Source organism: Perognathus longimembris, chromosome 5, assembly GCF_023159225.1.
Source record: "Perognathus longimembris pacificus isolate PPM17 chromosome 5, ASM2315922v1, whole genome shotgun sequence".
Classification (NCBI taxonomy): Eukaryota; Metazoa; Chordata; class Mammalia; order Rodentia; family Heteromyidae; genus Perognathus; species Perognathus longimembris.
The window spans coordinates 3049167-3622142 of record NC_063165.1 but is presented as its reverse complement, the minus strand read 5'-3'; the positions used below and the strand labels follow the sequence as shown (position 1 = coordinate 3622142).

Sequence of the window (572976 nt, the reverse complement as noted above, 5' to 3'; positions counted from 1 at the left end):
TCCTCAGCCCACGCGCCGTCTTGCCTCGTGTGTACCGTGATTGCCGTCACCTCAGATCCTAACGCGGCGGAGGCGCGAGCACCCCGGGACGTGAAGACATCCCCTCTGGCCCGGTGAAGCCTGGGCAGAACGAGGGGAGAACGCCCCTCACGAGGAGAGCCATTGACCCTGGGAGCCGCAGGGTCTCCTCGCGAAGGAGGAAATGCCCGCGAGTTCTCCAGTCGCCAGGGCGTTTCCCTCCCGTAGATCCACAAGGAAAAGAGACACAGGCGACCAGCTCCAACCCGAGTCACCCGGAATGCGTGCGACGTGGCAGCAGTCACGTTTGTGTAGCGTGGAAAGCTGGATCTGAAATGCCTGCAGAAAAAGATCCAAGGTCTCGTGGCTCTGCAGAATGCCAACTATGCAGCCATGAGAGCAGCCCAAACCGTGGGAAGTATGATCCCAATCTAGGGCCCCGGAGTGCAGCCGTTTGCCCCGAGGTGCTTCCCCGCGGGGTGGGGGGGGGCCAGGGTGGCGTCCAGAGTCGTCCATTCTTTGTCCGGTGTTCTTTCAGCACACTCCGCAGCTGGGGTGTGCAGTCATTCGAATGTGTCCCTGTGTATGTGTCCCACCAAGGCTGCGTCTCTGCTGGGGCTGACTCTAGGTTATTTTAGCAATGCTGGTACAAACGAATATTACGTCCCAAGGCCTGAATGCCGGCAGAGGAAAAGGGATTCTTCTCTTTTTTTTTTTTTTTTTTTTGGAAAAATCGTATTTTCGGCATCTCGACGTAGTTTTACAAATCACTTCCTAACTACCGTACGTCTGGATTAATGTCACCCCGTTCGTCCTCCTCCTCCCACCCAGCCCTGCCCCACCCTCCAGCAGGGGGAGCCTTTTGTTCCCTTGTTGCCTGTCCTCGGGCTTGAACTCAAGGCCTGGGCGCTGCCCCTGAGCCCCTTTTTACTCTTGACCGTTGAGCCACAGTACGACTTCCATCTTTTTTTTGAGTAGTGTATTGGGGATGAGGGTCTCCCCAGCTTTGCCGCCTGGGCTGGCTTCGAACTGTGATCTTCAGATCTCAGTAGCACCGTACGCCGTGGGCACCTGTGGCCGCAAGGAGATTCTTCACGAAAACGATGGGAAAGTAATTCACCTCCGTCCACAGTTTGAATACCCCATTTGGGGTAGTCCTTTCTGTAACAATGCCAGGATTGATTTTTTTTTTTGGCCTTTTGTTGTTTTAAATTTTGATTTAACTTGTCCTTGGAAACGTGTTCAACGCAAAAGTTATGTGTGAGAATTTGTGATAGTCCCCCCCCCCCCCCCCCCAAATAAAGAAAAGGAATCGCACTGCCGGAAACTCCGGGGGAGATTTGTTTCCACAAGGCCCTGCGATATCCCCTTCTCACCTTGAGAGGAACATAGATGCTTTCCCTTTCACTTGTGATGCCCAGGACAATCCAAGACGATTTTGCCACTCCACGTGGGTGATGATGGTACAGTGTTTGAGGGCCAGGTGGATTGTCCGCCATCTCTTTCCCATAGAGAGTCTTGATACATCCTCATTGACTCTGCCATTTTCTTTTATTTTTTTCCCGCGAGCAACTTCATCTTTTCCAACGACTCGGCAGGTTCTTGGAAAGACCCAGATCCAAAAAAAACCCCTGAGTTGAGGTTTCCTGGGACAGACACAGCCTTTTGGGGGGGCTTGGCAAGGATGTGATTGGAAGCCGCGGGGGTCTGGCGCTGTGCTGCCTGTCACTCCTGGCTTCCGTCTCTCTGTCTCTGTCTCTGTCTCTCTGTCTCTCCCCTCAGTCATGGGCACCTTGAGCATCCCCAGTGAGGTCCTCGAGGTCACGAGGACGAGCCCTGTAATGTCACCTGCCGAGCCCACGGCTGGACCCCGCTCCCGCACGTGACCTGGAGGCTCGGGGTCCCCGTCAGCCAGTCCAGCGTCTCCTCCTTCGTGGAGCGGGGGCCGGGGGCGCCGTGGTCAGCGTCCTGACGCTCCGGCCGCAGGGCAACGGCACGCTGACCTGCGTGGCCGCGCTCCGCAGCCCCGAGGCCCGCGCGGCCGTCACCGTGAACCTCACCGTGGTCCCCCCGCCGCCCGGTAAGTGAGGGCCTGCCGCCCGCCAGCCCTTTCCCGACGGAGGCCCGCGGGTCCAGGCGTCTGCGGGTCCAGGGCAATGGATTCTAGCGTATTACATGGACGGGGATTCAGCTGAATCCTGCCAGGACTGCACCCGACGATGACGCGAGCATCTTGCTCCTCTTTCTCCTGCTTATTTTGGGGTGGGGCGTCTCTTTCCTCCCTCCCTCCCTCTCTCCCTCCCTCCCTCCCTCCCTCCCTCCCTCCCTCCCTGTCTCTCTCTCTTTCTGTCTCTCTCTCTCTCTGTCCCTCCTCTCCTCCCTCCTCTGTCTCTCTCTCTCTCTTTCTGTCTCTCTGTCTCTCTCTGTCCCTCCTATCCTCCCTCCCTCCCTCTGTCTGTCTCTGTCTGTCTCTCTGTCTGTCTCTCTCTCCTCTCTTCCCTCCCTCTGTCTCTCTCTCCCTTCTCTCCTCCCTCTGTCTCTCTCTGTCTGTCTGTCTCTCTGTCTGTCTGTCTCTCTGTCTGTCTCTCTCTCTGTCTCTCTCTGTCCCTCCTCTCCTCCCTCCCTCTGTCTCTCTGTCTGTTTCTCTGTCTCTCTCTGTCCCTCCTTTCCTCCCTCCCTCTGTCTGTCTCTCTGTCTCTGTCTGTCTATCTGTCTGTCTCTCTCTCCTCTCCTCCCTCCCTCTGTCTCTCTCTGTCTCTCTCTCTCCTTCTCTCCTCCCTCCCTCTGTCTCTCTGTCTCTGTCTCTCTCTGTCTCTCTGTCTCTGTTTCTCTCTCTCTTTCCTTACAGTCTCCTTTGGTCCTGTCTGTTATCACCCTTCCTGTTGTGAATCACCTCCACACTCGGCTGACCAGGTTCGTCTGCGGCTCGGGGGATCCTTTGACATTTCCCTATTGGTCATTAAGCACTGGGCCCATTAGAAAGTTCCAGCTTCCTTTTACCCTCCCCGCCCTGGCCTCCGCCCCCCCAGGCGCCAGCCCCTCTTGCCTTTTCGGCTGCTTAAAGATGATGAAGCCGGGTGCAGGCTTTTTTTTTTTTTTTTTTTTTTTGCCAGTCCTGGGGCTTGGACTCAGGGCCTGAGCACTGTCCCTGGCTTCTTTTTACTCAAGGCTAGCACTCTGCCACTTGAGCCACAGCGCCACTTCTGGCCATTTTCTGTATATGTGGTGCTGGGGAATCGAACCCAGGGCCTCATGTATATGAGGCAGGCACTCTTGCCACTAGGCCATATCCCCAGCCCCGGGTGCAGGCTTTGAAAGGAAGATTGAAAAAAAAAATCCCATTAGCACGAGATGGAGTAAACTCGGTGGTTGGAAGCACAGGTTTTTCACAAGGTAACGGTGCAGCCCGTGCGTGGGGGGGACCCCATCAAGGGTGCCCCGGGGAAAGGGAGTTGGGAGGTCAGCTCTGGCGGGGGGGTGGGGGAGGGCAGGGGAGGGACCTTCCATTGTCCCTGGCCTTCTTCGAGGACCAGGACCAGATCCTTTATTACGGCAGCTGGAGGCCTCGGGCTGGGGAGGAGGGCTTGGCGGGCGGGCGGGCAGGTGGGAGGGAGGGCGGCCATGAGTCTTGCTTTATTGGACTCGTTTGGAAAAGGGCAATTCTTCTCTAAATTATTCATCAAGGCCCAGAGCGGCGGGTGGCTGGGCGAGTGATGGATTTGTCTTCCGCCGTAGAATTCACGCAGATGCGGAGAGCGCCGCGGACAGCCACGGGGCGAGGCCGGCAGCACCGCCCCGGGCCCAGCCTGGCGTCCGCCCTCCCGGGCTTGGGGCCACTCCTGGGGTTCGGCGTGCTTCCTGCAAAAGGGGCCCGGTGGGGGGGGGGTGGGGGGGTGGCGGGAGAGCTTCTCCCTCCACAGCTGGTCAGAGTCACTGCCGGAGTCCACACGCACGCCATCTCGCGCCCCGGTGTTTCCTCCCCGCCTGCCCCTTATCGTGGCCACCGGCAGTGTTTACTCACGCCCGTGTGTGAGCCCCCGCCCGGCCGGGTGTGCATCGCGCCCCACGCCCTCCCGAGACCTTTCCCACACATGGCTGGCGTCCGAACAGCCGGTAGAGCGAGAAGGTTCTCGCGGCCAGCCAGCCGAGGCGAAAGGTGGCAAGGCCGGGCAACCACGACATTGGCCGGTTCCCCCCCCCCCCCCAGGCCGGCTGGGCGCTCCGGGCCGCCGGGGCCTCCTCCCCTCCGCCCTGCAGCGCTGGGGGTGCCTATCCACGGTGCGCGTCGGCACCCCGTCATTCATCGGCGGGGGGAAGAGGGATGAGCCACGGCAGGGGCTGCCCGGGCTGTATTCTCATTTGGCTGGGCATGGATGGGGATTCACACCTACGTTGCTGGAGGGGGGACTTGAACCTGTGTGTAGGAGGGGTCTTCTAGATGATTCTTGGCGTTCGGCTGTCTGTCAAGCAGGGGGAAAGACCCCCCGGGGGCACGGGGTGAGCCCGGACTCTGGGTGCCGTGACCCAGCTTCAGCTGGAGAGGGGTGGGGGCGGGAAGAGGCTCGGTGTGCTCCCCCCCCCACCGTCTTTTGGGGGAGCTTCTTCCTTGTGTCTGTCCCAGCCCATCTCTGGAAGGTAGTGGATATTAGTGAAAGATAGGGGTATCAGGACAATGCTTTGGCTTTTCTATAATCCCATAATTCTTCTCTGGATGTCTTCATATGGGGAGAAAACTGACTACCTATTCATAGATTTTTGTACGGAAAGTCAGATGAATTCAGCCTCATAATCAGTCTCTCCCTCCCTCCCTCCCTCCCTCCCTCCCTCCCTCCCTCCCTCCTCCTTCCTCTCTTCCTCCTTCTCTCCATTCATCTATCCATCCATCCATCCATCCATCCATCCATCCGTCTACCCACCCACCCACTCACCCACCCACCCATCCATCCTTCTGTTCTTCCCTCCCTCCATCCCTCTCTTTCTCCAATTTCTATCTACCAATGACTGATACGTTCCAGATGCTTGGGACATGAGGAAATAAACAAGACACAGTCCTTGGACTTGAAAGAACGAAGTCCAATTTAGACCACGGACAATATAAGAAGAAATGGAAGCAACAGCCATGAATTTCCTATTCATTCAAGATTAACAGTGAATATGAGACATTAAGAAAAGCAAATGGGGGGCTGGGGATATGGCCTAGTGGCAAAAGTGCCTGCCTCATATACATGAGGCCCTGGGTTCAATTCCCCAGCACCACATATACAGAAAATGGCCAGAAGGGGCGCTGTGGCTCAGGTGGCAGAGTGCTAGCCTTGAGCAAAAAAAGAAGCCAGGGACAGTGCTCAGGCCCTGAGTTCAAGCCCAGGACTGGCCAAAAAAAAAAAAAAAAAAAAAAGAAAAGCAAGTGGTCAAAGTGATTTAACATCTATTAATTTACTAGCAAGAAATTCAAAGCATTCCTTTCAGGTAGGCGGAGTAGCTTTTTGCCAAAGGGCCTAAGACAAGTGACCTTTAAGACGGTCCCTAACTTTCCCAAGCACCGAGTTCCGAGGGTTTCAGCCGGTGTTTCCAGACGAGCCCGTGGGTTATTCCCAGCTGGGCCACTGCGTCCCCTGCTCGGTCTTCCTGGTGGGCGATGGCCGCGATGCCAGGGCTTCCGTGAGGGCCTTCGGTCCCGACGCGTGTCTTGACCGTGTAATAGGGACATGGGGTTATGGCCAGCCCCAGCCGCCAGCCCCATGTTTACAAGGGCGCTTCCACTGGGATGCCGCCCTAGCACCCGGGTGCAGACAGACTTCACAGTCGCGCCTAACTTACGTGCGGTTGGGCCTCGGTGGGGTGCGATGCCAGGATAGGGCCCTGGGGAATACGGTGTCCTGCCCGCCCGCCAGCCAGCGGGGTGCTGGGAACACCCCGAGTCTGTGGGTGGCCGAGCTCTTGACTTGAGACCAGGGCAGCCCGGGCACTGAATATTTAATTGCACATAATTTAAATTTAAAAACTTGAATTGCATAACCGCACACAATGATAACTACCCAGATCTAAGACTCGGATACTACTACTACAACAACAACACAACCGAAGCAACAACATGGCTTTTCTCCTCTCTCTCCTTCCTTCCCTGGCGCTCTTTAACTTCCTGCTGGCCGGGCCTCTCCCCACCCTCCCCTCCCCTTCACCCTCTCGCCTCCCAACTACTGTCTCCCGAAGCAGAGGAAGCAGATGATAAAGAGGGCGGCCCGGGAGAGCCCAGGGAAAGCCTTGCACGGGTGGCAGAGTGTGGTGTGCTGGGCTTGGGGGGCTCCGGTGGACACTGTGCACCTCTGGACGTAGCTCGGTGCGTGGCGGAGCGCGATGAGGTGACGTCCCCTTCCGCGCTTGTCCACCGTGCTTATTCGAGCAGGACAATCTCTGGGCCAACCCCAGGCGGAGGCCTTCTTGGCCCAGCCTTATCTCCCTCTGGGGAGCCGTAGCGGCGTTCACCGAGTAAGGCTTGGGACGGACTGGCCCCGGCGGCTGTGTGGTTCCGGCTACGGCGGTCTACCGAGTCTGCACACACCGGCACGAGGCCGGCCGGGGACGCCCCGGGAGGGGAGTCCCAACGCCATCGGCACCCGTCGGTGGCGTTAGGACGAGGCCGACCCCTGGACCCCAAGGGGCGCCACGATCGCTGACGCGCCGCTTTCTCCGTGCAACGTTGCAGCCGCCGTGGCACCGGCCGCGTCCTTGCCCACCTGGGCCATCGCTCTGCTGGCCGTGTCCTTCTCGTTGCTCTTGGTCCTGATCGTTGTGCTGGTCATCGTATTCTGCTGCTGCTGCGCTTCTGGAAAAGACAAGAAAGGTAAAATTCCCCCCTTCCCCCCCCCCAGCCCCCGCCCCATGGGGATCCGAGCGCAGTGTTGAACGTTTGGCACTGGCAATCGAAACGGATGCGCCCACCAGCTCGTGAGGCCGTGAAGCGGAGACAGGTGAAGCGTAAGCTAGATGAGGCCTCCCACCCCGTGCCGGGCTCTGGTTGTCCTCGCTCCTCAAGAGGCGGAGATCTGAGGATCACAGTTCAAAGCCAGCCTGGGCGGGGAAGTCTGTGAGACTCCTATGCCCAGTGAAGCACCAGAAAACTGGGAGTGGCGCTGTGGCTCAAGTGGTAGAGCGCTAGGCTTGAGCAGGAGGAAAGCTCAAGGGCAGCGCCCAGGTCCTGCGTTCAAGCCCTAGGACTCACACACACACACACACACACACACACGCACACGTCGAAAAGTAGTAAACACTTATCGCTGTAGACTAGGTGGGAGTCACTTTGTCTGACCCCACACGATGGCCGGGCCTGGTGACTTACAGTGGCGCTTCAATGGGAGCTGTTGAAACAGCTTCAGTCTGAGTCGAGAGGGGACCGTGAGCTGTCCGGGGCCTTCATGGGAGTCTGTGGCTTTGTCCCCCGTGGAATCGCTGGGGTCCCAGCCACGGGGACTTCGCTTCCCCTGACCCCCTGCCAGGGGCCTCTACGGGTCATTCGCACATTCCTGTGATCCCTCCTAGAGTTTCCCCCTTTATGCGGCCTTGGGATGAGATACTCACACAGGGACAGCCCCCTGCCCCTTCTCTGTGGCGGGTCCCGTCCGGCGCTCACTCCCACGCCCGCTGCGGCACACGGGAAAGGAGGCCATACCTCAGCAGAACGCGAGAACGTGTTCGCTTCTGGCTCTGCCGGGGATGAGCATATCCACGCTTAGAAGTGTTAAGCATCTTGGCCCCCAAAGTATTTGCTGGTGTTCTGCAGGCATCTGGAGAACCTCAGTGTGTCTCTGGCTGTTGGAGGAATGTTGGGGTTGACAGAGGTCCCCGCCTGGCCTGGCTTGGGGGGTTGAGGATGGGACTGCCCAGAGCGGGGGGGGGGGGGTCCCAGGTGAGGCCAGCTTCCCAAGCCCTGCTTTGGTAGGGGTGCGTGGTGGTTTTCCTGCATTACTGTGGGTGCCAATGGAGGCAGGCCCGGCTCCCGTGAGATGAAAATAAAATCAGTTCAAAGTCTGAGGTGTGAGCAGGCAGATATTATGAGAACAGGAAATAAGCGAGAGCGTTATCTAGACGCAAGGAACATGGTGTCTTCTTGATATCTGGAAGGTCCGTGGGCGATCACATCTTCACATTCAAGATTCTTTCTAGTCCAGAAAGCCATTGATTAGCAATAGTCATGTATTGACAGCATTATTTTTTTTGGTTTTGGTGGCATGCCTTACTAATTGCTACTCTTGAGTAGGAACAGTATCTTAGAATTAAAGAACTAGGGTGATACTAATCCAACAGTGTCTAGGCGTTCCGTGAGGTGATACTTTGTATCGTTCTGGGGTGGCGCACATTGTGTAAACAATCAATGAAGAGCAGCTGTCATTAGTGAAACAGCTCATCTTGGTGAACTGGGCCTCGGTTAGCTTGCTAACCAAACTCAGCATTCACTGGGTGTGCACTGCTGCCTACTGTATTTCAGTTACTCAGGGATCATTTCCTTTTGCTAGGTAACAGCGAATCCTATTTTACTTATGCTCAGGAGCCAGTCGACCCTCTGGTATGGGGTCATGTGGTACCTATTGGTCAAACTACCAATATCAGGTCCATTAAAAATCAACGCTGTATTCTTTTGTGAGTCAATTACTTTATTTTTCTAATGGAACTTTGTTCTTCTCCTTCTCTCCCTCTCTCCCCGCCAGAGTCTAGTTATCAAAATGAAATAAGGTAAGTTTGCAACCACATTTGTCTTTTTGGTCCAACGGAACACCCCCCCCCACCTAACTGTGGCATTTTCAGGGTTACATTTATGAAAAATGAGTACTGACAATAGACAAGACTAAATATATATATATATATATATATATATATATATATATATATGGCCCGCCATGTGCAGCTCTTGTCACAAGAGGGCGCTGTGCCCCACGGCATCGGACTGTGGGCCCGTTGGGATTTCTGGGGACCGTGGAGAGCCGGCCAGGCCTGATTTCCTAGGCAGGCAAACCAGGCGCTGTTTACTGATGGCTCCATGGAGCCGTGGGGAGAGGCACTTTTAAGGTCACGAAGCCCAGGACCGGTGACAGGCGGGCTGATCCTCCGCAGGACTCCCACAGCCCGAGACGCCTGCGGAGGCTGGGCGGCGGGGGGGGGGGGGGGGGGGGTTTGAGTTCTCTAGGTGCCCGCGGCCAGGCCGCCCTTCCCAGGGCTCCGTGCCGGCCTTGGCCCACCGCCGGAGCCGGGCGCAGCTTTTGTGTAAGCGGCTGCGTGGTGAGTACGTCCCCCGTTGCCGATCTGCTCTCGGTCAGGGCTGAACTCCCAGGCCGGCCCTGGGCCACACGCGGACGGGCAAGGTCGCCCTTGAACCTCGTGTATCGAGATCACGCGGCCCGCCACACGGGGCTCAGGGGTCGGAGTTTCCCAGTCCCCCGCTTTGTTTAGCCAGTGGTTTCTGGACGTCTCTGCACCTGCCTTCCCCCTCCCCCCTCCCCCCCCCCCACCCGGTCCCCAGGATGGGACAGGGGGACGGGCAGGCCGCGTGCACCGCTTGCTCTGGAAGCCAGCGGCTCGGCCAACCGGACCTTCACTCCCAACCAGAACGTGACGGCAACATGGCTTAAATCCTAGAAAATCCGCCCTTGCGAAGGCCACCAGAGACGCCGCTGACGGCAGGCAGAAGAGGGGCAGTGAGAACTACGGGTACAGCTCGGATGAGCCCCGGGCCGGGCGTGAGTACGGGCTGGGGGGGGGGAGGAACGGGCCCTGAGATGCCTGGGGGGGGGCCGGGACCAGCTCCTCGCAGTGCGTGGTTCAGCCCGGGGTGGGGACTAGAGCTTCCGTCATTCTTCCAGGGAGAGATTCTAGAATTAGGAACATTCTAGGCATAAATTTACCAGTGTGTGTGTGTGTGTGTGTCCACGTGTGTGTGCACGTGTGTGTAACCTACCTGTTTACCTATAGCTTGAAATAAAGTAGATCTGAAAGCGTAAGGAAAGTCTTCATTCTCTAGTTATGCTTCTGTTTTGTTTTCGGTACCAGTACTGGGGTTTGAACTTGGGGCCTGGGTGCTGTCCCTGAGCTTCATCTGCTGAAAGCTAGCGCTCTGTACCACCTGAGCCACAGCCCTACTTCCGGCTTTTGTGAATAATTGGAGATAAGAATCTCCTGGGCGTTTCCTGCTCAGGCTGGCTTTGATCTCCCTCACCCGAGTGGCTAGGATTACAGCCATGAGCCACCCGCGCCTGGCATATTTGTGATCTTCTTTTAATAACCTCCGCTTTAAAGTGTGTGGTAAGGTCTTTCGGTCCACCGGGGAGCAACTTCCTCCAAACTTCAAGCGGAGCCACACAGGGTGCTGGAGACTGTTGGAACGCCAAACCCACGTGTGAAAATTCGTTCTGTTTGTTTGTTTTGCCAGTCCTGGGGCTTGGACTCAGGGCCTGAGCACTGTCCCTGGCTTCTTTTTGCTCAAGGCTAGCACTCTGCCACTTGAGCCACAGCGCCACCTCTGGCCGTTTTCTGTATATGTGGTGCTGAGGAATCGAACCCAGGGCTTCATGTATACGAGGCAAGCGCTCTTGCCACTAGGCCATATTCCCAGCCCTGAAAAGTCGTTCTGGAGAGTTCCATTCTTGTGTAGTTAGGATGGGGTGGGAGACGCGGAAGGCCGCAGCAGAGCAGCCAGGTCTGGGAGGCTGACGAGTGGGGTTAGGCTCGATCCGCCCCTGACAAACAGTGCGCAAGGAAGCTACCGACACGAGATGCCAGGCAAGACATAGCCACAGAGAGACTGTCAGCCAACAATCCCTTGCTCTGTGTGTGTGTGTGCATGAGTGTGTGTGTGTGTGTGCATACACATGCACAGGCACGTGAGTACCCGACACTTCCTCCTTTCTTACTGGGCGCTGGTGGCTCATGCCTGTCATCCCAGCTACTCAAGAGATCTGAGATCTGAGGATGAGGGTTCAAAGCCAGCCTGGGCAGGAAAGTACATGGGACTCTTCTCTCCATTGAACCACCACAAAGCTGCAAGTGGAGCTGTGGCTCAGCTGGTAGAGTGCTAGCTTTCAGCATAAAAGTTCAGGGCCAGTGCCGGCCCCGAGTTCAAGCCCCAGGTCATTACCACAAAACAACACAAACCCCTCTTTTCCTTTCTTGTTAGCACTGGGGTTTGAACCCAAGCCTTCCTGCTGACTAGGCAGGAGCTTTGACAAACTGTCCGAAAAAACCATTTTTGCTGAGGTCGGGACTCTTTTCAGGAGGCTGCTCCCGGCTTTTCATCCAGGCTTCTCCTGGGCATCCCAAATCTTGTGCTTTGGATTTAAAAAAAATGTTCCACAAAGCATGAAGTACTTTCTCTGATAATGTAAACACAACTCTTGGCAAGGTTTATCACGAATATTTATTTGCCTGGGCAATCGAGCAAGTATCTGGACTTCACGTGGCCTAAACCAGACCTTTCTGTCTGTTTTCCCCCACGTGCCTCTCTGCCCTGGGTTTATTTTTTTTTCTCTGTGAGCTGTTGAAGCCTTGGGGAGCCTCTGTCTCTGGATGAGACTAATGGGGGCAAGACAGGAATTGGTTGCAAGTCAACGTTCCCTATTCTCATCCTGCACGCGAGAGCTCGTGTAGTTTCGCGAGAGTAGGAAGCAGCCTGCTTATCCGTGTGCGGGTCAGCTTTCCATCGCAGTGACAGCAGGCCCGGGACAGTCAGCTCGCGGGAGGAAAGGGTGGCTTCCCGTCGTGGCCTCGTAGCTGCTGGTCTGTGACAGGCCAGCACCGGCCCTTGAACTCGGACAAAGCTGCTCGTGGAAGGAGGGACCGGTGGGGGGGCTGAGCTGCTCACCTCGCCGTGGCCAGGGAGCAGAGGGGGGGAGGGGGAGGGAGGCAGGCAGAGGGAGTCCCAGTGTCCCCTTCCCGGCCCTCCCCCAGTGGCTTCACCGGCTGCCCCCAGGCTCCGGTTCTTTAAAGCTCCAAGTGTACCCAGGCTTTGCTACCTGGCATTTGGGGGAACATTCCAGATCCAGACTGTAGCCGCGGTACAGGATCACTGGACGGGAGGAGTACTCCGCGACAGCAGACATCTTAGTGCGGCTGTTAGGGTGCATGGCTTGTTTCTTCAGCCCTCACGCCCAGGTCCTGGTTTCCTTACAGAGCCGGCTTCCCCCCCTCCTAAGTCTGCCGAACTCGGTGTCATCCCAGAGCCGGGAAGAAGCAGCTCTCCTCGTCAGGTGAGGCAGACCCCCCCCCCCGCCCCCCGTTCTCTTGATGGATGCTTACCCAGCAGCAGGAAGTGCGCCGTGGATGAATGGTGGGGGAAGGCCTCCCTCCCTCCCTCCCTCCCTCCCTCCCTCCTCCCCCCCCCCCCGGCGTCCGGAAGCACTGGGCTGTGTGTGAATGGTGGACCGTGGCCGATGGGAAATCGCTGATTGTGCCCGTGGGAAGATGGGCCTGGACGGGGCCACACCCACCTGAGTCGGCACAGTCACCAGCCACGCATGCCCGGCCGCGTTTGCCCCCATCGGGCGCAGGCCTCCCAGGGCCTGGAGTCAGCTCTGCCCTCCTGGCTGCCCGGACCCCACGGGGCACAGCCGCGCTGGCCTCTCCGAGGCTGCGGCTCATGGAGGGGGCTCGGTGCTGAGTTCGAGGGGCGTGTGAGATCTATGCCCGGGAGACGGAAAGATGGAGGGGTCGGGATTTCCTGGAGGGGGGGGAACGAGGAGTCTCTGGTGATGGAGGAATGGAGGCTGAGCTCGGGGAGGTTGGAGCGCCCGTTCACTGAGATAGATGGTGTTGGGCGTTTGAGTGGATATCGGGGAGAAAGCCTCAGGCTAGGAAGCTGCTGCCCCAGCCACCCCCACCCCATCTCTGGGGCTCCTGCCCCAGGCATCCCCCCCCCCCCCCGCGGCATTCTAGAGCATTCAGCCAGCCCTCACTCCCCAGCCCCGTGGCGGCCCCTGCCGCGGCCAAGTCCACCCAAGTCCTGGTGTTCCGTGGAGAGACTCGGAACGGCAGCTGGTGTAAGCGAGAAGCAGCTCTGCACGCGTGGTGGGGTGGGGGGGTGGGGAGGACCCTGCCGGGCGACGGCTGGATGAGTCTGCAAGCGTGAAGTGCTGTTCCAGAAACACACGGGGCAAGAAAGCGGTCTCTGCATCTGAGATGCAGACTCAGCTGAGCAATCTCGTGCTGGAACTTCCCAGGGCGATGCACCGCAGCGGGGAGGGTCGGCATCGGGAAGCCCACGCACCCCGCAGAGCCGGTCTCTGGACCCCAGTGCCGCCCTCTTTGGGGACCCTGGCGTGCGGGGCTTCCCCGGAGGGTCTCGGAGGGGGGAACGAGCCGGCGGTCGCTGGCAGGGAGGGCTGGGACTAGAAACGCAGCCGTCCGCTTGGTCTCTCGGGGACCTAGCCCTTCCCCGGGTGCTCCGAGCGCTGTCCCCCGCGGCAGGCCCCGCTCACGGGGAACGTCAAGACGACCTTAGCGCAGAGGTTTTTAACAGCTCCCCGAGGACCAGGCCCTGCGGGTGTGTGGGGCGGGGTCCTTGCCGTCGGGGTGCCGGGGTGCTCCTCGGGGCCTCGGAGCGGGCTGGGAGGATGGCCAGTCTCTTCCTTTCCGGCCTCCGGAGTAGCCAGGGCCTCTCCGCTCCGTCCTCTCTGGTTCTTTCCCCTCTGCGGCTCCCGGGTGACTCAGGCCTGGCGCAGGGAATTCGGGCTTGGGAAAAGCAGATTCGTGTGTGCGTGTGTGTATACACGTGTGTGCGTCAGTCCTGGGGCTTGAACTCAGAGCCTAGGTGTTATCTCTGAGGTGGTTTGGTTTTTTTTTTCCCCCCGCCAAGGCTAGCATTCTACCCCACCTCTAACGCCCAGATTTTTACATTTGGGTATTTCATTGGAAATACAAGTCTCACAGATTTTTTTTTCCCCCCCGCCGGGGCTGGCTTCGAACTGTGATCCTCAGCTCTCAGCCTCCCGAGTAGCCAGGATGACAGGCGTGAGCCACCGGCGTCCCAAAGGGTTTGGCAAATGCTTTGCACCTGGATGACGATGGAAGACAATGTCATCCTTTTCCCTTTTCCAGAAGGAAGGAAGAGGGGACGCGGACTCCCCGCCGGTGAAGCTCGCTGGCCGCTTCGGGCGGTTCCGCCTCCCCTCCCGTCTGGCTGACAGGGTCGGCCTCTCCCCTCCCGTCTGGCTGACAGGGTCGGCCTCTCCCCTCCCGTCTGGCTGACAGGGTCGGCCTCTCCCCTCCCGTCTGGCTGACAGGGTCGGCCTCTCCCCTCCCGTCTGGCTGACAGGGTCGGCCTCTCTTCTAGCCTGGCCGGAGCCTTTCCCACCAGTCAGGCTTACTTACTTAGATCAGCAGAAAGAAACATGTGCTAAGTTTAGAAAAACAGCAGGACACCGGGGCAACCAGCGGCGGGTGGGGTCGGAGGCAAACCACCCAGGGCTCCAGTACAGTCCGGGTGGGAGGCGCCATTGGGAGAGCCCACCGGGCTTCCTCCCGCGCTTGGGTCCATAGATTCCAGCCACGTGCCGACGCCACTCGGCCCGCAGCCCGTGCAGACCTTCCACGGCAGCGTGAATAATTCATCCCGCCCCGCTGCATTATTGATGCTGTTCAGTGCAGCCACTGCGCCTGGAATCGGAGCCCGCCTGGTGCGGGCTGGCGGGGCGGGGGGTGGGGGGGGAGCAGGTTGCGCGGGGTGGAACGGGGTCTCCCGGGAGACGGGCCTCGGCCCCGCGGGAGGATTTCCTGGGCTTCCGGAGTCAGCTTGGTGGCGTGCCACCCAAGAGGCCGACAGGTGTTCTGTGTTCAGTGGGCGCTTCCGTTCCACAGGCCTCCTCCCCGCCTTCCAGAAGAATCGCGTGTGACCCAAAGCGGGGCAGAGATGGTTTCTGTGTCCATCAAGAAGGCAGGCACTCCCGTGGGGAGCCTGCGAAGCAAGACGGGGGGGGGGGTGGCTCGCGTCTGCCGTTGGCTTCCTGGGAGCCACACGTGCTCTTGGGTTGGGCTGCGCTTTGGGTCCTAAGCGTGGAAACTGCCCGGGGCGTGCGCTTCTGGAAATACTGACCCGGTGTCACATTTTTGTTCCCTTCTCTGCCGCTGTTTTATCTTAGGGAAGGGGTGGCACTTCCTTCTCCAGTGAGTATCACGCTGTGAGCTCCACCAGTTAATTCCAGCTTTTTTCCTTGGTTGCCAGGGTCCCCCTACCCACCGGCCGGGCCCAGCGAGCCGCCCGCATGTTTCCTTTGACCTCGCCAGTCCTCGGAAGGTCAGGAACGTGACGCTGGTCTAGGAACGGCTTCCCGTGGGCTCAGCGTGGGCTCGGTGAGGATCTCCACCGCCAGGACGCCTTGGTTCGTGTCCACCCGGAGACCTGCCTTCTGCGCTGTCCACATTGCCTGGAGAAGAGGTCGGGTTGGCGTGACGGGAGGAATTCATGTCCCAGGATCCAAGTAGAACTTGACTTTGAAGGTGGTTTTAGGGAGTCCCTTAAAGATGCGGAGTGAAAGCGTGTGAAGTTATCCGGATGGTGCTTCTCATCACCCAACACTCCTGCTTGCGAATCCAATAAGTGGTTGCTATGGCTGCATTCTACCATGACTTTAAACATGTTTTCATTGCTCTCAATCTTATTAAGATGATATTTAAGTCTGCACATTATTCGTGAGGCAAGAAGAAAAAAAAAATTAGGATCAATCACAACTCTCAAATTAATGGGTAAATCAGAACTCAGTAGGTTGAAGATAAGATGAAATTTAATGCTGCTGCACTTCTTGTTCCTAAATGTCTCATGATTGGATATTTAGGGGAAAAAAACCAAAAACAGTCGTTTGGGTTGCTCCCTTGTCAGGCTTGTTTTTCTCTCAAATGACTTCGATGTGGCTCCTGACTGTGGGGGACAAAGCTCACACTCTACAAATGTCACACAAGGACTGGAAATGGACGATGCATTCTTTAATAAATGCAAAAGGAAACACCCAAGATGTGTTTTGCTTTTCCTTTCTATTTATTGTCAAGGTGAAGTACTGAGGGGTTACGGTTACCTATGTTAGGAGTGAGTACATTTCTTGTCAAACTTGTTACTCCCTCCCTCATTTTTCTCCCGCCTTCCCTCCTCCCCAGAACCCCCCTCCCCCACTTGTACAGTTAGTGTACAACATATTGTCTTCTAAGTATTGCTGTTGTATTAGTTTGCCTTTTACCCTTGGTCTCACCATTTTAATGTTCCCCTGCCCTTCCCTAATTCAGACAGACATATATAAAATACCCAGGGTACCAGACTCAAATGTAGTCATAACAGGAGCCAAATCATTGGGAAGATGGACAGAAGAAAAAAAAAGAAATAATTTCACACAGTACGTTGAAAATAACAACATCAATGGTAAACCGCTTGCTTCCGTATTTTGGAGATTATTTCTGTTTAGCATCATCTTCTGTGATCATATGTACCTAGGTATTGAGCTATTGCAATCATATGCTAGGACTATCCTAGACATATAGTAATTATTACCAATAAAGGAGAAAATAGAATTTATGTTTCTTTGGGTCTAGCTCACTCACTTACTATGATTTTTTCTAAGTCTTTCCATTTCCTCACGAATGGGGCAATGTCACTCTGATAGAAGCATATAGAATTCCATTGTGTATATATACACCACAATTTCTTGATCTACTGAAGGGCATCTGGGTTGATCCCATATTTTAGCTATAGTAACTAATGCTGCTATGAACACGGTTGTGCTGGTAGCTTTACTTGACCTTCCTACTTTGGTAGTGGTTTAACAAGACATAGTGTTTCGAAACAAAGCATTTTCCAAGATGGGACAGGAAGACGTGTGTGTAGAAAAGACTTGTCTTTATGTTAATCTTTCCCCCAGTATGTCTGTTCTGTGTAAAGTCAACAAAATGAAATTTCTGCCTTTGAAAGAAATATAATTTTATGGTTATTATTAAGGTGTTGTACAAAAAAATGGTGTTGCCATTTCACAAGTCAGGTACTGAGTTCGACTCTTTCTGGACAGTCACCCCTTCCTTGGCTTTCTCCCTCCCACCCCTGCGCACAGGTTGTATAGTCCATTTCCCTCATTGTGAATAGAGAACAGCATGACTTCATTTGTTCACCTTTCTGTGTCTCCCTCCCCCACCTTAGAAAACCCCAAAGCAAAAACAAACACCACCACCAGTAACAACAAGAACAATAACAACAAAAAACCCTCATGTTTCTAATTCTCGAAATTCATTTTGATAAACAGTATTCTTTAGATGTCCAGGGAAGGTACACCTTTGGGCTCCTCCCCTAAGGGTGTCCTCCTTTAGTCTGTGTATGAATGCCTAGGGTGCTGTATAGATGACCATATTCAGTTGCACTTCAGATCTAGCTTCCGCAGATGAGAGAAACGTGCGCCATTTGTCTCTCTGATCTTGGCTTACATCACTTAGCATGATTTGTTCTAGGTCCATCCATTTCCCTGCAAATGACAGACTATTATTCTTCCTAGTAGCCGAGTAAAATTCTACTGTGTCTATATATCACATGGTATTGGTCCTCTCATCTCTTGTAGGGCACCTGGGCTGCTTCCATAACTTGGCTATTGACTACTGGGAACAGTGCATTAATGAACGTGGACGTCCAAGTGTCTTTATAGAGTCCTGGCTCATGATGTTGAGGGTAGATGCCCAGGAGTGGTATGGCTGGGTCCTGGGGAAGATCTATGTTTAGTTCCTTGAGCAACCTCCAGACTCTCATCTAGAGTGGTTGTACTGGTTGACATGCCCACCAACAGTGCGATAAGGTTCCTTCCCCCCCATCCCCCATCTGCTGTCTGAATTCATGACATTTGCCAAGCTAACCTGGGTGAGATGGGATCTCGGAGTTGTTCTGACTGCATTTCCTTTACGGCCAGGGATGACGAGCACTTCTCGCACATCTATTTGCCACTCTCCTTCTGAGAATTCTCTCCTTAGCTCCTTTGCCCATTGACTGACTGGCTTATTCGTCTTGGGGGTGTTCATTGTATGAGCTCCTTGTCTGTTTCGGGTAGGACACCATCTATTTTGGAGAAGGTTCCGTGGTGTCCTCCGAATGTGAACTGTGTGGTTGTGGGGTGAAATCCTCTGCAGATGCCCACTGGGCGCTCTTCCTGGCGGTCCTGCGGGAGGGGTGGGGTGCAGGCAAGCTGCTCAGCTCGCGTGGACACTTCCGGGGCGGCTGCCAGCAGAGAGGAGAGCGGGGGTTTGGGGCTCACTACTCCCGACGTTAGAAGTCCTGCCTAATCCTGTAGCAACCTTGTAGAGATGCTTTGTGTCTGATGTAGCTGCGGCAGTGTACAGTGCGTGCGTGCGTGTGTGTGTGTGTGTGTGCGTGTGTTTTGTTTGGACACCCACCACACCAACATTGGAGGGCGCGAGTCTGCTCCCCGGAATTTGAAGTCCTGCTGAGTTCTGGAGCAACCTCGTGAGGTCATCTTGTCCCTGAAGACGGCGTTCCTGGCGCGTGCCGCGGTGGCCGCGTTCTCCCATTCTGAGGCTGGGCTTCTGGATGGCGTGTTCTCCCATCCCGAGGCCGGGCTTCTGGATGGCGTGTTCTCCCATCCCGAGGCTGGGCTTCTGGATGGCGTGTTCTCCCATCCCGAGGCTGGGCTTCTGGATCACAGGTGTGGGGCTGCTGTCTGGGGGTGAGGCCGAGTCACCGTGGGCGGCGATGGAAGAAAGCAGAAGGGAGGAAGGCAACGAGAAGTTCTCCGATGGGAGCGCATGGCTGCACACGGTCGCGCTGGGTGCCTGCGTCGGCGCCTGTGTTTTCTCCCCGGTTGTAGTTGCTTCCGTTGGAATGTTCTTGGCTGATGCCAGGCTCTGCGTGTTTCTAGCTTGTTCGGTGTGCTCTCTGGGAGTGGAGCTCGGTGCTCCAGGCCCTGTTTCTCTGTTTGATCACAGGGAGCTGTGGTTGGTCCCTGCCAGTATTCTGGACATCTTGATTCCCCCAATTTCTACATTTTTTGAAATAATCTTTCTCACTTAGACATAATCAGTGAATTTTACTGTCCACTCTATCCCTTCAGACTTAACTTGGAGGTGGGACTCTTCTTCTCCTTCTCCTTCTTCTTCTCCTTCTCCTCCTCCTCCTTCTTCTTCTTCTTCTTCGCCAGTCCTGGTGCTTGGACTCAGGGCCTGAGCACTGTCCCTGGCTTCTTTTTGCTCAAGGCTAGCACTCTACCTCTTGAGCCACAGCACCACTTCCGGCCTTTTCTGTTTATTCGGTGCTGAGGAATTGAACCCAGGGCTTCATGTATGTCAGGCAAGCCCTCTACCACTAGGCCATATTCTCAGCCCTGGGACTATTATTCTTGAGACCTGAGGTGCTCTGTGTTGGGTAGTAATTACCACTGCACCCAGCCACACCACTGTTAAAGTGAGTTTAACTTTTTAAATGTGGCAGGATATGAGTAAAGTTGTTCAGTGAAAGACGCAAATACCGCATGGTGATGTGCTGACTCGCTTCTTACCCTGTAGGTGGTAGACAAGTCTTAACTATCATGATTTGTCAAGTGATTATGACCTTAAATTGCCCACAGCCCCTACTTTAGGTCTCTTCTTAAGAGCCAACCACTACCTGAAAGGCTATTTCACGGGCCCGTGGCAGGTTTCTGTTTGGATTGGCTGGTATCCATACAGAATCCATTCTGATTGGCTGGTATCCACGTAGAACCTATCAGTGCCTACTCAATGATCTGCTCTGACTGGATGGTCTTCTTGCCTTTCCTAGTGTCAGGTATTGTGTGCATTTCTTCCCAGTACTGTCTCTAATTGGAGAGAACTGGCTGGCTGTTTTCTTGGGACTAGAACTAAAATGCAAGATTGCAAAAATCCAGGAATATTGCGCTGTCACTTTCCTAAGAATCTTTTCTCTGGAAAAATTGCCAGTGCGGATGCTTAAAAATGACACTTTTGCTTACTATGCTAATTCCCTTACTCCTTGCTGGTACGGTTCTGTCTCTCCTGCCACTGCCCTCCAATTGGTACAAGGAGAGGAGAAAGACAGCCAGGAAGGCTCTTGGGAGCCTTTCATCAGTGAGTGAATTCCCGTTCTTTACTTACTCGTCGGCCCTGTTTGTCTGTCTTTTGTCCTTCCTGTCTTTTGGGACTTCTATAGTGCCTCACGTAGTGCAGCTGTTCTGTTGGGAAAGGCCGTGTACTGAATATAATGAATATTTGCCACCTACCTGCTGTAAGAATTGTCTGACTGTGGTTATGAATGTTGAATACAATTGAATTTTAAACTGTTGAACTCTGGAGGACAGTTTCAAAAGAATTTCACCAGAGGGTTTATCCAGTGTTTCTTTTTCTTCTTCTTTTTTTTTTTCACTTGTCAGACTGTAGGCAGTAGCTCAGTGTCACTGCTGCGATTGGAACGTGGTTCGTCCCCTGAAGTCACGCAGGCATTTAATCCCCGAAGTCCTATGTTAATGATACTAAGAGAGTGCAAACCTGGTCCTACTGCAGTGTGTAGCGGTAGGGACTTGGATCAGATCAGGAGCTGCCATTGGCCAGTTCACAGGGTTGATTCTTGGTAGCTGCGCAGGGAAAGGGAGAGATTCCGCACACCTCTGCCGTGAGGGAGTGCGGCCGGGGACCCTCGCAAGGGCCTCCTCCGCGATGGCTGGACTTCCAGCCCTTCCCTCAGGGAGCTCACATCTCAACCGTTCACGGCCATGCAGGGCTGGTGGCTTCTGTGTTAGACAGGACAGATCAGAGGTTTCTACTGTTGCAGAAAGTTCTGGAGAGAGCTACTTGGGCATGACCTTGGCATGTCAGGGACTGGCTCTGGCACACAGATGCACCATCGGTGTCTTCTTCAGTGCTATGTCCGCAGCGGGCCCCGTTTCTGTTTAGAAACCCTGCGAACCCCAGGGCAGCGCTCAGCCGCAGTGGCGTTGTGCTGATGTGGTCAAATCACCTCTCGCTCCGCAGTGCAGCAGGCAGCACCGGGGTGAGATGAATCCATCACGGCGCGAGGTCCCCGTCGGGGCCGCCCCGCAGCAGGACGGAGGGGGCTCCCCGCTACGGAACGGCTGACGGCGGTGCCCGGGAGCTTAAACACATCTCTCAAAGCCTTGTGTTGGAACCTCCCGGCTCTTCACTCCCAAGGCGTGGGTTCGGGGTGGTCCGCCCGATTCCATACCTGCCCCCCCCCCCACGCAGTAGGACCCAGGCGGGGTACAGGCCTGGCAGATAGTTGGGAAGCTTGGACGGGGCAGGGCCTGCAGGCCCGGGCAGCCGCTGCACGCCCCTGCCCCCCCCCACCCCCCGACAGATGAGGCAGGCAGAACTTTGCAGACCTGAGTGGAGGGGGGCCCAGAGGTTGCTGTGGTCTTAGGTGGAGGGGGGGCGGGACACTGCCCAGCTGCAGCCTTTCCCCCTCTCCTCTCAGGCTGCTCGAGACCAGAGCTGACCAGAAGCCGGGAGGGAGCTGGGGAGCCTGGGCGGTGGGCGGTGGGGTCCAGGCCTGGAGCGTGGAGCTGGGTGGAGGGGGCGGGCGCCGGGCGTGGAGGGGGAGGGAGCACGGCCCGTGGAAGGTGCAGCGTTTGTTTCACTGGCCTTCTTAATTTGCCAGCATTTGGGTCTGACGCTTTGATTTCATGGAAAAGAAAGTCTGGGTTAGGTGGAATAATAGCAGGTTCTTCTCTAAATAAGAAAAACAATGAAAAAAACCACACTATCGTCGATGAGGTTTTGTCCTCCTCTGCAAGGCTCTGTGTCCCCTAAGCTCCTCACCGTCATGGTGTGTGTGTGTGTGTGTGTGTGTGTGTGTGTCCATGCCTGCGCGTGCACACGGTATGTCTTCCCCACCGTGTGTATGGCAGAGTCTATGTCTGGATTTGTTCCCTAAGCTCTGATGTATATTCCTGGTGTATGCACGCGCACGTGTGTGAATATTTGTACAGGCAGGTGCCTGTTCATAGGCTGTGCACATAGGAACTCATCTGTGCTTGTGTAATACTACGTAGGCATGGGTGAACCTGTGTTTGAGCGTGTGCATTACCATGTGCATCTCTCTACACGTGGTTTACGCGTGTATGCGTGTGCGTACCGTCTGCGTGTGGGAAGAACGTGGGAAGTTTTGTATCTACAGAAAATCCCACCTGCCGCTTATGTCAAATGGCTCACAGACTAAGATGGAGTCTACACTGTGAAGTGGCTGGAAAAAACAACAACAACTGGAAGAAGAAGAATATTCCTTGACATGAAAAGGAGGGAGGTCAAGCTTTGCTGTTCCCCAGGCGAAGTTTTCCTCAGTCACCAGCGGCCCACCCCTCCCTCCGCTGGCTGCGCGTAGCTCTTGCTGTGTGGACCACATTCAAGTTCCTGCCGTGCAGAAGTTTCTGCAGGGCTCTGTGCGCCCATGTTGGGGTGCGGGCACTGTCTGGCCCAGTCCCTGTCTCCCTGGACTTGCCCGATGCCAGCCAGGGGCTGCTGGATCCATTTGGGTGAAGACTGCTGTGTGGTTTTCTCCTCTGTCAATTAGATATTGTTTCCTCTAGGCTCTGGGCAGGAGGAAGGCCCTGTGATGGTACACACAGGGGACTGTGCAGTCACCTGAATCCTGGGTGCTCCTGCGGGTGGCTCACCTGCTGGCTGACCCGGCTGCCACTGTCCATGGCCGACAGCCCCTGACACCCCTCCCTCAGCTCTCTGGAGTCTGCGGCTGCTCCAGGTGCAGCTTTGTGGGGAGAGGCACCGTCTCCCACTGTTGTGTGGGTGTCTGGGGCTCCTGCTGTGACTCCGAGGGGTGCCCAGCTTTCTTACTGGCCAAGGTGACAGTGGGCCAGGGACCCCTCTCGCTTCCTGTCGTAGCCCTCGGACTCCCCGAGTCTCTCCTTGGATGGTTTCTTCTGAGGCATGTCCTCTGACCTGGAGATGTCTAATTGCTTTCAAACCATTCTGCTCCCATTACTAGGCCCCAACGGATACCCTGAATTGCCCGGCGCCCTTGCGCTCTGCTTGGCAATCACACGTAGGTAAGGGGTAGCTCTTGTATGGGTCCTGGGACTTTAAGTGGTTTTGGGCTGGGTAGACAGGCTCAGAGGCTCTTGGCTGCTGACACTTAGCTTTGAAGACTTGGCAGCCCCCTGGAGCCCTTCCAGTTCCCAGGACTTGAACTCTTGGCCTTAGACAGGCATCCTCCGTCTCTGCACCCCACCTCCACGCTCTCGACACTGTCGTTTCCTCTACCTCAGTTCTCCATCATCTCCATCATCATCGCCATCCTCCCCCGGTCCCTCTCTGAGACTCTTCAGTCACCCTCTCCCTCCCTAGGTCTGCCGTCATAAAGCTCAGCTCCTTCTATCCGAGGCTGGGTCACAAGTAGACACGAGATGGTCATCCCGGAGAAGCCTTTTACTGGGCCTCACGTTCCCACATTAGGTTCCTGAGGAGCGTGAGGAGTGGGTGGAAGAGCCTGTTTTCATAGTCAGAGAAGTGTCGGCATATGTAAATGAAGGCTTGCATTGGCACCAATCACAGAGAGGGACCGCCCCCCAGCTTTTGATAATCGCAGCCATTCACAATTCCACGCTGGGCCATCACGGCTTGCTGAGGAAGAGGACGCACTCCCCATCCTGCTCTCGGTGAGACTAGCTGCAGGGTGGTCTCCACGCCACCAGGCTTGCTCTGCCTGGAGTTCTGCCCTGGAAGGTGGTGCCGCTTGCTTGCAGCGGCCGCGGTACCAGTGCAAGGCCTCCTGGACCAGGAGTTGAAGGCTCGGTTGTAGTTGAAGTGTTTAGAATGGCTGTCAAGTATCCCCCAAAGCCAGGCCGCCGCGAGAGCACTCGAGCAGGGACTGCTGGGCCCACATTTCCCCACTCCAGGCTGCAGGCCTAAGGGCAGGGTCCATCTGCGGCCATTTCAAAGGCCTGCCATGTCCACTCCCTGTGACTTTGCTCATTCTCAGAGAAAAACATTATAGAGTGCACGGCATACGGGCCTAGAGAAGCCTCAGCAGGAAACGAAAATTAACATTCTTGGCTGCATTGAACAGTGCTTAACCTTTGTCTCCGGGGCCTGGGGTGGGGGGGAGTTCTCTGATCTGTCTCCACACCTGCTCTTCCTAAGCTGCTATAGAACCCTCAATCATCTCCCTGCTTCCCGGAGACTCTTTTGTTCTTTGTGAACTTCCCCGCATACCTTTCGAATGAAAACTGTCTTTTCCTTTAGCTAATGTGTTTCTTTTTAATGTGATTATTAGGATCTGGCCATTGACTCTAGGAGAGCAGCGTGAAACGCTTCTTTCTTTTGTACTACATTATGAACCAGGAACTCATAAAAGAAGTTGAAGAAAAAAAAAAAAAGCAAGGTTTTATGCCAGGGTAGATGAGGTTTCCTGTCAGGAAACAGTTGGAATAAGGCTGACCCAGGCTGGCCAGTGTTTAGCTGCGGGAAGGTAGCTTGCGCTTTCCTGAGAACAGAGGTTGAAAACACATAGAGCACCTCCTAATGCTACACCCAAACACATGCAACACCTCCTAAAGTTACACGAAACACAGAGAACACCTTCCAGCATACACCCAAACACATCGAACACCTCCTAAAGTTTTTTGCTTTGTTTTGTTTTTTTGCCAGTCCTGGGGCTTGAACTGAGGGCCTGAGCACTGTCCCTGGCTAGCACTCTGCCACTTGAGCCACAGCGCCACTTCTGGCCTTTTTCTATATATGTGGTGCTGGAGAATCGAACCCAGGGCTTCATGTATACAAGGCGAGCACTCTTGCCACTAGGCCATATCCCCAGCCCCTAAAGTTTTACCCCAAAGAAAAAAAACACCTCCTAACATCACACCCAAATGCAACACCTCCTAAAGTTATAGAAATCAATGCCCAGTCCTATAGCTATCTTAGCACATGTCTCCCAAAGTATTTTATCTGTATCTTAATATACAAGGAGGGTTATTTAAACACTTCATGGTGAAATGATCTGTGATAATTTAGAAGACATAGAGGAAAAAACTTCAGTAAATTGTTTCTCTATCACGTAAGTCAGCAATACTGGGGGGTAAAAGTTATGTAAAATTAAAAACGAGTAGCTGGGAGGGAATATTCTGAAGTTGGGAGGCGGACTTCTGAGACATCCTCTGGTTGCTTCCACAGTGCTGCCCTTCTAGGACTCCGGAGAAGTGAGACTAATGGAGAGCCAAGTTTGTTTCACAGTTATCCCCAGGGATCTTTTACAAAACCTCCAGAGCTCGGCAATAAACACTTGCTGAGTGTCAAAGGCTTCCATCTTCACCGAATTTCCAAGCGATTAGTTTTGTGCAGGTGTTGTTTTCTGGCCGGCTGTGACTCACAGTTACACCTGTGATCCAGTGTTCTGAGGGCTTATATGTGCCTCTGTCTGACATATTGAAACACCTTTGCTTTTCCGGTTGGTCCCACTGTATATTTCTTTAAAGGTGGCTGTGTTGCAGCCAATGGCTGGAGCTAGGATATTTGAGACATTTGTGACATTTTCAGTTGATCCAGAACTGGCTCTTTGAATCAAAGATGGCTCCTAAGTTCAGTTACCTTCTTGCCCAAAGAGTTGATGAGATGCTTGACTCAGTGGTAGCAGCCTTGATGGAAGGGGGTTTAGTTTGATTGAGGGTCAGGGGGTTGAGAGGGAGACGGAGGGGGAAAGGAAGCCACTCTCAGGGTGTCTAGGTTACCTAGTGACGTCTTGTCGAGGCTGGCCTGGGACTGCAACCGCCCTCCAGACCTCTGCCGCCTGAGCAGCCAGAATTACAGGGACGAGTCACCAAGCCCAGCTACAGCAGAAGCTTTGTGAATGCCAACAAGAGGTGCCGGCGGCTCATGCCCGTCATCCCAGCTCCTCAGGAGGCTGAGATCTGAGGATCGCGGTTCAAAGCCAGCCTGGGTATAGGAAAGTCCGTGAGACTCTTATTTCCAGTGAGCCACCAGAAAACCAGAAGTGGCGCTGTGGCTCACGTGGTAGAGCGCCAGCCTTGAGCTGACGAGCTCAGGGACTGTGCCCAGGCCCCGAGTACAGCCCACGACTGACCAAAAAGTAAAAAAAGTAGAGTCTCCGAGATGTTTAGATTTGGAGTTTCTTGATGACACAGACATGCTCAACTGGTAAAGTCAAAGAGAAGATTCCCAAATCTGAAAATCTCCCAGTCCGCGACCCGCCTTAACTCCTAAAGGATGATCACCCTGTGTATTGGTGTGTTCTGCACGCCCTCCCTCATCCCTGACCTCCCTCACACAGCACCGCACTCACTACAGAATTCCCTGCTCCGTGGCGCGCCTCCCGGAACACTGGATGAGAATGTCAAACCTCTATCAAATCAACGCCAGGGGTCTCCCCAGACTCATTGGCCCTCGTGTGAGTAAGCTGTACCATCACTGGTTAAATCAACCACATTTCCAGGTGTTGGTGGCTCACACCTGTAATCCTAGCTACTCAGGAGACTGAGGCCCGAGCATCATGGTCTGAAGTCGGTCAGGGCAGGAAAGTACATGGGACTCTTATCTCTAATTAAGCACCCCCCCAAAAAAAAAGCCAGAAGTAGGAGTGTGGCTCAAATAACAGAGCACCATCCTTGAGTGCAAAAGCTAAGAAACAGAGCCCAGGTCCTGAGATCAAATCCCAGGACCAGCACACACATACACAATTAGTCCGTGGATGTGTCAGTGGGCTCATGGAGGGTTCAGATCTCCTGGACCCCAACAGCATCAATTGTGAACCAGAAAGCCAAAGGAGAACTCAAGGTCTTGAGTTCAAGCCCCAGTACCGGCCCACGTAAAAATTGTCTCATATATTGCTATCGTAGGCATCGCCAGCTAGATTAGCTCTCCTCTCTCTCTGCCTCTTTGTCTGTCTGTCTCTCTCCCACACAAAAATAAACAATACAATCCTGGAGTTTGAACTCATGGTCTTATACATGCGTGGTGTGCTTGCTAGCCTGGTGCTCTACCACACCTCCGGACCTTCTTTTTGCTGGTTAGACTGAAGGCAGAGTCTAGTGGGCTTTTGGCCTGGGTTGGCCTTAAGCCAAGAGCCTTTTGCGTAGCTAGGATTTGTAGGCAGGGGCCACCTGTGCACAGACCCCCTCCCATTGTAATCGAATGAATGGATGCAAGCTCACAAAGGAGGTGGTCTCTGAGGCTAACTTTATATAAAACCCAGCCAAATCCGTCGTTCTGAAGGCAGAAAGTAGAGTGGACTATGGGTCATCGGCGATACTGCTCTGAGCTGCAAGCCAATCGCAGTGGCAAAATGCAGGAGGCGGGGCTTGAGGGTCCCAGGATGCAGGGGGCGGGGCTTGAGGGTCCCAGGACGCAGGGGGCGGGGCTTGAGGGTCCCAGGATGCAGGGGGCGGGGCTTGAGGGTCCTGTCTAGCTGGTTGTGGCAGCTTTATTTGCATGCACCTGTGCTCTACCTCTCAGCAGGCTTAGGAGTTCACGGCGGTGCTCTTGAAGTGTGGGTTATTCTGGAGAGAAACCAAACATGGCTTTGTCAGTTCAGGGGCTCTCAGCGCTAACTCAGAGGCCATCACTTCAGTACGGCTGTCACTTTGAGGAGGGGTCCGAGTGGGCTCTCCCCAGGGTCCGATGCTTAGTTCCAAAGCCTCTCTCCAGTTGCGTGTGCTCAGAGAACTAGCTGCTGAGGCCGGGGGCCTGGGGGTCTCTCTCTCCTGGCTGACCGTAGGCCATGGCCCCACTGTGGTTGCTTCCAGAGGATAGAGGCGTGTGGTCCTCCAAACGGGACCTCCAGCGCACCCCACTTACATTGTTCTGCCGGGGCTGGAGCTTCATCCTTGAAGTGGGTCAGGACCAACCAGATGACCACCGGAAGAGTGACGGCCACCCACCACTTGCCTCCTGCGATGGTGGAGGTTCCGGAAAATCTTATGCACTCTAGAGAGGAAGCGCGTGACTGGCGTCCATCCCACACCGCGGGACTGTGGCTTCTGCATTGTGTCTTGCAGCCTCGCCACCCAATCTGGATCTCCAGAAACAGGGCCAGGCCCTGGGGCTCCAAGGGACACTTGGCATGGCCCTTTGTTCACAGAGGGGAGGGGACAGGCCACGGGCCACCCCGAGCGGAGCCCGGCTGAGACGCCACGGGGTCACCACCTCCGGGACAGCCTGGACGCCCACGCCCAGTACGCGGGCGGGGTGCGCCTTGGGGGAGCCCCAGCGGCCTCCGAGAGTGGAGCGAGGGGAAAAGCCGGGGGGGGGGGGCCGGGGCGGGGGTGGGGGCTGCCCTGATGAGGTCATCCACGTGGCCTGCGTGGCCAGCCCACTGCTGCTGGGCCACACCGCAGAGAAGCCACCCCTGCAGACCCTTTGCCGCCGGGCTTGGAGTTCTCACCTCGGCCCTCCTCCACGTAGACGTTGTAGCTGTCCCTCCCTCCCTCCCTCCTCCCCTCCCTCCCTCCCTCCCTCCTGCCCCCTCCCCCCGCCCCGCCTCACCCTGGCCGTCCTCCACGTAGACGTCGTAGCTGTCCCTCCCGTCGCGCTGCCGCAGGGTGTAGGAGATCCAGCAGTAGTCCGAGCCCGGCTCCTTGCACGGCTTGCCCCTCACGGGGGCGGGCAGCAGCCTCAGGCCCCCACACGCGGCGCTGCAGTTCTTCTTGAAGGCGCCCCTCTTGAACTTCAGGCACTCGGCACAGGGGCTGCGGGGGGGGGGAGCAGGGGCAGGGGTGCTGGGTGCTAAGAGCTTCCGACGGGACGGCGTGCAGATGTGCAAGAGTGCAAGCGTGTGTCGGGGTGCATGGGCGTGTCGGGGCGCGTGGTTGTGTCGGGGCGCGTGGGTGTGTTGGGCGTGGTCTGGGTGAGTGGGGGTGCGTGGGTGTGTCGGGGTGTGGTCTGGGTGAGTGGGGGCACATGGGTGTGTTGGGGTGCGTGGCTGTGTGGGGCACGTGGGTGTGTCGGGGCGTGTGGGCATGTCAGGGCACGTGGGCGTGTGTATGTGGTCTGGGTGAGTGGGGGCGCATGGTTGTGTCGGGGCAGGTGGGTGTGTCGTGGTGCATGGGTGTGTCGGGGTGCGTGGGTGTGTCAGGGCGCGTGTGCGTGTCGGGGTGCGTGGGTGTGTCATGGTGCGTGGTTGTGTCGAGGTGCGTGGGTGTGTCGGGGTGTGCTGGTGTGTCGGGGCGCGTTTGTGTGTCGGGGTTCGTGGGCGTGTCGGGGCACGTGGGTGTGTCTGGGTGCGTATATGTGTCGGGGCGCGTGGGGGTGTCGGGGTGCATGTGCGTGTTGGGGTGCGTGTGTGTGTCTGGATGCGTGGGCGTGTCGGGGAGCATGGGTGTGTCGGGGGTGTGCTAGTGTGTCGGGGTGCGTGGGCGTGTTGGAGCGTGTGGGCGTGTCGGGTGTGTGTGGGGGTGAGTGGGTGTGTCGTGGTGCATGGGAGTGTTGGGGTGCGTGGGTGTGTTGGGGTGCGTGGGTGTGTCGGGGCACTTGCGTGTGACGGGTTGCGTGGGTGTGTGGGTGTGGTCTGGGTGAGTGGGGTCGTGTGGGTGTGTCGGGGTGCGTGGGTGTGTCGGGGGGCATGGGCTTGTGGGTGTGGTCTGGGTGAGTAGGGGCGCGTGGGTGTGTCGGGACGTGTAGGTGTGTCGGTGTGTGGTCTGGGTGAGTGGGGGCATGTGGGTGTGTCGGTGCGTTTGCGTGTCGGGGTGCATGGGTGTGTCAGGGTGTGCATGTGTGTCGGGATGCGTGGGCGTGCCGGGGTGCGTGGGTGTGTCGGTGTGTGGGTGTGTCGGGGCGCATGGGTGTGTCGGGGTTCGTGGTTGTGTCGGGGTGCATGGGCGTGTTGGGGTGTGTGGTGTGTCGGGGGTGTGTGGGTGTGTTGGGGTGCATGGGTGTTTTGGGGTGCATGGGTGTGTCGGGGCGCGTGGGGTGTGTTGGGCACGTGGTGTGTCGGGGTGTGTGGGTGTGTCGGGGAGCGTGGGTGTGTCGGGGTGCATGGGTGTGTAGGGTGCGTGGGTGTGTCGGGTGCGTGGGTGTGTCGGGTGCGTGGGTGTGTCGGGGCGCGTGGGTGTGTCGGGTGTGTGGGTGTGTCGGGGTGTGGTCTGGGTGAGTGGGGGCGCGTGGGTGTGTCGGGGTGTGGTCTGGGTGAGTGGGGGCGCGTGGGTGTGTCGGGGTGTGGTCTGGGTGAGTGGGGGCACGTGGGTGTGTCGGGGCACGTGGGTGTATTGGGGTGCATGGGTGTGTCGGGGTGTGTGGGCGTGTTGGTGTGCGTGGGTGTTGGGGTGCGTGGGCGTGTCGGGTGCGTGGGTGTGTCGGGGTGTGTGGGTGTATCGGGGTGCGTGGTTGTGTCGGGGCGCGTGGGCATGCCAGGGCGTGCGTGTGTGTCGGGTGTGTGGGTGTGTCGGGGCGCATGGGTGTGTTGGGGTTCGTGGTTGTTTCAGGGTGCATGGGCGTGTTGGGGTGTGGGGTGTGTCTGGGTGTGTGGGTGTGTCGGGGCGCGTGGGTGTGTCGGGGTGCGTGGGTGTGTCGGGGCGCGTGGGTGTGTCTGGGTGTGTGGGTGTGTTGGGCACCTGGGTGTGTCAGGGTGTATTCTGGGTGTGTCGGGTGTGTGGGTGTGTCGGGTGTGTGAGTGTGTCGGGGCGCGTGGGTGTGTCGGGGCGCGTGGGTGTGTCGGGGTGCGTGGGTGTGTCGGGGCGCGTGGGTGTGTCTGGGTGTGTGGGTGTGTCGGGGCGCGTGGGTGTGTCGGGGCGCGTGGGTGTGTCGGGGCACGTGGGTGTGTCGGTGTGCGTGGGTGTCGGGGTGCGTGGGCATGTCGGGTGCGTGGGTGTGTTGAGGTGCGTGGGTGTGTCGGGGTGCCTGTGCGTGTCGGGGTGCGTGGGTGTGATGGGTCGCGTGTGTGTGTCGGGGTGTGGTCTGGGTGAGTGGGGGCGCGTGGGTGTGTCGGGGCGCGTGGGTGAGTGGGGGCGCGTGGGTGTGTCGGGGCGCGTGGGTGAGTGGGGGCGCGTGGGTGTGTCAGGGCGCGTGGGTGTGTCGGGGGCGTGGGTGTGTCGGGGGCGTGGGTGTGACGGGGCGCGTGGGTGAGTGGGGGCGCGTGGGTGTGTCAGGGCGCGTGGGTGCGTCGGGGTGTGGTCTGGGTGAGTGGGGGTGCGTGGGTGTGTCGGGGCGCGTGGGTGTGTCGGGGTGCGTGGGAGTGTCGGGGCGTGTGGGCGTGTCAGGGCACGTGGGTGTGTCAGGGCACGTGGGTGTGTCGGGGCGCGTGGGTGTGTCGGGGCGCATGGGCGTGTCAGGGCACGTGGGTGTGTCAGGGCACGTGGGTGTGTCGGGCGCGTGGGTGTGTCAGGGCACGTGGGTGTGTCGGGGCGCGTGGGTGTGTCGGGGCGCATGGGCGTGTCAGGGCACGTGGGTGTGTCGGGGCGCGTGGGTGTGTCGGGGTGTGGTCTGGGTGAGTGGGGGCACGGGCCTCGCTCTGGGAGGGGACCGAGGTGCCGGGTGGATGGGGGCGCGAGCGTGTGGGCGGGGCATCCGAGGTGCTCAGGGGAGGTGGGGGGCGCGGGCCGGGCTGCCGGACCCTGCGTGGGTGCTCCCGGCACGCGCGTGGGCCCGGGGCAGCCGGGCGGGGCGGAGGGCACACTCACAGGTACCGGGCACAGGGCGCCGGGCAGCCGGGGCACTCCTCACACAGGGGCGGCTGGTAGCCCATGTCGCACTCGCACGTGTTGCAGCGGCACCGGCCGCGGCCGCTGCATTCCACGCGGCGCGCGTTCAGGCAGCCCGCGGTGGACCGGGGGCACTGGCAGGCGGAGCCCTCGAAGCCCTCCAGGCACTGGCACTGGCCGCAGGAGCAGAGGCCCCGCCCTGGGAGACAGCGGAGGCCCTGGGACTCGTCTCCCTGCCGGGCAGGGCGCCGGGAGGCCCGGAGCACCACCCGGCTGCTCCCTCCTCCACCCCCTGCCTGCCCCCCCTACCCCCCGCCCTCCGCTCGGCCCTCATCCACCCCCTGCCTGCCCCCCCCACCCCGAGTCCACAGCACCGGCACGGGAGGACAACCGTGCCTGGGCAAAGGCCCCTGGCCCCGGGCCGGCCACGTGGCCCCACTAGGACCGCGGTGGCCTCTCAGCCACTCTCCCTAAGATCACCTCCCCCCCCCCCCCCCGCGGGCCCATCTGCGTCCATGTGGGACATTCTCAGACCCGGACCCTGGCCCGGCAGCTAGGCCCTGCTGCTGGTCCCAGTCTGGTCCTGCCAGGCCCTGCGGCCGGCCCCGTCCCCCGTTCAGCTCTCCCCCGAGTTCTGTGCCTGGTCTCGCTGTGCAAACGAACAAGAAAGCCCCGCGGGGCCCCCACTCACCCGGGCCTCCACACGGCTGGCCGTGGTGCCGCTCACAGTTGACGTTGTCACACTCGCAGTACCGCCCAAAGATCTCCTTGTTGGGTTCCTCGCTGGTGTGGCACACGCACTGCCCGCAGATGCAGTCCCCCAACCCGGAGCACACGAAGGAGCCGTTGTCCTTCCGGCAGCTGCCCTCCAGCTCCTGGATGCTCTTGCCCTGCGTCTGACACTCGCAGTTCTTCCCAATGTAGCCAGCATCACACCTGGGACGAGAGGGGCTGTCCTCAGGCCCCTCCCCCGTGGTGGGGACACTTCCTGTCCTCAGGCCCCTCCCCCGTGGTGGGGACGCCTCCTGTCCTCAGGGCCCATCCGCTGGTCCATACTGGCGGGGGTACTCAGCGGCGCTGTGCAGACAGGCCGCGAGGTGGGCAGTGCTTGCTGCCACCCCCGGCCCTCAGGCGGTGAGCAGGACGGGTGGTACTGTCTCCCCACAGCGCTAGGTGGGCCGGAGCAGGTGTCCACGCAGTTCAGTAGGACTCGGGGGCAGCCACTGAGGCAGCCCCCGTCCCTGAGCCGCTGGGAGGGGGCGTGGGCAGGGGCTGGTGGGGAAAGGAGGAGCCCTGGGCTGCGTGGCTCAGCCTGGACACTCCTCCGGGCTCTGGAGTCGGTGAGGTCACAGGGCCCAGGGTCCGACGGGCCACCGTGCAGCCCCAGGCATCTGACCGTGGCGGCGTGGCAGCGTGGTGGCGGGTGGGGGCCGAGGGGGGGAGGGGACCCGCACCGCCCTGGTTTCCTGGGAGGGGCGCTGGGGGCGGGGGAGCCAGCCGCCGCTGGTTCCTGAGCGCCTCGGCACGATTCCCCGGCCTCCTCGGCCTTGGTTTCTCCGTCTCACAGCTGGTGGGAGCTGCTGGGAACTTAGGGGCCTTAAGGTCTGCTGAAACCGGGACAAAATGCCTGGGGCTAGTGAGCTGGCCCTGCCCTGCGGGGGTCGGGTGGGGTCCGCACCCGCCTCACCTGCAGATCCCGCACTCCAGGGAGCCCTTGCCCCCGCAGTGCCCGCGGTCCTTGTTCTGGTCTCGGCACTGGCACTGGCACTGGGGGAGGACCTGCACGGTCACCGTGTCTGTGAAGCCCAGGGCCCGGATGACAAACGACTGGTTCTGGGGGCACGTGGTGGCCGTGACCTTCACCCCGGAAGGTGATCTGTGGGGGAGGGCAGGACACAATGGGGACGGGGAGCCAGGCCTTGCTCTGCATCTTCCCCCCTCCACGCAGCTGCACGCACCGAGGTGCAGTGCTCTGCACGCCTGGCAGCTGTCCCCAGGATGGCTGTCTTGGAGCCCGCATACACCGGCCCACTGCTGGGGTCGTGGACGGGACTGTGACCCTTTTGCTATTCCCGCGTGATCCCCTGCTCCTCTCATTGTCAGTGGAGCCAAGTCCAGGGAGCCCTGACAGGCCTTCCAGCAGCTGGAAGCCCAGGCACCAGTAGAGGCCAAGCCTATAGAGCCACGGTGGAGGCCAGGGCTCCAGGGCCACGGTGGAGGCCAGGGCTCCTAATCCACGGTGGAGGCCAGGGCTCCAGGGCCATGGTGGAGGCCAGGCTTACAGGGCCACGGTGGAGGCCAGGGCTCCTAATCCACGGTGGAGGTCAGGGCTCCTGGGCCACGGTGGAAGTCAGGGCTCCAGGGCCACGGTGGAGGTCAGGGCTCCAGGGCCACGGTGGAGGTCAGGGCTCCAGGGCCACGGTGGAGGCCAGGGCTCCAGGGCCACGGTGGAGGCCAGGGCTCCTAATCCACGGTGGAGGCCAGGGCTCCAGGGCCATGGTGGAGGCCAGGGCTCCAGGGCCATGGTGGAGGCCAGGCTTACAGGGCCACGGTGGAGGCCAGGGCTCCTAATCCACGGTGGAGGTCAGGGCTCCTGGGCCACGGTGGAAGTCAGGGCTCCAGGGCCACGGTGGAGGTCAGGGCTCCAGGGCCACGGTGGAGGCCAGGGCTCCAGGGCCACGGTGGAGGTCAGGCTTACCGGGACGTTGATCTGCACACCGTCGCAGTCTCCTCTGGGCTGGCCGGTGAGAGACACCCCCGTTACTGCAGAAGGAGTCATAGGTGACCTTCAGGGTGTTGGGGAGGGAGCTGTGGTCCAGGAAGACGCGGGAGGACAGTTTCTGCAGGCAGAGGGGCCGTGCGTAGGGGTGAGAGGTCCCAGAGCTCTCAGAACGCGGCTCACGCTGGGGAGGTCTCCAGAGCAGCCGGGCACCCCCTGGCGCTGGGGCCCTGCGCGGTGGCCACCAGGCTGAGGAGACGGGACTCCCCTCCCTCCCCACCCTCCCGTCCTCCTGCTGGCCCGCAGGGGGAGGCAGGGCTGGGGGCCAGCCCGGCGGCCGCTCACATTGTAGGCGTTCTTGATGAGCTGCACCACGTTGCTGGAGTCGTCAGACAGCTCCCCGACCGCCGACTTGGGGATGATCTCGGTCAGATTCTGTCGGGTGAGAAGAGCAGGTGGGTGCAGCTAGCACCAGCCCCCCCCTTCACCCACCTGGGGGGGGGGCTTGTGACATCCAGGGGCCTCCTGTGCCTAGGGGACGGCGTGTTAGTGCTCACACACCACGGAGCACGTGGTCAGTGGCCGCAAAGCGTCCGACGGCCGGCTCTCAGGAAGGAAGCGGCCGCTGCTTGGTGTAATTGCTCCCCGGGGTCACTACCGGGCTGGCGAGGTCCCTGTGTTGTGTTACCACATCAGCATGGCGGGGCAGAGATAACCCCGGGAACGCACACATCAGTGCACGGCGGTAAAACCACGCCAAGTGTACGGGTTGAGCGTCTAATTTTCCACGGTGACCGTGTGTGACGTAGCTCTGACCGTCAGCCACGGCACGGCCGTCTGAGGCCATCGGCCACGCCCCCATCCATCTCTGGGGGCGGGCCCACGGATGACAGACAGGCCCGCCCTCCACACGAATGCTTTCCTCACCCTAGGGCCTTGTTTCACGAAGAGAGAGCTGTCCCTTCCCGGGACACACAACCAGTGCCTAGGGTGCTTCTTGCTCAGTACCCGCCCATCGCTGCCTCATCCTCCCTGCTCAGCACTCAGCTCAGAAGCCCAAGGGTGAGTGGCGTGTGCGGATACCCGAAGTATTTGTGTAAGATGCCCACGGGAGAGCACACTGCTCCCGAGTGCCGGGGCCAAGACCACACGGGGCGCGGCCCCATAGTCCATTTCCTTCTCCTTCCCTCCCGGCCCTGCTTTGGCGTTCTCGGAGTGTCCCCGTCTTGTGGGTTGGTTGGTTGGTACTGGGGTTTGACTTCAGGGTTTGGCACTTGCCAGGCAGGTGCTTTACCGCTTGAGCCACATCTCCAGCCCTTTTGGCTGGAAGGGTTTTCGTTCGTTTGTTCATTTTTTTTCCCCCCAAGTAGGGTCTTGCTCTCTTGTCCAGCCAGGACAAAAGTGGGAAATCAGGAAGTCAGCGGAGTGGGGGGAACGCCGTACGACCTCGGGTTTCGCCTGACCCCCCTCTGTGGCTCCAGACCCTGGCGCTTACCTCGTAGGTCTTCCCTGCCTGCGTGGTCACCATAAAGATGGTTTGGATGCCGTTTTCTGCCAGCTTGTGCGCCAGCTGGCCCACCGAGGGGTAGCCCTGGAGAGAGGACACACCTGTCAGACGGCGTCGGCATGCCCGTGCGAACGGCGTGGTAACAGCCCCCTGGAATGGTGACACACTCGACAGAGAAACCAAGAGGCGAGCGGGCGTTCCCCGACGGTGTCCACGCTGTGGACTTCTAAGAGGGCGACGCCAGACACCGTGACTCGCCACGCCAGGGTGTCTTTGCATCACTGAGGGGTGCTGGCTTCTGGCAGAGGGTCCTGACCACGTTCAAGACCCCTGGGGTCTGTCTACCAGCACCCCCAGGGTCTGTGGGCTCCAGGGTGGGGCCGCTGAGCTGTAGAGAGGGGTGTCGAGGAGATGGGAGGGAAGGCCGGCGAGGGGATGACCTTTAGGAGGTACCCAGGAATATGAGGCATGAGGGCTGGACCCCGAGTCTCCTCTGCGGGAGTGGGGAAGCCCGGCCGGCCCCCCGAAGAGCGAACTAGAAGAGCATGTCTGCACAGCCTGTGTGCACCTTGCCTCAGCCGTCTCTCCTGGCCCGAGGCCGTCCAGCTCAGGTGGGAAGGAGGCCCGGGCCTTGAACAGCCGCCCCTCTGTGTAGGAGAGCCGGCCTTGCCTCTTCCTGCCCCACTCCCGGCTGACAGGCAGGCCCGCGGTCACCGGGAATGGCGCTCACAGCTCTGTGGCCGCTCTGGTACACGTCGCCCTCCAGGTGGCACCGGCCGTCGTTGGGGGCCGGGCGGGGGCCCTGCTTCTGAACGCGGGCAGTGGGGAGGTCGCGGTCCGTAGCAAACACCAGTACGCGAGTCGCGTTGCGCCAGCCGATTTCCTCCTGAGATGGAGGGGCCCAAGGGGACGGAGGGGTGTTACTTGCCTCAGTTTCCCCCCCTGGGCCTTCCCATAGTGCTGTGGGGGCAGCCTGCAGGCTGGTGCTGTCTCCCTAAGGACAGTCCGGCACAAGCGGCCCACAGCGTCTGGTGGGCAGCAGTGTGGGGGGGGGACAGCCAGACCCCCTCCACCCCCCCCGGACGGGCCAGGGACTCACCCCGCAAGCAGCCACTTGGAGCATGGCATCCAGCCCGCTCTCCAGGGCCACCGGCCTTCCGGAAATCCGCAGCCCCCGAACCTCCGTCAGGAGCCGGTTGGTATCCGCCGGTCAGCTTCAGCACGTGCCGGAACGACTCGTTCACCACGTACCCGAATCCTGGGGGACACGTGTGAGTTTGGGGGAGGCCAGAGTGTCGGGTTAGGCCCCCGACAGGGAGCTGAGCCCGGGCCATGAGGGCAGCCTCAGTTTCCCTCTCTCGCAGCACAACGGGAGAAGAACGAGGCGTCGCATCGGGAAACCTGGCCCGGGGCACGCGTGTCGCGTGTGGCACTTGCACGCACGCACACGGGGATGTGCACAGCGGTGAACGCGTGTGAGTGTATGGAGCGGCATGCAGGCGTGATTCTGCACACACACGCGTGTGTTCAAGTGTGGGCATGCCGGGTCCACCCGTCACCAGACGTGTGTGTGTGTGTGTGTGTGCACACTCGGAGAGGCCGGGAGCCATTCTGCGGGGAGGCGCCCCGGGGGTGTGGTGTGTGTGTGTGTGACTTGCCCCTTAGCCCCTTGCATGTGAATTTGAGCTTTGTGTTTCCTGAGTACTCGGTGCTCGTAAAGTGCTGAGGGGGGCCTTGAACCCGGGCTGGCTGTGACCGCTTCCCGAAGGCTCTCGTTACCGGGCGCTCCGCATGCTCTCGTGCTCTGTAGTGCTGAGGAACGGGCGCGGTGAGAGTTGTGTCAACAGAGGCGGCCAGGGCACCGCCGGCTCACGCCTTTCACCCTCGCTCCTCAGGAGGCGGAGCTCGGAGGGTCACGGTTCAAAGCCACCCCCGGGCGGAAACTCGGTAAGACGCGCGTCTCCAACTCACCACCGGAAAACCGGAAGCAGAGTTGTGGGTCCGGGTGACAGAGCGCTAGCTTTGAGCAAAAGAGCTCCGGGACAGCGCCCAGGTCCCGAGTTCAAGCCCCATGACGGACCCATAAAACAACGCGAACAAACAAAGCAGTAAACAAAACCCCGAAGGTGAATGAAAGAAGCTGGAGGAGGAAGAGTGGGGACTGGACAATGTCTGCAGTGTAGGGGGGCCAGCGAGGAGACGGGGCGGTTGGTAGAGATGGAGGGCTGTCTGCGTCCATGCAGATGGCGGGGGGGGGGACCCCGTGTGAGCCGCCCCTCCCCCGACTCCCCGCCCCCCCCCGGGGTGCGTGGGGGCAGCCGCGGGGCTGACCGATGCGGGCGGCGCTGGACACCCCGTGGAGGGCCCGGAGCAGGTCCCGGCCCAGCGTCTGGACGGCCGTGGCGCTGCCGTGCCTGGGGTCGCGGAAGGCCATCAGGAAGTAGAGGTCGAGGGGGTCGTCCGGAGCCCTCCGGAAGGTCACGTTGAACGCAGCCTCCCGCCCTGGTGGCCGGGGGGGGGGGGGACGGTGAGCAGCCGGCGGCAAGGCGGCACCGCAGGCCACCGCGGGGCTGGCCGTGCCCAGCGGGCTGGGGGCCAGGCGCGGGGTCGTTCTTGGGTCCCCCGGCCCACCCCACTGTGGGGGCCGGCCCTCAGCCACGCGGGGTGCCCGGCTCGCCCCGGGCCCCGAGGCCGAGCCTACCCGGCCGCAGGTGCAGGGTCACGTGCGGCGGGGTCAGCCGCGTGGGCCCCCCCCGCCGGTCTTCCTGGGGCACCGCAGAGCTCTTGGGGTCCAGGATGTCCTTTTCCTCGCAGCCCTTCTTCTGCAGCCACGCCGGTGTCGCAGCGGATGAAGTCGGGCTCCCCTGGACCTGTGAAGTTCTGGGGGACCCCCGTGGGTGTGGGAGGGCAGCCCGGGGGGACCCCGGCCTCCCCGACGGCTTCCCCGGGGCCCCCCCCCCCCCCCGGTCACACCGGAGCGAGAGCCCGCAAGCCCTGCTCCCCGCCCGGCCCGCCCGGCCCCGGTGCTCTGCAGAAGGACTCGGGGCCCACTGTCTCCAGCCCAAGGGCGACCCACGGGGGGCCTTGTTCTGTAAGGGGTGCTGTCTGTCCGTCCCCAGAGGCCCGAGGGATGCTTAGAGGGCCGCCGGATGCCCATCTGCCCTCTTCTAGAAGCTTCTCTCCTGATCTGCTCGTGCCTCTGGACTGTCTGGCCCTATCTGTCTCGGGCTGCCCAGCGGTCTCCTGAGGAAAGGTCACCGCCATTCCCCTCGCGTCCCTCTCGTGTTGCTGGTGTCGCGGGCAGGGACGCCCGTCCAGCTGGCTGGGAAGGCGGAGAGACAGCGCAGAGCTGCTGGGCCCCGAGGGGCCTCAGGGACCACGGGGGTCTTACCGGCTTCTGGCACCAGGCGCAGCCAGGCCCCGCCTGGAGACAGTCCCTGCAGGTGCGGACCCTGCCCTTGATGCAGACCTGGATCAGGGCTGGGAGACGGGCAGGCTGCATGAGCGGCCCCCAAGGCCCCACCCTCGGCGTCCCTTCAGGATGAGTGGAGGGGGCATTTTGAGCCAGCCCCCCCCCCCCCGCCACCCGCCGGGAGTAACAGGGGAGCCCTCTGGAGGACATCAGAACCCCCTCCTCTGCTGGATGGGGGGCTGAGGTCATGTCTGAGCCCGAGCCTCCCTCGGGATGCGGGGTCTGGGGTCCGGGGGGACAGGAGCGCGGCCCTCTTATCTGTGGGAGCTCTGTGAACTCACCGGGCCTGAGGGGGAGCAGCCCCAGTAGGGCGAGCAGCAGGAAAGAGGGGTGCAGCATGTCCCAGGAGGAGGGGCTCCCAGGAGGGAGGGGCCTGGCGACTCGAGGTGACCACTCAGAGACTCTCGGGCGGACCTAGAGATGCAGAGCTGGAGGTCCTGGGGTGTAAGAACCGGGTGTGGGCAGCACACACATCCGTGACCCCAAGGCCCCAGACTCAGAGGCCCCGGAGGGAGGCTGCACACTTGTTCAGACACAGTAGACAAGAGGCACTACAAACACACAGATGCACGTGCCTACACACACACACACTTCGCATATACACCATGTACACACCACGTAGCACACAGCTTGCACACCACGCACACACGTAGCATGCTCAAACACAGCCCGCCGTGTCCATCCACACTTGCTCTAGGGCAGGGCTTTGAGCTTTGCGAAATTCAGTCCTTGAAGTGTGGCACACATTGCAAGACGGGAAGTCTGTGGGGGTGGGGTTCACCCTCCACTCACCGCCCAAGTTACATCCTGCTTGCTCAAGCATTGGGACTGTCACCGAGAATATCTAGGGCCCGGGGAGGTTCAGGGCGAGGGGCTGTGGGAGTTTGGGGTCCCACACCAATGCCTCGAGTACAAGACCCCAGACAGAAGCTCTTTGAGAAGGGCCCGGCCCCACGGACCTCCCAGAACTTCCCAGAACCTCCCAGAACCTCCCAGTGCAGGGAGCTTCCTGTTGGTGTAGCACTAGGGCATCCTGCACGACCTCAGGAAGGAACGTCAAAGACCATCCCCCATCCCCCGTTGGGGGCCTGGCACCCTCCACTGCCCTGGCCCCTAGAACACACCAACGACACCACCCGCAAAGCTGTGGCTCGAGGCTGGCGATAGGAGAAACATGGCGCGGAGGCTTAAGAAATCGCCCACGCTCTGGTGAACGCAGGGAAAGAGGAAACCGGAAGGAAAGGGCAACCGGCGGAATGGGTCAGGCTTCCTGTTGTGAAAACAAGATTTGCAAAGTTATAAAACCATTACCCAGCCCCCCCCCGCCCCTCCCCAGAAGGCCCGGACTCTGCGAGTCCATCAGAACGGCTGCCTCGGAGTTGGCCTGGCCGGGTGGTGGTGGGGGTGGGGGGGCGTGGAGAGCACAAAGCCCAGCCCCGGGCTGTCTCAGGTAGACCACAAACATCCCCGGTGACCACAAAACGGGCTTCGCGTGTCGAGAAGCCGAAGCTTCCTGTGGTCCTTCTCCCGTGTCCATTTAGAAGAGAATCGGAGAGCAGCCAGACGCTGGGTCGCTTCATCGGGTCACAGAGCGCCCGACAGACCCAGGGAACCCAAGGGGCCGATAGGATCAAAGGAGCGGGGATATCCCAGGAAAACTCAGCCAATCTGTTCTCCGGACGCCCAGGTCCTGGTTAATTAGAGCTAGCGACTCACGGCCTTTCCTGCCCAGACTGCTTTGAACGGGGATCTCAGAGCTCAGCCTCCCGAGTCGCTAGGAAGGCAAGGATGAGCCCTGTCGAATCAATTTCCCATTAATGGATGGAGTTCAGCAATGGGAGCGTCAGAGTCATGGCTTTTGATGAATGGCATAGAAAGCGACCCTCCCACATTAGATAGCAACTTGGAAACGCTCCAATGAGTGCCTCTCAAGTTAAAGCAACACACACTGTTTTTATGGAGATTCTAGGAGACAGCCCGCCCACCATCCAACACCACCAGAACCCTGTACATCCTGCTGTAGGCTGAAACACCCAGGGCTTCCGTGGTAGGCACGGAAGAAAGCGAAGGAAATGTGTTCCAATGTTGTTGTTTTTCGAAAATAAAACAGCAAGAGAAGCAGAAGGATATGTACCTGAGAGCAAGGAAACCTATGCGTAAGCACAAGGGGCAAAGACACGAGCAAGCTAGACTAGAAAAGACAAAATTTGTGCCTCACGGGTTGCGAAGGGGGAATCGAGGCTCTTTGCAGTGTGGAAGGTGAAAGGTCATCTTCATCTCCAAAGAGGCCTTAGAGATTAATAAGGGGTTAGCTATTCCTCGAGAAGTCCGGGGAGCCCGGGCCTTGGCCCCAACCCTCCCGTGAGTGTTCCCCAGAGCCCTTGGGGACAGCTCCGGGGACCCGGTCACTGTGGGAGCTTCTGGCCTTGTGGGCCCAAGCCCCATGCCAAAGCCCGCCCCAGGAGCACGGGGTTCACCCAGCGCTGCACCGGCGAGATCTGAGGAATGACGGCGTCACCTGGAAAGACGCACCCTAGACACACGCATCACTCTTACACACACACACGCACACACACACACTCACACGGATGCAGTCACCTCGACACGGGTCTGGGAAGAACATTCCCAGGGCTAAGCGTAGACGTGTGCAGAGAGGAGGGGAGTAGCCGGGGCAGGAAGAGCCGGGCGCAGGTGGGCCTGGGGCAGGAAGAGGCCCCATTGCGCTGGCGATGGCCCATGGGGCTCCTCCCCCACCCCCCACCCTCCGGCCTCAGGGGCTTGGAGACGGCCTCGAGAGTCCCCCCGGCTCTGTCCAGCCTGGAAGTCCCCGTGTTCTTGGCCGCCTGGACTCGTGTCTCCGCGCTGCCGGCGGGCCCCGGAGCAGGGCTGGCAGCCTGCGTCTCCGCGGCTGCGCTCTGCCCGCCCCTCCGCAGCTGCGGGAGCGCCCGGGGTTCTGCCAGCGGATGGGAAGGGGGACGTGGAGACATGGAGACGCGGGGGCTGCTCCCCGAGTTCAGCTGCTGCTCGGGAGGAGTCTTGCGCCACTGTCAGAGCCGCTGCGGACACGGGGAGCCCGTACTCACCCTGCCCGCTCCCCCGGAGGCCGCCGCTTCTCAGCTGCGTGGACGGCGCCCTGCCTGCCGGAGGACGCATACGGCCGAGCCCGGTGCTTCCCCTTTTAAGTCCTTCCCCCGGAGGAAGTAGAGGGACACGGTGGAGGGGGGGGGTCAGGTGGGCCCTGCTCCCGCCTACCTCCTCCCTCCTTCCCGGTAGGATTCACACAACAGTCACCAAGATGGGCTGGGGACCGCTCGGGAGCCGTGCGAAACGAGAAGCAACTGTGGGGGCCGGGAGTCCCGTGGCATCAAAGGGGGTGCACCGCGTGTCAGGGCTGGATGGGGACGCGGGGGTCCGGGGGCCGTGGCTGGCTCTGGAGGCTTCGGGCCCGCGGAGGAGCTCAGCCCGTGGGCTAGCAGGAGGCAGCCGCAGGGGCGAGCAGGTGCGCGAGAGAGCAAACAGCCAGACGCGCTGTGCAGGTGCCCGGGAGAGCCGAGGGCCGACTCGGGGGGCGGGCGGGGGGGGGGGGGGAGGACCACAGAGCGGAGGCGATGGTGCAAGAGGGAGAGGAGAAACCGAGGGGCGCGCAGGTGACGGCACCATCGGCCCAGGAGTTCCAGGGTGGGGACGGGGGAGACGGAGAGGAGGAGGTGGCCTTCCGGTGGTTCCCTTCCGCGCGGCTTTCCCCCAGTGCACACGCGCCCTGGGCACATGAATGCGTCCATTAGGTATGGGGAAGGGAAGGGTAGGGAGGACCTAGCTTCGACGGGGCTGGAGGATTTGCGGGGAAACGTCCGGGGCTGAGCTCTGCGTTGCCGTCCTGGCATCCGCCGGGGGGAATGCCCCTGGAACTGGGTGGCCCGGCCCGTGCTGCCCCAGAGGACGGGGCCCCTGCGTAGCCCGCCGCACCCACAGGCCTGCGGCGAGCCGCGGTGCCCTTCCTAACACCATCCAATCTTCGCGACTCCGACTTCGCTCCCAAAGAGGCAATACACTAAATATTTAAAGACCCTAAGAAATAAAATCGATGGCGGGGCTCAAAGAAGTCTTTCATTTTCTTCATAGAAATTAGCATAGTTTCCACTTCACAAAAATGCACATTTATAGGATTGATGAGTTTCCGCTTTATCCTGGCCAGTTTCACAAACGGCTTAACTCGATCTAAGCCCTCAGAGCGTTTTCATAAAGTCCAAAGAAATAGTGACTTCATTCCATTTAATTTCTTTTCTCCATTTAATGAAAGGAGAGGGCAGATTCTAAATCCTGATAATGCCCGGGAATTTACTCTAGTGGATTGGATTTCTCCTGTTGGGTGCACTCAACCTCAATCTCTCTGTCTCCACCCCCCTCCCCCATCTCTCTCCCCTTCTTGCCTCTCTCAACTGAATGTAAAATAGAGACCCGAAACTTATTTTCTTAATAAAAAAGCTCTATATAACACGCATGCAGTCTGGTGTCTTCAGGACGCAGCAAACAAGGCCATTTGGGATTAGCTCTTCTTTACCAACAAGCCGGATTCGCGGATCGGAATGCTTCACGTGGCGTGACCGCGTGCTCCTTCGCAGAACGCTGGTGCCCATCGGTGGCAGACTTTACGTGCTATGGGTGTGACTGGGGTCTGAACTCAAGGCCTCGTCTCATACTCTACTAGGCAGACGCTCTGCCCCAGGGTCGCGGCTTCAGCCCCGTGTGTGTGTGTGTGTGTGTGTGTGTGTGTGTGTGTGTGATGCAGGGTCGTATTTCCTGCCCAGGTGTGCACCTGAGCCGTGGTCCTCCCGTCTCCCACTTCCCGCTGTCCCCGGGTGACAGGTGCACGCCGCCATTCCCAGCTTCTTCCGCAGACACCGAGTCTCCTGGGCTTGCCGTCCCACTCTGGCCTAGAACCGCGGCCCTCTCCGTCTCGGCCTTTCGTGTAGCTCAGGTGTACAGGCGTGGACCACGGCACCCAGCTACTGACTGAGGAATAGCGTCAAGTTTTCTGCCCCGGGGATCCTCAAACTGAAATCCTCGCGAACACCAGGCCTGGGTCCGTGGTGCCCGGTGGTGCTCGTCGGTGTTCTAACACTGCGACGAAATACCCGAGGAAAAAACAACTTTACAGAAGAAACGTTTTATTTCAGGCTCTCTCAGAGGTTTCAGTTCATGGTTGCACAGTAGCCGAGGGGGGAGGGAGGGGGAGGGGAAGGGGGAGGGGGGAGGGAAAGGATGGGACAGCACGCAGCCTCCAGAGGAACCCTCAAGAAACTCGATTCTTTCAACTGTGTTCTACCTCCTATGTTTCCCCTATCTTCCCATAGCCCATCAACTCACCAACCCATCAGTGTCCCTTTGCTCCGGGCTGTGTCCCCTCTGCCCTGTGAGCTCTGGCCCTGGATTCCTGGGCCCTGTGACCTCGGAGGGTACCGATGGCCAGTGGAGCGGTGGAGTCTTTCTCGGCCTGCTTTCTCGCGCGCGCAGGTTTAATGCCCTGGTGGCAGGCCTGGCCCTCGGGCTGTCCATCTGCCGCGGCCGGCCGTCTCGAGCGAGCGAGCGAGCGAGCCGTATGTAATCCCAGGAGTTAAAGCCTTTGATCCCGTCCCACTTTCCACGGGTGGTGGCTGAATAATTCAAGCAGGCGACACCACCTCAATTTTCCTTCCGAGGAAAGCAAGCAAGGAAAGGAAACGAATGCTCTGGAAACAAGTGTGTGTGTGTGTGTGGGGAGGGTATTTCAGGAGTTTGGGTGGCAAAATACCCAAAGCTATAAATAAACCACCTTGAAGAAGGGAAAACCGAGAGGAGACGGTCCCAAAGCCACGGGAGGGGTACAGCCCCTGATTTCTTCTGCTCTGAGCTCTAGCAACAGTTGCATTTTTCTTTGTCTTGATACATCATATCTGTCCATACGTACTAAGTGCAATGGCACGCTTAAATTAATGTATTGGGTGGTGATACACTCAGGGTGATCCATCACCTTGAAGTCTTTTTTTTTTTTTTATTACTTTGTCCTGAGGACATTACAGTCTTATCTTCTATTTTTTTTTTTTTTTTGGCCAGTCCTGGGCCTTGGACTCAGGGCCTGAGCACTGTCCCTGGCTTCTTCCCGCTCAAGGCTAGCACTCCACCACTTGAGCCACAGCGCCGCTTCTGGCCGTTTTCTGTGTATGTGGTGCTGGGGAATCGAACCTAGGGCCTCGTGTATCCGAGGCAGGCACTCTTGCCACTAGGCTATATCCCCAGCCCCTTCTATTTTGAGATTGTATAATCTTTCCTGTCATTATTTCCCTCCCTTTCCTCCCCTCCTGTCCCCTCCTTCCCTCTTCCTCTGCCCTCCCCAGTTCTCCTCCTCCCCTTCCCCCCTCCTCCCCTTCCCCTGTTCTTAGAAGCCTAGGGACCCCAGGCCCTTGTGCATGCTAGGCCAGCACTCTGTCACTGCACCGACCCCCCCCCCCGGCCCCTGCATTACTGTAATTTCAACTTTGAGAGAGGAGAAAATGCACCTCAACTTGGTGCTGAGCACGAAGAACCGTTGCTGCCCGGGCACAGGGGTCCCGGTCCCAGGGGTTAGGCAGGAGGGGTCCGCAGGGCCTCGTGCTGGGCCCCGTGAAGGTCCGAGCCCTCAGAGGTGGCCGCCCCGCCCCCGCTCCCCGGGCCTGGGTCAGATGCGTGATTCCCGCAGGGCCTTCCGCTGCCCGAGTCACGGCTCGCAGGTGACGCTGTCCTTGTGGCCAGGGCCCTCAAACCAGAAGACAGCGGAGCCAAGAGGGGCACTTTTATCTTCATCTCTTTTCTCTAAACTTCAAGAAATAATTACGGAGGCCTTTTAAAAACCCATTAATTCCCTTGTCTGCATCGAGATTGAAATTTGTTAACCGATCATTAATGTCTTCTTTTTTTTTTCTTCTCCCTTTTAATTAAAAGTTCACTGCTGGAGGAGAGTGTGAAGGAGGCTCTTGGCTTGGCTGTCTGCCGCACTGGCCTGGGGGGGCTGGGGGGGGGCTCTGAAGCCGAGCCAGCTGTGGGGAGCTGGGCAGGGAAGTGATTTCTCTTAGGCCAAGCTCAAGATGAGGCCCGACAGCGACGGTGCTCGCCACCCTGCCCACCACAGGGTCCCCATCCGGCTCCTAGCCCCCCAGCGGGACAACCAGCGGAGTCCCCCAACAGCTTCCCCAGCATTGCCTCCAGCAAAGGCCCCGTGGCCCCCGGGCCCTGGCCGGGCCCTGCCCGGGGGGTCTGGAGACAGCGCTTCCCTTTTGCCCTTCCTCTTGCCATTCGCTCACCTTCCTGTTAGCCGCCGCAGATGGTGTGCAATTAAAATTTCCCTCAAGGGTGCTTCTTCCTTCTTCCCATTGCTTGTATTTCAGTTAATACGGTGTGTGTGTGTGTGTGTGTGTGTGTGTGTGTGTGTGTTTCAGTCCAAGGCTGGGGGTGGTTGTGAGCACCACACTCTGCCTCTGTAGACGTCATTCTTCTAGCGTTTTACACTGTTCGTGTAAAGATGCCGCACGGAAGGGCTGCAGGTGCGTGCGTCAGGTCACGAGCACATTTCTTTTCGGACAGCGTCGCCCCCTCCCTCGCTTTCTCCCACTTTTCCCCTCCCGTCTCCACCCGCGAGCTGTGCAGTTCATTTTCAACGCGGTGTCCGGTGGGCGCCGCTGCTGTATCTGTTCACCCTGTGTCCCTCCGTTTCTGTGCCCCCCTCACGCCCTCCCAACGACAGATAAATGAACAAATAAGACGAGAGGGAAAGAGAACAGAAACAACAGCGCGGGGGAACGCTTCTCGTTTCCATTGCCTGGAGTTCATGTTTATGAACATGGTTTTTACGCGATCGGATGCACGCAGGCGGTGCGCCTTCGTGTGTTCCTCTCCTAAGGGTGTGGAAATTACTTTAGAATCACATCGGTGCGGCTTGCGTTCCATTCGCGTCCTCGTAGGACTCGAATTTGCTGCTCTCAGCGCCCGTGAGGAGCCGCCTGGCGTGTCGGCTAGGAATCTGGGCACCGGAGGCCGTCCGGCTGAGACGGCGAGGGCCGCGGTTCTAGGCCACGGGGGAGACGCGAATCCATCATCCGACTTTGCTCACCTCGCTTTGTCCTTTGTGCTGACGGAGACGCTTTGTCCCTCTGGGTCTGGGGCTGGCTTCTGAAACCACGCTCCGTCACGGGCCCGTCCCCACCATTCCATCCAGCCACAGATCAGCAGCCCCGCCACACCCCACGGATTTCTGGAAAAACCGACCAGGTTCACCCAGAAATCACTGCCCATGAACTTGGGGATGGGGTGCTGAGGGCGGTCAGCCTCCATCTACGTGGTGGCCCACGCGTCGGGGAAGACTCAGTGTCTCCTGGTTTCCGAGGGCCAGCACAGCTCAGGCCCTGTGGTCACCTCCGGCCCATCCTTGGGTCTCTGGCGGCGGACCTGCTGCCCGCAGTCACCTCCTCTTCTCTGAGGCCCAAGTCAGCTGTGAGCGTGCGCTGTGTTTTGAGGGTAGAGCAGGTCTATGCAAGCGGGCCCTGAAGGCTTTGCACTCGCGTGCTCTGTCTCTGTCTGTCTGTCTGTCTCTCTATCTCTCTGTCTCTGTCTCTGTCTCTCTCTCTCTCTCTCAGATGACAGAACTCAGAAAACGAGCCACACGTCAGCCCGTCTTTCAGAAAGGCAAACACGATGCAAATGTAAAGGTGCTCATCCTAATTGGACTCGGGGAGATGGATGTTGCTTCAGAAGGAAAAAGCAGCCTTCATCGTCCAAGGTCAACTCTTCATAATTAAAAGACAAGTGACCTGGGAAGCTGGAAGCCGTTATTCATTAAACAGGACTGCAAGCCAGGCGCCAGTGGCTCCCACTTGTCATCTTAGCTACTCAGAAGGCTGAGATCTGAGGATCACAGTTTGAAGCCAGTCCAGGGAGGAAATTCCATGAGACGCTTATTTCCAAAGAACGGGAAGTAGAGCTGTGACTCAAGTGGAAGAGCACTATCTTTAGCAAGAAAGCTCAGGGACAGAGCCTAGGCCCCGAGTTCAAGCCCCAGGACTGGCAAAAATAAAAACTAAAAATAAAAAAATCCACCAAACAACCCTCCCCCCCGCCCCAAAAAGCCTCCAATTTCAACAGTAGAGTTTCTTAGGTTTCCAAGTTATTTTCCTCCCCCCTGTGATCCTACTTTGAAATCGGTCTTGTCTCTTTGAAATCGGTTTTGTCTCAAAACTTTTAACCAGTATCTAGTTATTTATTGTGCAGCTAATTTTAATAAAATGGAAATGCATTATCATAATTGAACTACATTCTGAAGTGAGAATGTGTGCTTTGTACATCAAATATCTATTAACTATAAGTGCTTTTTTATTCTGTGTATTTTTTATAGGTAAAAAGAACTGCTATTTTCCTTGGATTTGAATAGTCTCTGCTTTAACTACTCCAGCTTAATTATGTTCAAGGCTTTATCTTCATAAAAGTCACAGAGCGACTTGGAAATAATCATTTCAGCATCTGCTAATAGAATTACAGTTGACGAAAGTTCCAGCCTCGGAGATGAAAGGAGCCCTGACAGCCGCAGACGTCCCCGCTCCTCTTCTTTTATAATTATACGTATGAGATCGCACCGTGGCGAAAAATAATACACTTAGTTTATTAGAAAAAAAAAATAGATCGTGTCTGTCACACGATGAGAATTAAACTCGCAACTCGTCTGATGCTTAGGGAAGCTCTTGGGGCTAAGAGACAGGATTTCTGAAGAACTTTTGCCTCGGAATTTGCTTCCCAGGCGAATCCTCCAGACAACTCTAAGTGCTTTGGAAGTGTTACCCAATCCTGCAGAGCGTCCGGCCCTGCATAGGCCTGCCTCTCAATTATTCATGTGTGAGTCGGCTCCATGCATTTATTTTTCCTTAGACCTCTGGGGGCTGAGAGAGGGCCTTACTTAGTAGAACTATGTCCAAAACGTGTATTTTGGAAGTGTGTGTGTGTGACTGTGGGTGGGAATATATATACATAATACACACACACACACACACACACACACACACACACACACACACATATTTGCCAGTCCTGGGTCTTGAACTCTAGGCCTGGGCTCTAACCTCAAGCCTCTTTGCACTCGGGGCTGGCGCTCTACCACTTGAGTCACAGCGCCACCTCTGGCTTTTTCTTTGTAGTTTATTAGAGATAAGAATCTCGTGGACTTTCGTGCCTGGGCTGGCTTTGAACCTTGATCCTGACATCTCAGCCTCCGGTGCAGTTAGGAGGACAGACAGGTGTGAGCCACGGATGCCCGGCTTTTATTATCATCTTTAAGTTCTTGAAAGAATGGGATTGAAGCAGCTGGAGGAAGAGGTTTAGACTCGACGCATCATGTCAGGAGCATCGCGCGTCTGGGTCAGGGTCGGTCACCCTCTCAGGTCATCGTGAGGCTGGAAGCGCGGGCGGGAGGATCCCAGGCGGAGATGGGGCGGGAGAGGCGGAGTTGGGGAGGGGCGGGTGGGCTCCAGCCCTGGTGTGTGTGTGTGTGGGGGGGGGGGGTCTCCGGACGCTGGAACAGCGGGGAAGCGAGCTCTGCCCTACGCCCCGGACCCGGGCTGCTGTAAGGCCTCGGAGCCGCGGTCACCGAGACGGGCGCGGACCTTCCGCCGCACCCAGGGCGGGCGCTGTCACCTGGACAATGGAGCCAGCGAGGCCTGGGATCCTGGAGGAAGAGGCGTGTCATGAGGCTCGGGGTTCGCTTGAGAGACGTGGGGTCTCCGTCACTCCCACCCTTCATAGCGGGGGTCCTTTGTGACGTCAGGGAAGCCGGGTGCTGCCCCGAAAGGCCCCTGAGACGCTAGCTCACCCAGGCCTACCCGCCCGCCATTCAATACCCAGCAGGCCAGGCCGAGGCTGAGATCCCGCGGACCCCGGGCCTCCCGGGCTTGTGTGCGAAAGATCCCGTCCCCGGCCGGGGCACAGCGGGGAGGGGGAGCTCGGTGGGGCGCTTTCTGGCCCTTGGGGGTGTGTCCTAAAAGGGAACATGGTGACCTCACGGCTGCCCCTCCTCCTCCTCCTCCTCTTCCTCCTCTTCCTCCTCTTCCTCCCTCCTCCTCCTCCTCTTCCTCCTCCCCCTCCTCCTCCTCCTCTTCCTCCTCTTCCTCCCTCCTCCTCCTCCTCTTCCTCCTCCCCGTCCTCCTCCTCTTCCTCCTCCCCGTCCTCTTCCTCCTCCCCCTCCTCCTCCTCTTCCTCCTCCTCCTCCTCCTCCTCTTCCTCCTCTTCCTCCCTCCTCCTCCTCTTCTTCCTCCCTTCTCCTCCTCTTCCTTCCTCCTCCCCCTCCTCCTCCTCCTGTTCTTCTTCTCCTTCCCTTCCTCCCTCCCTCCCTCCCTCCCTCCCTCCCTCCCTCCCTCCCTCCCTCCCTCCCTCCCTCTTTCTCTTGTCCGTTTACTCCGCCATGTTCTCCCACCGTGGTGTTTGTCTCACCACAAGCCCGGGGCAACAGGGCCAAAGGGCCCCCCAAGTGTCGAGCTGGCCCCAGCCGGCTGTGGTTGGGGTGTCCCCACAGTCTGCACTTGGAGCCCCAATCTCTCTGCTGCTCAATCAGGGATTTCAACTTTGTTTTCCCCCAAAGACGTTCAGTTCACTGCCTTTCATTGGCTGCCAATTGTTCTGCTTTTTATGATGTTGGTAATAATTCCTTCAGCGTGACTTAGTATTTGGAATTGCTTGGAGCAAGCACTCCTATTAAACGGAATTAATGTACCGCTTTTTATGTTAATGCCTCCCGGTCTTGAAATAACTAATGATCATCACATCTTGTAGGATATCAGCTTTGCATATCATGTTTAATGTTATTTTGAAAGGCGCTTACTCAGTCCTTTATGGCTGTTGACGCGTGTATTGCAAGTAGGAAGAGCTATTTATAATCCTTCTTTTGTGACCCAGGTAGATGTTGTGCAGTGCAATAAAGTCAGAGGTACTTCTGGGAATCCGCCGGGATTACTTCCGTTCTACCTACCCCTTTCTTTACTCATGCACGCACGTGGCTGACATAACCCTTAATCCTATCCTATGCTATGTGAATGACACGCGCTATCCGAACATGAACACACCCACTAACACCACAGCCAAACGTCTTCACGTGTCAGCCACGGAAACCATGTTATCTTGGGAGAAGCAGATGGACTCTGAAGTCCTGGTTGGTACCTGGAGGTTCCTCTTGAGAGACAAACAGAAACCGGAACTGCCCTTGGTGCAAGGAAGGGCATGCGTGTCGGGGTGGCGGGCCTCCAGGCCAGCGCCCCAAAGAGGCTACAGGAGAACAGACGCTACGACGTAGCAGAAGCCAGGGGAAGCCAGGGGTGTCCGGCCTGCGTGTCCAGGAGAGAGCAGCGGCGGACACTGGGCTCCCAGAGCGGCCCGGACGGCCCTGGTCCCCGGACAGTTAACTGCAGGTTCTAAAACGACCTCCTCACGCACAAACAGGGAGCCACGTAAAGCCAAGCGCGGCCCTGCACGGGAAGGAGGCGCGCAGAGCCCCGAAGAGCCAGGGGATGGACGGGACCCGCCATGTCCTCTCCCGTGGCACCCGGGCCGTCTCTTCTCCTGTGGGCTGCTCCCTCACTTCTGTTCCCTGCACTCAACCTCCCGTCGGGCCTCCGTGCTGGGTGGGGTGCACAGGAGATAAGCAGAATGTAAAATAAGATGAGAGAGGTAGGAGGGGAGGGAGAGAGAGAAAGGGGAGTTTGAAGCAGGAGAGGGAGAGACGGAGGACAGAGACGGAGAGGGGAAGGAGGAGGCGGGGACCGAGGGAAAGCTCAAGTCTAGCCGATTCGCAGTCTCTCCCAGAAATAAGAAGACGTGCACTTTTATTTACTACTCAGTGTGACAACTAGCTAAGTGTGAGGACTCCATGGGGTATAGAAGAGAGGCGGGAGGAACGAGGCTGGGAGGACCGCCCAGACCCTGCCGGCCACTGCCCGGGACTCCTGCAATGCCGTGTGTGTTCTGATCATCCAGTTTAAAACAGGTTCATGTTGCGCTCTGCTCGTGTGTGTGTGTGTGTGTGTGTGTGTGTGTGTGTGTGTGTGTGTGTGCGCGCGCCTTTAATGTATTAGAAAACTGGATTCCAGTTTGACAGCCCGAAGATTCTGGAACAAGTTCTTCTCACTTTCAAACAAGGAAATTCTTAGGTGTTAGCCTTGGGAAGCGAATTTTCTAGAACAAAAGAACCTTCTTTTCCTGCAGCAGCCTTCATGTATGTTTAGCGACCACTGGGGTATTTGTTCATTTATTTCAAACTAGTTTGGGGTCCGCTTAGTGCTGGGCACCAGGCCTGGTGGGGCCTGCCTGGCCTGTTTCTCTTTCAAGGGGCTTTAACATTGAGAAGGTGAGCGATAAAAGCCCAGTAAACAAAGGCACCCGGGAACACAGAGCTTGCCGGAGGGGCATGTGGCACGAGCCTGCCTTTCCAAGCCTGCCGACAGAACCCAGGCAGCTTCTGGCCGGGGGCCCGCGGGTCCCTCCGCGGGGTTGGCGGGCGGCTGGGAGCCGCGGGAAGGCAGAGTTGGAGGCGGTAGGAACAGATCGGGAGGTAAAGGGGAGCTGGCGGGGCCCAGATGCGGAGGTGGGGGTGCAGGGCTCAGGGCCAGCGAGGATTCGGCGAGGAGAAACCCAGTGGCTGCTTGGATGCTGGTTGGGGACCAGGAAGGCCGGGAGGAGACGGGGAGCCCCGAGGGCTCTCCTCTCAAGGGATTCCCCGCAACACCTCCCCAGTGTCCCGCTGGACTCCCCTGTCCTGCGGGACGGGCCCTGTCTGCCGGGGGCCACGGCGGGGCGGGGGTGGGGGGAAAGCGGGCAGACGGCTAGTCTGTGCCGGGCACCTGTGCTTGCCCGGCGGATGCTCTGTTCCTTGAGCCACGCCCCAACCCGCTGCCTGTCGCGCTAGTTGCTTTGGAGACCCGGTCTCACGGACTTTCCTGCCCAGGCCGGCCTCGAACCCCGGTCCCGCAGCTGTCAGCCCCTGGAGGAGCCGGCAGCCGGGCAGCCGCGTCCGCCGCGCGCTTCCCCAGGGGCTCCACTAGGTGGCTCTTGGCGCCCTCAGATGCGGACGGGCGTGCAGACAGGTGAGTGAAGCCCATTGGCTGGCGCCGGGCGTGAGGCCGCCCCGCAGCTCTTTTAAGAGAAAAGCCAGGGCCGAGCCGGCCAGCCGCCGCGTCACCTCCCCGTCCCAGCAGCAGCAGCAGCGCCGTCGGTGCCCAGCAGGACCGGGCTGCGGAGTCCAGGCCACCATGAGCGAGGTGAGCGGGCCGCGGGGAGGGTCGGGGCCGCCGGGCCCGTCTCCACCACCCCGCCGGGCCCCCCCACCCACCCGGTGCCGAAGTCAGTCGGTCCTGTCGCCGGGAAGATGCCCCCGCGGGGCGGACGCGGGGGAAGTTTGCAACTTCCGAGAGGAGCTCCGCGGCGGTGGGTGGTCGGGGTGGCGGCGTTGGGGGGGGGGGGGCGGGCGCGGCCGGGGGTGCTCCCTCCCTCCCTCCCCCGCTCGGGAGAGCGTGCTCGTGCGGGGAGGGGGGGGGCGAGGGTCCGCACCTGCTTCCCCGGGTGTCGGCGGGCGGGAGGGCCGGGCTGGGTGGGCTTCCTCGCACCCGCGGTGTGTGCGCGTGTGTGCGCGTGTGTGTGTGTCTACAGAGCAGGGTGGTTGGGCCGCCCGGCCCGTTCCCCATCTCTGCCCCCCTCCCTCCCTCCCTCCCTCTCCCCCTCGAGGGAGGAAGGAGGGCTGGGTCGGGGTTATACAATGCCAGCCCCGTTCCGCTCCGCGCGGAGCCGAGTTTGTTTTGATTTCCTCTAGTTTGGAGCTTGATCACTTTTGGGGGATTTTTTTTTGTTGTTTCCTTCCTGATCTTTTTTTTTTTAATTTTTAATTATTTGTTGGGCAGATGGAGGGATTTTTTTTTTTGGAGTCTAGAGTAAAATGAACTCCTTCAGACGTGAAACGCCTTCTCCTTGCCTTCCTGCCCCCCCGTGGCTGAACTCGGGGTGTCAGCGCACCGGGGGGGCGGGGGAGACTCTGGGGTGTACCGGGGTTAGACGTGGGCTTGGGTGGTACCCACGCGCGTGCGGTGGAGGAGGGCGGGTGTGCCAGGCGCCCGGCAGTCCCTGGAGGGGGGGGGGCGGGTAGTGGAAGCGGCCCCGGCACCCTGCCAGGGGTGGAAGCATGGACCGCCCAGCCCGGTGCTGCGAGCTCCCCCCCCCGCCCACCGGGGGGCAGGAGCAGCCCTCACGATCCCCCGGAGGCTGCCGCTCGGAGAAAGGGGGCTCCCCCGCCTCAAGGTCACCCGCGAGGGACCGCAGGGTGGGGGACCTGGGCCGCGGTGCCGGCCACAGGTGCACGCGAACTTCCCCCCCCCCGCAGGGGGGCGGGGGGCGGGGGAGGGGGGCGTGCGTGCGTGGTGTGTGCCCGGCTCACCGCACCCGCAGCGAGCGGGGACGCCCGTGGGTGTGAGTGTGGGGGGGGGGCTTTCTCTGCACCCAGCTTGGGGGTGGCCCCGTGGGGAGGAGCTTGAGCCCTGGGGTACAGCGGCTCCCCTGGGGCTTTGGCTCCAGCCCCATCTGCCGTCGTCCGGAGGGGGGCGCCCAGTGGGGTCCCCGCGAGCCCTCCTGGGCGCTGGGCTCAGGGAGCTCGCTGGACTTGGCTGGTCTCGGGGGGGGGGGGGGACACCTGCGTCTCCGGGCTCACCCCAGGATTAGATTCAGGACCCCGTGTCTGTGGATCTATCATGAGGACGGCTCAGCTCTGCAGCCCCCCCGCCACCCCCCCCCCCCCACCTTCTGCCACTGGCTGGTCTCTGACGCTCCTCGAGGAGCAGGAATTTGTCCTTTGCCTAACACTTAAATCTGCTCAGCACATTTAATAAAGGGGAGTCCCTGCTCCGCAGGGCCCTGCCAACATCCCCCCTCCCCCCCGCCCCCCCACCCCGCCCCCCCCGGAGGTTTCTTAGCTGGGCGAATTAAATGAGGTTTGTAGTTCTCATCCCTCTCAGGCAGGAATAGTCCAAATGATCGTTTATTGGAGACGAGTGGTTAGGGAGGGTCAGGGCAAAGGATTTTATGGCTGTCCTCAGGCCTCAGGGTTTATTTGGATCTGGGGGGGGCATGCCACCTTCAGATCTCCTGAAAAGGCATCTGTGCTCACTGACTGGTCCCTTGAGCAAGCACAGGACAGGGCTGGGCAGGGAGCCCCCCCCCCCCCCGCCCCGTCCCCCACAAGACGCTTCCTGGGTCACACTCTGTGCGTCTGCACGGTCCAGCCTGGAGGGCGTGGGGGTCTGGGCAGCAAACCCAGCCCAGAGCTTAACTGGGCAGCCTGACGAAGCGGCGACCTCGTTTCCATTCCTACCCCCCCGGCTGGGGTGCGGGTGGGGCGGGGGGGCGATGGCACGGGGTTGATGGATCAGCTCGAGTCGCACGAGGAGTCCAAATGTCGGGCCCCATGAGGATGGGGAGGTGGTCGGTGGTGGTGGTGGGGGGGCTGACTTGCGTCGTGGTGTTGGAGAATGTCAGGTGCGGCGAAGCAGTCTGTGAGCTGATAACGCAGCAGAGATCCAAACGCAGCCCGGAGGCGACTTACTTACTGACTGGAAATTTCCCCACCAGGGCCTGAGTCTACCAAGTGCCATCTTACCATTGGACTCACTGTGCCCAAGGAGAAAAACCCTCCCTTCGCTTTTCCTTCTTCTTCTTTTTTTTTTTTTTTGCCAGTGCTGGGCCTTGAACTCGGGGCCTGAGCACTGTCCCTGGCTTCTTTTTTGCTCGAGGCTAGCACTCTGCCACTCGAGCCACAGCGCCCCTTCTGGCCGTTTCCTATATATGTGGTGCTGGGGAATCGAACTTCCTGTGGGCTGCATGTGTGCGAGGCGAGCGCTCTTGCCACCAGCCCCATTCCCAGCCCTCCCTTTGCTTTGAGCCACCCTCCCCCGCCTGCCTCCCCCCCCCTCTCCGCCGGCCCCGTTCCAGCTCCGGGAGCGGAGAGCACAGGGATCAATCCCCGCCCCTCATTTGGGCGTCTGTGGTTTTCACTCTCTTCAGTTCACTTGGGACGGTCAGGTGCGGGACGTGAAGGCGTCCGGATCACACGGGCACCCTGTCTGAGTTAGGGTTGAGGTCCCCCCTCCCCCCCCCAGCAGCCTTCCCTGCGCCCCCCCCCCTTTCTTTGTTGAGGGCTCGGGAGCCACGGTGGTGCAGCTGGAGCACCAGCCACGGCCCTGTTCCGATTTTGCCCCCCGTGACAGAACAAGGCCTGGGGAGGGTGCGACTTGAAGGCCTCGGGAGACACGCACCTGTCCCCAGGGGCCACCTGTCCCCAGAGGCCACACCCGCACCTGTCCCCAGGGCTCATGGATGGAAGAACGGAGCAGTGAGCGGCTCGTTCTAGATAGAGACATGGCGGGGGGGGGGAGGGGGCTCTCTGCCTTCGAATCTGGGGTGGAGGCACAGAAAAAACATCTATTCTTTTTCCTTTCCGTCGGCCGAGCTTTAGAAACAGAACCGTACAACCCTGTTTGGGGGTGCACGGAGTGGCTCCCGTGGCGAGCCAGAGGGGGGACAGACACGTTACCGCACGGGGCAGAGGGGGTGAGCGGCATGACGGTAGTTTCTGTGACTCACGTGTGCCGAAAGACGGCCGTGGAGTTTGGATTTTAGACGGGCTACTCCACGCGAGGTCTGAGAATCGTCGTCTACCATGCGGACTTTGCACCTGACCCAAAGGCCCACCGACGGAAGGCCGGACAGTGATATCTTTGTGTTTCTGAATTTTTATAAAAAGGCCTCAATAAAGCAGAACTGCATGCGTCGTTGTATTTTTAGCCTGCGCGTGCTATTGCAATTGAAACATTACCTTTAAGTAGTCGTGCGAAGGATCATGGCCACCCCGCCATCATTCCCTCCATCCCTCCCCAACCTCATGTTTCTGGATTTCATTGAGTTGGTAAAACATAGTTTCAACATCACCGCCTTCCTCTGTCCTCCTCCCTCTCCCTCCTCCCCTCTCTCCTTCTGCCGATGTCAGGGACTTGAACTCAGGACCTTGCAGTTACTGTACCCTACCTACCCCGGGAGCCACGCCTCCAGACAGGGTCCTAAAGATAATGGTTTTTTAAAGCCGGAATTTGTGGGCTTAGAACTCGGGCCTTCGGTCTGATCTCAGTGTCGGGTCGGCGCTCTGCCCCTTGGGGACTCACCCCCAGCCCTTTGTCGGCGTTGCTCGGTTGTTTTCTCAGGTAGGGTCTTGAGCTCTTTGATCAGATCGGGCCTCTTCCCAGTCCTCCTCCCTGGGACCACAGCTGGGTACTCCCACGTCCAGTTTGTTGTTGGACTTGGATTCCAATCCTCTCAATGCTTAGATGATAGCCATGTGCTACCAACACCGGGCTGACCGTCCAACTTCTTACGTCATGGTGACCTCACCCGGGGGCGCATTTGCTTCACAGCTGAGAAAAGATCCGACCAGGCCCACGGACGTCTCTTTCCTAATCGGGGATGTTAGGTCTAGACAGACACCAACTGCCACTTGAATTCATAGTTTTGACTTTTCCTGACGGAGAAGGGGCCGTTCAGCACGAGGCTGCGTCTGTTCTCCTGCGGTGGTCGTGGGCAGCCCTGAAACTCCTTCCCTCAGTCTGCGTTCCAGGAAGGACTGCAGCGCGATGAATTGCCCTTGCTGTTTCCTCTCGTCCGACTTCGAAGCATGACAAGGGCCAAGGTGTATTTTCATTTTTTTTTTCCCCAGAAAGAAAATTCGGCTAAGTTGCCTCACAATTGCTTTTATGAAAGGCTCAGTGGAGAAGTGTGAGCAGGAAGGGTTTGTATGTGGGGAATGCCCTGCGTTTTGGATGGGTAAGATCCGGGCACCAGGCCTTGAGGCTCAGTCATTTCTCTCCTCTGTGTGTCAGGAAGGGAATCGTCACAGGTGGACACAATTGCAGTTTGCTTGTGGTCCTGCTGTTCCCAGTAGGCCAGGCCGATCGAACAACTCAAACCTATCTAGCTACCATTAGCCCCATGCTTACAGCTTTCCATCATCTCCTGTGCCTTTCTGGAAAGGTCTTCCTACTGGAGAAGAGTTTCGGTGGGCTGCAGGAACCGTGAGGCAGATTACGATAGTCAGCTGATATTGTCATAAGCACAGCATTAAAGACTGAGCGATGAAAGCCCTCTCAGCAGCCCTTTATTGATTGGAAGCATCCTTCCTGGGCATGAGCTTCCTGGCTGGGAGAGTCTCACATTGTCTACAGTGCCTGGCTTGGTGGTGCTTGTGTCCAGTGGCTAAAGGAAGGAAGGGCTATCGGCTGGGGTACCCCTGTATTCTTAGTGTCGCAGTGTTGTTGTTTCTGGTTGGGAAGAGGAGAAATGCCGATCCTTAGGCCTTTGCTTCTGGTTTAAGAGCTGGCTTTGCTATTTGTTCTCTTTGTTTAAGGGGGAAATGAGTTCATGGATGCCCCTGCAAAACAAATGCTCTCCTGGAAGTAAAAGAGAATGAGAAGCAATGGGAGGGATCTCAATGGAGACAACTCCTGACATCTGGGGGATGTCAGGGGAATTCGAGAGCTGGGGGCAAGGGGCAGCGTGCCCGTACAGCCTTTCTTCCCAGGCTCTGTGCAGTCCACGAAAACCACTGTGACTGAAGGAGGGGCTGAGCCCCGGGAAAGCCGGGAAAATCAGTCTGCTACGTCGGAGCAGAAAAGCAGTTTGACAATGATTAGAGGAGAGAGTCAGAGAGTCTAAAAGGATCTCCAGTAAGGGAGATTTTTGGCCTCCCAATTCAAAGCAGCCGAGATATAAATTCTATGGTATTGTCGGAGGCCACACCAAACCCGACGGGCAGAAAGCAAATTGCATACGTAAATATTTTCCTGAACAGCGAACACGAACGGGCAATAATTACTATAAGGCACGGGTAGTTCACATGTTTTGATGAAAGTATCTTGGCATGTTTAAGTGTTTGAAGTTCATTTGTATTTGAAGTCTGATTCTAGGACGAGGCACATGCAAAAAAAGATTCCCACCGGGGTGGGCGCTTTCAGCCTGTGCTGGGCACCGACATCCTGGGCAGCGTGGCCACTGTTCCGGGCCGATGGCGTTACTCTTCTGCCCCACCTTTGAGGTGAAGGGAGAGAGAGAGGCAGGGAACAGAAACACGTTTTCCACTCCGTTGCCAATAGAGAGCATCGAGGTGAGAATGTTCCCTGGGTATTGAGGTCCACCAATAGAACAGGTCTCCTGGGCTGGAGGTGGGTTCAGCCGTAATGCACCTGCCGGGCAAGCACGAGGCCCTGAGTTCAAACCCCAGCCCTGCCAAACTAAAAAAAAAAAAAAATAGCTGAATGTCTGCCACGGTCTGTCTGTATCAGTGGCCCAAGCCTAGGATTTCAACATCACAACCTTTCGAACGTGTGACGTTGTTTGTGACTTGCGACTAGCTCTGGACGTGCGCCCCGGCACCTCGCAGAAGGACTCGCCATCCATCTCTGAGGGCCGCATGCGTGGCCGTATTTATGACATCGTGGGGGGGGGGGGAGGCGGAAATCAATCACCCACTAAGTGCCATTATTTTATATTTTACGGTTAGACTGCCATCTTCGGAGAAGAAAAGAGAGACCAATTAAAGTCATCAAGTAGGAGGGGAAGCGCCCACAAGCCCGGGCCGCCCCCACGGGGCTCCTGAGGGCAAACGGGGGAACTGGTGAGCCATTGGGGCTGTGTTTAGGCCGCACAGAGGGAGAGTGGCGATGGGCGGGGGGGGGGGGGTGCGGGAAGCAGGCGGGGCCCCGCAAGGCCGCTGCCCCTGCTCGCACGCAGCTTGGACGACACCCAGATGTCGGCAGGAGGACACCCCCGTGAGCCGGGGTCCCGTCTGGATCTGAGATAACGCCTTCCCCGGTCCCAAAGCGCAAACCCGTCCTGGGAAGGGGCGGCCGCCCCACGTCTCCGCTCCCGTGGCCAGCCAGCGTCCCGGCGACGCGGCCGTCATTCCAACACGGCCAGCCCCGCGTGGACATCCACCTCCCCCACGCGTGTCCACTCACGACGCGTAATGCTGCGACGAGACCACGCGCTCTCCCTGAGGCGGGGACCTGGTGACACTCCCGGAACCGTGGCGTCCTGGACGCATCTCAGGACGAGGCAGGGCCTTTTCCTCGGTGGACCGCCGCTGTCCCTCCCCCTCCTTCTCTGACGTGTCCGTTCCAGCTGTCCTTGGTTCTGGCTATCCGTGTCTTGAACCCCCCCCCCCCCCCACCTCCGTCCACCTGTGAGCTCCACAAGGCTGAGTTTCCACCAAGACCGCGGTAGTCTAGAACCAAGGAGCTCTAAGGGTTTTGGTAGTTTACCGCACCGGGGAAAAATTTTTGAGTGTGTATACCTAGTGCATTTAGCTTATTTCCTTTAAATTATGTGTATGTGCCGATGGGCTATTATATTAAAGGATGTCCTAAAAATTTAAAGCAAGGAGGCAATGGCTAGAGGACCCATCTTTTTATTCTCCTGCTTCAGCCTCCCAAATAGCTGAGACTACAGGCGTGCACTGTGGATCCTGATTTTAAGATAGGGGGCCGAATACCCTTCATTTATCCTTGGTCAAAAAAAAAAAAAAAAAGAAATCACAGAGTCCTTGAGAAAAAGTCAGCCTCGATTCCACATCCACATTTCTTCTCTGATTAAATTTCTCGTTCTCTGTCATATTGTGATATAACCCAGTTTCTTATATACCTCTCCTAATTCCTGTGAAGGCTCCGACGAAAAGTAAAAATATCCTGGCTATTTTTCTTAGATGTAAGTGAAAAAGAGAGTCCCTTGATCTTGAGTTTAGACAAGTCACTTTTATACTTTACTTGCCTTCTGTGGTCTGTTTGAAGAAGAAAGAACATTCTGCACTCCTAAATAGAAGACTCCTAAAAATTATCTGGTATATTCGTTGGGTGCTGTGATTGTTAACTGGGTGCTGACACAAATTACCTGGAGCAAGGTTAACTCTTCGATTCCTGCCAACACTCATGAGGTCTTTTTTTTTTTTTTTTTTTTGCTGGTCCTGGGGCTTGAACTCTGGGCCTGGGTGCTGACTGAGCCTTTTTTTTTTTTTTTTTTGCTCAAAGCTGGTGCTCTACCACTTGAGCCACAGCGCCCACTGGCTTTTTTTTCTTTTTTTAACTAAGTCTCAGGTTCTCAGATCTCAGCCTCCTGTAGCTAGGATTACAGGCGTGAGCCACCTGTACCCAGCTGTATCTTTTTTTTTTTTTTAAATGTGAAGTGAATTTTTTCTTTAGGACATTGGATAGTCTATCACGTTTCTGGAATTATGCCTTATTTTAAAATGGACATGCCCTAACCATGAGAAGAAGTGTGTGGGTAATTCATCTGTGTTTCTCCAGGGTGGGGTCTCACTGCACTTGGGGTCTTGGCTATTACTATTCTGGTGGCGTCTTAGCTATTTATGATGATTTCTTGGCTCTTATTATTATTTTCTCCTCTGTGGAGTTTGCCCAGGGATGGACTGAGCCTTGTATTTATAGCTCTGTTCTCACATTTACATAAGTTCTGTCAAAATATCTAGATAATACAGTGCTGCATCTCAAATATTATTTCTGGCAATGTTCTCTAACTTAGAAATATGGGCTATTTTACCTCTTCTTGAAGAAAACTTCTTAAAATAGATGTAGCAATTTGTCAAGCACTGGCACCGAAAAACCCCCTTTAAGTTCATAGTTACTTTTTCATCTGGATTTAATCTCCCTTACTTTCAGAGCTGATTCATTTCAGTTTAGAAGTACCATTTGTTTTGGATTTCCATGACATCCTTTCTTCCCTCCCCCCCCCCCCGGCCGAGTTCTTGCTGAGACCCAGAGCTAAGAGTTCCTCCCCATCCACCCCCACTGGAATGGTGGGTGAGGATTTTGAATTTGGTAAAAATAAGATGTAGCCTCATGTGACCCGAGAGGTGTACGCAATGCCTTGGGCGAGGCTGGGGGGGTGGGGGCGGGGACCACTCTGCTCGGGCCGGGGCTCCCTGCCATCACCTCAGCTCCTGCCCGCCTTTCCTGTGACCTTCCCGCAGTGACCTTGCCCAGGGTTAGGTTGCCCAAGAAAGCCCGGGACCGGCGCAAGACGCCTGCCAATTTGTGAAGCCAGCCAACGCGAGGAGAATGCGGTGGCTTTTGTCAAACGGTGTTAAGAGTTTAAAAAGAGGAATCGGGTTCCTTTATTAGTGTTATAGAGGCGAAGTGCAGAGGGATTACAAGTACACGAGCCAGATAATGAGGACATTTCCTTTCCTATGCGACCAGGGCGCCGTAGACCCCACTACAGCTCGGGGCCCTGGGCGTTGTAGCCCCAAGGCAGGTGCCCAAGCCGCCCTCCGTGTAGACAGCAGAGGAGAAAGACGGGAGGCCCCGGCAGCTTTTAATGGGAAAGAAAAGGAAAGAAACCAAGCCGGGGAGAGGGTTCCATCGTCCCCGCCACGCCTGGAACTCCTGTACGCAGTGTGGATTTCCCTGTCAGGCGGAAGCTTCCGGAAGGCGCCCCCCCCCAATCCCGTTCAGCCGTGCAAGTGGGCTGTGGGGATGGGGTGCTCACCCCCCTTGGTCAGACGAAGCTTCCAGGCTGGGAATCCACCCAGCAGCTCCGATGAGAAATCAAGCGTGCATGTGTGTGTGTGTGTGTGCGTGTGTGTGTGTGTGTGTGTGTGTGTGTGTTCTACCTAAAGATCCTATACACACTAAGCCCTAACTCCAAGGTGCAGATTCCCCCGATTCTGACTCCTTGGGTCCTCACTGAGTGCTGGTTATTTCTCCCCCCCGCCCCCCGAAAGCTTCTTTAGCCAGTTGTGTCCCAAGACTCTTTCTGTGCTCTAACCTCTGACCCTCCCTCCCTCCCTCCCTCCCTCCCTCCCTCCCTCCCTCCCTCCCTCCCTCCCTCCCTCCCTCCCTTCCTCCCTCCCTCCCTCCTTGGATGTCTCTGGGGGACAGAGACCTTGGGGGCAGGTAGTTGGGCTTTTTCCATCAGAGGAGCATTCTTCCACACCCAGCTTTGAGCATGGAGGATCAATAGGTGCAAATGGGCAACGGTTTGGCAGTGTGAGCTCTAGTGTTCAAAATGACCTGAGCCTGCATGACAGCCTATAACTAGATGAGAACTGGATTGTTTGGCTACAAATTAAGTTTTGACCTGGAGTTCACAGGGATCTGAAAGTGGGATATAGAATAAGTAGCCATTGTTAGGGAGACGTAGGGGTCCCTAGGTTTTGGTGGTGGTAGTGGTGAGCTCTGTGTGTGTGTGTGTGTGTGTGTGTGTGTGTGTGTGTGTGTGTGTTGTGGAGACAGCGTTAGAGTTTTCAGGTCTCAGGCCAGGCGTGGTGGGACATGCCTGTGGTCTCAGGTCCGAGGGGAGTAGAGGTAGGAGGACCAGTATTTGACATGGACCCAAGGCAAAAAGTACAAGATCTTACCTGAAAAAAAAAATAACATTGCTGAAGTGCAAAGGGCTCGTATTAAATCGCTTATTCAGGAGAGACGAGGTCCTGAGCCCCTCAATGATGCAACACCAAGGAAAGGGAGCATCATTCCATCAAATGGCCTGACAGCTCTTCCCCTCATCTTTTATTTATTTGCCTTGGCTCATCTGTATTTATTTGATTTGGTTCATCTTTTATTTATGTATTTGGAGTCCTGGGACTTGAACTCGGCGTTCACACTTTCCAGGCAAGCTCTATCTGACTTGGGTCACCTGTCCTCGCCTAGTCTCATCTGCCTTGATTCATTGTTTGAGCTGTGATCGCCGACTTAGGGTAAAACATGCCCTTTGCTTCCAAAAGTAGACAAACTGCAGGCTTCCAGCATTCACTGAAGCTATTTTGGTTTTGGCTAAGTGTGTATGTGTGTGTGTCTGTCTCTCTGTGTGTGCGTGTGTGTGTGTGTAGAAATCTGGCTGTTTACTTCCAAAAAAAGAAAGTCTTCAGTTCTGGAAGCTTGGAACACCCCTGGTCGAAAATCACATTTATCACTTGGTGCCAAGCAAGCGCTTGCATCTTACCGCAAGCATCTTAGGCACGCCGGGCCAGGGCTCTCCCAGAAGCGGGATTCCTGTGGGACTTCTGACACTCCTGGGCGAGGCCCGGGGTGGCTGTGTGTCTGGCCCCCCGAGTTGTCACCACGCAGGGCTGGAGCAGCTCTGCAGATCTAGCGCTTGCTCTGCACATTGCCCGCTGGGTCATCATCAGGTTCTGGAGAACCCCCGGAAGGGTGCTGGGCTCATCTCCTTCCTGAAGTGGCCCAGACAGTTCTGCACGCTGAACTTGGTGTGATAGCGTCAATCCCCACACTGTGGCTTTAAGACAGGAAGAGACAGGAAGCGTGCTTCTTATTCTGCAACCAGATGGCCCGGGATGTCTGCGCTGCCGGTGACAGAAGACATCGTTAGAGTCAGGTCTTCCATCTTCCGGGCCAGCGTTTTCTCTTCCAACAGGAGGGAGGAAGCGGTGTCCTGACCTCCAGATCAATCCGCCAGGTTCGCATTCAGCTGTGCGCCTAAACCTCTGTGAATCTCAAGCTTTGCATCTCTCCAAACGGGATCCCAGTAGCGAGCACTGCATTGGGTGGGGTTGCAGGGAGATGATGGCATTTGTGACGGCAATCAAGAGACAGCAGCTGCTTGGGTTTGAAGACGGAGCCTGGCGTTGGGGTGGGAAGAAACGAGGTTGCGTCTGGCACACATGGAGCCCCGGTTTGTCTGCTCAGCGCTACAGGCGGGCTTCTTTCGGAGAGCGGTGGATTTGGCTCGTGCCCTGTTTGTTCACTGAATGGGCCAGCCGCAGACGTCAGGGATTACTCCCGTGGGAGGCTGGCGTGGTCGGAGGCAGAATCCTTCAGCACCCGGAGGCACGACCGCGTAGGGACTGGCAGGGCAGGGTCCTCCCAGCCTTCGGGACATGAGTCGTCTCTGTCCCTCATCCGATGACATGCAGTGCAGAGTTCTCCTGAGCAGGTTCAGGATAGAGCGGAGAAACGGAGTGTGGGTGTTGCTGTTGACTGGAAAGATGCATCTTCCCTTGGGGGAGATTTTTGCAACCCCAGATGACCCCCTGCGGGCTTCCTGGCCTTACCTCAGCAGCTCTGGCCTTTGAAATAGAAAGGTTTATTTTATTTTATTTTTTTCACACCAGTTCAGGAGAGCAGGCAGACTCGGCACGCGCGCTGGTTGCTCTGCACGGCTGGCTTGGCTTTGGTCTGGAAGCCCGGCCCTGCTGTGGGCACCCAGGGTCCCCACCAGGCAAACCTTCCCTTCCGTGGGTCACCTGGGGCCACCTGTCACTTCCACCGCGGAATTCATCTCCGTTCGGCAACTCTCCATCCTTATTCTGACCGTTGGCATCTGTCTAGTCATCCATCATTTCCAGGGACAGGAGGAAAAGCAAATCTCCCTTGTCTTTCTCCGCTCTGCTGGGTTCAGGTGCCTTCTGGGTGTACGGTGGGGCTATCTAGTCTGGTGCCGGTCTGTGCCACGGTCCCCCGCGCTGGTGGTCCAGCTGGCAATCACCCCCATGCTACACCCACCCCCTTTCTCCCGAGGAGGACCCGACGGAGCCACACCAGCTCGGGAGCCGGCCGAGGAGGCGGAGCGGACAGAGGGTGTGGTGTGTGGCGGCGTCCTCGTCGACCCCGCGGAACGTGCTAGATTTCCAACGACGCTGAGAGCTGGTTAACCACACTCTTATCCTCAGAGGAGGCGGTTGTGTGTTGATTCACGTGTGTTCCAGCCAACCCTGGGTGTGAGGATGATTCCAAGGGCTGCCATGCTCTCTTTGGAGTCTCCTACCAAAGCTATAAAAGCACCAGCGACTAAACGAATGCTTAACCGGATTAACTTTAATCCAGCAGGAGAAGAAACTGAGCAGATAGAGGCCAAGCTCCAGGTAGAGGGGTGCAGTCCCAGACTCGGGACCCGTGAGTTTACCACCACGTGGGGGGCGGGGAAGGGAGAGCCTCTGTTACTCTAGCCAGGCGGCAAGTTGAACAGAAAGACGAAGGAGCAGACCCATGGTGGTCGAAGGCCCTTTCCAAGGGCAAATCTCTCTGCTGTCTGATGGCTCCTTCGGCAAGCAGTTCTACAAAGCCCCCACCCCCACCCGTCACCCCCCATCGACGGCGGTGCTTTAGAGGAGCAGAGTCGGAGGCGGGGGGATGCCCGTTGCCGAAACCTTGGCTGAGCGGTCTCAGCTCTGGTTCCGTTTGTGGTGGTGAGGGCAGGACTTGCTCCAGATGGCGCTCCACTGTTTGCAGATGATGTCATCTCCCTCTGATGACGTCGTCCTCTGGTCTCCCCGGGGTATGGGCATCTGAGACGATGGTCCCTTCTTCCAAGGGCAGTCCTGGTGGATGAAGACCACAGGTAACCTCTTCTGAGTGTGATTGCCTCTGGAAAGATGGTGCCTCCAAATACGGTCACTTCTTGGGTTCTGGGGGTTGGGCCTTGTTGGGGCGTCCTTCAGCCCCGGACACTACAAACCTTGGGGTGACCTCCATCTAATATTACAGACCACCTGGAACCTTCTGTGCCACTTATTTTCCAAGAGATTCGGCAGCGTTTCAGGCAGGCCGTGCGTCTTCATCAGTGGAAGGGAGTGGCCTGGGGGGGGGGGACGCGCAAGAGACATGGGATTTGAAAACCTAGGGGCGCTCACGCCACAGAGCTCAGGACACGGTGTGACACCCCGCAATGGCAAAGCCACGGACTCCGTGCCTGCCACACCGAGACCAGGGGCTGGCCACTGCTCTCCAGGTTGGAATGCGTATGGAATTGGATGGATGGCGTGAAGCCATTTTAACGACGCAGAGACTGTGTCTACACATTTCTCCACACGGACAAAAAATATTGAAAGAAAATATTCTGAAGTGTTCTTATGACCTCACACTGGTTGGCTGCCTCCTAGGGGTGTGTGTGTGTGTGTGTGTGTGTGTGTGTGTGTTGCTTTCCTTCTTTTTTCTAAGATTTTCGTTTTATTATTGTTATTATAAAAGTGATATGCGGAGGGCTTACATTGTCCTAAGTCAGGTAATGAGCACATTTCTTTTTTGACAGTGTTACCCTTTTCTTTGCTTTCTCCCAGTCTCCTGTTCCCACTCCTTTCTTTCTCGAGTATTTTTCCCCAAACTCACAATGATGGTACCTTATTTTTGGAGAAAAAAAAGAAAAAAAGAACAGAAAACGGTGTTCTCTTTGAAAAAGGTAATCGGCAGAAAGAAAGTCACGTTAAAGTGAAAGCACTGAGTTTAAAAAATACGATGAGAAGCTGGAAATGAGGGACCCCTTGGAAAAATGGTTTGCTGGAACTACAGCAGTGCCAATTAGTGCTGTTACCAGAAAGGTCAGGCTCCAAATGCTAGGAGTTGAAGGTGGTATTTGAGGCTGACTTCAGCCTCGGGGGCTGTCGGAGGGGAGGGCAGACGGCACAGTAAGAGACAGAAAGGTTAAGGTGCCTGCCGTCGAAATATCACCCAACGATTTTTCTAAACCCTGCTAGCCGAAGTTTTCTTTTGACATTGATTTCTGCACCTTCAGGGATTCAATTAGTGGAGCTTTTCTGTGCTCCGTTCTTGGGATGTTATTAGGAGAATTATAGATGATGTAAAAATATCAGGCGAGAAGGAATCGCGCGGATTCTGCTCTTCTCACACCGTGTCGGCGTCAGAGTCTCTGCTGCTTTCAAGACGAATGCAAGGGCTTTGATTTGAAAGGTGCCTTTAATGATGTGTCTTTTGATGTGTCTCCAAAAGTCACTCGCTTAATGAGGGAGGTGGCTTCAAGCACTGGCCGGCTACCTGCTGGCGGGCCCAGCTGCTGCAGCCGCTCCCGAGGCCCCGCCTCTCCCTCTTCATTAGCGCCCGATCACCTGAGAGACTCACGCTCCTTCGTCAATAAAACATTCAATCGGATGCCACAGACGCTCGCCTTCTCACGTCTCTAGAAACACGGCGATCAAAAGGGAGCGTGGAAGCGTCTCCCTGAGGGGCTCGCCGGGATAATGAGGGCCGCTTCTCCGTTTGTTGTCTCTGCTGGGTGGGATGCGGGCTCTGCCAAGCGCACGTACCGCCGCGACCTTCCCGCTCTCCCCGCGCAGGGGGCAGCGCCGACGTGCAGATCCGCGCGGGTGTCCTTTATTGACGACGCATCTGAGGGACGGTGTATGGAGAGGCTGCCATTTCAGGGGAGCTAGAATCCCCGAGAACGGCTGGAACCGTGAGCCTCAGGATGCCGCAGCACGAAGGAAGATGGCACCGCTGTGGAAGATGACTTAGGTGGAGATCGCGAGTCGGGGCTGGGTGGCGTGACGCGGCACCGGCGACCAAGTGTTTCCAAGATATTCTCGGGGTGGGAGGGCTGGTTCTTTCCCTTGAGAAATAAATCCGTGCAACTCCTTGGGTAGATGAGGGCCAATGGAGGACAGGCACCGAGAGCTGGGGGTGGGGAAGCCTGGAGGGCTTTGGGACAAGAAGGACTTTCTTTCTCTTCATTCAGGAAAGCAGAGGAGGGCGGAGGCAGGCTGGAGACGGCAGGAGAGGACTTGGCGTCCATGACCATGCCACGGGGGATATTGCAAAACTCCCAGTGTGATTCTCCCGGGAATGGAATTAGGAGCACGTCTAAGGGTGCTGCTTTGCTGTGGTTGAACTGGGTGCTAAACTTTGGCTTCTAAAACTAGGACCCTCTGCCCCAGAGGAAGCAATAACCTTATCTCTATCTTTCTCTACTATCCTTATATCATCTCTGCCATTTCTCTACCCATTCATCTATCCATCACCCATCCATCCATCCATCCATCCATCCATCCATCCATCCATCCATCCACACACCCATACATCCATCCATCCACCCATCCATCCATCTATCTACCCATCCATCTATCCATTTACCCACCCATCCATCTATCCGTCCATCCATCCATCCATCCATCCATCCACCCACCCATCCATCCATCCATCCATCCATCCATCCATCCATCCATCCACCCACCCATCCATCTATCCATCCATCCATCCATCCATCCATCCACCCACCCACCCATCCATCCACCCATCCATCCATCCATCCATCCATCCATCCATCCATCCATCCACCCACCCACCCACCCATCCATCCATCCATCCACCCACCCATCCATCCACCCACCCACCCATCCATCCATCCATCCATCCATCCATCCATCCATCCACCCACCCATCCATCCATCCATCCATCCATCCATCCATCCATCCATCCATCCATCCATCCATGCTTTCTGTGGCCACAGCAGTCCTCTCTCTAGATTCAGGAGAAAACATTAAAGCAGATTTCTGCTGTCAAAAAGATAGTGTGGGCACATTTCTGAAACTCATATACACTCGTGCTTGATTTTCTAGACAATTTTGACAGCATATCTCCAAGTATATATTCTGCTTTAACATGATGATTATGGCTGTGTTTCTGGGCAGGGAGAACTTTCCTGCTTTGTGTATGAGCTAACACATTAATGATATAGAGATCTGGCTGAAAAACACTCAGGTGGTGATCATGATACTCCTGAATCATTTCCAATTTCCTTGAAAATAGGTCAGGATCGTGCCTTTGAACACTTGATTTTATTTATTAGTCTGATAATAACATAGGCTATTCTTGAGGTACCACTACCGCTTTTCAAGGGATAGCACAGAGTCTCGGGATAGTAGAGTCACGCCGGCATGGCAGAGGGTGGAGTAAGGAGCCAAGTCTTTGCTCACTTGAGGTTGAGGAGACAGGCAGTGTTTTCCACAGGACATCAATAGCTATCAGCTCATGACAAAGAGCCTTTTCCTCATAGCCTTTTTAGAGAAGAACACCCATCCATCCATCCATCCATCCATCCATCCACTTGCCCATCCAACTAACCATCCCTCCCATCTACCCTCCTTTTCTCCACCCATCCACCCATCCATCCATCCCTCCCCTATCCATCGATTTATGTAAGCACCACAGTCTATTTTTTAATTAAAAAAAAAAATCACACTATTTCTAAAACGGAGCCCTTCACTGTTGGTGGGCTGCTGCCCGCTTTCCTGTGAGCTCTCTTCTCTGCCTAACGCCGGTGGTGAAACCACATGAACTCTCAAGCCTGAAGCTCTTCTCTCTCCACCTCCCGCCGGTGGAGTTCCCGGGAGGGCTGCAGCGTGCGCTGAGCTGTACCCGGGCAGCGGCTCGGACACGGCCCTGGGAGCCTGCGCGTTGGGTGACTTTTGACCTTGCTGCTTCCCGGCTCCCTTCGACTTGTGGCCTGGAGCAAGCTCTTCTCTGTGTGGAGGGCGCAGGTGCCTCTGGGGCGGCGGGAGAGTGAGGACAATGAGAGCATGCCTCACTCAGGATGCCGTCAGTAGGTGGGGAGTTGGGGAGAGGACTGGCCTCCGCCATGGGGGGGGGGGGGGAGTCTGTGGTTATTCCAACACTCAGCCTGGCGTGGAAGGACCCTCCGTTTTTGGTTGTTGTTGTTAATGAGGGAAACCCTTTGCCTTGTGTGAGTATGGGGGCAATAATGCTCTTGTATCAAGACTCTGGGAATGAGGCAATCAGGCAGCTCTTAGATTCCCCCCCCCCCCACACCCCCAATGCCCTCAGTCCTCCCTTAAAATTGTTACCAGGGCTCCACGCATTCTGAAATGAGAGGCTTTCAGTGACTAGCTCTTTCTTGTCAGGATCATTCCCTGAGCGGAGACGCCATCTCCAGTGACATCTATCAGCTTCATTTTACCTCCATCAAATAAGACCTGACACAAAAACCCTGTCTTAGACATTCTGGAAGGACGACTCCTTTTCTCCCCTGTGCGCATTTCACCGCCATGTTCCTCTCATTTCTAAGAAGCGCTCTTTTGTGGGACGAGCTCTGAAAGGTGTTCGCGTGGAAGGCACTTGAGGGGCACGGCTGGGCCGGCGCCTATTTTTCGCCCGCGTTCCGTATTAATTTGACTTCGGTCCGCGCTGGAACGTTGCGCTCTCGCTCTGCGGATTTCTCTCTCTGCGGCTGGGCTGTCCGTGAATTATGAGGGAGGGCTCAGGTGGCCGAGCTGTCCGCCACCTTGGCGGGCTGCCGTGTCGCTAACGTGGCTCAGTGGGAGTTGGATTTCCATCAGGTGCCGCACACGAGCCTGCTTGTGACACCCGGGACAGAGGAGGCGCCGACCCAAGGGCCGGCGGGTAGAAGGCGGGTCTGTCCTGGCTAGTCTGCCACGCGCAGGGGAAGTGCGGCCTGGCTTACAGACGGCGACTGTGTGGTCCGGGCCCCCCTTGGGGACGTGGCGATACAGGGCCTTGTCTTTGTTCTCGGGCTCCCCTCGGCACAGGCACCCACAGGCACCCGCAGGACGGGCAACTTTCCAAACATACATTGCTGTCGTGTCGTTATTGACACCCATCGGGTGACCCGTGTTTACCAATGGCAGGCGGCACGGTATCCTGGGAGTTTGGTGACGTCATTAGGCCACGGAGGCCCTGGTTGTGTTTGGGCTGACGGGCTGAGGGGATGTTTATCCCTTCATGGGGGGGGGGGTCCCCTGGAGCTGACAGAATCTTCCCGGGACCCCCTCGATCTCGGGGCAGTGAGCGCCAAGGGGGCTGTCTCTCTCACACGTTTGCTGGGCACTGGCTACCTGTGCCCGGAGAGCTGTGTTCAGCGAGCCGCGGACATGAGCATGGAGGGAGCCTGCCACGTCAGCAGGCCCTTCCTGGGGCCCAGCCGTGGCCGGTCACCAGCGCCCCGTCTCAGCTCAAGTGGAAAGTACGAAAGCTCGAGCACACACGTGTAGCTCAGCTCGGCGTAACGCGAGAGACATTTGAACCCATGATTCTATCTGACTGTTTCTTTCCTTTCCTTTCAACTGTTTTCAGCGACAAGGCTCTGGAGCAACCAATGGAAAAGACAAGACCTCGGGCGAGAACGGTAAGGCGACACGCGCGGTCTGGCTTCGTGTCCTTTCCCCTGTCTGCAGCCCCGGGTGTACGACGCCATGCCTCTCCCCGGATCAGCCGACTGCTGACGTCCCCGCCTCGGTTTCCCGTGGGTTCGAGCGACTCACAGCTGACATCGTGGCGGCGAGCTAGATGCACTGATCAACACAGAGTTCCTCCCCAAAGGGGACTCCCATTTGGGGCAGCACGATAATTACGATACAAATATAGTTCTCTGCTTTCTTCATTAGGGTTGGTGAGAATCCACCCGAGGTGTTGTGAGGATAAAATGAGATCAGATGAGATAAGTGCTTTGAAAACTGTGAAGTGCTCGCTGCCTAGCAGGAAAGCTTGTAAACTCGCAGGCAGCCCTCCTCCCTGCACCCAGACCCGGTGCCTGTCCCGGGCTGGGGCTGCCCTGGGAGTTCCGCTTTCCTTGCAGCCATTTACCAGCAAGTACGTGGCCTTTGGACGGCGGGACTGAACGCCATGTTTTCCGAGGGTTGGGAACGCGGGGTCTGGGGCTGGAGGTTTGCAGCCTCGGAGCTGCGCTGTGGGGGACCCAGAAGTGCACCGAGGCGATGGAACTCCGAAGGCACGGCTCACTCCAGATCCCCGACTTCAGTGGTTACGAGGGAGGGCGGAGAGCAACCGTGAAACGCGTCCCCCGCGAGCTCCGAGGACTCCGGAGAGGTTAGAGTGGTGGCCTTGGGGGCAAAGGCCATCCTGTCATTAGGTAGACCATGTCTCAGTAGAATGGGACGGTGGGAAGAAAGAAAGGAAGCAAGGTCTTTCCTACACCCGGAATCTTCCACTGACTCCCCCGGCCACTCCCACGGCCCTGCTGGAGTTCCTTTCCATCGACCTCAGCCTTAGCATCATAATGTTTTGCAGCCCACAGACTCTAGAGAGCCCGGGGCACCTCCTCCTCACTTGAGACCTTTTGTTCCCGAGCCTAGAGCCACCCTCCCCCAACTTGGTTTAGGTGGGTCTTGTCTGCAGGTGTGTCCTATATCAGAAATTAAAAATGAAGACAGGTTTGAAAGATTTACTTAGCAATTCACCCCCAATGATGGAGTTACGTCGTATGCACGTCCAAAAATTGACTCCTGAAGCCCACTGCGAGTCTGTGAAAAGAGCAGGGGTCAAGAATCAGTAATGGGGCTGGGGATATGGCCTAGTGGCAAGAGTGCTTGCCTCGTATACATGAGGCCCTGTGTTCGATTCCCCAGCACCACATATACAGAAAATGGCCAGAGGTGGCGCTGTGGCTCAAGTGGCAGAGTGCTAGCCTTGAGCAAAAAGAAGCCAGGGACGGTGCTCAGGCCCTGAGTTCACGGTCCAGGACTGGCCAAAAAAAAAAAAAAAAAAAAAAGAATCAGTAATGGGGGACAGTGACTATGATCACTGTGCTTTATGAGCACGTATGAAACAGCACAACTGATTTAGGCGAATACAATAACTCAGGACAACAGAAGACACAGAAAGGAAATAGACCCACGGCATGATCACCTAACCGAAAACTTTTCCTTATGAGAACTACCTAGGTTTTCCCAAACAGAAAAACAAAACCAACAACCCACTCTTATCACTAATAAAGAGTGGTGATGTTTTGCACCTCTTATAACATCTGGCTGAACAGAGGGTGGCCAGATCGTCCCGTGGGCTCTTGGGCTCTCAGGATGTCAGCCTCTGGAAAGTTCAACCAGGACCTTAGGAGAGGATGAGATGTAAGAAAGCGAACAGTGCCTCTTAAGATCAAGCTCCATGCTTGATAGTAGTAGCATCTTTCATGAGATCAGCTGCGTTGTTGATCTCGTGGGGGGCTCTTTCTTCCAGAGGAGGCAGGTGCCCCAGTGGAGCGATTGCTCCAGTGTGAACCCTCTTGCTCCTGAGCTTCCTGGAGCCGGAGGAGGAGGCATGGCGGTGGCTGAGCTGGTGAAGGACTCTAGTGTCCCGCGCCCTGGCACCGCGGGCTTTCTTCTGGCATGCCATCCGTCTGTCCGTGCCGTCTCCATGCCCAGGGCTTTATGAGCTCTCAGAAGGGTGTAACTTTTTGCCTACTAATGGATTCCTTCCAGTTGAATGCTCCTTCACACCATAGAAACACCGAGTCTTTCTTGGGTGTATAAAAACTAATCGAATGGAAAACTTCAAGATGAGATGAATAAAGCTTTTACTTACCTTGGTACTGGAAGGACGCGTGCTTCTATGGGGGAAAAGGAAATTAGAGATTTACCTGATAATTATAGGATAATGACTCAGTATAAATCCAAGTTGTTATTCAACTGTGGTACCTTGCTTTTAGGTAAAACTGCTTGAGTATGATATACGTATATGGTACATTATTATCATGGTAAGTCTACCGCAGGATTTTGCCTCTAAAATTAAGTAGAGATCAAAGCCAGAAGAACAGTCAAAGAAAGGCTGGGTAAAAATTTCAAGAAGTTAATCAGAAGGTATTTTCCTATAGAATCTAAGTTGCTTAATTTCTTATTCTTAAATTCCTGGATTTTGGATTTTTTTTGTTTGAGCTTAATATCACATTCCATTGAAATTCAGTTCGCTTTCCTTTGTGACTACGAGTAGCTAGAGTGATGTTACATTCATGCGCATTCCCCATTAATAGCCAATACAGCAAGCTGCTTATAAGCGTTGAAGGACTTAGGACCCATGAGGACAGAAACCACCCAAGTATGATGAGATTTGCGTAGTAGTTGCTTGATCCTAAAGTGAACATTCCAAAATCCTACGGATTATTTCCAAGAAAAACATACATAATCTCTTATATCCCAAGTTTAGTTGAAGTCTCTGTTTAATTTGTAAAGCAGCAAAGACTACAGGAGTGACTTATGAGCGCTTTGAGTTCTTTTTTTTATTTTCTGGCCAGTCCTGGGCCTTGAACTCAGGGCCTGAGCACTGTCCCTGGCTTCTTTTTGCTCAAGGCTAGCACTCTGCCACTTGAGCCACAGCGCCACTTCTGGCCATTTTCTGTATATGTGGTGCTGAGGAATCGAACCCAGGGCCTCATGTATACGAGGCAAGCTCTCTTGCCACTAGGCCATATCCCCAGCCCCTATGAGTGCTTTGAAATGACTTCTGCCCCCAACCAAACAAGCCGGGTGTGTTAGGACGTGAGCAGGTTGGGCTCTGCTGGAACTTTGTCATGTCAAACGTGGCCTTGAGAGAGTCGTCGGCTGGGAATTAGGTGTCTTGTAATTCATGGTGTTGTCACCATCGTGGTATTGGCTGATCTGGAATATGACACACACCCTCTGCATATCATCCAGGATGCCCCTAAAGTCAGCCTTTGAATATATGACCAATCAATTCCAGGTGTTCCCCATGCCTCGAGACTGGGTAATAATCTTGTGTGTCTACATGCATGCACACATACATGCATGACATATGTGATGAGGATGTGTATACATATATATGTATATATGTGTGTCTGTATACATCCATACACGCACACACAGGGATTTCCATTCTCTGTGAACAGGGTCCCTTTGCTGTTTGTTTCTCGGTCAGGCCAATGGGTCATTGTTTCTTGACTCAGTTTTTCTACTTGAGTGAAATAGTAGTTTACATCACCCGTAACAAATCTACTGATTGAATTCAAACACGTTTGAAAGCATAAACAGCTATTTGAATCTCGATTATTCCTATGTGAGGCGTGTTTAGCCAGAAGCAACGGATTTTTGTATAAGAAAGTAATTTTTCTAGATGTTCTGGTATACATCTTGATATCAGTTACCCCGAGAGAGACTGGAGATTAAATTTCCTTCCTGAAGTGCAGGAGTGGATGGATACTGACAGGAAAGTGGTTGCTGGGAGGCTTCCAATGTGAAGGAAATATTTATGAATAAATAACCTCCTGATGGGGCTTGAGCTTACCCAAGCCAAATTGGATTTCTAAACCTGGAACGGGTTGCTCGTGACTTAGAGAGCTGCAATTCTTTTGTTCCCAAAAGGCTGTGTCTTGGGGTGCTCAGGGCCTACCTGATTTGAGGAAGAGGTTCCCCGATGCCGAGGTTTAGCCCAATGTCCTTTAAAGAAGCGTTTCCCGGAGCGGAGTGGTCTGGGGCGCATGGCTGTCGGGATTTCCGTGAGGTGTCTGTGTGTCGTGGTCCTGGCTCGGGCTTTGGACTGGAAAGGGTGTGGACCTTCCTTCGTTGAGTTGTGACACAAGAAGTGACAAGTCGTTAGGAGCGCGTGTGTGAAGCAAGGGAGGTCCGGCACGACTTGGTATGGTTAGATATATGATCAGCGATCTCGAATCGGGTGAAACGTTGGCGAATGATGTCCTCCTGTGCCGTTTTGAACACAGCCCTAGCCACGGGAGTGTAAGGCTCATTCTTCCTAGGGATTTTGAGGGAGCTTACATATCCACACCCAGGATAATTTTCTTGTTTTTCTGCGGTCACGTAGGTGAAGAGAGGGAAGACAGACAACAGACAGACACCGACACTACTGCTACACTGAGTGGGAGTTTTCAAATAAGAAACACATTTCCAATACTCATCCCGGGGCACTCTACCCTTCTTCTAGCCTTGGACGTCTTGTTAACCACCAGAACCCCAAGTTCTTTGCTTGGGGCTAGCTTTCCCAGGCTAGCTTGGGCAGACGGTGCTGGGCCCCATTTCCTCTTTGGTCGGTGTAACTGTGTGGACCGAGGCCTCGTGGATCCCCAAAGGGCGAAGGGACTGATGCTGGATCCAGAGGCCACACGTGGTGGGCGGAGGGAGGGCGGGGGTGGGATGGACGACCTGGCTTCCGCCTCCAGGGAGGCTGCCACGGAAGGCGCTAGATGGGGATGCGATTCTAGAAGAGACACCGAGGGCCCGAGGAGCTCTGGCGGTGCTGTAGGGAGCTCCTCTTCTGCGCCCAACTCTTGTGGACGCGAGCAGGTCCGAGCTGGAGGGCGGGGGCGGGGAAGAGCCGGGTGCCCAGCCCTACGCGGCGGAGGCCGCGCCCCGACCCGCACCGAGGGGCTCACAGAGACTTACCTGTGCCGGCGGGGGGTGGGGGTGGGGAGGATAAAGACGGCTTCAAATCTGGAACGTGACAGGTACCCACGGGCTGCACGCCCCGCGCGCGAGTCCCCAGAGTTCTCCATCTGCTCAGTGTGCCGCCATCCCCTGGCCCCGAACCTGAAATCCACCCTCCCTGCCCGCACTGAGTGCAGCAAAACCTGCTGCAGAAGTGGGGGGGCCCATGCAGAGACTGCGAGGGTTACCCTCCCTGTCTTTCTCTCCCTCTCTCTCTCTCTCTCTCTCCCTCCCCGTCTTTCTCCCTGTCTTTCTCTCCCTCTCTCTCTCTCTCTCTCCCTCCCTGTCTTTCTCTCCCTCTCCCTCTCTCTCCCTCCCTCCCGCCGGGGCCCGCTCGGTGTGGAATACTTACTGTCCGTCACGCGGACAGATTTGGCGTGAAGGTGGTTTCAGGGGATGGGGGCCGACGGGGAATTTGTCACCGTGAATCTTCAGTCGTGGCGGCACGTTGGTTTCACCCTCGGGGTTGAGAGTGGAAATGAGGCCACGGAGCCAGAAACGCCTCCCGTGAACGCGGGACTTTGGCGAGAACACGCGGGGTCCGCTGTCCGTGGAGGGGGAGATGGCTTCTTGTCATTCCGTGCCTGTGCACGGCTGTGACCTCTGTGGGCCAGGCCGGCCTTGGCGTGTGAGGGGGACGGGGGGGGGGGAATCTCTAGAAAAAGCCAGGATCCCCCCACCCCCCCCCCCCACCGAGAGCTTGGCATAAGAGGAGGAGAGTTTTGATCATCTGCTCTGCAGCCCGAACCCACCGAGTTGTCTCTTTCTCCTGAGCTCACCCTTGACTGGGATGTCTTTGGTAACCGGCAACATGGCGGGGCTGTGATCCGAGTCCCTGGAACACGCCGAGGCTGGGCTTGCGGGAGAGGGCAGCCAACGCTGTCCAGGCCGTTCAGGGGTGTCACTGGGAATAGCGTTCCTCGCGTGCTTGAGAGCGTTTTGCTCTTGGCGGTAGGTAAAGCGGTCATAATCTACTTTTCACGATACTGGGATTTGAACTCTGGACCTTGGGCTTGCGTAGTATGCAGGCTCTCTCTCACTCGAGCCATACGCCAAGACCTTTTGGATTTATTTTCCGGAAGAGAATCTCCCGTCTTTGTCCAAGGCCAGCCTGGGCGGTGATCTACCTCTTCATTCTTCCCAGATAGCTGGAATGACTGGCTTGTACCAGTCACTGTACACCCAGCTGAGCATCGAGATGGGGCGTTGAGAACTTTTACGCAGGCTGGCTGTACTATTTAGGGAGCGGAATTTCCCAGCCAGCCATTTTTTCCAGAGGTGAGGCCGCCCGCACCTCCTTCCTGGGCTCCGTGATAAGACAGTTTACGTTGGGAGGTTGGGGGCTAGTGGCGCGTATCGGGGATCAGCAGTGTGTGTGGGTGGAAATAGCGGTGGTGTCCGGGGAGGTGGAGGCCGGATGCCTTTGGAGAGTGGAGCTTTCTGTTTAGCTTTCCCTGCTTCTCCAACTGAGTCACTCGGGACAGGAGGAGCCTTTGGTCCCTGCGCTTGTCCCTGGCCTGTCCGCGTAAGGAAGATGCCTCATCGGGACCCAGGGAAGAAACCCCCTACCCCTCCTAGATGGACAGGGAGTTCTGAGCCAGCCCGGGAACACATCTTGTGAGGACGGCTCCTGGGGACTCTTGAACACCTGTTAACGGCGCTCCAGGGATGACTGAATCAGTAACACGTTGGCCTTTCCAATCAATGCTGATTAATTGTGAAGATTTGGCTCGAGTCCCTGGCCGATTCAATCAAGAACACTGCGACTTCACTCCGCATACCATCTTTTAGTCGCCCCGGTGTAGGGAACTCCTCGTTTCAGGAAGTGGCCGATTTTCACTGACTTTAGGTAAGCAGAGACGAGATCTGGCCCGGAACCATCCCTGTAAGAATTACCTCAACGTGCGACGGTGGATCCTTTCTGGGGAGCCCTGTGCTAAAACCTAGCTGAGCTGACGGGCGGGTGGCGGTGTGGCTTTGCCTCACGGGGACGGTGGCTCACGTACTCACTCACTCAGGACCTCGGGAGACGGAAGCCGGGTCGCCACCCAGCACAGACTGTCTCAAGATTAGCGCCATTTTGCATAGTCTCCGGCCCCACGTGCTAGAAGGTAAGAGGCCTCTCTTCCTTTTCAACTCTCTTTGAGAGACAGGGCTATGACATCTTTGTAGGTTCCCCCCAGAAAAACAACAACAACAACCCGGAAACACAGGGCCCTTTGTTCAAACAGGATTAGCAGAGCACCAAGCGCAGCCCTCCTAGCGGGACTTACCGCACTGCCAGGCTGCTCTCTCCACCCTGTGAGGGCTTCACATACACACCTGGTCTCACAAACGCAACGAGGCACGGGCTGTGCAGCTGACGCTATCCTTTCCTTCCATTGCTTCTAACCCGCTCTCCTGGCTCGACACACCCCACGTGGGTCCCCAGAAGCCTTTTGGGCATTCAACGGTTAGCTCCAAGTCCTGAGATGGGCCGTGAAGATGGTTATTAACTCGCCTGACCCGGCAAATTGCACCAATGTGTGCGAATCAAGAGGTCCAATCCTCGGAACGCACGTTCAGAACGCCTTTGGGACTTCCAGGGTGGGCAAGGGTAGACGTACATGGAAGATAGACGCCCCCCCCCATGTATCAGGAAGGGGCCCTGTGATGCAAGCCATACATGCCACCCCTGTGGAATCCTTGGGGGTTTGATAGGCGTGGCCAGGTCAGACGGGGCTGGTGGGGCCGAGAGGAACGCTGAACTTCTGGTTCTCGTGTGGCTCTCCGGGCACTGAGCAAAAAACTCAGGTGAACAGAACACCAAACACACCCTGTGCTCATAAAGATCAAGGTCAGATGAACCCCGTACCCAACCCCTTCTGTCACGCCGAGCTATTCCTCATTAAAAAGAAACAAATTGTTCCCACTCTAGAAGAAGGTGTTTACACGGACAAAAGATTTCCCCAGAAGAAACTGAAGATTAAAAAAAAATGTCCAAGCCAGATAGTGGCAGACCAGGCCGTCCATCCTTGCTGCTGGGAGGCTGAGAGCAGGAGGTTCGCAGATCAAGGCAGGGAAGCTCTCGAGACCTGTTCTCGTTCGAGAGCTTTGTGCAGGTGTGTGGACCTGTCACTCTAAGCTACCTGGAGGGATGGAGCTGAGAGGACTGAGGTTTCAGGCTTGCCCGGGCCTTGAGAGTCTGCCATGGTGGGTGGAACTGGACACAGAACCCCGAAGTGGCCGGACTGGGTCTCAGAAGGCCCTTAAGCAAGAAGTGAGGCTCTATCCTAAGAAAGAACCAGTGAACAACAGGGTAGCGGTGTGCCTCAGAGGAACTGGGCAAATCCCAGTACTGCCAAGAGCAAAATGAGACTTACGGCACAGAAACAAAGTCAGCCTAAAACAAAGTCAAGTACACGTGACAGGGAAGAATAGTTTGAATCTCATCAGTTTCCCAAAAGAGGGACACAGAGCTCTCCGCTGTAGTCATTTCCACTTACTTCCTCGTGGATTTGGCTCAAATGTCTGCGTCCCTCCGGGCACTGGTTGTACGGTTCTATGGCTTCTGGGTTCGGAGCACACATGGTGGTGGGTTAAAGATGGCGGACAACAGGGCTGGGTATATAGCCTAGTGGCAAGAGTGCCTGCCTCGGATACACAAGGCCCTAGGTTCGATTCCCCAGCACCACATATACAGAAAAAATGGCCAGAAGCGGTGCTGTGGCTCAAGTGGCAGAGTGCTAGCCTTGAGCGGGAAGAAGCCAGGGACAGTGCTCAGGCCCTGAGTCCAAGGCCCAGGACTGGCCAAAAAAAAAAAAAAAAAAAAAAAAAAAAAAAGATGGCGGACAACATTTGGACACCCGACGAGGTGGCTCTCAGCCCTCTCCTCTTGAATCTGGGCAGCTGCCATGACTCCTTAGACCAAAGGGACGTGGCAGATGGGAAGCATGCTCGGTTCTAGGCTCAGCTTCTACTTCCCCTTTTCTGGAAGGTTCTGGAAGGTTCCGGAAGGTTCCTGGAGAAGAGCAACATGGCACCCCGGTACGGAGTCTGGTGTCTCTCCTCTCCTTGGTCCCTTCATGCCGTGCCATCGACTTGGTGACGGGGACAGGGAGGAGGTCCTCCTAGTGATGAAAGCATTGCCTCGGTCCAGCCAGGAACCAGGGGCCGATTCCACACAGGCGATCTGAAGGGTGTTTACTACCGAGGACGTCTCTGCAGACCTGCCCTGCATGCAGGGTTAGAAGATCCACCACAGACGGGGCGGTCTCTGAGGCCTGAGGGGAGAGGGGGAAGGGGGAGGGGGAGGGGGAGGGAAGCTCTGCCAGCCCCGGCCTCCCCGGAGTTACACCGCTGTGCCAAGCGCCGTTGCAGAAAGACGGAGCATGTGGGGGGCTAGAGGTAGCGAGCCGAAGAACAAGGGGCCTGCTCAGAATTCAATATCGGATCAACAAATGAAAACCTTTATCATCGTATCTCTTGCAATATGGGGGATACAGTTAGGTGGAATTTTTTTTGTTTTTAGATCTGAAACGTAAAGGACTTTCCATATTTTACGTGGAGTCCTGGTGGGACAGGAGATAACCTCCAACTGTCTCTCAATGCCCCCCTCCCCTCCCCTCTGGCCTATGTTCATTTGCTCTTCCCCTCTGAACTCAGGGGTCAGGCTAAGCTGTGTTTCCTTGCCTCTTCCTAATTGCCAAATGGAGCCTTTGATTGATCACCCTGCCCCTCTATTTTGTGGCACGGGGGTTTGAACTCGGGGCCTCGGGTTGCGAGGCCAGTGCTCTGGCAGTTGAGCGGTAACTGCTTGGGTTTGGGAGCTTGCCCTTTCCCCCAGGCTGACCTCGGGCCTGGGCTGTCCCGCCTGTGTGTTCTGAGTAGCTGGCGTTCCAGGTCTGCAACGCCACGGGCCTAGGCTTTTATCCTACAACGTCTGCAGCACTTGCAAAGGCAAAGCAAGTATGGTTTTCCTATAGACATTCTGCATGGGTCTCAGCAAAACGAACCAAGTAAAGGCAGGAGAAGAGTTCCACGGACGCCACCCTCTTGCTTTGTGGGTGGCGTTGGGGAAGGAGAGCGGCCGGGTCTACCCGCCCGCCGGGTCTACCCACCCGCCGCCGCAGGCTGCCCTTCTGCAGGTGAGCCGGCCACACCGCCACCATGTCTGGCTTTTTTTGCTGGTGAGGCTGACCTACCTGCTGACTGCAGGGACTTGGAGGATTGCGGGGGGGGGTGGGGGTGGGAATGGGAACCGGGGATGGGGCCCCCCCCGAAGGCTTAGGAAACACTCCCGCCGGGAGTCTGTGTTGTTGCTAAGCGCACGCTTGCTGCCTGACATTTCCGTGCTTGGCACCTTTCGCGGCTCTTCTCTATTTCTCAGCACGTTCGCTTCTCCCTACAGTTCCAGACCCCGAGGAGGACTGGAAACCATTTGACCCTCTGGCATTCGTTTAGAACACCATCTTCTCAGGTCTCCTGGGGCTGGAAGCCCACGTGAGCAGAGCAATGGGTTCTTGGCTACTTTTTCCCCCCTCTTTTAATTTAATTTCTTTTATTATTATTATTTTTTTGTTTATGGGATACTAAGGATTTGAACCCAGGGCTTCATGCGTGCTAGCCAAGCACCGTACCCCTAGGCCTCATTCCCCGGCCTCTTTGTTATTTTTATTATTATCTCTAAGTAGTTGTACGGAGGAGATGCCGTTTCACAAAGCAGTTTATGAACCCAATGCCTCGTGACCCGTGTCACCCCTCGCAACCTTCTTGCCCCTGCCTCCCCTTCCTACCTCCTCCCGGACCCCAGGAGCCGCGCAGCAGAGCCGGGTCCCGGCTGGGTTCACCCCCCCCCCCGCCCCGAGCCACCAAGTGCAAGCACCATTCCCTCTGCTCTCCTCGTCTCCGTCCTCTCTTAGGTGGAGGGCTTCGCTGTTCCGGCGCGCACACAAAGCTCTGCTCATCTGACGTGGTGTGCAGCAGCCAGAGGGAAATTACCTGCCGGTCCATAAAACACAAAAGGGTTTTTACAGAGTGCTTCCAAAGCCGGCTCCCGGTGACAGAATTGGCCCGGGAAGTTGCTTCTTTGGTTGATGATCCCCTGGCCGGGTCAGTTCTGGAGAGTTCTCCAAGGGCTCTGCCGGGCGGCTTTGAGTTTAGCCACGGTTTTGTAGGTGCTTCGAAGAGAAGAAAAGAAATTCTGCACGTAGACTTTGGCTGGCTCTCTCCACCACGACACCTCCTCGCTGTCCTAGCAGGTGCTCGAAGGTTCCACTTAGGCCATGGCCCTGAGTGCGGAGCCCGACGTCTGTCTGTCTGTCTGTCTGAGGCCGGTCCAGGCACCGGGTCTCCCGCTGGTCCTGCTCCTCAGGCGGTGGGGGAGAGGGAGCCCAAGGCCCCTCCTCGTGGTTCCTCCTCACAGAGATGCTCCCTCCCACCCATTTCCACACTTCTGAGGCTGCCTCTCTCTTCCCCCCACCCCACCCCCCAGGACACTTGAGAATGTTCATTTTATTTATTTATTTATTTATTGCGCACATCAAGAGACTATTGGTGAGGATTCCCAAGGAGAAATTCGATGCTGTTCTTCAGAGGAGGAAGTGAGGGAAAGGAAGCGCAGTGGTGGAGCGCGGACCTGGTGATGGCCAGGTGTACGCAGGCGATAGCACGGAGCAATTTTCTTGGAAATAATGATTTCAACAGAGCAGGTGGAAATGGGAAAATTCAGGCTTTTATCTGGAAAAGAAAACAAACCCTGCATTTCCAACTGACTGGCTGCCCCTGGACGCGGAGTTTTGTTCCCTGCTTCTTAGCTTTATGGTCCTCACATTTTGCAAGGACACTGCTGGCCCGATCGGCAGCCGGGAGGTGGGCGCAGGTTCACAGACAGCTCCTCACCTCACACCAGGTCACACCAGGGCGGGCGTGCCCCTCACCTGACCTTCCGCTCACTGCAAGTGTAAGGCCAGGCTCTTCCAAGGCTATGTTTTTACTACTTAAAAAAAAATTGTCAAGGTGACGTACGGAGGGGTTACAGTTAGATACGGAAGGCACACTTCTTGTCAAACTTGTCACCTCCTCCTTCATTTTTCTGCCATCTTACCTCCTCCTCAACACCCCCTCCCTTCAGTTGTACAGTTGACAGTTTGCGTACAGTATATTGTCTTGTAACTATTGTTGTTGTATTGGTTCGCTTTTTACCCTTTTGCCTCACCATTTTGATGTTCCCCTTCCTTTCCCTAATTCAGCAGACAACATCTAGGGTACCAAAATCAAATACAGTGACAACAAGGGGCTAAACCATAGGGAAGGAAAGCAAAAGAAAAAGGCCTAATTTCACAGAGTATGTTGAGAGTAACAACAACACTGATAAACCAGTTATTTCCATAACTTGGAGTCATTTCTCTTAGCGTCATCTTATATGATCATATGTACATAGCTATTGAGCTACTGCCATAATCTGCTAGAACTATCCTAGGCATTTGCTAATTATTACCAATGAGGGAAATTATAGCCTCTATGTTTCTCTGGGTCTGGATCACTTGACGTACAGGAGTTTTTTCCAAGTCCTTCCATTTCCTCACGAATGGGACAATGTCATTCTGATAGAAGCATAGAATTCCATTGTGTATATATACCTACTATACATCTACTGAGGGGCATCTGGGTTGGTTCCATATTTTAGCTGTGGTAAATAGTACTGCAATGAACATGGCTGTGCTGGTAGCTTTAGTGTGGTCATTGTTTTTTTTTTTTTTACTATTTTATTTATTTATTTATTTTACTTATCCTTAAAGTAATTGTGCAAAGGGATTCCAATCCAACATGCCAGCTTGTGAGTACATTGCATCTTGATGGATGTCACCCCTTCCATTGCTCTCTTCCGTTTCTCCCAACACTTCCCAGCCCCTCAGTGACTTGGTTCCATTTCCACATTGACAGATTGAATATTATGACAGCACCCACAGCCCTTCCTCATCATCTGTCGACCACCTTCCCCCTGACCCGCTCCTGACAACATATGTCCTAGATTCCTGGTATTGATTTGTTTAATGGTGAGTTCGCTGTGTATCTGTATCTCTATAGATGCATATGACCCTGTATGTTTTGTGAATGGTTATAATTTAGGTCTAATTTCCACATATGAGTTTCTCTGAGCCTGACTTACTTCACCTAAGCTACTTTTTTAGAGGTCTATTCATTTCCCTGAAAAATGACATAATGTCATTCCAATGGATGAATAAATTTCCATTATCTGTATCTACAGATCTCAACATATCACAATATCACATTTTCTTTCTTTCTTTCTTTCTTTCTTTCTTTCTTTCTTTCTTTCTTTCTTTCTTTCTTTCTTTCTTTCTTTCTTTCTTTCTTTCTTTCTTCCTCCTCCTCCTCCTCCTCCTCCTCCTCCTCCTCCTCCTCCTCCTCCTCCTTTCTCCTTCTTTTCCTCCTTCTTCTTCTTCTGCCAGTCCTGGGGCTTGAACTCAGGGCATGAGCACTGTCCATGGCTTCTTTTTTGCTCAAGGCTAGCACTCTGCCACTTGAGCCACAGCGCCACTTCTGGCTGTTTTCTGTAATGTAGTGCTGAGGAATCGAACCCAGGGCTTCATGTATACAAGGCAAGCACTCTTGCCATTAGGCCATCTCTCCAGCCCCCTGAGGGCTACTTTTTGAAAGAAAAAAAAATTCCCCTCGCCTTTTTTCCAAATCCAGCCCACTGATGCCTTAAGTTATAGTCATCCATGTTGAAATGGAGCTGTAATTTTGAAATCGGGGCTCAGATTCTTTGTAGGAACACAAGATAAGGTCTTAGAAGACACTGTGAGCCACGTTCAGCCTTATTCTGTTCACACTCTGGAAATGAACCAAACTTATAAAACCTTGCCAATTACCGGTCTGTCTAGAAACAGCCGGTTAGGTCACCCTGGCCATTCACAGCTGGAGAACCAGAATTCTCTGCAGCCTCTTTCTTCAGTTCAGCCGCAAATGGCTGCAGTAAAAGGTCAGGTGTGTGAGCTCCCGGGAGCTGCTTCTATTCCACGAGAAGTTGCCGGGGCTTGGATGTATCTCTCTAGATCCTGTCTAAATCAGTGCCCTCTTCCTCCCCTCCAGCCCCAGTTTCCATAAATGCTTCTTTGAGCTCCACAGCCCCAAATGGAGATTTAATCACTGCATAAAATTTTTGATCTAGACATAAAAGCTTCTGTTACATGTGTTGATAATTAGGATGCTTCAGGATGATGTTTGAAAGCTGGTTCTTTGAGAAATTACGGGACCTACAAAATCATTTAAAAATTATATAATTTTGGATATTTCCTGGGACTGCAAATTGATCTCTATTTCTGGACTTGTGGAGAGGAAGCTTCTCTTTTGTCCATAAGAATTGTTTGGAGGAGCAGGTATGACAGACAGAGCCCGCCTATGTCAGGTGACTTGCACTGGAACACATCAAACCCAGAGGAGTCCACACTCCATTTCCTATTGGAGCAGGCTGTCAGAACATGGCGACCAGTTGTGTAACACCAGGGCCTGAGTTCTACTCCTAGTAAACCTTCCTGAGGCCAGGGCACTACACGCCGCCCAGCCATCTAGTCCAGAAGAGCACTTGACTTCATTTCTTCTTGGTGTTTTTTTCTTTTTTTTTTTTTCCATTCTCATTTTACTACATGTGAGACCATCTTTCTGGCAGGCAGCACAGGGTTCGAGCTCCACGGAACCCATCAATAATTGATTTCCCATTCATTGGTAGGTGATGGGCCGTGAGCTCTTAGGGCAGAGCCCTTTTATGGGAGCAGGTTGTGGCGATGTGTCTAGTCTGAAGACGTAGGAAGAGCTGGGTGCAGGAGGCCCTGTGGTTGGAGATCAGAAACCCGTGGGCATGGCAGGCCAGCAGTTCCTGATCTCAGCACATCTTTCAGACGTGCGTGTACATGCATACACATGAGAACGCACGTGTGCAAATGCAGTCACTGTTCTCTGGCATTCTTGCACAGACATGCTGTCATGCTCCGTGTTTGCAGAACAGAGATTTTATACAGCGGTGCTGATTTCTGTCTGATTTTCTCAAGACACACATAGAAACTGCAGAATGAAACAAAAGCAAAGCGGAAGACACAGCTGAATGGGAGGCAAAGGCTGCATCTATCTGGCTTGGGGTGGGACTTACACACCAAGCGTGGCATTCACCAGCTCGGCTGCGCTGGACGGGGCTGAGCTCGGGGCTCTGCTTCACAGGCCCCCTTTTCAAGAATCACCTCAGAGCATCACACCAAGGTGAAATCCCACAAGCTGCAGAGCAGTCCATTTTCCTACACCGTAGACCATATAGTAATCCTTGAACACAGGAGGAAGGAGCAACTGTCTGCCCCGATTAGAGGCGCAGGGCCGAGGGGCCAGCGCGGGCGGTGCTCTCCAAGACAGCACGACTGGTTGCGTGGCTGTCAGCGAGGCTGAGGGGAACCAGGCAATGTCACCCAGTGTCACCAGCGATGAAGCCAGACTTGGGGCAGAGCCCAGAAAGGCGTTTAGCCAGGGAGCTGAGAGCACGAAGGAAAAAGGGAGAAAGGCTCAGAGTCCTCCCTGGCCTGGAAACAGAGCTGGAATGGAGGAGATCATTCTTCTGTTCATCCCAATGCCTGCTTTTCACTCTCGTGAAATCATCTCAGAAGTCATCTTAAGCTAGCAGTACTTGGCCTGCCTGCCTTCCATTGGCTCCACGCTTCCATTCCGTCTCAGAGTCTTCATTTCGTTTCTTCTTTCATGTCAGATTCGCTCGGGGCGTGAGATGGGGAGATAGGCCCCCTCAGTAAACTCAGGCCCCGTTTGCCTTTTAATTAGGCCAATTAATATTCCCGTCAGATTACTTTAAATCACTCCGTAGTAATTTTGGCTGCGTTTGACTTTTCTCTCTATTGAAAATGTAAAGAACCTCATCAACTTCTCGGCAGTGCCGGAAAGTGTTCTGATTTTATCCTGCGAGGTGGGGGGTTGGAAATTTAGGCACCGTAAGCCTCAGGGAGCTATGGAAGACAGACAGCGAGGTCCCTCCCACACTCCGTGGACGCTGGGAAGCCGGGTGGAGCAAAGGAAGGAGCAACTCCCGGTCACGCACTGCTCCGGCAGGAGCCTCAGCGCCTACACTGTCAGCCGGACAAAAACCAGTTAAAGGACAAAGGCAAAAAGGCAGCCCTTTCTCTCTGCCCGGGCCCTATCCATCGTGCCAGTGGCCAGATGGTCATGGGTTCAATCCCCAGTTGGGGCTTTTGGAACTATGGAAAGGAGGTTAACAGAGGCAAAGGGCATGGCGTCTCTCTCTCGAGCACAGATGTCCCCGGCTGTCTTGCTCGGAAGCGTGTCGAGGGTGAGATGACTCTTGTCTTCTCCGCTTCCTGATGGGTGACCCGCTGTGGTTTCCTTTGGTTGGGATGGGGGAGGCCGGAGGTCACGCTTCTGTGCTCTGCAGTGATGGCGTCTGTGGATGGGTACCAGGGAGGAACGACACGGAGAGGAAGGGTTATTATCACCCCCGAGGGCTCTCGTGCTTCTCTTCGCTTCAGCTTACTCTTCACAGAGTCCGGGAGCACACTCCTGGGCACCGAGACACGGTAGCACCCGAGCTCTGAACGCACACGTACGCACACGTACACGAACGCTTCATGTACTCTCCTCTCCTCCTGGGCCCCAGTGAACGAGGCATGGTCGTAGAAGACCTGGGTGAAGACATCAGGACCCGCGCCTGCACGATTCAGTAGACAGAGCTTTGATCACCCCAGGGCCTCCTCTCCTGCATCGATTGCTGCCGCTGTGTTCGTGCGGGGTGACCCGGGCACACAGTCAGGCGGTCGCTTTCGATAAGCCCTGTGCGGCTCCTGGGAGCCGAGTCCAGCATGATTGGAAAGCGATTCAGGGGAGCCAGGAGTAAACCCTTCTTAAAGCTGACCAAATTAGGTCTCACGCCAGCCCCAGCCCGGGCTGTGTGGTCCAGGACTGGGGATTTCAGACTCCCTCCGTGTTAGGACAAAGACAAATGGCTCTGTCCAGGAAACGGCTCCGAGGACGCTAGGCGATGCCAGCCTGGTAAAGAGAGATGAAACGGGAGCCGTGTTTTTATTGGATTTGGAGACGGTAGGCCATGCAGAGCAGCCCCTCGCCTGTTGCCGCGCACGCCCGACTTTGCTCATTAGTCTCTGCCTTCTGGCAGAGACCCGGAAAATTGCAATTCTCCACCCGAGCAGTTCCCCATTAGGTAAATACAGAGGGAGGCAGTCACAGGAGCAGGGGGTGGACGGGCTCAGAGCCGGCTCTCTGGGCTCCTTCCCTCTCCCGGCTCAGCTCCGGAGTCGTCCTTGGCTACCAGAGGTGCCTGGCAGAAGGGCACCGTGGCCGTCTTGCTGGCCTTCTTTCCAGAGTTTTAGAGAACGAGTTGTGTGTTTTCATAAAAATAGGATGCTCCGTGCCAGTGCTTCAGTGTACGGGGCATAGATTGTCTTGATAGTGTTATTTGTTGTTTTAAATCTAATTTTACTGTCGTAATTAAGGCGCTGTACAGAGGGTTTGCCATTTCATAAGTCAAGTAATTTCCTTGTTTGGACGACGTTACCCGTCTCTTTGCTCTCTGCCCATTCTCGTCCCTGTCCACAGTTACATAGGTCATTCCCATGGCTGCCCCTCCCTCCCTCCCTCCCTCCCTCCCTCCCTCCCTCCCTCCCTCCCTCCCTCCCTCCCTTCCTGTGCCCCCCTAAGTTTTTTTTTTTTATTATGACTTTTCTCGGAGGGAATGGACCTTTTTCCTCAACACTGGATGCTCTGTCCTCTTGGGGACATCTCAGTCCATTCTGAGATTTACGGGATAAAGCTTCCATTCCTCACTGGCTTTTCCTACCTGTCTCTTCGGGTTCCACTGCCCCAAGAGCAAGGCTTGAGTGCTCAGCAAGGAACCCACGCTGGGTCCCTGGGACCGTGAGATGGCCTTCATGTGAAAGCCATGTTGAGCCCCAGCTAAGAGAACCCCCGGGGCTCTGCGTGGGTCACCCTAATTATATCAAGGGCAACACAAGTGACAGATGTTAATTCTTTCCAAGTTAATATTACACTTTTGAAAGAAGTAGGGCATCCCAGAACCTTGGCATTCAGATACCCCATTTGCAAGGCATACTTAAGTGAAATGACTGTTATTTCTTTATAGTGTGCTAAAATTTGGGTCCTTTTATAGTACGCTATGTGCTGTGACTTCTAATGAAGGAAAACTCCCACTCAGGACTATTATAGCCCAATTTACTGCTTAGGCACAAATTTCTGATCTACAGGCCTAGGCCTTAGGAGGTAATTTGTTTCTATCAAATAAATCTTAAACTATGGAGAGCTCTGAATACAAAAAGGAAAGCCTTTTGCTCCCCTTCCTCTCTCTCTGCACGTGTGTTGGTATGTGTGTGCATTACAACTGAAAGCTGTGTGCTCATGATTTATTGCTAGTGCCAAGAGACAATATTCTCATAGCATCACACAAAAAAACTCCAAAATATTCTTAAGAGTTTCCCTTCCCAAACTAATGTTTTGTGTTTTATTTGGGGACTCGGGGTTGAATCCAGGGCCTGGTGTCTACCCCCTGAGCTACCCATGCTCATGCAATTTTGAATTATACTTCATGTCACACTATCCAATCTTTTTTTTGCCAGTCCTGGGCCTTGGACTCAGGGCCTGAGCACTGTCCCTGGCTTCTTTTTGCTCAAGGCTAGCACTCTGCCACTTGAGCCACAGCGCCTTTTCTGTATATGTAGTGGTGGGGAATTGAACCCAGGGCCTCATGTATACGAGGCGAGCACTCTTGCCACCAGGCCGTATCCCCAGCCCCCACACTATCCAATCTTGAGCCATTCCAAGATCTGCAAATAGTTCTGCCATGTGTCTGATGACCTGGGATGTCTGTTCATTTCTGAGGAATTACTATGAAAGACTGGAAATATACACCGATGATGAAGAGTCTTTCCACGTGTCACATCTCCATCCTGACCAGCCCCGTTGCCCCCTGACCCCCTGGAGGAGGGTGAGGGGGCAGATGTTGATTTTTGGCCTTGGATGGAGCTTGTGTTCCTCTTGTCTTGGCTCTGGACGATCAGGCTGTCGGGTTGTCACTGAACAATCGAGACTCACACGGTCCCTTGAGCTGCACTCTGCTTTGGTTTTAGAGACTCCGAAATCCTAGGATCTTTCATTGTCCTCCAGAAAGCAGGGACTGGGGCATGTTCTCTGCTATCCCCTGTCCCCAGAATAATGACGGCTCAATCTAGGGCGCCATGCTAAGAGACAGGTTCTCTCTGAATTCCGATGGGCTGCCTGGAAAACAGCTGGGTTTTGCCTGGTGATTGATTGATGGTATTCTGTCACCACGGACATGAACCATGAACGAGAGACAAAAATTCCCCAACACCTCATCTCATTGGCTCATGCAGAAGTCCACCATCTTGGCCTACATCGAAAGAGCGGAAAGTAGCGCAGCACGGTAGCATACACACAAGATTTGGAGCAAGAGCTGGATTCAGAGTCAGTTGGGGCCTGTAGTTACCTGCTGAGAAACATCATCGTCCCTGAGCCTTTGTAAAAGAGGGACAACGGATGTTTCCTGCAGAAATGGGTGCAGACATCAAACAAAGCAAAGACTTCAATGCCACTTGAAAATCCATAAAGCCCCGAAGTTAAGTTCGGTGCTATTGTGGGAAGCTTTGTGCCGCTCCATTCCCCAGTTTGTGTGTGGAATCTGGCACTTCCTGTGGTCAGAAGGTGATTATATTTGGAGATGTTGTCTTTTGAGAAGGTTAATGTTAAATGAAGCCCCTAGGATAGATTCTATTCCCCTGGTGCGGGTGTCTGATGAGGAGAGGAAATGGGGACTTGCGGAGACGCTGGGGACACACACCTCTATAGGCAAACATGCCTGGGCCAGCTATAGGTCAGGGACAGGGAGAGACCCCGGGAAGAGATCAGCCCTGCTCACCTGCTGACCGCAGACTTCCATCCCTCAAGCTGGAGACAGCTCGTATCTACTGTTCAGGCTCTCATCTGTGACAGTTTGTCACGGCAGCCTAAGAACACTAATACTGGCTCTTCCATATCTATCAACACCATCATACTACCAAACACTCACACTGACTATTCAATAACTGTAGGATTGCGCACCAATTTCCCCCAACATTGGGCTCCCATGCTTGTAGGAACAGAAAAATGCACACAGAAGTTTAGCCGGTCTAATCATTTCCCGCTCCTGTGGATTTCTGTAAGACTATCAGAGCTTCATAATACTCCTGTGAGATTGTCTTCAACTGGTAGCAATTCCTGACTTTCGTATCATGTTCTGTAATTTACGTTTGCCCACCAAATGGTCTGTGAAGGGAAATCCACTGAAGAACGTGAAGGAGGGCCTATTCTATGCTCAATTTAAAAAGCCTCTTATCGCAATTTAGCCTTGAAGAAGGGCTACCTGAACCTTCTACGGCGACAGAATGGAAGGCAGTAGCAGAAGCTACCCCCCTCTCTCAGTTGCTGCAGGGAAATGGCGGTGTTTCGGGAAAGTAGCACAAGAAATACCTGCGATAGTTTGATGTAGAAACCGGAACAGGATCTTGTTGTTTCTAGATGGACCCCATGGCAGCACCGAATTGTGTGGGGGCTTCCCCCTTCCCTCCCCCTTCCCTCCCCCCCTCTCCCCCGCCGGGGACATCTTTTCCTCCCAATGCACGGCCACTGGCAGAGCTACGTCAGGCGTGTGTCGATTCAAAGAGTTTCTGTTCACAGCAAAAGACCTGCCCATTCTGCAAGCCGCGTGGGGTGTGTGTGTGTGTGTGTGTGTGTGTGTGTGTGTGTGTGTGTGAGAGAGAGAGAGAGAGAGAGAGAGAGAGAGACTGAAAAAGATATTGAGAGAGGGACAAAGAGAGGAAAGACAATGTGAGTGATGGGTAGTGGACGTATGTACAGACAGATGGATAGAAGATTATGGGCAGATAGATGGCATACAAACATACGTGCCTAATGCATTTATAGCGATAGCAGTTAGATGAGACGCGTAGAGAGATAACATCATGAATAACGCATGGTCCGGGGTGGTAGGTTTTTGACTTTAACTCCTGGTGAGATGAGGTGTGGCGTGTATGAAACCATCAGGGCTTTCCAGGGACCCTGACCCGCCGGGCACACGCAGCGTGGGGGGCCCTGGGGGCTGATATTTTCCCTGGATGAATGAATGGTCAGGACGTGGGGTTTCCTCCCATCCGCCAACAGAGCGGTTGTGCTATACATCAAGGCCCTGATTGATTGATCTGGGGTCAGCGTCGGGATCTGCATGTTCCTCTTGGTCTGGCTCAGGGCGGCTCGCCGCGGCCTCTGTTTGCTCCAGGCCCCCCTCCACGCAGGCTGTTGGCTGGGACCCTGGCTGACGCTGTGCTCATTCCCCAGTGGGTCAGCCAGCGGGCTAGCTCCGGCCCCGAGCCCCCAGGCATGAGGGTGTGGCCCTCAGTGGGGCCCCTCGGGAGCCCCGGCCACTCCCAGGCCTTCTGGGTCTCCGCTGGGGTCCCCGGCTTCCCCGGGTCCTGAGCCCTGGGCTTTGGCCGTGCGGGGACGCCCCTCCCCCTGTGGCTTGACCACGGCGCCCCCCCCGCCCCTCCCTCCGAAGCCCCACCGGCCTCTGGGACAGCAGTGGGGGCCTCTGTAGCAATGGGGGGACTCCTCTGTAGGCAGGGACTCCTCCCTGAGCACCTGCTTTGTGCCAGGGCCGGTGTGAGAAGCTAGCTCTAGCGTTGCCCTTCCTCAGGGACTCGCAGGTAGGTGGGGGTGGAGAGACCGGGGTGGGGGGGGTTGGGAAGGAGGAAGGAAGAGCCGGGATGGAGGCCGGGGGTGGGGTGCTCCCTGGCAAACACGCGCACCGATTCCAAACTTGGGGTCCGCTGGCTTCCGCCTGCTTCTTCCCGCCCCCCCTCCCCGCGGACGCTGCCCAGCCCCGCCCCGTCCCCACCGCCAGGCACGCCCGCCCGGGGCCAGCGGCGAGCCCGCCCGTCTGCGCCCCGGTTCCGGGTGACATTCTAAGGAGAGTCCCCTCCCCGAGGGACAGCCGTCCTCCTCCTCACGCGGCAGCTCCTCCACCGTGACCGCTTGCTGCCCTTTTATTATTATTATTTTTTAAAGTATCGTGGCACTTTTTGTTTCCAACAAGGGACGGATGAACAGATGCATGGCCCTTGGCTGATGATATTAGCGTAAGATATGATTGCAGAGTTTATTCGTATGATCTGCCCTTACACTCCATCACGTACGCCCTACATAGACATCGCTTTCTGCATCTTCGTTTGTCACTTGTCACCAAAACAGAGTTACTGTGTTTCCCGCCCCCGCCCCCCTCCCCCCCCCCCCCCCCCCCCCCGCGCTACTGTAAAATACAGAAGATGAATCAGGCCCTTCAGGATCCCGGGGATCAGCCACATTTTAACTCTGAAGACAACCGCTCCCGCCTTGGCGCGGGCTCCGCGAGTCCCCCCGTTTGGTCGTCACTCACTACCCCGTGCCGGGCTCTCCTCGGGGAGGAGACGCGGGGTCACCCATCCCTTGGGAGCCATGCTGCTTCCCCGGTGCTGCCGTCGGCGGGGAGCTGGGACGCCTGCCTCTCCCGCGCTCGCGTGGCTGGAAGCGTGCCGGGCCCCGGTGCGGCGGGGAAGCGCGGCTCGGCTCCGGGACCGCGAGGGCTCTCTGGGGGGCCCCGCTTCCGAGGCACTGGCAGCACGTCTGAAGGAGAGGAAGACGGGCCTTTGGTTTAGGCCACAGATGCACTGTCTATCGGGCGGGCAGGGCCAGGCCCTGTGTTCTCCTCCCGGCTGGAAGGGTGGTGGCAGAGCTCTGGGAAGAACGGGAGAGTCTTTAGGCAAACCGGGAGGGACCTGGCCCGAGGACACGCGCCGGGAAGGCCGTGCAAGTCCGAAAGTCAGGTTTTCCTTCGCGTCTGCCTCTCATCTATCCATCTGCAATGTCTGTCTGTCTGTCTACCTGTCATATCTATCTATCTACTTGTCGTATGTATGTATGTATCTATCTGTCTATCAGGCATGTGGCTCTTGGCCCAGGTCTTCTGGGAAGCGGGCCTTGTCCTCTGCTCTGGCTCCTGGTACCCTCAGGGCCTTGTCACTTTACCCGTGGACAGGTGTTAGGTCCCAACTCTGACCCAGTGTCCCCTGGCTCTGCTTCTCCCTTGGGAGCGCTGTCCCTGTGTCGGTGGATGAGAAGTAGCCCATGTCCGGGCTGAGGTGAGGTGCTTGAGATAAAGCCACAGAGGAAACCATGTATTCGATGGCTCTGAAGCCCCGTCTTCACCAGACCGGAGGGCTTTAGAGGATTTGTGCCCCTTATGTGACTGGGGGATTTTGTTTCCTTCTTCGTTTTCCTCCTTGGCCAGCGCTCCATGAGGCACGAGCCGCACACAGCTGCACCGTGGAGACTCCTGGCAGATGTGCGGTTTGTGAAACGCCAGGCCCACCGCGAAGGTGGTGTCATTCAGTCACAGCTAGGATAAGAACCGACGCCCTGAATGTGATAAGCAAATCTCACTGCCCGTGGGAAGTACGTGCAGGAACACGAAACATCACTCAGCCAATGCTGAGCGCTTCTGAATACCAGCTGACACTGGGCCAGTGCCTGTAGCTGCCTTGAGGAAGTAAGAGTGCAGCTTGAAATGTTAAGACCTGTATGGAAAGGGTGGCTGTTAGGATCGGAAGATCAAGCCCAAGAGTATACAAGTACCGGGGCTGCATCTCTGACGTAGGTCTGGCCGCCCTTGGTTCCGAGCCAGGTGGTGGGCCGTCTCTCGCGTCACCCGTCCCGGGCTTCGGCTGCCTTTTCCATTTGCAGGTCTGTGATCGGCTTGTTTGCATTTATCTTGTTACAGATGGGCAGAAGAAAGTTCAGGAAGAATTTGACATCGACATGGATGCGCCCGAGACAGAACGTGCGGCTGTGGCCATCCAGTCCCAGTTCAGAAAGTTCCAGAAGAAGAAGGCTGGATCTCAGTCTTAGCAAGGGGGCCCCTTCCTACTCCGCCCGAAGACACCACGTCCAACCATCCTCTGTCGAGAAATGAAACGAGCAGCACCCTCGCGAGACTTCCTCTGCACACCACACACTCGCTCACTGCAAACCCCCAGTGCATGTACAGAAACCCGTGCTGTTTCCACCCGGTAGGCAGACGTAGGCGATGGGATTGTGAGTAGCTTAGCCTCTGTGTTTAGCTCCATTATCATTCTGCCTGTAACTACTTTCCCGGATGTTGTAATTAAAAGGAGTGAAGACGAGTACGTGAAAGCTGCCTTCATCTCTTCCTTCCTATTAACCGAGGGAGTTCCCCGGGGTCGGACGTAGCACCCCGGGCTCAGCCACGGTGGTCTCCTCCCGGAGAGAGCTGGCTGCCAAGGGCCAGGCCAGAGTGTTTTCCTCCTTCTGGTGGGAGGTGCAGCCCTGTGTCCTGAGGGGCTGCGGCCTCCGGGGTACGATTCTCCCAGGAGCTCTGGGACGGGGCAGGTCTCTCAGAAGGACTCGGAGGGTGCAGTTCAGGCCTCCAAAGGGATGCCGACACCCCGGAGCAGCTTCTGCCCCGCAGGGGTGTCTCCGGGGGACCAGGAGCCTTCTCGGGCTCCTCTCCACATTGCCACGGGGCTTGCGGTTTGCTAGGGCTCCTCGTCACCCCCTGCAGTTTGGAGGCACCGTCCGGCTTTCCTCCCGCTCCCTCGCTTCTTGCAGCTGCCGTCCTGCCACGCTGACAGATACAGGGCGTTGTATTGTCCGACGCGCTTCCGTGGCAGGGCCGAGAGGCCCGTCGAGTGGATGCCATTGCCCCTGGCTGCCAGACACCAGCCTGTTGTTGGTGTGTGCCCGCCTTGGGCAGCAGATAGCACAGGGCGGCACCATTCCGTCACAGGGTCCTTTGCGTGAGCGCAGGGCACCCAGAGCAAGACAGACCGGCCCACCCCAGCGATTCATGATCACAGGAAAATCCGTTGGAAGGGATGTTTAATGTCCCTCCCGCCGCACGTGTCCCTGCGGCTGTGTAGGATGTGGGAATGCCGGTTGATCTCCATCAGTCGGCACTAGCACCCAGCAAGCGCTAGGCAGGGGTGGGGGGGCAGCGGTCCTCCCTGGGGAGAGGGCCGGAGGCCGAGGGGGGGGCCCTAGAGGGAAGGTTCAGAGACCGGCATGGATGCCGCAGAAACCAGTGGCTTGAGGTGGGGGGTCTGGGGATTCCCTAAAGTGAGCTCAGAACCCCACGCACGCTCCTGGCGTCCACGCGATTTCCTGCAGCACCCCGCGATTCTCTTTCACTCGGAGTAGTTCACCTGGAGGGTGTCGGGGCCTTTCCTGTCTCTGACAGCCACCGTGGGGGCAGGCTGCCCTGCCCCCCCCCCGCCACCCGGCAGCTCCGGAGGCTAGCCTGGTCCTCAGGAGGGCCCGGCCCACCCAGGCACTGACCCCACAAAGCATGGCTCCCCGGTGGGGTGCGTTTCCCCTCGAACCCAGAATCCCCTTTCTCCAGAGAGTGTGAGAACTCCCTGGAGCGGGGTGTAGCTGTGACTCGGGGGTGCGATGGAGGACGAGGGCACACCTCCTTCCTCTCCACCTCGGGGGAAGGGCGTAAGCTGTCCCATGGGAGCCCCCCAGCTAACAAGAGGTGGGGGAGGGGACTCCACATGGGCACCGCAGCCTGGAAATGGGGTGTGTTGAGTCTGAGCCTCCAGGGCCGGCAGAAGAGGCTCCCCAAGTGTCTCTGGGAAGCCTGACCCTCCAGTGGGCTGTAGTCTTGACTCCCAGGGAGAGGAAGGAGCTCCTTCAGGTGTGGCGCAGGTGCCAGGCATCTTAGGGCCTCGCTGATTCAAGCTGCTTCCATGAATACGGCATTCCCGCTCTGTGCGTGACCTTTGCCCCGCGGCCACAGAGCAGGGCAGGCCTCCGGGGGGCAGGCAGCGGGGACCAGGCCCGTGTAACCCGACGGTGCGAATAGAATGAGGCGGAGCAAGGTGGGTCCCCAGAACACTGGTTTGGGGAACCATGGGAGCCTTTCCCAGGGACTGCCACCCACGGCGGTGAGCTGGAAGATGGCAGGAGTTCCTGAGTAAGGGAAGGGCCAGGGGCTGGGTCAGAAGTCCCCGGGCAGGGGCCTGGACCAGGAGCAGCTAAGCTTTGTGGTCTCAGAGGCTGGATTTATTAGCTCATCCCAGCCCCGAGGGTGGACGGGAGGCAAGACTCGAAGCACCTGTCATGCGGATCCATCTCCGATTGGTTGGCCAGGTTGGCACGGTGGCATTTGAACGACCTCGGAAGATGAACCCACCTCACTAAGCTGGTTTCCTCGGCATCGCAGTGATGTCAAAATCTACTTAGCAAAGCCGCTGGGAGAACGTTAGCAATTTAAAAATGAGATGATAAGACCCACGAGCACCTGGCTCAGCAACTGGGTGGAAGCCATTCCCACGGAGCCACAAGGTTTAGGGCAAGCCGGGGCGGTGAAGTGGGTCATAGGTCTCTTACCAATACCCTTGTCCTGACTCAACCCCAACCGCAGGCCTCTGATTCCCTGCCTGCAACTGGTTAGATCGGTGGGGAGGACCTGACCCAGGGTGGACTCGGTCAATCAGGAGATTTCCCCCCCAACTCTGAGCCGATTGCCATGGGAACCAAACCGGTTAATGGGAGGGAGAGGCTGAACTGGGTCCCAAAGTGATAGCGTGGCAGGTGGAAGCTGAGAAACTAACGCTTACAATTAAATGCTTATTTCCCAGCAGTTATTGCTACTATTGCATAAAGATGGAAAAAGAAAACCTGTTTGGGGAGAGATACAGAAAGATAAGGAGAGAATTCACTCAAGGGGTACGGACCGTGAGAAATGGAGGGGGACCCAGGTTGCAGTGAACATCTCACATTTGAGAGACAGTCCAGGAATGACGCCGGTAGATAGATTACATCAGGCATGAATAAACTGGGGCATGGCGGGGAAGAATTGATGTCTCTATATTATTAGGTTGATAGCATTTTATGACTTTCACTACAGCTTTACAGTGTTCTTCATATAGACCTTGAATATTTCTTTTTGTTCTATTTCTGGATATTTCATGCTGTTTGTTGTCCTGCAAAATAGAGCCTTTAACGTTAGCGGGTTGTTTTTATGTAATCTAAGAAAAATTACTGATTTGGATATGTGGAGCTGAATATATCCATCTTACGTCATGAAGGTTTTTTTTTTAAAGTAGGATTTTGGGGGTGGTTTCCAGACAAACAATTCTATTATCTACAAATAATTATTCTGTCTCTTCTTTTCACTATGTTAAACTCTTTCCCTTTTTCTTGCCTGCCTTATAATCTATTCCTGTGTCTTGGGGGAAGAAACCTAGGCGTTATGTTAGTGTAGACAGCAGTGGTAACAAACCATCCCCCGAGGTAGATGGACATTGTGCTTTAAGTTGATTAACTTTAACTTCCTGGAGACTTTAGTATTTCTTCCGGTTCTGTAGGCATCTTACCTTACTATGGTACCCACACAACCTATGTAGCCTGGAGCTCAGCCTGAATAAATAGTATGATGCTAGAGGGAGACCGCAGAGTTTGAGGGCAGGGTTCACACTTGTGCCTGTTCAGAGTTCACTGGGCTCTGGCTCAGTCACGACGGGCAGGGTCAGTCAGTCCCTTGGCCACTCTATGACACTCAGTGTTTCAGCTGGGGTTGCGGTAACAAAACGCCACCTACTGGGCAGCTTGAACGCGTTCTCACAGTCCTGGAGGCGGGAAGTCCAGGTCAAGGTGCTGCTAAGTTTGGGCTCTGGCATGGACTCTGCTTGGCTAGCAGCCTGCTGCCTTCTTGCTGAGTTCTCACATGGTAAAGAAGTGCAAAGCAGAAGAGGAGAAGGAAGGGAAGGAAGGGGAGGGAGAGGGGGAAGAGGAGGAGGAGCCACAGAGACAGAGCTCTAGGGTCTCTTCCTCTCACAAGGGCACTAACCTCACCACGGGCCCCGGCCCCACGGCCTTGTCCAAGCTTAGTCATCTGCCAGCTCTCCAGCCTCTGAGTATGATGGGATTAGGGGCTGAGGCTTCAGCATCTGAGTTGGAGTCACACAAACACCAGCTCAACTCTGAGCTCCACGTTCTGCATTTGGGTTAGACTGAATAATGATTGGGCTTTATTTACTGCTCAGTTGTTGTTTTTCCTGAGGAGCTGGCTTTATGCTCACTGCCTGCCATTCCCTCTCTGGTGGTTGTGTTCACATGCCTCTGCTGTGACAATCGTCTGTTTCGGGCCATTTTGCCCTTTTGGAAGTCCTTTGTTCTTGGGTTTAACAGTCACTTAATTGAACCAGAATGAGGAGAAAGCTGAATGGAGCTCCCTGGGAACCAGGAATCTGCTGAGGTATCGATGGGTTTGAACGCACACATGCACAAGCACATACACATACGCACACATACACACATATGTGTGCATGCACGTGCACACACATACATGCCCAGGCATGCCCACACACCCATGTGCACATCCACGCACGAGTACACAAGCACACACACCAGCCAAGTTGAAGAGCTGAGCCCCGTTAGCCACTCACCATGGATTACACAAAGGATTAGTGAAAATGGAACCACTCAACCTTTTCCTCTCTGCCCTGCAAAGCTGATTTGAAAATGAGGATTTCTGTAAACCCGCAAAGCTACCGTGTTCCTGACCTCCACGGGAGTCGGCGGTGGAGTTTTCGGCACCTGCAGGATTCAAGGATGGGGGGCTTCGGTAGAGAATTCCTCCCCAGGGCTCCCCGTGAACTCATCGGTGGTGTGTTCAAGGGCGGGCTGTGTATTTTACTTAATGAAATGGATTCCAGCCCGGAAACACCCGGAGACCGATGACATCACTCAGCACACAGCCTAGCGAGCCGGGGAGGGGTCCACTTGCATTTCTGTCTGACTAGTCGTCTCCACTACCAAGCTCCGTGCTTGGGGTCAGAGATATTTGCTTTCTTGGCCGTGTCAAAGCCGTGTAGCTATCTGTGGCAAGAATGAGCGCATGACCAAGGTGAAGGTGTGACTCGGTGGCAGAGAACGCGTCTGGCACGCGGGACGCCACGGACTCCCCTCGCCACTGCCACCACCAACAACAAAATGAGTGTCCACGCACCCACAGTTTGCACAAACACTCTGCAGAAACCATCTTCCAGAGCAGGTGGACATTAAAGACAAATAGGGCCTTTGTTTTCCGCCAGTCGACAGTCCCAGAAGACTTTGTCCTGGTCAGTGGTGGCAGGCCAGCCCTTGTCCCCTTGTCTACAGCAGGTCATCGCAAGCCACCAGAGTCGAGGCCTTCCCGCATGGCCAGTCGACGGCAGAGAGCTAGAACGGTGCTCACGACAGGGAGGTACCACAGTGAGTTTCCCCGAGCACCCCAGAAGACCAAACAAGGCCTTGAGCCTGTGATGGCCTGAAGGTCAACAGGGAACGCTGCTTACCGTCCTTCGTCGCGTCTTCTTCCCACGGCTTGTGGAGCGTAGCTCTTCCACTCCCCGGGGCGGTGGATTGTGAGCTAGCCTAACACGAGGCCCTAATACTAGGTTGTCTTGGGGAAGACGCAGGCCTTCCTCTGGCCTCCTCTCTGACTACCTCCCCCCCACTCCATGTAAAATACCACAGCATCTAGGGTAGGAGAGAGACAGCACAAAGGTCACTTGAGTGTGTGGAGTCCTTCCTGGGTGTCAGGTTGGGCTCAGGTTCTCCGCTTTGTATTATTTCATTCCACCTTAACAGCTTCGGGAGTCTTCACCCTATCTCTATTTAAAGAAGCAGAGACTCGGGCTCAGAGAGGACGAGGGCCACGCACAGGGTCGCGCGGCGTGTGAGCGACGGGGCGGAATTCCTCATCCGAGCGCGACACAACAGCTGGACGTCTCCGGCATCCACTCCACCCGGTGTGAGCTGGAGGAGGTGAGCGTTTGGCGACACCCACAGCTTTCCAGACATACTGGGTGTTGTCTAGAGACTTCCATCTGCAGGGAGCCCCAGAAGGCCTCACTGACACACGGAGACCCCGGCCTCCAAATCCCAATCGTAGTGATAAATAGAATAATTACCCCCAAAGACAGCCTCGTCCTGACCCCTAGGATGTGGGACCCCGAGGCACTTTGGACGTGATGGAGGTCAGGGTCTGGGGGATGGGAGGATCGCCTCGGATTGGCTCGGTGGCCGGGGATGTCAGGGCGTTCTGAGGAGAGCAGCCGAGATGAGGGCTCCGGGGTGAGCCCGCCTTGCTCTGAGGACGGGAGAGGGGGCCGTGAGCCAAGGAACGTGGGCGGCCTCCGAAGGTGGGACTGGTCAGGAGAGAGATGGTCCCAGGAGCTTCCAGAAGAAACGGAGCCCCACCGACGTGGCGATTCTACTTTGTGTGACTCATTCTGAACTGCAGAACCCCCGGCAGTAGAGCATCACGAACCTATGTTGTCCGGCGCTATGGAAGCTGGAGAATTTTTTTTCTTGTCGTAGCAACAGGAAATGAATACAGTAGTGTGTGTGTGTGTGTGAGAGAGGGGCAGAGAAAGACACACACACACACACACACACACACACACACACACACAGAGCAATGCTCTTGTACCTCAAGGCTAGGAACCGTCTCTGAGCTCATCTGTTCCACGTGTGTTTGCTGTTGCCGCCTGAGTTCGCGGAGATTGTCTTCGAAGTGAAAGTTGCAGTGCACCTGCTCTACAGAGATGGCGCAGGCACGGGGAGCGCCGGGGACCTGTGTTTCGGGTTTCAGACCCACGGTGCGGCCACCAAGGGCCTGGGATCACGGTCACCAGCCCGGGGTTCACCACACGTAGCCCTCAGGACCCCTCGGACAAGAGGGGCCGCGAGCCAGCCAGCTGCAGGTGAGCTCTGGAGGCCGGCCCCGCGGCTCCCCGTCGCTGTCACCGCGGGTTCTCTCCAGGTCCAGGTGGAACTCGAGTTCTTTTTGAGCACCGCGTATTTTGCAGCGAAGCCCTCAGCCCCTGCCAGACCTGGGCGCCCGGCCAAGCTGAGACACGCAGCAGCTGGGCAGACGGCGTGACCGCCGCAGAGCCGAGAGCCGAGAGGGAGGGAGGCGGGCTCGGCGTGGTTTGCATCCCTGCCCCGGAACATCCCGGATGGCCAGGGAAGCCCGGAGGATGCCGGGAGCCTCAGGCACCCCCAAGCAGACCCAGGTGCAGAGCTCCACTCCCCCCCGCCCCCCGGCTGCAGAGTGAAGTTGCCCCAGCAGCAGCTCCAATCCTGTTGCTGGGCCTGGATACAGTGGTGCCCAGATGTGCGACCAGGATGCCAAGGGCTTTGAGGATGGCAGGAAGCTGCCGCGCGGGGCGTTCCAGAAGGCTGCCCTTGCCGGCGCCAGTGGGGAGGCCCGAGCCTCAGGCCCACCCAACGCCGGCCGGGCCAGTGCTACCCACTTCCCAGCCGGGCCCTCCGAGGCCCCTGGGGGGCTGGGGGTCCTGCCATTTGCTTCACCTCCCCAGGGACGGAAGTGGACCAAAGGTCAGAAGCAAACGCACAGAGGCTTCTTTATGGTTGTCCTGTAGCCAACCTCAGGAGAGCCGAGGAAGGCTGGGGCGGCCGGGATTTAAGCTCAGCGGCCATTTAATCAACAACCGGGAGAAGGGGGCCTTCCTGAGCCTGTCACGGTCAGACGCAGCCCCTGGGGATGCCTAGCCCAGCAGCAGCTTTTGTGCCAGAGAAAGGGCCCACAGGGCCATCTTTGGAGTCCCCCCTTCGCCTCCTGGTCTTGAGGGGTGGCCGCCTCACCCGTGTCAGGCAGCTGGGAGGATGGGTTTGGGTGGACGGGGCTTGGTCTCAGCCCCTAGGACCATTCTCTGTGGTCTAAGACCTACCTGTGTCCTCCAGGAAGTGCACTTCTGCCGCCATCCATCACCCTGGCCCTAGAGCGAGGACGCACGTACCCCCCAGGACCTGCCCTGCCACGACGAGACCCCGGCCAGCCCAGCTCGCTCGCTCCTCCAGTGAGGACACTCAGACTCCCGAGCTCCTGAGCTCCTGAGCCGGGTCACGTACAGTGGATTGTCTCCACACGTCTCCCCCTCCGTCCCGGGTTCCCGCCTCCCCCTCGCCGCCACCCCCTCCAACAGCCTCCCAGACACACCACGGGGCACTCGGGTCCTCTGCTCAGCATTTGCTTTTGGAAGAAACCAGCCCAAGCCATATGGGCAGGGAGACGCCCGAGCATTTTTAGCTGCGACTCGGGCTGGTTCCCAGGCGCGGCAGACCATATGTTTTGTTTACACCCTGTTTTCCACAGCGCCCTTCCACTGAGAAGTCAGTCTCTTGAGATCAGAACGGACGGGGATCGGCTTCGTTATTAATTCTCCGAAAGTGGTTTCCTTCCCTTGAAGGGAAAAGGTCCGGTGCTGGGGTGAAGGAAGGTGGTGGCCCGGGAGGACCCTGTGGGGATCTCATACCTAGTGGGAAGGTCCCGGATTGATATCTGATATCTCCTGCAGGGAGCATAAGGCCTGGAGGTCTTGTCTGTTCCTCACCCAGCCTTCCTGATTGTCTTCCCTCCTGCCATTTCCTTCCTTTTTGTTTACCCAGATTTCCACTCTAGAGTCCTGTACAATAACAAGTATATTTCCCAGGAGCATCCATGTGCAACATTGTAATAAGCAACTCAGTGGGGAAGGACACAAGAGGTGCGTTTCCCCCTCCCCTGGCTTCGGGTGAGCATCCTTCAGCTCCCCGGGAGGTCTGCAGCCAAGGACTGGTCCAGGCCCCTCATCTTTGGCCCCTTCGCTCTGGAGAGGAAGCGCTTGGATGGAGACGCCATGGCCATGATTTATTCCCCAGCGCGGTTAGCACATGGTTATACACTGTGTGACTGGAACGCTAGAAGTTTACCGTCTCACAGTTCCGGAGTCCAGCAGTCGGAGGTCTTGGCAGTGTTAGGTTTTCCGGGGGAAAATCTGTCCCTTGCCTTTCTCTCAGCTTCTGCTGGCTTCCAACAGCCCTGGCGTCCTTGAGCTTGAAGAGACATAGCTGCTTTCTTTGCCTCTGCTCACATGGCCTTGGCCTTGGGCTCTGTCTCAGTATTTTCTTTATCCATTTTATTTTTTCACCTCTTATGAGGACACCTGCCGGGGTGAACTAATTCTCCTGTCCTTAATCTATTTCATTTGCAAACATTCCCCCCCCCCGCCCCCCTCCCCTGTCAAGATGCAGTTGAGGGTATCAGGAATTAGGGCACAGCTGGAGCTTTTTAGGGTCCCACGCATATGGTTTGCTTCGCTGTCAGGACTCAATGTGTCTCAGGTCGGATCTGTTGGCCGGGTCTCTTGATCTCTGTGGGACACCTTGTCCCCCTCCCCGTAGCTCCTACAAGGGTCCTCAGGCCTCCCTTCCCTCATCCTGGGGCAGTGCTGCGCACAGCCCCGCGGTTCCCGGGAGCCCCTCTTTCTCCCTCCCTCTCACGCCTCATCGTTCCCCTACACAGCGAGACCTGCGCAAGGGCACGGGAGCAAAGGCCCGGCCGACTTGCTCGTCCTGAGACGCGGTGGCGTAAGTTGACGGGGGCGACAGCTCGCGCGTCTCCAGCCCACGGAAGCCACTGTTGACACGTTCCCCTCCCGCGCAGGAGGGGCTGGGGGGAGGGAGGCCTGCCCCCGTGCGTCCACGCCCAGCAGCGTGATTGACTCGAGAGCGAGGAGGCTGCAGGCTTCCTTGTGCTTGGCCGTCTCGGGAACTGCAGCTCAGCGGCTCCCTGTGCAATCCGCATCGAGCTGCCAGACGCCCACTGGCAGCGTGTTTGAAGCGGGTCCAAGCCACCTCGTCCGGACAGAGGTACACGGATTGTCCGCAAGCGAGACAGCGGCGGCTGCGTGGCCCGTGGGGGTGGGCAGGAGGAGGCGGCCGGGGTTTGCTTTTCTTCCCCCAGCTGCACCACCCCCCCCGGTCTGTTCTGGAAAATTTTCTGCTGCCTTGCGGAAGACCAGAGAGCAAGAGAAGCTTGTGTGGTGTTGCGGTTCGTTGCTGACGATCGATCCAGAGCTGCCATCAACACTTAGTAGATGAAAATGTAAATAGCTCTTGAAGGATATAAAAACCAGGAGGAGGAGGGCGAGAGGAGGGGAAGTGCAAGAAGAAAAGAACTAGAGAGAGGAAAGGAACGGAGAGAAGTCCATGAAAGACGACAGTCCCCCCCCTCTCCCCCCCCCCATGGCCTGGCTCCCTTCCTCCTCCTGCCCTTGACAGGTGTGGAGGGGGGAGGACGCCTGTCCACTCCAAGTCCTCCCAGGTCCACGCGCTCTCCGCCAGAGGGGAGGGCCTCGCTCTAGTGCCCGGACAGCTGTGATCCACCCACAGGGGTCTGGGGACACACAAGGGCGCTAGCTGGGGACCTCACCTCTCGCGGAATCTGCCACATGGGAACAGTGAGTGCTGCACTGAGTACAGCCCGTGTGTACACTGAGTACACACGGCACCGAAGGTGAGAGGTTTGCTCTCTCACGGAGCTGACGCACAGGCCGCTGGTGAGCTGGAGGGTGGTGGGGGGGGAGGGGGCCTGGAGAGACAGGCAGAAGAACAGGAGGAGAGCCACCAGTTTCGATGTAGGTGGCATTTGATGGAGAGGCCCGGCTCTGAAGAAAGCATAGGGCTCGTCGCGTTAGAGACAAGCGATGACACAGGGCGAGCTTGGGGGTGAGCCGCTCCCATCTTCGAGGGCACGGCGGCGTTTTGATTTGGAAGGGCAGAGCGAACGTGGAGCGACGCGGTAGAGCCAGCCACGGGGCAGAACCCAGCACGGAGGGGCCGGTTGAAGCCAGGCCAGGGCGCGGATGGAGCCAGGGGGAGAGCTGGGTGATACTTCACAAGCGTCTCGTCCCTAGTGTGGCCACTCTTTGTCATCCTCCCCGCCACTGTCCACGTGTCTATGAGACTTGCAGATTTTATGCTATCTGTCCTCTTGAGGTTCTCTGAAGCGAGCTGCTTCCTGCAGCTTGATTTCCCATGCGGTGGTGGCAGGCTGTGGTTTCCTAGCTGTGTCCGTGGCCAGCCCCGCAGACTCTCAGTTCATCTGGTCATTGTCTGCAGCGAGTGAAAACAAACGCGTCTCTCTGCAGAGGGCTCATTGCAGAAAAGGCCTCAGTATACGAACGCAGCATTGCTCCGTAATTGTCCTTCATGGTGACTCCTGCTCCATCCATTATACGATTTAGGACAGAAATGGGAACATTCTGTTTGAGACATAAAATTGGGCTTACAGACCTGACCACAGAGGAACATAAAACGGATGGAGACGGTTTTCAGGACACGATGTTCTGACCTGAGCGCTCGGTTCCGTCTGTGGCCCAGAGCCTCCGTGAAAGCCTCACCATCCCGCAACGCTGCCTTTTATGGCTCCTGCTCAACACCCACGCTCCGACCTGTGCTTGGGGGCCCTCCCTCTATTCACTCTTCCCAACCGTTCCGTTCCTCCTTCCTGTTCTTTGTAGCCGTTTTCTCTAACTCAGCCTATTTATGTCAGAATTTTTCCCTCTCTTGTTGCATTGCTGGGCATTTTTGTCGTTAACTTTTTAAAGGCTAGTATTTCCAACAAAGAGTATCTTTCTTTAATGTACTCAAATGACTCACATACTCTGTGATGGCAGCATGTGTGTGTGTGTGTGTGTGTGTGTGTGTGTGTGTGTGTGTGTGTGTATGTGTGTGCTTTCTGGGGTGTTCATTTACCTCCCTCCATTTCATCCCAGAGTGCCTATCCTTTTCCCTCAGGGCTTGCTTCCTCTTCCTCCTGGACTGGAGTTCAGTGGTTTTCTGTGTTCCTCTTTCTTGGCTAATTTAATGTTGATGAAATGTATCTTTGGAATTCCACTAAGAAACATTATCTAGAGGGCACTGCATTTCTGTATTTCCAAAGATGTGCTTTTATTGTTCTTTTAATTGCATGATAGTTTGGCTAGGTATAAAACGTTAGGCCATTAGCAATTTTTTATGTTAATGTTCTACTTTGATTGACTACATTATTGATGCATATTTCTAGACAGTGATATTCACTCACTTAAAATATGTAGCTTTACATGTACTATGCAGCAATCAAGATATGGAACAGCACTGTTCTATCACCTTAAAACGTTTCCTTGTGCCTCTCTGTATCTTGATGGCTGAATCACAGGCAGCCATTTTTCATTTGAGCTTGTCCTTGCCAAACTTTTGACAAAGGAAATCATATAGTAAGTAAGCTTCATGTTTACTTTTTTCACAGGGCATTAATACCTTTGAGATTTGTCCACATTATTGTATATATTATCATCTCATTCCTTTTTACGGCTCAGTGGTATCCCCTACCCTGGGTAGACTACATTTTTTTTCTGACCAACTGAAGGCAATTGTTTCTTTTTAAAATAAATTTGGGGATTCTGAATAATTCCGCAACATTTGCACACATGTCTGTGTGCAGCTAGGTTTAAGTGGGATTTCTGCATCATGTGGTAAGTGAACGTTTAGGTAGCTATGTCATTTATCATTCACAATGGCACAATGCTTGGTATGTCGAACACTTCCATGTTCTGGTCAACACCTTCAAACTTCTGAAGGGCTCTTTAGACCCTCCATTTCTGCTGAAGATAAACCAAACCCTGTTTGGATTCTTCTCTTCTGTAGATGCCCATTGATTGCACCCTGTCAGCATCTTTCATTCTCCAGCTCTGGCTCTTTAGAGAGAACCTCCCTCTGGAGTCTCACACCCTTCAGTTCCCAGAAATCTTTCCTAATTACTCAAGTGGTCATTTAGTTACCTCTATTTGTCCTCAGAACATCTATTATTTGAATGTCAGTTTCCTGGAGTAATCTTTCAGGCTGTGACTTCCTTTTTCTGTCTTTTATTTCTCTGTCTGACTAGCTGTCTGAAAGAAACTTTTCCTCCTTTACCTTCCATCACTTCTATTACATTTTCCATTCAGCCTCATATTTTTGTTTCTTGGGTCTATTTTTGTTACTTGAACATAAATTATTTGTAATCACACTTGATTCCTCTCTTACTAAAAATAACACACACAAAATAGCAGATCTTTTCCTCCAAGGATCTATTACCCTGACAACGTTCCTCTTTTTTTTTCTAGTTATTTTTGTTTTTAAACTCTGTATTTTCTCTTATGCTAGGTAAATAAACCTCAGCAGCTTGAGGGTATGTGCAGATACTTGATCCTCAAGAGATTTTTGGGTGGTCACCCTTGCCGTGGAGGAGTACAGAATCTTGTACATCAGGTGAGGGATGTAGCTCAGCACTAGTGAGGCATGGAATAGCCAGTGACAGTGCAGAATTACTGAACCTTTAAAGGTCCAGTAGGGTTTAGAAACCATGGGCAATGGGATACTCCTGTCAGATGCCTGCTGGTCCTTGGCTGTCAGCTGCGATGGAAGTGCCGCATATTCAAGCTATCTCTAGGCAAGGTTTGTTGGCTTCAAGGTAAGGAGGTTTGGCTGGGTCTTTCCATTGCTTTATATAGATCACTTCCAGGGGCTCCAAATAAATCCTCAGACTCCCTCTAGTGTGAGTGTATAGGGAAGAGCCAAGTCTGGAAGCCCTGCGTGCTCCAAACCGAAGAGGAAAGGAGGACCAGAGGCTTCAACATTGGGTGCTGTCTTTCCTGGTTCTGATCTTAGTCCATCCCATTCCTTCTTGCAGAGTTAACCAGGTTGCTTTCCCACCAGCTGCCACACAACCATCACACTCTCCTTTTGGACCCATCCCCGTGGGCACTGCCTTGGCCATTTGACCCCAGGTGGCCTTGTGTACCTTCTCGCCGGGGACGGCCTCAGCTATGTGGCTGAGGGGCTGGCTCTCTTCCAGCACAAGGCCCCCATGCCACCTTCCTCAGGCCACTCTCCCCCCAGTACTCTTTTTGTTTCGTTTGTGAAGATGACTTTTATTCTGTCATCGAGGCTTGCCATTGCTCTTCGGTCTCCTCAGGAAAGATACTTCACAATTTCATCTGTTTTCTTGACTATTCAGTTACTTCCTTAGGGTAGCCTCTTTGCCCCCGTACAAGGGTTTCTGTATTCAAAACCAAGGTCGCCCCCAGAGCCTGCCAAAGACTACTTTTCTCTACAAAGCGACTGCTCTTTCTTGATAGCATCTGCCCCTGAGTTGTGGGCTCACCCCATGCTCATTCCACCATGTGGCATGAGGCCTGTCCTGGCCCTCACTCTCAGAACAATTCACCTTCCCCAGATCTTTCCTCAGGATTCCCCTCTCTGCTGGTTTCTCTTCTCACCTTTTTATGTCCTATTAACTCACTAATATACCAGGCACCTCCTCCCCCCACCCCCCCCAGCTCTACCCTTACACACTTTAGTTTCATCTCTTATGTCTCCTCTTTGCACCCTAATGAAGATCATTTCGTTTTTGCACATGGATTCTCCTGCATTGGTTCTCAAATCTCTATCAACAGCTTCTTCTTGCATTTACATTTTCAGGCTCCACACAAGGCATATCTGAGGAGGAAGAGCCTTCTGATTTGGGGTTGTGGGGTGTGTGCACATACGTGTGTATTAGGCATTTTAAAATTTTCCATATTTTATGATACTTTCATATCCTGGGGTCTGGGCAATAATGATTCTCCAGAGATGGCTAATTCCTGACTACCACCAGCACTTGCCCTGAGGACATCCCTTCAGATGCCAGCTAACCAGCCCAAGGATTGGCTGGACTCAGACAGCAGCCCATTGTTTTTCCTCTCTTGCTTCACTACAATGCCAGGTGCTAAGCAACTAAAGATACCCCATAGTCCAGAGCCCATTTCTTACTGCGGAAACCGGTGTCAGGGCTTTGGCCAGCTTTCCCCTCACTCTTCTGCCTCCTGCCTGGCATGGTCACCCCCTTCGCTCGAGAAATGTGTGTGGTCAAACTCTGCTCCCTGGCTTTGGCAGGAAGCTGAAGCAGTGTGCGTGTGTGCGCGCGTGTGTGTGTGTGTGTGTGCATGAGTGTGTATGTGTATGTGTGTAAGACGGAAGTGGCTACCTGTCTATAGGCTGAGGGTGGCCAGTGTTCCGTCCATTTGGGGAGGGTGTGGGGAGCTCACATTACTAAACGTGAGGAACAGCCTCTCCCCTCAGTCAAAGGATTTGGTGCCTCTGTGTTTCTACATGAAATCCTTATCTTCCTGTGTATTAACTTGGTACCTTTTTATACCCCTGAGCTGTTCACATGCTTGTTTCCCAAATTACCCTGAAATTACATTCTGTAGTTCACTTTGTTGTCTTGCATTCTTTTTGAGCTCAAAACAAAAGCCCTGTGTGTATGCGCTGCTCCGAGCTCAGAGGAGCAGCCAGCCTCTTTGAAGGCCCCTCCTGCTCTCGTATTCATTGTGCTGCCCGGAGCTGAAGGCTTGTAGTTTGGTTCTCCTCGGTCCTGGCTCACGTTGTAATCACCTGGGGAGCCTTTGAAAAGCATTGTTGTTTGGTCTCCTCCCCAGTCTATTGGGCCTCAGTATTTCCACAAAGCTTCTCATAGGATTCTAATCCATTGCCCGAGCTGAGGGCTACAGTTCCGGCTGCGCATTCTTCTTGTTTCTTTGCTCTTTTGTTCCCTTTTGGCCAGAACTCAAATCTTACTTCAGTGGCTCTCTAGCTTCCGTGTGTAGTACAATTACCTGGGATGGCGGTTGCACCATCCGTGTTGACGAAGGCTCCCTCTTCGTGTTGCCTGTATTGTAGATCTGGTCAGGACATGAGGATTTACATTCTGACAGATCCCCAAAAGATACTGCTGCTGGCCTGTGGCCCACTCCTGGAGAACAGAAGGGCATCCTGGAATCCTCCTGGAATGTGCTTCTTAGACCTCGGATAACCAACCAGTCTCCGTTTTAGCTGTAAAAGTGCCACATCTTTGGAATCCCTCAATCCCAGGAAAACTACTAGTGTAGTATGTCCCCCAAAAGTTATGTTCCTGTCCCCATCCCCAGATGGTGTGTGCTTGTGTGATCTTATCTGGAGTAAGGGTCTTTGTAAAGGGAATTATAATAGGGATCATGAGATTGCTATAGATTATAGGGGTGGACCCTGGTGGTGAATCCAGTGACAAACACTGTATTGAGACAGAGGAGGATTACACAGGTGAGAGCAGAAGAGGCCAGGTGACCCCAGAGGCCAAGAGTGAATGGATGTGGCCAAAGCCAAGGAATGTTGGCAGGCACTAACAACGAGAAGAGGCAAGGAATGGATTCTCCCCAGGAGCCTGTGGAGAGGACGCGGACATGCTGACACCTTGATTTTTGGGCTGCCTCTCCAAAACTCCCACACAGCTATTGACAGTTTTAGTCACCAGCTTTTGGCCTTCTGTTGTAGCAAGTACAGGAAAGCAATCCAGCTACCCTAACCACTACTGCTCTGGGGCTTTGCTATCCCAAGAGAGGCATTCTGCCATCGCATTGACTCCATAAAGATCGGGCAGTTGAGTGATGAGTCCATAAAAATGCTCCCCAGAAAGACCAGGCTAGAAACCAATGGAGCACAGCGAATCTGATATATAGTAAGTACTGAAGATTATCTATAGTAGGCCATTTAGCACCAAATGAGGTAAACAGAAAATCTATTAATATTAAATGTGCCACTTCGTTATGTAAGCTGTGGCAGCCTGGCAGTTGTGGGTGACCTGGAATCACTGTACTCTAGGTCCCAAAGTGAGACCTCTTTGTAGAAACCGGAAGACAGCTCGCTAATGAAGCAGGAGGTCTGCATCTCCAGGTCAGGACCTCAGTCCCAGAGTTGGTTTGTTTGCCAGGCCTCTGTGTGTGAGAGGGAAGTCCCGTTCCTCCTTCCTGCAGGTCCTTGCTGCCTGGCCACCCCCCGAGAGCCAGCCCAACTCCAGGACCCTCCCAGGGCCCGAGGCCACAATGCTGAAAGAAGAAAACCAGGTGTGGTCTATTTGGGGTCCCCTTGGTACCTCCTACCTCCCCCGGCACGTGCTGTTTGGCTGGATGCCGGTGAGGGGCTTCTGGCTCTCGCATCCTTGCTTAGGGTGGTGGCCTCGTTTTCACTTGTTCTCAGCTACTGGAGTGTTCTGTGAGCGCGCCATGGTAGGAGCCATCTCTTCTTAGCTGGCTAGGCTCCCTGTTGCGCCTGCTTCTCGATGCGTCATCTTTATTCTCCTTTCACCGTGTCTCATGACCACACCGAATGGAGCGTTGGCAACGTTTGCCTCTCCTACAGCTTACTGAAGGGCACAAATCGGGCCGCTTGCTTCTCTTCGCTCTCAGAATCCCCAGGCCTGGGCACCAGCATCCTGTCTCTCGTTCGGGTCAGTCTTGTCCCACAGTCCTCTGCTCTGGAAGATCTTATGGACTCTGAATACTAGTAGAAGCCTCTGACCTGCTTTCAGCTGGGGGGCAGGGGGAGCCCCAGGTACAGCTCTGTACTGGCCTTTTTCTGACACCAGTGGCAGTTTGCTGAATAAATGTAGTCAGGGAAACCAGCGGACCCAACACAAGGCAATGGAAAGGATTCTGAGGGGTATCTAAGCATCGGAGAGATCCACTTCGAAACTCCTCTTTTGCCGTCCGTGGCTTCTGTCATCAGACTCAGTTTTGAGAGCATAAAGGGGAAACTCTAATTTATGTGTAGTGTCATGCTCAGCCCAGGACAGTCCTGGGCCCGGGGCCTCAAAAGTGTTTGAAAATCAAGTGTCAAAAAAAAATCTCGGTGGCCATTGAATTCCATTCCACTACTTGCCTTGTGAGCTTCTCACCAGGGAATGAAGTCACCCTTTGGGGTGCCCTGTTGCTGTCCCTTCATCTCTCACTCCTTCCTTCTAGGTGCCCTGGGGCTCAGTTTCCTCACACGTGGCTCTCAAACACGGCCGACTTGGGGAGTAGCTGTGGAGCTGTGTTAAAATCGTGATTCTGAGGGGAGTGGTCAACACAGCTTACAAAATGTGAAGATGGAAGATCCACAATCTGCCTCTCCCTGTTGCCATCTTGGAGAGGCTTCACAGACCTGCTTGCTAAATGTAAAGGCAACCTGCCGAGGCAAAATGGGCTTTTGTGGCAGATTCCTCAACTCTTTTCCCCCCAAAGAGAGAGTTGCTAATAAGCTAAAATGCAGGGGATTTTAATATATGACGTACTATTTATGAAGGTTAAAATGAAAAATACGCTGTGGTAGTGATAATGTTCCCGGGATGGTTTCTGGGATTTACTTACTGATTCTATTGATGCTTTGCAGTGCAAAGAAGAGTGTTTGTTTCGGAATACAGCTCAGAGTTAAACTATCAAGGACTCGGAAAGATAAAGACAAACCCTAAGTGCTCGGATCAAGGGGAAGATAACAGTTTCAGGCTCAAAATCTTAAATCTGGAAACAGCTTTGAGGCACCAGGGCCAAAGCCCAGGAGTCCCAAGTCAGGTCTGGCCAAGCCGAATAAAGAGACAAGGGAAAATGCCTATATTTCTGTGAAAAAAAAAAGAGAGAGAGGATAAGGGGGAGGGCAGAGAAAGGAGACAATGCTGCAGCAGCCGAAGGAGGTCACACTTCCCTGTGTCTCCGTCGTCCTAGACACAGACCACGGCTTCTGTGAAATGGGGAGCGCTGGGGCAGAAGGGAGAAAGGCCTGAAGGACGAGCCCAGTCCTGAGCCGCAGGCAGAGCTCGCTTGAGCATTAGCTCGCTCTGCCCTGCTGGGCTCGGGAGTTGTTATCACTTGGCCACCGGGATCAGTCGCCGGGCAGGTGGTCTTCTGAATTTTTCACTCTTCCCTTCCAGAGGGAAGCCTTGCGCTCCCTGCAAATTTCGGTGCCTTCTCAAGGTATTTTTCTCTTTCTTGGAGCCGAAGGTGCTTGGAAAATGACTGGACTAGAGAAGAGCCTAGGCACAGGCTGGGAGACTGTTCATTCACAGAGTCCAGCAAAAGCATCTTTCTAATTCCCCTCTCACACCTTAGTGAGCATTAGGAAAACTACTGTGTTGGCTATTTATACCTTGCCAACTGGATTTGCGATGACATTTTGCATTAGTCCCAAGTGCAACGTGAACTTATGGTCTCCTCAACTCAATCCTACCACAAAACCCGCAACCCAAACCCAACCCAAAGGGCACGAGAAGGCCGGTGAGGCTTCCCACGGTGGAGGCCGTGTTCTTTCCTCAGCCGTGATCCACGGAACCATTTCTAGGAGGCGACAGTGCCCCGAAAGCTGGAAGCCCAGCCAACACTGTGCTCACCGCTAATTAGATTCCATGTCCTCCACCAACACTGCAAAATCAATTTCATCTCTTATTTATTTATTTAATTTTGTAAGTCCTATCCTTGGAAAATTGTACTCCATGGCAGTACAAAATGAAATAAAGATAGCATTTAAAAATTTATGTGAGCCTGCTAACCTTCGCTTTAAACGCAGACAGTGGCCTCTAAGCCCTCGGTGTAACGGAATGGAAAGTTAGGAAGGAAGTTTTGTGAAAAGGAACAGCACATCTAAGGTTGTAAGAATGGAGTTCACTTAGGGATGAAGGTATTTCTATGTACGTGTGGCTAAATGGGGGTGCTCTTGTATTTGTGGTGCCAGAGATTAACTCGGGACATGGACTTTGCTGGTACTCTGCTGGTGCCCCACCCCATGTAAAAGGGCTGACAACCTCCCTCCCTCCCTCCCTCCCCTCCCTCCCTCCCTCCCTCCCTCCCTCCCTCCCTCCCTCCCTCCCTCCCTCCCTCCCTCTCTCCCTTCCTACCTCCCTCCCTTCCCTGCCTCTCCTGTTCTTTCCTCCTCCTCCTCTTCTAACCTAACAATTAAGAAAAATGAAAGAAGAGGTGCGTTGAGAGGGTAGGTGAAGATGTTGGAAGGGGTGACACTGATATTCATAAACTATATTGTTGAATGGCAATTCTTTGGTGTAACGACTTAAAGGTAATAGAAACATTCCTCCCAAAGCAGGGTGGAGGAGGAGAAGGAGGAGGAAGAGGAGGAGGAGGTGAGGAGGAGGAGGGGAGGAGGAGGAGGCGGAGGAGGAGAAGGAGGAGGAAGAGGAGGAGGAGGAGGAGGAGGAGGGGGAGGAGGGGGAGGAGGAGGGAGAGGAGGAGGGGGAGGAGGAGGAGGAAGTGAGGAGGAGGAGGAGGAGAAGGAGGAGGAGGAGGAGGGGGAGGGGGAGGAGGGGGAGGGGGAGGGGATCTAGAAGGGGAGGGCATGGGGTCAGTGCATTATACAACTGTCGTTCATTTTTGGAGTCATGACTTTTCCAAGCTATCCTCAAAATACAATTCCACCGGTGCTAATGTTTTATGGAGGAGCTGAGCAGTTGTGTTAGAACGGATGCTCTTCACTTGCTTCTTTTTTTGAAACATGCTGACCTGATGTTTTTCTACCTTAAATTTCAAGAACCAGGTGGACCCTGTTTTTGAGGTGTTTTTTTTTGAAGTTCAAATTTTGTAAGTTTCCATGTTCTCCTTAAGTGGGGCTCAAACAGAAAGCAGGTAGTTATTTGTGATGGAGTGACTTTTCAGAAATGTTATTTCTATATTTTTATTTTAACGGCCTGAATAGAAATTTCAAAAGGTTGCTTTGTGTTAACAAGGAAGCCTACTGAATAAAATCTTAATCAAAATTAGGATGCAAGTAAAAATAACAATTGCAAGAACCGAGGGAGAAGAGAGGGGGCAGAGAGAGCGAGGACGTGGAGGAGAGAGGGGCTCGTTGGGGCCACAGTTTCACGACCTTCCCGGTGTCAGTGCCTCCGCTGTGTAGCGGTTCAGAAAGCGTCCTTCCTGCTTTTCGTGCGTCTTGTTACCAACCCGAGTTACTCTGCCTGCAAGCAGGCCCATTCCCCAACACAACCACAGCCTGGGATTTCTCTCACTCTCTCCACAATACGAATGGCTTTTTCTCCACTTCCACTCTTGCTCTGCATTTCCCGCGTCCCGGCCTTCTCCTTCCCGTCTTCCCTGCGTTGGCCTGGACAAGATGGTCTGGCCATCGCCTTGTTTGTTTGCTGGTGCTCTGCCGTTCGGCATCTCCTAGAATTGCAGCATCTGCCTCGATTGTTCTCAACAGGGATCAAATTCTTTCCTGTGTGCTCTTCTCTGTGTGTGTGTGTGTGTCTATGTGTTTATGCATACGCGTATGATTTTTCCGGTTTCTAATTTTATTGAGTTTTACTGATGGAAAATGACTTAAACTGAGAGGACTCACCCCTCCCCCACCCCCGCCAGCCGTATCTCAGAGCTGCCCTCACCACTGACCCAGCAGGACCCTCTCTGCTGCCCTTCCTCCTGACCAAATGCACCGGCGGTCTTGAACGAGAGCCCGAGGCGGAGGCCACGCGCGATGCTGACGCCCCGGACAAAGGCGGCTGCTGCTGAAACCTTGAAACAACTCGGTCAACATAGCATCGCTCGCCCAGCCCTCCTCCCCTTCCCCGCGTCCTCCGTCTGCCCCTCCTGACGTCGCTCTTCCTGCCCTGGTGTAAGCGGGAGGTGGGGTGCCGTTTCTCCCTCAGCCACACTCAAGGGGCCTCAGTTTCCCTTCCCAGACTTCCCTCCCGCATAAAGCCTGTGGGTCTACTGAGTTCGCTCGCTGCCCTTCCTTTATCTGGATAACCTCGTGACTCAGCGTCCTCACGTTCATTCACTGCTCCTACGGACGCGTGAACGGAGGGGCCTTGTGCTTTGTTGGCTCACTCGCTCATGGCCAGTGAGGGCTCCACCGCTCGAGCCGTGCCTCCAGCGGGGCATTCTGCTGGGCGGTTGGCAATGGCGTCTCAGGCTCTTCGGTGAGGCTCTGGACCTCATCACCCTGACAGCTAGGACTGTAGGCGTGGGCCACTCGCCCACGCCTTCTAGTCTTGATATTGAACGTCAACAGTGACGTTTCCACGCTCACGGAGAACAGTTTTACGAAGCCTCGGCGGAGGCTTCCTTTCGACTCGGTATCTTACCTTAGTTAACTCTTAGTGCACTTCTGGCATGGCTAATCCATCCCTTTTCTATTCCCTCCAGGGTTCATTCTTCCTTTGCTAAGCCTCTCGCTCCCTGAGAGTCTCCTTGTCCCTGACACCACTCCACAAAGAGACGCCATCAACCAGCTCTTCCTGTCCTCTTGGTGCCTCACACCTCCAAGTCAGAATTCCCCACTCCCTCCGGCCTTCTCTTTTGCTAAGAAGTCAGAAAAGGAGGCATCGCTCTGTCTTTTTCACCCCTGGAAAACTCTCAGCCATGTGATCTCCTGTCTAACTGTCCTTCTCTCCTCTCTCTTCCTTTTTTATGTTGTCAGTCCTAGGGTTTCGAGTCAGGGCCTTGCGCTTGGTCGTGCGCACAACCGTCTTTTTGCACTGGCTGTTTCTGAGGTAGGAACTTACTTCCTGTCTGGGCGCTTGCCTGGACTGCGGCTCTCCTGCTTTTTGCCCATGGCATGTGCCACCACGCCCAGCTTTTTCCCTTGAGCCAGAGTCCGGCGGTCTCCCTGGAACGAGCCCGGCCGGACTCACAGTCCTCTTCACCTCGGCATCCCCGTAGCAGTGGCCACGCCCGTGCACCGCAACACTCAACCACTGGCTGAGAGGGGGTCTCTGAAGCCACAGTCCTCCCAATCTCAGTCTCCCGGAGAGCTAGGATTACAGGCATGACCACGGCCCCCGGCTTTCCTCTTCGTTTCAGTCTCCAGATACAGGCACGATGGCCTTTCTGTGGGCATCGCTTGCTCTATTTTCCCAGTCTTTTTCTCCCTGAAATCTGGATGTTTTCTGCCATCTTTCTTTCTAGTGCACTCCAATGCAGTGTTCTATTGTGTCCAATCTTACACGTATCGCTTCGATTTCAGATGTTACATTTAAAAATCCCAGATATCCAGCTGATAACTTATGAACTTATTTTTTTTTTGTTGCAAAATTCCCCATCCTTCTGTATGTTTTTTTTTTCTTAGTCCTGTCTTCTTTCCAAGATGCCCTGATCAATCCAAAGTCCTCATTTGGCAACTTTAACATTTTGCCTTCCCCACAATTTTACTTCTGTGAACTGTTTTCTCCCGGGTATTGGTCATGTGGTCCTTCCTTGCATGTATTGCTATTTCTTCTCTCTCTCTCCATATATATGTGTATATATATATATATATTTCTTCAATATATTCTATCGGAAAGAAGATGAGATGTTCTCTGTGTATATTTTCCCCGAAGAGTCTTGTTCTTTCCTTCATTCGGCAGAGAGAGTCCAAGGCACACAACAACAAAACAATAAAAACGACGGGGAAGAGCTGGCAGTCGGTCTCTGTCCCGGAAGACCGCAGGACACCCACCTTTCCCATCTGGGGCTTTTCTCTTCAGCTCTTCACCTTTACACCTGTACCAGTTGCCTGTTTCTGCACAACCAACGACTCCACACTTAGAGGCACAGGACAACCACTCCTTGTGACGGGGGTGTCTGTGGGTGAAGCGTCTGGAGACGGCGTGAAGTGTCCGACCGGCCATGGCTGAGGTCACCACCGAGACGAAGGCTGGGTGCCTCCCAGCTCGGCCGCTCGGCTCTTGCCTGGAAACCGCTCCCCTCTCGGGCTGCTGGGCCAGGCGCCTCATTTCCACACAGACCACGCGTGGGTCCCCAGGTGGAGTGACCCGAGAGAGCCGCCAGTCACGGCGTCTTAGAGACTTAGACTCCGAAGTCGCTCTCCGAGCTCTCGTTGCTTCTACATTCTATTTATCAGAAGTGAGTCACTCAATAGAGCCCACGCTCGAGGGAAGAGCAATTAGCTCCGCCGAAGGGAGGACTATAAAAGGATCGGTGAATATATTTTAAGACCATCACCCCCTGAGCAGAGCCGGCGGCGTCAGGTAGCTACCTCAGAGAGGAGCTGCCTCACGTTCAAGGTAAACCCTGGTGGGTCTCGTCGGTCAAAGAGGGCGTGAACTCTTGGCCTTCGAGATGCACGTCCAGCTCTTCAGGCTTCCAGAGCATTCCAGAACACTCCAGAGCATTCCTAGCACCTGCACTCTATGCAGGGCTGAGGTTGGCTAGCTGTGTCCAGTTCCAGGACTCGGCCTGCAGTGAAATCCAGAGGCCCCTGCAGGTCCGTCCAGCTCTTGCCCTACCCGCACACCCCGCAGCCCGGCCGACCCCAGGCCCCCCCCCCCCCCCCCCGCCAGGAGCCTCTCCAGCTCATCATCTTCCACCAGCTCCGGCTGTTACGCGCCGCCCTCTCGTGTTATGAAAGCCGGGGGCGCAGACGTCCATTTCTCTTTACGACTCTGCATCTCTGGCCTCTTCCGTTCCCCTTGGGTGACAGAGCCAAGTGTTCATCTGCCCTCCCCACCATCGGCGTGGACCCAATACTGTCACCGGAGATTGTTCTCCTTTTTCTGACGCCTCTACTCATTTGCCTAATGGAGACCCTCTGGCGGGAGGGCGGTAAACCCCTACGGAATCATTTCCCCAAGCCGTCCCGTCCAGCATCAGCAGGGGGAACGGGGCGTCTTTCCGTAGGGAAGGGAACTTTCAATTTCTGTGTCTAATGGCCTGTGTATCTGTGCTGTGGTCTGAATGTGGGTGCCCTCCGTAACCCATATTGGAAGTTAACTGCCGACGAGACGGTGTTAAGAGACCAGAGCTTTCAGAGGGGACTTGGGGCCTGAGAACTTCACCCTGGGAAGGTCAGGGATATTGTCATGTCGGTAGGCTGGGTGCAAATGCACACATATTATAAAAGGCTGAATGGCTGTCTGTCTCTGTTTCTCTTTCTTCTCTCTGCCTTTTTGCACTGTGATGTCTTCTGCCATGTTTTCATGTACCGGCATACCAATGAAGCACTCAATACTTGTTTACACTTTGACCTCAGACTTCTCAGCTTGCAGAATAATGAGAAATAAGTTTCTGTTCTTTAGACATTAACCAGATTGGGATTTTTTTTTTGTTATAGCATCAGAAATGGATTAAGATAGCTTTCATGGGGAAAATAGTCAAGCATATTACTAAATAGTAATACTCTGTTTAAAGCACAGGGCCAAACTATCACAAACCAGTTCCCAAGTATTGCCATTATTTAACAAACACCACGAGCTGGGTGCTAGGAATATAATAACAAACAAAATATTCTTCCAAAGACAGGAACATTCTTTGCACTGTTGGCAGGGCCCTGGCGGGTTTGAGTTGGTGGAATTGAGTGATTTCATTTGGAATTGAGAAGAACGGGCAAAGGGGACCAGTCCCAGGCTTTCTGTGCTGAAGACAGTCATTAAATACGTAAATAAGCCTGTATTTCTTGTGCTTTTTTTGTTTTTTTCCAACAGCCCATTCCTAAATGGTTTTGTTTTTCAGTGGCATGGAAACAGCTCTCAGAGATTCTGAGCTACGCTGTGACAGAAGCTGGTTTGTGGAGGATGCTCAGATAGAGTGCCATCACGTTACTCGCCCTTTGCTGCGGAAGTGTGTTTAGACACCTTGTGAAGGAGGCCAGGCCCCTCCTCCACCAGCGCAGACTGGACGGAGCTGGAGGCGGGGAGAAGAGCCGTGTCCGATGTCTTTCTGATGAATGGTCTCTTAAGGATTTCAGCTGCTTTAAATGATAGGTCTCTCTCCTGCCTTGGGCGAGGAACCTTGCAGGCATTTTAGATTAGATTTTTCCACGCTTCCACCATAGGCTTATCTTTGGGGAGCTAAATTACGTTGAGAGGCTGCATTTTTATTTTGATGATGTATTGTTGATTGACTTTGCACTCAGTTTAATAGAGTAATCATCTCGCTCCCCTGCGGCTGGGACATGCTTGGTGCTCTAGGCCCGGTGCCAGAATCAACTTCCCATGTAAGGAAGTTATCTCGCTCTTCTCAGAGCAGAGAGAGAGAGATAACAGATTCCTGGCTCCCCCCCCTCCCCACTCCACCCCACCCCACCAGCTGTTTCCATCTCATTTTCCTTTGGGCTTCAAGGCTAATAAATTATCTTTTTCAAAATAGCAATCCCGGTTTATACAAACGGATGTGTCTTCAGTGGACAGATAGGTGTTTGGCCACAGGAAAGGGATTGTGGTTATGACTTTAAGAGTCCATGTTAGTTTTCAGCACACACACACACACACACAACCGTAACTAACACTTCCAGACCATCTCGTCCTATAGTCTTAGCATTGGATAGCAGTGGACATTTCGGGTCCACACAGCCTGGTCATTTACTGGGCGCAGAGGTCAGAGGCGGGTTTAGCCGGGATTCAGGTACAAACCTTTGGCGCAGTCTTCCTAACAAGAGGATTTCTGAAGCTGGAGTAAGGAAAGCAGCTTTCCTTGGGATTCCAGAGACACGAGTTAACGTGGGCATTTTGACGATGGTACTCATCGATTTCTGCAGGGTGGATCGGCAGGTGTTAGGGAGCTCTGTCTCGGTGCCCGGCCCTGGGGGCGTGAGGCCTGCTTGCTGCCCTGGGTGGTGGCGCCCTTGCTGGCGGAGCACTGTGTGGCCGGAAGCGTCTTCAGGTGCCTCCGGGTCTCTCTCCCTCTTCTATCCGGACACCAGCGTTCAATTACGAGGCCTCTGCTCTGACGACCCCATCTGGTTCTACCTCCCCCAGGGCTCCACCTCCGATCACCGTGGTCTGATCAAGTGTCCACCTTCTTGCTACCTCACGTGGAGACAAAATTGTGCCTAAATATCAACAAAGGCCAGGGGATGGCGGGGGGGGGGGTGTAAAACACACAACAGCTAGAGATCAAGAATATGTTATTGGGCTGGGGATATGGCCTAGTGGCAAGAGTGCCTGCCTCGGATACACGAGGCCCTAGGTTCGATTCCCCAGCACCACATATACAGAAAACGGCCAGAAGCGGCGCTGTGGCTCAAGTGGCAGAGTGCTAGCCTTGAGCGGGAAGAAGCCAGGGACAGTGCTCAGGCCCTGAGTCCAAGCCCCAGGACTGGCCAAAAAAAAAAAAAAAAAGAATATGTTATAACTTTTCTGTTGTCTGCTTTATACCAACTAGGCTGGAAAGACGGTTTTAGAGTTGGCCTCCAGGTACCCAGGTCACCTCTGCTCTTGGGACTTCAATCTTGTTTAGGCAGTGAGGAGGCATCCATCATTTCTACCTTTCTTTTGTGTGACTTCTCCAGAGAAGTAAGACCGATAGAATGCATCCATGTCTGCACTTATATCTGGATCTGTACCTCCATCCGCATCGGATTGTCTAAGCCGGATGTCCAGATCTGTGAATGCATATCCAGAGAGAGGCCTGTGCAACAAGATTGGTTTTAAGGAATTGGGTTCTGTGATTTCTGGAGGCTAGAACAACAGGGCAGAGTAGCCGGCTGGAGATTAAATGAGCCCCGCGCTTCCAGTCCCGGGATCAGGCTAGGGGCAGGCTGGAAACGCAGAAAGAACGGTCGTGTCATAATCTTGAGAATCCCTGCTTCGGCTGATCACCCGAGGCCCGCCCATGTCACGGGAAGCGTCTGCTGACCCAGCACCTTCACAAAGGCCTCGCCCCGCCGTCACTCTCCTCCCCCCGTGTCTCAGCTCTCCAGGCAGGAGGGAGTCGGGGCGGGGGGCCCCTCACCCCGGCGCTCAGGCTGCCCTGCTGTGCGGCTTCGCCCCCCCCCCGGCGGAGACGTGCTGACGCCCTCCCTGCAGCAGGACGTCCCAGCGCGCACGCGCTTCCGGAGGGATTGCCATCGCTGAGCGGGTCGAAGCTTTTCCTCATCAACAATGCTTCCTCTAGCTACTCTCAGAGCTGAGCATCGGTGCCCTGGTTCAGTGTGTTGTCACACACACAGAACACACACACAGATACCTTATGGGTTGTCACACATACAGAAGGCACACAGATACCCTATGTGTTGTTACACACGCAGAAGGCACATTGGTTCCACACACACACCAGACAAGTTCTGTCTGAAAACCCCGTGGACAAAGCTCACGTGTCTAAGGTGTTCTCTGGAGCGGAGCTGACTCCGTTGCTGTCTCCCTGTCTCAGCTTGTTTTTGCCAGTGTCCCTGTAGGCCTATGCTGCCATGACAAAATACCTCCCTCTGAGTGGAGTGCCAATCTACGGATGGGTATCTAGGATCAAGGCACGGGCAGGTTTAGGCGGCTCGTTTACATTGTGGGAGAGGCAAGGCGGTCTATCTGAACCTATCTTATATGTACATCAATTCATGAGGGCTTTTGACGCCATTGCCTAATCACTGCCACAGTCCTTCCTATCATATGCCACCTCGTGAAACCTGAATCGAAGGCAATGGTAGTGGTGGAGTGTGTGTGGGGTCGAGCTCTGTCCTCAACTTCCCTCAAAAGACCACCATGCAACAGCAGCAACTCCCCAGACAACCTCAAGAGACAAGACCGAGCACGCCAAGTATTTATTTCTTCAGGTAAGAATAGAACGCCCTTGGTGGTCTCTGGCTGGGTTGTTCTTGAAGGCAGGTCAATGCTTTATGACCTCTATGGCAAAGGCCTTCATAAATGTGCATTTCCCTGTTCATAAACCCTCTCCTGTGGCTTGATACACAACCCAAACCCTTCCGTCCTGTCACTTAGATCAATTGTTATAATTATGTTTTGCAGGCTAAGACTTTTTAACCAGACGCAGAAGGAGGAGCTACCTGCCTCACAAATAGTCCTTGCGTCCTTGGGGGCGCGCCCAATTTGTCTTGGGGGGGATAAAAAAGGCTGGTTCTGCACAATATGGTACATCTTGCTTTTTGAAAATCTTCGTTTTAAAATATGTACTATTAGCACAAATGAATGGGGCTCCCAGTGCTGTTTTCCTCCGTGTGTGCGTCATGCGTTTGTCGGGCTCATTCTCCATTCCCCTCGCGACCTTGGTTTCCCTCCAGCACCCTTCCAAGTCCTCGCCCCCCTCCTCATTTCTCTCTGCTCACTGCCCCCTTCCCTTTGCCATCTCTCTAGTCCCCATTAGTCTATTCTGCACTATTCTGTTCTCACAAGGCCAACCTCTGGCTTCCCCTGAATGAGTGAGGAGACGTGGTATCTTCCTGGGTGTGGAGAAACAGGAACTCATGCTGTACTGGTAAAACGTCCTTCGGTGGACGGATGAATGGAGAAAATGTGGCGTACGAACACATCGGAACACTCTCGGTCGTAAAAAATCCAGACCGTCCCTCACAGCAGCTTGAGTGGAACTGGAGACACTCACGCTGTGTGAAACAAGCCAGAGGCAGAAGGCAAACACACGCGTCCGCCCTCAGGCGCGCTCCGCCTTTTAAACGCGGAGTAAGAGGTGTGTAATTCCAGGCTCTATTGTTCTTCTTGTTCAAAGACATCTTAATAGATTGGCGTAAAGAAACCTCTCAGTTTCCTTCGGAGAATGAAGGAAAACGTGTCGGTGACGCAGATGCTTAGATAAAATGTGAAATAATTTCTGAGCCATGCTCTGGACGCTGGCCTCGGTGTCACGCACTGTTTGGCACTATTGACTCCAGTGTCACCGTACCTGTATTATTCCTGGTCTTTCTGGCCATTTTCTACGTAAACGCATCGGCCAGAAGCTCGGTCGAGCTCAGAGAACATACTAGAAGCTTCTAGAATTGAAGGGAACGCTGTAGCACCTCCATGACATCCCCTGGCTTCCTCCACACAACGGGGAAAGTCAACATCTCTTTCTTCGATCTGCTGGGAAGATTGGAGAGTATTTGGGGCCGAAGTTCCCGGCACACAGTAGGGCCAGAGTAAGTCGTTGCTGTTATAGATCGGAGAAGGAAACTAGCCTATCCCAGGCAAGAGCCAAGATGGCAGTGCTTCTCTGATGTCCACAGCACTTCAGACTAATCCAGGAGGGGCATTTCCCCCCCCTCAGCCACCATCCACCCCCTGGCTGTCCAGATGTTTGTAATTCCCAGCCTAGGCTGAATGGCTCCTTTGAGAAGACTCCAGCAGGCTTCTTTCTGAGAGATAAAACCTCTGGGAACTATGGCCTTTGTGTTGTAAGGCTTGCTCCAAGCGCTGAGAAAGGCTTTTCAGAAAACACACTTGCCACCACCACCGCATAAACAGCCAATGACCTTTTAATTGAGGGTGGACCAACCTCCTCTGAAGGCCAAGTTCACTGGTCGAATGAGTCTCTGCTACAGTGCTGTACACCATGATGCCTTTCTAACAGTGGCAGAGTGCTTCTGTCTTCTTTAGGAAACTATCCGACCCCTCTTTTAATACCTCTCGAGTCCCCAGTGTCATGGGGATTTAATGCACAAGTTAATTCCCTGAGGGTCAGGCCCTCGGCCCTGAGAGGCAGATTTGCTTCTGAGATTAAACCAAGAGGCCGGAGGACAAATGTCAGGTCCCATGATGTCAGTCTCTGGCTTCTGTTCTGCACGATGGCGCTCTGGTGCTTCCATGCTGAGTTTTCCAGGTGAGTACAGAGAAGGGCTTGTCCCCCCTCCCGCGCCCCCGCCTCCTGCCCGGATATCCGGGGCCCAGAGGTAGGATTGGTTTAGATTTTTCTATCTTTTGTGAGGGGTTGGGCCTGGGTGCTCTCCCTGACCATTTTTTTGCTCAGAGCTAACACCCTACCACTTTGAGCCACAGCTTCACCTCCAGTTTTCTGGTGGGTAATTGGAGGTAAGAATCTCATGGACTTGCCCGCCCGGGCTGGCTTTGAACCTTGCTCCTCAGATGTCAGCCTCCTGAGTAGCTGGGATTGCAGGGGTGAGCCGCGGGGTCCCGGCTAGTTTAAACTGTTTAAGTTCTTTGCATGACTTGGCTGCAATTCCGTTCCCCCTTGTTGTCTTTTCATGTCACCAACACTCTTCCATGTCTGATTTCTCAGGGTGTAGAAACCCCACCCCCTCGGCTTGTCTACAAGGCCTATTTCCAAGTACCCTCTGTGACAAAGACGAAGACTTCATTTTCTATTGTATTTAGTCTCCAACATCTATGTAAGCATTCAGTTGCATTTCTGTTTGATGTGTGCCAATAATGCATCTTCTATATGGAGTTTCTAGAATGTTCCATGTACTCATGAGTCTGCTATCTTCCTCCCTTTTCTGAAAGTCCCATCTTGTGGGAAGATGCCAGGAATAGGAGGACAGATGATGGACTGAGTTTGACCAGAAAGCCTAAATTCAGCCAGAGGCAGGAGCTCTGGAATGTTCCTTCTAGCCTGGAGCAACCCCACTTAAATAAACCCCAGGCTTATTCAATGTGAACTCCTGTGCCTGGAAGAGGGTCAGCTGCACATCAGCGCGGTGGGGTGCCTCCCTCCCTACAGGGGGACCAGTGAGGCAGGAGACAGCACTGGGGTCCAGGAGAGCCCAGGGTCCCCCCATCCCAAGCGGGCCCAGTCCACTTCAGAAACTCTGCAGCCCAGCATCGTTTTGTCTCAAGCTAGCGTGGAGCCACGCGATGATGATTTATTTTATTTCATGCTGTTTCACTCTTGGCCGGAAGCGCATCACTGCCGCTGTCAATTATTTCAGCTACCTCTGGCGATGGTCTTGTGGGTAAACAGACCAAACGTGCCCATGGAACTGGGTTGGGGGGTAGCTGGGCATGGACAAGGCTGCCGTCAGAAAAGGAGCCGCGTTCCCAAGCGCCGAGTTAGGAGAGTCCCTGACAGCGCCTCCGTGACCGCCCGCCAGGGAGCCGCCGAGTGCCGAGTGCGTTCACCGCAAAGGAGAGATGCATCACTCGTGCGAGTCACCGAAGGTGTGCAATAATCAATACCACGTAGCCAGCTCTCGGGGAAAATGGAAGACATGGTTCTGGGTTCAAAAATCATTTGTTTTGTTGAGTGTGTGTGTGTGTGTGTGCCACAAAATTGTCCAGCGGGAGACCTTGGTTGGTGGGTGCCTCGGCCCCCCTTCCCAGGCCCCTGTCCACCTGTCCACTCTCCATCTCTCCACAGACCCCTCGGGGGTCCCACACCTACAGACCCCCCTTGCCTACAGGTTCCTGTTGTTTAGATAGATAGCTGTCACGTCTGGAAAATGAACATCCAGTAAGAGCTTTTAGGATACCAAAGATGGATAGGCAGCTCTTGAAATCGGAAAGAATGACAAGGATTCTGCTTTTGTAACGACGTTGTTTGTTATTATTATTAATCACTATTATTATCATTCTTACACAAACTGGATGGTCTGAAACGGCACGCACGTGTGCTTGCACAGTTCCAGAGGCCTGAGAGTCAAGGTCAAGGTGAGGCGGGCCTTGGCAGCCTTCCTCTGGAGGCCCCGGGGGAGGACCCACTCTTGCTTCTCTCTGCTCCAGGTGTTGCTGGCAGCCCTTCGGATCCCTGGTTTGTAGACATCTCATTCCAACCTCCCCTTCCATTTTTCGAAGACAGGTCCAGGCACCAGGGACCATCGTTCAATCCATTCTCCCCTCCAACCGCACGTACCACGGGAAGAAACGGCGTCCCCGCGGAGCCACGGGGCTGTCACTCAACTTCTGGGAGACGCTTGTTAGAACAAGTTCCGTGTCAAGTGTGAAGCGTTGGATTTTAAATGCTTGTCAAAGACCGTGTAGCAAAGACTCGGTGGCCAGAGTGCGTGTCTCAGAGGAGGGAGTTGAGCCTTGAAGGGAAGGAGGTTAGGTCCTCGGGGCTGTGTCCTCGAAGAGCTTTGTCCCCGCCTGCTCTCTCTACTTCCTGGCCACCTCGAGGTGAGTCGGGTTCCTCTAGCACGTGCTCCATACCGTGTTGGTTTGCTTTGCCACGGACCCAAAGCTCAGAGGTGAAGGGCCCGAGGATGAGAACCTCAGAAACCTCGGGCTACCATAGGCCTTCCTTCCTTTGAAGATGATTTTTATCAAGTACGTTGTAATAGCGATGGAAGCCAGATGAACACACTGAGATAATATTTGAAATGTCCTTTCTGGCGGTTTAGACGATAACCCTTTGTATAGCTCCAGAATTGCTGCAATCTTTGCACACCAAGATTGGGAGCTCATCTGAGAGCTACTGAGCTCACAAGGAACATTGCAGAAGGAAGAACGTGAAGGAAAGTGGAGCAGCATGCTGTCTGGGGGACTTCCATCCTATTTGTGTTACATGTGCACACCCAGCAAGAGGTCACTTTAAAGTTATTGGAGTCAATCATTGTTGAACATTCAAGCTCTTGGGAAGTTCTATGCAGAACGTTTAAAAACCCAGTAGACAATTCAATAATAGACAGTTATCTGCTGTCCTGACAGCACCTTAAAAGTTCACATTCAAGCGTGTTTACTCTGCTATTCTGAGCTATTTTCTGTAAATCCTGTGATATAGTTGTAGCCAATCCTTGGCCCTGTCCTATCCTGTCCTATCCTACCCTACCCTACCTTACCCTGTATTGTTGAATATTGTCTTATGCACAAGCTGGGTCCTGGCGAAGCCATTTCACTCCAGACATTCAGTTATTTGCAAAGGAATATCAAAGCTTAGCTGGTTGTTTGCACAGGCTGTGTTGAAACATTTAAACTGTGTTTTAGCGTAAGGGAATCTTAAATATTATATAAGCAATAACGTACTTTTTGGCACAGTACTTTAGAGTAACTTATTAAATTAGCCTTCCAAGTTCTGCATGCCTTATCATGAATAAATACAAGTGCTTAAAAAAAAAGAAAAAAAGAAAATGGAGTCTGAGGCTAAATCCACACACCAGGCAGTAATGCTGGGTTCATTACCTTGTGCTGCTGCTGTCACGGAATATCACAGGCCAGAGAGTTCGTAAATGAGAGAGATCCACTGGTGATAAGGTCTGGGAAAGCCAAGATCAGGCGGAAGCAGGGTGAGGACAGCCATTGGCACAGAGCAAGAGGAGATATGGGAGGTAGGACAAGTATGGACCCACAACACAGTAGCACATTGGGGCTGGGCCAACCAAGAGGGGGAAACACATCTAAGGAACAGACGTGTATTCTGGAACAAAACTCACAGAGGAAGATAGCCTTGGCCTCCATTTGTGTAGCCTTCTAGAACCTCCTACTTCGCCTCAGCCGTCGGTGCAGATTTTGGCTGACTCTTCTCGCATGTTTTTCCCTGGTGTTTTGGTCGCCTATTTCTGCCCACCGTCGGGGCGAAGGAAGACTCTCCTCCTGGGGCTGTGGAGATGGCTGCATACCTAGCGTTTGACATAAGACACATGGGGCGATTAGCCATCGATCCCCAGGCCCGGAAGAGGAGAACTCGGAGTCACTCACCAGCGAAGAGAGCCAGGTGGCTATGAACACAGACCGTGGTGTCTCAGGACCCCAACAGGGGGCGTCTCTGTTGGCGTGAGTGATTGTGTGGCCTTTGGGGGGAACCGAAATCTACTGCTCAAAGACAAGTCAGGAGCTGGGCCGGGGCCTCTGAACGGGAGGGCTGCCGGCCTCCGGGTCCTCACCGGTCGGAGCACAGCAGGGTGGGGAGTGAGGGTTCGGCCGTAGGCCCTCAGAGCCCCTCGCCGCCAAGGATGGATACGATAGTCAGCTTTGATGAAAACCCGAACCCACAGCCGGTTGTGAGAGTGGGCCGCTGTCAGTCTCGCTGAGGTCACGTCACATTAGCGTGTGGCTTGACCCTCCACGGCCTCTCTCCACCTCTCCCTGCGCACAGAGAAGGGATTTGGATAGCATGGACTCCCCAAGAGGTCAGGAAGGAGTGGATGCACCGCCCGGGCTGGACAACGCTCTGACCTGTGGAGGACGCCATGACCACTGAGGGGGATGAAGGTGTGGAAGTCACATGCAATGTGGGTAAGGAATAAGCCACGCAAGCCCATGGGGAGGGAATGTGTAAGGCACACCAGAGGAACGTGTAGCGTCTGGATAGACCCACTGGCACGCAGAGGGCCTACGCGTGCACAAGGGAGACAGTTCCCATGGGCCACGTGTCCTGGGGCTTGGAGGAAGGAGTCTAGGAGCTACGATGGGTCAGGGCACAAACGTGGGTGTGGGTCACTAGTGGAGAGTGTACAACAGTCCCAGTGGCTAGCACATGGCTGGGATATAGACTTAGGAGGTGTGGGAAGAATATAGAGCCTCCTTAGTAGGGGTCTTTAAACACCGGCACAAGCCCTGGGGATTAGGCTACTCGTCCCTCGGGAGACTGGCGATTAGCTGGGTGACAGCCACTGCTGGGGTGTGCGGTGAAGGAGACTCTGTGACACGCCATGAAAAGAAGGGGGCAGAGCCTTGGGAGGATTGTCGTGCACACAGGGTTTGTGCACTCAGGGAGCTTTCTGGGCACCGGTGCAAAGGGAGGATTGGAGTCCAGAAGGAGCAGAGACAGAACCGTGGGCAGGGTGATGGATGGTGTGAGGAGACTCGGCGTAACACCCAGGCCGGTGGACACAGGAGTGGGTGAGAGGGGCAGCAACCGCAGAGGACGCTTCCTGGGACATGGCTGATGACAGCTACGGCGGGAGGCGGCGGGAAGAGAAGCGGGCTGGGGTAAGCCAGGGAGGCTGGGAGAAGCTCGTGGAAATGGCACAGGACACAGCGCTCGGGGACTTCCCAGCAAACAGAGGGAAATAAGCGGGAATCCATCTCCCTGTGGTCAACACTGCTAACTTGAAGTGTGAAATTGCTGTTGATGACGCGAGGTTCTGTTGTTTTAGATGTGTGAGTAAAAGCATAGTTACACCCACTTTCTTTACAGCCCATGATAGTTATGCAAAAGGCACTGTGATGTTTCTGTACCACCTACAATGAGCTTTAATGAGATTCACTCCTATTACTATTTCTTTTCCTCCCTTTCTCTCCCTCCCCCCCAGGCGTGACCCCGTGGTTTCTCACACAGCACCATCTTCCCTAGTGAGGACACTCCAACAACAGCACGGTTGTGATTGTTATATCTCCCTCCTCCCATCCCAGGACATGAGAGGACATTTTCCAGTGACGTCGCTGCTCGTCTTTAGAGTGTGCAGGCGTTGGGTGGGCCGTTTTCTTGGCCTGGCAAGTCACTTTCCATCTCTTGGCTCCATCAACTCACCTGTAACATGTGTGGAGAGCAAATGTGTTAAGTATTACAAGTGTGGAGGGGGAAACTGGCTAAGTAAAGGAAGGATTGACATGGTAAGAAAGACAAATCCACACAGGACTTGAATAGTGCGATGCTAACACCTTTGTACAAATCCTTAACAATAAATGCATAGAGTTATATTTAAAAGTTAGCATGTGTGACTTTCTAGCACAGTGCCCGGGACACAGCAGACCTTGCTCAGGAGAGGTTGTCATGTGATCACAGTGCCTGGGACACAGCAGACCCCCCCCTCAGGAGAGGTTGTCATGTGAGCACAGTTCCTTTGAAAAGCCTTAGAGAATACCACAGTAGTTTACTTGCATGTGCTTTAGAAGACAAAAATCTACTGGAGTTGGTTTTTTTTTTTTTTTTTTGGCCAGTCCTGGGGCTTGAACTCAGGGCCTGAGCACTGTCCAGGCTTCTTTTTGCTCATGGCTAGCACCCTATCACTTGAGCTGCAGTCACTCCTGGCTTTTTCTGTGTATGTGGTGCAGGGGAATCGAACCCAGGGCATCGTGCACGCTAGGCAAGCACTCTACGGCTAAGCCACATTCCCAGCCCCGAGTTGGGATGTTGTAAATGGCAGTAGCTTTGCATTTGGCACAAACTCCTCCTTCCTACTCCTGTGTACCTCGCTAGCCTCCTGAGTTAGAGACTCCTATCCCTTTCTGTCATGTGTTTGCTTGCTGGCCACTGAATAGGCATCTCCTTCCTACTGGCCTCAGGGGAGAAGCCCCCTGACAACCAGCTCTCCGCCAGCCGGAGTCTCATGTCCCCCTTTTAGACGTCTCTCCGCTTTTCCTCTACAGGCCCCTCGTGGTGGCCTCATCGCATTATAGGACCATGCGAAGAAATTAGTGGCTGCGGCTGAATAGCTCACTGGGGAAGCCTGGGTCTCTTCTCCAGGGGTGTCTGAGATTAATTTCTACGATTCAATCTTCTTACCTTCCAAACCTGCTGGCAGGCAATAAATTCTCTCTAAGACTGCGGTAGCACGGAGCTTCTGGTGGCAGAAGTAATTTCTTGGAGCTATAAAAATCTTGGCAGAGCTTGATAAGTAATTCCCGCCCCTCTCCAAGTGACCATTCTATTACATCCCAGGAAACAAACGGTCTGGTCCAGACGCCAGTGACTGCTACCATGAAGTTGGAATTTATTACACCATTTACAAGCATAACGATCCCGGGAATGCAGAAGAAATGGCGATTCAATTCCCGGCTTTGCAGCCAGTGTGGAATTTGCTAATGAATGTATACAGTTTTTGTATTTTCAGTTCCAAAGACGGACCTTGAAGTTCTAGAAGTTTTTGCTCTTCATGCTACTTAAAAGAAACTGGCACACACACACACACACACACACACACACACACACACACACACACACACACACCCCAACCATCAAGTGCTCTGTTTGTTGAATAAATGGAGTCTTAATGGCCCGCGGTGCCATTTGAATATTCATGCGGATAGGTATTCGCCATTTAGGAAATAAATACATAGCAACCAATAATTAATTCCAAGGCTAGCTGTTGTTACAGGCAGCTAATTTCTGAAGGTCCTGACTGGAAAAGAAAATGGCTAAGGAAATGAAAGCCAGCTATCTTTGCCCTTCCCCTGCTCAGCCCTGGGTACCCTTCTTGCATCTGCTCGAGCACCCAAATGTCCTCATCAGTTTTATTCCAGCCATTAAGGACTCTGCGTGGAGAGGTCGGCTGGGTGGGAAGAGCAAGCGGGGGAAGGGCGGAAGTCACGAACCACACCTGACCTGGCTCTCCCGAGGAGATGGCCCAGTGCCTTTTGGGGTCACCAGGGCCTCATCATCGGTCCAAATGCCCACCCCAGAACCCAGTTACACATGCAGACTGCAGAACACCAAGAGCTGACTGAGGGAGCGTGGTGGCTGCGTTTCCAGAACCAAACTGGGTTCTTCAAACGTTATGGATCAGCAAGAGAGAAAACGGACCCAACCCTCGTGTCAGCCGCCAGCTTTCCCTCAAGACCAACACCTCAGATCTCAGGGGCTCTGCCTTGACCTCGTCTGAACATGAATCCCCGATCTGCCATGACCGGGCCCGGCATGGGAATGCATCCATCGCCATGTGACGCGGTAGAGCCTGGGCGTTGAAGGAGCTGTCCGTGGTCACAGATGCCAGCGGTGGTCATGGGGGACACAACGGTCTCTCTTCCTACTATCAGAAAGCATGTTTTTCCATTCACCTTTCTAGTTTCCAGGCAGCCCTGATTCTGTGCAAAGAGAGAAGCACTTCACCCAACCCAATGGGTAAGGCACAAGGTCTGTCTTCACTCAGTAACCAGGTATTTTTCTGATGTGTCTCCGTGTTAGAGATTGCTTAACGTAGAAGAGTGGCGTTCCCGTTTTCAAGGAGGGAGGCTGGTAGTACCTGCTGGGGTTTCAGTACCATGATGCAGGTGCACCAGTCACCAAAGGAGGCTTTACCCTTAAACTTCAGACTCAGGTTCTGGGTGAAATCGCGTCACTGTGGCTCCTGCCCGTGACCCTGAAGCCACCCGTCTGTGACATCAGCAGCTCTGTGGCTGTCCCGGAGTCTCTGCGAGTATCACGAAGGTGCTCACCAAGATGGTTCAGGAGGCGATTTCTCACTCACGGTGGTTCTGTTCCCACCCCGACATGAGTCTTCGTTGTTGCCGTTGTTGATCATGAGGCTCGAACTCGGGGCCTGGGCACTGCCCATGAGCTCTTTAGCTCACAGCTTTGATACGCATCGCCACTTCCAGTTTTCTTGGTGGCGAGTTGGAGATGAGTCTCACTGACTTTTCTGCCTGGGCTGGCTTTGAATCACAGTCCTCAGGTCCCAGCCTCCTGCGTAGCTGGGGTGATAGGGGTGAGACTCGGGCACCCGGCTCTAAATGATTCTTAACAAATGTTGGTGAAAACACTATGGAGAAAGAAAAGGACTTAGAAATACTCCCCTCCCCCTAATCCTCAAAATACCTCCAGCAACCAGGATAACAACTCCCAAACCTTCATATACCACCCACCAGCCAACTCGGTGGGAGGGACCCCCCCGGGACCCCCCCACCAGTACGCCCCAATTGTCACGGGACTTGGTGACAAGCGCACAGGTCAGAGAGGCCACCGCCCTGGTTCCAAGTCACCTCCCTTCATCTCCACCACCACCTTCCTCCATCCTTTCCTGGGTTCCTCCTGCTTTCCTCATCCTTTCCCCCTTCCCTCCCTCCCTCCCTCCTCCTGAGAGGCCAAAAAGGGGGAGGGAAGCTAACCTACTTTGGGGCACTGTGCTCTTCTCAACAGAGATACTGGTCACGGGGACATCTTTGAGCCTGAGGCTTGCAAACATAGAGTTTCCCAGCACTCACACGGTTTCATCCAATTTTATTCTTCTCAACGGTTAATTGGCTAAACTCACAGGGCTGTTACTTTCCGTACGCTTGTAAAATATAAATAAATTCCTAAGCCATAAAAATATTCTTATTCCTAAATATGTATCACGATTTCGGTTCGGGAAACACGGCGTTTGGAGAGGACACAAATTGAATCGAACAGCTGGAGAAAGAAGCTAGGGAAAAAAAAAAAAAAACAACAAAAACCCCTAGCATCTGAATAAGACTGAGGGTCTGCTACTGCAGTGCGGTTCGACGGCATTTGAAAGCTCGCGCAGGAACTTGTGTTGTGCTGCCTTATGTTCCTAAACTGTCATCCAGCTGGGATGAAGTCCTCTGTGTCCCCGGGGGCGTCTGCAGCTCCCGGTGTCAGGGATTCCTCCTATGCCCACCTCTTCCCAGGGGCCCCTTTGAGTCTGATGTGCTTCCCGTTTCCCTACTGCCCTGAGCGCTTCTAGTGTTCCAGAGCTTGGGCAGAAACATGGTGGAGACTTCCAAGTCTGTTTCTCCGGCCTCGACGCCTCTCAGAAGACCCAGACCCCTCTTTCTACCTCCAGGGAGGCCCGTGTGGTTTACACTGCACCTGGGCACCTGGTAGGATCCAGTAAGGGCCACCACCAGTTTGCAGCCGCAAAGATGTTTCCTAAGGAGTCTTGCGCGCGTGCGTGCGTGTGTGTGTACGTGTGTGGGTGCGCACACGCGTGTGTGAGGGCGGAGGCACCCGATGAGCAAAACGCGCACTGAGGCTCCAGACTGGGACCGGACACGGGCTGGCGGAGGCACCGGGGCGGCTGGCTGCCAATGGATTTGTCTCGGAGGCAAGTGTGCAAACCTGACGCCTGTACGCACGGCGCCTGCACGTTGGCCACCAGCCGCACGACTTGCGGTGCCTGATTAATTGTTCCCTGGCACGTGCGGGGTCGGGCCTAGTGGGGAGGGGATGGAGGAGTCCCACCTTTATCGCTGCAAGGCTCGCAACAAATGGCGGTAAACGCATGAGCACAAGGCCTCGTCAACTAGGGGTCCGTGAGCGCGCCGTGGCGGAGCCCAGCCTTCAGCTCTCGTGAGCGGTGCTGCCACAATGAGCACGTGAGCAGGTGGGTTTTGGCTTTATTGATTTCCTCTCCTTCGGGTATATGCATATCCCCGATAGCGGTATGACCGGGCTACAGGGGAGGTCTGCTTTTAGTCTAACAAGAGTGTGAGAGGCTTCAGGCTCAGAAACAGGAGCCTTTGGAACTTGGCTTCCTGTGAGCAAGGTGATCTTGGAAATGACAGTAAAAGCCCTGAGATTGAATATCTCCTTCTGTTGAAACTTCTGGGACTGGTGAGTCGATGCCAAATGCATGTTTCAAAATATATGCTACTATTATTATTTTTTAAAAAAAAAGATTTTGCTTAAAAATGTGGCTAACTTTATAGATAAAGGCCACATCTGTGTCCTTACTACATGTCAGATCTTGGCCTTGTTATCCACATTTATAGTAGCTCAGCGAACTGCGTGCGCTTAATGTCTATTAATGCAATTCCCAACGCAACACCACGAGGTCATTACGGTTATTATCCACATTTAATAAATGAGACACAGGAGACACGGAGATCTTGAACGATTCTTCCCAAAAGACAGAGCCAGCAACTGGCAGGGAGACTGGCTTGATGATCTGTGTTTTCAACCACCAGGCAAGCAATATGCCTTTGCGCTGCACGGACTTTCACGATAAAACCAAATTAACTGGTTTACAGATTGAGTAGAGAAATAGGAAGGAAAATGGGTGGGGAGTAACTATAAAGAAGAAGCAGAAGCATGACATCAATGGGCTGAGAGTATAGGTTGACCTGTGAAGGTTCAAGCCCAGAACCTGAAGAGAAGTGGGAGATGCACAGGGGCGGTCCATGTGTGGGAATTCCTGGATCAAACCCTTCCTGTAGGTGACAGAACTCAGCCTCACACATTTGCATTTGAAAGGTGTATCACGGACACTGTCACTAACTTGGTGGGCTGGGCTCCCATTTCAGGGGCCCCCAGCCGCTCTGGTTCTTCTCCTTGGCAGACCGTGACGAGAACGTCTAGAACAAAGGCCACACTCTTGAATTTCAAGGTCTTAAATCCACCGTGAAGATAAACAGTCTGAAATCACAGGGTTCTTGATCGGCAGGGGATGGACGCCGACCGTTAAGAGACCGAAGGATCTGTGAGATCTCAGCAAGAGAGCTCTGAGTGCCGAGCAGGGGGCGTCAAGTGAGCCGGCGGGCGTGGGGCCAGAGCAGACAAACAGCTTTCACCGGAGGGCCCCAAGGCAGGGTCAGGACGCCGCAGATCCTCGCGGAGAGTGCTCCCCAGAGTGAAGGGTGGGCCCGGTACCCAGCAGATCAAAAGGGCACCGGTGGGCACTGGTGATGGAGGCCAGCGTCTTCACAGAACTGAGATCGCCGCAGAAACAGAGAGAAGGGAAGGGGCCCGAGGGGCCCCGTGTTCTGGGCAACAGAGACAAGCAGGGCTCAGCAGAGACCGCCGGGGAAGAAAGATGCCTTCCGCATGGCTGCCTTTTGTGGGGTCCAGCTGGGCTGTTATCTTTATTTACTGAAGTGCTATTTAATAAAATTTGCTTATTAAAAAATAGGGTACGGCGTTTGAGAAACGAGAGCTTGCGTGTATTGCTTTCATTGGGTCTAATAAATAAGAAATAAATGGGGGCATGGAGCCACATGTTCTTAATGAGTTTTTAAATTTTTAAGCCTTTTGTTTTAGAGTGATAGCAGTAGCTTCTTTCGAAGCTGTTGTAATCCACACATTTGTGGCATGAAAACGCTTCACGAGTCGACTCCTCTCCTCCCCTTCCTCCTCCGGCTCCTTCTCCTCCTTAGAGATGTCAGTGCAGTTAGCTTGAGGAGCTAAATGAACTGGAAAGAGCAGAAGACACAAGGAAAGGAGCTAGCCACGCATGCACGCACGCCAGCACATCCCAACATGCACCTGTGTGGACTCATTGCGGTCTCCACCAGCGGCCACCTCGATTCCAAGCCCTGCGGGAGGATTTGCTCCCGGGTGCCGATGTACCAGTGTAACAAAGTGGCCCGAGACGGAGCCGGGCTGCATGCGGGGTGTTTCCCACCGGCTGGTGGCTCGCATGCGTGCTCTTACGTAAGCGGGTCACAAGAAGAGCCAACCCGACTGGGCCGTCCCGAGTTCCACCGCCTGGGGCTGAGACCCTAGGGGGCAGTTGGTCTAGGTGCCGGGACTCCAGGTGCCATTTGCTAAAGCCGTGATGGTTGCCCCCACCACCCCCCAAACCAGATCCGACGACTCTGCACGCAATGACATTGGGGCTCTTCTCTTCGGTGCTCCTCTTCTCTTTTGTTCTGTCTTTGGAAATAACTGTGCTCAGCTCTGGTCAACAAGTTTCTGCCCTAGATGTTACACACACGTCGGACTCTTCGTAGCAGGGAGCGAGAAGCATGGGGCTGCCACAAAGCAAAATGTCACAAAGAAGCCGGAGTCGAATTTCTAGAAATGCATTAGAGGTGCGCAGATAGGCTCCCATCTATAAATACCTGGCGTTCAGTCTTTGAGAGCTCTGACTGCTAGCCTACATGTAAATCCTCATTAGGTTACAAGCCCCAAATAGATTTTTTTTTTCCCATCAAAGATAGCGCTAAAATTGGATGCCTCCTGGCTGAGCCCAACCCTGCTGAAGAAATCAAAGGATCTTCCTTGGTTTTAAAGCCCTGATGGCTCACTTACCCCCGAGTCTGTCAATCTAGATGAACCCTTTTTTTTTGCTGAGTGCCTGTTTTAGCAGCTTCTTGCGGGCTCTCTCTCGTTCTCTCTCTCTGAGAGGGTTCGTGAGGACAGGCTCCCGCGCAGAGCATGCGCAGGTGACCATTGGTGGGAGGCAGAATTGGGGGAGCTGCTCTGTTGCTGCCTGGTTATTTCCCTGGGTATCACCGGCAGCTGTAGAAAAGGCTCCTACAGCTGCCTCAAGTGCCCTTGGGAAGGCGGCAGGAGCTCTGCATCTCAAGAGGGTTTGATCTTGCCCGTTCCAGGTTAACTTTGGGGATTTTTCTTTCCTTCCCTCCCTCCCTCCCTCCCTCCCTCCCTCCCTCCCTCCCTCCCTCCCTCCCTCCCTCCCTCCCTCCCTCCCTCCCTTCCTTCCTTCCTTCCTTTCCCCCCTTTCTCTTTCTTTCTCTCTTTCTTTTTTTTTTTTTTTGCCAGTCCTGGGCCTTGAACTCAGGGCCTGAGCACTGTCCCTGGCTTCTTTTTTTGCTCAAGGCTAGCAACTCTTGAGCCACAGCACCACTTCTGGCCATTTTCTATATATGTGGTGCTAAGGAATCGAACCCAAGGCTCCATGTATACGAGGCCCGGTTAATTTTGGAGTACTTTCTTTCCCTTTACATTGAGAAGCCCAGTTAAGCCTCCCTCCTAAGTAAATCATGCTGGGGAGAAGAAGGGAGGAGGCAATCGTATTGGTTAATGCCACCCACTTCCCGTTCATTTGTTTAACTGATTATTTATTTATTGCCAATATGCATTGGCTAGCTAACACAGCTCCTACTGGGTAGTAGGCTAGGCTCGAGAGCAGACTGATGAGTAAGAGCTTACAGTAAGTAGTGTTCTCCAGGACTAGAACTTGAGATGTGAACTGGTGAAGGGCTACCAGGAGAAGCCGGGAAGGGAGGGAGAGGACAACGGTTGGAAGGGTTAGAAGGAAGGTTGTGCCTACCCAGCACAGGTCCAGCTTCAGGCAGGGCCCACAGCACATCACGAAACACCGATTCTCAGATCGACTGTTCCATTTGGAGATAAGTGAGCTGGGCTTCCCTCTGCCTGGCCTTGTCGGCCACTAGCTAAGCTCTTTCCAGTGACATCAACTCCGAGGCCTGCTGGCTTCTGTGCTTGTGGGACACGCGATAGCTCAGAGCAGCCGGAGGAAGTGGAAGAGGCTGCGGTTGGAGGGAAAGCGTGGAGACGCTGGGACAAGGCATGGGGGAAGATACACAAGGTCCGCCATGGCTCATCCATGGTTCATCCCCGCGCTGGGTTCACTCCCTGCCACCACAGCTTCCAGAAGGCTGGGGGTGATCTCAGTTCTGTGGGAAGCTCCATCCGAGGAGATTTGGTGGGACAACAATGTAGCCCCTGCTCCTGGGAGCTGGGCCCCCACGGCTCGAGTCGTCTAGTCAGCATTCCCTTCCTTGGACTCGTTCTAGGTGCTGTGGATCAGTGGACATTTCCTCTAGTAGAGCTGGCTTGTTGGGTAGGTGACCGAGACCCTCACACCTAAGAGAATGGAGCCTCTGGCTGCCATTCTCATTTAAGGACGTGGCTCCTGTAGCTTCCCGTGAAGCACCAAGAGACACCCCAGTGAGGGACATGGCTTCACTTGTCCCTTGGAAACCCAACGCCTTGCAATGCTCACGTTGTTATTCCGCTACCAGTGTGGCGGCCGCTTTCTACGAGATGCACCTTCTATTGGTCCCTGCATTCGCTGTAGCAGCAATAGTCTCCTGGTAGAAGATTCTCGCTCCTCGCTTTTGGCTCTGGATCCATGTTAAGGGGACTGGTTTTGTTTTTTCTGGATGGGCTCGACCGTCTTCACACACCAGAGGGAGTGCAGGCCTTAGAGGGGGAGGCAGGGCCTTGTGAAGCCAGGGGAAGCTGGAATGGGGCCTCCAGATGGCGGCATCTGCTGTGGGCGCTGGCAGGGAGGGGGCGGGCTGGGGGGACTTTGGGGGTAGATGCAGGGAAGGCACAGTTCTGGGATGGCCTTTGGGTCTGGTTGACCCCCGCTGGAAGGGAGGGAAGGAGGCGGGACAGGACTTCTGGAAGGGTGTCAGAAGGGTGCAGAACTTGGCTTGTGTCCAGCGTGCTGACTTCACAGGAGCCCGACACACCTCTAGCCCATCGGGTGCACATTTCCAGAGCTGAGGGAAGAGACGAACTCGCTAGCCAGTGTGCTCCAGCGTGACCTGTGACCCGGCCACCCCCACAGAATCCCACGAGGCATTCCAACACCAGCTCACACAACCGCTACCTACGAAGTGCTGGTGGAGAGTCCCGGTGGAGAGAATTTTATTTAGAAAGGCCCGAGAGGAAGCTGGCCTTACCAACACCACCGAAACCTTCTAGCAGTCTAGCTGCTGCCCTTCCTTTCCAGAATAAAAAACAAACACAACTGTGAGCCGAGCGTAGGACTTTATTAGAAAATATTAAAGTGTGCCATATATATATTGGGCTCGTGGACACTGAGCGTGTTCACTGACTGCTCCCCCTTTGCAAACAAGAACCCGTCTGCACTGCCGTCTGTAGCCCTGGCTCAGGAGATGTTCGTATATGACCAGTGAGGTGGACCGTGCTCCTTGTTGAATTAGAGGAGAGGTATACATGTTCTGGTCCAACGGCTGTGTCCACACGTCCAAGCCGGATGACGCTGCGCAAGGCTCGGGGTGAGTGGCAGGAAGGGTGTGTGCCGGAGCCCAGCCCCTTGGTGGCAGGTCAGGTGCTGTGCTAAGCTAAATCTCCTTTCCACCCTGAATCATGAAGCCAGACTCGTTTGCAGCGTTTGACAAGTGGGCACCGGAAGCAGGTGTGCCGAGACCGCAAGGACAGTCTCGGACGAGGACGGACGTTAGCGCCTTACCCGGCCGATCCCCCTTCCCGGGTGCCCTGGGAGGCCTTTCAGAAGCACCCTGGCTCCCCACAGAGAGCTCTGGAAGCTCTTACCAAAAGCCCCAGCCCTTCCACGTTGAGGAATTCACTCCCACCCACCGGAGCTCCGGGGGAGAGCTTCGAACAGCGTCCGCTGGCGAAGGGAAGGGCGGAGCTGCTCTCTCTCTTGGACCTTCCACCGTGGGGCTGCTACCTTTCTTGTCACTGGGATGTCAGCTCTCCCCAGGGCATTGTTCTGACCAACCCCCCCCGCCCCCACCAAAGTGTGTGTGTGTGTGTGTGTCCGTGTGTGTCCCAGACGCTTCCATCTCTGGTGTCTTTGAGACAGAGCTGGGAAGACACACTGCGAGTGATAATAAGCAGCTTTTCTTCCTACAGTGGGCTTTGAACTTCCTGGGCCCCACGGGGCGCTGCTTGAGGAGAGGAAACAGCGCCACTTTCCATGGTGCTCAGGGCCCCTCTTTCCCAAGTTGTCAACGTTCGTGAAGAAAAAAGGAAACGACGACAATGGACACAAACCCACATCACCGCCGACCCGAAAACCCCTTGTGAATGAGGGGACCCACCTCGAGAGCCAGAGCCGCCCTTGTCCTCCGGGAGGAGGGGTGGGAGCTTCTCACGGCCCCGGGTGCGAGAGAGCCTGGGATTTCCACCCTACTGGAACGTTCTCGAGCCGGCCTGCTCCCGGTCCCGGGCCTGGCGGAAGACACGAAAAACAAAACAAAACGGTGTGGCCCCGAGCTGTTCACCCTTGCTCAGAAGACTTGTGCAGATGCGAGGGGCCCGTGGAGGCCCGTCTCCCCGCGGGGGCTCCCCGTATCTGGCCTTAGGAGAACCCTGTGCGGCTGGGATCTGCCCGGGCTACAGCTCAGCCCGTTTGTACCTGCCGCGGCCCTGGTGCGGCGCCGGTCCTCGGGGTCCTCCGCCTTCTTGCTCTTTCCCCAGGATTTCGACAGGCAGTGTTTCGTACAGCCTTCGCGGTCATTTCTCGGTCATTCTAGATCATTCTGGGTCATTCTACTGCTCGGTCCTTCTGGATCCACGGTAGAGAGGGACGCGAGGCTCGGGAGTCCTGGGTGCGGATGTAGACTGTTCGCCATGGGTCCTCTGCGAGCTGCTCTTGCCCCTTTCTAGGGCAGTTGGCCTTCAGCAAGCCAGTTTCCGGCTTCACATCCACAGAAGCCTGGGCACCATTGCCGGAGATGGGTTGTAGAAGAACTTTCTGGAAGGACTCAGTGGTTTCCTTGCCAACCATGAGAAACGCTGTGTGCAGGCAGTCTTGGGCCTGGCGGATCAGGTCAGGGTGGCCCTCACGGAGCAGCACCAGCACATGTCTGGGGCAATGTGAAGCTTCGGGGTGTTTTCTGCCTCTGCAACCGGGGGGAGTCCCGGCGACAGGACGGAGCTCACCCAGGCTGACTCATGACTCGCACTGTGCTCTTTTTGTGTTTGCCTGTCCCGTCTTCTTTCAATAACGCTCTTCTAAATACCCTGGGGCCCCTTCAGTCTGTGGTTCTGACTGTTGGCAGACAGTCACTCTGGGTCCTATCTCAGGGGAAAACAGGACTTTCTGATGCATAGCCAGCAAGTGGAGTTCACTTTAATGAGTATTTTTCAGGGAAGGGCAACCACACATTCCATTTCAGAGGCACCTATGAGGTCATTAAAAAAAAATTGTACAGTTTGAGGGAACCTTTTCAAGAGTAAACAAATGTGGAAAATCCTAGGAGTTTTAGACCAATGATAGGGCTTTAATCTTTTCCCCCCCCTTGGGAAGTATTTTTTTCCCCTTTCTTTGGCACATAAAAGCAGTTGACATGGATTCAGTTCTGAAACCATGACAAGAAATGAAGACACGCCCCACACGCACGGAGTCGCCGCCAGGAGATTGTTTTAAAGGGGGTCCCGGTCCTGAAAGCTGTCCTTGAATCTGACCAGGGAAGTGGCCTGCCGGGAAGGTCAGTGGAAAGCAGAAAGGATGGACGAGAGAGAGGGAGCCAAGGGGCGGGGACAGGGAAGATACCGGCATGGGCTTGCGGGCAGCGCCCCCGCCCGCGTGGTTCTGTGGGTGCAGAGGAGCGGGTTTCAGGCAGCATGGGCGAGGGAGGGTTCCGGGCAATCGGTGGAAGGTCAGGTGCAGGACCCGCTTCCCCGCGAAGTGAGGAACTCTGGGACAGGGGCCAGCATACGTTTCCTGTTAAGGGCCAGATAGTCACCAGGTCAGGCTTTTGTAGGCCATCCCTGCCTCTGCGGTAACTAGCGAGGCACGGACGCAACCACGGAGTGCACGCGGACGGCTGGTCTTCCGTGAGCGGTCCAGGGCGGAGCCCCGTGAGGGCCTCAGAAGACGGGGTCCCGCCTGCGGCATCTTCTCTTACGCACGGGCTCCGGGTCTGGTCCTGGGGTTTGCGCACCGAGCGCGCGTAGGACGGGCCCCGCCACCAGCGGTCGGTGGGAGATGGGAGGGGTAGGCGTGGAAGTAAAGGCAGGCCACCTTTTCTTTTCTTTTTCTTTTTTTATTTCGTTTAGACAAAATGCAAAGAGTGTCTCATCAAATTAAAAAAAAAAAAAAGAAACCAAAAAGAAAAAAGGAAACCGAATGGATCTCCCCCCCACCCCCCCCAACCCCTCCACCGACGGCACTCGTTCTAACTGACAACAGAAGATGGAATCGAGGACCTGGTTTCTAATGGGAAAGAAAGGTAGGAATGGGAACGCGAGGAAAGCTGCCCCCTCCCGCACACCTCTGTGCTTCTGAAAGCCACGCGTAGGCCGGTCTCCCCTCCCCCGTCGTCCGCTTCCTCCGCCTCTGGCCTGGCAGGACTTCCAGTCAGAAGGTTTCGTTAGTTCCCCCATGCACTTCGTAGAAAATCAGTAAAAATGCAGTAGCCTGTGAAGATCATAAAACTGGGCTTCTTCCACAAAAAATCAGACGCCCAGGCGGATGAAACGCACACGCAGACAGGAAAAAAAAAGCAGGACAGTCTTTGCACTGTCTGTGGTTTCAGTATTTCTCTCTCTCTCTCGCTCTCTCTTTTTTTTTTTTAATATATTTTGGCAATTTTCTTTAATTATAAATATCGGAATTCCGTAAAAAAAAGGTAGCTTTTGATTGGACTGTTTAAACCGTATTTACAACGCTGTCCGGCCGCGCGGTTTGTTATACCAGGGTGTAGGACTTGGCGTAGGGATTGTTGCCTTTCAAATGGCCCCGGGAGTCCAGCAAGGATTCTTGGGAGCTGCTCATCTTGGCTGCCGGTCCCAGCTCAGCTCCCTCTCGCTGAGGTAATGTGGCCACGGCCCCCTGCTGCCACGAGGGTCCCTCTCTCGTGGAGGACGCGGAGGAGGAGGCCTCCATCGGGATGGGCTCCAGGACCGCGGGGCGCTTCAGGGTCCGACTTTTCTGAGGTTCCAAGCACGCTTGTCCTAAACTCAGGTCCCTGCTGGTGCCGGGAGCACCCCGGTTCAACAAGAAGTCCATTCGAAGGTACGGAGGCAGGTGGATGAGGTCGCCTGAGGACAAACACAGGGAGTTAGCGGGTTTCTTCATGTCCGTCCGCAACACGGCCGGATGGATGGATGTCTTGGGTACCAGTCGGGGGGCGGGGCGGGGGAACACACACACACACACACACACACACACACACACACACACACACGCCGAGAGATGGAGACCCCGATGCCCAACCGGGGCATCTCTCGAGACACCCGATCCGAGCAACGCCACGGAGGAGGCCCGGCTGTCAGCCCACCACCGCCCCGCAGAGCAAGTGAGGGGCGAGCAGAAGAAAACCGCGTCAACGGCAACGCGTCTGTCTGCCAGGCAGAGCGGACCATCAGCTGAGAGGAGTGAGGGGGACCCGGGGCTGGAGAGAGGGTGGAGCCCAGGAGGCCCAGAAGGAACAACAGGGAATCTGCTCTGCTACTGGCAGTTGGAAGGGGTCACGTGACCGTGGACAGCTCCTTAGTTTCGGCTGTCTACGATGGCTCCCTTGACGACATTGGCAGCGTATGGCTTCCCCACTGGGCTGTACCTCCCACGGGTGGGACCCTGGGCTGCTCCGAGCCAGTGGGAAGCCACCTGTGCTGCCCTGAGCGGGCTTTCCCTAACAGGCCGCCCTTGCTCAGAACTCCCCCACGAGCCCCGCTGCAGCCTTCTCGGAAGGGCCTTGCAGCTCGGGGTTCCCAGGCCTGCGTCGCGGCCCCTGGCCTCTCCCTCCTTCCTTCCTTTATTCTCCACCAGAAGTTTTTCAATCACTCTCTCGCAGGTCTGCTCTGTCTTGGCAGCTATGTTTTTTTTTTTTTTTTTTACTTTTTTAAATCCGAGCCACCTGCTCGTGACAACTTTTGTGATCAAAGTCATCATCCTGAAGCTCCGCCACGGCCTCTCCTCGCCATACCTGCGCTTTCTTCTCCGTCCCCATCTCCCCTTGTCCTCCGGCATCCTTTGACGCGGTTGCTATTCCGGCTCTAGAACTCTCGGCAGCCTCGGCACGGTGCGCCCCCCCCCTCCTCACCCTGCTCTCCTGCCCCCCTGTTCTCTCCGTTCTCTAAGTCTAGAACTTTCCCTGGGGCCTGCTCTCCCGGCTTCCTCCTTCCTAGAGTCTGGCTGCCTGGTGCAATCTCTCTGTACACAGCCCTTCCCATCCCGCTCTCTCCGGAGCCCCGCGTGTGAGCTTCAGAAGCCCACACCCACGAGACAGCCTCCGCTGCACCCAGCCTTGCTTCATATTGTCATCGTCCTTCCAGACGTGAACGTGGAGGCCTCCCTCTTCATCGCTAGGTTACTTGGCGCATCTCTCACCTCCTCCTTGCCTTCATCTACACGGACCCGGCTTTAATCTAGCCCCCCCATCCCCGAAGTGCAAGAAGAGGACACTTTGGGCCCAGCCTCTAGAAGCCCTCTGCAAGCCACGCGCTCCCGAGGGGGCTGGGTGTTTGGACGGTATGTGGGGACGAACACAGGAGGACACTTCCTGCCCATCTTAACGACCGAGGAAACCATCTTCTTGGCACACCTGTAACTCACGACACGCCAGGGAAGCAGCTCCGGCTGGAGCATGGCGGGGGGTGGGGGGGGGATGGGGGGGAGTAAGCATTTCCGGAGGCTGTGCAGGCGGCGGCAGAGGTGTGATGATGTTGGGGCTTGGGACAGCCGGGTGGAAACGAGGAACGAAGCCGCGAGTTACGGAGGTGCCTCCGCATGGATGTCTGGTGGTGGCAACAGAGAAGGCCAGGCCGGGCCTCCCTCCCTCCCTCCCTCCCAGGTTTTTTTTTTTTGGCCAGTCCTGGGCCTTGGACTCAGGACCTGAGCACTGTCCCTGGCTTCTTCCCGCTCAAGGCTAGCACTCCGCCACTTGAGCCACAGCGCCGCTTCTGGCCGTTTTCTGTATATGTGGTGCTGGGGAATCGAACCTAGGGCCTCGTGTATCCGAGGCAGGCACTCTTGCCACTAGGCTATATCCCCAGCCCTCCCTCCCAGGTTTTAGGTTCCTGACACAGGGTGGACAGTGCAGCCATGCTAGGGTTTGCGTTGCCGTGCGTGTGGCTAGCTCATTCGCGGACCGCGTGGTCCTGAGGTGGCGGCAGGAGGGGTCCTTGGGATGACTGGGGGTCGGCCCTGGGAAGGGACCTGGCAGGGGAGTCCAGGCTCTCCGTGGCCTCCTGCGTTGAGAGGCGCCCTCGTCCCCGCCTTCTGCCCTGGGCCCCGCACTAGAATTGATGGGGTGCCTTTTGCCCTCCATGTGCGGGGTTGGGTGAGGCATGGCCACAAGAGACTAGCAAGGGCACCCACTCGCCCACTGGCGCCCTGGCTGTGTAACAGGAAGGCTGTGCGTTCAGACCTGCGTGCACCCAGGGCTTCAGCGAGCACCGCCACGCATCCCCGCGGAACAAGAACAGTGAGTGGGAGGGGAGGAAGGGACCTGACGAGGACAGAAGAGAACTGGAGATGAATAAAACCAGGACAGGCACTGTGGGAAAAAAAATTATGCAATTTGAAGGAACACGACAATTTTCAAAATGATATAATTTTCTTCATATTTTTCCCAGAATGAGAGAAATGATGACTTACGGTTGGAAAATTATTTATCAAATGATTTCCATGTCGTTGTACAACACCGGCTTGTCACTTGGTACTTAGGATTCAAAGACTCACTGGCACTTTCTCATTGGCTTTCTCGGGATGTCTTTATCCAATTAAGTAATGATGAGTAATTATATGATTTCATTAGGAACTGTGGACGGTATGTAATTCACTACAATGGCCCCAGCAGCATTTTGGATTTGGTTCACTGAAATCAAACACGCTGTAATTCAATCTCAGCCTCATCTGAAGAACTGGATCAGAGAGGAGCCTGATAATAAATACTTCTGACAATTAATGGGTCATGGTGCTCTTGTAGAAAGAAATAACATCATGTTCATGTGCCATTCTTGTCAAAGGGTTTCGGTCACTAATAGAGGCCTACTATTGAAGGCTCTAAGTCTGAGAGTACATGAGATCATCTTTGTTCCTGACGAAATGCAGGTGGCTAACTCTTACAAATATGTGTGTGTATGTATACACACATATGTACATACACATATTCTTCAATCTTCCCTATTAGAGGGAGTTAATGTTTACCAACAAATATCATGAAGGCATTAACATAACTGAAATTCATAAATAAGCTCGAGCAGGTATAAAGGCCCATGGCCTAAGTCTGGCTACACAGGAGACAGACAGTCAATGTTGAAGGCCAGCCTGCAAAAAAATGAGCAAGATCCCATCTTGACCAATAAGCCAGGCGTGATGTTATATGCTTTTGATCCTAGCTTTTTTGGGGGGGAGGGGGTCATAGATAGAAGGATTGACTGTAGTCTAAGGCTGACCCTGGGAACAAAAGAAACACCTTACTGAAAAATAACCAAAGCAACAGGACTGAGGATATGGTTCAAGTGGAGAGGTGCCTGCCTAGCAAGAAAAGATGAGAAATCAACCACAAACTTACTTGCAACGTGGTGAACGCTTTCTATGTATATTGACACACTGGCTAAACTGATCAATTGAAAAGTGGGTGGAGTGTTACAATTTCCTAAAACCGATTATCTGCCTATCAGTAAGAGTCTAGTAAGAAAATTATAGTATTTTGCTCTTTCATTCTTAGGTGTGATATTTTTATCATGTTGTGCAGATATTTGAGAAAGTAAGGAAGACATCTCTCTTTAAAATGTCGGATGAAGAGTTTCCCAGAGTTTTTTCATGGCCGGACAGAGTCTTGAACTCCTGACGCATTTGGGATATTTGTGACATGTTGTGGACAATCTGGAGACTCGGCTTCTACCTGAGTCACTTCCCCTTGAGTGCTCAGAGCACAGGAAACCCCTCCAACGCCACAGGCTCTGGGCCCCGGCTGGACCATCCAGTCTTGGATTGGCTAGAGCAAATATGTTCGGAAATAAAAGAGCAGGTTCATGATCTCTGCCCTGTGCTCCAGTGTTCCCGGCTCGGAAGTACTGAAAAGAAGGTTCTGGTAGCCCAAAAGGATGATTGAGAAGTACAAACCCTTCACAATAGGAGTAGCTCTACGTCCCGTCCGGGTGGACAAGGCTGGCTGGAGTTAGCCTGTTGCAGGCCTGCCTACCATCTCTGAATCGCCAGAACCTCCGAGGGTCATTAGCTTTGGGTTAGTGACTGCCTGTTTTCTGATTGGCCCTCCGAGGAGCCCTTCCCGGTCTGTGAATGCCGCAAACGAGCTCTTTCAATAATTCATGCCCGCAGGGGCAGAGAAGGACTGGAGTAGTCAGGGGTGGGCTTCGTTTACCCCAAACACTGGACATCCATTAAGATCCCGGCCCACGTGTCAGCCCCTCGGATGCCTGCCCACATGAAGACAGTGGGGCGACGGCTCCAGCAAGAGAGGAGAGCAGTCGGGGACCGCGGTGGCCACTGGGACACTGGCAACACGCCGGGCCTGTTTCCACGGGGGGTGGGGGGGTGCTCTCCCAGGACTTCCTCCACGATGAGCAAGAACAGAGGTGGGGGGGGGGGCGGGGACGTGCCTGCGTTTCTCAGGTGTAGATCTGGACTCCGTTTCCTCGTGTGTGGAATGGGAATACCGGTATCTGTCACAGAGGGTTGTAGATCGGGTTGTGAGCTCTACTCTAGGAGGTGCAGAGAGGATTCATTCATTGGGACCTTAGCGTCCCCAACTGGGGAATCCCCGAGGCAGGCACTGGGACCAGCCGCCCGGTGTCTGTGAGGGGGACCTCACCTTGAAGAGGGGTCTCTGCAGACTTGACGAGGCCGAGGGTCGTCTGGGGCGTCAGGTGGGCCCTCGCTGTCGCAGTAAGTGTCTGCACAAGAGCCTCGCCCGGGGAGAGGAGCGGCCCGGAGATGCCCGGGGGAGAGGCCGCGTGGACGTGGGTGGGGTCACTGGGGTGATTCAGTGAGACGTCATGGACCCCCCGGGGCCCTTCCCTGGAAGGCACCCTTCCCTCGAGACCCTGGGGGAGGAGCGCGCCGCCCTGCTGGGCCCTGGAGGAGGCCCGGCTTAGGCCCGCGAGAGGACTCAGTCGTGCTGTCTTTGGACGGGTTTCCTCGCCGCTGCCCCGGGACACCGACTCAGTGTGGTCGTCCTGGCTGTGATTGGCTCGGGGCCGTGGGGGGCAGAACGGTCACCAGAGGGCGGAAGGGGGGTGAGGAGAGAGCGGAGAGGAACTCAGTGCTCAGGGCACCGACATCCAGGTGTGCATGTGTGTGCGCACGTGTGTGTGTGTGTGTGTGTGAGGGAGAGAGACAGACACAATGACGGACAGGGAGCCGGGAGCCTGTCCGTCTGCGAGGGCTGGAGCGGAGGCGGGCAGCAGGGCGCGCTGTGGGCAGCCCTGGCGAAGCGCATCCCGTCTAGGCTTTCAGTGTATACTTGCCTCTCTGTCTCTCTCATCTACACAGGCGTGGTTGCACACACATGCATGCATGTGCACGTACACACCCATGCACACACGCTTCTGGGAGTCTAAGCATAGATTTCTACTCAGCTGTCTGCACTCTGCTCGGGACACTCAAGGTCTCCTGTCAGAGCTGGCCGTCTAGGGAGGGGCAAAGGATGAGTGAGGCACTCCCGGGGAAAGGAGAGAACTCAGGGCCCTGAGGGCTGGACCAGACACCGGAGCCACCGGACATTTGCAGGTGAGCCAGCCGAGAGAGCAAGGAAGACAAAACCTCCCGAGTTCCCTCGGTATCGTCAGACTCCCGCACGGCGGCCGACCGACTTTCATCTTTGGGAGAACGATGACAGAGGCAATCCTAAGACCAAGCAGGAATGGACGGATGCAAAAAGAAACCACCATGTTCCCCCCCTCCTATAAGGGTTCCTGTCACCACCCCTGTGGGGAGAGCTGAAGTTTAGGTCAACGGCTCTTCACCACGGATGACCCACCAACACCTACCTATTGGTTAAAGGCCACAATGGCTGCTTACCACCTTACCACGTGGCAGGACGCCCAAGCTACAGAGCATCGCCTGCCTCCGAGGTTGATGCTTGGTTGATGCTCCGAGAAACCCCAAATACAGCTGGTCCACGTTCCTAAGTCCACTCGAATGTGACTCAGGGCACAGGGGACTCGACCGGGAAGAGGAATGGCTCCCGTCAGTCTCCAGGAGCCGTGGCCTTCGTGTGGGAACACGAGACAGACAGTCTGATGAACTGAGGTCAGACAGTTTCCCAGAGTCCTCTCCGTTGGCTCCCGTGCCTGCTGCCGTGGGAGTGGATCGGGAGGGAGAGGGCGTGGTTGGGACACTTGTGGTAAAACCCTGCCTCTGACTCCGGGTAGCTCCCGGGTGTCTTTAGTCAAAGGCAGGGGGAAACAGGAATATCTCAGGGTAGTAGTGAGCCTACGGAGTCTGGCCCATGCGTAGAGCTGTCCCGCCTATGAGATTGGATGAAGGATCTGTGAATGGAGAACTTCAGGGTACGTGTGGAAGAAAGGTGTGCATTTCTGAGCACTAAAAACCCCAAGGTTCACTGCGGTAGCTCCTCCCTGCGCAGATCTCTTATTAGTCGCACACTGTGAAAGAGTGCGTGCGTTTCCGAGCTCCTGCGGAAAGGGAGTGTGTCCCCCCCCCCCGCCCCCATCCATCTCCAGTGAGGTCTGCCGTCTGTGCCGCGCCGGAGCTGGACACTGAGATGCAGAATGAGAAGGGGCGGAGGCTTACCTCGCCTCGAGTTCTAGCAATTTCAGCCGCAAAGCAACGACCAGAGAGAGCCGACAGGAGGGAGATGGTGTCATCTGCCCAGACCACCGGTAGACGGGATCTAACACTTTTTTTTTTTTTTTAGTTTAATATTAATGCTGCAGCGCGGTAATGAAAACTTGTAAGCGAATCTCTCCCGGTCAATGAATCTTCACTCTCGAATGCAACAAGGAAAAACCCTAAATAAATAATGTGCGATTGCTACGAGAGCCCGCGGGCGTGCGGGGGCCGCGTTACCGCGCGTGGCTTGCACGTCGGAGGCCTCATGCATTTTTAAGAGCTCATTGACATTGCGATCCTCCACCTTGCGGCTGAACTTCCCAAGGTGCACCGCAGCCAGCAGCGGGGCTCAGGGGTGAGCGAGAGCTCGGGGGGGGGGTCTTCAGAAATAAAGCAGTTCTGAGACCACGCAAGATCGGAGAACCCTCCCGGGCCCGCGGGCGAGATCGGAACTCTTGGGCAGGGAGGCTGTCGAATCCATGGCGGGAGTGGGGGTGGGGGATGGGGGGGAGCAGCTCTGGGGGATGCGGAGAACCAGTGCCGGAGCCGGCCTGGAGCTTGTGCCCGCCACGGGCCTCCCAGGAGGCTGGCCGACCTATCTCGGCAGGCCCCTGCGTCTCAAGGCATTAGACGGGGCACGGGGCGCTCCCGACTTCTTCCCAGTGGACTCTGGGATGCCTCTGAGCTCGGCAGATGACCACCCCGGAAGACGGGGGGGCTGCCTGTGTGAGAGCGTCCTCTAGAGATGGATGCTGCATCGGAGGAGCACAGCATCTCACTGGCGGGGCGTGCGTGCGTGCGTGCGTGTGTGTGTGCGTGTGTGTGTGTGCGTGCGTGCGTGGTGTGTAGGAATGCCTTCACTTTTGGACTTGACTTCTCTATCTTGTGGCTTGGGGGCCCTTTCCCAGCCATCTCCTCTATGTCCTGCTATTCTGGTAAACGATTTGGTTGGGAGTATTAGTTGCATATATTCATACTTTCAGGTCTTGGGAATCGTGCAAAGTGCCCTTCTGCCTTGAGAACACTCCAGCAGCACGAGAGCCACGCAGTTCTACTCTGACAGGGCCTGCGGTACGGAGCCAGCTGCCTGCCGTCTGCGCTCTGGAAGTTTCCCTTGGACGCGTGCAGGACCAACGTGGCTATTTCACCTCTGCACCACTGCGCTACGAGCCCACAGGCCTCTCTCCGTTTATTGCCAGTCCTGGGGCTTGAACTCGGGGCCTGAGCGCTGTCCCCGGCTTCCTTTTGCTCCAGGCTAGCACTCTGCCACTTGAGCCACAGCGCCCCTTCCGCTTTCTTTTTAATGTGGTGCTGAGGAATCGAACCCAGGGCTTCGTGTATACAAGGCAAGCACTGTGCCACTAGGCCACATTCCCAGCCCCGGGCCTCCCTCTGTGTAACAACCCCGTGACTCCTCCACCATTCAGACCTGAACGCCAACCAAACAACGGAGAAAGCAGTGAGCTGCTCCAGAGGAGTCACCCAGAACCGGCGGACACAGACAACCGCCCCTGACCCCCCGGCGGGAGGAGTGGCTGGGGAAACATGCCGGAGTCCCTGACAAAGTTAGATGGCTGGGCTCTCAAAGGCGTCTCTGGGCCCCGGGGGCCCGAGCGGGGGCCACGGGGGTGGTGACTGGAAGACACTCAGGGAGAGCTGCGTGGAGCGGTGATTCCAGACAAGCGGGCTCCGAGTGGGGCCTCTCAGAACCGCGGGCTTCGTCGCTAACGTGTCCAAGAGACATCCGCTGACAACGGACGGGCAGCATAGAACCTTCCCGACCCCGGAGCTGCAAGTGCCCATCGGAGAGGGCCGGCTTTCTAGGAAGGAGCCGGAAGAGCCCTGGCTGGGGGTGGGGGTGAGGCGCAGGGCGTCGGGGCTGGGGACGCCACGCGCCGTCTGCAGGTTTGCCTGGGTGTGGCGCTGAGCGGGAATTCTCCCTGGGCGCTGCCAACACCAGCCTCCTTCCCGTCTCCGGCCTTGACCTTCGCATCTTCGCGCGCCTGGACCGGGGCTCTCTTCCTTGCGACACTCGCAGACCCTAACACGCAGGCGCGTTCACACACGCGCGTGTGGCCGGGTGGGGGAGGCGTGAAGACGCACGCCCGACGAAATCTACACGGACAAAAGAAATCCACGCACGCACGCACGCACGCGCGTGCTCTCGGAGGGAGATTCGTTTCCACGGCTCTTGGAGTCACGTTCAAGCAGGGAATTAAAAAAAAAAAAAGAACAAACAACCAGCAAAATCAACATGAAAGCCAGGGGCGGGAGGGCCAGCCGGGGCCAGAGCGGTGCTGGCTGGGACAGGGAGGAGCTCCTCGGGTCAAGGCTCCGCCTCGCTGTCGTCATCGGGCTCGGGCATGGGTGATGGCGTAGGTCGACTGGATCCTAACATTAAAACCCAGTAGCGTTCAGATCCATCAGCGGGTAGGCAGCTGACCGGGCTGTTTCCAGCGGGAGAGGCTGGGTGCTTCACCCGGCCTTCGAGCCGGGCTCCCCGGATAGCAGTTTGGACCCAGGAGGGGCTCAGCTTTCCCCGGGGGCCTGGAGGTCAGGAGCACAGGCTGCACACGTGAAGCAGCTCTGCGCAGCGACGGCTCTCGATCACGTGAGATGCACGTCGGGGAAGGAGAAGAGGTTTTCAAAGCCGCTCAGAGTGCTCTCCAGGACCTGCGCACAGGCACGGGAATCAAAGGACTAAAGCCACCCCGACCCCCCCCCCCCCCGGGCTGGAAAAGCAGCAGAACCTGACAACAACTTCTCAGGAGAACCAAGTGTGTGTGTTGTGTTTGTTTGGTTAAAGACGAAAATAGCTATCCCCTCTTGAAGAAAGCAATCATATAATTAGCGTGTCACTTAAAATAGATGAGTCCTAAACATTTTAAACTAAGAATGACACCTGTAAAGTTATCATCTTCTGGCTGCCTTCGGTACAGCCAGCCACACTTCCGGATCCATGTTCCTTTGCCTCAAGAAGACGTTTGCTTTGGGTTTGTAAGAGCGAAACAAAAATAAACGATTCTGTTTCAAGATGTTCCAGAACTAGAGATTTCAGTGTCTTCTTGTACTTGACGGGCATTTTCTAATAATTAAAAGCTTCGGCCAATTGTTCGATTGTTCAGTCTTGTCAGATAACATGAAGACCTCAGTACACTCATTAAATAAAAAGAAAACAACCCCACTGTGCCACGGACAGTGCCAGGCACATGGCTGATACCACAGATTCATAACTCACATAAAGCTATTTCTTGAACATTCTATGTCTAATGGGCATCTATAGACTCTGATGAGCCAAAGATAACTGAGGTTCCCTACTTCCCTGGAGTTGATCTGACCAGATTCACGCGACTTGATCTTGAGTTGCAACTCAACTTAAGATTCTGGGATCCTATTTTTGGTACTGAAGACAGACAAAGGAAGAAAGGTAAGGAGGGAAACGATCGCCAAAAGGAAGAAGAGTTCGACAGAGCCCGGTAGCAGACACCTGAGTCTGAGCCCCGAGAGGGCCGCGGTGTGAGGCTAGCCTTGGAAAAAACTACAAGACCTGGTCCCCCCAAATGAATGAAGCAAAGAAGGGCAGGGGCTCGGCTCAAGCGGTATTGTGTCTGCCTCAGTAGCACAAGGCTCTGTCTTAAAACCCCACCTGGTACCACCACCCAGGGAGAGAGAGAGAAAGGGGGGGGGCGTTGAATGTTGAGGAACAAGAAACCCAGAGATCTGTGGACTGTGCAACAGATAACGAACCACTGGCGTCCTGCAGCACCCAGAGGAGACACCGAGGAAGGACGAGGTTACGCGCACGGTGGAAGACGCGCTGATGGAGGCACCGGGGACAACAGCCACCACAGAGGGGCCCCTGGGAATCCCCCCCCCCGGGGCCGCGGGCCTTGACGGTAGCTTGAGATCAGCCAGGCGCAGGAAGGGTGGGGTGACGTCCCTCTCACCTCGACCGCTCGATGAGCCCTCGGTGTCCTGACCCAAGTCACAGAGATCCGCCCGGGCTTGCTGCCACCCCGAACCGTGCCTGCGTGAGCACGTTCCCCAACATTGCCGCCTGTGCTCCCCCCCCCACCCCCCCGGGTCTCTCTGTCTCTTTCCTTCAGTCTGGCAGTACCCTCGGACCTGCTCTCTTCCTGACGCCGTGGGCTCCGGAACATACTGCGAGGCCCGCACTGCCTTTAGATGCAATATAAAGGAGCCACAAAAAAGCTTTCCAGAAGGGTTAAAGGGGTTAAAGTCCTTCTCCAACGTATAGTAGGTATTCAGCAATTTAAAAAAAACAACTCATCGGGGGTAGAGAAAAGAAAGTTTGCGGACATCAGAACTCACATCGACTTAAGAAATTATTCATACCGAAAGTTATGAAATCATTTTCCCCTAAATAATACATTAAGACGAGGGTCACATGTTTTGTGCTTTTTTTTTGTGATCTTTCAGCGGCTCTAATGGATCCAGGCAACAGTGCCACGGACAAAGTATAAAGGCTGAACAAAAAATACGAATCCAACAGTTACGGACCACACGCCATCCGAAGAGAACCACCGGGCCTTGAATTATTTAGAGGCCCGCCCAAGTAGGGCAGCCAACTGACCTAGAAGCTCGCTCGCTCTGCGCCCTGAATCCCACTTGCCGGGGAGGGGGTCGATGCATTCTTCAGTATAAAGAAAGGGTGGAAAGGGTGACACACGGCTGGAGTGGGTGCTGCTGGGATGTCAATGGCCGTGGGGATGAATAAGAGCCGGTAGGGAAAGAGGCCAGCGGCACCGCTGGAACTCCAGTGGGGATTCTAACAATACCCTCAACGGGACAACGGTGGAAGCAACAAAGCATACCGGGTGGCACTTGCTGGGCCTCCGTGAGCTCCGTGGGCACGTCGTACAAACGCAGCAAGCTGGCACCGAGGTTCCACCCCCTCCGCAGATGTGGCCCGACCAGATGCCCGCGGGCTTCTTTCCATGTCTCCCGCTCTTCTCCTCCCCCTGCCCCCACCCGTGGTGGGAAGCTACGGAAAGCCAAGGCATTTATCCTGTGCTTTTCTGCATTTGCCTTGCAAATACATGCCAGCAGCAACAAAATTACTTGAAATAAAAATACCCGCAAATAATGGCCAATCCATTCTCCTGCCAAGGCAGACAGAATGAAAATAAATGAAGCCATCATTCTTTATTGTGCCCTGGCATGACTCAAGTCCACTTGGAAGATTATTTGCTGGGCAGACAATTCTTCTTTGATCTATGTTTCATGTACTTATAAGCCTCATTTCAGCTGGGCCTTACGACACGAAACATAAGGGGATCACCATAATTCAAAAGTGAAGATTGATTTTCCGAAATAGAGCTGGTATTACGGCTCACAAAAGGGGTGGGATGAGAAGTTAAACTGGAAGTCAACACGATTGGACAGGCAGCCACCGACTGGCCAGCTCGGCCGGCTTAGCGTGAAGGTGTCATTGTGCTGTCTGCAAACACGGACGCCAACCCTACACAGCTGAGTTTCCATGGGAAGCTAAGACTCCTGGCTTCCCTTAAAATACTAGCTCCGACTTGGGTTTCTTTCCACGTGTGGTTCCCTGGCAGGTACCTTGCTGGTCTTTGTGCTTTAGACAGTCGGCCAAGTCTTTGACTGCCCTCAGCCCCGTGGCACCTGTTCCGTCATTCCCGTCATCCACCGGCCCCTATCAAGAGCGGTTCCTGCACCCAAACCCAACTGCTCCCTCATGACCGAGCTGGATATCACACGCCTGGCTGACGCCCTGCCATGTCCCGCATCTTGAGCGATTTCGCAAATCCAAGTCCCAAACGTTCGCTCCTCTCTCTTTCCAATAGCCGGTCATCTTACATAGAATCCCTAAACAGGGGCCCCCTCCTCTCATCCGACGCTGAGGTCTGGGCTAGGCGGGCTGCGGGTCATGTCTGGGTGATGGGAAGCGGTGGAAATCTGGCCCGGTGTCTCCCAGGCACGCACGGGCGGGGCGCTTTGGTCTCCCGCGTGGTGGTGGGAGGTGCCGGGGGCAGGGTGTCCTAAGAGATGGGGGCCCGAGAGGCAACCTTGAGGTTTTCCAAAGCCATCTTTGATCACGTATTTTCTCCGTTAGTACAAACCTGACTCTATCCCACGTTCCCACGTGTGGGATGGGGAACGTCTTGAGTTTGTCCTCTACCATCATTACGTGGATTCCCTGGGGAGCCGCGAGCTAAATAAACTGTCATTTTATAAAGAGAAGAAAACGAGCTTTTCTTCCTGAAGTACCCGGCCTGGGGGATTTTCTTATAGCAGCGCCGTGCGGACCAACACGGTCCACTTGCAGACCGAGCTTACAAACCCGGCCGGCTACTGCCAGGGCCGCTCCGGCGGAGGGCTTGCTCCAGGAACGGATTCAGCCGCGCCGCGACGCAGGGGCGAGCCCACCCTCCGCAGAGACCCACGCGGGAGAGACGGGGCCAGCGCCCTCCTCGGTCCGGCGGGGCGAGGCGATCGGCTTCTCCCCTCCCTCCCTCCCTCCCTCCCAGCCGATCACCCTCACACAGCTCCGGTTCGTGGACGCCCATCGCGTGCCACCCACAGGTGGGGGGGAGAAGGGTCGTGCGGCAGTCTGCGGCCCGGCCCGAGGCCAGGGGCGAAGCAGAGCCCCCCCCCCGCCCCCCCCTCTCCTCACCTGGCCGGTGTGCCTTTGGGACGGCCATGTTCATGACTCTCCCTCCGTCCTGAGGTTTGGGAGGAGACGCGGTGAACCTGCAGATGCCCGACTCCGAGGGGGTGCTGGAGGTCAGACTGTCCGTGTACTCGTTTGTCCCTGCCGTCAGCTGCTCGGAGGAGGTGTCCGAGATGAAGCACTCGGTGACGGTGAACTTGGCGTGCCGCAGCTGCTCCTCCATCTTGGCGTGCTCGTAGGCCCGGGCCAGCTCCTCGTAGGTGGAGGAGGCGCTCTCCGTGGACACCATGCTGCTCCTCGCTCGGTCTACACCGCGGCGGAGAGGAAGGACCACGACGGGTGAACGCCCACCCTAGGTCCGCGCCCGCCCGATGACCCTGCGTCTGGCTTCTGGACACCTCTTCCGGGCCCCTGCAGGAGCTGGCAGGAGTCTCGCCCATTCGGCCGAGGATCCTGCCCGTCTCTCTGAAGCCCGCTTGCTACGTCCCAGCCATCTCGGCATAGGGAATGGCTGTCGTCAGGTGTCCCCACCCCAGGCACGGCCATCGGCAAGTAATGCTTCCCTGAAAGAGCTCTGCTCTCAGCTAGGACGGGAGGGAGCGCGGGGTCACTGAGCTGCGGCACCCCCCCCCGGCCCCGCTCCGACGCGCCAGTCCATCCACACCACAGAGACACTTGAACTGGGGACGGAGGACTGGAGCGCTGAGGCTCAGCCGTTCGCTCGGGAGACAGACGTAAGGATGCCTCCAACGAAGGCGCAACTTGGCATAGAAACTGGCCACCAGGTCGAAAGGTCCTTGATCTCCGGACCCCTCCTTTGTGGGGACAAAGAAACTGCCAGGAGGAAAACTAGCGCAAAAAGGGCTCGGGAACTGGGCCACACAGCCTCTGCTTTTTAAGCCTACTAACAAGCTTGGAAGTCACTTCTGCGGGACTCTGAGAACCTTCTAAGAGAAATAACAGCCATAAAAATAAATTCCCACGGTGACTCTCCACCTTTACATGCCCGGTTTTGAAATATAACGTCAAGAACAAAGGAAAGATGAGTATTAAAATTCCCTACAGCGATCAGGTTCAGAAATAATTTCTTTTCAAAATTTGGGAGGTGGTGGCGGGGGGGGGGGTTGTTAGGCAAGATGAAACTATTCTTAGATTCTGTCTTCCTTCTCTCAGAAGGGACTCTGGGTGGCTGCCGCCATGTAATGAACTAACGTACTGATCAACCCCGGCTTAACTGTCGGGGGGGTTGGCCTATGACCTCCCTGACATGCAACCTCAGGTGCAGCATCTTAATCGTGAGACAGGGTGTGAATGAGAGCCAGGGGCGGGCCTCGGGGTCCCAGGGACGCGGCGGAAGGGCGGCCCCCACCTGTGTCTTGCGACGGGCTGACACTGTAGCTGTCACTCTCCTTGTCCACGGACCCCGTGGCCCTGGGCGTCGGCAGCCTCCAGTCCGTGGTGAGGGTGTGCGCGGAGATGGTGGGGTGCGGTCTGTTGAGGGTCCACTGGCTGGCGTACCGGTTCCTCGCCGTGGGCCCCGCCTTGGCGTTCCGCCTGGTGGTGGGATCTGCGAAGAACCGGGGAGCCGTGAGTCCCTTTGTGTCTGGAGGAGCGTGGCTCCGTGGGGGGTCGGCCAGGGAGGGCAGCTGTCTCCCTCAGAGCCTCCCCCCCACACACACCCCAACCTTCCACACCCAGTCCAACGCCCAGGAGGCCTCCTCGGTCCTTCCCGTCCAGAGTAAAACACAAACGCTTATGTATATATAAACTGGTGTGCGTATGTGTGTGTGTGCACGCACGTGCGTGTGCGTGTGTGTGTGTGCGGCGTGGAAGGAAGTCTGGGCTCTGAGCTCCACTCTGGTCAGGTGGGGAGAGTGATGTTCTAGCAGCAGAGAATGTTGGACGCGAGCCAGCAGGGAGCAAGGGCCTTGCTCACACGAGCCGCCGGGGTCTCTCCAGGGCCCCCCCCTTGGGATCCATCCCTAGAGCCCAGAGCGGCCCCTGCGGTACAGCGTCTCCACGTGAGTTCGCACGGCCTGGGGTCACTCGCGGTAGTAACGGCAGCCCGGGGGCCTGTGACCCACACCTAACGCGACGTTCCGCCTCCGCCCGTGTCTTCGCACAGAAGGCCTCACCTTGGTCATCTCCACTCCCGCAATGTTTACATGACAATCACTTCTGTGTGGAGGGGTGGGGGGTGATGGGCATGGAGGCGTGTCAGTACTGGGCCTTGAACTCAGGACCGTATGCCCTCCCTGGCTTTGTCACTCCGGGTTGGCCCTCCGCTACTTGGGCATCTCCGCTGTGGGTTCCTTGGAGGTTTTGTTTGGGGTAAATGGGCCTCTCTGCCTTGGGGGGCCCCGTACGGTTCTCTGATCTCCTAGCTGGGGTTACAGGCGCGAGCCACCGGTGCCCTGCTGACCATCACTTCTTTGTAATCCTTCTCGGAGCATGAGAGCTTGAGGCGGAGGAAGGGTGAAATGACTTTCTCTGTAAATGGAAGATTTTCCCCCTCTGCAAATTTCTCATTATTGGATTTTGAACCAATTCGTCACTCTAGGATGTCAGAGAACAGCATTAATAGGGCAGCCGATCAATAGCATTTAAGATTTCCTGGCTCATCAAAACAGTGTCTTGGTCCTTGCTCTCCGGGGACATTTAAAAAAAAAAAAAAGATACATTTCATTCCTTACTTGCAAAATTCCACAGAAAGCTTTATTGGAAAGTTTTATTTTTTTTATGGCTTTGATTAGAATGCAAATGGGCTATGCTAGAGTGTCCAAACCCTCTACATAACAAGGTGTGAATGATAATGGGGCTTCTCTCCTGAGATGCTTGGAGAGAGGTCCTCCATGAGACAGAGAAACACTGTCACGGGTAGGAGGCTAAATGTCTTCCAGGCACTATCGACAAGATAAGTGGAGCTTAAATAAGTGCAGCTTGTTATTTAAATGCTAATGAGTCTTCTCCAGAAAATTACCCAGTCCCTTACATAAGTTTTGAGGAATCTCATTTTTATATTTCTTTCTTTTATTTATTTATTTTGTGTGTGTGTGTGTGTGTGTGCGTGTGTGTGCGTGTGCGCGCGCGAGCGTGCACCAGTAGCAGGGCTTGAATTCAGGGCCTGGGCATGGTCTCTTAGCTTCTTTGCTCAAGGTTAGCACCCTACCACGTGAGCCCCACATTCTCACGTCTGGCTTTTGGGGTGGTTAATTGGAGAGCAGAGTCTCATGGACTTTAACTGGCCAGACTGGATTTGAGTCATGACCCTCAGAGCTCAGCCTCCCGAATAGTTAGGATTATAGATGTGGGTTACTGGCTCTTGGTTACAGGTAAGGTGGGGGAGTTTGGTAGTACCACAAATACTTCCCTCAACCCCCACCCCCCAACCCTCCCTGCAAGTCCTCCTCTTAAGTTAGCTCTACGGTGACAGGGCAGAGATGTCCCTTTCACCAACCCTTTCCCAAGAGGACGGCACCCTATCTGGAAAATTCCTCAGGAAAATGGCGCATCAGCCTCTACTCAAAGCCAGGTTAATTTTGCTTATTATTCCCTATCCCTTCTTTTTTAAAAAAACATTTTAATGGATGAGAACGACATGACCAGTGGCCCGAGAATGTTGAAAATATAGGTCACCATCTTCGTTTCCTGAGCTGTACTGGGTCCTGCAGTGCCGTTCTGCACTCTCAGGCATCCCAGAATGGGTGGGGGGGATTCCCTCTGTGCTGGAAGAGGGGGGCTCGTGGCACATTCAAAACAAACAAACAGGTTTGGGAGCTATTGTCGTGTACCGGAACTGATGTGTCTACGATCGCATCAGAGTTACGGCGTTGGTAGGCTTGTACTTAGAATCCACTCAGTTGTGTGGACCTTACCATTTCAGTCGATCAACAAACCCACGTGGGCTTTTACCGTCCTGCCTGGAGGGGACTTTGCTACCCCCCCTGCGTGACATCTGAATACAAATAAAACTTGGAGCTTCAACATCCCTTTGCCAAGAAACCAATGAGTTAGAGGGCAAAGGCTATAAATAGCTCTCGGCCTTTCGACAAGGCGTCTAAACCTGCGCGAAGTCTCTGCCCATCAAATCAAATGGTTTTAATTATCGTGAATTTGGGATAAGAGAGGATTTTGAGGATCACGGGGTTCCAGAGCAGGCCACGTGCTCAGTGACCCCAGCCTGCCTTAATCTGCTTTCATCCTTGGCTGGCGGTTTTCCTGTCTTGCAGATGCAAGGCCTCGGCTTGTGTGATGGTTTTGCGGGTCCTCACGGAGAGGGTCAACTTGGAGACCCGAGTGCCCCATCTACCTCCCAGAAGAACCAATCCATGTTATAACATGTTGCAAGCATCTCTCTCTCTCTCTCTCTCAAATTTCTTATATAAAAGTGACGTCATATTTTTATCCAGCCTACTCGCGTTTTTAACATATTTTCAGGCATTTCTAGATTACCTGTAATAGCTAATGCTACACACAGATGCTTTGAATCTAGTCATTACTCTGTGCTTACTTAGGGAATAACCCACTGCTGGCCGAGTCCAAAGAAGTGAATCCTACAACCCTACAGACGTGGAAGGCTCACAATCTCCATCTATCTGTATCGAATCGCCGTCTGTAGATCTATTCACACACATACATCCTGGGCACAGAGACAGGTGTGTGTGTGTGTGTGTGTGTGTGTGTGTGTGTGTGTGTGTGTGTGTGTCTACTCCCTGATTCCCATGTATCCTGTAAGTATTTTGGTATCGTTGTCTCTATGTGGAGGCCACAGACGGTGTGGCCACTTATCAGGAAGATGGTGGCAGGACACCCAGCCGGTGGATTAGGAAGGCCGAAAGCTCAGACAGTTGGATAGAAAAGTCTCCACAGAAATCACAAGCCCAGCTGTCTCAGGAATGTAAGGGCCTGATGCCCGGTGGGCAGAGGGGTCCCAGGCCGAAGCTCCCGGGCACGGGAAGGGAGTTCCTTTCCTGGGCTCCAGCTCTCACTTCTCGTCTGGGTTTCTCTGCACTGGAAGGTTGGGCGTTGAGGCCCGTGGGGCCTGGCGGGCTACGGGTGGGATCTGATCTCATCCTCTGGCTGAGGCTGGCAGGGGAAGACTTCGAAGCCACGGCGTGAGGGACCAGGGAAAGGGAGTGCAGTCCCTCCAGAGAGGGGCAGGTGCAGCAGGGAACGGGGCAGAGGTGCGTGCCCGGGGCTGGGCTGGCTCCGGGAGCTCCTCCCACAGCCTCAGACGGACAGTGAGCGGGATCTCAGCAGCACTAACACAGGGGGGCCTTAAGAGCGGTTCCTGTCAGGCTGCATGCCAGGGACCAGGGTGGGGTCCCCAGCCCCCAGGGTCTCACTCCCTGTGCATAGGAGAGACCTCATAACACTTTGCCTGGCCTACTTTAATAATATTTTGAAATTCCCACCATGAGATTTGTCCCATCATAGGGCACTACGGCTGGTGACTGAATCTGAATTCGAATTTTTGAACCTTTATGCTCACTGATTGATAATCCATAATAGCCCCGCACCTTTCTGCACTTGCAGGCCCTGAATTTGATCTTAATCACTGGGAACGACAAAAGAAACACACGAAGGAAAATCCCTACTGACAACACACGCATCGATAGACTACCATTTGGATCAATCAGTGGATGGGTTCAATGTACCTGGTTAGAAAAGCAAGGCAAAAAGGAAATGCCATAAAACCAGAAGGCTAAGGAATACTGGTGTTCAAAGCGGGGTTGGAGGGCAGAGGCGACAAGGAGAAGGGCTGTGCCTATCATCTCCAGATTCAGTTTTATATACCGTTGACCCTCCACAGCCAAGACTTCTCAAGGGTCCAACTAAGCCTACATCAAAAACAGCCTCAAAAAGTAGTGCATCCGTACCCAAACACATGCAGTACGCTCTCATTATTCCCTGCCTGGTGCAATACAATGCATGTTTCCATAGGATTTTCATTGTATTAGGTACTGAAATTTATCTGAGATGATTTATATTCCAAGGCTGGGCCGTTTTCTACAAGGGACTTGAGCTTCCTGGTACTTTGGCTTCCTAGGAGTTCCGGAACTGATGGCCCCTTATAAATGCTTAGGGACAAGGACCCAAAACATTTTCAAGACCAATCCTTATCAGTTTACATGTCTTCCACCATTTGAAAGTAGAAAATGCAATCTCTTTCCCTAGGTAACCAGGTAGACTTGACCGGAACCATTGCGCCAGGAGGTGCCCAAAGAGACATCTACTGAGACTGACATGACTGAGAGAATGTACATCCACTCCCTGAACGGATGCCGCAGGCCGTGGACAGGAAACGGAGGGCAGTGAAATGGGTTGTCCAGGTCCTAGTGAAGCTACGATGTGTCCTTCCTTTGCCTTCACTGTTATTCAGATTTCAGAGTCCCACTGCTGATGGGAGCTCCAACGCTGTGAGCAGGCAGTGGAGGAGGAAAGAACTAGAGCTTGTGCTGCAAGACGGCATCACAAGCCACAGCAGGGAGACAGGGGCGAAGACCCCAGCCAGGGAGGTGTGGAAAGAGATGAGCTGAAAGTCGTTGCCATTTCTCCCATTCCCAGAAGCCGGATACCTGCGCTAACTCTCTGGCACGCGAATAAAATGTTTATACACATAACCTCTGCAATGCAGCCGTTTTAGCGTGCAAACAACAGGATTCCTGCAGTGGTAGATTGTGAATGTCTTCCTAGCTGCGTGGGTATCTGTGGGGATGGGTTTTAGGAACCCCTCACACAGCAAATTCCACGGGTACTCGGTCCTTTATATCAGACAACATAGCATTTACACCCAGCCTACACACATCCTCTTCACACTTCAAGTAGTTTCTAAGTTCCTAAGGATACCAAGGACAACCTAAGAGCTGTGCAAATACTTGTCAGACTGCGTTCCTTAGAGGAAGGTGGGCAAATCTGTACATGGTTTGGTGCAGGTGAAATGTATCCTCGGGAACGCATTTGATTTGCACTTGGCTGAGTGGGTGCAGAACCCAGGGATAGAGAGGGCTTGGTGTAGAGATGAGCTTCTGCAAATCCAGATGGTGCCAGAAGGACCAAGAGTCTGTCCCCTGGGACCGAAGCCGTGCAAGTGTGACACACGGGCAGGTGGCGAGCTCTGCGTCCCAGGACCCGTGCAGAAGAGTAGGCCCCAGAGCCTGAAGCTGCTCGGGGTTACAGCCCCCCGGTTTCTAATGCTAACGAGAAAGGTAGAATGTTGTCAGTCTCCCGCACTGGGTCTTGGGGGAAATATCTCCTGCCCCTGCGCAGGGCCCCGGTCCTCATGCCCGGAGAGGAGGGGGTGGGGTCACAGTGCTTTCTACCTGGCAGAAAGACGGCTGCCCTGGACGGCAGGCCGGAGCCACGGCGCCGGGCTGCGCGCCAGGGAGAACCTTTCCTTCTGTGTCCCCCGGGAAGTCCTGCTAACACTTGGGGAGAGGTTCCCCGGAAAGGGGCCCTGACAACCCCTTCGGGACCAGCTCAGAGTTTGCTACGTGAACACCGCGGGGACCCCTGTCATCTAACTCGACCGCAATCAGAATGTTAAACAGGTTCCCCGAGTGAGTCACACACACACACACACACACACACACACACACGCGTGCGTGTCAAGCAACCGCCCGCCCATCTGTCCTGTTTCCTCCGTCTCCGGCTACTGTTTCTAGCAAATTCCGTGCTGACGGAGTCAAAGGAATGCCCAAACCAAAGATGTATCCAATTACCTTCCAAGTCTGTCAATGTGCCCTGATGCGTCAGCAAAAAGTGGCTCGGGAACCCGGCACGGAAGTGCCTGGAAGGAGCCAGAAGCCGTGCCAACCAACCCCGGCACGGGAAGGGGGCAGATGGCTGAGTGCTTGGGAGGAGCTGGCTTGCCCACGGCTTCCTGGCCCACCGGTGCCCTCGGGGAGGGAAGGGCTTGGGGCAGACGCCACGGGGACGCAGAGCGCCTCTTTCGGGTGCCCCCGAGGCACCGTGGTCACCGGTCCCCCTCGCGCGCCAGCCGCTATTTGGCTTCTTGGCTGGGCGAAACTCACCGCGCTTCCTCGGCAACTCACAGGCCGGAACCGATCATGAATCGCGCCCGACGTGGCAAAAAACGACTCCCAGAATGTAAATTTGTTGCGAAGAGCACGATTGCCGAGACTTAAAAGCGCCACATCAAAAGCAACCAAAATGATAATAATCGGGACATCCATTTGTCAGTCTTTAAGAGGATTTGGGAACAATTTCAATTATGAAGAAACAAGATGATCTAATTAATAAACGCTAGATACACATTAAGGGGGGCTTAGCTTCGCCGCAGTCATTAATTTCCATACATCATGGAAGCAAATATAAATAGCAGAGCCCCACGTCACCTCTGGCTTAGCCAGGATTACAATTTTTTCTCTGGCCTGGGTTGTTTGCCTTCTCTGATTCCTTCCCCAGCCGTAAGACTAGGATAGCCTTTCTGAGCCTGCACGGCTGAGGTAGGCGAGGAAAATGACATCATCTTCATACCGAATACAGGCATAGGATACGCTACACTGGAACATTCATCCCCCCCTCCCACCCCCATGTTGTTTAAATGGGAATTTCTAGCATTGTCCACGATGAACCGATACCAAGACTGATACCAAGGCTTCCACGGGGGTCATCCTAATAGTTGCTCAGTTGAATAAAAACGCAAACACCCCTACCGATGAAAGGTTTAAAGATACCACTGCATCCGCGTGTGGAATTTTAAAGCCCCCCCCCCCGCCCCGCCCCCCGCAGATCTGCGGTTGCCAGGGACAGAACGTTCATGTGTCTGGCACTGAAAACACTCACTGGTTCCCGGCCGAGCGTCTGAGACGTCCACCAGGGGCCCAGTGGCCTGCGACACCGACTGGTAGTGGACCGTGTGGGTCACCGTCAGGGACTTCTGTTTCGCTGCTTCTCCAAAGTCGGCGTCGGTCAGGAGCACGGTGGAGCGGTCATCTGCGGCACAGCAAGAACACAGAACACAGGCACATTTACAACCCTTGGGGAAAACATCCTTAGAAAAGCATTTTTTTTAAAAAAAAATGATGTTTCCGTGGCGGCCCAAAGGGGTTTCGATTGAACCTGTGGATCGTGCGCACAGCGTCTCTCGATGGGTGTCCCCCTGCCCAGCACCCTCTCCCGCCATCTCTCCCGGCCTCCCCCCCTCTCCCCGGGTCGCCTGCTTCCGTTTCCACACGCGCACACCGAGTGTGAACCTGAGAGATCCCTCCTGGGCCCTCCCTCTCCACCAGCGCCTTCACTACTGCTCGCAGCAAAGACCACAACCTCGTCGGAAGCAAAGAGGGCGGCTGCGAATCCGTTCCTCCTGGGACGGCGGCTGCCGCCTGCTGACCTCGGAGATGTGTGCAGGTGACACGGGGGAGGGAAGAGCTAGTCTTCCGTCCTCGCCCGCTCCTCTCCTTGAAGGACTGGGTGGGTTCCTTTCGCGTCCCACTCCTCCTGAGCTTTCATTTCTGTAGTGCATGCTTTCACTGACCTCCTCCGACATGACTCACTTGTCACGCTTGCGGGGTCCCGAGGGCGGGGGTTCTAGAAGGCTGGGGCGGCAGGGGCCCCGGCTGCGGAGAACTCTGCGCCTCTCAGGACCCTACGGGAACAGCTGCGCGGGCTGTGGGTTGTTATTTGGTTGTCTCTGGATTGGAAGGTCTCTGCTGTGATAGGTTCCACACTTTCTTAAGGGCTTTGGTTCTCCCAGAGCAACTTGGTTAGGAGATATGTCCCCCCACCCCTCACCATCCCCGGCCTGATTCTCCCGGGACCGTGGCCCTGGATAACGCTCGCAGGAGTCTATCAGTCAGCGGGGGGCCCCCGGAAAGCGGGCCCGACGCCGGCGCAGTGATAGAAATGCTGTCAACAACGCGGCCCGGCTTCTGTGCCCAAAAAAGGCTCTGAACAGAGCGAACCTTACCAAATCCAATTAATCAGGATCTGGCAGGGAAGGAAAGCCTCTTGAAGTTAGAATCAAATTTCCTGGCACAGGACCCCGGGAGAGGCTGCCAAGCTGTCTGCCCGCATCCCCGCGGGTGTGCGCAGCACAGGTTGGTACCCAGACGGGCGCCAGGGCTCGGCTCGGAGGTCGGGCGCTGCAGCTGTCGCTGGACCCCTCGCCGGGCGGGGGGCGGGGGGCTTTCATCAAGGTGGCCCCATCGGGGCTGGCACCAGAGGCCCTACACCCACAGGCCCGTTCATGAACAGCAAGGCATCTTTGGGGTTCTGAGGGGGAGTCGGGTTCCGAGCACACCAGACCATCGACAGGGTGCTTAGCATCACGAGCTTCACTACCCACAGGGGCTGGAACTGAATGGCAGCCTAATGCTGGATTCTTATAGTCAGATCCCAGAGCGCTGGAAGGGAGCGCAGCTCCGCTCCCCCAGCCATCGGAACAAACCGTCAACCCGCTGCGGGGAAGCATGGAGAGGCAAACGGCTTTTGGTGACAGATCGCGGGCTGGGAGGGTCTCTCTGGCCAGGAGTCCTGGGTCCTGGCAGGCTTTCTGTGGTGTCACGCCAGCCACGCCCAGCTCCGGGAGGCCGGGGCGTCCTCACAGAGCCCCTCCGCCCTCTGCGGTGCCACCCTAGGAAGACGTGACCACCGGGCCCCGTCAGAAACACCCTGCCCACATCACGACCGTGCTACGTCACCACAGGGCCGCGTTCCCTGACCTCCCCTCCACTGCCGATAGAACGGCGATGTCTGCACGTCGCGCAGACCGGAGGGTTAAATTAGAGGCGCCTGACGGGCTTGTAAAAGGACGCAGCATTACATTGACGGTGCTCGTCTCAAGAGAAACGGTGAGCTCCATCTTCAGTCGGTTGAGGTAAATGGAAAAGGAAACTAGACATGTTACGGACGGCAAGACAGACCCCTCGTCCTCGCCGGCATCGCCTGTGTTCTGGTTCCGCGGCCATCCTGTACATCCTAAGAAGTATTTAACAGAAATCCCTTCGTCTCGTGAAGGCTGTGGGGCTGGTCTTTACCAATCCTCTCCTAAGTGTTCTACGCCTGGGCTAGATGAACACCTGGGGAAGGACGCCTTGGACCCTGAGGCCTTGGAACCTCAGGCCTTGGAACCTCAGGCCTTGGAACCTCAGGCCTTGGAACCTCAGACCTTGGAACCTTAGGCCTTGGAACCAGGGAGCAAGGAAGACAAAATGTCTCCACTGGCTGGAGGGACAGGAAGGGGTGCTGGCAACGTGGGGGCTCTCTCTCTCTGCCCATCTGGCTTCCTTCCTCAGCTCCTGGCAGGGGGGAATCCAGGGACAGGGCTAGGAACCAAGCCCCGGTGCCCAGACCACGGGAAAAGGCTTCCTTGGAGCCCGTGACAGCCAAGCCCTTCCAAAACACGGTGGAAAGAGGCAGCTGCAGAGGCTGCTGCGGGATCCTTCCGCTGGGTTCTGGAACAGGAGGGTTTCGGAGGGGAGCGGCTGGCGTAGACGCGGGCGGTGGCGGCCCGGAGGGGGATGGCAGGGTGCTGAAGCAGATGTGCAGGTGGGCCCTGGGATTGGGTCCTGGCAAGCTATAGAAACTCTGCCTCCCGGCTGCAAACGTAGCACCTTTGCCACAGGCTGGCTTGAAGCGACACACAATAATGCTCATTCAATGTTTACAAAAGCCAGCGTCTCACTTAGAGACCCCTCGACAAGCGTTGGCCACCCCGTGGTTGTTACGGGGTGCCGGATAGAGACAAGCTGTCTGGATTCTAGTGGATGAGCCACAGCACCGCTTCCATAGCCATTACAGAAAGGAGGAATGGGGGGGGCTAAGGCGTTCCCCATAGCCCAGGAGGTTACTGGATGCCGAGAAGCGGGGAGGGAGCAGAGGGGGACGGGAGGCCCTTGTTTAAGTGTAATAAGGAGCAGATTCAGTGAGTGGAAGTTGGCCTTGTCAGGGTGTAGTGGAAGTGCGTGGACCGGATTTCCCAGTCGAGGCTCTGTTGTGCCAGCCTTCTGGGTTTATTTCATTACAGATGTTTGTTCTTTGGTGCAGCATAGATGACTCTGCCAGGAAGGGCTCACGCCGGTCAGAGCTGGGACCTCTCTTGCAGGGGATCACCGCGATGTTCTATCGGTTTCCCTGCCTTTGCTGGCGCCCGGGATTCTCCTCCACCTTTGCATTCATTCAAGGTGTTCTCTCTCCTACCTTGTAGTTCCCATGCGTCTGGGGTCTGGTTGGCCAAGCGTGTTTGTATGTTGTGACGCGCAAGCAGGGCCTTTACCTATGGTCTCCATGGTGTCCCTCTCCTCGATCAGAAGCTGAGCCCGGGGTATGTCGATGTGCATTCTCAGCGTTTGCTGTTGCTTGCTTAACGTGTCTGAAGTTCGAGTATTCTTACTGGGAATAAAATGAGAACAATGCATTAACCAACCTCATTCAGTGTCAAGTTACGCCAAAAACGTGTGCCTGAACACCAACTCGGTCTATTGCTCAATTATACAAATGGCGTGGCGGGAGGGAAAGAGAGGAAATCTGTAATATGGGATTTCCCTTTTTTTCATTCAAGTGATTTATTTTATTTTATTATTATTTTTAAATAATGAACTCCAGCAGTCAAAGGAGAGTCCCAAATGTAAATAAATCCCTAACAGGTTGGTTCACATCTACCCATGGAGCCTATAGCATTTTTTTTTTCATTCCATTTGCCAAAGGAAAGAAGGAAGAAGCTATTTTAAAAGCCACATTTTCCTTTGTCAGAGATGAGCTGTTCTGAGGTGGCGAGGGAAGAGATATGTGAACCAGCTGCTCATTGGCTGTTGGTTTTAACAGCTGGCTCCTTGTGCAGCTGGTTGAGTAGCAAATCACAAGCCTTGTTAGCTTCCTGACATTAGTTTTGTTTCCCTAACCAACAATGCAATTTGGAATGAAAGGGGTGGGGGGGGGGAAGCATTTGCTGTAATAATTTCATCTCAAGATTTGTGTACCAGAAAATTGCTTTGGGAATGAGTTCTCTAAAAGCGAGGGAGCGTCGGTGGTGAAACGCCATGGGACGGAGCCGACTCGCAGCCACCAACAGCCTCCATGTTGTGCAGGAAGCTAAAAAAGCCCATAGAGGCCCCAGTTAGCTAATCCACACTCGAGAACGGCTGCTCAGCCTTCACGAAATTACGAGCACCGACGGGGCGTTAAAATCACGTTCACCGAGACAGCCTCCAAGAAGCGGCAGTCACCGGGATAGCTCCGTCAACCAGGGGGCCTAACGCAACCCACAACTCCATAACTGTCAAAGATATGTCTTGGGAATGACTGACTTCTGGAGCCTCGTGCACCCTGTGACGGTTTAGCTTGTGCCAAGTCCTCCGCTAGAGAATAAGAAAGGACTAAGCACGTCACCCAGCGTCCCGGCGTTCTACCCCGAGGAGCCTGCTGGCTCCACTCCAAAACCAAGCGGTGGATTGAACTTCACACGGAAGGGCAAGTTTACCCAAGAGCCCCTGGGTATGCCCGCCGGCTGGACTTCCTGTTAATGTTCTGAGTATCTTAGGATGCCCCTCTCTAAACCAAATATCCCATGAACAGTGCAATGCCTTAAAGGAGCAACTTTTCTCTGAGGACTTGCTCTTGAACCAGATTTTTTTTTTCCCTCTACAGACAAGTAATTGGGTTATGTCCCCTTCATCATGCTAATTACTCATTTGGCCTCATTGTTTCACATGGTCTCTATACTGCTTCAAATTACTTTCATAACAACCAACTTCTCGTTTCACTTGTGGTTAAAGAGAAAGGAAGACAAGAGAAAAGGAAGCCGAGACTCAAATTCTTGTATAAAATGAAAAGCGTTTTGGTTCCTTGGCTGGGGAGGAGGGGGGGCTACATTTATGTCCTGCTTTGACAAGCTATATTTCCGCTCCAACCCTCCCCAAACATACGGGAAACTACTCCTCTGTGAATATCCAAAAGATCTGTTTAGAGACTCCACTAGGGACTTGAGCTTGTCCTTGTACCAAAAATAGAAGTGTGAGCTAGTTCCTTCTGCTTATCATGAATAGTTATGAAGCTCTCTGCTGCTGTTCTATTAAACAAGTATGAGCACCAAGAGAAGGCTACACTGAAACGACAATAAGGGATCTGCTGTCGGACTGACACAGGAAGCAAGCTAAATAACTGCTGCGGATGCTATTGCTGGGACAATAACCACATACGGCTCTGCCTCCAGAACAAGGGCAGTCAAGGAGAGAGGCCAATCCCTTCATCTCCCAAAATGGCGGCCAGGGCCCAGCAATGGGAAGGCAAGAACGCAGCTCAATAAACCCTGCGATTCAGGTGCCAGCCCTCCCTAACTCCTGCCACACTTGCGGATTGCTTGACGTAGGACATGTACTCCGCTCCAAGAACCACCATCCCAAGGGCTGGCCCTTCCTTCTTGGAAAGACTTGACTTAGCTGCCCTCGCTGGCATGGACTGGCCAGCTGGACTCAGCCGCTGGACATCTCCCATGTCTTCTTCCCCTTGGTTGACACCATTTTGTCTCCTTGGCACTTACCACTCTCCTGTATCTATTTAATTGAGTCCGTTTCATATGTGTAATTGATTTATCTCATCCGTTAACCTGTTTCTCCACTGGAATCTACACTCTACAGGGGAGATAGGTATCTCTGCTCCGGTCCCTGTGTCTCTAGCTAGTATAGCCAGATAGAAGCTAGGATAGGATGTGGCTCGAGAGATGCCTCATACATATTTATCAAGTAAATCATGCTATTTTGGGGTCACAATGTGAGCAGCCTGGCAAGTCCCCAAAAGCTGTGCTTTGGTTAATAATATCCTCCCATTCTAAAATGTGGGGTTTCAACTAAGCTGTTCCTAATGAAACTGCATCTCATATTAACACTTGTTGCCATCGTTGGTCTTTAATGGTTACAGGATAGGTGATCCTCAAGAGCATAATGACTGGCCATTATAACAGCCTTAGAAACAGTTATTTGAAGAGACGTCATTTGCGACCTCAGAGAAGATGCTGACTGTTTTTGTGCCTCTTTGAACACAGGGCCTCGCTCCACGTACTGGTTAGTATTGAAACACAGTCTCTGACCGTCCGCTTGCCATGCATCTGGCTGTTGGCTAAGGCAGCGTCGATGGGGAAAGGCGGGGGTGGTTCGTGGGGTGCAGTGGTTCTCAACCCAAGTGGTTCTCAGCCCAAGTGACTTCCTTTCACTACCACTAGTCAACAGGTTGGTAACCCCTCCAAAAATAGGAAAAGCCTTCTCTTGAGCATGATTGGAAAACAAATGCTAGTTTCACCTAGATTGCAAAATGATAATGCCAGAAATAATTTATTTTTTTAATTTAAATGAGGGAAGTGGGATGCTCTTGCCCAACATCAGCGAACCGGCTGCGGGCTGCCTGGGACCTAGAGCAGATGCCTGTGGCTGCCTCTTGGCTGCCTGTTCTCGTGGCCCCGGGAGGAACCGGCCGCCAAGCTCCGGTCAAGCCGGTCAGTGTTCCTCTCTTGGCTGACACACACGACTGACCTAGACCTCCTCAGACACACTCGGAATCTGGTTGGGTGTACGTTGACCTGGTCTTTGGTTGCCTGGCCAGTAAAGCTGTCAAGCCTTGGATGATTAAAATGACTGCAGATGAACCCCACGCCCATCTACCTATTTGAGAAAGGCTCTCCCATCTGCTTGCCAGTTGGAGGAAAGCCACATCCGTGGTCTGAAGTGGTAACGATCATTCGTTTTAGTGCTCTGAATGTCACCATGGCAACCGCCCATGGGAGAGACCATCGTTCCTTCCTGCTCTTATCAACAAGTGCTCTTGCCAACCTCAGGATCTGCCTGATGGACGAAGAGGCTGCATTGCGGTGCTTTGCTCCCGGGCTGACGGGGAAAGGTGAGGATGTGCTCCACAACACCAGGAGAAGCACAAAAGCAAACCCTAGTCAGCGAGCAAACGCCACACACGCCAGGAAAGACAGATCATGGCTTCGCAGCCTCGGGGCTGGGGTTAGGGGTGGGCGGAGGAGGTAGCCAGACAAAGAATGAGGCAGCTGGGCTGTGGGGGGAGGGTGGGGGTTGGGGGACTGGGAACGAGTTCTGTAAAGGTAGGGAGGGCGGCCCACAGGCTCCCTGCTCTCTGGGAGGCTCGAGGAGCCCTGCTGGGGCGAGAGAGGGGGCAGCGTGGTCACGGGGCGACTAAAGGGGGGGGCCAGCCTCCACTCCCGCAGCCGGCTCAGCCTCTGCGCCCCCGAGGCCGGAGCGGACGGACGGAGGAGGAGACCGCAGAGCACATCTGGCTAACGTCTGTACTGTGACGTTGGTTTTCATTAAGAAAACTAGCCCTGGCCAGGCACCGGCCAGCCCCATGTGTAATCCTCGCGACTCGGGAGGCCGAGACCCAAGGATCCAAGTTTGAAGCCGGTCGGTGCATGGGGAGTCTTATCTAAAATTAGCCAGCAAAAAGCTGCTCCCTGTCCCTCCTCTCCCTCCTTCTCCCTCTCTCTCTCCCTCATTTCTCTCAGGCCTGCGTGTGCACGTATGCCCAGGAATGACATACGCGCACACGCGTCTGTACCCCCTCTTGTCAGCAAGCAAGCGTGGACTCGCAGAAGAGCGTGGTCTCCTGGTATTTCACGCGGACGCTGGCGCTCCCTCCTGCAAGCCAGCTCTCCCGTGATCGCATCCCATCCTGAGACGCATCTTCCCGCTGTGCGTCGGCCGCACCCCTGGGCTCTGGCTCTACCAGCCGTCTATCTGTCACCTTCGCCGGAAGCTTAAAAACGAGTCCCCGGTGGCGCAGCAGCCCGACCCACGAGGGTGTTTCCGAACCCATCAACACCTCTTCCCACACCTGCCCTGCGGCGTACACATTCCCGCGAGGCCGCGACTCGGAGTCTGTGTATCCAGCTGGACATCATCTAGATATGTGGGGATGACGACGCAGGTGTTAAAATGGAAATGCGACCTATTGGAAAAGCCAACCAGGCACACCGTCACACCCTTTTAGACGTGTCTGGGGTTCTAGGCGGTATTCTTACCTCATGAGCATTTCAGCTAAGCTCTTTGCATCTGGAAAAAGAGAGTTAAGAATTAGTACAAGGCAAGTAACTCATTAACATTCACTTTGGCATTTATGACAAAGGTTCTACAGCCATTTGGAGATGTAATTATGTGCTCAGATCACTACTAAATGACCTAGAGTTTTATGGACTCCTTATTTCTTCTATATGGGATTCTTCTATGTCATTTATTTGTTACAGAGAGATACCATAATTGTCTGGTGGCCACAAAATCTCAGACATCTACTAATGTTTTTTTTTAAATTATTATTACATCCTATTTATTTGTCTCTTCTAGAAAACCCTTTATTTTCAACAGGCAGAGACTCACATTTTGAAAGGAAGTCACAAGTGCCATCTGAAACCCACGGATGACGACCAAAATAGCAAAGTCAAGAAGTTTGGGGGCCTGGCCTCACTGGCCTCACTACACCAGCTCCGCACCACACCCGGAGGTCAAAACTCTGCAAGCGGCACGCTGCTTTCCAAAGAAAGTTACACGACGCTATCATTTTTCTCCTTTGCATGACACTGTTCACTGAGATCTTCCTACCCTTATTACAGAAGAAATGTTGCCTAAAATTTTCATAGAGAAAAAAAATCTACATATTTGGTAGTAGGATTTTTTTTTAAAATTCTTTCCCCTTAAAATATAATGTATTCTGTTTACACATTTTATCCTGGCAGAAGCGGATGGTTCCTTTCTTAGTACCCCCAAAGCCTTGTTTCTATTTCTTTCAATTGCTCTGCGAACGAGACTTGATGTATCCTGTTTAACGAAGAGAACTTTCTGGAAATGGTCTCAGCAAACTGTGTGAGCGGCTTTATTTGAGAAACACATATGTTGGGGAGTTTTCACTTCATTTTCTGGGGGCTGATGTTTAATGCAGTCTGTCTCACACGGGGGGGGGGTGGGGCATGTGGACTGAGGAACGCGGGCAGTCACGGGATGAACCATCCAACGGGCTGGCTGGCCCTCGACGGCCCAAGGCTCCATGCTTCCAGCCAGCCGCACCCAGGCTCGCTGGTTTTGTCACAGGTGGGTTCAGACTAGAAGACGAAACCAATCTCATCTACTTCACCCGCGTGGAGGCCCCAAAGGAAGCCAAACAGCACTTTGTCCTCAAAGAGGAAGTAAACGGATGTCTTCCCTTCCTGGGTGATGTCACACGTATGAAGTAAATAGAGAGAGACACGCACACACAAAATTTCCGGAAGCTTAGGGTTCAAGAGCCCCAACGTGACAACCGGCAGCGGTGCGCGCGGCGCTCTAAAGAAGATGGAAAAGTCTAGAGTAGACGGTGGGCCTCAGCCAACGTGGCCTCTTCTCCCCGCCCACCCACCCACCCACTGGCCCCCCGCCTTTGTCCGTCACTGTCCATAGTCTCCTGTGGTTCTTTCATACCAACGTACTGGGGAACCGCAGAGTCCCACAGAGCAACAAGCAAGAGCAGACCTTTGACCCCCGCCGCTGCCCGCGCCTCACAAGGGAGACCCCGTGCCAGAGCGGCCCCCCCCCACCCCCATCCCTGCAATCGCTTCTTCCCCACGCGTCCTGATTGGAGATGGTGCTCTTCCTTTCCTGTCCTGTCCTAGCGACTACACCCGGTGGTTTCCGTTCCATCTGAAGCGTCAAGAATCGCTATATGGATAGAAAGCCTTATGCCCGCTTTGGAGACGCTGAGACACTGGAGTCCAAAGCGTGGCACGGAGGGCAGGCCGGAGCGACCCACAGCTTGGATCGGGGGGGGGGGGGGTTGGCACAACGCTAGTGTCCTCACCCTGCTTCCCGCGGGCCGCACCCCTTTCCTACCAGCCCCCGCCAGGGGACCGTGCCCGCGTTAGAGACGAGGAAAGCGGGTTTCCAGTGTGCTCATCTCCCTTGTCGATGCTTCAGGTTTTTTCTTAAACCGCATTACCCTCAAGATCCACACGTGTGGCGGGGGGTGGGGGGATCGGCGTCAGGTTCCTGGGGACACAGAAGGGAACGGGCAGCAGGCGGGGGAGAGCCACGTCAGGCCGGGCCCCCCTGGAGCCGTACCCGGGAGTGGCCTCTGCCTCGAGTGGCGTGGGGGCCTTGAGGGGCTCGCAGGAGCCCCGTGGCTGGCTGGAGTCCGAAGGGTTTAACCTGGGCCCCGAGGAGGGGGGGGAGGAGGAGGCAGAGTTGCGGGGAGGGGAGGGCAGGAAAGCAGCAGCCTGGGTGCGATCTGAAGCGGCTCCGTGAGGGAAACCCTTTAGAGGTCGATTTGGAGTGGAGGGACAAAGGGCGTGGAAGAGGGCGGTGGGTGCTGTTCACGCTCCATGAAGACAAGGTGACAGCATCCTCCTTGTGACAGACAGATTGGTGAACATCCCGGGGTCCTAGAACAAACAGCCATGAAGCCTTTGCAGTCAGCTTCTGGGGGGGCCGTTCGGGACCCCCGTTCCTAGCGTCTCTGACAGATCTAGCATGAGCTCTGTGGCTGACAGGTGCGGGGTGTGTGTGTGCGTGTGTGTGCGTGTGTGTGTACGTGTGTGTGTGCGTGCGTGTGTGCATGCGTGTGTGCGTGCGTGTGTGTGTGTCCCGGCTGGGGTACCCCGGGGGGTGAGTGAGGGCACCCCCGCTCACTCCAGGGCTGGCCTGCCCGCACCCCCACCTCAACGCACTCCAGCCATGTCTTGCTGGGCCACCCCCGGTACCTGAGACTCTCGGGGGGTGGGGGGTGGGGCATCCCTTCCCCGTGCTCCCCCACACAGACGAGTCCTCCCTGTCCGTCCGGCTCTGCCTCTCCCCCTTGCACGTCCACTTCCGTCCGTTTCCCGGCTCTTGCCGCTCTCTGCAGCGACTCCAGCGTGTATTTAAAAACGGTACGCAACACCTCCACCCCCTGTGGTGCTGAAATTCCTCACGCGGTCCCCACTTGTCCGTAATGATGGGGCCTTCCAGAGTCATCAGCAAACCATGAAAACCTCCCCCCCCCCTTGACTTGCCATGCTGTTGCTCGCTTTCCGCTGTCTCTTTTTCCAGATTAAATTCTGTAAAGTTGTCATCAACCATTTCTCATGAGATAGTGTTTCTCGGTAATCCTTTTTTTTTTTCTGGTCTTGGGTTTTGAACTCAGGGCCCGAGTGCTATTCCCTTAGGCTGGCGCTCTGCCACGTGAGCCACGGCTCCACTTCCAGTTTTTTTGGGCCGGCTTCAAACCCCTGATCCTCAGTGCTCAGCCTGAGTAGCTAGGATTATCTAGGCGTGAGCCACCGGTGCCTGGCTTTCTAAGTCATTCTTTACTTGGGATTCTCTTCTGTAAAGATAGGTGATTTCCTCTTGCCTTCTACTTAGGGAGGCCCAGAACGTGGGTCATATTTTTGGCATTTGTTTTCTCTTACAGCGATGCAAGGGAAAGGCTCCTTACTAGTCACGTACGTTTAACGTTCCCACATTGAACTTGACGTTTATCCCGATCCAAATGTGTCTCCCTGGTGTCCAGCCTTTCAGAGACTCCTGGAATCTGGCTCTCTCCCTCGGTGCCATTGAGCTCCTCACCCAGGGACGTGCAATCTCGGAGCCTGGCTCAGCCCGCGGGGTTTCTGCCGGAGGAGCCTCCTCATGCCTCCTCGCGGGTAAGCGTCGCAGAAGCACAGCTGGGTTCACCCTGGCCTCTGGCGGCCCCTGGCCTGCCATAGCTACGTATCCACCATCCTTTGTACAACCAAAACTAATTTATAAGGTCCAGAAAATGGGCACAAAGTATGACCTAACGACTCCAATTCGCCATCAAGCACTCCAAGGTTATCCAAAAAGAGCTTGTGATTATATCTTGGATAATTCTGCTCATAAACTTAAGTTATTCTCCCCGGGGGTGCTTTAGGACTGTAACCTCGTGAAAACTCTTCTAACCTCCCCGGTGGAGAGGGTGATGGGGGAACCAAGTGTCTGTCCTTTGGTGAAATATCGTAGCATTTACTGGTGCCGATGGTTTGCTACCTGTCGTTTGGGACGGGTGTAACTGTTGTGTGTCAACATTGTGTGAGAAAGCCAATCTACAGCTCCTCCCACCAACGGGCAGTGCGCCGTCAAATCGGAAGGAACAAAATTATTTCAACTAATCGGGGACTTGATAATTTTGTCAGTGGTTCTGAGTTCTCTCTTTCTCTTCCTCTGTGTTGGTCTCTCTCTCTCTCCTTCCTTTTCTCCTCCTTCCCTCCTCCCTCTCTCTCCCTCTCTCTATTTCTGTCCCTCCCCTCCATCTCTTCCTCTTCTCCCCACCTCTTTCCTTCTCCATGCCTATCTTTGGCTCTCTCTCTTTCGCACTCCCTCGTTGCCTTCCTGCTTAATCTCTACCCTTCCCTTCCTCCCTTGCTTTTTTAATCATTCCTGGTCCGCGTTTTCCGGTGTGAAGAGCGCTTCCTCTGGTTCATGTCGAGACGAAGCAGATGCGGCGCGGCCTCTTTCCCACCCGCCATCTGTTCCCACGAGAGCACTACCCACAGTCCCGTTCTCCAGCCCCAAACACAGCCTCTCACGTCTTCCCATTCATTGCAGATCGGCCCAAGTTGGAGACTGGGTGGCGCCTTGCTTTGAGCCCCTGGCTCATGATAGTCCTGGGTCTGTGACCCAACCACCGGGAGGCGTCTGGTCACCTGCCTCGGAGGACGGCTTCGTCCCAGGGGTGGGGTGGAGGCAGACCGACCAAGAGGGCCTGGGAGGGGACCAGAGGCCAGGTCCTGGCTCAGCACCCAGCGCTTTCAAGTACTCAGTGACGGAAAGAATCAGGGACGGCAGAGGATGTGGGGACGTCTGGAGGGCGATGAGTATCAAGATAAAAAAAACAATGACTCTGTCTCCCTCTGTCACAACTGAACTCGCGTCTGGACCACCTCCCCGAGGACAGAGCCTGCCTGGCCCTTGGTCTCCGAGTGAACGCGAGTTGTCATAACGCCAAGCTCCTACTCAACCTCTCTGCCCAAGTGTTGAGAGGCTAAAGCAAGAGGACGCAAAGTGTCCTAGAAGCACACAGCTCGACGGGGCCTGGGGAGAGAAGCCCGTGGCGGGAGGGGAATCGCCCTGGCTGGCCTGGCCGCTTCCGGGCGCCGAGGGCCACTGTGCACCCCCGGGCCGGCCTCTGCAAGAAGGGGGCTATCGACTGGGTGCCACCCGCAGGCCGCGGGACGGCGGGGGCCGGGCAGGCCTGCACCTCAGCCCACCAGCCCTGCCTGGAGACGGAGCTTCCTCATCGTCTGCGTACCCAAATGTGTCTTCAACAAAGAGCATCCTCGCTTGTGGCCACTGCTGGGGGAAATGGAACATACTGGAGCTGACCTCCACGAGGCAGCTGCTGGCCCGTTCACCCAAAGAAAACAAGGGAAAGCAAGAAGAAAGCCATGTAGGGTAGCAGCTTTCCTCTTGCCTCTCCATCCATCAAAAGCTTTTATGTGCAGGTTCCCCTTCAGCGGCCTTGTTTTTCTGTGGACCAGAAATGGATCTCATAAAGTGCTATTTTTGTCAGGGCTGTAAACCTGCATTTTAGTTTTTACAAGAGCCCAAATAGGATTTCCAGTCATTGGCGTGCTCGAGTAAAAGCTGATTTAAACATGGAGGGAATATATATATATATATATATATATATATATATATATATATATATATATATATATATGCTTGTGAACAGCGACAACCGCAAGAACAAAGGACAACCTGAACTCCCAGGCGAGGCCCCAGGCGAGGTGAACTCTCAGGGCTCACCATTTCCTTCCCCCACCTCCACGGACGGACCCCGGTTTACCCTCCAGCCCAGTGATCCCTTGTTCCTCACGCACAGACAGGGTTGCTTGGCCCATCACTGTGGTGTTTTGAAAGGGCGATTTGAGTAGGAGACTAAGACAGAGGAGGGCGGGAGGAAGGTGGGGAGAGGAGAGGAGGAGGAAGAGGACAAAGGGGAGAAGGAAATCGAGGGAGAGGAGGAGGAGGGGGAAGGAGGGGAGGAAGGAAGGAAGGGAGGAAGGGAGGGAAGCAGCAGGAAGTCAAGCTTCTCAGAGCGTAGGGTTCTGACGCCACCCTCTGTAATCGCAAGGGGAGCACGCGCATGCGTTAGCACGCACGGGGCTTCAGGAGACGCGCGCGCGTGCGTGTGTTGGCCTCTGTCTTTTGAAGACGTTTGGGTGTGTTAGTGGCTGAGTTCGTATGTATTTGCTCTATCTACTTAAGTCTGCCTTTGGCTCCCTACGTGTTCATTTCTGCTTTAGACTGGTGACGTTCTGGCTGTGTTGTGGTTTTACAATGAGGAGATAGTCGGGTTCATTTGGAATGGAAGAACTCACACAGTGGGAGATTACTCACAGCTCACCCTCAATACCCAGGTAGGCACCAGTCCAGGTACACTCTAGTGGTCGTCGGCAATGGTTCGATTTGGCGTATTAATCCACTTGAAAACACAGTCAAGATAGTACATGTGTTTCTGCTCAGGGGACAAGATTTTTTTTTTTCTACAGAAACAGGTCAAATTTATACCGCATATGGATTAAAAAAAATAACCTATAGCTTATTTGAAGCCCTATAGCTTTGAGGTTACTCTTGTTGATTGATTAGCTGACCCAGGCCAGTTGGTGCCAATACAGATTTGCAACCCTTCCTCCTAAAGGAGGAAGCTTTAGTAATGCTAGAGTGGAGTACTCGATCTGGAAAGCAAAGTTTTACAAGGTTGAGTCTGCAGAGGTTTTTAGGTCTAACCAGTGACTCTCAGTGTGACTTCATACTTCAAAGCATCTAGAAGTTGGGGGGAAATCAGGGCATTATTAAAAGTAAAATGTGACTTCTGAACTCCTGGATAAGGTTATAGCTTTTTTTTTTTTTTAAAGTAGTACTTCTAGACAATTTAGGCATTAAGAGGTCGCTCTGCTCTAAAATTAGAAGTCCTCAGGAAGAAAGAAGAATATAGGTTGGCTGAGCAGCTTGAGTCCTATTTTCTTTCTTTCCTAGTTTTTAGGTAAAATAGCATCCTAGTGCACTCACCTAGCCAGGCTGCTTGTCCACCCAGTAGAACGTAGCATTCTTAGAAATAGTGCGTTCGACGGTACAAGCCGACCAGGCCGGCCATCGAAGCTCATCTCACCTGGGAGCTCTGAAAGTGTGCGTTGGGGGTCTCTGTGACATTCATCTGTCAGTCAAATGTTCTAGCTCCGTTTCTGATCTTACCAACGTTGTACCACGACTCAAGCAATGCCGGCACGTTCCTCAAAGCAGTGTCCTTATTTTGGACCAAGAAACGACTGTGAGAAACCACGTTCTCCACGGAACCTGTAGATAATGTGAAGCTGCTCTAACACGGGCCTTAGACCCGTGTGTTACATGGGTCAGCTTTTAATTGGGTGAGTCTACCAACGAGCTCGGATGTTTAATTGAGAGGCACCTGCTGCTGGGAGTTCCCGTCCTGCGTGTGTTAGAAATACTTTATGTCCTTGATGAACGTCTTTCCAAGGCGACAATGCAGGCCTAAAAGACCAAATTCGTCCTGGGATATGCCTGGCCCTTCCCCTTTCCAGCCCCATTAGTTGGATGGCGGTAACAGAGCAATCGACGAGCCTGTCCCCACCGTAACACCGGGCTCGCTCACTGCTGCCGCAAGAAGATACTGTCGGTTATTCTGGGACAGGCCACAAGAACGCTTGACTTTCTAGGACGTCGTTAAACTCTTGTGATCATCACTCTTGTGATTAGTAAGAAAATATTGCTGTTTGCTTTTAAAATATTCCCTACCCGGCACATGATGGATAATCAATAGTGGTTTGCCCGATTATTATTACGGCACGTCCACATTCAAGATGGCCTCAGAGAGTGGCGGGGGACGGGACACCTGTTCTTTGCGCGGCGAATGCCCTTCGTTCAGATTCTCCACCGGGTGGACACCGTTCGACTCATAGGACGTGCAACACGTCGGTGCCTTCGTACGGTGGGCAGCCGCTTCTCTGGGCGCCTGTGCCCTCGGCGGCTCTCGTATTCATGAGAGCACTGTACTTCTCCCAGGGAGAGCTGTGTGCGGCTGTTGTCCTCTCTCTCCAGCACTGAGGAACTAACGTGATTCCCGGGACAAAGGCTATATGGTCAGACATGAGGGATTCTTGTCTTTACCAAGCCTGACTTCCAAACACAAGTGCCAGCAATGAAAAGCCAGGCCCAGGATATTTCCTGGACACCACCTGTACGAGGCCGCAACGAAATTACAGGGAAGTGTTAAGAAGGAAGATAAAGGACACACCAGGTGTGTGTGCGCGCACGCGTGTGTCCTGTTGACCGAGTGCGTCCGAAAGAATCGGCAGGCTTCCACTGGAAAAGCTCTTGGCAGAGAAAGGCAAGGTCGAGTGGCTACGTTAGAAGTAGAATCACAGACATGAAACGCTGGCGATGGAGGAAGGGGCGAGCACACAGAGCAGGGCCGGGGGAGTCCGGCCTGGGACTTGGCGCTGGGAAGCACTGCCCACCGTTAACCCTCCGACTGCCGGACTCTGGTGATTAACTGCAGACGATGCTTGAGAGCCTTTTAATGTGAATGTGCAGAACCACAGGCCCCTGTCTGCCCCACGGTTGTCTACGTGGCACAGGGAACAGTCCCTGGCACCTTCGTAACAGAGCCCAGACCACCAGATTCTGCCATCAGTGAAAAAAAGTAAAAAAAAAACAAAAACCCAAAACAACGCTTGAGCATTTTAATGATAAGCCCCCACTAAGTGGAGTCCGCACTACCAGCTTAATGACAGAATCCCCCCCCCCCACGCTGGCCGGTACGACACTTTAGTAGGGCCCCTGCTTCCTCTTAGGAAATCCCTCTGTTCTCCTATTTCTTCTTGGGAACGAACGGCAGGGTCTGATGATGCCTAATGCGGTAGCAGCCGCCCATGGTTCTACCCTCTGCCAAAGCCAGGGTCTGGAAGAATCCCAAGCACCTGGAACAGTGGTCAGGCTACAGTGTTCCACCGAGTAATGGCTGCAGAACCAGCAGCCGCGTGGTCAACGTGAGTCGGAAGGGGTGTGGCGGCATGGACGTGTTCTCTACGTATCAACAAGGTCGGAGGGCATGGAAGTTAAGATTCTGTGTGACACCGCTCCCTCCGAACCCCACGGATACTGACACCAAAGGCAGGCCCCTGCCCACGCGCCAGGTCTCCATCCAAGACCCCGGTCAGCGGAGAGCGAAGGGTCTGCCGCCGACCACGCCGCCCTCCCGTCCCAGCGCAATGACGCCCAGGGGCCCCTGGACAGAGGTGGTGAGTGGCCTCGTCACAGGAACCACTCCAGCGCAGACATTCTCACGGCCGCGTCCGGCCAGCCCCCAGGACCCTGCTCTGGCCTGACCTCAGCCATCTCCCGTTGAGTGTTTCTCAGGGTGAGACTCTGACACCGGGCTTGCAGGAAGCACGCGTTTCCTGGCCCACGGTGCTCCACCTGTACCCTCGAGCCCGCAGTCTGGGCTCCCAAGCAATGAACCAATTCTCCCCTCGAGAGTTAGACGGGCTAGCTCCTTTCAAAGGAAGCCGTACTTGGCGGCTTTGCTGCAACCGCTGGAAACCAAAGCGAGCCGGGTGGCAAAAGCCCCTGAGAAATTAATTTTCTCTTGTGTGCCGATAGCTAGGAGTCAGGGGATTCTCCACGGGGTTGGCTTTCCCTCGATTTCTGATTGCCTCAGACGGGGACGCTTTCTATTGCTTTCCCCCTAGGGCTCTGCAGAGGTGTCTCGGATTCGGGTTCAGCGGGGCTGACCGCTCGGCGGGGACGGTCCTACCTCGGAGCCGCTTCAGCCTCTGCTCGCGCCTCCTCCTCCGCAGGACCAGCAGGAGAACGAAGAGCATCAGGACCCCCACCAGGATGCAGGAGATGGTCACCAGCATCTTGAGCCCTTGGTTGGTCGTCAGACCCTCTTCGCTCTGGACAACTGACTTAATGAGTGGAGGAATTGTACCTGAAAGCAGGGCCACGATGTTAGGCGGCTATTAATGGAAGACGGTGTGGCGGCGGAGTTTTTAGGGATGAGGGGTTACGAACATCGCGCGGTGTGACCCGCGGGTGTCTGAGGCGATGAGCGATGAGGGGGGGGGGGGACGCGTCCCTAACGCCCTGCCGACTTCCTTCCCGGCTTGCTGCCCTCTCTCTCAGCCCAAACGCCCCGCGCGCCCTGCCACTCCTCTCTGCTAAAGCCTTCCTTTTGTAAGGTAGTGCTGGACACGGACACCTGGCAGACAGCCCGACGCCAGGCTCCGGGCTTTCGAGGGCCACTCGCGTTCAAGGGGATCGGTGTCCCCAGTGCCGCCGCTCCGGGCCGCCTGAGAAACGGCGCGTCCAAGGAGGAACGACAACGCGGCGACCGAACCCAAGACGGCGCGTGGCGAGGTGGCACCGGCCTCTCGGCTCAGAGGAGCGCCAGCGTTCTCCTCTGACCGCTCACTCACCTGTCACCGCTGCTTCCCATCCACTTTAAAAACCCCTACACTACGGCATAACAGGGACGGGCAACTTCTCAGACACGGCCCACCCGGGGGCGGTTCAAGCAGGGACTTACTGACCAGGCATGGTACTAACTATTCTAGGCCATTTCCGGTTACCCGGGATTATAAGAGAATGCCAAAGGAAGATGAACTCTGAGCTATTTTAAGCGGCTGCTTTCTACCCAGGGACCGAACACAAAAGGGTGCAGAAATCTAAACAGGCATGCCAGATTTGTGGGGCACGGGTCTCGCTGCGTTCCATTACGTAAGATGTGCCATCCTAGCGGGCCTTGCGGGCACCAGAATGCCAGTGCTTTGAGACAAATAATGCAAAAAAAAAAGTGCATACCATTTCCCCTGGGCAAACATGATCTTTATCCTGCATTTAGTAAGTAGAGCAGGGATAATAAGACCCCTAAGGTCTCTAAGACCTCTGCAAAAGCCAAAAGACCATTCCTGAAACAACGACATGGCATTTTGGCCTGGACCCCTAAATCTCCAAAACAGATACTAAGAACAAAAGGGGTACCCATTAGCTCGAATCTGATACCGGGACAATGTAAGAACAACCAGAAATGTTCAGCTAAGGAAATGGCAGGTGGGTGAGAGAGAAGTAGAAGTTGGAAGCCTGGCTGGCGTGGGTATAAAGCTAATTCTCAGTGTTTGTTTTTCTCTGAATGAAAAAAAAAATTCTCCAGGCAGATATGACAGGAGAGATATTAAAGCTATCTATCCACAAGACGGATTCCGAGAAATCTGTTCTTTTCCGAGGGGACAGATGAACAAATACGTGTTCTCGTTTCTGAGGGTGATCAAATTATTTCAGATTTCAGGAAATTAAGTGTAGCTCCCAGGACATTTGGCAATTTGTGAGCTTGACTAGAGTGAGCTCGTTCTATGTGTGTTAGGAGACCTGCGTGGGGAATCTGCGGAGCTCTTGGACGCTGGAACGGAAGCTCCGATTCTCCACGCGAGGGGTTTCTTACTGCGTGATCGGTGGTGCACACGCCTCTAGCACGTGTCGTTCAGCGGCGTGTCCCGGGCTCCGTGAGAGTGTGACGTCCCAGGTCACACATCCCATGCGTGCTGTGTGCTGACTACCCAAATGTGTGCCAGTCGCCAAGGCCTGGGAAGGAGCCCTAAAATACTCAGCGCGTGTTCAGTGCGTGTTCCGCGCGTGTTCAGTGCGTGCCGGCGCCCTTTGTTTTCTAAGAGTTCAGAATGGAACGCTCATGGGGGGAGAAACGCAGGTGGAACCCTGCTCTGTCTACAGGTGAGGCTCTGTTGGATGAAGGAGTCACCTCTGTGGGCTCAACTATGAAAGGGGGAGGGAGGGCCTTGAAGGGCGAGCTTGCTGTCTAGGAGCTTGCTGTTCTGAAGCCCTGAGCTGGCGCCACCCACTTCTCCACCACGGAACATCCCTTCTGCGCATGCGCTCGCTCGGAAGGCTTAATGAGAGCAAAAAGGAAGCTGTTATGTAGATTGGGATGGGTGGGGGGAGGGGCGGAAGACAACAAAAGCACCGTTAGCTCACGGTCATCATCACCGACAGAGACACAGAAGCAAGAGGCAGAGAATCCTTCCTTCCGCTGGGCGCCAAGGCTCCCCAGGGAGACCCCCTCCTCGGGGCCCTGCCCACGGGGCCTGCGCCATTCCACGGTGGGCGCTGGGCCCGCCCTTCCACTAGGGAACGCACCCGGAGCGCCTAGGGGCTCTGCGGGTGCTGCTTCCACGGTGGCAAGAATGGATGTCAAGGGGGAAGAAGGGGACGGGGATGTGCACACAGCCCTCCGACCCCCGCCCTCCGACCCCCGCCCCGCACCCCCCCGCCCCCCAGGAGCCCAGCGAAGCCGCGCGCTTACTGCCGTCGTAGTTGAGCGTGGCGAAGTTGGCCTGCTTCTCGGCGCAGCCGGCGCTGTTGCACGCCCGCATCTGCAGCTGGTACCAGGTGGCTTCCTGCAGGTCGTACAGGATGTAGGACTTGGAGAGGGAGGTGCGCTGAGCCGTGGTCCACACCAGGGTCCCGAAGGGCCGGTACTCGAGCGTGAAGGAGGTGATGGGGCAGCCGCCGTCGTTCCAGCCGATGAGGTTCAGCCGCACGCGCGTGGTGTTGATGCTGGCGAAGAGTTCTTGCTCCTTGGAGAACTGGGGCTCTGCGGAGCGGGTGGCCGGCTCAGCGTGGGGCACGGGCGCCCGAGTCCTGCGGCCCCCCCTCCCCGCCCCCCCTCCCCCCGGGGACTCAGGCCGCCTCTGGCTCGCCACGGGTCTCTCCACCTCTCCCCAAGGGCGGAGCCTGGAGGTGGAGGCTCTGCGTGGCAGAGCTTCAGAAGGCGAGTGCTATCCTCGTGTCCTTTACTGCCACGGGCGGGGATTCGGGAAGCGTCTACGGGAATCCCCCACCATCCAGACGCCGAGTGCTTGATCCCAGAGACTTAGTGGGTGTAATTCCACATAAGCCGACTCTTGCCGTCTGAACGCCACTACTTGCTAGCTCAACGCAAGCCCCAGACCACTCTCCTGCGGTGTGAGAGGAGTTGGGCCAGGCCCTTCTCCGCTCCTCCTTTCCAGGCTCCCGGGGCAAGGCGTCCCTGCCGGAACATTCCGTAAGGGGTGGCCACGTCCCCCCCCCCCCCGCCCCGCCACCCCATGATCTGGCGACAGTGACGAGCTCACCCAAGGAATAGCGCAGTGTGGATAGGAAGCCCGGGCTGTCTCTGTTGGGCTCTCCACCCCGCGTCCTGCTGGGAGGTGGGGATCTAGCTGGGCCGGGCTGGCCTACGTACGTACGTACCTTTCCCCAGCGTCTTGGCCTCTATGATCTCGCTGATGCGCCCGGGCCCCACTCCGTTTTGGGCGGTGAGGGTGAACTTGTACCAGGTCCCGCATTTCAGGTTCTCCAGGCGGTAGGAGCGCTCGCTGGGGCTGATGGGGAAGCTGCCCCACTGCTCGCTGTTGTCCTCCGAGTACTGCAGGATGTACCCTGTGGGGCGGGGAGGGGGAGGGGAGGAAACGGCCATGAGGGGGCGTGGTCAGGCAGCACGCCCCGCCCCCTCCCTGGGAGCCAGCTGACAGACAGACAGACGGACGGAGGCCCTGTCTACAGGCCACCCGGGGCCCCAGACCGGGATGGGGCTGCTCCCAGGGACGCCCGTGACCACGGCTGGGGTGGGGACACTGCGCAGGCCTGTGACTGCGGCCACCGCGGCTGGTGCGCGGCGTGGGGATGCAGCCGGGCTGGCGGGGCGGGGAGGCGGGCGGTGGCTCCGTGCTGCTAATGACTCCCTGTGCCTGTCACCCGGCAGCTGCCACCAAGCTGTCCCACGCGCCTCAAACCCACAAGCACAGCCTCAGCCCTCATCACCCAGCTATTTTTATAAAGCAGCCTCACCTTTTCCCTTCCTACAAAAAATATAAAAAGGGGAGAGCTCCTCGCCCCAGCCGGTGCAGTGCTGACAACTGTCTAGCAACCGGTGCTGGGGGGTGGGGTGTGTAAAAAGAGGAAAGGCCCAGCAGTCGCTTTCCTGGCCTCCACGATGGGTGGCCTGGCCTGTCCCCACAGGGCCGGGTGGCCCTGAGCTGGAAGCCTGGAGGAGCTGGGAGGAGCTGGGAGGAGCTGGGAGGAGCTGGGAGGCTCCCTCTCCAGGGCTTAGTGGCAGCGGCCCTTTCTCCCCTGCTGTCTTTGAAGAAAGGATGTCCCTGCTTTCTGGACAGGTCCCATCTCCTCCCCCCTCCTCCAGGAGCTCCTGTGACACGGCCCTCACTCTTTTTTTTTTTTTTGCCAGTCCTAGGCCATGAACTCAGGGCCTGAGCACTGTCCCTGGCTTCTTTTTGCTCAAGGCTAGCACTCTACCACTTGAGCCACAGCGCCACTTCTGGCCGTTTTCTGTCTATGTGGCGCTGAGGAGTCGAACCCAGGGCCTCATGTATACGAGGCAGGCACTCTTGCCACCAGGCCATCTTCCCAGCCCACGGCCCTCGCTCTTGAGCACTGTCTGCCACTTCCCGTAGACAGAGTCCTTCCTCGTCCTTCCGTTGCTCGGGACACCCAGGCTCTACTGATGCCGGAACGTTCCTCGGCCAGCCTCACTCGCCCTTTTCCACTCTGCACCGACTGCAATGACTTTGCGCAGAGGTTGCTTTCCATCCCAACTCCGGGGCTTGCTTGCCTTGACAACCTCTTAAAGTCAGAGCAGTGCTGGAGTTACTTGAAAGACTCATAAAGTGTTCGGGAAGAAATAGTCCCCAGAATCTCAGACGAGGGGGGCAAGAGGGGCAGAGAGAGAGAGGAGAGAGAGAAACACAGAGAGAGACAGAGAGAGAGAGAGAACCAGTTTTTCTTTTTGGTTTTTCATTTGTTATACTATATCACTCAGACTAGGAGGTCCAGATAATGTTGTGACTGCGACTCTTTAGATGAATGATTTTGAATTTCAGTGAATTCTGCAAAAGTACACACATGCTTTCCCGCTTAGGAGGGAAGGCATGGATTGTGTGGTGTCCTTTGGGGGCAGAGCACAGCTGGTTGATGGAGAGGCGTCGCTAGCTGGCCAGTGCCTTGCACAGTCAGCCCAGGACTGCGGACGAGTCTTCTTACCTCTGATGGAGCTGCCCCCGTTGTCTCCGGGAAGCCAAGAAAGGGTGATGGAGGAAGACGTTGTTTTGGAAACCGTAAGCCGAGGCTGGTCGGGTGGAACTGGAGGGGAAAACAAGAATTAGTTCTGCGTATGCTTAATCTTCAGTACCAGTCATTTACCAAATCACTTTTAACAGCCGTTTATTAAATAAGTGTGTGAGGTTGCCAAAATATGCAATTCACTTCTGTCAAAATGTCTTTTTTTTTTTTATAGATATCCTGGGCTAAAGAGATAAAGCAGAGTGAATCTATTATTTAAGGGAATTCAACCACATTTCCCCGGGATTTATATCTCCTCATAATTCCTTGAATTCTGGGCTGCTCGTCACTCACGGAGAACTTACTAAGGATGCACACATTATTCTACTCTGAGTTTCATCTGTGAAATTTAAGGGAAAAAGATTGATGATATCCACTTAGCTTTACTGCTTTGAGGGGGTGGAGGGAGAAAGAGAGAGAGAAAGGGCAAGAGAGAAAGAGAAGGAGGGAGGGAGAGAGGGGGAGGGGGGGGGGGAGAGAGACTGACTCAGCTACTCTGGAAGTAGAGACAGGAGGATTGGGAGTTCAAAGCAAACCTGAACAAAGTTAGGGAAAACTTATTTCCAAACCAAACACAAAGAGACTAGGGCCATAGCTCAAGTGGCAGAGTACTTGCATGCAGGAGGCCCTAGGTTCAATCCCCAGGGCTGCGAAAACAAAAACGTTCTCAGCTCCGCATCCCAGACACAACCTTCACCCCTTCACATCTGAAAATTGGAAAATGAGCCACTGGGCAGCAGCCTACGAACTGAGCATATTCGGGGCCCGAAGGGGGCCACTTCAGACACTGGGTCTCAGTTCGGGACTGACGGACTCTGAAGACAGAAACACCGGAGACAATCTGGAAGCGGGCCGCAGGAGAGAGAGTGAAAGCTTCCGACAGCATGTCCTCTCCTTTGCCTCCCACGAAGCACAGTATTGACTTTGTCTTTGCTGTGATCCGTGCACGTGGAAACCCTTAAATCTGAAGATGCCCGCACTTTGAGATTCTTCTAATAAAGTAAGGCATCTCCACATACCTTAATCGCAGCCCAGTCAATAGCATAATTTCAATATGATCATCTTGGGAGATTGTTTTGTACATTTTATGTGGTCCAGGAAACAAACGCATTGCATTAAATGCACAATTAAATAATAGGGCGCTATATTTAGAATTTCTGTTAGTGCCATATCTATGAATACAACTGATTAATTAGAAGATACAAAAGGTCGCTCTTTAGATTCATTTCTAGGTTTACATGTAAACGGTGCAATTAGTGGAAGATATTAAAAAGGAAATTTTCCGGCTTGGCACCGGTGGCTCACGCCTGCAATCCTAACTACCCAGGAGGCTGAGATCTGAGGATCACGGTTCAAAGCTAGCCCGGGCAGGAAAGTCTGTGAGATTCTTATCTCCAATTAACCCCCAGAAAACCAAAAGTGGCGCTGTGGCTCCAAGTGGTAGAGCACTGGCCTTGAGCTGAGGAGCTCAGAGATAACGCCCAGGCCCGGAGTTCAAGCCTTACCACCCACAAGAAAAAGAAAGAAAGAAAGGAATTAGGTGTTTTCAATGCGAGGAATTATATAGCATCCCCGATTCCTGTATCATCTCTGGAATCATCCACGCTGTTTTTGTTTGATTTCTTTTTTTTTTAAAGTCACATCTTCGAGAATGCACGAGACCTTTATCTTGTCATGTGACACCAGCAGCTCGCTCCTTCTAAAGGCTGACTTTTAAATTTGCTTGGCTGTACTCTGCACCCGTCGGGCCCGTGGGCGGCGGGAGGTATCGTTGGGGAGAGTCCTAGGATGTCGTACCTTGCACTTGTAAATTCAGAATGATTTCGTCGGATCCCCAGTTGTTGTTGGCGACGCAGCTGTAGTAGCCGGAGTCCTCGGCTTTCACCGTGCGGATGACGAAGCTGCCGTTGCTGAAGATGCCCCTGCGTCCGTCAATCGTCACCAGGCTGGGCGTCCCGTTACTGCCTCACAGGAAGAAGAATGCACAGATTAGAGATTACAACCCACCTGAGCGGAGGTGGCGGGGGGGGGGGGGTGGGGGGTGGGTGGGGGGTGGGGTGGGGGGGGGGTGGGGCCGGCCTGCCGGCCTTCCTCGCCGAGCACCCGCCCCTCACGAGAGAGGAGAACGCGGGTTTCGGGACAAGACCGCCCAACAGCTGCTTTTTATGATCAAAACTGTTAGGCGGGGCCTGGGTCTGTGCGGCGGTGCGGGGAGTGGGTGGGGGGTGGGGTGGGGGCGGCCTGGAATCCGCTGGGACCTCTGGTCAAGTGCGAATGATGGTCATGACCACAGGGATCCCTTACTAGAACATTCTTGAGACTGCTACGAGGAGACATTGGGGATTGCTCTAAAGACCGAAGTATACAAGGCAAACGAAAGCTTACAATCTCGTACACTTAAAACCACAATTCTTTAATTAAAAAAAAATCTTTAAATAGTTGAACAAAAGATTTCAATGCAGCCTGCCAATTATTTTCCCTTCCTTCCTTCCTTCCTTCCTTCCTTCCTTCCTTCCTTCCTTCCTTCCTTCCTTCCTTCCTTCCTTCCTTCCTTCCTCCCTCTTCCCTTCCTTTTCTTTTCTTCCCTTTTCCCTGCCTCTCTTCCTTCTTTTTTTTTTTTTTTCCAGTCCTGGGCCTTGGACTCAGGGCCTGAGCTCTGTCCCTGGCTTCTTTTTGCTCAAGGCTAGCACTCTGCCACTTGAGCCACAGCGCCACTTCTGGCCATTTTCTGTATATGTGGTGCTGGGGAATCGAACCCAGGGCTTCATGTATACAAGGCAAGCACTTTACCACGAGGCCATATCCCCAGGCACATGGAAACGTCCTGTGGCTTACAAACCCCAAGTACAATGAGAAAACTTGGCACTGGACTCAGTCCGTGATTGCAAGAGTTGATGCTTTTTAAAAGCTCTTTTGTTTGGAAATAGGCACTCTTCTGAATCCATTATATCAAATCTCTGCTCATTAGTGAATTCTCAACTGTTTATTTAGAACCTAATTTTTTCCCCCTAGGAATAAAGATAAAGCACGTTTAAAACACACAGGGACAGAATGCCTCCCGCCCACTCTCTCCCTTCCATCTTGGCTACTTTTTAAAAAAAAAAAAATACGCATTACAAGAGTCTGGAAAAGCAGTTTTATGCTATAAAAGTCCTAATGCACCCCACTTCTTGACGTTATCTCTCAGAGCACGTGAGTCAGGGTTCGCTCGCCCCTCATCTCTGGAGGAAAGGCTGCCGCGAAAGCTCCCGACGGAGTCTGGGGACCTTGTCTGGTTCTTGCTGACGGGGGACCGGACGGCAGGGAGCGTCCGCAGGGACCGCTGGGCTGCACTGCTAGCTTCCCTTTCTAGTTCCCCCGTGGCTGTCAGGGTCTAGGTTGTCGACACGCTAGAGAAGAGCCTCTCGGGGCCGGGGCTGTGGTGGTCACCCCAATCTCAGAAGAGAGCTGGGCTCCCATGAGCTCTCAACCACAACGAGCGAACGCGACGTCTACCAGACCCGAGGCGAGTCCCACGGGCTGTCCCGGAGGGGGTGGGCCTGACGGGCGCGCGTCGGGTTACTGGTTACCTGTCCTTCATCCACTTCACCGCCGGCGAGGGGTCCCCGACAGCTTTACAGGGCAGGACGATGTCCTTCATCCACGGAGTGGTCACCGTCCCGCTGAAGGTGAGGATGCGCGCAGGAGCTGGAACCACACCCAAGGCCAGGAGCCCCGTGACTGTCCACGCCCACCCGCGGGAGAGCCGGCCACCGCCCACGCGTGCGCGCGCAGGGCCGAAAGCCCCGCGGCGGCCTTGGTTCCTCCGATCAACTCGATATGGGAAGTTAAATATCTGGGGCTTGGTGAGCCACGAGGTAGGACGCTATGCTTTCCAAGCTGTGTTTTCCTACAGATCCCATTATTTTTCAAAGCATTTATGAAGTGGATCGACTCAGTCTAAGACTGCACATTGAAATAGACTTTTTTAATATCTGGGAAGATAGACAATAGAACCATAAAGCCTAATAGGAAGAAACAATCAGACAGCTCCTAGTGATCAACCGCATGGAACCCTCCAGACTTCAAGCTACCAACTGGATCTGCAGTGCACATGTTAAGCAAAGCAGGCATTCTGCAGAGTGGCCCCAACGGGAGCTCCTTCCAGAAGCATCTGGCACGGGGGCAGCCCCGGGAAGACAGACGCACGAGAGGCTCTGGTTTGCCTGCATTTTAGGGCGTCGCGAGCTTCCCCTCGGCGAGCACGGACGCCCAGCGTGGCCGGGACAGCCGTGGACACGTGGCCCGGGGCCCGGGGACGCACCTTTAGCCAGCGGCTCCACCGTGATGATCTCGCTGCTGTTGCCGCGCCCGGCAGAGGTGACCGCCACCACCCACACGCTGTACTGACGGTTCCGGCTCAGGTTGGGAATTCTGTAGGCAAACGAGTCGGGGGAGGCCTCGAACTCGCTGATCACCTGTGAGGGGAGACACAAACGGTCCCACATTCATAGAAGCCAGCGGCACGGACAGACCTCCTGGGAGAACCGTGATGGCCGTACATCCCCTTTGGAAACACAACACCCATCCCTAAGCCCCCTCTCAAAGGCCAGACCCGGAGGAAACAAGAGTGGGCAGGACAGAGTCTGGGAGCGAGAGAACTGCGTAAGAGGAACGCTAGAGATCTGAAGCTGTCTGCTTCGGCAGACAGCCTATGAGGAAACTACCTGAAGCCCGGGAAAGAAGCATCTGGAAGGAATGGGGACACACTGGGCTGGGAACAATAAGGACAGGTACTTGCTGGCTATTCCTACCAGCCAGGTTGAACCTCAAGATTCAAGGGTGCTGAGCATAGTACCTAAGAACATCAAGAAAAGCAGGGAACAATTAGCCTGCCCGGCCAGTCTTGGAATACCACCCAATCCCAGGGCACACGTTAGCCAGCGTGCATGAGCTCTGTGTCTTCACGCGCGTTACACCTTCCCCAGACTGTGTCCTGTCTCCCCCAAATTCAGAGGACATTTGGCATCCGTTCTTGGTAAAAGAAAGTCACAATCCCCAGAGTGGACGCACTTCCGTTGTGTGATATCCCAAGCCCGTGTGTTGCTGCCAACTTAATTTCACAAAGCGTAACGGTGTGAAAATGATAACAACGGCTCTTATTGCATCGACAAACCACCACAAGGCATTTGTATAAGGAAGATTTTTTTTTTTCTGTCCGGAGTATACAGCTAAGAGGTATAGTTGGTCTTTGCCTCCAAAGTAAACATTTCATTATTTATAGGCTGCCACGGCAACATCAAGTGTGACTAAATCAACAGTGAAAATGTAATTTCTTAATCACATATTTGCCTCACTGTTTGGAGGCTGCTGTCAGGGCCGGGTAAGGCAGTCAGAGCCGAGAAGATGGTTAGTCCCAGGACAGGCGGACGGCCCTGCCCACCATGGGGGAGGGGGCAGAGCTGGGATCGGCCTGGCCCCTGAAGGAGAGGGTGAGAGGCGTGCCGGGAGGGCCACCAAAGAGAGAAGCCTTCCGATGGTCGGGTGTTCACTCCAATCAGAATCCCTCAGCCATGCGTGGCGCGTGTTTCAATCTAGGCACGCGCTTTCCCAAGCAGGTAATGGGTAAAAGTGGAAAAAAAAAAAAGCGGGGGGGGGGGGAGGTTGAAATGGGAAGAATTAATCAGAAGCTCATTCAGTGCAGCGAAGCAGATCTAATTGATTAAATCCTTCTCCTTGACGCTCCGCCAGACCCATTTATTCTCGGCAAGAGCAATGGTGAACATTGCTTAGTTATTAAACGTTTGCCTCGGCACTGTGGCACTGTCCTCCTCGCAGCGACTGTACTTATGTTTTGTGCTCTTCTCATTCAGGACAGGCTTCGCAGCCCAACAATCTCGCAGTGTGGAAGGGCGAGCTGTGGTTCATCCCGGCATGCGTTTTGTTCTGCGGCAGTCTCTGCAGCTACTGAGGAAGACGGAGTCGATGGGACCGGTTTGGACTCTGCCACGCTCATGCTCTCCGTCAGCCGTCTGAGGACACAGGTGCTTCAGTACCTTGAGGATCCCCGTGCAGGCCGACTCCACGATCGAGCGACCCTCTTCTCGGCGGAACGCCCTAAGGAGCGCCCGCGGAACTCGCATCTTGGTCCAGGGAAGAGGGGGTGATGGGAATAGCGGGGTTCTCGCCAGCCAGTGAATGCCACGCGACCCAGACCGATCCCAGTGTGTGTGTGTGTGTGTGTGTGTGTGTGTGTGTGTGCTAAAAATCCACACAAAGGCTCTAAACGTCACACTAGGTTTGCTCACAGTCATTACTGAGTCTGTATACATGATGGGTCAGGTGATAATTTGACAGGAGGGTTCATTTCCTTCTTTCTTTTTTTTTGTTCTTTTGTCCCCAACCAGGACTCAAACTCAGTATCTGATGCTCTGGCTCATTGGCTGGCACTCTACCACCTGAGCCACTCCTCCAACCCCAACAAGAAGGTTCATGAAGAATGGCCCATTCCTACTCCTAGTCAGAAATAAGTTGAACTTCTCTTGCAAAACCGTGCCCGTCTTCAGGTTGAGAACATGCGTTCATATTAGCAAGAGGGGGATAAATGAATGCTTCATGCACACGATTTAGAAACACCTCCCCTCGATACGTGTATGTGTGCACATGCATACACACCCATGTGCATCTGTGTATCTGTAGGTATGTATGCATGTGTTACAGGACTCCTGACACATCCAACTCCCCCTTGCAGCCTGGGCCAGGCGGCTTGTACGTCAAGCGCAGCCGTTCTGCTTTGCTGTCTCAGGACCTGAACTTCCGGTATGTTCGTCCTCACGGTGGAAGGAAGGACATCTTCCTCCATAGCTGCAGGCAAAGCCTGGGAAAGGCTCAGCCAGACTCCCCTCGGTCAGAATTACTTTTGCCTTTGGAAGCGGATGTGATTTTATCCCTCTCCATTTAGAAGATGTTTGGCCCAGTGTGTAGGATAAAGTTAGCCACACTGAGCTACTTTCAGTGCTCTTTGATAATTTCTAAACGAAACAAAAACAAAAACACTGCCTATTTGCTGGCTCATGCCTATGAAGAATCCTAGCTATTCGGGAGGCTGAGATCTGAGGTTTGAAGCCAGCTGGGGTGGGAAAGTCCTTGAGACTCTTGACTCCACCGACTACCCCCCAAAATCCAAAAGCGAGGCTGTGGCTGTAGTGTTGTAGGTGCTGGGCTTGAGCCCAAAAAGCTTTTGGATGGGGCCCAGGCTCCGGGAAGCCTAAAGCCTCAGGATCAATCCTAAGAAAACAGCAATGACAAGCAAAACAAAAATCAAAACCGATGGAACTCACTGGGGAAAGCCCTCCCATTACTTAGCCTAAGGGCTGGGCTGAGAGAGCCCTCTGTAATCCCTGGACAGCCTTTCCCTTTATTCCCATGGAGGTTTAGGCCTTGACGGGCTGGGTCTGGGCTAATCCCTCAGAAGCCTAGTTCATAGCACTGAACCAGTCACCAGAATGGACAAGAGACACCAACAGTGGTGTCGGGTGAGTTTAACGATGACCCAGAAATTACTTGAACGCGGGAGAGAATGCAGAGTAGAAAATGACGACAAAACGGGCAGGCTGCTGAGATCAAATTATTCAGCCTGTCTGACGGATGTAAAAATAATTCCACTTAAAAAATTTTCAATTAACTTTTTAATGGAAAACTAATTCTATCAAAGAAATAGGCTGCTTTAAAAAGCTCTGATATCTAATTATTAGCACGCACGCTTTAAAAATCTTGAAAGCTCTGCTTCCTTAGGTTGAATGTTCACTGCAGCGATTTAAAAAAAAAAAAAACTTCCCTAAAGCAAAATAAACAGATACTGCTTTTAATTAGAGGGTAAGGACACTCCAGATGCACAAAGTCTTTCCATTTAGCAGCAGAAAAATGGCCTGGAGTCCATTAAAAACCAGTAGATAGCTAAGTCAATGTCATCGTGTGTGTGTGTGTGCATGCATGCGTGCACCTGTCCTGGGGTTTGAACTCAGGGCCTACGTGCGATTCCTTAGCTTTTCTTCCCCCCTTCAAGACTGGTCCTCCACCCCTTGAGACACAGCTCCACTTCCAGCTTTTTGGCGGTTAACTGGATGTGAGAATATTGCAGGGTACGTGAGGATCTCGCCTCCTGAGTAGCTAGGATTACAGGTGTGGGCCACCAATGCCCGGCTTCCATTGAAGATTGTGACAGGACTCCTACGTTGAACTCATTTTTATTAGACTTCTTTTGTAGCCCGCTTTTTCATCTCTGAAAGACACATAAAATGTTCTGGCTCCGAGAGTGTCCTGCCCTCGGGGCCGAGACGCTGGCGCCTGCGGGCACTGAGGCACCGAGGCCTGTGGAAGCGCCTGGTTTTATTCTGGACGACTTTGGTGTTTCCTTTGGGCTCATACAGAAATGACCGTAGGTGTGGCTGTTTATATGGCGACAAAGCCTTTCAGATATAATATATGCTATTTGCTGGCCTTTCAAAAATCTATCTTTAAAAAAAAATCTTAACAATGGTTTGCATATGAATTAAAATTAATGTCCGGGACAAAGATATGCGCGAGGGGATTTTTTTGATGCATTTAGGATAAAGGATACCGTCCCATTAGCCAGCTGGTATAGTAGCACCCTCCTGCGGTCCTTCTAGCCTCTTCTGACTCTCCGACCTCTCCGGCACAATTCCGTCTCAGCCCTCTTCTGCTGGGATATGCACCTAATTCACCTGTCTTTCAGAGCGCATTAGTCTTTTAATTCGATGGCTGTGGCCTATTCAGCGAATTCTGCACACAAGGACGAGGGTAGCCATCATGTAACTTCTCCCAGAGTAGGGGAAGATTAGGGAAGAAATCTATGCTTGGTAATAAAAAAAATAGACTCCATATACGGTACTGTAAGAAGAATCCCAGCTATTTCCTTCACTCTTAATTAAAGAGAGATTTGAAGCCAATTTAATTCCTTAAATAGTACACGCCCGTGTCGGGCTGTAGGAAGGAGATAACGTGTTTTTCCAAGCCAGAGAGTGTCCCTGGTTCCCGGATGGAAGAACGGAGAGGATAGGAAGGCCCGGTGGGCAGCGGGGCGGGGCGGTGGGCAGGAGAGGGGGCCGAGGGCCAGCAGGGCGGCGCGGGGGGATCCTGGATCCCGGGTTCGGGGCATCGGCCTCACCGTCCACCCGCGGACTGGCCACAGGCAGGAGGGAGCCCGTGTGCGCTCTGGGCTCTGGGCGATACCGTGCGGCCCGCCTGGCTCCCCAGGAGGGCTGATGGCGTGCGGGAGGCTGTGTGTGTGGAGGGGCGTGGCGATCTGTCTCTGTGCTGCTCTAAAAATAACACCTGCGATCGTAGCTAGTCCGGGGGGTGGGGTGGGGTGGGGGCTAAGACTCAGAGGATGGGGGAGGCGGGGAGGACCTCAGTTCCAGGCTGGCCTGGGTGAAAAAGTGTGTTAGCCCTCCCTTCTCAACACAAGTCGTTAGTTGAGTGTGGCCGTGGGCGCCCGTCCTCCGCTTAGGGCTGGGCACCGACAACGGAAGGACCGTGCGCTAGGCTGGCCCAAGGTAAGTGTGAGAACGTACCCCGAGCACAGAGCGAAGAGAGCTTAGAGGCAGAACACTTACAAAGCCCCGAGGACCAACGAGAGAGGGGAAGAGGAAGGAGAGAAGGGGAAAAGGAGGAGGAGGAAGGAGAGGAGGAGGGGGCAGGAGGAGGAGGAGGAAGAAGAGAAAGAAGAAAGGGAGGAGGAGGAAATGGAGGAGGAAGAAGAAGGAGGAGGAGAAGGAGAAAAGAAAGAGGAAGAGGAGGAGGAAGAAGAAGAGGAAGAGGAGGAGGAGGAGGATAAAGGCTTGAAGCCAGACTGGGCAGGAAAGACTGTGAGACTCTTATCTCTAATTAACTAACAAAAAAGCCAGAAGGAGAGCTGTGGCTCAATTGGTAGAGCACCAGCCTTGAGAAGGCTTAAGGGCAGCACTTACACCCCAAGGCCAATGAGGGAAGGAGGGGGGGAAGGAGGGGTCGGTGACGGCGTGAGGGACCCCGGGACTGCTCGTTCCTCTGGGATTGTGAGGGCGAGAGGCCCGGGGGGTGAACTGATGGCACCGCAAAGCCAGGCTGGGAATGGCGTCGGGAAGAGGCGGGGGGGGGGGCTTCACAGCCAGGGCGGCGGGGGGCCTCCCGCGGGGGGGGTCAGTTCACGCCGTCCCCGCGGTGCCCATGGTCACCTAGCGCATCGAGACGCCTCCCGCTCGCGCTCTGCCTCCACACCAGCCTTCACGTGTGCAGACTTTGGGGGGGTGGGGGCGGGGAGCACACCCACGACGTTGGGTCAAAGGTCGTCTGGACCCAGCAAAGTCCCTCCCCTTGTGCTTAGACTCTCACTTCCCAGATCCAGGACAGTTTGGCTGACGGGAAGTCTGGCACCTTCTCGAGAGCTCCCTCGGCCATCTTGGAGCGCAGGAACCGGACACCATTGTACCTCAAGCTACAGTAACGGATGCGGACATCACGATGACTGTCTTCTGTGGTATTCTTTGGACATGAGGAATTACTGCTACTGGTTTTCATCGTCTAAGCTCTGGATAAGTGAATTTAGCCTTATGAGGTAGATCATTTCCACGTCCCAGTGCTTACTTCACACTTATCTATATATTCTTATTTTATATTATTTTCCATTTTTAGCAGGGAGGGATATTAGTAATAAAATCCAGACCAGTCATTTCCTAGCCTGAGATCTTAGGAGGTGATCTCGTGTTTGTGGGTTTTCTTGGCTTACACTATTGTTTGAGTTATGTACTAAACTTAAGGGTTGACATCTACACACTACAAGGCTGAGGCTCTGACCCGAAAGGCCTTGGAAACGGCGCCGTTTACCTCTCTTGCCTGGCTACAGGGGTCCCGTCTCCTGAGTGGACTGCGCTTGCTTGCTCTGTCCTGCTTCTAGACAACCAGCAATGAACCAGATTAACCTACAGTGAATGCAACTTGTCCAGCCCCATCCCAAGCTTAAAGTCTTACCGTATTTTCTAAGCTGAACTAAGACCATGAAATAAATTCCTATTCTTAGGCAATCTATTTTACACATTCGAGCCAAAAAAAAAAAAAGTCTTAAAAAGGTCTTTTTTTTTTTTTGCAAGAAAGGTGTTAAATTTGGGAACCTTAAAATGAATTGACAATGGCAAGGAAATTCTCCAAGGGACTCTTTTAAGAGGAGATTAAATTATAGGACATCCTGTGTCCTGGTTTATCCTCGCATGTTCTACATTAGCTATGAAATCATTTCAAAGGGGGGAGAAAAAAAAAATCTCTCCGGAAGAGGAAAATGATCAGAGCTCATGTCGCCCTCTGGTGGTCAATGCGAGACATAGGCAGAAATGCAAACATCTCAAAAAACCCGCAAACTTCAGTTAAATCCCAGGAACTCACGGGGGGGGGGGGGGGGGGGGGGAAGAAAAGGAAAGAAAATCTCACTTCCTGTCAATTCCACATTATGAGCAGCGCAACAAATGAAGCTCACAAACTTTTAATGACAAGAAAGAGGTCGTAAATGTTAGACTCTTAGGTCCAGTTAATCAGCAAAAAGCCGGAAGTGTTGGGGCTGGGAAGATGGCTTAGTGGTAGAGGGCTCGCCTCGTAGGCATGAAGCCCTGGGTTCGATTCCCCAGCACCACACGGGCCTCCCCGCCGCCCGGCCCACGGGGGCCCCGAGGCCCCACGCCACGGAGACTCCAGACTGGGGACGGGGTGTCCCTTTAGCAGAAGGACTCATCTCCGCGACACTCGGGAACGCCGCTCAGCCGCACGGAGGAGCAGACGGGGTGCACGGAAATGTGGAGGACGCGGAGGGCACCCTCAACGCTTCCGTGGGAAAGGTTAGAATTCTGGAGATGGGTGGCGGTGACCGTCATATAAATCGATAAAAATGTGCTTCGTGGAAGCTGTCATCCTAGCCACTCAGGAGGCTGAGATCTGAAGATGAAGGTTTGAATCCAGCCCAGGAAGAAAAGCCCATGGGATCCTGATTGCTAACTAACCAGCAAACATCCAGAAGTAGAGGTGTGGTTGAAGCGGGAGAGCTCCAGCCTCGGAGGAAAAAGCCAAGGGCGAGAGCAGGCTCTGTGTTCGAGCTCTGGTAGGCGCGCATTAGATAGAGAAGCAGACTTAGAGATGGATGATTGATGGAGAGTAGATAGATAGATGGTAGATAGCTAAATGGTAGGTAGACAGTAGATAGGCAGATAGACGGTAGATAGATAGGTAGTTAGGCAGGTAGATAGATTTAACACCACAGACCTCCACGTTGACTTTGCCTAACACGGTAAATTCCACATTATAATTTCACCACATTAGAAACAAGGTCGGCGCCTGTGTTCGTTCCTGCGCAAAGGCTCTGCAAACATCGACGTGCATCAAGTCAGGAGACAAACGCAAGGGAGGAAATGACCGGACTCCCCCTCAGGAAGACGCCCTAAAGCTTCGGCGGGGGCAGCAGGAGTTCGGATGCGCTCACTCTGCATCATTTTCTGGGACTCAGCCTGGCGCCGATGCCCCCTTCTCCCCATGCCCAGGGCAGGAGGGTGCGGGTGGGGGAGGGCGGAGGGCGGGCGTGGGGGGCAAGCAAGGAGGGGGCCTGGAGGGCGCTTCACCAGAGCCTACAGCGAAAGCGACGGGTGCTGTCCGCTGGCCATCCATGGAGGGACACTTGCGTGTTCTGCGCGTGACAAGCACCCGGGAGCTCACCCAGTGCACAGCGGCTCCAGACGGCTGCGAGGCACGGGAAGACACGGGAGAGGGCGCCCGCGGGGGGGGGGGGGGGCTGGCGTTGTCTGTGGGGACGACCGCGGGGAAGGAGCCCTCGGCGGGCACACACTCCCGGAAGGTGCTGGAAAGCGGGGGGCCGTCCGCCAACTTACCGTGGGGGTAGGGGTGGGAGCAGAACACGGTGTACTTCCGGATGATGCCGTTCAGCTTGAGCGGGGGCAGCCAGGACACGAAGACCATGGAGGCCGAGGCCGCCGCAGCCTTCACGCCCGCCGGAGGACCTGGAACTGGAAGAACCGGGGTTAGTCCTGGGGTTTGGGGGGGGGCTTCCATCCCCCCACCTCACGCCCCAGTGCCCAACACGGATCCCCGAGGCCCACCGACGGGGCCTCTCCTGCAGGGGAAGCTCTCGGGCTGCCGGCCCGAGGGCCGCACAGAGGGCCGAGCGCGGATTCGAACAGCGGGACCGACCGCCTCGGGGATCCGTGGAGAGCTGACTCTCTCATCGTCATCACCGCCACTCGTAGGCGTGAGCAGCAAAACCAACCCCTCCGCGGATCCCTGGCCTGCTGGATGGACGCCGTCACCATGTCAAACGATCGCTGCTGGGAATCCCCCCTTCCTCCCCCCCCCCCCCGGAAACAAAGGGACCAGGAAGGGAGAACCGGCGGGAGGGGACGCGCCTGGATCGCAACCTCCCTTGGGGACCAAGCTGCACAGTCCTGGGCCCTGGGGTTGGGGTCTCTAGTAGGTGAGGGCAACAGCGGAGACTTTAACAAGCCCTAGAAGCACGGGCACCCAGCCTGCATCCTGCTTCTTCCCGGCAGACGCCCTGGCTCGGCCGATGCCTGCCGCCCTTGCTCAAGAGCAAACCTCGCTGCCTCTGCTCGGCCCAACTTTCCTGAGCCGTCTCCCTGGACGCCGGGGCTTCGGCCGCCGCCAGGGATGCGGCTGCCACTGCCATGCAGGGCTGGTTGTCACTCCGCACTCACGCCTGTCTTGTGCTACTACGAGTCTGTCCACTGCGGGAATCAATGGAGTGGGAATACCAAAGAAAGCCAGTGGAATTCTTCTGGAAAGACGTTCCCTAAGTGTAAGTTAGGAAGGAAGGAAGCGGGAGGGAGGGAGGGAGGGAGCGAGGGAAGGAAGGTGGGGGAGAGGAAGGCAGTCAGGGGAAGAGAGGAAGGAGGGAAGGGTGGAGGAAGGCAAGGTGGAGAAGGTGGGATGAAGGGGAGAGAAGGGGGAGGAGGGGAGGGAGGGAGGGAGGGAGGGAGGGAGGGAGGGAAGAAAGAAAAAGAGAACACGAACAAGGAGAGGAGGGAGGAGAAACTTGGTGGGAAAACCCATTCTGAAAACGTGTCGTGACCCTGTCTGTCTCCGCAGCCGGACTCCAAGCCCCTCCCTGCACACCCCGCTCTCCTCTGCCATGCTCTGCTGTGTCTGCGGAGCTCGCTGAGCCAGTGTCTGCAATACGGCGGGTGCTCAGTACCGATTTTCTACACGCATGGTGAAACCATTTTATTGGTTGTTTTAGAAGTTGGACATGGGCTCACCCCCCTGCTCTCTGGGACTTCCTTCCTCTGGGTGGGGGGTGGGGTGGGGTGGGGGTGGTAACTCTCCTGGAAGAACAGAATACACTCTCCTGGAAGAACAGAATACACTCTCCTGGAAGAACAGAACACTTTGGCGACCAGGTTATTACAAAGTTACAACTAAGGTGTCAGGTGCTTGGAAATTGAAATTAGCGGCCAGGAACTTCCTGGAGGGCCTCACTTGCTCTGAAGAGGCCTCTAAAGCAGAACGCACACATGTTGCAAACAGAGGAAAGTCAGAGAGCTTTAACGCTACAGAGATGTTCTCCTGTTGGCCATTAAGAAGGCAACTTCCAGCCCGGTGTGGTAGCCCAAGCCCGCCATCACAGCTATTGGGAGGCAGATGGAGGATTCTGGTCCCCGCCAGCCTTGGCATAGAAGTTCACCTGACTTGTCCCTGGTCCATGGCTGGGCCCGGGGGTACGTGCACATTTAGCACACTAGTGACAAAGGGAAGTACAAACGGGTGGTTCGCAGGCTAAAGGCTGGTCTTGAAGATAACCAGTGCACAAAGGGGTCAGCGGAGCAAACCAAGTGACAGAGAAGGGACCTGAGTTCATCGTGTCCTGAGTTCAAACCCCCGTATCACAAAGGAGGAGGAGGAGGAGAGAAGAGGGGGACATCTCTATTCTGGGCGACGGTGGAAGCCACACAGCAGAGCCTCCTCAGGGTCTCCCTGCTGTTGTGGGCTTTGTGGCGGGCAGTGCCGATCGGTGTCTTTCCCGTGGGCACCCTGTTTTGAGGGAGTGCCGGAGGGCAGCACTGTCCCCACTGTGGTCAATCCCTCTGTCTGTCTCTCGTCTTGAAGCTTTACTGATCTCATGTCCCCAAGCATGGCCCGTGCCCCTGCGGCCGACCTGAGCACCGGCTGGCATACCGTTCCTTGATCGATGGATCGGTTTTTACAGACGCTTCACTCTATGGTCAGACCTCCCCCCAAGGAAGCGGCTAAGACCTCCCCAGAGCCTCAGCCATGCTCCAGGAAGGCACTGGGCGAGTGTGTGCGTGTCGACACAGCTATCTCTAACTTAACACACGCAGTGTTTACCCGTTCAGAGAGGTATCGAGACCAGGGCTAATGTATGCCGGCACAATGAAAAGAGCGAACGAAAGTTAACCATCGATGGTGTTCTATCTGTATTCTCACTCCTGCGGAGTCCCACGCCAGATAAAATCTTAGGATTCCATCAATGGTTTCAGAATACAGCATGTGCTGTCTGGTGCTCAGGAGAGCTCACGCGTTCTTGCAACAGTAACACAGAAGTCATGGGTACGGCGTCGAATCTGAAACTGAAGTAATTCTCATAGGTCCAATATCATCCGTAGGTTAAGCTCTGCCCATGTATCTGAGCCTCAGGTACAAGGGTTCAAGACTATGCCCGTTGACCTAAGAATAAGACCCTGGACCTGAGTAGACAGCTAGAAGACAGGAGCTACGGACGCTCGGCTGCACACAACACCTTAACCAATAAGTCGCTAATGAATACTGCCAGTTATTTTACTTGTGTTCTAACCATATTTTCATAGCATTCACTTGAAGCTGGCAGTACAGTCTGTATGTGGAGACCCAGCGGAACCATGAACAGGATCTGCAGCCTTTTCTTAAAAATTTTTTTTTTTAAATTGGTGCTACTGGGGCTTGAACTTCACATCTCTGAAGCTTGCTAGAAAGGTGCTCTACCACTTGCTCATGTGCCTAGCCTTTGCTGCTTTTATTTTTAAAAAATAGGGTCTTCTATTTATTCCTGAGCCAGCCTGGACTGTAGTTCTTCTGTTTGCATGTGGCATCCTAGGATAGCAGGTGCACCACTGCACACACCTTTGATTGGCTGAGATGGTTGAGATGGGGTCTCAGAAACTTTGCCTGGGTTGGCTTGATCCCTACTTCCCAAGTAGTTGGGATTACGGGCATGAGCCAGGCTTCAGGGCTAGGAGTTAACTCTTCCTTCTGTGATGATCAGCCTTGGTACTTCTCTTCCTCTCACAAGGAAACACAAAACTGCACTCCTCTAACCTGTGAAGTGCCTAGTGCCTTAGATGTTGAGTCCACAGCGATGGCTACATCCTAAGTGAGCGGAATTGTCGGAGTCAAACTCATCACTACATTAGTTTTTCCCTCCTTCCACCAGTATTTGCTCCACTTGTTTCTTAAATGCTGATTTGCCAGATACAACCCCTGACTCTCGGTCCTGTCCCCCACACCAGTGGGAGGGGCTTCATCCTCTATGTGGGGTGAGCAATGGACCCATGGGAGGGGCGTCCAACATCAATCACTGCTCCACCTGCGACGTGCCCTGGATACGAAAGCAGAGGAGGATCAATGGGCAAATTAGACCCTGGGTCTTGGGGGTCAGCTTGGAGACAGAACCCTATGATTTCTAAATCAGGAAGATGAATTAAACATCAATCCCAGTCGTTGTTCGGCAGGGGCTGCGGAGAGCCCGCGCTTCCTATCGCCTCTCCACGCATCCTTCTAGGCGCTGCAGATGTCACCGTGTTCCCGTCACATAATCGTTCTGGTGACAGCTGCATTGCCGCCGAGAGGAGATGCGGCCCCTGTCCTGGGAAAAGGGAAGGGAAAAGCAAGGGGTGGCGGGCCTGGTGTCTGCCATGCCTGCTGCGTGCCGGATGGACGAGGGGTGCTCGTGTCGCTTCCATGTTGCTGCCCTCCCCCCCCACCCCCGTGCCCACCGTTGTTACAGTAGCGTAGTTCATAAGGTCAGATCATTGTCCATGGGGGTGGCCAGATGGAGCCGCTGCGGAGAGTAGGGCGGGCGGGGTGCAGGGGGGACGTGGGGTTCCGGGACACGGGCGCAGCCAGCCTAGTGCCTGTCTCCCAGCCTGGGACCCGTGCTCGCCTTCCGGAACCACTGGAATGGCACATGTGAGACCCTGCGGCAGAGCAGCAGCCACACGCATGAAGCGGGACAGCTCCTGGGTGACACCGGCCCCGGGTACCTGCCCTGGGGACCCAGGGTCCTGGCGAGAAGACGGGAAGCTCAGAGTGCAGCCCGCACAGCGCTGGGGGGGGGGGGGGCAGTGCCTGCCAGTGGGCGGGCGGCAAGTCTCCCTCTGCGCATCCCCACCGTGGTTTGGCGCTCAGGGGGTCTGGAAGGCTCCCCAGGGCCAGTGATTCAAAGCCAGCTGCGCCTTCCTTCCCCACGTGCTCTCACTATTCTTCTTTACTTACTAGACATGAAACTGCTCCCCAAACACCCCAGGGAAGGCACTTTGGGGGTGGGGCGCGGGTTCCGGAGAAGAAGCCGCCGCCTGTGTGGTTTCCCTAAGCCTCAGTAAGAGTACCACAACTCAACCCAAAATGGTGCGACGCTGAAGAGCCAAGGGTCCGAAACCAAGCACGCAGTGACCTAAGAACATACAGAGTCGCCGGGGATCCTGTAGCGAACTAAAATAAGATCTCACAACGCGCTCAAGTCGGGGGTTCCGACAGTAATCCAACTGGTGCCCAAGGGGGTGGTTAGGCAAGTTCCTACCGAGCCCGCCCGTGGGCGGCGGGCAGGGACGGGCAGCACGGAGCCCGGGCCAGCGCGGAGCCCAGAGCCGCCGGGTCAGGATGGACGCCCAGACACCCAAGGCGGCTTAAACATAGCATCTCATCTACAGAACACGGAAAAGGGAAAGAAGGGGGTGGGGGAAGGAGAAGGAAGAGGAGGGAGAGCGCAAGGAAGGGAACAGCGCAGAGAGGGGGAAGGAGGGAGGAGGAGCAGAAGGAAGACGTGAGGAAGGACGAGGCGGAAGAGCGGGCCCACGGATGGATCTAGAACGTGAGAGGCCCGCGTTCCTCTGGGACTCGTGGTGAGGAGGGCGGAGCCAGCACGGCCCGAGGGAGGAAGCCCCCCCACCCCCCCACCCCCCAGCCCCATGGGCCCTGGGCGGCGGCTCTCACCATCCTCCTTGGTGCGCGTGAAGATCTGCTCGCTGCGGACTCCGTCCCCCGCCCGCGTGAAGGCCAGCACCTGGATGCTGTAGTTGGTGTACTTCTCCAGCCCGTCCAGCTCCAGCGACGGCTGCGTGGTGGTGACATTCTTGATCTCGCCCAGCTCTGGAGGACAAGGACGGGAAGGCGGGAGCCCGTGACGGAGCCTGCGGCGGCTCGCTGGCCTCACACCGCCCTGGCTGGCCCCGTCCGGCGCGCCCCGAGGGGACCGGAGGGGCCGCCGCCGGGCACCACGCAGCCCTGTGCCAGCCGACCCCGGGGCAAGCCGGCCGGTCCGCGTGCAAGGCCGTGCGGGCTGGGGGGGGGGGCGGGGTTCACCGGCCTTGTGCGATCGGTCTCCACAACTCAACCGGTGCTGTGTCTTTTGGGGGGAGTGGGGGAGAGCTCAGCTCATCGGCTCAACGGAGGCGGACGGATCGCAATGGGAAGGAAAGTCAGGGTGTGCACCTTCGATCCCCAGACTTTAAATTTGTCAGGAATATTTCAAAGTGGAAATCTTTTTTAAAAATCAAGAAATGAATGAGCCTGAGCTAAGTCACGTGGCTCAGCAAACTCTTGTTACCTGGGGTGAACGCCCCGCCTCGGTGCTGGGGCGCCAGGGGACATGGCTAGGCTGTGTGTGGCCCCTCTGGACCTGGAGGCGGGGCCTCACGGGGAGGCCCGGGGCCCGTCCACTGGGGTCCGGGGACTGCCCAGGGGCCCCCTGGCATTCCGTGCGTGTCCGCTCACTAGGGAGCTGGGGTGTGGGCTGGAGGCCAGGGGAGCCCAGGCTGGGCAGCAGCCTCCCGCAGAGGTCGTCTTCCCGTGTGCCCGGAGAGCCACGCTGGGTGCCCGCCTGCCCTCCGACCTCTGCAGAGGGGAGAACGCCCCCTCCGCTTCCTCTGATGCCAGCCCCTGCCCCCCAAGCTGACATGAACTCACAGGACCAACGTGGGAGACCCCGGTCCTCCATCACCTGCCGCACGAGGAAGCCGAGGGGATGGGCAGGACCTAGCTCAGCCGCAAGGCCGCTGAGTCAGACCGTGGCCACACAGGCCCAGGCCACGATCTCGGCCACGGGACTGCGGTCACTCAGATTGTGGCCGCATAGTCACAGTCCACGATCACAGCCACAAGGCCGCTGAGTCAGACCGTGGCCACAAGTCCCAGTCCACAATCTCGGCCATGGGACTGCGGTCACTCAGACTGTGGCCGCATAGTCACAGTCCACGATCTCGGCCATGGAACCATGGCCACTCAGTGAAGCAAGGGCAGTAGTCAGGAAACGTGGAATTGGTTTTCTGCACTGGCAAAGCTAAAGGCTTTGCCTGCTGCCTTTCTCTGGTGGCTCTTTTTCTTCCCTCTGTCTGTCTGGCACATCCCATTGAGGACAAATAAGAATTGCCCCCCTGTGCACTTTGTGATTACATTGACCACGAATGCCTTTTAACACTTCCGGTTTGTCTTTTCACCCAGAAGTGGAGCTGGATATAGCACCAGAAGGAATGTGAAACAGAGCACAGTGAAGCCAAGGCTTGTCACACACTGTTGGGAAGTTGCGAGGGGGAGAGCGGGCGGGGGGGGGGCACCAGAGCCACAAGTTGTCCTACAACTTAAAAGAAAGGGGAGAGGGGAGAAGAGGGGAGGGGAGGAAGGGGAGAGTGAAGATGGAGGGAGGGAGGGACAGGAGAGAAAGAAAGAGAAAAGAAGTGGGAAAAGGAGAGAAGAGAGGAGAGAAGGTAAAAGCAAAGGAGATAAAACATAGAGGGTACTGGAGGAGGAAGAGAAAACAATGAAAATGGAGGGCTCTGAGCTTTGGTTTTTTGTGGGGTGTTTGGCCCCAGGGTTTTGTTCCTGAAACACCACGCTTCACCCAGGCTCCAGGGCTGCAGATTTACTGGGTCCTTGTGAGGAATAATTGTACTCATGTCAAGGTGTTCTGGAATTTTCCCTGAGCCCTCTTGTGGTTCAGCTTAAGCTTCAGAATTTTCTCTCCTGAGTTCAATTTAAGGAATGGCAAGTGGCCCCCTTTTCAGGAGTGGTACCCCCCTAGAACGTTCCAGATTGAGATCAAGGTTTGAGTGTCGTGTGCGGAGTCTTAACATAGACACACGTGGTTAGACAAATGCACTCAGGCTACACTTCCCCCAGCCCACGCCTCCTGTGCCCCACAGTGCTTCCCAAGGGGTTGTGATGGTTGAGACGTTTGTTCCTGGGTCCGGTGGGAGGTAGCAGAAAGAGGAGGTGTTCACCGTAAAGCAATTCCCTCCGTATCCTGAGCAGCCCCACCGTGGGAGAGCGCCCGCGTACTGAACTGCGTGTGCGTGGCCGGAGCCCCGGCAGCCTCTTACCTCCGTCCATGAGGTTGGCCCAGTAGATGACCCTGAACCCCTGGAGAATTCCGTTCAGGGCTTCTTTGGAAAGCGTGGACCAGGAGATGGATATGCTTTCCGGGGATGTTGCTATGGCTTGGACGTTTTCAGGGGGGTAACTGGGCACTGAAATGGAACATTTAGAAGCTGTCAGGACCATGGGCAGTTTTATTAGCAAAGCAACACAGAATAAGCAGTGCGGTTCAATATCCCAACCTTCAAAGCAAAGGAAGAAAACGCAACCAGCCCTCTATGCAAAAGAACAATGCCACTTCTCTCTAGGAATACTCTTGTGCATACTTGTTGTAGTGGGTTTATGTGTCCCCCTCTCTCTCTTTCTCCCTCTCTCTCTGTCCTGCTTAGTAACTCTGCTTTTGGGGGCAGCCATCCAGGACTGAAAGGGGGCACACGTTTGACGGTAACGCGCGAATGGAAGACCGCTGCCTTTGTGACTCGGCGTCCTATTACCCTCATTTACTTCACACACAGCCTCACCCCTCCCGCTTGGCAGCTTTGCCACGTCTATCGGGGCCTAAGGGCTGCCAATCACAAACGAGCGGAGGGACGACCCCAGTCTCTGACCGCCTGGTCCTCCCCTGCCCCCTCCTCAACGCTCTAACGTTCTGTCAGAGGAAAGACGCAGAGCGAAACGAGAGAGAGGATGATAGAACCTTGCGGGTTCCAGGTGAGTTCAGGCAGCCCTTCAGTGCGGGGACCGGGAGAGGGCGCAGAACGCGGGGCTGGAACCGTGCTCTACGGGCAGCCGGAAGGCAGGGAAGCAAAGCCTGAAGAGTATCCTGAGCTACTTTCGCGAAGAAGATGGAGACGGGAAATCCCGGTCTTCAGGATGCTAGTGATGTGAGACCGCTCTGCGTCTCCCCGGCCACGCCACCCCCAAGAGGCGACTGCAGAGCAACACTGCTGCCGCAAAGCCTACCTCTACAGTGGTGTCGTGAACCCCGGATCTCATCTGCTCCCCTAAACATTCGCACTTGTAGGCATCAGGGCTCTTGCTCTATATTTTTTTTTTTTTTTAAATAAAGCATTGCTGGGAGTTGGAAGTTTTACATCGCTCCTCTTGGAAGGAAGGCTGAATGAACGCGTCGCGGTCACTAGGGGGCGCACGGTCCCCGTGAGATCTGCTCTACCAAGCCCGGCAACCCCTCTCCGGACGCTCTACAGGGGGCTGGGTGGATGGGGAAGACACGGAGGGCAGAGCCCCAGGCAGGGAGCCCAGGGATGAGCGAGCCCTGAACCCACACCCGGACCCAGGCCCTACCATCCTCGAGGGTGGTGGTGATGATTTCCTGAGAAGAAGGCCCCGTGCCGGCCCGGTTGCAAGCCTGCACCACCAGGCCGTACTGGGTGAACTTGTTGAGATTGTCCAGCGTGTACACCTCGCTGTCCCCGGTGGTGTCGATGCTGATGATGTTGAACTGGAAGTTGCCCCCCGTGCTGTACTCTCGGTAACCGATCTGGTAGCCACGGATGATTCCGTTCTGCAAGTGTTTCTTGGGAGCCTGCACCGGAGAGAAAGGAACACATGGAGAGAGGGCGGGGGGGGGGGGGGGGACAGGCGTGCACCCCAGAAACTTACAAAACAAAGAGTCAATACTGCAAGTCAATACTGCAGTTTGCGACTCGCACTTACAAGCACAAAGTCATCGCTGGAGGGGACCCTCCGGGAACGCCTCCATCGGCCATCTACCTGAACAGTGGGGCGGGGCGGGGGGGGGGAACCCAACGATCTCTCCCTCCTCGATTGGCCTCGCCTGGCCTTCCCTTTCTTTTCCGCTGGTACTGGTAATTGAACCCAGTGCCTCGCACCCTTGCTTAGATGTTTTTGTCCAAGCGACAGCTCTGCCCTTGGAGCCACAGCTCCGCTTCCTCGGTGGTTAGTAGGCGATACGGGTCTCACACGCTTCCCTGCTCCGGCAGGATCCTCAGATCTCAGCCTCTTGGGTAGCTAGGATGACATGCGTGAGTCTCCGGCGCCTGGGCAGGATCTAACCCTTGGTGTGTCTTTTTCTATGTGAAAATATCAGTGATAAAGTTTAATTCATGAACGAGCCGTAGTAGGAGATGAACAAGGAAGGATAAAATAGTTGGAACATGCGTTGTCATAAAGGTCACGAAAACTCCTAAATTGTTTCTGGAATTTTCTACGTGATACTGGCAGAACAGGCCTGCTGGCTCGTGCCTTGATCTTCACCCATGCCTCCTTTACCTGGATGCACGCCTCCCAACTCCCTGCGCCCTGAGAGGAAAAGGAATCCGACGGCACGGAGTCTCGGCCCTCGGTCAGGCTGTCCTGGCTGACCCATCCCTCTAGTAGCCAAAGGGCAAGACCGGGGGCTCCCGTGAGTCACGGGGTGTCTGTAGATTCTTCACACACTCACAGGAGTGTGTGCGTGCGCGTGTGTGCGTGCGTGTGCCAACTGTCCATCCAGCCAGCCAGGGCTCAGGTGTCTCCGCCGACCGTGCTGCTACGACCGCATCTATCCTTCCAGTATCTAAGCGTCACGTTCCGTCACAAGCATGTTTTATTGCATTGCTTCTTTTTCCATCGGCAAGACTTTGCTGTCTCGTTTGCAATCACCAATGCGCTGCGAAGCACCTATTGGTAGTGTAATTTCTCTGCTTCTGAGTTTATTTACCAGACTCGGGTCCCGGGAGGAGGTGAGTGTCTTTATTTCTTTCCAAATGTCTGTGTTTGGAACAGGTACGTCTGTCTCAAACCTGCAACTCGGGAGACTAAGACCTGGAGGATTGTAGGACGAGGCCAGCCTACGTAGCAGAGTCCACAAGTCTCCATCTCTAAATGGCCAGCAAAATGCTACACTGGAGGTGTGGCTTAAGTGATAGAGCCCCAGCCAGAGCAAGAAAGTCCAGCAAGAGTGTGAGGCTCTGAGTTCGAGCCCTAGTACTGGCAGAGAGTCTATTCACGAGAGAGGATTTTTAAATTATTTTGTTTGATACACACACTATAACCCATGTGAACTTAAAATATTTTATCGCAAAGAGCAAACAAAAAAACCCTCCTTCATTTTCCTATTTTGAAGAGAAACACTTTGGATAGACTTCCAAACGATCAGAGATATTTTCTTTTCAAGTCAAACACAGCCCATAATTGCGTCACAGACGGAACGGTTGTGTCCAGGGGAGAAATGGAAATGCTTGCTTACAAATGGAACCTTCTCTTTCAGATTCCTGGCCCCCAAACTCCCAAACACAGGGCCCTAAAAGGCTCTCAAAACTCGTTCTTCCTCTCCTTTCACTCATCAACCCCTTGCCAATTCCCTCTGAGCTTCTGCAGACCGCCACCAGCAAGGAGCCCCGTCCTCCTTCTGGGTTCACTGATCGCCCCACCCCAACCCCCACCACCAACCCCCACTGCCACCACCAACCACCACCAACGATAACTACCACCACTACCATCAACTACGACTACCATCACTAACAACCACCACCACCACCACCACCACCACCACCACTGCCACCACCACCACCACCACCGCCACCATCGTGTAAAGCTACAACCATCCCTGCTATTTTTACCCTAGCCTTCAGCCACTCAGGAAATGCCTGGGCTCTTGTTGTAGCTCTCAGAATGCGAGGACCCCCATGAGCAGTGGATCTAAGCCCCCTCCCTTCCTTCCCATCCAAATCGGGACTCCAACAGGGTGGAAATGCTTTCAAATACATTTCCAAGAAGAGGATGGTTCTGAACATAAACAAGGTGTAACGAGGTGGACTGGTAAGGATGCTCACGGCCGTGTGCGTACAGCCCGACCTAGTGAAGGTCAGACCCGGTGAAGGACTGACAGGAAGGGTATGGTCAGAAATGATGGCCGGACACACAGCCATGCGTAGCTGCTGGACAGAGGCCTGCGTCCCACGGGTGGGGGGCCATGCAGAGAGGGGCCAGCCGTCTTCCCGGGTCTCCCCAGGGTCGAGAACGATTTCTGGAGAGCTCGCATACGTAGACGGTGCCATTCATTCGTTATTTTCCCCTCTTAAAAGAAGGGTTCCATAGAGGGAGATGGTCATTTGTAGCTAACCAATAGGCCCGTGCGTTTACAGCAAGGATCCGTTAAGACGATCCCACAGATGACGGGGAACTCTCACCTGGCTCCCAAGCCCTCTTGAGCACAGATAAAAAAGGGGACTTGACCAAAACAAGTGTTTGGGGGGAAAAAAACCCACAAAAACAACTAAAGCAAATCCTGAATGCTCTCTTCAACTTTAAGACTAGAACAAAACGAATCCCTTTACACACACACACACACACACACACACACACACACGTCCTGCGCCATGCAGCCCGCTCGCCTGAGTCCGTGGCCCTTGACCTTTCCTCCAATCCCACGGGTTCTGTGTTCTCACAGGAGGCTGAGCCATTCCTCCCGTGTGGACGCTGCCTCTTGCTCTCCTTTCCCTTCCGGTCTGGGCGTCGTGCTCATCCGGCTGCTGTCTGTGGTGCTCCCCACTCCCTCCCCAGCCCTGATGTGCTCCTCCTGTGTGGGTCCCAGCCTTCCATCCGCCCCCCCCCCCTTCCTCCTGCCTCCATGTCCAGCCCAACCCCCACTTCCTTGCAAGACTTCTGATCTCCATGACAACAGCAGTGCTGCATCCATTTGTTCCGTTTTTTTTTTTTTCCTGCCAACATCTCAGCTCGGTCGGGCTCCCTTGGAAGGACACTGCCCCGCCACGGGGACGGGGTTGGGCTGCGGTCTGTCCAGCCGGACAGCACGCGGCCATTGGCTGGCTGTCATTGTACCCGCGAGTGGACTTGGGAAGGGAACTGAGGGAGCACAGTCAGAGAGAACGGGGTGAGCCTCTGCCCCCGGGGATGCCTGGAGGAGTGAGTGACGAGTGACAGGAGACTTGACAGAGGTGGTCTCGAGAGGCCAAGGCCTTCCACTAGCGGCACCATCTCCTAACCAGACGTAGCCGCTCGGGGGGAGGCTCAGAGTATGGTAGAAGGAAAGTGGAAGAGGGAAAGGGCCCGAGTGAGAAGTGTATGTCAGGAGGCGCTCGCGTGTGCCAGGAAGTATACTCAGAGCCCGGGCAGTGTACGGGGAAGCACACCCGGAGCCCAGGCAGGAGAGGATCTCCTAGGAGACTCTGAGGTCGTGCAGATCTTGCAGGAGGCCCACGCAGAGAACGGGAAGCGGGGATGGACGTCAAGAGCAGGGATACCGCAGTCCGTGAGCCGGGGCACGCCAGCGGTCTGGGCCCCGCCCAAGCAGGTCCAGGACTCAACGTGGGGCGGTGCCCCGTGGGACCCAGAGCCTCTAGGGACGACCCAGGGGTCAAGGAAGGCGGAATGAACACCAGCAGTGGCCACAGCGGCAGGGGGCCGCGGAGGCCACTTCTCACCCAGCCTCGCTAATAAGCGAGTACCAGCGGCAAGCCCTCCAAGGCGGGGGTCCCAGGGCCACAGAACGTGGAAGCGTTTTTCTCAAATGGAAGAAGCGCAGGTGTGCATGGGGGCGGAGCTGTGCGGGGCGATGGTGAACTCACTTCTGAGCCTGGGCAGCCTCGGCGGTCCTGTTCCCAAGGCAACCTGGGCGTTCAAGGGGCACAAAGACCAAGACAGAGGGCGGGGGAGGGGAGCCTGGGACTCAGAGCGGCACGAGGGGGCCACCTCACCTCCTTTCTTCCTGAAAGGCAGGCCGTGACTCGTGACGTTTTCACGGACCGCGATCTCCTGTGTGGTGTGTGTGTGCGCGTGTGTGTGTGTGAAAATCTGCCCCCTGCAGATGACTGTAGCTAGTGGTGACTTAGTTGGGACGGTGTTTCTCCTGCGAAGCTGCTCACCTCCGCTTCTAATCTATCGCTGGAGAATGCATGGCGTGCACCGAAATGCAAGGGATTTGCAGGCATCAACCCGAGGTATGGGTATTGAAGCAGAATGTTAAAAAAAAAAAAAAAAAAAACCAACAAAACACCACAAAAAAAAACTATCCAGTAGGCTACTCTGTTTGCCTGATCACCTGTTAGAATGTTCCAGAAGCATGGGGAAGTGCACAGAGCCGTCGCTTTTGCATGGGTCCACGGAGACACAGGACACAGCAGCAGTTACTGTGTTGCTCTGGAAATTCTTGTGAATAAGAATCAGCCTCCTGAAGTTATTTTTAATTGGAAAAAAATACTTTCCAACTTTAGATTGTTACTGGCAGAGGAAATGGGGAAGACACTCTATTTCATGAGGGGAAAATTATTTTATTTCCTATACATCTGTAATAAAGCACAAAGAGCGTGTATTTGTAGGCTCAAATTAAAGTTTTTCAAAGGAATATCTTAAATAGGAAGATTCGTCACAGGATTGGGAAGAATTTAAAATTAGCTTTCAAAGGTTATTTTTTTTTTTTACACAAAGAGGGATTTTGTTTTAAAAGGAGGTTATCTTAAAATAGAGGTAGTTACCTCTTAGTGCATTAAATTGAAAGTGTTCGAATTCGCGAAACAACTCTGAAAGTAGCGTGCTCTGTGCTTTCTGTCCCTCCTCGGGTCAACAAGCCAAAAAAGTATCAGGATGTGACAGGGAAATGTCTCCAGGGAAATGTCGTTGGTGGTGTGATTTGGGGACGTTCTGGAAACTTTAGGAGGTGGGAGAAGTCCGTCACTGGGGCAGATTCGTGGAGGTGTTTTGTCCCTGGCCCCATCCTGCCTCCCTTTCTGTTTCCTGCCCACGGGAAATGAACGCCCCGTCTCACACCGGCTACTGCCACCGTGATACTGTGCCCACGGTGGAATCCAGCAACCTGAATGGAACCCTCGGAAACCGAGTCAAGACCAAGCTCCTTCCTTTACATTGATCGTCGCAACTGCAAGTAATATAGTCAGCCTGGAAATGTCCCACGTGAAGGCGATGGATTCATTCTGGCTGGTCTCCTTCCCACTGACCTCGGTCAACTTTCTCCACTCAGGATGAGCAGTACAATGGTGTCTCGGCTCCTCTTTGCTTTAGGAGACTGGACGCGTCACTTTGGTGTTCATGTATGTATGTCTCACCTCCTGCCCTCTTTTTGTCTTTGATTTCTCACCCTAACATCGGGGTTCCGTTTAGTAACTTAGCTTCCTTACTTGAGCTCTTTGGAAAGAGGAGAATGCCACCTGTGTGTGTGTGTGTGTGTGTGTGTGTGTGTGTGTGTGTGTGCTTACAACATCTGTGAAAGAAAACTAAGCATATTAAATCACGCGTGTTCATCGATTCACATACTTGATAGATGACAGTTAATTTATAATGCTGGCTTGGTACACTCGCTTCCTTCTGAAAGTAAATGACTATGTTCTGAGAACTGGTAACTCTCTGAGGTGGCCTACTAAATACCTTTAAATCCCTACCTGTTCATCTATTGTGAAATGATGTAAAATTATATCTGTCTGTACATCTGTCCATCTGTCCATCCATCCATCCATCCATCCGATAGGCAAATCTCACCGGGTTTCCAATTACTAGAAATGCCAGTGTGTTCCACAGCCACTTGGGACCAGGACCCAAGCCAGATGTTAAAGTTAGGGTTGCCACTCAACGGGCCCCCTTTGCCCGAGAGCCACCATGCTCCATGATTATTTTTGTAGGTTTTGTTTATATTTGCATCCTCTATGCCTATCAATTCCCTGCAGCCAATAAGTAAGTTCAAAAGCCTGGGAGGAATGAGAGCGGTTCTTCAGGTTGATTCCCATGCTGAAATAGAATTTCAGCAAAATGAGTGTGTGTGTGTGTGTGTGTGTGTGTGTGTGTGTGTGTGTGTGCATGAGAGGGAGAAAGAGAGAGAGAGTGATAGAGACAGAGAGAGAAAGAGAGAGAGAGTCCTAAGGCTTGAACTCAGGGCCTAGGTACTCTTACCTTTTTTTTTCTTCCTAAGGCTACTGTTCTGCCACTTGAATGATAATTTCACATCTGGCCTTTTGGTAATGAACTGGAGATAAAAGTCTCATGGATGTTCTTGTCCAGGCTAGCTTGGAACCACAATTCTCAGGATTATACCAGCAGCAGGCTAGGATTCAATACTTTCAATACCTCATTTCCAATGCACAGATGTACTTAGCGTCTGCCAACTCTTCTGTGCGTCGTATCTCAAAATATACGCCGCATTCCTCACATGGTCACACGCGTTACTCTGCGTTTTCATGGTTACACTTATGGATGATGTACTTAACAGGAAGTTTAACTCACTTTCAATATTATTCTGACCAGAAGCATCTTTTGTCCCAGTATCCCAGAGAGAAAGAGAGAGAGAGACAAGAGAAGAGAAGAGAAGAGAAGAGAAGAGAAGAGAAGAGAAGGAAGAGAAGAGGCGAGGAGAGAGGAAAAGGGAAACCGTGGAAAGGTCTCCAGCATACGCCGCCACACCCTGAGCCTGGGAACTAGAACAGAGGGCCTGCCGGGAGCAGGTGAATTTGCCTGCAAGCGGAGCCTGGGTTCCTTGAGAGCAGCTCAACCCCACGGCTGAGCCGAGAGGGCTACGCAACGGCCAGGCAGAAGGAGATTCAGGACACTTCCCACACGGGGCAGATAAGGCCGGAGCTTCCCTTCCAGCACCGCTGTGGACACCAGCCCGCGTGCCGGCCTCGGTGGGGCGTGTAGACCCGCGTCCTGACGTACACCAGGAATTCACTGCCCTTTGCTTTCCGGTTGCTGATGAGGGGGACCTCCAAGGAAAGCGATGGGTTGGTTGAACGTCTCTGGGGACCCATCGCTGTCTGCCCGGGGCTGCTTCAGAGCAGGAAGGGCTGGATGTTCGTATGACAACGCCAGCCCTTTGCGGATCCTGAGCAGGTAGCCGCGCCCGGGGCCACAGCTGAATACGAACACGCCGCCACCCGCTGCTCTCGGAACACGGCTCACCCAGCGACGTGCTCGTCCATCAAGTGCTACCTACACGGGACGTTGTAAGAGGAGCAAGGTGCTCCGTGCGCCCTTGAGGGGTTCACAGAGCAGCGGAGGGCACCCACTTGGGTGGGTGGGCTGCGGGGCCTGGCAATCGGAATCTCCTGAGCACCACCAAGGGGACAGAGATGTCACGCTTCCGCCCTGGGAAGTCAGCCGTCTTCCTGGGGACTCGGGCACAGCCAGGGCCTGGATCAAGTTCCGAAGAAGGCCTCCAACGGGTTCCAGACTGTGACAGGAAAGACTAGGACACCGGGGGGCCCCCGAGCAGGCAGGGGTGACGGCAAAGGCGGGGTGACGAGCGTGAGTTGGGGTGTCTTGATCTGATGTCAGGGTTCCTTATCTCTTGGCTAGACCTGACACATTCAAACTCTGAAACGCTGCTTTGGTGAAAGCAAAAGTAAACGAGGAAGGGAGGAATGCTTCCTTTGTGAGACAGAAGGCTTGCACGATGATAACTCAATAAATCTAACACGTCGCGCCAGTACCGGGCCCCTAGGTGTCCCGGCGGGACCTTCAGAGTTAGAACGGCCCTCCGCCTTCCCACCCAACCCCAGCGCTGCCCTCAGCCTGGTCTCTGCCTCTGCGGGCCAGTTGCTCCGTGCCGAGGAAGACTTTCCCCATCACGAGTGGCTTCTCACCATTCCCGACGTTCCCATCCCGGCTCGGGGAACCGAGCTCCTCCCTGGGGGCACCCCTCTTTCTCTTTCCTACCTCCTCCTTTCTTCTGCCCTCTTGGCCTTCCTAGACATTCTTACCCCATACACGGTGCGTGTTACGCCATCCGCTCTCTGTTAATGTAACCTTTCGATTAAAACGACACACGTCTTGGTTACCCTGGCGGCGGCGTTCGAACGCTTGTTGCGTAACTTGAGCTCCGGCAGGTGCTTATGGGGCCGAGAATGGACCGGGGTTCGAGGCCAGTGGGGGGAGTTGGGAGGAGGAGCAATTTCTCAGCCCACACCGGCTATGGGGGGGTGTGCCCAGCGGCACACAATGGTCACCCGTAGCCACGTGGGGGGGGGGTGGGGGAACCGCCCACGAGACCCCCACCTCCGCGGAGAGGAGCGCGGACACTCGCGTCCACAGAGCCCCCAGGCTCTCGAGGCCGCGGTAAGAACCCAGTGGGTGAGGGACTGTGCAGGGCTGGAGGGGGCGGGGGGGATGGCACGGCCGCTCTGGGGAGGCGGGCTGAGCCGGCGCTGCGTCTGCGATAGGAAGCGAGGGCTCGCTGAGCGCCTTCCACGGTCGGGCGTGCGTGATGCCCGCGGGGGCGGAAGCGCTCACAAAGGCGGCCCGCAGCTCCGGCGCGGGCCTCGTCCGTCCGCGCCGTCGGCGCGGCCGCCGGGGCCCCGTTGTGCACGGCTTGTGGGCTGGGGGGGTCCACACAGAGCCCCCGCAGAGTGTGCGGGCTGCCACGCACCTGTGCGGCTATCAAAGGCGGTGCCGACCCCAGCCAGGAAAACCCGGCTTTGTGTTCAGAGGTCACACGTTCGATGAAGGAGCCCTTAGACGGCGAGCCTACGAGGACAGTGGATTGGGTTGGAGGGGCTCAGGGAGGAGGTGGTTGGCTGCCTCCCCAAAAAGGGGGTGGGGGTTATAGGAAGCTGTCAGGGCCAAACGCCATGGAGTGACAGGAATCCAGCCCTGGACTAAGACAGAAGCTTCCACCCAGGGACAGCTCATCGGATCCCGCGGCGTTCGCCCCGAGGCGGTCACTACCACCTTCCTCTAGGACAGGGACAATCCTCAAGGCATCTCCAGGTAGCAAGTGAATAGACACACCATGACCCGAAGATCCGCGGGGCGGCGGGTCCCCCCGGCCGCGGTCCCGTGCCGCAACACAGGGCACCAGGCCGGCTTCCCGGAGAGAGCGCGCTCGGAAAGCCACGGCCGCGCTGCCTGGCCGCCGGGAGCTACGGGGACGCGGCCACGGCCACGGCTCCTCTTCCCGGCGAGGAAACCCAGGGGCCTTCTTGAGGACGCGGCTAGCCCGCTGGCGAGGGGCACCGCGAGGGCTTGCTCACACTTGCTCCTTCAACCCTCCCCCGTGTCACTATTTCCCAGGCGCCCCAGCTTCCTTCTCTTTAGACGCAGAGTCTGATGGAGTAGTCATCAGGATGTACACAGCCACGCGGTCGCTCGTGGGCATGGTAACGGCGTCACCAACGGCCTTGGGGGGACCGCCTCCCCTCGTGTGTACAAGCATACACGGCGAGGTTTTGTGCTGTGACGAAATCACCGAGCCACATATTTCTAAGAATCCCGAAAGGCCACACGCACGTGCTGTGTTTTAAGAAAAGGGCTGCCTGTCGAATTCTTGGAAAATAACGTTTCCCATCACCGCTAGTAACCCGATGCCCTTGTGACCCGGGAGCGGGAGGTTCACGCGCGTGGGGGAAAGTGCCGGAACACAGACAACGGGTGCGGTTTACCTTCCAGGTGACCCTGATGCTCTGAGAGGAGATGGGCTCCAGGTGAACTTCCTGAGGCGGACCGTCGGGAGCTGTAAGGACCAAAAACCCACAGGCAGGTTAGCAGGGCGTTCCAAGGCGGACGGCCAGGCGCGCAGGTGCTCCCACGGGGGGCGGGGGGGGAGGGGGGGTCCCAGCGAGGGTGGGCAGACTCACCGTGTGGACACTGTTTGATTCGTGTGTCTACACCTTTGTGAGAAAGGAACGGGGGGGGGGGGGGCGGGGACTTGTCACCGCGTTTCTCCTCAGGAGATCTGGGACAGCTTGGTTCGCGGGGCCCAAGTCTGAGCACGGTGTGGGGTAAGGTGAAGCCATCGGGAGACTACGCGCGTTGCACGCCTGTGTATGGGGTGGGTGTGCAAAGAGCGGTGTGTGCGTGGGAGGGGGGACCAGAACTCTTCTCTCCGTGGGTCTCTCGGATGGCTCGCGCTTTGCCCTCTCCCATTAAACTCTCGCGTGAGCCACAAGCTCTGCCAGCGCACGGAAGCGGCAAAGCCGGAGAAGGAAAGCCGGGGCGGCGTCCCAGCAATCTCTTTCTCAGGCCGTGCGGAATCAGGGGTCACTGTGGGGCAATCTCACTCCACGGTGAGTCCCTGACTCCCCAGGAGAAGTCGGCTCCATTACTAGGTGGAGGTCAAGAATTCTACCCCCCCCCCCAGGGCTTGTGATCTAATCAGGGCCTCAGACGCACGCGCTGAAAGACGGCCCCACCGCTCGGCGTGCGCTCAGCTCTCCTCTGGGAGGTGGAAGCCAATAGAAAGGTAAGAGGGAGAGGGAGACTGGTTAGGATTCAAAACCAACAAAACGTTTTGGAACTGACAGGCCTGAGCTCACTTCTGGACCATGAAAGAGCCATTTCTGTGGATTCGCCGGTGCACAAGGCTGGATGGCCCGCGGGGGGGGGGGGGCGGAAGAGGGAGTGGAGGCAGGAGAATTGGGGGAGGCTGGGAAATGGAAGAGGGAAAGGCGGAAGGTAGATGGGTAGGCACACGCCCGCGGCACACGGTTTCCTCTTAGCCAAGAGGAAGTTTTGAGCCGTATCATGGATGCTCAGGTCCTGAGCACGTGAATTCTCTACCTGGGTCTGAATTCTAGCTCTGTCACTCATTAGCTGTGCAGGCTTCTGCTGAACACAAAATGCCGTGGCTTGTTTTCCTTCTCTCTATAAAGGGATAGGATATACATCTATCTATCTATCTATCTATCTATCTATCTATCTATCTATAAGTAGATAGATGTGTCTATCTATATCTAGACATACATCTCAGTGTTATGACAACAATAGGCTTGGTTAGCCTCCATAATTATAAAAACACAATTACCATTGCAAACTGAAGGTATTTATTATCACAGAAAGAAGAGGTAAATCGGAGAGAAGCCGGTTTAAACCTGATTCCATTCTAAAACAATAAAACCTCCGACCCTGCCTTGGGTACCCTTGGGGAAATGGCGTCCGCCCCTCTGGGCACACTAGAGGCTGAGGACATTCGAGTCTCTCCCCTGAATGCTTGCAGAGAACACTCACACACCCTGCGGAGCACTTAAATTGTCTCCAGTTGACTTCGAAAGCCTAGTACAATATACTACTAACAACCTAATACGTTGCTTAGAAAATAATATCCAGGAGGAGACGTCCGTGTGTATTGGGTGCCGACATTTCTTTAAAAAGTGTTTCCAGTGTGAAGTTGGTTGAATCTGCAGAGGCAGGTCCCGGGGACGCCCAGGCGCGCGGCGATGGAACAGGAAGGCGGGAAGTCAGAATGGGGAAGTGGAGGCAGAGCAGCAGGGCTCAGACACGCACGATGGGCCTGCAGAAGGGAGACCGCCCTGGATTTCAGGGACCAGGCCCCCTGGAGTTCAAGGACAACATGGGGAGGGACCACCAGGGGGCAAACACCGCTGCTCAGCCTTGCTGTCCAATGGGAAGGGTGGATGGAGTTGGGAGACTGTCCAACGGCACGGAGAAGGTCAGTGGATGGCTAACTCCACAGGTCAGGGCTGCAAGGACCAGAACGGATGCCAAGGGAAGAAGGAACTTTCCAGCAAGATCATTTGCTATGAATCTGAAGGGAAATGTGGGTATCACGGTGTCTTTTGAGACAAGAGTTGGAGAGAGAGAGAAGGAAGGAGTTTAATGTGCCCCTAGTCCCAGCCTAGTCAACGACACTTCTGAAATCCATTCCAGTGTCCTTTGTAGCCCGTTACCATCATACCGTTCCCAACTTACATCGGTGTGGCTCGACACAGGGGCACCGTAATCTCGGGGGGTTATTTAATCCCGGAAAGGTTCTATTAGCATTGAAGTGAATTTCCAGGACAGTAACCAAGAGAGAAGCTGGCACCCAGCAAATGGGATCACTACTGTCAGAGCTCCGAGCCTAATTTCCGCTTACATGGCCAAGTCCTTTAGGTAGGAAACTGGGTTCCTACCAAGGGAGAACTTGAGCAGGGATTTCTTTTTATATCCTGATACTCTAGAAGCATGGAGATCCTCTTTGCAAAACTATTTTGAGAGCGATGTCTATACGGACACTAGAGCATTTCAGCCTAATGGTGCTCATCTGAGTTTATCAGCAAGTCAGTGTGGAATTGGAAGGACTATCAGGTTTCCCCCTCGTCTTGACTCTCCAGGGTGTGATGGCCTGTAGCCTCTGACGAGTTTCTCAGGTGAGAGGTGGCAGGTACAGACTCACATGTTCATGAAGATGGATTCATAAACAAAAGTAGTCACACGTCTGCCCGAGAGCCCTCTAGAAAACGTCAAGTTCATGAGGCAATCGTGAATCAGGGACATTTTCCCTCTAGTCTGCTCATGCATGTTTGTGGAGGCCGCACTGTAATGGAAGGGAGGATGGAATGTCCCCCCTCCGTCACAGAACGGACCCTTTGGGCATTGTCAGACCTTTAGGGTGGAGCCATTAGGGGCTGGGTACACTTCGTAGGTTGATCTGTCCATTTTCTCAGGGGAAATGGTTGGGGGGTCTGCTCTTAAAAAGAAAAGTGGTAGACACCATCCAAACAAATTGAAAAGAAAAACAACAACATATCTTAGAACTGAGCACCATATAATTAGGAAGGTTTTTTTTTTTTTTCTTTTTTCTTTTTGGCTTGCTTTTTATGAAGTTGATTGAATTTTTTCTAAGACACAATGATAACTTCGTAAATTATAAAACTAGTAAGTCTTTTCCTCCATAATTTTAGGGCTTTCCTTATAGGACCAGAGCTGTGAATTTCTATCCCCCCCCGCAATAGATTCTCATTTTACAGATAATTTCCATAAAGTTACAACTGAAGGCAGGTTCAGTTCCTAATTCTAGGCATGATTCCTAGGGTGTTTAGTTATTCAACTTAAAAGTTGTGCTGACATGTGACATTTAATAATTTACTTATATGCTCCCAAATTGAAGCTACACACACATATATGTATATATATATATATATATACCCATACATGTATATCCATATATATATATAATCAATGTATATCATATGGGGTTTGTATTTGTTCTTGAACCTAGAAGACTTAGCTTTTTCTTGGGAAGAGGGAGCTACAAATAAAGATGAATAATTAACATCTTTTTTCCAAAATAGATAACAACTGCATTTCTACAAGGGTCAAAGCCGACCAGTCTGTAGAGTAGCAATAAATGGAGATGGTATTTGCAATTCGTAATATACTTGGGAAGGTAAAAGGCAAGGGAGTCGTTGCCAGTTCTCTTTGGCGGGAGACAACGTGACACAGGGCATTTCCCCCGATTTCCATACCTCCCGCCGGGGCCCCCGCTCTCCTCCTCTGGCCACTCACCGGCCGGTCCCCGTCCTTCTGGGGCCAGCGGCTTGCCAACAGCTCGCACGGGGCCCACCAGGTCTCCCGCCGCCCCTCCAGCCCCTCCCTCGCTCCCCGCCACGGGTAAGGAGGCAAACCTGGCCGCCCCGTTCCGCCCTCGACCTCCCCCCTCGCAGGCCTCCATGTGGAGCACACAGCAGCCAGAGTCCTGGAGCCCAGCGGCCGGGCTGGGCCGCTCTGGGGGGACCCTCTCCAAGCCGGTCGCCTGGCTCGGGTTTCCTTATCCGGGATTCACGTGTTGGGTCCTAGCCAGGGCTAGAACTGGAGCAGGAAAGTGGGTTAGACGTTCCGAAAGGGAGCGAGGAATCCCCGCGTGGGCTTACAAGCAGATGTTCATCTTTAACAGGAACCGGGGAGGAGAGACGGGTATTCTTCTTTAAGCAAATAGGACCATTGTTTAGTAAAAATAAAATACAATAAGATAGTGATGCGTAAGTTCCAAAGAAGGCTGGCTTATTTCTTATTTCATGACGACATAGGAAGCAATAAAATATTGAGGCCGTATTACGTGTCAAACATTGTGCTAGGTATACAGATTCTATCCTGAACAAAACAGGTAACCGTTTTTCTGTGCGCGTGTGTGTGCGCATGTGTGTGTGCGTGCGCGTGAACACTAGAGCATGACTAACACAGGCCAGCATCTTACATGACCCGTTACATGTGGTTCAGGCTCTTGGAAAGAGTAGAAAGCAAAGAAGCCAACGCACACCAGAGAGGAGCGGGCTGGATTCTAGCAGGGTGCCAAGGCTAGGATGTGTGGAGATGATATTTGAGCCAAGTGACCTGAAAGCAGCGAGGAAGACGGGAAAAGAACACTCCAGAACATTCCAGGAGAGACAGCAAGACTAGCGCGTGAGGAACAGCAAGGAGGCTCGTGATTTCTTTTGATTTACAAAGGGGCGGGCTTCACCGGGAACCCCACGCTTCCGTGCGGTGACCACCTCTCTGGGGTGCGAGCCTCCCACCCACCGTCCGACGGGCTGGGGCGTTCCCACGAGCCCCTGCCCAATCCGGCTTCCGTGTGCTATGCGCGGATCCGCCACGCAGAGGATGACAAGATGAGCGCCGCCCCACGGGGCCGCGGGACCCCGAGGGACGTGTGGCCTCGGGGCGCGGGCGCTAATGGGGAAGCCGGTCTATGGGCGAGGGTGGGCCTCGGAGGCGACGGGCTGATCGGGACCTGGGAAGTCCGCCGCGCCCCGGGTCCATTAAGAGCTGAACTTGTGAACTCTGACAGTGTCTCCACTTACTCGCTCCGCTTCCCCTTTGTCAGGGGGCCGAGAAGAGCGTGCCAGACGGCCTGATCTCCGCCCCGCGCCCCGCGGCGGCTGGCCCAGGTCAGGCGTGTCTAAGTGGGGTGGAAGCGCATGTGTGTGCGCGTCACAGAAGACGGATTTTAAAAGATCCACAGCTGATTCAAAAGATTCTCCCCAGCCCTAGGCGGACCCGAGCCGAGCCCTCCCCCCCCCCCAGGCCCTGGAGGGGCGGGCGTCTCTGTTCCCAGCCTCCTCTTCCTCTGCCTTCTAGCCGTGCCGTGGGGCAGGGCCAGCAGATCCGCACTTTACAAATTTCCAGGGCGCGTTCAACCCTCTTCCCACGCCCACTCACGTCCCAAGGTGTGCAAGCACATACAAGGGAAGGAATCGTGTGTCCCTCACTGTCCCTGTCGCCTGTGTCACTCGGGGCACGGAGGTCCCCGGAGAAAGGAAGACGTTCCCCCCAAAGGCCACTTGGAGAAGATCTCCTCACCTGGGACTTGGGGACAGCACCGTGCCTCACACGGGACGCACAGAAAGGGAGAGCCAGAGCGTGCAGTGGGCAGGTAGGAGGGGCAGGCAGGCGGAGGAGGAGGAGGGCACGGAAGGGCCGCGCGGGGGCCGCTGGGTGGGGCTGCCTCAAAGCAGAGCGTGCGTGGGACTCAGCGCTGAGCACCTCACAGTCCCGCGGATCTGCATGCAGACAGAGGTGAGCACCGGCGTCTGAGACGCCCGCTTATTACATCCCGGCAACAGTGCGTAGGGTCCAGAAGCGGCCCTGCCTAAGTGTTTTCCTTGCTTGAGGCCTGATCTCTAAGCTTGCCTGGATGGGAGCAGCACACGTGGAAAAGACCCGACCGCGGGACCCCAGCCCGCCCAGAGACGGCCGGAAGCGACCGCCGCACTGCAGTGGCGTCTAAGTCCTGCACGGACAATGACTTTGGGTTTCATTCACGCGAGCCTCTGCACCGCGACGACAAAGACCGGCTTCGCTCGAGCCCTGCGTTTGCCCACAGCTCATCTGGACAGGAACGAGGCGCCCGACAAGGAGCCCAAAGGGGTGCGGTTTTTTTTTGCCTCCTCCTGCAGCGAGGTCAGACGGTGCCCTGCCGATCAGCATCCGGGACGGTGCACCTGTTCTGCCGAGCCGCTGCCATGGCAACCGGCAACTGCCGCAGAGGTGGCGAGAGAGAGGAGAAATAGCGAGCGACCACAGCAGTGGTCTAATGGCCGTGAGGGGGGCCGCGGTGCAAGGCACCCTGGGAAATGCACAGCTCCTGTCGAGACGGCAGGGTGTCAGACGGGTGGACGGGAGGGAGGCGGAGCGCGCGGGCACAAGGCCGACAACCCGGGTGGGGGGATGGGGAGCTCGCTCCCTGAATACGCAGGAATACCGGCCCTTCTCTGCCACCCAGGAGTCTCACGCTTGAACTCGCTTTCTGGAAGGCACTAACGACCTACACACAAACGAAGAGAGTCGGCAAAACGTTGCCGACCCTACTTCTTGGAATTTAATCGCGGAAACGGCGCAAGGCATGCCATATTCTTCGTTCCGGGGGGTGCTTTGCACGTCGAGTTGAACGCCAAGGACACCTCTGACATGTGGGACTTGCTAAATACACAGCGGGAAGACGTCGCCTTGGACCAGAGAAGGGAAGGACTCGAGAGAGATCGAGGCTCCGTGGCTCTTCCCAAGGCTGTCACCGGGGGAGGACGTGCTCACGTCAAGCACAATCTGGTGAAAGTGGAAGCCTGCCAGTGACAAGGTCCGCGATCGCATCACTCTGGGGGGTGGAAAAGGAGAGTGTTGAGGGATGGTAGGAGAAAGCAAGGTGGGTTTGGGGGCCAGACAATCCTCGCGGCTTCTTCCCCTTTTGCGGGCAGCATCCATTGCTCAGTGAAATACATACATATATATATATATATATATATATATATATATATATATCAATTAGCCTCACCCTGAGTAACCATGATTAGACCAAGACGGTGGATATGGCCGTACGTGTGCCTGCCTCGTGGGTATATATGGGAGGGGGGTGTACACATTTTGTGTATGTGCATGCTTCGTGTGTGCACAGGCGTGTACATGTTCGGGGCGGGGTTTGCACACACGGGCGTACAAGTGATGGAACAGGCTGCAGACGTGACTTAGAAGGTTCTAAGTCATCTCCAGGTGGGAGGATGGCGGGAGAGGTTTCGACCGGCTTCGTAATACTCAGCTCTACCTTCGAACATTTCAACGTGAAGGATGAAGTCGTTTTAACGGCTACAAGAGCAAGGAGGCTTCTTTTACAAGCGTGCTCTTTCTAGCCAGTCTCCTGTACCTCCCCCTGCCCCCACACCGCACACCCCTGCTGTTTTCCCCAAGCGAGCGTCTGTCCATCCCTTCCGTGCTTGCGACTGCCCTGGCCTTAGCCAGGAAACGTGCCCGTGGCTCTTCCTTCTCTCTGGGTCCCGTGTGCCCACGCAAGGGAGCTGCGAGCGTTTCCCCCGAACCTCACCAAGCTCTTAGCTTCACGTCTTTCCTTTCAGTCTTGGGCATGAGATTCTTAACTTATATCCTATCTGAAGAATCTGAAGAGGGAGAGTCCTTCAGTGGTAGAGGCGGAGCACCATGGGCATAGAAGGATGCGAAGTACACACCCACAGACACACCCACACACACACAAGTCACCCAGAACGGGAACGCGTCTGCCTCTGAGCCCCGGAGTGGGTAGCTGGGCTCCTGTCCCGCCCTCCCCTGCCCCCCCCCCCCGCCCGTATGACCTACCTGCTTCATCTGCTGTAATGGTGAGCTCGTTGCTGGGCTCGCTCTTGCCGATCCGGTTCTTGGCGTACATGCGGATGCTGTAGGTGGAGGAAGGGTGGATATCAATGATGGTGGCCGAGTTCAGCTGAGGGGAAACATCTTTGGTTCTCTGAGCAGAATCCCACGAGTCTTTGGGGTTTTGTTTTTTGTTTTTTCAAAAAAGAAGAGATAGAGATGTCAGTTTTTTTCCTCTGCCTTTAAAAGTTCACAAGTAGGAATTAAAAAAAAAATTTAAACAGCAAAGAAAGGAAGGATGGAAAAAAATTACACCTAAAGGGAAATCTCAATACAATATTGACAGTTGTCATTGGGAGCTGGGCATGAGAGGGAGCACGAGATCGAATCGTACACTCGTTATCCACGCCATGGGGCCGCAGGGGAGCTCAACTCGGGGAGGGGACGGAGGAAACGGGGCTGGGGACCCGGGAAGGTCGGCCAAGGCAAACGCAAGCGGTGGGCACCCATGCTACGCAGCGCCTGGCCACCGGTCAGTCCTTACTGGACAGGGCAATACAGTGACTACGGTGTCGACTCCGAAGGCCATGCTCTCTCCGCCTCCCCTCAAAAATGAAGTTCTACGCGATAACTCAGAGCTAGCCAGACTCCAGCTGTGGCATAGGCCGTTCTTCCCCAGACAGAAAGTGTGAAAATTGAAGACGATCCCACACAAGCCAGTCTCAACTTTGCTAGGCACACACGCACGGACTCTGAGATGACCGAGACCTTTTCATGCCAAATCTTTTGTTGTGAGAGCCATTTTTTCAAACACAGTTCGTGCAAGCAGTCGTGCCTCCCCGTGGTACAGAGCTGTCACAGAGTCTGGGACGGGCAGAACCTGGGCTTGGAGCTTCCCTGTCGATTAGGGACTGCCAATAATAGGCTAGTGTTGGGTGTAGAAGAGTGGAGAGGCTCCTGCAAGTGGCTAGAGGGGTAGATTACAGAGTCCTGCCCTCCTTGGCTTCCTTCCTGTGATGCCCAAGACCCAGGCGTTCTCTGTTGCAGGGCAGGGGGCACACTTGTAATGTCCGGCTCTATTCCTGGTGCTAGCTCAGCGCCAGGGAGAGCAGATGCATAGGGAGCACGTGTTTAATAGAAGGCCCGGTAAACGGCAAGTGCCAAGCTTTTGAACGCCGTCTCCGGGAATAGCGCGCATCGGGCGCTGACGATTGCTATTGCGCGCTACAGTGTAAGGACAAGGAATCCCTTGGGAAGCCTGGAGATGGAAGGGTGTGACACGGAGACACCTGCCTCGGTGGTGCCAGGGCAGGAGGTCAGGAGACAGAGGCAAAGGGCAGGGAACGTGCTGCCTTCCCGGAAGAGCAGGAAGCCACGGAGACCCATCTGCCTTCGTGTCACAGCCTTAAACAGGACTCGAGGGCTCGGGTTTTCGGTCCGTGCTTATGGCGGGTCCGGTAGGTGCGCTAGGCACTGGGTGGGCGCACTGTTCACGCTAGCCAGGTTGTAGAAACAGCCCAGATGCCCTGCAGTAGATGAAGGGGTCCAAAAGATAGGGTGCACATACACCGGCCCGAGGAAGAACGCTGTGTCATTTGCAGGGAAACGGATGGACCTAGAACAAATCATGCTAAGTGAGGTGAGCGAAGCTCACAGAGACCAAGTGTGTGTGTGTGTGTGTGTGTGTGTGTGTGTGTGTGTGTTTTAAATTTCACATGTGGATGCTAAACCTAAAGTACGCCAGGTAGTGATACGTGACGCGGGAGTCTCGGCATTCACGCGCAGCGAGAGCAAGGGAGGACACGCTCAGGCACACACGGAGGTGATCATGGACGATAGTTACCAAAATGAACTTGAAAAAAAAAAATGAGCAGGGCGGAGCGAGACCCGGGACCGCGGACAGCCCGGAGGAGCCTGCCGGCCGGTGGAGGAGGCCTTTGTCCCCTGAGGGCGAGGGGCTTCCTCAGCCCTTGCCACTGCAGCGCCCTCATCTGTGCCATCCTCCCACCCGTTCTGTGGCCATCAGCAGCCCAAACTCTCCGGTGCCTTCTCTTCGTCTCCGATCGGCTCCCCCCCCCCCCCAAATCTGTTGCTAGCCAGCCCTCGTGTCTCTCACCCGCCCTCCCCCTTCCTTGTTTCTGTGGCCAGCACACTCCAGGGAGTCTTCCTCCCTCCGCACCTGTCTCTTCCCGCCCCCCCTGAGCTTGATTTGTTCCTACAGCTCGGCTCAGAGGACACCAAATCGCTCACGACAGGGCAATCCGAAGCCGTGCACAGTGCCCAGAAAGCAAGAAATGAGGCGGTTTCTGTGGCCTCTAAGAATTGCATTAACCCTTCCTGTGCAGACAGGCTCCGGCCGCTCCCATCTTAGGAGGTTATGGTGAAATTTCCAACGAGAGGCCATCGTGGTGCCGTTCTCCCTTTTAACTGTAAAATTCAAAATGGCCCCCGTGTGGGCTCAGAAGATAAACCGTGGGCCCAGCAATAGCACTGACGGCTGAGTCTGTTTCACGGGGGAGCTTTGGGCCGGGTTCTCCTGGGGTCAGGGATGTACCTGGCCCTTCCCTCAGCCATTTCAAGGAGGTTGCTACAGAGAGGGGCCCACGGTGTAGAGGCAGGGCGCCTCCGTCTGCACAAATGCATCACACTGCATCCCGTCACGCCGCACCCCGCCACGCCGCACCCCGCCACGCTGCATTCCACAGAGCCCAGAGTTTTAGTGCTCAGTGCAGCTCCCACGGGCTTGTGCTCTAGGCCATCACCCGGTAAGAAGTGGGAGGGGGTGCTAGGAGAGGTCACAGTGGAAGCCTGGCCTGGCAGCAGATGCCTGTAAGCCCAGGGGTGGTGGGCATGGCTACGAAGCCAAAGGGAGCAAGACAGACATCCTGCGGGGTCACAAGGAAGGGGCGGAGCTGAGCCTGGGCGCAGAGGAAACTTAGACACGCGCATACAAGGTCAATGGCACACAATAGAAAGAGTGTGCTTGGAGCATCCGTGAGTCGAACAGACACGTTCTTATAGGTCAAATAACACAAGAAAAGAAAATCAAATGACTTGGGAAGCACTGGGGGAAATAAAGGACTTACCTGATTTATTTTTGCATTCAATATCATAGCCGGTGATGGGGCTGTTGCCGTCAAAGCCCATGGTCCACCTGAGTGTAATTGTGCGTGCTTTGACATCTTTGATCTCAATTTCAGGAGGATCTGGGGGCTCTGTGCCAGCAACAGAAACACCAGGGGTTAGCTCAGAGCGGCTCAGCCTTAGCCACCCGCAGTAACCAGGAGCATGGCTTGCAAAGGATTTGTTTGCACTGGGCAAGAACGGAAGCATTGGTTTATTTTTGCCCAATTACAGAGAGGAGTCATTCTAATTTTTTATGGACTTACAGTTTTGTGGGGTTTTTTTTTATTGTTTTATTTTTAGTGACATATTGGGGCTTGAACCCAGGGCTTGGACACTGTGCCTGAGCTCTTTTCTGCTTAAGGCTAGAACACTACTCCATGAATCTCCCGGTACTTTTCTGCCTAGGTTGGCTTTGAACTACAGCCCTCAGATCTCAACCTCCCGAGCAGCTAGAATTTCAGGTGTGAGCTGCGAGTGTCCAGCGAGACGTATGTGGTCATCAATCTGGAGGATTTAGGGGGGTCTCAGTTTTAGCTCTGCATCTCTCTAGATCTCCTTAGTTTTAGATCTCCGGGTCGGAGCACATCTTCCCCTCTCGTGTTAACCTTTTCTCTTCCTCCTGATCGCTTGGTGTGCATGCGGGTTCTTAACACTTGAAGAGCTTCACTCAGAGCTCCTGCCACTGACCCATCATCTGTCTTAATTCCTGCAAAGGCTGCGATGCCTAGGTCTCAGAGTTGCCCTCTGACCTTATGCTGACTTCATGCATATTCATGATTTCCCAAGACCCAGGGAGGGAACACACTGGGTCATACCAGTGCTGGGGCCGCATGCTTCCCTGAGATGCTGTTTTAATAAAAAAAGAAAATTCCCCTTGGTCCTATGTGCTTCATACCTTGCACTGTGAGCTGAATGATTCCGCGGTCCTCCCCGTAGGAATTGATAGCGTGGCAGGAGAAGAAGCCAGAATCTTCTCTCACAGTTGGCAAAATCTATGGGCAAAGAAGGAAACTCAGTTGTGCGTTACCGGGGATGAAGGGGAACGGCTTGGGGATTCGGACGTCCCTTCTGCTCTTCTTTGTACACGCGATGCACGCTCACACGTGCGCATGTGCACACACGCGCACGCACACATGCATGCATGGGGCTTCCGGGAGGAGCTATTTCAAAGGCGATCGTAGGCGCGGGGACGGGCAGGTGTGGCGTACACGATCCGTTTCGGCACACGCTTTGTGCGATCCCAGGCCGGCTCGTCCAGCTGGGTGCTGCGGTCAGGTCCGCCGCACGCAGGCCTGCCCGTGGCACCGTGCCCTAAACCCCGCAGCCAGACACCCATGCGCCCGACGCGGCCGTGGACGTGGCACGGAGGCGCGTGCGCGCAGGCGGGAGGCGTGCGGGTCCTACGCCGCGCTCCGCCGCTCCGTGGGGAGGCCTGAGGACCCTCACATCTCCGTGTCTGTGGAGCTCGGGGCACAGCTCTGGTCAGAGTGGGGGTTCGGGCGTGCTGCCACCCCGGGCTTTGGCTAGCAGGCCTCATCAGACTTCTGTGTGAGATGAACTCAGCTTTGAACCCCTGTAAGAGCACTGCCGGGGATCCCAACCGCGGGGCCTCGGAGCCGTTCCAACACATGTTACCCCGCCATTCACCCCCTACGGTAAGACATCATCGCTGGGTTGGACACCAACAGTGCTTAAAAATAGGAGAATACAGGGGCTGGGGATATAGCCTAGTGGCAAGAGTGCCTGCCTCGGATACACGAGGCCCTAGGTTCGATTCCCCAGCACCACATATGCAGAAAACGGCCAGAAGCGGCGCTGTGGCTCAAGTGGCAGAGTGCTAGCCTTGAGCGGGAAGAAGCCAGGGACAGTGCTCAGGCCCTGAGTCCAAGGCCCAGGACTGGCCAAAAAAAAAAAAAAAAAATAGGAGAATACACTTCCTCTAAGCTCTTGGGAACCTATGTGAATGACAGGCTATCTTTATATTGACTGTTTCTAAAGACACAAAATACTTTTCACTCAAGTACTTTTATCCGAAAGCCCATCCGTGTTTTCTTCTCATAGGAAACGAAAACATGAGAAAGCATAGGTGTTCGTTCCTCTAGAAGTAATTGTCATTTTAAAAGCCTTTTAAAAAAAAGGCATTGCAGCTGTGCTCTCTGAGATGTTATCACCCATGTGGTTATTTTGCCCCCCTCCCTCATTTTTTTTTTCAGTGCTGAGGACTTAACTTGGGGCCTTGTGCGAGCTAGGCAAGCATGCAAACGTGGAGCCACGCCCACAGCCCTGTTCCACGCCACTTGTGTGTGAGACAGGTTCTCCCTTCCCGCCCAGGCGTGCACCTGGACTATGATCTGCTCATCCCTGGCCTCCTGTCACAGTTGAGAAACCGGGTGCACGCCACCGTGCCTATCTTCTTTCCAACAAGAGGGAATCTTTCAGACTTTTCAGCCCAAGCTGGCCTAGAACCACACTCCTTGTCCCCCCAGCCTCTCACATAGCTAGGATAATTGACACGAGCCACCAAATGCATCTACTCAGTAATCTTTGCTGTACGGGGAGGGGGCGGGAGGGGGGAGAGGAACGGTCCTTCCCAATAAATGATAGTACATGATGGACAACTGATCACTGCCACGTGACAGCCCGTGTGCCTGGACAGAGGCTCAGAGCTGGTTGCCACCTGCTGGGTTTGTCATGCTGTTTACCTGTAGGGTAGAAATCACCTCCTCGCCCAGCTCCTTGGTGGACACAAGATAGCGGGCCATCTCCGGGTTAATGATCCTGTCTTCTTTCTCCCAGCGGACAATAATGGGCTTTTCTCCATGGGCTGAACAGCTCATTTCCTTCTTCTGACCCTGAGTGGCCAGGGTCGTGTTTGGATAGGAGGTGATCATGGCAGGAACTAAAAAAAAAAGAAAATCCAAAGAGAGGCAACTCATTCAGCAAAGCAGTGCTCTCAGTATTCCCCACCACAACACTCGGCTGAACTATGTGGAAGGAGACCTTTCTTTGAGACACAATTTATTCAAGGAGCTGCCAAGCAACAATCACAAACAATATTAAAAAAAGAAAGTGGCAGGAAAAACAACACTCGATTAAATGGGTCCCCAGCACGAAAGATGGCTGCCTAGAGCCATGTCCGTGGGCCTGCTGTTCTTGTCCTGTCCTGTTGGGGGCAGAGGTGGGTCACAGGCCTGGTTTATATCCCTGAGACATTCAGGCAAAGGATTTTCTTCTTCCTTATGCTCTTCTTTCGTATTCCCCTTTCTTCCTTATTCTCTTCTTTCTGCAAACATCTACGCTTCTTGCTTTGACTACAGAGGTGAATATTAAACTGTACATGGTAGGAGACTTCATCATAACGTGTTGATACCTGCATTGCATGTATGTCAGCCCTATCCAACCCTCCATTGCTCTTGGTTTTCCCTCCGTCTGCTTCTCTCCCACCCCCCCATTACACCTCCCTTGTAAGGCCTCCTGTGACCTTGTTCTGCAGTTTTGTTCACAAGAAAGAGAAATGATGTCATTGGCAGGAAGAGGGATGGGCGTGAGGTCATCCTGTGAAATGCCCATCCCGTGAGGGTTTTCTCTCACCTGTGCGAACCAGGAGAGACCCAGACAAGTCATCTGATTCCCGTCCTCTCCCACCGTGGAGATGAGATCCTCAGAACTAGATCCCTATTGTTAAACAATCCTTACAATCACATCTCATCATTAAAAAAAAAAAGTATTTGTATTTTTGGCAGGACTGGGGTTTTAACTCAGGGCTTGCTAGGATGGCTGTCACTTTACCGTTTGAGCCATACTGCCGTTTTTGTTGCCTGATTCTCCGGATTTTGCTGGTCTTCCTCGCTCTTAGCCTCCCAAGCAGCTAGGACGGACGGCAGGTGCGAACCACCACGCCCAGCTTCTTCTCCCTACCTCTTGCAGTTGTTATAAACCTTGTGGATCAAATCTTTATTCCCCTCTGTTGACCTTACGTCTCCTCTTGCCTCTGAGCTTCTCAATTTCCTCCGCAATTCCTCACAAGTTACTGAGTGGGGACCTTTATCTGTGAAGCCGCTTCAATTTCCTTCGCTTCCCCTAACATGAATCTGTGGCCTTCCATCCTGGACAATGGATGCTATGAAACCCCACCTCCATCCCACCAACTCCTGAGAACTCTGGGCAGCATATTGAAGCAAAACGCCTGCCCAAATGCATCCAAAACTTGCTCAAAAGTGAGGAAAAAAAATCCAGGGGCAAAACCCAAAAACAAACCAACCAAAGTGGGGGTGGGAAAGCGTGCGGCGTTATAGTGGTGGTGGTCTGAGCGGGGGGGGGGGGGGCTTCCCAAGCTGGGCTCCCCAAGAGACGCACTAAGTCCAGATCAAAAGGAAAAACACACCCGGCCAAGGGAGGCGCAAAAGACGGCGGCTTATATTGTAGACAGTGAGGAAAACCATGTATTCCCCCCCGGTGTGCAACCGGCCCCATTCCCCATGGGTGTCGGGGTGAAATTCATGTGAAAGAACAACAAGGAAGTGACTTTAATTTCGTAATAGGCCTAGGGAACTTTGAAAACAAACAAACAAAACAAAACGAACATAAACACGCTCTGGAAGACTGTGGCCTCCCTTCTCCTCCACTAGAATCTCCCCAGCACAAGCTCTGCCGAGCACAACCCCACAAGCCCCAACGGTAACAACATCCAGGAGCAGCAGTCTGGACTGTGTCGGGCACGCGTGGGCTTCGGTGGAGAGAGGAGTCGGATACGGATGATGGTGATGGCTACGCATAACAATGTTGACCAACTTTTAAACTCATGAGAGAGGAATGGGATATCTCTCAAAGAAACAGGAAGACTTGATGAGCACGCAAAAGAAATCTTTCCACCTGCTTTTGGCTTCATTTCCTCAATCACAAGAAGAAAGACTCTCTCCTGCCTGCAAGGCCAAGTTCGCATCTGTGTTCCTCCACGAGCTCAGCGTACAGCTTGAAATGGACGCAGGGTCTTTGCCAAGACCACAGGATCATCTCAAGCAACATGCTCGCTGGCTAGATAATATGTATGGAGTGACATAAAGTCGTAGTCTGAGATTTCAGCGGGGCTGGGGCAACTACCCACCCCAATATAAGATTATTTATAAAATTCAACACACACACATACACACACACACGTATAACCTAAAAACTAAATGCATAGAGTGTGTGATCACCAGGCTGGGAATGTGGCCTAGTGGTAGAGTGCTTGCCTCGCATACATGAAGGCCTGGGTTGGATCCCTCAGCACCGCATATATAGAAAAAGCCGGAAGTGGTGCTGTGACTCAAGTGGTACAGTGTTAGCCTTGAGCAAAAAGAAGCCAGGGACAGTGCTCAGGCCCTGAGTTCAAGCCCCAGGACTGGCAAAAAAAAAAAAAAAACCAGAATATGTGATCACCATATCTAATGTTGGAGCATTACCTCCCAAATATTTCTCCCAAATATTTCTCTTTCCCATCCATAATTGCTACCATATTTTTACACTACATTCTAAACTTTCTTTCTCTCTTTCTCTTTTTCTCTCTCTCTCTTTTTTTTTTTTTTGTGCCAGTCCTGTGCCTTGGACTCAGGGCCTGAGCACTGTCCCTGGCTTCTTTTTGCTCAAGGCTAGCACTCTGCCACCTGAGCCACAGCGCCCCTTCTGGCCGTTTTCTGTATATGTGGTGCTGGGGAATTGAACCCAGGGCCTCATGTATATGAGGCAAGCACTCTTGCCACTAGGCCATATCCCCAACCCTTTCTCTCTCTTTTGTGACCATACTGGGGCTTGCACTTGGGGCCTGGGTGCTGTCCCATGGGTTCACTACTAGTTTTTTTTTTTTTCCTGGTTAATTGGGGATAAGAGTCCCATGGACTTTGCTTCTAGGGCCGGCTTCAAACCTTGGTCCTCAGATCTCAGCCTCCTGAATAGCTAGGATTGTAGGCGTGAACCACCGGGGCCCTGTGGCTCTCTACGGTTTCTAGATCACTCTTTTTGGACATTTTCTATAAATGGGCTCAACCAGTGTTACCTCGCTTATGTTATCTGTCTGGATTTTTTTCACTAAGCATGATGGTTTCAAGCTCATGAATACTGTCATGGACATCAGTGTTGTCTGAGGATATTCCGTCATGGAGACGCACTGCACCCGCTCCCTGGTTAGTTCACACGTAGTTTGGCTATTACGAATGATGCTGCTATACAATCGTAGGCTTGCTGTGTGCATATAAGCGCTTCATTTGCCACAGGTCAGCTTCTAGGGACGGGTCGACAGTGTCAGACAGAAATTCCGCGTTTCACATTGTGACCCTTCCCTTCACTGTTTTTCCCTCCTGCACCCACCCATGAGTTGCACACACAGTTCATTTTCAACATGATGTCCAGTGAGGACCACTGTCGCATTGGTTCACCCTCTGTCCCTCCATTTCTGTGTTCCCCTTGCCCCTCTAAAGACAGAACAACAAACAAGACAAAAAGCCCACTAAGAAACAAACGAACAAAAACCCCCGGAAAGCAAAAACAGGCAATGCTATCTTCACCACCAACAAACAAACCTTGCTTCCAGTTCCTGGAATTCATTGTGATGAACATTATTTTATATTATATGTTCAGTGGCATAGCGGCCTGGCGGTAAGGTCCTCCTCTCGTCTCTGTGTGCGAAGATGTTGCCCCTTCTGGGAATACTTCTGTGTGCAAATCTGCTAACCAGAGATTTCCCTTTTCTCATACGAGTCAAGAACCATGTCATGATGACCAGAGGCTCCAAAACTACTAAGAGCGACCTAAATACCAAAACTGTGAGGAATCTTTTGATGACCTAGGCACAAGAAAATAATTTATTCAGCATTCTGTCTCAAAGCTGGAGAAGAGGAATCAGAACCTGGGAGGCTCACAACGAATTGATCTTTGGAAGGTGACCTCCTGGTCCCGGCCTGATTCGCAGTAGGGACCCTGGTTCCTGTAATAGCCTCATGCCCAGCAAAATAATACAGAAAAGGTGGCCATGAGGGTCTGCTCCGAAAGCCAACCATGTGTAATGGTTCACAGTGTCGCGGGCTATCTCACCCAGGGATCCACGCTGCACAGTATTTGTGCCAAGGAAAAAGACATCTGTAATGTGGGAAGGCATGGAAAAAAGACCAATTTCCTTTGAGGACATGGCACGTGTGACCACCTGGTTTCTTCTCACACTCTTTTCCACATCCCGTGAGTACGCAGGACTGAAGTGCGGGATTCGGCAGCTGGTGAAGCAAAAGCAATGAAATCAACCAGGCACCAGCAGCTACTCAGGAGGCTGAGATCTGAGGATCATGGTTCAAAGCCAGCCTGGGCAGAAAAGTCTGTGAGAGTCTTATCTCCAATGAACCCCAGAAAGCTGAGCGTAGAGCTACGGCTCAAGTGGTAGTGTCAGATTTGGGTAGAAAAGGTAGCTAAGTGACAGCAAGGCCCCAGTACCTGCACAAACACGGCATCCCGGCCTCCAGAACGTGTTTTCCGGCCTTTCTCTTGTTAGATGATCACATAGAGCTCTGTTGCCTTCCGAATGGAAGCAAGAGCTGAACTGCATCATGGACCTCTGAATTTCTTGCAAAACCTGTTTCTCCTTTTAGAACATTTCCTGTTGGATGCAGGCCCCATCAGAATGGGGAGTGTCATTCATTTCTTTTTTAAACTCTATTTTCATCCCTTTAAGGGGTTGTCTGATGGGGACACTCTCCTGTTGCTTTCCCTCTGTCTCATTCTTTCTTTTGCTCCCTTCTTCCTCTGTCCATCCCCCATCCCTTCAGCTTTGTCTGTTCTTCCTGAGTCCTCTTTCCCCAGCTCCCTTTCCTCTTCCTGTGCCGTCATGGTCACCATTCCATCGTAACAATAGTAATGGGCTTCACGCACTCTCACTGTGGGTGGGCTAGCATCTTTTCCACCCACCATCCCCGCAGTTAACTGTGCAAGGACCTGATGGGGTAGAAATGATGGCCATCTAGAACGAACCCACAACAGATTCCTAGGTGCAATTCTAAGTTGATTCTAAATGATACTGTGTGTGCGAGAGAGGAGGGAACAGCATCTTCACCACGCTTGCTGGACTGACTACGTATTAACAGATGTCTGTGCAGATGCCCAGAGAGATGCCAGGCCGCCAACACCTGTTTGGAGTGGGCAAAATTAAAAATCAGCATATAAGGGACTCTTTGGATTTATTTCAACCTGATATCTTCTCTCATGTCTCCTTTTACTTCCAAGTAAGGAAACAGAGAGTGCGAAAGGCTAAGACTGCCAGAGATAAGGCCTGTGCCTCTCTTCTGTCCCTCACCCAAAGCTAGGTTCTTGATGAGAGGTTTATAAGAACCAACACCAACACGAGAGCAGTACAGTCGAGTGATCTTCACCAGTCCCTACATGGATGGCTCACCCTTCCCTTCCCATTCTCCCTTCACCTTTTCAGGATCTGGGAAAACCCATGGGACACATTTCCTACCCCCTCACCCGTGTAAATAAATAAATCAACCGTCCCTCTGCATCCTTCAGGTTTCTGATTATTTCACAGCCAGGATCTGACAGCAACAGGTGTACTGCCAGAAGAGATCATTCTTGGTTCCATTAACCCACGATGAGATAGAAGGGAGGAGAGGAACTAGCTGAAAGACACGAACGTGAGGAATGGGAGACAGAGCAGGGAATCCCAGGGCTCTGACCGGTGGCACAGAACGTCTTTCCTACCCCTGGCAGACAAAGAGGCCGAGGTGACCCCCCGGTTCACAGTGTCTGGCTATGGAGCTATCTGGCTGCCTGACTCTGTTCTCAAGGTCAGAGTGTCCTTGGATGTCCCCGTGGCTGGAGCTGAGTCCGGCGGGGCCCCTTGCTTTGCTCCGCCTGTGGCACGCCACGTGTGCGCAAGGAGCCCGTGTGTGCCCGTGGAGACCCTCACTTAGAGAGACACACGCAACGCTGGGGACGATAGCTGTCACCTGGGGCGGCGGCACACACATGGACCCCGCCCTGCGCGATTCTGCTCGATTCCGCCCCATTTCGCTCCCCGATGCCATCATCTTCCCAAACCCCTGGACGTCCCCGCTCCAGCCCCCGGCGCCTTCGTGGTTACAGACTCAAACGCACCCAGGATTTGGTGTTTGGTGATTCCTTCTTTTACACAGCACCCTACTCCCCCCCCCCCCCCCCAGGTTTCATCCACATTGCTGGATATGCCAGGATGCCCTCCTTGTGAAAGCCCGAATAATAGTCCAACCAATGGAAAGACTGCGCTTTCTTTACCCATTCATCTACAGGCGGGTGAATGGACGTGAGGGTGGTGGTTGTACACGGATGCTGCTGTGATCTTGGTCCTGCGTTTGCAGTAGGAACATGGATTGCAGTCTTTGCTTGATTCCCTTCCAGCTTCGCAGGGGCTGAGCACCATGTTCCGTTTGGGAGTTCCTTGTGTCTCGGTTTCCTCCTTGTTCCCTCATCTACAGGCGCGAGGAGAGCCGCAGCCCCCTGGGCCTCCGACGGGGGGCGGTGGGGGGGGATTAGTAAGATTGTGTCAGTGGAACCCACCGAGGGCCTCCAAGAAACAGAGCTAGATTATCACTGCTGCAGACGCAGAAATTCCTCCTGTCCAAATACTTATTGTTCATAAAAGTTTCAGCAAGTGAGACCACATACCAGGCCGCTCTAATCCCTATAAAGAGAATGATTTTCCCCCCACTAGGAATTAATAAGTTCTGAGCACGGACTAAAATATCCTCTCGGCTGGGTTATTATGCTTACATAATGAAGTTACTTTGATTATAACCATTAATCAAATACATGTTTCTCAGCTACAGTGGGCTGTGTTTGATGTGAAGGCTGAACAGGAACGACAACATCTCCTCCGGCAGCCGGCCTGGCCGGGGTCTGCTGACCCCGATTCCCAGCGTCAGGGCAAAGGCAGAGCGTGTTCAGGGCTCCTATTATATTCACCCTGATGAGGTCTCTGGTCGCATTATTGGAAGAAAGTTGATTTATTTTGCATGACAAGCATGAATATTAACCAAAAGATATTATTAACCCAGTAATTTCCTCAGTTCACACAGAGACGGGCACAGTGTTTCTTCCTGCTTTTCTTTTCTCGCCTGCCCGAATACACTGACGTCCTAGTTTACCCAATAAGAGCTTAAAATAGTTAGGCATAAAAAAAGGAGAGAAGAAAACAGCAAGTAGATTTGCCCTAGACTTGGATTTTTTTTTTTGCCAACAGTGACAGCAACACGAAATGAAAAAATAATACGAAAATAGATGAAGAAAAATTGGGTAGGTTAGGATACCAATGAACAGCTGCGCGCCTTCTGTTTTTTTGATGACATTGTCAAGGAACTTGCTGTATAAGACATTATTCTTTGCCAGGTGCAGGTATCTCACGCCTATAATCCCAGCTATTCAGGAGGCTGAGATCTGAGGATCGAAGCCAGCCCAGGCATGAAAAGTGCACGAGATGCTTTTAAACGCCAGTCTCGTTAAGTGGTTGTGCAAAGGAGTTACCATCTCACCAAGCGGTTTATGAGTACGACACATCTTGATCAACGTCACCCATTTCAGCATTCTCACGACGCCCTTTCAATTCACCACAAACGTCTAGAACTGGAGCCAGGGCTCCAGTGCTAGCCTTGAGCTACAGAGCCCAGGAATTGCCACTCAGGCCCTGAGTTCAAGCCCCAGTACTGGCACAACAAAGAGCAACATCAATAGCATCCTTCAACAGCGTTGGGATAGTAACCGGAGAAAGACAAGGTTGCGCCGCCGACGTGCCGGCGGGCTTTCCCCCAGCTAGCCCTTTCCTCCTCTTCTAAAGCTCGGTGGCCAGATCCATGGCTTCACACACCTTGCACACGCTAGGCGAGCACTCGGTGGCTCCAGCTACGACTCTCGCCCATCACCGCCGCCACCATCATTTGTGGGACAGGGTCTCAGCACTTTCCGAGTATCTGAAATGACAGGCATGCACCATCTTGCCCAGTTCCATTAGCAAGCACCGTCAGGATGCAGCTTTCGGGAGGAGAGCCGTTTCCATGGAAACAGGACCAGCCGTTCCCAGGTGACTTAGGGGCGGACGGGTAGAGCAGTCAGGCCCTACGCCGTGGCCTGTCTTTTCAGCGAGGGTTTTATATAGGCAGACCGTCGTGGAGAAACAGACCGGGTGAACCAGGCAACAGGAAACATTTTATGGTTGATGGCTTAAAACCACGTTCTGCTAAAATACTGGGTGCAACTGCACAAGCCCGTGGCTTCCTAAAATTCTCCATGGGACCACCCCACCCCCTCCCCGCCTCTTTCTAGTATCCCAAGGGGCTTCCTCCATCCAAGGTTCTTCTCCAAGAAGGAAGGGCCCGTGCCCACAACTTCTGTCCCACTTTTGGGCTTAAGGATTTCCTTTTCTAAAGCTATCCTGGCCACTTAACTCTCTGTGTTGATGTTCATGTTCTAAGGAGAAACGAACGGACGTTCTCTTCACTTCGTCACTAACATGTGATCTTACTCGCATGTGTGGGATTCCTGGAGAGTTTCCATTAGATTATGTGGGTCCGTATCCTGTCTCACTGGATGAGTCGTTTGACCTTGGGTCAAGGACGTAAGACCCACAGGACCTAAGACAACTTCCCGAGGAGTGAGTCGCGAGTGAGTTGAAGTCTATGGCGAGAAGTTTATCAGTGTTTGGTCTTAGAAAAGGAAGACGGAGAGACATCCGGGGATGGCTGGCGAACCACACCGCTAATCAGGGCATCGTTGATGACGGGCAGCCCTCGAGAGGTTTCCCCCGGGGCTCTGCAGAGCCACATCTGTGAGCTGAGCAGGCCCCTAACTGGGGGACTCGAGGGCTCGACACGAAGCGGGGAGCTGCCGGGAGGATTCAGCCCCCCGACGACGACGAGGCTGCGGGCAGGGCAAACGCGGGCGGCCGGGGGCTCCGCGGCCCTGACCCTAGCTAGACCCTTGTGCTTTGATTCCGTTTCCTTTCCCTTCAATTGGCGGAGGCGGGAGAATCTCGTGGAGTTATTCAAGTTGGACTGCGGCTCCGTCCTCTTGATCTTGGTCTCCCAAGGAGCAAGGGTTCCCGGTAGGACCCACCTTGCCGGGTCACTTCATCCTCCTGAGAGGTGATTTGTGCCGTCGGCCTGTAATCCTCGCAGCTCAGGAGGCGGAGGCCACCTTCCCTGTGTGGCTGTGCCCCCTGGCAGCAGGGCAGGAGAAAACACTGGGGGAGAGAGCCAAGCGTGTTAGGACAGCCCGGTGGGTCAGGGAGCTCAGGGACCCTCAGAGGGCTGAGCCCCGCCCGAGGGGGGGGCAGACCCCAGGGGCGAGCTGGGGCTTGCTCGAGGAACGGGGAGGCCCTGGCCACCAACATCTCCTGGGCCCTTTTCACATGGCTTTTTGCTTGTTTGTTTTGCCAGTCCTGGGCCTTGAACTCAGGGCCTGAGCACTGTCCCTGGCTTCTTTTTGCTCAAGGCTAGCACTCTGCCACTTGAGCCACAGCGCCACTTCTGGCCGTTTTCTGTCTATGTGGTGCTGAGGAATCGAACCCAGGGCTTCACGTATGCGAGGCAAGCGCTCTACCACCTGGCCATATTCCCAGCCCCCACATGGCTTTTGGGATGCACAGTAACAATGCCTGTATGGCAACGACATTGTTTGTTTTTTTAATGTGTTTATAGAGGGGCTGGTGGCTCACACCTGTAATCTTAGCATCTCAGGAGGCCGAGATCTGGAGATGGCATTTTGAAGCCAACCGTGGTGGGAAAAATCCATGCGACTCTGACTTCCCATTAACCACCCAAACTATTAAAAAGTCAGCAGTGGAACTTGGGCTCAAGTGATCGAGGCTGGCGGAGTGATGAAGCTGAGGGACAGCACCCAGGCCCTCAGCTGAAGCTTTAGTATTGGTACACACACAAAAAACACGTGTATCAATGTCTGTCTCTCTCCTCACTCATTTTGTGTGTGCTTAAATGAATCTACACATGTGTATCAGGATGGACACAACTCTAAATAGATTAAGGAAGAGTGTAGGTGATGGTAAATAATGAATAACATTTTATTATTCACTACTTCTATGTCCTAATCTTTTGTAACAAACACACATTCCTTTCATCGGCAGAAAAGAAACAAAGTGATTCTGCCGTTTTGAGAAAACAGTAACAACCACAAGAACCACACAGGCGGTTAAGATCTCAGCACATAGACCCCATTCAGATGCTGGCAGGTCTGTGTCCTGAGATGCCTGTCCGTCAGGACTGACCCAGCTTCTGGGAGCTTCGTTCCTGGTTTAACTGGGCACCAGCCTTTCACGGCAGCCAACGGCAGCGAATTTCCAAGGGCCGGGCACGGAGGGCGGCCCGCCCGCGGCACTGGGGCCCCACTGGGCTCGACACGTGTCCTCACAGCTCGGCGTCCTGCGTGCCTTCACACGGCCGGCGGCCGGGACCCGGACCTGGCGTGGACAAGCTGGAGGGAGCCAGCACCTCCTCCCCGACTTAGAAGCGCGGGGACCCCTCCGGCGCGTTGAAGATGTGCAGACAGACTTTCTGACCCAATTCCTTCCTGTTCCAAGGTCTAGGCTAACCCCGGTGACTTTGCTTCGGGTGCGGGGCACAGACGCAGCAGCCGGCTGCTCTGCCAACCCCTCCACGCATCCATCCAAGATGGTCAGGGGATCCTCGGTGACAAGAGGAGTCCCTCCGCCGGCAGCTAAGGGGAGTATCCCCAGACACGGGCAGCCGCGGCGGCAGGGTCGGAGCGATTGTGATTTCTTTCTGGAAATTTAAGGGCAAGGGAGCCGACAGCGAAATGAAGGGGTATAGCGCTGAGAACTTGCAATCAGGATTAATTGGAGGGGTGCAGCTCCGTGGGCTCGGAGAATCTGCCCGCAGCCACTTGGACAATGAGTGATCTCCCCATCTGCTCCCATCGCTGGGAACTCTGGGAGTTGGTTGCTATGGTTGACAAAGGGCACCTGCTTCAGCCTTGACAACAGCCTTGGCAGGAGGTTGTTAGGGAAGCAGGGGGAGGGGGAGGGGGAGGGGGGAGGAGGAGGAGGAGGAGGAGGTGACACGGGGCGGGCGGCTAACCCTGGATCTGCTCCAGTGCTGACAGGCTTTGAGCCAAGTGACGAGAGCAAGTTGGGAAAGGGTGAAGAGCGACGTCTTGCTTTCTAGCCTTCCTACTCGGGTCTGCATCTCCCTCCCTCTGTCCAGTTCATCCGTTGGGGCGGTTTCAGCAATCCGGATGCCCGAACCACCCCGTCCTGAGCAGCCTTCTCACGGGCTGGACGTCGGCCAGCTTTCCCCAGCGGGCCGGCCGGCCCTTCCCTCCCCCACTCAGCCTGGGGAGAACGACACGAGGCCTCCCTTCCTCCTCCCTTTCCCGTGGCCCAGCGCAGCCTTAGACAGGTTCCAGATGTCCAGAAACAACTCGGGCCCTACTCCATTTTGGTCCGCGTCCACACAGCGTCATTCCCACGACACTGTGATTGCCAATCCCCTTGCTGTTGCCTTGGCTCAGTCCTGCGCCGATATTCCTGTGCTGGAACGAGCCACGGAGCGGTGGCCACACGGTTGTCTGGTCCCTTCCCGTCTCTCCTGGCTCCTGTCCGGTCAGTACCTCTACTGAGCACTGCTCCCGGGGATGCCCTTCCAGCCGCTGTCTTCTCTCGCTGCCAACCTGGGCCCCCGCCACCTACCCTGAGCTCAATGCCTCTACCACTGAGGCTTACGGTTAAAGACGTTTTATTTTGGTGTTGGTACTGGGGCTGAAATTCTGGGCCTGCAGCACCCTTCCTGAGCTTTTTTTTTCTTTCTGCTTTTGCTTTTTTTACACAAGGCTGGTGTTCTACCACTTGAGTCGCAGCTCCACTTCTGGCTTTTTGCCGATCAACTGGAGATAAGAGTCTCACAGACTTTTCTGCCTGGGCTGGCTTCAAAAGGGAATCCTCAGGTCTCAGCCTCCTGAGTAGCTAGGATGGTAAGCGTGAGCCCCTGGTGCCTGGCCTTTGGACATGAATATAAATGAAACTATTTATTTTGAAACAGAGACTTCACCGGATGTTGCAAAAATAGCGTAGAACCCTCTAGGCCCTTCATCCAGCCCTTGAATTGAAATGACATAATTGTGATGCAACGTCGAGAGCAGATAATGAACACTAGAACATTACCAGTTAGCATTATATCCTTCCCTACCTGGATCAAGTTATCTGTGCCTGGGTGCACACACGGGCACGCCTGCTTGTGTGTACACAGTTCTATTGAGCTCTATCCCATTACAGAGTCAAATAGCCACAATCAAGACACCAACGTCTCGGTCGCCACTGAAGAGCTAGCTTCCTGTCGCTGCCTCTGTGCTCTGTGCTCTGTGCCTCTGTGCACGAGTTCCAGCGCAGCCCCGGGCCCCTGGCAACGGCCAATCTATGCAATCCCGTGCCTGTAGCGCAGGGAGTCTCCAAAGGAGGCTATTCACAAGGTTCCAGGTGTGCAGATGCGTTGTTTTTTCTTGGCAAGTGGCGTGTGAATTCATGATAACGCGTGGACCGGAGACTGGTTTCCAACTAGCTTATCGCTTGAGGAACACGGGGCCATTTTCAGGATTTGGCTTTGATGAGCAGAGCTTCTGTGTGCGCTCCTATCCAGGGCTGTGTTGTGAACATGAGATTTTACTTCTCTGGGGAAAACGCCCACGAGTAAAATCTCTGGGCCACCCAGTAAACTGTGTTCGGTTCTGTAAGAAACTGCCAAGCTGATGTCCAACATGGCGGTACCACTTCCCTCGGCCACGTGGGAGAGAGCGGTGTCCGTCCCTGCCACGTGAGAGAGAGCCACGTCCGTCCTGCCACGTGGGAGAGAACCGCTCCTGTCCTCACTACCATGCAGCATTACCACTGCTTTTCCTTCCCACTGTCTTTGTGTCTGGTGTGGCATCACCATTAGGATCCTGAAGGTGACAACCATGACGTGTCCCGTGTCCATCCTAGGGCGACTTAGCCCCACGGTGCCCACAAAACGCCCACGTGTGGCACGTGTGCCCTCTAGTGACCCAGTCCCATGTCCACAGATGGCTGCATTTTATGGGGGCTGCTGTCACACTTGGCAGTCACAATCTGTAAATTCACATCTTTATCCATTTCTCCTTCTTTCTAGTCCATCATAGTCCTTCAGATCTCTCTCTCTCTCTCTCTCTCTCTCTCTCTCTCACACACACACACACACACACACACACACACACACACACGGTCTTACAATTGGCCAACAAGGCCCGGGTGACTGCCGGAGGGGCCCTTCTTTTGTCATTTGACCCCGATAGCAGCCTAAAAGGCAAATCAACCCCACTCATTTCCTGCAATGAATCTAATGACGTTAAATTGCCCAGAAAACCAGCCCGGTGCCACAGGGAAGAGACGGTGAGGGAGGATCAGGCTGGAGAGGATGGAAGGTGCCACAGGTTTAGGATGTTTTCAGATGCTGCCCACCTGTCTCTTCGTGGACCAATCAGCAGCAGTGCCCACCCCAGCCACACGCTCGGCCCCTGTTTGGTGTCCTGTCATTTTCACAAGAGATGAGCATCTTGTATGATGTGAGGCCTCTACCGTGCATTGCACCGTGGAGGGATTGATAGGCCTGGCAGTAGGACATGGTTTTAAGGGTTGATATTTTCCACTTAAATTTGTATCCCTACACACGAACTAAGTCGTGAACCCTTTACAATATGATACATTCTATTCTAAGCCATGGGACTCAGAATGTAACCCTCTCTGGCATCAGGGCCTTTGAAGCAGTAATTAAGGTCGGAGACCATCCTATACTAGAGCCCGCCCTGGACCCAGCCAGGAGATTGCTAATTATGTCTTCATGGCAGAGATAGAAGGAGGAGACCCAGGGACACGGAAGAACTAACTCTGGGGACACTGATTTCAGACCTCCATGCTCCAGAACCGTAAAATGACCGGCTTCTGCTGTGCGGTGTCACTCAGTTGTGGACATCCGTTATGGTATTCTTCCTTTCCAATAAAAAAAAAAAAAAAGCCCAGCATTTCAGTCTCCCATAGACCCTGCGTGTCATTCAGCCAGCCATGGGTCAATAGTATTTAAAAAAAAAACAACTTCTTTATTGAGCACGCTCAGACTTTCTTCTTCTTACACTGCATAACAACTCCACACACTGCATTTACTTGGTGTTACTAGGCTGTCTTCACAGCAGAGGATGTACGCAAGTGCTCGTCTAAGTGACGCGAGTGTCCTTGGATTTCAGTACCTGTCCACCATGTCCTGGAACCAATGCCCTATGGTTACAAGGGGGTGATTAAACACACACACACACACACACACACACACACACACACACACTTATTCTATATTCATCACTCTCCAGCGTGATCTCTGCGTGAGCATTTTTCTGAGGCCCCGTGAGACCACAGGCCATTATCTCCAGACTGACACTAAGAAATGGTCTTCGTAGGCGGACGGCACGAAAGCAAGCGCCGGGAAGATGGCTGCCACTCAGAGCGGCAGCTCCAACCGTCCTGGCGGCCGCCGCGGGCTTCGCTGACCGCTCACAAGAGAGCCGAGGAAATCGCGCGGCAGCGTCACTGAGCCTGCCCACCACGCGGCCCGCGGGACATGCCCTCCATCCACCCCCATCCATCCCCGCTCCAGGACCGGGCTCCCGGCATCCCGTGAGACACTGGCAAGGCCCGCCAGCCAGCCTGGTCTCCGTGGCAGCGCCCTCCTGGGAGGAGCGGCCGTCTCCTGCTTTCTGCACAGAGCTTCCTTCACTGGCGAGAAAAGCTGGCCGGCTCCCTGGAGGTGACGGCCATTTTCTGGAAAGGAATGAACTGAGGCTGTCACTCCAAGGGAAACACAGACAGTGGGTGTGGGCCATGATAAAATTCAGGCCCCGGTGGCGCGGTTAGAAGGCAGGAAGCCTGCCCCCCGCCCCCGAGCGTGGATGCCACATGCCTCTTTGATATTTGCCCACTTTCCAGGTCACTTCGGCGGTGAGGCTGAATAATTTTCAAGATCATTGCAGAGTGGCATGTGCCAATAGCCCGCATAATTAAATAAATGCCTAGTTTCTCAAATCACTGTCCGGTGTTACCAAAGCATGCATGTGTGAAAGATGGATAGATTTTTACGAGTTTTACAGACTTTTTGTTGGTGGGTTTTAATGTCACAGGGAACTAAAAGGATCCTGACCAGTGTGGCAGCCAAACTCTAAACCAGCGGCTTGAGAAAGAAAGTGAAGGAGGATGGCTTGCAAGTCCACCAGGTCTGCGTGTGAGGATGGCGTCAGGGTTTCCCTGTGGACGTCTCTGGAATAAGGGTCCATGCTGACAACGAAGCCCCATCCCTGGAATGTCCCTTGCTGTGTTTGCCCTCCTGGCATGCCCAAGCCTCTGGGCCGTCATTCCGCGTAGCCGAGGCCTCTCTGCCGATTGGGTTCCGCTTTCCTCTTCATGGGTCTGGGCTCCCAAAGATGCCCTTCCAGCTCTCGGAAATATCCACGTTTGCCTGCGTCATGAGCGACCAGTGGGCTCCGTGGTGCAGGCGGAAAGCCAACCCACCCCCGCAGGGCGGCCATTCTCCGGCCTCGAAGAGTGTTTTCAAACACCCTCACCCTTGTGCAATCTTCACGCGCACACGAGCGTGCGGGACACATCTACCGTCCCCGTGCCGTCGAAATGCATTTTCCCTGTCATGTTGTCCATCAGGTGTCGCTGCCAGCATGAGCTTGCAAAGCACCCTTCAGCTTTTCAGCATGGAGGGAAGGTTGCCTGTGAAGACTAGAAGGATTTCTGCTATGAGAGTGATGGTAGCTTTGTGAACAAGTTTAAGGCCACGCTTCTACCTCCTACCTGCGGAGACACGGGGGGCGGTCACGTCCAAGGCTACTCACAAATGCCAAGAGATCACCGAGAAACCCGCCTCCAACGGCACAGTCCACGCGTGCAACGCGTTGGTCACAAGGAAACAGCGTCCACTTACTGAGTGATTTAGGCACACCAATTCTTGGACTTCTACCTGACAACCCAACGGGTTCCTTCATCGTCTCTATTGTACGCTTGGGGAGACTGAGCCCTGGGGGTATGAAATCTAGGGTAGAGCTCAGAATACAAAGCTTCCTGAGGCTCGGCTAGGTAATGTGACACCTACCTAGGATGAGAATAACTCAATTTATGGATGGTTATCTTCTAAGTTATGGTCACGCCCAGAAAGCTCTCGTCAGTCAGATAACGGGAGGGTTTTTAAAGGAAATCACAGAGATGTAACTTTTAAATATGGCTTCATGTGAAAGGAGTGAAGCCTAGATAGAAAAGTGATGCAGTGAAGAACGAACTGAGTTTATAAATGAGACCAGACATTAATCAAAAATCCCTTCCACGTACTTCTTCAAACTGGATAGATTTATACATAGCATAACAAGATTTATAAGTTAAGCTAAATGCTAGAGAGAGAAACAGACTTTAATTGATGTCCATATAAATGTTTAAAACAAAAGTAATATTTTAAATAATTTTTCCTTCCGCTCAAATCTGCCTGAGGATGGTTTTCTACAAATCTTGAATTCAATGGGCTTAACTTAGAAAATAAAAGTTAACTAAATCAAACAGCACCCAGGTCATGAGCTAGGAGAACTGGTCTACCCTGAGCTTCTATCTCTTCTCTCAAGATGCTGGGCGCTCGGTCTCCCCCAGTTCCAGGCATCCCTGAGCTCAATGGGTATCATGACTTAGTCCACAAGGAGTGTGAATAAAATCGCACACAGTTGCTTTCCTTCTTGTGAGCAGCCAGCTCCACCGGTAATTCAGTGGTGTTTGGGAAAGTCAATTCCCCAATACTAATTTTAAGAACTCACTAGAGATGACACCCAAGAGAAAAGCCAGCAGAGCACCCATTTTTCTATCATTTGTGGTGATGAGGGTACATGGCTATGGAAAGACCTGTCATTCTTGGTGATGATATTATATTACATCGCTGGGATGTGTGCAGTTGGAAGTTTGGCCTCAAGCCGGGCACTGGTGGCTCATGGCTGTGATCCTAGCTACTCAGGAGGCTGAGATGAGAGAGACTATCATGGGTGGAAGCTAGCCTGGGCAGGAAAGTCTGTGAGACTCTGATGTCCAATGAATCACAGAAAAAGCCAGAACTGGTGCCGTGGCTTAAGCGGTAGAGCGCTAGCCTCGTGCGAAAAGAGCTCAGGGGCAGCACCCAGGCCCAGGGTTCTAGCCCCAGGACTGGAAAAAAGTAAAAACAGAAGTCTGACCTCAGCTGAAGAGGCAAAGGAAGGAAGTGGCTCAGCCCGGGCTTGCAGCCCAAGCACAGCCCGGCAGAACCCAGGGACAGAGCTCTACCCAGGCCCCGCTTCGCACAGCCCCGGTGTCCTCAGGTGTCAGTGCTCTAGGCCTTGGCTTCCATTTCCGAGGATAGGTCTGAAGGAAACATTTCCTGCTTCCGTGGACAGAGGTACAGGCCCCGCCCCGGCCTCTACAATGGCACGCCTGTACAAGGGAGTCTAAAACCTACCCCTTCCTTAAGTACCCGAGCTGCTGCCTACATGAGTGTGCTCCGGAAGTGGCAGCAAGCGCAGGTGTCACTTCCTCACCTCTAGGTGGGTGGCCCCGGAGAAGGGCATTCAGGACATTTAAATAGAACTCCGTGCTTTGAAGTCCATATTTTGTGTCAAAACACGTCAAAGGAAGGGGTTCTCAGAGCCTTAACAAGTTCAGATTGTCTCAATTCTTTGCTGCAAGCTCAGAGAACATGGATTTTTGTTCTTACTAGAGTACCCTCAAATGGTCAACTAAGGAGCTGTGTTTGGGATTGGGAACTGGAGAATCTCGCCTTGGAGCGTCTGGAACCTGGATTCTTTTGTTGGTATTTTGTGCCTGTCCCGGGGCTTGAACTCAGGCCCTCGCCTTCCGGCGTGGCTTTCTTCACTCAAGGCCGGTTGCTCTACCACCTGAGCCACAGCTCCGCTTCTGGCTTCTTGGTGATTTCATTGGCGAGTCTCGTGGACTCCTCTGCCTGGCTGGGAACCTGCATTTTTAGTGGGTTCCCTTTTCTATCCAGGCAGACTGGCTTTGCACACATCAAGATACACAAGTCCAGATGGGGGGAGAGAAAACGAGCTAGATCTAGGATCTCCTGTCCGCTAGATCCAGGCTCTGGGTGGCGGGATACTGGACGTTTGGGGGTCATCTGGGGTTTCCAGTGGCTACAGAGGATGGATGGACGACTTTGTCCCCTGGGTTCTGGCTGGTGGGCGGGCCTCGGCCTCTGGAGGGAGGAGGGAGAGACAAGGAAACGTGGCCATGTGCCTTCTAACACATAGCTTTTACATGAAGCAGATAGAAGCGGCCCTGGAGACTAATTTCGTAGGGGGGCGGGGGACGGGAGCCACGGGAGGTTCTCGGTTCAGACGCGAGGGAAGGGGGGCTTGCGCAGGAAGGATGGCGTCGCCCTGCTCTCTCCCTGCAGGACCGCCGGGTACGGCCCTGCCAGGCGAGGCTGAAATCACCACCCAGCCCACGCTGCCCCCAGCAGCTCCCAAGGACGGGGGGAGCGCTTCTCCCGGAAGAGGGGGCGCGCAGAGACGGCAGAGCCACCCGTGCCGTTTCCCCGCGGATTCCCAGCGTGAAGCGCACGGGCGGGTGAGCTCTGCCCTGCCTCCCCTCATGCCTATCTCTCCTCCCCTGTTCCTCCCTCCCCCTTCACCTGTCCCCCAGCTGCCCGGCCCGGTCCCATGGGGCAGGGTGCCCATCCCCGACACACCTGTGGCCCGCGCAGACGCGTCCGAGCCAGCTGAGGGTTCTGGTTTCAAGCGCCATCCCGTCGTCTCTGCAGTGGATTCATTCTCCTCACCGTGATGACCTTGACTGCACGACCTTGGAATGTAAGCTTGAGCCATCGCGGGCGCTTGGCCCGGTCGTGTAGGTGCTTCAAGACGCCGCCCTCTCGGGGGACGCTTCTGCTAGACGGCCCCTCGCCGAGTGGCGTGCACTGCTTTTTCCATTCCCTCTTACGGCCAGCCAGCCCGGGCCCTGTGGGTCCCCACGAGGCCTGGCGGTGGCCGCCTTGGTCTCCGCTGCTGGGCGGCAAGGGGTCCCGTGCACGCCCAGCTGCCCTGCCCCCCTCCCCCGCACCGTCTGCCTCCTGGGATGTCCCGGGTGGGCGGGGGAGATGGCCCACTGCTTCCCGGGCTCCCGGACTCCGTGGCCCGCGCCCCTTGCCCCGCCTCCTCTCCGTCGGGCGGGACACCGTGCGGCGGACCCAGGTCAGCCTTACACACTGTACAGTTCCGCAGACGGGGCGGGCCCGGGAGAACTTCTGGAAGACGCCGGTCACGTCAGGAAGGGCCAGGATGCAGGCCCGGGAACCGTCAGCCGCCTTCAGTGGCTCGCATCGGGCGGTTCGGCAAATCGCACCCAGCAGCCAACCGTAGACTAACGTCTCTGCACGACGAGACTCCCTACACTTGATGGGGAGCCGGCGGGGGGGAGGGTGGCGGGGGGGGGGGGCGTGGGGGGCACGCCCGGCCAGGGACCCCGGCAGATTGTGTCGGGGCACCTGCGCTCCCGACGGGTCATTTGCTTTCCTCAGCCCCGTGAGACGTGCCGGCCGATGGAGGGGCCGGACGAGGCTGCAGGGTGCCCGTCCGTCACCAGCGAGGGGGGCGCGTAGGCATCCCGAGGACCGAAAGGACCGCCGGTGTCTCAAGTGCGCGGGCCCCGCCGGGGTTGCGCCCCGTCGCTCAGGGGCCGCCACGTGGTGAGAGTCAGAGCCGGATGGTCCCCCAGTGGAGCACAGGATGAGGATGCGGGCCGTTTGTCAGACACAGCGCTCTGACGGCCACCGAGTACGAGAGCAATCGCCAGCGCCAGGATCAATAAAAGACCTTTTGTCCCTCGACACCTCCTCCTATCGCCCCAACACAATGGAGCAAGGGACCCCGCATGAAAAGGCCGGGGCGGGGAAGAACATCACAGTTCAGATGGGCCAGCCGTTGCCCCAGGGAGAGGCAAGAGGAAAGCTGGGAATACAGAGGAGGGCAGCGACAGGGGAAGAGAAAACAACGCCACTCACACGGATTCCCCACGGCGACTCCCTCAACCCACTGTTCAATACGGCGGACGCGTGAAAATTCACAACTGATGGCGCTAAGTGCACCGAGTGAGTGTTCACGCCGCGAGCTTTTCCAGACAGCGGGAGCACACGTCATGGCCGCCCACGGACGGTCGGGACACACGGCCGTCGTGGAGGCTCTCAGGGCGGGGACCCTCACCAGAGCCAACACCGTGTAGCTTGGACTTGGAGCCTCCAGGCTTGCGCACTAAAATGGACGTCTTTTTCTTTACAAGCAGCGCGTATAGCATTATGGCGATACCAACTGGACCCACGCAAAGACAGAAATCGAAGCGACAAAGCGTTGCTTATCCCGTCCCTCTCTGTACAGACCGCGAGACCGTGGACGCGAGCGTGTCTGTCGGGCTTCCTAAACCCCGCGTGGCCTTCGGGTTGCGTTACTCGACCCCCTGGCGGGTCGCGTCACGGTTCCGGCACTCAGCATGAGCTAACGCGCAGGTGGGCTTTGACGGGCGGAGGTTCGTGTTCGAGTGCGCTTGCGTGGGCGGACACACAGGTGGACACGCTGCGTGGGGCGGGGAGGCCACTGACTTAAGGGTATGGACACGGACACGAACAAATCAGGCCTCGGCACCTTCCATCGTCCGCTGCCTGCACCCCGGTCTCGGCCTCAACCACGGCGGGAATGCACAGAGCGGCTGTCGGGTCCCTGCCCCGAGCCCCGCTTCCCCAGCTGCCCAGGCACACAACGGGCACCTCCAACTCACCACCCGGAAGCCCTGTGCCTTTGGGGTGCGTCCAGGGGGGTCAGGAGGGAGGCGGGGCAGCGGTAGAAATGAGGGACCGAGGGGGGGAGGGCGGCAGTGTGGGGATCCCAGCTGGGGTACTGGGCTGCCCTGTGCCTTGCGCTGTGCTGTGTATGTGGTAGGCATTCAGCAGAGGTTTGCTGCATGAATAAGAGGAGGGCGGCTACCCACGGGGGACCTGCATGTGTGCCGGGGCCACCTGGCCATTGGCCATTTCACCGGGAGGCTGGCTATGGGTGAGGGACATTCCCGCATCGCCGGGAGCATGACGATCGAGAAGCATCAGTACCGTGGTGGCTCAGGCTACACAAAGACAAGGGGAAGCAAGACGAATTCCTAAAGATGGCGCACAAAATCCCGGTCAGTGCCTGTGAAGTTAATTTAAAAAATGTCTACGTGGCAGAAGGAAAGCTATCCCTCTGTCGTAAGGGACCTACAGGGAGATGGAAGGGGGGGGTAGGAGGGGGGATTCCTCCTTCTAGGTATTAGTGTCGGATAACAGTGAAGAAGGGGAGTAGAGGCAGACCCCTTTTCTGGCCCTGGCAATATCACAGCATCGACGTTCCATCATCCACTCTGCTCCGGGGAGGAGGGCAGGCGCGCCGGGGTGCAGAGGCCGCCGGCGCCGTGCACGAGGGCCTTCTTCGAGTTCCACGAGGGCCTTCTTCGAGTTCCACGGCCCGCGCGCTCCCGCCACGCCCCCTCCCACTCTGCACGCCTCTAGCACGGGCACCGGAGAAGCCCATTCACGTCCGGTCCTGGGTGCCTGGCCTTCCGCCACCGGGCACCGCGCCCGCCGCGTTTGTGCGGCCGAGGAACGCTCCTCTGCGCACCAGCCCGCGCCTTGTCATCGCTCGCTCTCTGAGGGAGCCTTGGAGAGGATTCTGGGTTGTTTTCGCCATTAGGGACTGCTGTTCTGAACACTCACGTCCACATTTCCGGTGGGTGTGTTTGTCTGGAGGACACGCATAGGATGTCTGAGCCGTATGCTAACGGCACATTTTACTTTTTTTGAGGAGCTGCACAAGCTTATGTTCTCATGCCTCATGTTCTGCATCTTCTCCAGTGCTTGCTCAGTCTTCTATTTTACTTTTACTTTGGCCACCTTGGTGCACGTGCTGTGGCTCGCTGTGGTCTCCTTGTTGTTTTCATTGGCCTTTCCCTGCTGTTTGCTGCACAGAGAGCTCAGGTGACCTGCCCTGCGTATCTAGCTAGTACCTGGCTAAGGAGCCTGCTTTCAACATATGGAAGGTAAGGCTGGCAGGTGTCAGGTCCCAGCCTGCATCTGCTTTATGAGTCTGCCCCACGTGGAAATTCCTCGGAACCCCACGGAGCCCGAGGTGGGCCAGCTGACTCGGCGCGGTGGCGTGGACACCGTGGCCCAGCTCATCCCTGATGGAAGGCTGCCGGCGCTCCCTCCCTCCTTCCCCCTCCTCCCTCCCCACTTCTAAGCACTTCCAGCGTGCCTGGTCCTCCAGTTCAGAGCCGTGAGGTGTGCTGCATGAAAACAGCCCTGTGTCTGCTACATCCGGGGCTCGAGGCCCCTGGCCTTGTCTGCTTCCTGAATGCGTTTGTGGAGGCGATGAGGGAGGCAATGGCGTCGTCCCAGGGCAGCCCCCACGGTGCGTGCGTGACGTCAGAGGCTCTCCCCAGGACACCCGGGCACCGTGGGCTCAGCGTCTAGAAAGCACGGGTGGGAACACAGCGCCAGTCTCTTGGTGACCTCCTGGGGCTGCTAGGATGACGGAAGAACTACTGAAGTCTGTGACGACCTCAGGCTCCAACGCTGTTCCCTCTTCCTCCGCTTGCCCTTCCAGCGCGGGTGGGCCGGGCCTTGGGTTTGCTGTGGTGCTGGACGCCTCGGGTGGCACCGCGCGTGGAGACGGTGGCTTCTCCCTGCATGCTGGGCTGCGGGGGCCGGGCTGCCGCCCCCCGCCCCCGACAGAGGCCGGGGGACACTGTGACTGCGGGCCAGGCGTTGGGCGGAGGATCTGAGGGTCCCAGAAGCGGGGCTGAGGGAGGAGGTCCGGGAGGCCGGCGGACGGGACATGGGGCGCGCATGTGGATTCTTGCGGAGGGTGCTGGGCGGGTTGTCTGCATCTCACTCTGTGTGGCACGGCCTCGGAGCGCATCACGCCAGAGAGAACCATCGGGAAGAAGCGGAGGAAGGGCAGCTACGCGGGAAGCAGAGTCCGGGATTCATTTTCCAGCCCGTCCATTGCTTTCCAGGGCGGTGGCCCAGGCTCACCGTGCTCTGCCCTGCCCGCAGCCACTTGGGTCTGGTTCCGAGCCAAAGGCAGGGGCGGTGTTTATATTTGCGATGCCCTGGCTCGAGGGACCAGCCTTGGCCGGCAGCAGGTCGGCCCGTGCCTGCGGTGTGTCCCACAGGACTATGCTCAGCCCATGCGTGGAACTCGCACAGGGGCCGGGGCCAGGTCCCAGATCCCACAGTCCCCCACCGAGCCGCTGTCCCCACCCAGGGCCTCGCGTGGCCTCCTCTCTCAGTGCATTTAGAAATAGCTGCATGCAGCCCACGTAAAACAGTAAGTTGGAGAAGAGGGAGAGCACCTGATAGGCTCGCAGTGAGCACACAGCGCGACCCCCCCCCCCCATCCAGCTTGTTTTCAGTTGGTAGCTGTGGAATCTCCAGCGACTGCGGATTCTTCTTGAAGCAGCCGGGGGAGGAAGGCCAAACCATTCTAGACCCGGCCCTGGGCCACTGTCACACAGGTGATAAAAGTGCATCTCCACGGAGCTGGGAAGCCCTAGGTCTTCCTTCTTTCTACCCTATTTAAGTTCCTTTCCCGGAATGGGTCTTCTCAAATGCTGTCTCCAGCAAATCATGACATGTTTTCTCTTTCTCTCCAAGCCATGGTTATGGTGTTTGGTAGTGTAACAAGTCATTTTATGTCATGGCTATAACCTACATATCTAAAATAACATGCTCATCACATTATAAAACATTATCTATCACAGGCATGTTCACTGCTGCACTGCTCACCACAGCGCAGGTCTGGAAAGAGCCCGGAGGTGCCTCAATGGATGAATGGGGTCTGTACGCACAAGAGAAGGTGGTATATATATACACAATGGAATTTCAGTCATCCATTAGGAAGAATGGTATAAAAAAACACTATGTACAAAGAAATAGATAGACCTGGGGAAAATCCTGTTAAGTGAGGTCAGTCACCGCCCAGAGAGACCAAGGATGTAGGCTTTCTCTCATCTGTGGAAGCTAGAGCTAATTTATCAACATGGTACCACATGTGAGTGTGCACTACTGTATTCACTGGAATATAGTACTTGCAGGGGAGAACACTAACGGGGCAATTCCTTAGTAAAACCAAGTCTAGCAACACAGAAGCACTTTCACCCGTGAGGATAAGAAGCAAGCATGATTAATTCCACGTACTTTGCAGGGATTTCAATGAGTTCCTACACACGTATGTGTGGCATAGCAAGTGTTTTATATATTCAGGTGTATTAAACAACTAAGACATATTCCTCTCGTTGGCTAGCATCCAAGCTTGAGTTGCCTTCACGTTTCACCAATTTATAATTTTTAAAAATACAGTTTCAGTTTTGGATTGAACTCTTAACCTATTTGGTCTTCAGATTTTTTTCTGTTATGGTTTTTTTGTTGATCATGGGGCTTGAACTTATTAGGGCCTGGACAATGTCCTTGAGCTCTTTCACTCAAGGCTAGTGCTCTACCACTTTGAGCCACAGCACCATTTCTGGTTTTCTGGTGGTTCATTGGAAACAAGAGTCTCATGGACTTTTCTGCTTGGGCTGGCTTTGAACCATGATCCTCAGATCTCAGCCTCTTTAGTAGCTAGGATTACAGGTGTGAGCTACTGGTACCCAGTTACATTTCTTGTTTTTCAGATCACTCCCCCCCAGAACAGAGAATTGAGAAGTCAAAATCATGTGGCAAATGTACGCAAAATCTATTTCTAAAACCAACCCATTTCACAACTATATAATAGGCTTCCCAACACGGAAGTTTAGCCTGAAGTCAAGCAAATAGCCTGATGCTTTCATAGGAGGAAGACCAATGACAAACGTTTTGTTGCCATTTGGGGGGACAGTCTTGCTACGTCCCCTAGTCTGCCCTCTAAATTGTGATGTTCCTGCCTCCAGGCTGCAGGCCTGCTACCACCACAGCCAGACTAAAATTTTAGATTTCACACACACACACACACACACACACACACACACACTCCCCGCTGAAATTCACGCTTAAAATTCAGTCTTGCTCATCACAATACAGTAGGGACCTTCCCAAACCATCAGTAGTAGAATTAAAATTTTAAACCAAGCCAACACAAATAAGGCCTTGCAGTTGAGAGGAAATCAACGTTAGCAAACAGAAAATTCTTATTCATGGACAGAGTCATTCACTGCAAAGAAGAGGCACAATTATTTGTAAGTAGGTGGGCTCCAGGAGTGGGGGTCCCCTCTGTATCCCTTCCTGTGGCTCCAGCTACCCTCGTTTGGATATTTCCCCCCAACACTTCAACTGCTCCTCTAGAATAGCCAAGGCGAAAACCTTGGCGACAGCAAGCTGGAGCGACTGATTCTCTTTTTGGTCGCGTGTCGCTTTTGAACTCTGTGTACAAAGACAACTGCACATCTAAGCCCCCGAAGACCTCTGTAGGTAAAAGGAAACGTTCTTCTTCCTTACTTTTCACCGTGAGGTACATGGACTTGCTGACGTCGGCGCCCACATCATTGCTGACCTTGCAGAGGTAGTAGCCGCTGTCTTCTTCCACGACGTGCTTGATCAACAGTGACCCGTTGCTGAGGACCTGAATCCGGCCATTGAGGGCAATCGGCTGGAACTGGGGGACCCCAGCACCTGGAACAGAACCACAGGGAAGGCTCATGATGCAAACGTGGAGTGGACGTGGGGAGACTGCGTGCTCAGGCTCGCCCAGAGAGGAAACAGCGGCCGAAACATTGCTCCTGCCTCACTATGAACTCTGAGCCCTGTCTCTCCTCCAACACCGGAGTTCTGACTGATGAGCGGCATGTCATCGAAAATGACAGCATTTCCAAGTGTCGGGTAAGCAGTAAGAGAGCTCACCCATGGCTTCTACATAAAAAGCCAAGTGTGGTAAGTGCTACGTAGCTGATAAATTAAATAATCCCAGTGAAGTGACCACGGAAGGGGCCGGCGCTGCGGTCCCAGCATCTCGGTCTTTAAACCATGCATTGTCGGGTTATTGCGTGAAGACAACCCAGCATGAACACGAGTCTCAGAGTCCTCACAGGTAGTACAGCGTGCCACAGCGTGCGACACGCTAGGACCACGTGTGTAACAGGCTCAAGCGAGAGGCCCACGGGAATTAGCCTTTGTTTCAGCAGTGGCAGGACTGGGATTTGAACTCAGAACCTTTCACACTCACTAGACACGGCACTACCACCTGAGCCCCGGCCCCGGCTCTTGTTGCTTTAGTTACTCTGCGGGTGGAATCTCAGGCCCTACGGCCTCCGACTGTAACCTCCCGCTTCCGCTTTCCGCGTAGCTGGGACCGCAGGCGCGAACCCGTCGTGGCAAAGGCGTTTTAGCAGCAATCAAACAAAGGGTAAGTCTCGGGGAGCGGGGGGCGGGTTCCAGGGTGGACCCACTCGGTGGGCAGGACGGACGAGCGGGGTAGGATCCCGGCTTGCAAAGCTCTGGGCTGGGAGCCCACGCGGACTGCTTTCGTCTTTTTCCTGGGGGGAGTTCACAGTGTGGCCAGCAGGGGGCCCTGGAGAGGCGCGGCTGGCGGTGTGGGCCTCCCAGCCTGAGCCGAGGGGGTGGGGGGGACCAGGTGTATGGAGGGGGGGCGTCAGGTGTGTCCACGCCATGCAGGCAGGGCCTGGGCACACTGCACCTGGGGACGGTGACCAGGACCTGCGTCCACACCTGCTGACCAGCTAGAGCGCCTGCCGGCAGGGACTATAACCAAGTCTTTCCTCCCGTGCTTCGGCATGGGACACAGAACAGGCAGAACCCCCGTCGCCTGTCTGTCGCCTCCATCGAAGCAGCAGCGGGAGGAAGGACGCGGGACCACGTGAGCTAAAAGCCACGGGGGGGGGGGGGGGAGGGGGGTCTCCTCCTGCTGAGGACCAAGGGAGCCGGGAAAGGGCACCACTTCCGGGCGGGCTCCGAAAGACGCTGCTCATCTTCCAAATCGTACCTTGCCCAAGCTGAAGTCACAGGCCAAGAATGAGCCCCGGAAAGAGCTGGAAACCATACGAATGAATTCACCTCTGACACACGACGGAGGGAGCGAGCACAGCTTCAGAGCAGGTGGAAAGGACAGAACGGGAGAGGGCTCGGCCTGGCTTCGGCCTCTACCCTTCTTTATCCACACAATGCCTGGGGTCCAAAGGGAAACACGTCACGCAACAGGAGCAACGGCAGCATCCGACCAAGAGAAACCAGAACCACGGGGGCCGAGAGTGTGCAATAACTGAGATTCAATATATGCACAGACCAAATACCAAAACCACAAGAAGGAGCCCAGATGAAAATAACAGAAATGGAAAATATATTAGATAGGAGGAAGCTGCCTTTACAAGGCTTTCTAGCAGACTAGGCACAACAGAGGAAAGAATTAGGTCAACAGACCTAATGAAATAAATAATGGATAAATACATGAAATAAACCCAGAGATTAAAAAAAAAAAATTCAGACTAGACCATTCTAGAACTCTGGGAGACCAGTCGTTTAATGCTGAGTAATTATAGTTTTAGAAGGAGAAAACAGGAAGGGGCAGAAGAAATAACATTTGAAGTACAGCAGACTTCCATACTACTGGCATTCAACTGCACTCACTTGGGATGGATAGAATGCTACACTCAACAATAGGCCACACACTAATTTCAACTTCCTGTCAACCAATCACTGCAGAATGTCTACATACGCCTTAATTTATCTGCTGAGATGCTCAGTGGGACTTGGAAGTGGGGGCTTTGGGGGGCATGCGGGATGTAAGGGTGGAGCCCTCAGCAATGGAATGAATGCCCTGCAGAAGTTCCAGAGAATGCTCTTGTCCTGCTGTATCATGCACAAGGACATGGCAGGAAGCCAGTGGTGTGGAACCCAGAGACGAGCCTTCACCCAAACCTAGCATGCCGGCGCCTTAACCTCAGTGTCCGAGCCTCCAGCTCTGCACGAAACCAATGCTTGGTGCTTGTCTACAGTAATCTGTCACAGCAACCAAACAGAATGAGACAGCTCTAAAAAGAAACACTGCAATGAGCTACAAGTTTTAGCAAACATTATGAGATGAAAGTGATACAAAGTGTGTGTTGTTCCTATGACACAATTCAAATTAAAATCAGAGATCTACCTGGAAAAGCTCCAAATATTTAACAATTTAACACATTCCAAGTAACTTACAATTCAAAAATGATTCGCTGAAGGTTGGCTGGCGTCTGGTGTGTCTGAATGAAGAGGAGGAGGAGCAGGGTAGGATCTTTGTAAAGTGGGAGGAATAAAAGCATGCTAGCAAGGCCGGTGCGGATTAGTTCTGCATGGCTCATTGAGGGCAGAGAATATCACAAAGCCATTCTAAGTAGATGCCTCCTTCCAACCTTCATCTTAGAAGAAGTTCAAAACAAGACAAAAATGAGTAAGGGTTTTTTACAAAACATAGGGAAATATTTTGTCCTCATTGCAATGTGTTGTTTCTTCTGCAAGTGTTATAAAGTGGGACCAAATGAACCCTGCTCACAACTTGGAAATAACAGAATTAACGAAATGTATAAGATACAAGGTCACACTATAAACATTCATGGAAGCACAGCATATAAACCTGAATGCATTTGGAAGTTCACAAATTATTTCACCTGCTTGATGATGAATGAATCTATAAGTAGGTGAATGAGTCTGAAAATAATCAATGGAATTCACTGATGAATGAATGTTGTCCACCAATTTGCCTACTGAGGTTTAAATCATAAGGATTCTGTGAATTTTTTTTTTGGTCTAAAATCCAAATAATAAAGAAAAGGAAATGCCATTTTCTTCTCTCCAAGATTTCAACCTCACAGTGTGGGGGAGATCTTTCCGAATGTTTTCTAAACTCAGATAGGAATATAATCTCTGGTTTTCGCAGATGGAATTCCTTTGCTTTCTAATTACTGAGGAGCCACAGGGGTGCACACTGGCTGAGTCCCTGTGATTACCACAGATGGTGACTTCTGTTCTCGTCTCCTTTCCCTTCCTCCCCACGTTACCCTTTCCCCTCGCATTTCTTCCTTCTGGGGAGAAAGACGGTAGGTACTGTGTTATGAACTGCCCTGGAGAGGCTCCGGCAGAAGGAATCTGAGGCCACCTGCAACCAACCGTCTGCGAGGAACGAAACCTCGCCTTCGATCACTCTGGCCGGGATGGCGAGCACTGGCCACTGGGGTGGGGTCCCGTAGGTGTTTCTGGGGTCCTCCTGACCTCGGCCTCCTTCACATCTAGGATGACACACATTCACACCACCTTCAGCTGCTGTGTCCCTCAGCTGGTCTCCACCCACCATCCTCCCGATCCCAGCCTCCTAGGGACCTAGAACGATGTGGGTGACCTGCTGGTACCTTAAAAAACACCTTGTAGCTGAACCATCGACACTATCACAGAATCACACATAGCGTTCGCTACATTGAGATGCTCTAACAAATAGCGGAGAAGGATCGTCCGCTACTTATCTGTTTGTTATTGAAATGGCCTAAGAAAGCCAGAATAATGCGCAAGCGCATTGGAAAACACCAACTCCCTTTTCGCATCCACAAAACTGAGTCCGTGTCAGAGAGGTCCAGCACCTAAAGGTTTGATCGTTCTTGCTAATCAGAACAGCAAGCAGTCTAGTCGCCGTGAGGACAGTCACTGAGTATGACATTTTGATGGAATTATTGATCAGCTACGTCAGATCCATCAGTATCTTACAGGGGGAAACAACAGGCAAGCCCTGTCATCTTCTTAGCGCTTGGTCAGCACTTTGGGTAATCAGCTAGAAGACACACTCTGGGGCCAGTGTCATTAATTACACAGCTGCCCATCCTCCGTGGCCCGCGGGGGTTGAGTGGGGAGAGTGTTCAAGCGCCATTGCACGGAGACAAAATGTGAAATCACCGCGCGAGGCACACACAGAAATGGCTGCTTGTGTTAGTAAGCGCTTGGCTAAGAGTCAAACAACAAAACACTCGGGTGGTAACACTGCTGGCAGGTGAGGGGTCCTCACTGCATCCTTCCTCTCACTCCACACGAAGCTGGAGCGGTGCATTCACATACAAGATCCGGTGCAACTCTAGGGCCACAGGACGGTGGGAACGTAAACACCAAGGCCTACAGGCAGGGCCAGAGGAAGCCGGTCAGTGGGCGCCTCGGCTGCTCTGCCGGCAGGATGGACGGAGACGAGGTGATGCAGCGCGTGTGTGCGCTGAGCACGCTGTGCGGGTGGGCCGTGAGCAGGTGCCAAGATGGCGGAGAGGACGAGAAGAAAGCGAAGGTGCGCCCTGGGTGTAGACTAAATTAAATTTACTGCTTAATCCACTTGCATCATTTGCACGTTCTCATGCTTCTACCTGGGGCTCCAAGTCAACAGTCACAGGGGTAAGACCTTATGAAGAACGCATGTCTATTTTTTTTTTAACAAAGTGCTTATTTGACGATCCATGTCATTATATTTACGTGTTTATTAGTGTTCTTGGTGTTTGAACTCAGGGCCCGGTGTGTGGTAGGCAGCTGCTCTGCCACGTGAGCTAGCCTTCCAGCCCTCCCCTCTTCAGTTCATGTGTAGCTAGGCTCTCCCTTTGCCCAGGGCCGGCCTTGGACTGCAGTCCTTTCACCTCAGCTTCCCGTGTGGCTGGGATTAGAGGCACGCGCCCCCTCACCCGCCCAACAAAACGCTTTTCACACGGACAGTGAATGTCATGTGACACAGGGGGAGTTGTTTGCAGGATGGATTTTTAAAGATTGAAATATTAATTGTTCCCCCAACCCGTTTGGAGTGGCCTTTCCCCTCTCTCTTCAATGGTATGTACCAGAGGGCTCAGAGAAAGTAGTCAGGCGTCGTATATTTTTCCCTTTCACAGTTGCTGTTTTCACAGAAGAGAATGCAACAAGTTACGGGAAGAAAGAAACATCTAGAACGCAAACCCATCAAGGTACCAAAAAAAAAAAATACAGATGGAAACAAGGTTTAGAGTGCTGGAAAGAAGACCCAGAGGGATTGATTGGTTGGTGTTACCGGGATGTATCTGCCCCTCAGCTACTTCGTGAATCAATTGCTGCAAGTCCTGGGATTTGTGAACGGAACAAGAATGAGGATTTCCAACATGTGTACAAGTGACAACGCAGCCTCTCCCTAAAGAGGATGGCCTGGCGAATGCAAATTCTTTCTTCCGTGTCTACACCGATACTACTACTGGTTTCCACCGTATATGTGCAGCTTCCAAAGTGTCAGTGGCATCTCCTGAGCACGGTGGGAGGCATCCTCGTGTGTGAAGGCGGGTGGTTGGCGGGGTGTGGAGAGGACCTGAATTTGTGTATGCCAAGGTATTTGCGTAAATAAAACCCAGCCATTCCCGTTTTGATCCAGTGCCTTGCATTTAAATACTGAGCAAGCAGCTTTCCCCCAGCGAATTATCCTGACGCTTCCATCTCTTCCTGCACAGGGCCGCGCTGGTTCCCATGGCAGATCACAGTGCCGTGCAGGCAGAGCAGTTCTCTACCCGCTCCCCCCACCCCTGCCCTCCCCACCCCCCCCCCCGCCCACCCCACGCCGACTGAAATAACCAACCTGAACACCCTGAATCACCTGCCCGACTCCCGGTCCTCCCGAGGGCTTGTTCACGCACCCCGTGAACCCCGGGTGGACCGCCGTCGGGGCGCACGAGGCGAGAGCAGCCCGTGACGGCCACGCAGGAGGCCTCTTACCTTTAGAGAACTTCCACACGATGGTGGGCACGGGGTAGCCCTCCGCCGAGCAGTTGAGGATGACCGCCTTGCCGTAGATGCCGTCCTGGTCCCGGGGCTGAACCACGAACTTGGGAGGCACTGAAACGACAGACACGGCCGGTCATTCAGACGGGACGGCGGCCGCCCGGCCGGAAAGGCACGGAAATTAAGTCGTTACGTCTTCCCAGCCTTGCCCTCGGCTTTACGGTGACCCCGGGTCCCAGACGTGAGCGGAGGGGCGCCTGGCTCTCTCTTCCTCCCACTTCTGCGTGTATCACACCTGCCTTGTCTACACCTCCGCTTCGGTGTCTCAGCACCGCCATCTCCGGCAGGCAACTTTCCCTCAACTCTGCGGTTCCAGCAAAACCACATCCCACTTTTATTGTTTTTCCACATCGCCAAGGCCACTGTGCAGTTCACCGCCTCCGGTTTGGGTTCTCCGGTGTGTGTGTGTGTGTGTGTGTGTGTGTGTGTGTGTGTGTGTGTGTGTTGGACTTTGGTCCCAAGGCTGTGTAGATGTGAGTGAAAGACAGGAGGAGACGGAGGCAGAAGGGGCGGGAGGGGAATGACCACCGCCTGCAGACCCACTGTGCGCTGGGCACCGTGCTAAACACGGTGTGACAAGGACCCTACTGGACATGACCTCACCCCGAGAGCAAGAAAGCTGACTTCAGGGACAGGAAAGAATTACCTCAATGCCACACAGCCAAGGAAGCATCCAGGCGGCAGAGAGGAGGGGAAGGAAGGAGGGAAGAGGGAAGGAGGCCCGCCGAGGCCAGCGCTCACGGCCAGTGGGCTTTCCCGTGGTTCTCGGGCCAGCCCATCCCCGCATGCCCGTCCTCGCCGAGGGCGCGCCATTGGTTAGGGCAGCGGCGTTCGCCCATCAGCTGAGGTCAAGGCCGTGAGCGAAGTGACCAGCTCTGACCATTCCGCCTCTCTGTGTCCGGAGCACTGCAAGGTATCACGTTGCAGGCGAAGAAGGCAGGCTCCGCGAGGCCGGCCTTACAGACGGCAGCAGGCGGCAATGTGGACCCGCACCTCCGACGGAAACGCCAGCCCTGTAATGGCGCCTTCTTTGTCTATGGACTACCGACAGAGGCAGGCCGCCACGTCCCTCCCTCCCTGAAGTCAGACGGAGGGGCGCGCACCTCCCCTGAACAGAGCCCACGTTGCTCCTGTACTTCGCAGTTAGTCGCCTAGCGTCGTGCTGACAAGCAAGTCCAAGGCCTTCTGAAGCCTCCCTTTCAAACCCCGGGCCAAGACTCTAACGTAACTAAGAGAGACACGTTCTCAACCCTAGCTGTGGCCTAAAATAAAACCCCGTGGACCAAAAAAATAAATAAATAAGGTTCCACTTTCCTGTGGATTTTGTCTCCTTAGCTCCACCTTTGCACTTCTTTTAAACGACCGAAACGACAGATTATATCCCAAAGCTGATGGCTAAAGTTTGCAATGCGGAATGCTCTGGGGAGCAACAGTGACCAACGGCAAGTCTGAATTTCAAGTGGAATTTCAAGCGGTGTCCGCTTATCCGGCAGGGGCTTTAGTTGACGTCATGGCGAAAGCCGAGACCCGGCCGTTCGCATGCAGAGTTGGGATTCTGAAAGCAGGTGCCCGGTCTTCAGCAACCGTCAACAAAGGCGCCGGGTACCCTGGTTAACCAGGGAACGGCCTGTCCCGCAACCCCCAGCGCGGTCCCGGGCCTGCCGCTTCGGGGAGGTGGATCCTCAGGTTCCTCACACTATCGCGTTCACCCCGGTTCACGAGAAATGGCGGTATGCGTACTTTCCTCCGCGTGGTGTCTTTATCAACTTTTTCCATAAGAACTACACTATGTCATAAGCAAATCTGGGAAGTAAATTCCTCTGCCCTTTATTGTGTGGGAGCATTTATAAGCATTATTTCCTAACCGTTTCTTATAATTTGCAAGTGAGACTACGGAATCCCGCGGGTGTTTGGCGAAGGCTTTTGACTAAGATATATACATTTACGTGACTGTTCATATTTTTCCCTTGAGTCTGTGGGATACTTTGTGGCCTTGAAATCACTGGACATACTTAAAATTGTATATAGCCGTTCTTTGTGATGCTTTCTTGAATTAATAGGTATAAGGGCTCTTGTGGTACGTGATTTTGTATTTGCTTCCTCTCACAGTTGTAACGACAGAGCAATCTTAACAGCTTTACGCACGGTTGTTTTGCTGTTGAGACCAGGATGTGCATTCTGCATTTGCTGGGTAAGATATTAAGTAAACATCAACCAGGTCTCCCTTCACACGATGTTCAGCTTGTCCTACTCCTGATAAAGCAGTGTTGAGCTGTCTCTGTGTTGTTGGCTCCTTGTCGTTCTCCATTGGCTCTGCCAGGCCGCTCACACAGCTTTCTTTTTTTTTTTTTTTTTTTTTGCCAGTCCTGGGCCTTGGACTCAGGGCCTGAGCACTGTCCCTGGCTTCTTTTTGCTCAAGGCTAGCACTCTGCCACTTGAGCCACAGCGCCACTTCTGGCCATTTTCTGTATATGTGGTGCTGGGGACTCGAACCCAGGGCTTCATGTATACGAGCCAAGCGCTCTTGCCACTAGGCCATATTCCCATTCACCCCTCCACCAGCTTTTCATGTCATCTTGGTGAACTGACGGGCTTGTCATGATAACACTTGTGTATTCAATCTGCTAATAGCTCCTGTCCTGAGGTCTATCTTGTCGAACATTGACACCACCCATCAAGATTTTATGATGGATAATTTATATTATTTTACTTCTCATTTGTGTCATTCTATTTAAAGTATACTTCAGTGTGGAATTGAAACCCACTTGAATAACTAAAGACAATAAAGACAACAATAATGAAATTATAAATAAAAATAAGATTAATAAAAATTTTATGCACTTGTCTTTTGGTCTTCGATTTCATTCTCAAATTTGTTTTGTGTGTATATTGAATTTGTGTACAATGAATATATTTCTATGGCTGGGTTTAAGTTTACTACCTAACCATGTTTAAATTTTTTTAAGATTCAGTGTATGACATTTTATCTTTTTTATATATTTTTGTTATTTGAAAATACTATATTTTTCTATCTTACGTCTTCTGTTAGAATAATAGCTCTGTATTTTTTGGATGATTTCAATGTACATATTTAGCTATCAATGTCTACCCTCAAATAGCATCATCACACCTCACATATAATTCAAGCATGGTCTTACAAAAGTAAACTTGCATTTCATCCTATTCTCTATGCTGCTACTGAATATTTTATTTTTGCATGTCACAAATCCCACAATATACCATCACTGTCCTTTAAACATCTAAGTGTTTTAAATGACATAAATTGCTCAAATGTCTTTCATATTTAGACGTAAATGTGTCACATCTCAAGATCTTTATGCCTTGCATAGATCAAAGTTTGCATCTGTAAATGCTTCCTTTCCGGGTGACAAAACTCTTTTTAATAGGTGTTGTAGTGAACGCTTGTGGATTAGTTGTACTGAATACTTATCTGAAAATAACTTTACTTCTTCTTCATTGTGGAGAATAGATGAATAAAGATGTTTGGGTGGTTACAAAAATTCTTATTTCAGAAGTTCAGCCCTTGAATATTGTTCTTGTTAATAACTAATTTACAGGTGGACTCTGTGAAGAATATTTCCAGGTGTGTGGGCCAGCTTAGAGGAGCCCTAATTCCTGGGTGGTACAGCCCCTGCCTGAGATTTCAGGTGAATCCTTCTCCTGCTCCTTGCAGCAAGGTGTTCAGACAAATACTGGAAAGGAGACCTTTATGGATTTTTTGGAGAGCTTTTTTTTTTTTTTTTTTGCTGTCTTTTGTCCAAACCAGGGGCCATCTGCTTGCATTGGTAATTTTGTCTGATTCACAATCTGATTATAAGCAGATGAATGGCCCTTGGTCAAGAGGAAGAAGGAGGAAGAGGAAGAGGAAGAGAAAGAGGAAGAAGAGGGAGAGGAGGAAGGAGGAGGAGAAGGAAGAAGAAGAGGATGAGGAGGAAGAGGAGGAATGAGGAGAAGGAGAGGAAGAAGAAGAAGAAGAAGAAGAAGAAGAAGAAGAAGAAGAAGAAGAGAAGGAGAAGGAGAAGGAGAAGGAGAAGGAGAAGGAGAAGAGAGGAGAAGGAGAAGGAGAAGGAGAAGAAGGAGAAGGAGAAGAAGGAGGAGGAGGAGAAGAAGGAGAAGAAGGAAGAAGAAGAAGGAAGAAGAAGAGAGGAGGAGGAGGAGGAGGGAGGGAGGAGGAGGAGGAGGAGGAAGAGGAGAAGAAGGAGGAAGGAGAAGAAGAAGAAGAGAAGAAGGAAGGAAGGAAGAGGAGGAAGAGGAGGAATGAGGAGAAGGATGAGGAGGAGGAAGAGGAAGAAGAAGGAGAAGAAGGAGGAGGAGGAGGAGGAAGAGGAGGAGGAGGAGGAGGAGCTCCCTTACTGTCGGATCACCAGCACCCTGCCCTACACTACCTGGTCTTTTCAGTGACTGTTATTTCGATCTCTGTTTTCCCCGTTCAGTGAGAGCGTGCTATCAGCCCGGGATCCGCATCGCTCCGACACAATTTGCGCAGTAGGCCAACCGGCAATCTGGTGTGAATTTGTGGCCCGTTGCATGCATTTCTCTCCCTCAAGAGCCCCAGTCCCGCGCTGCCCGTTCTACTGCCTGAACCCAGCTCTTGGTTATCTTTCGGCCCAGGGGCTGTAGTTGCGGATGGTGGGAGGATACCTTCAGTAGCTGCCACTCTGTAATAGTTTCATCAGAGCAGTGTTTTTCCACGCACCCCACACATGCTCCCTACATAATCTCCCCTCGTCGTTCCTGTGCTCCGCCGTCTCCACACTGTCCGCCCTCGGGGCACCTGGGACACACGGCCCCGATGCGGAGACTCGAGCACAAGGCGCTGGCAACGGGGCTAGAACCTGCAGCCATGTCCCTCGGACGCTGGTCACAGGCCTCTCTGCTCCGTGGCCTGCTGCCCTGCTATCCACGCACGCTGCTGAATGCCAAGTCTTACAGACGGCAGCTTCCCCTGCCCCCCGACCCTCCCGGACGCCCTCTCCAGTTCACGCCCACTGTCAGGGTGAAATTCCGGAAGGTGTGAACACGGCTGTATTCCCTGCTTCTGCACCGTTGGCCCCCCCCCCCGAGTCTCTCTCCTCAGACACCCCTCGGATCTGTGCCACACTTCTAGGTCACAAACACCATGGGACTTCCTAAACCAATGGCCAGCACTTGGGCTTTGTCTGCTTCCCACAGGATTCGACCTTCCCTTGCCCTTCTTCCTCAAACATTTCCTGTTCTGTTCCCAGGCCTCACACCCCGTGTGTCCTTCTCTCCTCCTGGGTGTCCTTCCCTCCGTCTCCCCCCGCTCCGCTCTCTCTCTTTCTCTCTGAATTCCAGTGTTGGAGTACCTTAGGCCCACCTGTTCCTGCCTCTCGCCGGTCAGAACCACTCTTCCTGCTTCGCCTCTGCTTTTGGTCTTTGTTCACCTCCTTATCAGCGGGGGAAAAACCCCGCGTTTCCATGGCACGTTTCCCTTTCTCTCATCTGTGGCATGTACTTCCTCTAAGAACATGTTTGTTTGTTGCAAAGGCGATAGCTTCTCGTCACCCTCACCTAGTGTCCAAGCTACTTTCTTTTGTCTGAACCTGTGATGTGGTCTCTCAGCCACTTTCTGTGCCTTCTGGCTGAACCCATCCTTCACACACAAGTGTGAAGTAGGTGGCAATTTAAAAGGTGAATCAGCCTCTCTCACCACATTGGTGTGTGTGTGTGTATCTGTATACACAATTCTCGCTTCTGCAAGAACTGTACATTCAAAGCACCGAGAGTACTATGACTAAAACTCACCTCCCTATCAAAATCAGCTTGGGATTCTTCTGAATTATTGACCTTCGGGTCCTACCTCTAAAGATGGCTAATCAGTATGGACTGCAGGCCAGACCTTTGAACGCATCGAAAACCCAAACGGCGTTCAAATATGCGCCATATTTGAGAAGTACGAATCAATGATTTCGGGGGGGGGGGGGGGCGGAATTCACAACAATCTGAGAGATGTATCTACTTCCAAAGAGAATCTTGCGATTGGTTTGTGTTGAGACCAGAAAGCACACCATCTGCGCTCTCCTGACTCTCACAGAGCCCACAGTTCTGTTCAGATGAGAACCGCTGGAACTGCTCATCAAATTGTGATCAGCTATGTGAGCACACATAGCTAAGATCGACTTCAAGACCTGCGTTTGACCCAAACACCAATGCCTGGCTGCCCTTCCTCCAAGGGAACATGATACGAAGACTATCTACATACACATTTCAGTGTCTCGCTTTGTGTTCCCTGACCTGGATCCTTCAGAGAAGATTACGCGGAAGCCCTGCAGAGGCACCGCTCGCCAGTAAGAGTCCATTCGGTGTGTAAGAAAAGCCTTGGGAAAGGCAGCCTATGGTGAACCCCGTTTTATTTATCTCCTCGATACGTGGGAAGAATAATCAAATGGGCCCATTATCAAACTCCAAAATAAGAAGATAGAAATAAAAAGTGTCATGTTTATCTTCAGTTTTAATTTAACCTACAGTCTACTCGCTTGCTCATTCACTCTGAGAATTTCAGTGTATTGGTCACCCCCCCAAAAAAAAAATCTAGGCAGTTGGTCTCTTCCCATGACTTGTAGGTATTCCTGGCCTTCAGGTGAGGTGAGGGTAGGAAGTGTGTTTCTCACCCAGGAGGGCAGAAGGAGAAGTACTGGGTGGACCGGGCTGAAGAGCCGGGAATCTTCTCCTTAGGATGGAGTTCACCCCATTATCACTGACCCCGGAGATAACGGAGATTGCACCCCTCCTGGAATTTTACTCACCCATTAGAAAGAATGATATTGTACCATTTGTGAAGAAATGGAAAGACCTGGAAAAAGTCAGGTCCAGAGAGACAAAGTCTGCGTGTTTTCCCTCGATTTAGCTTGTAAACTTGTAAGTAAGTGCATTGGGTGGTGTGCAAGTGTGTACCAGTGTGTTCACCGAAACAGGGCAGATTCAAGGGCGATCTCAAAGAGTGTAATGCCTTAGACAGGCAAAGTCCAACGAAAGGAAGTGATGTACTTGAAAGGGGTAGGGTGGGGGGAGGGGAAAGAGGTGGGACTGTGGGGGTGGGGGGGTGCAGACAAGACTCTCTATCTGATGTAGATCCTACCCGATTACGAAGAGTGAGGGAAAGGGCCGGTAGGGGATGGACAAGTGAGCAGGTTGATCAAGAGGCACGGCACTGCGGTCACACACGGCTTTGTTAAACAGCTATTTAAAAATAATCATCATTTTTTAAAGAAATCTAAAAAAAAAAAAAAGTCACTTTCCTCTCCTAACAATGACACCAAGATCCCAATGCTTGCAAACACTGAAGTGCAAACCATCGGCCTTTGCGTACATCTCCAGTACTGCACCACTGCCTTTACCACGCACGTGGGTATTGAACTCGGCAAGAATAACTGAACCATGCGTTTGGGACGAGCTAGGTAGTTAATTAGCAGAGGCAGAAAAGTGAACCTTACTACGAATGTATCAGGACTAAAGATGTGAAAGCTCAATGTTTATAGTTTACGTGTAAGTCAACCACAGCCAGTGTGCAGTGTTAGACGTCCCTAACTTAATTCTCCCACCAATGCCTATACCACACTCTGCTTACACTACGCTCCGATTGTAAAATGCAGTGAAAGCGTCCTAAGGTCATAGCAAATCTGGTAGTAAATACGAGAGGAACAAAGAAAGCCTCCCTCTCTTCCCTCTCTCTGTGTCTCTCATCTCTGTCTCCGTTTCTCTCTGTCTCTTCTTTCTGTCGTCTGTCTGTCTGTCTGTCCGTCTCTGTCCAAGGCAGTCAAGGTGTCGTGCTAAGTAAGCCTTGGCAGGACCCGGCTCGTTTCTGTGGGATGTCAGCCCGATGGCGGGCCAGAGCTGCCGGCCTCTTCATGTTCCACGGTGGAGTGTCGACGAGCGAGGCGTGGGAGTGGAACCTAGAGGAACCGGCAGGCGGCTTCTCTGGGAGACGAGCGGACGTCTCCGCGCTCGAGTGCCGTCCATCCACGGCGGCTCCTGCCCCGCCCCCCCGTCCCGCTCCTGGACTCCCCTCCCCCCCCCCCCCCCCCCCCCGCTCACCTCTCACGATGAGCTGGCTCTGATGCTCCACGGCAGCCGCCTCGTTGCGCGCGATGCACGTGTAGTTCCCGTTGTGCATCAGGGAGAGGTTGGAGATGCGCAGGGAGCTGGTGAAGTCGATGTTGTCGATGGTCACCCCGAGGCTGGCGGGGATCGGCCGGCCGTCCTTCTGCCAGGTGATGGTGATGGGCAAGTCCCCCGAGACCACCACGCACGGGATGAAGACCCGCTGGCCGATGGAGAATCGTGGGAACTCGAAGGGCTGGATGAAAGGTGGGACTGGAAGAGAGGAGGGAGAAGGAACTGAGGGAGAGGCAGGACGGGGAGTCGAGTCTACCCACGCGCTCTTCTTCTCGGACCTTTCCACGACGCGGGGGGAGGGAGGGAGGCTGGGGGCTACCGGCACAGTGCGTAAACACGCCAACTCGGGGTGAGGCAGAACCGTGCTCCCCTGGTTTGGGTGTTCTCGTCGAGTTGCACATGTACACATTGGGACGTGTGTGTGTGTCCCTTACTTTTATGTAGCCCGCGTGTATGATTTTAGCTTATGAACTGACCAGGGGAAGTTGTCTGAACTGTTGCTGTGTGTCGTTCATGAGGCTCTAATCTCCAGTCTGGCCAGCCATAGATAGAACTGCGCGCAGTTGTACCGACAACCCCACCTATAACTCCAAGCTGCTTTCTTGCTTCTCAGGCTCTCCGTCAGTGGCCTCCGAGAGGGCTTCAGATGGCATTCACATGGCAAGCCGGTCCGTGGAGCCAGAGCACCCCAGTGCAAGCCCCACACCTGGCTCACCTCCAGATAACCCACTGCTCTTCCCCACGGGCCAATGGGCAGTGACACATATTCCTAGTGCACTCAAGGAAACTGAGTCAGAGATGTTTCTTACAGAGCCTCCAGTGGCTCATGCCCATAATCCTAGCTTCTCAGGAGGCTGAGATCTGAGGATCTTGGTTCAAAGCCAGCCTGGGCAGGAAATAAAAATCATTGGGACTTTTATCTCCAATGAACCAGCAAAAAAGCCAGAAGTAGAGGTGTGTCTCAAGTGGCAGAACACCAACCCTGGTCAAAAAAGCCAAGCAAGAGCCTGAGGCCCCGGCTTCAAGCCCAGTACAGGCAGGAAAGGAAGGAAGGAAGAAAGGGAGGGAGGGAAGGAGGGAGGGAGGGAGGGAGGGAGGGAGGAAAATAAAAGAAAGAAAGAGTTATTTGCTCTTAGACTTAAATTTGGATGGCTATTCCATGAAGATGCATAGCTAGAGGAGTTCAGGGTCTGCACTGTGTCTTTTTGTTGGGTTTCTGCATATGTATTTTTTTTTGTTTTTGTCCAGTCCTGGGGCTTGAACTCAGGGCCTGAGCACTGTCCCTGGCTTCCTTTTTGCTCAAGGCTAGCACTCTGCCATTTGAGCCACAGTGCCACTTCTGGCCATTTTCTGTATATGTGGTGCTGGGGAATCGAACCCAGGGCCTCATGTATATGAGGCAGGCACTCTTGCCACTAGGCCATATCCCCAGCCCCTGCATATGTATTTTTTAAGAGAACATTTTTTTTTTTTTTGGCCAGTCCTGGGCCTTGGACTCAGGGCCTGAGCACTGTCCCTGGCTTCTTCCCGCTCAAGGCTAGCACTCTGCCACTTGAGCCACAGCGCCGCTTCTAGCCGTTTTCTGTATATGTGGTGCTGGGGAATCGAACCTAGGGCCTCGTGTATCCGAGGCAGGCATTCTTGCCACTAGGCTATATCCCCAGCCCAACATTTTTCTTTAAATACAGATGCTTGGAAATAACGAAGGGTACACATTGAGATTCTTAAGCAAGCAGTCACTTCATATACACCAGTAATTTCACTAGATGAATTTAGAGAAAGAAGCTATTACATAGCCAAATGTCTATAGAGTTGTTTTTTTTTTCATTTATCAAATTGTAGATTCATTTCTTTATCAACTCTGGGAAAAGTGCAAAAGATCCAGCTGGGAAACGTAAGTGGCGACCCATACTTTCATTTACTATTCAGTTACTTAGTCAAGCAATTTTATTAGGTGTATGGTCTGCGCTTGACCGCCCTCCCCCCCCCCTCCCCGCCGCACCTGCCGCGTGCGTCCTGGGAGCCCAGCAGTGAGCATAATGTGTCCGTCTCTGCCCAGTGCTGGGTCCGTGTGCTGCACACCGTGGCCGACGGCAGCAAAGCTCAGCGCGGCCCGCTCCGGGAGTCGACCTCGCTACCACCACGCGCTTGCTTGCAACGGGAGTTGGGAGCTAGAACTCTGACTTGCAAAGAAGGACGACCTCACTTGAGAAGAAAGGAGAGAAGCAACCCAAAAACGGCCGTCGACACCAAGAATCCCAGTGAGAATCACAGCGACTGTGGATTCTCACACACTCAAAGCTTTCCGTCCACAACAAAACACTAAGGAAAAAAGACAGAACAGTGACAGTGACGGGACAATACATTTTTTTTTCCCAAGAAGAGAGGCAAGAAGTAGTCACAAGAGGAACCAGCATTAAAGACAATAAGAATCCTATGCTTTCCACAACTCCAAGACACATGCCTCTTATTGACACATGCAATTGTCAGGGATATAATTATAGTTACGTAAGTATCAGGGAAACAGCCATAAAACGCAGCTGAAAAGCAAGAAATGAGCATTGAAAACCGATGTCGACATGTTCATGGGGAGGGGTCCTTCCAGGGATAGCTCCTGGCTTCGAACATCTTATTTTTTTAAGTCATATGACACTCTCGTTTTTCTTGTTCTAAAGCAGATGCTTGATGTCAGACGTACTGAAAAGTCACCTGGGCCACAGAACGGGATGGGAGGCTAGACTGCGCGAACGCTCACTTTATACCAGAGAACACCGACTCCAATCCTTCTGTTAACGAATGCAAAAGTCATGCGACTTAGTTAAGACTGAATTATAAATTATGGTCAGTGCCTTAAAAAAGGAAAGATCTACATGTAGGAGTCTACAATCCGCATAGAGAAATCTATCCAAAATAGTGACAGTTAAAAAACGGCACAACTAAAGGGGGACTTAGGTGGAGGAAAATGTATCTTGCCAGAACACCTTCACACTCAAGATTCGTCACGCCTTGTCTCACTCACCACCTTGTCTCAGCCTCAAGGGGAGTTGAATCACTGGACTTCTTCGACAGACCTTTCCCTTTTCTCTTCATTGACTATGTGGGGTCTTTCTCACTCTGGCCACGGAGTCACCACTTGGCTGTCTAAAACACTTGGAATTTTGTGAAAGACCCACAGTCTTCTAATGTGCATTCCCGAGACACGCAATTAGAGGCAAACACTGAGCCAAGCAATTAAGAAGGCGCCCTGATTTTACGGCGTGCTTCGGGTTCCAGGCATTCTGATTCCTTCCCCGCCAGGAGGAGGAGCCTCCAGCCCGCTGAGAGCCACTGGTACCGCAGGAGCGGGGGTTCTGAAGGCGCCGTGCCGTTCCCGGGGCTCTGACATAACCTTTCTACCGGAAGCTTGTAAATAGCCGCTAAATGTCACGTATTCCCAGGCTTGTGTATTTTAGAAGGTGGGAGTCCTTTCTCCGTGGCTCAAAGCAACTGATGAGTGCTGAATGCCACTTTGAACTTTTCTTCTTTCTAAACCCTTAATAAGAACTTTGAAAGCAAGCTGATATATTCCCGTGTCTTGTCCCTCCACAACGAACTGCATATTCTTTTTCATAAGGCAATAACGCACTTTTCTCTTTCCCATTTGGATGAGAGGAATATGACAGAGTGAAAATATCGTGTGTTAGACGCAGGGCACTCTTGAAAGATGAACTGTGTTATCTTGTTTCAGTTACTTCCCGACATATATCATTAAGATTATTTCTCGATGATTTTATTATTGCTATTACCTTGTACAAAAGAGTTGCTATTTAACAAAGCCACTTACGAATACGATAGACCTTGATCGATGTCGCCTTCTTCAATATTCTCAACCATCCTTCCCCCTACCCTCCCTTTCCCTCACTCTTCTAAATTTTATAACCTATACCTCTGATTCGTGACGGCAGCCCTTTCTAAGGGATTACACGACGGGAGATCTTAAACCCTGCGATTCTGTGCCTTGAAATGGAAAGTGTTTCCGGAAAAGGTTAAGGGAAGAAAGGTTCTTGCTGTGTCTTCTCTGGTGTCTTCTTCCCCGCTTCACAAAGATAACTCACACAGACGCAGCTCCAGCAACTTCCTAGTTCTGTCATCTCGTGTTCATGGGTGAATCTCAGACGTTCTGGTTCCCACGATTACCCACGCAGGTCTCGCGCCGGCTGCTGCGGGTCTCGGACCGCTGGGAGAGCTTCCTTTAAAGCCAGTCTCTCCTGAGACCTGGCAGTAGAGTGGTTCATCGTCTCAGCCGCTGTTCCCTCCCACTTCCTTTCCCCCGTTTTGATGAATGGCGCCTTTGTTTTCCTTCTTCCTCTGGTTTCACAGCGCCTTTGCGTTGGGAAGAGCTGCATCTTCGAACGCCCTTCTTCCTCGGACGGGCTCGTCCTTGCCGTCTGGTTGTGGCAACAGTGCAAACCCCACGACGCGACACCCCTGTCTGCTTCTGCGCCTTGTAGTAACGCCGATCTCTTAGTCGTAGCCGCCTTGGGGGCTGCATCCTCCTGGGACCCCAACACCTGCCCTGGGGCAGAGCTGGACCGTGGCGCGACCCAAGGCCGGCATGGCTTCCGTCCAGTCCATCGCTCCCTGCTCTGCCGGCTGGACGCTGGGACCTCTGCCCGGTCCCCCGCCCTATCACAAGCTCCCAGCCTGGCCTGGGCGGACGGGGCTCTGCACTCGATCCCCACGGCACAGTCGATCTCGTCCTCCACCCTTGGAAGAGCCTGTGCTTTACCCCCGTGGGGAAGACGTGGCCCTTCGCACCCGCCTCCTCCCCTGGTCTGCGTCACATGCGCATTTCATTAAGCGGAGGGGGGACGTTGTGGACGCCCGGGGGGACCGGAAGAAGCCCGAGTTTCCCCCAGACTCACGGGACTGGGACTCAGCTCGGCCTCTCACGTCAAAGCTGTTCTCCGGGCTCAGTTTGAACTGATATTAAATGACACTCAAATATTGACCTAGAAACGAAAAGGCCAGAGAGAGCCAGCAGGGGATTCTGTGTCCTCCCTGCCTGCCCGGGAGAAGGATGGGGAAGGGCGCGGAAGGTCGGAGCCGTGTCCTTGAAGCACGGAAGCGATGACTGTCGTGGTTGATAGCTAAGCTCTGCCCCAAGCGTCGTGTACGGCATATCTGTAAAGGTACACATCCTCCAAAACAAAGCAAAATGAAAAAAGAAGTCTACGTCGTTCTCTAGCCATAGGTCGGAAACAACACATTTGAATTCCTATGGCTGAATTTAGTAGGGTTGGAGTGGATTTAGAGAAATTCACATTAAAAAAAAATCATTTGAAGCTTGCTCAAGTGACAAGAGTTCCTCTTCTAAGGAGTTCTAAATGAACACAGCCAAGAAAACTTTGCAGAAACAGTTTGGCACTGGACATATTCTAAACCTAAAGACACGTCTTCCCCTATAGAGAGTAAAACATGGCTTACACATATGTACTGTCCCTGATCCCAAAGAGTTCTAGATCGCCAGGCCTGCCATGACTTTAGGAACAGTATACGACCAGAAACAAACAGAAAGGCTGAATAACAAGCCCATGGCACGCGGGCATAGGGTGTGTATGTGTGTTAGTTGAGCCACAAATTATGAGACTAAAGTCCATGCAAATCAATGTGAAAGCCCAGACAAGGCAGGGATGGGTAGCTCTCTGACTCCTCAGAGTCCTCGCTTGCTTCTTTCTCCTGAGAAAACAGGAGAGAGAAGGCACGAAACATATAGTCTGAAGGGCTCCTTTCAGATTACTGTTTATTAGTTGAAAACTAATGAGTGCTTCTCCGGTTGTTTTTATTCGTTCAGCTGCTCCAAATCTAGCCGGTGTCCAGAATGTTGTCTTTATCTCAAAACTTGGGATAAGTTATGGATATTAACAGGTAGTTCTTCTACTCTGGCCATTTTCGTGTGGGTCCCACTACCAAGGCTTGAACTCAGGGACTCATGCTTAGGTTCGGCTAGTTTACCGATGCGCGGGGATCTACCCCTTGAGCACCATCCCCAGTTCAGCCTTTTGCTGGTTAATTGTGGATACAAGGTCTGATTTTTCAGCCGGAGATGGCTTCTCAGCCTCCTACGTCGCTAGGACGACAAGCGTAAACAACCAACATCCCGCACACCGACCCTTAAATAAGAGAGCTCTTGTATAAGTAAGATGCTTATTTTAGGCTGCCAGATTGGAGGAGGGCGCTAGAGCCATAAATGTAACAACACGAGAAAGAGGGAAGAAAAACTCTCCACCCCACGTTGCTTAAAACAAGTCAATCATAGGAGGAAGAAGAATTATCACACCCCAGAAATATGTTCTGAAGGTCTTGAAGCCACACCGTATGGTTTAAACGAGGAGCAGCAGCAACCATTGATTGTTTCCGCAGTGGAGATCCAAGCTAGGTATCATGAGGGGTAAAGAGACACTGGGACCAAGGGTGAAAGGGTAACACAAGCTCTGAGCACCGGTGAGTGCGTCGCCTAGAATGTCATCAACCAGAAGCGTGCCGGGAGGCAGGGAAAAGGGGGCGATTCTAGTGTGCACGTATGTATGTGTATGTACGTGTGTGTGCATGTCTATATGTAGTGCTGCGCTAGAGAATCCAGTCCAGGGCCCTACGCACACTTAGCAAGCGCTCTGTCACTGACATACTTTTTCTGGTGTATGCCTGCCATTTCTAGGGCTAGAACTCAGGGCCTGGGTGCTGTTGCTGAGTGTTTTGGCTCAAGGTGAGTGGTATACCACTTGAGCCACAGTAGCGCTTCATCCAGCATGTTAGTGACTGGAGATAAAAGTCTCTTGGATTTATTTATCTGGCTGGGCTGGCTTTGACCCCTGATTCTCAGATCTCAGCCTCCTGAGTAGCTAGGATGACAGCAATGAGCCCTGAGAATCTAGCTGAGCCACCGTTTTTAATGAATGTTATCTTAGAGCCATAATCAGATTTCACTGAAATATGTCTCATTCCTTCGCCTGTGTAAAACAATTAATAACTTTAGAACTCCTGCGTTGGAGTCTCTGGGGATGATGGAGAAAGACACCCAGTTACTTTCCCCTAAGTGCATTCACGCAGGCTTTGTATTAGTCATGCCTCTGATGAATTTGCATTTGTAATATTGAAAAGAGGCCATTTGTGTCACCATGACATGAAGAGAATGAAATATTCCTCGTGTTTTACTCATTCAAGGAGGGAGGGCTCGTTTGAATGGGTTTCAAGTGTTTTATTTTTGTTTAAATGGACTTCAAAGGAAGCGATGCACACGATCGCACCGGCAGGCAGATAGCTGGGCTGAGGGCCGGCACGAGGCCAGTTCACGTGAACACCGTCAGTGAGCCTCCTCAACCCGAGCTCCCTTTTCTAACGAGCTTCTTTGCCAGAACTGCGAGAACCCGCAAGTTCTTCACGCAAAAGGATTCTCCATCACCTTGATGGAGCAAGTTTCCTTTCAGAATCTCGATTCTTGATCATAACTAGCTCGCATGGTGGATTTTGTTTAGTAAAATGCTGAATTATGTCACCGTGAGGGCAAGAGTATGATGAAGGTAGTTAGGATATTTTAACAAATGCAGGTTCCTTTAGTTACTCTGGTGAGCGTTAGGACGATGTGGCAGTGCACTACGAAGTACCTGAAAACAGACCCAGGAGAGGGTTGTCTCCTGAAAGCCACCTGTGCAAAATTCACATCGTCACAGATCTGTGTAAAACTGACTTCGGGGACTTGTTCTCCACCCACCCCCTGGAGCACCGGGGGCGCCTGGCCCCAGTCCCCACACCCAGCCGGCTGTCAGTTTCTTCCCGGTGGGGACTTGGGGAAGACGGCTTTCCACGTGGGTGTCCTCCCAGTTCTTCAGGCTCCGGCTCAGCATGAAATCCTCCAGCTACGTCTACCATTGGTGCACAGCTCAAATAATTCAATAGGTAACAGGTGTACTTTCCCAAGCCCAGATCCACGGACGCAACAAACAACCGCTTCCTTCTTGAAAGAATCAACTAACATCTGACTGTAGCTCTCATGATACAACGCAAGGACACAGACTCTCAGTCAAGGCAGATGCCTGAGCAATCATGATGGCGGAAACCTACTGTGGGGCTCACCGTTAGTACCCGAGTGAGTCTAGAACAGGGCGAAGAGAAAACATGAAATAAGAAAACAAGCAGAAAATACAATTGCTGTCTTAATCGGAGGCATACAAACAACCCCATGCATAATAAATATAACGAAAAGCAGAAGTTACTTAAAAAACCGGATGGCACATCCAGAGGAAGGCTTGAACTCACTTCCTAGGGCTGAGGTCATTTCCAACAACAACATTTTGAGGAACAGGAAACGAGCGGATATTTCACAAATACTGTTGAGAAAACGGACTCAACTTAATAGAAAGCAGGAAAACAGCAGTCCTACCACGGCCTGCCCGCCAGCCAGCTGTGTGGACTGCAGATCAAGGTGTGGACAGTGCAAATACAGACACAGAACAAATAGAGAAAGAAAGAAAACGAGATGCGGGCTGGGAATATGGCCTAGTGGCAAGAGTGCTTGCCTCCTACACATGAAGCTCTCGGTTTGATTCCCCAGCACCACATATATGGAAAACGGCCAGAAGGGGCGCTGTGGAACAGGTGGTAGAGTGCTAGCCTTGAGCGGGAAGAAGCCAGGGACAGTGCTCAGGCCCTGAGTCCAAGACCCAGGACTAGCCGAAAAAAAAAAGAAAACGAGATGCATGGTCCTCAAAGTAGTTCCTTCGCATTTCCTTACATATGGTACCAAAAACCCAGGGCTGGAACTCTTTCCTACAGTCATGACCTTCAGATGAGAAGGAGCGTGAATTTGCACCCCTGAGAGTTACAAGCGTCGAGGAGGTGGGTAGTGGGAATGGCCCTGCAGGATGTGGGGGAATGCAATTAGAGATCATTTTTATAAAGCGTTTAATGATGCATTCCCTTGGGGAGAGAGAGGTGTCCGTTTTATTTTCTCGAGTACAAGAAGAATCCGACACCACTTGATTCTGACACAAGAGCACACCTGTCTGAAGGGAGACCTGTGTGCTGCGTTCCAGGCCCGGCTCCGACGCGCCGACCGTGAAGTGGAGCCCTTTGCCATCCCAGGGTTCCCCCCCCCCCGCCCCACCACCGCTCCCGGGCTGGGTAATCAGTGCGGCCATTGATGCCCTTTCTTGGAAAGTTCAAAAAGGAAGAGAGTACAAGTTCTCGATTCCGTAGCCTTCTTTCGTGATGATACAGCATTAAACTATCCCAGAAAGTTTAAATCCTAATTAAAATAATAAATTAACCACGAACGAATCATACATTGAATGCGTTACTTTTATTGTACCCCCAAACTACTTTTTTTTTCCTCCTGTATTATCCATAATAGAGTACATCCCCCAAGGAGTTGCTGAAAAATCAATAGAAGCATTTTTGCAAATGACTTATTCATGGCTACACAAGGAGTAGCCCCGAAAGCAGGCTTTGCCTACGTGAAGCATTGCCCAGGTGTAATAAAGGGCCTAAAGGATAAAGATAACCTTGAAGCACTTGGCTTTCTAGAAGAACGCTGTGAAGGACTCCAGTTAATGGAGAGAGGAAAGGAGAGAGGAGAAAAAGTGACAGGAGTCAAGAAAGGAAGATGCCCAGGGCTAGACGCGGGACCCGTTGGAAGGTGACGGGACTCACGGTGGAACGGAAAACGAGCCACGGTCACACTGGAGGGCAGGTGGCCTGCCCAAGGGCGTGGCTGCGTTCGAAGTGGCCCTACCCTGGGCTGCAGGGTCCCAGCTGTCAGGAGTCTTTGACACATGGGCTCACCACAGGCTGTGTCTCGGCTGCTTGCACCGGAGACAGGAGCTTGCTCCGTCTCCTAGGCTGGACTCGAACCACCCACCACACCTGGTTCAGACCTAACTCTGAGTGGAACCTCCCCTCCCTAACTGCAAGCCTCAGCATTGCAGAAGAACAAATGACAGCTTACGACAAACAGCAGCAGCAGCAGCAGCAGAGAGTCTACGTCAAGCTCTGCAGAGCCGTGTTCCTGGCGGGCCTACAGCATATGAAGAAACACTACCGTAGAGTCCAAAATCCTGGTGGCGACCTCTGATTCCTGCTTCGTGTTCAAGAGGGAACCAGGCGGTGGTCTTCACGAAGGATGGGAAGTGCAACCACGATACTAAATACAGTACGACCCTTTGCAGGAGAAGTTTGGTAACTGCCGGCACGGGCATATAAAATCAGACGATTTCCCACTGCCTAATCGTCAGTGAATACACTGCTGGCTATGGGAACCCGGTTCAAACTCAACAGCGACAACAAATCAAGGGAAACTCCCCTGTCCACAACGCTTCTGCCATGTTCAGCATCATGGCTTCCCTACCCCACTGCCGGCAACACGTGAACCTCAAAACCCACGCACAGGAATTGTTATGTTTCCTGCTTCCTAGACACTTGCGCGTGAGTAGCGGTGGCCATCTTTCTTGGCTAAACTCAGCCAGGTCCCCCAAATCTGCCACTGAGAATCCCTGTGGTCGGAACCCAAGGCACGGAACACAGGCGCTAGCCACCCTCCTCCTCCGCCCTCCTGCCCTGGCTTCCCCTCCTCGAGCAGCCAGCCACCGCATTCTAGGGCTTCTGGAATTCTCCCTCTCTCTCTCCTAAACATATTCTTCATTTTTTTCTCTCTCCTTTAACTGCCCCTCCCTCTCTTCCTCTCATCCATCTTGCTCTCTTCTTCTCTCAGATTAGGCCCTCGGTATCCTGTGTGCTACTGAGCAGCGCTCCTCCTTAACTTTCAATTACCTTTCAGCCTCTTTGTCTCTACTTTTCACTCCAGCCCTGCCTGAAAGACTTTCCTACAAGCCACCCTGCCGCAGGGGTGTGCTGGAATCAAAAGGTGTGTGTTTAAACCAGGAATACATTGCTAGCCGTCTTGGTGCCAGTCTTCTCCTTCCTTGATCTTGTTCCTCTGGCTGGGTCTCATCTACATTACAGAGTCACTGTGAGCATTAATTAAGGTGACACATAGGAAAGTGTTTTGTAAACTCTAAAGTTTTGTATAAATATAAATAGAAGGTGACATTTTTATCTTGCGGCCAATTAACTTTCTTGGCACTGTAGGTCTCTAGCAATTAGAACACTCAATTAGGCACGTTCAAGTTCAGTGTGGCACCCAATCTCGTCAAGAAAGTGCTTTGAAATGTGTTAAATATAAAACTGCTTGTTAAATTGAAATGAAGTGAAATCAAGGAGAGCAGCTTTCATTTCTGCCCATCTATTTGAAAGTAGCAAAACTGCAATGCTAAATGGTTAAATGTATTTCAGAACTGCCTGAGCTTTAGCCATGATCAATAATTAACATGCTGTGTAGATCAATCTTAGAGGTTCCTTTCTTTCCCACTGTCTAAGCAGATGCGGCAAAATGAACAAAAATTCATGACTACAAAATAGAATCATTTTCATGCATCCCCTAAACACAAGCACGCACACACACACACACACACACACACACACACACACACTATAGTTAGTTTCATAGAACCGTCTCTCAGAAACAAGACAGAAATGATTAAGTTGAACACCGAGCAGTACTATAGCTAGAACTACATGAGTCAGTTCTTCCCATCACCAAAGGAAAAGAACATTTGAGGGCTCAGACCCTCAGCAAAATATTTACAAAGCAACCGTGCTGCATTTATACCAAGAAAGTCAGAAAACCTCCTTCAACCCTGGGCCCCAGGGAGCCCAAGGGAATCCCATCCTTGTCAACCATTCAGTTGACTCCTTAGCTTCCTTCCCCTGACACACACCACAGAAAACAGTAAGGATTATTAACTTTTAAGACGCTTTGATGGATGACAGTCCTGGCCCTTGGAGTGTGACTTAATTTATATATTTCATTACAGAACATTTTGAGATGCAGATTGAGATACACAGACATCAGCTGGGCCAGGACCTTTCCAACAGCTGAGTGAAAGCTAAAAATCATCGACGGCGCGTAATTGCTACTCCAGGTTGGAAGGGAAAAGTCACAGCACACAAGAAGTGTCAGCGGTGCTTAAACCGAATGACCGCAGGGGGCTTGGCCGGGGGACAGAGCCAAAGATAAAGGCAAGTGCGAGAATCCAGAAGTGACTGGCTGAGGCTAGGACTGCTACCTGCCCGTCTCCATCGCTGAAGTGTCATCTGCCTAGCTGGAAGAGACGAAATCAAATCGGAGAAGGCTGGGATGTCCTTCAGCGTTGACAGACAGGATGCAGTATATAAATCAGGAAGGGATGGGAAAGATGTAAAGGTCACGATTCACCAAGAGATATGCACTCCGCTCTCCACCAAGACGTGCGCGCGGACAGCCGTGTAGACCTGTCACAAACACCAGATGAGCACCGGCGCTTGGAGCCAATTCTGCATGCCCTGCTTCTTGGAGAACCCATTGATATGCTCATACGGGTGGCAGGGTGTGTACGTGTGCTGTGTGCGTGTGTGCGTGGGGGGGGGCGGGGTATGTTCCCTGGGGATCTCATTTGTCTTCTAGAAGGATCCTCGTGGAAATCCCCGGGGATGTCTGATGGCGTGGGCCTGGCTGCTACGCGTTCCACCGAGATCCGCTCAGCCCTACATGTGGCCGGGTGCTTCGGGGCGCATTGCCTGCTCCCTGGGCTGGCGGTGGGTCTGTCCTGAGTGGAGGGGAGTCTTGGGGGGCTGTGGGTTACTGTATGTACCCAGTGCGCAGAGCCAGGCGCCCGCACGGAGCGCAGGGACCACAAATGCTTGCTGAAGAAAGGCACAACCGCACGAGGGACTTTTACGCATCTGTTCGCCATTTGGTTCATCAAGAATTTCTAAGGAGAAAAGTAAAACTTGAATCCCATGGTAATTTAAGATTCAAGACTTCTGAAACGGGTGTGTGCCTCACATATATTTTTATAGCAGGTAACATCTAACGTGGCATATATATATATAATCTATAGTATATTCGTTTTACAGGCGTGTGTCTATTTGTAGGCATTCCTTCAAAAAGTGAAATGGGGGCCACTACTGACTGTCATCTCAGCTCCTCAGGAGATGGAGATGGGAGGATCAGGGCTCGAGTCTAGCTTAGGCACAAAGTTATCCGGACTCCGTGTGGCGTGTCTGCGGCCTCTCCATGCAGGAGAGGCCTGAGGCTCGCCCGGGTCAGAAACACACCACCCAAAATGAAGTCTAGTGGCCAAGAAAGTTCCCCGGGGGCCTCGGTAGGCGTGAGGCCCTGAATTCAACCCTCAGGATCACACACACACACACACACACACACACACAGACACAGACACACACACACACACGCACACAGAGCCTCTGAGGAGGAAGGCTGTCATTCAGAGAGATGACCCAGAGCCTGGGGGTCCAGGCGGTGGGGGAGGGGGGGACGCCGCCCTGGAACACAGCGGGGCTTTTCACGGTGGACTTCTTAAAGATGTTGATACAAGTGAAAAGGTCCTTTGCTATATCCTGAGGAAACTGACTCGGGAAGAGCAGAAACGGCTCCTCGAGCATTGGCCGGCGCAGGAGTGGGGCGTCCTGTGTCGCCGGTCACTCCGCCGGCTCCTCCGGCTGCTAAGGACCCAGGGATTGGACTGGAGACCCAAAGATCACATGGACAGGTGGTGGCCAACTCCAAGATGTAAAGACGGATGGACTCAGGAAGACCGTTTGTCCGCCTGGACTTTAACCACAGATCCCCACGCTGCGGCCCTGCCCGCCTCCTCCGCCGTCTCCTCCACAGGAGACCGTGGTGGCTTCTCGACGTTTCCGTCCACTACAGAAAACCTCTCTCTCCCTCTGTCAGGTTGTAAAAGAATTAGCGTTGGGCCGGGCGCCACTGGCGCAAGCCTGGAAGCCTAGCTCCTTGGGAGGCTGAGATCGCAGTTTGAAGCCGGCCAGAGCAGGAGAGGCCGTGAGACTCTTAGCAGTAATAACTATCCACAAAAAAGCCTGAAGTAGGAGTGCTATCCGAGAGCGAGCGAGCGAGCGAGAGAGAGAGAGAGGCACCCAACACGCCAGTCCTGGTCTGGGGAGGGGTCAGGGATCAGGGGTCAGGGGCCAGGGGTCAGCGTTACCTTTCACCGTCACGTGGACGCTCTGGCTGGTGGAGAGCTGCGGCTGCACCAGCACGTTGCACGTGTACTCGCCCTCGTCCACCTCTTTTTGGACGTCCGAGAGCTTCAGAGTGCCGTTGTTCTCAAATGCCACCTGGCGGTGGTTAAAGGGAAGCAGGTTCGAGTTCTTGTACCACTTGATGGAGTAGTAGGGATAGCCAATCACACGGCAGTGGATGTACGTATCCCGTCCGGCGATGGCCGTGATGTTCTTCATGGGCCGGATGCTGGCGGGCCCTGGGAAGACACAAGGAAACTCTTGAAACTGATGCCAGGGCGCGCACACCTCCTGGGAGGCGATGGGCAGACTTTTATTTCGGGCGAAAACATTATTTTCATTGGATTTAAAATTTAAAAAAACAAAAAAAAAGGATCCCCAGCACTTGGCATTTTCTCCGGAGAAGAAACGTCCGCCTTGTCTTATTACCCAGTGAACAGGAACCGCTTTCGTTATCTGCGACCGTCTATTAACCTCGGGTACGTCGCCTCCACGGGCCCGGTGGCCAGGGCCCGGTCTACACTTCCCCGCCAGGCCGTCGGGGCCCAGGCCGTCGGGGCCGGCGACGGCGCGGAGCTGAGGTTCTGCCAGGCCGCGCTGCCCACGTCAGTTACACACCATGATGCTCACGAAGACTTACCACGGTGGAGCGCGACAGGAGAGAAGAAGAAAGGCAAAGACATGCGGGGCAAACACCGGGAAAGGAGAGAGCCAGGAGACAAGACGAAGAGGAAGAAGGCAGAGGAGACGCTCCCTCGCTAAGAAAGCCCAGATGCCGCCCCCCACCCCGACCGGCGCCGTGCCCTCCCCGGGCGAGGACCGCGAGGGCGGGCGGGGGCCCTGGGAAGCGCCGGTCCCCCCGCGGGGCGGGCTCCCTTCCTCCGCTAGCTAGCGACCGTGGCGCATGTGTGTTTGTTCGAGGAGCTGATTTGACAAGCACCTCTTACGTTTATTCGAGCCTGGTAGAGGACGACTCCGGCGGAGTTGTTGGCGGTGCAGCGGTACATGCCGCCATCCCGGACCTGAGAGCTGGAGATGTTCAGGTAGCTGACCACGTTGCCCTCGGACGTGATCATCTGGCTGACGCGGTGGCCACCGCCCTTCAGGATGGGGTCCTCGTCCAGGGTCCAGGTGATGGTGGGCAGCGGCGTCCCCTTCACGCTGCACAGGAGGGACACGGGCTCCGCGGGGCTCACCACCTTCTCGCTGAAGGCCGAGATGATTTTGGGGGTGCCGTCTGCAGGGAGACAGAAGACGGACAGAAGTGGCCCACACCCGTCGCAAACCGGCAAACGCCAAATCCAAGCAGAGTAGGGTCTCACTGCTTTCTCCTCTCTCTCTCTCTCTCTATTTATTTATCTGCCTATCTATCTCTCTATCTCCCTATCTATCTCCTTATCTATCTCCCTATCTATCTCCCTATCTATCTATCTATCTATCTATCTATCTATCTATCTATCTATCTACCTAAAATTACCTTTAAGTAGATTTTTGTACAAAGGGATTCTGATTCAACACATCAGTTTATGAATGCCATGTATCTTGGTCCATGTCTATTCTCACCATCTCAAGAGGCTGTCACAGAATTTGTGAGTGGTCCTAAATCATGTCTCCATGTCCTGCTTGTTCTAACAAGGAGGACTGTGGTATCACCCAGGCATTTACATTAAACATCTGATGACTCCCAAGCAGTCTCTGAAATGGGTACATCCCTACCCTGAGTTACAACCTAGAGATAACTTCCCAGCCCCTGCCCGTCACCAACACACTGGCTGTGACTTTCTACCTTCTCGTGTTATTTGGGGATTTCTCAGTGGTGCATAGTGGGGAAGAATAAGTCAGCTAAAGAGAGAGGGATGATACCATCTTTATTATTGCCTCAGAAGGAAGAGCCATTGGGATGAGTCATAACAAATGCTAACTGCAGTTCAGTGCCATGCAATCTCTGACAAATGAGCAGAAGCCACATACGTTTGATGGTTTACCTCAAAATAACTATCTTCGGAAGTATTATAAGCCATGTATGCAAACGCTTTATCATCCAACCTGGGGTATTTTTGAAAGTGAAATAGATAATGCATGTGGTATATGCCAGGAAAACAGCCATGAGATGAAGCTATCCCAGGTTAGAGTCTTAATATGTCCAGTATGTTAAACAAAGACATAATTTTTACATACCCTTACCTTCCTTCCACCTAGGTAGGCTACGTCCGTGTTATTACACGGTAGTAGCCACAAACACACGTTTCTTTTACTCCGTTACTTTACATTGATTTCAAAGCTTGAGATTGAACTCCGAACCTTGGGCCTGCTAGGCAAGTACTCTAGGATGGGCTTATACTCCAGTGATGTCACTTTCCTGTTTATATCTTTCCACTCTTTTAAGAAAGAGAGAGGGGTAGGCAAAGAAAATTAAGCAATCAATTTTTCTAGTGGATGATTATATATATATTTATATTTATGTTTATATATTTATGTTATTTATGTTTATACATTTATGTATTTATGTTTATATATTTATGTTATTTATATATTTATGTTTATATATACATGATATGGGTATCCAGATGTCCCAGAGCTTGTGCCTGTAATCCTAGCTACTCAGGAGGTGTGGGTCTGAGGATCTCAGTTCAGAGCCAGCCTAAGCAGAAAGTCTGTGAGACGCTTATCTCCAATTACCCACCACAGAATCTGGAAGTGGAGCTGTGCCTCAAACGGGTAGAGTGCTATCGTTGAGCATAAAAGCTCAGGGACAGCACTTAGGCCCTGAGTTCAAGCCCCAGGACTAGCACCAACAAAAAGAAAATGAAACAGTGTAAGGTCAGTTACAAGGTCTGTCTTAGAATGATTTCGTAAATGATTACTAGAATTTTTTTTTTTTTTTTTAGTTTTTAATTGTAGAAAGCTTGGCAAATATGGGCAACCTAAGGGAGGTGGGGAAAATGAAATTGAGTATTACTATAAGTCATCGGAGGAAGATGGACATTAAGAGGTCACAGAAGAAACTCTCGCCTCGTTGTGGGGCCAGGGGCGGCCAGCTGTGGAGACTCCTTCAAAGCTGCACTGGGGGCAAATACAGTGACCTGTTTAATTCCATGCTCTCCAGTTCCCTGATGGCATTTCTCGCCTGTGGACTTCTTGCATCCGTATCTTCTTTTCAATCCCTGGGCAAATTCTAAAACAGCAGCAGTGAAGTCCTTCTCTGCTAATTCCAACATCGGAGTCTTCTCCAAAGTCTGTTTCGGTGGGTTGCTTCATTTCTCTGCCAGTGGGCCGCGGCGCTCTGGCTGGCTCTGTGCGTCGTGCGTCTGGTTGGTGTTGTAGATTTGGATCATCTCCGTGGGGAGACCCCCTTGCTCCAGTCCTGGGACTTCTGACTCCTCCCTGGACGTGTACCTGCCCGGCAGCCCACAGCTCTGCCCTCTGCCTCCTGAACGTCCTTCTCGCTTCCTGTTGCATGGGGTGGGGGGCGGGCTGAGCAGGGGCCGGGGCGGGAAGGCTCTCCACACCCCTGTCACCCCCTCCTCGTCCCTGTGGATTTCTGCAGCGCCTCCATGGACCTTTCCTCTCCTCAGAGCCCATCATGGTCATTGCTCAGAGGACAGGGACTGACCCCACCTTGTGTTATTCCTTGTGAGCCTTCCATTCCCCCTCATTCTGGCTTGTCCAGCGCCTATCGTTATTAGTTTCCTGTGCAGGTAGCGAGTGCTGTCAGCTCTTCCATTCTACCCATAGCCACAGAGTCTGCGCAGTCCGGTGAGTCCTGTCACTTCATTAAAATTCACATCTTTTTCGGCGGGGAGCCCGGGATTTCCGTAGAGAACACTCACTCGACGCAATTTTCCAGCCGACATTAGCTTCGCCTGTGTGGTTCCGTTTCTGCTCTCTCTTGGAACATTAGCAACTGTCATTTCTTGGAAGAGAGGAAAATAAAATGCAGCTCCTTGTCCTGAATGGGAAGTGACGTGTGACAGTAAACCCGTGACTGACGGGCTTGCTGGGTACCCCCGGCCCGTATCCCTGTTCACGGGACGGCTCTTTGGAGATGAAAGCAGGCGTTCTGTTCCCAGTGAGTCCCAAGTGTTTCTGAGATCTGTCTTTCTGTCAGTCTGTGATAACCTGAACCCTTTCAGCATTAGGGCTGATCAATGTGCTCTTTAGGCTTTCTTAGTCACTGGAGATGGTTGCCCAGGTAACAAGGCCTAGACAGGCAATCTCTCCTTTTTTTTTTTTTTTTTTTCTTTACAAGGAATCTAAAAATAGTGACTGTGAGGCTAGGGGTGCATCCTGATTAGTGATTAGTGAACTGGCTCTGTGCAAACTGATTGCTTTCTGTGCTTAATTGCCATGCACCACATAGTGGCAGGCACTCAGAAAAGGACCACGCCTTCCGCCAATTTCGCCTCGGCTCAGAAACCCTTGTGCTGCCTGCCGTAAAATGCTTGAATCCAAAAAGCACTAACAGACATCTTCTCTTAGCACTGAGGCATATTTAAACTTGCTGCATGTATTGGTGGATTTTATTTATTCGTCCCCTTGTGCTACGTAAACTCAATTCTCTATTATTTTTTGGTAGTGCTGGGATTTGAACTCAGGACTTTGTGTTTGCCAGGCAGGTACTCTACCACCGAGCAGATGAATTTTAAACGATGGCCAAGGATACAAGTTTCAACAATACAAACGCATAGATCCACCGGTAAGAGCTAGTTTGATTATTTGGCGAGAAGTATATACCTTACTTAAATACTACCTGTCATAGCTCGTTCACTGGTTGATTCCTAAGCCTGAAGATTTAAGTATGTTAAGTAAGATCTAAATATGCAGTAGTGAGTCAAAAAACAACAACAACAGAGTGAAACATGCTAAAAGCTCATTTCTACAAATAACTCCTCATAGATGCCAGTCATTGAGTGTGTGAAGATGTGACTCAGCGACCACAGCACAAGAACTCTAGTACACATCGTTTGGCCTGCACTTGTCTCTCCCTTGCTATGTCTCCGCCGTCGGCCGGCCCCGCCCCTGCCCCGGCCCCGGGAACAGCTGGCACGGTCTGGGGACATTTCTGGCTTTGGGGCAGGCCTGACTTGAAGGGGTGCTCTTGGCATCTAGTGGGTGGAGCTCCGCCTTGCTGTAAACTGAGGGTAGGAGACCGCCACACTACTCTCATCTCATGGGTTTCTGAGCTTGATCTCTTTGCAAAGAATCGGAAGCCGCCTTGGGCAGCATGCATGTTGATGTGCGTTGCTAAGGAAAGGATGTGTGTCCTCCTCAGCCAGACTTTAATCTGATTGGCCTGATTTAGCTGGAAAATGAGTCTAGGGATCTAGAGAGAGGGGCAGAAAATTGCGAGTTACGACGGGCCTGCCGGGCCCTGGCTCTCCGCCCCTGGGCACGTGGGCTGGGCTGGGCTCCGGGCTCCTCCCCGCAGGGGCCCCACTGACCTTCGAGAACCACCTGCACGTAGTCCTGGGCGGACAGCCTGTCCTGGCGCACGAAGCACTGGTAGGCGCCCCCGTCGCTCTTGACCATGTGATCCATGATCAGGTTCTCGTGGTTGAGGCCCGTGATCCGCACGTTCTTCCCGGGGTTGAGGATCTCGCCGTTGCGGTACCAGGAGAGCTCCTGGCCCTCGGTGCCCGTCACGCTGCAGGACAGGGCCACCTGGCTCCCCACGCTGCTCTTCACCTTTCTGGGGGTGATGGTGGCCTTCAGCGGCTCTGGAGAACCAGGTGGGAGAGGAGAGGAGAGGATCAGCGTCCCTGACATCGCTCCGCGTGCCGGGCAGGCGGGTCCGCCGCTGCGCACACGTCACGCACACACACGCCTTACATCAGACGGACGGGGGGGGGGGTCGGGGGACGGGGGGGTCACCATTTTGCTCACAAACACCTTGCATGGAGCACTCAGCACTGCTGGTGAATCTGCATCCTGGGAATGCAGGCGAGGGAGGGGGCGACGCGCTGGTTACCCAAAGGGACGTAAGCACCTGGTCCCAAGGCAGCATGGGCGGCTCGCCCTCGTCGGCTCTCCCTCTCCTTCTCCACGCTCTTTTATCCGACTGAGCCTCTCCTCTGCATCTCTGCCTTCTGTCTCTCTGTTTCGCCCTCTACTACACACACACACACACACGCACACGCACCTATATGCACACACCGTCACTCATCTCCTTACTAGTTGCTTACGCAAAGCCGAAGCCGTGTGGCACTGAGCTGCAGCCACAACGTAGGTTCTTCAAGGGAATGAACACGGATTTGAGCAGAAATGGGTCTCCCATCCCCGAATCTCTGTGTGTTCAACTCAGTAAATTTAATTCAATGTAGAAAGTATTTATTGAATAGGTGTCAAGGGCAGAGTTGATCTGACAGAGAAGACCATGATGAACTACAGATAAGACCAGGATGAACTAGCACGTGTTACATAAAATTACCAAACATTCCCATGGGCTAGTTAAGTAGGTTTTTTTTTTTTTTCTATAGATGGGGAATTCTGTGCTATCATCTTTATTTTCTAAAATAAGTGGTTATTCAAGACATTAAGTAACTGAACCAAATCCACTGAAAATGTAAGTGGCGAAAAAAGAAGAACAAAAGGGAGAAAGAAAATGAAAGGAAAGGGAGAAAGGAAAGGCAGGTGTCAGCAGCTCATGCCTGTTATCCTAGCTACCCAGGAGGCTAAGATCTGAACATGGTGGTTCAATGCCAGCCCAGGTAGGAAAGTCTGTGAGACTCTTATCTCCAATTAACCACCAGAAAACTGGAAGTGGTGCTGTGACTCAAAGTGACAGAGTGTTAGCCTTGAGCAAAACCGCTCAGGGACAGTGTCAAGGCCCTAAGTTCAAGCCCTACCACTGACAAAAAAAAAAGGAGGGAAAAGAAGGAAGGAAAGAAAAGAAAGGAAGGAAGGAAGGGAGGAAGAAAGGAAGGAAATAAAGACAGAAGGAAGAAAAGGAAGGAAGGAAGGAAGGAAAGAAGGAAGGATTGCTTTTTATTTTGTTTTTTTTTTTTTTTAAATTAATATCTCAACACACTAGGAAATTTGGGATGTAAGAAAGTCTCCTGGATGGACAGGGCAAATAGGCACACAGATTGCTACAAGTCCCCACAGGACCTAGGGAGATGTCAGTGGTTCAGGCCCAGCGGAGACCTAGGAGACACAGAGGCAGTCCACAGAACGAACAGGAAACTCTTCAGCCGGCAGCGATGGGGAGAGACCACCACGAGGGACCCAGGTGAGGCGAAGCACGCAGGACAGGCAGGTCGGAAGAAGACTTTGATGCAATCGGAATGCAATGTAAGGTATTGGGGAAGAAAAACAACAGAAGAATTTGTCTGGGACAAGACTGTGAGATTTACAAATGAAAGCAGTGCTAACCAAAGTATTAGAGCGAGTGAGGGGCCCAGTCCAATGGCTTTTAGGCGACTGGGTGGGCAAACTGGAATGGAAGAAACTGGCCAGGGAGGAGCCTGACTATTGGTAGCATCTAAGAGCCCCTCGTGGATAGTGCAGAGCTGCAGAGAACATGCAAGAAGCATGAGGGAACCTAGCCGCTGAGATTCGGACATGAAGAAGAAAGGCCCAAAGAGGACTCGAGACTTAAAGTTTACCTTTGAGGACTGGGAGGGGATGGGTGTTTCTGAGAGGAGCCATTTAGAAGGCAGAGATGGCGGAGACTGGCTGGCTTTCAACTTTTACATGACTTCTTAGTAGATGAGTCCTGTTCTATTTATATCAAAGAGTGAACATTTAAATTCTATATATAACGTTTAAAAAGAAATCTAGGAAGCTGAGGCCAAGTATGCAGAGCTGGGCCTTGTTTTCAGACAGGAGGGGTCTAAAGGTACGGGAGCCAAGAGAACACTTTCTGTGTCTCTTCTCTACTAGATTTCCCCTACATACATACAGGGAAAGAGGAAGAGAACCCAGGAGAAGCTTCTGGGAAGTTCCGTGGATGTGGTGGAGGACTGTCATTGTGAAAACAAGCACAGTCAGAAGCCAGACCTCCTCACAGTACCTTTCAGAATGGGGGTGGGGATCCATGCCTTTAGAGAGAAATAGGTCAAGAAAGTACTGTGAGAGTTTGAGTTGAAGACGATGCGTCTCTGGGATAGAGAGTTGCATGGGACCAGGAAAGATGGGAAGTTTCAGACACTTCAAGTTTACAGAATAATCTTCCCCACGGCCGTGTGATTTGAGATCAGGAACACAGTAGGTTTGTTATAGCGATTGGAAAGAAGTTAGGTTCGGAAGATGACGGGTGCAGGAGAAGGAGAGGGAGGTAGAGACCAGTGAGAAACACAACAGGTTTCATTGAAAGGACTGATTAAATCTTAGGTTATAGAATTAATACCATAGAGGGCTGGGAATATGGCCTAGTGGCAAGAGTGCTCGCCTCGTATACATGAAGCCCTGGGTTCGATTCTTCAGCACCACATATATAGAAAAAAAGCCGGAAGTAGCGCTGTGGCTCAAGTGGCAGAGTGCTAGCCTTGAGCAAAAAGAAGCCAGGGACAGTGCTCAGGCCCTGAGTCCAAGGCCCAGGACTGGCAAAAAAAAAAAAAAGAAGAAGAAGAATTAGTGCAATAGAAAACAGAATTGCATAAGATCTCTTAACACAAGAGGACCTTAAGCCTATAGGAATCGTTTTCTGGGCCACCCAGTGCTGCGTGGTTTCATCCGCACAGTTCCTCGGCTGCAGACGTTTCCTTTCTTGCCTTTCTAATCCCAGCTGAGGCTGTTCAGCTGGCCACCGCAGGACTCGGGCCACAGACAGACCTAGAGCACTTTCCGCTAAACACATGCTCAAGGCACCACGAGAGAAGAAGACTCCTCCTCCTTACTCCCGGTGAAATCCTTACAGTTCCATTTACTCAGCTCTGTTCATCAAGTTTTAAAATCATGTATATTTAAAAAAGAAAAGAAGCATGATGTCCGCGACGAGGAGAAATCCTGCCTGGTGCTGGCCCCGTGGCCCACTCTGAGCACGGGGTGCGGTGTCATTCCCGTGGCTTTGGTCTGGGCGTGAGCATTCGGTTAGGTCTGCTGGGGTCCCCCCCTCCTGCCTCCCAGCCGGCCCTGGGCAGCGTCCTCACCCTGGTCCTCAGTACAGCCCTGCCACTCGACTGAACACGAGGAGAAAACCATCTACAGCGCCCAGCGCAAACCCCGTTTCAGCTAATCACAGCCCTGCCGAGAAACGTGACGTAGTGTCTGTACACCGGCCAAGAAGACCTCCTTTGACTGGTCCCTGCGTGTTCAGAGGTGGGCCACTGTGGACCAACAGGAAGTGCTGACGAGGAAACGTAGGGGTCCCGGGCCCCAGGGAGGATCTCCAGATGTGATCGCCGCAGCTGCGAGCTCGGCATGCAAGCGGTGCGCGGTGGGCCGTCCCTCCCAGCACGGGAGGATGGGGTGAGACGGACGCTGGGCGGCCCAGCCGGGCCCGGAGCACCGCCGCCCGCCGCCCCTCCCCGGCCGCCTCCACCACCGCTCCGGTTACGGGGCCAACTTACGTTTCACGTACAGGCGGCCTATCACCTTCGCGGCCCCGTAGCGGTTGGACACCTCGCACACGTAGCTGCCTGAGTCGGAGGGCCGGGTGTTCTCGATGAGCAGCCCCGTCACTGTTTTCTGGAACCTCCCGGAGAGTTCCAGGGGCATGTTGTCCTTCAGCCAACGGTATTCGGGCTCTGGGTGCCCGAGCGCTTTGCAAGGCAGCTCCACGCGCTGCCCGGCCATGGCTTTGCGATGGTCAAACCCGTCCAGGATGGTTGGGGCGGAGTTTGCTGGATCTGCAGGGGAAAGGAGAGCCGTCAGCCCTGGGAACGAGTCAGCCTGAATCCAGCTCCGCGCGCATCATCCGAATCCGCGCCTCTTCGCCGCCGCTGAACCGGATCCTTAAGGTCTCACGCGGGAGCGGAGACGCAAGGCCCCGTGCGGGGAGCTTCTTTCCCTTCGGAACTTGCTACGGACCGAAGCCCAGGCAGAGCGCGGGCCGGCCGTTCCCCACCGGATGACCCAGGGGCGGGGAACACGAGAGTCGTCACCAAACCGCGCCTTCCGGCAACCGGGGCGCCGCTCTCCTCTCCAAAGAGCAACAGCGGCACCGCGCGCTGACCGGCGCCGGTGATGTCACAGAATTAACAATTCCAGGGGCTGCTGGGACTGTGGCCTAGCGGCCAGAGTGCCTGCCTCATATACACGAGGCCCTGGGTTCAATTCCCCAGCACCACACATACAGAAAATGGCCAGAAGGGGCGCTGTGGCTCAAGTGGCAGAGTGCTAGCCTTGAGCAAGAAGAATCCAGGGACAGTGCTCAGGCCCCGAGTTCAAGCCCCAGGACTGGCCAAAAAAAAAAAAATTAAGAATTCTAAATCAGACAGTGTGTCATTTACTTATTTCAAAAGTGTTTGTGCACTTGAATTTTTTCCTGTTCGATGCGCTATCAGACATCTGGAAGCAGCCAGCATTTCCCCACAGCCCCCTCCCGGGGTGACGGGGGGATTCTCGTCCCCCCAGGAGGTGACGGGGACGCCGCGGGACCCGCCGCCGCCGCCGCGAGGCCTTCCGCTCCTTGCACGGAGCTTCTCTCACACCACCCTGGCATCGGCGTCATTCCCTGGGCAAACATGGCGGCGAAATGTCAGCCCAGAGCCCCAGACCACAGCTCGGTGGCGTCACCGAGCGACTCCCGGAGCGGAGCCGCTGACGGGAGGCGGGTGGGAGAACCTAAGACCCAGGAGACAACCGAGGCAGCCGAGCAGCGGCCCCAGAGAAACACCTCACAGGACAAGGGACACCTCAGGCCAGCCGCCACACTTCAAGAGCCATTATCCACTCCTATGCTAGGATAAAACCTGGCTCCTGTGCTTGCTGAGCGTAAGCCCGGGCCCGCAGCAGCTTCACTTGCCCCAGTGGTGATCCCAATTAAAATGACGGACACGAGTCCTGCCAGCCCCCTCCTTACAAGAATGCTGTACAAGGCAAAAACCTTCTTAAAGCGGAAGCTGGGACCCCCTTCCCGCCACCTGCACACACGAACACAAAGCGAATCACAGACCCAAGCGTAAGATCTATACACCTACGGCGCCCTGGGGGGGAAACATAAACAAATTCATAGTTATTGGATGCAACAGGAAAACCTAAGAGACAAAAGTGACATGTTAACCTTCATCAAAATGAAACACATTTGCATTTCCAGAGGCACGTTTAAGCAAAGAAGAGGAGAGGCTACTGAGAGAAGGTACTGGGGAATCTTGTTGTGGATAAAAGGCTTGTATTAACATTGACATTTCCACCATGGAAAGAAATAATTCAATCAAAACTGGGAGCGTACTTGAATAGCAATGTCACCAAAGACCCACAAATAAACAAGTTCCTGAACACAGGCCCAACGGACCCATCCACCGAGGCAACCACAGAGCAGAATTGTCCAGGGGCGGCATTCCACACTGGCCAGGAAGGCTGCTGTGACCACGGAAGCTGGCTCGCATGGGGCTGTGGCAAGAGGAGCCCCGGTACATGGCTGGCGGGAAGGTAACCTAGCACAACCTGGGGATCCTCAGCACCATCCAGAACAGCGCTGCCCTTCCAACCGACAAAACTCAAAGGACGCGGAGGGTTGAAAATTGGAACCGGCTGCCAGTGGGTGGGAGTGACTTCCGTGAGCGACAGAAGTATTCTAAAACTGCATTATACTGATCCTCGTGCCAATTCTCTAACTGGAGTAAGATGCTTGTTGTGGTAGGCGTTCGTGGGTGTTGGCTTCCCTTTCAAGACAAAACTCTCCCTGCTCCTCTGGCGTGTCTCCCCGGCAGCCTTCACAGGCTGGCATTCTTCAAGCACCGCCCCGGCTATCACCTCTCATGGGTGGTGGCCATTTCTCTTCTTCCTCCCTCCCTCCTGCAGTTTCCACGAGGCGAATCTCTGTCCCCCACAAGGGCCGTTTGCACAACGCTTGCTGTAGAAGGGCCTCAGGCCACGCCGAGCGGCGGGGCGGTCCCTCGCGTTCTCACCGTGGGTCCACCCTGTGCCACGCGTGGACGTTCGAAGGCACAGCTACCCGGGGCCCGCCCAGGAAGGGCTCCGTTCTGGACGACGGGCATCTGCCCGCTGCTCGGCAGCCCCGAGGCTGTAGGGAAGTCCTGGTGAGCGGTCGCCTCTCACTGTCCCCCACGTCCGGTCCTGCGGCTGGGCCTGCTCTCCTGTGGGTGTCTGCTGTCTGCTCACCCCCCCCCGCGCGCGTGGGACAGTTTCCACGGACCACATCGCCCGCGTTTGGGGATGTCGCCGTCCATAAGCTGTTTCATCTATTTCGGGGTCTGGAGAAATCCGGAGACGTGAAGACCCCGCTGCTAAAAACACCCTAGGGCCACCCGAACTCTACGTGCCCATTTTGAATGAACGCCAACCCGATTTGAAGTGAAATTCACATTCCTCCTCTTTGGACACCGAGCACATTTGTACTCCGTTGTCCAGCTACGACAGATCTGTTCCCTCAACTGCTCCCTTAGGACCCAGGACCAAAATCGCGAGTTGGCTCCCACACTTGCGAATGGTGCCTCCTAGTGGCACCCCGCGGGTCATCATTCACGGGCTTCTCTTCTGCGGGGGGTCTTGGGCGTGGCCTTCCTGAGCAGGACACGCTGTGGTTCCCCGTCCCAGCTCCTCAGAAGTCCGCAGCCTTCCACGACGGCTGCTCCGTGACTGCCACATGAGAGAACCACCCGGAACTCGACACCTCGCCAGGGAAAACTGAAAACGGGCACTCGGCCATTTACGTGGAAATAACCAGGCTCCCTTGAAATAGAAAACGTGGCCCATAGGTCTTCGGCCCTGCATTTCCCCGTGGATGAACCGCAGCCTCGTTCTGTAACCCCATGTTGATCTCGTGGCAAGATTTATCCCCTAAACCTTCTCCCTTCCTGTCTCAGCACAGGTTCCTCCACAGTGCAAGGGAGACCTTTTCCTAGCATATTCTGTAGCTCCCGGGGTGAACTTTCTATAATATATTCTCCCAGCAAAATAGAAGACGTGAAGAAGGGGGAAGTGGCCTTCGGCGTGGCTCAACTGAAGAACAGGGGAAGCAAAGATGTTTGCAAGGTCAGAAGGAAAATCGTGGGGTCACGATTGAGATTCGTACCCCGCCTCCAAAGGCAGAGGGCGTCAGCGGTTCTGAGACCAGCTGGGGAAGAGGGGAGCAATCGAGGGGGGGCACTGTAAGAACCCCCAGACAACAGTGCTTTCAATTACACCCGTGTCCGTGCTTTTCCATCCCTTTTCCCCCTCAGAGTTTCACTGTAAACTCAACAAGATCCTCAAGAACTGGCAGCCACAAATGGAATGGCCCACTGCGTCAGGCTACTGTCACAGAATACAGAACTCAGCACGCATAGCAACTTCACATTCCCGGGCCACAAGGCCGGGGAGAATTTCACCCTCCGCTTTGCGCTGCCGAGCGGATAGGTATGTCACAACCCCACACCAACCGGCCATGGAGCATGAGTTTACCACTCTGTACCTGCGCTGCTATTTGTTTTGCACGGATGAACCGAGAAACAAGCCAATCATGAAGATGCTATGTTGATACGTCCTCCACTTAAACAGCCCCGTAAGTTTAGCGAGTGATCTATTCACCAAAATGGAATTCAGGCTTCCTTCCGTGGAGAATAATCTTGGAAGGATGTAGCATTTACTTTCAGATGAGGGTGATGTCTCTAAAAGCTTTAGACGCCACACCGGATCAAAAGTGAGTTCCAGATGACACATTCCTGTCCCAGACCTCTGCATGTTGGGGGGTGCACGGATTGTGACTGTGGCTGATTAAAACAGTATACAAATACACAGGGCAGGGGGTGTGCTTCTGAAAGCGTACGTTTCATTAGACCAAAGGAATGGAGCGTTTTTACCGGACTTTCACTTAAAAATCTGTATTTGAATTACGTTGCACTGATATTGGTTTGAGATGTACAATTCCTAAAATAGTGCTTTTAGGAGGGGAGATAAATCCCTGAGGATTTCATTTGATTCCCACATCCTGCAGTATATGGGTTGAGTCTTTCAAGCCCACCACGGCGTGAGTTCTTACCTGATACAAAGAGTCTCGCACTGTTACTCTGCCTCGTCTCTCCAGTGTACCTGTGCCGCGTAATACAGCGGTAGTTATACAATCCATCTTCATTCTGTACATCTTTAATATACAAGGCTCCCGTGGATGGGATGAGAAATCTAGATCCTGAAAGAGAGAAAGGATGGCTTGGTTAAATCGCAACAAAAGCAACCCAGCCCTGTAGACAGAGTCCTCGAAGATTTTCCACTTGGAGGAATTTCCTGCAAAGGTTACAATTTACTTAAGACTCCACTCTACTTCAATGTTTCAACTTGATTAAAGTGGAGACTTTCTTTCATATTAAAAAAAAATACACAGGAATAGAGAGGTCCTTGATCTGGACTTCCAGCCTCCCAAGCTGTAAAACAAGCAGTTAATTTCCGTCATCGGAGCCGCTCCATCCCTAGTATTTGGTGATAGCAGCTCAACGACCGAGTCATTGCATTCGAAAACCTTTCCTTTCCTGGAGGGGATGGCCAGAGAAACAGCAGTCCTGGAAGATATGAAAGTCTAACCTGGGAGGGGAAGAACCACCTAGAACATGGGCATTACCATCCAGGGGGGTGGGGAATCCCAGAAAGCACTGAAGGGGACGTGGGAAAAGCCCGTCCACGTGGGCACCTCCTGTCTCTGCCTCCTGCCCACCTCGAGTGAGCTGCTTGGCTCCTGCACAACCCCCCCCCCCTTACCAGGATAGACGGCCACCCCCGAGACCCGGTGACCCTTCCTTCCTTAAGCTCATCATGGCCGGTGTTTGGGCACCAGAGATGTAGACATCTCTACACAGGGTGAAACTGTGACCAGAAAGATTTTTTTTTTAAAGCACACTTGATTTTCCACTTAGAAATACGTCCTAAGGTTGATTTTTCTGTTTCCATCCCAACTGCGCTGATAGGAATTAAAAGAGCAGATGGTTTTCCTAATAAGACGCCAAATGGTGTCACCACGCACCCAAGCCATCTCAGCTGTGTCTAACACTTCTCGCCGACAGCCCCGCGGTGTGACAGAACTGGGCACCTTCCAAGACAGTGTGGTAACCGAGTGAGGAGTGAGACATGGCTGAGACGAACCCCCGTTCTAAGCGCAGAGCGCCGCATAGAAGATGCCCCTGAAAATACACACCGGCTGTTTCCTGGTTGGAAAGTTAAGTTCGTATCGACCCAAAAGGAAACAGGGAGAGAGAAACACAGGCCGATGATGAGCGTAACTCTAGGGGGCTCCTTTCCTTTAGGGGTGGGTTGGAAGGAACCGGACTCCGGCTTGGCTCCGACCTGCGTCCGCGGCGGGCCGGGGCTGGACTCTGCCCGTGGGGGCTGAAGGTCCAATGGGAAGCAATGAATGACCTGTCCAGGACGATTTCTGAAGAATACCGTTGCCGACTCCTAAGGCTCAGAGCGGCAGCTGTGAGCAACAGGCACCCCACAGGTGCCAGACGCCCGAATTCCTCCCCCGCCAGAGCTCGCACGCAGGACAGCCAAGCCCCGAGGCCCCCAGACGGGTCCTTGCTGGACACAAGATCGCTGCAGACGGGACGGATGGGTTCGCAGTCACCGTGGCACCAGGCGGGGCCTAATCCGAGTCCACCGTGGCTGCGCTTTCCGATCGCAGCAGATCAGCGCTGTGCGCCCGGCGCGGACCAGGAGTGCCGCAAGCTTCCTCCAAGTCCCCACCCTCACAGCCCTGCAGCTTCAACAAGTCAGCAGAGGAGAGACTGCGCTCTAAGGCAGGAGTTCAGCGGGGGTGCTGGTGGCTCACGCCTGCAACCTTTGCTACTTGGAAGGCTGGGAACGGGAGCACTGCTGTTAGAGATGAACCCTGGCCCCCCCCCAAAATAATAATAAAGTCCACGAGATCCCATCCCAAGAGAAAGAGCTGGGTCACAATGGTGGGTTTGTTTTTTCCTGAATAATTATTTATTTATTGTCAGAGTGATGTACAGAGGGGTTCAAGTTTCGTACGTAAGGCAGTGGGTACGTATCTTGTACGGGTTTTGAAGCGCTGGGAATGGTAGACAACGCTGCATGCAAACTGCGGGGCTCCTAAGTAAATGCGTCAGGGCCATTCACACTCCGCCGTTATTTACGGGGCAGGAAAGCAAGCGGGTCCAAGATAGCATCGTCGCTAACCAGCGATACCGGGTGCTAAGGTAACGAGATGGTGTGCACACATTTGCACGTGTAAATACGCAGGTAAGACTGAGCAGCCGACATTGGTTCCACTGAAAGGTTCGAAGTGGTGCGTGAGAAGTCGCGCGTGGATTGGGAGAGAGGAGCCGTGTTTCATTTCTTGCTGTCATGCATTTGCATACTTTACATGAAGACCCTACTGTGTGCTACTTTGGGAGATGAAAGTTCTTCTGCAAAAAGCAGCGAGCAGGTGTGAAGCCCACGACACAGCCATAGAAGGCCCGAGCCCAATCTAGGGGGGTAGCTGGGACGGGAGGAGAGAGCTTGAAGACCAAACAAAATCGAAGGCTCTTTTGGAACACGGATTCCCAGTACACCTACCAGCTCTCTCAAAAATGGGATCAGTGAAAGGAAGCATTATGTTGAGAGGCAGGGAGGGCCACACCCATCAATTTGCCTGAACTTTATGGGGTCCTCTTCTGTTTCAGAACACATCATCAAGGCAGAAAGGAGCCGTAGAACCCCGGTTCAGATCTTGGGCTTCCTGGAAGAAGTCACTGGGCCAGAACTAAAGCCATTCTCTCTGTGATATCGGGGCTGGCTTGGTAAGCAAGGAGTCGTTTGGGCATGTATTTGTTTCAATTCTCTGAAAGCAATTTCATCAAGACATTTTCCTAGTGTAAATAAAATTCTCTCAGTGATTTTTCTCCTGCAGTGAAATGAGGCCCAATTACACGTTGCTAATTTCAGCCACACAGTGCGCTCCAACTGTATACCTAATTACCCTGTTTAGTTTGTTAATGATCAGATCTCTGCCTGTGCAGATACTGCAGTCTGTCATTAATCTTTGCTCTAGTTAGATGGTTGGGGAAATTAATGAAAAGGAAAGTGGCTCCAAAGAAGTAGCCCCACAACCAAGGTGTGGCTGTGTGGTAGAGCGATTCCATAGCAAGTGTGAAGGCCTGGGTTCCATCCCCAGCACTACAGAAAAAAATCAAGACGAGTATAGAGATGAAGGAAGGGCAACAGAGGGGAAGAATTAACAAAAGCACATCCTATACACTTACATAACTATCACAATGAGACGCCTATGTACGTTTGACTGATGCTAAAAATTAATTATAAATACTTGAAATTGAAAAAGAAAGGGTACGAAAAAATTACCCACAGTACTGCCTGGAAAAGAAGAAAAGCTAGCTATCAATAGGAAAGCACCACGAAGAGACCTGAAGACAAGACAGAAACGATCCAGATGGAGAAAGGAGAGCTGGGGATTTGTGACCCGCGCCTGCAAGCCCAGTGACTCAGAAGGCGGAGACCGGAAGATCATAGTTCGATGCCAGCCGGGGCAACAAAGAAGCCCGAGGGAGTCTTACCTCCAATGAGCCAGCAAATGTCAGAAATGAAGGGGGGAGGCGGGGGGACTGAGGCTGTGTCGGGACTCCTATTCACGGGTTGGTGCGTGCCGCATCCTTCAGAAGCAGCCGATCGGAGCCCAAGCACTGTCGACTTTACCTCTGGAAGATTCCGCCTCATGGGCGACGGCTTCCTGATGCGTTTGGAGTACCGGGGCGCGAGGTTCGCATCCCTGGGCTCAGAGACCCCCCCTGCTTCCCCTCGCCTTTCCAGGCTTTCCTTCTCACACCGTGTCACCCTCGGCAGGAGCCTGCAACGCTCACCTCCGGGGTGCTGGCTTTAGACCAGCTTTCATTAGCGAGTCGCACACTGAAAACGGCGCAGAACGACCGAGCTGGGCCCCTCAGATGCCTCCCCGCACAGACCCGGAAGCCTGTTCTCTCCTTCGATGGAATGCAACATGTGTTTCACAAAGGGAGGATGTTCCTGCATAAAAGATGAATCCAAAAAAAAAAATCCCCAGTGTTTTAAGATAGTTTGCTCTCTTCTTAAGCAAGCATATGAAAGGGTTTTCTCCCATGTACATTTTGCTCGTTTGGATAGCTTCTGATCAATTACGCTCGTCTCACGCTGGGAAAATTTTTGACTTGTCATTCGAGCAGGGAGGCAATGAAGTCGTTATAAATGTCTAGCACCGAAGACAACCTGTACTTCTTGATATTAAATTTTAATTAAGAGAATATCCTTTCAAGCAACCGATATTTTAGGGAGGGAAATAGCCAAATGAGGGACCTAGAAAAAGATAATATTATTTTTTTAAAAAAAGACATGACTTATGGGCATCACTTCCTTTTAGAATATTCTGAAGATGTCCACAATTATCCTCAAATACTTTAATGGGTTCTAGAAAATCAGCGCCAAATTCCCACCCTGGGTGTTTTGGCACGAACAGCATCGAGGCGTGTTTATGACCTTCTCTGTTACATTCTCCGCATCCCCAGCACGCAACCCGTGGCTCAGGCATGGCGGACCCTTGCTCCACTCGAAGCTCCGGGCCCATCCCGTGCCCCAAGTCACCCTAACCCCGTCAAGCAGGTTCACAAAGGTCTTGCCACCCGGATCGCAGCCAAAGTCAAACACAAATCCGGCTTTGATCGATGGGCCGAGACTTACGAATGAGACGCTAAAGCGCACACACACCAAACTCTTGGCTCTGCACAGACTTGACCGGTTACAGCGATCCCAGAAAGCCTCCCTTGCGGACCCTGGCTAACTTTCGGTGTGCATTACGTGCTCAGTCAGCACCACAGGCTCATGGGAAAGGAAACTGGAGAGTGGGGATTTGGGGTTGAGGAGTGAGGGAGAGAGCAGAGTAGTGAGGAAGGGAACAAGCGAGGACGGATGTCCAGAAGGTCCAGAAGGACCGAGCCAGATTCTCTTGGGGGGTTATCATTCGGAAGATACACGTGGGTTGCCTGTTAATCGCTGATTCTGATGCCCGACCACTCAGCAATCTCCTGGAAAGGGAGTTGGACGCATATGTAGGCATCCCGGTGTATCTTCTTCATGCTGTCTCCTTGGACTACTGGCATGCATTGGGGGGCAAGGGTGTTCCTTCTGCTCCGCAGGCAAGGGGGCCCAATCTCAATACTCAGCTACAAGCTCAAGTTGAGTTCCACTTGTTTGCATGGCACCCCCCAAGTAGGGTCCTCCGGGAGCCATCCATCAGCCGGAAGGCAGTCATGATTTTAGATAGATGTATAACAGCCATCCGAGAGACGGCGATCTTCCCCTCAAACTGTCAGCATGTAAAGGAGAGGGGGCAGATGGCCTTCCGTGAGCTCGTGGCTGGCACCTTTCGCACTGTGCTTGGTCTGGCTTCACCTTTAGTGCGGCGTTCAGTGGGACGTCCTAGGGCTGTTGTGGCATTGGACCACACACTGGACGTTTTGAACCACAGAAACTTCTCTTCTCACAACTCTGGATAGTTATGAATCAAGGAATCGGGGGTGGGGGGGTGGGGGGAGCGATCTGATGGCCCCAGGCATCCTGTGCGTGTGAGAGAGAAAAGCTCTTCTACTGAGGCAGTTTCTTTCTGTGAATACGCTGTGAATCATGGGAGAAGTTCCTGCTTTGGCCAGGTGTCTTGAGCCTTGTTAATTACGTGTTGGTTCCATCCTTACTGAAGACCTCTCCTTGGAAGTTCCTTGAATTCTATCTAGACGCATCCTGTTAATTAAGGAACATCCTTTAGCGGATCGTGAACCTGCGCTCGGCCAATGGGGACAGAGGGGCGGGGCCTGCTGGGTTAGGGGTCAACAGGGAGCAGCCTGCGTGCGGGCTCTGGGTGCTGGACGCCTGGCTGGTGGCCCAGACTTCGGCCTTGCTCCGCTCCTCCCTAGCAGGTGCCCTCACTCCTATGCCGGTGACCCCCACCCACGCCCGCGCCCCGCGCCCCAGCGGCCACACACACTTCGCACACGCCGGTTCTCCGGCAGCGCGGAGGGGAGCGCGCCCTGCCATCGCCCCGCCCCGCCCCTCGGCACGCAGGTGAACTCACGGCCCCGCCACGCTGTCGCTTTGGGCACAGTGCCCCGATGGAACCCAGGTCCTCCCCCCTGGAAGGCAGGCGCCACACCGCCCAGAACGCGGGGAAGAGCAGAGGGGAGTGGGGTCTGGCTGTGAGGATTAGGGTGCCAAGCCACCATCGGAGGTTGAGTCTCCACGGGTCTCCTCTCCTTCCCGACTTTCTCCCCGTGGCTAGTCTTCGTGTTCTCACCCAACATCCAGGCATCACACTTGAACACTAGATAAAAAAGTTCCCCACCGGAGGCCGTGGCGTGGGCCCATAATCCCAACCACTCTGGAGGTGGAAACTGGGGGCGGGGGAGGGGTGTCGTGGGCCCAGGAAGTCTTCCTGGCCAGTTACTGAGTGAGGCCCCCGTCTCAACCACCAGGCAGAGCACGGTGATGCAGCCCCGTGATCCTAGCCAGGAAGGAGACGGCAGGTAGAGGATTGCCATCCGAGGCCACTTGTGGAAGCCACACCGTGAGCACCTGGTCATCCATGTCTCTGTCCAGCCCCTCTCGGTCCTGCTTACAACCTCCGGCTCACAGCCTCCCGCTCCATAGTCTTTCCGGCTGGCTAAAACGTCCTGTGTGAAGGAACTGAGATTTCCCGCTGTAGTACCCTTGGAAATATAACTGAGGAACGATCTTCGGTGGATTCTGGTTTCCATACTGACTCTCCCTTACCTCGGTCCTATGCCTTGCACGGTTCTGTGTGTGTGTGTGTGTGTGTGTGTGTGTGTGTGTGAATAGAAGCTCACCATCCCTCACTTTCCCATAGCCGCAAGGAGGGCTATTTTATTTCTACTGGACGTGTCTGTGACGCAGACACAAATGCTGCTGGAAAATAATTCACGCTGGCCCAAATGTCCTGCACGAGCACAGAGACAAACAGTGCCAGAGCTCAGACACCAAATGCATCCCAGTCCTCCGGCTTCCACAGACGGAGGGGTGACCGGACGCGCCCTCTTCACGCACAGACTTGCAAGGAAGTCGGCGACAGCAGAGCGACATGTCTCAGCGCATTGCTAAGACGTGGCCTCTGGACGCGTTATCAGCAGCGGCCTGCTGCGTGGACTCCGGGTGACAGAGGACCCCAGGTTTCCTTGGAAACCCCGGTGCCGCTTCCCCCACAGCACGGGCCGTACGGTGCTCATCTTCTCTAGGCACCTGCTATGTGCCTTGTAATGGATTACACTCAAGGGAAACCAGTCAACCTCAGGAATAGCTGGGTTTTTTACATGCCCTCTTTGGAACGTTGTTATTATTCAGCAAATAGGACGGGTCCTGCACCAGGCTCTCTGCCAGGGTTTGAAGCAGAGCCCTGTGTGGAGGAGGGCGCGGCCGCTCCCGGCAGTCACGGGGGAGAGAAATCTCTTCTGCTCCCACACCTGGCCTGGTTTCCATTTTGAGTCAATGGCTGGGTCCCTGCCTGCTAATAGCGAGTGTGGGGACACGTCCTCCCTCCACACGACCACGCTGATTTCATGTGACAGAATCAGATCAGCGAAGGGAACGCAGGACATGGCTCTTTCCCAGCGAGAGCTTCTGGGTCCTAGGAGGGGACAGAACCATTCCTCCCACACAGATCCTGCGACGCAGCACCGGGAGGAAATGCAACCAACTCTTAGCTTCACCAAAGAGCATCCCTTTCAGCCGTCCACCTGACAGGGAGAGGCCTGGGATGGACACAGAATACGAGGAGTGACCTCGTGTGGTTGTAACACAGTTTACTATGGCCCTACAAGCGATCGAGTCTATTAAAGTTGAGCCCTTTACTTCCCTTCAGCGATCTGCTGGACGCCGGCGAAGGTGGGGGGCATGGAGGTGAACAACCGGGAGCTGAGGGAGGGAGAGGGGGCCAGGTAGGTGGAAGAAGCTTCTATGCTGAGCGCGCTGGTGGCTGAACTCCCAGCACAGGCGGATGAGGTACCAGTTCTTCTGCTGTGAGATCAGAGCTTTAGCATTCTGGTACGCTGGGGGCCTCCTCCTCCTTGGGCTCAGGTTTGGAAGCGGTGCCATCCAGCAAACCTGGAATTATCATCACCCGTGCATATCTTGGGATGTGCATTTAATGATGTTAAAAATAACCCCCACTCTAGAAGCCCTCTGACAGCGGTCTGGCAAAGGCTTTGTGGATAGGAGCCCCAAAGCCCAGGCAACGAGAGCAAAAATGGACAAAACGGGATCGCCTCAAACCAAAATGCTTCCGCAGAGCAGAGCAAACAACCAGCAGAGCATGCTGGTAGCCGGGGGTGGAGGAACAGATTCACAAACCTTACATCAGGTGGGAGCTGAACGTTCAAACTACATAACGGACTCAACTTGATAAGAGCGAATAACTTGATTAAAACCACAGCAGGAATCTGAATGGATGCTGCTTCAAAAGGACATGTCCCTGGATACCAGGGGCTCGTGCCCGTGAACCTAACTGTGCAGGAGGCTGAGATTGGAGGATCGCTGTGTGAAGCCAGCCCAGGAGAAATGTCTGTGGGACTCTTCCCTCCAATCAGCTGGCTCCATGCCGGGAGTGGTTCCGTGGTTCAAGTGGTAGAGCACGAGCCTTGAGCAAAAAAAGCTAGGGAACCGCGCCCAGGCCCCGCAAGCAAGCTCAGTGCGAGCTGGCGTGTGCGCGTGCACACACACACACACACACACACACAACCTTACACAATTTACCAGAGAAATTGCCGAATCAACAAGTGAATTTCACAAGGTTACAGAATCAATACAATTTCTATTTCCTAGCAAGATAATAAAAAGCGAACACAAAAAAATAATACCACTTAGAATAAGATCAATGTTATAACATACTTTAAAAGTTGACACTCACGAAAGCTATAGGCTAAAATCTATAAGACATGCGAGAAATAAAAGAAGACTTAAATACATAGAGGGAGGAAATCATAGTCATGGCTTAGAAAACTCAATTTAAATAAGTCCTTAATTCTTCCTAAATTTATCCTTTGATTCAACACAACCCCAACCATACTTGCAACAGGCAACTAACTGAGCATGTGAAGGGATGAGTGGAGAGAAGAATGGAGTCAACACTGAATGCAGACACTGACAAGTTGGCTTCCAGGCTTACTACCAAGGTAGAAGATTAAGATGGTAGACATAGGGGTTGGGGATATGGCCTAGTGGCAAGAGTGCTTGCCTCGTATACATGAGGCCCTGGATTCAATTCCCCACACCACATATACAGAAAATGGCCAGAAGTGGCGCTGTGGCTCAAGTGGCAGAGTGCTAGCCTTGAGCAAAAAGAAGCCAGGGACAGTGCTCAGGCCCTGAGTCCAAGCCCCAGGACTGGCCCCCAAAAAAAGATGGTAGACATAAAGACCAAAGAATTTGTATAGAGTCCTTCAGAGGGGTATTATATGTACCAACCTATGATATTAATATTTACATATTATATAATATTAAATATTATATATACATACATGTCTATGTAAACATACATACATATGTATATATATTTATTTATATGATTGGTTTCCAACCAGTACACTTGGGTAATTCAATGTAGAAGAGACATATGAGAGAAACTTATATCTCTATGCCAAAGCACTTCAATTATGTCTTAAAACAGTATAAATTTGATCACAGGCCTCTGTGCTGGAACTGAAAGTATAGCCTTTCTAGAAGAAAATTGAACTGACCTTGGAGGACATGAAGATCTTTGTTCCAGTACACACAATAATGTCAAGTATAAATGGAAAGTATGAAATAAATTGCATCACAGCTAAAAACCTCTGCTCTTCCAAAAACACAATTAGGACAGTAAAATGCAACCCAATTGTAGTGTAAGATGAAATATTTATAAAGCTAACTTATGATCAAAATCCTTTATTGAGAATATATATATATAAAGAATTTTAGAACTCAATTATAAGATACATGCCCCAATTTAAAATATCCATAATATTTGAGCAGATACTAATCAAAGAAGCTACAATAAGAAGAGCATATGTAGGATGCTTAATATCTCAGTCAAAGAGATACAAAATCAAGGCACAATTAGATACCGCTACATACATACATAGAGGAGCAAAAATTAAAATCTGTTGGTAGGAAAGAGATACAACCAGACTTCCCAGGCCACTTCCAGGGGTTCAGGATGTCCCTCAAGAAGTTACACTGTTCACAGGAGATGCACTTACTGTTTGCTTCGTGCTGATTTGAAACCTCGTAGTTACTTCTAACACAATCCTTGGTTGTAGCCTGCAGTTGGAAATACCAGAATCCGGTACACTATAGAGGCCTGTCGTGAAAATCCACAGGTTCTCATTATCCAATTGCAGAGGGGGTTCGGGGCAAGCCATTCACCAGCCAACGTGGGCCTACCTGCTAACGAAGCACCACCCAAGTCTGCAGGCCAAAGAGCTACAGAGATTTGTGTCAAGACATGGCACGAAGGAAGGAAGGAAAGGAAGCGATATTACAAAGTTTCGGCTGTGCTTGGCACAGAGCGAAAACCTTCTCACCCTCCATCGGGCGTGTCCAGGCTTCCGTGCAGCCGGCTTTGGGTATCTGCCTGACATGGGGTGTGAAGGTCAAGGCTGGAGGAAGGAGGGATGTATGAGTCAGGGACACCATCCCAGAGAAAAATGCCTAGACTTTCGTGTGGTCCTGCTTCCCTCGTGTTTGGTCCTCAGCAAAACTCACGTCGCCTTTCAAACTAGACGTTGTCATAAAAAGATTGATTTTTCCAACCTAAGAGTGTCATTTATCATTTAACATGCGGTGGGCGGGGGGTTGGTGATTTCGTCATAGTTAAACAGGAAGAATAGCCGGATGGGTTGTAACTGCTCGCGTGAGTCTCGTGAGACGACTGGTGCTCCTAGGCTACTGGCATCATGATTTTATGACCGGAGTTCTCCAAAAGGTGCGGGAGCCATTACAGCACTGTCCACACCATAGACAGAGCGAGAGTGCCGCTGTACAGACGTACCGGGAAGGAACAGGGAATGGGGGCCGGGAGGCTGGGCCAGACAGAGAGCCCTCCTTGTCGGGATGGTCACACTGCAAGATGATGGAGGAAGCAGACACAACGGCGACCAGGCTCACGGCGGATCTGGCTGCTTCGATCCGGAGACAGGGAGATGGACCTGGGCAGTGAACTCAAGGTCCCGAAAGGACAAAAGAACCAGCCTAGGATTTGACAGGGAAGTGGCAAAGGCCCCGCAGATATCCGGTCGGTCCAGCAGCGCCCATCCCTGTACCAGACTCCAGGACCACGGAGAGGCTCTGGCTCACACCTGCGCCCTGGCGGGCCTGGGAGGCCCCCTTGGGAGGTCCCCCCTAACCCCAAAGGTCCAACCTGTCTCCACTCCGGACATACATGCTACAAAAATTGCCCTTCCATATCTTTGGGCTCCCTGGTTATGTGTTTTTTCAACCATGGATCAACATATTTGGGACTGACCATGCCCAGAACGTGTTTCCCAGGTCAGTAAGGCCTAAGAATTATGCCATAACAGCTATGTGCACAGCAACATGTTAAGTGCGGTGAATACTCCAGGGGCAGTTCGAACTGCATGGGAGAAGGGCATAAGCTATCAGCAAACAGAGTGGAGTTTTTCTTTTTGTTGCCCATACTGTGACTTGAACTTAGGACCCAAGCACTGCCCCATAGCCTTTTCTGCTTGGCTGGTGCTCTACCATTTGAATCGTAGCTCCACATTCAGCTTTCTGGTGGTAAACTGGAAATGAGTCTCACAGATTTACATGCCCAGGCTAGCTTTGAACCATGATCCTCAGATCTCAGTCTCCTAAGTAACTAGCATTACAGGCAGTAACTAGCACCAGGCTAGGGGTACATGGATTTATAGAAGGGGCTTTTGGTATCTTAAGCGATTGTAGAACCAATGCCCTATGCTACTGAGGGGCAACTGAAAACACACACACACACACACACACACACACATACACACACGTTGTAAGAGGGTAGAACTATATTAAGCTCATTGTCACGCTCATCTGTTTTTATTAACGGCATGTTTACTTCGTAACTCGTATTTTTTTGTGTAATTGTATTTTAGCAAGTAAAAGGTTGAGACCTGCTAGCATAGAAAATTATACTAAAAATCATGTTAAGTGAAGTAGGTCAGGCCCAAAGAGACAAAGGATGATGGTGTCCTCTCACATGTGAAAGCTAGAACTAATCTGTAAATGCACTAGTAAATACTTAGGGGCTGTATGCAAGTATGCACAATATGTGAATTGCGATACAGTATGTCCAGGCAAGAATTTGAATGGCGTAATTCATTAGAAAGGCTAACATCCACTAACAAAACGAGTACCAGGAGGCAGATACTTCAGAGGTGGGAGGCGAGAAGATAAGGGAAGAGGGGGTGGAGGAACGAGGAGAGGAAGGGGAGGAAGAATATAGTCACAACATTTCATGCATATCCTATAAAATTAAGGAAACTGAGGGGAGAGGCGGGGTTGGGAGAGACGAGAAAGAATAAGGATGGCTCAAGATGTACTGTATTCGTAAACAAATGTATTAAATGGCAGCTCCTTTGTACAACTACTTAAAGGTCATAAGACAGATAAATGAAATGCCGATGAGAGGCCACTGACCCCCTGTATCCCGGGGACGGGGCAGCCTGTGCCATTTCCCAGGTGATCTGTGAAGTCAGCTTAAGCTGGAATGCCGGGACTGTCCTCTCTCTCCCGGGGACCCTTCCACCCCTCCCTGCCCTCCGAGCTAGCTCCGGTCTGCCCGGTAGCTCAGTCCACACTGGTGTCTGCCTCCGCCTCCCTCGGCCCCGCTCGGATGTCTGTCGGTCTGGATGCAGTCAAGAAGACGGGGCTGTAATGCCGTTCACTGGGCTGGGTTCATCTTATAAACGAAATGGACGTTCCTCTGGCCACCTCTTGAATGAATGCTATCATTTTGCCGGGATAACGAGCGGAAGGTATGGAGACGGGATTAAAACAGATGTGTTCTACCGCGACACAAAATGAGATCAAACAGGAAAAGGATATTCTGTGCACTGGGAAATTGAGGCAGGAGGGGAAGTCCAATTATTTGCAAGGGAAATTGTGAGGTTTGCCTTGCAAGAATTAGGAAAACAAAGGAAAACAGTGAATCCGTGATACTGAAATACTGCATGTCATACATGCTGGGGTTCAGCTGTGGTGTGGTATTACAGTACGCCCTACTGGCTGATCACAGAGCAAGGCGCCTCCAGGATGCATTAAGGATTTTCCAGAAAAGAGGAAAATGCATGTAGCATCCAAGGCATCATTCTTTAATGAACATCTTATGAAAATGTCAGAACTCCTCGTGCAACTGGCGAACATAGAGCGTGCAAACTGAGAGATCCAAAAGACCTCACCCTCTTTCAGACCTGCCGCTTAAAAAGGTGAGAAGGTTCTAACGCCACCGAAGCATCCGGTCACATCCACGACTCTGGCATTTTTATCTTTTTAAAAATCTTTCCATCTTTTCGCATGTGACAAATTCAAATAGTTCACAGAACGCTTTCTTTAATGGAGTCATAAGCCTGTAACATTTGTCTGAACATCTATTTTTATTTGATGATTGATTTTTTTTAACTGCCAGCACGTAGTGTATTAAACAGATCTTGTTCATTTTGATTGAAGCCATTTTTAAGAGTTATGGGATGGAGTTAATAAATTGAACATCATAAACATTTTGCCAAGAAAGAGTAAATTTAAGAGTGTGACACACAATCTATTTCAGAACCTGTCCGCACGCTTATTGTGTCACAGGAAAAGCAGGGCTGGCCAGAATTCTTGGCTGAAAGGAGGAAAATAAAGAGATGCCCTGTGCCTTCGAGCTGTCTGTCCCAAGCAGTACATGCCAGTTTTTATTTTACTGTCGTGCAGTGAAATCCCATCCTACTCCTCATCCACGTATTTTTGATATGGGCCCGGGTAGACGGGACATATTTAATTCAGCAAATAATAATTGGTGCGCTTAATTCATGTCGATCAAAAGACAGATTTAGGAGTTTTTGAAGTAAAATCCTTGCCGGCTAAGTCAGTCATTCGAAGCAATGAACATGTCACACTGTCACCATTATGCTCCTCATCCCCTACACACAGACCACAGACGGCTCGCGGGCCCTGTTCACGGACACGTGACCTGCCAGCAGCCAGGGCAGACGTCACTAATCAATCACCCGACTCTGTTCTTCCTCCTGTATACAGAAAAATACCGAGGACCCCAGGAAGCCTCTCAGCTCCGCATTCTAGGCTGATTCCACTAGCTGAGGGGTCCTAGCATTCAAAATGCAACTGAAGGCTTGGTTTAAAGGGCGTATACTGTGACCTTCCACGCTTTGGATTGACACCCCTAGGAATTGTTTAATCTTGTGTACATGATTCGACAACCTAATTTTACAAGTTGGCGTGTGAGATATAAGATTTTTAAAATGTATAGATTGTGTAGGATTTTCAACAACTTTGAGGAATTGTCTCTCCAGGTTTCTTCCTCCAAAAGAGGCAGCCTCAACCAAAAATCTCCTTTACTTTTCCAGGAGGCCCAGGGTTTTGCAGGAAGATCATACTACTTCCAAAATGTGTCGTCAATATAATATGTAATAAACTCAAAATCCATGTGTCTATAGACAGAGAACACTGTCGCCTAATCAGGTCTTTTACTAAGTAATTATCACGACACAATTGTATCAGTAAAGGTTAAGTATCTTTGTCTGAGTAGAAGCCGATGAAATTAGTCCTGATGTAATAAGCACCATTTGTCACCATTAGTGGGGACCCTGTCGCCAGGCCTGCATTGTCCCGGCAACCCCCCCCCCCCCCCCCCCCGCAGTGAGTTGAATTTCTTTTCCCTGTAACCTTAGACACAAAGGAGGCGTGAACCTCCAGAGGGCAGAGCAGGTATTGCATGAGTAATTTGTTTACTCTCCTCGGACTTTGCCAGTGACACCAGAGCAGCGGGAGGCAAACAGGAAACTGCTCCCAGTTTCCACACTACCAATGGCAGCTGGAAACAGAAACAGGGTGTACATGTCTTTGTTTCCAAGGGCAGGGACTAACTGATGACCAGCTTCTTATCTTCAAGTTGAGGGAGACACAGACAGGACCCATATATGCACAGAGAGAGAGAGAAATATATATATATATATATATATATATATATATATATATACAGAAAAATATATGTAGAGAGGTGTACATATGTATATGTAAATACATATATGTGTACATTAAATAGAGATCAAGCCTAAAAAAATTTCCTTAATCAGAAAAAGAACAACACAAACAAAAACCCGTGACCCTGTGTGCAACCTTCATTCTGCTGGGCTTGCCGACGTAAGCAAACTTGACCTGAGCTGTTTCTTGTAGATGCCTACACTAAGGAAAAAGAAGCTGAGCTAACCGGGAGCAGGCAACACTCGGGCAGGGCTCGGGGTTCTCCGGCTGGATCTTTGCTCTCCTCGGCCTGTGCACGGGTCCTAGAAGAGCCCACGGGACCCACCTTCGGTGGCGCTTCCAAAACCACTGGTGGAGCTACCCAGTTCATGAGTGACTTGGTGCTCGCTTGACTCGTGTGAACTACTTCCTTTTTCCCTTTGTTTGTTGAGCCCCAAGTCAGGGACTCAAACTCGCTCACCAGCCAGCACGCTACCGACCTAGCCGCGCCTCCAACCCTCCACGGACTACCTCCATCTAGTGAGTTGCAGTAAGCAATTTAATATACATTTATCTACTGCCAAAGCCGAAGCCGAAACGCTGCCAGTGACAGTGAGGGGGGCCCCCCTTGGGCTGACCTTGGGCTGACCTTGGGCTAATTGCTCTGACAGCTCTGTACTCAGCCCCTGGGACCCCACGCGTGGGACTGTGCAGCGTCAGGAAACTGTGCGTCCGTTCCCAGGCCTTGGAGCTGTGCCAAATGCCCGTCTTCAAGGACAGACTTGCTTGTGGTGGTCCTTGGGGAACACTTGCTTGTCAGGCAAGGACTCTCCCCTTGAGCACAAATCCGGTCCTTTTGCGTGAAGCGCCTTTGACAGAAAGGGTCTCACACTTTTGCCATCACGACCTCCTACTTCCACCTTCCATGTTACTGAGATTACAGGCACGAGCCACAGAGACAGACATCCGAATCTAGGTTTGCAGGAGTGGTTTGCTCGGCGGTGAGCTGGGGGGGGGGGGGGACACAGGTGCAGCCATCTTTCCTCGGGGTGGCACATTATGCAAGGGAAACAATGAGAACAATTTTCCTAATCAGATCATCAAGCGGCAACAATTAAACAAAGCAACACACAGCACCTCAATTATAATTACCCAAACAGTTCTGAGAAGCCCAGTGTACGAAGACGCGGGAGGATCTGTGAATTTGCATAATTACATACTATTAATAAATTTATATCGATGATCAGCAATACGCGAGAAGTCACAAGAAATTTGTGGGTAGAAATGATAGCAAGATCTGGTGGTGAGTGCACCATTGCCCCAACCCATTCTCAGCAGTGAGGTGACTTCTGGTGCTGAGAAGCTGGGTTCAGGCAAAGACAGGGGCCAGCAAGACCTGGGAGAGCTCGGCTCTGGGGTGACCTGCTTTGGAGGCCTCCATTTCCCCCACAATGTTCTAGAAGGGTTTCCAATAATGGCATGGACCAACAGTAGCTGGACATCAAGGATGGACTCCCTGGGTGACAGGAAAAGTCAGATTACATCAGGACCGGCTCTTTCTGGCCAAGCAGCTTTGGCTTGAGGTTCCAGGAGCGAGGAGGCACCTGCAGGTCCTGCCTGTCCGCCCCTGTCGTTTGGGCTGCTGATAACTGGCAGAGTTCTCTGAAGCTTCAAAAACCCACAGATTCTCCTGTGACGTAGGAGGATGCAGTCAACAAAAAAATTAATTTTATAAGCCTGTGGTCTACGGCGTTAATTTTTGCCTAAGATATTAACTTGAGGTCAAGATTCAATTTATCTTTGCTTACAGTTATCCCAGTTACTCGTGTCACTTGTTGAAAGCACGATGGTCTTTCCTCCTTTAAACTGCTTTCGATACTTTCTCAATCCACTGAGTGTCGTCACTAAGGCCTCGTTTGGGGTGATCAACTACGTTCTGTAGTCTCTGTGTCTATCCTCTTGCCAATAATGTAGAATTTAAAGTGTATCAGCACCAATTACAGTAACACATTTCTTCATCTAAAATAGATTTATAGCACACACACACACACATATATATACATACATATGGGCCATATACACATATATGCATATAAATGAATTATATTCTCATATATGTATATGAATATATATGAATATATATATGAATATATATTCATATTCATATATTCATATTCATATATATGAATATATATATATATATGACTTTGGGGGAAATGCTAACTTGCTAGCTTACTCAATTTGTAGTCATCCCTCAGTACCCAGTGGGACATTGTTTTCAGGACCCTGGACAGATACCAATGCCCTCGGATAGAGAAGGGCCTTGGATAGTAAGTAGATCGCAGTGGGAAGGGATGACATCGTCCACACGAAATGGACTCTTCACTGACTTAGGTAAGAGCAACCCTTCAGTATATCACCTTTATGATACCGATTTTTAACATCTCATAATCTGAAAAAAGAGCCCCATAGTCACAGGACCCACGCACCTGCTGCTTTACCCTGGCCATCATCTCCATTATCACTCTCTGCACCACACACGCCACGATGCTCTGAAAACGGTTATCGTGCGGTATTAGTGAGCGAACAATCCCAAGAAAAAGAGTTCTGGGCTTGTTGACTACAGATCCAACATTTTTCCAAATACTTTTGTTTGGGAGTTTGTGGGATCCGGATGTGCAAAAGGTACTGACCATGCCTTTGCGATGTATTTTTTTGGGGTCTTAGCACCTCATGGCATCCTGTGGAGAAGCCCTGGCTCGGGCTGTTGAACGAGGCTGGGATGAGTTTCTCCACCCCGCCCTCCGCAGCACCGGCTCGTGCTGTCATCTAGTGGCGTGTGGCCACGGGTGGAATTAGAAGTCTGGCGCATACCCAGTTCCCCACCAAGTCTGCCTCTCACCGATCAGGATGGGAAGAAGCCTGGCCAGGGAGTCTCACAGAGATGGTGTTCAGCGGAATTCCAGTTCTTTAGGTTCTGATAAAGAACACCAGAAGCCGCGCGCACAGCAACGTGTAGGACTTAGTGCTGAGCAGAATGTGCCTTTTCTCTCCATTAGAAAAAAAGCTAGTCCTTCCAAGAAGACAAGAGGGGACTCTCAGCTGAGCGCTGGGAGGTCAGGGAGCACAGTCCTCTGCATAATTCACACAGGAATCGGCCTTCAGGCTTGGATCATGCTCCAGTGGTAGTAGAACACATCATTCCGGTACCTTACTAGTTTCCAATATCTCACAGGCTGCCAAGAAGGGGTGACACTGTTTCAAAGGGACTTGGCTACGCAGGTGTGCCCGTGCACCTGTGAGCACGTCGATGTGCCTCGTGTGCATGTGTGATGTGTGTGCATGTGGACTGTGCGCATATATTTGTGTGTGCATGTGTGTGGTCCATGCATGCATTGTGTGTGGTATGTACATATGTTTACGTGTGTGCACGCATATCTGCATAGATATGGGGTCTGTACATACGTATCTGTTGTGCATGTGTGGCATGTGCATCGGTGAGCTCGAGTAGGGTGCTGTGTAGCACGGCTGTGTGTGGTTGTGTACGTGTGTTTACGCGTGTGCGCACGTATCTGTGCATGCATGTGGGGCGTGTGCGTGCAAGTCTTATGTACATCGGTGGTCTGTGTGTATGCATGGTGTGCACACGTGCAGGCCCGGCCCGGAGGCTGCACGACAGAGTCACGGGAAGTCTCCATTACTGCGCGTGACATGCAAGACTGACAGTGTCTTTCTGTCTTTTTTTTCACTGCCCTGAAGTCGTTACACAAAGTGGTTTCAGTTCAACATATCCGTCTGTGAGGACAATACATCTTTATCAGTGTCACCTCTTTCATCATTTCCCCCCATCTCTGACAAATGATTTTTTTTTTTTTTGGTACAAGTCCCACTTCACACTTTTTTGGTTTTAAAGGTGTAGAATATCCAAGTACCTAGAGCAATGAAATATCAGAAAGACATATTCATTATGTATTGGGCCCTGCTCCTCACCCTATACTTAGTGATTTAAAAATAATTAGCCTCTCTATTTAAGGTTGAAGTGGATAAGAAATAACCGAAGATTAGAAAAATACTATTCAATTAGGGGAAAAAGTAGTTCAGTCATTTCAGAACCAGTAGGAGAGTAATTCTAGTTTATATAGTGAAATAGTAACACTAATTTTCCTTTTACTTTGTTTTCCTAATAAAATATCCATTGTATAACCTCCTTCATTTCCTGGAAGTGGCAAGTTCTGAATACATTTGCACTTGTAGTAATGGTAATCAATTTAGAAAGAATGGCCACATTCTGTTGTGGGTTGACTGGTTGTTGTGGATTTTTTTTTTTCCTCCAAATTAAAAAATATATTTGGAGAACCTGGTACTGCTTGCTCACATCTAAAGTCCTTGCTGCTCAGGAGGTTGAAACCCGAAGGTCATGGTTTGAAGCCAGCCCAGGGAAGACAAATCTGTGAGACTCTTTTCAATTAGCTAAAAAACATACCATACTGGAAGAATGGCTCAAGTGGTAGAGCACCAACCATGAGCAAGAAGTCAAGAGACAGCATGAGGCCCTGAGTTCAAGACCCTGTACCTGCACAAAAAATAAAATAAACTGATTTGTTGAATGGTAACTTCTTTGTACAACTACTCAGTGATCAGCAGAATATACATATATATATATACATACATTTCAGTGATCAGCAGAATATATATATATATACATACATATATATGTATGTATATATATATATATGACAGAAAATGTGTTTGGGATTGTAGAGCTGCATAGCATGACAGTGCTCAATACTTCTATCTGCCAATGTCAAAGCTACCTGGAACTTCTGAAGATGAATAGTCAGCCTTCTATTTGCATGTGATTGATTTGCTTTTCAAACCCTGTATGTTTTGCCAAACAACGGTTTCGATCGATGAGATTTTTGTGCCTGTAGTTAGTAGAATATTGGTCTCATCTACCTAACTATTTCTTGTGAATCTCAAGCAAAACCAAGTGAGAGCCTAATTCTTTCAACAATTATATCAACACAGAGACCAACCCTATTCTATAGTCTGTGCATCTCATGTGATAATAAATGAGGTAATTTTAACTGGGTCAAAACTTCTCCTGGTTAAGGGATGGCCAGAGAACTGGCAAAAAACAAACAAACAAACAAAACAAGTCTGGGTGTGACTGAGTAGGAGCATCTAGAAGAGATTACACTGGAATCAAACTACCCAGTAAACACGCATGGCTGGCCTCACCCAGCCCCCGCAGGCCAGAGCAGAGCAAAACCATGTCCTTGCTGCGATGTGTCCTTGAGCAAGGGCATCTGCCGAGAGCTGCCCAGCACACTGGGCCTCCCTTTTCTCAGGCCTTCGGACTCTGGAACAAAAACCCATGCACATCACTGCCAGTTCTGAGGCCCTGAAACGTGGTTTCCTGGGCTCTGATTCCTGGAACACAGATTGACTTAAACTGCTGGCTTCCTGCATGCTCCAGCTTGGTGTCTGTAAATATGAGAGCTAATGTCTGCCTATCTGTCTCCTATCTGTCTGTCTATCTATCTACCACCTATCTATTATCTATCTATCTATCTATCTATCTATCTATCTATCTATCTATCTATCTATTTATTTATCTATCTATCTATCTATTATCTGTCTTCTACCTGTCTACTATCTATCTACATACCTACCTACCTATCATCTATCTACCCATCCACTTATTATTCAACTATCTACCTATCTAGTCCCCTATTGCTTCTGTTTCCCTGAAGAACTTTGACTACTATACTCTGCTAACATAAAATATGTTTCTTTTGTGTTAGAAGCTGTATATTAACAAAACCTATCTCCAAAATACAATTGTCATAGATGGGGTAAAGAAGCTAAATCACATTCATAGTTCCGTGGATTTCTCTTTGCTGCTATAAAAAATTTGTCGAAATTCAGTGGCTTAGAACCACTGACCTTTGGTGACTAGAAGTTGCACATACACTTCACGGGACTTTTTTCATACTAGGGCTTCTAAAGGACAAATTCCCTGTACAACACTGTGTTGGTTTGCTGGGTTTTTTTGCCCTTCCTCGCTTCTAGAAGCCACTAGAAATTTTGGCCAGAATCTTATTGAATCACGTGCAGTGGCATGATGATTCTCAGCGTTTTGCTTTTGGCAACACGGTGCTATTTGCTGATAAATGCAACCTCATGACCTTGAAAAGCAACATTCGGCGCCGGTAGAGTGGTACACGCTGGCAATCCAGCGGCCCAGGAGGTGGAGAAGAATCTCTTCTGTCCAAGTCTGGCCTTGGACAAAGAAAAAAAAAGTAGGGAAAAATGTCTCGGGGTGTGGCTCACACATAGGACACCTGCCCGGCAGGTCTGGAGCCCCGAGTTCAATCACCCACACTGCTGGAGAAACAATGGCAGGTATGAGGCTGTTGCCTTAAGTGTTCACATAACCTCACAGTTCCTGACTTGTCAACAACTGAGTCATCACCCATAGTTTTTAACGTAGGTTGCATTTTACAAATTCAACTTCTTCAATTATGTTTTTTGAAGTTTTGCCTTTAATATAGAGTAAGTCTACCAAAGCCATCGGGATCAGAAGGTCTACATTCTATATAACTTTATTGAGTTTTACCAAGACTTGACTGAAGGCCTACTGAGTTTGTTGCTCATTTATGAGGCATTACTCCCTCTCAGAAAGGACCCTTGCCTACCCAGGGCTTCCTATGGTAGTTCCGGGCAGCCATTGAACAGTATTGACTTGTTTGGGTTTGGTTTTGCATCTCAGGGCTTCAGTAGCGTTTTGTAAATGCGTGAGGAGCAGGTGAGTCACCAAGTCTTCTGCTTGAGCTGTGCCCAAATGGCCCAGCTGGCCCAGCTGGCCGGGCCACTCCCGGATGGGTGCCGTCCTGCTTTCCTCCTCCTTCCATGCCAGGCCTACCAACACTGCTGCTGTTTCCTACCCAGCATAGAGCAGACAGGAGAAAAACAAAAGCCTGGAGATTTCTAAGGGGTTTAGTACGTCATCTCTGGACACTCATATCCTCCCCATCCTTAGACCTCACACTTGGGATGCAGGTCTCCCTGAGGTTAAGGTATTTAGACTCCAAAGAACCAAGATGTGAGAGAAGAACAGACCCGAGGGGCTGCGGAAGAAAGCCGAGGGGATGTTAAGGACAGGAGGGAACTCCGGACACAGGCTAGCTCCCCAGGACAGATCCCACTGGCCTAGACGGCCTTTCTCTTTGAAAGAACTATAAAAAGATGAGCATGGCTGCTTTCATGATGTATGAAAGGTGGCGAAAGCATTTCCACATGAAATACAGGGGATAATTGAGTGTTTCTTGGCCCTACCCACGTGGTGTGTTCACAGGGGTCATTTGCAAATGTGTGCATTCGGTTCCCATTAGATTACGTCTGTACCAGGTATGTATAGTTGTCAGGATAAATTAAACTGAAATTACTCTTCACTGGCATGAAACGTCAGTGTGAAAAACACAATAATGATAGTAATTTAGCCTTGCCCATCTCTAGAACATGTGTCAGCATGCATGGGAGTACATAAGTAAATCGAATCACGGTGGTGAGAATTTCAGGGTATCTCCATTGTGTGTGCATGCCAGAAACCATGGAGAAAAAAAGATATCCACTGAAGAACGGAATTACAGACCCTAAGTGGAAACACCAAGTAAAAAGAAGGGTCTGGGAAAATACCTTATATCTGCCTCACTCGTGAAGTAAAGTTTAAGTGCTTAAACTGATTTCCAAGCCATTTTTTCCCTCACTTTCCGCAAGTTCTGGGAAAGTGTGGGTAAATGTAGAGTGTATTAAGGTTAGGATATTAAATAGCAGTGTCCTATGCAACCCTTGCTTTATCTTATGAAGATTTCTATATTTAAAATTAGTTTTGATTGCGATTCAAATAACCTCTTAGTATTACTCAAAGCATAAATTATGCCAGCTGGCAACTGATAGAGAGGACAGTTGTCCATTTTATTGCCACAGATAAATTGGCCATCGCACCGCAGAAAATGAGGGGCGAGTCCTAGAATACACACAGAGCATCAGGAAGCGTGAGACCTTAGCTCGCAAAGGCACAAGGAACCAGGGACTTCAAGGATTCTTTTTGTCTTTTTTTGATGTGTGCTTCAGACCATTCTCTGTCACTTTGTAATCAGCTGGAAAGAAAGCATGATTCAGGATTGGGGCCGAACGTTGCATTTCCTATACGTGTTTATAAAATTTCGGCTGGGGCTGAAATTGTTAGCTGAATGAGATAAAACTAAGTAGTCCTATATTAAATTCAAATTTACATTTAAATTAGTTCTGATATTTCAAGTGTTTCTGAACACACAAACACATTCACAACTTCACACCGACACACAACCTTCCCATTTTCACACACCCACAACCCTTCCAGCCCTACACCCACAACCCTTCCAGCCCTACACCCACTCATGAAACCTGACTTGAAGTGAGGTGAATTGCACACACCCTGTGCACACGGCTCCTGACACGTGGCAGGCACACGTCCTTCTCTCTGAATGAAGTCTCTCAATAAGAGAGGAAAATATCCTGGCACACTATGCTAGAAAAGGCCACACTGAACCCTAACTCCTGCAGTTCTGCTGCATTTCATACTCTGCCTGGCAAGTAACCACATTCTTGAGGCACAAAGTTCCAGCGACACAAAATGCAGGAATTCCTTTGCATTATACCTCTGAAGGCTCGTGATTTATGAGCCTCAACCATTTTCCAGCCCTTTAAAGTGAGAACTCTGCAATCCATCTGAGCCTTGGCCAGTTCAACGCCAACAAATACTTCCATGGCTGCTGGTGATGACAGATAAATGAAACGATGACACTCAAAGTGCAACAACTCATTCTGTAGGAACACATAACATTTAATTAAGAAACACTTACTGTAGCATGGATAACATTCAATTAGAAAGCATTTATACAGCCTCTAAAAAAACAACCCAGCTGTACAAAGAGCCAGCAGTCCTTGCCCTCTTGTAAAATGTTTTCTAAGTGAAAAGATTAGGAGATGAGTAGCTTGCTCACTAACAAGACTGAGGAAGAAGTCAAGTGTTCATCCTTGGAGGAGCCAAGTCTTCACTGTGCGCAAATGCAGTACAAGGGAGGCACGCGTCCTACCTGGGGCTAGTCACCTTCCAGGAAAGCCAGTCTATTCTCCATTGATGTTGGGAACAAGGACCGCATGTGAGTCCTAATCCCCTGCCCAATTACAAGAGAGGGAATTGCATCCCAGGAGCAGAGCCATCGACTGTAACAGAAAGACACACACACACACACACACACACACACACACACACACACACACACACACCCCAGTTAGATAGTCTGTCACCATGGCAGTCTGTTCATGATAAATAAGGGCAATTTTCTATTTTCTCCAGTCTATTCCAAATGTTAAGCGTGCACACCACGCACAAGGGACTGTTTTCTTTGACCCAGGCTCCATTCCCAGGTATGAACGAGGACGTCATGAACACTGAAGACTGTCAGACACTCAGCCTCACCCTGGGTCAGTATGTCCTATGGTCCATCTATGTCTTATTCTATCTGTAAAATGGGGATGACCAGGCTTAATCTGAACGCCGGGGTTAAACGGATGAAGACATATTGTACTCATAAACTGCCTTGTTACAATGACTTAAAGACAATTTTAAAAATCGGAAGGGTGTGTGTGGTTGTTTTCTGTTGGTGGCGTTGGTGACGTCACTTGTTGACTACCCTACTCCTCCACTTGAAGGAAACCAGAAAGCAACATGACAACTTCGAAACTGTCAGACAGACCCGAAAGGAACTCCACTAGAAGGAAAGAGAGGGATGGCCGTGCAAATGCTGCTAGCACCCCAAACGCCAGGGCTTCATCAACAGCAAGTGCCTTTGCCCTGTTGAAAATCCAAGAAACGGGCGTCAACTCAAATCACCTTGCAGGAGCCAGGGGCATGGGACGCAATATAAGGAATGACTGCACCATGACACCCACCATCTCAGGCAGAGCCAACAAGGCTCCCTTCTTGATGTAAGGACTGCTCTCCACACGGAGAGGAAAAGTGACCGAGGGCAGAATGCCCAGGTTTGGGAAGATGATGGCAGGCTGGTCCTTCGCCAGAGCTTATTTGGTACCAAGAAACAGGAGGAGAGGTAATGAGACAAGATGGGAGATGCACCTGTCACTCACAGCTCACCAACCAGAAGGGGCAGCGACTGAGCCGGTGAGTCCATGGCCCCGGACGAAGCGCAGAGAGACAAACAACTCAAGGCAGACCAAGACGAGAAAGTGCAGAGAAGGAGGAAATGGACAACGATCTAAAAGCACAGAAAAGAAGAGGGCTTAAAAAAAAAAATCTTGTGTGTCAACCCAGAGAAGCCAGTGTGATCCAGAATAGCAAGAACTACATTAGAAAAATAAACTAAAATTCTAGATAGAGAAATGATCAATGAATAGGTAAGTAGACAATAGATGCAGCTGATAGGTGAGAAAAGAATAAAAGATTGATGACCGACATCCAGATAGATAGATAAAAAAATAGGTAATAGATCAATAGAGAGATGATAGACTGATAAAAATGACAGATAGACTACACATAGATAATTGAGGATAGAGAAATAAACAGGCAGATAAACAAGTACAAGGGAGAGAAGGAAGGCAAAGAGACTCAAAGGCTTCTAACTGGGTACTTACTTAGTGAAAGGAGAGCCATGTAAATTAATTAGAAACGATTAAGATAGTATTTTAAATAGAGAAACACCAAGAATCAAAAGTCTTGAAGATTCAGGGGAAAAAAAAGACATCATGCCCTGAGGTTATTTGATATAAACAACAACGAAGCAATAACTGGATTTCAGAAAACATATAAAGAAAAGCTTCATGATAGGATGAGAAAAGGAAAAGATCAAGTCACTTGAAGAAAGAAGGAGTTTAGAATGACATTGACAACTCGGGTTTTTTTCCTCCAAAGTAACATTGGACATGTACAGGTAATAAGACATCTCTAAGTTACCAGGTGAGAGACAACATCTTGCCAAGCAAAAACAGCCATCAAGAACAAGGCTACAAATCACACATAGTTGCTAGGGAAGTTTCCTGAAGGAGAAACAGCTAATATGAGATCAATGAAGCCCATGAATACTGAACACTACTGAGGTGTTCAGGGTCAGGACTACTAATACCTGAAGTTGGCTTGGAAGTACAGGAAGGGGTAAGGTAGATGGATGCATGTTGGAATCGAATGGACAAGCGACTGACAAAGCGCATGGGGCAAATGTTGACTCTTAGCAATTAGGTGATAGGAAATGGATGTTTATTATGTGTTTATTATTCATTGTTCTACATTTTTTAATATTCATAACAAAACGATGGAAATCAATTAGGAAACCGTAGCAAACGTGTTGCCTCTCCACAACCTGAGCTCCGTCTCCCAGTCCTTTGTTCCTCTGGTTACTTTTCAGGTAAGGTCAGACCCCACCACCTTTGGCCCCTTGCATAGCTGGGATTATAGATGTGAACCACTGTACTCAGCTCACTGATTAAAATGGTGGTCTCTCTCTCTCCCTTTTTGCCACAGCTGGCTTCAAATGACAATCCTCCTGATTGCCACCCAGTGGCTGATATTACAGATGTGATTTCGCTGTATCGCTGTTGAGGAGTAAAACAACTAGGGGGGACTCCAGTGAACGTAAGCGAACACTCATCAATCATTCTACATCAGAAAGACCTTCCCGGAAAACAATCCGTAAGAGAAGCAAGAGGAGACAAAGGGCTGCTTATAACCAGGCTGCTTAAGAGACAGAGGGATGTTTGCAATCAGGCATCAAGGATAGATGCTTTAATGGCGCTAACAAAACTTGTCAAGGCACGCTTCTAAATCCACGAAGAAGCAACAGGGGCATGCTAAACACACTGGGGCAGAACAGATGTAGAAGGCTTTGCGATTCCATCGCTGCTCTGGGCGGATGCCGTCCTGGGAAGGAGATCAAGCGCCATGATCAGAACCGAAATCGTGTACCTGGTCCAGACACGAGGGCGGACCACGCACCCACGCACCCACGCAGAAGGCAAGGGGAGGGGTCTGCACAGCAGAGGAGGAAGCATAACACCTGGGATAGCAACGCGGTCGGTGCCTTCAGCGTGCTCCCGGATTGGATGTGAGCACAGTGATACGCTGAGTTTCAAACGACCCGAAAACATCAACATGAAGGAGGGGGAGCTTCCCGCCGGGCGGGCAAGGCGCACAGTAGTGTGGAGAAGTGTCTCACACACTGGCTCCTGTCTACAATCCCAGCCAGGGGGAAGACTGAGAGTGCGAGGTTCATGACGTGAGGTCAGCCTGGACGCGGACACAAGATCCCTTCCAAGGCAATAGCCGGGCACAGGCAATGTCACACAGGCAGATCCCGGGCCGGGCACAGGCCCAGGCCGGGCACAAAGAGAAAGCCAATCTCCAAACAACCAGAGCAGAAAGGGACAAAGGCAGAACCAAGCCCTGGGTCAGTCACCCGGCAAGGGCGGGACCCTGAGCTCAAACCCCGGACCACTGACAAAGGACTGTTTTACAGCAAAGAGCCGTCACGTGACAAAGAGCGGCCCTTTGCGAGGACAAAACTGTGGAACTGGCGGGAAAGATGGAAGACAGGAATATCCACACCAGACTACGTGAACAACCCAGAAATTAATAACACAAAACCCACACAGACCAAAAGGAAAACAGAAGACTTCACCCTTCTCAATTCGTGATGGATCAAGTCCACATAAACGCAGGAGCGATGGAGTTACATCAACACGGCAAATCGTTTCTCCTTTTCTGTGCCCTTTGTCACCTCCTGCCTGGCTGAACTTACTCTTCTAAGTACCATTGTAATTTAATTCTGATTTATTTAATTATATAACCTCAACACAGGTTTCCCCCTTCCTGTCTGCTACCCAAGGTTGGGGGGGGGGGGTGGGGAAATTGCCAATGCTGAAGACATAGGAGGTCGGGACGTCCATCAAAACTGCACGAGGAGAAATGGTACACACCCCACTACTATGTAAATTCAACACCGCAAAACTGCAATTTAACAGGACTTTCTACATGGAATTTACTTTTAAGTCACCACGGAACCAGAACAGAGGTCTAAGATCACTTGTGAAATGGTAATTGAGATGGCTGTTCATATCAGGACTTCTGTTAATATGGAACGTGTTATGCTCAGGAGACTTTTTGTCCTCTTGCACATTTATATAAATAATGAATGAAAATAAAGGACTTGAGCATCCAACAGAAGGATGTAGAAAAATAAAAATTACTAGTCAGGGAAAATAAGCTCAAGAATTGATGTGTTAGAAAGCATACTGTTGGAGCCACGAAAGAAATCAAAATTGGAAAGAAATCAGTAGAAAAAAAAAACACATAAATACAGGAATAAGTGGGTTAAAAACATTGAACTGGTTTGAGAGCTATTAAACAAGTCTAAGGATTTAAAATAATTAGTAAGCTGGACATGTTGTTGGTCAAACTAATTGATAAAATTCTAGCAAAAGATACAGAATTAGAAAATGGGGATGAGTAATAGATCACGGATTGTAATGAAATCAAATGCTGCGATATGCAACCGGGTAGGAGGAAATGATCAGGAATGTGCATATTAAAAAAGGAAAGAGAAATTGGCATTATTTGCATTCAATGTAATTGCATACATGAAAAATGCATGAGCATCAATTAGGAAACCGCGTTAAAGGGTAAAGACACCTTGCAGAGTGAATGTGTTTGTGAAACAGCCCTGTGGACCCAGGACTCAGCCCTGTGTGGGGAGACACAGGACCATTTAGATTCTGGAGGAGACAGTTCATTTTTTTTTTTTTTTTGCCAGTCCTGGGCCTTGGACTCAGGGCCTGAGCACTGTCCCTGGCTTCTTTTTGCTCAAGGCTAGGTAGCACTCTGCCACTTGAGCCACAGCACCACTTTAGGCGTTTTCTATATATGTGGTGCTGAGGAATCGAACCAGGGCTTCATGTTTGCGAGGCAAGCACTCTACCATTAGGCTACATTCCCAGCCCAGGAGACAGTTCTTGAATGGATCTATACATTTCAGAGCTACACTGATAAAGCACTAAGCAGACTCCCCTCCAGTTAACCGTATCTGATGTTGAAGGAGACATGCAAAAAACAGGCAAGAGAAAAACCTTCCTAAGATGAGTAATAAAGCACAAATAGTTCTGCCAGTCACTAAACAGAATTTGAGGACGCGGTACAGGTGTATGAATAGTCAGAAAACAGAACAGGAAGGAAGGGTTGGAGAGAGAAATAAATATAAAATTCCAGCACCTGAAGTGATAGAAATTTTTTTTTAATTATCTAGTAATTGGTGTTGAGGCACCTGGAAATCTGGGGGATACTGAAATTGAATCTCTACCTTAGTTCATTAATAAAAGCAAGTTCCAGAGATTTAAACAACAATAAAATCATGTAATGATCCTAAAAAATTGTGTTATACTATGTAATATCAGGAAGGTCTTTCTTAGTATGATATATAGATATATAAAGACAAAACTGGCAATACTTATCAAATCTTGAAATGATTGCCACCTCTGAGTAAAAAAAAATTCTATAATAAATAACCAAGTACAAGTTCAAATGTTTTTATTTGTAGGATTATTAGTTACATCCCTGTTCATAATTGCAAAAGATCTCAACACTAAATAGCAGACCGCCAACATTCCACAAAAAAACTGAAACTTCAACCGCACAGAAATATTATTTCTGCAAGGCAACATCAGAAAGTAAACAACATGAGGCTATATTTTGGCAATTCACGTCACAGAACCGAGATCTTTCCTTAAACTGTGATTAAATCTTACTAATTAATTACTAGAGGGGAAAGAATCCACCCCCCAAAACAGGATGCTGACTGACGCAGACTGCTGGTTAAATGGTAAGTCTGACTTTTCGGGACTGGTGAAAAGAAGCTGGATCCATTCAGAAAAGGGCAGTGATGATAAGAGAGAGTACTGTTCTCTTAGAACTGCAGCACTAAAATGTTCACTGACATGAGCAAGCCAATGAAGGCCACACTCAAGATTCACAGGACACATCCCAACATAATGATAGAAATGAGAATGGGGGAGGGGGGTATGAGGGACAAGGTAACAAACAGTATAAGAAATGTATCCAATGTCTAACGTATGAAACTGTAACCTCTCTGTACATCAGTTTGATAATAAAAATTTGAAAAAAAAAAAAAAAGAAATGAGAATGGGGGAGGGGGGCGGTTGGTAGCATCTATCAAATCTTAAAATGTCTGTCACCTTTGATTCCAGAGACTTACTTCCACGACTTTCCCTCACGCATACCCGGAAGCATGTATTAATTTATAAGACTATTAGTTACAACCCTGCTGGTGATTGCAAAAAAAAAAAATGTAAAATGTGATAAGTTCACCCATAAAAGCCATGAAAGCGTGAATGGAAGTGCATTCCTAAAATAGAAACGACCTGTCTATTTAAAAGAGAGAAAACTAACATGAATGGAAGCATTGTTTAGGGAGGAGCGACAGCCCACCGCTTACACGAATGAACCACACATCTGCACGTCTGTGCTTCGTAGGGACATGGAATGCCTCTGCAGAACGCCCAGCAGCTGCCGGGAGGGTTTGCCTGGGAAGTGAGCCAGAGAGCGACGGCAAGCTGGGAATTACAACCCCTCCCCAAATCGAAGGCAGTGACAATGAGACCAGTATCCTTCACACGCCGTGATGCTGTCCTACCTTCTTCACCCGGGAGGCAGGGACTCGAACTCAGCTCTCCGTGGCCGAGCTGCTCCAACAGCCAGCTGATCGTCCCTGCGCCAGAGCGTGGGGCCCAGGGCATGGGGGAGGGGGTGACAGAAGAGTGCAAGAATGCCCTGCACCCCGAGAAGAAGCCCCCTTCCTCATCTCCAGAACTTGTGCTAAGTTAAGTGCCGGCCATCTTTAAAGCCGAAAGATGACCCCGGATGGTCCAGGTTGGTTCCGGGTCTTCAGTGTGGACGTGAGATTCGGATCCTGGCCCTGTGACGTCCAAGAGCCTGGACGGGCATTCCTGGCTCTGAGGGGGAGAAAGGGGCCCCGGGCCAGGAAAGGCAGGCACTCCGTCTAATGGCCTGGGGTGGGGGTGGGGGGTAGGGAATGGCGGGACACGGAGCCCCCGGGGCGGCAGGCCGAGGACCGCACTCCTGTCACTCAGCACCTCGCCGTGGGGCCAGCAAAGGCCGGTTCGCCTGCGGCACACACCTGGGGCCAGCAGCAGGTCTCACTAGATCGCCGTCCCATTTGTTCCAGCGGCAGCAGGGAGGGAGGACGGCACTGGGGAGCCGCGAAGACGGCGGGAGGGAGCCGGCGAGTTGACCCCCCCCCCCCCCCCCGCTCTCCTCGCGGGGTTGTCCGGGTTTTGTGCAGGGGACGTGTGAAATCCAGTCCGGATCACTTGCTAAGCAGGAGCCGGGGCCTTCTCTCCCCAGGCCAGCAGCCCTGTGCCCCCTGCCCCCCGGCAACCCCCTCTGACCTTAGGGGAGCCCCGGCCTTCGGGACACCTGAAGCAGGTGACCTTTGGAAAGCCCCCCGCCCGGTGGCAGCCGGCAGCCCGGGCTGATCCGCCGCAGGCCGGCTTGCAGGAACCGGGCCGGGCCCGGGCTCTCGGTCCTGACGTGGGGACGATCGAAGCCGGTGGATCCCACGCCCCGCCGAGGATGGCATCGCCCTTCACCTGAGCACTGGAGACCCGCTGGGCCTCGGGCGAGTCCACACACAGCCAAAGAAGTACCACGTGCCTAGAGGAGCTGGACGGAGAAAAGACGGCTGGTCACCGGGACAATGGACTCGCGTCTCCCTTGTCCTCTGGGTTGTCTCCCTTTCCTGCCTGCATTCTCTACCTGACCACAGAGGGGACACCGCCCGTCCACCGCAGGCAGGAAGGGCTAGAGAATAAGGCAGGAAGGGTTTCTTCAGTGTGTGTGTGAGAGAGACACTTCCAAATCTAGACGTTGGCTCGTAACTCAACCCCACAGTTCACAGCACAACATCGCTTCTCCATGCCACCTGTATGAACGGTGGGAGCAGAAGGCAGGAAGCGGATGGGGGACCGCCGTGACTGGAATTTTCTCCACCCACCACACCCCATTCACTCTCCTCGTCTCCATCCTCAAAGGATGCTCTCATTCACCCCAGGTCACGCGGTTTCCATTCCTGTCCCTTTCCCCACCCCTCCTTCGGCAAATAACCACAGCCATCGCCTGAACGAGGTAACTCAGGCTACGCCTCCCCTGCTTAAGATGCATCCATGGCTTCTCCCGGTTCCTAAAATAAGATCCAAATTGCCTTCGAGCACGGAAAAGATCTTCGACCTCTTTTCACATCAACTTCGCCATCACACAGCTGGCTTTAGCCATATCATCCTCGCTCCGTGCGGGAGATGTAACACGCGCACATGAAATGCTTGCCCGTCTCGGGGCCTTCGACTGCGGCTCCCTCTCTCCAGGACGCTCTCCGGGCGGCTCCTCGGTCAAAGCCCCGCTTTCAGTGTCTGCGGACAGCGTGGTATTGAGCGCTGGGTGTAAAAGATGAAAAGCCCTCTTCCGCGATGGGCAAATGGAGGCACTAGGTGGGTCAAAGCCCCGTGCAAACTGATGTAGACCAACACTAGGCACCATGTCCCATTAAAAAAAAATAACGAGATGAACGACCTCATTCTTACACCTCCAGAGAACAGAATCGCGTGTATCCTTCATCCGCCGTGTAGCCCACTCACGAGATCTTTCAGGAAGGAGGAGTGACGTGACCCCCGTTCTGACAACTCATTTGATTACAAACACGTTGAACACACACACACACACACACACACACACACACACACAGAGACTGCCTGTGGATGAGCATGTGAGAGTACAGGTGGAATCCACCCTTGCTGCTTGAGGGTGACAGAATCAACGCTATCAAAATCCCCAAGGGCTGCAGTCGGCAGCTGTTGCCGCAGGAGTGCAGTCTACACGGAGCCCAGGCTGCCACGGCAGCGTGCACGATCCCATCTGGATTCCAGCCCCGCCTCCTGCGAGCTGCCGGCACGGGCCTGTCCAGTCCGGACACACGGCCCTGGACCCGACTCCACTCAGCCCAGGCCGCTCTTGATTCCTGCCACGCCCGGGGTTAAACCAGTGCCTCCCCTTACTTTAATGGGCAGGAAGAAATAGATCCAGAAGCTGGCTGAGGCCGCTGGCGTCGGCCCCACTGTTCAGACTTTTCCTCAGCCTGGACTAGACACGTGTCTCCCGTCTACTTCGTTTTGTTCACCTGGGCTCTGTTTGGGTTGTTTTGCACTTGAGTTCCACAGCGCTGGGAACGGAGCCCCCCGTCTCTCGCACACTAGACAGGGCCCTATCCGCCAGCCACCTCTCGGCTACAGTTGATTTTTTTTGAAACCCTATATTTTCAGAAACTTCAAAATAATGAGATCTCAATCCGCAACAGAAGCCAAAGGAGAATATCCTTGTCTGTAGCTAAAGGTATTTTGGCCACCAGAGGGCTCCCACATTTTGGTGGTTGGCTCCTTACTTGTATTCAAACAGTCAAGAAAACGAGGGGACTTCCAGGAATGACAATGTCAGGTGAATATGACTGGTTGTAACACGATACATCAGGGACACACACACACACACACACACACACACACACACACACCTGGTCAGCTTAGCTCTTCATCTCGACACGGTAGCTCCTTCGACACACCTATACATACGCGTGCACAATGGTTTAGCCCATGAAATAATCGAGACTTTACCGGTCTTCCGCTATAGATTTGCGGAAGATTTGTATCATTCGCTTTCCTGTATCTGCAGACGTCAAGCCCCTCACAGGACATGGGGAGCGCGCGGTCGCCTGGGAAACCATGGGACCTAGGCGGGAGGCCGACACTGAGAAGTGTGAACAACAGCAAGACGTCGCATCACTGGTCTAGGGGTTAGGGAGACATACACACATGCCGGGATTGCCGACAGCAATGTGCGTGCGAGGGAAGTGAAGGAAAGGGAATTGGGGTTCCGTCCTAAGAAGCCCGTTGAAGCCAAGATGGCGGTGAAGGGGAGGGAAATGCACTTCAGAGATGCAGCGTCTCAGGACGACTAGGAAATGTCCACAAACTCACCCCCACCCGCTCTGAAATCAGAAGGCAGTGAGCTTCTGTTGTGCCCAGAGAGCCCTGGAACATCTCGGGAATTAGGGGCACCGGACACCTGTGAGCTCTGGCGTGAGGGAGGGGTCGTCCCCGCCTGCACGGTCACAGGCCCGAGTCCCCTCCCCTACTGTCACTGTCTCCGGAGTCTTAGGGCTTCTCTGCCGGAGCTGAAGCTGAACTTTGGGGTGTTTGGTAGGTCGCCGGGGACATTTTCTATGTGCGAAGACGTTCTGGAATGTCAGACACACACACAAAAAGATGCATTTTGTACAATCAAGTGATAGAAGGATCTGGGGGAAATTATCTGCCCCCGTCGGGAAGTCAAGCGTCAGGGCCAGTCATTCCAGCCTGAGAGGAGGGTGGTGGTCCCCGAGGGGAGGTGGGGAGAGGAGCCGGGGGGAGGAAGCCAAGGCCGGTCCAGTGGGGGTCGTGGTGTGAGGCTCCAAGTCAGCGCAAAGCATCCTGGGGGAGCTGAACAGCCTGCAACTCCACAGCAGGCCCAAGAGCTGGCCGCGAGTCTCCCCTTGTTTTACTAATGAGGAGACTGGGGGAGAACAGTATTAACCACCTACCCAGGACAGACAGACGAGAACATCAAGTCGGTATCCACACCAGCACCCAGGCCAGAGTCCATTGTGCCTCTCCCCCAAGACACTGGCCCTCAGCCCCGAGAGTAAGCCGCCACAGCCCCGCCCCCCGCCCCACCAGCGGGAGAGAGGAGGGGGCAGAGGTTGATGTCCCCGTTTCCTGTGGAATGGTGGAGCCAGCCCAGGGCTCAGCTTGCTGACCTTTTGTCTCTCTGTGACAGCAATGAGATCCATTATGTCATCTGAACATCTCAAGGAAATGAGCTTGCGTCTGTGCATACATTTGGGAAATGTGGACACTTCGTCCTTCAGTGCTTAAATTTAGCTGACAAGATTACATCACATTCCAAAACATATGTTCCTGAGAAGACGGGTGTGAAATTTTTTTTTCACATTGAATCAGACTTTGAATCCACTAAGCTATTTAAAGCAGTCCTTGAGAAAACGGTTACTTGAACCAAAGAAAACTTTTAGGAAAGAAGTCGTCCTTTAATCTACCAGGGTCTACATCCTTCATTTCATAAATGTGTCTCTTTACATGGAGAGCTATGGGACTCCTGTTTTATTGGGTACATTGTTTCCTAAACATCAAAATCAGGGAGGAATATCACTTTGAGACCATCTTGTCTTAGGCAGAGTTTTAGCTACCAAGAGCTGGGACATTGAAAACCTCAAATATGGGGGCAACTGATTAGAACTGTTTCAACCCCTATGGTGTGTGTGTGTGTGTGTGTGCACGCACGTGTGCGCGCGTGCATATGCCTTTTGCAAGCGGTGGTTTGTTTTAATTTTTTAGGTGTTCCATTGAATTTCGGCTGAACTGTGAAGAGCCACGGGTGCTGGTTATTTGCGGAAATTACTGATGCCTTTCATTTGGTCCTCCGCTCTGCCGGGGTGGCACCTGGTGCAGAGCTGGGGACAGCTGACGTGCGCGCGACAGGAAACAGCAATGCAAGGCGCCTGCCCTTCCCTCAACGCCGCGGCCCGCTGGGTGGGGCTGCGGCTCGGGCTGCTCGGTGGAGCCTCCCGGCTGAGCTCTCGGGAAAAGTAAAACAGCGCCTAGGGCACAGACATGGAGTTGGACGGTTTCAGGGGGACGGGGGTGGGAGGGGGGCAGCTGGCCCAACTAGCAGAGCTCACAGGTGACCACGACAGACACATCGACCACCGCATCACCTGGCTGCGGAGGCCCGGAAAACGGCTACAGATGATCGTGCCAGTGAACACGGCAGAGGGGAGGTGTGGAGCGCTGGCCTAGCACGCACAAGGTCTGTGTTCCACCCCCAGTATTGCCAGCAACCGCCACAAAAGCCCCCGAACACCCAATGTGGGGGAAACGGTTGGCATAGCTCCTTTGCAGCAAGTCACAGTCCGTGGGTTTGGGCGGGGGGGGGGGTCCTCTCTGGTTTATTTGTTTGTAGGCGACACTCGCTTGTCTCCGTGCAGCATCTTCACAGGAGTGATGAACGCAGAGACACAGAGAAGAACTGAACGCGGAGCGGCCCCCCCAGGAGCGCCGCCCTCCCCCCTTCCCCCCAACCCCGCGCCAGCACAGCCCCTGCGGCTCCTCCAGCAGAGCCGGGCTTGAAAAATGCCGCGTGCATCCCGGGGCCTGGCGGAGATCTGACATGTCAGCACATTACCTCCGGTTTGTACGTTATCATTAATCACGGGCCTCCCGGGATGGCGGCGTGCTCCCAGACATAATAAATAACGATGACCTCCGGGCTCAGGCCCACCGATGTGTGCGGGGGGGGGGGGGGGGGGGGGGGAAAGCTCGAAGTGAACGCGTCCTGCGAGGGTTGTGCAAGGAGAGCCTCCGGGAACCCCGTGGAGCAGGTCCCCGCGGCGGCGGAGCTCTGTGGGTTCCCAAGGGCGCCTGCAGACGCGCATCTCCGGAGAGAAGCGGCCGGTCGCCTCGGGAAGTGGGTGGACGGACCCCGCCAAGCCGGGAAGCGAGTGCTCTGCACGACGGCTTCTCCCAGCGCTGGATGGGCTGCCCGGGCCCGACGTGGTCCTGAGGCGGGAGAGTGTGCTGCGCTGGGCATCCCAGTCCGGCGACTTGAATCCTAGTCTGCTTGGGTTTGCTGCGGGGGGGGGGGGGCGGGGAGGAGGGACACACGACCTTCGCAAAGGCGGTCAACCCTCTCCGGGGAGTTCCAAGTTCCCTCGGGCCCTTACCTGGTCTTGTACCCCAGTTTTGACTTAGGAAGGTCATCCATGGCCGCCTCGTGATGGGTCATCGAGGTCTGCGGAGTGCGGACGGATCCCGTTCGTGAAGCGGGGAGCGGAAGCCACGGTCACGGGAAACCGACTCGCGTTGGGATGGGCGGGGCGGGGCTGACCACCACGTTCTCCCTTCCAGGCGGGAAGGGCAGGCTCTCAGAAGCCGGTGCGGCGATGGGCGTGAGAACAACAGCCACTTCTTCCCTCCCTGTAGCTGACGTCTCCTCATCCACACGGCCTCCTTGCGCGCACACACGAGGCCGCTCCCGGTCTCCAGTCACAGGGGCAATGGCTCCCGTATATCTGGTAACCTTTAAGGTAGGGCCATGCGAAACAGTATTCCAAATGCAATGACCATATCCCTATCTCGTGCTGGAAGCACCCTGTCAGTGGGTCTTTAGCTCTATGCAGGTGATGCTACAGACTAGCAAAACACACACACACACGGTGGCTTTGCGTCACGCGTGGCCCATGCACGGTCACCCCGGACTTCGCTCTTGTCGTCGCTGGCCTTGATAGTCTTTTTGTCTGTGCAAATGATTTCTTGAACTATTTATGTGTGGCAATACAGGTAGGACTGAAACGATTTCCTGTTCTGGAAATCGGAATAAAGGAAAACTTGATTGCGCTCAAGCATCAAGACTGGAGATAGACCACGGCATTTTCACGCTCTCTGGAGCTATTTCAAGAAGAATTAGAGCAGATGGTAACACGTATTCCCAGGACTTAGGCAGTAAGTGCTTTGATGCTAGAATTGTTGATTCGCTTTGTTTCTATATTACACGCGAGGCTCCTGTGTGTGTGTGTGTGTGTGTGTGTGTGTGTTTTCCCAATGAACTTCAACAAGACAATTTATAACTCTTAGCACTTTGCTCAACACTCTTAGAGGTGTAAGATGGCGACGTGGAGCGGGGTGGGGGGCATGGCTCCTTTCCAGCAGATGTGTGCCCGGGAATGAGGTGACAATGTGGAGAGTCGTGTCTGGGAAGCTAATGACATGCAGCCTGCCTAATTGTGAAATGTAATTAAGGCCGGGATGCTATGCTGTGCGTGTAATTATTTTTAAAAGTACAACTGGATTGCCTTCCTTGTGTGGACCGGCTGTGACACTGAATGACATCTCCCACAGTTGGACATCAAATTAGTTACAGTTTATTTATTTATTTATTTATTTATTTTGGAAATCACATGCATTTCTTCTTAATTGTAGAAGATAGAGCACACATTGGAAACTAATTTCATGGGAAAGCAGACATGCATGTGCACACTCAGATAAACACAAGTTCCTAATAAATTAGCAAGTATCTACATAAAAATTTCCCCAAGTCTGTTACCACTCTGAGATCTTATTTTGACTGGATATTGAGTCTGTTTGCTTAGGAAGTATGCAAGGAGAAACATCCACCATTTCTTGTGCACTTATAATGAGCAGGTATGGTGTGGGGCATTTACGTATTTTTTTTATTTTAAGAAAAATCATCATGCTTAATAGGTAGCATATTTAATTAAATGTAAACCATTCAGGTAACCCTTATCATACTTAAGAATGGCTGCACAGTTCAGAATAGGGAGGCTGGTAATTCAGATACTTCAAAAGGAAGCATGGTGGCTTCCTCCACCTTAGAAACGAATGTTCTTGAAGAAGACACAAGTTGCTGGCTAGGATTGCTAAGATCTTCTGCAAAGGATTCTGAGAGAGGCAGAGGCTGCATGCCAGTGGTGCAGTGCATTTCACTATTGGATATTGCTGCTCATCCCTCTCCACGCCTAACTTATTCATTGAATGTCTTATGGATGTATGTGCAAAGGGACGACCCATAATGCACCTGCAGGACTTGGTGCTGCCCTTTGGGATTCAGAGAGCCTCTGGAAGCCTTAGAATCCGGGTGCTGTGGTTACAGGGGACAGCTTTGTTTTAACTTCACGGAGTCAAATGAGGGACCGAGTGAATGAAATATATGATTGCAGCTTTTCCTTTCAAGAATGTCCCAGGCTTACCCTCCATCTTCTGATCTTTTAAAGTCTTCTTATCTTCCATCAAAATCCAAATCAAAAGACCATGACTTACGATTAAATCCAGAGCCTTCCCCTACTATCCCACCATCGCCAAAAATATTGTCGGCAAAAGATACGAAGAACTGAGCTGGGAAAAAAAAAAACCTTGAGAGTGTGTTTGATGTCCTCATAGCCCGTCCGTCCTGACAATGTCTTGGCAACTTGAATTTGATTAGCACATTGGTGACTCAGTAGAGACAGAGGTTAGCTATGGGAAAGTAACACCAATCAACACTGACCATCACAACGCCAAGGGTTCCTGCAAGTAGATCCGTACCATGGAGAGCGCGGATTGCTGCAGATCACAATCTCTACGGGACCTGGAGCAACATTTGGGCGATTCCTGCATTAATTAAGGAGCTAAAGTCTTCGGTGAACATTTTCTATTTGGATAAAAGTTGTGATTTTTACTTACTCCTCAGAAAGAAAAAAGAATGAAAGAGAGTCAGAGAGAGAGGGAAAGGAAGGATGGAAGGAAGGAAGGAAGGAAAGAAGGAAGGAAGAAAGAGAGGGGGAGAGAGAGAGAGAGACAATCCTTTAACAATGTTCTCCGGAGGCCTTTGATCTGGTTTCCTGCTGGCAGGCAACTCTTGCACCTGGGTCCTGTCTCCATCTGCTATGACGCCAGGCACAAAGCAGAACCGTCCTCCCTCCCTCCCTCCCTCCATCCTTCCCCAGGGTAATGCTGACATCAGGCTGCACCGCCTGCCTTGGGTTGTTTGGAGGACAGGAAAAAAAAATTGCCAGCACAGCACAAAAATGAAAACCCCTAGAGCAATGGTAGGTATGATGGTTTAGAATTCTCCTCCGTCTCTGCTCTTGAGGGTCATTCAGGGGTTCCTGGCATTGGAGGCAGTAGCCTCCACCTCCTTCTCTGCTCCAGGGGCTCCTTTCCTCATCTAATTTGCCTGTCCTTGGAATAATCTTGAAACTTGCTCCTAATGCTTCAAGGACTCTTCCGACAGACATCTTGTTTCCTTCTTGTACAGGACATGTTAAAAACCAAACCATATCCATCTTTCCTTCATTCACATTTTTACCATACCAGACATGGAAGGAATAGAAAGCTAATTATCATTAGTTTTTTAATCTACCTGTAATTTACGAATCAGTGGATATATACAATTAAACAATTTGATTTCAGAGGACACGGAGCACAATCACGTACAGTATGTAGTTTATATATATATATATATTTATCCTGAAATGTTAGAATATCTGTCTTTAAATTTAATTAAATATATGGATGTAAACATTGTTTATTGCATATTACTACATATTGATACATGAATACATACTCATCTTTCATACATACATACCCATAACAGTAATTATACCTTTCTGAGTATTAACATTGAATTTTACTGCTACTGTTATCATTTTTTGGAGAGGAGAGTACTAAGGATTCAAATTCATGGCTCTGTGCTTGTAGGCTGGAGTAATACCACGGAGGCACAACTCCAGCCCTGTTTTCCACAGAATACTTATGGGGTAGGGTCACGCTTCCTGCCCAGACCTTTGCCTGAGCTGTGATCTGCTTTCTCTCGTTGCTGGATTACAGGCGTTCACCTCTGCATCCGGGCCTCCTTCAGTGGGGATCGACCTACACCACTGCCCCCAACCGTAGACTAAGGGGGGATACCGTGAACTTCTGCGCCCGGGCTGATCTCTGACAAAAATCCTCCCATTTTCAAACTCCCAAACGGCTGCCACTCTAAGCACGAGCCACTGGTTTCTGGATTTATTATCAAATATTTTAAAGTAGGCGCCTCGTTGAAATCTACTGTATTTTCTTTCACATTCTGGTGTGCAAAATTATTTGAGGCAGCTCACGAAAAACACTACAAACATATTACTAACTCAATGCACCACAAGTGAAACCGGCACTGAGATGTGGTTAGTACTCAAAACACAGAGCACAGGTTCGCACCTGGTCCCAAGGGCCAACTACAGCTAGAGGAGAGAAGGACAGCAGGGAGGAAGTCGCCCAGAGGGACTGGGGGTGAGGTAGTCCAGGGGCGGGCGGGCTCATATTCTAAACTTCACTTGAGCAGCACACAGCACCATCACCGTGCATGCTGGTCATGGTGTCACAGTACCCTAGCAGGAACTCTAAGGCTCTGTGTGGCCATGGTGTGAGCTGCCCTTCCAGCACACCCTGTAGCTCATCCCTTTTAATGCCCCGGGATGTCACACACCTTCAATCATCAGCTCAGCATCCCTCATGAGGAGGCAGGTGGGAAACAAGCCCTCTTGGGAGTGTGTGCATGTGTGCGGCGTCAGCACCCATGGCCGGGCTGGGCTTTTCCGAGCCGGGGGGGCGGGGGGGGGGGGGGGGGCCTGGGCATGCTGGGACAGCTGAGGAGGCCGTCTCTCCACATCAGAGAGCCTGACGGCTTGAATGCGCAACCTCTCAGCTCTGAAGCCGAGGGGGAGGAACAGGCTTTCGACCTTTTCTCTGATTTTGGTGGGCACAGACAGGCACACATACGTTCCGTAGACATGGTTAAGAAGAAGAGAAAGCCACCAGACCCAAGGAGAAAACACACTCATCAAAGCATCAGGGAAACTCAAATCAAAACCACAATGAGCTCTCAGCTCGCTTCCAGAAAGAATGGCTGTTAGTAAAGAGATGGAAGTTGGCAGGTCCTGGGAGGGCATACGAGAAGGGAACCCTTGCACACTGTGGGTGGGACGGTAAACTGCTACTGCTAGGATGGAGAAAAACATGAATGTCCCTCACTGCTAAAAGCAAAGAACTACCACATGATCCAGAAGTCCAACTTTTGTCTAAATATCCAAGGGGAATGAATCATCATGTCAAAAAGACCTCTGTCTCCCAGTTGTAGGACAGCCTGATTCACAATGACCAAGAAATGGAAACAAGCTAAATGAAGGAAAGGTAGTATGCAAACACAAGAGAATACTACTTAGCCTTTAAAGAAGAATGAAGTGCGGTCCTTTGCGACAAGATGAATGAAATTGGGCATCATTGTATTCAGTGACACAAATCAGACACAGGAAAGCAAGTATGGTTTGATCTTAACCATACAGAACATTAAAAAAGCCCATCTCATCAAAGCTGAGAATGGAAAGATGGTCACCGGAGGCAGAGGAGAGGTGAAGCAAGCCTGGTCACTGTGTGCTAAGCCAGAGTCTGATAGTTCTAGTGCACTACATACAGCACAGCAGGGTGATTAGGGATAATGGTCATGCACTTTGTTTGCTAGAAGAAAGGATCTGAATGTTTTCTCCACAAGGAAATGATGAATGTTTCCAGTGTCAAATGTGTTTAACCTGATTTGAACATAATATACTACATTCAGGTACTGAACTATCACATGGTGCCCCCTATGTATTAGTTAAAATAAATTTAACTGAAATATCTGGCCATAAGCTGGGCACAGCAGTATGCATTGGCATCTCAGCAAGGTGAGGGAGCAGATAAGAGGAGCAATGTCTGGGGAAGCTGGGCAAAAACCACAAACCTCATCAGAAAGATAACCCAAGCAAATGTAGCCGCAGTTCTAACACCTGTAGATGAATGGTAACTCCCGAAAAAAGAAGCAAATTATGAATCAGGCAGATTGTTAAGGCCATGTTAAATGAAATCAACACTTACTAAGCTAGAAAACAGACCCCATGGTTGTAAGTACATGGGCACTTAAAGACGACAGAATTGAGCAAAATGAGTGATCCGACTATGTGGTCGCATAGCCCATTAAAGTACCGCTCAACTTGTCAAATATGTAAACCGCTGTTGAGCAATCCCGGCTCAGCAGTAGAAAAAGTCCCAGCCACATAGGTTCCCAGACTTCAATAATCCAGACCCAAACAGCCAGTCTCTTTGGTTGGTCTCTATCCTCCTCCTACAACCTCTCCTGATAGTTCATTTAACACCAGCCAGGAACATGACTACATCTGGGATGAAGGCAGCTGGAAGCTCCCAATTGGTGCCAGCTTGTAGATGAATGGTCCCAGTTCTTAATTAAGAATCCAGTCACTGGCAAAGTGTTATTCTTATTTAATATGTACTAGAGGCTCCGCTCCAATATGCCTGCTAATTCTCTGGAAGAGTTTAGAGAAACAATTAGGGAATTTCTTTCCTGTTACTTTTTTTTTTCCCAAAGCCATATCTTAGACAATTGGTTCAATGGAGCAGAAATGCAATTAACTACAGAAGCTACTTTTTGCAAGCCTACTGGCTACATAGGAAGAGATTCTTCAAGTCTATAAACTGGGTGTGAAGGGCTGAGCACTGTTGCTTTGTGAGAGAGCACCAATGAAGGAGGAAGAGGAGGATGGGGAGGAGGAGGAGGAGGAGGAGAAGGAGGAGGAGGAGGAGGAGGAGGAGGAGGAGGAGGAGGAGGAGGAGGAGGAGGAGGAGGAGGAGGAAATAAGAACTTGGAAAAGGAAGTGAGAGGACAAAACAAGATTTGCTTTTGGGTTTTCCCAATCATTTCCTGCATTCTAAGTAGAATGAATTCTAAATTTTCTAAAGAGCCCCATTAAAACACACATCTTGTAAACACAAGGCTCTGGTCATAGTCTGTGGAAGATTTGAGGATACTAGTAATGAACCCGCTTAAATCCAAGGTGGTTCCCAGTTGGGTGAAGCTCCATCCATTCTCTAGCAAGCTTTCTGGGACAAGTGACTGCTGAAAAGGTGGTCTGAAGTCTATCGAGGCCTTGCTGCTCGACTGTCACAGACAGAACGCCAGCTTTGCCTTATCTTTCCTGAACCTTCATTTTGTCTTTCTAATTCCTGTCATCGTGGACGGAGGCCCTGGACCTCTGTCTCCTGCCCTTGACTGCGTTAGAGTTCCAGCATGGACAAGCTCTCAGGTTGCCTTTGGGGGTGGGTAGTGAGATTTGAGAAGAGTTGGGTCTCTTCCATTAGCAGGTGAGTGGCACTTGAGGGTCAAAAGTGAAGGAAGCCATGACGTCGGGGGCGTTCGACGTGGATGTCCTCCTGCTTTCTTAAATGTCGTCTTCACTTTCTTTGTTTTCCTCACAGGTAATGTTGTGCCTATTTGTGGCGGTGTTAGGATATTCAGATGCACTTATACACGGTGCAGTCATCAACTCAAGATACATGCACTAACGATCACTTCACACATTCCACCATTCTTGGTGATGGAGGGCAAGTCCTCCTCCTTCCCATGCCTGCAGAGAGAGAGAGAGAGAGCTCTGGGGCCTGGAGCAGCGTCACACGGGTTCATTCTGGGCCTCTCTCGGCATCTGGCAGCTGGTCGGCTTTGGCAGCAAAACCAGTCTTCACATACTGTCCTCGTGTGTGTGTGTGTGTGTGTGTGTGTGTGTGTGCAAACGTGTTTCATTTCCCTCTTTCTTTATAAAGATACAGGAATAGGGACACATCTTTCTCTAGGATGACCTCATTTTCCATTACTGCATGGGTAACACACGTTTACAAAATGAGGCCACACGGGACTTAAGACATCCATAAATTCTTGGCAGGACAAAAGTCTGTCTCTAATGAAGGTCAAGTCCCCGTGGGGCCTAGACTCACTGAGGCAGATTCAGTGGCAGCCTAGCGCTAGGACAAAGAGACGCCTGCTCCGTGCTTGCGTCTTAGACGCTCCGCAACCCAAATTTACAACTTAACACATCCCCCAAAACTGCAATGATCACACAGCTAAGATTTTCAACTTGATGTGTTCTACCTCTCCACTACTGGGAAGTCAGTAACTGCTGGAAGCCCACCAGTCCCGTTGGGAAAAACAGGAGGAGAAGTAGCGGCCTCTCAGGGGACAGAAGTCTACTTGCTCGGGCTTCGCCGTCAGGATCGTCCTTCCAGGTGGCTCCCCCCGTATTAACTCAATGACAGCAGATCTCAGTGGCTCATCTTTGGGGCTCAGGAGTGAGGGCTCCTCTCGCTCATTCTGCTTTACCGTATTGGATAGAAGGGGTCGGGGAGTTCCCATCACTGACCACCCTCCATGGTCTCTGTGGGCACCGTCCAGCACGGGAGGGAGCCCTGGGGTTCCTCTTGGAAGGATTGCTTTTGCATCTTTCCTGAAAGCAGAAATTCGCAAGGAGCAGGGGGGCTGGGAGCTCTCTGCTCCAGGTGCCACGGGCACGGGCTGGCTCAGTCCACGTGGTGCCGAGAAACAGGCCCGCCTCTGCATAGGTCACGGGATGAGTACTAGCTTTCAGGTCTGGCTTCCAGGTAAAGCGCCCGCCTCTAGGGAAGAACTCCCAGAACACGGTCAGAGAGGGAGGCGGGCCGCAGCACTTCAACCGGGGCCTGGCCTTCCAACCGCACGTGACCCCGCCTGCGGTGGCAGACGGGAAGAGACGCTTGCGTTCCTCCTGTCGCCGGCGAGCCTTCTCTCTCTCCTCGCGGAAGCGACCGGTCTCCTCTCCATCGCTACCCACGCTCATGCCGCACACGCCCCTCGGTACCCTGGGGGGCTGCGGCGTTTTATCGTGCATGCTTTAAGATGGTCTGAGCTTCAGCCTTCCTGGCTACCCGGAGCCCGGCTCTCCTTAGACCCATTCACAGCTCAACGGTGTCTCCAGCAGCCGCTCTCAGAACTGCAGAACATTTCTAGCTTTCTTGCTGTGCTTCTCCCCCTCCCCCCACAACCCCCCCATAGCCTTCAATGGGGAGCCAAGGGGGTCTGCATTGGTGTGACACTCCCGTTCTTCTTTCTGTTTTCTCTCAAGCCTACTGCTTCTCATCTTTTCTCTCACCTCTGTCTTGATTCAGCCTGCACTCCACTGTCATCACCACTCTGTGGAGATTGCCGCAGGGCCCCGTGAACTACGGGGGTGCGTTTCTCGATGCCCAGCAAGTGCCGCCAGCCATAGGTGAGCCAGACACAGCTGAGACTGTTTCTTCTTGGGCATGCATTTCTGATAAGTTGGAGTTACAAGACGGAAAAGGGATGGACCGCCACCACTAATAAAACAGACCAATGATAACAACATGCTGTACAGCAAAAGTTATGGGAATGTGGCCTCTCTGCTGGCTTCTAGAATTTTCCACTCACTATTTTCCAGTGGCAGTTGGCCATGGATAAGTGTAAGTACGGAGAACAAGGCTGTGGATTGGGACACCTGATAACCACTTCCTGTACATGTCAGGACAAAAGGACCGGGCCGGGAGTTGGGAATATGGCCTAGTGGCAAGAGTGCCTGCCTCGTATACATGAAGCCCTGGGTTCGATTCCTCACCACCACATATATAGAAAATGGCCAGAAGTGGTGCTGTGGCTCAAGTGGCAGAGTGCTAGCCTTGAGCAAAAAGAAGCCAGGGACAGTGCTCAAGCCCTGAGTCCAAGGCCCAGGACTGGCAAAGAAAGGAAGGAAGGAAGGAAGAAAGAAAGAAAGAAAGAAAGAAAGAAAGAAAGAAAGAAAGAAAGAAAGAAAGAAAGAAAGAAAGAAAGAAAGAGAGGGAAGGAAGGAAGGAAGGAAGGAAGGAAGGAAGGAAGGAAGGAAGGAAAGAAAGAAAGAAAGAAAGAGAGGGAAGGAAGGAAGGAAGGAAGGAAAGAAAGAAAGAAAGAAAGAAAGAAAGAAAGAAAGAAAGAAAGAAAGAAAGAAAGAAAGAAAAGAGGGCTGGGGATATAGCCTAGTGGCAAGAGTGCCTGCCTCGGATACACGAGGCCCTAGGTTCAATGCCCCAGCACCACATATACAGAAAACGGCCAGACGTGGCACTGTGGCTCAAGTGGCAGAGTGCTAGCCTTGAGCGGGAAGAAGCCATGGACAGTGCTCAGGCCCTGAGTCCAAGGCCCAGGACTGGCAAAAAAAAAAAAAGAAAGAGAGGGAAGGAAGGAAAGAAGGGAGAGGAGGGAGGGAGGGGAGGGAGGGAGGGAGAGGAAGGAAGGAAGGAAGGAAGGAAGGAAGGAAGGAAGGAAGGAAGGAAAGAAGGGAGGGAGGGGAGGGAGGGAGGAAGGAAGGAAGGAAGGAAGGAAGGAAGGAAGGAAAGGAGGGAGGGAGGGAGGCAGGGCGAGGAGGGAGGGAGGGAGGGAGGGAGGGAGGGAGGGAGGAAGGAAGGAAGGAAGGAAGGAAGGAAGGAAGGAAGGAAGGAAGGAAGGAAGGAAGAAAGGAAGGCTGATCGACCTGGTAAGCCACACTCCTCATTCCCAGCGAGCGGTTGTCAGGGCTGAAGCGTGGTTCCTCGTGACCCACCTCCCCACAGTTCCTGGATCCGCTCTCCCCATTTTGTCTCCCAGGAGCCAGGGAGTCCTCCACCACCTGCCAGCCCTCCAGGGAGAGTGAACCAGGCTGTCTTACTAAGTGCACTGCATCACAGTTGCTCCTCTTGTAACAGACTTATGGGAAAGTATGGCAATGCCCAAGTCCCCCCCCCCCACCCCCGCTTAACACACGGGCAAGGAAGATGTTGTGTTCCTACTCCATATACATGATAGCTTCTGCCCCTTCCTCCCTTCTTTGATTTTGAGTACAGCAGAGTTTTCAGTGATCCACAGACAATCCGGCCGCCCTGCCTCACCTTCTGATGATCCGTGTCAGTATCCGGTGGTGTAAATCAGACAATAGCAACATGCATCCGAATACAGGAGATGTTGTTTTTCCTTAATGGAGCCTGGGGAACTGGATCCCGATTTCCTTACATCCCTCCATGTCTCACTTGTACTCGCCAATGTCACACATCTCTCTCTACGGACAGGACATGGGTAGCCCGTTTTCCCCACATACACGGTCATTTCTGACTCCCGACTTCAAGGGACAAGACGGAGGGAAGATCCGCCCTCGTTCCCCGGAGCCCCGCGACTCCCGGGAGAGCCCGCGGTCAGCGTACGTGCGGAGCGTTTGCCAGTCGTGGAGGACGGTCTTCACCGTGCCACGCGTGACCTTGGCAGCCCGTGTTCTCGGTCACGTCGGCTGTGGGGATGTTGCTGTGACCCATGAACTTGAGCACGTTCGCAGAGGATTACGCTACACACTCGTTTCCTCTAAAATATAACCCTGGGCTTATTTTGAAATGCGCCTGGCCTCTGTGCCATTGGTTACGATGAGAACCCCAGGGTCCACACCCGAGGAGAAGGTGGTTGATTAAAAGGCCATTTCACGACGCCATCCTTTAATCTCCTCGACCGCCCCCCTCCCCCCTCCCCCCAACGGATCAGAAGGAAACCGAGTCTCTCCGAGCCGACTTCTATTAAAATTAATTTTTTAATAACTGCTTGGTTTTTTTTTTTTAAATCACGACTCCTCCGAATGCTAATTAATTCTAACTCTAAACTATGTAATTATAATACTTCTGCTGAAATACAAATTATCTGGTGCCCCTGGGGCGAACAAGTTAGAATATATTTCATGTTCCATTCAACAGAGGAAGTGTGCGATTCCTCTCCTGGAAACAATCTGAGCGCCCGGCGGCACCCCTCCCCCCCTCCCCCTCCCCCCCGACTCCCACCCTTCCCCGGCTCCCGAGCGGGCTGGGAGGCTGGACCGGGGCTGACAGGTGATGTCCAGTTCGTTTAATGCCTCTCCGCATGGGGCCGGGGCTGCCAGGTTATTTTTGGCCTGGCAGCCGTGTGGAGAGACCTCAGCGGCATCCATTCAGCCCCAGTGGCAGCCGGGGGTACCTGCTGAACGGGAATGGACGCTGCCATGGAAACGCAAGGACTCTTTCTGGTGCTGTCAAAATCCATCTTGTCTGAGACCAGGCAGGAGTGAGAAAGAAAGGAAGTCCAGGGTTAGGGAGAAGGTGCTGGAAGGATAAGACCTGGCGATTCCCCACCCTGCTGGGGACGCTAGGCTGGCCTTTTCTGATGAAATGTGCCCGCGCCGTCATGGCTCAAGTCCTTTTTGTCACCAGAAGAAGCAAATGAGTATTTCACACATCCACCCTCCCCTGAACCTTTCTTCACAGGCCGGGCATGTAACCTTCTTGGGGTCTCCGTTCTCTCCGCTGCCCCCCCCCCAGGGGGAGCGGATAATCTCCCGGCCTGCTCTCGTCCTGGGATCTCTAGGATGGGAGGTCACTTGACCGTCACTACGAGTGTGCGCCAGTTCTATCTGGAACCTGACCAGACGCGTCAAGACGGAGTGGAAGGCACCCTTCTAGGAGTCCATGGCGCCTTCCGGAAGACCGGGCTCTGAGAAATCCATCAAACGACTCGGGATCTCTTCCTCTCTGCGATTGTATGGTAATCACGCAGGCCCTACTGCTGGTTGTCCAACAGGGGTCTCTAGCACAACCCCGCACCTCGCACTCCTAGAGCAAAGAATCGCCTCCCCCTCAAAGTCAAACGTGAGGCTGGGGAACTCCCCGCTAGGCGCACGCGGCCCCGTGGTGCGCATTTAACACCGGCGCGTGCTTCCACGCCGGCCTCAAGACCGAGGGAGCTTGGAGACGGGGCACATGGCTCTCCCCGGGGTGGGCGGGGGGTGTGTGGGGGGGGGGGGGGGAAGAGCTGAGCAGCCCAGCGATGGCAGGCCGGGCTCACATCAACAGAAAAGGATCCGCACAATGCAATTTGTTCCGCTTGGTTATAGCTCATTTTGCTCGATGGCAAAGTGGGATTTGATGTTCACGATCATCAAGCACAAATCTGACCACATGCGCTTAATAAGAAAGCAATGCATTCTTAATGCCTTCATTAATTTGATTTGACCCCCTTTTAAAACAGTAAGTATTGATAACTAAATCTGAGCCGCGGCATCTCTCCGGCCTTCCATTCCTCAGTGTTAGAAGCAGAGGATTTCAAGCGGTGGATAGGCACTGACCATTCTCCCTTGATAAAGAACAAAGAAAGAGGAAGGGGAAGGGAGGGAGGGTCCTAATGAATTAATCTGTCTTGTTTTTTTTATCTTTAAGTAGTTGTACAAAGGAGCTGCCATTTAAGGAAGCCGTTTACGGACACAATGCCTCTCCACCCACGTCGCCCCTTTTCAACATTCTCACCCTCCCTGCCCACCCTGTCCTCACTCTTCTGAATTGATATACATTGGATTTTTTTTTTTACTGCATTCTCCTCCTCTCCCTTCATCTACCACTTCCCCTTGACCGCACCCCACCTGTTTCAAATACCCACTTCCGGGTGTATATGTTGTTGAACTTTGCCTTTCTAAGGAATTACACTGCTTGAGTTTTCTGTTGCGTACAACCTATTTCAGTAAGTACCTTCGTACATGTGCTCATGCCACCCAACGTGTCGACTTACACGTTTACAAGTGAGATCTAGCTTCCTATAAGGGAAAACCCGCATCCTCCGTCTCTCTGTGCCTGACTTACATGGCTGGACACCATTTGTCTTCCCATTTCTTCCCAAGTGGTACAGTGTCATTCCGTTGGATGGATGAGCACAATTCCATCGTGTAGCTACACCACACTCTCTTGATCCATTCGTGCACTGAGTAGCATTAGGGTTGACTCCAAATGTAGTCATTGAACAAAGACCCCGGGGGCAGCAGGGGCGGGGAGGGGGGTGCTGGCTTCGATGTCACAGGGAGCTCCTGGCCCCGATTCTCTCCCTGGGACCGCGTGTTCTTAATCACGTGACCTCGGAGAAGTAACTTGACTCTGGCATCCGTTTCCTAATGAGTTACAGCTTATGCCTTTCAAACTTTCATAAATGCATACGTTCCGGATAGTCAAAAGACGCGTACCCCTAAATAAATGAATGCGCATGCTTGATTTGATCAAGGGAATTTGGTTTATGGCAAAAATGCAACAATAAATGCTTTAAGAAAGAAAAACAACCCGGTAGTATAATTTGGAGATACTCGGAAAATTGTCTGAAATTCAAAGTTAGAATGTTCATCACCAAATGTTTTAAAATCTCGGGTTTATTTTTCAATCGACCATTTTCTAACCTAATTGAAAATAAAGGTGCCAAATGTAGAAGAGTCACAGAGACGTTTCCAAATGCGTGTTGTCTGCAGGACGCTGCCTAGAATTTTCCTTTCGCCTTTACTTCCCTCTGACCTCATTTGCGAGCTTCCCCTCTCGTTTGACCCTCCTTGGATAGTGAACAGACGCTTTCTAAGCGTGTGAAAAGCCGTGAAGTCTTTCACACGCTTTGTGCATCTTAAACAGATGCGATTTTTATTTATCAAAATGAACTGAAAAGTATGGGCGCCTAGGCGGGAATCCTCCGGAAGGGAGAGGCCGCCAGGGCCAGTGCTCCGTGGGTCACAGCCACCGCCGGCAGCTGCAGCGCTCCCTGCCTGTGCCCCGCGCCCTCGGGGTGACTGTGGGGTCCCGGGGTCCCCCGCACGGCCCCTCTGACCACGAACCGGAGCCTTTGCTCCACTCCAGTTACGGAGCCATCTTGTGTTCTCCGGTGTGTCTACAGAAACCTGCCGCTGGTTGCCAGGAAACAGCAGGGCCTCCTTCCCCGTCTTCCTGACACAGGGGCGGCCGGCGCCCGAAGCAGCCCACGGGGGCCAGGAGAATCACCCCGGCGCGCCCAGCCCGCCCTGCCTGCCGCCCCACGGCACGGCGAGCTGCGGAGACAGCTGATACCCCCAGTCATCCCGGCGGGGGCTGGTTGGTGACGTGGCACCTGATCCGCCCTTGAAGGAGCCCGGGGTAAAATGTCTTGGTGTGACGGGTACAGAGGGACCTGAAGGAAAGATCCTGGGGGGAATCCGAGGTAGGGAAATCTTGTCTATGACTGCTCCTCAATTCTGTGGAGGCAGGCGCTCAACCCCCCCCCCCCCCCAGTTCACCCCTCCCCGAGTGTCCAGCCCGTGACGTGACGCTCCACTCCGCACGCTAGCGTCTCCCTCCGTACGTCACGGAGACTTTCACAACCTCCACGCTCCCGGACGCACCCGGTCCTTCCAGAACCAGGCGCTTGCCTGCCTGGGGTCGCGCTACTTCTTATAAACTCACGTGAGCGATTCTATAAATGATCACTGACTTATTGGCTCAAATAAGGCAAAGAAGAAACACAAAGCGAGACGCTGCCCATCATCTGAGGATTCGGGGCGGGGGAGGGGGGGTGGTCCTCTCTGAGACTAGATATTACATGACTCCAGCAGGGAATCAAGTCGTTATATGAATCCCTGGTCTCTGTTTATTATAAAATGTTTTCTAACAAATACAACAGGCGTGGCCCTTGCCCTCTATTTTCTAGCGTGGTGCTCGGGGATTCTGTCCCTTTCCAGTACCTACATACTTGCTGGTGCCCTGCCTTGAACAAACATGGAAGAATTGCTTCTGTTCCGCTCTTCCGGTCCGTCACCTGGCCGGCCCCCTGAGCTCGCTCTGCTGGCAAGCTCTGCACGCTGGGATCTCATTTTCCTGAGGAGATGGCGACTCCCTTGCGGCGGCCGGGCTCGGGGAGGACCTCCGGTCATTCTCCTCCCGTGTTGCAGGAGGCGCAGTATGCTCTGCGTCTTGGTTCCTCCCAGCTAAGTCCATGCTTCTGCTTGTGAAATCCTGGATAACGGAAGGTGGAGGGACTGCAGGAAGCCGAGTACCCAGCAGTGAGAGAACCCTCACAGGGAGGATGCGAGCCACGTTTCCTCCTGGGGATACCGAGGCTCTCCATTCTCCGCCCCTTCTCTCTCTCAGCAGTCCCCGGTGCCGAGGTTACCCAGGCAGCAAGCTGCCCGCGCTCCCCATGCTAACAGGCACTGGCCCCCATCCATCCCGCGTGCTTCTCTTCGTGAGCACAGTGCGGGTCCTTGGTGACTGGTACCTAGTATTTGCCTTTGCGCCGGGACTATGTTGACTCTAATATCATCTCTAGATGCGGCTTGATATGCAAAGTCTTGACGCCTTCTCAGGGTTTATGGAGAGACCTGGGTCTCCTGAATAGTTGATATTTAGCAGACCCAAAGTCTGTATCCAGATCTGCAAGACTGGTCCCTTCTCTCTCTCAGAGGATGACCCGTAGCCATTCCCCTAGAGCAGCTCTCCCCTGGACCCTAGGCAGCAAGGATAAGAAGTGTCAGGCGAAATGTCTAAGTCTTAAAAGCCTTTTGGCTATCAGAGAGCTGTAAGGCTATAGTAGACACGTCTTTTGGAAGAATATCCGCAGTCGGCTTGTGAACCTCTCCTTCTTGGAGGGAATGCTTCTCCCAATAGGACATCTAATGACTTAGACTTGGATGATTCCTCTGGCACTGCTCATCCTCCCGTTTCTGCAGCCAAAGGAAACGAGGCCTTTCATTAACCCAAAGCAAGGCCACAAGATGCAATCAGTTGTAGGGACAGAGTCTCATCATTTTCTCCCTCCCAGTGCCCCTAGCAACACTTTGAAGAGACCATTTCTATATTACAGATATACTATTTTAACTCCAAGGGTGCTGTTTGTTTTCAAGGATGCCCTCCTATGAGGGGGAGATAATAAAAGCCAGACATCATTTTGTGATTGCCTGGGGACACGTTCTGGCTGCTCTCCGTGTCCTCTCCATTATCCAGCAGCAGCCTGGCCATGCCAAAGCCACAGCAAAAGAAGGTGGGTAAAATGCACACTCCTGACAGTTCCCGCTGTAGCTACCTTTCAGGAATACATTTTCTTGTGCTGGACTGAAAATCCTCTTTGAAGTCACAGACTCGAGAGGCCCTTTCTTCCCCCATCCAGCTTATGTGGATAAACAAAAGACTGGGTTTAAAAAAAAATACTTCTAAATAGCCATGAACAGAGGGAGTTCCAGTACTTGGGTTGACCAGTTGACTTTTGGCTGGCCAGCTGTCTACAAGCGATCTACTGGGAACTGATTGTAATCGGTCCTCCCAATGGCCTACACCATGTCAGGTCCGTTCGGTCATGAGAAGAAAATTCAGTCCTCTCATTTCCACCCTAGGGAGAGACTCAAGAGCTTTGCTCATTTAAACAGCCTAAGATGATTTCTATTTGACTTTGAAATGCTCTATGGGAAAGCACGTTCACGCGTCCGGATGCTCTCCCTATCTCTGGAAACCCCAGGGACCCCAAAACTTCCCTCCTGCACGGTGCTTGCTGAGATGGCAACCACCACCTCCTCCTCGTCTCCCCACGCCCGCCTTTTAGGAAACCACAGTGTCCCTCCTGTTGTCGTCCGGTCCCCGTGTCTCCCTCTCGCAGCTCTGTCCATCCTTCCTCTCCTCAGTTCACAGACCCATCCTGCACTGTGGCCCGTGGTCACCCACTCTGCCGTATGTAGATCCTGCTGTGCCGGCCACGTGCCAGGCCTCAGACACAGTGACTGCGCCCACCGCAGGCGTGGTGCCGCTGCTGGCCAGCGGTGTGCGACCTCTTTGTGTCTCCCGCATGTACTAGGGCCCTGTCGGCAGCTTGCAGGCTTCCCTGGGCCACAGCTCCTCCAGGAACCCGCGGCCTTGCGGTTTACCGAGCCCCTCCTCCCATCACCCACCTTAAACACACTCCCGTGCTGCGCGGAGGGGTCCTCGTCTCTGCCACACTAGGCCCTGTTCCCAGGGCCCTCCTAGACTTCAGTGTACCGGCCCTTCCTCCCAGCGATATTCCATACATTTCTTCTGCATTCAGCATAGGTCAGTCCTGCGCAAGACCCCACCACGAGTCCTAGTGGGGTCCTCGGGGCTGCAGGCTGGTGGGCGCAGCCCCTGTCAGTGTTTCTCACAGTGACCACTGCCCCCCCCCCAGGCCAGGTTCTGCCCCAATTCATGAAGCAGGTGGCTCAGTGTGCTTGCTTGGGGCAGGGGTCACAGAATGGATGGACTCATGCATGATTTCAACCCAGAACTGTCAGCTCAGCCTCAGGGAAGGAAGGGGGGACGTGGGCACAGGGTTTGCTCCTTAACCTCCATGAGGCGGTTATCCTGGATAAAACAGTTTCCACTCTAGCATCAAATAAACAACTAAAATGGCGCTCGCCTTTGCCTGCCTATGTGATTGGAATGAGTGTGCATGTATGAGCGCATGCAAGAATAATTGTCTCTGTATTCTGTATGTACTTATGCAAATACACGGGGTTTTATAGGGACATACGACAGTCTTTATTTAAAATGTTCTAAACCTATTTAAAAATTGATTCTTGGCTAGGCACCAGTGCCTCACGCCTGTCATCCTAGCTACTCTGAGATCTGAGAATCATGGTTCAAAGCCAGGCCAGGTAGGAAAGGCCATGAGACTCTTACCTCCAGTTAAGCCAGAGACGGAGCTGTGGTCAAGTGGTAGAGCATTAGCTTTGAGGGGGAAAAAAGCTCAAGGAAAGCCCTGGGTTCAGTCTGCAGTTCAAAATAATTAACGTTAACTGCTTTTTTTTTTTTTTTTGCCAGTCCTGGGCCTTGAAATCAGGGCCTGAGCACTGTCCCTGGCTTCCTTTTGCTCAAGGCTAGCACTCTACCACTTGAGTCACAGCGCCACTTCTGGCTGTTTTCTATATATGTGGTGCTGGGGAATCGAACCCAGGGCGTAATGTATACGAGGCAAGCAGTCTTGCCACTCGGCCATATTCCCAGCCCCTAACGTTAACTTCTTGATCTGAATTCTTTTTTTTTTTTTTTTGGGGCCAGTCCTGGGCCTTGGACTCAGGGCCTGAGCACTGTCCCTGGCCTCTTCTTGCTCAAGGCCAGCACTCTGCCACCTGAGCCACAGCGCTACTTCTGGCCGTTTTCCATATATGTGGTGCTGGGGAATCGAACCGTGAGCTTCATGTGTAGGAGGCAAGCACTCTTGCCACTAGGCCATATTCCCAGCCCCCTGAATTCTTGATAAACTTCTGGTTGCTGATATTTGATGCATGGGAAGCATAGCCTTTATTTTAAAGTGGCTCACAGTATTTTAAATTGTACCTGAGTGAACTCATACAGACTTCACTTCTGTGGAAGATCAGAACTTTGTAAAATAAAATGTAAAAGCAAAATACCAACGTTTTCTATTAAAAAAGCAAAATTTAAACAGGCAACTGCATGGTTTTTTTTTTAATCCATTAAAATTAGAATATTCCCAAGCTACCGCGTGTGAATTTTTGTTATGAAAATTGACTTTTATAACGAGAATAGGAAATCTGACCCCAGGTGGCAACATAAATTCATATCCCTTTTGACATTTCCTAACCTTGAATTTCTCCAGGAGCAAGCAGTTGCATAAAGATGATATTCTTGGATATCAATTATTTCAAATAGTTTCCACTGGGGGAAAAAGTAAATGTCATTTGTGACAGTTCAGAAGCAAGTCAAGGTTTCCCTTTCTCTCGCAAGCAAGACAAGGAAGAAGAGCAGGAAGACTAAGGAGAAAAGGCACACACAGCCCAAGGCCTCCTCTCATCCAGGGCTCGGGTGCCCGGGGTGGAGACCCGGGGCTCTGCCCCCAGGGCTCAGAGCCCGCCCACCCTCAGGGCCACAGAATTTACCACCCAGGGTTCACGTTTACCAGGACATTTCATGAGCTCCCGCTTTGAATTTCATTTGGAGAGCATTTAACCCTTGTTTGCTGTCCAGGACAGTACTATCTTGGAGTGATATTTCAAGTTTTCCTTTCATATTGTGCAATATTTTTTGTTTGTTTGTGTTGGGGCCAGTCCTGGGGCTTGAACTCGGACGAACGCCGTTCCTGAGATTAATTTGCTCGAGGAGAGTGCTGTACCACTGGAGCCACAGCTCCGCTTGTGGCTTTTTTTTTTTTTTTAAAGCGGTTAATTGGAGATAAGGGTCTCACACGCTATCTGCCCTGGCTGGCTTCAAACCTCAGTCCCCCAGATCTCAGCCTCCTAAGGAGCTAGGATGACAGCCTGAGCCACCGGCACCCGGCGATACTTTTATCTAAAGTAATTCACCCAGAACGTTTTCAATGTTACTTATTTCAACTGTGTCTTTTGTTTCCCTCTGGTTTAACACACAGGGTGTAGAATGACGTTGCATCGCAGTCTCCATAATCTCACCGAGCGGCTCCCCAGAGCGTTTTATCGGGGTCTCTGATCTCGTGGCGTCGTCTTACAGAGGATAGGAGAAACAGAAAGCTCCAGCTAGGCCAGGGGATGGATTCCCATGGCAGGCAGATCAAATCCAACTCCAGTCTCCACCGGGTGGTCGGAGCTAAGGAAGGGTGCAGCTATGACGGCGGGTGAGTGGCTGCGTCCTATCTGGCCGCACAGTTGTGTGCGTTGTCTGAGCCTAACTACCCTATCCATAAAACGAACACACAAATACAGACATCATACATACTTGTGGGCTCATTATTCTTGCTCAAGGCAAAGGAGGTGTGAAATACAAATTGTCCACGTCCCCAGTTTTAATGAAATGTTTTTCTATTGTCATTATGAAGGCGATACACAAAGGAGTGACCATTTCATACGTATGGCGACGAGTACGTTTCCTTTTGGACAATGTGTCACCCCTTCCTTTCCTCCCTTTCTCCTATGACCCGCAAGGAGCTGGGCAAATAGGTTCATTATGCTTATGTCCCCACCCGCCCCATCAGACAACGTCCTTGGTTTCTCAACAGGCAGTAATTTCCTTCTAACCGCGACGCTGCGTTTCCTGACCGCAATGTGAGGTCTGCGCCGTGTGGTGGAGGGGAAAGGTAAGCGATCAGCATCACAGTACTCCAGATCACAGCGAGCTTTCGACGTGAGCACGCTGCTGTTGGCCCGGGAGTGGGAGGCCTCCCCAGGAGGGTGGCGGTGGGAAGCCAGATGTGGGAAAGAGCCCGCGTGCGTGTTAACGGTGATCCGGGAGCATGACTCAAGCGGTGGGGTGCCAGCCTGGCGATGGAGGCACCCTGGGTTCGGATTCCGGTAACATCACAAGAAAAACCAAAATGGATAGAAAGGGAGATGGGGAGAGGGAGAAGAAGGAAGGAGGGAAGAGAGGGAAGAGGGAGGGGGAAGGAGAGAGAGCGAGGAAGAAAGGCAGGCAGGCAGGCAGGGAGGAAGGAAGGTGGGGGAAGAAAGAGTGCGGAGTCCAGGGCCCCCCCGGGCGAGCTTGCGTTGTGGAGGAGCCCTGTTTGGGGGGTGGGGGGCAGGCATGGCCAGCAGTGCCCACACAGGGTCTGCTGGAGCAGCTTGAAGATCTTCTGTTATAATATTGGGATTTAAAAAAAAAAAATCAGATTTGATTGGGGGAAACGGTTTTCTTTTTTTTTTTTTTTTAATTCAAAAGGTCACAACAATTTGCAAACGAAGCAAGCACGAGTCAGTGAAGGACACTGTGTCCAACAGCCAGAGGGCTGGAGGCCTGGTGCGGCCGCGGCCAGGCCGGCTGCCTTCCTGTCTGCCCGTGCGTACCACCGGGGTAAGAAAGGATGTTATGAAATGACAGCTTCTAGAAGCAAAGCCATCCCGAGTCTCTCCAAGAAGGAAAGTACGGATTAGCCAGGCGGACTTAACTTGCTGCGTTTTCTCTACACATGTGCACCACCGGAGCGATTCTGGGTTGTCTCATTTTACCTACTGCTTTTATTAACAAAAGCATCATGTTCGCCTCGGTTCACCGATGTTTTATCTTCACATTGTTCCCGGGGTGTTGTGTAACTTAGGTTAAAAGAGACGGTGCTTCCTGGTAGCTCACTCCTGTAATCCTCGCTGCTCAGGAGGCTGAGATCTGAGGAGCGTGGTTCAAAGCCAGCCTAGGCAGGAAAGTCCGTGAGACTCTTATCTCCAATGAACCACCACAAAGCCAGAAACGATGCTGTGGCTCAAACTGACAGAGTGCGAGTGCCTAGGCCTTAAGTTCAAGCCTCATGACCAACAAAAGAAAGAAAGAAAGAGAGAGAAAGAGAGGAAGGGAGGGAGGGAGGAAGGGAGGAAGGAAGGAAGGAAGGAAGGAAGGAAGGAAGGAAGGAAGGAAGGAAGGAAGGAAGGAAGGAAGGAAGGAAGGAAGGAAGGAAGGGGAATAAGGACAGAAAGGCAGTGTCATATGAGCACAGGATCTACTGTCTTCATATAGACGCCTTGTAGCTGTGTTTCTTCCTGAGGTCAGTCTTATATTGAGGGATTCTCTAAGTTCACCTGTGGTGTGAGCCACAGTTAGCTCACGAGTCCTTCCCTAACAAATATTCACTAATTCCCAACTGCTCCTCACACTATGCCTCTCCACTGGCTTCTCTTCACATACACTACCAAAACACAGAAAGCAGGAAAGGCCCCGGGAACTCATGAATTCGCAAAGCATTCATTGAGGACCACCTGGATTCTCTGAAGTCAGGTATAGACTGGAGGATGATTATCCGAAGAAGCCACCATGGGCTTCCCACAGGATTTAGGAATACTCTGTACCAAGCACCAGTGTCTGTGACTCTCATGCCTGCCACTCTCCATCGTGAGCTGGCAGAGGAGGAAAACACTGTGTTATTTTCTTCTTGACTGCAGTTTCTAGATATGGCCACATTCTAGGATGGGCAACCCATGGAATTTTCTAGAGTACTAGAGCTGTGGAAACACAGCACATTTCTGCTGAGCTTTGTTCTCACATTGATACCGTCAAAGAATTTTCAGGTCAACTGACTGATTTCCAGTGAGGTACCAGTTCTTTCAAAATATATAGAATGTTTTCAAAAAAAATAAACATTTGTAATCTCAAAAAAAAAAAAAAAAGGGAAGTTAAACATCATTGATAGCCACAATTGGACCTGCTCAATGTAAACTTGAAACTATTTCCTGACGTCAGAAAGAGTCACCTCTGGCCCTGTATCTTCTCCTATTCCATGAAGGGGTTCAACCATGATAGATGAAAATCCAGGAGCTGGTGGCTCTTGCCGGTAACCCTAGGTACTCAGGAGGCTGAGATCTGAGGATCGTGGTTCAAAGCCAGTCCTGGCAGGAAAGTCTGTGAGACTCTTAACTTCAATTAACCAGCAGAAAACCAGAAGTGGTGCTGTGGCTCAAGTGGAAGCGTGCTAGCCTTGAGCGGAAGAGCTCTGAGGCAGTGCCCAGGACTTGAGTTTAAGCCCCATGATGGACAAAAACAAACAAATAAAAATAGATGAAAGCTCTTAATAAGACATGCAAAGTCGCCCTCTCTCTTCTCTCTTTTTCTCTCCTTCTCCCCCTCTCTCTACCATGTGGAACAGCAGAGATTTCCCCTGTGGTGCTGAGTCCCTTCCTCACTCGGGGTCTGACCCGTCTCCGAAGGCAGGCCCCAGTGCATTCGAGAACACGTGTCGGCTTGTCTCAGGAAAGAGCACAGGACACAGGCCGAGGAACCCCAAATACTTCACAGGCTGGCGGCTGCACTTGCCCTGAAAGGTTTGTGTGCTCCGACACAGTTCACGACCATCAGGCCCAACCTCAGTTCCTACACATCTGGGTTCAGCAACGTCTCAACTCCACTTCCCCACAGCCTCTTGCCAATGACAGGGCACAGGCAAAGAACCCGGCGATGGCCTCTTGACGTCTGTTTGACGCCTAGGTGGCCTATCGCTAAGCCATGATGGGGAACATTCAGCCAGCCTGGGCCTCTGCCCCGGAGCCGGGGTCTGGAAGGGCGGGGCCCCCAGCGCCCCCTGGAGGAACGCAGCGAGCAGCACAAGTGCAGCAGGAGGAGACGCCTCCGCCTCAGGAGGCTGCCTTGGACAGTCCAGCCCGCAGAAGCAGGCAGAAGGCAGGCAGACCGACGGCGTTCCTAAGGCTGGATCTGTGACTCGCTCGGTATGTACTGAGATCAAGTCACGGCTGGCCTCTTGCCAAAGCCGGCGGGGAGGGGAAAGAGACCCCTGGGCCTGTCTACGGGACATCGAGTCCCCTCCTTCCCTTGGCACCTGTGGGAGGAGCTAAGGCGAGCAGTGAGTCCACACACACACACACACACACACACACACACACACACACACACACACACACACTGTGTTCTACAGGCACCCCAAAGGCAATTCGTCAAGCGCCAAGGGCAGCCCATCACCCCGCCGTCGGGCCACGCGAGAGCCATTTCCCTCACTGTGGAAACGCTCATGCACTGTGCACACAGGGACGCCACGGGATCTGCATCATTTACGCCACACAGAAAACCAGGCAGATGAGCACAAAATGTTTAAAAGTGGGGGGCGGGGGGAAGAAGGACAGGCTTGGGGGAGGCGCGTTCCCCCCCTTCTCCCGAGTTCCCCTTTACATCCTCCAGGTCTCTGGACCTGGGTGGTGGGTGACAGAACTGAGCCTGGACGGGGAGCCCGCGCCCTCCAATGTCCCCCAGAGATCCACTGCCCTGGGGCGGAGCCCTGGGCTTCTCCGCCGCATTCCGGGAAGGAGGGGCGTGGACCTGCCTCTCCCGCAGCCCCGAGGCGGGGAGGTGGCGCGGAACCCCGCCCGGTGTCCCCACCCAGCGAGCCCCCACTCAGCCGAGGCAGCCCGGCATACGGCGGCTCCAATCTTTTAGAGACAAGTGGCGTGTGAGCGGGGGCAGGAGCCGGGAGAGAGCGGGGTGGTGAACGGCTCCCCACTGCCTGCACCCTCGGGCAGAATCCTATTGCTTTATGCAGATGAGCTCCTAACAGTTTCTTCAATTTGGCTTTTATAGAAGAAAGTGCCAGTTCCGTGTGCTATGTCAACAGCCACCCGAGGGCCTGGCACTTTACAATGCGAGTGTATTACTATTTAAAGACGAGCTTTTAGCTGAACATCAGTGCCGCATCTGAGTTTAATTACCGCCCTCCCCATGGGGCCCAATGAGCCATCCACTCCTCCCAAAGGGTTTCTGCTGGTGGTGATCTTTAACTAAGTCAGTAAATGCGAACCCAGCTCCTCTTAAAGTGCCCATGTCTGATTCCTGCTCTCCAGGAAGACGGTAGGCCAGGGGCAGCGAGCAGCGTGTCTGGGGCGGCTGAGAAGTTGCCCACAGTCATCCATTTCCAGCTGCAAATGAACCAATAGAACATTGTGTGTCAGTGTGTGTGTGTGTGTGTGTGAGAGAGAGAGAGAGAGAGAGAGAGAGAGAGAGAGACATAACACCACAACATGAAATGCCTATTTCCTCTTAGGAATCACTGGAGAGGGGGCTCAACACCAGAAGGTGGGTACTGAACCCATTTTCTGTTTCATCAAAGCATCCATTTATTTAATTCCGAAGCCCGCAGACCCCCGTTCCCCTTTACTTCTTCCTCACCACACACAGCGGAATTCGAGGTAGCAGGGTCTCACTTCCTAAATAGTCACTAGTAGAATAGACTTTTCTTCTATAGACATGACCAAGCGAACATTCACTATCAAGCGGCCATGACTTGGGCATAAGTCTTTGTTAGGTTAACGTGTCAGGGGCAATGTGCACTGAAGTTTTATCTGAAATGGATCCAGTGTTAAACATCTTGTGAATTTCCCCAAAGCCACACGACAGTCCAAATGAACACTGGAAACGTTACTTCTCTCTTTCTTTGAAACAAGATCAACAAAACCCCTAAGTCCCCTAGTTAGTAAATGGGTAGCCAAAACAAGGTTGACAGGACATTTCTTTAGACGTTGACTGAGCTCCAGAATATAGCCAACGTGTTACATTTTTGTTCTAGAAAATTCCAGGGGTGACTGAAGAGTCACCTACCTGGAGAATTAGCAAGTATATCCCAAGATGGCGAGGCTTCCCTATCTACAAGCAGTGGGCGGGGAGAAGGGTTAAGTGGCAGTCCTTGTGTGACCCCCCTGTGAATAGCCTCCTAGACAAACGGGATAAGAACCAGATTTCTCCCAGGGTGGGCCGAGTCGAGCTGGCCACACGTCTGCCGGTGGTGCCTGGAGCGTGGGGAGGTGGGAGGGGGTGGCAGGTGCAGGGGCCCAGGGCCCAGTCCTGCCCCCTTTGTTTCTAGGGGGCTGCACTTGGGGTGCTTGATCAGATGGCCCACGGCTGCACGGGCCGTTTCCGTGCACCCAGACAGGCAAACGGGAGGCCGGGGGTGGGGGGGGGGGGAGGTGGCGGCGATGGGGCGGGGCTCCCGGGGGGGGGGGGGCGGCGAGCCACAGAAGACGCTGCCCACAGAGAGCTCTGAGCCGCCGCCCCGCGCCCTGCGCCCTGCGCCCAGGGGCAAACGAGGACATGCGCGGACCCGGTGCCGGGATGGATGGAATTCTCGGGTGACCGAATGTCACCCATCAAGCCAGCGCTCAGCCCTGACTTTTGTCAAGGCACGAAAAGAGGCCTGTGCAAACACAACTCCGATTCTGTGGGAAACGTCTAGAATCTTCCAGCTACTAACCCATCCAGCTCCAAACCACCATCTAAGCCTAGGTCAGGTGCCTGGCGGGACTGGACGAATGTCCTCTTGCCCCTGCCCCATCCTCAGCCTAATGCTCCATCCTGTACAAGGGACGCCATCGACAACCTGGGAACCGGAAACGAGGGGCAGAGCCGCTCTCCTGTAGGGCGCCGGGTGAGGCTGCCCTCAGGTCCCGGGACACTGTCCTGTCCTCTCCATTTGAGACGCAGAATGACAGTGAGGACAGAATCCACCAGGATCAGGCAGAGACATTCCTCACTGGAAAACCCCACCTTCCAGACAGGACCAAGCGCTGAGGCGCTCAGAGCGCTGGCTGCCCGTGGGGTCTGACCCCCGAGTTTCCCAAAGCCTCTGACAATACCTCATCCCTCTCAGCCACCAGGAAACCCAGGGAAGCTGCTGGCAAAGGTTAACCAGGTCGTTCACGTCCATCTGAAGCACATCTCCAACGATATCTCAGTCTAATATAGCCAGCCCGCTCTGCAGAACGTTCTTCTATTTTGGTTTTAATCCAGTGAAATTGGCGCTTAGGTAATCTTTATGCATGTTCCACCTTTGAGAAGTAATTTTACCACGATTTATGCTACATAAATAGCTTGGGGGTGACTGGAATAGATAGTGTTCTTAAAAAGCTTTTCCTTCACACCACGTAAGAACGGGCCTTCCTTCTTGTGCTTCAGGACTGCAGTGTTGCAGTGGCTGAGGTAAAGGATGCTGTGGTCATTTGGAAAGGTGCTCTCAGTTTCCCGGTTTAAGATTAGGATGCAAATCCAACCCGGAAATTGAACCCTCACCAGGCATTTTGTTTATCTGATTACCACTCAGAACCATCTGTACCTCATTGCAAGACAACAACCAGCCAGGATTAAAGGACAAAGCTTCTTAGCGAAAGTTCCTCTGGGTGGAATTTTAAAATGAAGGAAGAAAGGGCCTGCCACTGTGTTTCTTCCCCCAGGTTTCAGGACGCTCCTGAGTGCTGGGCTGGGATGTACAAGCGGGAGAGTCCTGAGAGCTCCCTTCTCATGAAGGGCAAAGGGCAGATGCCTAGTCGGAAGCTCCACCTTCTCTCAGCCTGGGCAGGGGCTGCTGGGGGCCAAACAACCAGGGCGACATGGTGCTTTTTGGTAATAACCACCATAATGGAAGTTAACCCTTACTACACTCTGTATTCTCTTGACAACGTATCCTCGTAGTAACCGTGGTCCTTAAGGATGATCTTTTGCTAGGTTCTTATACCCCACCTGCGGTAAATAGAGCACTGAATGTAAATAACTGACAACTGAGGCAATGAAATGCTAAGCTCTTAGCATTCCACAAACCTTGACCGTTTATGTATCAGTCACACGGGCGGTGTTCAGACACTAACATCATGAGATGAAGTAAGGACCTCAGGTTTGTGAGGTGTCCTGAATCCAGGATCCAGGTAGCCTCCTGTGGGCTCCTGCCAGCTGGGCGTGTCCCTGAGGGCCTAGGCACACGGCTTTCCTTCAGGGTAGGATGTCACAGCTGCACACACACCGCTCAATGCACAGCATCCAAAGCCTGAAGGTCACTGCTCAGGACCAGCTGTAGTACAGGGGATTAAGCCTGTCACCTGAAGTACCAAAGCACTATGAAATTGCTTTACGAAATCTGCTCAGAATCAAGGTTCAGCTGCATGAGCACTTTTTAATGGTGCCGAAAAGTAAGTCAAAATGGAATTTTGATCATAGAGCCACATAATATCCTATTTAATTACGGAGGATGACATATTAATTTGACTTTCTCATACAAAACGATTGTTCTCAACGCGAGTCCGGAAGTCTGGCAAATTTCAAGCCAACTTTTGATCTACTATTGAAAACGTATTAGATGGGTAGAAGAAGTGCCAATTAGAAAATATTGTTAGTTATTGAGGAAAAATTACTTTAAGAAAAAAATAGAACATACAGAAAGGAAAGTAGTTGCTTTCATTTGCGCTCTTTTTTCTCTTCCCAAATCGAGACCGCTCTACAAATGACTATCTCTAAGGAAAGACACGAGCTTGATATCAATGAAGATATAACATTCAGGGAAAAAGAAACAAGACGCATTTGTGTGTATCCATGTGAACATGTTCTGACACCCCACGGGACATGCCGGCAAAGATTCCGTACGGAGCAATGGAGTTTTACGACAAGTAATAAAAACACACGCTTCAAGATCCTGCCCAATCTCAACTGGGTCCATAGCTTAGCGCGCATGTGCGTGCAATGCTAGAAAGACTCCTGTGCTCACATACATGACCCACATCTGCAAGAAGGGGCCAAGGAGAAGTAGGTCAAGGAAGAGCCATCCTTCCTTCAGCCTCAGAGGCATTGACGTTCCTGAAAAAGCAGCAACGTGGCTGTCCTGTACCCACTGTCACTACAATGACCTCTGCTCGTTTGATTCATAAAGCCCAGCCTCACGGGCAGGAGGTGGGTTTCTAGAATTTGCTCATGGGCTGTCTCCAGGCGAAGAGAAAGCAGTCCGTGAACTCTCAGCCATGACTGTAGGTTCTGGGCGCTGAGGGATGTCAATAGGAAGCCCACAGGAAAAATGAAGAAAGCTGAGCACCCATGAGTGGACAAGTGGAACATGGTGGAATGTCACGCCGTGGTTCTCAGTCCTGAGCTCTTGTGCACACAGATAAAAGCTCACAACCATAAAATAACTAGAAGATGGCAGATTCGAGGGAGAACTCAGCGTAATTCCTCAGAAAGGCGAAGTCAAAGTTCATGGAAGTGAATACCAGGAGACAGGTACTGGAAAGGCCGGGGGTGGGGGTCCCTGGGAGAGGGGCAGACGAATGGAGAGGCAGAAAGAATGCAGTCGAGAATTCAAGGTGTAGCCTCCAAAGTTAAGGAAAGTCAGAGCAGGTGTGGGTTCGGAGGGGTGGGTGACAGTGCTGAAAGGGGGACATTGGCCAATAGAGATGGTATTCCTAAACCCTTTTGCTAAGTAGCAGCTCCTTTTTATAACTCCTTGAAGATAATAATTAGAAATAAAACAACACCTAACAACTAAGGGCTGCAGAGGTGACCTTGGAGTCGTTCCCACCTCCTCCTCCCGTGATCCTAATGGACATGGGTGCTGGGCACAGAGCTGCTGACGCGCTTGGTGGACTCTCTCCCAGATGCTGTGGACCCTTTGCTGATTTTTTGTTGTTGTCGTTTGGGATTTTTTGTTCCATTGTTGTTGTCGTTGTTTTAGCTGAAAACCTATGCCTAACTTCTCATCCACCATTTCTCTCAGAACATCAAGATGTAAACTGGCAAGGAGCAGAATTTCAGGGGCGGGGTGCCCATGTATCCTCAGCACAGGAAGGGTCTTAGTCCCCAAGTTACGCTCCGCTCTGTGAAGTGGGTGTTGCCATGGAAACTCCCAGAGAGGCTGGGGGACCAGTGGTCATCTCCAGGGACCTGTGGTGGTGGTGGTGGTGGTAGTGATGGTGGTGGTGGTGGTGATGGTGGTGGTAGTGATGGTGGTGGTGGTGGTGATGGTGATGGTGGAGGTGATGGTGATGGTGGAGGTGATGGTGGAGGTGGTGGTGGTGGTGATGGTGGTGGTGGTGGTGGTGGTGGTGATGGTGGAGGTGATGGTGATGGTGGTGGTGATGGTGGTGGTGGTGATGGTGGTGGTGATGGTGGTGGTGATGGTGATCGTGGTGGTGGTGGTGATGGTGGTGATGGTGGTGATGGTGGTGGTGATGGTGGTGATGGTGGTGGTGGTGGTGGTGGTGGTGATGGTGGTGGTGATGGTGATGGTGGTGGTGATGGTGATGGTGGTGGAGGTGGTGGTGGAGGTGGTGGTGGAGGTGGTGGTGGTGATGGTGGTGGTGATGGTGGTGGTGATGGTGGTGGTGGTGGTGATGGTGGTGATGGTGATCGTGGTGGTGGTGGTGATGGTGGTGGTGGTGGTGGTAGTGGTGATGGTGTGTATACTGAAAGTAGGGCTTTGACATCTCTGGCTGGGTACAAATCAGCCTTGTTTTCCAGTGAATATCTACACGCCTTGTGACATTGCTGTACACCATGAACTAAACCAGAGTTAGATATGGACATTCCCAGGCCACTTATTGTTAATATAGACAGAAATTGGGGAAATCCAATATTTTACGGTGGCCATTTTGTTTGACATTACAGGCCTTGGATTAACAAACACTAATAAATGTTAGGGAAATGAAAGAAAATTTGGAGATGGACAAATGTTTGGATAACATTATCCAACATTAAACTGAATAGTATGCTACTATCTTTCAGTACTGATAAGGAAAGAGACTTCAGTTCCATTTCTAAGGACCAAGCTATTAAAACGGTCTTCAAAGAAAAGTAAGCGTTGCAGTTTGGATTAAATATGCAGTCCCGTTGCCCCCTGGGGGAGGTGTGCGCTCCCATCAACAGTCTTTTCGGGATACAGGAGTCCCTCAAAAGTACAGCCTACAAAAATAATGCATGAAGGTACTGGGCTCCATTGTTCTCCATTTCCCAGGCAGAAAGCGCTTAGGAATCATGTAAGTCTATGTGCGTTCACTTACGGCTGTTTCTTCTCACAGTTTCCATGGTGACAGACCATTGCTTCCAGGCTGGACATTTGGTAATGTTTGCACGTCTGGCCTTTAGCTTTTGCCCAGTGAGATGCTACCTTATTTCCTCTAGATTCCTCTGGCTTTTCTTTACATGGCCCATGTCTTCATAAAATAGGGGGTTTACAACGACGAGATGGTTTCCTTCTCCTCATCCCCTGCTTCGTTTTGCTCTCGTCTTCGTTGAGACCCCCATATTTTCAGTGAGACACTCTCATGACAGATGATAATGAGGGGGTGGGGGGGACAGTGGCTCCTTTCAAAGGTGGAAAGGTGAGGGTGGGAAGGTGGCCTAGCGGTAGAGCGCTCGCCTAGCAGGCGCCAAGCCCTGGGTTCGATTCCTTAGCACCACACAAACAGAAAAAGCCAGAAGTGGCGCTGTGGCTCAAGAGGTAGAGTGTTGGCCTTGAGCCATAAGGAGCTCAGGGACAGTGCTCAGGCCCCGAGTTCAAGCCCCAGGACTGGCAAAAAAAAAAAAAAGGCAAAGGTAGAAAGGTGTACAGGGATTTTCTGAAATTGCTTCGGGGGAAGCAGCCCTCGTGACTGAAGCTCTGGGCTCGCTGGGGGTGGGCGGGTTTTGCGTAGATTTAAAATGGTGATCACATCCGGGCAGGCCCGGCTTTTTAAACACTGCCATGCCCAGAAGCCATAACGAAAAGTGATTTGACTCCAAGGGCCTCCCCGAAGCCCCGCCGGGCCCGGCCCTCTGCATCCTCCCAGCTTTCCCCGCGGCGGCCCGTCTGCTTGGCTCCCGCCACCTCGTCCTCTGCCAGCTCGGTGCGGCGCTCGCTCCCTGCCGGTCCCCCTCGGCTACCCCTCTACTCAGAGACTGAGTGAGCCATTGGCTATGATTACACAAGAGATAGAGGACGGCTTCCCTATCCAGGGCTGCTAGCCTGGCTCGAACGGGAGAGCAGGCGCCCCGAGCTGAACCCCCTCGGCCTGGTGGTTTACCGCCGTGGAGAAAGGACTAAGGGCGCGCCGAGGATGCTCGCGGAGCGCGGCTCACGGAAGCAGTGGGGGGCGGCACCGGCCGGCTTCCTCCCCGGAGGTCGCTGAATCTCAGAATGTCACCGCGGCTGGGGGGCAGCGGGGGTATTTCAAGCCGAGGCACGGTGAGGGAGACCCCCCCCCATCCAGTGTGCCCAGGGCTCCTCGGGTCTTGTCGCCACTGAGGGCCGGTGCCATCTCGCTCTTCGCGGGTCCTTGTGAAAGCAGGATGCTTGGCCGGCTGCCGAAAGCCACCGTCCGTGACCGTGAGATCGGCTCGCCGCGGTGCCCACGCCCAGGGACAGGATCCGAAAGCTGGAGAGATTCTACCAGATCAAGGATAGACAGCTGGCGTGCCTCTTACCCAAAATGTGTGGGTCATGTTTCGGAAATGCTTTATAAAATGATTATTAGCTTTAACAGCTGTACGAGGGAGTCGCCATTTGACAAAGTGATTTATAAATACAATGTATCTTGCTTGACCACTGTCACCCTTTTCGACATTGTCACCCATCCCTCCCAACCCATCCTTCCTTCACTTTTCTTAATTTCTTAGGATATATATTGAATTCTTGACTCTATTTTCTCTGCTTTTCCTCTTTGTCCATCTATCCCTCTCCTCTAGATGTCATCCCAAAGTGCTTTTATATTTAGGGGTGTTTTCATAGACATAATGAGGTATGCTGGGACTGGGTCTAAACAGGTCTAAACACAACATTGATTTATATTTCATAGATATCATCTACCATAGCCAGAGGGAAATTTACACACTATTTCGAATAATGTTATCTGCAAAACAAAGTTTCATTGCAGCACTTGAAAAGTTGGGTTTCAGGACATATTGGATTTTAGATTTTTGGATTACGAGATGCCCAACCTATACCACCGAAGATATTTTATAGAACCCGCATTTCGTTTTTGAAAACTACTAAGCACATGTACTGTAAAATGCCTCCGTAGATGGAGGAAGACCTCCAGCTGATTTAGAAACTTGTGAGTTTTCTTATTCCTATCCTTAAAAGTATAGCCACGAATAGAGGAACACTGAAAACACAAGAACCTTCTATACAAAACATATTTCAGTGAGGATTTAGGGAAGAAGAAATCTGAAGCCCTAGGTTCAAGGCCACATGACCGTAAGAGACAGCCCCGCTTCTGAGTCGCACTCTCAGTGAGGGCCACACCTGCCGTCAGCCCTGCTGTTGTTCAGTATCAGTTTAACAACAACCCCAATAAATGTGCTTGGCCAGGCTTCCTAAGTCTGGGAAAGGAAATCACCATAAAACAAACCTCCGGCAGGCCTCGGGCCTCGCGCCTTGCTGATAGTCGAGTTTGCAGTTACCCAAGGCTGTGGAGATACTGCAGACCCTGTGCAGGGGTAGACGGTGATCAGAAAGCAGACATTTTGCTCAGAGGCACAATAAGAAAAACAAGGCTCTGTTTGCCTCTTCAGAGCTCTTCACAGACGCCAGGGAATCAACTCTTCAGGGTAAATCTGAGGAAACCATTCAGATTTTGCACACAGTAAAGGAGAGTGAAGAAACTGGGCGTTCTATTCCGGCCTCTGTAGTTCTTGCTGTTTCTGAGACTGTGATTGACGCTGACGGAGAGGCGCTCCAGAAATACACGACAACTTTCACAGGCAAAAATGAGACGCTACCTCCTGAGTAAGGATTATGAAGCTCGGGATTTTCCTCTACTCAAATTTTTTCTTGGCTTGTCACATTAGAATTGCCATGTCAATAGCGCAATCAACATATCACAAAGTTAAAGATTTAAATGTTATATGTATGCAAGTTTTATATATATATATATATATTACACACACATACACATTTCTATGTTTACTTGTGTGAGGACAATACGTAGGACATCCAAGGGATATTTACGGTTAAGGAAGTCCACATGGCAGCAAGAATAAATTAATGAACAAATTCTGCCAAATGAGAGCAGGGAGCTAAAACCAAGGTGACTCTCCACAGACCTGGGAGCATTTACCATGGGACCTGCAGTGCCCTCCAAAGGCACAGGACGGAGGACTAAGGCGGAGACTAAGGCGGATGACTAAAGAGATCCCACCGGCCCCCACCCCCAGGTGTGAGAAGTCAGGGCCAGGGCCAGAGGGCAAATAGAACTCCCCAGGACTCAAGAGCTCCAGGCCAGCTGCGGAGCAGACAGCGCGACAGCCCCCACGGTTTGGAAAGCCGGAGCCCGGCCGAGAAGCACAGAGACGGAAGCAGTGTGACCGGCGGTGCTGGGATCCCGAGGCTTCCGAAAGCCGCACTCCACCCCACCTGGTGAGGGGTCCAGCTAGAAAGCCCAGCTCTGCCCAAGGGAGCAGGCCCAGCCCCCACAGGCCAGGCTGACTCAGGCAGGCACGCCAACAGTCCTCACCCCAGTGTTAACAGGATGCTTAGTGCAAAATAAAAATAACCACCAGCCACACTAAGACGGGCAGGCATCAGGCCTGCGTGTGACGAAGACCACCGTCAATGAGAGGAAGTACAGGAGTGTTCCAGCCGTCGGAAGATCTTCAGTGGCCTCTCAGGGAGCTAAAGGCAAAGTAACTGTGGTAAAGGAAAATGTCGCCAGGCCGAGCAAGCAGATCAAGGATGACGACTGAGAGCGACGGTAGCAAAAGGAAACAATCAAACGGAAGCAGCCATGCAACTGCACGGTGTCAGAGATGCAGGATTCAGCAGAGCATCTTGGGAGCAGGTGGGAGACTGCAGTGAGAAGAGTCAGAAAGCCAAAGGCCGGTCCATGGACTGGTGGTGATGACGTCGTGGACATCATCACCTAAGCACAAAGATCGCCGGTAAGGAAGTGATTCGAGCAAACCATCAGGACCCGTGGAATCCGGCCGAGGGCAGTTGGCTCTGAAGCAGCCATAATCTGAATTCTAATTATTACCTCCCAATGAGGAAAGCCCACAGAAGGCTCACACAGGACCGCACGTCCTGTTCCAAACATCAACCCATTCTTTCCTCCTGCTCCATGCCATATAGACTCACAAGCCCTATCGGCACTGCCGCATCGCAAGTGTTGTGGAATGCAGAGACATGCAGAAGAAATGGAGAGGGAGGTATCTAAAGTTACACAACTGGAGTATTTTTATGTTGTTTTGAGTTTAGTAGAGAGATCAATGATAAAAGATTCATACTGTAATGTCCAGCAACTCACCCCACCCCACGCACACACACTTAAAAAGTTAATGTAATAAAAGAAATACTCAATGGTACAAAATAAGAGAGAAAGTGTAAAAGAGTAAACAAAGACCAAGATGAAATTCTTAAACACAATATTATTGGTGATTACACTGAAAAAAAAACAACCAAACTATTCACCGCACCACAGAAAATAAAATCCAAAATACAAATCTTTTATAACAAATGAACTTAGAACCTGAAGAAGTAAAAGGTTGAAAATGATGCATGAATCGTGTAGTGGCTGACTGATAGCTATCCAGATTGGTGAAGAATACTTAGACCAAGTTATGCCAGATAGAATCCAATTAAGACAAATAATGAGACACAGTGATGAGTGTTTCCTAATATTAGAAGTCATTTCATCCAGAGTAATTAATCACTCTAAGTGTGTATGCATCTAATAAAAGAGTCATAGTTCATCTTTAAAATACACAATGCAAAAATTGAGAGCCTTAAAGGAAGAACGTTTTTTAAGTTTGCTTTTATCCTTGAATATTTTAGCATATCTCTCCTTCTAGTTGTTAGAATAGGAAGATCAAGAAAAATTAAAGAATAAAAGATACTGGAATAACTATCAAGAAATTTAACATACTTCACATTAATAAACAATCCACTGAACAACTGTGTTAGGTTTTTAAAGTAGGTAGCCGGTAAAGGAGAACGCCAAGCGGTATTCAGGCAGGAGAGAACGTTTATTACCGAACTGCTGGCCTGTGGCCAAGATGATCCATGGCGGGAGAGAAGGGAGAGAGAGAGCGAGAGCGACCCCCACCCAGCCCTGCCTTATATCTAGGGCAGGGGCAAGGGGTGTGGCCAAGTGGATTAGGAGGTGACCTCAGGAAAAGGGGAGGTAACTGCCTCCAGGTCTGCAGGTTACCCAGGTAACTGGGTGGAGACTTAATGAGGTGGGGGAAGCTACATGGAGCCCTCAGGGAGAGGACCTAACAAACTGTATAATTGACATCCTTACTAGGAACACATAAAACTCTTATTAAGGTAAATCATATTCTGGAATGTTAAAACAAAACCCTTAAGCCCATCGGAGTACTTTGTTATGAAATAACAAAATGAAAATAAACTTAAACATTAATTTGATGTAAAACATAAATTTAAAAGAACAATGTGGGAAGCTGATTTTCTGAAAAGTTGAATAAACTGATTTATCACCAACAAAGCTGTGTTTAAAAACAGAAAAGGCACAACTAACCCATTTCAGGAATAAAATACTAAATAACATCGTAGTGTTGCCATGAAAACAAATAGATCGGCAAACCAAACTGAGACAGACACTTGCCTGGTTAAGTCTTCCAACCACCAAGATGCAAAACCAAGTGAATTGTCTTTAAAAGCAACTATTTCTGTAGAACTCCAACAAATAGATGGAGGGAAAAGAACCTCAAGTCTTTCCCCCATTCCTATGTAAATATTAATTCGAGGTGGACCTTAAGACCTAGCCATGAAGCTAAACATGTCCTAAAGAAAGCCAGGGGACTATCTTCCAGACCTTGTGGAAAGGCAGGGCACACTTGTAAAAGTCAGGGTAGGGTTAGGAGAGATGGGGAGAATGATGGAAGGTGGTGTTGATCAAGATGCATCACACTCATGAACTGATAGGTTCGATTGAAAATACTCAGAAGTTGATATGTTGCATTGAAACACCTTAAAGATGACAAAAATATTTTCAATAAGAAATGAACTAGCCTTCATCAAAAACATTTTAGATAGCTAATTGCAAGGCACCACTAACAAAGTTACAAGGCAGACAGGCTACCAATCAGCATTACAGTATATCTGACATACGATTCATATAAAACACATACAAGGAGCTCCTGGAACTCAGTAATAAGAAGACAACTCAAGGAAAATTAGGGAGATGGGCCCTCACTGCACAGAATATATGCCACGATCCACGCGTGTCTATATAACTTCATCACTAATAAACACGCTAAAATACCATCCCACACAAACCAGGGGGGGTTAGAACAAACAGCACTGTCGGTGCTCAAAGTCGGCGAGAACATGGAGCAACAAGCACTGTCAGACATTTCTGGCAGAAGTTTAAATGGCATCCTTTTGACGTTCCTTACAAAGTTAAATATGCAGTCTCCCTTGTATTTATGCAAGGGAAATGCTAACATATGTTCACAAAAAGACTCCCATAAAAATATTCCTACCAGCCTTTCTCATATTAGCCAAACAGTAGGAAGAGCCCAGCAGTCTGTCAACGAGGAGAATGGGGGTGGCGTGTGTGTGGAAGAACGAAAATACAGGAATAAACTTCTGAAGGCAAAAACAACATGTGTGAATTGCAGAAGTACCACACTGAGCAAAAGAAGCCAGAGGCCCATCAGTACAGATGCCCTGAGTCTATTAAGATGGCGTCTGGGAACGGGTAGAGCTAGTCGCTGGGTGAGAGGGAGACAGGGCTCATCTCGGTGGTGGACGATCTGCCTCTTGGTAGGTGACAGTGTGACACACCACCCGCGGAGTCACGGCACAGGGGAGCCTTCTTGGGTGGCCTCCAGCTTTGGAAGGGGTTGACGTGGCGCGCGCAAACGACAGGACAGACTAAGCCGGACTCAGAAGATGTAACCAACTAAGAAAAAAGCAACAGGTTGGTGGTTAGTACGGGAGACCATGGGCAAAGTTAGCACAGAGTGGGAAAGATATTTCCAACATATAAAACTATCAGCGCTTAGTGCTTAGGATATACACAGGACTTCTGAACATTGGCTAGACGATAGATAGATGATAAACGATAGATAGATAGATAGATAGATAGATAGATAGATAGATAGATAGATAGATAGATAGATAGATAGATAGGCAGATAGCCAAGCAGGCAGGCAGGCAGGCAGGCAGGCAGGCAGACACACAGACACTCCCATTCCCCATCCTTTTATAAGCAAGGAAATGGGCTCCAGGACATCACATAGCCCACCCAAGCCTGAGAGGAAGCTGTGTTCCAGTCCCAGCTCTGTCTGCTTCCAAGTCTCCCAGTACCAGTGAGCCCCAGGGTGGGGCTGGGAGGGGGGTCAGAAGCCAGGAGGACACCTAAGGTTAGGATTCACATCCTTGTCCTCCGCTCCTCTCCAGATGTGATTTCTAGTTTTGCCAGTCCAGCCTCTGACTCTGTCTTGCCAGAAGGCTGTGCACACAGTCCCTGAGCTTTCCAGGGCACAGGGCGCCCCCTGAAATTGACAAAAGGGCAGGAGATGGATGTTTCTTACTCTCAGTTGTACGACATTTTCTTTTAAGAAGGACTCCTTCCTTCCATTTCCCCTTTCAGAATAAACAAGCAGCTCAAGCAAACTCATTTGCACTTCCTGAGTCAAACACTATTCTCCAGGGATCCTGCGAAATGTAATTGATTTGATCTGCTTCTGATTTATAATTCCCTGCTCCCATATGCTGGTGAGATTAGCAAATCGGAGTGAACTGTGGCCAGATCACAAGGTAAATACTTTAGAGAAAGGCCGTTCTGTGGTTTAGGATCAGGATTCCGAAGCCCGGTATTAACGGTACCAGATTAATCCTCTCTGGCCCGGCCGCACAGCTGTAGAGACAGTGCAATAAAGCTCAGCGGAGAAACCCATTCACAACTCCGGCTAGTCCATGGCTGACTCCACGTGAACGTCCACTTAGGTCAGATACCAGCAAGCTGTCAGCCACAAGCTCTTCCCCGTGACCGTGTTTACATCATGCGAGTATCATTATTATTATTATTATTATTATTATTATTATTATTATTAAATGGCATCATACACACTTACGCCAAACACTCTTCCTACTGTGACTTTTAGTTCATAGTTTTCTGTTAGTGTCAAAGTGGAGGTGGGGGGGGGGGAAGGGGAGAACCCAGAGAAACAAATACAGGCACACCAAAAGCAGATTCAGAAACCACAAAAACAAAAAAAACAAAACACCCAAAAACAGTCCTAGCCGAAAGGAGCCCAAGTGCAATATTTCTTGGCTATGTGTTATACACATACAGCCTCTGTGACGGTCCCCAGAGCGCCTTTTAAAAGTGTAACCCTTACGCTTGGGAGAAGGAAGATAGCAATGTGAAGAAACAGGTCTGGTCACTCATAATAAACATTTCAGTGATTTCCAGTCATCAGGAGTGGACAAGCGCGTCACACCCATGAAGATAAGATCCAGGGAGAGGATCCCTGCTTAGATAGCATGTACCCTTACTTATACGTACTTATAAGAAGCTGAAATGCGATCCTGAATATTCTCCCAAGAAGAAGCAATTGTCCACGCACAGAGCACGCCGTAGTTGGAAGTCACAGGAAGTGTGACCGTCATCAAAGGGGCAAAGGGCTTGTCGTCATACGTAAAACATACAGATTATTTGAGCAATGGAAAAACAATCTAATAGCACAATGTGTACTTACAAAAGGACCTTTATAAAATCAGTCCTGAAGTTCCCACGAGGCCCGCTTCATAAACGGAAACTCGGCCAATGTGAAATCAACAGCTCACCACGGACCCTGCGGGCCAAAAACACGAGAGGCAGCGGCGCGGCCAAGGCCAAGAAAGGTCAGTCAAAGCCTGAGCTGACGCCCAGGGTGCATCAGATCCGCCATGCCGGGCTGGGCTTGATTTCAATCGACGTGTGGGGAGTGGTGTCTGCAGCAGATCAACTTCCAGAAGGAAAGGCCACAGCAGAACCCGCAGACACGAATGTGCTTCTGAGCAAGGAGGCAGGACGGGAACCGCTCCTCTGCCCCTCCCCCGGCCGTGGCCCCCCGCCTCACTGTCCCTACCCTCGTCCCCATCCGAGGGACCACGGGGCCACTTGGAGAAGGTCCAGGACACAGAAGAAGTCAGGACACGGAGGCAGGACGCCCTGGTCTCTATAAAACTATGACTTCCCCGACTCTACGGGGAATTCCCGGCGCTCGCCAGACGCTCAGTGAGATGAGCACGCTCGTGGGAAGCGTTTCGAGGGGCCGTGGTCACACACTGGAGCCGTGAAGCCGCTCTCGCACAGGGCTCGGGTGATGAAGTCAAAACATGCTGGGCACGCCACTTCACGAGGTGCCTCACGTCACAGACCGCAGCCATGTCCCCAGAACGTCCGCTGAAGGGGTGCTACTCTTTCTCCTTCGGGCAATGTTATATGACCCATGAACACGGCCGGTGACAGAGCCAAAGACCTCCCGCACGGAAGAAGGAAAGCATCCTTGTCATGCTGGCATTGGCGTCTGGATTCGGGGTCTCACACTTGCGAGGCGGGTGTTCCACCGCTTCAGTCATGCCGCCAGCCCCTCCTGTTTTCATCGCTGGCCCTCGACAACCATCTCTGAACAACCATCTCCCTTTCTAAATCGCAGAACAGCTGGCATGCCAGGCACATACCACCGCACCCGTCTTACTTTCTGAGACAGGGTCTTCCTTTGTCCTCAGGGAGCCTTGGGCTGTGATCTTCCTGTCACTTGGATTTCCCCAAGTAGCTGGAATTACAGCCATCTGCGACATGCCAGGTTTCGTCCCATTTTGGAAGGGAAATAGCCAACTTAAATACAGTCTCCAGCGGGACCAGTTCCTCCAGACCTCTCCTACTCCTCATGGGTCCTACAGAATCCTACAGGGTCCCTGTAGCCCATGTGGCTGGAGACGTCAGCCATGCTTATACCCAGGGACCCCAGGAGGCAAACGGTGGCCCCCAAGTTTGTGGGTTCAGGCGCAAAGCAAACTGTGAGGCACTTCAGCGTTGGACCATTAAGAGGCTGTGCCTCTTAGAGGCTCCACTACGGCCCAACACGGTCACCCTAAGAACCAAGCCTCCCACTCGCCAAGCCTTGGGGGGAGTACCCCCCACTCACATCCGATCCACAGCAGACAGCAAAGCTGTATGACACAGCGATGGTGGACCGGTGTCGCGCATAGGTCATAGAGGGCACCACGCGCTGTGGACGCGAAGGGAAGCGACTGACGCCGGTGACCACTGCCGGTCAGTGTTTGGTTCCTGGGTTGCTTGTGGGGAGATGTTAGTAGCCAGAGAAGGAAAAGGAGGATGGGAAGATGGATTTGTGGACATTCGAACACGGTGGGAGGTAAGTAAGTCTACCCAAAGCAGCGACCAAACAAGAGAAGAGATAAAGAATACACCGGTGCTTAATTCAGTTTTGAAAAGTGAGGTCACACCAGGCACAAGAGCTCCCAAGCGTGCCCAAGCCGGGCACAACATCTTGAGAGGAAAAGGCAGGGGAGGACACTGCCTGGCTCCCAACGGGAGCTCTGGAAACATCTAGAAGAACATGTGCTGTCCTGTCTGTGGGCAGGGGTGGGCTACTGGAGTGGCTTGCTTGTGAGGCGAGCAGAAGCCCAGCCTCCAAGCTCTCGCTGCTCAGCCGTAGGAGCCTGAGGATCGATGGCTGACATGTTTCTCCATTCCGTCTGCCCATCAGCTGAAGGGCACCTTGGGATGGGCGGCACGAGGGGGGGGCTGGAGAGCTGCCCTCGGCTTCCATCCCGGAGGGAGCTGGGGGCTGGAGACCAGGAAGGACACAGGCCCACGACACAAAGAAATTCCAAGCGGAAGGGTGAGATTGGAGAACGCCCCCAGCGGTGGGAGGCGCGCTGGACAGGGGCTCGGGAAGGGGCTCGTGTTTGCCGGTGTCAGCGGCTTCCGTTCCAATCCCATTTCTCAACGAAATGAAACGTTGCTCTCCAAATCCTGTCAACGGGACCCCTGGGACCCAGCAAGGGGCTCTTTCCAGGGGCGAGGCCCCGGGGTCTCCCATCCAAGGGAAAGCACGGGGTGGGATCTGCGCTGCTGGAATGGCCGGTTCTCCATCGTGGAGAACGGGGCGCGGCGAGGGCAGGAGCCCAGGGGTCCGAGGAAGGTGAGCGCCAGCGCACACCCCATTCGACGTGCGCGGAGACGCCGGGAAGGACGAGGATGCCAAGAACGACACGTAGCGCCCCGCGCGTGGGGCGACCATTTCAGAGATGATTTATTTCCCCCTGTGTCAGGCCAAAGGGAAAATAATTCCCCACGCTTCTCGGCCGTAGCCACTGATGAAATGAGAAGGTGGGGCTGATTGCCCGGCGACCTGGAAACAGAGCTGATTGAGAATGACAGTACTGCGCGCAGAGAAGGAAGGAGCACCCGGAAACACCGACCCCCCGGTTCAGAAGGACGGGGGCGTGACAACCCAGTGTTCCCATTTCAACGGCAGGAGAATCATTTGGTAAATCAACACATACTTGTCCCAAATGGGCCTCCATCCTTAAGAAACAAAACGGTTCTCAAAGCGGCCTCTGTATACGCGGAGCTGCCGGCAGCCTAGCTGGCTGGATAGGCAAGTTGTAACCTAAATAACTGTATATTTTGGTCTCCTAGCAACCGAGCCTCGGCCAATCACAACAGTGGCCCCCTCCGCCATTTCCCCAGGCCAAAGACTGACAAGTTCTGCCCAAATATGGCAGTGATGTAGACATGCACGGGCTCCCCTGGGGTGAATGAGCAGCAGAGGTTTCTGGCAAAGCAACTGTAGATGATGCCGAGAAGGCAGGAAGGACGGAGGAAAACTCACGCGCAGGGCTTACCATGGCCGAGAAGCCCGCTGAACACTGACCTGCCTGTCCGTATGCAGCCTGCAGACTTAACTCCCCTACCTGACATCATCCCACCTCACCACGAACACGAACGTGCAGAACCGTACCGAACCCCAGCGCGTAGTGAAGACAGCGCCGCCCTTAGCAACAGCATCGCGTGGTATCACACGAATCCCACTGCAGAGATGTGAAAAGGGGCAGACAGGTGATTTACAAAGACCTTCTCCACAATGAAAGAGTTTAATTAAAAAAAAAATGGTAGTGCAATCTTCATAGCTGTAAAGATGATGTACAGAAAGGTTACAGTTATATAAGTCAGACTGGGTCCCTTTCTTTCTTTGTTTTTTTTTTTTTTTTTTTTTTAACAATGTCACTGCTTCCCTCACTCTCCCGGTTTTCCCTCCCATCCCCACCCATAAGTTGTAGAGCTCACTTTCAGCAGCGTCTAGTGAGTACCGCTGTTGCATTTGTTCACCCTTTGAACCTCCACTTCTGGGTCCCCTCTCTACCCCCCCCCAAAGATATAATGAACAAACAAGACAAAAGGAAAAGAAAACAAAAACTGTAAGAAAGAAAAATCCTCTTGTTTCTATTTCCTGAAGTTCATTTTGACAAAAAAAAAATGATTTTATATAATCATATGCACATAGCTATTGAGGCTTTGTGTTCTTCTCCTAACAATATCCTCCTTTGGTCTTACTCTGTGTAAATGCCTAAAGACCTGTATAATTAATCATATCCTAGTGTGTTTTTAAAACCACCCAGTGTGTTTACTTGTATTTTTATAGACACATTCTAGTTACCACAAAAGAGGGAATCCACGCATGGATCTAGCTCTCTCCATTTACTTACAAGTACAATACTTCTTTCTGATGGACGAGTAAAGGACACAGCTAACAAAATAAATAGTACACAGAATGGGAGAAGACTTTTACTAGCTATGCATCAGACAAACCTCATATCTAAAATATACTTATCGCTCAAAAAAATTAACCTCCGCCAATAAGCCCTCAAAGAAACAACAACCCCATTAATAAACGGGCTAAATACTTAGAGACTTCTCAGAAGGAAAAATGGCCAATAGACACATGAAGAAATGTTCAGCATCTCTGGCCATAAAAGAAATGTGAATCAAAACAACACTGAGGGCTGGGGATATAGCCTAGTGGCAAGAGTGCCTGCCTCGGATACACGAGGCCCTAGGTTCGATTCCCCAGCACCACATATACAGAAAACGGCCAGAAGCGGCGCTGTGGCTCAAGTGGCAGAGTGCTAGCCTTGAGCGGGAAGAAGCCAGGGACAGTGCTCAGGCCCTGAGTCCAAGGCCCAGGACTGGCCAAAAAAAAAAAAAAAAACAACACTGAGATTCCATCTCACCCCAGTTAGAATGGCCATTAGGAAGCATTATTTTTTTTAATGGAGACCGTACACAGTGACTCATGCCTATAATCTCAGCTGCTGAAGAAAGTGGCAGAGGTCAGGGGGATGGCATTTGAGGCTAGCCTAGGCACAGAATAAGTGGGATCCCATCTCAGCACTAAGTGTGGGAATGCTTGTGACACCAACTAGACAGGAGTCCACAGGCTGGAGGATCTTAGTCTGAGTCTTCGAGACCCCACCTGAAAAAAGGTGAAAAAAAAGTCTGGAGGTATGGTTCAAGTGAAAGAGTACCTGTCTAGCAATCTGAAGGCCCTGAATTTAAAGCCTGGTACATCCAAAATAACTCCACCACAGTAGTACAGAGACACAAAAGCTTAGAAGCAATGACAATACCTGTGATAATCTCACTCACTGAGAATATGGAAAAGACCGCAAATTGGAGATACTTAGCTGGAAATTACTTCCAAATCATCTTTATATCTACTCTTTTATCTGATTGGAAAACTAGGCCCAGCCTGAGCCTAAAGCATACAATTTTTGTAACAAAACCTGGGTTATAATTTATGGAGCCACCGATTTTCCCCATTCAGATGCTAAACCGCACACTAATTTTTGAATGAAGCATTTGCACTTATAGGCTAATTGCAACACGCATTCATGTTGGGAAATGCTTTCAACGTTTATTGAGTTTTAGACAATATTTTATTAGCATCACTCAGTCAATTAAAGAAAAAAGACGGGTTTTAGCTCATAGCAAACTACCATTATGGATCATGACAAGACGGCATTTATCTACAAAAAAAAAAAATAGATTTATTGCTTGACAAATCCTTCTCAAATTTTCATAAAGCCTCTGACTAGTATCTCTACCTGATCTGTCATGGGAATGTTATAAAAAGATTTACCAGCGAAATAGCCCCCCAAATTTTAAGTTTCTGATATTGGGTTATAGCTCAGTTACATTGGATTATTTTATTAAAAATATAAATAATATAACTGTGCTCTCATTTGTAACTCAGATTGCTCTTTTCACGTATTTGCTGAACCTCGGTGCTTGAGGTGGCGTTTATTTGTGTTTGGTGTAGGACATCCTTGTCACGTTCCCATGACATTTCAGGTGTCTGTGGATGGGAGAATGAGCACAAAGCCCAGCTCTCAGGGGGCCTAATCCCTGGTTCTAATCCCTGCCGACAGTTAATCATCTGACTCTCCATGACAAAGAGCGATGCCTGGCAAATCACTGCCTGTATGGCTGTGACTGCATAGAGTCCATTTCTGCTCCACCGGATACCTGGGCGTCCAGTAGAGCAGAGACTTGCAAAAAACAAAACAAAACACAAAACCTGATATAGACTGAGACTCTAAGATGCAGAAGTGTGCAAAGAGTTCAGCGATGGGAAAGGCAGGTAGAAATCTTACCCTTCTCTTGTTGCTCCCTCAGACCAACGGACCCTGCTGGTTATAATCATGGGGACCGCACCTTGGCAAAGTGTAGGATAGAAATGAATATTTCAAAAGCAGTAAGCACCAGTCATTTATAATGTAGTTAGAGCATCATGAAGATTCTAGATTCTCATTCTCCCATGATATGGATAAAAGAAAATAGCTAGGAATTTTTTTTTTCTGGGTACATTAAATTTGTGCCCTTCTACCTGTGGAAGAACGTTTAATGGCATAACTGAATGAGAACTGAGACAATTATGCCGACCAACAGATGGGAAAGAAATCCTTCACACAGAAAAGAAAATGGAATTGCATATGTCAAGAAAATAAATTGTAATTAATTGTCTTGACTTATATTCTTATTTTCAAGAACTGGGCAATCTAATTTAATAATTGGGAACTCAAGACGGTATGTATATGGCGGAAAGAAGACGGGGAGAGGAGATGTTTTATTTCACCTGGCGTGTCACAGCCTTGGAAACACATTCCCCGCTGCTTTTCTCCCTCATTTTTCAAAGACCACGAAAGGGAACTATTATTATTGATGACAAGAATTGCAATCTATCAAAAAGCCAGTTTCTCCTGTAGAAATAATCAATGAACACACAGCCAGGCACCCCGTTAACGCTCGCTTCCAAAATATAATTTCTAGTCTCGGGCAGCCGACACAGGGCAATTCAAGTCGAATTCATGCTTTCTCCCCAAGAAAATGAAAAAAAAAAAAAATCAATCACCGCCCTCCGCTGCGCCCAGGTACCATGGCTCACGAGAGTGGGAACACGGTGAGCCCCGCGTGGGCTCACGTGCAGCCGGGTGCTGGCTGGGCGGAGGACGGAGCTCGCGGGTCCACATCTGACCTCCACACTCAGCTGTGCTCGCTGCCCCCCTTCCAAACCAGCCTTCCCGAAAACAGGAGGCACAGGCGTTCTTTCCGTGTAACTTATGCCTAAAGAATGTGACTGTAAGCTAACTATAAAGGCTGCACAAAGGAACTGGCTCCTTTTTTGTTGTTGTTGCCGGCCTGGGCCTGGGCTCTTTCCCTGAGCTTCTTTTCCTCAAGGCGAGCACTCTATAACTAGAGCCATAGGGCCACTTCTGGGTTTGTTTGTATTTTTAGTAGTTTACTGGAGATAAGAGTCGCATGGACTTTCCTGCCTGGGCTGGCTTAAACCACGATCCTCAGATCTCAGCCTCCTGAGTAGCTAGGTTTAGAGGCATGAGCCACCTGTGCCCGGCTCCATTTATTTTAATACACCATTTGCCTTTTTAAAAGTTATTATTTAAGTAGCCGTATAAAGGAGTTTCCATTTAAGAAAACAGTTTGTGAATACAGTGTATCTTGATCAATGTCATCCCTTTCAACATTCTCACCCACCCCTCCCCTACTACCTCTTCCTTCACTCTTTTTACATTGTAGGATATACATTGGATTCTTCTTTTTAAAATAAATTTATAGTAAAGGTGGTGCCCAGAAGGACTAGAGTTACATGAGTCAGGTTTCAAGCACATTTCCTTTTGATCAATGTCACTTCCTCCCTCATTCTCTCCCAGCTTTTCCCCTTCCCCCAAAGTTGTGTAGTTCTCATTTCCAACACTGTGTCCAGTGGGTGTCACTCTGTTGCATTGGTTCACTCCTTGTCCCACTGTCTCCATGCTTTCCCTTTCCCTCCCCACATCTACCCAAATGACCACAAACCAGGCTACACTAAAGCCATCAGCACAACCATGTTAATTACAGGGTTGTTTACCACAGCCAAGATATGGACATAATCCAGATGCCCCTCAGTGCTTGAATGGATCAAGAAAATGTGGCATATGTGCACAAAGGGATTCCATGCTTCCGTCAGAAAGAATGACATTGCCCCATTCATAAGGAAATGGAAAGACTTAGGCAAATACATACTAATCCAGACCCAAAAGAAACAGGCTGCATGGTTTCCCTCATTTGTAATAACTAGCATGTGCCTGCCTATAAACCTACAAGTAAACCCAGTGGATAGTAAAAGACAAATAATTACAACTGGACATGATTAATTAAATTCACACTGTGAGACCAAAGGAGGATATTCTTAGGACAGAATCACAAGGGCTCAGTAACTGTGTACTTAAAACCATACAAAATGAACTCCAAGAAATGGGAATGGAAGTGTGTTTTTTTTTTTAATTATACTGTTTTTGGTTGTTCTTTTTCCTTTTCTTCCCCCTTTCTTGGGTTACTCCCTTCTGCTGCTGTGTTTGGTTTCTGTACCCACTGGACTCTTGTCTGCAGTTTCCCTCTCTCCTCTTCCCCTTTCTCCTCGACCACATCCCACCTCTTTTGAGTACCACTGGTGTTTTATTCTGCTGAGCTTTGATTTTGGCTTTCTATGGATTATATTATTTGAATCTACTGTATTCCATTTAATAAAGTTGTATGGATTTGCATGCCACCCAATGTATTTACTCATGAGTTTTCACGCTAAATCCAGCTTCCGCATCTTAGAGGAAACATGGACATAAAACTAAGTCAAATAGGCAACTCAGCTCCTCAGAACTTAATTCGGGGCTTAATGAGGAATGTCTGACATTTTTAAGGGATCCCAAATGTTTGCTACAAAGTCCCAGTGCATCTAAGGACAGTGAACAGGAATATTACCACCACCACCCCCAAAGAAACACTAAGACAAGGGAGTCAAATGTATTCATCATATACTTTGTCTGGAATTATGAATCAAGTATATAGGTGCAGAATGACAACATAATGTAGAAATGCACTTGGAAAAGTGCACATTTCTAATGTCCCAGTTGGGTGGCCTGGTCAAGAAGGACACGGTTACCTCATGGAGACTTGACAGGGCCCGTGTCCAGTGCATTTAGATGCTAAGTGCGCTCAGAGCCTGACGCTTCCTGCCATCTTGTTCTCTCTGCAAACATGGAAAGTGAGTTAACGCTGACTTTAGCCTCCTCTTACACAAGATGAGAGGGGTGAGGCCCAGAAAACCCGTGCCAACCTCAAAGCCACTATGAGGAGGGAATGAGACAAGAGGTGGTAAGAAAACTCATTGTGGGATGGTGACACTGGCTTGCTCATAGGTGTCACGACTACAAGTCACGAATTTAATGACCCTAAAAGTGCACATTAAGAAAGGCTTTTGATGATAAACACATATGTGAACTTATACAGGGTCACATGCATACAGATACAAACATAGCAGCTAAAGCATGGTATATGCAGGGAAGGCTTCTGGTAGTGTAACTCCTACAACAACTAACATACAGCTCAACGCAATGAATACCAGAACACTGGAACTTGTGGTGTCCAGAGGCTGGAGGGGGCAGGGGAGTGTGGGCAGCTGGAGAGAGGAAGGGTGGAAAGTGGGATCATAATGTCCAAGGTATGTGTGTGGAAATGGAACTAGGGAAATCGAGGGGATGGATGAGGTTGGGGGAGGGGGGAGAATGATGGAAGGGGTGACATCGATCAGGAAGTATCGTATTCATAACTGATTCTCTGACTTGACATATTAACTGCTGTACAACTACTTAAAGAAAATTTTTCAAAAAAAAGTAGGTCTGTTGAACCCTACTTAGATAATTTTTAAGGAAAGCATTAAGCTTTATCCATGATTGAAGGCCTGGAAGATATTTCAGTTTCATGGCTGAAAATAACTTGTGGGAAAAAAATGCAACAGCTCCACAGTGCTCCTTTGTGTGAACATGTATGAACTCATCAAGTTGTTTAGGCCTGCAGTATTCCTGACCCAGTCACAAAGTAACAAAGAGTCCATGCAGTGCGACCTCAGAAGGGAACTCAAAACATGCTCTCCAACATCGGCTGTGCCTCAAGAACAAAACTTTATCAATCCATTGACAATCAAGGTTCTGGCTTTCTAAAAATACTTGCTAATTCGTTTATTTTTTTTCTGATCCAATTAACTAATCACATTTTCAGAAATCACAAAGCTTGTAGCATGGTGCTCATTTCGTAATGTGTGAGCACTCGATACATGTCTAAGCCAGAGCTTCTCTGGCTGGTGGAGGTCACGGGTGCATGGCGGGTGTGGATGGCAGAGGGGATAATGGAGATAATCTATGTCCCCAGGTTGACCTTGGACGGCCTACAGCTTCAGTCTAACAGCTTGAGAAAATGCCATCTTTAAGCAAATGAAATGCGCATATTTAATTTCAGAAGTGGGAAGCTAAGCGCATCGTGGAGTTTTGTAGCAGAAAGTTTCCTGGCTTTCCACCAGAGTTAGCAAAGTTGTTGGTGTACAAGTCTCTATTTTACATTAACCGACGATTCTTTAGAACAGTCACAGATCTACAGAAAAATCGCATAGGTCATCTACGCGTGAAAATTGTGTAGCTCAGTTCCTTACCACCATGCCATCCATGGTTAAGATTTTATATCAATGTCAGGAAATTCATTACAACTGAAGAGACACTATTGAGACTTTGCTATTGATCAATTCCATTGTTTGCACTCAGCCTCCCTCCAGGTTGTGAGGTGGATGGAGATTGGCCAATGTGTAATGCCACGGCTTGACTATCACAGTGGAATGGTCCTGTGCCCTTCCTCCCCTCCCCCCTCCCAGCAACCGCCACGCTTGCTCCCCCCTTATCCCTCTTCCAGAATGCCATACAGCCGGAACGAACCACTTGGGATGAGTCCGTCTCTTCCGCCTGGCCTTCTTCATCCGGCAATGAGCAGCTACGTTTCCTCCATGTCCGTTAGTGGGTGGATGGCTGACGTCTTTCTCCTGCTGTGGCATCCTCCGTTGTGTGGGTGAACACAGTTTGCTTGGCCATTCCACCGTGGATGAACATCTTGGTTGGTTCAAGTTTGAGGGGATTATGAACTAAGTTTTTCTACACGTGCATATGCATGTTTTGATATGAACTGGAGTTTTCAATTCATACGAGGAAATACCTTGCAGTTCAGGCATACAGTCATGTGCTAAGGGTATAGCTGGGCAAGAAACCACGAAGTCTTCCATTTTGCCATTGCCTAGAAATGAGGGGAAACTCCCCCTCTCTTCCCCATGCTCGCCAGCCCCTGGGGCCACCTGGACTCTAGAGTCTCACCATGGAGAATGGTGCAGACGGCCCCTCAACCTTGTCCCAGTACACATTTCCCAACTGCAAATGACACGAGATCACTTGCCAACTCTAGACTGTCTTCGGTAAAGTATTTATTTAAATCCTTTAACTTGGGCCATTTGTTTTCCTATTACTGAGTTTTAAGTGCTCATTTTTTTTCTGCTCAAGTCTGTTCTGGATATGCTTTTGCAAAGATCTTCTTCCAATTGGTGACTCGTAACCAGGTCCCTTTGCAGAACAGGATTCTTTTCATTGTAATGATGTCCAACTGTCTTAATCTGGGCTGCTATTTAAAAACAAAACAAAACATACCATACAGAGTGGCTTACAAACCATAGAATTTTATTTTTCACATTTCTGGAGGGATGTGGGGCACACCTGGAAGTCAACTAGCTGCCCCGCCTGTTTCTCAGTCTTGGGGCCACGTGTGGCTAAGATGGCGGCACCTAACAACAACGCGCAGCTGCTACAAGTGTCTTTGGTGATAACCCGGAGGCGGTGCTGTGGGCTGTGATGCCCCAGCTCTTCCACCCTTGATGGACAGCTCACCCCTCCCCTTCCTGCCGATCTTAGACCTGATTGGCTCCTGTGCCTTATATTAGTGGCACGTACTTCCCCAATACATGAGATCTTGCACCGACTCGACTCCCAGGCCGTCTGATTGTCCTCCGGTGAGGGAGGGCTGGGTGCGGGCGGCCTGCCGGCCCTTTCCTTTCTTGGCTCGTCCGGTTGGGGCGTGCCTTCCCCGTCTCTCCCATGGGTTGGGGGAGCGTGGGGGTGCTAGAGACCCTGACAGAGGGAGGGAAGTAAGATGGCAAGATCCCACTAGGTTCAGGCTCTGGTGAGAAGTGATCAAAGCTGCTGACTGGTTCTTATCCTGTCTTCATACAGATGACAGGATGAGGTGAATTCCTGGGAGCTCACGGCTCAGGGCAGCCAGGTATATGGTGCCCTGTAGGTGCCCTGTAGGTGCTCGGTGGGGGACATCCAGGCGGCTCACAGCTCGGGTGGAGGGCATCCTGCAGGTCCAGGGACTTAACGTCTTCCTGCTCCGTGTCCTGTCCCTTCCCCCAGACACTTACTTTCCCTGAACCTACTACTAATAGCTCCCATGTTTGTCTTCTTAAGTAGCTTTTTCAGTTTTACTTTTGGTTTTTGTTGTTGGTGGTGGTGGTGACAGCGCTTGAACTCAGGGACTGGATGCTGTCCCAGAGCTTTGAGCCACAGCTCCATTTCCAATTTTTGAGTGGTTAGTTGGAGATAAGAGTCTCATGGGGACGTTTCTGCCTGGGCTGGCTACACACCGAGATCCTTAGCTCGTAGCCTCCTGAGTAGCAAGGATTATAGGCGAGCGAGCCTTCAGCACTGGCATTTAAGTAGCTTTTTAAAATCAACTAAGTTCATCATTTTTCCCCCCACAGAGGACAATTATATTTTACCCAATCAGCAAAGAACTAATAAAAACAATCACAAACTTGCTTGTGCTGTGAAACCACAGCAAGATAAATGGTTCCAATCAGCCACGGGAAATCTACGAAGAACATAGCATCCAAACAAACAACAAAAAAAATGTGTATTGTGCTATTCTGACCCATCTATCCACAGGCCCTTTAATTTGGTATTCTTTGGCAAAAATTCCACCTCTCAAGGGATGTCACCTTTCAACAAAGCTACAGGAAATCTCTCGGGAGAGAAATGAACACACAGTTTTTCACTGGAATCCTTCCCAACTTCTGACAATGCTGTGTGGACAAGGCGATGACGCCCACGAGGCAGGAGGCGGTGCGGAGGGTTCGCTGTGTCCTCTGCTGATCACGGGGCTGACGGAGCCCTGGGACTGGCCGCCAGGACACACCTCCCAAGAGGCTGTCACAGGCCATCCCAGGAGGAGATCAACCTTCAGCCGGCAGGTCCTACCCAATGCGGATTCCCTGAGGCTCCCTGCTTCACAGAGGCCCCGGCGGGCCAGGTGCTCCCAGCTCATGTCTGTCATTCCTCTACAGGGAACATACGGATCAGGGGGACCGCAACGCCATCTCAACCAGAAGCTGCGTGTGGGGGTGAGCTACGCACCAGGCCCTATCTGGAGGCCAGCAGTTCCAGGCCAGCCTTGGAATAAGAGTTTGGAAGACCCCCGTCTCAACAGAAAAGCCATCCTACCTACTGAAGACAACCCTCGCGGAACAGGTCGATCTGGCAAAAGCAAAGACCCTATCTCCAAAACACGCCCAAAATAAGGGGGCTAGAGGTGGGTTACAAAGGCAAAGCATATAGCCTAACAAGAATAAAGCCACAAGTTCAAACCCAGTACCACCAAAACAGATCATAAGTGGAACTATCTTAAATCAGGAAACACCTGTGTGTGTATGTGTGTGTGTGTGTGTGTGTGTGTGTGTGTACAGTTATAAACCTGACATGCTATAGAAGTATTTTCATATGAATTTAGATATAAAGACTGATCGTTCAAAATATGTTTTTGACCTGGGCAGAACAGCAAACGATTCTACAACTAAATGCAGTAGTGATTAATGTTGGAAAGAAATAATGTCGACTGAACAAACTAACCAAGAAGGGGCTGAGTCAATACACACCAGGCCCCACAGCATCTTGTAGCATTTCCCTAACCTGGTATTTTCAAGGAAAGAGCTCAGAGTCAGTTGTTTAACGTCCAGATATGCTCTGACCATGCAGGTTAACTAAGCGTCCAGATGTGCTCTGACCATGCAGGTCAACTAAGCGGGCCCAGGAGGGGTGTAGCGGCCTCCTGCCCCAGGCTGGCCCGCCTGTCACCTCCTCAGCTCTCCTGGGAGGGAGTTCAACACCCCAGATCATCAAGGCCCAGGCTTCAACACAGCCCTTCCGGATGGATTCTCCCACGGAAGTTTCCCACCATGCGGGGCACACTGACTTCTTTTCCTTCTGTGGAAATTTAAATAACCACTTCATATAGGAAATGTGTGCTCAATTTGGCCCAAGCCTGTAATCTGGGAGCCTGGAGGTGGAAGGGGAGGGAGGAGGAGGAGTTCAAGCCAGCTGCGGCCACTTAGTGAGGACCTCTCTCAAAAATCCAAGGCTGGGGAGTCCTTCAGTGAAAGAGTGAGAACCAGGGTTTGATCCTCAATACGAAGAAGTAAAGAAAGCAAAACATATAATTATCGTAAGTGACTCAGTGAGTTTGGCCCTAAAAATACCAGGTCACTTCTCCTCTCCTTAAAACATAAGGTTATTAAGTTCTAGGAGCTGTCAGTGGATCCCATCCAGGTGTTAGTTCACTGTCTATTTAAATGGTCCAAATAGAATTAATTAGTTCCTGGTTTTTAAATCAATGAGTCTAGAAAGAGTTAAAAATATGCACATCATATGGAATTTTCAATGCCAGAAGAAGCACTTAGGCAAAATTGTTGTCATAAAATTTATACTGACGCAAGGTAGGACACCTGGCTAGTTATCAATTAATACCTTTTTATAATGTTCTGCCTGGCTTTCTTACTTGGGCTAGGGTTAGTTATGATTTATGGCAAGGATAGCAATTAAGATTTATTTACACAGGAAATGCTTTGCATATCTGCTCTCCATAGAATAGCACAATGCAATGTTCCCTCTAATCACACAGCAGGGAGGGGATTAATTTCAGAGAGAAGAAGAGCTAATTTAGGAAGAGGGGGAGGGTGTTGCTGGGAAAAGAAGGGGGAAATAACACTAGAAATTACCTCAAGGAGAGCAAGGGGCTTTGCTCTCTCCTTATCAGCTAATGAATAGGCTCCATTGCAGGGGCCTTGGAAAGTTCATCAGGCACCTTGGAAAAAGCGAATATAAGAATCATCTATCTCTCCCTCCCTCCTTTCGTTCCTCCTTTCCTCTCTCTTCCTTCCTCCTCCTTCCCTCCCTTCCCCTTTCCCTTTCTTCCTTTTATTTTTCTGGAACTGAGGATTAAAACCAGGACCTCACACAGGCTAAGCAAGTGCTCTACAACCCCACCCTTTGGTTTTTATTTCATGTTTTTGAGATGGAGTCCTACTTGGCTTGCTCAAGACGACCCTGTACTCGCAGTCTTTCGGTTGGTCCTCCCAAGTAGCTAGGATCACAGGCGTGCGTAACCAAGCCTGGCTTATTGGCAACATTCCGGCAGGTATTTTTCCGCCCCAGCACTTTCTACAAGAGCGGCATTGTCTAATGGAGGGTCAACACAAGCCGCAAACGAGAGCCTCATCTGTGATTTCTAGTTTTCCAAGAGTCACATTAGAGATGTAAAGCAAAACAGCTGAAATCAATTTTAATAATGTACTCCATCAACCTCCTCTATCTAAACTATCAGCCTTGCAACCCACTGCCCCTCTAAAAGGCCAGTGAGCTCGTTCACAAGCCCCGCGGCCACCGTCTCTGAAATCCACACGAGTTCTGCGCTTGCATGACCTTCCTCTTTGACGAACACTGCGTGAGGCCCGTGGCTGTACCCGGGGTGCTGCCCGTCAAGGGTCCTGGAAGACCACGGCTCCCTCCCAGAATCAGTGTCGGGTACACAGTCCTTCCTAGACTGGGTTCATGTGATAGCCGCTCGTCGTGTAAAACCATTACCATCCGACTGTGCAAGTGACGTTGACCAGCACAAACTACCCCCCCCCCCCCCCACACACACACCTCACCCCAGTGGGGCACAGAAGCAATAAAGCACAGGATCAGTGATGTGACAACGAGGTGTTGCAATGGCCTGTGACAGCGGGTCCAACTTCATGCACAGCTCGGCAAAGGCTCCTCCTCCTCAGTGGTATTTACACAGAGCCTTGGGTGGCTGGTGGCTGTCACTGCATTGGGGACCAGGCTTGACTCAGTGTACCTCGATGGCTAGGAGGGTACCCTTCCTCTCTCACCCTTCAGCACCTGTCCCTCCCTTCCTGAATGCTCCAAGGAGGAGGATCACCGCCTTCCCACAGAGGAGAACCATTCTTTGATCAAGGTCACGCCGGTGGCTGTAAATTAGCGGTGTCATGGGGAGAGGGAAACCAGTTTCCAGTAGCTGGCATTCCGCTGGGTCAGTCTGTTTCTGGTGTTCCCAGCACAACCAGGCCCACCCCGACTGCCATGTCACAAAAGAGATGGGTTGGCGTTTGGCTTAGTTGGCCTTTTCGCAGATTTCCGTTTGTGTCTATTTATCACGGTTTCGTAGGCCTAACTTTTGACGGAGGCTTATTTCTGTGTGAAATTTAAAAAATGAAGTACACAGGAGATCTTTGGGCAGCTCTGAGCCTCGCGCGCATCTGCGAAGGCCGTGGTTCTGGTTCCCCAGTGGGATGCACATTGATTGCCACCACAGGTTTTGAGAAACATTGGTGGATTAGCAATCCTCATGGCGACTTGCCCCTGTGCCCAGCCCTGCTGGGAAGACCACTTTCCCCCTTCGCCTGGGAGGAGCCCCCGCCACCAATTCTTCCTTAAGAAGGGAAATTGACTGCACCTGGGCATCTTATTAGCTCCTCGCCACAGGGAACCTCGTGCTGATGGGTTATAATTTAGCAGAGAAGAAAAAACAGGCAAGCCAATTAAAATGAGCACATCACGAGGTGCCCATTTGCTGATTGTCTGTCAGAATTTATTATCTTGTATTTAATAAATACTGGGTAATTAGAAAAGGAATAAGTGTGAGATCATCAAAATTCAGGGACCCAATTACTTCCCCTGCATGGGAAGCAAAGTTTTCCCAAGTCCTCAAAAGTATTCCTATCCGGGAGGCAGCATCTTGACAAAGATCCCCTCTGAGAGGCATGGAGGACATGAACGGAGCCCTGCCCATCAACCCGACCCTTGCCTCAGGCCCGGCGGGCAGGCTGTGTGGACCCAGCCCAGGGAGTGCTTGGGGCCTGGCCACCACCGGGCCGCAGCCTGCCGGGCCCAGGTAATGAGAAGGAGGCCCTGCGTACCACGGAGGCCGGGCTCTGCTGCAAATACCTACGTGTTTGTTTAGGGTCGAGAGCAGTTCTGCTTTCCTCTTCCTGTTATTTGGTGGATCTGGATGTCCCGAGAGAGGGGTTCAAAAGAATAGGGAGGAAGAGGTGCAAGAGAAAGAGAAGGAGAGGAGGAGGAGACGGAGGAGGAGGAAGAAAGGGGAGGAGGAGGAAGGATGGAGGAGGAGGAAGCTACCACCGCATTTCCTTTAGAAATCAAATTTATTTTAACTATAACAAAAAAATCATTTACAAATACCAAGCTGTTGCGATTTAAAAAAAAAAATTAACATTGCTATCCCAATTAAGTCACAAGGGGACACAGCCAGAGAGAGTCCCAGGGAAGGCGACTGGTCATCAGTTCCAATTGTTGGCAGAGCAAGCTTACCCTCTGATTTTAAAATCCACCGACAAGACACAGACACATCTGGTTGACTGCAGGGGGTCATCGCAGCCTCAGAGGTGACTGTCATCCTCACTAGTGCGGTGGGGCGTGGGGTGGAGGGACACACGGCCGGACTCTAGCTGGGGATGAAGGGAGTACTTAGGGTCAGAATGGGGTCAGCGAAGCCAGCACAGGACATCACTATGACCCACATGATGGGCTTTTAGGAAGTTGCTGTTGAGATGGTAACTATGAGTATTCATATTCCTAGGTTTACACACACACAGATATATATAGATCCCTCATACACGCGCACACGTGCACTCACACACGTACCATGTGCACGGACACACAGAGTCCTCTGTCACTTACCGCATCAGTACACTGAGAACAAAGCCCTGGGCGGACTTCCTCGTGTGTGAACAGGGAGGAAGGTACCGACATACACGGAGACCGTGTGACCACCCGGAACCACCATGGTCCGCATCGCCATCATTAACCAAGTACTTGTTATTTGATACAGTGTCTGATGCTGTGTGTGTGTGTGTGTGTGTGTGTGTGTGAGAGAGAGAGAGAGAGAGAGAGAGAGAGAGAGAGAGAGGTAGATGGGGCTGTTAAATGCAAAAATGTTAACAGCCATTTTCTCTAAATATTAGAACTGTGGACAACTCTATCAGCTTTATAGCGCATTGTTTTTGCATTTTTTATCACGATGTGGCTTCGAAAGTTGAAAAGCAGGTAATACTAATGAGGAGTTAACTCTCTTCAATTACTTTCTAGGCAATCAGGTAGGTAAATGAATACCCTGGCAAACCTGTGGTGCAGCACCTCTCATTATTCTAAAGGCCTTAATGTTGCTTCCCGAGAGACCGTGGCGTGTACCATGGGCATCGGGAAATCAGCGTGGTTTTAACCACGGCCACGCAGGGCCTGGCCAGCACTGGAGATGAAAGGGGCCAGGGCCTCTCCCGTGCCTAGAGCTCTACTCTGACTACTATATCGTATGTGCAAAGTCTTCGCATGCATCCTGGGTCTAGAGAGCCGCTGAAGGGTGGGAGAAAATGCTTCCCATGCACAGCCTTAGAAGTCAGCAGGAGGTAAGTGCGCGTCTGCAGTATGGCTCCCGCTGAGTCGTGTGTGGCGTCTGAGGGAGTCTTCCTGGAGCTCACTCTCTAATGGAAATGATAAAGGTACGGACTGGGACCACACAGGCACCTGTGAACGCGCACACACACACACACACACACACACACACACACACACTCAACACAAGGAACCAGAGTAGCCTGGGCTGTTGCTTGTCAATTGCACAGGATGTAAGCTAGTGATGGAGACTTGGCTACGAGCACGAATCATCAACATTTTCTTATCTGAACACAAAACAGCTTTGCTACAAAGGTTGCTGTGGAATGCGGCAGGAGCGGGGGAGGTCTGGGGGTGCAGGGGCTCACGCCTCTTGTTTTGAATGGCTGACTCCCAGCCAGCTCCTGGGAGCGGATGACACAGAAGCCTCACCATCTCCAGTCCGTCCCCGGAGCTCGCGCGGGGCGGTGGCCTTCATCAACCCAGAGCCAGCAACAGTAGGCCTGTGACCCACAGAAAATTCCATTTTCTCCCATTTTGGATGGGATCTCCTGCAGGCCTGCCCCGAGGGGGCGAGGTCTACTGCAGCAGTGAGATGGGCTCCGGGTGCACCGTGCGGGGGGCGGGAGGCCCGCCACCGCCGTACTGGGCCTGGGTGAGACCCACGGGAGGAGTGCCGCGCCTTGCTCAGATCAGTGATGGCACCACCGCGTCTGAGGAAGAGCTACGGCAGCAGTGCGGTGTCCCGACTGGATCAGCGGCAGCGGGGCCGTGTCTGGCCGAGATGGACCAGCTTAGCGAAGTCTCTGACCAGTCAGGAAGTGTCAGGCCACAGGGACCGTGCAGGACGTACTTCTAGTTCTCCTTTAGCGCAGCAGGGCAACTATTGTTTCCAACCAGTCGTGGAATATTTCAAACGCGCTGGAAGACTACAACATTCCCACCACATGAAAATCATCAGAGACTGCAGAAAATGGAAATGCTAGCCTGCTTGTTGTTTCAAGGAGCTGCACTATCAGAATTCTCCCCTGCATGTATCCTTTAGTCAGTGTGTGTGTGTGTGTGTGTGTGTGTGTGTGTGTGTGTGTGTGTGTGGCCCTGTATATGCTTACATATCTACTTGCAAATTAGTTCTAACTACCACATATCAGGGGGGAAAAAATCTTCCATGTGTTTCTCTGAACCTAATTTACTTCACTTAATAAATTTCTTTGCAGGCTCATCCCTTTCTCTGTAATCACTCTTCCTGACGAAGGAGTGAAATTTTAATATATATATTATACTTATATCATATATTACATATGAATGTGTGTATGCATGTATGTACATATATGTATATAGATATAGTAGATATATACACATACATTTTCAAAACCCCTCCCCCATTTGCCCATTGAAAGGCATGTTTATGGATTGAAAGAATATGAGTGGAGCTAAATGTCCACAATATACAAATTCATCTAGAGACTCAATATAGTCTTTATCAAAACACTAGGGGTATTCTTTACAGAACTACAAATGCTTTACAATTTGTACGGAACCACAAGTAAAACCTGCATCATTAAAGCACGCTTGAGCATAAAGAACAAAACGGGAGACATTATATTGCCTCACTTCAAAATATATTGCAAAGCTGTAGCAATCAAAACAGATAATGCTGGAATAAAATCGGAGATACATACCACTGGGATAGAATCGAGGCCACAGAAGCAAATCCATGCACTGAGAGATGACTGATTTTTTGACAAAGGCACTGGGAATGAGCACTGTAGGAAGGCCAGCCTTTTCAATTACCAGCGTTGCAGGGATTGGGTGTCCATGTGCAGAAAACGACTCTACACTTCATCTCTCATCGGTCACAAAAGCCAACTCAGGATGAATCAACCCTGAAATGCAATGCTCAGACACCAGTGGCTCAGGCTTGCCATCTGAGCTACCTGAGAGGCAGAGATCTGGAGAGCTGCAGTGTGGAGCCAGCCAAGGCAAACGTACGAAACCACGCTGTAATCACAGTGGTGTTTGTCTGTTATCTTCGTTACATGTGAAGCATTTATATGTAGCTAAAGGTCCAAGCCCAACCAAACACACTCAAGAAGCAAACATGCCTAACAATCACAAGAGCAAAAATCCAATCTAGTTCCACCAAAAATCAAATAAAAAGCAAGCAGTAAAACAACAAAACTTAAAGCCAGACCTCAAACTATGGAACTACTAGAACAAAGCTAAGGCAAAGGATTGCTGCAGACACTGAAGGGCTTGAGTAGATCTGAACAAAACCCCCAAAGTAACACCACAACTAAACCAACGAGTTTAATCACACCAACAAACCTCGGGGCAGCAAAGAAAATAACCAACAGAGTGAAGAGACAACCTACAGAATGGGAGGAAATATTTACACATTAAACATTGCGTATGGAGTTAATACCCACAATATATTAGGAACTCCAAAGACTCACTGACAATCAGAGAATGCACAATAGAGCGAAACAGACATTTCCTGAAAGAAGACATGACCACGGAAGGACACACGGGAAGAAAATTTAAAATCATGCTAATTACCAAGGAAACACAAATGAAAATCACAACGAGACGTCCCTTCCCTCCAGTTGGAACTGCTATTATCAGAATGGCAGCCGAGAGCAGGATGAAAACTGCTATTGCTGTTTGATGGAAGTAGCATGTAAGTCCTTAGAAAAGAACCTAAAGCTACCAGACATCCCGCTCTTGGGTATGCTTGCAAAGGAGACGAAGTGAGTCCGTGGAAGAGATATCTGCACTCCCGCGTTATGGTAGCACCGTTCACAATCACCCAAACAGTCCACGTGCCCCTCAACCGATCAACAGAGAGAGGAACACGACGGAACGGGACGCACCAATTTCAAAACTCGTCACGACATGAACGCTGTGCGTGTCACAACACGGATGAAACTGGAGCGCGTGATGCTGAGAATACCCAGCCAGGCCCAGGAACCCCGGGTAGGGCTTGAGCTCACTCCTCAGCGGGACACAGCAGAGGCCTCCTCGTGGAAGTCGAGGAAAGAAGATGGCTACCAGAGGTGGGAAAGAGCGGGGAGCAGGGAGGGGCAGAAACAGGCGGAATAATGGGTGCTGACTCCCAGTGAGGTGGGAGCCAGATGTGGTGTGTGCTTGCACAGAGCAGAGTGATGAAAGGTAACAATACTGGGTTAGATAAGGATTTAAATTTCACATTCAGAGAACATCTTTTTTCCAGAATGACAGGTCATTGGCCCTTTGCCTCATAATAGAGCTAACTAAATGTTTTTTTAAAAAATCTTTGGCTATAAAGAAACAAAATGTTACTTACAATAGTAATAAAAAGAAACAATGTGTTTGATGAGGTAAGATATGTTTATTTTGACCTAAATACTATATACAGTGTGTACACGTATGGAACCATCTCCTCTACCCCACAACAAAGTTTGTCTCAACAAAAATTAATTGAGGGCCTAGGGGTAGAGTGCTTGCCTAGCATGCAAGAAGCCCTGGGTTCGATTCCTCAGCACCACATACACAGAAAAAGTCAGAAGTGGTGCTGTGGCTCAAGTGGTAGAGCACTAGCCTTGAATGAAAGAGCTCAGGGACAGTGCTCAGGCCCTGAGTTCAAGCCCCAGGACTGGCAAAAAAATATATATAATAATTGAATTTTGAAAGATGAAAATATTTGAATAGCTATATCAACAGGAAGATTTTAACACGCACACAAACATGCACAGATGCACACCCCTGCACTCACACTGTGGTACACACCTATAACTTAATTCAGGGCTATGGCAAGAAGACGGTGAGTTCATGGAAGACCCACTCCAAAAATAAACCCCACAGGAAAAAAGACATAAACCTCATGAAATAGGTCTCCATACATCAGTCATTTAAATGTCATTTAAATCATATGTGAGAACATGATGACATCTACTATAATAGAAGAAAAATGGAAGGAGGGAGGGAGGAGGGAGAAGGAGGGAGGGAGGAAAGGAGGAAGGAAAGAAGAAACAAAGGAAGGAAGGAAAACACTGACAAAGAAAGAAAGAAAAAGACAGGAAGGAAGGAAGAAAAAATATTGGAAAACCTAGAATCAAGTACAATGCTCACTCACCGGTGGCTGAAATTCAAAGTATGCTTTCCAGTTTGGAAAACAATTGATTTAAAGAAGAACAGCATTGCTTTACACCTCAGAAGCGCTACTCTGCACTCGCAAGTGAGCGTGCAAGGTGATGTTTCTTATGGAATGGCCGCACTCGTCACCTCTCATAACTGAGGCAGCCCTGCCTTCCAGAAGGGAGCAAACACTCGGTGGACATCTCCACGTGGCCAGGCTCACGGGACCAGGTACATGTGCCTCAAACACATGGCACGGGATAGGACAGGCCACAGGCTGCAGGCACCTGCGGGATTCCACTTGAGCCTGTCTTGAAATAGCAACACCAACACACACACACACACACACACACACCACCTGTGGCTCCAAAGAACTGCCAGAGAGATCTAGAGAGCTACGAGAAGTATTTCATACCTGACTCTGGCCATGCTCATGTGACCTATTCACGTGCCCCACACACGTGGAAATGGAAGAGATTAGAAGCAAAGGGAAAGCTACGTGGAGGTGAAGAAGAGCTCGGGGTTCTGGGTGAACTCACATCTGGGGTCTCTGCCAGGGGTTGTTCTGGACATTCTTCTCAGTCCTTCTGCCTTCAGAGCTCATGACTACTGCTCCCAGTGAGGCTTGATCCCACTTCAAGCAAATGGATGTCTTGGGAAGGTATCAGGTGGCCAAAGCTGGAGATCATGTAGCTCAATGGGCCAAGGTACAAAGCAAAGTGAATCCAAACAACATTGAGATTCTGCCTCACCTTGGTTAGAATTGCCATTCCCAAGACAACTAGTAGTAACAGATGCCAGCGGGGATGTGGCCGAAAGGAAACGCTACCACACTGTTGGTGGGGATGTAAACTTGTTCAACCCCTCTAGAAAGCAGTGTGGAGGTTCCCCAAAGGATTAAACATAGAGCTTCCAAATGACCCAGCAATTCCACTCCTGGGCTTGTATCCAATAGAACGCAAACAAGGCGACAGTAAAACCACCAGCACAACCATGTTCACTGCAGCACTATTCACTATGGTCAAAGTATGGAATCAGCCTGGATGCCCCTCATGGATGAACGGATCAAGAAAATGTGTGTGTGTGTGTGTGTGTGTGTGTGTGTGTGTGTGTGTATACACACACACAAAGAAATTCTACTCATCCATCAGAAAGAATGATAGTGTACCATTGATAAGGAAATGGAAAAGCTTGGGAAAAATTATGTTAAGTGAACCAGCCCAAGAGAGAAACAGGTTGCATGGTTTTGCTCATTTGTGGGAGCTGGAATGCATCTATAAGTCTATAAGGACACACACTGGGTGGGATGCAACCAGCTCCAAATGAGTCAACTGGATTATAATAGAAGCTATGGAGAGTTCAAATAGTGAACATTTTTTTAAAGTAGATTTTTTTTTAAAGGAAAACTAAGTCAATGAGTAATTGTAAGGAGTTGAGGTGTTTGGGGGGAGGGACAGACAATGCGGGGGAGGGAAAAGAATTCTCTGCATAGACCACACAATTGAGAAGAGGAAGGGAAGGCGTGGGTCAAAGGGGTGTGAGATTGTTGAAAGCGGTGACACTGTTCAAGATGCATTGTGTTCAAAAACTACTCAGTTAAATGGCAACCCATTTGTACAGCTACTTAAAGATAATAAAAAAAATAGTAAGCTGAAAACTAGTCGCATCAACATTAAAAAAGGAGTTGGGATGAAGAACTCAGCTGAAGCCAAAGGAGAAAAGATGCAAGAATTGTCCGCCATGCGGTCACAAACAAAAAAGGTACTCGCTTCATTTACAACAAACCAAACCAAACCAAACGCCTTTTCCATGTCCAGGGGTCATCGCAGTCCAAGATTCATTGTTCCTAAGCTGTTTGACAGTGCTGGTGACCAGTCAGCACACAAACGCTGCCTCTCTGTCGCGCTCCACAGACTGATTCCCAAGGAAAACCCATCATGCTTGTATCCACCGCACCGTGACAGGTGAATCCGCATTTCTACTCAGACTCTCTTCTCCACTGGTTAGAATGTCTTCCTAGCTCTCTCAAGGAGTGAGGACCAACCTGATGACCGTTTTATGTCTTTATGAGGGTTGTGAGAGGCCCTCTCTCCCCCAGCACCGAGGGTCAGAGGGTGAAGGTCAGAGGTCGGCTGTGTCAGTGCAGTTAGCGCAGCCTGGGCCCAGCTCTGTGCTCTTGGTCATGTTATTTACCGGGCTCGTCAGAGCCTGTTCTCTGGGAAAATTTATGTAGAATTCAATACAATTAGCACTGATTTGAATGTGCCTGATAGAGGGAGAAAAATGTTAAAAGTCATAAGGGGATTTTATTTCTACATACTGCCCCTCCTCACATATGGTCAAGTAATATCAACACTTGCCTGGAAGCCAGTGACACCACACATTTAATCAACTACATAGTCAATTGAAGTCACATGGCTCCTGTCCCACGAAATGGGCGTGAGAAGCATAGGTGGGTATTATTAAATCCCTCCTACAAACACACATACATAAACACACAGACACACACACGTACACACACATGCAAGTGTACATACACACGTACAGGGTACTCACAGGCTTCCTCTTCATCCTTCCCTCCCTCTCTTCCTCCTTCCCTCTCTCCCCTCCCTCCCTTTCTTCCTGCCTTCCTCCCTCTCTCTCTGGGTCAGTACTGGGGCTTGAACTCAGGTCCTAGATACTCTCCATTAGGCAGGTGCTCTATCACTTAACCATTCCTCTGCTGTGGCTTTTTGCTGGTTGGCAGTAGATCAGAGTCTCATGGACTTCCCTGCCTTGGCTGGCTTCAAACTTCAATTCTCAGATCTCAGCCTCCTGAGTAGCTAAGACTACATTCATGAGCCACTGGTGCCGGCTGCTGTTTGAAGGTGTGTTAACGGGCCCTGGGAAGGCTTATTCACTGAAGAGGATGTGGAATATTTTGGAGCCATTCAGAGGGAACACACTAAAAATAACTTTTGTAGGGGAGGTTAAGTGGTAGGAATCTTTACGGTGGGGGGGGGGGTCTCTTTGTGTTACATGCTGTTCCTAAGTGTGGTGAACTTTTTAAGGGCTTTGATGTAGAAAAAAAAATGTGATGTGCATATGTACAAATGATCCAAACACAGCAAAAAGCAGCAAAAAAAAAAATCAATACAGTGGCTTTTTAACAAATGTATTCCGTTCTGGATCAAAGGGAACTCCTGGCTTTTCGGGGAGGTGGCTATGCCTGAGGAAGGAGAGGCCTGTCTGTAATGAGCTCCTTCACAGAAAGACTAAGTCAACACGCCTTCCAGGGCCCCAGGGGCCCAGCTCACCTTCCAGGAGGCCTCCATAGTCCTCTCCCTACCCCAAACTAACTTTCATATGTAAATAGGGAGGCAAGCTCAGCAAACTCTTGCCTAGGGGTAGAAGGCATTTTTGTTTTCCTCTGTTTTCATTTTCAAAGCAGAATCAAACATTGGGAACTGGCTGTCCATAAAAGCTCCCCTTCATCTGGCTTGATCTGGCGTTTGGCTTACATCCCGAGGCCTGGTCTGTGCTCAGGACTTTCTCAGCCCCGGGTCCCCCCAGTGAGTTCACGCCAGCGCTGGTTGGTTCTGCTGCACCTGCTCACAAGGCGGTAACCCGTCAGCAGGATGTTTGGGGCTCCTGTGTTCTGAGCAGCAGTGGTCCAGGTCAGGTGCTCTTACCCACGTAGGAAACAACCCACTGAACTGGCCAGCTCTGTGTATACCACACCCGCCCCTCACCCTCTCTGTGCCTCGGTTTCCTCGGCCTCTATGGTAGAAACTCACCTTGGTCGATGCTGTAAGGTCCGTCCCTGCAGGGCTCTGTGCAGATGCCCCCTCCCCCATTCAGTTTCCACCCAGTGACCTGGGCAACCAGCAGACCTGGAGGCAGTTCCCTCCCCCTTCCCTGAGGTCACATCCTAATCCACCTGGCCACACCCCCTGCCCCTGCCCTAGATAAGGCAGGGCTGGGTGCGGGTCGCCCCTTCTCTCCCTTCTCTCCGGCCATGGATCATCTCCACCACAGGCCAGCAGTTGGGTAATAAACTTTCTCCTGCCTCAATACCGCATGGCGTTCTCCTTTACCGGCTCCCTACTTTAAAAACCTAACAAATATTACATGTTTAAAGTGAAGCCAAACACAACAGGCTCCGATCTGATTCTGGCAATGCAACAGGAAACACTGTACCAAGGGCAGAGATGGAGGAGGCGGCTGATAGCTCTGTCTACATAACACATCTACCTTGGACGGCAAAATCACCAGCCTCCCCGTATCCCGGGAGAGAACCAGACTGGAACAACATAAGATATCTAGGTCTTGGTGGGAAGTGGAGGCAGGGAAATGGAATAGTGTATCCCACTATTGGGCTGACACCAAGTGTCTTTTCTTGCCAATTTCCTCCATCTTCAATGCTGACTAGTACTCCACGATGCAGGCAGACCATGTTTTAGTCACTTAGATGTTTCCATATCTCAGCTACTGCGGATAATGTTTCAGTACACACAGGTCATTCTGAATGTCCCTAGAAATACATAGGGGTGTGTGTATGTGTGTGTGTGTGTGTGTGTGTGTGTGTGTAAGGGATCTGTGCCCCCAAGGAAATGCAAAAAAACAGCCACATATAGAGCAGAAATAAATGTTGCTAGCAGGCTAAATAAAGATGGCTGGACAAGGAGGAATTAGGAAGCTGGGAAATTAAAGTTCCGCGCCAGGAAAGTTGCGAACTTGATTGATGAGAAATCCTGTTGGCTTCTTGGACCCTCCCCTGGGGCTCGAGGGAAGCAGCAACGGCCATCCGCTCGGTCACAGAGCCACCGAGCAGCCGGGACACGCTCCCGAGCTCCACCGAGCTCCCAGTCCCTACACTCGGGGCGTCCACTTCCCTCGCTTGTTCCTTTCTCCCCTGCCATCCCAGGGGTGGACCGAGAAGGACGGACAGCCCTAGGGTGGTGGAATGGGGAGAGATGTAAAGGCCAAGGGGTGGTACACCGAGCCGATCCTGCAGAACCAGGGAAATGGCAAATGCAGCGTGAGAGGTCGCATGATAGCAGCAAGCCAGCCACCTGCTCGCAACCGTGCGGCCCCGGTGAGAGCTGCCACGAGCCGGGAAGCTCTCCAGACCAGCGGATGCCCCCCTCTATCGCTCCCCACACGCGTCTCCACGTCTCCGGGGGCGGGAAGAGCTCTCTGAGTCTCCTTTCAAGTCAGCTGGGGGCGTAAGAGCCAGCCAGCTCTCCCATGAGGAAGGGCTGTGTGCTCCTGACATCTCTCATGCCAGGTCCACGGACGGCCCCACGCACAGGCCCCCCCCCCAGCAAGAACTACACCTGTCTCAGTTGTTTTATGCGCAGCGAGTTTGCTGTCTCAGCCTAATGTCTCCTACTCTGGTGAATAGAAAACTGTGAAACACCTGCCCCCATCCGGAGGATGGAACTCGGTGGGAGAGAGGAGTTTTCATTTACGAGGGAAGACCTGACATCTACGTGACCCTGTTACTCCGAGAGTGAGCGGTTGACAATGGCCTGACGCGACGTGAAGAGTGGCCACCACAGAGACCACGTGGGATTCTACAATCACCATCCTGTCCCTCCACCGCAGGGGATGCGGGACTGAAAGGGAAGGACGGAGGCTGACGGAGGACTCACATTTAAATGGTGGCGGGGAGGAGGGGGAGGGGCCGGTGGCCAGTGGACATTTAAATGATGGAAGAGACGTACATAGCCGAGGTACATTCAAAATGACAAAAGGGGGTATGGCCAGGGGATGGATAGGAAAAAGATAAACCTCAGGTAAGGGATGGAAGCGGGAAGGTTCAAAGTATGTGTAAAACTTAACCAAGAGGTATATTGGACAAGGCACAAGGGTACTTGCATAGAGAATAACAAAATCTCACCCCCCCTCAAAAAAAAAGCATCCTCCGAAATAAAACCAAAATCTACAGACGTTTTATTGGCTTAAATCTGTGCAGTCGACCGTTTTCACATCGAAACGGTGGGTTCCGTGTTGCATCCATTTTGCCACCATCGGTTAGCATCCCGTGTTCCGCGCTGATTGCCCCTCCCCCTCCCCCCCCGCCCCCGCCCCCATGGAGTTTGGCACGGATCGCCCGCGGCTCACGGTAGAGCTTCTTCCGAGGTGGCGCTTCCGGAGGGTGCGGAGACAAGCGTCTAGAGCTCCGCTCCGCTGCGCCCTGCTGGGCGTCTGAGCCGCAGGCCGACGGAAGGGAGAGTGGGCGCTTCAGGACCCACCCCGGGTGCTAGAATCCCGGAGACAGACGCCTAGGTGGAAAACGCACTGCACAGCTCGTGGGTGGGGATGGGAGGGAAACCCTGGGAGGGAGGGAAGGAGGCGGCGCTGTCTGTCCAAACACAAATGTACTCTCTACCTCGCCGACGGAACTGCGACCCCTCTGTACCACACACCCCCTTAGGGTGACAAAAAGTAAAGGAAAACATCTGAGAGGCTCAGCTCCCCGCGTACAGTGTGACGTGACTCGAATCTCATCTCGCATCTGCACAGAACACAGCATTAACAGCATCTGCATTTGACCTGTGCACGTCCCGTCACGGGCTCTACCTCATCTCTACATTACCCACAATTCCCGCTACGACGGGAACGCCGTGAGAACAACTGGGGCACTGGGCTACTCAGGGCTTAGAAACCACAAGCCCGCCCGTGGGGCTAGGACAGAGGCGACCCTTTCCCAAACGCGTTCGTCCTTGATGGGTGGCGTCTGCTGAGGCGGAAGGCAGGTGGCTACAGAGGGCCGGTTACGATTTGATTCTTAACCAGCACTCCTGGAGAGCACTGAGCGGTGGGGCAAGGTGGAGGTCTCAGGTCCTGGTCTCTGGCCCTCGGAAGAGGGGACAGAACCAATGAGCACGAGAGAAGCCGCTCTCAGGGCAGACCCAGGTCCTCCCCGGGGTGGGGGGCATGGGGTGGGGGAGTGGAGAGAATAGGATTGGATTAGAGACCTGCAGGAAGAGTCGTCCGTCCACTTAGGCAACCCAGCTGAAGGGCAAAGACAAGCGAGGGCCTGGGAACTGGGGCACCTTTGTAAGTCAGTGGTGATAGCCGTTACAGATACCTACTGCTGTATTTCATAGGGGGGGCGGGCAGCACTGAACCTCCAGTAATCACACAGTTCAGCCAAGTCACTTGGAATGAATGGCCTTGAAGGCTCACCTGGGAGGGGGGTGGTCTCACCCCACCCCTCCTCTGAGCATGAGGAAGCTCCTCCCCACCCGGGCCCTCCCCTGCTCAGCCTGGCCTCTTTCCTCTGTACTGCAGTGGCTTTCCCGGGCGGGTTGCTCCCTTGATGGTTAACCCAGTTACGGATCTGCTCCAGCCGCTCTTAGTCCCCTGCCTACCCTTCCCCATCTGCTCCGTTGGACTGTCCCTCCATCTTCCCTCCTCAGAGGACCTTTGTTATCTTTCCAAAAGACCAGGCCCCCGATGGCCTGCTGGGCTCCCGGGCTCAGCTGGGGGAGCTGCTTTTCCTCCGCACGGCGGGGGGGGGGGGGAGCTCCTCAGCAGCCCCCACTTGCCCTCACTTTCCAGACTCCCCGCTGCTGGCCCCGGGCCCTGTGCCACCCGCCACGGCGCCGTGGGTAGAGTCACAATGACAGGCGGATCACCGTGCCCACGGACACCTCCGGGCCAACGTCGGTGTTCACCAAGCAGACCTCCTCGCCGGATGGAGGGGACCAAGGAACCCTTCGAGGTCGTCTCCGGGTAACTAGGAGTCACCCGGCAGCACGGGGCCGTGTAGCCGGACCCAGGTGTTAAGAGACATACATCTAAGCCCGGCGCCGGTGGCTCACGTCTGTAATTCCGGCTGCTCGGGAGGCTGAGATGTGAGGATTGCTGTTGGAAGTCAGCCTGGGGTGGGAAAGTCCATGCGTCTCTTACCTCCAATTAATGGCTAAAAAAAAAAAATAAAAATCAGCTGGAAGTGGAGCTGTGGCTCAAGCGGTAGAGCAAACTAGCCTTGAGCATAAAAGCTCAGGGACAGCTCCCAGGCCCCGAGTTCAGGCCTCAGGATCGGCACAACACCCAGATCAAGGCAAGCTTTTGTACCATGTCGTATTACGCAGGCGGGCGCTCTGTTACCTCTTGACATTGCACGGTCTTTTCCACAAGGAGGAGTCACGTGAGTACACCAGGCTGGTGTGAAGCCCGGGCTCCGGAGCTGGAGAAAGGGTGTGCACAGAGCACACACGGCTCCCCTCCAGACCACACGCGTCCCGCTGGGGAGGTATGACACCCCCAGGGGTGCCGAATCACCTCGACAAACAGACCGCTTCCTGGTCACCGTCTGCACTCGCTGGTTCGTACTGATGAGCTATCTGAAACCCTCTTTTGGTTGGGTATTGGATATCTTTCCAAATTGTGGTTCTCCCTGGCTTAATACACCATCTCCAGAGAATAAAATCCATGTTCAGTGGCAGCTGGTACGAACAGGGATGCTTGGTATTGGAGCTAGAGAGTGGCAGTTTGAAAGCACCTTTTCTGTACATTGTCACGTGCTCGCAGGGAGACGCGCACCCCAGGCTGGAGGTCGCGGGAGGCTGTCTGTCTGTCTGTAGGACCAGCGCACGACACCTGCCTTCATTACCTCTTCTCTGAGTGTGGAGCCCGCAGCGCAGACAGAGTAGGACGGCCGGGTCTTGAGCATGTCCCCCGTTGCTTCTTCTCTGTGTGCCCTGCAGGTCTCTGTTCTTGACGGAGGACCTCTGAGGTAGTCGGATAAGCCATCAGTGGGAAATCCCAAACGAAAGCAAGGTGTGCATCTGCACATGTCTGCCGGAGGCCTGTGCGTCCACAGGTGTGAGTTTCACCAGCGTGTGTGTGTGTGTGTGTGTGTGTGTGTGTGTGTGTGTGTGTGCAGTGCTTCCGTGTGAGTCAATGATCGAGTGAGAAGAAGGGGCGGCGGGCAGGGAGGCGCTTCCTGTGCAAGAACTGTCTGTGTGCCAAGGGAATGAGCCACCGCCAAAGCAAGCCTTTCCCTCCAGAAGACAGGACCTGGGGAGAGTGGCTGCTTCTTTGTCTGGATCCACAACGTCGAGTAATGAAAGCAAACGCAAACCCGTGCCTACTTTCGCCTAAGTACACTGGGAGAAGTTCCTGACGAAAGTCTCCGAGTCACAAAAGGTGAGCATCTCTCCGGAGAGGAGACGTGGTGGAATGACTGACGGAGGGTTAAGAGCAAACGCGGTATCCTTAAGAACTCTGAAAACACAGGATCCAGCAGAGGATAAGAGGGAAGAAATGGGAACTGGGATCTAGACCAGCCCCGCGGCCTCTCTCCCTGGAACGGCCCACGACTTGCGTCAGGAAGGGGTCCTGGAAGCGACTGCAGCCCCTCCCTGGACGAGGATGGAGCGCGGCTGCCCCGCCCTCCTAGCAAAATGGAGTACAGTCGTCTCCCCCACACTTCATCCGTGGCTCTGACACACCCGGGGACCACGGTGCTCCAACATTATTAAACGAAAAATTGCAGAAATCAATGATTTATGAGTTTTAAATTGCACGCCGCTCTGAGCACTGTGATGAAACCTGATGCCACCTCGCCCAGGTTCCCCTGGGGCGCGGAGCTTGCGGCTTGTCAGATGGCCACTCGTCCGCCTGCCCAGTCAGCTCCTCAACAACCAGGTCCCACAGGGCTGTGTTCAGGGAGATACTATGTTAATAATATACGAAAGCACGGGGGCAGGGGCTTCTCATATGATAAAGAGATGCTTCTAGTTGCTTCCTGCAAGATGAACACAAATGGTCCTCTTGTATCCCCCTTCCTGTGGTTGTACCCGCGGTATCACTGTATCTCATCCGAGTATACTGTATGTACTGGTATTAGAACTAGGGAAGGGAAAGGGAATATCAAAATAGAGAGACAAAGGATAAAAAGACAAACGACTCCAAAAGCAATACGCACAAAGCCATTTGGTGTAAACCAACTGAACAACTCATGGGGGGAGAGGAAACGGGGGAGGGAGGAGGAAATGAGGGAGGAGGTAACGAACAGTACAAGAAATGTACCCAAGACCTAACGTGTGAAACTGTAACCTCTCTGCACATCACTTTGACAATAAGTAAGTATAAAAAATTCAAAAAAGTTCAAAAAAAGAAGAAAAGGAATCATTGCAGAGGTCACTAAGATGTACATTAAGAATGAGACTGGTGGCTCACACCTGTAGTCCTAGCTACTCAGGAGGCTGAGATCTGAGGGTCACAGTTCAAAGCCAGCCCAGGCAGAAAAGTCCATGAAATGCTTATCTCCAATTAACCACCAGAAAACTGGAGGTGGCCCTGTGGTAGAGCGCTCACCTTGAGCAAAGAAGCTCAGGGACAGCACCCATGCCACAAGTTCAAGACCCATGACCAACCCTGCCCCCCCTCAAAAAAAACCACCAACAACAAGAAGAATGACTCTTTTATGCATGAAAGGGCTCTACATTTCCAACGATGATCTTCACTCACCTCCGATTTGTAAGTTGAATGTTGCCGTGGGCGTGTCGTTATAGGAGAAACATGATAGAGGTCTAGCCCTGGTTTCAGAAGTCCAGTGGGGGTCTTGAACTAAGTCCCCTCAGGCCAGGAGGGGCTGCTATAGGACTGAACTGTGCCCGTCTGTCCGCTGAGCTGTGTCCTCTCCCAGCTCACCATGCCTTCCTTCGGCTGGCCCTCGGTGGCCAATCTGCTCAGACGTGCTTAGCAGCCTCAGCCCTTCCCCTCTGTCCCCATCCCCTTGCTCTACATCAGCGACCCTCACCACATTCACCCCTATTTGAGTAGCTGCCTGACTGACTTCCCCTCTGGAACAGAAGCTCCAGAAAGGCAGGAGGACACTGTCGGCTGTACTTCCTAACGCCTGGACCATTACCCAACACACTCTAGGGTCTCAGTGTCTCTCAGTGCCTATTTGTTGGGTGAAGAGTGAACGCATTTGCAGGTGGATGGTACAGAGAAGAGAGTTTACAGAAAGGCCAGGCAGGGCGATCAGGGCAGCACACAGGGAAGTGCAGCCACAGGTAACAGAGCTAAAAGGAACAGATGATAGATTAGCGAAATGAAGGAAGAGAGTGTGCCTTTGGGGAAGAACCAACAACAGAAGAAAAGATAATACAGAAATTGTAACTGTGTAGTTTGGGATCCAGAAATGTGAAGGCTGGTGGAATCCACATTTTAATTCTTTGTAGGTGAACGATAAGAAACCGCTTTAGTAGAATACTGAAGGTGAATATTGCAAAGGAGCTAAGGAAATTTTGGGAAAACAGAGCGAAGAGAAATAATCTAAATAAGAAAGAAAGGGAGAGAAGGAGGCAGGGAAGCCGTAGGCAGCTGGTCAGCCAGCCTAGGCAGCAGAGAACGGGAGGGCTTCTTACTTTGTTCCTTGGGGGTTGTGTACCTGTGTGCAATGTGTGTGTGTGTGTGTGTATTGTATGTGCCTGTCCCAGTGTGCGTGTCCATGGTGTGTGTGTGTGTGTGTGTGTATGTGCCTGTCCCAGTGTGCGTGTCCATGGTGTGTGTGTGTTTGCACATGCCTGTGTCTCAGTGTGCGTGTCCATGGTGTGTGTGTGTGTGTTTGCACATGCCTGTGTCTCAGTGTGCATGTCCATGGTGTGTGTGTGTTTGCACATGCCTGTGTCTCAGTGTGCGTGTCCATGGTGTGCGGGGGGGAGGGTTTACACATGGTTTACACATGCTTGTGACTCAGTGTGTATTGGCTGAGAACAAAGGATAAGTCTCAGGGTAGTTTTGGACAAGAAACTCACTTCCCTGTTTTCTTCTGTATGTCAGTGAAGGAGAGCTATCGGATTAAAACGCACAGTGCATTTCAGTTCCTTTTCCATTTCTTCCCTGGGAGAGACAAGATATCGCAATTTCCACAACTGCAATTTATTTGGAGGCCTTCACAGATAAAAATTTCATGATCTTTCAGAACTCAGCTTCCCAGTCAAAAAGAACTGATCTAAACAGACAGAGAAATGTGGGGACAAGGTCAGCTCTTCAAAAAACAGAAAAGAAAAAAAAAACCACGCACGTGAAAATAAATAAGTCAGAAAGCCTTGAACATCCCAGGGGCACAGGCAACAGGAATTCTCTGAAGAGAAAAAAAAATGCATTTTGTTCTAATATTCTCTTAATAGATTTAAAAAAAAAAAACATGATAAGAAGACTGAAAGAAACCTGGGTAACTCTAGATAGATTATGCAAATACTCATTTCATTTCTGTGCTTTGGGGTGAAGTATCGGCGCCCGTTTCCAAGCTCTAAGCCCCCAACCTTCCCTATCTCTGCGCCCCAGCTGGTAGAGCATAGCCAAAGGATTACTCCCAATCAGCGCGGCCCCCAGCCGAGGCCTTCACGGGCTCAAAGCACCCGGGATGCGCAGCCCCCGGGGGCTTAGGACAGAGATTTTAAAATACATTTCCACAATCTTCACCAGCTTATCTCAACCAAGAGGTTAGATATGCAGAGAGAGGGGGTGGGCGGAGGGAGAGAGAGGGGAGGGGGGGAGAGAGCGAGAGAGCCTATCTGCAGAGCTTCAATATGCTGAGAGAATGGAGAGGGAGAAAGAGTCTCTCTGCAGAGGTTAAATGTGCTGAGAGACAGGAGAGGGAGGGAGGGTGAAGGAGGGAGAGGGAAGGAGGAAGGGGGAGGGAGAGGGAGGGAGGGAGGGAGGGAGGGAGAGAGACAGAGACTATCTGCAGAGTGTGCGGCAGAAGTGACTTTGACTCGGGCTGTTCAATTGTCACAATTCCTTCCCCCTTCTGTCTGCGAGTGCGAAGTTGACACCGATTCCATGCTCATTCCCCCATCATCAGTCTATCTTTTCCCAAGGGGGTATTTAGCAGAGGAAACCCCGCCTTGGCTATCACTCCGCCTGCAGGGACTCAGCCGTACTTTCAGGTCCTTTGCCTCCATCACCTCCTCTTCTGCTGGGTTAAGTCAAATGACTTAGTCACTAGGAGCCAAGTCCACTCGAGTCCGAATGGCTGCTGCACAATTCTCATGACACCCCCTCCTGTGCACAAATGACATTCTGCAATATGCCCCCCCCAAAAAAAAACAAATGCCGTTGTGCTGTGTTCTCAGAGCATTAGGACTGGCCAGGTAAGCGAGGGGATGGGGGAGTCGGGGCAGAAACAGGCCCCAGCTGTCTCTCACGACACTGGTTTTGCCTGTCGAGGTGACAGCTCCCTGGTTAGGCCAAAGAGAGCAATCCTAACAGAATAAGCCTGGAAAATATTTTACCAACAGTCATGAGCAAAGGTATCCACGGGCTTTGTTTTCTTCATCAATGCCTCCTAGCGCTTAGCACATCTCGAGTGAATCTCAGAGAGGAAACAGCACACTCTGGGAACACATAAACCGTGGCCCTGGCCTGCCTCTGTGCTACAGGACGGCTCAAGGCAGACTCCTTGGATCACGAGCGTGTGTGACGCGTACGGCTGGGCGTGGCGACCCTCGTACATCCCTGCACCGGAGAAGGAGGCAGCCCTGGACCACGGGATGTTAACCTGACGCCGGGCAGACCTCGGGACGCAACCAAGAACGTGTGACTTTGACCAACCCAAGGCAGACCGCGGCGGGTCTGCGCTGGGGTTGCTTCTCGCACAACCCATCTCTCAGATTCAAACTATTAGAGGAAAAACGAGTGGAAAAAAACCAACACATGGCTTGAGACAGAAAGACAAGCCCGATGATGGTTTCAGACGGGGGCGGGAAGAGAAGTCGGAGTTGACGAGGAGCCTCCCGATTTCAGGCGTGGCAAAGCCAGGGTTGTAATGAGGAAACGAGCAGTTCGCGCTGCTCACCAGTCGTGTGTAAGCCTTAAACTAATAACTCAGCAATTACGAGAAAAATGAGCGGTAATTACACCCATTTTACTCACAGCTAGACGGATAGGACATTTTCTCCTCGTTATTGGCAAACTGTCGCCACATTTATTTCATTTTTACTGTTTACTATTTATTGTACTTTGATTAAGAGTAATTATAGGCTAGGGAAATATGAAACACAGGGACATTGGGTATTTCTTGAAAAGAGAAGGCCCCGCTCCCTGTTCTTCCTGGGTACAGTCCTCATTTTAACACCAGCACTCTCAAGATACGTGAGCCAGCCTTCACTTTCCTTTGGCTTTCTTTTCACTGTTTTCAGCAGCGTTCCATGCTTGCTAATTACCCGGATCATCATGAGCCCCCCGTATAGATTCAGCCTCTGTTTCCCCCTCTTTTTCTGTTCACCCTCTTGTGTGTTCTTACACACTTTATAACACCTTACCCTCTTCCACTGTACACCTACCTACCCATGAAGCAAAGCACGAATTCACCCACACCTGAAATCAACCAGACAAGGCACAATTGATCTATCCATTTTATTGTTTGCCTGGCTTTAGGAACAACTGTCTACTTCCCCAACCTTTGTAAAAAAAAAAAACGGTTTAATGCACCTTGACCAACAAGCACACATGGGATTCTTGTCCACTAAGCACAGGTCCAAGCTCATACCACGTATTTTAGAGCAAGTCCGCGTGCAAACTAATGTGCTTGCTATTTGTATGGTAGTGTGCGTGCGTGTATGTGCGTGTGCAGGGGCACGTATATGAACTGTGCTGAGCCGAGGTGTGATTCTAGACTTGAATCCTGTGAAGATATCATCTCAGAAGAAATGACAGCCAGTCCAGTCCACTACCGCGGGCCCCCACGAAAGCATGATTTGCAAACAAAACCGGTTTCCCCCATCCTAAAAGGCATGCATACCTGCAGACATGGGAGGAACTGCTTGGTGTGTTTTTCTTTAATGGGAGAAAAATGTAAGGGGGAAAAAAAAAAGCCCCAGCAGGCGTTGTTGTACACGGGTTCCATATTGATTCATGGAGATGGCATGTGTTAATGCTTCAAGCTGCTAATGGCTCTGCCTGTGTGGTAATGTGCTGAGCCAGCACGGGGCACGGAATTGATTAGCTCCCTTAATGAGCCCTAGATTGTGCTTCTCCCAGGACGGAGGACACAACGCAGGGTGAATGTTGGCCGGAAAACCTGCAGAGGAGCCAAGAGAGGAGGCGGGGGGCGGAGGGGAGGGTGGGGAAGGGGTGGAGGGGAGGCCTCTCCTTGTCTAGGAGGTGGTGCAGCTGCACACTGAGCTTTCTCCCGAGGCTGGGGGGGGGGGGGATGGGATGGGGCCAGGGGCGGGCAGCCCCGGCCACTGTGGTGACCACGTTGCACGACGGGGCGGAGGGCGGAGGGCGGGCTGTCCACCGTCTGTGAGCAACTGCCCCCTAAAACGTGCATGCCATGTCCCAGGGGCCGCAAGCAGCGGAAAGTCAGCCCCGTCACGGCGCCCAGTGACAGGCGCGGGGAGGAGCAGATGCGGAGGCCGGGGGCGCTGGCAGCGCGTTGCCAAGGAGACGCAGGTGCGCGCGCAGGGCAGGGGCCCCCTCAGACCCATTCTGTTCGCACAGCGGCTCCATCTGCCATTGGGATTTGTGAACACGGCCCGGGCTGGGCCGAGAGAGGAAGGAGGTGGGAACGGAGCCACGGGGTCGCCGGAGTCCACGTCCCCCCTGCCACACACTCACGCGGACACACGCACGCACACGCACACCACACACACACGCCACACACACAACGGTCACACCCCACACGGTGCACATCCACACTCGACACCACACACTGACCACACCCCAGCAAGCATGGGGGACCCGGACACCATACGCAAGCGTGCACAAACGCACACACACCTATACACGCAGAGAAAGGACAAGACGCTACATAAATTACTAGTAACATCTGCACCTCGCTCATGGTACCCAAAGGCATTTGGGGGGGAACGTCTTCTGCCGGGACAAAAGGCCCCGATCACCTCCTTCGCGGGCGTGTGGTGGGAGGAGGCAGCTGCGGGATAAGGAGACACCCCATCTGCACTGAGAGGGTCCCCCTCCTGTCCCTGTCTGAGAGACCACGGGGCGGGAGATGACTCGCGAAAGTCGGTGCCGGTGGCACCTAGTGCTTTGTTACACACGAGTGTTTTCTAGAGGCTTACGGAGCCACATCCCTGTGGCTAAAACACTTGAAACAGGCCGTGCTTCAGCCTTGGCGCCCTGCTGGTGGCGGCCATGCCCGGCAACGAGCCTGGTGTTGAGCCGTCTCGGAAGGTGGGCCAGGGAGGCAGGAGGGGAGAGACCCTCCCTCGAGCTGGCTGTTGGACCAGGCATTTGCAATCGATGCTCCAGGCCTCTCCTCTCTGGTACAGAGACAAACCCATTTGACAGATGGTATTTACGTCAATCAATGGTGGGGTGGGCGACTCAGTTGAGTGGAAATGGACCACCATTGTGTCGGGTTCACTTAGTTTGCTTGGTAACACGGGTCATTTGTTTTGTTTTCTTTTCTTTTCTTTAACTTTTATTGTAAAGGCGACGTTCAGAGGGGTTACAGTTACATAAGTGACGAGTACATTTCTTTTTGACTAGTGTTACTCCCTCCCTCATTTTCTCCACTTCCCTCCCCAACTCCCCTTCCCCCCACCAAAGTTGGAATGTTCATTTCCAACATAGCGTCTGGTGATGATCACTGTTGCATTGGTTCACTGTTTCTGTGCCCCAAAGGGAACACTACTACACTGTTGGTGGGAATTTAAATGTGTTCAACCACTCTGGAAAGCAGTATGGAGATTCCTCGAAAGACTAAGCATAGAACTTGGCCCCCCGCCCTCCTCCCCGACCCAGAAATTCCACTCGTGGGCATTTACCCAAATGATCACAAACAAGGCCACCCCAATGCTACCAGCATAATCATGTTCACTACAGCATTACCATAGCTAAGATATGGAACCAAGCCAGATATCCCTTAGTAGACGAATGGATCATGAACATGTGATATATGTGTGTGTGTGTGTGTGTTTGTGTGTGTATGTGTATATATTATATATATATATATGGTAGAATTCATTGGTTCTTTAAAGAACCCCTCTTGTTGCCTTTTAAACAATATTTGGAAGAGAATAGAAATGCTGTCTGGTGGATGGATGGGCACACAGAGCTGGTGGCGGAGGGGATACAGCAGCTCTTGGTTGTCTGAGCTGGATTTCCACAGTGGGTACTGCCTGGAAATAGGCATTCACGATGTTTTACTTTCTTGAATCAAGTAAGGGAGACTGGTATTTTCACTCCCGCTTCTCCCTGATTGGCTCCTCTTGTTTTACGGGCAATCAGGCTACTCTCAATAGGAATTCTGCCAGCATTGGAAGATCATGGTCACTCCAGGAACTGTGGTGAAAAGTGGTTCTGTGTACATGGCCCCGGGGAGAGATCCCTAAGGCCTTGACTTGGCACTGTCGAGGCCTCATGGAGTAGCACTGCTCACAGGATACGCCTAGTCTCTTCCAGGGAAGACAGAAAGCCACCAGCCTGCAGTGGTGGTAAAGCCAGCTCAAGTGGCCATTGTGGCCAAGAGTAGACACCAGTGTTCTGTTATAGACTAAAGTCTGTCCTCTTATCAAGTTCATTGTCCCCAGTGAGACAACACATGGACATCAAGTCTGTAAAGAGCCAGCAAAGGTAAGAGAGGCTGCTGGGATGGTGTGTGTGTGTGTGTGTGTGTGTGTGTGTGTGTGTGTGTGTGTGTATGTGTGTGTGTTTGAAGGAGCTTCTAATCCCCTCTGCTATTCCACTTCCTTCTAAGAAGTTTGGACACACAGATATCAGGCATTCAGTTGCCTGGTCCATGGTATTTTGTTGAGGTCATCTGAGTAATGACTGTTACAGTTGGTTTGGGATGCTAGCAGTGTCCTGTGAACATGACTTTCACAGTGCCCATTCAAAACCCAGGGAATCCCTCCCCAGTGGTGTGTGTAACCGTCCCCACTTGACCTCGTTTGTTATGGCAAAGTACACTGTCCTTTGCATCTCCATCTGCTGCTGGACAGAATACCCCGGACCATGCTCAACTCCTAGATTTCCAGACTCCAGCTCAGAGATCCCAATCCAGTTAGTCCAAGATAAGGATTTTTGAACACCACTTGGAAAGACACTGATTTCACAACTTGGCAGGGTGAGGAACAATTAGTAGATGCTCAATAACCACTTTCTGGATGGATGGATGGATGGATGGATGGATGGACGGACATATGTGGGTAGGTAAGTGGATGGATGGCTATATGGGTGGGTGGATGTATTACTGGATGGATGGATGGATATAGGTGTGGGTAGATAGTTTTAGGTGAGTGAGTGGATAAATCGATGAATGGCTGGATGTGTAGCTATAGATATGGGTGAATAGATGGATGGATGAATATAGGTAGGTGGGTATGTCGATGATAGGTAGATGTGAGTGGATGGAAAGATGGATGGATGGATGGATGGATGGACAGAGATGAGTGGATGGATGGATAGATGGATGGATGGACAGATGGGAGAGTGGACAGATGGGTTAATGGGTGAATGGGTGGACAAGCTCTTTCTAATAAGGATGTAAAGCCAAACTCAGAGGACTTCTATGATTTTTCTCTCTTCAGCAAGTACTGCCTGGGGATAGATCCAAGGCGTTTAGCTATTAGGTTCCTCATTAGGGTACGCACAGATGTGAAACTCAGAGCCAAATCTAAGCCTTTAGCTACAGTCAGGATCCTCAGCAGGGTAGGCACAGATGCGCAATGCACAGCTCAAAACGGGCCTCGTCATGGTTTAAATTCAAGGAGATGTGCGGTCATTCTTAAAGGACATTTAAAAATGCAATGGAAAGATGCTTAGAATTCGTTTTGAAGCAGTAAAGTCTAGGACACATATACTTTTATCACATTTTACGAACAAGGATACATGGGAAGAAATCTTGATTTTGTTCCTTTCAGGTGTTGGCCACAGAAGCACACTCTGGGAGCTGTCAGAATGAGGCATCTCCCAGCCTAACAGGATAATGGACACACTCATGAACGATTTATGCATTTTTCTCTCTGCATCTTTTCTCCCTTTTTCCTACTTCTGTGATGGCTGCTGGAAATCCCAAAGGTGATAGCAGATAAGAAAACAGACTTGGGCAGAGGAATGGCAGGCTGCCCTGTCTCTCTTACTTTTGATTATCTAATGTGCTGCATAGACATCCAAGCCACACAGACACAATGACTGGTGAGGAAAACCCTAACCAAGAGCTTTGTAAGCCATGAGCTAAGAGGAGAGGATTTTATTTGTGACAATGATCACAAAGATGAAGTTTGCCTGGTTGTGGGAGGTTTTTAATTGAATTATGATAAAGTAGAGAAAATGGAAAGCAACCCACATGCAGATATAAAAGAAGCTTCAATACATAAATATCCTCCAGTGGCACTTACTATTTAGTAATGATGTGTATACACCAGTGTGTGAGCAATAGGTTCATTCATTAAAAATGTACTCTGCCAATTACTGGTAGCTCATGACTGTAATTCTAGCTACTCAGGAGGCTGACATTAGCCTAACTTGGTCAATGCAAGAAATTATGTCCGGAGTGGCAAATGCAATGTACAGAAACTAAACGGATAGAGTTCACATTCTTACAAAACAACAACAACAAACCTAAGGTGAAGGATTTAATAACTGCCTTATACCATTCACATAGTAAGACAGGCCAACAACCCATACATATACATAAGCCAGTAACTAAATTAATTTTGTCTCCAGCAACATATATATGCCTGAATACGTGTGCCCACAAAATACGACTTCGAAGCAAGTTACCGATGCTGGAAACCAGAAACCATCCCATACTCCTGGTTTTAGAAATTGCCTGTAGTGTCTTCCATTTGGCACAGATGACCTGAGAGCTACCACATCACTGCTGAGTCACTAAGTTACCCTCATGCCCTATAATGACCTAGGTGTGACAGGAGCTCATTGTGTGAACTTCCCAGTGGGGCAGAGGAGGACGTTTCTGAAAGGTGACCACTTGTCCTGACCCAGAGCCAAGGCTTCATTTACCACACTGGGAGGACCTGTCCACACTTGAGCCAAAATGTAGAGAATGAAATTCCACATCAGCCTTAGGGTGCCCCAGTGGAAGACTCTGCCCAGGCCCCCGGTTCTTGGTTCATTTCCAGGGCTTGGCTCCTGGGGCAGAAAAGCACCTCACAACCCCCGGAGAGCCTTGGCTGGCATTGGTTTTGAATCACCGTGTTTGAGGCTGGAAGGGCTGGACGGTCTTTGGACAAATGCGTGAGCACAGTTATGAGGGCAGGAGCTAATAAAACCTTTAAAGATGGTAGCAGAAAAGGACTGCATTCTCGTAGGGCGTGCGAGTCTACTTGGTTCAAAAGAAACTATATTCTTCTTCAGTCTCCTGTGGGCTTCCACACCCCCTTTACAAATCGCTTGAAGAGCTCCTCTCTGACACAGCCTGCCTTTCCTATATAGGTTCCTGCTATTGTTTGGATCTTAAATGACCCCCGTAGGCGTGTGTCAAAACCTTGTTCTCGGGGGGTGCTGTTACTGGGAAGCTGCAAAGCGTTTAAGAGGTGAGGCCTGGCAAGAGGCCATTGGCGGTGAGTCCTTGCCAGACTTCTCCTCTCTCCCTCACTGTCCAGCCTTGGAGGGAGCGTCTCTGTCCTACCGCGTGCTCCTGTTGTGGCGTGCTGCCGTAGCACAGACCCGAGGCTACGGTAGGACCAGCCAGCTACGGATGGTGGGCTGCAGAGCTGGCGGTGGAGGCCGCCCGTCACTGGTAGTTGCCGTAGTAATACGAAGTTGGCAGTGCAGTCTCCGTGATAGCCGCAGACAGAAGAAGACAGAAGACGGCTGCTCCGATGCGGCCTGGCAGATGGGCCCCGCCGGCCTGGTGAGGGCCGCCGAGGTTCTTGAGCAGGCGGCATGTTAAGAATTGGTCAAGGCTTAGTGAACGTCAGGTTCTTCACCGGTGCCCTCAAGGATCTCTCACGAAAATTTCCTTTTGTAAGGAAGCCTCGTCGTAGCCGAGCTCTGTGGCGCGTGCGCAGAGGCTACGGCCACTTGCTCCGTTCATCACGGCTGGCGGGCCCAAGGCGCTGCGTGTCAGCTCTATACCCAGCCCCACGCTGACAAGGAGAGGCTCTCGACGCGCCAGGGGACACAAGGCGTGCGTCGCTGCGCTCTTTCTGTTAAGAGAAAAACACGGGCCATCTTTCTGTGCTGACCACCTAAGTTCTGCTTCCCGTTTCTGGTAGCTTCCGTTTCCAGATAAGGGCTTTCAATAATCCCGTGTTTCATCCTCGCCGTCTTTGATGTTGGCGACTTAAAGACTGGAGTTTAATTACACATGACATGCGGGCAAAAATGATCAGATCATGCTATCTCTCCTTCCAGGGCAGTGGGGAGAAAGGAAGAGATAGAAATAGACTTGCTGGGCGCTCAGTGAGCGGTGGCAAGAGTCCCCGGTGTGTCTTCTTTTACCTTGTTGAGGATGTATATACACCCTGTTCACCGGACCCAACAAACAACGCCAAGTGCCCCCTGGACGTGGAGCGCTGCTCTACATCACCCCACAAAGGCAAGCATGGGGCCCCAACTGTGGGACGTCCTTTGAAAAATACTGGAAAACTGAAATCTGTGTTTGGTGCCTAGTTCACATTTTTTTTCAAGTCATTGCAGACCTTGGTTTCTGTTTCTTTTTAAAATTACGTGTTTGAGAGGAGGAGGAACCACCGGGCGAGCTACGGCTAACGGGCACTCGCCCATCCTCTACCCATGGGAGGGCATCTTTTGGACGGATCAGATGAGCTCAGCCTGCCCCTGGGTGAGTTCACCCCTACAGAGCCAGGGGCGGTGCGTGCTCTTGAAGGCTGCGCCCCGGTCCTCCATCCCCAGAGGTTTCTTTCGAACGGACGTACGGACTCTATCAATAATTAGCCCTTAAGGCTCCATTCTCTGCTGGACTCTTTAACTGGGCCATTTTCACAGGTGATAAAAAGCAAATAAACCAGAATACAATTCCTCGGGGTGTGGGGGGGGGGGCCGGGGAGAGGAGTTAAGTACAACACCAGGGTGGAGTTCAAGCAGCAAGAAAAGAAATGGTGGGATGGTGGGATGAACCACATCTAAGGTTCTATTTTCAGCTGAGAATAGGACACCAAGAGGATTGGGGCCCAAATCGGACACTCCACCCCTTGGGGCCTCGCCCCAAAGCAATGCAATCCCTGTGTTCTGCAAATCAAGTGGGCAGGCAGAAAGATTCTCGAGATCTTCAATGTGCCAGCTAGGTTAGGGGGTGTCTAGCAGGTGAACTGATGGCATGACTGTTTTATATATACTGGGAGCATGAAGCAATACCTTCTCATTTGTTTCTGCTCACATTTTTTTTTTCAGCAAGGATAGAAAAACTAAAATTTATTTATTTATTTAGTGCTGTCCATGGGGCTCGAACTCAAAGCTTGTGTACTGTCCATAATTTTTTTTTTTTTTTTGCTAAAAGCTAGTGGTCTACTACTTGAGCCATTTCTCCATTTTATTTTATTTTATTTTTGGCTTTCTGATAGTTAACCGGAGATAAAAGTCTCACGCACTTTCCTGCCTAGTTGGCTTTGAACCTTTATCCTCAGCTCTCAGCCTCCTGAGTAGCTACGAGAACAGGCGTGAGCGTGCATTTTAAGGAAGGGCCGGGACGCCTGGAAATTGGGGGGTGTGGGGGGGGAGAAGAGCGAGGCAATGCAGCAGGACTAGAATTTTCTCTATATCTTTTTTTTAAAAAATTACTTTTTGAGTTTTAAATGATCAATGGTTGGCCATTTACAAAAGTAATAAATACAATCAAAACCGGTCAGAACCTGCTCCTTCCTGGAAACACATCTAGGTGTAGGTGGGATTTTCCTGTTACTGCGGTGGAGAACTAGGATTCATCTTCCAGGTTTAAGAGCCCAGGAAGGCCTCACCAAGGAAGCCACCCGAAAGAACCGCCCCTCAGGACGGAGCCACGTCTCAGGTAGAGAGAGCGGGTGACTCATGCCAAGTCCTGGCTAGGACGCAACCAAACGCAGCCGAAGAAACCCTCACAGACATTATGGTAACGCGAACATGGCATCTCTGAGCCTCAGATCGGGGACGATGCTGACCTTCCTGTGTGCATCCAGCGTCTGGACAGACCTGCCCTCAGACGGCTCCAACCGCGGCTCCCAGATGAACTACCGTGCGGACGGTACGTCAGATGGCCACGGAGCCAGACCGACGGACACCCCCCAGGCCAGGTCACGGCAGGCAGAGAGAGGAAGGAGCTCCACGAAAGCCCTCGCCGGGGGGCACCGCAGGGATTGTACGAGAGCCTTCATATTCATGAAGCCTAATTATAACAAATTTGCCAATCTGTAAAGCACAGCTGCATTTGAATCCTGCTTTCAAGTCTGAACCGCCAACAAGGGAGCGACACGTCCCCGCGAGAGCCTCGGGGTTTGTGCGGAGAAGCACGCGTGTGTGTGTGTGTGTGTGTGTGTGTGTGTGTGTGTGTGTGTGAGGAGGGAGAGAAGGAAGGAAAATACAAGCAGATCAAGAGGGGCTCTGATCACCCGGAACGCGAACGCGCCCGTCACAGGAGGGGCCTCGTGAGGTGCTTGCAATCCACCCCACTACTGAGACGGATGCTTCGGGAAGACATCAGTCCTAGAGAGGCCACCCGTTTTCACTCCTAAGAGACGCAGACGGCTGCGGCCCGCACGAGGCCCCGCTCCCCCCGCCCCTGCGGTCGGTCGTCACCAACCCGGCGAGGCGCTAGCACTTCCCACCGTTCCCAGACGTGCCTAGCGATCCCGGGAGACGTGGCTTCGTTCGGGCCTGCGGGCGTGCTCCGAGGGTCAGACCCACGCGAGTGTTCCTAAGCACTTCCTGAAAAATCGCGGCAGGTGGGTAGGTCCTGGCCCGGCCCGGTTATGATTTCCTAGCAGAGAAATAGCTGCGCTCACCTCTTTCCGCCCAATGGGAAAGGCCCTCGGGCCCTACAGAAACGCGCCCTCCGACTCTGGTCCACGGCACTTCCTGTCGGCACACACCCGCTGCTCAGCTGAGTCTCGCCGTCTTTCCCTGCCTGTCTATCTCTGGCCCAAGTGCACACGGAGGCTGCAGGTGGCAGGCTTGGCCGAGCTCTGGCTTAGCAGCCGCTGCGAGAGCCGACCGCCACGATAGAGGACCCCAGGAGGCAGGTATTGAGGTAATTCACATGTAAGCAACGATCGAAAGCCCTCTGGGATTCTAAGAATGCACGCGCACGGATCGAGTGTTTCTAAGGGCTGGATAAGCGGTGGTTGAGGTTGAGGACTCAGGGGAGCGGCTATAAGAAGAGACGCCACTCATCGGGGAAGGTCGTGTCCAGGTTCCACATCGGCTGTCGCCTCGGTGTGCCTTCACCACACCCTAGGAGAGGTGATGACCTCGGAAACCGAGGTCCCCCGGCCTGCGTGGATCAAAGAGCACACACAGACTGAGCGACAGTGGGTACTGATCTGCTTCAAAATCCAGACCCGAAAAACGATGCGCCACAGCCTCTCTCGAAAGCAATGACCAGAGAGAAAAGAAGGGAGGGAAGGGAGGGGGGGTAAGGAAGGGCAGGAGAGGGGAAGGCGTGAGGGAGGGTGGGAGGAAAAGAGACGGAGGGAAGGATATGGTAGGGACAAACGTGGTTCAGGGCAGACCGCGGATTGGCCAGAAGTATGGATTTACAACGCATATCTCCAATCCCTCATGTGCAATTACAAAATCTAATGACACATCCTAAACCAATGCACGTCCACCATTCCCCTGCTGGCAAATCCCGGTCCAAATCCGCAAGAGGTTTTATTGGGTCTTTGTTTATTCTATTCAGGATGAGACGTCGAGTCCTCCTGGGGAAGGATGGACAACTATGCCCAGACAGACAGAAACACCTTTCTACAATCCCGGGGACCCGGAAGCCCACGTGACCTCCAAGGCTGGGGAAAGGGCTGCAGTCCTGTGCTCCTCAATGTCCTTGACCATAGGAGAATCCAGAAAGGGTTGACTTGCGGTCAAAGCCCAGCAATAAGCATGGAGCCTGCTCCTCCCCATCTGCCCCTCCACCCCTGTCCCTCCACCCCTGCCCCTCCTAACCTGCCCCTCCACCCCTGTACCTCCTCCCCTGCCCCTCCACCCCGCCCCTCCCGTGTACCCTCTAGGTAGCACTATTATTCTTTTTAAAGCAACTGAGTTAAACGTGGCACCGTCTAAACATTAGTGTCTGCGTTAGGTTTAAGTATCTTTTAAAAAAAATATTATTTGCTCCACTTCTTTTTCTTTGATATGCATTCATTCAACAAACAAAATAACCTTCACGGAACGTCTTCGTGATGCCCGGCCTAAAATAAGAAGCAATAGAAAGAGAATATCGCTATTGGGAAGGCTTCACGACTGAAACTGCAGATCCCCTCGTTGGCGGTGTCTTCTTGGGGTGAGTGGAGGGAGCTCTGTGTTCACAGGCTTCTTGGCAGTGGACTTTGAGTCAGCAAAATAATCACAAGTGGTCACCGAAGGGAGCAGGTGACCTCCCCTGCCCACACATCCCGGTACTGGGGTACCTGGCAGGGAGGGGTGGAGGGAGCAGCGAGGGGTTGAAATGTCTGTCCTAAGCCGAATGTCAGCCTTAGGGTCTGCCTAAAGGGGCAAATACAAACATGGTCATGAACTTCGCTTCCCAGAACTGGACAGAGTCCCTGCTTGCTGAATCAATGGAGACGGATAAATAAACACTTGAGTAAACAAAACTATGAAATTGATACGTTTTACGAATCACAAGAAGCCTATCACGATACTCGTCTTTTCCATGTAGAATCACAGTATAACTGAGCAGAATGAGCTTTCCAGCGGCGTCTGGGGACCCGGGCTTACGACGCATTCCAGACTTCACTGTGAGACAGAAAGCACGAGGAGCTGAAGACACGGGACATGTCTGTGAGGAGACACAGGCACCAAAACTCAGGCCCACTGGTGAAACAGAGAAGGAGCAGTTCAAGGCACTCCCTGTTTGCCATTCTTTTCCGTGATATGGGATCCGGGAATGTTTTCTTTCCCTTTAAGTCTCTACGTTATTTCTTTTTAACTTTCTCTTCTTTTGACTATCTTTATTATCTTTAAGCAGCTGTGTGAAAGAGTTGCCATTCCACAGAGCGGCGTGTGGACACAGTGCCTCTTAATTAATCCACGTCGCCTTTGCCAAGAGCCTCCCCCACCCCTCCCAACCTTTTCCTCGCCTTTTCTTCATGTCGTAGGATGCTGTATTGAATACCTTCGCCAGGTAACAAAGCCGCGCGCGTGTACACAATAGATCTCGGTCTGTATCCTCCCTGCAACATCTTCACCACCATTCTGCCGGTCTCTTCCCCGACTTGTTCTTCAACGTGTGGTAGCGAGAATAAGAAGCATGCAAGCCTATGAATAAACACGCTGGGATGGGATGGGAATATGGCCTAGTGGCAAGAGTGCTTGCCTCGCATACATGAGGCCCTGGGTTCGATTCCCCAGCACCACATATACAGAAAATGGCCAGAAGTGGCGCTGTGGCTCAGGTGGCAGAGTGCTAGCCTTGAGCAAAAAAGAAGCCAGGGACAGTGCTCAGGCCCTGAGTCCAAGCCCCAGGACTGGCAATAAATAAATAAATAAACATGGGCATGCCAGCGATCGCAAATGAACTACCTGAGGCCTAACAGACTTCATGGAAAGGTCAAGTCATATCACTTTTTAGAAATACTAAGCCAAAGCCCGAATACTTGCAAGAGGTGCCCGGACGAAGCGGGAGGGGTAGCCAAGAGAAGGGGGGCAGGGGAGGACAGGGTCAAGGATGAATTGTATGTATCATGACATTGAGGATAAGGCAGGTGGTCGTTTTTTCTTGTTTTTATAGCTGTTTCGTAGCTGGGCACCGGTGCCTGTCGACCTCGCCACTCTGTAAGCTGAGATCTGCTGAGGGTCGGGCGGCTGCTCTGTGACCTGGCGCCCTGTGCACAGAAAACCTCCTCCGCTCCTTCATCTGGAGACACTGGGCCGGTCCCTTCAGCCTTCTCGCCTGTGATCTATTTATCTTTGTTATTGTAGGTTTGCCGGCTTCGGTTCTGGACACGGGCTGACTCTACCTCACAAGACTCGCCGTTGCTGCCAGCCGAATGCCGGGGTTGCCCGTTGCTCCCCCAAACCCGTCTCCTCTGTTTCTCGTGTCTCATTTATACCATCTGGCTAAATTACTTACTCAGAAATGTAAGAAAAACAACACAACTTGGCAACTAGGCGCTCACTCATAAATAACCCGGTGATCAACAGTCCCAGGCAGGCTCCGCGTCTTTGGGAGGGCCGTCTGCAGTCTAATCTCCGACAGAGCAGATGCCCAAAGAGTAATTAGTGCATCCAGACCCCGGACGCGGGCTCATTAACGGCACATCCGTCAGATCCAAGCCGTGCGCCGGCCGCAGGCCTGGGCAGCATCGCAGCGACCCCCAAGCCCCCCCGGAGGCCCCATCCTAACCCCCGAGCGCCCCCCCCCCGGAGGCCCCATCCTAACCCCCGAGCCCCCCCCCCCCGCCCGTGGGAGGCCCCATCCCACTTGTATTTTATGGACGTGCCATCCTATTCAAGAACACAGAGGCTGGCACAATTGCCATCGTGCTTTCCCCCCAAACGCGATTGCCATTTTTAAGTCTATAATTTACCTGTCTTCAATTTTTTTTCAACACGTGGCCGTAAACAAAATGAAGACCAATTCAACTTCATCTTCTTTTCTCCCCAAAAAGGATCAGGAGAAAATAATCCTCATGATGATTTTTCTTTTCTTTTTTTTTTTTTTTTTTTTATTTTGGCCAGTCCTGGGCCTTGGACTCAGGGCCTGAGCACTGTCCCTGGCTTCTCTTTGCTCAAGGCTAGCACTCTGCCACTTGAGCCACAGCGCCCCTTCTGGCCATTTTCTATATATGTGGTGCTGGGGAATTGAACCCAGGGCTTCGTGTATAGGAGGCGAGCACTCTACCACTAGGCCATATCCTCAGCCCCTCATGATGATTTTCCGAAGCTGTTCTGAAAACACAAGGTCGTCATTTAGCACCACTGCCAAGTCAATTTCGGCATGTGGTCACTTGAAGAGAAAAGATGTGATTTTACAAATCTCTCGTTGCAGGGCAATGCACGGCGGGGCAGGCCTGTGGTCACAACCACGTCGTGCAAAGGGAGACCTAAGAGGTCGAGATCTGTGCCCTGGCTGGGCACACATGGGAAGCCATCGCCAAAGAGCTACACGCAAATGGGCCGTCAGTGTGTCTGAGCAATAATTGCTTCCTATCGGGTGCAAGGCCCTGAGTTCAAGCCCCAGCACCACCCAAAGTAAAGTAAACTGTAAGTGAGGCGCGATAAAGCGGACGCCAGCCATGTGAAGCGCTCCTAGAGCTCAGCCGTTTCCTGCTAAGGAACAACCCATCGCCACCGCCAACGTCAGAGCCCCTTTATGTTGAAAAATTAAAGCCACATACGGAGGAAACCACTCTGTCATCGCCCCCGCCCCTCACTTAGCCGTGGACGTGGGGAAGGAACGGAGCTGCCGGAGGACTGGTGTTCTCTACCTGCGTAAGAACGGGTCCCCAGCCGACTTCTAATTAAAATGCCCACCACTCCACCAAATAGAAGAGAGATCAAGTTGTCTTTTTTTTTTTTTTTTCATGTAACCGTGTGACGCGGATGGAAGACGCGTCCTGTAGCTTCCTCAAGCGATGTGGCTATTGCCGGGGGGAGCCAATCGGCCCCGGTTTAAAGGTGGGACAATGAGGAATCCAAGAATGCCAGAGGCTGCAGGAAGCTGACCGGCCCGCCTGCGCGGTCACAGGTCCGGGAGGACCGAGGGCTGGGGCCGGAGGCCTCCCGTCCGCTTGCACCAGGTCCGCTTTCTTGAGACCTGCAAAGTCCCTTTTCCCCACTGGGCGATCCAAAGAACATCTTTGCCCCGTCGTTCATAAAGTAGTATTTAGAGAGAAAGAGAGAGAGAGAGCAGACGAAATTATGCGAAGCATGGAAACTGAAAAACCGGTCGGAAGAGACTTCAAGAAAACAAGGAAGTACTTGCTCACTAGCAGGGTGGAGAAAAAGAGGCGAGGATGGGTGATAGAAAACCCAGTGTGAGCGCCCCGTCTTCTAAAGAAGAATGACAGTGCGCACACGTGGAGGTACGGCCAAGACGCTGACGGTGAGGAGCGTGTGCGAGAGACGGTCTATGGCACACACAGGAAGGCTGTAGAATCAAACATCCTAGCACAGGTGGCATAAACCACAGGGTTTTGTCTCAGTTCAGGAAACTGAAGGCCAAGGTCAAGTTTCCAGCCCCTTTGCTGCCAGGTAAGATTGCTTACTTTCAGATGTGCGAATGGTCACCGTGTAACTACACCTGCCCATAGCAGACAGGTGGCTTTCTGTGGGGTGTCTGTCCCTCTGTACTTATCTCTGTCTATGTCTCTCTGTCTCTCTCTGTCTGTCTGTCTGTCTCTGTCTCTGTCTCTGTCTCTGTCTCTCTCTCTTCTTACAGGCAAACCAACCCTTTGGGTTTGGGTATCTCAACCTTTATGACCCATTTTTCACCACTCCTGAACAACCCACTAGAGTCTACTACAGTCTACCATGTATTGCTGTGTCCAGAATGTATGTGTGAGGCAGTGAGAAACAGAGAGCTACACGAGGCCCCTATGATACACATGCCCAAACTATCCACTTTTGATTGGTGTGAAATTGAGTGATAAGAAGGTATTGATAAATAATAGAATTGCATTCCTCCATCAGGAAGAGTAATATTGTGTTGTGGGCAGGGAAATGGATGGACCTAGAAACAATTGTGTTAAAGTAAGTCAGGCTCAGAGAGATCAGGATACATGTTTTCCCTCGCATGTGGAAGTTAAATCTAAAATGTAAACATAACAAATAAAAGTGGAGGGGGGAGAAGGCAGTCAAGAATTCATCGAATGTACCACAAAATTAAGAAAGGTGTGGGAAGGGGTGGGTTGAAGTGGGTGAGAATGTTGGAGGAGGAAACATTCATCAAGATGCACTGCATTCATAAGCTTTTGTTAAATGGCCAAAAGATCCAATCCACATCCTACAAAATTAAGAAAAGTGTGGGGAGGAATGGGTTGAAGGGGGTGAGGATTTTGGGAGGAGTGACATTGATTAAGATGCACTGTATTCACAGACTGCTTTGTTCAACGACACCTCCCTTGCACAACTACTTAAAGCTACTAAAACATTTAAAAGTAGAACAAATGAACATATATGAAAACACATACAGGAGGCTGGGACTGTGGCTTTAGCAGTAGAGTGCTTGCACAGCACGTATGAAGCCCTGGGTTCGATTCCTCAATACCACAGAAACAGAAAAAGCCAGAAGTGGCTCCGTGGTAGAGTGCTAGCTTTGAGCAAAAAAGAAGCCAGGGACAGTGCTCAGGCCCTGAGTTCAAGCCCCAGGACTGGCCAAAAAAAAAAAAAAAAAAAAAAGAGGAAAAACACATACAGGGCCGTGTGCATATTTACACAAGCAAACTGATACAGTATGATGTGCACAGGGAGGATTCCCATGGTATAATTGAACAACGAACTTACAGTTTAACAAAATGAAGGCGACGAAGCTGAAGCATTTTGCCTGAAGGAGGTGAGACCAAGGGGCGGTGGCAGATGAGTGGAAAGAGGGTGGGCGGTGAATACAGTCATCATATCCAGTGCACATGTGTGAAAGTGGAACCAGGCAACTTGACCAGGTAGCACGGATGAACTTGGGACAGATGAGGAGAAAAATGGAAGGCGTGACACTGATTAAGATGTATTGTACACATGAACTGACACATTGAACTGGAGCTCCATTGTACAACCACTGGAAGATAATACGTTTTTAAAGACTGTAGGAAGTCAATGTCAAGGATTTGTGGCGAGTGGGATCTTGTTGCCTATACTAGTTCCTTAAAATGTTTTGAACCCAGAACACATGCGGCCTTTTTTCTATCTGCTTAATCTCCATGGACAGAGTCCGGTGAAATTCTGATTGGAAAGTCTCCCCTTGGAGAAATGCCACTGATTTTATAGGAGCATTTCCCTCTGCTTCTAGAACGGTCCCGGCTTTTCGGGGCTCCTTGCCAGCAGGGAAACAACCCTTCGCGTCATGTAGCATTAATTTTTAAACTATGACATCCGTAACCTCGCTCCTCCTGGTGTGGGGACATGCCAGCGCCTCATCTTTAACCATGTGTGTTGAAAAGTCAAGACACACTGCAATTTGGGGACACAGGCGTTTTTCAACTTTCAAACACGGGATATTCCAGAAACACATAAAGGATAAAAGGTAGAACGAATGTCCAACTACCCAGGACCCAATCCCAACTCTATTAACTCATGCTGCGCCACTGTTCTCAAACAGATCGTTTAGAAGCAAATCCCAGATTTTACTGAAGTTGTTTTTGGAAAGCAGCTACACATTGGTTAATGTTTGCTACTAAATATACAAGAGAACAATAGCTCCCATCCCATCATCTATACATACACACACACACACACACACACACACACACACACACACACGATCTTTTCTAAATAATTCCAGCTGCTTCTATCTAAAATAAAATAGGCAGACAGCTCTGAATTCATTTCACCACATGACGTAACAAGGGTTGGGACAGACACCTGTCCTGCGTTCAGATACCGCAGAGACAGACTTGTTATAAAATGCTTTTTCCACACTTCCGGGACTTGTCTAGTAGCACTTGCATCTGTCTGACCATTGATCTGCACAAACCTGCCAACAGAACCAGGTCAGTGGGTTCGGGTAGAGAAGATCAAAAGAACCCCAAAGTCAATGCATGCTTGAATGAATCGTGAGCCCTCAGAGAGCACCCAGGGGTCCTGCGAGGCGGGGACGGATGGAGGCCCGTCTGCCCCTCACTCCCCATCACCCGGGGCCACTCGGAGTCTCATCACGCTGGGCTCCGGACGGTGCCATCTTCCCATCCATAACCGGGTCCGCACGCCCCTTCCCGCACCCCCACCAACTCTGTCAAGACTCGACACAAATGACTCGGCTTTGAATCACAGGGAAAACGCCTGCTCAGCTTGCCGAGTTTCCCTTGATTTTTAAACGCCGGTCTGATAGCTATTTATAAACCAAGCGTCATCACTTCATAAAAAAGACTTGCGTCCCGTGTAAACAACGGAGGCACACAGACGATCCTGATCCAAGACCTCTCTCTGCCTAGATCCTGACCTGAATCTCTCGCCCCTGATACGGCACATTCGACGGAGAAGGATGGACTCACACGCTGCCTGTTTAAGTGGACTGAGCCTTCAAAAGAGAAATAGCCCAGCACGCATGCCCCATAACTCTGCCCGTCTCCCTTCTGCAGCGGGGCTCCACGGGGGAACCTACACATCAGTGGCCACTGTTCACCAAAGGCAGACTCCCCGCTGCCTCTCGCCTTCGGAGGAGAAGTGGCTGTGGATGCCACGCCGTCCACGGGCGGCCACATCTGGTGGACAGGCAGTGAGCTCAGCAGCGGTGCACCGCACGCATATGCTAAACGCACAAAACGGACTCCAGGTTCACCGCCGTCCTTGAGAAGGTCACGGTTATCCACGCACGCGCTTACGACATACGGAGATTTTGTATCTGCAAATATCATGGCAGACGCCTAAGAGCCTTTAGAAGAGACGTTTTGGTAACGCTGTTCAGACGTGAGTGCCGGCTCCTCTCCTGCCCGCACCCATCGAGGCCATACGGGGAGAGCAAGGGAGCCTGGGACATAAGCCCGGATTCCTAGGCTCAGGGCCGTAACAAGGCGCCCCAGGAGCCCTGGGGCAGCCACGCACCCGGCCGCAGGTTCCCGTGCCTTCCATCCAAAATGAACTTCAGGGTTTCATGGCAAACACATCCTGGGGACGGTCAGCAGCGTGACCAGGCGGGGCGCGGTGACTCAGGCCTGTAGCCATAACTACTCAGGCGACGGTGATCCGTCAAGGTTACTGGGGGGCCAATCCAGACAAAAAGTTCATGAGACGCTCCCTCCGTCGGTTAAAAACACACGGCAGTGATCCCAGCTGCACAGGAAGCATAAGTAGGAGGATCAGTATCCAAGCTAGACCGAACATCAAGGCGGGGCCTCAAAAAAAAAAGAATCACAAAAGCTAAAAGGACCCGGGCTTGACTCAGGTGAGAGATCTGAGAGCGTAAGCCCGGAAAGACCAAGACCCCGAGTTCAAACCCCCACGGAAGCCAAGCAACAACTAGAAATGCATAAATACACAGAAGCATGACCATCCGTACAGGGTTGAGACGTCCGTCCCTTAATGACTGGGGTCTGGTCAAGCCCACAGCACAGGAAGGGACACGGACAGCTGTCTTCTTATTAAGCATCAAGGGACCCAAGAGAACTGAGCAGGGGCAGGACGAGTCGGGGACCCAGGCTGACGCGGGGAATGACAGCCTGGAGCTGATGAGTTGCTACGCGAATCTTCGTGGGCGAGGGAGCAGTTCCCCGTAAGGCTGGACATTTCATTGTGCGTGGGGAGAAGCTGGTGACGTGGACATTTTATCCCTGTTAGATCTCGAGTCCCGGGTGTGATACCGTTTTGAAGTCCCATCTTCACGGGCTCTATTATGGGAAGTTCACCCGTGTGCAGGTGCACGTAGAAGACACGTTGATCATTTCCACTGCCCGCCCCTCCCCCCTTGCCCTGTCTGGTCCCCCCTCGTACGTGTCCCTCATAGTCTACTCCCTGGAGATCACCGTGTTTAGTGAACGAGGGTGGACACAGAAAGACAGACCTCACATTTCCTCCCAGGGCATCATCTGGATCTTTTTCTTTTTTAAAGACATGAAAGTAGAGTGATGTTTTGGAGGACAAATGGCCACGCGGGGAAACCGGAGCCATAGAAGCGGGCCCCGTGTATCTGGACTGTGCTCCCCCGGCTCTCCCTCCCCCGGGCGGAGGGATCCGGCCTGGCTGGGTTCCCTTCTGGGAAATGGCCCTCCTCCATTGCAAGTTCATCTGGCTGTCTCAATGATAGGGTTGCAATTCAAAGGGATAACAATGCCGAGAACTGAAAATTTCACCCTCTAATTATGTGGGGGAGGGGAGCTGAGCTGAGCATGGCCTTTCTTTCCTGATATCATCTGTGGTTTGGAAATGACTTGATGAAGGCCCTTTATTTAAAAAAAAAAAAAAAGGAAAAGAGGAAAAGCAACTTCCCCTCCCCCCCTCCCCCGCTACTAGAACAATTGTAGAGAGAGATACTGATACATGCAGGGGGCACGGGAGGACAAAAGAACGCAGGGCGGGGGGGGGGTTGGGGCGCAGCCATGAGAGCCAAGCAGGATGGGCATGGAACGTTCTGACGTGCAATCTATTTTTAACACAGGGTGACTATTCCCCACCTGCAAGAGAGGCCTTGCCGTGGCTGAATCCCGGTCCGGTGGTGGTGGGGACATGCACAATCATCTCTCTGGTTTGTAAAGTCACCCAGGCTGTGGACATTTGCTATGGAAGCCCAAGTAGACCAAGGATGGATGGATGGATGGATGGATGGATGGATGGATGGATGGATAGATGGAAAGGATACACAGACACACAGGCAGAAAGATAGGTAAAAGACAGACAGATGATTGACAAATTGATAGATGACAGATGATAGATCAAATACATAGATGATTGATTACTGTAGATAGCTAGATAAATGATATAGATAACACATTGATGAAATGTAATAGATAATCAATTATTGTGACAGATAGTACATGGATAAAAAATACTAGGTAACAGATTACTATAGATAGATAGTGATACGTAGATGATATATGATAGCTAATGGGTAGATGGTTGTTGGTAGATACATAGTTACATAGATAATCTCCCCACAAAAACACCAACTCCATTTATACCAAATGATGTTTAAAGTAGTTGATATTGAAGTAAAATTCAGAATTACATCTATTTCACGGTGGTTCATTTACAGAAAGACGGGTTTCTTTCAATAGAATAGTCAAAACAAGAAAGTCACTGTAGTTCCTTTGTGTTAAGCATATTCATTGCGAATGTGTGGAAAATCTGTGATATCTTTGTTTCACCGGTATCCTTTTTAAACAGGTTATATGTGTGTGTATATATATATGTGTGTGTGTGTGTGTGTATGTATATACGCACATATATACATATATGTATATATTTGCACACATATATGCATATATACACATACATATATGTATATACACACATATATACATATGTGTATATATATATTTAATAACAACATTTAGAGCAATGCTTTACACGTAGTCAACGTCTAAATAACAGTAACGGAGAAATTTCAAATGTCAAAACTGACTCGAGGAGAAACAGCAACGAGCTCCCCGCTGACCTCGGTCTGCACGGTCCCCGCGCCCTCCGGGCCTTTCTCCCTCCGCAGAGTCGGTTCCCCGGGCCAGCCCGTGCCTGGGAGTCGAGGGCGGGGCTGCGGCCTTCCCGTCTCCGCCCGGGCTCCCGAGGGGACCCACCGGCTAAGCTCCTGCCCTTCTCACTGCCCCCACCCTGGCTGACGCTCCCAGGGTCACACGACACCACCGTCCTTCCACGCGGAAATCCTACGCGTTAAGATCCGTGGCGAAGCGGTCCACCGAGCGGGTCTCGCGTGCCTGGCCTTCTTGCTCAGTGCTGTGTCCGGTGACTCGCAGAGTGCCGGGACCTGGGCCCTCCCCGGCCGCGCCCTGCAAGCTCCCTCTCCATTCCCGGGAGCCCCCTTGGGTCCCCAACACCTCCCGCTCCCGTGACCATAGATCCCACCGCTCCGGCTCTCGGCGGGGGCCACTGAGATGTGCCCAGTAAACACGTGGTCTACCTTGGTCGGCTCTGTGGATCATTTAGTTACTGTCTGCTTTCTTCCTTCCTAAGATGAAAACAAATAGCATTCTTCCTAAAGGCGAATATGCAGCATTCTAAATCGCATACTTTTTTTTTTTTTTTCTGGAATCTTCGCTGCTTCCTCCGGGCTAACATCAACTGTGCACCTGCAGCCTTTGCCCCAGAAGCCTGCCAGGACACCCACACTCCCTCAGGGGCCGCGTGGTGATCTCTGCACCCAGGGGGGCTGCTCCCTAGAGCCGGGTCTGGGGTCGTGCATGGGCCCCACAGGAAGAGCTCACACAGAGGGCAGGCTCAGCTCTTCCCTTTTCCTGGCCAGGAGGAAGAGTCCCGCTGGGACCCTCTCTGGTCCATCCAGGAGCCCCCTCGACAAGGGAGCCTCCTTTGTCTGTGTGGACGGGACAGGAGCCATCCATCACCACTGAGGCCACTGCCAGACAGGGAGGCAGCGGCTCTGAGAGTAATAGGTTTGCATTTTCCCCATTTTCCAAATCCCTTTACCCTTGGGCTGTGTCTTTGATGTTAATGTGGCTAAACCCCTGGTGAGACTCTCACAATTTTATCAGGAGAAACAGACAGCAGAAGGCTGGGCTCCCTGGCTGCAGCCCTCCCCTCCCCGCCCCCCGCCCCCCGCGACGAATCTGGAGTCATTTCCCAACCCGCTAGGAGGACCAGAAGCTACACAGGAAGCCGGCATCCTGTCCTTCACCCTTGGTAGCTGGTGAATCTCAGCACGGACACAGACAAAGCACAGACTAGCCACGCGACGCTTTCCATGGGACTCCATGAATACTCAGATATTCAAAATGCTGTCCTCCCTTCTCCCCCCGCGCCCCCCCAACCCAGCCAGGGAAGGCAGAGCCAAGCCCGTGACACTGGGTGTAGGGGTCTGCGTGCAGTGGGTCAGATCCAATCTATTGATGGAGAACGCCAGGGCATGGTGAGAGCCCGCCTCTGTCACCTCTGCCCCTGAGCACAGGCCCGGGGCCCCTCCACCCAGGACGAGAGCCCAGGCAGAGCAGGAGAGCGGCACACATTCTGAATCCTCCCTTCCTTGGGGGGGGGGGGGGTGATTATGGGAGACTGGCTCTTGGATTTTTTCTTTCCAAATGCACAAACTCACGCCTGTAATCCTAGATACTCAGAAGGCTGAGAGCTGAGAATCACGGTTCAAAGCCAGCCTGGGCGGAAAAATCCCCGAGACTCTCTATCTCCAATTAACTAGCAAAAAGTTGAAAGTGTAGGTAGGTATGGTTCGCATGGTAAAGCACCAGACCTGAACAAAAAAGCCAAGTGAAAGCATGAGGACATGAATTAAAGCCCTTGCACAAAGAGAGATGATAGGAAGGATGGGAGGGAGGGAGGGAGGGAGGGAGGGAGGGAGGGAGGGAGGGAGGATAAATTTGAAGAAGACAGTTGATATCCATTTATTTTAGCTAACATTTCCAAGGAGCCCTTGGCCCATGGTTGTGCACAAAGGTAAACCTCATCTACTGAAAGGAACCCTTTCTTCTCTGGCCTGTAACCCTTTCGCCTGTGGTCTGTGGGTCCCTAAGACCCAGCGCCCCAGCTTCCCAGGGGAAACGGGGCCTCTCCGAGCAGCCTGCAGCCTGGAGCCTCAGCGGGAGCCCGGGCCTCGGCTAACGGCCCCCAGGGGTCAGGCGGAGCCCGGCCCCCTCTGCAGCCCCCTACGATGGGAACGCCCGCCGCTGTTTCTTCTTGGTCCCTTTTTGTCCGTCCTGTGTCCTACAGGGAGAGGCAGTGGCTGCCGGTGAGCTGCTCCCAGGAGGGAAACAGCTTCGAGGGACAGACCTCGCAGCCAGATTCTGCAGCCAGGGCTTCCCTAGGGGTCCAGGGAGAGGAAAGGGTTCGTCAGCCACACCACGCGCGGATCTGAACGCATCAGACAGCAGGTGCTGGGGGCATCCGTTTCTGGGCGGGGCGGAAGCAACTGGACCCCTTGCAGGTCATCTTCTGTGCGTGTAGAATTTGGGACATTTTTTTTCCTGGAGCTCAGGGGTAGTTCCAAAAAAGCCCCTCTGCTGCGGGGGAGGGGAGGCTATGGGGCTGCACACCGTCTTCCCCAAGACAGAGTCTCAGCCCAGGATCCCCCCCGCCCCCCGAGAGCCACCCAGCCTCGGGAATGCCACAGGCCCCACCCCAAGTCCTTCTGCACTGAAGCCATCCCGAACTGGTATCCTGCTAATCACTTTGTCACTGACAGGGGCGTTGTGACTGCCTTCACTCACTTGGTATGTTCCATGGTGGGGGGGGGGCACATTTACACCAAGCCACGGCTGCTGCTCCTTCCGGGCTTACTACCTAAGTATTCGGCCCACTGTGCCAATGAGCAATAGCAAGTCACGTGATGAAGGCCGGCATTCAGCTTCCGGCTGGGCATCCCAGCATAGCTCCGGAATCCTCCGCAAGGTCACGTCCCCTCCAACTTCTGCTGGACTCTGGCTGAGCTGAGGTTCCCGCCGCCTTCCTCCCCCTCTCGCTATCACTCAATGCCGTATACACCAAGAAAAGGTGCTTCTTGGTGGACTCTTCAATAACAAACCCCTGGTGACCTCCCCAATGTCACCAAGAGCCGAGGGTCAGGGCGTGGACAAGGGGAGGATGGGGCTGTCAGCAAGACCCGAGTTGTGCACCATAGACCGGCATCCTCGCCTGGAATCCCCCTTTCATCTGTTGCTCACTCAGGTGCCCAGGCCTCGCTTCAGGCCCACGCCTGACTGAGTTCACGCGTGGCCACATGACCACGCCCTGGGAAATTAAGTAAGACCAGAGATGGCGTGAGTTCTTTTGAGACACAGCTCGGCGGGGCAGTGTGTCCGCCTCCCGCATCCTGGCTCCTCTTCCCTGGGCAGACCCTGAGACCTTGAACTGGACACAGTGTTCCGGGCGCCCAAGCACCCATCCCTTGGTCTCGGAGCGAAGAGACTGCACCAAGTTCTCCGGGTCCCTTCCTCCCCCTCCCCTTCCCACTGCCCGGCCCTCCCCCCCCCCCCCAACACTGAGCTCAGCCGAAGGATGCGATGGCCTCGCTCCATCTGCCATCAAGAGAGCTCAAAGGTCCTGGCAAGAGGGGAGATTACGACCGCTGAACCATGAAAACTGGCAAATAACACGGACAGTGTAATCTCTGTGCTGATTACTATCATCATATTTCTGTTCTGAAACTTAGCATTTCCAATACCCCAAGTTAACAAATTATGACCATTAATCAACATAACAGCAAGAATTTATCCCCCACTGAAGTGTAAGGGCTATGGCATTCACTGAACAGACAACACTGAGGAAAACTAAAAGCTTCCATTACACCCTACACTCCTTTAGGGGGAAAAAACAAAATCTCAATCTTGAATTTGATTTGAAATGGCTCCTTGATATAAAGTAACCTTTACTCTCTAGCAAATTGATGATCTGAGCATTGAACACAAAATGGCATGTCTCTCTGAGGGGTGAGTCCAACTTTCTCTCTAGGAATCACCAAACGTTGGCACTGATTAAGAATTACATTAAAATGTGTGTGCATGCACACCTACACACATGATTACTGCCAAACCCATGAAGAGAAAAGCAACTATTTATCACACACATTTGAATACAGTTTAGGTTCAACACAAATTCCTCTCCAAAAGCAGACAATTCTTTGTTCTTTGATGTGCCAGGTGTCATTATTCAAGAGAATAGTTCAAGAAAGAAACCTGAAAGTTGTGCCCACACTGGTAAGCCCAGGTAAGCAGCAGAGACCGAGAAACCACTGGAAACACCATGAAAAACAGAAGAGCCACAATTTCTTAAAAGATCATCCTGTCATTTCTAGAAAGCAAATGTAAACCAAGAACTTACTCGTACGCGCACATATCTCCCCTCTCTCTGCTTATCTTTGAGTCCAAGTCCAGAGACATAATGGAACACATTCAGAAAGAGCCACAGTGCGCAAAAGTAAGTATTCCATTGTCCCCGTTTTTGTCTCTAAATATCGGTCACACCTGTATCACTGACGTGTCTCACCGACACGACTCCTCATTGTCCCTTCTGAGAGGCAGAAATAAAACCACCGATTGGCCCCAACAGGATAACGTAACGGCTGCACTCGGAGTACAAGTCACTCATTTTTACCCATCCGTCAATGCACCGGAGTGGGGCAACGGAGCCACGGCAAACCAAGATAAACACCCTGGCACGAGGCATCCGACCACCGACCGTCCTCACCCCACGGACCCCACAGACAGAGCTCCGACCGGGCCGGCCCTGGGTGGAACCGGCCACGCCGCGCCGGTGACACGCAGCCTACCTGAGACAAGTGAAACAGTGTCTTTCTCCCAGGAGACGACAGTGATGTACGCCTCCACCGAGGAGGGGATAATGCACTTGAAGACCGCGACATTGCCTCTCATGGTTTTCTGGTCCTCCACACGGACTGTATAGGGCTCCCGTAAAACTGCAAGGCAGGAAAAGGAGCCTGGGTAAGACACAGAGCCAACGGGGCATGCCGAGGGTCTCTCGGTCACAGACGCGCGGTGCGGAACGCCGCGATCGCGGCCCGACACGTCCGCGATGTTCTTGCCTTTCTTCCGGCCCACTGAGTCATTCGTTCCATTAGCGATGCACTACCCCCCGTGCTAGAGGGAAGCGTATAATTAACACATTTCACCAGACCCCTAAAAGCATCACGAGGGGGAAGTGTCTTTTTTTGTTTCTTTCTTGCATTACTAGGGTTTGAACTCAGGGCTTCCTGCTTGCTAAACAGGCTCTCCACCACTTGAGCCCTGCCTCAAGTTTGTTTTACATGAGGTATTTTTTTTCAAATAAAGTTAGGTCTCCCAAGAGTCTGATCCCAGAAACTCTATTAATTATACTGACAGGAGGGAAATGCGCTCGCCTATGCAGGTCAAAAAGCAATCCCTTAGGGAGGCTTGAGGTTAAAATTTTGCACTGGAAAGAAGCCACAAAGAGACAAGTTGCCTGACACAGCTCATTGCTAACTGAGAACGTGGAGGGTAGAGAAACGCAAAGAGGAAAAGGGAGTGAGAAAGAAGAAAGAGGGTGGCCGGACCACCGGGGAGAGGGGAATCCATTATCACAGGGAACAGAGGCCTGAGCAGACACCCATCCTAGCTGCCGGGCAGGACCATGGCTACGGCGCACTGAACCCCAGGTGGTCCCCAGACAGTCGGAAGAAGGGGAGCACACGCAGGCTGCCTCCCCACCTCGCCGGAGTCTCCAAAAATAGACCATGTCATTTAAAAAAAATCACCCTAGAACTTCTAACAGCACCCGGCAAAAAAAGAAGTGCGGGAGGAACTGTCATCCGTCTGCATCCAGAGCCGCAGCTAGAACCAGGGCCAGCTGTGAACGGCCAACGCCAGTCGCTCACGTAACGCATAGCGTGGGACTGCAGTCCCAGCTACTCAGGAGGCTGGGGCAGAAGGAGCACTTGAGCCCAGAGTTCAAAACCAGACCGGGCAACATACTGAGACCTCGTCTCAAAAGGACAGATAAAAAAAAATCAATAAAATAGAGAGCAATATTTGCAAATCCACCTCTGTGCATCCTCTAGATGACTTTGAATCTCTAATACCATGTAAGCGCCATGACAAATATTGGTTTATTATTCTGTTGTAAATAGTTTTTTTTTTAATTCTGTCTCTAATTTGCACACACACGTTGACTATAAATACCACAGTCATGACACTCTCAGTGAGTTACTGGCTCCAGTCACTGCCTTGCAGATTCTATCAGATATTCTGCCTCTGTGACTCTCATCCACAAATGGGACGGGCAAACTCCTCTCTTTGCACTGTGCACGCAGTTCGTGTCTTTTTCTTGTCATATTGCTTTGGCTACAGTCTCTAATCCAATGCGCAGGGGACGTGGCAGGCAGACACAGGAGTGTTGCTGAAGATCTTTGCAGTGCAGGAGAACATTTCCACTTTTGGTATTCCTTTGTGAGATGAGCTGTACTAGGATTCTTCTACTTGCTTTTATTGGAATCAAAATCCCTGCTCGTCGTCCCAGTTTTCTGGGGATGTTATCACAAGTAGATGTGTTCATTTTTTTTGCAACCGTTGGAGGTTTTCTTTTTTTGGGGGGTAGGGTGGGGTGGGGGAGAGTCCTTTCTTACTATCTTTAAGTGTTGTACAAAGCATTACCATTCAACAAGTCAGTTTGTAAGTACAATGCATCTTGATCCGTAGGACTCCTATGCTTGTCAACCCGAGGCTCATTTGCCTGTGGATTCCTTCCCTTTCTGTTAATGCCTTCGTTTTCACTTACTTTCGGGGTAATGCAGACCTAAAGCGATTTGGGGAAATATCTATTCTCCTTTGATGCTGAAGAATCTGCTTAGGAGTTTTTTGCATTATATTTTCCTAAAATGTCTATTAGAACTCAAAGAGGAGGTAGGGTGTCATAGGAAACTTTTATCTATGAAATAATAGATGTGAGAGTACTCATATCTATTGTCCATTTCTTCTTTGGTGAGTTCGTATTTCGTGTTTCTCAAGAAAATTTCTAACCATCTAAGTTGTTGAATGTATTGACATACGCTCACATTTGTGTGTGTGTGTGTGTGTGTGTGTGTCCTCGGTCTTGAACACCTGGTCTAGGCGCTGCCTCTGAGCTTTTTCTCCTCAAAGCTAGCACTCTACCACTTGAGCTACAGCTCCACTTCTGGCTTTCCGGTGGCTTTCTGGTGATGAGCCTCTCACGGACTTCCCTATTTGTGCTGGCTTTGAACAGCAGTCCTCAGATCTGAGCCTCCTGAGTAGCTAGGATGACAGGCGTGACCCACCGGCGCCCGGCTCCCACCCTCGTCTTGAGTATTTCTTCACTATCATTCCAACAGCCATGCTTTCCGTCACTTCCAGTGCTCATAGGGAAGGGCATCTTTGTCAGCCGAGCTGTGGAGTTGTGAATGAACAGAGCTGCTGTGCAAATCCGTGCGCAAAGTTTCGTGTCCTCTGTCCAGAGACGCAAGGCAGTAGAACAGGGCCAGTCATGGGGGTCACCTGATCACTCGCCTCATTACTTTCCGGAAGAAGATCATGTGCTCCGGACCTGGTCTTCTGAAGGCCTGTTCCGTTCTGCCTAGCATCTGCACACAGGTGAGACCAGACTTCCATGATGGCTGTGGAGTTGGGAATGTAGCTCAGTGCCACCGCAAGTGCTTAGCACAAGCAAAGCCTCCAATGTCACGATGGCCACTCTGGTACATCCAGAATAAGCAAAAGGAGGGCCGCTGCAGGCCACCTGGGCACCGCGACCGGCCCTCGTGTGTGCTCAAGCAGACACCTCGGTGCACGCAGGAGCCACAGTGAACACACAAGTCTCTATCGCGTCTCTACGTAAGGAGGAGCAGGCAGCGCAGACGCAACCTCCACCCCCAACCACACGTCCGGCGTCACGACACACCGACCGGCTCTACGGGGAATCCAGAAAAGCGGCCGTGACAGCTGACGGGAGCAGGATCGATGCTCGGCCTGACGGGAATCCCAAGATGGAAATCACGGATTCTCTCGCACAGGTAGAGCTGTCTGAAACTCCAGGTTTCTGCATAAGCGGAGCTTTGTAGACTATAAACACGTCCTTGTAACACATCATTAAAACGCTCAGTCTGCCATCAAAAGCATTCACTGTATCTCTGTGTTTGTCAGGCTTGGAGGCCCCTATACAAACCTCATTTGCTTTATTTTAATGATTTGACATATCAGATTTCCATTGATGAAAGCCAGTCTTCCTCCGTCTTTCTTAAGTGCATTCTTGTGCAGATTTTGGAATTCACGAGCGTGTCGTGGAGATCAAAATATCGCTGAGAAAATGACTAGCTGGCAGAGTGAGTCACAGCCTAATGTTTGATTGCTTATATCAAAGAGATCGTATGCAGGAACCTGGGAACAATCTCCCGTTTGTGCTCTCGTCTTCCCCAAGCCTCTCCTCACTGGCTGCAGAAATCACTGCAAAGTTCCCACAACTACCTGATGCGCGACACACAGACCAAGGCCCGTTCTTCCGCCCTGTGGTTCCACTGTGCTGATCTACCCCTGTGTTTCAGTGGAAGGCTGGAAAAAAAAAAATTAGAATGCTGTTTGCTAACAGGAGTCTGGCTGGGAGCTTGTTTTGCAGGACTTTGCAGGATGCACAGAAGGACACAATATGTCCTGTGTACAAAGCTCCTGACATCTGCGCAGCTCAGGCTGTGTTTCCCAGTTGACTCCTAGCAGTGATGATCTTAAAGTCACAATATGTTGTTAAAAAGCACATATTTCTGCAACATGTGATACAGTCCAGAGCATCAAAACAGCCTTTTCCTTTCACTGAGAAAGCAGGCTCACGAGCCCGATCTCCCTCTATCCCCGTCTAAACGGAGAGCTCGTCTCCCCTCCTGTCTACTGTCTCTCAGGTGGCAGAGAGGAAGGAAAGGAAGGAGGAAAAAGGGGAAAACACAGCCACCCTGGAAGTGAGCCAGAGAACATGGGAGCCCTTGCTGCAGTCCAACACGAGAAGGTCAGGCTGTCCTGGAGAACCTAATAGCAACCTTCAAGCTTTAGTTCCCACGTGCTAAGACCCTCAGAATCTAGCGAAGAAATGCTCGGAGACACAGGGAACGGTTTGGCAGATGACCCTCAACCACGGTGACCTCTCCCCACAGTCCTCCCACCCCCCTGGACAGGCACGGGGGTGGCCAAGTCCCCGGGGAGCCGTACTCACCAGCCTTGATGTGGACATCCTGACTTCTAATTTTCCCTGAAGGATTTTCGGCTGTGCAATAGTAAGTGTTATCGTGGATTAAGGTGCTGAAGCTCGAAGGAGGGAAGGGGAAGATCTGGAGAGTGCCGTTGGGGTGGACGTGGCGGATCCCGGGGACATCGTAGATCTCCTCGCCCGTGGCTAGGTACCATCGGAGAGTCACGGGAGGGACGCCTGCGGCCGGGCAGGGCACCAGCGTCCCCGAGGTACTGGCGAACACTACCTCTTGCAGCGATGCATTGACAAAGTAGAGGCTGGAGTGAGCTTCCTCAGTGAAAACTGCAGGGAGACAAGAGAACAGGGGGTCAGCGGAGCGCTGCACACTCTGCCTGCAAGAAGACCACAGAGCGGGCGGGCGGTGGAGAGCCGCCCACGCCGCCGCGGCTCGGTCAGCTGGCCCTCGCTGGTTATTCTGAGAAAAGTAACCGAAGCACTGACAGGTGCTCAGGATACTTGGCACCGAGAGGCGGGGACTGCAACATCAAGCAGGAGCCCAGTGTCCTATTTTTGCGCACACGCTGGTAGGTTCTCGTCGAACTGAACTTGTGATAACTGAAGGAGGTTAGCTGTGCGCGGCCTTGTTCCCTCTTTGGTCCCCCACGGTACAGGTCAAAACTGGATTTTATATTTTGTACCGTTGGCCGCTCATGGAGGCCTAGCCTGGGATGGAATTCACCACTGTTCAAGAAAAAAAAACAAAAAAAAAAACCAACAACTGAAGACCAGACGCATAGCATCTGAAAAATGCAACGGGGCGTCAGAAAAACAGGATGTTACGCCCCTGTTGCATTTGCTGTTGACAGCTGCCAGTAAACAAAGTGAATTTGACCAAGTTGTGACTCCGTTTTGCCAGGCCAGCTTCTGGGGTTGTATTTCCCCCCAACATTTTATTAGCACACTAGTTTCAAATAAATGTAGAGCATTCCACCATGATAGTCCCACATAGGAGTATACGATTCTTTGATCCTATTCTATTGATTTTTACACTTCCTTTTCTGGCCCACAAAGGCCCATGCATCTCACTTACAAATTACACTGTGGTAGGAGACACACACACACACACACACACACACACACACACACACACACACACACACAGACAATGTGCCCTGGTTTTAGATTCTGTTTCATTTGTTGATGTTACATAGATATCAAAGCAGATATTAATGGCTGCATATTTTACCTAATACGATTTTCTAGACTATTTTCCGCTGATCTCTTTGTAATTTAAATTTGTTCCTGTTTTCATTCCTACGAATAAAACAGCAGCAAACTTGTTCATATACATTTTGTTTTGTTTTGTTTTGTTTTTGTCATTTACTGAATCCCTATTATCATTCTGGGTAGCAAATACAGATGAAGAGTCGTATATGTAAATGGATGAAACTTTATTAGGATCTGAAAATTAAATAAAATATGGCAAAATCTCACTGCGTTTCTCTGTGACTTTGTAAAAGCAAAAGCCTTCTCAGGCTCTGTTCCTTCGAGAGAAGAGAAGCACCAGATGTTGAGAGAAACCTGGATGGTCAGAGATGAGAATGTGCTGTGAGCTTTGCCAGTATCTACTGGCAGATGACAGACACACGGTCAGGAAGACCCGAGATACCACCAAAGGCACCATACAGAGCAGGAAACAGACCTGTGCCACAGGCTTGAAGGACAACAAGTTCATCAGGGCACACAGAAGCAGGTGACACCAGGGCCCACAGGGCATGGCTACATGGCCTGACCCAGCTACACTGAGGAACCCGCTCTGGGTTCCATGTAGACTGTCGGCTTCGACTCTGTGAAACCCAGAAGTTGAGCCCCTCACCGCAACCAAGGAGACACAGAAGGCATTGCCTCCTGCCCACATAAAACAGGCCGTACGCTGCACCCTCCATAACTTCATCGTGTCCCAACATCAGCAGATTTGCTTCCTGGGGTGGAGGTGGGGGCGAGATGGGGCCTCCTACCTCCATCGAGGGGAAGATATCACACAGTTCAGAGAGATCAAGTCAGGCGGGGGGCTGGGCTCACTTCAGCACCGCCTCCGGGGAGCAACGGAACGTCACGTGACCGGCCATGGCCACACCAAGCCCTAGCTTCAAACAGAGTAGGGACGGAGGCAGAGAAGGCATTTGCCTAAAGACCAGCTGGTCCTTCCATCCCCGGTGTTCTGCCCGCTACGATATTTAACAAGCCATATGGGCTTCATTCTCTGCAGACGCACAGAATAAATGGTACTTTTCCACTAACTTACGTGTTCCGTAGCACGGTTGATTTTCGTCTAGGAAGCCAAGTTTGGGGCACACTTCTCATGTTCCTTCTTTAGGTCCCCTCTCTGGGAATGGCCGAGGGTTCGACCACCAGGCCTAAGGCTGACTGTGGTCGCGCCAGGAAGGAGAGGACTTGCCACTCATTCAAAGACGGTGGAGCAAAACCGAAAACCCCACCTCACAAAAGTGACAGACTGTCTCCAGAGAGAGAGGAGAGGGGCAGGTGCCCTCAAGCTGTAATGGCTTTGTAGTCTTCTCTCTCAAATACGACTAATATCTATGGCAAAGCTTCCTAAGTTAGAATAGGAAAATGATTGCTCGCTAAGAAATCAGTGCCGATCAGAGCGGAGTTTAAGAGTTCAATATTGTAATTTTCAACTCAAATAAAAGATGCTGATAGTAGCACTGTAATTTTACATTCGAGCTTTCTAAGAATCTGACATTACCCCCAAACATATTGTTAGGGATGAGGTAACTGTCATTCTTCAAAGCTAATTAATTCCACAAAGATTTCTGGGATTTTTTTTATTTTATTTTATTTTTTTTTACTATTCCTCTTCTGCCAACTCAATTGTGGGTAATTTTGAGCTAAATAAAAACTTGGTTGTATGGAAATTTAGCCTTGTCTCTCCTAAAAGTAGCCTTGTCAAGAATAGAAATGTCTTTAAAAAAAACGTGAAGATATGTAAGAAATACAGTTCGACTGTATGTTTCAACTAAATGTACGGCTTTTTAAAATTGGCAACCACATTCCAGGAGCCCGCTTGTGAAATCATGAAAACGACTGCAGGAAAAATGGTAAATAAATGTTTAATCCTACTAAAGAGATAAGTAACCTATGGGGGACTGCTGTCACTTCTCTTTACATTTGTGAGGCATTTTACATTTCCCTTTCTAGCTCACACCACGGGCCTTTGTAATCAAACATAAACTCATCCTCTCAGATACACATCAGAGAGCTACGGGCAAAAGAAAATCTGAGCTTTTGTTTCTTCCACCTACAGAATCATCCAGAAAAAATCACCCTGCATGGCTCTCAGTGACCCGGGTTCCTTCGGGGGGAGGGGGGAACCCCGGCTCCTTCCAGCAAGGTCTCGGGCAAGCTCGAGGGGGATTGTGGGGGCCAGTTGTTCCTTGGAAGTAACTGAGGTCCATAACAGAAAGCTCCGTGAACCATGTACCAGGATGTCATCTGAGGCCCAGGGTACCAAACCCTGGGCTCCCAACGCCACACTGCCACAGGGAAGGCTTTGGAAGCTGCTTCCATCCAGGGCCGTCTCCTTGATACCTCACAGCGTTAGAGCAGATGCTTCCATCCAGGGCCGTCTCCTTGATACCTCACAGCGTTAGAGCAGATGATCCGACCAAGGCACCGGGGACCACGATCAGTATGGAAACCAAACGCGACGTGTCAGAGGGTACTCTAGTCGAGTCGAGAGTTCCAGTTCTCATTCTGATTCATTCTCAGGGTCGGAATTCTTCAGAAGGCTGCGGGAACTTGAGTGATAGGGAAAGCTACCCAGCCCAGGGAAGATGGGAAAACGATCCACGGGCAGGAGAGCAACACTCGGTGGGCAAGAAGCGTGAAAACGGTGACAAGGTGGAGCTGTCGTCGTCCAAGAGGAGCGGGGCGGAGGCACCTGCCACGGCAGCTCGGGACCCCGGAGAGGGAGTTACAGTCATGCACACGTTTCCCCCCCACGGAGGAACCTTGGAAGGGCCCGGCGCTGTCTGTGAAGACGCCGGGGGGGGGGGGGGCACCGGTGACCCCTGCGGGCGCAGCTCCGGCCTCCAGGAGCTCGTGTGTCCGGCACAGCCACACCGAGTCGAGGTGGTAAAGGTATTCCCACGCCGCGGCCGAGGCACGCGACCCACTCTGCGGGTGGTCGTGGGGCTTCCCCACCGGACACACACCCAAGGGAAATGGAAACGCCCGTCCACACGAAAGCAGGCCCGCCAAGGCTCGACGCGGCACTGTGCGTAAGAGCCAGATGTGAACGCAAGCCCCATGTCCGTGATGGAAGAAGAGAACGGCAAACTTGAGTTTATTCATGCAATGGAATACTACTGAGCGGGGCCAAGGAATGCGGTACCGTTGGGTGGCCCTGGCTAGTGTCCTGCTAAAGGAAGATAGAAAAAAATGCGTGTCGTGTGATTATACTCGCATGACAAAACCAGAAGAGGGAATTCGGGAGACAGAAAGTAGATCATTGATTTACTGAGGCTTGGAGTCCTGTTGAGTAGGTCAAAGAGTAACAGTGAGAGGGGATAAGCCAGCCGCGTGCTAAAACTGGACTTAGTAAACTGAAGTCACCGAGTTACACATTTGAACTGGGCTTAGGATATAGCTCAATAAAAGTGTCAGAAGAATTAGAAAGCCATGGGAAGTTCTGACACAGAAACATCCATTTCCCTGATCAGAGACTTGGAAGGTAAACTCTGGTTGATATGCATTGAGAACGAGAGGAAGAAGTTGACCCGGATGGCTGTGTTGTGAAGGAAGAGGGGAAAGCCGGCCATACGGCTGGCCCCACCGCGTCCCACAGCACTGGGGGGGGGGGGGGGGTAGGGGGGGGAGATCCCAAGGGGGAAACCGGGAACGTCGCCACTCGTACGCCCGCCTGGGTAGGCGCGTCTTTAGCAAAGGCTCCATTCAAAGCAGAGTGCTGTCCAAGGCCACTTGTTCATGTGCTGAAAATAGGACCCAAAAGAGGATTCCTCAATCCAGGAATCCAAGGCACGAGATGCCCCCAGGCAAATGCGAAGAACAAGAAGAGACACGAGTTAAATGCAGATCCCCAGGGAAAGCCAAGATTGAGAAGATGAGAAGTGAGTGTCTGGCAAAGGATTTGCCCCCGAAGTACTAGATCAGTTGCCATATCCATAGAACAAGATAATCCAAGGGAGACGGACAAACGACTTGGGTGTTCCTTCACCAAGGCCGCCAAGCCACGGAGTACCCACGGCCTCACATCAGGGCAGTGTGTGCTAAAAGCCCAGCGTGACCCCATCGCGCCTGCCAGAAGAACGAACATGAGAAACAAAACACAGGAGAACTCATGGGTCTACAAGGGGGAGCCCTGCCCTCCACCCTATGCCCCAACCCTGCGTGGGAACCCATCCGTGACAAACTCACACAAAATCATACAGCTGCACGCATGACACTCATGACTCAAGAATCCCGCGGCAGAGGGGCCTCCAACACAAGTGCCAGCCGATATCCACCAAGCTCCATGCGCTGGACTGCCTACAGAAGCAACTATTTGGGAGTCACAAAGTGAAAAGTGCCACTTACTAATCAACCGTGCAAACAATGGTGTGCTATCTTAGGGCATCCATTTGCGATCAGACAGTAAGAACAATCTATAACGATAAACAAACACGTGAGCCAATTCTACCCCATAAGCTTTTTTTTGCTCCTTTGGCTTTAGAGCTGGTCTTGTCTTCTTGGGGGGGGGTCCTTGTGCATATGGTAGGCCAAGATTGAGCCCTGGATTGGAAGTTACAGACCCTCACATACAATGCTGAATGAAAACAGATACGAGGAGACCACGGTGCGCATTTATTCGTACAGAACACAAAAGCAGGACCAGTTGCTCATGGTGAAGGGTTGGAAGGATGGGTTCAGGCACCTGGACTAGCCCGGGTACCCAGCCTCCAAGCTGCTCTCCTTTTGCTGAGTACTGACTGCCTGGGGCTGAGAAAAGTTTCACTAAGTCCCCTGCTGGGGTCCATGCACAGTGATCTGCATGTACTTGACACTTTGGGGAGCCAATAGTTTAAAAAAAATAACCACCCAGGGGAAGGGAGAACAAGTTTAGATCACTAGTCCAAATCTTCAATAGCTTGACATCTTAGAAACAAAAGAGTAGCACTGTGGGAGTGAACCTGAGGTTTTCACCACCGTGGATTGCCTCCCAGAGACTGCAAAACACAGGCTATTGTGACAGGCTACCGACCGGACACGTTGGGCATATTCCTTTGAACTAGAAATGCCACGTAAGTCCAAAACACCAAGGGAAACTTCCGGTAACTTTGTGTCCGCCTCTTCTGTTCTACTTCGTTCTATTCCTGTTCTGTGATCAAGCAGTCTTAAGATATTACGATGTTACATCCAAGAAGCAATCTGCTCTTCCCAGCTCTGTACAGGAGTCTTGCCCAATGTTGATACTTGAGAAAGGGATGAGTAGAGCGTGCCAAACCACTGTCTCCATAAAATCCCCGAGTTTTACTAAAAACCATCCAATTTCAATCGTTCTTTAACCCCAGGATGGGGGAGGGGGGGGGCTGGCTGTCTTTCCTGACGTCCTGCCTGCCTCACACCTTAAAGTCACTGTATCGAGGAATCGATGTGCTGATGCACCCTCAAGATTCTCCAAGAACCTGCCGCCCATCCTCTCTCCGCCGCCTCCCGGGCCCCAGCCACAGTGCCCTTGCTGCTGGGTCAGCACAGTGCAGCTCAGGGGGTCTCTCCGCCTCCACCTTCTCCCCGCCCCCCTCCTCTGTCCCAGTTGCAGGATGGGTCAGCGGCCTCTGCCTCCCGGGTGGGTCAAGGCCAGTCTTTCCACAGGGAACTTCCCTGCTGTTTCTGCGGAACTCCAGGCGCCTGCAGGCCTCCTCCCTGAGGACGTCCTGGTGACCTCCCGTGCCCTTCCCCACCGGAACGCTGTCCCCAGCACACGGGGGGCCTTTGCACTGTATCCAAGATGCTTATTTGTTGCATTTGTTTATAGCGTATCGGTACACGTGCCCCCAAGGTTTAGTTCTTCGGCTGTAGATGTTTGGGGTAGATTTTATCCGCATAACCATAGGTAAGAATTTTCTTGTGGTATACAAGAATTTCAATCCATACTTCCTTGCTACACAACTGTTGGACTGAATTCAATGACAAATAAAGAACGCCCAGTGGCATAGAACACATAGACAATGGTCTCCCAATGTGAATGATTTGTCCCAACGCTATGCATTTATAAGGAACTTTACCTGTGCTGAGAAGCTCACCCTCTTGGATCTGGGTGTTTGCTTTTAGAGTCTGTGCTGGGAGTGGTTCTCAGGGGCGTGGGAAGGAAGAGAACTGCTTACCCCAAGAGTCCTCATGCGGGAAGGCCAAGGAGTACACAGCTACTTGCAACGTTACTTTAATCTCTGCTTACATGGTGAGCTAGCCTCATTCCCACCAAGAAAAGTATCACCAAGTGCATTATTAAACTTTATAAGGCTTTGGAATGAGCTCCAAGAAATACACAGTGTACCTAGCCAAGCACATCTTCTTATGAGAACCTTAAATCACAATTCTGCACCAGTGTCTGAAAATGTAGGTTACGGCTATATTATCACTTTTGGATCTGGCACGGCTAAAGACCTAGGTTTATTGAATATGCATCATGGACCAAGATTATGCTAAGTACTCTGCACAGCAAACCTAACATTAATGCTCCAAATACCCCTGAGGGATAACGAGCATGGTTCTTCCTATATTAGAGTGGAAAACGACAGAAAGGTTCATTTCTTTCGTGAGGAATGGAGGTGGGATTTGGTTCTAGGCGGTCAATGAAGCAACTATTTCTTTGCCTCAGACTCTGTCAAGGAGGCGTAAGTCCTATGCTCTGGCCTCAGAAAGGAGGCAGCAGAAGTCTGTATCCAAGTCCTTCGATGTCCAAACCCCCGCCTTGCCCATCCTGGAATCCTCTCTCCACTGCCACAGAACAAAGAGGTCAGGGGCATGGCTGCTTCACCGTGTTTCTCAGGGCTCATCCTAAAGCCGTCTACGCAGAGCCTTTCTCTCCCGCATAGCCTCCCACCTGCGGACAGGCGCGGGCTCAGCAACCTGTCCTTAGGCAGCGCGAACTCAAGCAGATGCTGCCGACGAAATACCTCTGGTGGCATCATTGATTTCCTGTGTCTTATTGTTCCTCTCAAAAAATCCTCATCACCTGCTTTTGCTTATGTCTTCCCGGAATTCGTTTAAATTTGATTAAGGATGGAAACGACCGAGCCAGAAAACATGCTTTTCAAAGTGGTTTCCTCTAAAGACATCCCCTAAACCTGAACCCGTGATGAAAGTGTAGCATGTTCCAGGGCATCGCGGTACCCATGCTAATTGGTAACTACACTCCCAAGTATCCCCCTCGGGGACTGAAGCTCAGCTGGGGTTCATTAATGTTGACAGTTTGCTTGTCACAGGAGCTGATTCGCTGAGTCACAGAAACTTCTTTACAGAGAGAAGACTCACATTCTCCTTGTTATTAAGCATTCGTAACAGAATGGATCTTGCATATTCTCTAGGCAACGAGTCACATCCTGAATAACCTCGAGGCCCTGTGCAATTGCAGATCGGGCCGTACCAAGCAGGAGCCCGGAGCCCGGCAGCCATCCGTGTCCTTCCCCAAAGGACTGAACACACCAGAGTCTGCTAAGTCAGGGCCAGATTCCTCCCCACCCCACCCCCACCCCCAGGGCACCCGGAGGAGGTCGTAAAATAGAGGCCATTGTCACACATGGGCAATCTGACTTGATTTGGAGGTGACACTTCATTTGGAGAAATATCCCCGCAGGCCTATCCGTCTCAGAAGGCTGGCGTTGAGTTAGGTGGCATTGACATTCGGCAGAGCGGGTTTAAACCTAAAGGAGAAGAGTTTTAAGGTATTTCTCTCCCTTGTGATGACTTCCGGAGACCAGATTGAGCTGTCAATGTCTGAAAGCGATGACTGCAATGTCTCCAATTAAAGCAGCTGGGAATCGTGCCTTTCCAGAATCACCCATTTCCAGGAGGAACTACGAAGACAATGCCATGGATGAGACATATAGTATTTGCCAGAGTTTGGAAATTATTATTCTTATTTTTTTTTTAGAGCACGCCTTTTTGGTAAAGACAAAATAGCTCTAATTTAAGGTGGTATTTTAAGGTGGAAGTAACACCCATTGAGTCCATGGAAGACACCCCAAGACTCCCAACTTAGCATGTGATCCCTCCCTGGGCGGCTGTCTTCGTGTGAAGACAACCAGATGTGATGCTACAAGGCGGTTGCCTTGTCAACGGAGAGCACAGGAAAGGACCCCACAGGAAACAGAACCCAACTCAAGCGTAATGTATACTCTACACCAGCAGGGTTGCACCTGCCGCTCGGAGGTGGCTGAAGCGTCACCGTCATAATCACCTAGTTCATAACACCACCTTTGCTTCCTACCGTTGGGGACTGAACTGTCTTTCCAAATCGGCACGCTGACGACACCCTAGTCCCCGGGACTGCAGGACGCATGTGGAAACCAGGCCTCAGACAGGCCGGGGCCATTTGGGTAGAAGAATTCTTGGCCTGGTCAGGAGCTGCGCTGGAGAGCAGCAGGGAAGGCCTTATGCGTCCCCAGGGCCCCGAAGAAAGCAGGGGCCGGGAGGGGACTGTGCCTTCCCGCCATCCACGGTGCCCTCACCGTGAGGACAGCCAGCACTGGAGGAGTCGTGGGGCGTCTGGGATGGGAAGGTGGGCCTGTGAAGTCGAGGGGGACGATGGCGGTGGCTTGACAATGTCTAGGTTCTTGCCCCTCCCTCGGGAAGAAACATGGGATAATTAAGATGATGCATCGTTCCCTGCCTTCGCGCAGACAAATCGATTCTCCGACTCCCTTCTCCTTGGAGGGTCCTTTCCTGACTGCCGCGAATAAGGGTCCCGGAATTAATTACACGTTAGCTCTCACTCCTAAAATAGCTGCTACAATTACCGAGAAAATGCCAAGTGAACACGCTTTGCAAAATCAGTGACTCTTTGGCCCCAAACTAGTCTTCATTAGCTACATGGATCATAAAAACCCGGAGATTATAGCATGGATCACAGAAAAGCACGAGGATGACGCATTTGAAAAACAAAGACAACACCAGAACGCTTCCCGAGAGGGCTTGGAGCGGGCAGAGGTGCCGCCCGCGACCGAGCTCCACTCGGTGACGCTTCGCGCGGGTCCTGGCCGGGAGCCAGCTCCACCGACACGGTGGCCACCGCGCCCAGCGACGTGTTGAGAAGGAGTCTCGTGAACTCTCCCACGCAGAAGGTTGGAGCGAGTGGAAAGGCGGCACCAGGCCCTAGAAGGCCGCAGACACACACACACACACACACACACACACACACAGGTACAGGAGGAACCCCAGGCCAGCTTGCTGCGATTCTCCTCAGAGCCAGCACACACCAAGGGACGGTGCGGGCGCCGGAGAGGCGGGGGCGGGGGGGGGGGGGGGGACAGGCGCCCTGACCACGGCGTATTCTGCGCTTCGCTTTCCTCCTCCAGGTCTTTGTTTTTGGAGGGGGTGGTGGTGGTGGCGGTGGGAAGGTCTTGCGCTGGAGGAGTCTTTCTCTACCCGAAACAGATCTGTAGGAAACGCTCGGCCGTGTCCAGCGATGTCAGAGACGGCGCCATCCAGGGACTCTTAGCTGCAACGAACTGCTCAAGAAAGCCAGAAGCGGTGCTGTGGCTCAAGGGGTCCAGCCCTAGCCTTGAGCACAAAGAGGCTCAGGGACAGCACCCAGGACCTGAGTTCAAGCCCCAGGACGGGCACAAACAAAACGAAGCAAACAAACACAAAAAGCTCCGTGATTTCAGCATTTCGCCATAAATGAACCCCCACGTTTCAGCAGCTTAAGCTAACAGAAGTCTCCTTCCTGCTGGAGGGCAGGCAGAAGGCGGTGAGGCTGGCTGGTCTCGGCAGGTGGAGCCTTTTCCCTGCCCAATGAGGAACTGTGATTCCTGCCTCCAGGGGCCTTTCATTGGTCCCTGCCTGCTGTCTCCCGAAAACTGAAGCACCAACAGAATGTTCTAGAAGACAGGCTCCTGGACCCCCTCCAGGCCATGGCAGTCAGTTGGGCAGTGGTGGAGGCCAAGGTCGTAGGTCTGCAGAGACGGCAGAGGTATTGAGAGACGCCGCCACTGCCCTGCTCAATACCGTGATCATAACCGCGGTCACCACCATCATCCCCCACCATCATCACCGTCATCCTCATGACCACCCATCTCCTCCTCGTCCATCTCATCGCCACGGTTACCGTCGTCGGCGTGCAGTCCCCGTCACACGCACCGCATGGTCCCCCTCTGCCAGGCCATTCCTGACACCGCTACCACCAACGTCATCACCATGGCGGTCATGATCATTACCGTCATCGAGCCCATCCTCACGGTTGGCAAATTATCCTTGTGTATGGCTTACAGAAGAGGAACTAAAATCACACACACACACACGCACACACACACACACACACACACACACACACACGGAAAGCAACCTCCCACCGATGGCCACCTGGTCAGACGCCGACGGTGTGTCCCTAGGGCTCAGTGGGACAAAATCAAAAGGCGCGCGCCCTCCACCAGGTTGACTACACCACGGAGGAAGACGCGTGCCCTGGCGGATGAACTGCTCCTCTGGTTGGGGCACCACAGGCTATCACTGACGGTGTGATGGCTTGCAGGCCGTGGTCAGGGAGCCCATGGGATGGCCAGCCTTTCACGCACCCTCTAGCACACGCGTGTGTGCCACGAGCACACGACGTGACCCAGGGACACAATCCACGCAGAGAGGTTAACGTGGAGAAACACCGCCCCGCGCCCCTGCCCGCTGGCCCCCTTCCCCAAGGAACCGTCTCTCTATCCCCGATTCCCGACAACCGATTGGCTAGATCTGAGTGCGGGGCCTCCCGCCTGTAATCCTCAGCGATCTGGGAGGCCGAGATAGGAAGGATTAGGGTTCGAGGCTACCCCGGGCGAAAAGCCAGACTCCCTCTGAACACGCCACAGCAAGCGTGCGAGGCCCTGTCACCGCCCGGCGTTCGTTCCAGGTACCCGGGAGGCCAATGTCAGAGAGTCGCGTTTGAGGCTGGCCCCGGGCAGAAACGTGGGATCCGAAAGCGTCCCCTCCAAAAGTGAAATGAAGGAAAAGGGGGGCTGGGGGTGCGGCGCGGCGGGTGGAGTACTGGCTAGCAGACGCAAGATCCCAAGTTCACGTCCCTTCAGAACTGCCAAGGTGATCATCAATATTCCAAACGGCAGCCCCACTGAGCTCGCATGCCGGTACCACAGCGGCCCCACCCCCTTCCCTTCCCCACCCCCAGGCCTCGGGGCTGTGTCCCAACCGGATGACGGGGCAGCAAACAGGATACGGACCCCCCCCCCCTTCCCCGGGTGCTGACGGGAGCCCACACAGAAGGACGCCCGCCCTCTCCGTCTCTCTCCCCTTCCTGCCCCTCTCTCCCTTCCTCCGGATGGTGGCCACGCGGCCGTGCTTCCCGGCGGAAACGGCTCGCGCTTCCACGGATAGCTCACAACTTGGCAAGGAGACCGAGGACACTCGAGGCAACACGTGGGAACCTATGGAAGTCATCATTACCAAAAAATCGGTAACAAACTGTCCAGAAATCCAGATGGCCAAAGAAAGTACTGCGGACGAAGCTCAAAATACAAGACAGAAAGAAGAAAGCAAGATGTGCGGAAGGAAGGAAGGAAGGAAGGGGGGGAAGAAGGAAGAGGGAGGAAAGAAGACACGAGATAGAAGAAGAGAAAACAGAGAGGGAAAAAGGATAGAGGGCATTGAAAGGGGAAGGAAATAAAGGAAGGATGGAGGGAGGGAGGATGGAGGGAAAGAAGAAGAGGAGAGAGAAGAGGGAAAATGTAGGGAGTTAGCGGCTCACTCCTATAATCCTGTCTAATCAGGGGGCTGAAATCTGAAGATCATGGTTTGAAGCCAGCCCAGGCAGGAAAGGCCACGAGGCTCTTATCTCCAATTAACCACCAGAAAACCAGAAGTGGAGCTGTGACTCAAAATGGTAGAGCGCTAATCTGTTAGGTGGTTAACGTATACTTGAGGACAGCATCCGCAGTGACATCCCTAGTTCATAGGTAAGGAGATGCTCTTTGGTCCATTAGTTCCCAGAAAATAACCCCCCTCCGTGGGCAAGCTGGTTGTACTGGGTAGTCCAACGTGGTAACAGTCTAAGTGGAGATAATGCAAACTTCAGGAAAGAACAAGAGGATTTACTGACAACTGTGGAACTAGAGGAGTTGTAACTCAATTTAGGGAACCAGAAAACAAATGCAGAAGGGCGAAGGGCATCGACCTCTGAATCAGACATCTACGTGGGACACTAAGATAGCGCAATGCATCCTCACCCCTCCATTAAACCACGCACGATTTTCCATCTTCAGATCTACACTGTAGTAAGTTTAACCCGTTTTCTGGTTTCTTGTTTTTTTTTCATTAAGCCAAGAACCAATCCATTTACAAACCAATTAGATTGTTAGGTGCACATTACTCTCCCTGTAGCCTGAGGTAGCACTTCAAACTAATGGTAGTAATTGCTTTTAAACAGCTTGAAGATGAAGCCTGGTCATGTTAAACGTCCTGTTTAAACTCCGTCTTCCGTGGTGGGAACTCTGTTACAGGAAAGGAAATTCGACCTGTAAACCCAGGGCCGCACATGGTGACACGTTTCTCCCCCGCAGTCCCCTCTCCCTACTACTCCAAGTGGACCCCTTTGGGCAGCGACAACGAGCTGCCTTTCTTGGGGACTCTGGGAGCCGGGGCAGACTCTGCAGCACCGGAGTCCACCTGCCCCCCACCCCCGCCCACGGTCTCGTGCTGAGTGTCCACGGCACGGCAGCTACCGAGAACAGTCACGGCCCAGAGTAAGTCCCGACCCAGCCTGGGGTTTCCGACGGGCTAATCAGGTGCCCACGAAGGAAGGGGTCCGCCCGGAAGCCTGGTCCACACAGGCGCTCCGGAGCAAACCTGACCACACCCATCTAGCAACTTCTCTGTGGCAAGGCTCGGGGTGGAACGTTCCGTGTCTCAGTTCACCGAATCCCGCCCCTCCGCGCCACCGGTGACATCCGGCGTGGCGTGGAGCCAGTGGAGCCGTCCGGTTCCACTGTCTTCTGCCCTGTGGCTCGTCGGCTGCTCCCTTCCGGGCAGCCGCAGCCCACGCCAGCTTGGTGGTCAACGGTGTGCCCTGCGAGGAGAAGCGAGCCCGCCGGCAGGAAGGGGCAAACCAGCCCTCCCGGAGGGCTTCCCATCCAGAATGTTCTGGTCTCCACACACCCCCCCCCACCCCAGTCCCCACCCAGTGTGGAGCCCGGACGCCACCCTGTCCCCCAGCCAGCGGGACAGCAGGACAGACCTCCAACCACACACTCTCTCCGCTCCGCTGGCACGGTCTGGACGGGCAGAGGAACGCGTGGGGCCAGAGAGGGCGAGCGGCTGTGCGCAGGACCGCCCGCCCGTCCTCCGTCAGGGGTTGCTGTCTCTGCCCCATGTGGGGAGATGATAGCCAAGAGTGGGGTGCAGGTCCCCTTCCAGTGGCCCTGGGCTCCAGCTTCTCCTCCTCACTCCCCTTCCCCTGGCTCCCCCCCCCCCCCCCGCCCACAAGCTGGCCTGAAAGCAGAAGATGAAGGAGCTGCCTGGCCAGGCCTAGAGTGCCTCCTCTTCCTCCTCCCCTTCCTCCTCCCCTTCCTCCTCCTCTTCCTCCTCTTCCTCCTTCCTTCTCTCATTCTTCCAAAATAAAAGCATCCAATCAAAATTAAAATACAAACAACAGAAACCACTGTACCCCGCCGCAGAGGCCTCCAGGAAGCAGGGCGTGTGTGTGTGTGTGTGTGTGTGTGTGTGTGTGTGTGTGTGTGTGTGTGTGTGTGCATGTTGTTTGGGGTGTCCAACGACCGTGGCAGGACACCCCCACCCCAGAGGGCCACTCCCACACACTGTGCCATTTGTGAGAAGGCATTTCCTCCTGCACAATAATTAGTTCAGGGACATTCTGCAAGAAATAGGCCAATTATCCGCTGGAGGCCACCCGTAAAATAGGTGTTTGTTGTTTCCATCTCCACACCCAAGCCAGCCCTCCCCCGGGGGCGCGGCCTCTTTGGTTAAAGGCAGCCAGAGACCAGGTGGCCTCCATCCCTGGCCCGGGCGCCTCCCGGTGCCCGGTGCCCGCCTTCTTGCCGGTCTCCGTGGATGGATGGCAGGGCTGGTTCTCCAGCGCCTCGGCCCCCTCCCTCCCCGGCCCTCCCCACCCTCACGAGCCCTCCGAGACGGCAGGCAGCCGGTGTGGGGATGCGCTGGCGAGCGGCAAGCCCGCCTCTGGGAATAAAACATTTTAGCACTTCATAAATTTCTAACAAGGTTTCAAATTGCCGCCGCCGTTCCCCTCCCCGCAGCTCCCTCCCTCCGCTAGGGAAGGGGGAGGAGGAAGAACCCTAATTAAATCTGCACGGGGCGCGCGGGATTGGCCGCAGGACCGGCTACCTAGGAAAACATTAACTGCGACGGACCAATGGCGGAGGAGCGCGGAGCGCTTCCTCTCCCAGCTTCACAGGTAAGAATGACGGCCCAGGACGGCCCGCCATTCGCTAGCTCCTCTTCCCTTCTCCTCCTCTTCTTCTCCCGTTCTTTCTCGAGTTGTTTCCCTCTTCCTCTTCTCTTTCCCCTCTGCCTTTCCGGTCAAGCTGCGTGGATTGTACTGCGGGGTTTCCTTGGACATTTCCACAGGTGAGCACAGGGCTCTTTGGGAGCAAACTCCTCCGGCTTTCTGTTCCCTCAACCCTCGCCTCCTTCCGTTGAAAACAACCTGGTGGTTTTCTTCAAGCTGTCTCGGTGCTTATGGGATGTGCAATGCACTTCGGTCCTTACCACGCGCACCCAGAAACTCCCCCCACCCCCTCAAGGGCCCCTAGGGCAGCCCCCCTTCATGTTTGAGTTCCATGACTACCGTCTCATACCTAGATTCTGCATTTGAGAAAAGCCATATGATACTCCTCTCCCAATTTCTTATGCAGCTAGTATATACCTTACATATGTCCAAGAACTAAATAGCTATTCGTCACAGAACTGCTGATATTTGAACTTCGGGGGGGCGTGGGGAGGGGGCAGTCCTAGAGCTTGAAACCGGGGCCTGACAAGCTGTTTCTTGGCTTTTTTGCTCAAGGCTGGCACCCGGAAACTCGCGCCACAACCCCACTTCTGGCTTTGTGGTGGCCAGCTGGAGATGAGTCTCCTGGACTTTCCTGCCCTGGCGGGTTTCGAATTGTGATCCTCGGATCTCAGCCTACAGAGTAGTTAAGGATTGCAGGCATGAGATACTGACCCTTCCTAAACCAAGCAGAAGATGTAATAATAGATAAACAACTAAAATGTGGGAAACCCTGTGATGATATTGAATAATAACTTGGAGACTTGATTATCATCCATTAAGTAGGTCATTTCAAATTCTTTCCCTATATGGTATCTACTAGAAGAAATGTAGTGTTGGAGGGTGAACCATCAAATGGAGAGACAGGGCTACCGTGGCTTTCCACATCTTCGTTGTCATCAATAATCTGAAAGCAATTTGAAAACAGCAACAGCAAACAGCCACCATCTTAATCCGTGGCTCCTTTTATTGTAACGGAAAAGATTCTTCAGTAGGAAAAGTAAGACATATGGCGGGGGTTCCTGGGAGAGGGAGAGAGAAAGGAGAATTCACAAGGCCATTTCAAGATCAGGGAGAAGGGAGTGTGCGTGTGTGTGTGTGTGTGTGTGTGTGTGCGTGTGTGTGTGTGTGTGCAGAAGAACACAAGACAAAACTGCAAATAATCTCCAGAAGAGCAACATTCCACCCCGTGCCCGTGACTCCCATCGGTAACCCTAGCTACTCAGGAGGCTGCGATCTAAGGATCGCGGTTCAAAGCCAGCCCAGGCGGGAGAATCCATGACACTCTTATCTCCAACGAACCACCAAAAAACCAGAAGTGGTGCTGTGGCTCAAAGTGGTAGAGCGCTAGCCTTGAACTGAAGAGCTCAGGGACAGCGCCCAGGCCCTGAGTTCAAGCCCCCCAACTGACAAGAAAAAGAAAGACATATCCCTTTTTCTCTCGGTTCAGTAGGAGCCCACGTCTGCCGGTGTCCGGTGTGGAGTCGCATACTAGCCGCCATTCAGCCTGCAGTCGGTGGGGAGGGGCGGTCCTTGGTCACATGGGATGGATGGTAGGGGAACCAGACCCTGGCGGCCACTCTGCTTCCGGATCCCCTTGAGCAACGTTCATGAGCAAACACAAGGCAGGCCCTGGCCAGCCGCCAGCTGTGGGGCTGACCACTGAGGGTGCTGCCCTCCCCTTCGCTCACCCCTCTTTCCCCCTGCAGACCGAGGGTGACCCCCAGCGGCACACATCAGCAAGCTCCCACGTGGGTGGAGGGGGTGGCCCATGCAAAGGATGGAGCCCTGTTTGCTTTGGGAACAAACACCCTCTGTCAAAAGTATACAGGGTGCTGGTGGTGGTGGAAGGTACCCAACATGGGGGCTGCGAGATGGCGGTGGCGGGATCCAACCACCCACCCTCTGTGGGCGGGGCCTTGTGCTCAGAACCACCCATCCTCTGTGGGCGGGGCCTTGTACTTAGAACCACCCATCCTCTGTGGGGGGGCCTTGTGCTCAGAACCACCCATCCTCGGTGGGCGGGGCCTTGTACTTAGAACCACCCATCCTCTGTGGGGGGGCCTTGTGCTCAGAACCACCCATCCTCTGTGGGAGGGGCCTTGCGCTCAGAACCACCCATCCTCTGTGGGCGTGGCCTTGTGCTCAGAACCCCCCATCCTCTGTGGGTGGGGCCTTGTACTCAGAACCACCCACCCTCTGTGGGCGGGGCCTTGTGCTCAGAACCACCCATCCTGTGGGCGGGGCCTTGTGCTCAGAACCACCCACCCTCTGTGGGCGGGGCCTTGTGTTCAGAACCACCCATCCTCTGTGGGGGGGCCTTGTGCTCAGAACCACCCATCCTCTGTGGGCGGGGCCTTGTGCTCAGAACCACCCACCCTCTGTGGGCGGGGCCTTGTGCTCAGAACCACCCATCCTCTGTGGGTGGAGCCTTGTGCTCAGAACCACCCACCCTCTGTGGGCGTGGCCTTGTGCTCAGAACCACCCATCCTCTGTGGGCGGGGCCTTGTGCTCAGAACCACCCACCCTCTGTGGGCGGGGCCTTGCGCTCAGAACCACCCATCCTCTGTGGGCGGGGCCTTGTGCTCAGAACCACCCATCCTCTGTGGGTGGAGCCTTGTGCTCAGAACCACCCACCCTCTGTGGGCGTGGCCTTGTGCTCAGAACCACCCATCCTCTGTGGGCGGGGCCTTGTGCTCAGAACCACCCACCCTCTGTGGGCGGGGCCTTGCGCTCAGAACCACCCATCCTCTGTGGGCGGGGCCTTGTGCTCAGAACCACCCATCCTCTGTGGGTGGAGCCTTGTGCTCAGAACCACCCACCCTCTGTGGGCGTGGCCTTGTGCTCAGAACCACCCACCCTCTGTGGGCGGGGCCTTGCGCTCAGAACCACCCATCACCATCTGTGGGCGGGGCCTTGTGCTCAGAACCACCCATCCTCGGTGGGCGGGGCCTTGCGCTCAGAACCACCCACCCTCTGTGGGCGTGGCCTTGTGCTCAGAACCACCCATCCTCTGTGGGCGGGGCCTTGTGCTCAGAACCACCCATCCTCTGTGGGCGGGGCCTTGCGCTCAGAACCACCCATCCTCTGTGGGCAGGGCCTTATGCTCAGAACCACCCATCCTCGGTGGACGGGGCCTTGTGTTCAGAACCACCCATCCTCTGTGGGCGGGGCCTTGTGCTCAGAACCACCCATCCTCTGTGGGCGGGGCCTTGCGCTCAGAACCACCCATCCTCTGTGGGCGGGGCCTTATGCTCAGAACCACCCATCCTCGGTGGGCGGGGCCTTGTGTTCAGAACCACCCATCCTCTGTGGGCGGGGCCTTGTGCTCAGAACCACCCATCCTCTGTGGGCGGGGCCTTGTGTTCAGAACCACCCATCCTCTGTGGGCGGGGCCTTGTGCTCAGAACCACCCATCCTCTGTGGGCGGGGCCTTGTGCTCAGAACCACCCATCCTCGGTGGGCGGGGCCTTGTGCTCAGAACCACCCATCACCATCTGTGGGCGGGGCCTTGCGCTCAGAACCACCCATCACCATCTGTGGGCGGGGCCTTCAGCTCAGAACAACCCATTCTCTGTGGGCGGGGCCGTGTGCTCAGAACCACCCATCCTCGGTGGGCGGGGCCTTGTGCTCAGAACCACCCATCCTCTGTGGGCGGGGCCTTATGCTCAGAACCACCCACCCTCTGTGGGCGGAGCCTTATGCTCAGAACCACCCATCCTCTGCGGGTGGGGCCTTGTGCTCAGAACCACCCATCCTCTGTGGGCGGGGCCTTGTGCTCAGAACCACCCATCCTCGGTGGGCGGGGCCTTGTGCTCAGAACCACCCATCACCATCTGTGGGCGGGGCCTTGCGCTCAGAACCACCCATCACCATCTGTGGGCGGGGCCTTCAGCTCAGAACAACCCATTCTCTGTGGGCGGGGCCGTGCGCTCAGAACCACCCATCCTCGGTGGGCGGGGCCTTGTGCTCAGAACCACCCATCCTCTGTGGGCGGGGCCTTATGCTCAGAACCACCCACCCTCTGTGGGCGGAGCCTTATGCTCAGAACCACCCATCCTCTGCGGGTGGGGCCTTGTGCTCAGAACCACCCATCTTGACCCTGGAGGGTCACCGCCGCCCTTGCCCTACGCTCTTCACTTCCAGGGCTCTAGGTGCCGTGAGCACTGTTTGGATCACCCCAGGGAAGAACATTCCAGCAAGAGCTCTACAGAGAGCCCAGGATGCAAGCCAGGCCTCCACTACAGGGAGCCCAGGACGCAGGACTCCTCCAGACTCTCTTGTCAACCGGGAATACTTGTGTGTGCGTGACTGTACTGTGCACATTTACCAAGAGTCCTGCTAAGGCGGTATGGCTACCCTCACCCAGTTTCCAGCATTTTTACCCTTTTTTCCTCTATTGGGTGTGTGAGGATCACAGGAAGTGACGTGGACTGGGCCCTTCCTGTTTCAAACCCAGCGCTCACGCCCAGACGGCCCACGGACGGCCAGGGCTGCCCGCGGTGCTCACCTAACTCACCCATCAGGGTCATCTCCTCAGTTTCCCCCACCAGGTCGGAGTCTGCATTATTCAAGTCCCAGGTCCAGACAATTCCAGAACACGGGGCCCTTTGCACCTTTCAGCGTGGCTGAGGTGCCTCTCGGAATCTTCTGGGCCCTCGCTCAGGGCCCCCAGCGTGAGGCAGACGGCACCATCGACCCACTGTACAGATGAGAGAGCCGAGGCCCGGACAGGCAGGGCAAACCACACAGCTGGAAAGAGGTGAGACAGGAGCTTCGAACCCCGAGTGCCCCAAAGCCGCGTCAGGAGCCTGTTTACCGTTAGTTGGTACTAAAAGATGCACGACTGTATGGAGAAGTAAAAGTAAAACGAACCCCGAAATAAATGAAAGCAGAGAGGAGAGGAGAGCCCCAAAGGGACCTAGTGAAGAAGCCTGTGGGCCGCTGGACCTTCTTTTCTTCTGGAAACACGCAGAGAATGTCGAAGGTCCAGAGGGGAAGGATGTGGCCAGACCGATCGCACCAGAGCGGAGATCTCTGGGCGACGGTGAGGGCAAGCGGAAGGCCCTCAGCCCCTCCCCCGGCCCCAGCCCCCAGGCTGGCTGGCTCCCCAGAGAACGTCAGCCACGCGTGCCCAGTCACCCCGATGGACAGAGCTGACGGGGGGAGGGGCGGGGGTGCCCGCAGGTAGAAACACGAGTGAGAGTTTGGTGCTGAGGCACTGGCCATCTAGTGGAGAAATAGTGGCAGAGGTCTGGGGAGAGTGAGCTTTATCAGCAGTGGCCCGTGCCCCTCCCTGGCCAGCTTGGGGACCAGGCACATCCTGCAGGGTGGACGCCACCCACCTGCACGTGCTGTCAGACAGGAAGTCCGGGGGCCGACCCGCAGCCCGGCCACCCCAACGAACACCACGCCTCCCCGGTTTCTTATGAAATGTGGTGCTTGGCCAGCACTACGTCATGCGCACCTGTGCAAGATGTGTGCTACGACCGCGCACACATTTTCCCCTCCGCACTTGCACGAGGGAACGGGGTGGCTTCTCGATCCTATTTCACTTGCCCGGGTCGGTGAGGGACGCCAGAAGCTGCTTCACCTCCCGTGCCTGGCCATTCCCACCTAACCACAGCTCCAAGGAAACCAGGCTGAGAAGATTACAAAGCTGGCAGGGCGCTGGGAGCTCAGGCCCATCATCCTAGCTACTCAGGAGGCTGAGACCTGTTGGGGACAGCTGTGCCTTTAAGAGGGACAGCTGGCTTTAGCCCGTCCCCTTCCGCCTTCGACAGGAAGAGAAGCGGGGGCGAGCACGTGTCTGATGGCCGGGACCCCAGAACCCAGGCCTTGGGGGGCTGTGGTCTCCGCCCATAAAGGAAGTCCCGTGACATCACCAGAGGGACAGTCCTCCTAGCCAACCTGTAGCCCCTCTCCTGTGCCCGCCTTTGGGGGTATATCTGTTGGCTCCTCATTTGAATAAACGGGAACACCCCAGAGGCTTTCTCCGAGACCACCACGCGTCCGTGTCTTTCCTTAGGCTGGCGGGCATGGGGTCGCGCAACCACACGCGAACTGAGGCTACCTTGGGACCCGCTTCCGCGATTAATCCCGACTGGCCAGGGGACGTGAGAGAGCGAGAAAGGACCCCCCACGGAAGAGACAGACAAGCCCAGGATCCCCTCCCACGTGGATGGGGGTGGGGGCGTAGAGCGAAGCCCGGCAGAGACCTAAGGATCCCAGTTCAAAGTCAACCCGGACGGGAAATCCATGGGACTCTTATCTCCAATTAATCACAGAAAAAGCCAGAAGTGGTGCTGTGGCGCAAGTGCTAGAATGCTAGCCTTGAGCCAAAGGACCTCAAGGACAGTGCCCAGGCCAAGAGTTCAAGCCCCAGGACTGGCAGAGAGAGAGAGAGACAGACAGAGACAGAGACAGAGAGACAGAGAGACAGAGAGACAGAGATTAGGAAGGCACAAGGGAACCCTAAGCACTATGTGGGCTATTCTCATTCACTTTAGGTAAAACTCCAAAACCAATTTGTTTGATTGGTGAGGTGGTTGTTACTGCCTCAAAGTCTGCTTTTGATTTGGAAAGGCATTCCAAGTAGATATACTAGAAACTCCACCTCAAGTAGCCAGCTAATTTAATTTTACACGCGTGTTTTATTTCCTGCATAGGTTATACACACAGAGAGGGGAGACTGCCGTTTATGACAGAATCCTTATGTGAATGGGTTTGTATCATTTCATAAAGCAGGGCTCTGTTGGGGGGGGGGAAGAGGGGAGGCGGGAAGAGGCCACGGAAACTCTTCCCAACGCTGCACAAACCGGCAACTTCACATGAAGATGGATGCGAATTGACCCTGAGCTCTCATAGTCAAGATGGACGCCATGACCCGTGGTGTCAGCACAAATTAACTTCCTCATCTGTGTATAATGTTTAGCCAGAAGTAGATGTCAAAGAGGAAGGCATAAAGCACAGTTCGGTGGCCATTGCTCCTGTCTTTCTTCTCACCTGTGGGCATGATCCTTTCGGATCTGCATTCCCACTGGTAGAGCTGGGAATTTCCTAAGTCCTCTGGGTCGGGGGTGGGAGCCCCCGGGCCCTGTGTACCCCCAGTCACCCCTGCTCAGCTCCCCGTCCCTCTCCTGTCTCTTGTAGCGCCTCCGTTATGAGATGGGAGCTCGTCCTAAATGCGGGATGACTTCATCTCGCCCTCACCTAATCACATCTGCAAGGATCCTCGCTCCAAGTGGGCTCCCCAGACGTGGGTACTGGGGGAGCCACCCTTCTGTGATTCACAACACCAGCACGAGACGCGGAAGCAACGCGCACAGGAGAGCGGACGCGGGCCTCTGGCTTGCCCGCTGACCACACAGAACTGCAATTGGGGCCACGTTATTGCGGCGGACAGGCGATCCCGCTGCGACTGGAGGAGGGGCCCCTCCGCTGAGTCCTTCCACCTCTCCATAGGGAGATCTTGGAAGCTACCTCGGAGCACGGGAGGAGCTGGGCCCAGGAGCCAGGCAGCTCGAGGCGAAGTGCCAGCCGCAGCGGCAGTCGCTTGGAGAAGCCAGATGTGCGGCTTTCCGGGGACCCAGGAGGAGCTGAGTTCAGGTCAGTGCAGCCCACTCCTGGGAAGGCAGCTGTGGTGCTGTGGGAAGTGAACTGGGTTGGGCACTGAGCGCTGGGAATAAGGGCAGTGTGCCCACTGAGACAAGGGCAGGTGGTGGTTGCTGTGCTGAGAACCTGGGGGTCGGGTCAGCAAAACCACCTGGGGGCCTCCGCGGCCTCCCGGGTGCACTCGAGTCCCGGGGGCTCGGCTGGGCACGGTCACCTTCTTCTCTCCCGGGCTGGGCCTCCCGGCAGCCCCGTCCGCAGACCCTCGCGGTACAAGCTCGGAAAGCGGGCCGGTGGGAGTCAGGCGTACGCACCGCACTACCGCGTGCCCGTGTCATAACCGCAGCTATGAAGATGAAACTAGCGCGGCTCTGTGAAAGCCTTGCAGTGACCCGCCAAGGCGAGCCAACCTCAGAGAGAGGGGTAGCATCGTCACACCAGAAATCCCAGCCACGAGGACGCGGCCTTCCCTCCTCCTCCGGGTGAGTCGGACTGACGCTTGGTGTAAACATCTCCAGTAGGTTTGGCTCCGATCTCCTGACGTCCTTCCTCTAAGGAAGGGCGGAGACGGACCACCCAGGCTGTCCTGTTCCTGCCCAGCCCTCACCAGCCCTGCTGCATTCATCCACTCAGTAGGAATTAGGGCTTCAAACCAAACCACAGAACCTGTCACCACGGCATTTACACTTGCGGACGAGGCAGCTTTAATCAAATGATCACCAAGAGAAAAGGTACGAAGATGAGGTACAAAGAAGACACGTGCTGATAGAAGGCTACAGAAGAGAGAGGCGGGATCTGAGAGGCGGGAGGGTAGGGCAGGGCTTGTGACAGACAAAACAGGACGTGATGTGTGCAGACCCCCCCCCCAAGCCCCGGGAAGCACGGCGCATGACCGGAAGCAGAGCTCGCAGAGAGCAAGACGCAGCCGGAATCGAGATGAGAATTCACCCCACGCTGCCAGCCCGCTTGGCAGTCCGGCCTTCCACACAGACAGGCTCATTTCCCCAGGCCGGCCTCCTCCGGAGACCCTCCTGCTTCCTCTGCTAACGTAGCTGGGGTGACAGGCGCGTGGCTCTCATGGTAAACACTGTTAGAACGACTGTTTCCTCGCTCCGTGTGTCGCATATGATTATTACGAGCACCTGGCGGCCTGTGTCAGTACACAGCTCGACAGGAACACATTGTGATCACTGTGTCCCTCATCACCCATCTCAACCTCGGCGTGAGCCAGACCCTTACAGTTTCCATGATTTCCACTAGAGCAGGGAATAACTGACCAAAACTACAACAACAACAACAACCAGAATTATTTCCGTGATCCCGGTAAAGAAGCAAGTGGGCTGCCAGAAATAGAGAGTTCATTCTGGGTGCTCAGAGTGCTATAGCTCAGTCTTTCTTGGAGTCAGCCTTTAAAAGCTACCGGGTGTTTCCATCACCCCCAGTATTTCTAATCTAAGAAGATAGAGGCAGCCGGGTGCCAGTATCGCACGCCTGCAATCCTAATTAATTACTCAGGAGGCTGAGTGAGAACTGAGGACCTCAGTTTGAAGTCAGCCTGTGCAGGAATATCCATGAGATTCTTATCTCCGGGAAGCCACCCAAAAAAGCTGGGAGTGGTAGAGCACCAGCCTCGAGCAAAAACTCTCAGGGACAGGGCCCAGGTTCTGAGTTCAAGTCCCAGGACTGACACACAGCGGCGCGCGCACACACACACACAGTGTCCAAGGCCCTCGTCTAAATTTGTATTATGCATCATTTGTAAGCGAATTCCCATTTTAACCAGAGTTCCCAGCGACCGGGTGGAAAGGATCGAATGATCAGACGTTGTGAAGCCCGTACGATGGGGGCAAGGGTCTCACCGCCCCTCTGCCCCCGGCACTCAAGGAAGGAGGTAGCCAAGAGCACAGCATTCTATTCTAGAATTATTCGATGGATAACTTCTTCTGAAAAAAAAAAAAAAAACTGACCTTAGGAAATGTTCTTTTGGCCTAACAAAATCCATTCAACCCCCGGTTTCCATCTTCAAATCGACCTGGGTCTGGGCCGGTGAAATGAGATGGCACAAGATTTCTCTCTCTCTCTCTCTCTCTCTGAAGGGAGATGAAAGAGCAGATGTGACATGAAGGAAAGAAGAAGGAAGAAGAGTGAGCATGGCTGACTTGAATTCATAACAATTTGGTTTTCCTGTGTATTCACAAGGAGAGCTTGGTGCTTATGGCCATCACCTCAAATTCAAGGCAAAGTGGCGCTGGGTAACCAGGCCTTGGATCGCTGACTGGCACAACAGCAGAATAACCTGTTTTTTAGACTGCCAAAGGAAGCAATAACAATGGACCAGTGAGAAAATTATTCCCATAATCTCAATAAAAGAACAAAGACACTGCTCCCCGCCCCCAGATACTCTGGTTTAGACTGTCTTTCTCGGGGAAGACTTTACTTCCAACGCCATACACAATTCTAGGCCAGGACCACATAACTTAAAGTTCTTCAATCATTTCTTTGTAGCAATGACTCGTTTTCTGTTCTTAACACCTCAGTCCATGGAAAGCCAACTCTGTGTAGCACTATGTTGCTTAAACTGTCCCATTTCTGAGCCTTTATTCACGCAGTCCCGGCGAGCTAAAGTATGGGGGGACGCATATGGAAAACAACCCGGCAAATAAGAGTGGGATAGTTTTCGTGGTCCCATTTCAGGTGATTCATTTAGGTCAGTTCAACAGTTCAAAATAAGTATTGTACATTTATTTGGAGAAGTACTATGAGCATTTAAAAAAAATAAGTCAGTAGTAACACTCGCCACTTATTGTAAAATTTTTACCAGGCTTATTTTTCAACATTCAGAAAAGCAAAGCCTCCGGGTCTCGGACGTACATATGGAAGTTATTACCACAGTTTCTCTTGCATTATAAATACTAACTCCACGTTGCCAGCCAATATCAATAGTCTTGATATTCCTACAGAAACCATCCAAGCCCAAGCTATGATTGCTTCTCAATAAAAGACTTACGTCTCGTATCAGTCGCCAAAGTACGTTGTATTTTGCCATGGGAATTCTCGGGCCACTATACCCTTCTCACATTTTTCTTCTCCACTTTAAACACTTTCTCCTTTAGCTCTGCTGAAGGAAATAAACAAAGCTCTCTTCTGGGGCTCCAGTGCACCATCTATAGAACTATTTCCCAAGCAACCAACCCTATAGCAGACTCCCCCTTTCTTGGCTTCTAGTTTACTTTGAATCGATAATGGACTTCTACCAGTTTGCAGTGGCTCATGCCTATAGTCCTAGTTACATGGAGACTAAGATCTGGAAGACTGAGATTCAGAGCTAGCCTAGACAGAAAAGTCAACAAGACTCCACCTCCAATTACATCCTCCAGCACAATGCTGGGCTGGAGGAATGGCTCAAGTAGTAACACCAGCCACGAGCAAGAAAACCACGCGAGAGCAAAAGGACCTGAGTTCAAGCCTCAACACAGGTGCAAAATAACAATAACAATAATGGACGATCACTCTAGTTATTAGCCCAAGCAACACAAAAGAAATAAACACACCAGATATCTAAAACGCTCCGAAATCGGAAAACTTTTTGAGCTCTGATAAGATGCCACAACTGGAAAATTCTACATCTGAAGATTGAAATAAACAAACAAAATGTATGGGCCGGGAGTGTGGCCTAGTGGTAGACTGCTTGCCTAACATGCACAAAGCCCTGGGTTCGATTCCTCAGCACCACATATACAGAAAAGGCCAGAAGTGGCGCTGCGGCTCAAATGGTAGAGTGCTAGCCTTGAGCAAAAAAGAAGCCAGGGACAGAGTCCAGGCCTTGAGTTCAAGTCCCAGGACATTGGGGAGGGGGGGAGGGGGGCACAGTGTGCTACAGAGCTTATAGCAAATGACTTTCAGGCAACGTGTGTATGAAAACATAAATAATTTTCCCATGCACACTTGCGTTTCATCCCCAAGATAACTGGTTGTGTATGTGTGCACGCATGCACACATGGAAATAGTCTAAAATCAGAGCGCATCGCACCGTCTTCTGGTGCCGGGCATTGTGGGTAAGGAGTCCCGAGGCTGGATCTCCTCTAGCCTCCGAGAAGCAACTTCTAATGAGACGCCCTGGACAAAAGACTCAGAGCCCTTTCATCCCTCCACTACCCGCCCCCCCCCCCCACGTCATCCGATCATTAAATATGTATTGATCTTCCCATGAGATGCACTGGGCAACGGCACACAAAGGTGAGAAGCCCCGCCGGGCTCCGCCCTGGAGACTGCCCCCTCCGGGAGCACACAGCCCTGCCGTCGGACGGCCCCCTCCACAGGGGACCGGGGGGGGGGGGTCCTTCCCTCCCGACGCACTCCTTGTATTGTCGTCTGCTGAGATGGTACTTTGTTCCTGCTGGCGATGGATGAATATTTCATCTAAAATAATCGCTTACACGAACAGCTCAGGCTCGCCGCTCGTCGGTGCGTGGCGCCGAGTCCTTAACGAGGACCTGCAGGCAGGGCCTGGGCGCCGCCTCCCACGGCACCGCACGGGGGCCACGCTCCCCTCCGCACCCCCATCTCAGGAAGCGGAGGCTTTGCGAGGACCTTGGGTTTGGAGGAGTCCGGCTCTTCGGGGCTTTCTGGAAGCGTGTTCCGGGCTCAGCGAGGCACGGATCTTTTCACACGGGGTTCTTCAGAGTCCTCCTCGTCTGGGCCCCCAGACGGAGCACGGCTGGCGACAGCACAGGCCGTGCTAGCTGAGCTGCGGTGCTCTCGCGGGAGGTGCGCACCGACCACGGGCGTACATACAGAGCCTTAGCCCTGGCCTACCTCCCCCAAGTTGAGTAGTATTGTTCTTTTCTTAAAACTAACGATTCCAAAGCTTGGAAAGACTGAAACAGCTTCCTGAATGACACCGCCAGCTGTTTACCGGGTGAGATTAGAACCCAGCCCCGCACGGGAGCCTCCAAACCCCAAGGGTTCAATTCGAAGTGGACGGCACGTTGCCATACGTATTCGGTGACTCAACTTCAACGGCATAAACATAGCTCTCGTCTATTTTGCAAAGGTCACACAGGGGCGGCATGTGAAATACAGGCTGGGGGAGTCCTCTGAAAAGACGGAAATGCTTCTACACAGACACAACTTGACCAGAGGGCACCGGCCCAGACAGGGCGGCCCGATCCCAACGCGATGTCCTTTGCGGCTTGTGTTCCAGCTATACCGAGGGCCAGAAACAAGGCAAGGCTTTCGCCTAGACCTGAGATAGACGTTTCATCACGCCGCGTTACCCTGCCTCCACGGGGCTTGCCCTTCTCACGTCGTTAGACCGGTCACACGCGTCCAGGCGGACGGCGTCTTTCCGAGGTCCCCTCCCACCGTCACTCAAGGAGAGCGTTGTCAGTGACCCAGGCCGGGCTCCAGGCACTCACCCCATGCCACTGCTCCACTGCTCCACTGCGCGCTCACTCTACCCACGTCCTCAACCCGCGTGGACGGCGCCCCGTGGGTTAGCCGTGGCTGGAGGCGCATCTCAGCACAGGCGCGACCACGCTCTGCACAGACTCAGCGTCGGTCTTCTCGCCCACTTGTCCCGACTGTGTTTCCTCGGGGCGGCGGTGTCCCGCAAGGCCCCTTCCCATCCACAGTCACATCTAAGCCGACTGGTGGTGGGGGTCGCGGTGAGCACCCCCGCAGACGCCACAGCGGCGGGGACTTCACACCCGCGGGGTGAGCCACTCCCTGCGGGACCAGAGGGAAGCGAGGCTCAGAATTCTCCCGTGCAAACCCGGAAGACAAGGTGGGGAACCCGGCCGCGGCTTCCATCGTCTCTGGCTCTCCCGATGGCGCGCGGAGAAAATCAGTCGGCAATGCCGCCTAAATACCAGCGGAGCAAAGACTCTACAGAAGAACGGACGTGACTCTCCATAAAGAGGCAGGAAGTGGTCATCGACGGGCCACTGTGCCCCACAGTCAGGAGGATGGGCTCGAGGAAAGGCTCCGATATCTGTGACCACCACACAAATTAACCCCCCCCCCAATCCGGCTCGCCTCCCTCTCTCCCTGCCTCTGCTCCAAGCATCCTGTAAATAAGCCGGACTGACTACACGTGCTCAGACGTGAAGTGGGGGCCCGGCGTTTGCCGAAAGAGCATGCATAACAAGTCGACTTGGATTCTTTCCTCTAAGACTGCATTTCTGTGTTTTGAATTTTTTTCTAAATGTATGCTTAATCACCACTCATTTCTTTTCAGCATAAATGGACAACATTATGAGATTTCAGGCAACAGGGACACAGCCCTGCCTGTCCTCATTATTTTTTATTTAGATGTAATTAAGTTTCTCCTTTGGATCTGAGTAGAAATATGGTTAAGTCAGAGTCCCAGGCGAAATCAAAACACGCCATCGCTTTTGTGAAGCCTTTCCCATGAAAGCCCCTTTCTTCCATTTGATTTTCATTTCAGATCTCTGGTTCTAATCTCCAACTTGCCTAACTCGAGCCAGAATTGTTAGATGACATCCGGAAATAACTGTCTTAACCACTTTCTCCAAGTGCCAGTTTCCTATGGATTCAGTGATTTGGACATACAACAGGTCTCCCTCCCTACAAAATATACTATGTGAATTAAAAAAAAAATAACAGAACCTCTTATAATTATATGGAAGGGATGGTTTTTAACTAAGGCATGGTTCCACCTCTAACTTAGACAGATTATTATATGGACATAGCTATTTAACCACAAAGACTGATTTGGAAAGTGGTTTCTTACACTCTGGATTCCAGCCATTTAACATCATAGTTTTAGGCATAATTATTTTTATTGGTTTATGTGTTTTGTAGCGCTGGGGCTCAGGTTATGAAAAACCATTGTTTTCCACTTGACATCCAGAATCTAAATGCAGAATGGCTCATAGAAAGGTAATATTAATATTTTATGTGATCCCTTGGCAGAGAGTTGGCTCCCATTAAGTGTGAAACACAACTACAATGTCAGGGTGGAGCTATGCAAAGCACGTTAGTATAAACGCTTCCTCTTGTTCTCCGGGCTGGTTAGATAGTCTTGCTCACACATCAGTTGAAAGGTGATGGTGGAGTGGGAGAATTTGATAACACTTTAAGAAGGCAGAAAATGAAATCAGGGAAACACCTAGATGATCGAATGGAGAAGGACGACTGAAGAAAACAGTGGAGTGAAAAAAATCAACCGTGCCTTGTTGAGAATATGTCAAATCTAAATCCTTTGGCTCCAGAGAAAGAGTGACCAGCGTGGCCAATTAGCTAAGGTTGCCAATTAACCAGGCTGAACACCTGCTCGAGAACCTGAACAGGCTAGATACAGTGATGAGATTGAAAATAATTGGGACGACAGGAAACCCCTTAACCACAGCAACCGCTTCGTGATGTCCTGAGAAGGTCCCCGGGCGACGGAGGGGCTGCCCCTGAGGAAAGGAGGGGACTGATTTTTTTCCGCTCCATTTCTTGCTGTTGGGGGCCTGGAATCCTGGCTCAAGTTGCTCACAGTGGGCCCTTCACAAGCCCAGATGAAAATCCACGCTTGCCTAGAACATGACAGAGCCCACACGAGTCCTGACCACCTGCTCTGTCTTCCTTGGGGAGACTGCTCTCGGAATCCATAGTAACTGAAGTATGGTATGTGCTGGGAGGATTCCGGTAGTGTAAATCCTTTGCACAACTACTTACAGTTTACGGAAATGGATAGCATGAAGCTGGAGCATGTGTTGGTGGGGGCTGAGGTCGAGGGCCCGGGAGGCAGACAAATAGAGAGAGGAGGGGGGGGCGGTCAACACAGTCATAAGATTCAGTGTACATACGTGAAAATGGAACCAGGTAAATTGAGGGGATGGTTGTGGTTGTGAGAGATGAGGAATTATAGTGGTGATACTGATCAAGATGTATTAGGGGCTGGGAATAGGGCCTAGTGGGAGAGTGCTCGCCTCGTATACATTGAAGCCCTGGGTTCAATTCCTCAGCACCATATATTACAAAAAGCCAGAAGTGGCGCTGTGGCTCAAGTGGCAGAGTGCTAGCCTTGAGCAAAAAGAAGCCAGGGACAGTGCTCAGGCTCTGAGTCCAAGCCCCAGGACTGGCAAAAAAAAAAAAAAAAAAAAAAGATGTATAATACTTACAGCATGAAGCCCCTTTGTACAACTGAAGATATCGACAAATAAAGGGAAAAAGCCACAAAACAAAACAGTCAATATTCCATTCCCATACCTTACCATAGTCCAAAGGCTATAGAATGGGAAAACTACCACCAGTGCCTTCATGAATGCAAACCCAGATAGATGGAGGGTAAGATGCATTTGTATCCACCTCCCAACAAGCCACGAGAAGTTGAGGATGTAAAGGGACAACGGGCAATGTGTTCCCAAGTAGTCCCAGCATCGCTAGTTATTGGTATAATAAACAAAATAATTAGATATCAAAAGATGCCATTGTAGTTCCTAGAGTTGAGATACCAATGACTGCTTGTTCTGTGTCCAAAAGATTCCACAACGGTCAAAGCCATTGCGAAGCGTGGATCACCTCCCATTGTCAGAATCCCAACTTCTGGGACGGTGCCATAAAGACAAGAGCCACAGGAATTTACCCTCCCCCCCCCCCCACTCCACCCCCTCCAGTCCCGTTCACTGAATTTGGGTCAACTTGGACAGACACTTCCCACTCATCGTTCCAGAAGACCCCAGATCGGATAGATCACCTCAACAGCAGAAGTTGATGCTCACCGCTGTGCAGGGTAGGAGCTGAGGTTCAAGGCTGGGTGGAGTGGCTTGCTCCCGAGAGCTATCTTCCCCCTGGGCTTGCTTCACACATCCATCCGTCCATCCACCCATCCATCCACCCACCCACCCATGCCTGCGCGTTCAGATCGCTCTTACATGAACACCAGAAAAACAAACTGATTAGGATTCCCCCGAGGGGGCATGTAATGCATTTACTCCGCGAAGGCCCAGGCTCCGACTCATAGCCATCTTGGGAGCTTCAACCTACGAACTTGGGGCTGGGGCAAAACTCGGCCTGTCGAAAGGAAGATGGAGGAAAATGTGCCACAGAAGGGGGCGGGCGGGGGTGGACGGATTTCTACTGTCAGGAAGCACAAAGTCCACTGTCCTGAGACATGGCCGGGCAGCAGAGGCCTGAGCGATGCCCCAGGGCTAGGACACCCACCTATGGACAACTTAGGGCGCTGCCAGCCAAGGGAAGCAAGCAACTCCACGGGCGGATGGCAAATGATGCCCGGCCCCTGTTGTAGACGTCCCGAGGCCTCTCGAAGCCGGGTGAGAAATGTGTCCATTCATTTCCTTCAGGAGGGACTTCCGGGACTTCCCTTCCACACATGGAAGAGGAGGAACGGATGTCTGTAGCTAAGGTGGGAGGTGCCGGGGCGTGTCGCTTGCCATGGGGATTGTTGTTCAAATGCCAGGTGCGGCTGCTCTAATCCGCTCGTGACTCAGTGACGCACGTGCCGATCGTCTGATCGCCGCCCGCGGTTGTGACCGCCGCGTGGCGGAACCTTCCGGAATGGGACCCAGTGGGAGGGGGGTTAGGTCACTGGAGGGGGGAGTGGCTTTGAAGGGGATACTGGGACCTCAGCCGTGGCCTCCCACCTGGCCACGAGCCATTGCCTTACGACAGGCCCAAAGCAACAGCGACCAGCGCTCGTGGGGAGAAAGCTCTGGAACCGTGAGCCAGAAGAAATCCTGCCAGGCTGCTCGCTGTGTCACAGCGATGGAGAGCCGACTGATTAACCCCCTTAGCAAGCTCGAAGACCCATAGGCCCTGGTGTACTACCCGTGGATGCCTGGACCCCGGAGATAAGAAGGATTCTGAGGCTCAGGCTGGATATATAATAAGCGTGTTTCCATTAATTAGCTATATCTGATAGTCAGGGATGGCTGGGGGGTGGGGGGTGCTAGGGGATTGTTGTACCACACACAAAAGCTCCCGGCTGTACCCCGCCTACTTCGTATCTTACCACTTACTACTGATCATTTAAAAATAGATAGATAGGGCTGGGGATATGGCCTAGTGGCAAGAGAGCTTGCCTCGTATACATGAGGCCCTGGGTTCGATTCCCCAGCACCACATATACAGAAAATGGCCAGAAGTGGCGCTGTGGCTCAAGTGGCAGGGTGCTAGCCTTGAGCAAAAAAGAAGCCAGGGACGGTGTTCAGGCCCTGAGTCCTAGGCCCAGGACTGGCCAAAAAAAAAAAAAAGATAGATAGATAAAAAGGTACTCATGTCTTCTTATGAGACCCACTGGTGGTGTCTGCTGGATGAAACTTGGCTTTGCAGGTGTAAGACAGAAATTTGCTGGTTGTGTGTGTGTGTGTGTGTGTGTGTGTGTGTGTGTGTGTGTTTTTAATACAGTCAACAAGCATAAACAAAGGAAGGATTTCCTATGGAAAGAATTAAAACGGGGTGGGATACAGGGAACACACCCATCCTATGACTTTAAGGTAAAAACCTCATCAAGCAAATATTTCAGTTTTGTTGTGTGGGGTTGGTGGTGAATGGTTTGTGGTTTTGAATATTTTTAATTATCTCTATAATAGCATATAGATTTTTTCCCCTTAAAACAAGCAATATTCTGTGGGGAAAGGCCAACTTTTCTTGGCAGTAGCACTTTTTTCTGAAGATTATTAATTTCTTTTTAATAGAGCTCATACGGCAAAAATCAAATTTTTATATCACAAAGGGATTTACATTTATCTTGAGCTACATACTCTTTGTCATCTATCAAGCTGAGTTTAAGTTTCTAATTGAAATAATTTTTCAAGTGTTGAGCAATAAAGAGGCAATAAATGATATATTTAAATTATTTATTCATCTTATTTATAATTAATTCATTTTTTTCCCTTGCTGCACAGTGAAGCTAACCCAATGCGTTTGAATTTTCGAGTCCGCCCTATCATTAGGTGACAGGAGCAGACGTGGCCGTTTTCCCACCCCACTTGCGTTTCGCTGGTCTCTGGGGGCTCCAGCAACGTCAGTGTAAATCGCAGTTAAATTTAATGCATCCGTTCTGTGGTGCAATACTCACGCTCTGAAAACCAAGTGTGCACTGAGGCTTTGCCTGGCCTCGGTCAGACTGAAGAAAGGGGGAAAATAAACCACCTACCTGGAAAGACCAACTGTTACCAGCGAAGAGCTGAGCCCGTAGCCTGCGGTGGGCGCGTACTCCCTGGTTTACAATCTCCCTCCCGTGCATGAACACCGTGCCTGCCTCCACGATGTGCTGCGCAGAGGATCCCCGGCTTGGTTTGTACCCTATCTGAACCCCTTTCCCGGCATCTCTGTACCCGCCGTCTCCTTCGCCATACATATCCTGCCACCAATCGAAAACACGGCCTCTTCCCTCGCCCGCGTTCTCTGCCTTTCCGCCGCTTGGCTGGCCCTGACTTGCGGCACTGGTTACTTCCTCCCCCCACCCCGACCCCCAACGCACACACTCCATTCACTTCCTGTGTGCTGGCTCACCCCCCTGGGATCTCTCACTCCACCTAGGGTCCGACTGCCAGCATCCCCTACAAGCCATACCAACCTCGAAGGTTCTCTAAAGCGAGGGTCGTCTGCCCGGCCTGCTCACAAGGCTGCAACCACGCTCTTGGTTCTATGAACAGACCCAAGCTCCCGGCGATGCGGCAGTAACGAATGAGGACACACATGCACGCGTACGTGTATACACAGAGGTACGCGTATGTGCGCACAGATATAGATATGTAGATACGCTTTGTGCCTAGCTGGCACACGCTATGTCTTCAGTGTCAGTAGAATAAGCGACCACAGGTTAGGTCATAAAACAGAACTCAGAGCATGAACAAAGGTATCAAGCGGTCAGAAACTCAAGCCGCTGCGGGAGATGCTCTGGACGTCGCTGCAGGGGCAGCGTTTCTGCCACCCAGCGCTGCGGGGGGCAGCTGTCGGTCGGATGGCCTTGGGTGGTCTGAGCCTGTGGCACCGGCGGCCTTCTGGGTGCTTCACGTGCGGTGAAGGCAGAGAGCAGGCTTCTCCCAACCTCCACGTGCAGAACCACTGAGGGCCAGGGCGAGGTAGAGGAAGAAACATGACGGAGATTAGACACGCCGGGGGGCGGCAATCTGTCCGGCTCCTTTTGCACGTCAGGTCTGTAGTCCATCCACGTCAGTCCATTCCGTGTGCACACGCGATACAAAAGAAAAATCGCCTCGCTATTGAACCACAACAGAAAACTGTGTTCTCTCCCCACCTCCTGGCGGTGATCACTCCTACCTGCTCCGTGGGAGGAGCCCCCATTCCTTCCCTACGAAGGGCAGGCTTGGTCATGTGACAGGCCAAGGCCAATGGCAGTGAATGGATGTAATGTATTCAAACCTGAGCTGTAAGAGCCAATGTGGGTTCTCAAGAACTGGGGTGGGGGGGGGGGGAGCGCGGGAATGGCACGTTCCAGATAAGACTGCCTTCGGCATAGAAGCCAGAATGATCCAGCCCCCTTGTAAGGTGAGCCCAACACAAACCCTGCTGCCTTCAACCATGGAGGTGGGATGGACTGGTGGGTGCTCCACAAAAGTGAGCCATGGTTACGCCGAGGCTACACTTCTGCTTCATGAACAACATGTCCGTCCACCAGCAGAGATCCTAGCGCTACTTAGGGGAGCGCCGCTCCGTCCTCCGCCAGCCGGAATCAGCCCCATGCCTCGTGTAGCGCCCACAGCTCAGGAACGGCGCAGGTGTCTCCTGGCGGCTGATGCTCAGTCCCTCCCCAGAGCCTGCTCGTCAGGCAAATCTTCAGGCCATGCGGTCACCCAGGTCTGATAAGCACTGGCCCAGGCCTGGGTGTGAACCCCTTACTCAGGTGCAGGCAACATCAAACAGCCAGGACCTGGAAATTCAAGTGGGATTTGAAAACGCACCCATCTTTTAATGCCACTTGGGATTTGATTCGAAGAAAACATACGTAGTTCCTCCCTCACTTCAAGACTGTAAGAATAGGAAAGAGCCGTGGTAACTATTATAATATTACTTAAAAACTTTGCACTACCTGCTACGCCTACCAAATTATGCCCTTGAATGGGTCAGCTCGAACTTCATTGCCAACCAGGGAGATACCTATTCACAAGCTGCTGTCCTGAACGATGACCATCAAGGCCTATGGGTTCTCATTAGGGGCTGTGAGCGTGTATTAAAATGATTCATCTCGCTCATCTTCACCGTGCTCTTCCAGCATTCCATCACAGGCCTTTCATCCCCTGAACAAGTAACAATGACAGTCAGTCTTCACAGCTTCCCAAACACAAGCCACCCCCAAAGTCACAGGAGGAATCTAACGCGTCACATCCTAGTCCTCCAAGGGAGAACAGTGAGCCAGAACAGCGAGGAAGTCACAGAAAACAAGTCATGATCTTCCAAGATGGCGCCTCTAAGACACAGTCTCCGCCCTGAACACTAAGGCTTTTGACGGGCTGGTTGATGAATAAATTCATGACTTGAGACATTTCCAAAATGTCGGTGAAGAACCACCTCAAAATGAAGTCCTCAACATTACGGCAAAAACGTAAACTTTACATGCAAACCGCCGGGGGGAAGTGTGCTTGTTCTGTCGAACTCGTTATCGGTATTTCCAAGTGCAGCCACGATAAACATTTGTTTGGGATTTCTTTTATGCAATTGTTTGGCACATAAGCAGAGAATGAATGGAGTGAGAAATTCTAGAGGCCCAGATTTTCCTCAAGCTTGAGTTTCCTCCCACCTGGTTACTGAGAAATCTTGTTCTGTGTTGAATTGTTTTCAAAACTCCAGATTTTAATACAAGATCTGATTTTCTTTATCTAGGTTAAGTTGTTCACTCTCAGGACATTTCTAAATAGTGGGAAATGAAAATTGTGTACTAAGGATTTCTGTCTTCATCATCTACGGCCAAAAAAATATTAAATGAAAATTACTTTCCTAGGTAACATAATAATAAGTCATAATAAGTGTGTGTATACACACACACATATATACATTGCTAGCTTTAAATATATTTGAACTCAACCTAGAGCTGATTAAAGATAAGATTCCATATCAAACTATCAAATTCATCAAAAGAATACTTGGTGTAATAAATCATCTTAAGGGTAATCTATCTTTATCATAGGATGAATGTAAGTGATGGGTTATGGATTAGAAATCACGTCACGCCCTGATGGATTTAGCTACAATGAGAAGATAGGTGAGGGGCTGGGGATATAGCCTAGTGGCAAGAGTGCCTGCCTCGGATACACAAGGCCCTAGGTTCGATTCCCCAGCACCACAGATACAGAAAACGGCCAGAAGCGGCGCTGTGGCTCAAGTGGCAGAGTGCTAGCCTTGAGCAGGAAGAAGCCAGGGACAGTGCTCAGGCCCTGAGTCCAAGGCCCAAGACTGACAAAAAAAAAAAAGATAGGTGAGATCTGAAGACACACCACCAAGATGGAAGAAAATCACCCTACAAAGAAACAGGGAAGAAAAACTGGCACACCACAAAGGGAAATCCAAACAATTTAGGTTCAATGTAGCAATGATATTTACCTATCACAAATACATAAGCCCAAACAACTCAAAGTACTTAAATGCAATGTTCCTATATCACAAACACTCATCAAAAAGAAAATTGAACGATAAGCTAAAAATGGAGCATACCTGTTACCAAAATCATCCTGCTAGATATCAGTGCATCACATCTGTAATCATCACTACTCAGGAGAGGAGGCTGAGATCTGAGGATGGCGTTCCAAAGCCAGCCCACGCAGAAAAGCCTACGAGACGCTTCCACGGTTCATCACCACGAAGCCAGGGACGGCCGTGCGGCTGAGAGGGCACCGTAGTAGCCTTGAGCCAAAAGCTCGGCGACAGCACCGGACCCTTCCTTCAAGCCTCGGGACGCACACGATACGCAACCTTAACCTCTTCCCTTGTCGCCCCTTAATAAATGTCTGAAAAAGAGACCCCGCCATGTTGAGGGTCTCCCTACATCACAGAACCTCAAATGTTTGCTTTCTCCTTTCTATTTTTTTTTTTCGTTAGTTCATATGCTTCAAACAGTCCACAAACTGCCTATTCAGAATAACACCCTTTTTAATCAGGAAAAATAAACACTATTTTTTTTAAAGATTTAAATGAAGCCAACTTAAGATTTCAATCTAAACAACTTCAGTTTAAGAATTTAGCATCTATAAGGGAGAAATTCCATTCCCAATTTTAATGAAATTGTAGCCTAAGCCATTCCAGTGCTTTATTTTCAAACATAGGATGAGATAGTTTGGACAATGCTATACTGACACTGAGATATGAGAAGCTAGGTTTGCAAGGAAAAAAAAAACAATGTTAATACACACACACACACACACACACACACACACACACACGCAGAAATCATGTATCAAAAGGGCACCAGGGGCTCATGCTCATAATCTTAGCTACTCAGGAGGCTGAGATCTGAGGATCATGGTTCAAAGTCAGTCCAGACAGAAAAGTCTGGGAGACTCTTAACTCCAATTAGCAACCAAAAAGACAGAAATGGAGGTGTGGCTCAAGTAGTAGAGTGCCAGGCTTGAGCAAAAAAATCTAAGGGACAGTGCCGAACCATGAGATTAATCTTTATTACTGGCACAGAAAGGGAAGAGGGAGGGAGGGAGAGAGGGAGGGAGGAGGGAGGGAGGAAAGGAAGGAAGGAAGGAAGGAAGGAAGGAAGGAAGGAAGGAAGGAAGGAAGGAAGGAAGGAAGGAAGGAAGGAAAGAAGGAAGGAAGGAAGGGAAAGAGGAGGGGAGGGGAGAGGAGGGGAGGGGAGGAGAGGAGAGGAGAGAAGAGGAGAGGAGAGGAGAGGAGAGGAAAGGAGGAGGAGGAGGAGGAGGAGGAGGAGGAGGAGGAGGAGGAGGAGGAGGAGGAGGAGGAGGAGGAGGAGATTCCATTTCCTCATCTCAGAGTTTGTGTTTGCCAGATCACTGCCTCTCTTGTGTTCTGGGGGGGCGGGGGGGGCAGGTTAAAAGCCCTCTTGCTGGGGCTTTGGCCTGGATGGTGCCTCCGCATTTAGCTTTGGGTCCACAGTACCAGTAGGTAGACACAGGAGCTAATGCACTGATCCAAATGTACTGCTTGCGTCTGCCCTTATGAAGGAAAACAATCCCATAAATTCATCAGAATAACTGATCAGGAAAACACCTAAAAGTCAGACAGGCAGGACCCCACCAACCCACAGACGTCCCCTCGTGAGAGTGGCAAATCGGCGTGTTTGTGCTGCCACGTTAAAATGATGACAAACTATGGTTCCCTCTGCCAATACTAAATTACAGGTAAATCGGATCTGTTGGGTTTCTAAGAGGAGAAGGGAAATGCGCTCTTAATTTCCTGCTCTTTCCCTAAGCCTCCGCTAAGTGCTACACAGCTGAGAACTCATATGTTTTTAAAAAACAATTACGGAGCATCTGCCATATGGCTGTGCAGATGTGCTGGCAGGCTTCCGCTCCGCCAACGCGGAGAACGCCATCGAGGACCCCGCGGCCTCTCACCCGGGGGGGAGCAGCGACGCGACGGACGGGAAGGCACGCCTGCCGTGGGAGCACCCAGGCGGCACCCCCCCCCCCAACCCCGCGCCCGAGCAATGCCTGGGGAAGGACAGTAAGGCGGGGAATGTAGCTACTTAGGAAATATAGATGGACTGCGCTGGTCACCTTCTCGAGGCTGGGGCTGAGGGCGTGGGAGAATCGCTGTGCATAGGGAAACGACTCCTTTGGGCTCATGGTTTCAGCCCATCGCGGCGCAGAAGGCCTGAGCAGAACTGTCCCATCGTGGGTGCGGCCAGGAGAACTCAGCAAAGACACGAAGCAGCCAAGGCAAGATCTGCCCAAGATACACCTGTCAAAGCCATGACCTCCCTCACCCATTCCCTTCAAACAGGCCCACCTTCCACAGTCCCACCAGCATGCAAGAGCCAATTCAAATGTTAAATCCATTGCACAGTAAACTATTATCATCAGAGCCTTACGGCCCAATCCTCTCAGGAAATGCCCTTGGGTATGTCTTTGCTTATCTCCTACGTACCTCACAATACAATAGAGTTGACCATCAAGATTAACCATCACGGGGCTGGGGATATAGCCTAGTGGCAAGAGTGCCTGCCTCGGATACACGAGGCCCTAGGTTCGATTCCCCAGCACCACAGATACAGAAAACGGCCAGAAGCGGCACTGTGGCTCAAGTGGCAGAGTGCTAGCCTCGAGCGGGAAGAAGCCAGGGACAGTGCTCAGGCCCTGAGTCCAAGGCCCAGGACTGGCAAAAAAAAAAAAAGATTAACCATCACAGCACCACACCTGATCAACAGGATACCCCAAAAACATCTCCTAAAAGCCATATGGAGTCTGCAAGTAAAGACGGTAACCAAGTCATAACCCGCCTACTGTGATACAACTCTCCTACCGACCTACAGTTAAAAACGTACTCATTCCTTCCCTAACGTCGGGTAGCACGTCTGGGTTCGCTGGATCGGTCCTGAAACCCGAGACAAAGTCATCCTGCAAAAGGGAACCCAAGTCATATGCTCCCCACCTATGGTGGTGGGCAGTTCACGTGCCCAATCCAAAGGGGGAAAAAAAGGAGAGAAATCCCCCCCTGTCCCCCCCCCCCACAAAAGGCCAAACCGCAGCCAGGCAAACAAACTCCATACTCCACCTCGGGACGCGCCGCCCGCTGTCTCGTTTCCTTTGAAACCGGGGTGGAGGCCTCCACAGCCCCACACCTCCCCCTTGGATCGGCTTAGGAGGAGGGAAGAGGAAGAGAGAGTGGGAACGCCCACCCTGCCGGCAACTGCCACGCCGAGGGCCTCTGCCGAAGGTCACGCGACGTGGGAGATGGAGGTCGCAGGCCCCTCCTCCAGCAGCACCACCCCCGCCTCCCCCTCCCCCTCCCCCCTCCCCCTCCCCAGGCCTGGTCTGCAGTATCCTTATGACATAGGATCAGGGAAACCTTGGCACATGGTAGGTGCTCAATAAATGTATGTGCGCGCACACGCACACACACACACATGTGCCACCAGCACCTGGCACACCGTAGGATCCCAATACTGTGCGCTGAGGGACGATAAACTCATTCTCTGCGCTTCCGTGACAGGTGTCTGGGGGTATTTTAAAGTTTTTATCTCCTGCTTGTGATAAACACATAGAATAAAGAGTCTAAGCCAGGCACCGGTAGCTCAGTCCTGTAACCCTAGCTACTCGGGAGGCTGACGCCTGAGGATTGTGATTTGAAGCCAGCCTGGGCAGGAAAGTCCATAAGGCTCGTATCTCCAGTGAGGCACCAGAGAAAAGAAAAAAACAACACCAAAGGGGCGCTGTGGTTCCAAGTGGCAGAGCGCTAGCTGTAAGTGAGAAAACTCAGGGACAGCGCGCAGGCCCTGAGTTCAAGCCCAGAACTGGCAGGGGGGAAAAGTATCATAAATAGTAGACCCAAGGTAATGCATAAGGAAAGGCATTATACATACTTGATCGATGGCTTATATTACTGAACTCGGTTGCTAGATGACCACACAGGCACATCATCAATTCCTTCTCTATAAAGCAAGCATTTACATCCTTGCACCTTAAGCTACACGTGGCCTGCCACACACAGTACCTCCCCCACCCCCCACCCCACCCCCATCAGCCCTGGACCTTCGGTAACCACGAGGAGGCAGTTGGTGTCCCTGGCCTTCTGAAGCTTCTGGCCCTCCTGCCTCTGGTCCCCGGGGGTGTCCGGCCCCGACCCCTGCGCCTTAGAAGGCTTTTGTCCATTTCCGCCCTTGTGCTCTGGGGCTAAGGGAGTCCAATACGCCTCACCCCTCACCCCCACCCTAGGAAGGGAAGCGTCAGGCCGCCGGGTAGTGAGTGATGACACGGAGACCCGAATGGAACTAAGGCGTGAAGGACGCCAGGAACCAGTGAGCCTAGAACGGTGCTGCGTGGCCGAGCTCTGACAGGTGTCGGGAATGAGATGGGGGGGCCCGGGGGGGGGGGGGAACCAAACAGGAAGTAGTGGGGAAGCCGGAGTCGCCGCCCGCCCTCCTCATCTGAATGTGCTGACGTGCTATTTTCAGGCGTGTCCCATAAACCAAAGGGCCCCCTGTCCTGGGCGACCGGGTGGGGCAGGGCGGGCGGGGGGGGGGGAGGGGGGTGCCATGCCGACGGCCCGCCCGAGCTCCCGATCCGCCTGGGCTTAGTCGGCTTCTGGTCCTGACTTCACCTCCGAGAGGCTTCTCCTGGGCCCCGGTCCTCACCGTTTCCATCTCTGTTATTCACACAGGCTCTCTCTCTCTCTCTCGCTCTCTCTCGCTCTCTCTCTCGCTCTCTCTCTCTCTGCGAATCTCCCGCGTGAAAGGAGCTGCCGGGTCTCTCCCCTGAGGAGTGGTGTAAGGTCTCCACCGTCTCTCGTAAGAAGATTGAGGCCACGGGGCTCGGCCGTCCTTCCATCCACCCCATCAGCACGGGGGCTCACGAAGACACCGGGGAGTTGGACAGGCCCCCATGGAACCTCACGGAATCTTCCACCTGGGGAATCCAGGCATCGCTGGGCTCTACGCGGCCCTTTGTGGAGCTGACGGAAGACTTTGGAGACAGCATATTCACCAGCTATTCGACGTGGGCTGGATCCACCCTGAGCACCTGTTATCTAGTCCGCTGCCACGCTACCCGGCCATCCCAGCCAGCCTCTGGCCTCTGACCTACACACCCAAGAGAACTTTGCACCTCGCCCCCGCCATGTTCTGGGCCACCCTGCTTGGTCCTGAGGGTCAGCCTGTACACGCCAGCTTTGGGTCTGTAATGGAAGGTCCAGGAGAGCCCGGAACAGCGTTGCTACAGCCACACGGAAACAAAGAGTAAGCAGGGGACAATGGCTTTTCAAAGTAAAACAAGCAAGAGCTAGAACTTTATGTGCCCTAAAATAGCTGCACAAAGAAGAGATGCGATGCACATGTTAACCAGGGTAGAAATTTAAATCATGCAACACCACCTGTGTAACGGTGCGCCCATCTTAGAAAATACTTTGCAGCTTTCTTAAACACTTAGACGTAAGTTTATCACAGAACCCAACAACTCCACTCCAGGGCATATACCCGAGAGAAATGCAAGCATTGTGGACACACAAAAACTTATACTTGAATATTTATAGCACGTATTTGTAGTAGCCAAGCATTGGGGAAAATCTGTATGGTCATCGACTGCAGAACAGACGGCCAAAAGGTGGTATGTCCATGTAATTAAATACTGTTTGACTACAAAATAAAAAGGAATTAAGTTCTTGAAGCATCCTACAACATAGGTGATCCTCCCAGACATGTTAAGTGGAAAAAAACAGGTACAACAGAGCCCAGGCACAGGGATCCATGTGTAAAGAGATGTGCAGGAAAGGCCAGCCAAGAAAGCAGAAAGTTGTTGTGAGTTGGCGTTGGGAACAGAGCCAGAGAGTCACTGCAGGTTGCAAAAGTAGACAGAGAAATCTGGAAACTTACCAACTGGTGAATCGTACACTTATAACAAGCAATTGCGCCGGGCACTGGCGGCGCAGCCTATAATCCTAGCTACTTAAGACGCTGCGATCTGAGGATCGTGGTTCAAAGCCGGCCCGAGCAAGAAAGCTGGCGAGACTCTCTAATTAAGCATCAAAATGTCAGAAGTAGAGCTGTGACTCAAGCAGTAGAGCTCCCGCCTTGAGCTAGAGCTATCAGGGATAGTTCCCAGGGCCTGAGTTCGAGCCTCAGGACTTGCGCACACACACACACACACACACACACACACACACACACACACAGTGATTATATGCAATACAAAGTATGTACCAATGGAGATGTCAAAACTATATATTAATAAGTAGGTAAGTGGTTGATCAACAGAGATTTGCAATTGCTCCACTCAGACCCCACCCCCATCTTGGGGGTGACAGGAAAAAGGATATGGTAGAAGAATAGGAGGAGATGTTGACCTGTACCTGGGATGGTCTTGGAGACACACCCTGGCCACTGGGCAGGCAGAAATGACAGCGCCGGGAGCACCCGCCAGAGACAGTAAAACGATGGGCATTGCCGGGGAGAGACCGGACGACCACCATTCTAGCAGCGGCACAGACAGACCTGGAACCCCTGAATGGCCAAGCCAGGCACCTTGGCTTCCTAATCCTAACAAATGGCGACCTGTGAGGCGATGGCCAAGCGTGACCGTGTGACGGTCACTTATGAGCTCAAGATAAACCTAGACGAAGGCGTTCTTGGCGCCCGCTCGAGGCGACGGGCTGCCGTGGAAGGGAAGAACGGGGTGCACTGAGACCTCAGCAGCCGGGAGAGGAGAGGCCCTTCCCCGTCGAGCCCCATCTTTACAGGGGCTGCCATCTGAGTTCATTTCTTGTTGAAAAAAAAAAGAAGCAACAGGAGGAGAACAGGCCCTGCAGCTCCACCCATTGCTCGGTGTCTACACCCTTGGCGGTCCCCAAGGGAGCAGGAACGGACAGACGTCTACAGATAAGACTATGTCCCCCGAACAAAGCTCATTCGCTCTGGCCGGCTGGCTCCCCACCGCGGCAACCCCGGGCAGAGCGAGGTAATGCCGGCAAGACCGGCTGCTCCGTCCAACCCCCCCCCCCACCCCCGAGCCTATTCAGCGAGGACGGGAGCGGCAGGGGGTGCCTTTATCACCCAGGAGAACGCTGGCACCCCCCTCCACTGGGAAATTAAAAGATAACACTGCCCAACCCTAATCAAATCTCCCCCGCGCACTGGGCACGGACGGACGTCTGCGAGAGCAGCTGTGGTCACGTCTGCTTCCCAGCGAAGCCCTGGGAACATGGTAAGGGTAGCAAGGCGGCAGACGCCCTGTTGGCGCTCTCTCTCTCTCTCTCTCTCTCTCTCTCTCTCTCTCTCTCTCTCTCTCTCTCTCTCTCTCTCTCTTTCTCTCTCTTTGAAAGCCAGGAAGTTGTGACAAGAGGGTGGGGACCGTGATGTGTGTGTATGTGTGTGTTGTGGGTGTGGGTGGGTGTGTGCCCCAAAATAAATAGAAACTGGAGTGCGGTGGGAAGAAGAGCACCGAGATGTGAACTTGGGCAAAGGTTCCACAGAAGGCCCCGGCGTCTGTTCTTTGTTCTCTTCTGAGCCATTGGAGGCTCGAGGCGCTGGAAGCCTCTGCCGCCCAGGGCGGAGCGGAGGGGTGCCGACCCCCTCCTCAAAAGCGGCTCCGCGGGGCGTCGGTGACACCCCAAGTCCTCCCGGAAGCCCAACCCTAGTCCAGGACGGCATTTCATTCCCGCTCGCACGGGGCCGCAGGGCCGTCCGCGGAGCCAGCCTTCCTCCTTTCGATGTTCGAGAACACATGCCCGGAATGATTCCTCAGCACCCAGGCCGTCGCTTCTGAGGGTTTGAACAGTCTGTGATTTTCTTTCCCCGGGATACAACTAGAATATGCACAGGGAAAGAAGACTGGAAATGAAAATCTACAGACAGCTTCCAGTTCCGCCCCGACTTGGCTTTTCTAGCTGACGCTGAACCGTGGAGGTGAATTTCACAGCATTTGGGGGAGAGGGGGGGGACCATTGCCTTTACCTACTCAAATGTGTTAGGATTGAAAAATCTGACGGCCAAATAATGGGTTATCATTATTTAAAGATATGCAGTAAATTAGATTTTTTTTTCCTGACGCCAACAATTAGGAACACATACTTCCTGTTTCTAGGCAATTTCAGGTTTAATTAGGATTCTTTAAGCCCCGTTTGTCTCAACAGTGTGACAGCTCCGGCTCCCCCTCCTACACCCACACGCCCTTCTTCACCCCCTTCCCGCTCCCAGGATTTCATCGTCTAGAAACGCCGGGAGGGAAGCAGCTCTCCTTCCTCCTCCCCGGAACACAACGCTCTCCAGGCGCCCAGGAGAAACGCCGATTTTTCCCTTGACTGACAATTATCTCGAAGCTCATTCTCCAAGTGCCTTATGAACGTGTGCCCGTTTGGGGGGGGGGCAGGGTGGGTGAGGGGGCCTTCCAAGGGAAGCGGCGCGGAAGCCCGCCGGAAGACGGCGATGACGTCACGGGAGCACAGTGTCCATGTCCATCAGCTTCCTCATCCGTCACACCTGTTTCAGAAGCAGGAAAGCGGGCACGATGCATCATGCGGTGTGTCTCGACGCATAATTATTAGGCCTTCTCTCCGCCACCCCGTCCGTCTCCTAGGACTTTAAAAAAAATCTCTTCAAGTAAGCATTTTGTTCTAAAGGCTTTGACAAAAAAAAAACGCCATTTAGGGACTTTCACATTTACAACGAGGCAATTTGTCACCCTTTAATAGCGGAGGGGGGAGGCGAGAGGAGGGGGAAGCCGGTGCCTTCCTCTGTGCACGGCATGCAGGGTGCTCGCTGTCTATCACAGCGCATGTCTTCTTCATCCCTAGGACACGGGTTTCAGGCTTAAACACGCGCGCGGAGCCATTTACCCTTGAAGCGGCCGGCATTCACTGAAGGTTTAGAAACACAGTCCCAACCTCCTCTCCCAACGCTCCACCCAGGCCGGACGGAGGAGGCGAGGTGATTGAACATCTCCTCCACTCTCAGATTGCATTCCTAGAAGATGGGGTGCAAATCTAAGATAACATTAAATTCACAGAACCACTGGATCCCAAATAAATCCAAACAGGAGGAAAAGAAAAGAGGCGTCCTTTGGTAGGACACCTTAAAATGACCAAGTCATTACTTGATAGGAAAGAGCTTTCCCCTAGATTGAAAATAAGGTTGAGATCGGATACAAAACATAGCACCTCCTGTGGAGGCACAGGGAGAAATCTGATAAGCCAGGCACAAAGTAGACTTTGCCAGCCACTCCTCCTAGCCACACTGTGAGAGCAAACGTGGGATTCCTACCGGAGCACAGCGCTATTCGCTAGAGGAGGAGGAGGGTGGGGAGGAGGAGGACGAGCAAGAAGAAGAGGAAGAAGAGGAAGAAGAAGAAGAAGAGGAAGAAGAGGGGGAAGAAAAAGAGGAGGAAGAAGAAGAAAAGGAAGAAGAAGGAGGAGGAGGAGGAGGAGGAGGAGGAGGAGGAGGAGGAGGAGGAGGAGAAGGAGAAGGAGAAGGAGAAGGAGGAAGCAGCCACCAAAAGCTGGCTGTTTTAGGACTGACTGGAAGGGGCTAATGTAAATGATTTAATGATTGAATGATTAATGAAGTCCAAAAGGCAAACTCAAGTGACCAGAAAAATCCTCTTTCACCTAATTTAACATTCTGCCATCACTGAGCACAGATCGCCTCTGAGCACATCTTTGCTGGGCTGCACCCAGGGAGAGACACCTTCTGCCCCCACGTGCCTCTCTCCCGGTGGACAGGGAATTCCTCGCTCTCAGAACACCCACGGGCACTCTTACCTAAAAAGACATTCAGTCTCGGGAGGAAAAACCTAAGAGTCAAACACACACATCGCCGTGCCCCTGGCTCCAAGCAGACGCAGTGCCCTGCGCGCGAAGCCTGGAATCCAGGCACGGAGCGCCGACGCCGGGCCGTTCCTCGCAAACCTCCTCGCCAAGGGCCCCTCTCTCGCTGGCCACCACGGACGCCACCTTGCACCGCACTGCTGGAGCACGGATGGGTCCGCCAGGCCTTTCGTGTTGGTGTGCAATCTCCCCCCGACATCGCTCCCTCCGTGCGTTTGGCCCGGTGGAAATCTGCCGCCAGGATCCGGAGGGCGGGTCAGCTTGGTGCAGGCTTGGGCTCGGTTCCGACCATGCTGTCTCGTTAAGGAAGCTCAAGGGCACCTGCGACCTTCACTCCCCCCCCCGCCCCCCGCCACCCAAGCAGGAATGGATACGGACGTCCGGAAGGCCCTCCTTCTCCTTCCACTCATGGTCCCAGGACCTAGGGGTGTCACCATGAAGAGTGGGTGATAAAACACGGTGATGACTTCCCAAGGAAGATGATGTGTTTGGACACACAAGTAAAGGCACCATGGAGGGAAAACCACAGCGTGTCAGGGGTCGCAGGGTCAGTTCTGCGTGCAGATGTATGCAACCAGAAACCTAAAGGTGCTGAGTAAAAACCCCATCCGCGTGTATTATCTGGAGACTGAACTGCACCGTTATGAGAAAACACCAGGCGAAGAAGAGAAAGCAAGCGAGAAAGGCCCGGCTCAGCGAGGGCCTGGGGGAACTCGGCCTGGACAGCCATGTCTCCTTTGCCGGTGCCCTCACCGGGAGAGAACCCCACCGCTTCTCCAGCGCAGGTGGGGACGGCAGGGTTCGTTACACCCGGACCCTGGAAAGTTGCTCTAGAACACTGGCTACTCCTACAACGTGACGCGCATGGCTGCCCCCGTGGCTGCGAATCGCTGTCAGTGTTTGGATTTCGACATTTCCAGCTTTCTTCTCTGACCACGGTGGCACACAGCTTTGGCCTCAGTGACAAGCACGTCACCACCACTCCCGGGGGCCCCCCCGAAGCCAGCCGCCCCTGGGCTCGATGCTTCCTGCCCGGAGCCTGCAGGGCGTGCCCCGCCCACCTTGCATCTGAGGTCTTCCCCGAGCTCAGTCGCTCGCTTGATAAACTAACGAAATCAGATGTCTCTGCCTATCTCCTGATTCTATTAGCTTATAGTACCTCGGCTTTTGAAAAGATCCTTCCCCCTTGTCTTCACCTACGCCGTGACTTCACAGCGACAGGACCAGCTCAGAAATCATATTTCAGCTTCGCTGATCTCATTTCCTATTCCCACTGAGCCCCAAAAGAGCACAGGGAGCACCGCGCTGGCTGCTTCGGGAAGACCCTCCGTCTGTGGGAGCGTGTGGCTCCAAGGAAAGCCCCATGCGGGGGTGGGGGGGCCACCACACGAGTCGGGGGTCCCGGGATCAGCTCTGTCCCCCGGAGGCTTGATTCACTCTCAGGGCGGGGCGCGTTCCGGCCGATCCCCGCGGGTCACGTCCTCGCCTCGTGCGGTCAGCACGCTGCTTCTGCTTGGGAGGCTCCCTGGGCTCCGAGGGGGACCCGCGTCGGACGGCGACGGCGACCTGGGCGTGGCTGGACGTCTCCGTACACCGGTGCCCCAGCATCCCCACATACTCAGATATCGGGGGGCCGGGGGGGGCTCTCCAAATGTGCCCTTTCGGGGTTTACGGTGTCTTTATCGCCTGGGGCTGATTCCATCATTGCCTTTGGTGACCGGCTCAACCCTCAACCCCTTTCCCCTCCCCAGAAGCTGAGGATGGGAATGAAAACCCCAAACTCATCCCTTCCAGTCTGTCCCGAGTCATCACCCCAAACCTGACGCTATAGAGCACCGCCCCCCCCCGACCCAGCAACCAGTGCTCTGGCTCACACACAAGACAAGACTCAGCAGGAGGGAGAACCCCGAATCTCCGGAGGGCCAGGGACAGACACCAAATACCAGTTCCTATAGACTTCGATACATTTCTATACACACCTTGATACATTTCTGTACATTTTATGTATTTCTATATGTTTCTATATGTCATAGCAGAGTTTCACGTTGAACAAACGGGCAAGGCTAAAGACTGGCAAACAGATGAAAAGGCCCCCAAAAGAGATAAACCCGAAAAGAAATGCGAGATGTCACTCAACAACGAAAGTGAGACCACCAATGTAGGATAGACCCACTTGGCAAATCATTTTGAAGATAAAGCTCGCGGAATCAAATTCCGCTCATGGAAGCACCGCCTCACAGCGGGCTTTGGCATCCCGGCGTGGGATGCACTCCACCATCTGTCTGAGGCTCCGAGCTCAGAAGGAGCACCACAGGCGGAGGGTGCCCGTCCCGGGGACGACACAGTGAACGTGGCTGCCTCACATGCAGTGAGTTACCCTACAGGAGGAAGGCCACACGCTAGGACTCGGACGCAGTTGCGCCCCCGTGTGGCGGTGTGGAGGTGTGAGAGTTCTGAGGGGCGTCGGTAGTAAAGCTACGGGGCTCTGCCCTTAGGGATGGGTGAATGTCACCTTGCGGTTGGGTTGGGGTTCCTACCCAGATCTCTCCGAGTGGATAGGTTGCTACAACGTGTATTTGGCTTTCTCCACCTGCTCTTTGGCTTGCTTGCTTCCCCCCACCTCACCTACACTCGCCTTGCTACAAGGGACCCAACACATAGGCTGGCCAATCCCAGGTTTACCTTCCAAAACTACGCTATTAAGTACCCAGCCTTGAGTGTTTCAGGGTAGCAGTGCAAAACAGAGTCTCCCCGCAGCCCCTGGTAAACAGGCCGATGGGAAGCCGTCCGTACCTCCACACGGGCCGCAGAACTTGGTATGATGACCGTGTTTATGTACGCTCTGTGTAACTGAGAATAAGTCTTACCTTCCTTGGGATTTCGCCATCACTCAGATGAGAGAGAATGGAGTTTTGTTTCTTGCCCAATCCTTGGTATAATGGTTTTGACTCATTTTTTCCACTCAAGAAAACATTTAAAGAGTGACTGTGCTAGGCTGTGTTCAGGGAGCTGTACATAAAACTCCTCCTGCTGTCTGAGATCCTACAGCTTCGTGCATGGGGAAGCTACCCCATAAACATTTGTGGGGGAAATTTGAACCCAGTATCTTATTTTTCCAAAGTACCTATGACACTTGTGAAATGACACCGAGATTCCATTACATTTTCCAAGTAAGGTTCTCTGGTGGTGGCTGTGGTGACTGCACTTCTGGCTGTGGTTGAAACGGAAAGGTTTAGGGCCTGGGGCTTCTTGGCTTTCCAATGGGTACACACGAAGAAACCTGCGGTACACGGAGAGACACTGTCACCCACTGGGGGGACGTAACAGAAAAAGCTGAACCGAAGAGAGAGGGATGCCGCGGGCATCTCACCCAGCTACTCGATCAGCAAGGGGACCCTGGCGCCCCCACCCGGCAGACACTCTCCCGGCACACGGGAACGTGCAACGGCTGCCCAGGCCTCCTCGGGCGGCAGAGGATAAGCAACCGATTAAACCCTTTCCACGTGCTCACGGGCTCAGGGGCGTCTGGACGGACAGCTGAAGGAAGCCCGGGGGTGCCGGGCTTGCCGGGTACCGGGAGTGAGTGGCAGGAACTCGCAGGAGAGCAGCTCCGCACGTTGGAGGTGTACCCAGAAGGCCGGCGCGGCGGGAGGGAGGAAATGCGGCAGTACTGGCCCAAGCCAGATTTCCACCTTAGTGCCGGATGAGCTCCCCCACACGACCCGTTCCGGGTGGGGTGAGGAACGCCCATCTCGATTTTAGAGCTGCAGGGACTCGTGGCGGGCTTTGAGCAGAGGAGTCCTGCGGGCTGACCGGCATTTCCGTCAGGTCTCTCTGGCTCTCGGGGATTACCTGACTGAGGGTAAGCATCCATACGGATGGGAAGACCAGAGAGACGGGAGGCCCAGCATGGAGGGAGATGAAGAAGAACCAGTCGAGTCTGACATTAGAGGTGGCAACGCACATGTGACAGGCAAAGAGGACTCAAGGAGGACTTCAAAGGTTCAGTTCTGAGAAAGGAATACGAAGTTCGTGCTCGATTGGAACGATACCGCCATGCCCTTCATGACCAGCTGGCTCCGTTCTACTGTCTATGGAACAAGCCATGTCCTGGGCTTGAACCGCAAAGTCAATCTGCGACAGATTAACCACGGGCCTTCCGCCAGTTAGTTTGAGAAGCCCTAGTGAAGTCTGCCAGTAGTTATGTGGGGGAAAAAAAAGTGCCAGAGAAATGAAGTGAGCAAAGGAAGGTGAGCCTTGTACTGTGCTTTACAATGGGGGAAAAAATAATAAAAACAGAGAGAAGCCAACTGCGTGTTGGTGGGTTGACCAAGGGAGAGGGAGAGTGAAAACGAGGCCATCAACTCAAGGACAAAGTCCTCGGTCAATCTGGGCGTGGATGGGGACAATCTGACAGCCCTACTTGCACAAAGAGGAAGGTGATGTCTGCGGCACTGCAGAGTAGGGCAGGGACTGAAGGTTCAACACTCCCCATTGCTTTGAGTTGAGTAAAGTCAGGAGAACTCACGTGGGTAAGGTCCCCCAGCCAAATGGCCATCCCCACATGGAACCCAAATCCCGGCTGTATCCCTCGGCAGGTGCTTCAGTTCCCTGCTGGCTCGCGGGGGTTCTTCAAACCAGCCAATCACATCCGCCCTCAGAAAGCAGGGCCTCACTCTCTGGCCACTACAAAGCCTGCCCTCCCAGGGGCCCTGGTTGCCACTCTCCTTTCAGACAGCCCTCCTGTGGTCCTGCAGGCCACCCCATGCCCTCAAACCACCCCCCACCCCGGTTGGGGGAAAAAAAGGAGACTCATTTAGTTGCAGATCTCGCCTGGCTGGTATCTCTGTCAGATGCTCAGCCATCCCCGCAGGAAACCTCTACCTCACCCCTAGGATGAAAGGCAGGCAGTAAGAGCAGGGGTGGCGACCCAGGAGAGAAGTGCCCAGGGCTCTTGTACCGGGCACAGTGCCCATGGTTCACCTGACCTCTCCCTTTTCTCGGTAACTGGGAGTCTAGAAGGGGAGAGGACTCTCCTGAGGTCTGGGATGGTAGGAGGAGGTATAAAGTAGACTTATCATCGAAGCAGGAAGCAAAGAGGGCAGCAAGATGAACTGAGGCTAGAGCTAGTCCCCCGTGAGCCGTGTGGCCATGTTTAAGGTGGTTCTAACTGGATTGCAAGAGTTCGATGCTCTTCCTGCAATTGAGTTCTTCTGCTTGTAGACCTTAAGTGTCTGACATTCAGGAATTCAAGGTAGGTGTGAGCACTCAGCGAAAGGGGTCAGAGAGCACGCATGTGACAACACCGGGTTGGAAGTCAGATTAGATAAGATGCTGGTAATTTACAGGTTGTGCATACCTAACGGAGCCTACTGAACTCTGGAGGGTTTGTTTCCAGCGCGAGTGCCATAGAAGTGGGTAGGGAAACCGTGAGACACTCTTCAGCCTGTGGGGAAGTAGAAGTGACCAGCAGTTCTCTGGCACGGGGCAGGCAGGCAGCAAGCTTCCTGACCAGGTCCAGTGAAGGGACACAGCCATGACTGCACTGAAGCAGTACACGCCCAATACCACGCATGCTCGTGCAAGCAAGCACACACATACACATACCTGCATGTACACACTGGCACGCACGCGCGCGCGCACACACAGGCACACATTATTCTTAGAAAGTGCTTATTTGAGCCGATCAAATAAAAATATCCAGGTAACGTTTCCTAAGCTCTTCAAGCTCTACATTGCACAGATAATCCAGTTAAACCAGTGCTCCATTGAAATTCAGACTTGTATCAACAAACACCGTGTTGTTGTTTCCTTTTTGTTCACAAGTGCCCCAGCTAAACACACATTCAGTTTAGGTTTAGGTTTCCAACTAGAAATTTGAAAAATATTCTGATGGTAACATTTTGGCATTGAGAAAATTGGTGACTGGTTCAGAACAAATGAAATGCAGTGTACTTGAAGAGAGATATGGAATTTAAATTTATGTAGCTGAGGAAAGAAAGACCATAGGGCCTACATGCCATGAATGTAATATAAATGTCATCTCTCCTGCAATTTCACTAGTAACACAGGACACAATATCATGAAACACTTCCCACTAAATGGATAAAAGTTAATTAACCTGTCCCTTACTAAGTTAACTCAAATAAGCAAATGGGCTGACAAGGAAAACAAATAATTTTCTCATATTTGCACACGCATTTTTAGTCCGTGTCCACTTATCCAAGATGACTCAGTTATGCTCAATTTTTTGTCTTATTGGTGTTCCCTAGGAAGCAGTCTACACAACTCTGTGCGTGTGTGTGTGTGTGTGCGTGTGCGTGCGTGTGCGTGCGTGCCTGTCCTAGGGCTTGGACTTGCTTGGGTTGGCTTTCAACCATGATCCCCAAATGTCAGCCCTCTGAGTAGCTAGGATTAAAATCATGAGCCACCGGTGCCTGGCTCTACTCAACTTTTAAGGCAACTTCATACAGTCATTTTCAGGTTAAAAACCGCAAAGCTTGGCAAGGAACCCTGATTGGAGGCTGACGACTACGGCTCGATTCGAAGGGATTCATTCGGGCCGGGTGCCAGTGGCTCACACCTGTCATCCTAGCTACTCAGAAGGCTGAGATCTGATGACTGAGGTTCAATGCCGGCCCAGGCTGGAAAGTCTGTGGGACTCCCTAATTAACCACCAAAAAGCCAGAAGTGGGGCTGTGGCCCAAGTGGGTAGAGCTCCAGCCTTGAATAAGAAAGCTACGGGACAGTGTCCAGGCCCTAAGTTCCAGTATTAGCATGTATGCACACGCGCATACGTGCTCGTGCGCACACACGTGAGCATGCACATGCACACGCGCGCACACACACACACACACACACATTGCAAGGCTTTATTTGGAAGATTTGGGAGGATTTGCTGTGGCGTAAACAGGCCCATCGAGATCCTGGGTCCAAGCCCCGCCCAGAGCCTGAATTCCCACATCTCCAGACCTGGTTTCGCCGTCGGTGAAGCCGAGACTCACGGCACCCGCCCGGCCCGGGGTCACGGGGCGCGGGGGGGGGCTCCGCCCAGGAGCTGCTTCTCCCTCCCTCACAGTGACGGAGGAAGGACAAGTTCCTTCGCAGCCCAGAGAGTCTAACTTCCACAAGTGACACCATGCGATCGCCGGGGGGCAGGAAAAGGAACATCGGTGTCGATCTTTATTCTGTACATTATCATCGATTTGCGGGGGGGTGGGGGGAGGTAGGGAGGGGGCCAGGCAGACTTGGAATGGAACGGCAGGACTGCCAGTCAGCAGGGCACAGTGTAGCCCCCTCGGAAACGGGGGGGGGGGTGGGGGTGGGGTGATGCGAATGCCAGCCAGATGTAAACCTGCACGTTCCGACGGAAAACTAAACTTCTGCTAACCAAGGCTCCCTCGCTGTGCCCACTGGAAGGGAGCAAGAGGTGGGGTTTCGTGGAAACACCCACGTGCCGTCCAGTTCACGCAACCACACGGGAGCCTCACAGCCTCTAGGTGCCCGGAACAGCAGTGTCCCATCAGTACCCCCCACCCCCCCATATAGATATGCTGTGTCCTAGAGTCACCCCCATGGAGGTATACCCAGCATGCAAAAGCAAATGCAGTAAAGGAGTGTAGTACCAGCACCAGTGCCTTTAAGCCAGGGTATTAAAACAAACAGCAAGATGCTTTCCTATGGAAACACAGACTTGAAATCAACACGGGGAATGCCCCACCCAGGGCCTACCCGGGCTGGGTGACACCTGCACCCTACATCCATCAAGTGTCTCCAAACAAGGAGCGCTTTCTAGCTGGCATGTCCTCGTTTCCAAAGGCCTCTCCAGGGAGAGGCCTTAAAGACCAGGTTACGGAACTAACCTCTCCCCTACGACCAGACATCCAAGGAGGATGGTGGAGATGGAGAGCCACAGCAAGAGCAGGCCCAGGCCGCCAGCCAGCCTCCAGACGCCGCCATCCCCCCGCCCCCCCACCCCCCCGACACACGAGCTCTTTAACCACAAGACAACCAGCCAGGTAAACTGCACTGGGCAGAGCATTTAGCACACAGGACTAAGCCCATTGTGATTTAATCATCTCATCAAATACAGATCCACATAATCACTTGAGCAGAAGATGGCTGGAAGCAGCCTCGTTTTCCTCCGTGACAAAGGAAGGAACACGGATTCCACATTTTCGTTGTGTTTTTTTTTTTTAATTCATTGAAAGAAAAGGAGGGAAATAGTAAATGGGGGCGGGGGGCGGTAAGCGAGGTCAGCTATCCTTTTAGAGACCTGATTCAGAACATCTTCTTCCCATTTTCTCTCCAGAACCCAGAGGAAGGGCCTGTTTTGGATGGCACATTGCCGCAGCTACCTGCAAGCTTGTTTGCACAGGGTTCTGGTGCCTGGCATTCTTAATATCTGGGGCAGGATAGTTCGTTGTCACAGAACTGTGCTTATAGCATAATGGGCTGTTAAGGCTGGCCTGTATCCTTTAGACATGGCAGCAACACCCCTGCTTCCAGAGCCTGACAAGCAAACACGTCCTCTGACCCCCCCCCCCATGCCCCAGGGCTGCAAAACCGCTGAGCGCCTCAGGTTTCACTTGGATTTGAACTCATCGGTAGCCCATGTCTCTCGAAATCAACAACGTCAAGTTGCACGCCTGTGGCTCACGCCTGTGATCTTGGCTACTCAGGAGGCTGAGATCTGAGGGTCAAGTTTCGGAGCCAGCCTGGACAGGAAAGGTCCTGAGACTCTATCTCCAAGGAATCACTTAAGCCAGAAGTGGCGCTGTGGCTCAAGTGGTAGAGCACCCGCCTTAAGGGGGAATAAAAAGGTAATAAAGTCATAAAGAAGAGGAACAAAACCCACTTCAATCCTACCTGATAAAAGTAATGAGCCTGGGGCTGGGAATGTGGCCTAGTGGTAGAGTGCCTGCCTCGCATACACAAAGCCCTGGGTTCGATTCCTCAGCACCACATATACAGAAAATGGCCAGAAGGGGCGCTGTGGCTCAAATGGCAGAGTGCTAGCCTTGAGCAAAAAGAAGCCAGGGGCAGTGCTCAGGCCCTGAGTTCAAGGCCCAGGAATGGCAAATTTAATTAGTTAATAATGAGCCTACACTAACAGTCCTCTGTCCCGTGAATTTATGATCCGACGCATCTGTGCCTCATGTCTGGGTGCAGAGCTCTGTGCTCACCCCGAAGCCCACGCTGTGGGCTGTGGAGGAGCCGTGGAGGCCCGCCACCCCCATTCACGGTTCTCTGGGAAGAGACCCCAGCCTGGGAGAGCCAGCCACCAAGTCTCCCTGCGTCCAGCCCAGGCTCGCCGGGGCCCCTCCTGCGCTTCCTATGGGCTGGGAGTCTCGGATGCTTCCCGGCAGCCTCTGAGGCCAGGAAGGGGGAAGGGACTGCACGGATGCACTGCAGACACTCTCCCTGCCGTGCCCCTAACGCCGCCCCCCCCCCGCCACACACACACACACACACACACACACACACACACACACACACACAGCGGATCCGTCGCACCCCCATGCTGCCGGTCCAGTCATGAAGACATCTAACCCTCCTCCGAGGACGGAATGGACCGTGTCTAGGGGTTCAAGTGACTTGTTCCGAGGAGGAAATCTGAGTCACGCAATTATATATATATATACATACATATATATAAGTGAGTGGTTGACTATTTACAACTACTCATGGGTCGGCCTCAGGTTGTGAATTCTGACGATGGACGTATTGGTGCCCTTTCCCTGGGGAACAGAAGAGAGAGGTTGACCTACTCTACCACAAAATGTAACAGAGAACAGCCCGCACCTCGCCGTGGAGGCTCGGAAATGCCCGATCCGAGAGGAACGCAGAGCTGTTTTAAACCCCCTATCTTCCCCACTAACCCCCCCCCACCTCGGCAGAGCTCAGGACTCCTTCGCGGGACGTGCTCCCTTCCTGAATTTTCTGAAAGCCACGGAGGTGGAGGGGCCTACTGCGGCCAAGAGAGAGCCGTCTGCCCTCGCTCTCACGGGGGTGAGAGAGCAGAAACGCCAGCCTTCCGCCAGCAGCGGCTTGGGAAGCGGCATTCACCACGGCCCCTGCAAGGGGGCCTACCGTGAATCATGATGAAGTCCTCAACGGATCATGACATCAGACTTGCTTAAGATGCCTAGGCGGGAAAGGCTATTTTTAACATTATCTAAAATAAGATCTCAGGGAACACACACACACACACACACACACACACACAAGATATTTTTGAGGTTCTGAATTTAGGCCTCTCTCCAGCACACACAGTCAAGGCTATGTTAGTTCAAAAATCAAGGACATGGTGTTTTGTAAAGATGATTCTCCCACTGATAACACTGCCCTCGATTTTATCATACGTGCAGCAAGGTCTAAAACGCACATATGTCCTTACACGCCATTTTCTCTTTTTTTTTTTTTCCTGACAACTTAGCAGAATGACATGTGCTTCACAGGATCATAGACTTAAGAGAAGAGAGCAGATGTCAAGAAAATCCAGCACAGAAAATGACCCCTCGATCGGTTGTGTTTGAACTGACACCAAGCTTCTGCACGGACGTTCAACGGAGGCAGGTGAACTGGCTCAAAGAAGCTCCGCTAGCGGCAAGCGGAGCCCCTTTCCCGTGTGCTCTCATGCCTTCCTTTCATGAGTCTCCAACAGAATTACCCAGAAGAAGGCCTGCCTTCGAATGCTACCCTTGGAACTTTCTCCGTGAGGACCCTAGCTGTGACCAAAGCAGTCCACGTAAGAAATAAAGTCGAATCGGGTTTGCAAGTCCTCATATTCAGCGCACACATGTGAAAATGGAACCGGGCAGCCTGAGGGGTCGGGTGGAATGGGAGGGATGAGAGAGAATAACGGGAGGGCGACGCTGATCAGGAGAGACCCACAGACCGGCACGTTTAATTAGAACCCCTCTGTACGACTACTTAAGGATACTATACATAACTTGTTCGTTCATTTGGCGGGTCCTGGGACGTCAACTCTGGCACTGTCCCTGAGCCGTTTTGTCCTCGAGGCTAGCACCCTACCGCCAGACCCACAGATCTCTTTTGACTTCTCGTGGGTAACTGGAGATAAGGGTCGCGCAGACCTCTCTGCCAGGGCTGGCTTCCGATGGCGATCCTCAGATCGCAGCCTCCTGAGTAGCCAGAATTACAGGTAGGAGCCACTGGCAAACAGCTAAATTTAAAAAAAAAAAATTTTTTAAATCTCTGTAAAACTGTTTCAATAGAATTTTTAAATTGTATAAAAGAAGCTAGCTCCAGTGAGACAACAGAGAATAGGTAAGAGAGGGAGATCAGTGAACAGATGGCAGTATACATAAGTGATTCTCGGGCTGCTCGAACCTGCATCTTCAGCGGTGCTGGCAGGACCGCACGGCCCTCTTCCAGCCATCGCAAACGTCACCTCCACACAGCGGTCAGGCAGGTCTACCCTTCATATGTACACCCCCTAACCCACCGTGACCCCAAATGGAGTTCCCCAACCGTGTCTCGTGACGGACTCGGAGCTCCACCGGGTCAGCTTTCCAGCCTGGTCCCCTGCCTCCGTCAGGGCCTAGGTGCTTGCTTTCCCAGTGTGTGTCTCTACAGAGGTGTTTCCCGGACCACGGGGCTGAGAGCACCCGAAGCCGCAAGTCCGCCACGCACGCTCCCCAGACACACGCAGCCCAGGGCTACGGGGTCACGCCACCTCTGACGGTCAGAGCCGGGAGACTCCGCCGGAATCCAAACCATCAGTGACGTGGGTGACCCCGATGGTGGTGGTGGGGTGCATACAGGATCCACTGGGGGGCTTCCCACATTGCAGCCTTTCCCTTCCCCAGGATCCTGGCACTGGGCTTTCCAATGGGAAGCTCAGGGCTAGGAAAACACCGTAGGAAACCATCCTGCCTCTGTTCCCCTGCTCCCCGGCCTGGCCTACCTGGGCATTGAGAATCACTGTCCTGAGCCCCCCCCCCACCCCACCCAACCCCCCCCCCCCCCCCCGCCCAGGGAGGTTCAGGGAGAATGACGTGCACTCCAGCCCGGTTAGGGCGTGTGCCAGTGGGGCCCACACAGCCGCTCCCTCCAGAGCCCTCTTCACCATCGCCCCAAACAGCCTCTTCTGCTCCCCCAGCCTCAGCGATGGGGACTGGGGGGAGGGAGGAGTAAGAAGAAGGGTTTCTTGTGACTGGGAATTGTACCTGGTGGCGGGAGTCACTGGATAGGACCACCACGGCACCTTTTCCGTGTCTTCCAGCCACCGTGTCAATGACGCGGCCCATTATTGCAGGTGGTGTCTTCAGCCCATTCCTGAAGTCTTTCTAGCAATCTTAGGAAGCACTGTTATTTCTATCCTAGAAGCTACGCATCAGTTATTACCAATACTCTTCAACTGGTTTTTTGTTGTTGTTGTTGTCAGTCATGGGGCTTGAACTCTGGGCCTGGGTGCTGTCCCTGAGCTCTTCAGCTCAAGCCCGGCACTTCACCACTTAGAGCCACAGCGCCACTTCCATTTTTCTGGCGGTTGATGGGAGATGACGAGTCTCACGGATTTTCCTGCCTGGGCTGCCTTTGAACCACGATCCTCAGATCTCAGCCCCCGGAGTAGCTAGGATGACAGGCGTGAGCCACCGGCGCCCGGCTCTGCAGCTGATTTTTAAGACGTAAACACAGTCACATTAGCCGCCTGGGACCCGGGGTTTTCAGCCCCCCCCAGGGGAACACAGGATCAAATCAGGCCACCGTGGGACAACAGTGAAGAGAAACGAACCTCGGCTTTCTCTCCTGAGAAATATGTTTACTCCACCTGCAAAGTTTCCACAACGGAGCTCAGGGCCTCCGTAGAGAGAAGACGAAACTCAGAACAGACAGGAGGGCGTTGGTCCCATTGTCTCTGCCGTGAGTGACCCTGTGCTGCTACAACGGCATCAGCCGTTCCAGGCGACATGGCTGTTCAGTGCCAGGACCGTCCACCCAGGTTCCACCACCAGTGCCCACAGGGGGAGGAAGCTGCGTGGGACCTGGATGGAGGTCAGCAGTTTCCGGTTCCCCCATTTTACTCTTAAAAGAGTTAAGGCTGGCGAGAGCCAAACCCGGTAGTCACACCCGGCCAATCTCCCTTCAGCCTTCACCAAGTCCATCCCAGAGTCTGGGGCTTCAAACGAACCCACGTCACCCGGCTCCTTTCCGAGATGAGAGCCGCGTGGGGCCGCGTCCAGCGGAGGGGCAGGCCCACGCCTGGCTGAGATCTCCGTGCTCCCATCCACGGAGGGACTCCTCTGTGACTGGGACGCGATCTGGAGCTGGCTGAACGAACAGGTGGTGAAGAGCAAAAGGCCTTCCTTAGGAGTGAAGATGATTCCGCTTCTTTAAAAATAATAATTTAGGGGCTGGGGATATGGCCTAGTGGCAAGAGTGCCTGCCTCGGATACACGAGGCCCTAGGTTCGATTCCCCAGCACCACATATACGGAAAACGGCCAGAAGTGGCGCTGTGGCTCAAGTGGCAGAGTGCTAGCTTTGAGCGGGAAGAAGCCAGGGACAGTGCTCAGGCCCTGAGTCCAAGGCCCAGGACTGGCACAAAAAAATAATAATAATAATAATAATTTAAATGGTATCTAGCTAAGGCACCTCTAGGACACGGCACTAAGTAAAATAACCAGACACGGAAGGAACAATGCTCACCTCCCACGCGTTTGTAGAAGGTAAAAATATAAAAGTAAAGACCACTCATTTCCAACGCGGCCAGTAACATGTCTGCTAACTACAGAGCGCGGGGAAACGCCGCCGTCTGAAGCAGGCCTGGTGGATTACGAGTACGTGTCTCACCACCCGAGACGGGAGAACCGAGCCCCGTGTGAGCCCGGAGGTCCCGTGACCGTCCCGTGACCCTACACGCAAGCCCTTCTCCCAGAATTGCTCTACTCTACACGTGCACGCCGCCTTCCTCCTCCTCGCGTGCCGGAATACACGCGTGCACGGTGCCACACGCGCCACGTCCTCCCGCGCACGCGCGTGTGAGCACGCGTGTGTGCACCACGCCCGAGTGTGTGCACAGGCGCCCCACCCCCATCTCCCCGGGTCTGACGCGGACTCAGAAACACTGAGCGCCGTTTCTGGAATATTCTGCCAAGAGTCCGGGGCACGTTTCGTGATACTTCCACCCGGATAGCATGCTCTGCGCCTCCTCTCACGTGTTACGCAGCTCCGCGAAGGCGGGGGCGGCCGCCAGCATTTAGCACGGAGGTGATCCCTTGCATTTTCAAGGCTTCTTTTCACTGTCTTTGCCTCCCGCCGCATTTAAAGCTTTCTATAAATAGGATTGCTTGCTCACTCCTAAATCTTACTCGCTGTCTTCTGAGCAAAGGAAAAAAAAAATATATATATATATATATATATAACTTAAAATAGGAACGTAGGCAAGATTCATTAATCCCTGTCATTCTGCCTCTGAACAGTGGCCTCGTCCCCCTCGTATCTTTTCAATCTGATTCATCCCCTCTCAGTTAAAACCCTGATGTAGCATTTACACAGATGAAAGGGCATGAAAACCAGAGATTATACAATTGGATGGTTTAAAAAAAAAATCATCAGTGTCAACCAACATAGAACAAATACAGATCTCCAGAAATCAAAAAGAGATGCCTACTGTAAGCTAGACGACATTGAACTTGATTCCTACATTTGAATACAAATTGGAATTTTAACATGGATTGAAACATATTCCTTTCATGTTACTTTGATGAAGGATGGACTTTCATATCCAGTTTCACTGGAAAATAAGATAATGCCAAGAAACCCATAAATCCATCACTATTAAGAAAATGATAGTATGGCTTTTAAAAGATGGTTAAGGCCTAAGAAATGGAGCTTCTCCCTCCCTCCCCCCCCACAACATCCTGGGTGGCTCTTTGATGAAGCAATGAACTTCCAGGCACTGTGGGAGAAACTTCAATGGCAGGTTGATGTTCTCACTGGCTCTCAGAACACGACAAGCCACAAACATTGCATGGGAATCCCACAGCAGGTCGGTTTCCTGCAAGGGGCCCCGGCCGTGGGCCCCGGCCGTGGATGGGGCGCTGACCCTCGTCCACACCATGAAGAGAGAGAGCACCACTGTGTACAAAGCAGATGGGCTCCAATATACATTCCAGAGGGCGGACCTCTTTGGGACAGAGGAAGGACAGGGGTCACAAATGTTTTAGAAAATTATCCTTTTTTTTTTTTTCCTAACAAACCTTTCAGATCTTCAGCCACAGAGACAACCGGTCAGAGCAAGAAGACAGGACTGGAAGAGACCACCTGGCTCCTTCCCAGCTCTCCTTAGGACCTCCCGAGTAGAACGAGCCCAGGAAAGGCTGCCAAGTCCAGAAGGAAGAAGCAAGAAGGTCTTCTGTGTGCTCAGGACATGGTTAAGTGGGGCCTGCATTGCAGTGTACCAGAGACACGCCACGAATCAAGCGAACACCACAGGAATATCAAGTTGCAGATGGCAGGGCGGCATTAAGGGGGAAGTGCGAGGTTTGAAGAAAGGAGGTCACAGAGAGGCTTCATTTCCTATGAGATCTGGGGACCCGGCCTTCTGAACAGCATGGGCCAACATCCCGAGCTCTGCACCCGCCCGCTGGTGCTTCCCACTTCCTGTCCAGGTTAGAGGGTGTGCCTCGTGCAGAAGGCACCCATGTGCCTGTGCAGAACAGCATACCCCATCCACCCCGGGGTGGGGGGCGGGGGAGGGGGCGGGGTGCTGGAATCTTCCATTCCGGTTGTCCTACTCCGGGGATTTAGCAAGAGAAAGGCAACTCTGATTTTTCTTTTTGTTGCATTTTCCAACGCATTAAAGCAAGGGGCATAAATATCGTGGGAGGGGGAAAAGGGCCACACAGAGCGAAGGGCAGAGGATTTCCCCATTCAGCTGTCTGGAACACGAGGGGTTAACCCGGAGTCCTGGGAAACAGGTGCAGCCTGATTTGCCTGAGGGAGGTGGGCGGAGCCTCCCAGTCTCTGGGGGCCTCGTCCCATCCCCTGAGGGAAACTGAGGGACTGCGGAGGAGGACCTGGCCGGGCAGCACCCAGGCTGTCACCATCCGCAGAGGAGAAGCAGGGCTCCTGGAATGACATTGGAAGGTCAGCCAATCAGGCGCGGAGGAGCTGCCAGCTCCCAGCCAGGCCCAGCCGGGCTCCCTCTCTAGTCTGGAAGCCGGTATGCAAATGCCCTTCTCTGCACCAGCAATGCTGCTGAACCCCCAAATCCTCCTTTACAATTTAAAACAAAGACCCTGCCGGACCTTCCCTAGACTGCCACAGACGGCGGCGGCCGCAGGATTCCCGTTTAAACCCACCCAAGACATGGAGTCTGGGCGGGCGTAGGGAACTTCTGAGATGCTGGCCAGGTGGCCGCCAAGAAAACCCAGACAGGCTTGCACCACAGACAGTGCTCCTCCGTGCCGAAGGCCGGCTGCGGGAGTCTGGCGAGGTTTGCCGCCCACTAGTGTCCTAAGGCGGGGACACAATTGACATGCAGGTACACCACCTCCCATCTCCCTGGAAGGCCAGGCCCGGCATGCACTTCAGCAAGGCAGCCAAGAAAATGCCGCCCCCCCCCCCACACACACACACTCCCAGACACAATCCACAGCCATGGCGTGTGCAGCCCCAGAGCCCCTGCCGGCTCCAGGGAGGTGAGCCAGCCACTCAGGTACCCCAGGGCCTGGGGGGGGGGCGGGGAGCTATCTGAACATACCTCCCCTTCCCTGCCCTGGTCAGTGTCCCACCTGATGAAAAATGCATGCTCTCTCACCACTGATTTATTATGCATGAGTGAAATTCATCATCTCAGCTGATTGGAGGAACCCCACATAACCAAAAGATCTTTGTCGATGTGTGTGCACTTGAGAAATCCCTGTCTTTCTTTTCAAAGCCTGGATTCGGAACCTCCTGCAGTGTGGACCACTCCCATCCAGTGCAACAAGGAAACCCGGTCTCCATTGGGCAGAGTCAGAAGATCTTTTGTGACCCTGGACGCACCCGTGATAAAAATTTCGGCCAGCTCCAGGGGCATCGTGGCGTCGGGGATGTAAGCCAGCAGATTCTGAGTTGAAAAATCGTTTCCCCTCCCAGTGTGCCACATTGCCCACGAGTCACTGATTTTTCTCTAACGGCGCGGTGTCTCCGAAGAGGCAAAGGAGACAGCCAGGGAGCAGAGGCGGATCGGCTGGGCTGGCATTTATTAAAGGTCTGCCTGGCATTTTGTTTTCCCACACAGGGCATCTTGCAGGGTAGGGGCAGGCAAGCTTCAATTAAGAAGCCTGGGAATTTTAGATGAACCCCGGAATTTTGAGGTCGGATTTCAATCTGCTTGACAAAGATGAGGGAGAGAGACTATTTTTTATTTTTTTTTTTTTTGCGGAGGTACGGTTACTGGGAATTACATTTTTTTTTTTTAAATATCACCTTCAAAGCCCTCAGAGCGCATCCGTATTTACAAAGGTCTGCTTCGACCGTTAAATAAAATACCAGCGATACAGCCAGCAATTCCCCTTCCGGCAACGCAAAGAGGGACCCAAAGCGCAGGTGCGAGATGCCTGCTCACCTCGCCCTTGATGAGCCCCTCACTACCGCCGCCACCCCCCCCCGCCCCCACCGAGAGCGGGGTGCAGAAAAGCTCAACCCCTCAAGGCTCAGAAAAAGACGATGTCAAGGGATGAAGTGTGTGTGTGTTAAAAAAAAAAAAAAAGCAGAGATGCCCGGATGCAGCAGGAATCTATTCTAATAGATCTGCTGGCTAGTCCCTACTCTTGCTTGTCTATAGCCCCGTCCCCCCCACCCCCACCCCCACCCCAATGCTTCTCATGGGGATTTGAACTAGAATACGCGCTGGGCAATGGTAAGGGAACACGATGCGGAGAGGGCTGCGTGTGCCGAGCAGACACAGAGCGGCGTGTGTGGATGTGTGTGCGTGCGTGCACACGCCCCTGTGCCTTGCACGCTACCTCTGGCCCTCGGGTGAGGATTTGGGGAGCACTGCAAGACAGCCGGACCGCTTCACATGATCCCAGCACCGTTGTCAGGTGAGGTCACGCCTACGCCTTTCACCCCTGAAGAGACGGCCCTCTCCCTCCCTCCCTGGGCTCGTCCGAAATGCAGTCGGCAGCCTGTCAACGGCCACGCTTTTATGAAGAAATCAACCAGCACCCCGTTCCATCAGGAGGAAGAGCGCCACTGCCGCCTCCGGCTGAGGGGGAGACGCGCTCTGTGTGTCATCTGCACCGACTCCCTCACGCACCGGGTCGCCTAGCCTGCCCACAAACGTCACCTTATCCTCTCAGGGGCTTGGATGTTGGAGGCCTAGCAGTACTTAAAGCAAGTCATCCAAATGCATAGATGTGTATTACAATTTCAAGGTTCTTTTTCCCCAAAATTAAGATAGGCCAAAGGATCAAAGCTATTGACCAAAAAAAAATAAAATCTCTCCATTTTTTAAAGTGTCATTCACATAGGTAGGAACCATTACTTTCATGTTTTTGAAATATGGGCTCATGAGCAGGCAGTGTTCCAAACCAGACTCTATTTCCTTTGAACGTGAGTCTATATTTCCTGGTGCCCTGAGTCGTATGTGTTGAGCTTCATTCCCTGAAGAACTCTAAAGCTGCTTATACATACAACCTCCAAAAAAGAAAAAAAAAAACCCAAACCTCTATGGCACACCTATTTTTTCAGTGGCTGATCATACAAAAAGAGGGCCATTTTTAATACATGCTAGGTCCAGAGTCTTCTAACAGGGAGAGGCAGAGGACACCGTGGAGCAATGAAAAACACCCACCCACATGTCCAGTCAATATGCCACACTGTGTCATCCATCCACCCATGTTCCTTCCAGTACGCCTGACTAATTACCCACTGGTCTTAAGTCTTAACGACTACATCTACGGCACTAAGCCCGCGTGCACATAGGTAATCCGCGCATCTATTTCCCACGATGTAGAAGAATATTGAGGTTTAGTGCCATCTTTCCTCTCTATACGATCCTTTCTATGTTTTTAAAATCATGGAATACGGATCCTAAACCATCACACACACACACACACACACACACACACACACACACACACACAGAGGTAACGCCCCTCTGGGTCAGAGGTGCCCCCTACATGCTTCCTTACTACTTAAACTGAAAAACAGTCTCCCTCGTCATCCTGAAACATGCCCTTCTTCCTCCATCCGATAACCCAGCTCTTTGGCAAGGAGCTGGGAGGTGTCTGCCGTGGCAGGTCACAGGGGCTGAGGCTTGGCTGCTGTCAACACGCCGGCCTCACGTATGCATGTTCCGTGAGTTCCCATGAGCAGAGCAGCTCGGCAGAAAGGGCTGACCTCCCCTCTACTCCCTACCGCCCCCTGCCCACAGCCCACCCCTCCCCAGAGGTAACCCGCCCCCCACACACACCAGAGGCCGAACAGGTAGGCAGACTGTCCTCTGGGAAAGAGGAGTGTCTTGTCACAACTTGTTGCCATTTTTTTCCCCCCTGCAAGGAAATCCCAACATGAAACTTTGGAGCACTTTGCTTTCCAGCCCAGTACCATTTTGGTCTTCAATTCCAGAATTCCTTCTGTATTTGGCTTCGCCTTTTCTTAGTCATCATTAAAAAAAAAAAAGAAAAAAGAAAATCACGGGCAGCATGTGTGTCTTTCCTTTGGCCTGCTGGTGTGCTAGCGCCTACCCAGGCAGGTGAAGGGGGAAAAAGGCAGCCCCGACTCCCAGCTTTCTTATATTAATCTTAGCTACCCCTACCTGCTTCCCTTCAAGGTCCAGAGTTCCTCCCCCCCCTCCCTTCTCTCCCACCCACCCGCCCCCCCCCCCGCCCGTGCAAGGAAGGAATCCTGCTATTTAATGGTTTGATTTGCATTGACGTTAGGTTAGCTAGCTGAGGCCGATGCGGAATCTGAAATGGGGATGAGGGCTGCAGGGATGGAGTCTGAGGCCGGGCAAAGGACGCCCATTCCGGGTCTCTGTCTCCCGCACGGAGGGCGGGCGGCCATTGGTAGGTGGGGGGGGGGGGGGGTCCTTATTGAGGAGGTGACAGGCAGCCTTGGAAGGTGCAGCCCCACTTACTAACTGGCTCCGGCTGTGGGGAGCACCAGGGGCTTCTTGAACGGGGGCCCCCCGGGGTCGGGGTGCGGGGGGGGGGGGGAGAGGGGGGAAGCCTGGCAGGAGGGAAGACCTCCTATGGACGATGCCCACCGGGGGGCCTTCTCCCCCCCCCCTTCCCCCCCACCCTCCCCCCCCACAACTACACAGGTGTTTTGTGTTGGTTTTTTTTTATATATATAAATTTGCCAACATTTCAGATGATGTCATGCTTATGAGTGCATATTTTTACATAGACGGCTGGAGAGCGAGCGTGGGAAGGAGCGGGAGCCCGCCGCGAGGGAAGGTGAATTGCGGCAGGCAGGCAGGGGGACGCGCGCGGGGCAGGCCGGCCGGCTGAGGGCGCGTGGGGCCCGGGGGGCGGGCGGGCGGGCGGGGGGGGGGGGCGGCCGAGCCCCGCAAGCCCGCTCGCTCGCTCGATCGCGCCCCCCCCCCCTCCCCGGCCGGCCGGCCCGCGCGCTCCCGGCCCACCCCGCCCGCCTCGCCCTCCGCCCTGGCCGCCCAGCCCGGCTGCTGGGAACCCGGCGCCCGCCCGCCCGCCCGCCCAGCCTGGGAGTCGGGCCGGGAGCGGCCACCGGGCCGGGCACCGCGCCACCTTCCCGGCCCTGGGCCGCGCCGCGTGCCCTCTCCCGAGGTGTCACACACACACACACGAGCGTGCACAATGACACACCGACCGGGGGTGGGTGGGGGGGGACACACGACTTCATCCACGCGCAGCGGCCCTCCCTCCCCGCCCCCCCCCGGGGCTCCCCGCGGGGCTGCTCACCATTCGCGAAGCTCTGGAACAAGGAGAGGGCCAGTATCCACATGCCCCTGCTGCCGCCCGGCCTCCCGCGCGCGAGCGAGCGAGCGAGCCACGCGCCGGCCTCGCCCCCCGCGCTGCGCCGCGCTCCGCCCGGCCCGGCTCCGCTCGCCGCCCTGGGGCCGCCGCCCGCCCGCCGCGCCGCCGCCGCCGCTCCGCCGGGCTCCGCCGGGCTCCGCCGGGCTCCGGGGCGCGAGGGCTGCGCCGGGCCCCGCGCCGCCGCGCTCCCGCACACCTGCTCCTCCTCCTCCTCCTCCTCCCCCCGCAGCCCAGGTGCGCCGCGCGCCGCGCGTCCGCCCGTCCGTCCGTCCGCCCGTCCGTCCGTCCGCCCGCTGGCTCAGGGGGCCGCCGCGGCGGCGGGCAGGCTGCGGGCAGCTGCAGCAGAGCTCATCGCGGGCGCCGTGCGCCCCCGGAACGCGCGGCCGCCGCCGCCGCCGCCGCCGCCGGCCTCCCTCCCTCCCTCCGCGGGCGCCGAGCGCGCGGCCGGCCGCCTCCTCACCCTCCGCAGCCGGGCAGCCGGCGGGCGGCCGGGCGCATCTTTCCGCCCCGCGTGGCCTCGATCGCGCGGCCTGCCTGCCTGGCGGGCGGGCGGGCGGGCGGGCGGGGGGCGCGGGCTGCGCGGGGCTGGCGAGCGAGCGAGCGCGGAGAGGAGCGCGGAGAGGAGCGGGAGAGAGCGCGGAGAGGAGGAGAGAGCGAGCGAGAGAGCGAGCGAGCGGCGGGGACGGGACCCCTCCCCTGCTCTGGCCGCCGGGGCGCTCGCTCTGCAGTCTTAAAGCAGCAGTGGCGAGGGGCGGCCGGACCCGAGGCGGCGGGACCCCAGGGCGCGCAGCCCCCGCGCCGCCCTCACGCAGCCATCGGGATGCATTTCTCACGGGGGCTTAAATCATCATTCCAACCACTGATTATTTTTAGTGGGGTCCCCCCCCCCTCCACTCCCTCTCCCTCCCTCTCCTCTGCCGGTTGCTAATAAGATGTGGCCGGTGGAGACTATTCCGGAAGGCTGCCAGCCACCCGGAGGTGACCGTACAAGGTTAGCGGGTTTTAATAAACCGTGCAGCGGGATTCGGATTCCGTATTTACGCCTGGAAAAGTCAGCCCGCTTGCCCGCAGGAAAACACTCCCTCCCCGTCCGTCCCCGCAGCTACTGTACGACATCCATCCCCCTGATTTCATGGGCTAATTTTTAATTATCCGGAATACATCGCAGGATACAAACACGAGCGATTCTAATTTTGCTCTCCGAATGGTGCAGGGGAGGAGGGGGGGGGGGAAGAAAACCTGATTAAAACTGCTGATAATGTGTGATTCCAAACATACGCCCTCTCCACACTGTACTGTGGGGGAGGCACGTGTCCTCACGCGCCACCTCGGACGTTGTACTCAGAGACAGCTCTCGGAACGGCGTGCGTTCGCGTCCACCGTGGTGAGAGAGAATGACCTACGGCGCAGGAGGAGTGCACCCCCCGTGTAACAGCCAAGGCCAAGCGCTCCCAGGCAAGGCCGCAGAGACCTAGAAAGCATTGGAGGGGGCCGGGAGTGCGGGGAGGGGGGGGGTGGCTGGCAGGGGAAACCCAGGCTGCTTTCCTAGGCCCTGGGGTTCCTCCTGCCTAGGCTGCACGTCCCGAAGTGTTCAACACACCAAACCCACCCGACGCGGCTCGCAAGCAGCACAGGCTAAGGAAGTGGTGAGGCAGAAACAAAATGGTGCTTTACCAGGGTTGGGCAGAAGATGGCCAGGCCCCTGCGTGCAAGGAAAGGTCAGCTGAGCCGTGACGCCTCCACCACCGCAACGCTGCAGCTGCAGGTGCAGGCGGTCACGTGCCGGCGCCCATTCGGCCGGCCTGCGGCCCACACCAGGGAACCCCGGCGTCCCCGGGCTTTGCGGGGCCCCCCCCCCCCGGCTGCTCACTCCACAGGCCTTCCTTCCTCATGCAGTCCCGGGAGGCAGGCAGGTCTGATTCCGTCCCTGCGTCTAGCCGGATGCCTGTCTGTTCGGTTCACACATTCCTCACTAGACCTCAGCCATCTGCAACGCCCAGCTCAGCCTAAATCAGAAGGAGCTCAAACCCCGGGCTCCGCTCCCCAACTCCAGGAACTCGTGTTTCTTCTTATGCAGAATGGAAACGACCAGGGCGCTTCACTCCTTTGGCCGTGGGGCTCTGGTGGCCTTTGGCCTTGGGCTTGTAGCCACTAAGGTCTAGGGCTCTTACTGAATGTGGGAACAAGGGTAGCCATGTAATGTTGGGGATGCGGATCCAGTGGAAAATGCAAATGGAGAATTCCTTTTAAAATAATTTTAGCTCACACCTGTAATCCCAGCTATTTGGGAGGCTGAGATCTGAGGAACGTTGTTGAAAGCCAGTCGGTGCATGAGACTCCTATCTCCAATGAAGCACCAAGAAGATGGAAGTGGAGTGATGGTTCAAGTGGTAGGGTGCTAGCCTTGAGGGGAAAAGCAACCAGAAAAAAGCTTAGGGACAGTACCCAACCCCTGAGTTCAAGTTCCACGACAGGCACAGAATAATAGTAATAATAATAATTAATCAAAAAAGAAAAAGCATGATTGGAAATCCCGAGATGGAAAAGTCTGTCTTCTCCATCTACCATGCGGTTTTGTTACTCGCTGTTTTAACGCTGCGCATCTTGGAGGAGGGAATGTTCTGATGGAGGAAGCCCCTCCCCCCACGGATGCCGGGACTCGGCCACGCGCTGCACCAGTGGCCCACGCCTGCCAGCTACCTCCTGCCCTCCACTGCATACCCAAGTCCTGAGTCCTGAACCCTGCCCCCCGCGGGCATACCCAGTCCCTGAACACACACACACACACACACACACACTCTCTCTCTCTCACACCCCGTGTGCATACCCAGGCCCTCACCAGGACAGTGGCCAGCATGAGGCACAGATCCACTGCTCTCCTAAGTAGCCAGCTGCAGACCCAGCGGAAGTGGGAACACTTGCAGGAGCAGAGCCTGATCGAGACCTGGGAGACCAAGAGGCGCTGGACGGGCAGCCAAGAGCTCAGGACCCGCAGCTCTAGTGATGCCGGAAGCAGGAGCCCGGGAACACCGCCCTCACAAGGCCCAAGGTGGCAGCCACAGAGCACTGTATTAAGAGCAAAGCCCTCTGGGCCTGGGGGGCTTGGAGGACCCCGGGGGAGGCCATGGGTTCCATCCTGTGATACTGGCCCTCCGGCCTTGGCTCTGCGGTTTGTCTGCCACTGGCTGGATGGGTTGAACTCACGTACCAAACCCTCCCTTCGTGTGCATTTCTATGACAGCGCAGAGGTGCGTATACATACATCCTCCATGACGGAGGTAATGCGATGAGACTCGCGCTCCTGGCCAGGGAAGAGGAGCAACCCGTCGCGGCACCTCAAGAATGTTTGTGGACTGACGCGGGCCTCGCCAATGGGAGTGGAAAGTGGGGCCTGCCCTGGAGTCGTCCCCCCCCCCCCACGAAGCATGGCGGAAACTCAGAGGGGAAAGACAGCCCTCTATACTCGCTCCCCAAGAAGCCTGTGGGAGGAAAGGGGACCCCAGCTCCTTACAATGTCTACATGCAAAACCAAGTCTGTGCGGAGCCAGGGAGGGCGGGGATCACTGGCCGGGAGCGAGTGCTCCATCCCCCCCACCCTCAGCAGAGGGGGACATCCGGACAGAGCCGGCTACACCGTTCCTTCTTCTCTGTTGTAACGCATGTAAGATCTGCCCCGGGAGGAGCAGCCTGGGGTCTGAGCCCATTCCACACAGCATTGCTCGCTCGCTCTCCTATGCTCCCTTCCTAGAGACCAAGGTCAACCTCTGCAGCAGAAGAGTCCAAGCCAAGGTCAAGGAGGCCAGCTCTCTGCCCACTGTGCCCGTGCTAGGCAAGAATCCACACTCGTCTGGGAACTCATCTTCCTTCCACGCTACACGGGCCATTCCCCCTCTGCCTTCTGTGGGAGGACCGGGGAGCCTGCGGGGGGGGGGGAGCCTGCGGGCTGGCCCCCCCACGCCAACAAGAGCGGGGGACGCGTCAGCTAGAAAGTCGTCCCGTGGGGCGGCTTCCTCCTGCCGCGCCCGTGCAGTCAGCTCCGAGGGCCGCAGCCGCTGGGGACTCCAGGCCACAGAAACGGACAGTGTCGCTGTGCCGAAGGCTGCGTCCAAAGCCAAGGGGAGAGGGACATCTCGGCGGCCGCGCCTCCGGCCTGAGAGCCCAGAACACTGCTGAGATTGCCCCGCGGGGGAGGCGAGTCCGCCGCACCCCGCCCCCGCCGGGCTTGGAGCACCGCGGAGTCCCCAGGCGACCTGACCAGGGCTTGCGGTTTTGATGATGCTGACATTGAAACCAGGCCCCTCCACATCTGGCCTCTCGCGGTGGTAAAGGGCCTAGAATAGCTCCCGGGGCCCTCCTGTTCCTCCTTCCCGCCGGTGAATAGGAGCCTCCACGAGGATCGAGACCGTCTGGAACAACAGCCCTAGGGAGTGCACGGAGGGACAGGTCAGGCTGGGAAGGGCACGGGGGGCGGGGGCGGGGGGGGGGAAATCTACACTATTCAAAATGGTCTCCATCCAGATCTCCATAGGTGTTTATCTGGGAGTTGGGGGGGTTGTGAAAACCACATCAAGCTGAACACACAAGGTCAGCTCATCTTACACCCTCACGTAACCGCATGACGAACACAGGATGGCCAAGACAGAGCCCCTCCTCATGCGGGGGCCGTGGGGGGTTCAAATAGTGAGTATAACCAGACAGTGAGCTATATGATCCAAGTGGCTAGCGTATGGTGCGTGCCTGCTGCTTAGTGGTTTTGTCTCTGTGTTCTGTGTTTAATGTGTTCTGTGTTTCTGTGTGAGAGCATGCGGGTTGCGTGTACACCTATGTGTTTGTGTGCATGTATCACAGTTCCTGAGGGGCTTTAATATGTATAGTGTGTGTGTGAGTGTGTCTGTGTGTATGTATCTGGATGTGGCCTGTGTGTTCTGTCTGTGCATTGTGCGTTTGTGTGTGGCATCTGAGTTCTGTATGTGTGTGTGTGTGTATTTCCATGTGGTGTGTTTTTCTGTATGTGCACGTATTGTTGTCTATGAGCGTGACGTGTGGTTGGATGGGTCACGTGAGTGTGTTTTGTGGAGGTGAGTGTGTGCACACTGTGAGTCTGTGTGTCTGTGTGTAGTATAACTGTGGTGTGCCTGGGTATGTGCACATTTGTCACGTGTGTCTGTGTGCTTTGAAGCTGGGCGCTCGTGACTCACGCCTATCGCCGTAGCTCCACACGAAGCTGAGATCTGAGGATTGTGGTTCAAAGCCAGCCTGAGCAAGAAGGTCCATGAGACTCTTCTCTCCAATAAACCAGTAAGAAAGCTGGAAACGGAACTGTGGCTCACGTGGTAGAGGAGCGGCTTTGAGTGACGGAGCTGAAGGACCGTACCCGGGCCATCAGTTCTTCCTGGCGCATTGGTCCGGGGGTAGTGACGTCTCCCAGCCTCCACAGTCACCCAGACCATCTCCGCTGGAGTTGTACATGAGTCTCACCTGATTAGCAGATCCTTTATGGGAGCAATGCCAGCTTCTGCAAACAAAGATCGTTACTATCACCCTTCGAAAATCCTTGTCTACAGAAAATAGAAGGGATGTTACAGCTGTACAAGCAAGAATACATTATTTAAAAAAAATTCGGAAATCCAAACTAAAGTTTCAAAAAATCAAACACATTGGAACTGAACTGAAAATTGCAATTGGGTTGGTGGGGGGGGGGGGCGGGCAGTGGCTGAAAAGCATGTAGAAAGTAAAATAAAAATGGAAAGAAAGGAAACTGGAGAGCTAAGATATCTTACAGCATAGAAGACCAGTCCGTGGAGCCAGGCAACAACTGAACTAAAGGAGTTGCAGAAGGGGGAAAAAAAAAAAAGATCTCATGGAGGGAAGGGGACTCATTCAAGAAGAGAAATCATTCAAGACGCTTTCTCAGATCCCGAGGACGTAGCTTTCTGGACTGAAGTGGCCTTCAAATATCCACAACAACAGAAAAAACAGGCCTATGCCTCTCTGAAACTAAAATGCCACAGCAGTGTTACCAGAAACTCTTGGTGAGGAAAAGAGAACGAATGTAACGTTGTATGTGTTGGTTCGAACTTGGTTTGAACTTCCTAGGTGCTCTTCCACCTAGACCATGCCCCTGGTCCTTTTTGCGTTCATTACTTTTCAAGTAAAGCCTCTTTGATTTTTGCCCGGGGACTGACCTTGTGATCTCCAAACCTATGGCTTCCCCCGTCACCGAGATCATAAACACTTGTCACCGTGCTAGGCGAATCGCTAGAGATGGGCTCTCACGAACGCCGGTGAGTATCATGCCGTGCATGACCCTCTCAACCCCGGGGCCTCCCGGGATGGAAAGCACATTAATCAAGATGAAAATCCACTAGGGGGATTCTACAGTGAACTTAAAGATAGATTGACATAAGATCATGCAATCTGAAGAATAGAAAGTCTCAGTCTATGTGGGGAGTAACTGAGCGCAGCAAATCAGCAGACAGGTAGCAAGGGCGTCGGAAAATCAGAGGAAGGAGTATAGAAATCACCCGCCCAGCGCACGGCTGGAATGTACTGACGGGAGGCCCTGTGCCGATGTACGCAAACATACCGGCTGAGGTTTACGCAGGGGGGAATTCCAGTGGGGTAAGCCCTTGGCAGAACTAACGTACAGCCTGACAAAACGAGGCGCAGAAAGCTGGAACTTAGGGTGCCCATGGGAAGCGAGGCCAAGGGAAGGGGGGGGGCCGACAGATGGAGCAAGGAAGGGTGGGCGAAGGCAGGCACAGCAGTCACTGTATGTGAAAATGGAAGTGGGAAAAGTGAGGGGATGGGTGGGGTTGGGACAGAAGGGAGTGAATGACGGGAAGCGTGACACTGATCGAGACGCATTGTACTCGTACACCGACTGATTAAACCTCTCTTCACGACTACTTAGGCCATTTTAAAAAAAATCTTTATATGCGTGTGCTCAATTTAACAAAAACGGTTACAATGTAGAGATAAGGTACTCAACAAACTCCAAGTTAGAGATTCAAATCCAGACATACTGTAGACCGTAGATCAAATGCCAGAGAGCAAGAAAAGTCTTGGGGGGCAGCAAGAGGAAGACCACTCATTGCACGGGGCCACAATTCGTCCTAGAAACTGTGGGACCCAAGCAGCGGAAGGCATTCGAAGCAACGTAAGACGATCGTGCAAGCCAAGAATCTCCTATCTAACGACACTCCCACTCTAACGTGAAACAAAGTAAAAAACATTCCCAGAAAAGCAAAAGCAAAGAACTACTAGCAGACCTGCCTTACAAGAAATACTAAGGGGATTTCTTCTAACTCAAAACAAATGATTCCAGATGGTGATTCAAATTCATGCAAAGTAATCAACCAAGAATAGTTGCCAAGGAAGGGGATTTTATGGCAAGCTACCACACTCAGTCAGAAAAAAACAAATAATAAATGAATATAAATCAAAAGAAATTTCGATAAGGAGGCCTGCTAATTCTCACACATGCATTATGTAAGTCAGTTGATGTAGAGAAGAAATCAGTCTGTGTTGTGGTCAGTTTTTTTTTTTTAATTGTTGTGTACTCTGCTATTTCTCTACTTTTTCCTCTGCTTTTGTGGAAATGTGCCCCCCCCCCCAAAAAAGCCTACGGTGCCCCAAAGCCAAGGGAAACGTGTTTGTCTGGTACTGTACCTAGGTGACAAAGTGAAATGTGGGCTTTTCTTGGACGGTGGCGTGTCTTCAGCGGGAGTGGGTGGTGTCTCAGGACACAGGATCTGCACCTGCCGTACAGAATTGAACTCAGTCCCGCGTGTCAGCGCCAGTCCTCGGAGCCGCTCACCACAGACTCCACCGGATAGTGAAGCGCCAATGTCACACAATCCCACGGATCTTCCCCGTTCTCCTCTTAACTGATTCACAAAGCAGCTGCAGGAGATTCTGTGTATATAATTCTATCATTGGGGCTACGTCTATAAAATTACAATATATTTTGTTAATAACAACCCAAAGGAGGTATGTGGGAACAAAATTATATGAAAGAAGAAAATGACCTAAGTTGGAAACTAAACTCCATGTAAGAAACTAAGAGACCCAGAAATGCTAAATAAGTAGGTTAAAATAACAAACCTTACAAACGTAGAAAAGTGTGATACAACAGTAACATTTCTTTATCTCACAGGGATTAAATTAGTGCAAATCTAAAGTGGCTTCCGTTCAAATGTATACTGTACATCTTGGAAGAATAACTAAGAAAAGAATCTAGAAGACAAATAGTGAATAATTACTGAAGTAATTTTAATGCTACATTAGGAAACATTTAGTTAACGAAAAAGAATGCAGGAAATGAGGGACAAAGGATCAAACAAGACATGCAACATGTCAAAGATAAACCTAGCAGAAAACCTAATCGTGACATTAACTATGAACTGGTTAGCAAGGCCTCACCAGGGGCTGGGGATTTAACATGGAAGAGCACTTGCTAGGCAAGTGCAAGGCCCTGAGTTTAGCCCTCTGCAGAGGAGAGGGAAAAATAAATAAAAAGCATCAGAAAGCTACAAAAAGCCTGACCAAAGGCAAAGATTGCCAGACTGAGCAAGACACAAACACAATTTAATGACATAACATTGTCAGAGAATACACTTTATATTCAGAATATAGGCTCAGAACAAGGTGATGGAGACAACGGTACAATCATAGGACAACTAAGTTTATTTACTAGATAAATACCAGATAAAATAAATCCTAAGACAAAAATATTTCTGGAGATTTAAAAAAAGGAAAGTTTTATAATGCTATGAACCTCATTTTTAAGGATGCGGCAATTGCAAATGCATACACTTCTAATAAAAGAGGTAAAAATGGGTAAAGTTAAAGCCGGGTGCCAGTGGCTCACGCCTGTAATCCTGGCTACACAGGAGCCTGAGATCTGAAGACTGCAGTTCAAAGTCAGTGAGGCAGAACAGTCTATGAGACTCTTATCTCCAACAAACTACTCAGAAAAAGCTGGACGTGGCGCTGTGACTCAAGTTGCAGATTGCTAGCCGTGAGTAAAAAGAAGCTCGCGGACAGCACCAGTAGGCCCAGAGTTCAAGCACCAGGACCAGCTCAAGGGGTAGAGCACTAATCTTGAGCAAAAAAAAAAAAAAAAAAAAACTCAGGGATCGCACCACCTGAGCCTTCAATTCAAACCTCAGGACTGACACCAAATAAAAAAGAGAGAGAAAGAAAATGTAAAACTAAGGTTTAAAACTGACAGAATGAAAGAAAGGGGTAGACAATACAACATTCAGAATCCAAAGCAATGGGTACAACTGCCTGACAAAGGCTCAACCCAATCAGAGGCCCTGGACCTGCCCTGGACTAACAGCCTATATCCAGTGATCTGCCCTGAGAAAGCTCCTCGCCTTTAAAGAACGGGCGTTGGGGCAGAGGGGCAGCGCTGCGGTGGGAAAGGACTGCAGCTCTGCTCGCTCTGACCGTGACGGAACTGAGGGGAAACCAACACACAGGGAAATCTCTGAAACTCCCAAGTAGTTCAGAACTGAGCCTCTTACCAAGCAGAAAATGAAGGAAAAGAAATCCACAATTAGAAAAGGTCTGAGATGAATGCAAAGGAGGACACAACACCAAAATATAGGCGGTACATGTTAAGTAAACGGGGCTTGGAGTGAATTTTATAGTTACAAAGTATACTAAAATTAATAACGATATCACATCGCTAAGACACTAGGGGGAAAAAAAGTAAAAAGGAGAGAAAAATTAAACCTAAAGAAGGAGAATGATGATAGTGTTAAAAAATAAAAACTCAATCACAAAATAGACAAACAGTAGAGAATTATCAGCACTAAAAGCTTTTCTTAAAACACAGAAATAATATAAATGAAGTTGAAAAAACCCTTTAGACCAGAAAAAAAAAAGATTTAACCAGGCAGAATTGCCTGACTAAGAAAAAATGTTATGCCGATGTAGCATGACAATTGGATAAAATCTAACAAATGAATGCCCCTATCCCTTGAAAGCAAAAAAGTACAAATGGGATGGAACCCATGAGTAGATCTGTAGCTACTAAAAACGCTGAAATATAATAAGAATACTAATAGAAAATAACCCACCACCCACAGGAGACTTCCAAGGTCGCGGGTTAGAGCAGGTGCGGCTGGCGTTACTGGGTTTGGGCCGATGCAGACAGGGCCCAGCTGGCGGGAACAGAGCCCAGGCAGAGAGACCGTGGCCTGAGCTGCAGGGGAGGCCCTGGTAGCCGATGGCCCTGGGGCGTGGGGTCTCTCTCACCCCATCCTGGGAAGGAGGAGCTCCAGTCTGCTTGGTCCTCTCCCGCTAGTCTCGGGCCTCGGGTCCCCGGGACCTCAATGGAGACAGGAGAGCTCACACAGGGTCCCTGCTTAGGAGAAGCCCTCCAGGGAGGGATGGAAGGAAGCCTGCGCCCCGTGTTCCGGCCCTCGCCCACCCCTGCGTCCAGCCTGGGATGCGTCTGAACGCAGCCAGTGTCCTGGGGGGGGGGGGCCCTGGGCGCTCCCCACGTCCAGCGTTCCACCGGGGCGAAGATGCTACTCTCAACGGCAGGGGTAACGGGACTCAGTCCAGCTTTCCCTGCAAGATGAACTAACCACGTACGTGCCTCTGCTTTTTTTTGTTGTTGTTTGTTTTAAGTTTCTCCCTTTTAGGGTTTGGTCACGCTGGATAGACAGGCGTTCCGCCACGGAGCCAGGCCCTGTTCACACGGTTCTTTTGCTTTAGGCCGGGGCCCACATCTGCTCCAGGAGGCTCCTAGTGCATCCTTGCCAGTACAGCTGAGATGGCAGGTGCACGCCATCACCCCCAGCTATTGGTCGGGGACTGTTTCCTACAGGCTGATCCTGATCCTCCCTCCATCAGCCTCCCGAGTCTCTAGAATGACAGGCGTGAGCCACAGAGCCAGGCGAAGAGTCCTTCTTCTACATGCAACCCGGTGTTATTCACTGATGAGAATACGTGTGTGTGTGTGTGTGTGTGTGTGTGTGTGTGTGTATAAAATGTGTTGCTGGACGATTTCACCAGTGCAGGAGCGCCATGGACAGAACGTACACTCAGCTAGATGAGATAACCTACCACGTATACAGGCCGTTCAGCATGGGCTATTTTGACACACACACACACACACACACAGACGAACTAGCGTCTCCACAGGCTCAGGACCAACAATGTCCCCATTCCCCCTCCACGGCCTGTCCCTCCTCGAAGGCCTTCGGGGATCATGGCATGCATGGAGATCTGTCTTCTCTGGCCACGATGCTTCCTTCTTCTCCAGAGGCAGCTCCCTTTTCAGTTACTTTTCTTTTTAATAAGAGGAGTTCCCTGTGAGATAACAATTAGAATTATAATAACGCAGTAAGGACAGAAGCCACTGGCAGTCATTTAACAGCCATTGCCAGATACACAGAAAGCGCGTAGCGTACGTAATTTCGTATGAAATTTGGTATGACGGGCGGCACGGAAGGCTTGTTTACATCAGCAGGAGCACGTGACTGCTTGTTGCATGATGCTGTTTCCATGGTTACAGAGCCACTTAGGCAAGAGGAGTTTGTCAGCTCCCTCATAACCTTAGGGGACTATTGTCATATATTCAGTCTGTCCTTCTGTGGTTCATGTATCTCGAAGAAGACAGGAAAAACTGAATCGATATTTTTTAATGTTGCTATGCATGTTTAATGACCAAACACTATTTAAGGGACCTGGTTGTAGGTGCCGGTTCGTGATGGCGCTGGGCCTCATCCGCCTTTGTCTACCAAGAGTCCTCGGGTCTGACACGAGGGAGCCCTCTGTTTGGCCCAGGGGCACAGGCACCCTGAGGACAGGGAGCGGGCGGCCAGACCCGCCGAGCACACGAGTCAGGGACGTTACAGCCCTGGGGCCAGATCACTGCTTTGCAAATGATGCAACACAAATAGAATTGGCAGGTGTCTCGTGGGCTAGGAAATGCCACACTTCTTCATGGCATGGTGGCCATCAGTGGTGGCCATCTCTCCCCTCCCGCTCAGGTCACGGACTGTCCGACCTCTGCCCTGACGCACTAGCTAGAGAGGCGCTGACACGGTGCTTGTCTGCAGCAACTGGAACACCCAACACCCAACGCAGGAAACATGGGCGGCTGTGGGAATCGTGGGATTCGAGGCAGATACCAACACTGCTGCCGGTCTCTGCTGGGCCTCCCAGGGTCCTCCCAGAAGCCAGGAAATCCCGAGAGCGAGTCTCCCTCCCTTAGCATGACTGTGAGAAAGACCAGTGGTCTGGGAGCCGGTCACCTCAGGAGCAGGACCGGGGTATTTGGAGAGATCATTTCTTTCTTTCTTGACAGACAATTATCGTTTCTTACTGCGGTTCCAGGTGTGGCCTACACGGTCATGAGGTTGTTGAGCTCGAAGTTTCCCTTGAGCATCCCCAAGGGGAAATGTAGTAGCGTTAGTGTTAGGGCAACCCACTTGCGGAGCCCTACTTTAAACGAGGTTGTCAGTGGCAGAGGGCAGGTCTGGCCTCGTGGCACGGACGGCCGTTCCAAACCGTATCCCCAGCAGGGCGTGGTGGGTCGTGCCTGCAATCACAGCACTTGGAGGGCAGACGCAGGAGGGTTGAGTGCATGAGTGGGAGCCCTCCTAGAAACAAAAGGCAAAGCACAGGGCTGGGGATGGCTTCCCTGTCCTGGGTTCCACCTCGGGTTCGGGACAGGAGCGGAGACCACGTCCCAGATGGAAGCTCATCTTCTTTTGACATGCCACTCTCGGGCCGGCACCCGAAGTCCCAGGGCTCGGGGAACACACCAGCGAGCAGACCTGCCGAGTCTAACAATGCCAGCGAGTCCTTTCCTCCCCACGGTCAGGGCTGCCCACGCCTGACCCGGCGGGACCAGTCTGAGGGTCATCTTCTCTAACGCCAGCCATGGTCCGGCACCTCTTCCGGCTTCCCACAGTATTTTCCACCTTCTACCTTCCTCGGGACGAGGGGGACACTGAGGTCCCATGTTCTCAAACGGAACTTGATCATAGCAGATCTTCACCGAACATACTTGTTGCGCTTTGCAAGTGTCCGCCCACCTAGACCTCCACCCCTCCGGTGTCGTAGGGAGGGTGGCCTCGCCGTCTCACTGCAGACAGACTTGAAATCCTGAAAGGTGGTGGAGCTGGGCTGGAGTTGGGTATCCAGCTCTGACCACCCACCCTCTCTCTCCTGGGAGCCTGGCGGGAAGTCGTGAGGCCTCCGAGCTGACTGGAAAGCGACTCTGAACTACTAAAGGACGCAGGAGTGAATCTTAAAGGTTTGATCACTGTGGACTTCTGAATGCTAACAAGTTCCACTCCCAGGCGGGTCCCTTCCTAATCTCCTGTCAGAGAAATTGAGGCGGCCTCTCTGACGGACACCTCAGCACCATGGCCAGCGGACACTTCAAGATGTTCACACAGACTCTGCTGCTAGGGATTTTCTTGTTCCTTCAAATGTATTGTTAAGCCATAGCATCGCTGAGCGATAATGTACGTACCCTATGCTTAACCAATTAAAACCATCAAAGCCAGTGACTCCGCCTATTAAGAACGTGCAACCACCACCACATCTAATGTTGATAGCGTTTAACCACCCCAAAAGGAATTCCCCCAACCCATGATCAGTTTCCTCCCATTTTTCTTCGGCCCCCATAGGCCTGGGAAAGTATTATTCTCTTTCTCTAAAAAGTTGCCTCTTTTGGACATTTTATGAATATGATGGTCGTGTGTGTGTGTGTGTGTGTGTGTGTGTGCGCGCGCGCATTTTCAAGGTTCATTTGCCTATCTGTATCGTAGTACTTATCATTATTTTACTTCATTCTTATGGCTGACTAACATCCCATCATAATGGAATTCGCACTTGAGTCATCAGCTCAGGGACACGTGAGTCGAGTCTACCCCCTGAACACTGCTAGTCACAGCCTCGCAATAAGTGCTCACGCGCATGTTTTTGCACGGATGGATTTCACCCCTCTTGGGTAGGAGGACAGGGGGACAACCGCGTGGGGACTCCAGAACCACCTTCGTCATCCGTTCCCCATGGAGGGCAGGGCCATGAGGGGACCCAGGCCGGTGACCAGCCCGGGGCCCGGCTGCGCTGAGGACAGGCACCTGCGCCGTGGGCCGTGGAGGACGCAGCGGGCCGTTCACCAGCGGGCGGTGCCCGGGCGCAGAGCTCAGGGAAGACTGTCCGCACGGGAGGCCCTGGGCGGCGGCACAGCGAAGCGGCGGAATCGGACACGCTCCAAGGACCAGTCCACAAGCATGGCCTCACGGACACGCTCCGGCCCCGGAGCTCCAGAAGGGACCCTCCTTCGAGGGAGGTGACCAGAAAGGGTCCATTCCTCCTCCTGTTCCTCCTGTCCGGGACAGACGGACTCCCTGCTCCCCCTCAATGGCCACACATGCCGAGAGCATCAAACCAAAGCCGACGCACGCTTGAAGACGGCGCCCACGTGGTGTCCGCTCCAGGCTGGGTGAGATGGGAGCGGCCACGGGGTGGGTGGGTGAGCGCGTCTGCTTAGCACAGAGTATGCCGTCCTCGAATCGTCACCGAGGAGCAGAACGTGGAGAGCACCCTAGAATCTTCTATCGTGTCCCTAAGGAGAGGTGTGCTGAAGGCCCCCATAGGAGGAGGGGGAAACGCAGAAAACAAAACACTCATCTGTGTGTGGCAAGTCCCACGAGGGCTGCGGCTGAGCCGGGACACCCAGCTGGGAGCCACAATGTCCTCACGGAAGCGGGGGAGGGGGCGAATCACCAGGCTCCTTCTTACCAAGGCCGACGTCCACTTCGCCCACTTGGAGTCGCGGAGAGGGGTCGACTTGCGCCACTGGCCATCCCTGAAGCTCCGCCACCAGGGGAGTCAGAACCCCGCTGCGCCCAGGCCCGGTGCAGCTCCTAGGCACAGCGCCCGCTGCCACAGCCCAGCAGCCAATAGAATCGATACGACACAACGCGATAGAACATCATTAATATCGTATAGAATATGCCCATGCTATATTGACATATAGTATTGAAACACAGTTAAATAATATAGTATATACACGATTGGGTGTGGCAGGTATCTCCCCCCCCCCCCGCCCCGGCTGTGAGTCAGAAGTCCCCCAGAGTCCGGTAAGGAACAGACAAACCCACAGTGAGCCAGATGCCCACGCCCCACTCCTGTGACGGGAAAGAGACAGAGGAGCTAAGTGAGAACAGGCGCATCTGGAGAAGGCAGTTCTGGCTGAGACCCCGGAACCAACTGATGACCATTATAGAGATAACGCAAGTAGAAAAGTAAAACAGAAAACGAGTCCGGGTGAGCTCCAGGAAGGAGGAAATCTGTGGGAGAGAGGGGGGAAAGGCCATCCGTCCGTCTTCGGGCTCAGCTCAGCTGCCGCGGTGTTTGCCCAGTGACCCAGGATAAACACTGAAGCCAGGTTCACCTGGAGTTGTTGCCAGGAGGCAGGGACGGGAGCCGGGGGAGCCGGGAGCCCAGGGGAGGAGGGGGAGGGAGGGAGGGAGTCCGGGGGAGGGAGGCAGGGGGCCCGGGAAGGCCTCAGGCTGAAAAGTCAGGCGGTTGGTTCCACTGCATGAGATGGAATCATGGCTGGAAGCAGGTTACTGGGAAATATAGCGATGATAAACCACTAATAAAAGGTTCAAAATGCTCCACGAGAGGGAAAGTTGGGATGAGAGACACAAGGTCCACCCCCAGGAGGGGCTCCATGCAGATGCCCCCCACCTGATTAAGTCTGCGCCCGGTACCCGTGTTACCTAGGTAACGGGCACACCTGGAGGCAGCTACCTCCTCCTCCTCTGAGGTCAAACCCAACCCACCCGGCCGCGCCTCCCGCCTCTCCCTATAGAATCCGGCTCAGCACGAGTCCCCCCTCGCCCTCTTTCCCTTTCTCTTCTTCCTTCCGCTCTGTCTCCCCACACCTCCATCTTGTGTGGGTTGGCAGTTTGCTCTCTTCCCACCCATAAACTCGTCTCTGCCCGAACCAGGTGGTGGGTTTCCTTCCCTGCGAACCTTACAGGAGGAATAATAGGTCTTTTTAGTGTTTTGTTTTGTTTTTTAATTCCAAGAATGCTAGAACAAGTTGTATTTCTTTAAAAGACAGGATGGCTTTAAAGGAAATGAGCCACGTAAGGCAGGTGACCTTCGGTGAAGTCACTGGGCGCCGCCCCCCCCCACACCCCCATCAGCTTCGGTCCTGCCCCTGTGCTCTGATCATGGTGGGTGGGCTGGTCCATGGTGGGGGCTACCGCCCCCTCTGCTGTGGGGCGGTCAGGGCTGGCCGAGGACGTCCAGCTCGCAGTTCTCCTGGTGCCCGGCCCCCTGTCTGAGGCACTGGGACTTGAGGGTCACTGGACGGTGTTCATGCACTGACTCTTTGCATCTGAGTCCAGTCAAGTTTTGTGCCGTTAGACACTGTAGATTTTTGTTTCCGTGAAAAATTTTAAACTCAGGCTTTCTCCTCTTGCTACTTCTCCTTCTCCGTGCCTTGGTTTCCTCCTCAACCAAATGCAGACAATAATGGCACCTCGTTCAGAGCGGGGCTCTTAATGATCAGCGAGAGCCAGGTGAGGCATTGTTGGACAACGCTTGGCTGGGAAAATGTGAGTTCCCACTATTAAGATTATTATTGTCAGTCAACATTAACCTGGTGACCCCAGGTTAATTTCTGGTAACCCCAGAACTGCAACTCAAGAAAGATCCAGGCTGGGCACTGGGAGCTCACGCCTATAATCCTAGCTACTCAGGAGGCCGAGATCTGAGGGTTGTTCTTCAGAGCCAACATGGGCAGGAAAGTCTGTGAGACTCTTTATCTCCAATTAACCAGCAAAACGCCAGAAGTGGAAGTGTGGCTCAAGTTGCAGCACACCAGCCTTGATCAGACAAGCTAAGGGAGACCTGTTTCAAGCCCCAGTATCAGCACCAAAAAAAAAAAAAAAGAAAGAAAGAAGAACATGAAGGAGGAGGAGGAGGAAGAGGAAGGGGAAAGGAAGAAGGAGGAGGAAGAAGCGAACAAGGAGGAAGAGGAGGAGGAAAGGTAAAGGGGGAGGAGGAAGGAGAAGAAGAAAGAAGAAGGAAGAAGATAAAGTTCCATGCTCTTTTAACGTACATGGTAATTTAAAGTGGTAATGTGGGCATTAATTGGAAACACGTGTCCGATTGGGAACGCGCCACCTGTAGCTCTTCGTAAACTGTAGCGGGCTCTTGTGACCTCTGGCCGCCACACTTCTGTAGGACACCAGAATGGTCCTTCCTTTCTGAATCCTGGTGCCTGTTACTCTCCACCCCTCCCCTTCTCCAGGACTCATTATTTTATCTTCAAATGGACCGATTTTCAGTGCCTGTAGCAGAGGCGTAAGGCCCCGACCCACAGTGGCCTAACTCAGTCCGAGTTGTGAATGATTCTACACTTGTGTTTTACTCTGTCTCTGTGAGGTGGGCCTGGGGAAATGGCCTCCAGAAGCCCCACCCAGCGTTTGTAATCCAGGGGACCAGCATGCCCGAGAGTGGTTACTGCCCTTTCCCTGAGTTCAGGTCCTGAACTGCCCTTTGGACCATGGGAGGTTCCCAGCCAACTGTGTAAGGGTGTCCAAGTCACCAAGCGTTATTTGTGGAGAAGACTGCCCCTTTCCCAGTGTACCTGTTCTTTTAGGTCCGACCCTGGGACTTGAACTCGGTACCTGACTCACTCTTTGACTAGCACTCTACCAACGGAGCCACACCTCCAAGCCCCTTAGTACATTTCCGGTGCCTTTGTTGACAGCTGATTGCTTGTAGATGCACAGATTTATTTCCCTGTTCTCTATTCTGTTTTAGTGGTCTGTGCGTCTGTTTTGATAGCTGAGATGGATTCCGAGTGCATAGAATACATGATGAGACGGGACAAAGGCAGTTTACATCCCACGAAACGGAGAGGGATTGGTGAGATTTTAAGCTACCACTCAGAATAGTACACAACTTACCGGTGAACACGCTGTCTATTCCTGAATCTCCATCACTCCTGCCTAGGGTTGTGAGAGGGTCAGCGGGCCCACGGAAGCGGCCACCAGGGATAAGAAAGTGTCGTACGTAACTCCGGCATGTCACCGGAGGCGGCCGCTCCCCACACAAAAATAACTGACAACAGACGCCAAGCGAAATCTCCCATCATTTCCTCATGTCATGAAATACTGCTCTTTGTTTCTTCATGGAGCCATTTAATTTTTTTTAAATCACCCTATGAGTGCAGTTTTCTGATCATGACAGTAGTTTCCTGAGTCCTGGGCACATCAACCACCAACATAATGTTCTCACGGGAGACCACGGGCAGGTCCGGCTGAGGCGGAGTTCCTGAAAGCTATGGACTCGGCCTTTTATAGCCATAACAAGTGAGCAGGGCCGGGGCCGGCATGTCTGCACACAGCAAGGGTTTGTTCGAACAAGACAACAACCTGGGAGGACTTAGCCCAGCACCTGGCACTTTGGTGATGCATACTGCATCGCTGTGTATAAAACGGATTGCTAATTTAAGAAGCCCCGTGTGAGAACCGTTTACGTACAGTTTGGCATTCGGGCTTCAAGCCACACATGAGAGCCTGTAAGAATGGAAAAGGAGCTTCTGTGATGCGGTTTCAGGAACTTCCCCGTTCCCTAAAATAACATCCGCAACAGCTCCGTGTCAAATGCCTCGGTCTTTCACTTCTGCTGGCTGCAGACTGCGCGTCGTGCCCGTGAGCGCAGGCGCATCGTAAGTGCAGAGGCGGGTCTTTACCAGGAGAGGGAGGGACGCTTCAGTCCTGAGGGGAAAACACCAAGGAGAAGACACCCCCCCCGCCCCCGCCCCCCAGGACAGGAGTCGGGCCTGTTGGACTCAGGTTCTCTTCAACCTTGACCAGCTTCTCCTTATTTGTGTAGCTCTGATCTGAACATCCACTCTCACAGTGAAGACGGATATTTTTTTAAAAAGAAGCTCTGCCAGGTGCAGACGCCCCGGATTCTCCTGCTTCAGCGTCCTGGATGCTGGGATTGCAGGCGTGAGCCACGGACCCTGCCCCGAAAGGGGCTTTCGTGACGGCCAACAGTGAGTTCTAGCAAGGAAGACTGGGTAAGAAGTTTGTCATCTTTCAGATGCATTTAAACCGTCAGAGCTGCACATCTTAACACACATTTAACCACCTCTCTAAATTATATGAGGTGATGGGCTCCATTACTCATGATTTTCACACCTCAGATATTTAGTGCAAAATAGTCATATTTAGACATGCAATTGAGATTCCTTAATTTTTATTTTATGCGATACGGTATGATCTTTCAGGCTGCTGAATTATAAAACGTTAGAACCAAAAGCGCGTATTTTTCTCCCAGTCTAAATTGAACGTAAAACTCGTTTGCTAAGTCATTCATTTCTTAAACTGATCTTTAAAACAGCGGTTTGAGCTCTTTAGTATTGCTCTGCTATTCCAGAAGCTCTGCTGGACCACTTCCTTGAAGCTTCCTTCACCTCAAGTTGCCAGCTCAGTCTGGCCAGGAAAGATTTCATCCAATGGGCAGTCTGTCCCCAAGACTTCCTGTCCCCAGGACTTCCTGTCCCCCAGGACTTCCTGTCCCCTGGACTTCCTATCTCCAGAACTTTCTGTCCTGCAGCAATGCCAGCACCAGGCAGAAGCAAGTCGCGTGCGCTCTCTAGTCTCTAGTAAATCGATGCCCTTCCCTTAAAAATGACTCCTAAGTTACCATTCCCACTTAGAACTTTATATCCTCAGGCAAAGAAAGTTGACTGGGTATCAGTAGGCTCCAACTTCAGGTCTCCTAACTCCCCTCGACCTTAAGGGTCGAGATCCAAACAGGAGGACACAGGCCTAGCTGAAACTGAGACAACTATGATCATAGGTTAGCATCTTAGAAGATGCTTCTGTTGACATTGCCTCAGGCATGCAATACAGATGCACTAGCCACTGATACACTTTGATTTGACTTATAGGAAATATTTAAATTTCATTCTAAGTTAGGTAGTTCCCCCTAGAGGTATGAATATTTCATTTTTCATTACATTTCATATGAATTGGCAGGCACACAGACTCAAATACACAAGGGTTGACTGAAACTGGAGGATAGTTTAGTATGTCCAAGTTAAACATCAGTTTTATGCCGTAATAGTTCACAGTGTCTCCAATATTTCATGGAACTTGCCATTCTGTAGAACTTCCGTGTGATTGCTGTACTTCCAGAACAAAACACAGGGAATGCCAATCATCCTCCCAATAGTCTCATTTCCATGGCTTCCTTTCCTCCCCAACTGACCGCCGAGCACCAATGATGATTGTCCTCTCGGTTCTGCCGCATGAGTGTCCCTTGCCCCACCCGGTACGGAAGTGCCCCCAGTACCATCCTTACAGCCCGCCCCGGTAGGTCAACATCAGATCCAGGCGATAGCAGTGGAATCGTCACCAACATCACAACCAGCGGTGGTTCCGCTAGAATATTAATGACTCATTAACTGAACTCCGGTTCCTCATTAAGTGCCTCCATCGTCTCCCCATCAGAATTTATTACAATCCTGTAGCCTAGTGTGCATGTCTAGACAGGCATAAACTCTCTGAGGAGAAAGCAAGAGGCACGAAAATATCCCAAGCCGTCTTCAGCCCACTGAGCCGTCAGACCCCACAGAGTGCGCTTGCTCAGTACTGGGATTTGTGACCTTAAATTGGACAGATTGGTTACCTTTCTGAGCACCAATTTTCCCATCCAAACCTGGGGATAATAACGTATCCTCCTCACATGCCTCTGAGACATTCAAGGAGGAGGATGTTTATGAAATAGGCCAAGTTTTGGAGAATAAGGTCAGGAATCAGTCCGTCCATCAGCCTGCCAGCATCCCTGAAATAGATTTCAATTCTTTTTGCTATACAATTAAAAAAAAAAGTATTTCCACTGGAAGCTCCCTTTGCAAGTCCATTTGTTATTTGTAAAGTCTCACTTTTTCATATGAAGACTATTCTACTTTCCAAGTTTGGAAGTTCCGTGGGTTTTCTCCAATTTAGTCATCGATCGCACAGACTTAAGCAACCGCGAGAAGAACGGCAGGTGTGTCTTTGCATACTTCCTCCATCCATCCACCACCCGCCTGCTGGCCACTGAGGACCAAGGGAACGGAATCTTGAGAGAGAACAGGAACCGAAAGAATGTTCCATGCCGGAATCACAGCATGATCAGTGAGGCCGCCGGTGCTGCCCAATGTCCTTCATCGGGGCCGTGTTCAGTTGCCAGCCCCAATCACACTGTGTGTGTGTGTGTGTGTGTGTGTGTGAGTGTGTGTGTGTGTTGATAGCAGGGCTTGAAACGCGGGGCTTCCCATTCTTGCTCATGGCTGGTACTCTACCATTTGAGCTGTACTTCTAGCCCTTGGCTGGTTAATTACAAATGAAGTCCTGAATAATTTTCTCCCTGGGCTGGTTTTGAGTGACGATTCTCCAGATTTTGGCCTCCTGAGAGACCAGGAATACAGGCATGAGCCACCAGCACCTGGCTTCCCGGGGGGGGGGGGGGGTGGCGCTCTTTAATGGCTTTTGGGTGCCTACGCCATGCCCTCCACTACCCCCACCGTTTCAGGGACCGCATGACGGTTGAATGAACCCCACGGCTAACCTCCAGCAATTTGCTGGTGCTCTTTCCTGACACCCGCGGCCATGCACCTCTGGAGACGCAGTGCCTGTAGACGAAGTCCCGGGGAAAAGCATGGTCTGGCTCCTCCCTCTGCTGCTAAAGGTGATGCCCAGATTTGGGAGCCATGAACCAGAGACTTGTGCTTTCTGCCTCTGTGACAATGACCCTCTACTGCCTTGCAGAGCTGGACAAACATTACTCAGAGTAAAGCGGTGACACAGGAATTGCTTGGTCTGGTGAGACTGTGTACTGGGCTGGGGGGGGGGGCAGGGGGGGAGGGGTAGCCAGTAGGGACAGGAGAGACACAGGACACACGATGCCTGGAGGAGAGTGGCACCGGAGTCAAAGGCTGGCGAGGACGAGGGTGAATAACCGGAGCTGCAGCCTGACTGAAGGCATAACCATTCAAAAGACGCCTAACAGCGAGAGCTCCGGCAGCTTCGCCCGCCTGCCGCCTCCGGCGTGACCGACCCGTCCCCCGCGTTTGGAGATGGCTGACTCCGGCGTCCCCGGCAGAGCACCGAGCACCGCCCTGGGTGGCCTTCGCCGTGCTCCTGCCGCGGGAGGACGGCTCCGCTCGCCCGGCCCTGGGCTGGCGCTGCGTTTCTGACCGCTCCCCTCACGGGGCCTGGCGTTTCCTCTGCCCTGCCGGCCGCCGCTCCCTCCCTGGCCTCCTCCTCGCTCTCTCTGCTTCCTCTCGTGCCACGCTGGCACAGTGCCACCCGCCCAGCCCTCGGGCTCCGAGCCTGGTCCTCACCCCCCACCCCCCCCTTGTACCTACAATGAGAACAGCACTTGCCTTGGACTCCAGCAGTGTCGCCCTCCCCACCCCCGGCCCCGCGGGCCCCCCCGCCACGCTCAGCTGCAGCTGAAGGAAGCCTTCAGGGGGTGAGGGCAGGGGGGGGACCCGGGGGGGCGGGGGGGGGCAAGGCGTGGGTCTTCAACCTCTCCTTCTACAAAAATCCTCCCCGCCAAGAGCCCGGCTGCTGCTCTCCCCAGCGTGCCTCAACCGGTGCTGTCCATCCCCACCCTACAACCCTCTCCCCGACGGAGCCTCGCCCTGTCCCGGGAGAGCTCCGGGCCACCCCTCCCCGCGCCTTCCACGCACCCCAGCCCAAGCCCCGGCACCCGCCTCAGGGGCGGAGCCTGGCCGTCTGACCGAGAGATGTGGCCACCCTCACGATGCGGAATCCGGGCCCGGTTTGCGGGTCCGGACTCGGGAGTCCTCGGAACAAGCTCCGCATCGAACGCCGTCTCTGTGCTCACAGAGAAGCTCCCGGGGGAGCCACCGGCCGGGTGACAGGCGGTGACGCACGCGTGCCCCTGCTTCTCGGGAGCTCTGTGCGCCACGCCCTCTCGCGGTGCATGCGATGTTCCTAACTGAGGTGTTTCAAAGGGTTTGGGAATCGCCCTGAAGGAACTGCACCGTCTGCTCATGAACGCAAGGAGTCCAGATTTCCCAGGACCAGTCGCCTCAGACCTGTCAACCCCAAAACACCACCAAGGCTCAGCCACGTGTTCCGTGCATGCGTTTTCATTCTGAAACCTGGAATCACAGATCCTTGACGACCCCCCCCCCCCGCCCCCAGAAGAGAACGCAAAGATCCTGAGTCGAGTCTGTCGGGGGCGTAGGGAGGGACAAGTCTGGCGCCACGCGATGATTAACCCAGCGTGTAATCAGAGCAATGCAAAGTCTCCTCACGCCCAGGAAGCCCCTGGCCTCCTACAGATTCTGCCGTAGCCCCCACGGAAGGGTCTACCACCTCAGTTCCTGGGATCTGTGAAATGGGCATGGGGGTAACGCGGCCTCTCGGGGCTGCTGAGAGGGTTTGGGGGACCAGGCAGTGAGCAAATCTCACAGTTCCTAGAGCCTGGGCAGCAAGACTGGGTGCTCCCGGAGGGAGCGTATGATGCAGGAAACCCAAGGTCTGCAGACGCCGCTCAGGGAGGGAGCATGAAAAGAGACCCGAGGGCCCGCGTGGGTTCTGACAGTACCTTCTGAAGGCACAGACACAAGTGAGAAACAAATGTAAATGATGAACGCCACCACAGTGCAAGAAAGAACCTCATGTCCAGGAAGTGCCCCCGTAAAGCGGGCACTGCGGAAAGTTCCAGAGAGAAAAATGAAGGGTCGGGAGATGAAAGAACTGTTCTGAGGGACCCTGTAGCAGCGATGGCGGAAATGTCTGGGAAGCCGCGTGGCACGCCCACGACTGAGTTGCGTCTTTGGGAACCGTCGTCCTTAGCTGCTTTCTGTGGAGACGGGCTCCGTGCGCTCTGGTCCGCCGGACACCCGCGTCTGAGTCGCGTGGTTTTCTGCTCGAAGGTGGCATCTCGTGAACGCCCGATGTTGCTAGTTTGGCTCACGGCTTACAGTGCCTCGCCACGGCCCCCCTGGACGCCAACGCCTGGCGTCCACACTCCGCGGGGGAAGCCAGCTTGTGAAGAAACCCGTGACTGCGGGCGGGTCTGCTCTGTGGCTCCACTCACGTCCACACGTCAGAAGTTCTGCCCGCTGCGACGCTCAGCTCCGTGGGTCAAAACAACCATGGTGTCCGGCCACGTGACCGAGTCCGTCTAGACATCACCGTCTTAGAGGAAATGAACGTTTAAAGCGGTAGACTTCCAGCCACGCAGCGGGCCCTGTGTGTGGACGAGCCCCATCCCGCTGAAGGCCCGCCAAGAGCGTCCTTCAGAAAGCAAGGGACACCGTCAGCAGAGGACCTTCGGATTGCAGGCTGCAACATCAGCTCCCCGGTCCCCGTGTCCCAACCGCCCCCCCCACCCCCAGAGTCTACACCCCGCAGAGCAGGCAAATCGCACCTTGGTAGCATCTGAAGAAAATCCCTTTGACGACAGGAGGTTCTGAAAAGGTTTGGCCCTCGTGATCCACAGAAAGCGTCGCGCAGATTCCCAGAGGTCCACACCGAGGGGTGAGTTTATCACAGCCCTCCTCCTCCTGACACTGCGCGTCTCGGACCTTCATGAGGAACCCGAGACTTGGATTCTGTATCAGATCTGATCTGAGAGAAGACTACAGCCTCTCCTCAAAGAAGAAGGAGGAGGAGGAGGAGGAGGAGGAGGAGGAGGAGGAGGAGGAGGAGGAGGAGGAGGAGGAACCAGACAGACCCCAAATGCTCGGGTTCCTGGGTTAGCTGACCGACCTCCGCTCCCACACTTGTGCAACTCAGCCTGAGCAGTGTCACTGACCCCCTCCCTGGCCCCACCCCCCAAAGCACCCTCCGTTCAGGAAATTTCCTGATGATTCCATTGGGTGACAAAGTCCCGGCAGTTGCTTCCCTGTGCTTCAGGTGTAACAGCCGTGTATGTACTATATCCCCACACGCTGAGCCATCCCGGGGCCGGGGGGAGCAAACGCGGTGCGTTCTTCACGCTGTGTGTGCCCCCGCGTCTCAGCACCGCCCGCGAGGGGCGGGAAGACACCCAGCACGCGCCCCTCCCCTCGGCCGAGACGGCAGAAGTGCTGGCGCGAAGCCAGGCCACCTCAGGAAACAGAAGACAAGGGGGGAAATCCACAGTTGGTGGTAAAACTGTCTCTTCGCCAGAGGGAACTTCAGCACTGGAGTTATGAGATGAAGCGGCCCATCTGGCAGTTGGCTAGGAGAAGCAATTCATACCATCGTAAATGGATTAGTGAGATGTAATTCCGCTCACATTTCAGTTTCAATTATTCCAAGTGGGTGCACGATTTTTAATGTTCAGGAGTTGCTTTCAACGTCCCTAGACAGGCAAAATGTAAATATGTTTCCTGTCAGGGGTCTGGAGAGTGGATCCTTTTTTTTTTTTTTTTTTCCTACTCTTGTCCTCTTGGTCTTAAGTACTTTTGGGTACTAGGTAGCCCAGTGGCCTTGCTCAGGTGTGAGAAAGGGGACTTAGGTGTGTGCATTGGGACGTATTTGAATGCCTATCGTGAGCCAGGGGAGGGCCGGCTGCTATGCTATTCCTTCTCGGCGTTCTACCCAGGTTGCTGTTCCGTTCTGATGGAAGCCTGGAGCTTCCGGGACCGGTGAGTCCTGGACCCTGTGGCCTGGCTCTCCTGCCTTCCTGGAGGAAGACAGAATTGGCTGGCACACAGGCAGTATCTACGGGAGGGATGCTCTCCATGACTGGTTTCTACAACAAAGCCCAGTGTAAGGCACAATCAGAATCGCCGGGCAGACCCGGGAATAATCCGGAACTTTGGGGAACCTGGAGGACCTCGGAGAGCTGGGAGCACTCGGGCCCTGCCAATCGCCCAAGGGCAGAACCACCCTAGGCCGGTCCGGGCAGCGGAGGTGCTCCAAGCGCACCCTGTCTGTTCCCTAGCCGGTGGGGTTCTGGGGGGTCGCATTCACCACCCTTCCACGAGAAGAAGGCTTTGAACCACGGCAGACAGACGTGCTATAAAAGTCAGACCCAGAAACGAGAAATCCTGTGAATTATATCTCATAGAGAGAGAGGGAGGAAAGAAAAAAACACCTCTCTCTTTCAAATGAGGTATCAAGGCAGGAGGAAGAATTTCCGCCTCTCCTGGGAAATCATGACTGCACACATTTCATTCATGGAGGTGCTAGGGAAATACAAAAGCCAGGCCAACTGGAAAAAAAGGGACAGGAATAAGAAACGGAGCCCGACAGTCCTCCAGCAGGGAGGCGAGGCTGTAACACACGGCGGTCACCCTGGAGGGACCCAGGAAATGCCACGGGGGCGGGGGTGGGGGGGAGAGAAGGGGGAGACGCCCTCCCAGGACAGGGGTGGGTGGGAGTAGGCCTTCACGGAGGGCTGGGGAACTGGGCACTTCCACGTGCCCTGGCGGAGGGGAGCTTGCACACCTTGCTTCTCCACCCATCGGTCCAAAGTGCCTGCTTTGAACGGATGCAATAGAAAGGCCGCTGAGGGCCCAAGGTTACAGACAGGCTGGACGGGGAGTCTTCCCAGCAACTTCCAGGGAAGGCCTGGCTCTGGGTCTCCTTTTAGTTCCTGCCAGGCCCAGGCGCTCCACTGAGGAAGATCCTGATGTGAGCTTTGGGGGAAGAACCTGTAAAAACCACGGCCTCGCCGACTCCCCGTCTTCACGGTCGGTCGGTGGTCTGTTTTTTTGTTTTGTTTCCCCAAGCAGATAGGTGATTCCTCCTCCACACCAGACCTCTTCTCTGCCCCCCCCGGAGGAAAAGCTTTGGGTCAAAGACAAGACGGAAAGAGCGCGGTGAGCGCGTCCTGAAGAGGAGGTGACTGACGCGTACCCCGCTTGGGCTTCTGACCACACGAGCTTCATTCACCTGGGGAGAAAATGAGGCCGCCGGGCTTGGTTCATTTTCCCGTGTCAGAGAACCCAGCAGCCGTCGGAAGCAAGGCGATGGGAAGAAGCTGGACACCGGGCGGGGAAGGCTGTTTGGAGACCCCAGGATGATAGTCTGATTTCTGTGATAATGCAAGTCATGGGTGGCAGGAAAGAGAGTGGAGGTGGATGCTCAGAGATAAGACAAACTCGACTAATTCGGAAGAAGGAGGAAGGGCCTAGGTATTTTATGGCACCTTACGACCTAGGGTCTTTGCGTTCTAATCACGGCGGTCCCGGGAATTCATCTCAGGTGTGTACTTAGCTCCCAAGAATGGAGCTTACTGTCACGGAAGTGTGAACTGAACGCTGTCAGCATCCAGGAAACAGAGCACCACCCCCCCCTCGGCCTTTCCCCATTGCTCTACAGGGTTCACAGGTGATCGAGAGCTAATAGGCTCTGCTTTCCCCCGGCCACCTATCCCCCTCTGTTAAACAACAGTTAGGAGTTCCACTGTTTTGTGCTTTTGTAACTTACAATGAAATGACGTGTGTATTCCTAACTTACCAAACAAGCTGAGCCTAACCCACCCTCCCACGGACCCGCCCACCAGCTAATTTCTCTAGGTGATACCCTTTGTTTCCACAGTAATTCCTAAATAGCATCCCCGCTTTGTTTATTCCCGTCGCTTTGGGTTTTAAGCTGGCGGACGGCATGGGATGTTTTCCTTATTGTCCGACAGGACCTTTGGAATGGAGAGGCGTGGTGGGCAGCGGTATTAGCAAATGTAAGGCCCGTGGCTACCTCCTGACAGTAAGAGCCCTAACATCCACTGCCCCTGGGTGTTCAAGACCACGGCAGCGCATTGCACTAATTGTAGTCACCTTGCTGCCTCACTGTGATTATGTGTCATATGAGCTCCCCCCTCCCCCCCCCCTCCCGCCCCCCACAACCAGAGCTGGGAGATAAACAGCGGTGCGTGATACAGGGGGACCATCACCCTCCTTGATACAAAGCACATGATTCCGTATCACCCTATCCTTGTACCACACAGGAAAAACAGACTGATCTTTGCAGATGGTCCTAAGTTACAAACGTATTTGCCAGTGTTTTATCACCGTCATTCTCAATATTACCGCTTCTGAATTTTAGTCCTTCCCTTGGAATCATTTTTGGAATTGCCATAGTATATTTCCGGTTTACTTTCATCGAGAGATTTGAAGTTCAGGGGAAACACTTTGGTTCTGTCACAGAGGCTGAGAAATACGGTCTTTCTTGAGGCTCCTCATTAAAACCTAGCTTCCCACTGCCTCAAGGGAGAGGAGGAGGACCGGGGTGGGGGGGGAGAGGGGGGACCGAGGGGAGCACAGTGAGTAGAAGGAGACAGCAAATGTTCATTCTGGAAGAATGAACATAAACACCTTGAAGACTGTTTTCCTGACTGTACAAACAAACAAGGGATAAAGCCTGAAAGAGCAATTAGGTTTGGGGGAGAGATAGTAATCAGATGTGTGCATCCCAGAGCAAAGTACTTGACCAGTCAAAGAGCACCGAGCAAGATCGAAAGGGCCAGCCACTCCTTCCCCGGATTGTTCGCGACACCCTAAGCTTATACGTTGATGCTCTAAACCCCTATGCCTAAATGATGGGGTCTCTAAAGAAGTATTTACGGTTAGGCCTACAATCCCAGCTACTCATGATGCTGGGATTTGAGGATCACAGTTCCAAACTAGTCTGGGGAAGAAAAGTCTATGAGACTCTTACCTCCAATTGAGCATGGAAAGGTCGGAAGTAGATACAGGCTCCCCCTCCCCACCAGCGGTACCCTTGAGAGCCGGCCTTGGCCACACACTCCCAATGGGTGTTTGGAAGAAGTTCAGAGACCATGGGGACGAAGCCAGAGCCAGGCCATTCGGGGACTCTCCCTGAGGGCGCTTCTGCTGCGGCCCAGCAAGGCGATAGATAGCACTGGAAAGCTTTCACACCGCCGGACTGGACAGACGCTGTCCCGGGCGCAGACAGGAAGTCTGCGGGTAGACGGGCGTCGCGCTGGGATTTCAGAGCGGGTGAGCAATCTACCGGGACTAAGCTCAGTCTTCACTGACTTGTCCCGCACTATATGGGGACGAAAGCCTCATCTGAAAGAGCGAACAGGACCACCCAGGGGACACTGGCGTGATGCCACAAACACAGCACCCGTCTGCCCGTCCCTGGCGGATCCGGGGTCACCTTGAGCGAGGTGGCTCATTGTCCAGCGCCCTCTCTTTCTGGGAAAGAGGAGGCTGAGGCAGGATGTGACCGAGGCCTTTCCAGCACTGGCATTCTGGGTCTCCGGCAGGATTTAAGCAGGCGACGTTCACCAGGATGTGCTTTTCCAAGAAGAATCAGCCAATCCCTCCACAGATGGACGGGCCCATGCTCAACGGCCGAGGTCTTTGATGTGAAGGGTGCCCATTTTCTGTCATTTTTATAAATTATACCTTCTTGGCTTGAAAAATCAAAGCATTGTTTGAACCGCCAACTCTCCCCCTCCATTGGGGATTGAAATGCTCCTGTCATCTGTCATTTAGGAAATTACCGTACTTCGTCACACACTGAGTGGGGAACAAGGGGCTGCTGGCCTAGATTGTCAGGCTTGGTCCTAACCAAGCAAGCCAGGGGACGCCTGGGCTGGGCTGGAAACCCAGAGTGTTGGAAGGAGATAGCACCCTCTTAGGCAACAATCACAGAGCTTCTCCAGGGAATAATAAGGCTATTTATCGGGAAGCAGACTTATACCGAGATGGGAATGCACACACGCATCTAGCTACGAGTGTTCAAAGAGTGTGTATCAGGTTCCTGAGGCCTATGTCTCTGGTTGTGAGTCTAGCAAAGACTTTTGTAATGGTTCTGAAAAATATGCAGACTACCCTGTGCTTCACACCATCTCTGTTTGCTTCAGGCCTATGTGCGGACTCATGCACATGCACGTGCACACACGTGTACGTGTGTGTGTGCACGCGTGCATGGAATGATTGAGGGATTAGGGCTTACCAAGTGACTCCATTTTGACTCTGAAGATGTTCAGTGACAGAAAGACAATGGCTGTATCAGGGTGTCACCCGCTCTCTCTGCTGAATGCTTTCCTAGCGGAGTCAAGTACAAAGCAAGTGGGTTTTAGCTAACAATACGGAAGACCTGTTCCCAACTAACAGGTAGCTTAGGAAGGAGAAACAAGGAGAGACTTTCTGCCAGACAAAGTCCTTGTGAGAAGAGAGGTCATGTAGCCAAGGGTAAACTAGGCAGCCAGTGTCGGATTTGGGTGAGGGTATGGAAGGTGAGTATCTGCCCTAATGGACAGGAGGTAGAAACGAGTTGGGTTCTAGTGCTGCAGGCAGGTGGAGCCCTGGAGTGGAGGAGAAGCAAGGAAGCTTCGAAGCAGGAGACCCGCATGCCAGCTACACACACATTCATGGAAGTTCAAGCTAGCGCAGGGGGAGTCCTAAACTCGGTGGCCCACGTGGAGAGGGAACCACGTGACGGCAGAGGGCAGGGCTGGCGCAGAAGACTGGATCCCAGCAGGCACGGGACGGACTTTGGAGAGCCCCGTCCTTCCGCCGTGCTCTTCCGGTAAGGAGCCCGCAGTGCCCCAAGACCCAGCAAGAACGTGGGGGCAGAGTCGGCCGTGGGGGCATGACGCTGGCCCCTGGCATTAGGACGCGGACCCCTGCTTTGCTTTCCGGGCCCCTTGACCTGTAGGGCCCGGCACTTGCTCTGGTTTCCGTTAGAAGTCCTAACGGATTTGCTTTGAAGAAAACGAAACCAAAAAAGCCCGACGATGGGTCATTTCAACCCAACTCCACTGAATTAATTGCTAGAAAATCTCAAGGTGCGCTCAGCATCTTTCCACTTCCTCCGGGCATCATAGGCATCGGTGGCTGTGCCAAGCCAATCCTCTCTGAAGCCACCTATTCATTTTGGCACCAGGCAACCAGCATGGAATTCTATCCCGCTAGGAACTCTCCTGGAACTCACCTTATTTCGTCTGAAATTACAGCTAACTCTCCCTAATCCACGTGGTCCTACTAAGCCCGTCGTCTCTCATGTATTTTAACTTTTTTTAAGTGCATTTGCTTTATTTTGAAAGCACAGCCCTCACCGAGGATTTCTCTAAAGGTTCAATTTGGAATCAGAGCTCAAGAAGCCAAATGAAGGAAAGTGTTCACGCGGCAACCTTCCTCATCCCCGGAGCACACAATGCCTCCATTGTCCGTGTTGACGGCGGCACTGGTAACGGGCGACAGGTTGGTTCATTTCTGCAAATGGGCCCCAATTAGTTTGCAGAGTGCATTGTTAAAACTGTATGCAATTCTTAAAATATCTCCCCAACCATTCATTTCATCCTTTCGAAATGTAAAAGGTTTTATAACAGGTTCCCAAGGTCATTGGTGGGTACAATGCGCCTAAGTTTTCTATTTTCCTTCCTCAATTTTTTCCCCTGATTACATGTGGCCATTTTATAGGAGTGATTTGAAGTCTGCTGGCATTGAAATTGGCTAGCAAGTTAAACTTTTAACATATTAAATCAGCTTGACCTCTGACAATTACAACCATTATTGCTATCGCTCCAGAAAAGTAGTCGCAAATTTAGATTTTTTTTAACAAAACGCTTCCTGATGAATAGCGAACTGTCTCCTGACACAGAGGAGAACCGAAAGTGCTGAAATACGGAGAGGGTAGCCAAGAATGCACAGTGCGAGGCATTCAGCCCAGCCCGTCCAGTCACGCGGGCCCACGCTGGCACGGAGCACACACCCGCCCCACGGAGAGCAAGGCGAGGGTCTGAAACCTGCCGCACAGAGGGATCATTCATCGCAGGGCAGAATCGGCGCGCATCATCTCGTGGTCGTTGTCTGTGTGGACAAGAGTGAACCGAGGACTCCTGGGTGCATGGTGACGGCCCCAGGCCCAGGACAGTTCTCTGAGCATGGTTTTCCTCTCGGCCAGTGGCGGCCCCTGCTGGGGGCGGGGGGGGGGTGGGAGAGGGGGCAGGTGCTGTTCCGTCTGGAAGGGACATGGTTTACTCCAGGACGGTTTCAAAGCAGCATCAAAGAGCCCAAACATGGCGGTTTCTCCGAAGACTGGACACACGCCTTAGAAAACGCGAGCGACGTGGTCTTTGCGTCTAAACAGACACCAGCTCCTACGACGGGGCTGGCCTCCATCTCCACAGAGTCCCCTCTGCCTGGCCCCTGGCAGAGCAGCTCCCGCCATGCAGACAGGGTCGGTGGCCTAGGACAGCAAATGACTCCCCTGCACACGCCGCGTCCTGCAGCTCCCTCCCGAGCCCTCAGGCTTGACTTGGTCTCCCGTAGGCACTAGAGACTTGATCCCCCCGCCCCAACTCCCTGTGCGATGGGGGGAGAAGGGGGCTAAGGGGAGGGGCTTCGGGCATGGGGGCTCCACCCCCATGACAGGTTAAAGTTGATTCCGAAAGGGCTTGAGGCTGCAGGTTCGACCCCTTTGCGCTCCATCCCTGGGCCCTTGCGTGGTGTCACTGCGCAGCAAGAAGGCTCTCCTCACCAGAGGCCTCTCGCTCCCTCTCTCTCTCTCTCTCTCTCTCTCTCTCCTCCTGCCCTGGTCTCGCTGACCCCTCACCCCACCCTTACTCCGTGTGTGGCCTGTTTCCCGGAACTGCCAGAGCAATTGGCAAGCAACTGGGTGACGTAGGACAAGAGATGCTGGTTGGTAGACAGACGAAGGGGGAAAGGTGGCGGTGGGCGGGGAGAGAATGCCCGTCAAGGATTCGTGGCGGACGCAGTGCCGCACGATGAAGAAGGTTGGGGAAAGGGGAGGCTGACGGGGGAGGGGCCGAGAAGGTCGAGAGCGGCGACGCTGAGCAAGACGCCTGCGGCTCACGAACCGCCAGACCGCTTCTTCCCTCGCGACTCTGCCGGCAGGAGTGTGACTCCGAGGCGTTGGCCAACCTGGTTTCCTCCCGGAGGCTCGGAGCAAGCGCCTTCTTCCCTAGCTTCCGGTTGCTATTGGCAACCCTCGGCATCCCGGGTCTGAACGCCTTCTCATCATCCGCCTCCCCTGATCTCTCCCCATCTCTCCTCTCACAGACACAAGCCGTGCAACCATTCCCTTAGGGCTCTCCTTAAACCGGGGTGCTTGCGTCTCTAGCTCTTCCATCTTATGTCACTTGCAAAGGTCTTTTTTCCAAATACAGCCACGCTGGCAGCATCCCGTTCGACATGTCTCTGCGGACCACCATTTGAACTCTTCATATCTGCAGCAGCCAAAAAAAAGATCTCAGTTTTTCTCTGCCAGATCCTCCAAATGCTGCGTCATCTGCGCGCGCGCCATTATTATTCACCCTCCTCATCCTCGTCGGCTAGTTCTGTCCTGCCTGCCGCCACCCGATCCGCGACCCGTGAACGCTTGACATCTGCTCCTTGTCGTCACGAGACTGAAGAAGGACAGCGCCGCCTCCTTCGGCGCGAGAGGAAGGCAGAGGCCATGGAAACCGTTGTTCTCAGGCAGGGCCATCTTCTCTGTACACACCAGCGAAGATGCAACATCGAGGAATAATATTCTCCTTACACTGACGACAAGAAAAATCCACACTCGAGCCTACTTCCCCCCGTGTGTTCCGAGGTCGCCAGAGCTGGGGACCTCTGCCAATTTGAATGTCGGTGTCGCTGGAGTGGGCTTCTTGAGGAGGCGCCTAGCACGGATGAGAAAGTCCCTGGACCCTGGGCGGGCAGGGATGACGCCCCGACTTGCTACGTCTCTTGAAGAAGACATGATGGGATTTTCTGTCCTTGTGGGGAGAAGCACAGATTTTGGCTCAAGTCCACAGGGAAATAATAATCAAACATTTGGGGGTGGTATGTGTGCAGATGAAAATGCCTAACAAGTTATCTGACACAGATATAAATGTCCGTGCATGCACACAGATTCCTGCTAGTTTACTGAGATCGCAATACTTCTTGCATTTCCCTCTGTTCAGCTTATTTTTATTCATCTCCCGATTGTTTTCTTTTCCAATCCTTCTTACTGTTGAAGAATTTCTCACTAAGGTTCACAGTGAAAAAGCTGTACTCTTCAAAACAACGCCTTTAACAATAATTTTTCACTCCCGGTTCCCTAATGACATAAAGCTCACTTCTAATCAGGATACTCCAGTGGCTTTTTTCCTTGCTCTGTTAATTCTTGCTTTATTGTTAACTCCTCTGTGAAACTTTCATTGCTTCATGCTTGTTAGGACAATATGTTTTCTTGGTACCAGGTGCTCCTTGGTTTGCTTTTTGCCTATTGTTTACTGAGTGGTTTGTTGCTCTTTCCAAATTTCATCCCATTTCTTCAAGGACCAGCCAGAAATAAACCTGCCGTTCTGTCTATCTATAGACTGTGCATTTGATCATGTATCTTTAGCCAGTGTGTTTCTCCCAGTCAAACTGCAAATGATGCTTTGTAATTGTCTTGTTAATAACATGAAATAATCCGTGGTTGTGGATGAGCTACGAGGGGCTTGTGGCTGCAGGAAAGCACACAGTCAAGAGCAAGAGAATCAAGTTATTTCTTGTCTTTTTATTTTCCTTACGTCAGTTTCCCAGAGATCACGTTTACTTAGAGCAAATGAACACCTGTCTTCTCCTTTTGCGGACTAACTGTCACCGAGGTAAAGGAGGTATTCTAAGTAGGAAGTTCTGGCGTAACCAGTTTTACAGTGAAGAAGGCAGGTTAAGATGACCCTCGTGTCATTTTCTGGGCACCCTTGAGGTTTCGACATCAGAACAAGCACTTCTAGTGTATCCCAAAAGGGACCGAGGGCAAATGTCAAGGGAGTTCTTACACTCCAAAAACTGGCAAAAAAGCAAACGGGTACAATTGTGGGGCTGTGTTTAGTGACCTCTTCTACAAACAGGGAAAGACCACCGAGGTCCGGAGGGGGCTCCGAGGGTAGACTCCGAGCTACGGGCCGCCCCCTCGGGTGTGGGGACCCAGCTGCGTTTTCCCGGCTGGATGCAGCCATGGCTTTGGACTGTGGACATCTTTCTACCTGAGTGAGACCGACCAGAGCCGTGGCGCTCCGCGTGTTCACTGCTGTCGGTTGGGGAAGACAACACACAACACGGCAGGCCCGCAGGCCGGGGATGCAAACGCCCCAGCCACCATCCACACCCACTTCACGGCACTCGGTGCGGATGGGGAGCCTCGGGGCTCCCGAGCCGGCGGGACCAGGACTCGGAGCTGCCGCCCTCGTGGAAGTGGCGCCCGCGCTGGGGACAAGCCTGCTGCTGGAGGTACACCAGGGCAGATTCAAGGAGCCTCGCCGGCGTCAGTGAGGCTCTCGGTGCAAAGCCTGCAGGTGGGAGAAATCGTCGCCCGTCATCTTGACGGAGCCCGGTGCATTCCCCGTTCCCTTGAAAACAGGATCTGGATTACAGAGATGGGAAGCTGCACGCGTTCCAACGGCCATTGCTGACCTTGATCGCCAAGACAGGCCCGGCTTCTTTGGCCACCACGGCCCAGAGCCACGGAAGGCAGGCGAAGCCACGCTGCCATCAAGACGCATTTGCATACATCCCCCCCCATCCCCCCCACCCCCCCCCACCCGCGCAGCCGGGCTGCCAGCGCGATTCCGCCGCCTTCATTTAAAATGTATGCGCTCTCAGTGACATTTCAGTTCGCTGGAGACATTTCCCCTCCGGCGCTCACTGTTGGGTAACAAATTTCATTTGAAGTCAGAATAAGGCTCCAGATTCTTATTCAGATTTTCCCCCCAAGCTTAACTAGAGGCCTGGGGCTCTCCCCCCCCCCCCCCGCCCGGGCTGGTTGTGAATGTGGCAGTGGGGACCGGGGAGGGAGGAGAGGAGGTGCTTCCACCTGCGGGGCGAGGAAGGGCTCCGGCCAAGGTCAAGCAGGACGGGCAGCGGGGGACCCTGGGAGGCTCAGGCTCAGGCCGGTCCCTGGGGCCCGAGCCCACGCAGCCCGACGGCACGGGCGGTGCAAGGGCTTTCCAGTCCTCTTCCTCGCGCGGCTCGGCCGTGTAGTGGCTTTGTAACTTTGCAGAGCGCCGTCGACGCTGTGAAGTCAAGGCTGTGTCAATACCTTACACCCGCGTGTGCAAATGGAACTGAACAACTTGATGAGACCGGTTTGGGACGACGAATGGACATATTCTCTAAAGGACAGGCATTTGTACCTCTTTCATTCGTGCTGTTCAACCCAGACACGAGAGAAGCGCCACGGGGGGTTATCAGCAAGCCATTCACAAGAAACAGAAAGTACCGATGACAATGAATGGGGAGGACGGCCGGGGAGACGCGTGAGAGGCCAGCAGGCCCAGGCGGCCGCACGCGCGATGGGAGGGTTTGGGTAGAGGGGTCACAGAAGGTGGTCAACAGCAGTCCTGGTGGTGGGGAGTGTGACAGAGATGCCACAGCAAAGGTCTCATAAGCCTGCTTTAACAAGGTAAGAGTGTGTGTGTGCGTGTACACGCATCCCACGCGCTACGCATGTTACAAAGGTTGTTCTGGGTGAGAATGTGGCCTAGTGGTGGAGTGCTCACCTCGCATGCACCGAGCCCTGGGTTCGATTCCTCAGCACCACATACACAGAAAAAGCCAGAAGGGGCGCTGTGGCTCAAATGGCAGCATGCTAGCCTTGAGCAAAAAGAAGCCAGGGACAGTGCTCAGGCCCTGAGTCCAAGCCCCAGGATCGGCAAAAAAAAAAAAAAAAAAAAATTGTTCTGAGTTTCTATTCATCTGTAAAACAGTAGCACTTAATTCATAAACAACATACATGGTGTCCTGTAGAAGAAATTGACTCCCTGGTTATAAATAATTGCAATATTTTTAACATTAATTTGCAAACAGTGCACTGAAGAATAGGCCTTTTGTTCATTTATCTCTTTATTTTTTTTAACTGAAGTTGTGAACTCCTAGTCTCATATGAACATAGAGATAAAGTAGCATAGCACACAAAGCAGACTTCCAGAATCTGTTTCGCTCATGTTGATGGGACCCATCCATCAAGACCCTGCGTTCTAACCAATCAAGTAGCGTAGCACCCAGGTGGACCTGGCATGGTATTTGTCTCACAAGAGATAAAAATACAGCCATGAAGTTGCATGGCACAACGTCACACCTTGGTCAGTGACACAGCCGACTTTGAGCTAATCTTCCAGCCTGGGGCACCTTCGGGTACAGCCCAGGAGGTTGCCATTGTAGCCAATAAAACATTTTCTCAAGTCTAGACAGGTAACACATAAGTCGAGCCCCGATGGGTAACACTTGATGATTTCCGGGTGGAAAGTTCTCACTGAAGATCGGCTGCGGGAAGGTTGTTAGGTAAGATCTGTGCCACGGCAATAGGGTGAGCATAAAGAAACCTTACCAACACAGTGGTAATGAAGGGATGCGAATCGTTCAGTAGTCATGGTTTTTAATATTATTTGTCATCTTTCTTTGGGTATAATTTACTTAATTGTAAGTTCAAGCAATTTAACTTAGCAATGACATCTTTATAATTTGATATTTAGCAACCAGATCACATAACCCCAGAAAACTTAACAGTCAGTTCTCATGAATCAGTTTAAGCCAGTTCCAGTACATGACGAACGCAGAAAAGATTCTAGAAATGACATCAGGTGTTCGGCTGGTAGAGCCGGGTAAACATCACGGGCATTACTTGGAGAGAAAAACCTAAGAGTGAAGCAAGTCGTGCTGAAGGCCGGAGGATCATTAATTTAGAATTTAGGGTAAATGGTGTCAACATCATTACAGAGGAGCCCAGAGGAAAGACAATACATGGAGAAATAAGATGGTCATTGCTCAGTTTGTAGGTACAAAGGGAGGTGCTGGCATGAGGAAGAGTCCCTAGGCCATGAAGAACAGCAGGGCCCAAGTCTTGAGAAACCAGGTAGAGGCCGGACAAGTTCAAGTCTGCAAGTCAGCAGGAGGAGATTCCAGGGTCCCGGCTGCTACAGAGACCAAGAGCGAGCAGAGAGAGCTATGAGAAGAAATCGGCATCCCTGGAAGCGGCCCAGAGCTGTACCCACGCTGGGAATGTGAAGTTATTGATGACTTTAATAAGACGGCTCCGACGCAGGGCTGGGCTGATTCCAGGGGCCCGAGCAGAGAACAGGAAGTGAAGAAGGAGACAGCATAAGGTTGTTTTCTTTCTGGAAGATGGCTTACGAGAGGCAGAAAAGGCACAGATACGGGTGTGGAGCAGGGTATGGGAGGGAGGGCGAGGGAGAGAGAGAGTCATTTTATAGCAAATAAAAATCAGTTCAAGCCTAGAGAATCCATCCAAAAGACACAAAATTCAAGGGCAAGTGGTGGTGGTACAAGAATCTAGGAGTAGCTGGGAGAACCTGGGAGGAATTTGGCAGGAATCGGAATCCAAAACAGAGTTCAGGAGTAAGGCTGGGAGAAGAGGAAGGGCTGGACTAACTCATGTTTGAAGAGAACAGTAGATAGCTTGTGTGCGTGGTTTTAGGAATAAAAGAACAGCTGTCATACCAATGAAACTGTTCACAGTGTCTTTTCTCTATTTACACCTGGTTCCCCAAATTATGATTTCATTGGTGATGTTTTTCAAATTTTATGATGTTCGAAAGTACTTCAAAGTCCATAGGGCACGCTTCAAATTTTGATCTTTTCTCAGACTATTGATACACAACACTGCAGTTCCCAACTACAGGATAGGAGAAGTAGGCTAACAATTAGAGGCTAGAAAAGGCTAAACGTGGCTGGTGATACTTTCAGTTCACAAAGGCTTTCTTGAGACGTAGCTTCATCGTAAGGCAAGGTGCTGACATAGACCACCATGGGGACCAAGACATGTTGTGTTTATAAACTGCATTGTTGGATGGCAATACCTTTGGACAACTACTCAAAGATAATTTTTTTTAAATAACATCATGCTGCATGCCTGAAAAGTGTACATGATCAAATAAACTTTATAAAACATGAGGTCACATGGAAAAATTGCAAAAGATAAGGATGTAATTCCAGTTTCTATTTACTTAGAACAAATCTCCAAGAGAATTGCCTAAAATGATTAGAATAAGAATATTTTACAGCCTTAATGAATTTTACAAAAGGGACAAACTGAACAAGGCATGTGCAAAGTCTATGGGATGAAAATGTTAAAGCAGCATGTGGGAAGGACAATATTTTGACAAATTGTCCATAATGCCCATGGGTATAAAGACTTAACTTTACATAGCTATAATAAAGGAAATCTTGGCTGGGATATGGCCTAGTGGCAAGAGTGCTTGCCTTGTATACATGAAGCCCTGGGTTCAATTCCCCAGCACCACATATACAGAAAACGGCCAGAAGTGGCGCTGTGGCTCAAATGGCAGAGTGCTAGCCTTGAGCAAAAAGAAGCCAGGGACAGTGCTCAGGCCCTGGGTGCAAGCTCCAAGACTGGCAAAAAATAAAAAATAAAAATAATAAAGGAAATCTAAGGGGAACTTTTGGGTTTACTAAATATTTCAAAGAGTGATGTGGAACAAAAGGAAGTATAAACAGTAAAAATTTGAAAAGTAGCATAAGCAAGTTTCAGCTGGAGAAACTTTTATAGTAAGATTAAACTAAATTGTAAATCTACATTGGTTGAAACTGCATGGCAGCCACCATGAACAGGAAAATAAACCAACAAAAATATAAAACTGAATCCAAATGCATGAGGGATATTATTATATATTTGTGGTGCAATTTTATATCACAAGAAAAAGTTGGTAGCCTTCAAGAAAGATACCTTATGAATCAACATTTATAATCTTTGACTTTGATTCCATCCCTAAACTGACTGTTGAGATGCAAACCATTTCACAATTTCTTATGAATAATTAATGGAAAACAACAATAATAAAGATGAGTACTGAAAAGAAATAAGACAAAAATAATAATAAAATGAAGTCATACACCAAAACAATTCCCAGAAAACTTTTTCAAAGTTTTCCAAAATGGAAGCTATGAAAGTCTTCATCAATAAGCATGGCGACTTGCTTTTAATTATCTTGGCATTCTAAAAACTTTGTAAAGTATGACACAAAACCTAGAAAGCAACAAAGGAGAAGATGGATAAATCTGACTACATAAGAAAAAAAAGGAATCTGCATACCAAGTGAAACTATAATAAATGGAGAATTCTTGTAAAAGTCTTTGTCACCTCATAGTGAAAGAACTAGCTTCTTGAAAAAAAAATCCATAAAGCTGCAATAAAAGAAGTTAATAGGAAATAGACAAAGACGACAGATGGGATTTCAGAAAAGAAAAATCAGACACCTGTTGAGTGACAGCTACTATCACTGTCTGTAATGAAAATGAGCAAAATGGAGCTACACCGAGATCAGGGATTTTATCCTCTGACTTTAAAATGTTTCTTGCCCACTAACTTTGACTGCGTGCAGCAAAATCAGCTGCTCCGGGTAAAAGTGACAGAGTCTCTGTGAAGGCTCAGGATTTTTAACAGGGAAGCGGCACTTCTCAGAATTTACCCTGCACCTTGCATAACAAGAATTTAATATCAATTTTAATATTTTATTGATTTCTTAAGCTGGGTCTTGGAAACAAGACGGAGCTGTCTAATTAGTGCTATGGTATGCATTAGTTGGTTAGTTTTTTTTTTTCTTTCTCGGTGTCACATACAAGTGTGCCTTATCAGGGAATTTAAGATTGCATGCTATCCATTTCTAGAAGCCTTTCACTACAAAAGGATTCAGGAAAGTCAAAGTATAAAACCCCGGGTTCAGCTGCAACCATTCATGTATCAATACACCGTGTACATTTGTGATTCATAGTTATCTATGTCATGTCTACGTTACGGTAATGGAGCATAGATGTCTATGCACATGCACACCCATATATGCACTTGCACACACAAGGCACACGTGTAGACACATACACACGCGAATGTGTTACTCGCACAAAGGAAGGAGCTGGGAGGCACAAAAGAGACCTGGAGGAAATGTCCACATCCTGGTCCTGCATGTTGCACGTCATCTAAAAGCGAATAGAATCAGAAATGCCCCCAAGCCAGTCGTGAGGGCCGTGGGCCCCTCTGGGTGCGGGCTGTGTGATCGTGTCCCCCGAACGCACACGCGAAGCTGAGCTGCAGACCCTGCGCCCCACAAAGCGCGTGGAGACGAGACGGGAAGCGCCCGACGTCAGGGTGAACTCCGCGTCCCACCCTCTCTGAGCGCCTTTCCGGAGTGCGGCGCGGCAGGACGGAACGGCGCTCCCTGGACGCGCCTCCGCGTCCAACCAGCTTCCCAACGTGGTCCGTGCCGTTTTCCTGATTATGGAAGCAATCCATTCCGCGGGGAGCTCTTGGCGTCGTCCAGAGCAGCGTTCCCCACGCGGATGGGGTCACCTTGACCTCACTCATGTCGCAGAGCCACGCCCAATGATTGCGTTTCCTATCGTTTGCACAGTATCTTCTTCTCAGTTCTTATAGATGTCGGGGATTTCACACAGGAAACGAGGAGAACACGAGCCCCCCCCCCAAGCCCCCCCAACGTATGTCGTTGGCTGCCATGGCCGCCACCAGACATCGACCGACCTTCACCCACCAGGGTCACCCCCCAGCCGCGCCTCCGCCCAGCCCGGCCTCCAGGTGTCATGGCCAGGCCGGGTCCTCGGGTGCAGAGGTTCGGCCTCTCCACGAAGCCCGCCATTCTGCGCTTTCCACGCTCGCGGCTCCCGCAGAATCCCTCCAACTCCTTGGGACAGTCCTTTGAATCTGGACACTGCTTTGGTTTTTTTTTGTTGTTGTTGTTGTTGTTCTCCAATTCTTACACACATCAGCAACTCACCCTCGTGTGGTTGTTTCTTTTTTTCCTCTAAGAATATTTTGCAGTACAAATTGTGGCATGAAAAATGGTATGTTTCCTCTACGCCCGATAAGGAAAGCCGTAAATAATTTAAACTTCCTGCTGGGCAAAATTATCCAAACAGAAAGTGCCTTTTCTTTTTTTCTTTTTAGTGCTTGGCACTGAGGGTGGTAAGATAAGAAACTCTGCCCATTTTCCTACAGGTGGAATTTTGGTTTCTTTGTAATCGCAGCGCTTTGACTCTGGAACAAGGAGCACGGTGAGAGTTCTTGCCAGGGATGTCAGCGTGACAGTGGGCAGTGGAAACAAATGGCCACAAATTGCCTTTCTCACAAGTACACACACACCAGAAAAAAAAAAAAGGCACAAAAGTAGTGATTAAAAGAGTGCCTGTGACTGAACCCCGAAGCCCCAGCCCGGGTCCCAGAGGCTCTGCTCACTAAAACCATTGATGTCACCACCGCCGGAAAAGCACCAAACTCCCGGGAAAAGACACTGCTTCCCAACACAGAGCCTTCCACGGATGCCGCTCCCCATTCGGGAAAGGACGCGTGACTGGCTTCCCCCGGCCCGCGTGCGTCACGGGACTCGGTGCCGGGTTTCCCTCTCGGTGACGGCGGGGCTGCAAGCTTGGGACCCAGAGGGCACGCAGAGCGGATGGGCCCCTTCCTCTGGCACGGCGGCATTCGCCATGGCCGTGGTGGCGGTGGTGGCCCGTGGCTTCTCCTGACTGCGGGAGATGCCGGCTTTCTCGCTGCCCTCCGAGAAGGCGGACTTGGGAGTATGTGGCACAGTGTAAGTGATACAGAATGATAGACACCCCCCGCCCCAATGGCTTCTTCCTAGTGCCTTTCATCCTCTGTACTCAGTAATCACTGACAGCATTATTTTCTCCCGATAAATAGTTTAAAGCACATTTAGTCCCTCCCCCCTCACCAAAAAAAGTACAATTTAAACGGACTGTACAATGGCTTTCCCTTCGTTTTTAACTTGCTGGGAATTCCCAAATGCCAGGATAATGTGCCGCACTGGTCTTCCCTGTTCCGAAGGTTAGGGTGTCACCCGTTCCATTGGGGGAATGGTAGCAAGAATCCAGCATGGACAAGTGTCCTTCCTTCCCATGCTCAGGACGGACAGCTGCCAGTCACCCTGTGCTGGACAGTCCTGCTGAGCCTGCGGTGGGGGGGGGGACCGGGCAAGCCCCCCTCCTGCTCCTGTCAGCCTCGATGTTCAACAACCACTTAGTGGAGATCGTTTCAGATTGCCTTCTGTCGTTGAAACAAAATACCCGAGCCTGGGGGATTTATAAAGAGTGGCGAGGCTTGGGACTCGTGCCTGTAAAATCGCGAGGCTGAGGATTTTGCATCGGCCTGTTCCGAGTCCATAACGTGGCAGAAACTCGAGAGGGCAAAGCGGGCAGGAGGCCCCGCCGCCCACCACTCTCCGTGCGACCAGTGCGGTCCCGTGAGCATCCCACCCATCCTTCCTAAGAGCCAGACTCGATCTCAGACGCCCCAGCGGGAGGAGACCGCACAAGCCCTGCCCAGCAGAGCGAGGTGCTCATCTGTGGGCCGCACAGAGGCAAGCTCTTCTTTTTTGATAAAGATCACACAGGGCGCCAGGCCCTTGGGAACCGGAAGAGCCTCGCCCATCCACGCCCACAAACGACTTTGGGGGCGTTCTTGAAATTATTTGTTTTCGGTTGAATAATTTATTTATTTAAAATGAGACAATTGCAAGTCTTACTGGGAATCTAGACATTTTGAATCCGCGCATCAATTATTTGTTTTAATTAGTTTGCCCACGTATTTTTAAAAATTATCTTGAAGTTGTTGTACAGAGGGGTTCGCATTTAATGAAGTAGTTTGTGAACACAGTGCACCTTTGCTCAGTGTCACTCCTGTCAACAACCTCACCCATTCCTTCCCTCCCTCTTCTTAATTTTGTGGGCTATACATTGACTTCTTGTCTGAAGTTCCCTCTCTTCTCCTCTTCATCTATTCCTTTCCCCTTGAATCTACCCTACTCCTTCCAAGTACCCACTTCCTGGTGTTTATTTGGCTAAACTTTGACTTGGTCTGTCTAAGGAATTGTACTACTAAAATTTCCCCTTGAATCTACTGTGTTTCAGTCAATATATTTGTATACACTTGCCTACCACCCAGTGCATTCACTTGTAAGTTTATAAGCTAAATCCAGCTTCCGTATATAAGGGGAAACATGCATCCTTTGTCTCTCTGGGCCTGCCTTACTTCACTTAACAAAAATTTTCACAGATCTTTCCATTTCTTTACAGGTGGTATAGTGTCATGCTTTCTAATTGATGAGTAAAATTCTGTTGTGTGTGTATACCACATTTTCTTGATCTCTTTGTCCTTTGAGGGGCATCTGGGCAAATTCCATACCTTGGTGATAGTGACTAGTGCTGCAGTGAACGTGGTTGTGCTGATAGCTTTACTGTATCCAGGTTTATAATCTTGCAGATAAATGACCGGGAGTGGAAGTGCTGGATCAAAGGGTAGTCCTGTGTTTCATTTCTTCAGTAACTTCCACCCTGCTTTCCGCGGTGTTTAGACACGTTTCCATTCCCACCAGCAGTGTTTCCTGATCTCATTAAGAGAATGGCTCCGTCTCAGTGGAGTGCTCCCAGCCCTCATCCACACCAACTACTTCAGCAGGCACAAAAAGGCTTCCTTCATCGGGTACATTTAATGAAGAAGACTGTCACTCAGCAAACCCAGTCGACTCTGGCAGAAGGTTAAAACAGAGGGAGGCTAGCTTCTACCCACCAGGAATTAAAGCGGGTCATTCTGAGACCTGCGCAGTGACCTCTCTGTCGCTTCAGAAGTCGTTTTCTGCTATTGGAACACTCTCAGTTGAGTTGGATCCTCTTCCTATTTAAATTTATCCTCAAAAGAAGATGAACTTCATTGTAGAAGTTGGACTGGATAGTTTCTTCTCTCCACTTCTCCCCCGGCCCCCCTCCCCCAATCATCTGTGTTTCCCAGCAAGGCCATAGATGAAGAACTGTCTGGCTTACAGCCTACCGGATGTTGTTTTCTTCCTGCTCTCCTGGTAGTCAGTGGTTATTCATTTTGCCTCCTGCGGCACATTGCACGTGAGCAGTTCTTCTCTTACTTCTCATATTAAAGAAAATAAATATTGTTTTGCTTCCTCATCATGAGCTCTAAACCTCACAAAGGTCTTTAGAGGTCTCAACCCCTTCATATTCCAAATGAGGGAAGTGATATCAAATCACTTGACCGGTGTGTTAAGGCTCACAGGTGACTTCTATTGGGAGAGAAAGTTACCTCGCACAAATGACTTAATTTGTCAGACACTACCCTGGCCTACCTTGGAGGACGGCGAGGAGACCCGCCCCCAGGGTGGGCCCTTGGATGGCCAGATTGGTGGTGACTACATCAGCTGGTAAAAGGCCTGTGGCCCTGCTCAGAAGAAACTGGAAGAGGCCAGCCCCCTCGTCCTTCTGTGGGTCTGTCACAGCTTTGAGAAGTTGTCCCCACTGTAGAATCCACGCTGTCCTGCCATGCCAGCAGCAGACCCCTCCACTGGTCCCTTTCCTGTAACTTCATTCACTCCACATCCCACCACAGGCCCTCTGGCTCTCGTACGGAAGCTCCATGGTTATAGCCGGTGCCCCACCTACACGTCTACTGGTTCTGGCAGGTGTGTGCCCCACTACTCGTGGATACACAGCGCGTCCCCATGGTCACGCACAGTCCCAACCGAGGGCCACGAAATTTAACCTCCACTGGAGCCTTACCGAATGGGTAGTGTCTGCACTCTACGTATGAGAGAGGAATAGCTGAAGAGTGGCTGGTGTGTGTGTGTGTGTGTGTGTGTGTGTGTGTGTGTGTGTGTGTGTGCTGTTATGAGACATGCCAGGCTTTTTGACCCTAAGGCTTGGCTCTGGAATCCATGGTCCCTCGGCTTCCCCCACAGACAAACCCAATGTCCCTCCAATTCTCTTGGAAGCTATGGGTTGTACATAGCCCATCCGTCGGGACCTTTAAGCATGCACGCACACATCAGATGATCTGCGTTTGGAGAAAAGAGTGCCAGTATCTGTGTGTGAAACTAGTGATAGGGTGAGGGAAGCGGTGACATTATCCAAAAAGAAATGGACTCGTTACTTATGTAACCTCACCTTTACAGTAACAATCAAAAAAGTATAACAAGCTGGGTGCCACTGGCTCACACCTGTAATCCTACTTACTCAAGGGGTCTGAGATCCGAGAATCGCAGTTCAAAGCTAGCCCCAGCTAGTCCCCGTGAGACTCTTATCTCCAATGAACCACTCAAAAACTAGAAGTGGCGCTGTGGCTCAAGTGGTAGAGTGCTAGCCTTGGGCAGAAGGGCTCAAGGACAGTGCCCAGGCCCTGAGTTCAAGCCCCCTGACAGAAAAGAAAAAATTATAATAGAAAGAAACTAATGACACACCTTCTTTTGGACGTTGCACACGCACACACAGACCCACAAATTCCTGCACAACATGTTCTTTCAAACCAGGGAGCCCCTCAAGCAAAAACGATCTGTTTCCAGGCAAAGGCTCATGCTATGCTTTCCCCTCACCTTCCCTCCTTCCACCTGAAGTCATACGGACTACTTGTTTTCAGTGTCTCCAGTACTAGGAAACTCACATCCTTTCTGGTGTCCAGTAGCACGTTGACCTAAATGGTCTTGGATAGTCTTAGGATGTTCGGAGGTGTTTGTGAAGTTGACATCTCTTTCCTATCTGTTTCTGCATTTGTCTCCCATTTGTCATTTCCGTCATCATTGTGAGGGTACACCTCTAAGCAGTCCTTTGTGACCCTACCCTGGCTGGCTCGTTCCCAATCCTTATGCTGTTTCTAAAGGAATTGCAACTTTCCGGGCTCTAATGAAAGTGCCCCGCGGGACACTCTGGTTTTCTTCTGCTTCGTATAATATTGTACTTTTTTTTTTCTGGTGCTTTCTGCTCCTCCTTGTGGAGGTTGAATTCCCCTCCTGCTTGTGAGATCCACCAGGGTGTGCAAAGTTCAAAGCACAAATGGTACGTGCTTACTCTTGCTGACGGTGACGCTGAAGCAAGGATGTGCGCCTGAACCCAGCTAGCATACTAAGCTGATAAATAAGGACCGCACAACTCTGCTGATACGTACCACTGGAGACTGTGCATAGAGAAAACGCTGACATAAAAGAATTCTAAGTTTTCTTATTCAAAATAAATGCCTTCCTCATTCGTACAGATGCAGTCCAACAGCACCGACAACCCACACTATCTACAACCGTTCCGTAAGTGCTGGGCGAGTTACATACCTCCTAGTCATGAGGGACTGAAGAGCTGTTGGTGCCATTGCGTAAACATGCTGGAATTCCCGTGAGCGGTGTGGACGAATCAGTGTGGAGGAGCTCGTGGGCCGCGTGTAGATTGCCCACGTGGTCTCGTGAGTAGACTCCATCGCTCATGAGCAGATGATTCCCGCCACGAAAAGTTGGTTCCCTGTCTTGATGTCTCTTCCTTCCATCTCCCGCTGTGTGCCACACTGAAAGGGGACCCTCAGCAGATGCCTCTTGATCGTAGCCTTCTCGGTCTCCCAGAGTACGGCAAAATGCAATTCTGTCATCGCTAAACCGTTCACCACTGGCACTCTGTTGTAGCAGCACAAACGAAATAAGACCCTGAGGAGTCTCTCGGGGGTGGAACGATGTCTTGGAAGCAAACAGACATGTTTTCCAGGGGGATTTGCAGAGCTCCAGGGCAGCACTGGGCAGTGTAGACCAAGGCACAAACCTAGCTTGACATCTCCCGCAGTCATCCCCGTCGGAAAGACCACGTCTCATTACAGTGAGAAGCCCGGTGACCAACACACAGCCCGCCTCCCATTGGCCCCATGAGAGCTGGGATCGGGGCAAAGCAAAACTCGAAACCCTGGGAGGTCAGAATATGCTGGGCTGAGAGGCAAAGCAAAGACCTAGGTGCAGCATGGCAAAAACTAGAGTTAAACGTTAGACAAATCTTATTAAAACTGCCTCTCAGCTCTGACCGTCCTCAGATACGGGGCCTCGTTATGCAAAGTGCTTGGCAGAGTCATCATAGGCTTCAAACAAAACTCTAAATTAAAAAAAAAAGCCACCACTTTTAATATTGAGAATTTAATTACATAAACAGACAAATACAAATAGTAGAAACGGATATAAACAGCAGAAATGTAGACAGTAGAAAATATAAATAGTAGAACTGTCCTTGAGCTCAAAATTGTATTTCTCCAAAGTGACAGAGGGGCCGGGCACCAGTAGCTCACCCCTGTAATCCCAGCTACTCAGGAGGCTGAGATCTGAGGATCGAGGTTCAAAGTCAGCCCAGGCAGGAAAGTCCGTGAGATTCTCGTCTCCAATGAACCTCCAGAAAAATGGAAGTGGTGCCATGGCTCAAGTGGTAGGGCGCTAGCGTGGAACTAGGACGGCGCCCAGGCCCAGAGTGCAAGCATCATGCTAACAACAAAATCAACAACAACAACAAAAAGTGACTCAGGTCCACTTGTGAAGTAACGGCATTGGCTTCTTTGTAGACTTAATATGGGATCAAAGTGGATTTCCAGAAATCAAATGGCTGCCTCAAAGCACCCTTGATAGTACACACTTCAAGGTCTTCAAGGGTTTTTCCCACCATCTTTTTCACATTGTTCTGCTAAAACCAGTGCATGGCTGATAAGTAAGGAAGAGGCCTGCCTGCTAGACCTTAAGCAAATGTTACAATTGCGTCCCTTCAGGTCTCAATCTTAAAATCGCAGAAGATGGAAACTAATGTCCTTGATTGGTTGCTCGTAAGACATAGAGTTTGCATGCTCTACTTGAAGTTTTTGAGGTCTTTTAGAACATTTCACATATTTTCCCAGTGGATAGAGCTGCCTTTAATGTACTTAAGTCTTCATTAAATGTAGGGAAAAAAAATGCTTGGTAGAAAAAAAATGTTCTATATAAAACGTATCTAAACAATGAGTTCCACCATCTCCCATCATTGTGAGACACGCTGTGTATTTGGGGGGGACGGGGTGGGGGTGGCCAAGAATCTGTCCTTGGTGGCACAAGCAACGCACACTGCTCTTAGCTTGACAAAGAAGAGGCAGCGCTGATAAAACCAGATGCCCTCTCTCTTCCCAAAGTGTGCATGTAGGGCACACACCATAGACACACTGATGCCAAGGACAAAGCAGAATGTGTGCCAGTAAGCCAGGGAAGATACCTTTTAAGTCTTCATTGCTCTTGAAGGAGGAACTTAGGTGGTTCCCGCCTGGTTCTGTCGCGGTGCCTTCTCCAGGTCAAAGCAGCTTCTTTGCTTGCCGGAGGCCGTATCGCATGCCCGGGCAATGTCCTCCGAAGATTTATGCAGGACACCCTCTCTAGGAGCAATTTGATGGGTACATTTGCAAACGATTTCTAACAGAAAGATTCTAAATTGGGTCAAGCCGCGTGTGCACGTATCAGAAGACGCAGCTCTTCCAGAAATCTTTGACGAGCCCCGTTTCCTTCAGGAAAGTCTAGACGGGGAAAATATCCCCGTTCCTATTTTCGTGGAGAAAACAGTTGAGCGTGTCACGTGGCTTTGAGATTTTGCCACCAGGCTTTGGTCAGAGCAAGGAAAACGTTTTAGAGGTCATCGGTGAGAGCCGAGCGAGCGAGCGGAAACACCTTCCTGTTTCGCGTCGGTATTTCACAGAGACACATCTTGGCACAGATCGAAAGTTGAAGGAAAAAAATTTTTTTTTAAAAAACACTGTTTTGTAAAAACGGTAGAACAGCCTATGGTATTTTTATCTGTTTCAGTAAACTCTGCAACATATTTTCTTCACAGCTCAGAAGAAATATTATGATCACACTTGTTTAATTTAGAGGCCTTGGACTTGCGGCGCGCTGGGTTCGGCGCGCCGATCTTCCAGCCATTAGCGTGGGAACCGCGACCGTGGCCTCGCCAGCGGGAAGACGGTTTAGGGATAGAAAGCAGCCGTGCAAATAGTGCTCCGCCTGCCGGCGCTCCCCCGCTCACGACAGTCTGAGTGTGTCCCCTTGAGGTTCACACGACAGAAAGTGAGTCTTTAAACCCAGAGCTCACGGTGCGTGAAGGTGGGAGGTAACTGGGGTTGGGTGGGGTCACGGGGCTGGGCCCTGCAGAAGGGCAAGCGTGGCTTTACAAAAAGAGGCAGAGGGGCCTGAGCTACCACACTCCTTCTCCCACCCCGTCAGACGCCTCCACCGAGGCAGAAACCAGGCAACCTATGCTCCTCTGGACCTGGTTTACTTTCATTAATATAATTTTTTCCTAAGTCTTTCCATGTCCTCATGAATGGTAGAATGTCATCCTTTCTGATGGATGAGTAGAATTCATATACACATATACATATATACATATATAATTGTGGTATACACGCACACATATATATCATGTTTTCTTGATGCACTGAGGAGCACCTGGACTGACCCATATTCATTCTCGTAGTAATAAGAGGAGCCATGCCAATACACGATCACTATATAAATTCCAAACTTTACATCTCTCTGGTTGGATTTAATTCAGTGTCCTCGTCCTTTTCCAAAATCCCATCAAGATACAATATCCCACGAAACTGCCCCAGGGTATCACTAAGTCTCGGACTTTCCGTGGTTTTGATGACCTTGACGTTTTGGAGGAGGGCCGGTCAGGGGCTTTGTGGACAGACCCTCAGGTGTGCCTGAGTGTTTCTTCACAGTTACAGCGGCCTACTCACCAAGCTCACTCGCAGCGTGCAAGGGTTTCCCCCGGTCAACACCACGCGTGCGTCTCTCGACGCTGACTCTGTTCGGTCGGCGGAGACAGCCCCTGCCAGCCTTACTCACCGCAAAGCAATTCTCTTCTGGTCCGTTTGGGCATCACCACTGGTGTGTCACTGCTAGATCAAGAGTGAGGTCCGGTATCTACCTAAAGCATTGGCACTTCTCCACGGGGGATTGGTTTACAGCCTCTGTGCATTTCTGTGTTTATCTTGCCATGTGTTTATAACAACGTGGGATGGCAGAGGTTGAGTTTGCGCCTTAAGTTTCCATCTAAACTTTGGGTTCTCAACGTGTTCTGCTTTTAACCGTCGGACTAGATTTCAGGTGATGCCTCCCTACCTTCCCAGCCTCTGTGTGTGTGTGTGTGTCTGAGTGCCCCCCACTTCTCTGTGTGTGTGTCTGAATGCCCCCCTTGGTCCTTCTAGTTGGAAATGGCACGAGGAAGCGAGACCTGAGTGCCCGGTTGCTGCGCAGCGGGCTCGGCGAGGCCACCCACGTGTGCATAGTAACACGCACGTGCGCGTGCACACACACCCACACACAGCTCCGCATGCGGCCACGTGCCTCTGCCCTGGGGCCGGTGGTGAGCTCACACCAACACCTCCAACACAGATCAGCCCGGCCCACCCCCTTTGCAAGCCCGCCCTCCGTCCCAAGAGACTCGTTTTCCAATCCGTGTCTAGCGCTATCTGCTTCGTGTCGTGACTCGCTGTTCTTGAATGGCAAGCTTTAAATTTCTATTCCTTAATAATAAAGGATAATGCGAGTCGTTGCGGAGGCCTGCGTTTGCCTCACGAGGCGTCCGTTTAGACTTTTCACGCGTGTTTAACTGGACTCCTTCCATCTTGTTGAATTCAAGTACTTCTTTGTATATTTTGCATTCAGATGGTTTGGCTAAGACACAGGTTGCAATCTTCCCTCAGAACTAGGTTACGTGCATTGTACCGCATCGCAGGAAGACCCGGCTTCGTGGCTGCAGGAGAATACGGGGGAGAAGCATTCCATTCGGGGATGCTTGTGCATTTGGCCTGCAATTCTTTTAGGTCCAGCCCTGGAGCTTGAACTCAGAGCCTAGGCACTGTCCCTTAGCTTTTGCACGCAATGCTGGTGCTCTATCACTTTAACCACCGCTTACTTCCGCCTCTTTAGTGGTGAACTGGAGACAAGAGTCTCTCTGGCTTTCCTGCCCGAGCTGGCTCTGAACGGTGATCTTCCGATCTCAGTCTCCTGAGTAGCTAAGGTGACAGGCGTGAGCCGCTGGTGCCTGATTTGGACTGTGACCCTTGTAAGTATTTCTTAGCTTGGCTTAGCTTTGGTCTTCCTCCTTAGGTGAGGTAGAAGGCTACCGGGGCACCAACACAGGGTCAAAGATCTAGAGAAGCATTTTCCCTCGTGGGCGAGGGCTTGGTTGTGGAAAACACCTGGACATATTTCAGGTTGAGTCCTTGGCCCGTCCCCTTGCTGGAGACTTGAGGCAATTCTCTTTGGCCCGTGGATGTGAGTACCTGGTACCATTCCTAGCGAAGCCTGCCAAAATGTGAAGAGCTCACAACTGGGGCCCAGATGAGCCCTGTTCCTCCATACCCTTCTCTCAGAGGACTACAACAGTCCACCAAAACCACCGCGTCCGCGCTGCTGCCAGCGGATGCCTCCCAAGACTCAGACTTGAAGTGATGTACGTCATTAATCTGCTACTATACTAACTTCACACAACAAGTATTGCTAATATGGTTCCGCATTAATGTCATTGTTAAATGTGAAACTTTCCTGAAACCGGCCTTTTCCTCTGCAGCGTGTAGTTTCAATTGCTCACACCCGTTTCGCTCTGTATTACCCACACCTGTAGCCCCCCCCCCCCACACACACACCAGGGAGAGCTACATCCTGTCTTATCCCCTGATGGTCAGATGGGTCCCATTACGGTCAAGACGCCCTGACCTGTTTGTGACTGGTTTCCGGATGTTTCTCAAAAGTACCCTGGATACTTCTCGAAATTAAGGAGCCACTGCAATTAGACAGAAGGGAAAATCCCTGTGGTTGTTGGGTTTCCAAGCAGCCTTGTGAGACGGCTCCGGGCTGCATCCTGAGGTCCCGGCCTGGAGTGCGGTCCCAATGCGCCAGTGCTTTCTCGCTCACTAACATTCTCTCCATCCCCGATTGCCATCTGAGTGGTCTCACTGACCGTCGATTCCCAGACCCCATCACTAGACCCAGGTAAGCAAATCCTTGGGACTTGGATTCTTTGAGGGTTTTGATGGTGATGAGTTGTTTTCATTTTCAACGTTTTCCGCTTTTTTCTTGTTGTACAGATTAAGAGTGACACACAGCTAGGCTTTCCTATTCTCAGGATAAAGCTGGCTATTCCCGGATGTAACGTGAAGGGTAGGAAAGACACAAAGCCGTTTTCCTGTTGGCCTGGTTGTGGGTAGGAGGACACCTGGATTGAAAGCTATTTGCAGGGGGGGTGACGAGCGGCCCCAGGGCAGGAGCTGTCCGTGGTGTTGGGAAAACAGCCTACGGTGCGCTGCGCCGCAGCTTGCCTCCGACGGCAGACTCGAGGGCAGACCCACCTTCCCCTTCACGGTTACCCAGGGAAGCCTTGAGAGGCAGGCCCTCCGACGGAGCGACTGTAAGCGCGTCCCTGCGTCCTTGACGGCCGGGACGGTGTTCTGCAGCCCCTGCCGGGAGTCAGGGCTCTGGGCCGCGCGCCCAAAGCCGTCTCTGGGGCGCCCGCGGCCCCGGGAAAGGCCACGTCTTCGCAGATGTCGCCAACAGACGTGTCATGTGGAGGCTGCGCGGTCGTTCGTGGGTGGAAGGCACCAGCAATGAAACGCTTCCCTGCGGGCTTCCCTGCCCGCCCTTCGCATTGGAGTGAGGGTCGGCACCGGGCGTGTGAAATGCAGCCCCGCTGTGTGTTGTGTAAGCAACCAATCAGCCTGAGCGGGGCGCCGGGTGCATAGGAGACATCAGCACCGCCCATCACAGGCGTGGCCGGCCTGCTAGCCGCTCTGAGTCCGGTACTAGTGCCTGTGTGTGTCGGGGGGGGGGCACACGCGTGTGCGTGTGAGGTTTGCAGGCGTGGCTGGATAGTTTGGGTTAAGATGACGACGGCGTCTGTAGGGTTTGGTTTGCGGGTTCTCCGTGCGGCTGAGCTGAGGGTCTGTGCAGAAGCCGATGCCCGTCCAGGTCGCCGCGGGAGTCCCGGGGGCTCTGCAGGGGAGCCCCGCGAGGCGTGGGGGGGGGGCACCGGCTCTCCCGAGGCCCCCACGCCTGCTGGAGGCAGAGCCAGAGGGCCGGGTGAGGATTCCCTAAGCCCCCCGTCACCCGCAGAAGGCGGGGTAGAACGATTCCTGCCTGCTCCCGGGGCGTGGGGAGGGGGGGGGGACCCACGCCTTCCCTGCCGGAGGGAAGAAACCACGGGTCATTCCGTGTCCGCGGGCCCCGGGGAGTGAGGCGCCTGTGGGCACGCGTGCGCCGGTGAACACCTGCGTGTGGACGCACAGTCACGGCCCGCGCACACAGAGATGTGTGGCTGGTGGACAGGTAGATCGGGGGGCAGACGGGTGTTCTGAGCGGTGAGGGACACGTGGACCGAGGGGAGTGGCTGTCGGGATCCGTTCCCGGCGTTCGTCACAGGGTTGGGTGCGCTGTTGCGGAGCCTGGGAAGTCCGAGAGCCTGGGAGCTTGCGGGGCGCCCCGCAGTCTGCAGGCCGGGCGTGGGGGGGGGCTCTGGTCTTCCCCGAATGAAGCCCTGGCATCTTCCCCCCTCCCACCGCGCCCTCCCACCCACCCTCAAGCCCAACATCAAAACCATCGTGCACCAGCTGAAGCCGAAGCAAAGCCCGGATCCCAGGAGGACCTGACTGAGACCGGCCCGGCCCAGCACCTGTATTTATAGCCATCATTTACTTTATTTTTGCTAGGCTATACTAATTGTATCAAGCGAGGGGTTTCCTTGGGATATTTGCATATATGCATATAATGTCCTTTAATCCCATTCTCCCTTCCACAGCCTCCCATTTCCCCCTCCACCTCCTACCCCTGACCCCCCCCCAAACAGTCTCCTTTTTCTATTCCCCTTCTGCTTTTCTTAATCTAGATTCCACCCACAAGACAAAATAGGTGATGTTCGTCTTTCTGAGTCTGGCCTGTTTGATCGAACATCATTATCTCTAGTTCCTCTCATTTTCCTGCAAAGGATGCAACATAACTTCTTTGTGGCCCAGTAAAACCCGAGTGCATCTACAGTACACGTTCTTATCCATTGGTCTGGATTCCGTAACTTAGCGCTTGTGACTAGCACGGCGGTATACGTGTGTGCGCCAAGAATCTCTCCACTGTGTGCTGGCTCGCATTTTTGGGTGT

At 52.9% G+C, this 572976-nt stretch overlaps 4 protein-coding genes across 4 annotated transcripts in view; 2 read left to right on the top strand and 2 right to left on the bottom strand.

Annotated features, from left to right (window-relative positions):
• The window catches only part of Igsf5 (immunoglobulin superfamily member 5), a 28468-nt gene extending 13057 nt beyond the window's left edge, over nucleotides 1-15411 (top strand). Inside the window, 8 exon segments of the mRNA XM_048346213.1 lie at nucleotides 1801-1839; nucleotides 1842-1964; nucleotides 1967-2098; nucleotides 6722-6859; nucleotides 8721-8745; nucleotides 9646-9746; nucleotides 12172-12248; nucleotides 15218-15411. Of these exon segments, the coding sequence (XP_048202170.1) occupies nucleotides 1801-1839; nucleotides 1842-1964; nucleotides 1967-2098; nucleotides 6722-6859; nucleotides 8721-8745; nucleotides 9646-9746; nucleotides 12172-12248; nucleotides 15218-15313 (731 nt within the window). The 3' untranslated portion in view covers nucleotides 15314-15411.
• Nucleotides 15412-27387: 11976 nt separating this feature from the next.
• LOC125351175 (integrin beta-2-like) lies at nucleotides 27388-39688 on the bottom strand. The gene is given in 18 exon segments (XM_048345885.1): nucleotides 27388-27497; nucleotides 27796-27924; nucleotides 28483-28685; nucleotides 31611-31830; nucleotides 32323-32567; nucleotides 33319-33488; nucleotides 34312-34389; nucleotides 34391-34471; nucleotides 34696-34785; nucleotides 35846-35941; nucleotides 36588-36740; nucleotides 36957-37064; nucleotides 37066-37115; nucleotides 38189-38359; nucleotides 38559-38692; nucleotides 38694-38737; nucleotides 39249-39337; nucleotides 39611-39688. Coding segments are annotated over 18 exon segments (2121 nt in total). The 5' UTR covers nucleotides 39669-39688; the 3' UTR covers nucleotides 27388-27495.
• Nucleotides 39689-53573: 13885 nt separating this feature from the next.
• Pcp4 (Purkinje cell protein 4) lies at nucleotides 53574-96668 on the top strand. The gene is made up of 3 exons (XM_048345884.1): nucleotides 53574-53626; nucleotides 72261-72312; nucleotides 96270-96668. Exons 1-3 carry the CDS (start codon nucleotides 53618-53620, stop codon nucleotides 96395-96397), a joined length of 189 nt encoding a protein of 62 aa, XP_048201841.1. The 5' UTR covers nucleotides 53574-53617; the 3' UTR covers nucleotides 96398-96668.
• A 48794-nt stretch (nucleotides 96669-145462) lies between these two features.
• On the bottom strand, nucleotides 145463-451278 carry Dscam (DS cell adhesion molecule). Its single transcript, XM_048346574.1, has 33 exons — nucleotides 451131-451278; nucleotides 449279-449596; nucleotides 444864-445010; nucleotides 305621-305767; nucleotides 301047-301325; nucleotides 296979-297254; nucleotides 292478-292774; nucleotides 291501-291776; nucleotides 277324-277602; nucleotides 269182-269301; nucleotides 262945-263118; nucleotides 237058-237254; nucleotides 235251-235347; nucleotides 234316-234444; nucleotides 231236-231403; nucleotides 223321-223391; nucleotides 213263-213503; nucleotides 211963-212109; nucleotides 209582-209737; nucleotides 204227-204369; nucleotides 195636-195789; nucleotides 194902-195019; nucleotides 193130-193293; nucleotides 191255-191353; nucleotides 189452-189640; nucleotides 188523-188813; nucleotides 185961-186137; nucleotides 176188-176218; nucleotides 171433-171548; nucleotides 168003-168152; nucleotides 160564-160761; nucleotides 159198-159500; nucleotides 145463-145815 (listed from the first exon to the last, which is right to left on the bottom strand). Exons 1-33 carry the CDS (start codon nucleotides 451276-451278, stop codon nucleotides 145463-145465), a joined length of 6153 nt encoding a protein of 2050 aa, XP_048202531.1.
• Nucleotides 451279-572976: the final 121698 nt, after the last annotated feature.

Coding starts and splice junctions, on each gene's coding strand:
- Pcp4 (XM_048345884.1), top strand. Junction 72,313..96,269: donor CAAGACCTCGGGCGAGAACG/GTAAGGCGACAC, acceptor ATCTTGTTACAG/ATGGGCAGAAGAAAGTTCAG.
- Dscam (XM_048346574.1), bottom strand. CDS start 451,278: ATGGAGGTAGGAGGCCCCATCTCGCCCCCACCTCCACCCCAGGAAGCA. Junction 237,255..262,944: donor CATGTACCTCACGGTGAAAA/GTAAGGAAGAAG, acceptor TTTTTTTTTTAG/TTCCTGCCATGATCACCTCC. Junction 195,020..195,635: donor GGTGGAGCCGCTGGCTAAAG/GTGCGTCCCCGG, acceptor GTGTGGTTCCAG/CTCCTGCGCGCATCCTCACC.